Source organism: Ochotona princeps, chromosome 10 (assembly GCF_030435755.1).
Source record: "Ochotona princeps isolate mOchPri1 chromosome 10, mOchPri1.hap1, whole genome shotgun sequence".
Lineage (NCBI taxonomy): Eukaryota > Metazoa > Chordata > Mammalia > Lagomorpha > Ochotonidae > Ochotona > Ochotona princeps.
In genome coordinates, this window is record NC_080841.1 from 73,238,676 (window position 1) to 73,811,281 (window position 572,606).

The 572,606-nt window shown below is 49.3% G+C and overlaps 2 protein-coding genes and 2 non-coding genes across 16 annotated transcripts; all 4 read left to right on the forward strand.

Moving 5' to 3' along the window:
- The first annotated feature begins 9,336 nt into the window (after nt 1-9,336).
- On the forward strand, nt 9,337-485,194 carry PARD3 (par-3 family cell polarity regulator). Of its 13 annotated transcripts, none has more exons than XM_058669628.1 (25): nt 9,338-9,816; nt 82,309-82,410; nt 167,256-167,436; nt 198,972-199,150; nt 213,070-213,201; nt 245,107-245,198; nt 247,227-247,310; nt 257,354-257,479; nt 259,782-260,179; nt 264,252-264,391; nt 267,797-267,925; nt 270,191-270,229; nt 280,889-281,077; nt 282,096-282,266; nt 291,339-291,489; nt 296,228-296,417; nt 301,351-301,502; nt 302,567-302,611; nt 307,793-308,020; nt 320,020-320,251; nt 351,861-351,971; nt 369,605-369,847; nt 474,835-474,955; nt 481,710-481,837; nt 484,709-485,194. In XM_058669628.1, the coding sequence occupies exons 1-25, from the start codon at nt 9,697-9,699 to the stop codon at nt 485,136-485,138; spliced, it is 4,113 nt and encodes a 1,370-aa protein (XP_058525611.1). In that variant the 5' UTR covers nt 9,338-9,696; the 3' UTR covers nt 485,139-485,194. The 13 variants fall into 13 exon arrangements, with proteins under 13 accessions (XP_058525614.1, XP_058525611.1, XP_058525612.1 ...); XM_058669629.1 differs by having other exon boundaries at nt 301,351-301,499; XM_058669632.1 differs by having other exon boundaries at nt 301,351-301,412.
- Nucleotides 57,256-57,392, forward strand: LOC118759179 (small nucleolar RNA SNORA58). Its single transcript, XR_004996024.2, has one exon. It is a non-coding gene; the product is annotated as a small nucleolar RNA SNORA58 (small nucleolar RNA).
- Nucleotides 155,976-157,574, forward strand: LOC101516754 (hyaluronidase-2-like). The gene is given in 1 exon segment (XM_036495311.2): nt 155,976-157,574. A coding segment is annotated over 1 exon segment (1,422 nt). The 5' UTR covers nt 155,976-156,113; the 3' UTR covers nt 157,536-157,574.
- LOC118759188 (U1 spliceosomal RNA) lies at nt 458,226-458,389 on the forward strand. The gene has a single exon (XR_004996033.2). It is a non-coding gene; the product is annotated as a U1 spliceosomal RNA (small nuclear RNA).
- Nucleotides 485,195-572,606: the final 87,412 nt, after the last annotated feature.

Here is a 572,606-nt window from a genome sequence, read left to right on the forward strand (position 1 = left end):
GCTGTTGTTTATAAAGAGGCACTTAAAATTCATTCTGAAAAAAAAAATTCAGTTTTTCCACAATTCTGAACCATAAGCTATATACAATGGCTTGTTAACACTTGTTATCAATCATGAGATCATAGCTGTCTTTATCAAGTACTTTATACATGTCAGGCTCTCTACAGCTTTATTTATTTCACACTTAGATAATAACTGTAGGGAAAAATTATTTTTACAATTTTTTTTCACAGGTGAAGAAGTTGAGAGGCCAATGCTAAGGTATGGCAGGTAGAGCCACCGCCTGCAATGCTGGCATTTCTATCAGTCTAGATTCAAGTCCTGGCTCCTCCACTTCTCAGCCAGCTCCCTGCTGATGTGCCTGGAAAGCAGCTGAAGATAGTTCAAATTCTTGGATCCCTGTCCCCAAGTCAGAGACCTGGAAAAAGTTCCTGGTGTCAGCCTGGCTCTGGTCTGTCCATTGTGGCCATTGAGTCTCCCAGGCATCTCAGACTTGGGTTTGGGGAGCACTGAGAAGACCCCTCTCCTCCCCACCGCCTGCCTTCGTCTATTTGTCAGCCTGTAATACCAGAGCAGGGGCTGGGGATCTGTCCCCCAGCCTGCCTAGAAGTGGCCCAACCTTCTCCCTATCTGTGATGATTCAATTTTTCTCTTGTGGCTATGAAAGTCGCCCCTGCTAAGATATGTGCTGTGTTCACCTGCCTGCCTTTGCTTGCCACACAGGTCCTGTGGGACTGAGTGTGGCCTGTGGGGGCAGGTTCTAACAGGCCGTTGCAGGGTTATTTATACTTTCTCAGGGCTCTTGATTTGGGGCATAAATAACTCTGTGTATGTTTGTATGTGGGTGAGAGAGAGAGAGAGAGAGCGAGAGAGAGATTGTTAGAATGTTGCAGTCTTCTTTGAGGATGCTTTTCTGAGCATTGGTTTTCCTGCACGATCTCTCTCCCTCCAATGAGCTGCAGGCCCCAGGAAAGACCCACCCCAGGTGCACAGTATCTATTTGTTGGAGATCTCAGAGTCTCCCTGAGCTGGCCCCTCCATTAGGTCCTGGGGAGTTCCAAGAGATGAATGAGCACTGGATAGAATAAGCTTTCGTTCCATTTGTGGCATCCACGGGCAAATGATGGATGGCTAAACCCTTAAAAGGCATGCTCTGCTCTTGGCATGCCTGAGACACCCACCTCTCCTGAACATAAAAACCTTCCCTGCTGGAAGCCACTTTACACAGGGAACCAAATTTCTACTAAAAAAGAAAAAAAAAAAGTGTCACTAGAATATGTGAAATAATTGCAAATGTTTTCAACTAGCATGTAAGAAGATTAAGGTTTTATTGCCTTGTAAATATGAACTAAGTCTTGGAGTATGTGAAGCCTACATGCATTTTTTATTGGAGGGGGTGAACTTGTCTCATGCAACTGTATGATGGAGCTTGTAGCTTTTTTTTTTTTTTAAAAGATTTTATTATTATTGGAAAGCCGGATATACACAGAGGAGGAGAGACAGAGAGGAAGATCTTCCATCCGATGTTTCACTCCCCAAGTGAGCCGCAACGGGCCGGTGCGCACCTATCCGATGCCGGGACCTGGAACCTCTTCCAGGTCTCGCACGCGGGTGCAGGGTCCCAAAGCTTTGGGCCGTCCTCAACTGCTTTCCCAGGCCACAAGCAGGGAGCTGGATGGGAAGTGGAGCTGCTGGGACTAGAACCGGCACCCATATGGGATCCCGACGCTTTCAAGGCGAGGACTTTAGCTGCTAGGCCACGCCGCCGGGCCTGAGCTTGTAGCTTTTTATGCTGAATTTTTTAGTCTGATCATAGAAGAATTGTGTTTTTACCAAAATATGCCCTAAGGCTCTCTGTGATCCCACGGTCTCTTCAATCCTCTCCCAAAGCATCCGGCAGACTTTAGCTCCAATGTGACTTCAATTTTTAGGAGATCTATTTATTTGAAAGGCAGAGTTAAAGACAGAGCTTCCATCATCTGTTCACTCCTCAAATGATGTGACAGCTGGAGCTAGGCTGGTCTGAAGCCAGGAACCAGGAGCATCTTCTGGGTCTCCCACTTGGGGGAAGGAGACCAGGCATTTGAGCCATCCTCCACTGTTTACCAAGATCACAATCAAGGAGTTAGATCAAAAGTGGAACAGCTAGGACTCGAACTGCTGCCATAGGCAATCCCCGAATTTATTATTGTTAAAATTTTATTTCTTTCCGTCCTTTCTCTCTCTCTTTCTCTCTCTCTGGAGAGAAAATGCTTATTTAAGGTAAACACACACAAAAATCTCCCACCCATTGATATACTCCCCAGATGCTTGCAATGGCAAAGTCTGTAAAAGCTAAAGTCAGGAGCCAGAAATTCCACCCAGGTCTCTCATGTGGGTGGCAGGGACCCAAGCAGTTGAGCATATCCAGGGTGCGCTTTAGCAGGAAGCTGGGGCCAGAAGTAGAGCTGGATCTGGGAGCCAGGTTCTCTGATGTGGGGACACAGGCATCCAAAGGCCAGTCCCTTGTGAGGCAGCACATTTGTTTAGTGTTGTAGAAGGAGCAGGGATGGGCTGAGTCCACTGGCAGGCAGGAGGCAGGGCTTCCGTGGACACTTATAGACCAACCCAGTTCTGTGTCAGCAATGGATACATTCCTGGGAAAACCCATCTTGTGAGTGGGATTGCAGGCTGCATTGGAGAAGCAGCTGCCCCGAGCACATTCAGGAACTTGCAGTGGCTCGGGGCTTCCTGTAGGCCCTGGATTGTGGACTGGATAAGCACATGTTACATCTTTTTTTTTAAAGGCTGTGTATTCTTTTTTTTTTAAAGATTTATTCATTTTATTACAGCAGGATATACACAGAGGAGGAGAGACAGAGAGAAAGATCTTCCGTCCGATGTTTCACTCCGCAAGTGAGCCGCAACGGGCCGGTACGCGCCGATCCGAAGCCGGGAACCTGGAACCTCTTCCGGGTCTCCCACACGGGTGCAGTGTCCCAATGCATTGGGCCATCCTCAACTGCTTTCCCAGGCCACAAGCAGGGAGCTGGAAGGGAAGTGGAGCTGCCGGGATCAGAACCGGCGCCCATATGGGATCCCGGGGCTTACAAGGCGAGGACTTTAGCCGCTAGGCCACGCCGCCGGGCCCACACATTGTTAGGTCACTGCCAGGGAGTCAGTGAAGGGCATATCCCCAAAGCCTAGTGGAGGGCCCAGTGTGATTTCTCAATGGCTAAACTCCTTGCCTTGCATGCACTGGGTCCCACATGGGCACTAGTTTGTGTCCCAGTGGCCCCACTTCCCATCCAGCTCCCTGTTTATGGCCTGGGAAAGCAGTTGAGGACAGCCCAAAACCTTGGGACCCTGCCACCTGCATGGGAGACCCTGAAGAAGTTTCTGGCTCCTAGATTCAGATCAGCTCCAGCCATGGTGTCCACTTTGGGAATGAACCAGCAGATGGAAGATTTTTCTTTCTGTTTCTCCTTCTCTCTGTAAATCTGGTCTACCATTCCAATACAAATAAATTAGAAAATCTTAAAACAAAACAAAACAAAACAAAAAGCCCAGTGGAGAAGGTGTAGGAACCACTTCCCCCTACCTCCTTGGATATGCAATGGCCCTCCTCGGCACCACAGAGACCTCTCTTGAGAGGAGGTGCTGTTTAAAAATGGATTGATGAATTTATTTGAAAAGCAGGATTATGGAGAAAGTGAGAGACAACTTTCATTTGCTAGTTTCACTCCTCAAATGCCCACAAGGATCAGAACTGAGCCAGGTTGGCGCCTGGAACGCCATCTAAATCTCCCAGGTGGCTGCAGGGACCCAAGCAGTCTACCACTTGCCCAGATGCATTAGCAGGCAACTGGGTCTGAAGTGGAGCCGCCAGGACTCCAACGGGTACATACGGGATGCCGCTGCTGCAGCTGGAGGCTTTGCCTGTATTTGTCCGCTCAGAGAAGGCAGAACAGCCAGCAGGAGTGGGGGTGGGCAGGCGCCCACTCCTTTCCCACCTCCCTTCTCCAGTCCCTTTGACTCTGGCCAGTTAGCAAGTGCAGAAAAAGATCAAAGACATAGGAAAACAGAGCCCTCTACCTCCTGGGAAGGGGAAGCCTTTCTTTGGAACAAAGGCTGAACTGATCTGGAAAATCTTAGGCCTCATTTTTTGGGGACTGGAGCCTAGGGAGCGCTGAGGTCTGGTGGGTTTTCAGTCAGGGGTAGAGGAAAACTTTCCCAAAAAATAAAGCTGGAAGAAGCAGAAGGAAACAAAAATTAACCTGAAGATGCCTCCCCAAGCAGCCTCTGGAAGAGGGCAGGCCAGTGACTGGCCGTGTTCAGAGGAGGCACCAGGGTGTGGCTCTCTCTCTTTTTTCCCTCTTTTTCTCTTATCTGCTTCCATTGTGCCTTTAAAAGACAACTCACTCGATGGGATTAGGGTATGGTTACTGGTGTCATCAGAAAATCCACTCTGATAAAGATCTAAGAAATTAAGGGAAAGAAATCATTGCTTTTAGAGAGAAGTGTTGGGGGCTGGTGTTGTGGCTACAGGGAGGGATCCCATATGGGCATTCTAGTTCGGCTGCTCCATTTTAGATCCAACTCCCTGCTAATGCACCTGGGAAAACAGCAGAGGATGGTCCAAGAGCTTGGGACCCTGCATCCACATGGGAGCTCACTGGCCTACACCCAAGGCACTGCCCCTGGTGCTCTCATGAAGCAGTAGCTAGACGATCTTTCCTTCTCTTTATGTATCTGCCTTTTCAATGAAAACAGATAAAGTTGTTTGGATTCTTAGAGGAAACTCACAGATCCATCCACAATCGGTTTCTACTACCCACTCCCTGGATCCCTCCAGACATAGGATTTCCTAGTGCCTGGAGGTTAGTCGTGCTATTAAAAAAAAAAAGAGAGAGAGATTTATTTATTAGATAGGCAATTGAGAGAGAGCAAGAGGGAGAGAGAGAGAGCGAGAGAGCACTTTTATCCACCGGGTCATTCCTCAAATAGCTTTAATGGCTGGGGCTGGGGCCAAACTAGAGGTGCATGGAACTCCATTCTCATCACCCTTATGAGTGGCAAGGACTCGGGAATGACTCAACCATTACCACGAAGATTGCTTAACACCCTGCCCCGAGGATTGATAAGACCCCACCATTTTAGACTCAACTCTTTTTTTTTGTAAAGATTTATTCATTTTATTACAGCAGGATATACACAGAGGAGGAGAGACAGAGAGGAAGATCTTCCGTCCGATGATTCACTCCGCAAGTGAGCCGCAACGGGCCGGTACGCGCCGATCTGAAGCCGGGAACCTGGAACCTCTTCCGGGTCTCCCACGCGGGTGCAGTGTCCCAATGCATTGGGCCGTCCTCGTCTGCTTTCCCAGGCCACAAGCAGGGAGCTGGATTACAAGTGGAGCTGCTGGGATTAGAACCGGCGCCCATATGGGATCTCGGGGCTTTCAAGGCGAGGACTTCAGCCGCTAGGCGACGTCGCCGGGCCCAACGCCATTTTAAATATCTGCATCTGTTAGGTCTTGGTTTCCTTAAAAGCTCACACTGTTTAGGTTCAAATTTTCTTGGCTGCCAATCTGCTGTAACCTTGCAACCCTGCTCTGCACCAATCCACTATAACCTCACGTCACTTCACCTGACAGTCCTAACCACCAATCCCTTGCGGCCACTCCCCTTGTACCCGCCTAGCGCAATACCCACCAATCCCCTGCAGCCCTGACAATCCTATCCACCAATCCCACATAGCCCTGTGTTCCCAATGCCCTCTCCCTGGTCAAAAAAGAATGCTTCTAGGTATCTGCCCTCCCTGCTGTCTCTTTCTCTTCCCTTGGAGCTCCCTCCTGATGGCTAGAGATCTCTCTCTCTCTGCCTTCTCTCCCTTCCTGCGGTCATCCTCCTCTGCTCTTCTTTTTCTTCTTTCCCTCAGCCGCCTCTGCCACTAGAATAAAGACCTCTTGCGTGACCCGCTGCGTCTGGCATGGATTAATGGTGAAGATTCCTAACACGGACCATCACCTGCTGTAACGACAGGAAGCTAAACAGCAAGTTAGACTCAATCCTAGCATGCAGGTGTCCTAAGAACCCTGCCACAGCAAAATGCCCGTCCACCTTTCCCATTAAAGGTTTGTTTAGTTATTTGAAAGGCAGAAAGAACGAAAGACAGAGATATTTTCCATTTACTAGTTCACTCCCCCAAACGGCCTCAACAGCCTGAGGTGGGGCAGTCCAAACCAGGAGGCAGGAGCTTCATCCAGGTCTCCCACATGGCTGCAGGGGCCCAAGCACTTGAACCAACATCTGCTGCTTTTCCAGGCACATTAGCAGGAACCTGGATTGGAAGTGGAGCAGCTAAGACTGCTTGAATCTTTTCTGCTTTACCTGCTGGACCACAACCCCGGTCCCTCTTCCAAGGTGGCGACGCACTGGGGCTGTTTCCATGTGCATCAGCCGCAGCAGACAAGGATGTGAGAGCTCTGGGAGATCATGCAGGTCTGAGAGCAAGAGGCAGATGTGGAAAGACAGGCCTTGCCTCTGAGACTGGAAGGAAATGCTCTTCACAACCAGTGCTGCCTCCCGCCCTCTAGTCTCAGACGTGACTGTAGCTGGGGCCAGCAAGTGGAAGCTGTGAAAAGCCAGGGTGTGGGTGGTCAGATTGCACTGGCCCCAGCCCACCTGTGCCAACCAAAGATGGACCCCGCATGAGGGCACCAAGGAGCAGCCCATGTCCTCATCAACATGAGATTTTCCATTGCAGGCCACTGAATATCTTTTTCTCATTCAAAACTGCCAAAATCATTCTTGGCTAACGAAGCACATAGGACCAGGTGGTGTGGGGTAGGCGTTTGGCTTCGTTGTGAACATTCTCATGCTTGGGTACAAGGTGCTGGCTCTGGTCCTGACACCAGGCTTCCCTGCTAACGTGTACTCTCCAGGAGGCAGCAGGTGATGCCTGAAGCTTCTGGATCCCCGTCACCCATGTGGGAGACCTGGCTGGAGTTCCATGCTCCTGGTTTGGCCTAGCCCAGCCCCACCTGTTGCTGGCATTTGGGTGGGGGTGGTGATGAACCAATGATCTTTCTCTGTGTCTCTCAGCCTCTGCAACAAATACACACACATGTGAAACCAAAACAGAAGCAGGTGGGGATCTAGATTCGGCCTGTGGGCCAGCGTTCGCTAAGGCCTGCTCGAAGCAGACAGTGCTCCAGAGGCATCGTTGTGTACTCATGGTCCCATGTCTCTCTCAACCATGTGTGAAGGCAGCACCATTGGCCCTCCCTGAACAGGACCAGAGACAGGCTGGGCAGTCACCATGTCAGAGAGTACCAATAATGATGCTAGCACTGGCCTCAGCAGACTACTTTTTGCCAACAGGCCTGCTGGGTAAGACCCCCCTACCTTGCTACCATGTGACAGGTATCCTGTTGGTCATGTGGTGGGACACATATGTACTGAGCACCCATTAGGGACCAAGCACTATAGACATGGGACATCAAAGAGACCAAAGCTGTCACTTCTCTTCTGGGGGAGGCAACAAGAAGGCCATGTTAGATGGGGGTCAGGGTCCCGGGAGAAGGCAGCAGGCAGTGTGGAGCATAGAGAGGCCTGGGTGGTGACCATTACACTGTGCTGGGTGCACAGAAGATGTAAAGGATAAAGTGGATAGGAGTGACAAGCATGTGGCAGGAGGAGGAATGTTCCAGCACAGCACAAGGGAAGCAGATGTTGGGGAGGGGAGGGTGGGTCACTGGTAGGATGCTGCTGTGACCCAAGCCAATATGGAGAGCATGGCAGTGTAGTGGTCCTTCCTACAGCCCAGAAAGTTCTCGCTTTTGTGCATTCCAGATCCAGGCTGGGGGAATCCTTGGCCTCCCGTTGCACCTGTGCCAAGATCCACAGGGAAGCTGCTGCTTTGACTCACTGCGTGGGAGCCAGACCTGGAAAGCTTCTTCCAGGTCTCCCATGTGGGTGCAGGGTCCCAAGGACCTCTAAGACCATAAGCAGATAGCTGGATGGGAAGTGGAGCAGCTGAGACTCGAACCTGTGCCTACATGGGATGCTATGGCACTGGCCCGTGCAAGTCGTATTTCTGAATGTGCAAAAACATTAGTAATAACTCAAGCATGAAAGAGTGAAAGGCAGTGATGTCACTAAAATGGAATATGCCCACTCAGATGTCCCCTCTCTTACTGGTGTTCTGCCCCACTGCACATTATGGCCGGAATCACTTGGCTGGTGCTTACTACATTTTGAATTAAAGTTACTGCGGTAGGGGCCTGTGCAGTGGCATAGTAGGCTTATTATCTGCCTACAGCCCTAGTTTCGCTGGTTCTTGTCCTGGCTGTTCCAAGAGGACAGGTGGGAGCCTGGGAATGAGTGGGAAGCTCCTGGCTTTGGCTGGGCTCAGCTCTGGTTGTTGGGGGTCGGGGGAGGTGGAAGCCTTTGGAGGAGTTAACTTCATCAGCTCAGAGTCACTTTCTGTACCTTTAAAAAAAAGATAAATAAACATTTACAGTGGGCGGGGATGTGGGCTGGCTGGCTGGCTGCTTGCCAGCTTTTCCAGCTCGAAATCCCAGTTCTGCCGCAGCTCTTGAGAGCCTCCCGGCTTACATCAAGGGGAGAAATTTCTGGGAAAAAAGGAAATTTCCTTCAGGGTTGAGGCACACCGGAGTCAACAGGGCAGGATCCACGGCTGACATTTGCCCGCAATCACGGCTCAGAACTCAGGCAGAGAAACAAAACAAAACAAAACAAAACAAACCCATCCCCTTTACTCTCCTGACTTTTCCTTTTGTTGCCAAATCGTGCGCCCAGCCACTGGAGGAATTCATCCCTGCATCCCGCACCCCAACCTGGCGACCGCGGGGCGCCGAAGCCGGCAGCTCTCGGGACCAAAGAGTTTTCAAGAAAGATGAGAGCTAGCCGTTGCTGAGGTGGCGACTTAAGTTGTGTACATCTTGGGGCGAGGATGAGGCTGGCAGATGGTGCCCGGGGTGCGGGAAGAGTGGGGCAAAGCTATAGGGTACACCTAGAGCCCTGGACACAGGTCGGGTTCTTCTTGCAGCCCATCGCATCTTGGAGCTTCTGCTCTGGGCACACAGCAATCCGGCGGTCGTCGCTATCCGCTTTTGCAGCGCCACGGGCCACTGCGAGTCTAGGACGCCCGCACTGCGGTCCCGGTCCCACGAGGGGGAGATGCAAAGCGACAAAGAAAGAAGTGTGGGTGTGGAGGGGCGGCCAGCGGAGGGGCCGGGGTCCGGCTGGGGCCGCCGTGCGCCCCGCCCCGCGCCCGGCGGCCGCGCCCCCCGCTCATGTGCGCCGTGTTGTGCGCCAGGCTGCCCCTCCTCCGGCCCTCCCCTCGCGCCGTCCCCTCCCCGCGGCCCGGGAGCGACCGCGCCACACAGCCCCGGGCCGCCGCTGCCGCCGTCGCCTCCGCGCTCCCAGACGCCGAACAGGTGGCCGGAGGCGGTCGCGGGCAGAGGCCAGGCGAGCGCGGCGGAGGCCGCCGGCTGCGGGAGGCGGCCGAGCGAGCGAGTGAGCGAACGAACGGCCCGGGCTCCCTCCTCCTTCTCCTCCCACCCCGGCGCACACGGCTCCCCCTCGCCCCTGCGCCTCGCCCAGCTCCCCGCCGCCCGGCTCGGGCTGCTCCGGCCGCGCGCCGCCAGGGCCCCGGCCGGGCCGCGGTGGCGGCGGCGGCCCAGGCGGCATGAAAGTGACTGTGTGCTTCGGGCGGACCCGGGTGGTCGTACCGTGCGGGGACGGCCGCATGAAAGTTTTCAACCTCGTGCAGCAAGCGGTGACCCGGTACCGCAAAGCCATCGCCAAGGTGAGGCCGGGGGCGCGGGGCGTGGGGCCTGGAGTAGAGGGCGCCGGTGGAGTCTGGAGGGGACAGGAGCACTGGAAGGAGGAGGAGAAGGAGCAGGAGGAGGAGGAGGAGGGGAAGGCGCCGGGATCAACATGGCGCTTCCTGGAGAGGGAGGAGGGAGGCGGCGGAGGCGGGGAAAGGGACTCGCGGCGGCCCGGCCGGGCCTCGCTGGCGCCCCCGCCCCGGCCTGCGGGCGGCCAGGGGTGTCCGCTCGGGCCTCGGGATGGTCCGGACGAGACCCGAGGGGAGATTGGGCTAGCTGGGGTGGGGCGCGTCTTCGGGCCAGGGCGAGGGCGCGTCCTGCTTCGCGTCTGGGGCTCAGGCAGAAGCAGGCTGGACGCGCCCCCAACCCAGCTGCGGGGCCGTGCAAATCCAGCCCGAGGCCTGGCTGCCGCTCCCAGGCCCCTCGCGCGCCGAGGTGGAGGGGGTGGGAAGTTTTTGATGCCAGAAGAGTTTCACGGCCGCGGCCCCTTCTTGGTTTTCCTGCCCTGGCCTCGGGCGCGGGAAGAGTTGCAGCCTTCAGCCGCCCACTCCTCCTCCTCCTGCTGCTGCTTCTGCCATGGATGGGGCCTTGGGGGGAAGCTACGGTACTGGGGGCTCAGCGTGGCCAGGGGCTGTGAGGACTGAGGCCCGTTTGGGCGGACTCCCTAAGAACTCAAGGCTGGGGAGTCCGCCTCCGGACCCAAAGTTGCCCAGGGAGGACCACGGGAGGGGTGTAGTGGTGGGAAGGGGCATGTGCTGGCTGGCTAGCCCCCTCCTCCTGCTGACTTTACCTCCCGCGCGTGCTCCACACTCCGGGGAGACGCTAGTGCCCTATCCAGGCGATTAAGTCCTCTTCATCCCAGCCATGTCCCGGATGGCCCCACTGGGTTGTGCGCCCTAGGAAGCAAAGAGGAAAAGTTTTTCCTCCCAGCCCTTTGCCTCATTCTTTTGTTTTAGTGTATGTTGGAAAAAAACAGCCTGAGATTGTCTCTGTGTGGGTTCTTGCTGGGGTAGGGCGCTGATGACTTTGCTGAGAAGAGATCCCGTGTGGGCTTGTACTAAAAATCAAATCAAAATCAACGGAGATTGGGATCCCCGTGTTTCTTACAAAGTTGACCAAGAAGAAAAACCTGCGTGTGGGGTCAGTGTTCCCAGATCGGCTGGTACATGAAGGCTTACAACCTACACCTTTCAGAGGAGGTATGGACTGGATCGGTCCACCGATTCAGGAAGGCAACCCCAAGAAGCTGAGAAAGGAGAGCAAAATCGAGTCTGGTGTGCGCCTAGGTTTCTGAGAGGAGTTCCCTGTATCTGCCTAAAAATAGTCCCATCTGTTCTGTTTCCGGGGGATGCGGTTTAACACATGTCCGTCTGCAGAGATGAAATTATCAGGTGGTCTATAGGACATCTGGCAGTGTCCAGGGGACTGGACAGATGTGGAGGGCAGGAAACTGCTGGGCCTCAATGATGGTGGGCAGGTAGAATGAGGGAGGCCTCAGTAAGCGAATTGGATTTTTGTGTGTTTCAGCTGAGGCCTGAAAAGGGAGGTGGGTTTGAGAAGGATGTGATGGGGGAAGGAGGGAAGCAAGAGCACAGGTGACTGGAGGTGTTGGCAGTTTCCTGTAAATGTTGTTTGGGGAGCAAGCTCACAGCTGAGCAGGTGAGCTGTAAGATGCTCCTGGGGTTTTGGGGCCTGGGATCATGAGGTTGGTGACCCTGGAGTGTTGCAAGAGGCCAAGTGAGCACTGGCAGGTTCCCCCATGCCTTTGGCTGTTAACCTTGCCCCAGAAGGGATGACTGGGTGACCAGATGACAAGTGCTGGTCCTGAGTCTTGCACTCCTCCCCCGCTGCTGTTGTTTTCTGATCTGGCCCTTACCCTCTTGGAGGAGGGATTGGTGCTCAGGCGGCTAGGTGACCCTGTGCCACTGTGTCTTCCAGTGCAGTGGGAGGGAAAGTATAGGTAGGCCATATTGGATGGTTTGTAGAAAAAGCAAAGCAAGCTCTAAGAGAAAGATGAGAAGATCCCGACTCGCTGAGGCGTTTGGCAGTGTGGTAGGACCACTGTTTTGGCGTATGAGCTGTGTTTGCTTCAGGGAGAGTGTTTATGTGTTTGTGTGGTGGAGTGCCACGACATCCCATCCCATCCATGACAAGGAAGCTACCAATGAATGACATACAACTTTCCCCCCTCCTCCCGCTGCTGACAGTTTTCATCCATCCTCAACCAAGTGCTATCCTGGGCGTTGGCGCCTGTGTCATGGAGATATTTCTCTGCCACCAATGATCCATGGGGGTACAGCCAGCGCCTGCCAGGGTGGGAGTTGTAGGAGCCATGCTGTGCCCACAACCTGGTACTCAGAGAAGCTGTCTCCATGCTTGGCACTCAGCAGGGCTGCAGGCAGGGTGGGTGGCAGTGATTGGCCTCAGGCCACTGCTGCGGAGTGATAGCTCACGATTTCAGGGGTTGGAGCCAGTGGGTTGTGTGAGTGAAGAGAACAGTGTGTGGGGTGACACTTCCTGTCATCTGCATGTCAGCTTTTGCCATGGCCTTGGTGGGCCTGGAGGTCGGCCTTTACTTGGGGTGGAGAACAGCTCGCTGTTAGTTGGCAGTGGCTTCTGAGATTCTGTAAAGTGGGAGGGAATGGAGGGAAAGTTGTGTGTGGAGGGCTCACACGTTTGCTTGGCCCAGCCTGGCCAGGCCGTGGGTCTGGATGGTAGAACGAGGGCCATAGATGGATGCTGGGGAGGGCTCTGGTCCTGAGACCTTGGTGTGAGATGCTGGAAGGCCAAGGAGTTTGGACAGAGCAACATGTGGACACCTTAGGAAACAGTGGAAGAGGATCCTGCACAGTCCTCCTTGCCCTCCCTTTACATTACAGTCCGTTTCTTCTGGATGTGAGGCAGCTGTGCTCTGGGCTTTGAGACCCTTCTAGGGCCCGGCTGCGTGGCCTAGCGGCTAAAGTCCTCGCCTTGAATGCCCCAGGATCCCATATGGGTGCCGGTTCTAATCCCGGCAGCTCCACTTCCCATCCAGCTCCCTGCTTGTGGCCTGGGAAAGCAGTTGAGGACGGCCCAATGCATTGGGACACTGCACCCGCGTGGGAGACCTGGAAGAGGTTCCAGGTTCCTGGCTTCGGATCGGCGCACATCGGCCCGTTGCGGCTCACTTGGGGAGTGAATCATCGGATGGAAGATCTTCCTCTCTGTCTCTCCTCCTCTCTGTATATCCGGCTTTCCAATAATAATAAATCTTTAAAAAAAAAAAGAGACCCTTCTGTATCTTTGTGTTGCACATGCCTTCGAACTCCCTCCACCCCCAGGTGAGCCTCATTTTACTCTGTAACGCATTGCTTTGTTCACCTGTCAGATGGGTTGCTGGATTACAAGGATCACAGCTTGGGGACCTGCCAGGATGTTGATGTGGATACAAGAGTTAGACACAGGTACAAGCTGCCCATATTGGCTTTATTACAGGTTAGGGATCTGGGCCTCTGGATTTAGGGCCACTGCTCTTGTCCTTTGCATGTGTGTCCCTTGGGGATTCCTCTCCTCCTCCTCCTCCTCCCCCGAAGATTAATTTTTTTTATTGGAACTATAGTTACAGAGAGCGAAGGAGGGCCAGAGACCTTCTGCTTGTTGGTTCACCCCTCAAATGGCTATAATGGCCAGAGCTGGGGCAGTCCTAAGCCAGCAACCAGAAGCATCTTCTGGGTCCAAGTGCATGATGCCAGGGGTCCAAGGACATGAACCATTTGCTGCTGTTTTCCCAGGCCATAAGAAGGGAGCTGGTTCCACATAATACAATGTAATTACTGAAGTTAAATAATAAATAATTAAAAAAAAAAAAAAAACAAAAAAAAAAAAGAAGGGAGCTGGTTCATAAGTGGAGCTGTTGGGACTCAAACTGGTGTCCATATGGGATGCTGGTACTACAGGTATAGGCTTAGCTGGCTATGGCCCCTGGGAATTCTTTAACTGCAATTTGTTACTTTTTTTTTTTTTTTAAGAGAAGGTTCAGTTTGTGGGAAGAAATTTTTGCAAGGGGCTTTCCTTTTTGTATATGTGGGTGGTGGTGGTGTCAACTCCTTCCTGCAGTGTGTGTGTGTGTGTGTGTGTGTGTGTGTATGTTTTCTGGAAAATCTTATACTTAGTGTGGAAGCATGCTGTTACACATTGACAAGCCTGTGGATACTTTCTCTTGGAAAAACAGTTATACTGTTGCAGAGCCTGAGAGGAAAGCAGACAAGCCCAGCTGGAAGCAACTGGAAGGAGATGTTATTGTAACTTTTTCTGTCTTCCTCTTCAGAAGGGACTCAGAGGCTCAATGGGTTTGGAAGGCGGTTGCCTTTCAAGTCAGAACTTGCCTTCTCTTGCCCAAGTGTCCTTGCACACCTCTCCCTGGAGGCCCAGTCCTGCTGCCGCAACGCAGGACCCCACTTGCCTGCTGGCCTCCTTCTGTGTCTCTGCAGGTTGTGCACACCCGTATTTCGCTCCCTTGGACTTGCATGTCCCTGGTTTTGCTGATGCCTGGTTGGCTTGCTGTGTATCTGCACAGCCACATTGGAAGACGGGTTGTGGTGCTCTGCTGTGTGTGTGTGTGTGTATGTGTGTGTATATGTCCTCCCCACCCGCCGGCCCTGCACCCAGTCCATGTCCCCTGGAACCTGGCATTGTGCCAGTGCTGTCAGCTGTCCACAGTCCTCCTCTCTGGAGCATACCTGTGCCGCCTCCTCCTCCCTGCCCCCCTGCCCTGCACCCTGCAGAATATGTGCCCTGCTTGTAAGCAGTTGGCAGCGTACAAGTGGGGGATCAGCACATGGCACGCGCTGTCCCACAGGAAGTGTGTTCCTGTGGAGAAGACTTGATCGGCGCTTGCTGATTTGAAGCACTCAGGTTGGGTGTCGTTTGGCATCCCAGGTTGGTAACGGAAACCGAGATCGAGTAAGATTGGAGTGTCTGGAAGATGTGCTCTCGCGTCCGCTCTCTAGAAGGCTTCAGTGTGGTTTGCAGAAGTAGCATAGCAGGAGCTTGGGACTTGCCTGGGATCAGATTCAAGGCCACTGCTCAGGGCAGTGTGTGCATCTGGTCCCAAAACACCTCTGCTAGGTCTGGAACCTCTCATGTTGCCTGTTGGGATCCCTGAATCCATGCTAAGGAGGATGCTTAAGATGCACGGGGACTGGGGGGAGTGGAACCTGTGGTCTGAATGGGCGCATTCTGGACAGCAGCAAGCACGGATGAGCTGGTTGTGGAGGTAACTGGGCTGCCACACCATGGCTGCAGATTGGACCTCCTGGGTGTGAGTGGTGGTGAGTGGTGGTGAGGGCCGCTGAGCAGCTGACCAGAGCCCTGGGGTGTATCAAGGGAGGAAAGCCAGATGCCGAATTGGGCTGGAAGTGCTGCTTCTGGGGAGGGGGAGGGAAGGAGGGTGTCAGACCCTTTGCACTCCACCACTCTGAGACCTTCCTAGTGGGACCACAGCCATCCATAGAAGAGCAGGAGTCAGATTATCTTGATTTACTGAATGTTGGCTCTTCTTTATTTTATGTTATTTTGGCGGAAAACAGAAAACCAATCAATCCTTTCTGGAAAGAAAGAAATGCAGTTCAGTGATTAGAGAGGTAGCTGCTTTCATCCTTTGGTCATCGTGTCTTGCTGAAAGTATTCTCTGGAAAGATGAGGTAGAAGGGATTGCCACTTATCAGCCTGTGGCTTCCGGGGTCTGGCGTCCAGTGGTGGGAGGGTTTGGCCACTCAGTGTGGCTTTGGCTGTTTCACAGATAGCATTTGAAGGCTGCAGCCCGATGACTCAAAGTGGAGCTGGTGTGTCACAGTGGGTAAAGTGCCACCTGCTTTGCTAGCATCTCTGACGCTGCCAGTTCAAGTCCTGGCTATTCCACTTCCCATCCAGTTCTTTGCTAATGGCCTGGAAAATGGCAGCAGAAGCTGGCTCAAGTGCTTGGGTCCCTGCCACCCCAAAGTCGCTCGGTCCTGTCATCTGGGGAGTAAACCAGCAGATGGAACATACTCCTGTCTTTCTCCCTTTCTCTTAGTAATTCTGCTTTTCTCTATGTGTATATGTTGGGTCTGCTATGGAGGTGTGGGGACGCGTAGTCTGGAGTCATTTTCTGCTGCTTTCCCAGCTGGACTAGAAGTGGATTAGAAAGGCAACACTTGGATTCAAACTGGTGCCCAGACGGGATGCTAACATCACACAGAAGCTTAACTTGCCATGCTGTAGTGTCAACCCCAAGAAAAAAACAGTTCTTAAAATTTTCATCTTAAAGGCAGACTGTAAAAGGTATCAACAAGAGATATTAAAACATATCTGTACAAAACAATAAAAAACTTACATATGAATGTTTACAGCATCATTTTTTAAAAAGATTTATTTATTGGATAGTCAAATACACAAAGAGGAAGAGAGACAGAGAGGAAGATCTTCCATCCGATGATTTATTCCCTAAGTGGCCACAACAGCCGGAGCTGACACGATCTGGAGCCAGGAGCCAGGAGCTTCCTCTGGGTCTCCCGCATGGGTGCAGGGTCCCAAGGTTTTGGGTTACCCTCGACTGTTTTCCAAGGCCACAGGCAGGGAAGTGGAGCTGCTGAGAATAGAACCGGTGCCCATGTAGAATCCTGGCGCATGTCAGGTGAGGACTTGAGTCACTAGGCTACTATGCCTGGACTGTTGTATCAGTTTTTAAAAATAGTATTTATTTGAAAGGTAGAGTGACAGGGTAGAAGGGAGAAAGAACTATTTTTCTTTTTGCAGGCTCACTCTCCAAATGCCTACGACAGATGGGGCCAAGCCAGGCTGAAGCCAGGGAGCTGGAACTCAATCCGGGTCTCGTGTATGGGTGGCAGGGGCCCAGGAACTTGAGGCACCACCTGCTGCGGCTGCAAGGGTGTGTGTGGGAGGAGAACTTGATCGAGGGCCCTCCGATGTGGCATGCACCAAGCTCTCTGGGCCACAACACCTGCCTGATTGACAGATAAACTACATTCTTGGGAATGATCAAAACCACACAGGTGTCAAATCAGGGGACAAACATGGAGACAAAAGCTGGCGTGAGTGCATGCCCAGGGCACTGGTACTACCGTGCACTCTAGTGCTTGTGAACCAGGGAGCCGTCCTGTTGATGGTGCTGGGAGCACACAGGTGTGTGGTGATAGTGGCGTCAGGGTGATTGGGATGACGCTGAGGGGTGTGTGTGTGGGGGGGGGGGGCGCTTCTGTTCACAGCGATGAAACAGTTCTAAATTTAGACAGCGCTGTTAGTTGCCCAACCGTGTGAATCTGCTACAAATCATCGTGAGTTTTACATGAGTGAATTTTACAATCTGTGAATCTGTCTCCGTAAAGGTGTTGAAAAACAGACGACGTAAGTCACGATGAGCACGTCCCCATTTTAGGCATTTTTATAGATCTCAGAGTCTCATAAAATGGCATGTGTTTGAGCGTCAGAGGCTCAGGCGGCCCCTGGTGACAGTGGGGCTCTTGGCGGAGTTCTCCATGACACATCTCACTTTCTGGGACCCGCATGGACTGTGCTGTCACTTCTGGTCAGTCCCTGGCTTGTTGAACCTTCAGCTCCCCTGGCTCTTTCCTTGCTGTGTTCTTATCCACTTGGAAAGGCCTCCTCTTACCCACAGCTCATGTTTCCCCCCAGTTGCCTCTGCTGAATCCCAAGATAGGCATGACTCGGGGTGGTGAGATAGGCATGACTCCACCAGCTGCGGAGCTGCTCTTTGCTGCGAGCTGAGCAGGTGTTGCTATCTTGTTGCCATGCTTGGTTATGGTGGGTCCTCCGAGGTCTTCATTGTCTCAACTACGTGTCTGTTATTGAGATAAATCAGAAGCTGGGAAAATTACTGTGCCTTCTTGTTGTGACTTGCAGCAACCATATGAACATACGACACTGCATGATGGCCCATGACCTGTCTTGAATACGCGCATGTGTATATGACATATTTCAGTTTTCACGGAGTCGCTGTGTTCACGGTGGTGTGACTCTGTAAGTGGTTCTGTAGATCACAAGTCGGTATTCTTTATTTCTTGCTGACTGTTGTAATATTTGTATATGACTTCAAGCTTGGGAACACAGATGTCTTTTTCTAGCATGCGCTTTTTCTGTTTGTTGTGTCCTGCGTATCTTTAGAAAACAAATGTTAAAGGGCTGACTTTTTATAAAAAACCTTTTTTAGGATGACTTGCACAGAAACCCCATGTTTTCTTCTGTAACGCCTGGGAAAACAGCTTGCTGCATGTCTCAAGGCTAAAGCTGTGAACTAATCAAGACATGTTGTAGTAACAGATGAAAAACAGTGATGGGAGTGCTGTTTTTGCATCGGTTGTTGGTCTGAGGCTGGGCTTGTTGGTCTGTTTCTGCCGTGCATGTACTAAACATTGGAGAATCTTTGTTGTGTTTTGATTTTCTTTTGCAAATCCAGTAGTTATTGAGGATCGAAGAAGAAGCTGTGTTCTAGGGCTCACACTTTCTTAACCATGGCATGCACATTGGCTCATTCTAAAGCATTGTGCAGAGTCCTGTACGAGTGGTGCCAGCTTGTTGCCCGTCAGGGTCGCTGGGTCCCTGCAGCTTGGGCAGGCTGGTGGAGGTGGCAGTGCCGGATGTGGGCTCCCGGTGCATTGACACACAGGAGATGATGAATCTCTGAATCCATTAATGGTCAATACAGGATGCCATGCCCTCGCCACGCTGAGTTAGGAGAAAAAAATCCTTTTAGTTGAACCAGGTAAATCTGTAACTGCAAACACCAACAGTTTTAGCTTGGAAGGTGGTGTCATTTGTCCGAAGGCAGAAAGCCCAGAGTCTTTGGAAAGGGGAAAGCAATGTTCACTGGGGATGCTGACCCCTGGGCTTTCTGCATGTGGGGGACACTTTTAAATCTCATCTGTTAGGGCTACTTAACACAAAAAAATGTACAAAATCTCAACTAGGTGAGAGTGAAAAAACTCTTTGGTAAAGAATTATTTGAAAGAGTAGGGGGAGAGAGAGAGAAGAAAGATAGGGCTGGTGTTTTGCTGTGTTAGGAAAAGCCCCGCCAGCTGTGACATGAACATCCTTTATGGACATCGGTTTGTGCTCAGGCAGCTTTACCTCACATCTGGCTCCCTGCTTGTGGCCTGGAAAAAGCTGGCCCAAGTCCCTCCGTTTGAGAGACCCGAAGAAAGCTCTTTGTTTTTTGTGTACACCTGGGGAGTGAACCAGTGTGTCTGTCCCTCTGTCTACATAACTGACTTTCAAATACTTAAGTAAATCTTTTAAAAAGAAATCTTCATCCGCCATGAACACGCCATGATGGCTGGAGCGGGACCGGGAGCCAGGAACTCCATCCGGGTGTCTCATGTGGGAGGCAGGAGCCCATGCCCTGGAGCCCTCACCCGCTGCCTTACGGGCTGTGCCTTAGCCCTCACCCGCTGCCTTACGGGCTGTGCCTTAGCAGAAGGTTGGAGTCAGGAGTCAGATGTTGAACCCAGTTCTCCACCGTGGAATATGGACATCCTGATTTTTTAAAAAAAGATGTATTTGTTTTTATTAGAAAGGCAGATTTACAGAGAGAAGGAGATGCAGAGAAAGAACTTCCATCGTTGGTTTACTGCCCAAGAGGCTGCAGTGGCCAGAGCTGAACTGATCAGGAGCCAGGACTCGTTCCAGGTCTCCTATGTGGGTATAGGGTCCCAAAGCTTTGGGCCATCCTCTGCTAGTTTCCCAGGCCAGAAAACAGGGAGCTGGATGGGAAATGGAGCAGCTGGGACACAAACTGGTGCCGATATGGGATCCCGCTGCATGCAAGGCAAGATTTTAGCTACTGAGCCATCACGCTGATGGCTAACTGATGTTTTAAAAGCTGGGCAAGTACCTGCTTCTCTAAGTTTTATTTTTTTTTTAAGATTAATTTATTTTTATTGCAAAGTGAGATATATATATATATATATATATATTTTTTTTTTTATTTCATTTTATTACAGCCAGATATACACAGAGGAGGAGAGACAGAGAGGAAGATCTTCCATCCGATGATTCACTCCCCAAGTGAGCCGCAACGGGCCGGTACGCGCCGATCCGATGCCGGGAACCTGGAACCTCTTCCGGGTCTCCCACGCGGGTGCAGTGTCCCAATGCATTGGGCCGTCCTCAACTGCTTTCCCAGGCCACAAGCAGGGAGCTGGATGGGAAGTGGAGCTGCCGGGATTAGAACCGGCACCCATATGGGATCCCGGGGCGTTCAAGGCGAGGACTTTAGCCGCTAGGCCATGCCGCCGGGCCCCGAGATATATATATATATATGGAGGAGAAGAGACAGAGAGGAAGATCTTCTGTCTGATGATTCACTCCCCAAGTGAGCACAATGGCCGGTGCTCTACCGATCTGAAGCCAGGATCCAGGAACTTCCTCCAGGTCTCCCACATGGGTGCAGGGTCCCAAGGCTTTGGGCTGTCCTGGACTGATTTCCCAGGCTACAAGCAAGGAGCTGGATGGGAAGTGGAGCTGCCGGCATTAGAATCAGCACCCGTATGGGATCCCGGCGTGTTTGAGGTGAGGGCTTTAGCTGCTAGGCCACGGCGCCTGGCCCTGTTTCTCCAGGGTTTTAAACACACATTAGACACTCTGTTAATAGCCGGTTTACAAAGTCAACTTGATATTCCACTTGGCTTGTATTGAGTTGATTTTCAAGATGTCCTGACACAGGTCAGTGTTTTCTTCTGCAAGGGTGGATGGAACACATTGCAGTGTTAATACTCCCGAGTCTGTTTGGAAAGACACGAGTTGAGATCTCCCTGTGGATCCCTGTGGACCGTAGGAGGAGTGTCTTCTGTCCTCAGGTTCCAGCTGTATGAGGTTTATCAGCCCTTGTTGGTGTTCTGAAGTATCTGCAGCGTTGTGCTGCTGGCGCAGAAGGCATTATGTAAGCTGTGTTTAGTTTATTTGGAATACAAAAGGCAGCGGTTACACCTTTTTCATTTTTTGAACTGTGGACGCTTGGAAGTGTAAAAACATTGTAGGCACGTTGAAGTTGCAGACGTGTTTGAACCTTTAGCACCTCTTATCTAGTCGCTCTTGGCTGGCACAGAGCTCGTCTGACTCATAGAATCAACGGGAAGGACAGCATTTTTGTGTGTGCCCCTCCAGCCCTTTCCTCCGGAGGCCTGTGTCATTCCCCCAGCCCCTCCCCACTCTCACCTGTGTCTGCAGGTGGTGGTTTTGGGGGCAGTCTGGTGAGCAGGAAGGGAGCTCAGGGTGGCTCTTGGAGATGGCTAGTGGATGGATGGCCCTTGGAATGCTTTGGAGTGGCTAAGGGCTCCCCAGGCCAGGTGCCTAAAGGCTTCCCCAGGAGTTGAGCCATTGCTCCCTCTAAGCAGGCAGCAGGACTGTCAGTGCTGAGGTTTTACAAAGCTGTGAGCTCTCTGGCTGCTTGGCGCCTTCTCTGTGCAGCTGGAGCTGAAAGCTGGCCTGCCAGTTAAGATGATCGGGACATGTAGGGAGGTTGCTGATTGTCGTCTCTCTTTTCCCTCCTGCCATTCTGGGGCAGTGTCCTCGCTTTGCTCTGATCTCAGGCCAGCAGGATTGGTTTGCTGAAGTTCACCCATGGGACAGAAAGAAGTAACAGCATTGAGTTTTCTCTTCCGCTCCCAACTTCCTCCTGGCTTTTGATCTTTGCCAACAAAAGTGCTTCAAAGCAAAAAAAAAAAAAAAAAAAAAAAAAGTTTCCAGAATACCCAAACACAGGAGGGAAATCCCAGGATGGGGGAATCTGCTCCTCCCCCCCAACCTTGGCTTCTGCGGTCCCGAGTGCCCTGGATCCAAAGCTCTACCGTGTCCCCAGAGCAGGCAGCTGGAGAAGCAGAACAGCCGGAACTCAGACCAGAACTTGGTATGGGATGCTGGTGGCCCAGGCAGTGGCGGCTTAAGCCACTGCCCCACAGTGCCATTCCTTACATGGACTTACTGAAGACTGCTTATATGCATATGTGTGGATTTCTTTTTCTTTTTTTAATACTAAGACAGACTTACAGTTTTTTTTTTAATTTTAAAAAAATTTATTTTTATTTCAAAGTGAGATATACAGAGAGGAGAGACAAAGAGAAAGATCTTCCGTCCGATGATTCACTCCCCAAGTGAGCTGCAGCGGCCGATCTGAAGCCAGCATCCAGGAACTTCCTCCAGGTCTCCCACATGGGTGCAGGGTCCCTAGGCTTTGTGCCATCCTCAGCTGCTTTCCCAGGCCACAAGCAAGGAGCTGGATGGGAAGTGGAGCTTCCGGGATTAGAACCAACGCCGTATGGGATCCCAGCACGTTGAAGGCAAGGAGTTGAGCCACTAGTCCACGGCGCCGGGCCCAGACTTAGTATCTTTCTGTTTCCACGAGGTTTTGGATCTGTGCTTCTGGAGACAGCTGACTTGGTCCGGAGGCCCCAGGCCACTCTTATTTACGGCTAGCAGTAGCATTGTTGCTGTTTGTAAGCCTGACTCCTTAGCTCCTGTGTATTTGGTTTACATGCTACTGAAAGTAGGGGGGAAAGAAGGGGGAGTGAAGCTGGAATTACCAACAGAAATCGCCAATCGTTATGTGGACAGCGTGCGCTGGCAGCCTACCCTCACCTGCCTGCTGCTGGTGGAGCTGACCTGAGCCCCAGTCCTTGTTGAGGTTCTGTGTGTGACCTGATGGGGAGAGATGACGCAAAGACATACAGTTTTCTCCAGGGTATTTTCAGAGCTGTAGAGTTCAATTCTTTTGTAATAATCTTAAAAATAAAATACTGTCCTTGGGGTTGTGCTGTGGTATGGCAGGTAAAGCTGCTGCCTGTAGTGTTGGTATTGCATACAGGTGCCAGTTCGAGTCCCAGCTGCTCCACTCCCAGTCTAGCTCCCTGCTAATGTGTTTGGCAAGGAAGCAGAGGATGGCTAGGTACTTGGGCCCTGAGTATATGTGGGGTACTTGGAAGAAGCTCCCGACTCCTAGCTTTGAACCGACCCAGATCCAGCCGTTGTGGGCATTTGGGGAGTGAATCAGTAATGGAAGTCCTCTCTGTATCTTTGTAAATCTGCCTTTCAAAAGTATATATGTGTGTATATGTATACGTACATACAAGTATTATGTTTTATAGATGTGCTAGGAATTTTATTTTGAAATATTTATTTGAAAACCAGAATTACAGAGATAGGGAGAGATAGAGATCTTCCATTCACTGGTTCACTCTCACGTGGCCACAGTGGTCAGGGCTGAGCCGAGCCAAAGTCAGGAGCTTCATGTGGTTCTCTGACTAGGTGGCAGGGACCTAAACCCTTGGCCCATCCTGCTTTTCCCAGGCCATTTGTAACGAACTGGGTTGAGAGTGGAGCAGTTAGGTTTTGAACAGGTGGATCTTAATGTGTTGCACCACAATGCTGGTTCCCATAGGAGTTACTTGAAGGCACTATGTAATAGAAAACAATGCCTGTGTAAGAATTTCTTTCCTTTGGCAGCTCCCAATAACATGTATCTGTGAGTTGATGAGTACAGACATTGCTTCAAATTTCAGGTATGTTGAGGTATCACTGTATAATGAAGTGACCAAAACTTGATGGCTTCAACCCACGGGTGAATACGTCAATCTCTTGGTTTTGTGGATTAGGAGTTGGGCAGGGCTCAGTCAGACTGTTCATCTGCTCCTGTAAAGGTGGTCAGCTGGCAATTGAGATCTAGTGTGTGTGTGTGTGTGTGTGTGTGTGTGTGTGTGTGTGTGTGTGTTGGGGGGGTGCGTCCCAAAGGGCTCCGTTCCTGTGTCTGGTGCTTTGTGAGGAGATGGGAGGTTGGGTCTGCTGGGCCTCTGCATGGTGTGTCTCCAGCATGCTTGGGGTGCTTGGGCTTCATGCTAAAGCTTGGAACTGCTGGGGGTAGATTTAAGGGTGAGATAGTGACCTGACAGTGCAGCATACCAATCTGAAGTCTTTTTTTGTATACCGGGTACCATGCTTGGTTCAATTTGTGGGTTGGGGCATGGACTCTGCCCCTCCACTGAAGTGATTTGGGGCATGTGTGGCCGTGTCTGGATGTGTGTGTTGTCTGAGGTGTACAGCATTTTATTTCTCGCACCATGTTTTTGGAGTATCACTCTCTCCTCCTGGCCTATATGTCCGGGGCACTTCCGAGGTCCACAGACTTAAGGGGTAGTTTGTGTTTGTGTTTGGCAAGTCTGGAAAGATCAGACAGCTTTCCCAGGCTCTGGGCCAGAAGGAATGATGTTAATGACACCTTGGGTTTATGGTCTTCTCAGAGGCTCAGGGCTGGTGTGCTATTTGTGACTCTTTTTTGTGAGAGTGCCCTGCAGCAGCCCAGTGTTCCTGCACAGCTGGGCTTGGCGGGGGCATCCCTCATGATGTCAGATCCTGCATGGCTTTCCAGGATGAATGCTGTACATCAGCTGGAAAGTCCACCCTGGAGGTCTGTTCCTCTTGGCCTTTCGCTGTCCCTCTCTGCTTGTCCCCAGGCACTGGCAGCTCCTGCCATGTTCCCCGGGTCCCTTGTTTCTGTCCCTGTAGTCCTCAGCTGGCTGTCCTTGCAGCTGCTGTTAGCAGCGAAGCCACAGCTGTGCTCAGCAGCCAAAGCTCCCTTGCCCGGATTCCCCTTCGCTCACCCAGGGCCATGTGTCCTATTTATGGGCCGTCACTGGGCTGCCCTGGTGTATCATGCCCCACGGTCCCCCTGTGATGAGGAGAGAAAGAACCACCGTCCGCACGTGTCCTTTTGGGTGGGAGGTCACTGTGAGTATCTCCATCCTGGTATGTGTTTTGTTGTGAATGAAGGAAATTTCTTGGGAGAGCCAGCATCTGTGGCATAGGAGGCTAAGCTTCTGTCTGCTGCACAAGCATCCCATATGGGCTCTGGTTTGAGTCCCAGCTACTCTACTTCTCATTCTACTCCCTGCTTATGGCCTGGGAAAGCAGTATAGGATGGCCCACGTCCTTGGGCCCCTGTTCCCACATGGGAGACGTGGGGGAAGCTGGGTCCTGGCTTTTGGAGCTCTGGCTGTTCTGGCCATCTGGGGTCAGTGAACTAGAGGATGAAGGCTTCTGACTTTCTCTCTGATACTAGCTTTCAAGCAAACCAAAAAATGAAAAAAAAAAAAATTTTTAAAGGAGGGTCATGGGCTTGATGGAATCCGTTGATAGTGTTGGGAAGATTTCCTTTCTGTGTCCTCAAACCAGCAGCCTGACATTGTGAAAATGCCAAGGCTGCCCGGCTGCTGGTGGCTGTGGCTTGGTGAGCTGGAATTACCACCCTTGCAGATCACTGAGATGATTACAGGTGGATGTAGCCTGTTCCCTGGCTATGGGGCGATGAGAGGGTGAGGTGCACCCCTGTGAGAAAGCAGGGGCCCTCACAAGCCCAGGACAGCTATGACTCAGGGTGCAGTCAGGCGCCTAAGCGACGGCCCCACCTCTGGCTCTGTGGAATGCTCTGAGGGGCTGCTGAGGTGGGTGCCTTAGTCACCCCTTGCCGTGTGGAAACTGGGGTCCCTGATGGGCTTGAAGCAAAGAACAGGTACTGCCGTGCTCACAAAATGCACCTGTGCCCACCTGGTGACGTAGTGGGTCTTTGGCATGTTGCTGGTTCTTCCTCGTTCTGCACGTGTTGGCAGACGCCAGGGACCTCTTCTGTTCTGTTGTGTGTGGGGCGGTGCAGGGGATCCTCACATGAACACACCCCTCTGCACAGGGGCATCTCTGGGAGAGCGCAAAGGTAGGTGGTGCTGAGACAGGTCCATCCGTCTGAGCCCAGGGCAGGTGGTGAGAGGTGTGGACCTGACTCACAGGACGCCGTGTGGATGCCCTGAGAAGGTGGCGCAGTGGTCGTTGACCCAGGTCTTTCTGTGTCACCCTTGGCCTCAGGCTCCTTGCTGTAATCTCTGCAGAAGACAGGAGCCTAGACAGTGATTGTGTGAGGAAGAGGGCCTGGCCCATTCATGACAAGTGAGGCTGGAGCCGCCAACTTGGGACCCATGTCAGCTGTGTGTGATGGGCAGGTTGCCAGCAGCATAGGGGAGTATCATGAGACAGCTGTGTTGGGGCCATGCTGACCTGCCCTTGGCCCTCAGGGCTGCCTGACTGTGGGTGGCCTGGCTTTGGCTGGTGGCCTCCTGTGTGGCATGGGGGGCGGGCGGGCGGGTGGAGACTGATGCCCACTTCTGAGGCTGTTTTTCCATGTAGCGCGATGATAATGTCTGGTCATATGTGGTATTCATGGACTTGGAAGATAACAAGAGCACTTGGTTGTGACTTTGAGCAGGGCAGGAAGCACTGGGAGTGACAGCTGTGGCTTTTTGTGTTCTGGTGCCAATGGCATTATTTTGTTTTTGTGGTCACCAGTGTGTGTGGTATGTATGTCCGCGTGTGGGGGTAGGGGTGTGGGACTGGGGACAGAAAGGATTCTTTTTTTAGGCGAGAGAGTGAGCGAGGTGTTCTATCTGCAGGTTTATTCCGCAAATGGCAAATGGCAGTAACAGTTAAAACTGAGCCGACCTGAGCCAGGAGCTTCTTCTGGGTCTCCCCTGTGGGTGCAGGGGCCCAAGCCCTGAAGCCATCCTCCACTGCTTTCCCATGGTGCACATCAGGTTGAAGCTGGAAGGGAAGTGGAGCAGCTGGGCTTGGAACCAGCACCACAGGTGCAGGCTTGACCCGCTGTACCACAGTGCCTCCCCCAGAAGGGATTCTTACTGGCAGTGAAAGGGTTGGGGTGCATTTTAGGGGCTAAAGCTGTTTTTTGAAGCCTTTTAGGGAATCTGTGGTTCCTTCTAATCTAACCCTACAGATTAGAGGCATGTGGTCAGGAAACATTTATAGTGGGATACAATTTACTGGAATTTTTTTTTTTTTTTGAAAAAAAAAAAAAAAGACAATGAAACTTTTCATTAACTCAGCTGTGACTTCGGTCTTTCTCGATTCCTTGAAGCGCAGTGTTTTCCTAGGACCCATAGATTCTGGTTGACTTCCAGCCCCCTGCAATGGTGGTGGTGGCAGGGTCTGGCTCTAACAGCAGGGAGTGTGATAAGGGTGGGCTTGTGCAAGGGAGTGAGAGGCTTGCCTGCTCTCCCCGTGTGGGGGAGGACAGGAATTTGCTGTGTCCGTTTCCTGTCACCTGCACTTGAGTTCTCTGCTCGCGCCACTGTCCCCTGGGTTTCTGGGTCAGCCTATTTTTTTTTCCTGTGGGTTACGCCTTGGGAATCTCGCTGATGGGTAAATTAGTGCTAGCAGAGGAAGTAGAAGACACTGCGTGAGCGTGTTTTCTTTAAACAAACACACTCCACAATTTGTTTTATTGGATGTTGTCCCCGGAATGGAAATGCCACGGGTAATTCCAATACAGTTTGCAGGCGGCTTGTGCACACAGCAGATGCTGGACTGCCGAGGGTGAGTGTGTGTGTGTGTGTGTGCGCATGCATGTGTGGCTGGTGCCTTTGAAAGCACAGAAGTCTTGACAAATGAGGCAATTTCCAGAGGCATCAATCATTAACCAGGACGAGGACACGTTTGGTTCCAGCCCAGAGCTGCAGTGGCTCGGGCACTCCTGCCGCCAGCCAGCCAGGGACCTTCCCATGTCTGACTCAGCACCTCCGGGTGCCCAGAATTTTTGGCTGAGGTGAGCACCACTCTACGTACTGTGAAAATGGGGTGTGGTCTTCCCAGTGAGATGAATAGAGACCCTGGGAAGTGAGGATGCTTTTTAAGAGAAGCAGTTACACAGAATGATCTATAATTTCATGGCACTGTTTCTTTTCAGCTGTTTCCGTGCAGACGTAAATACAAATGCTTTTTTTTTCTTTTTAAAGGCTTATGTGTTTATTTTTTGAGAGAGAGCATTGCCATCCTCTGGTTCACTCAAATTCCAGCAGGCAGGCCTGGGCCTCCTGTGTGGGTGATGGTAACCCTTGTATTTGAACCTTCTTCACCTGCAGTCTGCCAGGGTGCACACTAGCAGGAAGCCAGAACCAGGACAAGTGCTGTCTTAACTGCTAGGCCATGTACACCTGCCACAGATGCTTTTCCTTTCTTTCTGTTTTTCTTTTCAGGATTTATTGATTTGAAAGAGTTTGGGGAAAAGACTGAGATCTTCCATCTACTGATTCACTCCCCGAGTGGTTACAACATCCAGGACTGGACCAGGCAGCAGCTTGGGTCACCCATGTGGGAGGCAGGTGCACGAGCGTTTGAGCTAACCTTCGCAGGGTCCCAAGGCTTTGGGCCATCCTTGATTGCTTTCCCAGGCCACAAGCAGGGAGCAGGTGGGAAGCAGACAAGCTGGGACACGAATCGGTGCCAATATGGGAGCCCTGTGCTTGCAAGGCAAGGATTAGTCCATTGAACCATCATGCTGGGGTGCCCCCCTTTTTTCTTTATTAAAGATTAATCTATTAGGTGACCCACCCTTGGTGGCTGTTTCTGGAGTGAGCCAGCAGAAGGAAGATCTATAATTTTTCTGTCTCTCCTTCCATAACTTTACCTTTAAAGTAATAATAATAATTCTAAAAATCTTGATTTTTAATCTGTTATAACAGCAGAGTTTGAGAGGGAGGGAGACACAGAGAGTTCTTCCACCTGCTGCCTTACTCGCTCAGATAGTCATGACACTGGAGGTGATCCCGTCTGAAGCCAGGAGTCAGGAGCGTCATCTGGGTCTCCCTTGTGAGTATAGTTCAAGCACTTGGGTATCCTCTGCTGCTTTCTCAAGCCTTTGAGCAGGGAAGTGGAACAGCCAGGACTTGAATTGGCGTCCGTATGAATGCCAGTGTTGTATGCATTAGCCTTACCTGCTGTGCCGCAACAATGGCCTTGGATCCTGCCACCTATGTGGGAGAACCAGAAGAAGCTCCTGGCTCCTGGCTTCGGATTGGCACAGCTCTGGGCTTGAGACCACTTGGGGAGTGACCCGGTGGATGGAAGATCTCATTCTCTCTCTTCTGTCTAAAAACATGATCTGCTTTTCCAGTGAAAGTAAATCTTTTAAAAAACTGTCACAAATTCAACAGTAGAATGCACACATTTGGGTGGCATTGTGGTGCAGTGGGTTAACTTACTGCTTGGGATATCAGCATCCCATTTTGGAGGGCCTGTTTCAGTCTCAGCTAGTCTGCCTCTGTTCCAGCTGCCTGCTGGTTATGCCTGGGAGGCAGCCGATGATGGTCCCAAGTCTGGCGACTTTGCTCACTGTGTGGGAATCAGGGACGGAGTTCTGGATTCTGGGCTTCCGCCAGGGTGAAGCCCTGTGGTTGCAGATATTTGAGCAGTGAACCATCAAGGGGAAGATCTCTTTGTACCTGTCACTCTGCGTTTCAGTTCTTAAAAAGAAGTAATAGTAAACTGATATAAACTGGTCTCTCCTGATACTCCAAATAATTAAAGGAATGTATTAAACGACTTGGAAACATACTAAAGTAATAATGGTGTTTGCTTCCGCATGATTGGATTGTGACTGGTTTGTTCCTTTTTTCTTTGGTTTTATAATGTGTTTGGTTATGTTTTTCCAAGATGCAGACTGTAGAATCACTTTTATTTTAAATGTTAAAGAATTTATATTCTTAATCCAGATGAATCCGGACGCAGAAGTATTACAAGTAAAAATGAAAACCAAGCGGAAATGTTAAAAAGAAAAATCCAGCATGTGAACTTTTGATAGAATACTTAGAAATCAAAATTTCTCCCTGGGACCTGGCTCAGTTAATGCCTCTCTATGCCAGGATTACTTATTGTCCCCTGAATTGCCCAGGGTTTTTACCCATTGTCCTTGGAATTAGGATTAATTCAGTGTGAGTCAACCAAATCTTGGGTTTGACATCCTGTCTTAAATGTTTTAACACAGGTATGGTTTAAAACCTTTCCTGGTATTGGGTTGCAAATGCCCAGCTGAAATCCTTCTTGGAATGAAGTTGGCACGCAGAGCAGACCTTTGTCGAGTGCTGGGCAAATGTTTAATGCATTGAGGAAATAATTCCTATTTTGCAAGTCTTTTGATCAGCTGGATGTGGGGGCAGTTAGCTGTTAAAATGTTTGCTGTTGTGAAGATGGAAGGAATTTGAAAAGACTAGAGGTGAAGGTTTTCTTCTGGACTCTGGCTGAGGAACCCTTGCCCTCCTCCAGGGCAGGTCTGCACCCCAGTCCCCTGGCGTCTTTCTCAGGTTTCACCCCAGCACCCGTGTAGCAGGTGGGGTCCTCCCGTGCCCTCTTAGACCTGCCCAGATGCAGGTTCCATCACACTGATGGGAGTAGGTGGGTTAGGAGTGGCCTCCCTCATTTCCTGCTGGTTTTGCTTTGGCCACCAGATGAGCAGTTGGGTCTTCCAGGAGCCATTCAGGATGAAATCTATAGGAGGAAAACAGTACTTCGGTCCAGGTGCGTTGCCTCATTTTGCTCTCTTTGTGAGCATCACAGCTTCTCAGGAGGGCCTGGTTTAGGTCCTGCTTTGTGTAACTTGAAGGGAAAATTCCAAGCCACCCCGCAGTTCAGTGTGGCTCAGAGGTTTAGCTGGACTCAGTGCTTGCTGGCTTTGGGGTCCCGGGTGGCACCGTGATGTTCTCACTGCCATTTGTATGGCTTTCCTGTCCTACAAAAGGCCTGGGGTGCAGTTTCCTTTTTTCCACGTGTGTGTGAGAGAGATTTGCGCGATGCCAGGCCCTGTGCTTTTGAACTGGTTATTCTTTCCACTTAAATCCATTCCTTACACCCCTGCTCGCCCTATTTCTTCCTAGATGTCTCACCTGAATTTAAGAATAAATAACTGAAGGTAGCTCTAGGAATAGGTATGGTGAATTTGAGAACCAGCTGACTGTGTTCTGCAATTTTGTCCAAGTCGCCATGGTCAGACTTTTGATTTTTCTAAACTGTCTTCTGTTGCTTTTCAGTCAGCACCGGCCATGAAGACAGTGGAAACCTGGTCGAATTCTGTATTCTGTTGTTTTTCCACATGTGGAAACTACCATGAACCCTTTGGAAAAAAGTGACTGAGAGCAGGCAGGAAATTCCAGCTCCCCGAGAGCCCCGTGGTTCACTCTAGGAACTGTGGGACACGGGTGGAAGGCAACCACATCCTACGCTGCCTCCCCCAGGCTGTGTCTCGGACAGCACCTGCTGCTTGCAGGCTTCTGAGTAGCAGGTGTCCTCCGGATTCCTCCATCCGACGCTGCTGCTGGGCGTCTTCACACTGGCCTACGCTCTGGGTTGGGCGAGGGGTGTGCTAGGTTCCCAGGAACCCAAGCTCCTGTCCCCAGGTGAAGAGAAAGGCACAAAGTTAACACAAATGCATCTCTTGCGTTATTACGTGTGGGATAAATCCTTGCAGTGTAGCTTGGCAGCATGGCACTTTTGCTGGGGTCTGCTGTGTTCACTGTAGGTGTCTTGGGTGACTTGGGCCCACTGGGTAAGGAAAATGACAGGCATTTCCACTTGCTGGGTCTGCGCCCCCTCCATCATCTGAGTGAGCGCGGCTCTTCTGTGAAAGAAATCCGTGGCAGGAGAGAAGCCAGGGTCCCTGGGGACCAAAGGAGTGCTTTTGTGCTTCCCAGTGGTTTTTTTCTTCTTCTATTAATGGGTCCCCAGAGAGGTCTCCCAGCCGAGCAGGATTTCCTGCCATTGTGAATGCCGATGACCCCTCGCAAAATTGCTCCCCGTGCTGGTGCTCAGACGGTGCTTTTCCGATTACAGCCTTGTAATCATGAGCTGTTTATCCCCAGGAACTGGTGCCAACAAAAATGTATTAGTGCTGCAGCGGAAGTGCTCATGCACTTTATTATGTAAATGGTTATTTCAGAGTCCTCAAGTGTTTGGAGAGGGCCGTGGAGAGGGGACCTCACAGATTGGCCCTGCACCATCCCTGCAGGAAAACACTCAGGTCTGGGGGCGCTGGGTAAAATGGAAAACCTGGGAGTGGGCGTTTGGCTCGGGGTGAAGATGCTGTTTGTCTCGTTATCACCAGCACCTGACTCTGGTCCAGCTCCCTGCCCTTGCACACCGTGGGAGGCTGCAAGTGATGGCTCAAGTATTTGGCTCCTTGCCTCCCACGTGGGGCACTTAGATGGAGTTTCTGGCTTCTGCCTTTGATCTGACCCAGCCAAAGAGACAAAGAAAGGGGGAGGGAGAGAGAGAGACCAACCAACCAGAAGGTCAATAAAGTATTGAATAATACTTGCTTTTGAGGTTGGTTTTGTCAAGGGCAAGCATTAGATTTCTCTTGTGTCTTTGTGAATTTTTAAATTCTTAAAAATGCTTATTTATTTGAAAAGCAGAATTAGAGATTGATTTTCCATCCACTGATTCACTCCCCAAGTGGTCATAGTAGCTAGGACTGGGCCAGACTGAAACCAGGGCGCTAGAATTCCATCCTGGTCTCTTGCATGGGTGGCAGGGGCCCAAGCATTTGGGCCAAACTCTGCTGTTTTCCCAGACACAGGAGCAGGGAGCTGGATTGGAGCAGCTGCAAGGTGAACTGGTGTGGGATAGGACACTTCCATCACAGGTGGTGACTTAAGTCTGTGCCGACACTCAGTTGCCAGTCTTACTGTTGAGCACACAGAGGATACAGTGTTACAGTGGTTGAGGGTTAGCAGGTGTTACTAACAGATGCAGGCCTCTGCTGGGGGAAAAGCTGATGGACAGGCGCCGGGGGAGTGATAGGCAGAGTGCCATGTCATGGACGATTTCAGCCACCCTGGCTGAGTTGCTCTTGTCTCTTCACAGTGGACATCGGTGTTCTCAGCCAGGAGGGATCCAGGTGAGCCACTGGGGGTTGCCTGTGTGTGGTGCAGAGTGTGAGCTGAGTTGGGTTTCTCTGTGCAGGAGTCCTGCCTGGGTAGGGTTTGCAGGTTGTAATGTGTGCTGTGTCCCAGCAACCAGTTCCTGCAGGTCTGTCACAGTGCGTCTTCCCTGGAGAATTGCATCTAGGGGTACTTGGTAGGCTCAGGAGCTGGGATGATGGCTCTGTTGCTTTCTTTTCTGTGAGTGGTGGCTGTAGCTTTATATATTTGTTAGAAAGATTGATTTATTGAAAAGGCAGGACTACAGAAAGTGAGAGACCGAGATCTTCCATGTGCAGATTCACTCCCCAGCTGAGACTCCTCACCTGAGTCTCCCAGGTGACTTCAGGGACCCAAGCAGCGTAACCATCACTGTTGTTTTGTCAGCTTTAGGACCTGAATAGGGACTCCAACCCAGCCTTTCTGACACAGGAAGCAGGTGTCCTACAGGGCATCCCCGCCACGGTGCCCAGTGCCTACTCCCAGGTCAGTTTTTGAGCAGAATGCATTTTATTTGCTGCCCTCACCATCGTGGTCCTGCAAAGTGATCGGCCCTGTTTGGCCCCAGGGGCCATGTCAGTATAGACTGATGGTGTGCTATGAGGAGTTTTCTCCATCAGGTACAATTACGGCACTGTGTGCCAGGTACTAGTGTCTGAACTCAAGAGACTTAAAAAAAAAAATCCTTACTTTTTCCATTGGCAAGCTTCCTGTGTCAGGGCTGGTGCCCGTTCTCCAAGCAGTGGTTCCCAACGCTCAGTCCTGAGTGCCAGAGCTTCCTCGTGGCTTCCTCCCCACTGTGCAGCATCCTTTCTGAAAAGGAGAAGTGTAGTAGCAGGAGTGGCTGCACGTGTCTGTGAGTGAATGTCGATGCATGCCTTGTCTTACAGCAGGTTGGAGTTTGTCTTTGAAGTCTACTGGGTGTGCAGGGCTCAGGACAGTGGCATAGGTGGACGTGCTCAGTTCAGGAAAGCCAGAGAACACTTCATCTGGCGCATGACCAGCGTGGTCCTATGTGGTCATGGTGTTTGGTTGCCTCTTTTGTTTTGCTTTTCAATTATAAATGAGTTCTCTTGGCTGCGCGGTGATCAGTTTGCAGTTGCATTGTGTTGTGTGCCTTTATGCTAATTCCACTATAAATATTTGCCTGGAATCAATATTTCTTTTTCAGGCAACATACATTTAAATAATTGCCAGGCTCATTTCTTCTGGTGTTTAGCCAGAGAGGCAGCAATGTTTCCCAACACTGTCATATCAGGTCTCGGGCAAGACGCGCCTGTGGGAGGCGTGTGTGCCTTGTGTGCAGGCTGCTGGGGTGAATATTCAAGGTCCAGTTTGACTTAGCCTGAGCCTGGAGTATGCAAATCGCCTCTTGCAGCAAGGTGACTGCCCGCAGTTAGTGGGAGATTTGGAGTGTTGTGATGCATCTAAGCAGTGTTGGGGGTCACACTTTCACCTTCCTGGAGGTGAGAATTGAAGCCCGGTAGACATTGGCTGTCCACCTAGGAGTCCTCCCTGACCCATGTCTGTTTCGGAAGACAGTGGGTTCAATGAAAAAACCACCTCATCTCTCCAGGAGTGCCCTATGGGAGAGCGGGTAGTTGGGTTCACTGCTGAGCATGTATCCAGATTACAGGAAACCAACCGTGCAAGCTTTGTGCTGAAATTGCTGGGCAGTAGGGCTGATGTTGTGGCGCCACACGTTCAACCGCCACAGTGCATGACACCGGCAATCCCCTGCGGGCACTGGTTTGATCTGGTCTGCTTCACTTCTGATTCAGCTTCCTGCTAACAGGGAAAGATGGCTCAGATGCTTGGGACCCTGCACTCCTGGGAGAGACCCAGCTGGAGTTCCTGGCTCCTGGCTTCAGCCTGACCCAGTTGCCCTAGCCGTTGCTGACGTGTGGGGAGTCCATCAACAGGTGGAAGGTCTTTGTCTTCCTCTCTCTATAATTCTACCAGATGGATGGATGGATGGATGGATACATATGTAATGGGGCACTCTGATTCCATGAAGCTTGCAGGAGACGCCTGAGGGCAGCTACTCAGAACTACCAACTGCGGAGTTTCCAGCAGGGTGTGGAGAGACGTTCAGATACCTAATCACAGGCTCAATACTGAAGATGTCGTATTTTATTCCACTGAATTTGCAAAACCAGACATTATCAGCACGCTGCCCTGCATTGAAGATCTATCAGCCGGCTGCTGTCAGATCTCTTAGGGGAAATGTACACATCTAAGAAGAGAAGCAAGTTGGCCAGATTTGCTAGATCTGTGAAATGTTCGTGTCTCTTTTCTTTTCCTTCCCTTCTTTCCTCTAGGAAGGAAATGGAAACTATAGGTCAGAGGTTTCAGTTCCTGATGACTTCATTTCTGAAAGAGACAGAAGTGTAAAATCTGATAACAAGAGCATTATTATTATTAATTTTTGAAAGATTTATTTTTACTGGAAAGTCAGATATAGAGAGGAAAATCTTCCATCTGCTGGTTCACTCCACAAGTGGTTGCAAAAGCCAGAGCCCATTCGAAGCCAGGAGCCTCCTGGGTCTCCCACGCGGATGCAGGGTCCCAAGACTTTGGGCTGTCCTGGACTGCTTTCCCAGGCCACAAGCAGGGAGCTGGGTGGGAAGCAGGGTTGCCAGAATTAGAACTGGCGCCCATATGTGATCCCGGCAGTTGCAAGGTGGGGACTTTAGCTATTAGGCTACCACACTGGGTCCTTTTATTGTTATTTTAAGATTTATAAATTTATTTGAATCTCAGAGTTATAGAGAAAAATGAAAAAAAAAAAACCCCAAAAAACAAAAACCCAAAGAGAGCTCCTTCATTCTCTGGCTCACTCCTCAAATGGCTGTAATGGCCAAGACCAGGCTAGGCTGGAGCCAGGAGATTTTTTTATTTTTTAATCTAAATAAACTTTTTTTTTTGATTGTTTCGGTTTTTATCTTTTCCAATTAAAACACATTTTCAGGCCTCCAGAGCATGATACTTTCTTCAAAAGTTGTTTGTGTTCTGAAAGACTTTAGTGTAAATATGTATATTCCACGATTATTTATGTTCTTTTCTCTCTCTTTTTTTAATTACATTTGATTTTTTTTTAAAGATTTATTCATTTTATTACAGCCAGATATACACAGAGGAGGAGAGACAGAGAGGAAGATCTTCCGTCCAATGATTCACTCCCCAAGTGAGCCGCAATGGCCTGTGCGCGCCGATCCGAAGCCGGGAACCTGGAACCTCTTCTGGGTCTCCCACGCGGGTGCAGTGTCCCAAGGGTCTCCCACGCGGGTGCAGTGTCCCAATGCATTGGGCCGTCCTCAACTGCTTTCCCAGGCCACAAGCAGGGAGCTGGATGGGAAGCGGAGCTGCCGGGATTAGAACCGGCACCCATATGGGATCCCGGGGCTTTCAAGGCGAGGACTTTAGCCGCTAGGCCACGCCGCCGGGCCCTAATTACATTTGATTTTATAACACAGTTTCATAGGCTCTGGGATTCCCCCAACCACTCCCTGTACCCTCCCCCCATGATATAGTTCTCCACCTAGTTGTAGTATTACAGTTCAAATCCAATCATAATTCTTTCGTTGCAAGTATGTACTTTGCATAGTGTCCAGCATCTTATTGTCCAGATAAATTCAACAGTTTCTTGGGGAGACCATCTCTGCTCTGAAGGCAGAGATGGCAGAATATCAACCTGACCAATTAAAAAGCCACAACATAGCATCAACAGCTGTTTACAACCTTATGGAGTTAAGTGACATGGTGTTGAGTGACCAATATGTTAGAAAATGCAAGTTCTGAACCACATCCTGTGATTACTTCATTGACATTTCAATTTTAGTTTATACACAACTGGCTGCTATACAGCTTAAAATGGCTATAGGGTACTAGTCAGCTGTCTCGTGTCTATTTTCATTTTTTATTTAGTAGTTTATAGTGTTGAAGCATAATTTTTACTGAACTTGGTGGATTTGGGGATAGTCCATGTTGGCTTATAACTCTAACAAGACATATGTCAACAGTGGAGGCACAGAACAGTTTTAGGAGGGGTGTGCAGAGAAATCTTCAATACCTTAATGAGGAGTAACTTACGTTCGTGTCCTGCCTAGTGAGGTATATGTGAGTCCAGGCTAACCGTTTCATGTTTGGTACTAAACTTTCCTTGTTCTCTATCTAATCCAATTTTTTTTGGGGGGGTGCTTTGGAGCGACCCTGATGATCATTGCAAGAGAGGGTGAGAATCCAAAGTTGGAACTGAGTAAGGACCAGAGAAAGCTCCTCTCCCGATTCCCGAAGGAAATGTGCTGTTCTTCTGTTTCTGCAGACAGCTCAGGGCTCCTGGCTGTTGTTCTGATGACCCTGGATCCTGCGGGGTAGGATTTGGGCTTCTTCCATCCAATTGGTAGATCCAAACGGGAGTGGATGACCTCAGAGTTCTTGGCCTCTGAAGGCACTCCAATTCCCTGTGGTCTCCCACACAGGTTCAGGATCTCAAGCACTTGGGCCGTCTTCTACTGGTTTCCCACGCCATAAGCAGGGAGCTGGATGAGAAATGGAGCAGCTGGGACATGAACCAGTGTCTGTGTGGGACGCTGGCACCACGGGCTGATGCTTAATATCCTATGCCACAGTGCCAAGCACTGTGACACTATGTTTTTAGGGCTGGATGTGCACCAGCAGCTGTTGGCTGCAGCCTGGCCTGCCAGCCGTGCGTTTGCTGTGTTGGCAGGCGTGTCTGTCCTGGGAGGTGGTGTGAGAGGCAGGTTTTGTGTGTTGAGCGCTGAGTGTGGCTATGTCTTCCTTCCAGCCTGGCTGGGGCTATAGGGATACAAGCTTCAGTTCCTGGCAGAGAGGTGGTTTGTACTCAGTACTTTAGTGTGAATTGTTTTAGTCACCAAAGGATTCACATCTTTTTTTTTTTTTTTTCTCCAGTAAGAAATTCATTAACACATGAGCTTTTCAGGGTCATAGCAAGTATAGACAATTATTACAACACAGTTCTCATGCTAATGTGATGTTAATGCAAGGAGCAGATCGAGTAGTTCATAGGTACAAGTTCTAAGAATATAATAATACTCTTCATCCTTACTCTGCTTTTCTTAAGATTATTTATTTTTAGTTGGAAGGCATTTGCAGAGAGAGAGGCAGAGAGATCTCCCATCTGCTGGTTTACTCCCCAGAGGGTTGCAACGGCCACAGCTGGGCTGGTCCGAAGCCAGGAGATTCTTTTGGGTCTGCTGTGTGAGTGCAGGTGCCAAGGACTTGGGCCTTCATCTGCTGCTTTCTGAGGCACATGTGCAGGAAGCTGGGTCAGAAGTAGAGCAGCCACGACAGAAGACTGCTCCCTTGTGGGATCTTGGCACTGCAAATGGAGGCCTAGTGTGATATGCCATGGTGCTGGGCCCTATTCTTTCTTTCCTTCTTTCTCTGTATTCTGATGTTCTGGATCATTTACTTCACTTTTTAAGTCTCTGTTCTCCCTTGGTTTGCCCTGATGTACTGAAGAATGGATCAGCACATGACCTGGTGCGGTAGCCTAGTGGCTAAAGTCCTTGCCTTGCATGGGCCGGGATCCCGTATGGGCACCAGTTTGTATCCTGGCTGCTCCACTTCGTATCTGGCTCCCTGCTTGCGGCCTGGGAAAGCAGTTGAGGATGGCCCAAAGCTTTGGGAGCCTCCACCCACGTTGGAGACCCAGAAGAAGCTTCTGGCTTCTGATCAGCTCAGTTCTGGGAGTTGCAAAGCCACTTGGGGAGTGAATCAGTAGATGGAAGATCTTTCTGTCTCTCCTCCTGCTCTCTGTAACTGACTTTCCAACAAAAATAAGCAAATCTTAAAAAAAAAAAAGAATAGATGCACAGTGGACACCTAGATGCTTGCAGAATTGACCTTCTCCCACAGATGCGCAGCCCTCCCTCCATATCCACGAGCACACAGGTTTGGGTGAGTGCTGGGCTCTGCACAGGTGCTTTTCCATGCGTGTGTAGGGACTCCATGCAGCAGGGACTGCCCCCACCCAGTTAGGATTCTTATTTTTACATGGTTTCCATTGTGTTCAAGAAGACACTTCAGATGACCTTCAGCAGGAAAAGTGATTGTAAAAAAAAAATGTTAGTAACTGGCAGTAGGCCTTTTTAAGCAATGTGTGATAAGGTGACAACTGGACTCGGCAGAGTTAGAGAGATGGGGAGGGAGTGAGGGAGGGAGAGAGAGAGGGAGAGAGATCATCCATCCACTGGTTCACTTCCCAAAAGGCCACAATGGTTGGGGTGTGCCGATTTGGAGCCAGGAGCTTCTTCTTGGTCACCCACATTGGAGCAGGGACCCAAGCATTTACATCAGCCTCCAGTGCTTTCCTAGCCATATTAGTGTCTAGGGGGTTGGATGGGAAGCAGAGCACCCAGGACTTAAACCCTGCCCACATAGACGTCAGCACCACAAGCAGAGGCTTAGCCTCTTATGCCATGGTGCCCTTTTTTGGACTTGCATTATAGGAATATTTTATAGAACAGCTTTGCTTTTTCAGTTAAACTTGATGTTTGAGTAGTGATAGTTATTTTTAAGTTTATTTTCTTTTTTAAGGTTTATTTATTTTTATTGGAAAGACAGATTAGATTTTTGCAGGGAGGAGAAACAAATTGTCCATCCGCAGATTCACTCCGCAAACAGCCCCAAGGACTGGAGCTGAGCCAGTCCGAAGCCAGGAGCCAGCAGCTTCTTCTGGGTCTCCCACATGGGTGCAGAGTCCCAAGACTTTGGGCCTTTTCTAGGCAGTAAGCAGGGAGCTGGATGGGAGGTAGAGCAGCTGAAACACAAACCGCCACCCATATGGGATCCTGGTGCATGCAAGGTGAGGATTTAAACACTAGGCTACAGTGCTGGGTCCTGCCTAATGATTTTTAAGATAAATTTTTCCAGCTGTTTTAGAAGGCACTCAAGGGTGAACTTTTTTCTTTTAAAACGTAACTCTTGATTGTGCTTTTTAAGACACATAGCTGTAAACAGACTGATAAAGGGAAATACGGAGCAATGAAATAAAAGCAGACCAGATAAGAGTGCAGTGTATTTGATGGGCAGCATCCATTTCCATCAAGTTGCCTGCTTTTTGTAAAGTCCGCCTCCAATGATTGCTTTCTTGCTAATGTTTCACGCACTTGGCATATGCTTTTGACTGTATTGGTTGTGTGGCTTAGTTACATCAGATGAGCTCTGCTTTTACTGCTAAGGCTTCCTGAGACGTGTGTGGTGTGGAGTTGTGAGGTTCGTTTCTGAATGTTAAATCAGACGTGCGTTGTAGCGCACCCCTGGCCAGCAGGGAATAAAACGCAGACACCGAAGTCCTTCTCTGATCACACTTTATTGGAGCGATGCTGTTGAGGGCAAGATGGTGGTGAAGGGCGCAGGGAGAGCAAAGCGGATGGCTTATATGCAACTCTATGAGAGGCGTGTCTGTGGCTCAGTGACTGGTCGTGATAGGACAGTGAGTGCTTACTTGTCAGATTGGGATAGGTCGCTGCTGTTGCCGGGCAAACTAGGGCAGGAAGCTACGTCAGGGCAGAGTTGTTTACTCTGTGCCTTTCGCCATCTTGTAATGGCGGCTGACTGCGCTCTGCAATTCCCCCTTTTATTTTCTCTATGATACAGCAAAGGTATGGCTCAGTGACTGTGCCTGTCTTAGGTCATCCGACCTCTCGTCAGGTCCTTACCCGTCATGGGAAGCTTAGGCAGATGACAAGGCCTAACTCCTGTCTTAGGTTGGTACCTGACTGGGTCAGAGGTTGCCCGTCTTTGACTACCAGCCCTGGCTACCGCATAGGTGAGAACCAGAATCGAGGGACTTGAGACTACTGATCCCTATCGGGTGCAATGGCTCAAAAGCCTCCGAGTGCAAGGGCATCAGGTAGGGTCTCATCATTCTCCTCTGAGCAAACTGATCCAGACCTGGGGGGAAGCGCCTGCCTCCATAGCTGCCAAGGCTCGAACGATGGCGACCTTGTCCCGCCTGACACTTCGCCGAATCCTACAGACCAAGAACAGAGCCACAGACACGCCTCTCATAGAGTTGCATATAAGCCATCCGCTTTGCTCTCCCTGCGCCCTTCACCACCATCTTGCCCTCAACAGCATCGCTCCAATAAAGTGTGATCAGAGAAGGACTTCAGTGTCTGCGTTTTATTCCCTGCTGGCCAGGGGTGCGCTACAGCGCGTAGCCTTGCTACCATAATCCCTTGGACGGATTTCCATTGGCAGTGTTGATCTAAGCAAGTCTCGGGACAAGACTTTCAAATTTCCTTTGTCTGCAGATCTAGTGGGCTTGCATTGCTGTGAGTGTATGACATGGTGACTTGTTCCAGGAGCTGGTGTTGGGCTCGTGGCTTAATCAAGCCATCACTTGGGATCCCCGCATCCAGCGATGGGAGCAGCTGTTTCAATCCAGGCTCCTCTGCTTCCTGCTTCTGTGCACCCCCCGGGAGGCAGCTGATGGTTCCTCCAGGATTTGATCTACTACCTCTGTGGGGAGAGCCGAGTGGAATTCCTTACCCATGGGCTTTGGGGGTGAGCTCGGTCCCCTAGCTAATGTGGGCATTTTTGGGATTGACCAAGCAAATGGTCAGTCTCTCTCCAGTGTCTGTCTCTCTTTAATGAAATGGAGCATTCTTACATACATGTGTTTTTGCTATTGGAGCTGTGATCTCTCTCCATTGAGCAGCCGACATAAGCCACAGCTGTAGGGCGTGAAACAGTTCTCCTTCCCACCCACCCCCCGATGGCTTCTGTGCCAGGAGCATCCTGGGCACTTGGGGGTGGCAGTGGATCCCTGGAGTTTAGGGGGTATCGGCTGCCTTGAGACTTTTGGGCCTGGAGCCCTGTGAGTTGCCCTGTGCAGGAGCATCCTATACCCATAGTCTGCTGGCCCTCGCTGCCTGTCCGCCTCTGTGGTTGTCACAGAGCCAGGTGTCCCTTTGTTGCCAGGCTGTGTCATCCAGTGTGAGCTGGACTTGGACTTTTTGCGGAAGTGTTGAGGTGTTTCGGAGTCTCCCATGGGAGGGCTGTGTCCTTCCTGTGCTGTTCGGCAGCATTATGCAGGTTGCCCTATGTAAATTGCAGGCTGCACACAAAGGGTCCTGGTGGTCTCCCCTTGCAGAAGGGGTTGATCTGAAGTCTCCTGTGTGATAACACCTTGCAGGGCCGTCCTGGCTTTTTGCTTTGACTCTGTAGGACGTGGTTCTGAGTTTGCTCTGTTGGAAGCATCTTAGTTTCTGCCCAGGACGACTGGGATGCTTGCTTATCTGGTCTGTTCACATACAGCAGCCTGTATGTGTGTCTGTCTTGACTCAGACACCCATGGCTTCCTGTGCTATAGCACACATTGGAGAAGTGGTGAGAACTGTTCCTTAGCGGACTCTGGAGAACAGGCAGGAGGCCACTGTGGGGCTACTGGGGCAGGAGTGACTGTGATCCTGTGTGCTTCCCAACTGTGGGCGGGAAGGCAGTGTGGGCGTGAACGAGCAGTGCTGTCTTACACTCCCTTCTTGATAACGGAGCTGGCAGCATGGCCAGCCCAGATGGTGCCAGGCCCTGTGCCACCCAGGGCACTCCGCTCAGTGATGGCTGTTGTCCATAGGGAGTCAGAGGTATAGACCAGGCATACAGGGAATTGGGTTGTTGGGTGTGAACTCAGTGTTCAAGTGCCTGCTCTTTTTCTTTCTTTTTCCAAGCCTCTGGTGTTATTTGAGAATTTTTGAAACACTGCGACTTTTCTTGCTTTGAAAGAGTTACTTTTGTAAGTCAGAGTTAACAGAGAGATGGGCCATCAGGTGGTTCATTCCTCAGCTGGCTCTGTTTCTGACTCCAGCTTCCTGCTAATGCTCATCCTAGGTCAAGGCAGATGTCCTCAAGTACTTGGGTCCTTGCCACGTCCACAGAGGACAGGGAGGTGGAGGTCTAAGTTCCTGGCTTTTGCCTGGCAAAGCCCTGGTTGTTCAGACCTTTTGGGGGAGTGTACCAGTGACGGGAAAAACTCGTTCTTGCTCACTCTGGCTTTCAAATAAAAAATAAAAACAAAAATCTGAAGAGCAACATTATAACATTAGTTTGTGTCTTGATCTGGTCACTTCACTTCTACAATCTAAAGATAGAACTGAAGTTAGATAACAGTCGCCTTCTAAAGTTTGTTAACTTTACAGAATTTTGCTCAAAAATTGTAGTTTCTGTCTGCTGGCTCCCTTATCTTGAGGGAGTGGTGTCCCTGCTGACCTCAAATCTCTGTGCTTGAGGGTGACAGTGACAAAATGGGGATCTGCTGCACCCCCTCTTCCACTCAGAGCTCCTTGGCTCTTTTCCATGTTGTGCTGGGTTAATAAGACATTGTGTTGGATGCAGCCTGGTAATGGGGTGGAGTGAAAGGCAGGCAGAGTCAGCCAGTCCTCTCCAACTGCACCTCCCCAGGAGCTGCACTGCCAGCAGCTCCCCATTGTACCCTATCCTGCCTACTCTCGCATTATCGCCATCTTGCCCTGCGTTCTGCTGCATGCAGTCTCTGTGGTCATGGCCACTGGGTGTTTCAGGGGTGTGCTGTGTGGTGAGCACTGGGTGTTTCTAGGGTGTGCTGAGTCCCTGTCACAAGAATCCCAGGGGTGTCCCCTGCAAACCATTGCTGCCATTGCTCTCAGTCTGTCTGCATCTTGCCAGCTCTGCAGCATGGCCCAGCCTGTGTTCTGGTGCCTCCTGCCCAGGTTCTTGTGGGACCTCCGTCACACCTGTGCAGATGCCCTCATACTCCGCACCTCCCCAGACCCTCGCTGCTGTTTTCCACCAAGCCTTGCCTGCTTGCCCAGCAGCCTGCCTGATGCTGCTCTTGGCTCTGTGCAAGTGGCCACGTCTGCCTGACTCACCTGCGTGTGTCAGGCGTTTCCGCCACTACTTGATCTTGGTCCTGAAGCTTTTGCACCGTCTTTGTTTCTCATTCTATTTATTATTACTATTTTTTTTAAGATTTCCTGAAGATTTTCTCACTGCCTCTGATTTTACATTAATTCGTTCTGTTGTTGATGATGATTGCTTAACTCACCAGGACTGGTAGGAATCTTGGCCAGTCACGCGTCTCATTAGGACTGGTGGTTTTCCCATTAACGTTTGCCCCAGGAGTCTGGAGCCGGCTGAGGGGCTGGTGGCAGGTGCAGTAATTGCTTCCTGATTAGGCTGCGCTTTGACACTTCCTACTGAAACGTTTCACCGAAGGCGAGAGGGAGCAGATGGCGGCGGCGGCGCAGCATATGTCAGCTCTCGGACCTGGAGGTGTTTGCTTCGGCAGATGCCACACCTCCCACCTGCGCATTGGAGTGAGTTCCCCTTCCCCACACTCCAGGATGGAGAAGTCTGTGATAAAATAGGATGAATAAACATGATTCAGAGCGAAGAAGTTCGTGATAAATTAGAATGGATAAGCATGATTCAGGGTGGGCTGTTGCATGGCACTTGACTCTGAGGCAAGCGCAAGGTCTTGAGGTTGGATACAGAGTTCTCTGTAGAATGATTATCCATGGAGATGTCAGCGGCTTACAGTCTGACCCTTCAGGCTGCAGGTGGCGTGCAGGTTCAGCTCTGCCACTTCAGGCCCCAGTAACCCTTAGGCAAGTGACTTTTCCTTGTAGTGCCTCAGCTTTCTCATCTGCACAATGGGTTGGGTTCACTCATACTTTCAGAGTCGAGTGAGGATGGCTGAGAAGAAATATGTCCCTTGGCTCAGAATCACTGGGGGAAATCTTAACCCCTGTGCTTTCTTTTTAAAAGAAAAAGAGAGAGGAGCGTTAGAGATGGTTCATCTGCTAGTGCACTCCCCAGATGGTTGCAACAGCCAGGCCCAAACTAGGAACCAAGAGCTTCATCCAGGTTTACCACATGGGTGCAGGGCTGTCCTCCACTGCTTCCCCAGGTGCATTAACAGGGGGAGCTGTGTCAGCAACAGAGCAACTGAGACTTGAATTGGTGCCTGTGAAGAATGCTGGCACCAAAGTTGGAGGTTTACCTGTTGCACCATGGTGTCGGCCCCAAGGTTTTTGTTTTCAGTGATGATTTCCAAAGCCTGTTTTCCATCAGAGCAGCTTGCATTCCATGAAGGATGTATCCAGTGATTGTGTGAGGGGCGGTCTTGTGTCAAGCAGATGGCCTTTCTTCACTTAGAGTTTCAGAGGGACCCTAGGCTGCTCTTCTGAAGGTATTCAGGCAGACCCCTGAAGGACTTCATAGTGGGCTTCTTGAGAATTCTCAGCCCATATGGGCTGCCAGCTTCCTGCCAGCTTCCCATTTGCTGTGGGTTGGGCACCAAAATCTGTCTCTTGTTGACAGCCAGGTGACCTGACAGTGACAGTCCTGAGTGTTGGCTCTGTGTGGGTCTTTGTGCATCATTGGCAGTCATTCTGGGGCTTTCCAGAAAGTGGAGCCGCAGAGCGAAGGTGCATACAGGTGTGCTGCCAGATTCTGTCTCTTAGTTCTTGTGCTGAGGGAGCATTCTGTGAGCACAGGATGGTGTTATGCTGATAGACAAGTGTTTCTTACATATGTGTCCCCTGGAGATATACACGGGGTTCATTTCCTAGCTCTGGATTCTTACTCTAACTCCCTGCACAGCTCTGGGAGGCAGCAGGTGATGGCTCAAATCCTTAGGTCCCTGCTGTTCACATGGCAGATGGAGAAGGAATTCCTGGCCTAGCCTGGCAATTTCAGGCATTTGCGGAAAGAAGAAAGGCATGGGAGATCTTTCTGTTTTTCTGCCTTTGAGATAAATAAGACTATACAGAGAAATGACAATTACTCCAGGGCATTGGGGATGAAATTACTCCAGGGCATTGGGGCCTGCACCTGTGATGGGGTGTACTGGGTGACTTTTGGGTTTGCAAAACTGTTGTGGGTTTGCTTTATGGATTTCTTCCTTTTGGACTAACTTGCTTCAACATGAATATATAAAAGTTCTGGGCATAAATTAGGGTGTCAAAGTGAAACTGAGTGCTCTTTGTTGGGTGTGGCCATGTATGTGGTGTGGATTTTTAGTCTGTCCCAGCCCTGACTGTTAGTGAACCTGACAATGGAAGGCCTCTTTCTTAATTCTGACTTTCGAGTAAAAAATTTTTTTAAAGACCCATTTTCTTTTATTGGAAAGTCAGATACACAGAGAGGAGGAGAGACAGAGAAGATGATCTTCCATCTGCTGGTTCACTCCCCCAGTGGCCACAGCGGCTGGAGCTGAGCCAATCCAAAGCCAGGAGCCAGGAGCCAGGAGCTTCTTCTGGGTCGGCCATGTGGGTGCAGGGTCCCAAGGCTTTGGGCCATCCTTGACTGCTTTCCCAGGCTACAAGTAGGCAGCTGGAAGGGAAGCGTACAGCCAGGATTAAAACTGGCACCCATATGGGATCCCAGTGCGTGCAAGGCGAGGATTTTAGCCTCTAGGCTACCATACCTGGCCCTGAAATAAATAAATCCCTTGCGTATGTGTGAATGCCTTTTCCGCTGCCCAGGATGTCTTCTGCTCCAGTCTTACAGGGTTGTTGGAGTGACAATCTCTTGTTCCTTGAAGACTTTTTTCCTTAAGCAGACGGTCTTTTCTTTTCTATAGAGAAGAACAAAGAGGCAGCGTAGAGTACTACAGAGAGATGGGAAGGAGGGAGGAGTCTGCTTAGCATTGATTCCCTAGGGGAAATTCAGTGTCAGGACAGGGAGGTGTTAGCATCCTTTGATGGAAACCTGTGGAAGAGTAAGATGTTATATGTTATGGAAATCTCCTGAGGGTTTTATAGTTTGGCTGTGTTTCTGTGAAATGGTTTGCTGATCATATCTTAGAATTGGAAAAAAAATAAATTTGCTTTAAATTGCTTCAGATACCAGGCTATGAATAGGATTTTTTAAAAAATATTACTTATTTATTTGAAAAAATTACCAAAGAGAAATTTCTCCACTGGTCATTTCCCAAATGAGAATAATTGGGCCAGACTGAGGCCAGGAGCCAGGGGGTTCTGTCTGCCATGTGGGTGGCAGGAGCCTAAGCATTTGGGTCATCTGCTGCTTTTCCTAGACTGTTAGCAGGAAGCTGGATGGGAAGTGGAGCAGCTGGGACTTAAGCCAGCATCTGTATGGGATGCACATCCTTCAGGTACCACAACAACGGCCCCACTGAGGTTGTTTTGATCAAGTGTGTACAATGTTTAAGATGCTGGGACTATCTAGTCCTAGCTAAGATTTCCCCAGTGTGAGTGAAGTCTGTTGCCACGCCTGTCCTGTCTGTGGTGTCACGTGTTTCTTGGATGCCCTTGTTAGAACAGCCAAGTCTTTCATGTGCAGTCTGAGTTGTGTCCCAGTTCTGCGTTGAGTTGGATGTGAAGTTGTTTCAAGCACAACTGTTCTCTTAGTTTCTTCCAGTTCTCATTAGTCTTCCATCACTATGATTCTGTAGCCATGTCTTCTCTTTCTCTTCTGGTGCAAACTGGGATTGTAAAAACCATTCTTCTCTGCCTGCCTGTGCTTGCATAACCCACTGGGTCTGACCGCTCCCTCTCTCAAGCTGTTGCTGGGCACGCCTGCGAGGATTTCCGTGGAGCTGGGTTTCCAGCCTCCTGAGCCTGCCTTGGTATCCACCCCCAGCTTAACCAGGGAGGCACTTCAAGGTGTGCCCGGCTGTTCTTAGGAGTGCCTTTCTCCCCTGGATGAGTAACAGTGTAGTTAATCCAAAGAGAGTGCTTCCAGGATTAAGACCAATTTGCATATTACACCCTCTGCAACTTTGAAGGTGTGTAGTGCCCCAGCCTGATGTGTCTCATCAGCAGGTGCCACTCTGTGGGGTGCCCGCATGTGACCCAGGAAGAGGAAATCAAGCTAAATCAGTGGTTTCCCTGGTCCCAGTTCTCTAGTATCTCACAGTTGCCATTGGGTTGCTGCTGGGAACCTGTGGGAGTTAATGGGTACACTGTGGATTAAGGGAGATTTCTACTTGCTTGGAAAGGATTTGTTGAAGGTTAATAGAACATGCATGATTGGGGTGGGTGCTTGGGATGCGCATAGTTCATATCAGAACGCTAGGGTTTGGCCCACTCCACTTCTTATCCTGTGTCCTATTCGCACACACCCTGGGAGCAGCAGGTGATGGCTCAAGGACGGGGGTCTTTGCCACCCACATGGGAGACCCAGATTAATCTTCCAGCTCTTGAATTTGGCCTGGCTCAGCCATAGCTATTGGAGTCATTTTGAGAGTGAACCAACAGATGAGAGATCTTGTCCTTTGTCTCTTTCATTCAAATAACATAAATACACTTGAAAAAAAAAGAGTAATGAGAGAATAACATACACCAGGGTTTTCAAAAAAGATGGGAAGATTAAAACAAATTAGAAAATTTTCTTTGGCCAGCATGGCAATGTAGTAAGCTAATCCTCTGCCTGTGGCATTGGCATTCCGTATGAACACCAGTTGGTGTCCCAGCTGTTCCAGTTCCCATCCAGCTCCCTGCTTATGACCTGGGAAAGAAACAGGGGTTGGCTCGAGTCCTTGGGATCCTGCACCCATCTGGGAGACCTGGAGGAAGCTCCTGGCTCCTAGCTTCAGATTGGTTCAGTAATTGATACTGTGGCCATTTGGGGAGTGAACCAGTGGATGCAAGATCTTCTCTCTTTCTCTTTCTCCCTCTGTAAATCTGCCTTTTAAATACAAATAATATTTTAAAAATTCTCTAATTCCTTTGTCTAGCTTTTCACATCTCAGTACTCAGTTTTTAATGAAGGGTTTGTGTATTTAAACATTTATGTATTTGAAAGGGAGAGTTAGAGGGAAACAGATATGGGAAGAGAGGGAGGTATCTTCCATGTGCTGGTTCCTTCTCCAACATGGTCACAATAGTTGGGACCGGGCCAGGCCAAAGCCAGGAGACAAGCTGTCCATCCAGGTCTCCCCTGTATTCGGGCCTGTGGACTTAAGCCATCTTCCTCTCTCCAAGTCATTAGCGGGGAGGCCGACTGGAAGCCGAGCAGCTGGAACTTGAACCCGTGCTGATATGGGATGCTGGTGCCACTGCACCACGACTACAGCCCCTGAGTAAGATTTTACAGAGGCTTTTGGGGATAATTCACAGCGTTTTCTGGTTTAGATCAGAGTTGGATAGTGAAATAAGGTGGGATACTTACAAAGGGGTCAGGCAGTACAGACAGGGATTGGAAGCGAAATATGATGCCTCATGGCATCTGAAGCAAAGGGTGGCCACCACCCTAATGCTTTTCCCAGGCAGGTGTGAAGTGAGGCCTCAGCTGCTTTCTTCTAGAAACCAGTCCCTTGCCAGGTGCACCGGGGGCCTTCGTCTTGGACCCGGTCCTCGCTAGCAAAAGTGACATTAACAGTGGTTTTCAGGACCCTTGAATTCTTCAGGATAACTGTGGAGTCTCAATGTGTGCACATAAAAGCAGGTATGAAGGCCAGGTTGTTGTGTCATGTCTCCTGACCTGCTACGACCGTTACTTGTGCTGTGAGAGCAAATGGCAGCCAGTTTTCTTGTTTTTGGTTGCAGCTGCTGATGGAGTCTGGTCCCAGTAGTTGGTCCTGACTGTCATGTGGCTTTGGAGGCCTGTGTACGTTACAAGGGAACACATTCTAAGGAGATGATTGCTCAAAGGAGAGTGTTCCAGATGACATCACAGGATTTGAAAGCCACTTTAAAAAAATATCTCTTGTATTTATTTGAAAGGCAGAGTTGGAGAGATAGAACGATCTTCCATGTACTGGTTCAGACCCTGAGATGACTGCAGTGGCTGGAACTGGGCCAAACCAAAGCCAGGGGCTTCCTCCAGGTCTCCCATGTGGTTGCAAGGGCCCAAACAATTGAGCCATTTTCTGCTACGTTTTCTAGGCTGCTAGCAGGGAGCTGGATTGAGAATAGAACAGTCAGTACTTGAACTGGTATCCACATGGAATGACTGTATTGTGGGCTGGACTTAACCCACTAGGCCACAACGCCAACCCCTGAAACCACTTTGGATCTAACGAAGAAAGCCAGGAGATATTTCCTTCCTCCATTTGTAGGTGGTTCTGTCCTAGTATTGAGGCTCCTGATTCAGGGGACAGCATCAGTGCCTTTCTGACTTTGGACTAAAACTGGACACTCAGATGAGTGCAGAGGGGCAGGTGGCAGAAAGAGATCTGTAACTCTGATTTTGAAATTTTGAGAAGCAAATGAGACAACATAAAAGGAGCAAGTCAGAGTCTGCTCAGGTTGGTGTGACCCGCTGAATGCTTCTCTGGTCTGAGGGGCTGGTCGGTGTTTAATAACCACTTGTTCTTCCATCAGGCCACATGTGCCTGGGATGACTGAGAGAATTCAGAACATGCTGTAAGCGTTGCTGAGCATAGAGAAAGGGAAGATGCTTTGAGCTGTGGGAGACGGAATGATCCCAGGTTGTCCCGAGTCACTCGTCCCAGGAGTTGACAGGAAGGCCGTGTCACCTCCGTGACTCTCCATCAATGACAGTGCACTCACAGATCCTGGGGCTGCTGTGGTTGGTACTGGGGAGCTGTGATCAGTTTCTCCTCGGAGCCACAGTGAGAGGAGGGGAGGATGAGGCTGCCCCCAGAAGAGGGTGACTCGGGTGCAGTTCTGTCCTGGTGAAGAGCGAGTGGCAGTAGAAGAGGGCTAGACTGTGGCTCAGAGCAGAGCTGTGCAGCTTGGCCCACAAGCATAGGGATCCCAACCCTTGAGTAACCAGCCTTCCTGCTTACCACTTACAAATGCTGCAGGCATGGAGGGGTTGTTCAGGTGCTACCCACCCGTCCCTAATGACTGGTCCACTTTGCTTTCATTGTCATTGGTGAGAAAACTGTGCCTCATGGCCACACTCCACTCTGAGGGTTTTGCTTTTCTGGCTGCCCCTGGTGAGGACAGGCAGGTTCAGGGAGCAAGTGTCTGCTGGGAGAAGGGTTGTGTCGGCTGTGGAGCCCTCCTGTAGAAGCTGCTTCAGTCACTCCTGCTCTTTTACTCGCTGTGGCATGAATACTGAAAGGCCTACAGCCACTGATTCAGGGACATTTTGTGAGGGGGATCCAGGGCAAGTGGCAAGTGCCACAGGCCCCTCTCAGAGTAGGAGCTGGAGATAGGAGCTGCCGTTTGTGGTGGAGTTGCATATGAGGTTGCTGTGGAAGTTACTGATGGGGGATTTAACTTTTACATTCATAGCTATGTTCATTTTTAGGTTTCTGTTATTTGTGTTTGAAAGGTGGAGACAGATGAATAGAGGGGTGGGAAAGAGAAAGGGGCAAAGAGGAGGAGCTCTTCCATCTATGACCGCATTCCCAGGTGCCTACAGTGGCCATCTAGGCGTGCAGCTGGGGGTTCTCCCAGGTCTGTCAGTGTGGGTGGTTAGGACCCCACTGCCTGAGCAGTTGCGTACCAGGGTGCATGCCCATGTGCAGCTCAACCAGATGGGGAGCCAAGTCTGGAACGCAGGCCATCCTATGTGTGATGGGCATGCCTTCACCACTAGACCAAGCGTCCACCCTTGGGAATCTGCTCTTCACAAAGAGGAGAAGCTTTGCTTCTCTAAAAAAGAAAAATTGCAATTCTATTTTGGAATAGTCACTTGGTGTGTTAACATCTTAGATATGTTTGAGGGCAGTTCAGTTTTCCCAAAGTTACATGGGTAGATTATCAAGAATATTCCTTCTGACCCAGGGCAGATAATCTTGTTAGAAATTCCGTCATATCTGAGGCTGTTCTTTTTAGTGTTGGCTGTGCTTTTGAGATGTGATGAATGATGAATCCCAAAGGGCAAATGCAGAGAGCTCTCTGCATGGAAAACATGGAGGCTCCGCGACTTTCTTGGAAATGGAGGCAGACGTGTGATGGCAGTAGTAAAACCTTGCCGTGTCGTACATCCCCTGTGACAATGCGTGTTCCTGCAACTTTGTCCAGGGCTGGGAAGGAGAGTGAGGTGTGGCTTCTCGCCTGGGTCTTTGCACTCACAGTGGACCTGGGCCCCAGCATGCGTGTTCATGTCTTGAGTTCACCTCAGTGTTGTTTGTAAAAATGTCAACTGGCTGTGAGCGTGCTGTTCTGGGTGAGGTCCCCTCTGCTTCCTCCTGAAAGTGTGGGCCTGCTTCTGTTTAGGAAGCAGGTGCTTTATTGATTTTGGACTTCAGCATCTGTCTTCTTGTACTCATTCAATATAGAGTTCAGTTCCTTATGTTTTGTACCAGATCCAGCGCCTTCAGTCTCGCCCTCCTGCCCTCCTGCCCTCCTGCCCTCCTGCCCTCCTCCAATCCTCTCCTCCAATCCTCTCCTCCTCCAGCCTAGACCCACTGCTGGCACACTGCCCGGTAAGCACTAACAATTCTTTGTAGTTTGTGCTGAAGCAACAGCCAGGTGATTGGAGGCTTAAAGATTTTTTCAGTGAGGTGCAGGTAAATAATGGCTGGGAACCAGTTGAGAATGAAAACTTTGGGGTGGACATTGGGAACCTCCATTAATGGGCTGCATGGGATGCCTGGGTCCAATAGCTGGCTGAGGTACTGGACTCCAGCTGCCCGATGACATGTGCCCAGGAAGGCAGTAGGTGCTGGCCCAAGTGCTGAGGTCTCTGCCACCTACGCTGGTTTTGTCCTGGCTGGCCATGGCACTTGGGGAGCAAATAAGTGCTTGGAACTTTCGTCGTCACTCACCCTACCTTCTGTGTATCACTCTTCAGTTCAAAAAGGCAAAGAAAAAAAAAAGCACAAAGCAATTAGAAGATAGAATTAAAGGGATAGTTGTATTTTGGTGCCAATAATTTAAAGGAGTGTTGAGATAATGCAGGAAAATGCATATTATGAACAAACCGTGCATGTATTGGAACTTTTATTTTTGCATTACAATCAGTTCATCTGCTTTCCTGTCTGCTGGTTCACTCCTCAAGTGTCTACAACAGGCAGGAGTTGGGAATTCAGTGTGGATCTCCCATGCGCATGGCAGGGACTCAAGTACTTGCGGCATCACTTTATTGCTTCCTGGGGTGATCGTTCACAGGAAGCTGGCCTAGGAAATGGAGTCGGGATGTGTATCTAGGCAACCAGGGTGGGATGGAGGACTCCCAGGTGACTCCAAACCCCACAGCGCCTGTCCTGAACCTTCTGGTGTGCTCTGTTCTAGGCTTTTTAGAGTGGCTGTTGCAGGCCATTTGTGCTGCCACCTGGCTGTGCCCTTCGGTGGGGCAGAGGGGTGAGGGCACACAACATGCTTTCCATATGTAATTTGCAAGCAGATGGTCTGCTGTCATCTGCTGCAGTCACCGGATGTGCAGTGTGACACTTGGCCCCGTGTGACTGTACGAACCCTGTAACCCCCACGTCCCCACCCGCTGACCCCTCTTGCTCTCCAGCCACTGCTTTCAAGTGATACTTGTGTGAGTCTTATTGTACACCTGGGGTTTCCCATGCCCAGTGTTCCAGGTTAGGTGTGCATAATGCAGACCTGCCTTTGGGTGGGTGACGCTGGGAGGTAGGCTGCTATCTGACTGGCTTTTGTTTACCTCTGCAACCCAGTCACTGTGGTCTCTCCTCTTTCGGAAGTTGAGCAGCTGGGACGCGAACTGGCAACATATGGGATACTGGTGCTGCAGCACTGGCCTTGGTTCCTCCTCTTTCTAAGTGACCAAGAAAGAGCTGATACGGTTGTTGGACCAGAGAGTGGTGCTGGAGTGAGGTTCAAGCAAACTCCTTCTGCATCCTTGGCCTTGAGATTAAACACTCTTGACAATAATGGAAGCCATATCTGCACCGAGGGCTCTCCAGGCTTGTCAGTGAGAATCTGTCCAGGCTGATCAGGACGTCCTGTGGTGGAGAGCTCAGACTCCCCGCCTTGGGGCTTCTGTGCTCTGTGTGAATGGACAGGGAGATCCTGGATCTTTCTGTAGAAATTTCAACTGGTTTTGCAAAATGGGTTTAGCCAGGGGCTCCTGTTGGGATGGACTTATGCTGCATTGAGTTGCATTTTCTTTTCTTCTTTTCTAAAGATTTACTTATTGGATCCGATGTGGTGGCCTAGCGGCTAAAATCCTCCCCTGGAATGCACTGGGATCCCATATGGGCACGGGTTCTAATCCAGAAGGGAAGTGGAACAGCCAGGATGCAAACTGGCACCCATCTTGGATCCCAGTGCATGCAAGGCAAGACCTTTACCCATTAGCTACTGTGCTGGGCCCATTCTGCTTGCCTTCCCTTCCCTTTTTTTCCCTTCTCTTCCCTCCCTTCCCCTCTTCCCTTCTTTTCTTCTTTCTTTCTTTCTTCCTTTCTTTCTTTCTTTCTTTCTTTCTTTCTTTCTCTCTTCTCTCTTTTCTCTCTTCTCTCTTCTCTCTTCTCTCTCTCTTCTCTTTTTCGAGATTTATTCAAAAGATACAGTTGCAGAGAGATATCTTCCATTGCTGTTTCACTATTCAAATAGCTACAGTGGTCAGGACTGGGCTGGTCCAAAGCTAGGAGACAGGAGTTTGTTCCAGGTCACCCATGTGGGTGCAGGATCCCAAGCCTTTGGGCCATCCTCTGTTGGTTTCCAGGCCATGAGCAGGGAGCTTGATTTGCAGTGGAGCAGCTGGGATTCGAATCAATGTCCATACGGGATACTGGCACCTTAGAAAGAGAATTAGGCTGTTATGCTACCAGACAAGTTTCTTTGCAAGACAAAAGTGGGAGGAGAGATGGATAGTTACATCCTTTATCTATGGGTTCACTCCCCAGATATCAGCAACAGCTGGGACTGGGCTCCAAGCATGCAGCTCCGTCAAGGTCTCACATGGGTGACTGGATCTCAGGCACTTTCTACTACTTTCCCAGGCATCTCAGCAGGGAGCTGGGTCAGAAGTGGAATAGCCAGGACTCGAACTGCCACATGAGCCTGGCATTCTGGTGTGGCAAGTTATGGCTTTGCTTGCAGCAACATGGTGCTGACTCATGGAAAGTAAACCCCTGTGCTAAGATGGCATAATGCACATTTTTTATTGCTGTTATGACTTTTCATTGAACATGGTTTTTGTAAATTCTCCTTTGCTACAAAAATTGAGATCTTTTTCTAATAAGTTTATTTGTCTGAAAGGCAGAGTTAGGGAGAGATTTTGAGAGAAATAGATTGATATTGATTTTTTGTCTTCTAGCTTATTCCCCCCAAATGACCTCAACAGTCAGATTAGATGAGGCTCAAGCCAGGAGCCTGGAACTCCGTCCAGGTGTCCCAGTGGGTGGCAGGAGTTCAGACACCTGGGCTGTCATCTGCATTTTCATGGGTGCATTAGCAGGGAGCTGGATTGGAAGAGGAGTATCCAGGGCTCCTACTGGCACTCAGATGGAACGTGGTGCTACAACTCTCCGAGGTCCCAGACTGTGGAGCCTTTTAGGTCCCTATGCTTTGAAGATATTAAATTGTTCATGAGTTTGCATAGAGCAAGTTTTGGGGGTTTTGTCTGATGGCTGATGTTGGCTAACGTGTGGTTATACGTGTGTCACATGTGTCGTCGGCCTCTGGGAAACTGGAGTTTCCTGGTAAACTGTGAACCTTGCGACATTCAGGTGTGACCAGGAATGACAGGATCCCACATCTTCTACCCAGGGCAGGGCTCCCCTCATGGTGCTGACAGGGGTGGGGGGAATACGGGGTGGTCTGTGGTTCCTTTGCAAAGGTTTGTCCCCTGAGCGTAGCGTGGTGCAAGGTTTGTCTTATCTGGGGTCTTTCAGAACTGCTAGAATTTTTCAGCGTCCAAAAAAGAAAAAGACAGACCTCTCCAATACCCCTGGGAATGGGGCGTCGCTTTGTGTGCATCGGAGATCGTAATTTTGAAATACAATATTCCCTGTATGGAGGTGTGCCAGTGTGGAATTTTCCACAGCCGTGCCTTTTCTGGGTGTTAACTCTGCTGTGTTTGGAGCATGGAGCACTGAGTTGGCCATGAGCCCCCTGGTGTGGGTCCCTGCCTGTTTGCTCACGTGCAAATATTGTCAATTCCACTAAGCAATGGCGTATGTATGTGTATGTTTAAGATTCATTTACTTTTACTTGAAAGGCAGATTTACAGAAAGAAGGAAAGAGAATCTTTGTATTTTTTACTTTCAAAATGACCACAATAGTCGGAGCTTATACCATCCGAAGCCAGGAGCTAGGAGCTTACTCTGGGTCTCCTGTGCAAATGCAGGGGCTGAAGGATTTGAGCCATCCTCCTCCTCTGCTTTCCCAGGCCAAGAATAAGGAGCTGGATGGGAAGTGGAGTAGCAAGATGCGAATTAGTCTGGCTCCAATACTGCCTGCCCCCACCTCCTTTTTTTTTTTAAAGGGGGGAAAATGTTTTGTGCAAAAAAACCCCAATCCTTTGCATTTATATTTCTACATTTTATAAAGGTTGAACTTCAGAGGCAAATGTTTGGCCTGGTGGTTAAGACATTGCTTTCCCTCTGCCGTGGAATCCCTGGGTTTGATCCTTGGTTCCCCTGACTCCAGCTTCCTTCTGATGCGACTGTGAGAGGCAGCCGTGGTGACTCAGGTGACTCCCAGGGGAGACCTGGATGCAGTTTCCAGTTCCCAGCTTTGGCTCGGCCAGCACCAACTGTTGCTGGCCTTTTGGATGGAATCGGTGGATGGGAGCTCTCTCTGCTGCTCAAATAAAGTACAGAAAGTTGAACTCAAGAGTAAGGAAGTGATCTGACATACCGACACTCTGACATGCCTACTCAGGTGGCTGGAAGCCTCACAAGGAGTGGGTGTGGTGCTTGAGAAACCCCGAACCGATTGGCAGAAACAGGAGGTGTAAAGTGTGCATTTTACCTGGCAGTAGATACAGGTAGGGGAGATTGTCCAGAGCCAGTCCCTTAGGTCAGAAGGTTGGGAACTCTGAGCTGGCTGAGTCACGCAGCAGGCTGAACCATAGGGTTAGTATGTTTATGGGTAGCTCATGACTATCTTGTTTCTAGCCTTTTGTCCTCAGAGCACCTGTGTGCACTTGAGTGGCCCTTGTCTGAGTATCCCGCAGAGCAGGCTGCACCTGCTTCACATTGCAGGCTTTGCTGGTGGCCCCCTGAGCTGGAGGAAGATGGACACTGCCCTTTCCTGCTCTCAGCTAGCCATGTATTCCTCCTCCTCTGGAGGCATAGATTTGGCCAGCTGTTTGTTTTCTTTTTCTCCCTCAGCTGCAGCCAGCTGGCATCTTTCTCCTTCTGAGCTCACTGGGTCACCTGCTGCATCTTGCAGAGGAGCAGATCTCTGTGATGTGTCTGTAACCCCCTGGCTCTTGTTCTGATCTGTTTGTAACTCATTTCCCTGCTTCCTGAATGTAGCTAGAGCATTTCCTGCATCTGGAAGCATCTGGCTTTGGTGCTTGGTTCTTGGCTCCCAGTCCCAGTTTCCTGCTAGTGCAGACCAGCTGTGATGGTTCAAGTACTTGAGTTCCTGCCACCTGCATGGGACAGTCCTGGCTCTCTGAAGTTTGTTGTTTGCCTCTCAACTAAATAAAAACAGCCAGAAGTCTCTTTGTGTGACTCAGTGGGTCTAGTACCAGCTTTCCCAGGCCCATGATGCTTCTATACACTTGAACAGTTAAAAGAATCTCCCTTCACATAGGTACAGGTATCATGTAGGGTAATTAAAATTGCATTTAAGGCATACCAGTAGACCTTGTCTGACTGTGTTCATAGCCAGGCAGGGGGGACAGTGTATGCAAGAGTTAATTTGGAGTTCTTGCCAGCTGTAGCCAGCTGAATCAGTAGCTGGGTAAATTGCTGCACTCCAACATGATCCTCTCGCCATCCTCTGATCTCATGCTTGAGGATGAATGCCATTGAACCTTTCCTGTTTTATTTCCCTTTTCTAGCTGAGAGAGAGAGAGAGAGAGAGAGAGAGAACACGACACTCGAGTTCAGCATGTGTGGGGAGGCCCCCAGCCCTTAGGATCAGGTGCAGGGTCTCGACTTCTGCTCCACATCCTGCCCTGGTGGCTGTGCCTTCACACCGAGCCTGTGCCCTGTGGGTTCCTTGCTCCAGGATGCTGTGTGAACTCCTGCAACCCAGGCCAGGCTTCTGTCCCTGCCTCCTCCTTGCCTGGGCATATTACTGCTATGCCAGCATCTTAGTCCACTTGTGCTGCTTCAAAACCTGGCCAGACCCTGGTGCCCGCTTCTCTCTACCTGTTTTTGAGACTAGAAGTCCCAGTTCTTTGTGCAGATGGAATCTGTGCCTGGTCTCTGCTTCCAAAATGGTAGTGTATGGCTTCGTCTTCGTGTGGTGCAAGGTGGGATGGCATAAGGGCCTTGGAAATGGTCCCTAGATCCCCCGTGTAAAGCCTACTTCTGTCCCAGAGATTGTGTGTGTTTGCCAATTGTGTATGGAAAATGTGGAGGATTGGGTGAGTCCTGCTTGTGGGCTGGGATTTGTCCTGGTCAGTGTCCAGGTGAAAGGTCACTTCCGTGACGTCCCCTGTGCTCTCAGGTGAGTCACCTGTATCCCAGGTGAGACACTGTTGGTCTCAAGTGAGACAGCTGTGCTACCAAAGTACTTGCAGGTGAGCTACCTCTGCTCCTGGGGAGACACCTGTGTTCCCAGGTGAACTGTACTGGTGTTGCCCGCTGCCTCACCAGGAGCTTTCTGCTCTTGGCCGAGTGTGGGGGTAGGAAATCTGTCGGCCTTGGCTGACGTGCAACCACAGGCTAAACTCTGGTTTCTGTTAGAAAGGCAGATTGTCCAGTGGTGGACCTTTGAGCTCTCCAGCCTTTGACTCAGCCACCGAAACAGACCCGCCCTGGGCTGAGTCCTTGGAACCCTGTCACTGCCACGTGGGCTGCTGCTGGGCCTTCCTGTTGACAGATTTTGGTGTTGTCACCCAGGGGCTGTGGTGGTCTGGGTGGTCACAGGATGGGGGTGAGGGGACCAAAAGTGCTGCTAACAACCTGCTTGTGTGTCTCCTGAAAGTTCAATAATAGCTTAAAAAAAAAAAAAAGACATGTATTTGTTTTTATTGGGAAGTCAGGTTGACAGAGAGGAGAGATAAAGATCTTCCATCTCCCGGTTCATTCCCCAAGTGACTGCAGTGGCTGGAGCTGAGCTTGTCTGAAGTCAGCAGGTTCCTCCAGGTCTCCCTTGTGAGTGCAGCGTCAATCCCAAGGCTTTTGGTCATCCTCGACTGCTTTCCCAGGCCACAAACAGGGAGCTGGATGGGAAGTGGAGCAGCTGGGACACAAACTGGCACCCACATGGGCTCCTGGCACAAACAAAGGGAGGATTTAGCCATTGAGCCATTGAGCCATTGCGCTGGGCCCCCCAAAATAGCTTTTTACTGGTTTTTCTTGCAGAAACATCTGTTTATTTCTTTGAAACATAGTGACATAATGACCACATGTCTGTTCCCTTCTTGGAGGGCCAGGATGAGGCCAGGAGCCTTGGATTCCATTTGAGTCTCACACTTGGGTGCAGCGGCCATCCTCTGCTGCTTTCTCAGGGCAGCTGGATGGGAAGTGGAGCAGCTGGATCCGGTCTCGACTAGAGGATCTTGTGAGAGGCCCCTTCCTGGAACTGTGTGGGTCCCTGTGATGGCGGAACGAAGATACTACTGTGGGTTGGGGAATTGTGCTTCTACCATTCGAGACTTCCTGCCCTTCTGCCCTCCCCTCCCTGCAACCCCAACTCTTTCTGGAGGCTAGGAAGGCAGTGTATGATGGTCCAAGTTCTTGGGTCCCCTGCGCACGTGTGGGAGACCCGAATGGATTTTCAAGGCTCCTGCCATAAGCCTGGCCCAGCCCTGGCTGTGTAATCCTTTGGGATATGAACTTGCAGATGGGTTATTTCTTTCTCTACTTTTCTCTGGCATCCCGCCTTTCCAGTACATTAATAATTCTTTAAAAAAAGGAAAGCTTTATCTGTACTTAAAAACACATACATACACCTTTTAATGTCATTCCTAAATAATGCAGGGTATAAACTTCCTTGCACTTGTATTACAGTAGGCGTTACTGTAAGTGAGCTGGAGTTGACTCAGGACACAGGAGTTTGTGAGCAGGCCTTGTGCAAACAGTGCACCCTCTTCCGTTGGGTACCTGGGCAGCCATGGATTTTAGTGTGTGGAGTGCTGCTTTGGGACCAGTCTATGTGGATAACAAAGGACTACTTCCTCTGTCCTTGCCCCACGCATATCCATGCTCACAATTTAATTTAGAAACCAGACACAGCAAGACACGAGCAACACGCACAACGGTGTAGTGCGGTCACAACCACGTGAATGTGTTCTGCTTTTTGGAAAGAGCCCAGGATTAATGCCACAACGGAGCCTGGTGGGTGAAGTACCAACAATCCACATTAAGGTATCTGCATTCAGTACCAGGACTGACTTCAGCTTTCTGCCAATACAGACCCTTGGTAGGCACAGCAGGGGTGGCTCAAGTGGTTGGAGAACTGTAGATTGAATTTCTGGCTCCTGGCTTCAGCTTAATTCACTATCAGCCATTGAGGGCTTTGGGGGGAGTGAAGCCTCGGGCAAGAGAAGCTTGCTTGCTCTCTCCCGGATACATCAAAGTGAGAGTCGCCCTGCAGTTGACTGTGGATCAGTGAGATTGTAAAGAGATGAAGCAGAAATGCATTTCACAGGTGGCAGAGCCTTCAGGGCTGTAGTCATTTCTCTGATGAGCAGCTTAGAACACTCATCAGTTGTGTGAGGGAATGGCAGGTCCCGCTGGAAATGTCAGTGGATTTCTTGTGAGAACCAGGTTAGCTGTTTTGTCTGTTTGAGCATCAGAATGTGGAGCCCTCTCATTTTTACCCAATGTCCCCTCTACCCATTTTCTTTTGGCTTATTTCTGTCATTGTACGTTTCTCATGATGATATTTATCATGGTGACGTATATTTCAAATACACCTCTGCTCTTTGGTTTGGCACTTAGCTTTCCTTGAATGGTATATACCAGCATGTCCAGAAAGGCTGCGTTTCTGAACTGTGCATTGGAGCACTGAACTGCTCGCTGACGCGGACCTGTCTCACTTCTTTTTTTTTTTTTTTTTAAGATTTATTCATTTTTTTTTTATTACAGCCAGATATACACAGAGGAGGAGAGACAGAGAGGAAGATCTTCCGTCCGATGATTCACTCCCCAAGTGAGCCGCAACGGGCCGGTGCGCGCCGATCCGATGCCGGGAACCTGGAACCTCTTCCGGGTCTCCCACGGGGGTTCAGTGTCCCAATGCATTGGGCCGTCCTCGACTGCTTTCCCAGGCCACAAGCAGGGAGCTGGATGGGAAGTGGAGCTGCCAGGATTAGAACCGGTGCCCACATGGGATCCCGAGGCTTTCAAGGCGAGGACTTTAGCCGCTAGGCCACGCCGCCGGGCCCCTGTCTCACTTCTGATGGCCCAAATGCTCAACTACTTAAAGCAGCCACACGACGCCATGAAATCTTGACTGTATGTGGTATGGGGTTCCCTGCAGCCCTCTGGTGCCTCAAGGAGGAAGCCAATTGTAATGCAACAGTTGCAGTTGTTAATTTGTGTCTTGTGTTTCTAAAGTGCCCATAGCTCCTTTCCTAGCTTCACCAGGGGCACCGGAGGGTTTGCTGAGCAGGTGTGTGTTATCCTGGTGCCTTTGCAGATTGCTCAGTTGATACTGTATCATGTTTGTTTTGTGGGTGTTGAATAATACTGTCATTTCAGAAGGTGTTTATTTTTCTGCGTGAGAAATAAGTTGTAACCTTCCGAGTTTTAATTCCCATTTGTTTCTACCGTTGATTCTTCAACGGTATTATTCATTTGAAAGAGAGGGATTCCTCAGTCCATTGTTTCATTCCCCAAATAGTTTCATTCCTGCAATGTCCTGGAGCTCTATCCAGCTCTCCCACATAGGTGGCAGGGGCCCAGGTATTTGGATCATTTCCTGCGGTTTTTCTCAGGTGGATAGGCAGGGAGGTGGATCTGAAGTGGAACAGCTGGGACTTGATCCAGTTTTGACATGGGTTGCTGACGACCTGTGTGGTAGCTTATCCTGCTGTGCCACAATGCTGGCTGTTTTCTCCACAACTTCAGAGACCATGCAGCTTGCCGATAGGCTACACTTTTTTTTTCTCCTTGGAAATGTGATTGTTTCTGGAGCGCATTTTTGTGTAAGAGACAAGAAGAAAGCAGCTTGTTTTTGCCTGTATGGGGGCATGGCTTTCCTTCCTTTCATGGGTGTCCATAGAAGAGGGGTTTATACTGAAGAGTCTAATTACTCCATGTGCCTCATAGAAGCTCTTACGTTCATCACCCTGTGGTTTTTAAAAATGAGTAATTTTTTTTTCTAGTGACAAAAAGGAAGGATGTTTACATTAAAATATCAGCCAACTAGTGGTCAATGAGCATGCTTTTTCCTCTTGAAATTGTGTCTTTGAGAGAATCCCTCATCCCGTGTCTGTGTAAGGGCAGGAAGCGACCTGTGAGTCACACATGCAGGCTTAGGTCATACGCTTGTGCAGGGTGCTGAGCACAGGACAAAGTCTGATTAGTGGAAGGTCCTGTTCCTGGTCACCATCGGAGTTCTGTGCCCTGGCTCCTGCCCTGCAGTGACACCTGATTCCTCTAGAGGGCAGGAGAGAGGGAGAGCTGAAGACTCAAGACCGTGGGGCCAGAACGGGCAGGATGGGTGCCTGGGTCTTGCTGGGGAGCTCTTCCAGTTCTGGGTGCTTCCCTTCGTGTGAGTCCTGCTGCGCAAGAGTGGATTGTTGAGAGAGGTTGTGTCACTTCCCTGGAGGGCTCAGGGGTGACTGATTCAGGCATCTTAAAAATCAATGTGCACAACTGCTGGAGACTACGGAGGTGTTTGGGCTGGAGGGTGGGAAAAGAGGACCTTGTGTGCTCCTGGGGACCCTCCAGTGCCTGCCGGCTTTCTGCCTCTGCCTTGGTTGGAAAGATCAGCCTGTGCTGTGCTGCGGGCTGCTCCGGCTCTGCTCACCGTTTGGGTCTGTTGATCCGGAGCGGAGAGTTTTCTTGGAATCGCATCAGGCGGCCCTGGCATGCACTGCTGTCCTGCAGTAGCCGAGGGGTGGGGCGGGAGAAAGAGATGGATTGTTGTAGGGAGAAAACAAGATTGTTCTAAATTTCCCCCCTCCCCGAAGGAAAGATGAATAGGTGAGAGTTAGGCTTGCAGAGTGCCATGACTTGCCCGTGTGTAGCCTGTTGGTTCTGAGAAGCCGAGAGCGCGAGCCGGGGGAATCATTTCCCGCTACTTGCATCTCCCTGCCTTTAGTAGGCTGATTTCTGTGTAAATATTTGCACATTCATTATGGTATTTGCTTTTCCTCTGGATTGAACTTCGGAAAAATTGGAGATTTTTTGTAAGCCATCTGGACGACATGCTGTAAAAAAAAAAGTATTGGGGCTGGGAGTTGGGAGGTGGAAATTTCTTCGAAGGCTTATTTCTTGGAAATGCGTGGGTATAGACAGTGACTGGTTCCCTCCCCAGATGGCTGTCACAGCCAGCTGTTGGCCAGGTGGAAGCCAGGAGCTCCATCTAAACCTCATGTAGGTGCAGGGGTCCAAACACTGGGGCCACTGTCTGCTGCTTTCCCAGGTGCCTTCACTGGGAGCTGGAGGGGAGGGGAGTAGCTGGGACTCTAGTGTCTCTGTGGTATCAACCCACTGTCACACAGGCCACTGCCCAGAACTGGCCTCTGCATTGCCGCTGACGGCTCAGGCCTGCTCTAAGGAAGCCAGGGAGTCGGGATTTTATAGTTCAGTGACTTTTAAAAAAATAAATCATTTAAAAATTATTTTAAGATTTATTTTTTATTGGAAAGTCAGATTTCCAGAGAGAAGGAGAAACAGAGAGAAAGATCTAGCCATTGATTCACTTCCCAAGTGGCTGCAGTGGCCAGAGCTGAGCTTATCCAAAGCAAGGAGCTTCTTTCAGGTCTCCCACGTGGGTACAGGGTCCCAAGGCTTTGGGCCGTCCTCGACTGCTCTCCTAGGCCACAAGTAGAGAGCTGGATGGGAAGTGGAGCAGCTGGGATAGGAACTGGGATAGCAGCGGATGCACAGCAAGGATTTAGCCACTAGGCTACTGTGCTGGACCCGGTTCAGTGAGATTTTTGGATTAGAAAAACCATGATCCAGCAGACAGAAGATGGCAGCAGGAAGCGACTAAATGGCGCTTACTTTGATGAATCCGCAAAATGCACCCGCGTGGAGTCTCCTGCAGGAACTTGGCAGCTGAGAAATTCTTTTGTTTGGGGACCAGAGCTGTGTGGCTTGCATTGATGAACTACAGTCAGTCCACGGCGGGGCACCTTGAGAAGCAAGCACACATTGTGAGAAATGCGTGGAACCCCTCCGGCCTTGCTGTGTGGCTCTCTGGCTGCATAACCCAGCCTCTGGAGCGCATCAGTCGCCTTTGGTTTTGGTAGGAGTGGGACGTCAGAGGCGGCTGCCTCTGTGTCTGTGTGTGCAGGCTTCCCCTGTTTCAGCTGCATGTGGCTCAGCTTTAGCAAAGCACCAGGAATCACTGGGCAGGGTGCTGGCTGCAGGTTGTTCATCAGAAAACCGAGTTGGTTTGTGGGTTTGTTTTTTTTTTTTAAGATTTATTTTTATTGCAAAGTCAGATATATATATATAGAGACGAGGAGAGACAGATGGGAAGATCTTCTGTCCGATGATTCGCTCCCCATGTGACCACAACGGCCGGTGCAGCGTTGATCCAAAGCCAGGAACCCAGATCCTCTTCAGGTCTCTGACGCGGGTGCAGGGTCTCAAGGCTTTGGGCTGTCTTTGACTGCTTTCCCAGGCCATAAGCAGGGAGCTGGATGGGAAGTGGAGCTGCTGGGACTAGAACTGGTGCCCATATGGGATCTTGATGCGTTCAAGGTGAGGACGTTAGCCACCAGGCCATCGCGTTGGACCTGTGGGTTATTTCTTTCGTGGTGTCTTCTTCGTTGAATGGGAAATTGGAGGAGTCGCTTTCTTGACAAACTGGTTAGCTGTTGTGAGCGAGAGGTCCCTCATTTGGTCAAGTTACACTTGGCGTCCAGAATGTTTCATTCTTACACCATTTTGTTGGTCTTTGTTTTTAAGATTTAATTTATTTTGGGCCCAGCGGCGTGGCCTAGCGGCTAAAGTCCTCGCCTTGAATGCGTCGGGATCCCATGTGGGCGCTGGTTCTAGTCCCGGCAGCTCCGCTTCCCATCCAGCTCCCTGCTTGTTGCCTGGGAAGGCAGTTGAGGACGGCCCAATGCATTGGGACACTGTACCCGCGTGGGAGACCCGGAAGAGGTTCCGGGTTCCCGGCATCGGATCGGCGCAGCATCGGCCCGTTGCGGCTCACTTGGGGATTGAAACATCGGATGGAAGATCTTCCTCTCTGTCTCTCCTCCTCTGTGTATATCTGGCTGTAATAAAATGAATAAATCTTTTAAAAAAAAAGATTTAATTTATTTTTATTGGAAAGTCAGATATACAGAGAGGAGAGACAGAGAGGAAGATCTTCCATCCGCTGGTTCACTTCCCAAATGGCTACAGTGCCTGAATCTGTGCTGATCTGAAGCCACGCGGGTGCAGGGTCCCAAAGCTTTGGGCCGTCCTCAACTGCTTTCCCAGTGCACAAGCAGGGAGCTGGATGGGAAGTGGAGCTGCCGGGATTAGAACCGGTGCCCATATGGGATCCTGGTGTGTGCAGTGCGAGAACTTCAGCTGCTAGGCTACTGTGCCAGGCCCCATTCTGTCTGTTTAAGAGGAGGCCACACTCAGCATCTTCAGTGTGTAGGGTAGTTTGGGATTGTGTGAATGTGTGTGTATTTTAAACTTATTTATATGAAACCCATGTGGTTCATTCCCTCCATTGGGGCTGAGCCAGGTCAAAACCGGCAGTCTGGAACTCTCCAGGTCTTGCACATGGACGGCAGGGACCGAAGCCCTTGGACCAGTTCCTTTGCTTTCCCAGGAAGCTGGATTGGAAGTGGAGCAGCCTCGATTTGGACTAGCACTCATAATAAAGATTGTTGGTGTTGCAGGTGGCAGCTGAACCCACTACGCCGTAATGCTGGACGCTGTCGAGCTGTTGCCCATGAGACTTTTTCCCATTCGTGAGCATGGTTAGAAATGTCAGAAGCCTTCTGATTTTTTTTTTTTTTTTTTTGCTGTTGAATGTGCAGATTTTCTGAGTTCTGTTAATGTGTATCTGAAACACTGGTGCGTATTTGAGAACCCAAATAAAAAAAAAATAAAACAGATGATTCATTTGAATGCCAGACAGACAAAGGACAGAGCGCAAGTACTCGAGTGAGCTCTGCCACACACTGTTTTCTCATGAGTCCCAGCAGGAAGCTGGACGTGAAGTGGAGCAGGTGTCTAGCTGGCCTTCCTGGATGGGTGCCTGTGCTTCTTGCTGCGCCACAACACCTGTTCCCCAAGTGGCGGCTTCAACCTGCACCAGACCTCTGCTATAGCCCAGGCTTAGTTGGACAGTGTCTCCTGATAGCTGCCTTTTCCATGCTGATCCGTTCCTGGTGGAGAGCAAAGGAAAATAACTGAGTGTGTTTTTCTCACGTGCTCAGCTGTCATAGTGCCCCACTGAGACAACGCTGAGTGGACTTGGTCTTGGTGTCTGAGTCCCAGGGGCATCTCGACGGTTCCTGTCGAGTGTCCCTTGTCAGGGGTCGGCGGACTGTGCCCAGGACGCAGTGGTAACTGTGGCTAGAGGGGTGGGATGGAATGTGTGTGTGCATGTGCGTATGTCTGTGGGTATGTGCATGTGTGTGCACATGTGTGGTGGAGGTCAAGTGTTTTTGTTCCAGTCACTGGAAATACAGGGAAGTCTCTTGCGTTCTCGAGCTGAGGAGTGTGAGGAGGGGGCCTGGGTGGGTGTATTTTGTTTCTGTAACAGCTTGCATTGTGGCAACCAGGAGGAGGAAAAAGCCTGTGGCCAAAAGATCTTAGAACGCTTCAAGGTGCCCACAAATCACCGAGCATGTAAACTTGGATGGTTCCTTGATTAAAAACAAATACACACCCCTGCCTCTCACTGCTCAGCTCAGACCTTGTGTTGATCCCGTGTCTTCCCCGTTTCAGGGGTCTGGGCCCTTTTCTGACTTTGGAGTCCTGGCAGGCTTGTCCTACCTGCAGGGATGAGCGTGTCATCGGAGCCCGGAGACAAGGTAGCAGAGACTGCAGCGGACTTCAGAGAGGGAGGGTGTGTGTGTGTGTGTGTTTTGGGGGACCGGTAGGAGGAACCAGCCCACGCTTCTGCAGCCCTCGGCAGCTGTTGCTTAGCAGTAATTTACACTCACCCCTTCCGTCTGCTCCCTATACTCCCATTGGGAAGCTGGGCTCAGGGAAGCTGTCGTGGAGCAGCCCACCGCACTGGCTGGCTGCTGCCTGCTGGCACAACAGAGGCAGGAGCTGGATCCTGGTTTGCAGAAAGCTGTCAGGAGGTGGGGGGTAGGCGAGGAAAGGCGAGGAGGCTGGAGACACCACTGTGGGGTTACTGCAGCATGTTTGCTGTGAGCTCCATGTGAGGTGTGGCTGAGGAAGCTGGGTTTGGCAGAGATGCGTAATATGCTGATCGGTTACCCTTCAAGCTGAAAGAACTTCCCCTAAATCCATTCTGGAAATGGCGGTGCCTGGCCACCTTTGGAAAACCCCCTTTTCTGCAGGGTGTTCTGGCCTGGTTGGCCAATTTGTTACTTCAGCTCCAGGTGCCCTGACCAGCCGGGGTGGAGAGACCTTGGCCACTCCTGTGAGATAGATGGATGCTGGGTGTTCCTGACCCACCCAGAGTGGACTTTACAGTGTGTGTGAGGCCAGGTCCTATAGGAGATGAGAATGGACTTTATTTGTGGCTATTGCGGGAAGACCCTGGGTCATCCAGTAACGACGAGGAATGCTTTCTGAGCAGTGACTCCATGCCATGAGCAGTTGGAATTGCACTCTAGCTCTGGAACACCTCTATCGGTGAGGGATACGTGTTCCACCCACTGCTCAGATGAGGAGACCGAGGCAAGGAGATGCTGAGTCATCATTGTTCTGCAGCATGGCAGGAGCCCAGGGGCTTGGGAAACTGGTTTTCCCAGCCTTGGCCTTTTCTGCTCATCTCTGCTCTTGGAATCATACTGCACCAACCAGGGGATGGACAGGGTTTCTCAGAGTTCTCGTGTGGCCGCTGATGACACATAGGGAGGCCAGCTCACCCCACCACCTAGCCCTTTGCTGCTGGATCCCAGGAGTTGATGACTCAGCATTGCAGTAGAGAGAAAAGCCAAACCACTTCACGTGCAGAGAAAGAGAGGGAGAAAGACAGATCTTGCATCTGTTGTTCCTCCCGTCAAATGACTGTTAACAGCCAGATCTGGGAATCGAGAGCTTCTTTCAGGTGTCTCATGTGGATACAGGGTCCCAAGATTCTGGGCTGTCTTCCACTGGTTTTTCAGGCCATAAGCAGGGAGCTGGGTTGGAAGTGGAGCAGCCAGGACAAGACTGCTCCCATATGGGATGCCGGCATCACAGGTGGAGGATTACCGTGATGTGTCACTGTCCTGGGCCCCAGTGTTTTAGTAGACATAGGATGATTGTGTATGTGTATGGGGGGGTACTTGATTTTCGTATTCCTGGGTGCTTCATGAACTTGGCCAACTTGATGGTACGCACATGTGTGTGCATGTGCGTATACATGTGTGTGTCTTATGGTCATTGGGCTTTTTTTCTTTAGGTTGTGTAGAGGGTTATTAGCAGATCTGAGGATTTCTAGCACATTGGGAGAGTTTAAGCTTGAACAAGTAACAACTGAGAGACTGTAGGCCAAGGACTATTGATCGCGAGGGCGGATGTTCAGCCAAGCTTCTTAGAATGGCCACCGTCAAAATCCATTCCATGCAAGGAGGAACTTGAAGGTCACCTTGTAGTTTCCAACTGCTTTGTACTGATTTTTTTTTTTAAACTATAAAAATAGTGTTGCCTAGAATAGTATTTAAATGGTGAGATTTCCTGTGTGTCTTCTCAGGAGTACTTGAGTTTACTTCACTTTTTTTTTTCCCAAGATTTTTTTTTTTAAAGCAGAAAGACATATACAGAGAGAAGGAGAGACAGAAAGATCTTCCATCTGCTGGTTTACTCCCTATTGTCTGGAGCTGAGCCAACCTGAAGCCAGGGGTTGGGAGTTTCTTCTGTGTCTCTCACATGGGTGCTGGATCCCAAAGCTTTGGGCCATCCTCTGTTGCTTTCCCAGGTCACCAGCAGGGAGCTGGATGGGAAGTTTAGCAATCAGGACATGAACTAGTGCCCCTATGGGATGTTGGCGCTTGTAGGTGGAGAATTAGTCAATAGAGCTATAATGCCGGCTCCTCATTTTTAAAAAAGTCCTTGTTATTTTTATTTGAAAGGTAGAGGAACAGGTAGAAATAGGGAGATGTTTCATTCACTGGTTCATTCCCTGGTTCAAAGGTGTGCGGCAGCCAGCTCTGGACCAGGCTGGAGCCAGGAGCAGGGAACCCCTGTGGACTGCAGGGGTCCACGGACTCAGTGCATCACCTGCTGTGTTGTGGGCAGCTGGATTGGAAGGGGAGATGGGACTTGAACCCAGGTACTGGGATGTGGGATGCTGAGCTACAACACCTGTTAGTCAGCTTCTGATAGAAGTGTTCCTGCACTAAATATTTTTCCCTGGTGTGTGTGATGTTTCATCTTTTTCTACAAAGAGGTGGAGGCTTCTTGTCTGGGGCATGCCCTCTGCTGGCAGCTTCGGTTCTGACCAGCAGTGACAGAAGTAGCCCTGGGATCCACCTTCTACCTGCAGGAAGGAGCCAAGGGCAGGGAATTGGATGGTTTTGGGATTGAGGCCACCTGTGGCACTTGGAGAACATGCTGGAAGTTTCCTGGGGCAGGCAGGCTCCCCTTTCCAGGGATAGGGCAGCTCTGTTCATGTTGAGTCGGTCTCAAGGCCATGTACCAACTTGTAGACATCTGTAGGATGCAGTAGCTCCCTGGCTGCTCCCTGTCACTGTCCTGGGTAGAAGCATCATTGAGGCAGAGACTCCAGCCTTGCTTCTTGGTCAACAGACATTGCAGCAGGGAGGATGGTGGTGGGAGAGTGATGAACCAGGATCTTGTTCTGCTAAAACCTGGTTGACTGCTCGCTCTCATCATGAAGCCCACCCTCTCGCCCACCCTCCCGCCCTGCATCTCCCAAGCGCCAAGTTTTCCCTAGGACCCAGAGCAGTAATGATGCTTGGTGCTCGAGTTGCATCTCCTCCTGCTGCTGTCGGCTGCAGCCCTCACCAGCTGTCCTGGCTGCCTGCTTCCCCAGCTGTGCTCTGGTCAGTGGAAGCGAGGCAGCTGACAGCGGCAGGAGATGCCCGTGGCTGGCATCTGGTGCATCCTGGCGGCCAGGATGCAGCTGCCATGTCTTCTGGACTGCCCGTGGTTGCTAAGCTCATCTGGTAGCTGTGTGGCATTCCTGGAGGACAGTGCTTAGTCCCCCTTTGGACAGCCTGGGCTCCTGTTTCCTGCCTATCCTAATCTGCATTCCTGACACGCTGGCCTCTCTTTCTTCTTTTCTCATGGCATGTTTTGCATCCTGGCTGGCCCACAGTTGTCGGTCTCTTTTCCGAGCCAGGATGGAGGCCTAGGGAAGAAGATGAAAATGACTTGCTTGGAGCCTCAGAATTCTGTGATTGTTGTGATGCAGCCTCGCCTGTGCCATTGAATTTCTTCACATTGTTGCTGTTCCTTCGAGGTGTGGGGAAAAAAGGCAGTTTCTGACCTGGTGATTTTTTTTCCCCCAGAGGTTGGCTTCTTACCAGGGTCACTGAATATTGGGGGTGGATTTAGAATGAACTGGCCGCTGTTGTCTCTTACTATTGCAGTACAAATTTCTTCTTTTTTTAAGCTGTTTTTATATTTATTGAGAGTAGGAAACAGAGATCTTCTGTCTGTTGGTTCATTCCACAGTGGCTGGAGCCGGGCCAGTTGGAAGTCAGGAGCTCCTTCTGGTCGGCTGTGTGGATTCAGAGGCCCAAGCACTTGGGCCATCTTCACTGCTTTCACATTGGCATGAAGCTGGAGTGGAAGTGAATCAGCAAGATTCAAGCTGGCACCCACGAAAATGCCGGCGCGTCAGGTAGAGGCTTAAGTTGGTATGCCACGGCGCTGGCTGGCCCCACTGCAGCCCAGAGTTCTATGAAGGGTCCCTTCTAATTAGCCTGGAAGGTGTTTGTCTTGGTTCCGCGTGGCTTTTCCTTACGTGACAGTGACAGTCATTGAAGGGAATTTGATTTGGAGTGTCTCTCTTGCTGTGGGAGTTTGGAAGAAATCTGGACCTGGTTCCTCACAGCATCATTTCCAGAGCAGGTTGTTTCTGAGTCAGAAAAGTAAGGAGACGAGCGTCCGTCATGCTTACGCCTTTTATTTGCCTGTACAAGGCACTGCTTGCTAGCGTTGGCCAGGACTGAAGTTCCTGTGCCAATCCTGTTCGTGTGTCCAACTTGGTGAAGATAGGTTTTGAACGGAATGCTCGGTGATAGCGGGATAGGGCAGGAAGGGAACCAAACAAGGAGCCTTGGCTAAACTGCAGGCCGGCCCTGGGAGCCAGTGGGGTTCTGTGTTTCTGGATGCCTTGTTTGCTGCTCAGTGCATCATAGTTGCAGTATTCAGTGCTCAGCAGTAATAGCAAAAGCTTGCACATCAGAGCCAACATTGCGGCACCAGCATTCCGTGTGGGCACCGGCTTGAATTCTCACTGCTCCACTTGTAGTCCTGCACCCTGCTAATGTACCTGGGAAGGCAGTGGAGGGTGGCCCAAGTGCTTGGGATCCTGCACCCACATGGAAGACTAGGAAGAAGCTCTGGGCTCTTGGCTTTAGGCTGGCTCACCTCTGGTTGTTGTGGCTATCTGGATAATGAACCAGTGGATGGAAGATTGATTACCCCCCGAGCCATTGTGCCCCACCTCGCCCATGTCTCTCCTCCTCTCTCTGTACCTTTGCCTTTGAAATAAGAAAAGAATGAATAAATCTTAAAAAAATTAAATCATACACATCTTGAACTTAAAGTCTACCTTCATTGTGTAAGTTCAAGTTAGCTGGAAAGGCATTGCAGTGACTGGGGAGGAGGACAGAGGGACCTGGTTGGAGGTTTACAAAGCCGGAGCATCCCTGACCCCCCAGATCCAAAATGCTGACCTGACATCACCAGTGGAGAAGTCCGCATGTGGCCCCAGCCGTGGGTCTCAGGAGAAATGTAGACACACAGAGAATACTGTATAATATGGTCTTGTAGGCAAAACGAACCTTGTGCTGTGACTCCAGGCCTGTCTCTGAGATGGGCCGTGAGGTGCATGCAAATATTCCAGAATAAACAACACTGGAGATCCAGAAGCCTTCAGGTCGGCAGCCCCTGGGGGCCAGGATCCTGTGTGGCATGGCGTCGTTGAGCAGGTTGGACAGGTGGAGCTTGTCCTGTTCCCTCAGGAACACGTGTGTGCATGGCCCCACTCGCTGGGCGAGTTCCCTGTTGGCCTTGTTGGGTCTTGTGGGCTTGCTCTGTGCTTCAGTCCTGGGTAAACAGGAAAGTCTGCAATAGGCAGTGTTGTCAGGAGCTGGTAAACACATGCCAGGGATGAGAGGTTAGCCAGGAAGGGCTAGAGAGAGAGAAGAGAGAAGGAGACGGGGCCGCAGCCCTAAGCTAATCAGATATTTTTAAGAGCATTTATTTATTTGAAACACAGCAGTCTTCCATCTGCTGTTTCGTTCCCCTTGGCTCTGGCCCAGGCCAAAGCCAGGAGCCAAGAACTCCATCCAGGTCTCATGTGGGTGCAGGGGTCCAAGCGTTTGGGCATTCTGCTGCTGTTTTCGCAGGCACATTTTTAACAGCGCACTGAGTTCACAGTGGAGCGTCTGGGTCTCAAACTGGAGTGCATATGGGACGGTGGCATTGCAGGTTGTGGCTTTACATGCTATGCCATGACTCTGGCTCCCTAACAACCCTTTTGAAAAGTGTGGTCTGAGAGGTCGGGGGGGCGGCACTGTGGAGCCAGGCATTCTTCCCTGGCTGCTCCCATGGTGTTTTGTGATGTCCCCATCAGAGATGAAAGGCTCCTGCCTCTTGTGGCCTCACCATGTGGGAGAGAGGGCATGTAGACTCCCTGTGGATGTTCTCCCACCAGTGTGGCTGCTCTGTCTCCCGGAGTGTGGCCTGTGGTGCGGCTCCTGCAGGGAGCTAGGAGACAGCTGAGGTTGTCTGCTGTCTGTGGCGTTCGTGGCTGAGAGCCCTGAGCCACAGAGCGCATGTGCACAGGGCTGGTTTGCTGGTTTTGCTTTCGCAGGAGTGTTCTCAAGGCCAGATGATGTTGCTGTTGCTCGGAGTGGTTCTTGGACTGCCAAAACTGCCTGGAGTGTGTTTGGCTTTGGTGGGTTATAAAGCTTTATCAAAGCCATGTAGGGACCTGGGAGGTCACCTCCTTCCCTCTCCCAAGGCCACCCGTGCCCACAGGGAGGAGGTGGTTACACAGCATCAGAGCCCTTGCTGTGCTGTCATTTATTGCCTGCTCTGTGGCTTGCTCGGCCATTGCAGGACTCACCCATGTCACGTCCTGGTCACCCGGGGCGGGTTCCTGCACTACCTGCCCTGGCTTGCTCGCTTCTCTCTCTCTCTCTCTCTCTCTCTCTCTCTCTCTCTCTCTCTTTCTTTCTCTCTCCCCCCTCACCTCCCAGTCTGGCTCCTTCCTCTTTGGATACATCTGCTGTGACATGTTATCATGTCTGCTGTTTCACACTTTAATTACCAGCTCTGTGGTTCTGTTTTGCCAGCGTTTGCACAGAGCTCTGATTTGCTGCTCTGCTGTGCAGAGATGCAGGATTTTAATCAGAAAGTTTGCTTTCTAAAGCATCCTGGGAAGGTCCGGCCATGCAGATTGCTGGGGTCTTCCTTGTGGACATCACATTGTATTTCACTTCGTGTGGTTTTCTGCTGAGAAATACTGCGAATCAGGCGGAGATGCAGGCGGCCAAGTTTCACATATCCCATAGGGGGTATGTTTATTTCTTTACAGCTTTATTTACTTATTTGAAAAGCAGTTACAGGGCAGGTGGGGTGAATAGACCTTCATCCCCTGGTTCATTCCCCAAATACCTTTGATGCCCTGAGCTCGACTAGTCGGAAGCCAGGAGACCGGAGCTACTTCCAGGTTTCCCATGTGGTTGCAGGAACCCAAGGACTTCCCCAGGCTCTCAGCAGGGAATTGGCTCAGTAGTGGAGTAGTCAGGACTTGAACCAGCCCTCGTGTGGAATGCCTGCACTGAAGGTAGCAGCTTTACCCACTACACCACACCGCTGGCTCCAAGGGGAAATCTTGATAGACATGCATTTGAGGAATAAAGAAACTTCATGAAATGAACATGTAGCAGTTGTTTTTTTTTTTTTAGAAGATTTATTTTATTATTATTTTTCTTTACTGGAAAGTCAGATATACAGAGAGGAGGAGAGACAGAAAGGAAGATCTTCCGTCCGTTGATTTACTCCCCAACTGGTTGCAATGGCCAGAGCTGCATTAATCCGGAGCCAGGAGCCTCCTCTAGGTCTCCCATGTGGGTGCAGGGTCCCAAGGCTTTGGGCATTTGTTGACTGCTTTCCCAGGCCTCAGAGAGCTGGATGGGAAGCGGGGCTGCCGGAATTAGAACTGGCACCCATATGGGATCCTGGAGTGTGCTAGATGAGGACTTTAGCTGCTAGGCTACTGTGCAGGGCCCAGTTACTTCTTGTGTGTTGCATAATGTACCTCAGAGCTGTAACATTCTTGTTTCCTTATTTCAAATGGACACTGTTGACCTTTTAGGAAAATCTAAATGGCTACACAGTTTTTGAAACATATCAGTTAGTACAAGGTTGGGGTAAGTGGAACTCCTGTCTGAGTGTTTAGGGGGTGGAACTGTGCTTGAGGAGAGCCCCTATTTGGTGTTTTTTTTTAAGATTTATTTATTTTTATTGCAAAGTCAGATATACAGAGAGGAGGAGAGACCGAAAGAAATATCTTCTGTCCAATGATTCACTCCCCAAGTGACTGCAACGGCCGGTGCTGCGCCGTTCCAAAGCCACGAGCACAGATCCTCTTGTGGGTCTCCCATACAGGTGCAGAGTTCCAAGGCTTTGGGCTTCATTCCTTCTCCTCCCTTTTTCCTGCTCCTCTCCTCTCCCTCTCTTCCTCACCGCCTCTCTCCTTCCCTTCCTCGACTGCTTTCCTAGGCCACAAGCAGGGAGCTGGATGGGAAGTGGGTCCATCGGGATTAGAACCGGCATCCATATGGGATCCTGGTACATGCAAGGCGAGGACTTTAGCCGCTAGGCCACCATGGCGCCGGGCCCAAGAGAGTCTCTATTATGTTACACTGGAGGTTGTGGCAGGGTAGTGGCCATGCCTGGTCCAATACCAGCTGTGCATATTGGACTAAGGGCACGGAGGTGTATTTCATTCTGGGATTTATGATTTTACCATTGGTCAGCCCTTGCAGAGCAGGCTTCGTGAATGAGGCGGTAGCCAGAGTGTCCTTAGGCAGTGGAGTTCCAGTGCCTCTGACTTCGAGATGTGGCTTTGCAGTCGCTTGACTCGTGCCAGATGTCACTTCTGAGACCTGGCTGCTTGCTCCTTGCCCACAGAGGCAGGCAGGCCTTTGGAAGATACCATCTCCGGTCCCTCCCATGACCGATTCGGGCAGGAGCAGCCAGGGCAGAGATGGCGAGCCCCACCTCCCTGGGGCAGCAGGTCATGACGCCTGCTGCACCTGCTGGGTGGCTGTGGTTGGGCCTTGCTCTGAGTGCCACTCTCTGGAGTCCACGCTGCCCTGAGGATGTGGTGCTGCGGAGCCCTAACCCGCTTGCCGGTGTATGCCACGGCCTGTGCTGGGTGTGAGTGCTGGGGACACAGGGTACAGCTGGACAGCTGTCTGCCCAGGCGTCCCGAGGAGAGATCCCAGGTGGGTGCCAGAGCCCTGCTGCATTCCATGACTCCTCCTTCCCTTCCCGCTTCTCCTTCCTTTTTCCTGCTCCTCTCCTCTCCCTCTCTTCCTCGCCGCCTCTCTCCTTCCCTTCCTTTCTCTTCTTCCCTCCTTTCTCTTCTGTCTCCTCTTTTTTTATTTTAAAGATTTTATTATTATTGGAAAGTCAGATATACAGAGAGGAGGAGAGACAGAGAGGAAGATCTTCCATCCGATGTTTCACTCCCCAAGTGAGCCGCAACGGGCCGGTGCGCGCCGATCCGATGATGCCGGGAACCAGGAACCTCTTCCAGGTCTCCCACGCGGGTGCAGGGTCCCAAAGCTTTGGGCCGTCCTCGACTGCTTTCCCAGGCCACAAGCAGGGAGCTGGATGGGAAGTGGAGCTGCCGGGATTAGAACCGGCGCCCATATGGGATCCCGGGGTGCTTTCAAGGTGAGGACTTTAGCCGCTAAGCCACCGTGCCGGCCCCTCTCTTCTGCCTCCTCACCCTTCTCCTCCTCCCTCCATCATTCCTCCCTTCCCCCTTCCCCTTTCCCTCCCTGCCTTCATCCCTTCATCCCCTTCTCTCCTTCCCTCGCTCCCTTCCTTCCTTTGTTTTCCCCTTCTCTTCTTCCTTCTCCCTCCCTCTCTCCCCTTTCCCTCCTCCCTCCCCTTCCCTCCTCCCTCCCTCCTTCCCCTCCCCTTCCCTCCTCCCTCCTCCCTCCCTCCCCACTTCCCTCCTTCCTGCCCTCCTCCTTGCCCTGCTTCCCTCCCTGACTCCTTTGAGGACAGTGTTTTCTGGTTTGGGATCATTGGTGTTGCCTGGGCTGTGGAATTCATCTTAGTTTTTGGTACTGGCAGAGGGTTGTCTTTAGGAGGTCATGTAAAAAGCACAGATAAACAGAGCTGAGCCAGTCCGAAGCCAGGAGCCCAGAGCTTCTTCCGGGTCTCCCACGTGGGTACAGGGTACCAAGGCTTTGGGCCGTCCTCGACTGTTTTCCCAGGCCACAAGCAGGGAGCTGGATGGGAAGCAGGGCTGCTGGGATTAGAACCGGTGCCAGTATGGGATCCTGGCATGCTCAAAGTGAGACTTGAGCCACTAGGCTACCGCGCAGGGCCCAGGGGATGGGTTTTGACAGAGCAGATGCCAGGAGGGAGCTTGTTTAGGCTTAGGGTGAGCTTCCATTTGTTTACCCCTTAGGATTCAGGGTGTTTTCTGTGAGGGCTGATTCTGGACCAGGGAGGTTTCTTTTGATTTTAGGTAGCAGCTGGGGGCTGGTGCCAGCTACAGCAGGGACCTCTGACCCTGCTGGAAGGTGAGGGGGAGGGGAATCATTGGCTGGTTGATTTCCTCAAGCCTGGAAGTCAAAAACTCTGTCCAGGTCTCCCACTTGGGTGGCGGGGGCCCATCTCTTTGAGCCATCCCCATGCTGCCAGCGAGGGTGCGCATTATCAGGTGGCTGGATGGGAAGTGGCATAGTCGGGACTTGAACTAGGCACTTGAGTATGGATTGTGGGCATATCAGTCGGCATCTTAATGCTCTTTGCTTGCAGCCTTTCCTATTTTATGTTTATGGATTCACACTCCTCCCCTTTCTCTCCCCCAAGCTTTGAGTCCAGGCTGCCTTGGTACATGCCTGGCTTGAGTACTTTTTTTTTTTTTAATAGATACACTGTGGGGGCCCAACGTGATGGTCCAGTGGCTAAATCCTTGCCTGACAAGCACCAGGATCCTATAAACACACTGGTTTCTGTGCTAACTGCTCTGCTTCCCATCCAACTCCCTGCTTGTGGCATGGGAAAGCAGTGAGGACGACCCAAAGCCTTGGGACCCTGAACCCGTGTTGGAGACCTGGAAGAAGCTCCTGGATCCTGGCTTTGGATCGGCATAGCACCAGCTGGACCAAGTGCTTGGGCCCATGCCTCCAGCAGGGGACAGCCAGGAAAAGCTCCTGGCTCTCAGCTTTGGCTCAGCTAGGCTGTGGACATTGCAGCCGTTTGGGGAGAAAACCAGTGGATGAAAGATCTCTTTCTTTCCTTCTGTTTGTAAAGAGATACAGACGGAGAGACAGATCTACCAGCTGCTTGTTCACTCCCTGAGATGACCATCATGGTCAGAGCTGGAGCAGGTTGAGTCCAGGAGCTTCTTCAGGTCTCCCGTGTAAGTGCTAGGTCCTAGGCGCTTGGGCCATCATCTGTTGCTCTTCAGGTGCTTTAGCAGGGAGCTGGATGGGAAGCGGAGCAGCCGGTACATGAATCCAGTATTCATATGGGGAGCTGGCGTTACAGGTGGTGGCTATACCGCAATGTAGTCACCAGGAATGCCTGTTAAGTCGTTCTTCCTTAGGTCTTCTGTTAGGTAACTTGGAGGAAAGTCCCTCTCCTCTACTGAAGCTTGTCAAGTATACTACCTGCTGGGTATCCCTCATTCTAAGCATTCCCCCTCCATATGTTTTTCCCTTGGTTTTTGTTTTAATTCTTCCCTTCCAAATTTTTCCCCTTTGCCCACCTGTTGGCCACCTTCTACCCCCCCCTCCCCCAAAGGAGGCAGGACACAGCATGATTACCAGGTCAGAGCCACAGGTGAGTTCAGCCTCCTTTTACTCTGTGGCCGTCGGTCTTCTCAGCTGTGAAATGGAGATAGCAGGAAGCTTGGGACCATTGTCTTCCTGTGGCTCCAGGGCTGTTACAAAGTGCTCAGTCTTGGATGACTGTATATGAGACTGAGGCACAGAGCAGTCTCTGGGGAGACAGCAAAGTTCGTTAGACTGGGGCAGGGTGTCCTGTGGGTCCGTGGAGTTGTAGGCTCGTGGGTGTGTCCATGTCGTGTGTCTGCCACACCTCTAATCAGTGCATCCGGTTGTGTCCAGGTAGGGTGCTTGCCGCCTCCTCAGGGAGGGTGGCCGGGAGCTTCCCTCTCATCCTTGCTGCCTGTGAGTTGGGGCAGGTTTATCCAGCTGTGAACTCACTTGTGCAGGAGAAGGAACTAATTCGCTCAGCCACCTGCATTCCTTCCTATTGTTGGAAAAGGCACGTCCTACATGCTGCCATGGAGGAGTCTGTGCTGGCACACAGGCTGGGCGTGGAGGGCAAGGTGTGGGGACGGTCCCACAGCATGTCCCTGGCTTTTCCTTGGAGCCAGGGGAGCTGGAACCTGGGTGTGTAGATTGTTCTCTCTGAGGAGCCTTGGGTGAAGTCTTCCCTTGATCCAAAACACAGATACTGTTTTTTCTCCAGTACACACTTAGATGATACACTGTTCTTTGTTCTGAGCTAAAGAAGAACTGAAGCAGGGTACATGCCTTTGGCATCTTCCCTGGGGTAAAACAAACACCACATGCATAGAAAGAGGCCGTTATGGGGCAGGTGCATGGTCTCCATCCATGCATGCCTCGGGGCCTGGGTATGGGGACAGTGGCAGGGACTCTTTGAGTTTTGGGGAGAAGGTGTTGGAGGAGTGTGAATCGGCAACAGAAGATAACAGAACATTGAGAGTTAATTCATGTGAGGGCCTGGTGCGACAGCGCAGTGGTTAAGGTCCTTGCCTTGAACACACCGGTTCACATCCTGGCAGCTCCACTTCCCATCCAGCTGTGAGCCTGGCTGTGTCTTCCTGGCTCTGGCTGCAAATTGTCTTGGCAGTTTTGGTTGGTTGTGATCTCTGGAGAGTAACTCAGGCTGGCTCTGGGTTTCTGAAAGTAGGGGCTCTAGACCACCCACCTAATCCCAGGAATGTGAACAGATTGGCTTTGAGGGCCATAGGACCTCATGATACCGTATGGAAGATGGCCACTGTGGTCTCATTCCTGTATCACGCCAGCCCTGGTGTCTGGGCTGTTCCCGCAGTGGGTGAGGCAGGAGCACCACCCGTGTGGGTGTATTTGGCCTCAGAGGTCATGGAAGAACTAGGTTAACCTCGTGAGTGGCGTGACTTTCTGATGACGGGAAAGCAACATGCCAGGGAGTTGACTTCATCGGACTTGGTTCCCTGTTGCCTCCTGCAACAAGCAAGGCAGTAGGCCTGTGGTTTGGAGAGTCCTGCCTTGAGTGTGATGTGAGGCAACGGGGAGGGGTATTCCCCCTGCTGGTCATGGCTGTTGAGACGTCTGATCACCCCACACCTTCCCTCTTGAGTGACAACACACCCCTAGACTCGTGTCACGTGAGAGATTACCACAGCAAACTTGAATCCTGTGCATCCGTCCGTATTAAAAGGACTGATTGTATCAGCCAAAATAATGGCGCACACATTGCATCTCTCTGGAGATGCCTGCGATTGATTAAAAAGAAAAAAAAAAAAAAAAAAAGAAAACTAACAACTTTTAGAACATGGATTTAAAATGCTTTGATTTTTGGCTTAAATAAATTCCTTACCAAGAGGATTGTAGCTGGCGGATTTTTTCTCATTTCATTTGAGCAGTCACATGTCTGTGAATTTCAGCTTTTTAAGAAAATGCACGTGCAGATATGCTGCACACGTGCGTGCACATGCAGCACCTGCCTGCAGGGGGCGCTGCTTTCTCTGAGATGTACTGGGGGTTGCTGGGGACTGCAGTCATCATCCTCTCCCGCCTCCACCACCCCTCTCCTCTCACTCTTTGTAGCTGCCGTCCCACACCCCTACCCCAGTGAGGCTGCAGTTTCTGGCCCCGTGCCTGAGCAAGAAGACGCGCCACCTGCCTCTTGCTTGCCACCCTGTCCTGCTCTGTGCTGCTCCTAGAGTCAGAATTCCCTTCTGCTTTGATATCTGGAGGCTGTCCTGCTGTTTACAGATACCATTTGCTCAAGGAATCTTCATGGTAGCTTCTGTTGGTGCTGTGTGTGGTTATTCCCAGTCCTTGTTTATTTTTTGGTTTATCTTCAATCATTGGGACTTTGGTTCTGATTTCTGGGGTAGTAAGAATCACTCAGGAACTGCCCTGACTTCAAACTTAACAGGACAGTACAGCAGCTGGGCTTGCTGTCCCCCGCTGTTCACGACTATCCCTCTGCTCAGCCTGGTCCTGTCTCTCTCCTGGGTGTCGTGGGCCCTGCTAGCAGCAAGGTGGGCTTGCAGAGAAACAGATGACTGGCCCAGTCCATATTCCGTGTCTAGACATTCATTTGTTCCCATTTTAAGCCTAGGATTCCCCCCTAGGAGCCCTGGGGTTCCTCTTCTCAGGCCTGCCGCCAGACAAGGTGGCTTCCAGACAAAGTGGCACCGTCTGCCTTCCCCATGTCCCCTTCGTGCTCACGGGTTACGCAGTACAACACCATGAGCGAGAAACACCCTCTGAGATCTAATCAGGTTTCCTGAAAGGGGTGATGGTATGTGCACATAGTCCTCACCCTTCCCTTCTCCGCCAGTCAGTGTGCCTGGTTCTCTGAAAGTGTGTATGTGTTTTGAGTGTGTGTGTGTGTGTGTGTTTGTGAATTGCACGACTGTGCATTGCGCCAATGTGTGCCTGTACTTGAGCAAGCCTGCGAGCCTGTATGTGTACATACTGCTCTGGACGGTTCGTTCCTCCCACAGAAGTCCAGCTGCATGGGGTGCAGGACAGCCCGGGGTTACCTGTAGTGGTGTCTTCACGGCAGCAGGAACTTGAGACTCAAGGCCTGGGCCGTTTGCTGTGCTGTGTTTCCTGTAGGGACCACTTCCTTGCAGCCTTCATGGATGAGCAAGCCGGTGGCAGGTCCAGGTAGAAAGCTGTTACGGAATGTGGCTTCCCCGGGGAGTATCACTGGGGCTGGGTCAGGGCATGGCCGGTGCCCTTGATCACTTGCTGGTCTGCTGCCTCCTGTTTTCCAGCCCTTCCTTCTGGAACGAATTGCACTGGGCCACCACTGTCTGGATTGGCAGCATTGAGTGTTACTGGAATTGAGCTGTTGAAGCCACTCATGACCAGTACACATGCCTTGGTTGGTCCATGGTTGAGGATGACTGTGGACACTTAGTATCAACTGTGTTCCTGCCTGCCCCAAATCGGTTGGAAACACATTGTAGCACATTCACTGTTAAGACTCTTTCTGCAACACTTTCCAGCAGGCCCCACTGTGAATTTTGGTGTGTTTTGAACATTTAAGCCAAAGATGTGATTATTTTAAAGAGAGAATAAGCATGAGAGCATGACCGAGAGCTTCCATCCACATGTTCACTCTCCTCAAATTCCACAACAGCTGGAGCCAGATAAGGCTTCAGTCACAAGCATGGAACTCCATCCAGGCCTCCCATGTAGGTGGCAGGAATCCATGTACTTGGGCCATCATCTTCTCTCTTCCAGCGTGTGCATTAGCAGAAGGCTGGATTGGAAGTGTGTTGGAGCTGAGACTTGAACGCAGGCACTGTGAATCTGGGATGTGGGCATCCCCATGCGGTGGCTTGGCACCTGTTTCTGTTAGGATGCCTGTCACGTCCATCGTTTAGCTTTCTGGGTCTGCATGGCTCTCCTTCATCACTGGTCCTGAAGGTGTGAAGCCTGTTGTGTGCAGGTGAGCACCAATGTGAGTGTTTCTGGATGCATGGTTCCCTCCTTGCTTTTCCGAATGTTTCTGTAGGTTGCGTTGAGGGGATTGGTTTGGGTTTCACCACGTGTGACATGGGAAGAGGGATACACTTCTGAGAAATTAGGGTTGCTGCGTTCTGCAATCTCTGCTGTCATTTCCCATCAGCATCTGGGTGGAAGTAAAGTGCGCTGGGAGACTGTCTGGGAGCTGTCTGGGATTTCGGTCATGTGATACGGTTTTGCTGTATTGGCTGTTTCTGTTCTTTTCTGCAGGATCCAAACTACTGGATACAGGTGCACCGCTTGGAGCATGGAGACGGGGGGATCCTGGACCTGGACGACGTGCTCTGTGATGTCGCGGACGACAAGGACAGGGTGAGTGCTCCTCTCACAGGTTGTTGTGGTTGTCCTCCAGAGCTGCGCAGGGACGGGCTTTGGAATCCTTGGCTCTCTTGTTTTCCAAAGACCTCCCTGCCCAGTAACATATCAGCCAGGGGTACAGATTTTCTGAAACTGCAGCTTTTGCAAATTGTGCACACCCAAGAGGTCTGCCTGTCATGGTCCGTTTGTTGTAGTCGAACAGCTTTCCTGATGCCTGGAAACCCCCCACCCCCACTGTGGTCTCTGTGCTTCCACAGAGGTAGCTGGGGTGAAGGGAATGGGGTGTCCAGGTTCTGATCCCAGTGGCTGCTTGGGCCATGCACTGTGGGGAGCAAGGGGAGCAGGCCACCTGTCACCGAGGAACGTCATGTCCAGGCTGTGATTTTGATGCTGTCTACATGCCTGCTATAACTCCCAGAGCCATTGTATGACCTGCTCTGCGCCAGCCCCACAGGCCCCCACTTCCAGATGGGGAAGGACTACCCACAGTGTTAACAACTTGGGGCAGGATGTTTGCCTGGGCATGAAGAAGTCAGTGATGAGTGTCTCCTACAGGAAGCTGCCTGAATGTCCAGGATTGCTTATACTTGGGAGAGCAACTTTTGGCCATGTGCAGTTAGGTCACCGCACGCTGAGGACCCTGATGGACAGACTGTTGGGCTTGTTGGGTCTCAGGAGGGCTGCCTTGTGAGGCTAGGGGATGGTGAGATGGGTTGCCCTCTCTTCTGCCGTCCCCCCGGAGCCTGGTGAGTGCAGCTGTTAGGGCTTCTCTGCTGCTGGGTTACTCACAAAGTCAGTGCTCCCACCTCAGATCTGGCTAATCTCTGAGTTGGTTCCTTGCAATCTCGAGGGTTGGCAATCCCCAGGTAACCAGATCTGGTGCAGATTCAAGGTTGGGGGTCCCCAGTCCACCCCTAAGCTCCCACATCTGCCCTGGTGGAGCTCACCCGCAGTAGCTGCTGTGGGTCAGACGCTGTGTCGCTGTCCTGCCAGCTAATTTTTTCTTTTCTGGGTGGTGCCATGTCTCCTTTTTGGTCTTTGCTGGGAGCTTGGTGTGGCACTTTCTGCCCTGCACACGAACTGTGCCATAAGTGTGTGATTCGGTTGCAGGTTCCTTTTTGTGCCTGTGTTCTGGGGTCATAGGCCCTAGTGCATCTGCCCGTCCATCCCCATCTGAACCCGTTCTGTTCTGTTCTGCTCTGCTCCTTGGCTTTGCTTCGGCTTTTGCTGGTTGGTATCTTTTCTCTGCTCCAGCCCCTTGTGTGAGCCTGGCACGGCTTGTTAGGATCGGAACAGGCCCCTGTGAACCTGAGGAAGGCGGTTCCCCTGGTCACCCAGAGTTCATTCCTGCTTGAGGGTTTCATCTTTGTGTTTTGTTGGAGCACAACGTGCAGAGCATCGTCCGTGTGGGAGCTGCGTGTGCAGTGCTGCGGGGCTCTGGGGCTTTGGGTAGTCTGGCACACTCTGCTGGGCACCGAGTGCTCACGCTTTTTCACCTGCCGCGAGCGCTTTGTGGAGCTTTACACCTGGGCATTTGTGGCCTTGTGTGTAATGTGGGCAGCCTCCTGTGTAGCTGGGTGCTGTGTGTGTGTGTGTGTGTGTGTGTGTGTGTGGGGTGGCCCCATGTCCAACCCCCGTGCTCCTGCGAGGTGGCCTGCTGCATAGCTGGGCGCTCTGTGTGTGTGTGTGTGTGTGTGTGTGTGTGTGGTGGCCCCGTGCCCAGCCCCCGTGCTCCTGCATGGCTGGGTGCTGTGTGTGTGTGTGTGTGATGGCCCCGTGCCCAGCCCCGGTGCTCCTGCATGGCTGGGTGCTGTGTCCCCGTGCTTCCCCCGAGGAACATGTGCTGCCACTTCCCAGGCTTGTTTCTTCTCACCTGGACCTCTCAGAACTTGCAGGCACAGCTGGTGGAAGAGAGGGGGAGCCCTGCTTTGCAGCCCAGCAGGTGGCCTTTTGGGTGGCTGGCCCTGTGCCCTGCTGCTGTTCTGAAAGTCAGGGAAGGGTGGTGTCTTTGGGTTGCTTGTCGGCACCTGAGGGCGGTGCGTTCTTCTGTGAGCACAGTTTTCTGGGAGGCCACAGGCGGAAGGGAGGGGTCAGTCAAATTGTGTCTGAAGTAGCCCCTATCACAGCTGTAGGATTCCATTTAAATTATCTATTTATTTATTTGAAAGGTAGAGTTAGAGTGAAAGCAACAGAGTTATCTTCCATCTGCTGAATCACTCCCCGAGTGGCCACCACAGCCAGGGCTAGGCCAGATGGAAGCCAGAAGCTTCTGTTGCGTCTCCCATACGGGTGCAGGGGCCCAAACCCTTGGGCCACCTTCTGCTGCTTTCCCAGGCATATTAGCAGGGAGCTGGATAGAAAGTGGAGCATCCAGGGCTTGAATGCTGCATGAGGCTGGTTTATGTGCCACACCACAGCACAGGGCCTACAACTGTAGAATTTTAAATAAACATTTATATGTTATTGTGCAGACTTGGTGACAGCACCACATCATATCAAATGTTTGGTTGTATTTCTTGTACACATTAAGAAAAGAAAAAATCCTGGGAGATGAATTTTAAACCCTGATGAGTGAAATACTGTTGTGTTAGATCAATTCGACACATAGAAAAGCACCGGCATGCTCATGTACTGCAGCCTGCAATGGCTGCTCAGTTAGTGCTGCCTTGTTGGCAAATTAAAAGCATCTATATCATTAACCATTTCCAATGAGCTGCCTAGATCCTTGGCCACATTTTAAGTTGCAGGAAAGGAAGAGAAAAACATGGAATGAGCCAGATTTGGGGCACCTGACCGAGGGGTTGTCAGGTGTGGACTCCTCCTGTGGGATGTGCTCCGTTGTTTGTCTCCTGTGGCTCTGAAATTCAATTCTAATTGCCTTGGAGTGTTTACAGCTTTTTTCTGGCAGCCAGTCCCAGTGAGCGTGTGTCACTTGTTAAAATTGCAGGTTTAAAAGAAAAAAAAAATTCACAGCACTCCTACATAGTCCCAATCACTTTGGGAGTGGAGTCCTCCGTCTACCCTGAATTCACCTGTTCTTGCCCGTTGTCCTGTTGGTGGCCGGAGTACTCTGTCTGGTGCATACCCACCAGATTCGCTGTAGCCATGGGCGAGCCTGGGATGGCATTCCAGGTTCCTGGCTTCAGTCTGTCGGAGCTTGAGCCGTTGTCGTTGCCGGGGGTGGGATGTTGATCTCACCCTCTCTTTGCTTCTCTTCTCTGAATGAACATAAGGGATGCAGACCTTCAATACCTAACACTGTTATTCTCAGGGTGGTGGACACAGGTTTTAGGGCAGCCCCCACAGGGGTGTGGGGGGTCTGATATTCTTGGAAAGGTGGGAGCAGTTTCTGGGAGTCCCTTGCACACGATTGGGTATGGCCTTAGTCCGTCTCAGTATGAGCAGTGCCTGCCGCTGAGGGTACTCCTCACACAGATCCTGGTGTCCTGAGGTCAGGCAGGCTGCTGGGTCGCCGAGGGTGTTGCCTGTTGGCCTGGGTGATGTTTGCTCATGGGACATGGTGGTTCCAGAGGTGGTGCAGTGGACGCAGTCCAAGGGACGCTCCTTAGTGTCTAACACCTGATGCCTGTACCGCATGAAAGACAACTCATTTTGCAGTGTATTTGCCTTTGTTTTAAAGTGCAGCTGTTTGAAAGAGTTGTAATGCACATTGCCCACCTTCATATTTTATTTTTAAATTTTATGTATTTTTATTGGAAAGTCAGATATACAGAGAGGAGGAGAGACAGAAAGATCTTCTGTCCACTGATTCACTCCCCAAGTGGCTGCAATGGCAGGAGCTGAGCCAATCCGAAGCCAGGAGCCAGGAGCTTTCTCCAGGTCCCCCGTGTGTGTGCAGGGTCCCAAGGCTTTGGGCCGTGCTAAGCTGCTTTCCCTGGCCACAAGCAGGGAGCTGGCTGGGAAGTGGAGCTGCCGGGATTAGAACCGGCGCCCATATGGGATCTTGATGCTTTTAAGGTGAGGACTTTGGCTGCCTAGGCTACCATGCCAAGCCCCCACCTTTGTATTCTGTACCTCCTTTTTAGTTTAGGGATTTATTTTGTATATCTTAAAAACACAGAGAGAAAGAGTTAGAATCTTCCATCTGTTGATTCACTCTCCCAATGTCTGAAAGCTCCAGACCGCGGTCAGGCTGAAGACAGGAGCTTCCTCAGGGTCTCCTGTGGAGGTGCCGTGGTCCAAGCACAGGGAAGCCAGAAGGGAGTTAAGAGGGTCAGCCTTCCCGAGGACTGAGTCGTGGCTCGTCTGGGCTCCCTGTGAGCCAGGAGACAGGGGCACCGTTCTTGGCATCACCCTGCATTCACTACTGTGGCTGCACCCTCCTCCATTCCTTGAGCCTGGGCCTGCACATTAACCTTCCTACGGTTGTCCCCTCTGTTAGTGGGGTGGTGGAGCTGGGTGTGTCCAAGCAGCGGGCACTGCAGCCTGGGTGTACTGCTATGTCCAGGGCCCGGGGGAGGGGGCTCTTGTGCATCTGGGAGCCAGGAGGGAGGTGTGGGCTGTTAAGAACCATACTGAGGGGTCTGAGCTGCAATCCTGAATGCAGCAGGAAGCCAGTGAGTTGTCAGAGTGCACAGTGATGCTGTCAGATGGACGCTGTCAGACTATGGCTTTGGGGAGGAATGCCTCAGTGCTGGAGAAAAGAATGAGACGGCTGCCATCTGGAGGCGAGAGGCTGGCACGACAGGGCTGGCTGTGGACACAGACATGGGCGAGAGGCTGGCACAACAGGGCTGGCTGTGGACACAGACATGGGCGAGAGGCTGGCACGACAGGGCTGGCTGCGGACACAGACATGGGCGAGAGGCTGGCATGACGGGGCTGGCTGCGGACACAGACATGGGCGAGAGGCTGGCACAACAGGGCTGGCTGTGGACATAGACATGGTGAAGTGTTCTTTGCAGTTAGGATTTGCTGAGCTTCGGGCTGGGAACGGTGATGGCTGTTGGCATTCCGGGATAGCGTGTTTCGGAAACATGTGGAAGGGATGCAGCGGGCTCGTGTGCTGGGATGCAGACCCCCGGAAGGAGAAGCAGGTGCACGTTGCAAGTCTGGTTAGCAGCTGAGTGTGACAGGCATCCAGGATGGCCCCTACAGATGTCACGGAGGGCATGGGGCAAGGCTGCCCGAACCCCAGGCAGTAAGAGGGTTGGATGGGGGTGTTTGCAGGCTGTAAGAGACGGTGTTCCAACACAGGCGAGGATCAGCCTCTCCAGGTAGCGAGTGCTTGCTTGCAAGTAACACTTGGCGTTCTCATAGCCTTTGATTGCTTCATCTGTCATTTGCTGTTCAAAGCCTTCACCATATCCTGCTCAGGGCAGCTCCTGTTTGCAAGGTCAACTTCCTCCGCTTCTGGCAAGGAATGAGTCGCAGACTTCTTTGAACTGGAGCGTGTACTTGCAGCTGCACTCCCTGTTTTACTGGCCTAGGTCATTCTGATTTCATGTCCCGAGGGACATGTGCTGTCCACAGAGGGTTGCACATTTGGGTGAGTTCTGTCTCCCATTTCCCAAGAGTTTTTTTTTTTTTTTTTAATCTATTTTACTGTATGGTTGTTGACAATCTTGACATAGTTAATTACGGTTAAAGAGCAACAACAAAAAAGGTTCAGGGGGATAGGGAAGTGGGTAATACTATTATGTCCATATTGTTTCCATCATGTATCTTAGGTAAAGGGGGATATTGAAGGAGAAGCTCCACCCATTTTCCCACTCACCTCAAGTCCCAGATGTGGGGCATGCTCTGAGATATTTGCTCAAGTGGTGTTAATAGTTCTCCAGTTATGAATCGCTGCCAGTTTCGCTTGATGAGGTCGTCCACTGATTGATATGGTCCATCATAAAGTCTCCGTTTGCCCAGTATTTCGCTGCCAACATATAGCTGAGATTAATGATTGACCTGTTCTGTCTTCTGTCTTTTCTTGGTTAGAGTTCTGAGTCCAGCAGTTCGATTGGGGAGATCTCCAAAGAAACTTTGAGGTATTCCCAGACTAGTTTCTTGTATGTTCTAGCAAGCACAGGGCCCGGCACAGTCCATCACCCCGATCAGCTGGTGGTTGCAATTGCTGGGTTGGTTCTGTTTTCAGTCCCGAGTTGCACTGGAACCAATGGGTGTTGCAGTCCAGTCTGGTTCGGCCCTTACATCAACCAATGGGAGCCGCAGCCTAGTCGGGGCGACCCACAATAACCCCCACCAGGCCCGCCCCCTACCCTGGTTTGCCAGTATGTGTAGCAGAAGACCAGTCTGTCCCCCATCCCATTTGGCTCTGGTGCTTGTCACTGGGTATTAAAGCTTAGTTCTATCTAACCAACTCAACCATCCAGCCCTCACAGATGTTGTTGAGTGCCTCTCTGTCTCCCAAGAGTTTTTAACATGGCCCTTTCCGGGCAGGGCCTGGGCAGCACAGAAGCTTTTTTGGGGGGGTCTGTGTTCTGGGAACCACTTTATTATGTGGCGCTCAGAATATTTTTTACGGGCGGGGCACAGTGAGGGCCCCGCGGGTCTCCTGGTGACAGGGGATCCAGTGGGAAGGGTGAGCCAGGAGGCTGGCCTGCAGACACTACTTCTACCCTTAGCGTCACTGGAATTGAAAGTAACACTTGTGTTTTTTCAGTAGAAGAGTTTTTCTTCAGTTGGGAGACCCCTGGCGATGAGTGCTCAGGCCCACCGGTCGCCTGCCGGGGATGGTGCATCCAGCATTGATTGACATTAATTGTAGCGCATTACGCACTACGGCTTTGCTGCTAGGATCCGTATCCGCTCTTGTTGATTCTGGCCAGGTTATGCAAGACAGGAGTTTGGGGGAGTGTCTCCATGTCCCCAAGAAGGGGGTTCTTCAAACGTGTCCCCGTTTCTCCACTTTGTGTAATCCTGGTACGTCTGCCAAGTCTGGGGGATTTTAGCTTCCTGTCTTCCCTTGCTTTCCTGACTATCCTGCAGAATGCTGAGCTACTGGAAACACATCGACACTGTCCTCAGCCCAAGTCGCTACTCCAGTTCATGGCGCGAGTGGGGCATTTTCAGGGCTGAGTTGCACCTGTCCCATGGCCAAGTGCCTGGCTTCAAATCCCGACAGCTCTGTTCCCAGGTGCAGGTTCCTGCTAACATGCACTCCCCGTCTTCAGCCTGGCCTGAAGGTCTGGCTGCTGTAGGCTTTGCTGGGATGGTCAGTGGGGAGGAGAATGCTGTCTCTTCTCTCCCTCCCCTCACTCCTCATCTCCCTTTTTCCTTGTCTCTGTGCTTTTCTCCCTCCCTTCTTCCCTCCCTCTCTGCTTTTTAAATAAAAAAAAAAAAAAAAAAAAGATTCTGCAATTCTGTATTGCCTCAATGATGTTTTGTCCAAATCAGTGCAACTTGACAGAGTAGAGATCCGCTTTAAGAAGTGCAGGCTGTGTCTGCAGAAAACCACAGAGGTGATGGAGCTGGATGGCTGATGCCCCTGAGGTGGCATTGTGATTCACTCGCCCACTCCCCTTTGTGGTGCTGCCAGGGCCAGGGGTGCTGCTTGAAGGGGGCGGGTTGGCAGGGGCTGTGACCTGGCCTTGGTGCTTGGGCTCTTCAGCAGGGAATGCTCGTGCTTACTTGTTGACTCCTGAGATGGTGTACCCCGGTTTTTTCTTGGGGGGGGGGGAAATCCAGTTTGTCTAATTGAGCTCTGCTAAACATTTCTGACTTCCTGCCCCAAATGACTCTTAATTGTCGGGAGCTCTGATGGAAGTTAAAATAATGACCGCATTTGCCCTCACCCAGAGGTGGGTTAAGTGGTTCATTCCGGGCTGTCCTGGCACTGTCTTTTCATCTTGAAGGCAAGGTGTGGTTTCTGGAGGGTGGACAGTGCTTGGGGGGAGCTCTTCTGGGGTCATGCTGTCCTGGAAGATAGATACGATTGCTCTCAGAAGTTCTGGTCATGCTGTTCCCAGCAGAACATAGACCCCACTCCGACGGGGGAAGGGCAGTCACAATGGGTTGTGGGTAAATCAGAGGCTACAGTTTGCTCCCTGCAAGAAGTTGTCTGTAAGATACACAGTAGTGGAGAGGTTATGATGCTCATGTGTGGTCCTGCTGTGCTGGGGTTCAGATTTTCAGGCCATGCATCCCCAGTGCAACTTCCAGTCACACACACACGTCCCGGCAGGCAGCAAGCGATGGTTCAAACCCTCATGCTGCAACCTTTGGCCTGGACCTCAGTGGACCTGCGGGGAGTGAAGCCGCCTAGGGGAGCTTGCTCAGTTCTTTGCCTCCCCATTAACAAACCCCAGTGAGTGAGTTGCTTGGTTAGAGCGAATTGGTGCTCAGCTGGTGGCAAATTTGTTGTTTATCTTTTTTGGGTTGTGAATTAACTGCACAGTGATTGATGTTAATTTGTGCTTTAAAAGTCTTCTCTTTTGCACTTGATTATAAGCATGAGTGAGGAAGATGATAAATGCATAAATAATCATGTTAGTGGTAAAAGACAGTTTTTGTTTCTTTTTCCCCACCATTAATTACAGCCAGTATGTAACAGAGAGGGCGAGAGGGGCCCGCATTAGCCAGGCTGGGCCAGTGGCGTAGATCCAATAGATCCAGGTGAACATTTGCAGGGAACTGGATTTGGAAGCTGAAATGCGACGTTCCGCACTTTCCTGGGTGTCTTAACTGCTAGGCTGTTACTCCCCATCGTTATTATTGTTAATGTTTTAGGTTGAACGCTGAGGATGTAGGCTTTTTGCAGTCCTCCTTGAAAGAATGACTTTAGAGGCAACCCTGTATGTTTCCCTCTCAAGATCTGCATTGAAGATCTGTCTCTCCTGCCTGACTGGTTCACTCCCCAAACGTCTGCAGCCTCTGGGCCTGGGCCAGTCTGAAGCCAAGAACCTAAGATTCCATCTGGGACTCCCAGGCACGTGGCTAAATGCAAGGATCTGCCCTTGTGTCCTGCAGCCTTGCCAGGCGTATCAGCAGGAACGTGGGTTGGGATTGGGAGCGTCATTCCCGTGTGGTATGCAGGTGTCGTAAACAGTGACTCGACCCACCGTGTGCCATAGCGTCTAAGACATCTTGACGTGGTTTGAGCCAGGTATGTCCATTCTGACCCCTGGGCCCCATCATTGTCGTTTGCACTGGTTGGAGCTGTGTTGAGTGTTGCCAAGTGTCCGTGTAGTAAGTGAGGAATTTCATAGTGGGGCGTAGCTTGCTTTGTTTCTCATCTACAACCGTCACAGTCTCTTCTCTTCGCTGCGGGACTCGTGGCATTGTTAGGGTAGAGTGCCTAGCTTCCTTAGGATGTGTCGGTTTCAACAGAAACCATCCCAGTGTTCCTGGCCTTCCCTGCCGCTGTCAGCTGCGGTGGCCGAGGCGTCCCTACTGCCTGCAGGGACACACTGAGCTGGGCTTCTGTGATTTGGCTGGCTGTGTGGAGCTTGTTAAACTGGGTCGTACTGGAAGGAGTTGCTGTGCACCACCCACAGGTGTGTACCTGATCGCTTCATCATCTCCTGTATCTCTTCCTTTCTTTCTTAAGGTTAATCATTTTTGAATTGGAAAGGTAGCTTCACAGAGAGGAGGAACACAAAGAGGAAGATCTTTCATCCGCTGGTTCACTCCTCAAATGGCTGTAACTACCGAGCTGAACTGATCCGAAGCCAGGAACCAGGAGCTTTTTCTGGGTCTCCCCTGTGAGTGCAGGGTCCCAAGGCTTTGGGCTGTCCTGCACTGCTTTCCCAGGCCACAGGCAGGGAGCTGGATGGGAAGTGGAGCTGCTGGGACACGAAGTGGTGCTCCTATGGGATGCTGCTGCTTGCAGGGGTGAGATTAGCCAGCCCCATGTGAATGTGCAAAGCCTATTGAACACATGCCTCTCCTGGCTCGTGATAAGTGAGGGACCCTGCAGCTGTCATGCTGCCTGCCGTTGGTGTGGCTATGGTGAAAGTGCCAGGTCTCCCCAGCTCCCTCGAGTTGCTGCAAGTGCTATGAACTGTGTCCCCAGCGGCAGTTTCCATTGTCGCTCAGAGTTGAGAATGGGATTCTTCTTGGACACGCTGTGCCACTTCAACCAAAAACACTGCTTTGCTCAGCCACCTGGAAGCTGGAGCAGAAGTGTCAACCCAGGCCTTGTAACACTGAGGTGTCTGCCCCATGGTGCCATGTATTGTTCTGTTCTCTCGGAACCAGGGTATGTGGCCGAGCGTCCCAGGGTTGCTGTGCATGTGTGGATATTCTTGCTGTGAAAGTTGAGCTCTTGAGCCGACACTGTGGCCCAGTGGTTAAGATACAAGGTAAATTTCTCATGTTTGGAGCTGATGCAATGGCTCAACTGGCTAATACTCCACCTTCAAGTACGGGCACCCTATATGAACACCAGTTCGTGTCCTGGCTGCTGCACTTCTCATCCAGCTCCCTCTCCCTGCTTGTAGCCTGGGAAAATAGTGAAGGATGGCCCCAGGTCTTTGGGCCCCTGCACACACGTGGGAGACTGGGAAGAAGCTCCTGGTTGCTGGCTTGGGATGATCTCAGCTCGGTAGTTGTGTCCATCTGGGGAGTGACCTAGCAGAGAGAAGATCTTTCCCTCTGTCTCTTCTCTCTGTAAGGTCTACCCTTCCAATAAAAATAAAAAGAAAATTGACTATCATGATGGCCGACTCCTCCCTTTGGCCCCATTATTTGCTACTTTTGCAGTGTTGAGGAACCCCTTGCCGCCCCTCTGGAGTGGCCGATGAGCTGCCTCAAGTCGCTCCTACCTGATGCTGACCTTTTTTTGGAAGGGTGGGGTTTTGTGCCGAGCAGTGCTGGGGTCTTCCTCCCATGGCACTCAGTGAGCTGGGCCCATTGTTAGCTGTTCCCAGCCCCCCCATCCTCACCCCGTCGCTGGTCCTTAGAATCTCGCCAGCCCTGCCAAGGTCTGATGAATGTGCTTGCATTGTGGAGTGGAACCATGAGCATCTGTAATTACATCTTGAGTCGCGGTGTTTAAAATGGGCACCGACAGTGGATATATCAGCCGGCCTGTGTAGGAATTGGGGTCAGTGCTTTGGGAACCTAAGGACATTGTTGGAATGAGATGGGCTGTGGAGGGGTTATCTCGGAGGTGAAGAACAAATGCAAACCAAGAGAGGCTCGAGCCACCAGCCACCGTGATTATCTGGCAGTGAGCTGATGAGCATCAGCAGTTAGGGAATTTGTTACAGAGTATTCATTTTTTGTTAGAGTATTCTTTTTTTTACTCCCTTCCTTCCCTGGCCCCCCCCCCCCCCCCATCAGATTTGTGCACTGGAAGAGCCGCTTTCCCCAATATCTGTCTTCGAGCTCACACCGAAGATAGTGAAACAAAGCTTTAGGTTTAGACTTCCTGCTTCCCAAGTCTCTTCGCTGTGTTTATCCCTCCTGCAGGAAACCCCTTAACCTGGGTTTGCTCCCAGCAGCCAGGGTTGCTGTGCCTCTTGTTGTAAGGTGGGCCCGCTTACTCCTCCTAGTGTCCACTTTGCAAATTGCTGGTCCTGCTTGGCCGGGTTCTTTGTTTCCTCGCAGGGCAGGAGGCAATGCTGCCCGTGTGCCCCTGCTTGGACGATTAGAAGAACTGCAGGCCCGGAGCGTTCCCTGTTAGGCATGCACTCAGTGAGCTAGACCTGTGAGAATGCTCTGAGTGCTCAGTGGGCTAGCACTGTGAGAACGCTGCAGGCGGCCCGCAGTCTCATGTGCAATGTTTCCTGCAGCTCTGGCTGCGCCTCTGAGCAGTGCCGTGGGCTGAGTCTCATGCTGCATGTGCCATGGCTGAGGGACTGCAGAGTCGGCAGATTAAGCATGCCCCATCCCTGGGTGCCAGGAGGGGCATGGTCATTCCCCGAACAGTTGTGAACTGCAAATACGGCTGGCCTGCTGTGTCTGTCTGCTGTGTAGAAGACACCTGGCAGACAACATGAACTGGTGTGCATTTCTGTGCCCATCATCACTCCCTGAGCATGACAGTGTAACAGCTGCTGGCACAGCGTCAGGTGCAGTAATGTCGAGCAGGTGGGTGGGATGGCAGTGGCCATGGAGTTTGGGGTATGCTGGAACATCCTCTGTGCATACAGGGGACGACTGTGTTGACTGTGCCAATGACAGTGATTGGTGAAATCCCTTCTACTCCTGCTTCTAGAATAGGAGAGATCTGCTAGGTCACTTTCTTAGTTCGACATACATTTGTGTTTTTTTTTTTAAACAGTATTTTATTTATTTATTCATTTACTTACGGGTAAAAGTTTTATTTTCATTCTATTTTTTTTAAATAATCCTACATAGTTGATTATGGTACAAAAGGTCAAGAGCTACAGGAAAGTGGGTTACACCATTGTTTCCACACTCATATTTTTTCCCCTGTATCTGGGGTCAGGGGAGAAACAAGGGAGAAGCCCCACCCAGCCTCCCACCCATCCCTGGTCCCAGTGCGAGGTGCACTCCGAGGGTCCTGCTCAAGCAGTTTTGATAGTTCAACAGATCTGAATTGCTGCCAATCTCACCGTTTCAATCACGATGAAACCTATTCAGAATCCACTGGCTGACATAGGCTCTTCATGGTTGGGGTTCTGAGATCAGCAGTTCAGTTGGAGGGATCTCCAAAGAAACTTCGTCTGAAGTGATCCCAGACCTGATTCTTATGTGTGCTTGCCAGCACAGGGTCTGGCACAGACCGTCACCCAGTCAGTTTATGTACATGCTGGTCGTTGCAATTGCTGGGTCAGTTCTGTTTCCAGCCCTGTCTTCCACGTGAACCGATGGGTGTTGCAGTCCAGCCCGATCCTACCCACTTCATACTCGGCCCTCACACAAAGCAGTGGGAACTGCAGCCTAGTCGGGGTGACTCCCCATAACCCCCACCAGGCCTGCCCCCTACCCTGGTTCCCATGTATGCCAGTATGTACTGCAGACTTGTTCAGTCTGTCTCATGTGCCATTTAGCTCTCATACATGTCAGTGGGCATTGAAGCCTAGTTCAACCCAACGAACCCTACTATCCAGTCCACACACATACTTGCGGGTGCCTTTCTGTCTAGCCACCCCTGCCCAGTGCTCTCCACTGGGAGTGGTTACCCAAGAGGGAGGTGCCCACTATCTCCCTCCTAGGCCACTCCCATTCCTGGATTATACTCTCCCAGGTAATTCTGGAGTTTAACTTGACAGATTTAGCCCCCAGTGCCAGCCTCTGCCATCTGATGCTGTGGCCAATTCCAACCAACCCTCACCCCTCTTAAGTTTTGCTTGCACCAGTCGGAATAGTCAGCTGAGCCTGGCTTTTCCCTGATCTAGCTCATGTGAGGCCCACAGGTGTTGTAGCCCTGCCTGGTGTGGTCTGCCCCCATCTGAACTCATGTTCTCCAGTGGGAGTGGTTGTCCCGCAGGGGAGCCCACATTCCACGTGCCGGCTTTGCCCTCTCTTTCCCTGGTTCTCATGTGTGCTGTTTGAGCGTTGCGACTACATCTGGTATGGCTCACCAGGTTTGGGGGTAGATTCTGTGGGGGAAGTATGGGCTCAACCCTGTGGCAATATAAGTGCTGCTGGTTAGCTCATGAGCTGGGGTGGTGCTGGGCTGAGCTAGGTGTGACCAGGGGGCCTGCCATCACATACATTTGTTAATTTGAAAGAGTCTGAGACTTCTGTCTGCTGATTCACTCGCACAGGTGGCCACCGTGATGGCCGGGGCTGGGCCTGGCCAGTGCCAGGAACCAGGAGCGTCTTTGTGGCCTACACATGGGGGACAAGGGCTCTTGTGGTTGCTAGTTTGGGTCCCCCTGGCTACTCCATCAGAGTGTCTCATGTAGGTGACAGGGACCCAAGTGCTGAAGCCACCACGTGCAGCCACCCTGGGAGTGGGGTAGCAGGAAGCTGGGAATTGGAAGCAGAGCTGGGATTGGAACCCAGGAACGCTGATGTGGGGTGGTTACATCCCAAGGAGTGACTTCAGCACTGTGGCTGTCCCATACTGTCTGTGGGTACTGTGGCAACACAAGCGACTGGCCCTGCCTGGCCATGTGTCCCTTGCTCGGATGGGGCAGGGGCCTGTGATCTGGCCCATGCATCATTTCTGCAGGTAGGGGGAGGTGGCTTGGGGCTTGGGAACCCAAGGTGTGCACAGTCTTGCATTGGGCAGCGCCCTTTCCCGAGACTGGGGTCACCTCCTGTGTTGTGTGGTTTCCAGCCACTGTGGCGCGGGGCGGCGAGGGCGGACGCCCTCCATTGCTCTGTTTCTTTCCTGCACCTGCAGGCAGCTGGTGCCTCTGCCAGAGCTGTATTTGCCCACGGAGTCCTGGACCCACTGTAGTGTGCTGTGCGTTCCTTGTGTGTAGGGGAAGCGGGCCCTCAAGGGCCTTCCTGGTGTCCTTGAAGACACTGCCGCGGCGCCCTTCATCTCGATCTGTGAGACAGCGTCCAGCCGTGGGGCCTTTGGCCATTTGCCGTGGCAGCCCTGTTTCTGAGATGGTGATGGCTCTCACCATATGAGGTGGTGAAGGTGCTGCCTTCCAAATGTGCGTTACTTCTCGACCGATTGTTCTGTTGTGCCAGGGGCTGGTGGCGGCATGGTGAAGGCTTACAGGACCCAAAGCTCCTCACTGTCTCTCATCACCGAGACACAGGCCAGGGTTGTTGCACATGGGGCCGAGGTGGCTGCTGTGATGCCAGCATCCTAGATTGGAGCCCCTGTTTGTGTCCCAGCTTGCTCCACTTGCCGTGGTGAGGAGCATGGTGATTGGATCAGTCCTTGGCGATCTTGATGCCCACGAGAGAGGCCTGGGTGGAGATCCTGCCTCCCGGCTTCCATCTGGCCGAGACCTGGCTCTTACGGTCTTGTGGGAGTGAACCTGGTACATTGGAGAGCTATCTGTGTCCTGAGGGTATTGATTCAAATGACAGTCATAATATATATGTAGTTTGTTGCTGAGAATTCTTGATATCGCATGCATAGGAATGGCCATCCAAGTAGGCCGAGTTCATCTTCCACAGGCTCCCTGGGGTCCCCGCCCAGGTCTGGTTGGGCCGTACTTGGCCGTGCATGTGGTGTTACGTCGCCTTGTGTTTCTCCGTCCCTAGACTCCTCCCAGCATCCGCAACAGGCGGAGATGAGCAGACTCATTCCAGCAGCTCCTGGCGTGGGTTTTGAGATGAGCTCCACGGATATGAAAGAGACTATAAAACATTCATGACCGTGTTTGGAGTCTCTTTGAAGCTGACTTGACATTGTTGGGTGTATGGCAGTCCCCACGGTTCAGCCTAGCTCCACGCTCCCATCTGCGTCCCGAGATGCTCTGTAGCATTACACAGGTCATGTGGGCGCCACATGGCCACGGGAGCAAGAAGAAAGGCTTTCTATTTATAAACACACAGGCTCCTCTCTCGGCTGTTCTCTCTTGGCTGGGGTGTGCATGTGCTTCTTGCAGTGTCTTTGTGGGACATGGAGGAATCCAGCGGCAGCGAGAGTCCCCCCTGTACCCCACTCTTGCTTGTGAGCAGCATGCTTGGAGCTTTGGGCATGGTAAACTGAGCTTTCGGGCTGTTGCTTTTCCAGCCACGTGAAGCCAGGCTTCCACGTGTGCTTGTGTTTCCTTGGCTGAAAGCCTCAGGACCTGGCTGCAATTGGCCTTGGCGCTATGCAGATCGCTCAGCAGGTGGAAAGCAGGTCGTGTTGTGTGTGTGCCTAGGTTTTAGCTTGAAAGAACAAGGAGACTCCTTGGAGCTGGTGTTGTGGTAAGCCACTGCCTGCAGAGCTGACAACCTATATGGGTACTGGTTCAAGTCCCGGCAGTTCCACTTGCGATCTAGCTCCTTGCTAATGTCCCTGGGAAAGCAGCAGAGGACGGTCCAAGTCCTTGGGCTTCTGTATTCCCATGGGAGACCCCGATGAGACTCCTGGCTCCTGAATTTGGCCTGGGCCAGCCCTGGCTGTTGCAGCCATTTGGGGGAGTAAACCAGTGGATGGAAGGCTGTTCTCTGTCTATAACTCTGCCTTTCAGATAAAGAAAGATAAACCTTAAAAGAAAAAATAAAATAGAAGCTCAGAGAGATTGGTTTGCCATCAGCTGGTCATTCCCCAAGTAGCCACAGCACCTAGGTGGGCCAGGCTAAGTCTAACACTCAGCTGCCTGCCAAGGTGCTCAGGGCGAGAAGCTGGAATCGGGTGCAACCAGGACTGGCGCCCAGCTGTGCCATAGGGGGTGCCCCCAGTTGCGGGTTTGCAGCGCACTGATGCCAGCTCCCGGCTTCTCCATGTTGGGTTTTGATCTGTTCCTGTGGATGAAAGATAGGCAGTTTCTTTGTTGTTGTATATCCCTCTTCCACCTCCAAACCATGCAGCTGTTAGTAGGAAGCCACGTGGAGTGGTGTGCAGAGCCCTGCCTGCACCCACAGACCCTTCCAAGGCAGGCCGTGCGTTGCGTCGGTTTCAGCCCTTGCCTGTTGGATGGGTGCCAGGTGCTAGGTGCCAGCATCTAGTTGAATGGCAGGCTAGGGTCCCTGCCTGTGTCCCTGAGGCTCAGCCTGGAGGTGTGGTCCACTTGGCTGCTAGTAAGAGAGGACCTTCTTGCTCTAATGAGCGCCCCCCTCCCTCCCTCCTTCCCTCCCTCCCTCCTCCCTCCTCCTCCCTCCTTCCCTCCCTCCCTCCTCCCTCCTCCCTCCTCCTCCCTCCACTCCCTCCCTCCCTCTCTCCCTCCACTCCCTCCCTTCTGCTTCCCTCCCTCTTATTCCTCCCTCCTTCCTCTCCCTCTCCTTCTCTTCCTCCCTCCCTCCTTTCTCCCTCTCTCCTTCGCTCCATCCCACCTCCTAATCCCCCTCTTCCTTCTCCCCTCACCTTCTTCTTGTTGAAGGGCCCCCACAGCAGGTACCAGGGAAGATGGATTCATACAACTCTAGGTCAGAAGGACAGCAGATCCTTTCATATGCCCGGGAGAAAGAGCTGGGCGGCATTGTGTGCCTGGGAGGGAGTGTGGGAATGTGGAGGGCAGGGTGTCAGCGCCTAGAGGAGCTTCTGGTCATGGCAGCTCCCATCCGCTCTGCGCCCTGTGCGAGCTCTGCGGAAGATGAGCCCCTCGAGCAGGGTGGCTCTCCCTGCTCCCCGTGGGCTCTGATCTCAGCTCAGCTGGAAGGCTGGTCGCTGTGCAGCTCTCTGAGGAATGTGGAGGGATATTAACGACCCTTTCCAAATGAGCGATAACGCTTTATAGCCATGCTATCATTTTAACATATTAAAAAGACGTCAGCACGCACAAGGACACCCTGGAGGAAAGGGACTTAGGAGTTGAATTTGAAATGCAGCTGAGAAATTATTTGGACGGCAGAGGAAGCTGGAGGGTGAAGTCTCAGTAATAAAATGTGTTATCGGCTGGCCGTTTCACCCGGGAGGAGGCCGGTGTTTGCTGTACCTGGCTTAATTATGGTTCCAAAGTATGCTGAGCTGGCGGCAGCCACTTATCTGTACTAAACTGAAAACACAAAGGAAGGCGTCTTGATGGGTGTTATTTAGGGGCAGGCATATTCATTTTCCTCTCTGACTGTAAGCATATAGATATCATAGCCTCACGCTTGCTGCTTTCATGAAAAGTAGTATTTGGCCATTGTGACAAAGTCACTTTTTTTGGTCCTTTGGGAATATTTACTTATTTGAGACCTACTTGGGGAGTTCTCCTCTGTCCTTGTCCCTTAAGCTGATGGAGGCCCGGATTGGCCTTGAACTTGTGCCCTAAGTGGCTCCACTCACACATGCAAGAGACGTGACTGGGTGGTGGGAGGGGTGGCTGTGATTGATTGATTGGAAAGGCAGAGAAGAAGCGAGAGGGGCATGAGACAGGAGGGCAGTTCCATCTGCTGGTCCACTGCCTGGAGAGCTGTAAGGCTGGGACTGAGCTGGAGGAATCCAGGCGGCAGGAACTCCATTCTGGTCTCCCTTGTGGGTGACAGGAGGCCTAGGACCCGCTGCCTCCCGGGGTGTGCTTGGGTGGGAAGCGTGGTCCAGGAGTGGAGGAGCTGGGTCTTGAACCAGGCACCCTGATAGGACTTGAGGGCATCTCAGGCAGTGGCCTCACAAGCCGCACCAGAGCTCCTCCTCCCCCGGCCCCATTTGCCCCCGAACGGCAGCTGGTGCTCATCTCTGGAGGGATTTCATCCTTGTACTTCTATTTTTTTTTTTTTTTTTTGCGAGAAGTGGAGTTGTGCTTTTCTTGGAGGTTGAAAAGATAGGAAATGTTCGTGCAAGTTGGCCTGGAACAGATTTTGTAGCTAATGTGAGGTTTTGTGAGAGCAGGATGGGGTGGGGAGGCGGAGATGGACAGCAGGGGGACCGACAGGCGCCTCCTCTGTTGCCCAGCTCTCCTCCCTGGGCAGTCAGGGTGTGAGTCTTGGGATGGCCAGCAGAGGGCACTGCTAGCCCGTGGTCCAGAGCCCAGGATGGGCGCCTCCTGGGTCTTGGTGCTTCCCGCTGGGAGACCACTCAGGCTTCATTTCAGAGTGCGCCAGGAGGTTGCCATGGCGTCGTCGTAGAATGTCTCAGAGGACTGCTCTGTGGTCTGCTGGCTGCATGATTGAGCCACTGGGTGAGGCAGGGTGACTCCGTCCCCTAACCCCCCTGTTGTTCCTTGGGTTGAATTTTTCCTTTAAACTTTGGAAATCATACTAGAATTGTTTTTTTTTTTTTTGTTGCTGTTGTTATTTGTTTATTTTGATGGGATCTTAACGGATCACAAGGAAGTCCAGAGCGTTTGTGATGGTGGACTTCACGACTTCTGACTGTGGAGTTTTCTGAGCTTGACAGTCTGTCTTGGCCTGTCCTAAGTGTTGGGATGTGATTGTATTGGGAATGGGGTAGGCATAGGCCCTCTGAGTACAGGCCCTCTGCCCCACGGTGCCCGGCAGCTCCCTGCGGCTCGGACTGATGCTGTGGTGGGGGCGGTAGTAGCCTGGGGGGCTTGCCCTCAGCCTTGCCAGTTAGGTGAAGTGTCCGGTGTGTTTCCTAGCTACACACCTGGGATGCTCACCAAAGTCCACTGAGTATTTATTTGAATGAAATGACAGAAGGAGAGACTGGTGCCCCTCCTTCCCACCCCCGCTCCGCCCCAAAATGCATGCTGATTGTCTTCCCCAAATGCTCACTGTGCAGCTGGGACTGGCCATGCCACACAACCGGGACCCAGGAATTCCATCTGGGACTGCCACACTTGGCCATCACCTGCCGCCTCCCAGGGCAGGAAGCTGCACATTGGAGGTGAGCTGAGACATGAGCGCAGGCCCCCGATGTGGGCCGCAGGCATCTCGCCTGGGAGTGATGTCCCAGCTCAGCTACCGTGGCCTATTCCTGCTCTTGGCCACTTTGGCTCCTTGATTCCCGATCCTTTAGAAGCTCGGTTCCGGCAGCCACCACCAGAGGGCAGCATTTTTGCACTGGGCTCCGCGCGCCTGTACGTCTACAGGGCCAGGTGCAGGGCGCACCTAGAACAAAGCACATGATGGCTGCCCATGGATTCCCCAAGGGAAGGCAGCCTGGTGGACCCAAACTCAGCGTCAGGGGCGTCCTTCGAGCCCTGGGCCTTGGAGGAGGCAAGACTCTGGCATCTCTCAATGTAAAAGTTTCAGACATAGATGAAGTAGGAGAGTCATCCAGGGTCAGGCTTGGGCGCCACTTCCACCTGCTTTCCCAAAAGAATGGGAAATAAGGCATGCAGGAGGCCTTGTTTGTTCTGTAAGGAACTGTGCTGATAGTACGGGTTTCGTGGGCCATTTTCCTGGGCAGGTCCTAGCTCGGGGTGATGACACAGCGAGGGTTCTTTTAGTATCAGTGTGGTAGCTTACGCCCTGGACGATAGATTATGCTGTTAAGTTCCTTTCCCCTTACTCTTAAGATTTTTATTTACTTAATTGCTTAGAGCGAGATCTCCCATGTCCTGGTTCACTCTCCAGATGGCCACGTTAGTCAGTCTGCAGCCAGGGGTCTGGAGCTTCATCTGGGTCTCCTGAATGGCTGCAGGGACCCAAGTGCTCGGGCCATCTGCTGCTGCTTTCCCAAGCGCCTGCTCAGAAAGCTGGTTTGGAAGTGGAGCGGAAGGGATGTGAACCAGCGCTCCTCTGGCATGCTGGGAGCCCAGGCGGCTGCTTTACCTTCTCTGCCACAGTGCCAACCACCGGGTTCCCATCTTGGGGATTTCATGCCTCATCTTCAGCTCTGTGACTGTAGATGTGGGGTTTCCATATGGACCTCCGGGTCCATAATGTCACCTCTTTGCCATTAACAAAGGTTGTTTGGAAAGCCATCTGCCGGTTCACTCTGCAGCTGCCCGCGCTGGCTAGCACTGAGACAGCCCGGAGCCAGGAGCCTGGGCCTCTGCCTTGGTTCCCTCTGTCGGGGTGAGCAGGGACTCAGGTGTTACAGCTGCTGTTGCTGCTTCTTGGGTGTGTTAACCGAAAGCTGGAATTGGAAACAGAACCGGAACTTGAACCAGCCCCTCTGGGGTGCGTGTGGGTATCCTACAAGACCCTTCTTGGGGCAGCTTTCTTTAGGGCACATGCCATCTGGAAAGCAGCCAGTGGAGGGGCTGTGGGTTTTCTCACCCGCTGCGGCCCAGAGCTTTCAGTGCCTTGGGTTTATATCCTGGTTTTATAGAACAAGTTCCACGCGCCCCTTGCCTGCCTGCTCTGTTCATCATTTTTGCTGTTCCTGTAGAGATGGGATTATTTTCTTGCTACATTGTAAAGAGTTCCACAGGCTTCCAAGGGGAAGGTTTGGAAGTCCATAGAGCAGAGAGGGAGAATCTGAGAATTCTCTGGACCCTAAGCCCCCTCTCCCCTGGAGGGAGCCCATGCTGGTCTCTGTTTCTTGCCTCCTCTGTTGTGTCCTTCCAGTGGCTGCCTGCTTTTCCACGAGCATTGCAAAGCCACCCACACAGCAAATGGTTTCCCGGTGCCTGGACTGTTCTGCCAGGAGATCTTGGATAGGCTTTGGCTGCCGCAAGTACAGATTGGCTTCATCTGTTAGCAGCTCCTAGTAATTAGGGGTGTCCTTTCTCACAGCTCTCCTCCACCCTCTCTCTTCACAGCAAGCTGCCTTAGGGGTGTACTCCTCGGGTTGTCCCTGTTCCATGTCCTGTGTGGGGGGCATCTTCCACTACTCCGAGCCTCTTGTCACTGCTCGTTGCCGGAGTGGATTGCCAAGTGCCATTCTCATAAAAAGGGTATAGACTGGGGCCTACATAATAGCTGAGCTGGCTCGTCTTCCACGCTGCAATGCCGGCATCCCATTTGGGTGCTGGTTCGTGTCCCGCTTAACTCCACTTCTCATCCAGTTTCCTGCTCGTCACCTGGGAAAGCAGTGAAGGATGGCCTAAGTGTTTGGGACCCTGCGCCCACATGGGAAACCTGGAAGAAGCTCCTGGCTCTTGGCTTCGGATCAGCTCAGCTCTGGCCATCGTGACCGTCTGGGGAGTGAACCACTGAATGGGAGATCTTTCTCCTTCTCTCTAAAAATCTGTCTTTCTAATAAAAATAAGATTGTGTATTTAAATGCAAAGGGCGTGGGTCAGCAGACCGAGGCGGGTTAGGAGCAAGGCATACGGGAGCCCCCTTTTTGCTCAGAATCTCAGAGCCTGCACCTGTGAGTCAGGGTGGATCATCCCCCCTCCTCTGTGGTGATCCGGTGCCTTCACCAGCCACTGCACAGGAAGTGCAGAGCACTTGGTGAGTCAGGACAAAACGCCCTCGGAGCTCTCATTGATTCCTCGTGTTGGAGGGGGTGTGAGTCCCAGCAATGCTTTTATGAAATTATAGGTTGCTAGTTTACGTTGCCGAGCTGTGTGCTGCCAACAATTTGTATTTATGGGTAATCAGGATAATTAGCTTTTGACGGCATATGATTCTCATTCTCAAAATACCCAGTTTCTAGCCAGCCGATTTCCTCATTTCTCTCCTCAAAGCAGCGTTTCCGAATCGTGTGCAGCCTGGCGTGGCGACATGGGCAGGGTAAATTCTTAGGGACCCTCGTTTCCTTTCCCTTTGAATTTGGGGCGTGTCTTCTGCCAGCTCAGTGCACCTGTTCTGTGCATCCCCACCCCAAGTCTGCAGGGGTCCCTCAATTAGCAGGGGTGGAGCCGGGTTCAGGGAAGGGAGGTCTAGGTAAGGTGTGGCAGGAGGGACCAGGAAATAGAGGAGAGGATGTTTGGAAGGAGCGTGTTGGTAAGGGTTTCCTAGTGCACTAGGTCTGGCGACCTCTCTGATGCTTAATGACACGGGTTGAGGGTCTCAGGTCATGTACCAGTCCTGAGTGTGTGAGTCCAGGGCGGTAGGATATCTGTTCTCTGGGATGTGGATGCGGCAGGCCTTAGCTACCTGGGCGGGGCAGTGTGGGAAAGTGGGGTCAGGTCCTTCCTGGAACCCATGGAAATAAAACAAAGGCCCTGCGAGCTCTGGGGGCCACGGGCCTCCAGGCGGTGCCTGCCCTTGTTATACCCTGTTGCGTGAACTTTCCTAGCCTTCTGACCTCTCTAGGCTGTGGGGATTTTACTTTTGTGCCAAAGTAAGAGGAGAAAGTGTTGGGTTAAAAGGTGAAACACAGAAGGGAAGCCCATTGGGTAATTTTGTGAATTGTGTGGGCATCTTGCCGCCACTTCTGCTCATTCTGATTGCTTGTTGACTTGGGTTGTTGGAAAATAAAACAGTTACAAAAGTCACTGCAGATGTGTTTGCTCCTCTTTTAGGATAAGTGTGGAACAGGTGTGCAGTTCTGCCTGGGGCTTGTGATGGCGGTTGCTCATGGTTAACTGTGATGAACTGTGGTTGCTCATGGCTGGCTGTGATTGGTTCTGGTTGGCTCTGCTTAATTGTGATTGGCTGTGGTTAGCTTGGGTTGGCGGTGATTGGCTGTGATTGGTTCTGGTTGGCTCTGCTTAATTGTGATTGGCTGTGGTTGCTCATGGTTGGCCACAGTCGGCTAGGGTTGATTGTGGTGGGCTGTAGTCAACCAGAGTTGGCTGTGATTGGGTGTGGTTGGCTGTGGTTGGCCACAAGTTGTGGTGGTTGGTCATATTTGGTCATGGTTGACCTTGACTGTTTTGAGGCCAGGAGCCTGCACATGAAGAGGTGCCCATGTTTGCAGGGTCCAAGCTGGGAATTTCAACTGTGATTTATATCTCTGAAGTCAGATAAAGGCCCTGGAATCTGTTTCTCCTATTTGGGTGCTTGGAGAACAAGTGCTTCTGCTGAGAGTGGTCAGAGCCATTGGGAAGGGAGCCCAGTCCACGTGTGCCTTTCCTGTGGCTGCTTCCTGCCACATCAGCCTTGTTAAATGGCCGTGATAAGCAAAGTTTGAGCCCTGCCAAGTCTCGCTGAACGCTGACCCTGACCACAACAGGTGCTCCATGTAACAGGTTGGGTAACTACAGGTTTCCCATTGGACTTCCCTGAGTGGATCAGCAGAACCACTGCTCCCCGGTGCCCAGCTCCTGGATACTGGCCTGCCTCCATAGTGGTTGTTGTCTGGGCTCCATGTCTCCGCAGGAATAAGTAATGTGTGTGGAGATCCCACCTGGTGTTTACGGCAGGGTGGGGGTGGGCTCTGCTCGCTGTGTCGCACTGCCACCACCAGGGCCAGGAGCTTGAGTTTATCCTCCTACCACTCTGTAGGGTGCACACAGGTTCAGGGGCGGGCAGTGTCTTGGGAGGTCTGTCCTGTGTCCCTTCCAGCCTCAGGCTCCTTAGCTGCTCCCTGCCTTTGAGCTGTCAGCCCTCCACCTGCGCAAGATGCTCCCGTGTGTACCTGCCTAATGTGTTCTCTCTCTGCGATGTTCCCATTTGAGACCTTGTCCCTAGAAGGGGCCACATTCTCACAAGGTTGGGGCTGGGGGTCAGCACTGACGAGGCAGCAGCCCTTCTCTTGAGCCTGGACAGGGTCGCACGGTGTTGACGACACAGTCACCTGCTTGTCCTTTCAGATATGGGACTGGAGATGGCAGTGTGGCTTGCTTGGCTACGAAGTAGCTGCTGACACTGGCCAGTCTGGTCCCATTTGTTCCACTTCTGATCCAGTTTCTTGCTAATGTGCCTGGGAGTGCAGTGGAAGGTACCCTAAGCATCCATGTGGGAGACAAAAAATTGAGGCCCTGGCTTTAGTCTGGTTCAGGTCTGGCTGTGGTGGCTGCTTGGGAGCAAACCAGCAGATGGAAAATTCTCTCTCTCTCCCCTCCCTTTCTGTGACTCTGTCTTTTATAAAAAGACTTATTTACTTGTTAGCTAATTTATTTATTTGAAAGGCCTGGTTACCAGAAGAGAATGACAGAAAGAGAGAGGGAGGGAGGAAGAGAGAGAGAGAGAAAGAAAGAGAGAGAGAGAGAGAGAGAGAGAGAGAGAGAGAGATCTTCCATCTGCTGGTTCACTGCCCAGATAGCTGTCAAAGTCAGAACTGAGCCTGTCCAAAACTGGAAGCCAAGAGCTTTATTCTGGTCTCCTATGTGGGTATCAGGCCCAAGGACTTGGCCCATCCTCCTCTGCTTTCCCAGGTCCTAAGTAGGGAGCTGGATTGAAAGTGGAGCACCCGGGACTCAAGCCAGCATTCATGTGGGGTGCTGGTGCCACCATACCAGCATGAGATGTATGTTCTTAGAGGTGGAAAACCACCGTTAAGACCAAGAAGGGATCAACATCCCGGGAAAGAGCTCCCAGACAGCCCTGTCTCCATCGTGCTGCTGACGGGGCATCCGCGCTCTGTACGGCCGATCCCGGGTCAGACGTCGGGCAACTGGCCGCTGCCACTGTAAGTGTTGGTGACGTGGCCTTGGGAAAACATCAGCTTGCACTTCCCACCCCAGGAGCCATGTCTGCTGCCATATGCCTGTTGTGCGTGCTTGTCACTGCTCGCCAACATGGACTTTTGCTGCTTCTTCACTTTGCCAGCTCTGCCTTCAGGACTGTGGCCTGAAACATAATTGGCATTTGCCAGGCATGGCACCCTGTGAGTCCTCAGCAGCTCTCAGCCATGCTGGGAGGCGGAGAAGGTCAATGGATGAGGAGCAAGAAGTGAGTGGTGCATTTGTCAGGGAGTAAAAAAAGCTGCCGGGGCTGCAGTTGTGGTGCAGTGGATTAAACTACTGTTAGTGGCACTGGAATCCTGGACCATGAGGGCACTCAGTCAAGTCCCAGTTGCTCCACTTCTGAGCCTCCTCCCTGCTCGTGCACATTGCAACGCAGTGGAATATTGTCCGAGTACTTGGGGCCCTGCGTCTGTGAGGGCGACCCAGATGAAGCTCCAGGCTTCATCCAGGGCTGCTCTCGAAATGGCTTTTTTTCAGTAGAGTGAGAAAGCTTTCGTGCTTTGTAGAAGGTGCTGGAAACAGCTGGGTGAGGTTCACCCTTGAAGCACACCCCGCCACGATTCTCTGGTGTCTAATTGTGTTGGCTGTCTTGGTTTACTAACAAAGCCCAGTACATCTCTCCCTCCCTCAACTCCTCAAAGAAGAAGTTTCTTTGACTTATCTGCCTGCAGGAAACTGAAGTGAACTGAGTTTTCGGTCAAAAGTTGCGATGTGAAATTGTTTCCAGAAATTTCAAGGAGTGGCGGTTCATTTCCCGTCAGATGCATCTGTTTATTTCAAGTCTCTGTGTTAATTCCTGGTATCTTTGAGGCTTTGGGTTTTAGTTTCAAACCAGTCTCAACCTGCAGATCCAGAATTAGTGTTTACGTAACACTGCTGCTCAGGTCATGCCTGCGAAAGGTGGATCTGTTCAGATAGTGATGCTGTTGGCTTTCTGTTCTTGGGACATCTTCCAAGCAGCTGCGCCCATTCTTTGTGCTGGTAAAGGGTGACTTGTTGCTGTGGTTCTGTGAATTCTCGTTTGTTGTTCCTTAAGGAGTGTGGCCGGAAGTCCTGTCACCTTGCCTGGGCTGTGGTGGAAGTGCTCGGCTGGCAGGTGAAGGTGGCCATGGCCACTTTGCGAAGTTTTTGGCTCTTCTGGTTTGGAGGCCTTGCATGAAGAGCAGCGATGATGGTGCGGACCAAGGATGTGGGTGTGTTAGTGGGCGAGTTTCTGCAACTCAGAAGGACACGTGTGAGCGCCTGGGTGGCCTGGTTTGTGGCTCACATGCACACACACCTTATTATTATTATCATTTGAACATTTATTTATTTACTTGATGGAGACAGAGATCTTGCATCTACTGAGTCATTCCCCGGATGGCTGTTATGGCTTGGCCAGTAGAAACCAGGAGCTTCTTCTGGGTCTCCCATGCAGCTGCAGTATTCCAAGCACTTGGGTCATCTTCTGCTGTTTTCTCAATGCGTTTGCAGGGAGCTAGAAGGGAGGTGGAGCAACCTTCAGATTTGAATCTGTTCTCTTAGGGGCTGCTGGCTTGGCAGATGGCAGCTTTACCCACTGCGCCACAGTGCTGGCCTGGTTCTCATGTGCGTAAGACAATTTGAATATGCAGTCTTGTGCTCTGAGCTAGGATTTGTAAGAGTCAGACACTGCGGCTTGTTGTAGCGGCTGCCGGAGCTGTGCCGGGGCAGTACAGAGTGACTTGTGGGGAATTGTTCCCAGCGGTTCAGAATCTGCGAGGGCTTTTGTCAACCAGGTGCACCTGGCAGATGCGGATGCCTTTCTGCTCCCCAGTTGGCCTCACTCCCCTCCACCCTGTGCCAGGTGGGAGCGTGGCCTGGAGATGGGGGCGAGGCCTGCACTGTGGGCCTGCCGTGTGGCATTTTGGGATCCCACTGAAAATTGGCCATGTGGGGTTCAGCTGTCACAAAGCTGAAAAGATAGTGTGATGTTTTTGAGAGCAGCTGGTCTGTTCCCTGACTTAAACTTGTATTCTGTTTATGGGGGAGGGGAGGAGGGCAGGGTCTCTTTCTAGGGGAATGAGTTTTCTTTGGAAGCGGACTTGCAAGGGTCTGCTGGGGGTGCGCTAGTCACCTTTGGGATAAGTCACTTTCTCGTTCTTAGGAAGTGGCAGCCGATGTCACTGAGATGCGAGAGAAGTTATTTTTCAATGGGGTGAGGCAGGGATGTATTTTAGGGTTGACAGGAGTCACTTTTATTGTTATTATTATTATTATTATTATTTTGGCAGAGAATGTGGGGAGGGCACAGATTTAGGCGTTTGATTTTCCTTGGATTCCCATCCCCCGGGATCAGGAAATGGTGAAGGACTTGCACCTTTCCCCTTTGTGTTTGATAAATTTCACCACTGTGTGGATAAGGCTATGGTTCCTGTGTTTTTGGGTTGAAACCCCATCGTTTGCCCCAGAAATGGAGATACTTCCAGCTCACACGATAAACTAGGTTGCTTTTTTTTTTAAAGATTTTTTTTAAATTGGAAAGTTAGATAATCACAGAGGAGGGGAGAGAGAGGGGAAAATCTTCTGTCCAATGATTCACTCCCCACGTGGCCGCAACAGCCAGAGCTGAGCTGATCCGAAGCCAGGAGCCTGGAGCCTCTTCTGGGTCTCCATGCGGGTGCAGGGTCCCAAGGCTTCGGGCCGTTCTCAGCTGCTTTCCCAGGCCACAAGCAGGGAGCCGGGTGGGAAGTGGGGCTGCCAGGATTAGAACCAGTACGCGTATGGGATCCTGGTGAGAGCAAGGTGAGGACTTCAGCCACTAAGCTGTGGTGGTGGGCCCCAATATGTTGCTGTTTAAAACATTTCCAGCATGCTGACTTTATATATATGATGTATTGTGGAGTGTTTTCACCTGAAGAACTAAGAAATTTAAAAGTTTTTGTGAAAGCGAGAAAACTTGAAACCCACCGTTTGGGTCTCTGCAGTTTCTTGAACCCCCAGCCGGTTGCCATGGTTTCATTTCCCAACCAGTCCTGCGACCACCACCCACCAGATTTTAAAGTCTTGCTTTTTGCCCAGAGTTGGTTATAGACACCACAGCCGGTCAGACATGACCGGGCCGGGAGAGGGAGGCAGTGTGCAGCTGACAAAGTAAGAAATGAGACCCAAGAAGACTAAGGCAGCGGGTGGCCAGAGGCAGGCCGCCTTCTCTGAGGGAGGAGGTCAGCCTAGAAGGCTCCCTGCCTCAACCCTTTATTGAAACGTTTGGGGAGTTATTATGCAGTTGGTGTGGCATGTAGGTTGACAGCTTCGTCCCACGTTGATATTAACCTGCCAACGCTTGATCAGGGAGCAACGGTGTGATGTGACTGACGCACGTCAGCACGTGACAGTCTCAGGGGTATCCTTGAAGCACACAGTCCCGTGGCTTTGGACCCTCGCCCGCAGGCCTTGCCCTCACCTCAGACTTTGGCCCACTCACAGACCACTGATCTCGGCCTCCAGCACCTGTGTAGATTCCAGACACAGTCTGCCCTGCTCGTCTTTATCAAGTCATCCTGTTATTTTTTACAAACTGCCTGCAGCGATGGTCAGTCTAGTTGCAGACACATTGAAACACGTGAAAGCTTTTTAGAACAGAATTATATTAGAATGGCAGAGTCACCGAGGAGAGATGGAGAGACAGCAGTGGGGACATCTGCCGTCTGCTGGTTCAGTCCCCAAGACTGGGCCAGTTTTAAGCTTAGAGCTTGAAATTTCATCTGGCTTCACACATGGGTGGCAGGGCCTTAAGGAGGCAGCTGGATTGGAAGTGGAGCAGCTGGGACCTGATGCTCATGTGGGATGCTGTGTTGCAGGCAGTGGCTTAACCCATTGGGTCACAATACGGGTCCTAATTAAAAAAAAAAAAATGTCTGTTATTTCCAAAGTTAAAAAGGAATATCTGGCTGGGCTGTGGGCATCCCGTGGCTGCGGGCATCCCGTGTCTGGCTTTCCTTGCTGTGCCTCAGATCCTTTCCCTGGAAGACCACTTGATAGTCTCAAGTTTACATTTGCCATAGCTTGGACTCCTGTTGGTCTGTAGAACTGGCTCTCCAATCCTGACTGCAGGTTCCTGTCCTTCCTCCCAAAGAATTTGTCCTCCTCCTGGTGGAGAGAGGGTGTAGTGTGGTGGGGGGAGCAGAGAGACGCAGAGGCCATGGGTTCTCACTGCCTTTCCTCCTTGACCGAATTATTTCCCAGGAAGGAGAAACTCACTCACTCACTGACTCACCCACTCTACCTTCTTGTATGTTTCTATTCTTTTTATCTACCTGTGCACAGGAAAGAGCAATTGATTATGAAAAAAAGGGACTGTCTCCTACTTCTAATGTCTGCAAGAGCTGGGGCTGAGAGCTCAGGCTGATTGCCCCAGAGTGGGGACCCAGCTCCTTGGCTGTCACCTGCTGAGGCTGAGAGCTCAGGCTGAGTGTCCCAGAGCGGGGACCCAGCTCCTAGGCTGTCACCTGCTGGGACTGAGAGCTCAGGCTGGGTGTCCCGGAGCGGGGACCCAGCTCCTAGGCTGTCACCTGCTGAGGCTGAGAGCTCAGGCCGTTACCTGCTGCCTCCTAGGGCGCACATTGACTAGGAAGTGGATCAGAAGCAGAGCCAAAACTCAAGTGTTGGTTTTGGCTACCTGAAGTGTGTGTCTTAGCCACTTCTCCAACACTTATCCTAAGGAACACTTTGTTTTTGTTGTTTTAAAGATTGCCTTTCCCCTCCCTCCCTCCCTCCCTCCCTCCCTCCCTCCCTTCCTTTTCTTTTTCTTTCTTTCTTTCCTAATGCATTAAATTTTTTTTCTTTCAAGATATAGTTCCTAGGCTCAGGAATTTCCCTCCGCCCCCACTGTTTCCCCCATATTATTATAATAGTATAATCCTTGAACAACACAAGTCCATCATTCTGCTATTTAATGTATCCTGACATTGTAGGTAGAAAGATAGAAAGTCCAGCATCCTATTGTCAAGATATATTTTACAGTTTCACCGGGAAGCAAAATCACACTGGTGTTTGGGGGAGATTGCTTGATCTTCCACGTGCTAGTTCACCCCCCCCAAATGGCTGCAGTGGCCGGGGCTCAACCACATTGAAGCCAGGAACTTCCTCTGGTTCCCCCATGTGGGTGCCGGCCATAAGCGCTTGGGCTGTCTTCTCGTTACTTCCTCAGGCTGGCTTGCAGGTGGAGCAATCGAGACTCCAATAGGTGGCTGCATGGGAAGTCTGAACTGCAGGTTGGGGCTGAATCCTTTCTCTGATTGTAGCCACTTGTCTCAAAATGTGAGCAGGTGCAGTCATGGCAAGTGGCATTCTCCCACTGGTCCTGGGAGGGCAACCTGCTGTCCCTCCTTGGTGGTGGCTGCTGTAACAGGAACTTGGATAAAATAGTTCTAAGAAGTATCTGCCAGGGCTGGTGTTATGGCATTCAAGGTACAGCTTTCGCCTGGGCTGTGGCGTCTCTGGGTGCTGATTTGTTTCTATCTCTGATCCAGCTTCTTGCTCATGGCCTGGAAAAAGCAACAGAAGATGGCCAAGTGCCTAGCGCCTGCCACCCTCAGGACGGAGCCAGAGGAAGCTCCTTACGCCTTGGCCGTTGCGGGCCTTTTGGGGAGTGATCCAGCAGATGGGGTATCTCCCATCTTCTCTCCTCTCCTCCCCTCTGCTCGTCTCTCTAACTCTTTCAAATAACAGCCTAAGCTGACCTGCCAAGCCCGGGGTTGTAAGTTCACAGTCTGAGGTACAGTAGAATTTTTAGAAAATACACTTGGGTACAAGTTACTGCAAAATGGTTCTTAAACACAGTAATCGCAGCTGGTTTCTTTCATAACCCCAGACACGCAGCGGCTTTTCTCCAGAGAAAGCCAGACGCTGCCTGTCCTCTGTCACAGGGCCGTGTCATCTGCGTTTTCTCTCTGGTTTGGCAGCAGGATGAAGGGATGGGAAGGCCGCACCTTGGCTAGGGTCCCCTGGCGCAGTGTGGCGTCACTCGAGGTGTGTGGGGGAAGTAATTACAATGACTTGAAAGCTGGACCATGCGTGCCCATCAGAGAGTGGATGGTTATTAAAGAATTCATGATTTCTGCATTGTGCATGGGTGTATGTATGATGCCTCACTCTGCTTGATAATTCTAGAGAGCTCCAGAGCTCGGCTTTTTAAAATTTTTAATTTGATTTTTTGTTTTTGATTTTGTGGTACAACTGTATAGGGTCTGGGATTTCCCCTCCCCTCCCTAAATTCCCTTTCAAGCCGTAAACAGGGAACACTTTCAAATGAAGGTAAGGGTTTGTATGGCTTTGTGTTTTACAGTCTAGACTTGAAAAAGGAGAAGCTGCAAGCTGAGTGGGAGGGTAGGGGAGCAGGTGGGCTGTGGCCTGTGCTTGTTCATGTTGCTTGGGAGTCAGATTGTGTGGTGTTTTGATTTATTGGCACTTTGCTGTGTTTTCATATATTTTTATAAAGGCGTACAGATGCATTTCTGGTAATGCTTTAATGTGAGTTCAGCTGATTGAGCAATTGCACAGTGGTTCTGAGCACACTTTTCAGATCAGGAAAGAGGTTGTTTTCTACCTCGAGCTTGAAGTAGGACTGTTAATATTCGTGCTGCTCGTAGGCGTTGGTTGATTTATGCTCTGCTTTCCTATGTACGTCTAGGTGAATGGAGAGCGGTGGTTGTTCCCACAGTAACTGACTTGGGTGTTGGGCACGGTCTGGCTTCCAGTGTCCCTCAGCAAGTACAAGATCGTGCTGGCCAGCACAGGTCCAAGTGCTCCTTGTGGAAGGCTGTAGTAAGCTTTTGCTGTGTGCAGGACTGAAGCGGTCCATTTGGCCGGCATCAAGAGAATGGACCAATTGCAGCCCTCCCAAAGAGTCCAGGATCTAGAGTACTTACAGCAGCTCAGAGGTGATGGCGTCCACTCTTGCTGGTTTTGTTTTCGTAGTCTTCTAGTTTGTGATTGTCTTCTGCAGGTGTGAAGAGATGCAGTTTTCCAGATTAGGTTAGCCCTCCCTGCTGTCAAGTTCCATCTGCACCCTGAGTGGTTGACTTTGCAGATGAAAAGCAGCCTTATGCAAGACTGCGTTTGCACTTAAAAAAAAAAAAGATTTATTTATTTTTATTGCAAAGTCAGATATACAGAGAGGAGAAGAGACAGAAATATCTTCCATTCGATGATTCACTCCCCAAGTGACCACAGCGGCTGGTGCTGTGCCGACCCAAAGCCAGGGGCCAGGAACTTCTTCCAGGTTTCCCATGTGGGTGCAGGGTCCCAAGGCTTTGGGCCATCCTTTACTGTTTTCCCAGGCCACAAGCAGGCAGCTGGATGGGAAGTGGGGCTGCTAAGATTAGAACTGGTGCCCATATGGAATCCCGCAGCATACAAGGTGAGGACTTGAGCTGCTAGGCCACGCTGTTGGGCCCACTTTTTTTTTTTAAGAAATGGAATTTAAAAGAAGTTTGGTTGGTTGGAAGCAATTATCCATCATTTCTCCATGAAACACATTTTCTCCCTCCCTCCCTCCCTGTCTTGGTTGTTTCTATTTATTTGAAAGACAGAGTAACAAAGACAAAGAGATTTTCCACCTGCTCATTCACTCTCAAAATGGCCAGGCCAGGGCTGGGTCAGGATGAATTTTGGAGCCTGGAACGTTCCATCTGGGTCTCCCCAGCACTCGTGCCGTCATCACCTGCCGTGTTGTGGTCCCTGTTGGCTGCAGGCTGGATTGGCAGCAGGCCAGGGCGTCCTTTGCTACAGGGAGCTCGGGTCACAGGTATCACCACAATGTCAACCTCCTACTCTGGCTGAAGTTTTTGAGTACCTGTCATGTGCGTTGATTGTTAATAACCAATCAGTGCTGTTGGATCTGCAGCGTGGTGCTCATTTCCTGGAAGTCAGTTGGGCACTGTGTTCTCCAGAGCTTGGAATCTTCTAGCCTTCTGTTTGATTTCAGTTCAGTGGGACGAGAAGTTTCAAATAGACTCAGACTCCAAGATACTGCTCATGTGGGATGAAGCAGCAAGGGGATTCCAACAGGGCCCAGCAGAATCTAACTCTGGACACATCTACCTACTCGCTTCCTACTTAAGTTCTGGACTGATCTGTGCCTTTTCCCATGGCAGACACAAGTCCACAGGTGACCCGTCTGCATGTGTTGGGTCATCCTCTGAGGGTCCGGGTCTGTTCATGTGCTTTGAAGGGCATTCTGCATCTGTAGGCATGTGCATTGACATCGTGTTCTGGCCATTGCTTGGAGCTGTGCCCACTTCCCTTGGGAGTGACCATTTACTTTTATATCCTTGGTATTGGGAAGGGGTGGGAATTGGAGGCTGGCTTAACAGCTCACAGCTGGCTCACAGCTCACAGCTCCTCCCTGTGTCTTCAGACACCCAAAGGCACGGAGTTCAGATTTCCTCCTGTTGAAGCCTGAGAATGGTAGGGGCTGGGTGAGATGTTGAGAACTGCGTTATGAACAGGCAGGCCTTCCACACTGGCAGCCTTTGGCATCTGAGTCTGCTCTTTGCACTTGTGACCCATGACTGATTTTGTGGCACAGCGAGAAACTTGCCACCTGTGATGCTGGCATCGCATAGGAGTGCTGGTTTGAGGCCTGGCTACTCCATTTCTGACCCAGCTCTCTGCTCATGCATCTGGGAGAGCAGTCAGAGATGGCTCCCAGCACCCACATGGGAGACCTGGAGGAAGCTCTCCTGGCTCAGGCGCTTCAGCTGTGTGTCCATCTGGGGACTGAGATGGAAGAATCTCTCTGTAATTATGCTTTTTAAATACAGAAATAAATGAATCTTAAGAACAGAAACTTGGCCTGGGGCCCTCCGCATTTACTGAGCTCTGCAGACTTGGGTGTGTGCCCACTGAACACCAATTGCTTTCTTCTTGATAAAGTCAGGTGTTCTACAGGTGATTGTCACATTACTTTGTGTGTTGTCAGTTTCCCACCTTGTGTCCTGCACTTGGACACTTGATCCAGAGAGGGGAGGTGAATGCTCAGGCACTTGATGTCTTCCCATGCTCCTGAGCTCCCGTGTTGCCATGCTTCTTAGCCAGTAACCCTAACCCTTGGCCTTACTGGGTGTGGGAGGGGCCTAAGCACAGATGGTGGTGCTCCTAGGCATGCCTGCCCTTTGTGGTTCTCAGAAGTCCACCCTGCAGACTGCACTGTGTGCTTTGGTGTGGGAGGCGCAGTTTTCTCTGGATGGCGTGGGCTGTGATTTGGGCCTGTGCTTAAGGAGCGGCAGTGTCTTGCTTGCTTGTCGTGTGAGTCTTTGTTAAGGCTGGATGTTCACAAGTCATTGGCCAAAAATAACCACCGAGCTGAAACACGCCCGGGGTTCTGAAGTTTTCACTGGAAGCCCAAGTGCTAGACGTGATTATCGCTTCAGAGAATAGCTGTTGGCTGGTGAGGGACTGAAGTGTGTGCTGTCCCTAGGCAGTGGGACCCTGGGTGTGCCTGCTTTCGGGGATGTCATGTCGGTACAGAGTGGTTCCAGCCCACTTCTATCCCCATAAAAGACCTGTAAGTAGAGTCTTCTATGAACCACGCTGGCGTCGGAGGGCTGAATTATCCAAGGAGAGGAAAGATGATTTGCAGCTCCTTCAGTTCTGTCATCTCTTTGATTATAGAAGTGGTCAGAAACCAGGGCTAGAGAAGGGACCTGCACTCAGGTTAGGCCGCCGTGCCTGTGTGGGAGTGGGTCGGCTTAGGCTCCACCTCCACTTCCCATGCAGCTTCCTGCTCTTGTGCACCTTGGGAGGAAGCAGTGCTGGTTAAAGTGTCTGGGTTTCTGCCACCCACAGGGAGTCTGGGGCCTCTGGCTTTGGCCTTGCCTGGTGTCCAGCTGTCTGAGGGGATGCGAAGGCTCTCCCTCTGTCATTGAATGAAGCTGGGATAGAGTAGTGTTGGCGAGGAGTGCCAGCAGGACCATCCACATAGTTGGAATCCAGGCCACGTCATCTCCCAACGTGATGCTCATTGATGCTATAGAGGTACTTGGAGCCTCCTCTTGGTTGCCTGCCGCAGCAGGTGATGTGTCCCCTCCCTGGGCATCAGTGGGCCTGGAGCTCCACAGCCCATGGAGGCCAACAGGAGGACAACGTCGGCACCTGAAGGAGCACACGAGGTCCTTTGGCCTTTCTTTTTTTGTATTTTAAAGATTTTATTTACAGAGAGAATGAGATACAGAGAGAAAGATCGGTTTATTCCCTAAGCATCTGCAGTGGCCAGAGCTGCACCAATCCGGAGCCAGGAGCCTCTTCCAGGTCTCCCACGCGGGGCAGGGTCCCAAGGCTTTGGGCCATCCTCAACTGCTTTCCCAGGCCACAAGCAAGAGGCTGGATGGGAAGTGGAGCAGCCGGGACATGAACTGGTATCCATATGGGATCCTGGTGTGTGCAAGTTGAGGACTTTAGCCACTAGGCTACCATGCCAGGCCACGTCCTTTGGTCTTGCTACACATTTCTTACATTGTATGTTATACCTGCTGGCTACTTTCACCAGGACATGAACAGAAGACAAAGTGACTTTTCTCCAAGGACGTCTGTCTGGGTTTTGATGCTGGAGTGCACAGGGGCGTGGAGCAGGCTTGACTTGGTGGCTGTCGTCCTGGGTCATTGGGTCTGCTTTTCTTTGCGCGCCAGTCTGTTTTCCTCGGTGGGTTCTGAGCAGTGTATCAAGTGACTTGGGGTTCAGTGTGTCATGGGTGCTGGGTTGTTGGGGGACCTGCCTTTCCTGGCTTTCTCCCATGCATAGATGGAATGAGAAATGGCGTCTGTTGGTTGAACATTGAGTTGCTAGAGTTTGTATGAGGCATAGCCCATCTTGCTGTCCTCCCTCATCGCTTCTTTTCTCAATCAGTCCCTAGCTCCCCTGCACTGTGCTTCCTGTGGGCGCGCCCTGGAGATTCTCATTGTTGACATGGACCCCACCACTGGCGGGGATGCTGCTGTTCTTGTCTCTGCCCTTCTGTGTGGCTGTCGTGTCTCATACATGTGTGTGCCCAGATTTGCCGGCTAGCATGAATCACATATGTCCTCTGGAAAAGGTAGAATGGTTTTTACCATTGAATGATGGGCTTTGTGGGGGGGTGGTCCCCGAAGATTCACACTCAAGCTCAAAGACGTTTCTCAGTGCTGTCTTTCCCTGCTCGAAGAACACAACCTCCTCCAGGTTTGGGGAATGCCTGACATGCCCCCTTGCGTTAGGGCCCTGTGCAGATACTGTTGTCTGTGTAGAAGCCCAGCTTGCTTATGTCCCAGTCTTAGCTGCCTTGAGGGAAACTTTGGGTCAGCTTGCCCTGATGGCTTCTGGTGGCTTCCAGCCGCGACTTGCCCTGCTGGTTGCCACTGTGGGTTACTGTTCTGGAAGTTCAGAGTTGTTCCAACCCCACGCTGTCTCCCCATCCTCTCAGTGTGTGGCCTCACACCCCAGAGTGCACCTGTTGTGCTCAAAACTAGTTTCTCGTTCTTCACACTCTGGGAACGCTAACAAAGAAGGATACCGCATTCGTTGACCTACTGTGGATTGGTCATTTCACTTCTTAGGTGTGTTAGTTAGTAGGGAGCTGGCTCAGAAGGAGAGCAGCTAGGGCTCTCCCTGCTTAGGGTGGCTTCACTTGGTGCACCACAACACCGGCCCCCAGGTAACTGATTTTCAGAGGGAGACTTGATGGTTTTGTTGTTTCTTATCTGTAAGCACAGGGGCTAGGCCAGCCTTGACCGCCGGCCCTACCTATCTGCGGAGTTCGGTTGTCAAGGCCATCTATCTGCAGGGTTCAGTTGTCAAAGCCTTGGCTGTGTGCTGGACAGTTTCCTTTTACTGGGTGCAGGGCAGTGGCCTTCACCCGCCTGTCCCCTGGCCTACCTGCTCCTTGTCCTGACCAGTGGGGAGTGTCCTTCCCCTCTTTCTGCCCACTTGGCCCCTTTGGGTCCGGTTGGATGGGCTGGGCTGGTGGCCTTGCCTCTATCTCGTTATACAAGAAGTTTAAGAAAGTGATTGTGGAAGTCCTTCCCAAGAAGAGCTCATGGATTTGTGCTTTGCTCCCTGACTGACTTGGGGAATCTCCCCAAATGCAGGATGCCACCATACTTGTGCCTGCACCTTTGCCATTCCGCTCCTGGGCCATCTTGGACGGAGCTCAGCAGCAGGGTAGAGGGGTTGTTCTCTGCCAGGGGTTGTTTTTTTACCCTGGGCAAGTTCATGTTGTTGCTGGACAGAGAACATGGACACACACGCACACACCCATCCCCAACTCTGGGCACATGTCAGGGTCTGTGCCAAGGGCAAGATGCCATCGGGACCAGAACGAGCCCTTACGGGCAACAGGCTGCAGTTTTGTTAGTAGTGATGTGGCTGCCAGGCAGGCGGGTGGTCCTTTCCAATTTAGGCTTGCAGTCCCCCAAGGCTCTGTGGCTGCATTCCGGAACATTCTGACAACCTGCCAGCAAAGAGCAATTGCCACAGCTCAGCTTGTATTTCTGCCAGAAGCTCCCTTGGGTGCTCTCTGCTTGCTCTAACTCCAGTCCCGATTGCGCTCGGCTCTTGTGCTAAGCGCTCTCCACCAAACTGTCGCATTCAGGGATTCATTGTATTTGATGGGGCAATGGGGACAGAGACGGAGAAATCCTTCTTTCTTGGGTTCACTCCCCAGATGCCCTCCGCTGCCAGGGGCCTGGCACTCCATCTGGGTTTTTTTTCCTATGGGTAGCGGGGATCTCAGCGCTTAGGCCATCTCCCTCTGCTTCCCCAGGGGACACATGACCCAGGGTCTCAGATCTCGGGGTGTGGTTGTTCCAAGAGGACACCCCCAGACTTCAGTGTCAGGTGTCCACTGCCACTTGATGTGTTTTGGGATGTGAAGACTGCGGTGCTCTTAGCTGGTCAACATGTGGATAACAGATTTCTTAAGGGTTGAGTGTTCCTGGGTCAGTCTACGGTTTAGGAACCTTCATTTTGCTGTGTTCTTTTTGTGTAAGTGGTGGTAACAGAAAAGGTTTCTCGCTGTTCTTCTTTCCATAATCCTTTGTGGGAACCGGCAGGTTAAGGCTTGGAGCCTTCCCGTGCTCGGAGCCCGCCCTGCTGACTCCCCCCGGATGCCGGCACGTGTTGTTCTGCGGCGGGGTTTGCACATGCCTGTCTCAGGCGCGTGGCTCCTTTTGCCTTCTGCTGTATGTTTGGGCTTTACCTGTGTCTTGGGTGCAGTCCCTTTGCACAGTTCTCATGTTTTCCTGCCTGATTTGACAGTTTTCTTTAAATATTTGCTGATTTATTTGAAAGAGTTTGAAGAATAATATGGGAGTGGAGGGAGAACTTCCATCCACTGGTTCACTCCCCCAAGTAGCTGCAGTGACCAAGGCTGAGCTAAGCTCCAACCAGGGGCTTCCTTCGGGTTTCCTGTGTGTGTATCAGGGCACAAGCACTTTGGCCTGTCTCTGCTCATTGCCTGGGATATCAGCATGAATCAGCATCCGTATGGGATGCTAATGTTGCGGATGGTGGCTTAACTCACTGTGCTGCAGTGCCAGATACCACAGTTTCTGTTAGTTTCAGGGCTGGTGAAGAGCAGGAGTTCTGCTTTGGGGCTGCTTGCCATTGGCAGTGTAAGAGATTATTTAGCCTTTGGCTGGATCAGCCTTACTCCTGCATGGTACACAGCAAAGTTGTTTTCATGAAAAATGTACAGGAAACAGCAGTAACCCACTAGGAAAGCAATTCACCAAATATTACTCTTCAGTGAACCAACAGTGTTTTAAAAAAAATATATATATATATTTAATTTGAATTGCAGTTATTACAAAGAGACAGGGACACACACACACACACACACACACACACACACACACACACCTTCCACCTGCTGATTCTTTCCCCAAGTGGCTGCAATGACTGGAGCTGAGCCAGGAAACTGTTCTGTTTCTCCCATGTGGGTGCAGGGTCTCAAGGCTTTGGGCCATCCTCCACTGTTTCCCAGGCCACAAACAGGGAGCTGGATGGGACGTGGAGCAGCCGGGACATGAATGGGTGCCCTACATGGGGTTTAACACTAGCAACAGGAGGCTTAAACCGCTATACCATTGCGCCAGGCTTAAACCGCTATACCATTGCGCTAGTCCTGAATTGATAATATTTAATAATATCCATTCAAGAGTAAAAGAAATATTACAATAGTGACATTACATGGTGAGAAGAAATGAAATTATTAATGCATAAACTGTGTACCTGTGTGTTGGTTTGTAGTAGTAGAGATTTGAGGTTCATTGAGGGCCAGTGCTGGCCGTTAGTCCTGGGCATGCTGGGAGTGGCCAGGTGTTGATTGTAGGATGCTGTGGCAGTGGTTGTCTGGTTTGGAGGCCATTCAGGGCCATCCACTTCCCCTGTGCCCTCAATGGTTCCTGACCAGTGTTGGAGCTTTTCACGGTTCTGGATTGCCTTGGGAGTTCTGACCCAGTTTCCTCCTGGTGTGAGCTGCTCATCAGTGCAAGTTGTGGACAGAGCACCTCATCTGTGCCTATTTCCTCCCCCGCCTCCCATCATCCAGAAAGTGCTCTGAAACGGAAGTTGCATCTGTGCAGTGTCTGTTCTGCCTTGGGAATGCTAAAATGGCCCTTCCTGGCCAGACCATACGTTGGGGTGGAACGGGGGCTGGAGCTCATTCCTGTCTTGTCGTTTTTTCCTGGCCGCTGTAATCAGTTAGTCGCTGCCTCGTGCATACACATACCACTCTCTGCAGTTGTTGGCCAAGGGCTTCAAGGTGTCTATGGGAAGTAGTTGTTAGGTCTGAACTTGCAAGCACACTAGTTGCAGAATTCAGGTGACATCACTGCTTGGGGACCCTGGTGAAGCCAATCTTGCTTGACAGCCTGTGGCAAGAGTGGGACTCACTCCTCACCCCACCCAAATTTAAATCATGGTAAAAGAACAGTCTGTTTTCCTAAACATGGTATTTTTCTTTCTCAAATTTCTTTGGGGGAAGGGGTTAATCATGGTCAGTTAAAAAATAGAATTGTGCTTCAAAAATTTGTGGACTGTGAATTTCAAAAGATCTTGTTTTAGTGCAAAACACAAGATCCGGGCATAAGAGGGGGTCTTCAGTAAGTTGATGGGCGGTGTGCACCTGAAATAAAAAACAGTGTTTGAATTTCAGAACTGTGCCATACCTGCAAAAACCAGGTCTGTTCATTCCATTTATTCACAACATTCCTGACATGCCACTGTGCTAGTATTTCGGAGTGGTATATGATCTGTATTCACATCGTGTTTTATATAAATGCAAAAAATAAAAGCATTGATAGCAGTGGAGGCAGCTCTACCACTTGGGGTGTTGAGAGGAGCAGCTGGGGCCGTGATGACCCCAAGTCCGTCCTGAGCTGCTGGTCTTAGGCCAATCCCATCTTTGAGCTGTTGTCCCGGATTTCTGAGATCCCCAGAAAATCGAGTCTGAAGTCGGTGCTAACTGATAAAGAGTTTATTCAGGTTAACCGAGGTTTCCAGCCACCTCCCAAGCAGGGCTGGGCGGGTGAGGGGCAGATGCAGCCGAGGCTGCAGCAGGAATAGCAGGGCAGAAAAAGAGAAGAGTCGAGGTTGAACAGCACAGGGTTTTTATCCATTTCAGGACAATTCCATGTAATTATACAGTCATGATTGGTCAGTTTAACTGTTAACTTTCAAAAAGAGCGAGTTGGCAGGCATTTATTGGTAGATTTGAAGCAAGCAAGTTTCAAAAGGTACACATTGATGGGCTATAGGGCGGTAAATCTTATTTAACACCAGGGACTTCCTTCCTGAGGTGTGGTCTGCCTACATGACCTGCCAGGTGTCCTGCCGGGTGTCATGTAGACTGTCAGGCCTGGAGTTTACACAGCTCTCAGCCAAGCAATTAAGGCAGAATCACAAAAGCAGAAAACATCTAGGCTCTTCAGTGCTGCTTGCTAATTCCTTGCCCCAACTTAACACAACAGGACCTCTTCCTTGTTGATTCTCCCGGGAAACCAGCGACTTCCGGTGATTCCTGCATGTTTTTTTTTGTTTGAGAAGCCAGAGGCTTCCTTCTGTCGGTTCACTCCTGAATCCCCCACAGAGGCCAGGCCTGAGCTGGGGCAGCAGCCAGGTCATTCAGCGGTAGCAGGGACCTGGGTTGTTTAGGCTATCACCTGCTGTTCCCTTGGGCCCTTACTGCAGGAAGCTGGGGTCAGGAGCTGAAGCCTGGACTTGAACCCTGGGCGCTGGGATGTGTAATGTAGGCTTGTGTACCTTCCTTGTGGTGATGCAGACTCGTGGAGCTGCTGGGGCTCTGAGGGTTACCTTGTCCTCTGGTTAAGCTCTCCAGCTGGGAGCAATTTCCTATTTATGTGCCTAAAGCCAACTCAATCCCCACTCTCCAGAGCAATCTCTCTAGATTTATTTGAGATTTAGATGATACATTAAGAAGCGCTGCACGCGCCCCCACTGCTGTCTGCCATCCCCCAGTGGAGTGACACACGCTAGGGCCTCTGCCCTTATTGTGCCCTCTCCGGCTTTTAGACCTGTGCCACGCACCTGTGTTGGGTGCTGGCCAGGGCAAGGTGGTGTCTACTTTTTTAGTGTGAAATATGAGTGCTGGGTGAAGTTTTTATTCTCCTTTATGTGGTGTTTGAGGCAAGAATGGCAGAGGCGGAAGGCCCCAGGGAAATCAAAGGTGGAAACTGAGTGCGTTTTTGTAACCTCCATAATGAGCTCTTTATATTTGAAATAATGAAGTGAAAAATGAAAGTTTATTTTGCTGTGGTTTCAGTGGAAGACATAATTCTACCAGCAGTACACGTACATTTCATTTCATTCCCTTTCTTCGAAATTGACTTGGTAATGGCACCAAACACCCCCTTCCTAAAATCCTGCAGGTAGAAGTGTAGGGCAGCCACGGAATGCCTTTGGGTGTCTGATTGTACAAGCCCGAACGCACAGTGACGCCAGCGAGCCATGGAACTGCACGGCCACACTCTCTGCTTTTATGGAGTGGGAGTCCTGTGTCAGGAGGATTCTATGGTAGATTCAGATAGTTCTGTTGCAAGCCAGGAAAAAATAAATAAATAAATACCTCATTCTGAGGTTTTCAAAAGATGTTTTGGTTGGAAAATTTGGAACGAACATTCAGAAGCTGTGGAGTATTTTGCAGTCTGAATTTCCATTGTAATACAAAATTGAGTCTTTTCAATTCATTAATCTTTGCCACGCTGTTAGACAGTTTCCTCTTTCCACTGCTCTCTTATGCCACAGGGATGGCTTTTTAAATGCTAACGAGAGAGCCTAGTTTGACAACAACAGTAGAAGAGGGAAGAATTTCACAAACTGAGTGGTTTTTGACCCCCCCCCCCGCCCCAGTATGGTTTTAACATATTTTTATTTCCGAAACAAGGGGATAGAGGCATACACTTAGAGAAATCTCCCATCTGCTGGTTCACTGCTCAGATGACCAACACAGTGGAGGACAACCACAGCCAGAGCCTGGAACTTGGAATTTCATGCAGCCTCACTCTGAGTGGCAGGGACATTATTCCTTGGGCTGCCTCTACTGCCCTATCCCAGAGTGCATTGGTAGGAAGCTGCACTCAGAACCCAGGCCCCACGAGGTGTGATGCTATGCCCAAGCAGCGTCTTACACCTGGGTCCTACACCTGCCCCAACTTCACGATGTTTATTTATGTGTTCAAGAGTTGGAGAGATCCTCCATCTCCTGGTTTGCTCCTCAGATGGCCACACTGGCCGTCTCCCAGGTTTGAAGCAGGGAATCTAGCACTGTTAGGGTCTAGCACTCTAACAGCTTGTCTACTGCTTTTCCCACACTGAGAACTCCATTCCAAGTGCAGCAGCTGGGGTATGAACCAGCGCTCCCTGCTGTGGGCTGGTGGTGCTGCAGGCAGTGACTTGACTAGCTCCAGCACAACACGGGCTCCAAGTTTCTCTAAGGGGAATCTCCCTCTGTGGGGAAGTTGTTCGGTGTGTCCAAGCTGCAGGGTCAGCCAGCCCAGCCTGCCTTGGTTCGTTTTTAGCACACTCCTCGGGGAAGCAAAGAAAAGCAAAGTCCACAGCGGGAGATGCCAAACGGGGCTGGAAGCCCAGATCTGACTTCCTTTCAAACCCATTTGCTCTTCAGGGTGTTCATCTTCTGCCTTCCACAGAACTTCCTGGCCAGGTCCTCCTGTCTTTATAAGGGGTGCGGCGGGAGTGGGAGGGCATTTCTTCTCTGCCTGTCCTGAGCGCATCTGGTTTCTTGCAAAGCCCAGTGAGAGAGCAGCAGAGGGAGTGCTCTGCATGCTGGCTTTGTGGTGTGAGTTTTAGTGTCAGTGGAGAGGGAGTTGAGAAAATCTTGTGGAAGAAGCCCTTTGAATTTATTCTTTTATGACTGTATTCAATTTTTTTCAGGCTTTCGGGTAGTTAGAAAGCTGTAGTTGTGAAGTGTAAATTGGGAGTCATCTCAAACATACTGCCTTTCTGCCTTTGTCTGTTTTACACTACAGGTGCATACTGTCACACATACTCATATACTCACACACACTGTCATACACATGCATGCATACACACGTAAACAGTGTTACATACATACCCACATGCACACGTACGTAGTAACACACACAGGCTCACACACTGTCATAGAGACATGCATATGTACACACAAAAAGTGTCTCACACACATACATACACTGTCATACACATACGTGTACACATACCTACACACAGTGCCACGCACATGCCCACACAGACACATATGTACTCACACTCACACACATGCACACATACAAGTTCACACACCACTAATACGTACACACTGACACTGGTATACCCCCACACACTTGAGGACCTTTGAGTGGTAGGCCTATATAGCCCTGTGCACACAACAGGGCATGTCCTGGTGCTGCCCGCATCCTGCTGCCACCATCAGCCTTTGCTTGGCTGTGTGTGAGCCTCCAGAGGAGTCACTGTCTGGTCTGACGCTTGGAAGAGGCACAAGCTGCAACCGTGGACTGTAATACATGCAAATCCGTGGAAAACGGCCGGCTTTAAATAGCAGAGGAACAGAGGCTGATCGCACCACATGCCAGTGCCCCTCCCGGAGCCCAGATCACAGCGGAATTATCTGTCTTTTGCAGCAACGAGGATTTTAAGCCTTCCCAGAAGTCTGCACTCCCCACTTCCGGCGATAGAACGATGTTGTGACTTAAATGGCAGAATCACCTCTCGTGGTGTGTTCCCCCTTTCCCACTTCGCAGGAGATTCCAGCAGGGTCATGTGGGTCTCCCCTTCTTGGGTGGGTGGGTGGTGGCCCACCACTCTAAATTCCGGGTGGCAGATTCCTGGCATCCCTCAGTTGGACAGTCTCTGGGAGGAGACATTTGTCATCGGAAGGTCCCACTACAGCTCATTGATGAATTTTGCAAAATGTAATTTAGCTTTGCGGAATTGAATTAATGTTTTCTAATAGCCCTGAGATACTCACTCAATGATTTATAGGCCTCAGTGCTGGCAGGTGTGTGTGTGTGTGTGCATGCGCATGTGTGTAGGAACATGCTAGTTAATCTAAATAGCTGGTTAGAAATGATGGACATTCTCTATCATAAAAATGTGTATTAACTATGGTGCATATTAATAAGACTTATTTGTATCTGTCATTACAACTCATTTTACATAGCTAGTACAAAGCAGTACTCATTTTTACGTATCCTGTATTAGCACAGTTATTTCTCAGTGGAAATTTTGGGTGCGTTTCTCTAAAAGCTTCAAATGTTTGTTTGTGTGTATGTTTGGATGAATGGATGGATGTGGACTCCATGTATACATTTAATCCTGATTGTCCTCGAGCAAAATCAGAATTTATTTTGGGGGTGGGGTGCAGGTATTGTGGCAAAGCCATCACTGTGCCACGTGAGCCGCCTGTGTCTGCTATGACAGTGCCCAAGTTCAAGTCCCCGCTCCACCTGCAGTGCAGCTTCCTGCTGTTGTACCCCCGTGGAGATAGCAGCGATAGGTTAAGCACGTGGACCTCTGTCACATATTGTGAGACCTATACCCTGAGTTCTAGGCTCCTGGCTTTAGCATGGTTCCACGCTGCCTGTTGTGGGCGCTTGATGTTTGAACCTGTGGATGGAAATCACTTTTGGACTCCTGGCATCATCGTGAGCCTTAGTTTCCTGTCTGTAATGTGTGCAGCATGGTACCTGCCTGCCTGAGTTGTGTATGTAGCGGACTGCTACACCTATGGCACCCTCCTTGTGGCCTAGGAGTCACTGGGCTGTTGCAATGGATTCTACTCGACTTCATCTCTGTGGCTACCCGCAGAAGTGTGGGTCCATGTAATTGACAAAAAGTGTCCCTGCTCTTGTGTGTTGGTACTTGTTATGTTCACCAAAAGTCTCAATGTTCAGCACAAGCTGGGGTGCGTTCTGCTTTGTGGGAGTGGCTCATGGGTCTCGGGGCTCAGACCAAGCAACTTCTAATGGCTTCTTGGTCAGTGAACACCTCCCAGGTGTGTCCCTGGGTGACGCCATCCTTGGCCCGTTGTGATGCAACATGACTGTGTCATCCTCCTGCTCCTGGCTGTGGCTGTGTATATTGGGCGTCAGTGCCAGACTCTGTCCTGTCCCGAGTATTACTTGAGCATTCTGGAGATGCTAGAGGCAACAGTGGGTTGCAAAGGGGTGTTGGGGAGAGAGGGAGAAGCCAGTTTAGATTCTCATGGGATGCAGTTGCATTGGAACGCTTGTCATCAGCCATTCAGGAAGAAAGACTGAGTGACTGCAGCTTGAGTTGACTTTTCTCAGGTTCGCAGATGTGACAAGTCCGGGATGTTGGCGTTGGTAGGCCCAGGGTTGTGTCCTTGTCGTCATCTCCTCCGTGTGCCTCATGAATTTTCCTTCCGTCCATGTTCAAGTTGAGAATGTCCTTTCTTAGGAGGCCCTTTAGCTTGCTTAGGTCACTTCCTGTCTCTTTGGTGTCCCTGCTTCCTGCTGCAGTCATGTTCTGGGGTAATGAGCTCTAAGGGATGCTAAACTTTATAAGGGGGAAAATGATTGTGGAGCTCTGGAAGGTGAATTCACTGTGTGGAGTGAGCTGAGTCACTGCTGTGCAGACTTCCTTGCTGCTGGACTCAGTGGCTGTCACATTCCACAGCATGTGTCAGAGGTGTTTTATGGCTCGTCCTGTCATCCCAGGCATCCCCGGTAACCTGTGAGCGTGCCCACTCACAGTCCTGTGGATCCTGGGTTTCTGACATGATCTCGTTCTATGCCCAGGCTGGGTTCTCTCATATCACACTTCCTGAAGCTGTCCCTGGGCAGTTTGCAGGTCTAGCGGCAGACTGACTGTGGGGCTGGGGAAGATGTTGAGGGAGTCCTGTGTGCACACCCCTCAGGACTGGGGAAGCAGCATGTGGGGTAGGTGTCACTTGTCCCAGCGGCTTTGGCTGTGCTCATGAGTGCCCTTGGCACCGTGGTGTTCTTGCTGCAGAGTGACTTGTCCTTTGAATCTGCCAAAGGAATCTGAACTGGCACCCAGGAGCTAGCTACTCAGCCCCATGATGACTGTCGTGCTGTGTCCTTGAGATGAAAGTGTGTGTCTGCTTCCTAATGATGATAATTAATGGGGAGACACTTGCTTTCCACTTCTCGGAGGTGAGCAGTCATGAATGTCTGCGTCAATGGATTGTTCTGAAGTGTTCGGCACATGCGTGTGCGCACACACACACACGGGTTTGTCAGTTGATCTGATTTACTGATGTGCAGGGTGACGTCCTCCTCCTCCTCCTCCTGCTCCATTCCCTGTCATTTGACGGGAACTCTGCAGGTGTAACGAGGAACCCCAAAGCTTTTTTAGGAAGGGGAATTAGAAGGTAAGTTGGTGGTTTTGCAAAGACAACTTGGAAACCGTGCATAGTGGTCACAGCTTGCAATTTCTGCTTTTTCAAAACATTCCTTGTGTGTGTTTGCAACCCAGGAAAATGTTTCCTTCAAGATCATTCCAAGGGAACCTTTAGGTTTGAAGAGTTCTGAGGTCCTACTTGAAGCTCCCACGAATCTCTGATGGGAGCTCTTTTGAATTAAATTAGATTTTTACTTTTCTATGACTTATTTACCTTTACTGGAAAATCAGATATACAAAGAGGAGAATCAGAGAGGAAGATGTTCCGTCCACTGATTCACTCCCCAAGTGGCTGCAACAGCTCTTGCTGAGTCGATCTGAACCCAGGAGCCAGGATCCAGGAGCCTCCTCTGGGTCTCACTTCGGACCCGTCCTTGACTGTTTTCCCAGGTCACAGTCAGGGAGCTGGACGGAAAGCGGGGCTGCTGGATAAGAACTGGCACCCATATGGGATCCCAGCATATGCAAGGCGAGGACTCTGTCTACTAGGCTACCTCACCACGCCAAGTGAAAGCTCTTTTAATCAAGTTACTGTTTTGGTGAACACTGTCAGGCTTATCTTTCCTTCCAGGTGTCCTGTGGCTTGCATACTGATGTGCGTTAAGGTCAGAGTGGTCGCAGCAGTAGCCCTGCTAGCGGTAGCAGTGAGAGCAGGAGTAGGGCATGGGGAGCAGTAGTCTGAATAGCCCTGGAGACACCAGCCGCCAACACTGGTTGGGGCTGAGTCCCAGCCTGGCTTCTGTGTCCGCTCCCTGCTAATGCAGGCTCTGTATTAACAAAGGTAATGGCACCAGGAGTTGGCTCCCTCCTGCACATGTGGCGCATTTGGATTGAGTACTCCTGGTGTTAGCTCTGGCCACAACCAATGTAAAAGTCTGTCTTGTAACCCAAATTCCCTAGAATCTGTTTTCTTCTCCTGGGTATTTGCTTATGATGGTATCTGTGAGAGATTCTTTTACTCTCGCAATAAAAGTTTTGTGGAGATTTCTAATTGCCTGTTTCTGGGATACTAACCTGTGTTTTTGGTATGCAAGATGTATGGTTCTGAATTCATCCAGTCAATGTGGATAGACTGTGTGTGTGTGTATCTTTGTCTGTGTCTGCAGTAACTTTGTATTCCTGTGGGGAAGGATAAACACCCTTCCACTCGTTTAAAAATGATTTAAATGAGAGCTTTTGGGGAGTTTAACCAAACACCAGTACCTTTAGGGCTGAAGGCATGAAAGCAGAAGGAGCTGAGTGACGGGAGCAAGAAAAGGCGAATGGACCGAAACGCATGAAACAGTCAAGAATTAGCAGGCATCATCTAGTAGATTCTTTCTAACAAGAAAAATTAGCCTCCAGTTAGCTTAATTCCAGTGCCTAATAGACTAATGAAAAAAACATTAACTAGAATTCGTAAACATCTATAAAATAATGGAAGCAAGACTGAAGACTTTCAAGGCGTAATCATCATACAAAAACCTGATTGCTTTCCTTGATAGCTTTATAGAATTACTTGATTAAAAAAAAGGCTTTAGATGTTAAATATCATGATTTTGGGAAAGCAGTGTTTTTGAAATCTTACCCACCGCATGAACTGAATTGGCTAGAGAAATGCTCAGGGGTGTAATAAGGTGTTCCAGAGGCAGGGATTTTAGAAGACGTATCAAATTGAGCAGAGAACAGCAGTCTGTATATTTTCTTAAGGATCTAGAAGAGTGAGCTGGGCAGTATACTAATGGAATCTATAGATCATGGCATGTTGGGGGCTTCTTGTTTGTCTTAATGAGCGTTGGAAAGAAAGAGGCATGGGCCCAACACACACATTTTATGTAAGAGCAAAAGATGGAAAGTGTAATCTTTATGAAAAGTAGTATTTGGAAAAACTAGTCAAATCCTGAAGTCTAAGGGAGGACAAAAAGCAAATTAGCAGGTGACTTTTTAGGGTAGTGAAATGCTGGTTGATTACCCCATGGGTTGCATAAGAACTTGAAATAGCATTCCCTGCTATTTTTTCAGTCCATAGGTTAGGGGGAAAAAAATTCTGCTCCTTGCTCCACTAGTTTGTATTTTGTGTTTGCAGTTAGACCGAACCTCAGCTGTCCTGAGATGGTATGACAGTTGGGAAGATAAGTACCTCCTCTTAATAATAGAAAATTTCCAAAGTATAAAAACAAAAATGTTCTCGCAGGTGGAGACATGTAAGGGACAGTAAACATGTATTGTTGAAATAGCATGAAGATTACTTGGGTCAGGTGACAACTGACTTTCAAAGGACCGAACACAGTTGTTTGGAGACAAAATGAGGCAGGGCCACGGAGCCAGCATCTGAATGCATGCCCTCCGTTGTGGATGGTGTCCGTGTCACACGGGAGTGCACGCCCAAGCCTTGGTTGCACATATCAGTAGCCATGTGACATTGAAACCCCAAGCTCTTCCCTGCTCCCTCCTACACCAGGGAGACCTTTGTGTCGCATATTCCCTTACAAAGCAAGAAAGCAGATCAGTAGCTGATAGCAGGGGTCCCTTTCAAATCTTGCAAAAGTTAGGCAGGGATTACAGACTCCTGAAAGTAAATACAGAAAGTGGGGAGGGAGGGGGAGAGAGAGAGAGAGAGAGAGAGAGAGAGAGAGAGAGAGAGAGATAGATAGAGATAGATAGAGAGAGATATCTTCCATTCACTAGCTCATTCCCCAAATAGTCCTGTGGGTGGGGCTGAGCCAGTGTAGAAACCAGGCATCAGGAGCTTACTCCAGGTCTCTCACCTGAGTGCCAGAACCCAATCGCTTGGGCCATTCTCTGCTGCTTTCTCAGGCGTGTTAGTAGGAAGTGGGGTCAAAAGTGGAGCAGCTGGGAATTGAACCTGTGCCCATATATGTGGGCTGCTGCCACTGCAGGTAGTGGGTTTACACAGTGTTGGCCTGTGGCTTTAGAAGTCTTACAGTGAATGTGTGTTTAATTTAGACCAGGAGGAGCTAGTAGTTTGAGACATCAGCAGGGGGGCATGCGAGCCTCTTCCTTTGTGTGCTGACAATACTCTTCTGATTTTGTTGCTCGTTGTGTCCGAGAGGCTGATGTCTAGAAGATTTCATATTATCCATGTGAGTGACACAGGTGGAGGTGAAGGAAGCTCAAAGTGGTCTCTCACCTGCTTTTTATTTATTTGTAATAGAGCATTTTGGAGCATTCCAGGGACAGACACATCACAGAACGTGTGTGCTCTGGGTGGGGGAGGTGGTGTGTCTTCCTCTGTTGAGGATTCTGTGCTGATGTCATGTGTGTTGTCTATGAGATGTACAGAGTGGAGTCACAGATGCAGCTAGTGTTTCTTCCGTCCTGTGACCCCTGGGAGATGCGATTTCCTAATTGTGTTTTCCATGTGTGCTTCTTCACTGTGGCTGAAAGCAGGTTGGCGGAGTACCATTTCCTGCACTTAGGACGCCCTGCTGATTTAACTGGTGGCAGAGTGAGAGAAGAGACGGTTGCAGAGAAACTGCCACCTGCCATGATAGTTCTGAGGGACAGCCACCCACTCCCCCTGTGTGGTTTTCCAAAGAGAACAAAACCTGAAGATAGTAGTAACCGTAGGCAGTGTGAGCCTGTGTCTGATCTCAGCTTTCTCAACTCCTTTTTGAGAATAAAACACTTTGATAGATTTTTCTCTGCTTTCTTTCTTAGTGATTTGTTGTTTTGCTGGCATATGCTTAAACCTGATTTAAATTCCATAGCATTGAAATAAACATGTGGCAGTTTCTATCTTGTCAGAATCTCTTTTATTATGTATTAGGGGAATCTTGCGAACCCATGGTGACGAAGGCATAAGCATAGTTGTGTGTAACTCCACGTTCCCCAAGTAATCATGCCTGCAAACTTCAGCATGCTGGGAAGCCTCGCTCATTTTGAACGCATCAGGCGGTCGCCAGTCCAGGGATGGGAAGTACAGTGATTCCATCCACAGGACGAGACACCTGTCACTGTTTGCACATTGCCTCATGTGCATGTGTGCACACGAATGCAGACATGCATGTGCTCTCTCTCTCTCTCTCTCTCTCTCTCTCTCTCTCTCTCTCTCTCACACACACACACACACAAACACACACCCCCCCAATGTTGGACACCGGAGAATGGAGAGAGCATTTGTCCAAGTGATCCCTTACCTCTGAGGTGTTTGGGAGGAATTACATTCAGTAGGATGCTGAGATAATCTTTCTTCGTTGTTTTCCTTTCCTTTTTCCCTCCCAGCCCTGCTTTCTTTTCTTTCTTTCATCTAGAGATGAGAGAGAGAGAGAGAGAGAGAGAGAGATCCTCCATCCACTAGTTTATTCTTCAGATGGTCACAGTGGCTGCAGCTGAGATGGTCTGAAGCCAGGAACTGCTTCTGGGTCTTCCCTGTGAGTTCAAGGCTCCAAGGCCTTGGGCCATCTTCCACTGCTTTTCCTGGCCATAAAGTAGGGAGATGTATTCAAAGTGAAGCAACTGGGAAACAGATCAAAGCCCGTATGGAATTCTAGTGCCCCAAGTGGAGGGTTAGCCAATTATGCTATGGTGCTGGCCCGTAGCTCACCGTTTCTTATTGTGACTTCAATTTGACTTTGGACAATGCGAGAACATTACAGAAGCTCTCGGGGGAAGTTGCAATTTTTTTGAGATGTTGCTCAAAACAGAGGGCAGGGTGTTTTATGGCCCCACTTTGAAGCACCCTGGTTGGCAGTGGATTTCATGTAAAGAAGCTTGTAGCAAGTTCTTAGTTATCTGCTGGGTGTTCCTTAGTTCCTGATGTGAAGACTTGAAGAGCTGATACCAGTGTCCTGCCCTTTATGTCCCACTGGCTGCGGGGTCCTGTGAGCACGTTGACGAGGTCTTCCCCACCAGTCACTCAGCTCCTGCTTGTTGTCTGTGTCAGTTCAGCTGGCTAGAAGGTTCTGGATGCTGTCAGGGAATTCCCAGGACTTCTGTGTTGTGACATTTCACTTCTGTGCCTCACGCACCCCCAGCCAAGTCCCTGCTTCATGCCACGCCTGTCCTGGCTTGCCCTGCTTGACCCATTGCTTGCCCCCATCGCTCTCTGCACACAGAAAGTCCTGCTTTCTCAAAGTTCTTTATCAGAAATCTGCAGTGTGTGAATCTGGTAAATGGGTGTGTCTGGAGGACTTTTTTCTATTCACACCCATTTTTTTAAAAAAAGAGTTACAGAGGGAAAGAGAAACATAAAGATCTTACATCCATTGGTTCACTCTCCGAATGGCCCCAGTGGCGAGGCTGGGCTAGGCCAAAGCTAGGAGCTAAGGAGCTTCATCCGGATCTGCTGTGTGGGTACAGGGCACTTGAACCATCTTCTGTTTATTTCCCAGGCGTATATGCAGGGAGCTGGATTTGGAAGATCAGCAACCAGGAATTGAATCAGCATCTCATGTGTGTGGGATGCCAGCCCTGCAGGGAGAGGTTTAATGTGCTATGCCACAGCGCTTGCCCTGTCCCCACCATGCCTTTAACAGGAGGGTGGAAGTCAGGAGTTTGGTGGGTAGACTCTGGTGTCTGGAACTGACTAGCAAGTCCTGATCACAACTCCCACCTCCTGCTAATGTGTACCCTGGCTCATGTGGCCAGGTTCCTGTCTGCCACATCTGAGAACCCAGATGAGTTCCTGCCTTCTAAACTGTAGATAAGTTACACAGTTTTGTAATTACTAGGTGAAATGGATACTTAAATGAAGTCTTACTTGATAATCAGGTGCTTAAGTTAGCTTTTCGTGTGATGGCTATTTTATGTGGGAAAGAAACAAAATATTGACACCATGGTTTTGTTTTATATTTGGAGTTCTGGTTGTATGTTTTGGTTCAAACTTAGTTTAAAGTAAACATGTTAGATCACTTGTCTCAAATAGGAGGGTTGAAGGACTGAGCATATGTATTAGCACATAAATCTTGTGGTTTCCTGGGTGCTGGGTGCTCATATCTGTCATTCTTTGTTCTTCTGGTCTGAAGCTTCCCTGAGCACGTTGGGCCTGTGATTGCTTCCACTACTGAATTCCTTGTTTGCTGTTCAAATACAATGTCAATCTGATGGGTCCAACTTTGGTTTCAATTTCATTTACCTATTTGCTAAGTTTTTCTGCTAAAGATTGTTCATTTAAAAGGCAGAATGAGAGAGAGAGAGAATGAATGTATGTCTACATCCACTCGTCCACTCCGCAAATAGCTACCATGGCCAGAGATGGGCTTGACTTAAAAGCTAGGAACCTGAAACTATATCTGGGTGTTCCATATGGGTGCAGGGACCTAACCACCTGGGCCATCTTCTGCTGCTTTTTCAAGTACATTCACAGGGAGCTGGATCAGAAATGAAGCACCCAGGACTTGAACTGTGGTCTATAGGGGATGCTGCTTGCAGATGTTGATTCGGTTGCTCAGCAGCCCTGTGTGTGTGCTTGCAACTCCGCGTAGGGTCTCTGTGGTGGCGATGTCTTCTAAATGTTCCTGGGAGAGAGAAATTCCTCAGCAACTGAGTAGACGATTTTTAAGATTTTTTTGTTTTTAGTTTTGATGGTGCTGTTGGTTCTCACGTGATTTCTAGCAAATTTACATACATCCTTGGTTGAACTAGCTATGAGGATGTGGTATGAATTTATGAGCCTTTTTCATGTGCATGGACAATCCCAGGGGTAGGGTTGGGTTGAGTTTGGCCACAGGATATGACCACCACATTGTAATTAGCATTTATTTACAGCTCCAATTGCCCCTGCATTTGTGTTCCTGAGCGGTGAGGATCCGCTCTTCCACTACCACCAGCCAGCCTGCTGTTCTGCTCTTTGCCTCGGTGGCACAGAGAGGCGGTGATGGAGCAAGGTTGCTTAGAAACACGCCGTGGGAATTACTGGACTGCTCACCTGTACAGGCAGAGACAAGATTGAGTTTTGCTGCTGACGATGTTAATTGACGGTGGAGACTGTGTGGCGTAGAGGCCTGGATTTCCTTTCATTTATATGCCTGGTGGCAGAGGAGCTGGTGCTAGGGACACAGTCCATGGCCACCAGAAACGTGAGCATGGACTCTGGCTTCTGCTTAGTGCATGTTAGTATTCAGCCCTTGACACTGGGCAGCCTACTGCTGCATCTTGGGCTTTCCATAGTCATGCATTTGGTTTTCAGTGAATTCACAGAGGGGCTCCTGATTAGCATAGTCTGGGCTGCAGGCTGATTGCCTGCTGGATAGAGAAGCAGAAGGAACACGGCTGCCACCCTCTGATGACCTTGAATTGCGCAGGGTCTGGAGAGGCTTCAGCAATCCTTTGCACTGAAATGCAATGTGATGGAAGTCTTCCTGGAGCTGATCCATTCTCACATGCATGTCTTGTCCGTTGATTCTCATTTTATCTTTTTATGATGGATTTGTTGATTTGAAACAGTGATGAGCACGACCACTGGAGAAGGGCCACACAGAAGCCAGGAGACAAAACTTTCAGCCAGACAAAACTTTCAGCCAGGTCTCCTGCTCGAATGGCAGGAGCTCAGCTGGCTCAGCCCCCACCTGCTCCCCACCCCCCCCGGTGCTTTAGCAGGGATCTGGATTTTATTTGAAATGCTTAGACAGTGAGATATAGACATATCAACTGGAACAGAGAGAAAGCAGTTGCTGGGAACTCCATCTGGGTCACACAGGGGCCCTGCTGCTTCCCAGGCTCATTGGCAGGAAGCTAGGTAGGAAGTGGTGCTGTAGGGCTTTGAGCCAGCACCTGGGTATCCCAGGTTGAGACAGAACCCACTGCATCCTTGACATAATGTGAAGCTGAGAATCTTTAAACTCTGGATTATTTGATGTTCCTGCAATATGTTACATAAGATCGAAAAACATTTAATTGACCCCTTTAGGATATAAAATGAGGCACTACTTCTAAAATTATGCTAGTGAAATTGATTTTATATTCCATCACCTTCTTACCTTAAATAATTTAATTACCATCAACTTCAGAAAAGCTGAATAAGTGAGACTGTCCATTGCTTGATCACCCCTCAAATGGCCGAGATGGCTGGAACTCGGCCAGAACTAAATCAGAGCCTAGAAGTTCATCCGGTCACCCATGTGGGTGGTAGGGCCCCAACCACTTAGGCCATCCTCCACCACTGCTTTCCCAAGCACATGAGCAGGGAGCAGGAGTTGTGGAGTTGTGGCTTGACCTGATGGGCCATAATTCCAACCCTTACTTTTATTTCTAAAACCACAACCATTATTATTATTATCATCATCATTATTATCATTATTTAAGTTTTTTTTTTCTTTTATTGGAAAGGCAGTCTTACAGAGAGAAGGAGAAGCAGAGAGAAAGATCTTCTGGCCACTGATTTACTCCCCAGTGGCTGCAATGGCTGGAGCCGAGCCGATCTGAAGCCAGGAGCCAGGGACTTCTTCTGGGTCTCCTACGTGGGTTGCAGGGTCCCAAGGCCTTGGGCCATGCTTGACTGCTTTCCCAGGCCACAAACAGGGAGCTGGATGGAAAGGTAGGTGGAACAGCCGAGACATAAACTAGCACCCATTTAGATTCTGGTGCTTTCAGGGCAAGGATTTTCACCACTGATCTTGTTGTACCACACCCTAGCATATTTTTGTTATGTAAAAATAATAAAAAGTTCCCTGAGGTCTTGAGAATGACCCAGCAAGTGGAGAGTGACACATAAGGCCACACCGAGAACAAGGTGTGGATTAGAGTAGGGGCAGGCTGACTGGCTTTACTATGTATCCTGGCTCCTCTTTGTTTTTCAAGTCGCGTTCTTATCTGGAAAAATCCGTACGTCAGGTAGTTGTAGCGAAACAGAACCATTTTTTTTTAATCGGAGCAGTCATTTGTGTTTACAAGATAGCAAACATTTTGTGGAAAGCACTTAGTTAATATTAATCACTCTTGGGAGATGGTGTGACTTTTCCTAGAAATGCTGGTCTGGTGAATGGCCCACGGGTGGGCCGCATCTCAGCAAGCAGAGGGTCTCCTTGCTTGTTTGTACTCTCATCTGGAGCTGTGCGTCCCCCCCATTGGACACTTTATTTCTTTCTAAACAAATATTTTTATTTATCTAAATAACCGCAGGAGTGATGTGCATTAAATTGGTACAAATGTACGTTCCTAGTTTTAAACTTTTAAACGAGGGAGCCATTTCACAAGCCAGTGTACTGAAAACTGCAATTGTTGGTTCAATCATGCTGGGGCCATTAGCATCCTTAATTGAATCAATCATTGCTTTCCTCAACAAAAGTTTCTGATCCATCTGTTCCTCTCGTTTATTATTCTTTGGTGTGTCATTTGCTTTATTTTCCCTGTTAAAAGGCTCTTTGCCCATCAGTTAGAATTGGTGCTGGTTTTGCTACTTCATGCTTGGCGAAGAAGTCTAGTGATTATTTTATGGCAGTTGATTGACGGTGCTTCATTCTACCTCAAGGGGTAGGAAAGACCGAATGAATCACAAGTATAAAAAGCTTGGGAGGAGAGGGGGTAAGAGATGTACCACAGGGGGATGAGCCGCCGTGGAGGCTGCCTGGTTCCTCATCTAGCTTCCTGCTGATGCCCCTGGCTGGCAGCAGGTAATGACCAAGTACTTGGGTTCCAAGTGTGCAGGATGCTGGTTGAGTTTCATTTTGGACCTGGCTGTTGTGGATCTTGGCAGAGGGAACCAGCAAATGGCAGAAAATGTTTGTCTCTCCCTGCCTCTGGGTCACTCTGCCCCTCAAATAAATCAATAAATCCTAATAAATTCTTGGCACAGTGCTCAGCCTGTCCTAAGCTCTACCATCATCCTCCTATTAAAATCACCATCCATCTTCATCTGTGATGTTTTTCTCATCACTTGAGGGAATAGAGTATATTTTTCTAAATAGAAAATCTGTATTAATACAGGCTGAAACCAGGAACCCCATGCAATTCCCAGACACTTGGGCCGCCTTCCCCTAGCAGGAAGGAAACTGGATTAGTAACCAAGCAAACGGGGCTGGAGCTGCTATTCCACTCTGGGCTGCGGACATAGCAAGCAGCAGGTCAGCCCACTGAACCCCAGCCCTGACCCTAGTGTTTCAATCTTACTGCAACACGTTTTTTCGTGCTTAGTGTTGCTTGGGGTTGTTGTACTGCCCTCTGCTTTCTCAGGAGAGTTTTTCTTCTGAAGGAGACTATAGCTGTTCCTTAGATTGACAATGATAAATTTAGCCACAAAGTATTTGTGGCTTTGTAAATCTTGTGAAGAGGACCTTTGGAAGAAGTGGTGGGCGTTAAGAATGGTTTACCATTTGGTAAAGAATGGCTTCAGGACACCTTGCTTTCAGATGCCTGTTGTAACATTTTTGTTGGGTGATAGTAATGTAAAATGTAAACCCGATTCCTTCGGTTCCGCGGCAGTATTTCATGTTCAGTCTTTTTAGGGGGATAAGTAGGGAACAGGGTTGGTAGTGGATGTGTGTCTCCTGTTCCTTGAGGGGACCCCACTTCCAGGAGACAAGTGTGCAAAATTCAGGCAGCCAGCCACCTCCGGGCAGGGTCATCCTTGGCCTTTCCCTGCAGGTGCCTCTGTTCTCACACTTGGAAATCATGAACCTAGCAAGTCATTGCACTTGTTGTCCAGCCCTAAGCTGGCTGAGTTTGCATAGATCCACCTTCTTAGAGCTTGGAGTGTTTGTTTTGGATATAAAAATAACCTCTGGAAAAAAAATAACCTCTATTGTTGTTTTTAATCTCCATAATTTTTACTTCTTTATCCCTGCAGAAATCATTTGCAAATGATTTGTGGGTTGGGGTGGTAGTGTTGACAATCTGAGGTCTGAGTTTTCTCCCTTGGTGCCTGCACACTTTGAATAGGAGGAAGGCATTGATAGCACTGTTGTGATTTCAGCTCTCTTAAAGGGTATTCAGTGTGCCATTGATGGATGGAAATAGCATGGCGCTGGCAAGGTGTGACAGTTTGGTGATGTTGATGGGTCGAGTCAGGACCATTTAGGACTAATTTACCTTTACTGAGGGTTTTTTTTTTTTAAATATTTTTATTGCAAAGTCAGATATACAGAGAGGAAGATCTTCTATCTGCTTTATTTACTCCCCAAGTGGCCACAGTGGTCAGAGCTGAACTCGTCTGAAGCCAGGAACTTCTCCAGGTCTCCCACACGGTGCAGAGTCCCGAGGCTTTGGGCCATCCTCGACTGCTTTCCCAGGCCATAAACAGTGGATGAGAAGTGGGGCTGCCAGGATTAGAATTGGCGTCCATATGGGATCCTGGTGCATGTAAGGTGAGGACTTTAGCTGCAAGGCTACTGTACTGGGCCCCTTGGCTGAGTTTCCAAGTAGCTTTCATGGTCAGTGTATTTCCAGTAGGACTGCATGTATGGTGTCTGGATACTGGAGTGTCCCTCAGAAGGGCACCTGGCAGGGAGAAGCCACAAGAGCCACACTGGAAAGCCTGCAGGAACAGGAATGCATGTGGATACAAACTGGGATCCACCTGCTCGTAGCTCCTCATGGGCAGAGTATGGTTGGTTCTAAAACTCTGTGTCATGCGTCATGGTCCCTTGCTCAATCCTACAGCCGGGACACAGGCTTGAAACTATGAATGTCGAGTCTTTTGCACACAGATTCCTGGTGAAGCGGGAGAGAGCTTGGAGTCCAGCTGCGAGTTCCGGTTTCTGGCTTTCCTATTGTTAATCCTACTGTTGCAAGTAAGGATGCTGTTACTACCCAGAAAGCCACTGAGAAATTTTAAATTGGATTAAATTGTCCAAATGGATGGCTGATGCTGCCTCTCTGTGTCCTCATTTGTGAATGGTGTGTGGATGTGTCCAGGGTCGTTGGAATACTGAGGCGATCTTTCAGTTCATGTTAACCCAAAGGAGAGACAACATGTGGTTGAGGAAACTGGTTTGGTTATGGCTTGAAATGATTTCATGAGTAGTGACTGGAATTTTTACAATAAGTGGTAATATGCACTCCAGTGAAAGAAATGTTTCTGTGTATGCATCTGAGGATTGTCAAAAAAGCTTGTGGAAAAACATAAAAACAATTGATGGAAAAGCCGTCATCATTTTTAAAACGTTTTTGGCATTAAGAGAAAATTGCAGTTTCATTTTTAAGCTAATGTGGGGAAGTATCCTCATGTTTACTTAGGATTTTAATTTAAAATGGGCTTGAATCTCTATCATAATTTTTTTTTGCATTGTAAGTTTACTTTTGCTTTAAAATTTGACATTTTAGCATATTTTGCTACCCTATTTCAAATGTAGGTATTATAGACTTACCGGTAGGTGCTGTTTTTCTCTTGGAAACAAGGAGGTTGATATCGCAAAGTGTCGGGTTCCAGCAAAGAATGTGTTGAATTTGTTTTGAATGTTGTGTTGGATAAGCACTTCATTTTCAGGACACGTACTAAATAAGTCCATCACAGAGCAGGAATTTGCTTTAAACCTTGCTATCAACTCTTTGTTGAGTATCTTTTTCTCTATTCCCCATTGATTAGTCGGGAAAGATTGCCTCAACAGGATCTCATTAACCTTGTGTGTGTGTGTGTGTGTGTGTGTGTGTGTGTGTGTGTGTGTGTGTTTTGAGTGGTGCACTCCACTAACAGCTATAAATTGCATTTCCTGTTGTTAGCTTCCTGTGTAGTGATCTTTCCCAACAGTCAATACTGCTCTTGATGTCCAAGTTTTTATAGAGGAAGTGACCATAAATAGATTTTATCTTCGAATACACTTAAAATCCTGGGAGCATCTGCACTATTTTTGAAATATTAAAGTCTTTAAAATAATATTTTCAAAAACAAATTTTAATGATAACATTAAAAATGTGGCAGCAGTCACACCCATGTATTTGCACTGCCTTGTGGTCTTCGTACTGTTATGGGCAAGTGGACTGCAGGCTGTTTCTTCCACCAGTGACAGATCTTATTGGAGTAGGGTCAAGGATTGGGGCTAAGAGGAATATTCAAAAAATGGTGGCACTGGGCACCACCCAGTGCTGTCTCCGTTTTGGAAATAATCAGAATTATCCTGGCATTGAGCGTGTGATGGATGTGGAGGTTGTACTGCAATGACTTCATGATGATCTTGAAGTGGTCATGGGGCCTGTGATCGTATTGGGTTATTCCAGCTGGTGCTGGGTCTTAGTTGAAAGCCATGTGGAACTTGATGGTTTCTACTATGCAGAACGTGTGCTGAGTGAGGTTGGCAGTGCACAGGGAGGGAGTGTGACAGGTGCAGATCCTGCTGTCATGCGGGCTGCTGGCTGGGAGTATCACACAGCACGTTACACCTCTGCACAGCGTGGCTGTGGCTGTCAACCTTCAGCTCCTGCCTCTGGGTCCCGATCCTCCCACATCACCTCCTGCGCCTCTCCTTTGCTTCTTGGTAGGACATCGTGGCTGCTGCATTTCAGCAAGAACCAAGTCATGGCTGTGGATTCTGCTGTGTATGGAACTCGACTCACTTATTTTCATTTTAATGGGAAGATGCACATAGAAGCACAGACAGAGATCTTCCCTGTGGTTTACTCCCCCAAATGCTTCCAACATCCTGGGCTAGGAGTGACATCTGAGTCTCCCCTGTGAATGAGTGCCTGGACCTCTTTAACTGTCTCCTAGGTTGTGTGTCCATGGGCAAGTGAAGAGCCAGGACTGGGGCCAGGTTCTCTCTGGTGTGCTCTGGGGACATCCCAACTGCTGACAGGAGCCGCTACCCACAACTCCCACTTGGATGTTTGCTTGGAAAGCCAGTTGAATCCTAGCATCTTAAGTTTCTTGATTTCTGAGCAGAGGACACAGGAGGCAGATCACTTATCTGTGTGGTTTGAATTGAGGCCACCTCCTACCCAGCCTAAGCCCTGGAGAGGTTGCTGGGATTGCAAATTTCCATGCCGTGTTATGGGAGCCTTTATCTGGGCCCCAACTCCTGGGCACACTGCACTGAAAATTATGTTTACAAACTTGGATCCTAAAGACCTGGACATCATGGATTCAGATGGTAAGTCGCTAAACAGTGCGTGTGCGCGCGCGCGCACACACACACACACACACACACACACCACTGATTGAGTTGGGGAAGTGTCCTTGATTCTTTTCGTATTCTGTCTTTTCTCTGGCCATATGGTCTTCAGGAGTGACCAGATGAAGAACTGTTTTTGGTATAATTAAACTAGTTCTCATAATTGGGTATAATTGGACAATAAATTATATTAGGTTTCTGGCCAGCAATTAATATTGCTAATGGTCGACACTTCTTTTAGTGCTCTTCGTTTTGTAGCTTTGCTTAATGTTGTGAGCCTGGGCTGGAGTGACTGCCTGTCTGAGATTGCTCTGCTCGTTAATAATTTCAAGCACTTGGGCGAGTTACCTGTGTCTTCTGGGCTCAGTGTGCCCATTTCTCATGTGGAAATAAGGGATGTGACTGCGTTTTCATGTTGGAAACATCCTGTGAGTTGGCTGTGAACATTTGAGGATTGCCTCTTTGACTCCTCACATATTTAACATTATCATGGTAACCGCTTACATATAGTGAGTTGAGAAAATTTGCTTGCTTATTCTCACCCTCAGGTGCCCTGTTTGCAAGCAATACAGAGAATGCGTAAGAGGTGCAGGTTACAGAGTCAGTGTTTTGCTTAAACGTGGAGTAGGGTATCATGTAACTTGGCAGTGGTTGGGTTGCCCAGTTCTGCCCACTCTCTGTTATCCTTGTTGCCTTGGAGGGCCTTTGCAGATGCTCATGTGAGCTACTGGGACTCTAGCATGCACACAGCCAAGGAGAGAAAGAACTCCCTAAAAAAAAGTATTGGGGTACTGTTGAGTTGAGGACATGAAGGAAATTGAGTCAATGTTGTCACATCATCTCAATGTTTTAAAAGATTTTATTTTTTTATGGAAAGGCAGATTTATAAAGAGAAAGAGAAAGATTTTTCACCTGCTGGTTCACTCCCCAAATGGCCACAAATGCCAGACTTGAGCCAGTGTGAAGCCAGGGAGCCAGGAGCCTCCTCCAGTTCTCTCACATGTGTGCAGCAATCCCAAGGCTTTCTGCTATCTTCCGCTGCTTTCCCAGGCCACAAGCAGGGAGCTGTATGTGAAGTAGAACAGCTGAGACATGAACCAGCACCCATATGGGATCATGGCACTTGCAAGGGGAGGATTAGCCAATACTCTGGTCCAGCCCCTATTGAACACATGCTTGGAACATTCCAAGGATGACTCCCAAAATTACCGCTTTAAAAAAATGGGAACTCTTATTATTTTTACTTTCTTTTAAATATTTATTTTTTTAATTGGAAAATCAGATTTGCAGAGCAAAGGACAGACAGAAAGGTATGCTGCTTACTGGTTCACTCCTAAAGTGGCTGCAGCAGCCAAAACCGAGTCTCCCACATGGGTGCAGGTCCCATGACTTTGGGCCATTCTTTATTGCTTTCCAGGCTACAAGCAGGAAGCTGGATGGGAAATAGGATAGCTAGGATGGGACATGAACTGGTGCCCGTATGGGATCCCAGCACATGCAAGGTGAGGATTTAGACACTAATCTGTTGTTCCCTGCCTCAGGAGCTGTTTTTTTGTTCATTAGCCATATTTCCCCAATGTGTGAGCCTCTTTGTAACTTTTACAAGTTTTCTATGTAGCAACAGGCATTTATCACAGTGCCGCCTTAGACACTCACATCCCTTTTCTGCCTTTGAGTCCTGGCTCGGCTCCTGTTCCTGCTGATGTATTCTCTCGCACCTACATGGTGGGCCTGGGTAGGGGTTCCTGTCCAACTCCAGCTGTTGCGGGTGCTTGGGCTGGGAGAGATCGCTGCCTCTCTACCTTTCAGTCGACACGTCCAAAACCACCGTTTGTGTTCATCCTGCTGTACAGAGTGAGCAGTTGGTGTTCGGCAACTAGGGCGCCCTTGAACATTCTCCATCATCCTGTTCTTCCTCTTTCTGGTGCTCATGGGGCAACCCCCAAGGTGTGCCTGTTGCTGCTGTGGCTTCTGCCGGTCAAATGCTGCTGCTGTTCTGGGCATTGTCCCTTGCCCCACTCACTGGGTTACCTTCTGTTGGAGCAGAAACTAATTGAGGGATGGTGATTTACATAGGAAACTGAGGCATCAAAGAGAGGTCCTTCCTGGGATACGGCTTGTTGTGACAAGGTGGGGACTAGCTGTCTAGTGTCTGTCTGCCTCTGTCCGTGGTTGTGTCCTGCGTGGAACATGATGTGAAGGCCTCCAGGCTTAGGGTTCAGTATCAGTGTGAGTGTCAACAAACTGAAATAGTTTGGATGGCTTCTGCAGTTTTTGTTTGTGTCTGTAGTTAAGCAGTTCCAGGAACTTGGCAGTGACAGACACAAGGCTAGGACATGACGCTCAAAAGCTGGTTTTTAAAAAACTGTACCAGTTTCAAACCAGTTAACTTAATGCTGGCTTTTTGTCTTGAGTCAATGAAAACTGTCTTGCCAGTGAGATGGTTCCAGTCCATTGGAACTCTGGAAGGACACAGGTGTAGTTAATTAACATGCAGAAAATGGGGAGTGCATGTGCGTTGTTAACTAACACATATAGAACATGGGAGCAAGATGTGCACAGTTAGCTAACACCTGCAGAACATGGTTAACTGACATAAAGCATGAGAAGGACACATACATGGCTAACTATTGTGCAGCATGTAGGAAGGACACACAGTTAACTAACATGTACAGAACATGCGGAGGACATGCACATGGTTATCTAGCATGTACAGAACATGGGTGGGACATGTATGTTGCTGCCTAACATGCCACATGGCTTGGGAAGGAAACGGCATGTGGCGAGGGCATGTGGATGGTTTTCACTTGCAACAGAACATAGGACGGACATGATCACAGCAAAGTAACAGGCAGCAGGCCAGGGGAAGGACTAACAGTTGAAAGTTACAGCAGACATTGTTAGAGCCACTTAGGGTTTGTAGATGGGACAGGGAATTCAGTGTGTTCCTGCACACACTTGTACTGAGGTGCCCTTGCTGTTAGAATCCCAGCAAGGGCGTATTGTACTACATGTGTCAGTGCTGTAGACCCGGGTGGATCTCTCAATATTGTACCATGTGGTTTTGCTGCCACCGCCTACTTTTCTTTCCCTCTCTCCAATTAGACTTCTTGAAAGACTATATTCTCTTTGCATTGGTGAGTAGGTTTTCAAACACAGCACTTGATTGTTGGCCTGTCTTCCCATTCATTTTCTAGATTTTCCTCCGTGTAGGACTGCCTTTTGCCACTTTGCTACTTGTGAAGCCTCAGTGGGATTTTCATAAAAATGTCATTTGCTCCAGTGAATAGTTTTCACTCCATTCTCAAGCTTTGCAAAGTTTCACAAATTGGGTCCCCATAGGCTGAGCTTCTGTTGACCAGTGACAACTTTCACATTGTCCTGGGTCGTTGTTTGGCTTGCTAGGTTTCTTCCTGCTTCACTGGCTTCTTCTGTAACTGTTGGGGTTATTTTCCTTAGTCAGCCGAGTCTTAAAGCTTTGAAAATTTATGTGCTCCCTTTTCAATGACTTAAGAGGAAAGGCTGCTTTTAAGCCACGTGCTAGACACACTAACGATTCTTAGTGTTTTTAAAAGGCAGTCATTAAAAGTGGGTACAAAGAATTCAGACTTCTCCACATCCTTAGTACACTGAAAGCATTTGTCAACACTTCATTACGAATATGGAGTATAAGTTAATGATGCACAAACTCTAAGACCTCTTTGACTCAATTAGAGGACCTATTAGTGTTGAAAGCAGTAAATAATAATTGGCATTTACTGAATGTTAAACAGGATCTGCCTGTGACATTCACGTTTCAGACCACATATGCCATGTGGTGCTGTTCTGTGAAAGCTCGGCATTTTGGTCATGTAGTTACCTTTTAGCACTGAGCCTAAAGTCTCTTCCTGATTTTAATGTGGAATATTTCCTCCCTGTAATTGCTAACATGCTTTTCAAATATTTACACGCCATTTTTAAGGTGCTAATTGGCACTGGAAGAGCTGATGGATGGCACATGGTTGGACTCAGCATTAATGCACGGCACATCCACAGTAGATTTTTGTATCCTGGCCTGGAATTGCTGGCATCTCTGTGTTCAGTGCATCTCCAGCCCAGCAGTTAAATACATAAACACAGCAGGTAGGCAGTCCCCAGGTTTACCATGGTGAAAGACTGGCATGCCAGGCGCCGGGGTATGTGGCAACAGGGTTGGGTGGAGTTTGCATTATGGTGAGTCTCCATGTTCTTGGGAAGGGAAATTCTCTTCTACATGCTCAGCTCATTTGCCTGTTGGGGTCAGCAAATCAGACCTTTGTTTAGGAACATGCTTTCTATTCTTACACTGACCCTGGCCTGTGTGTGTTTCTTGCCTTGTCCGTTGCTGTTCTGGGTATGTCCTGTGAAAACCGTGGGTGACAGAGCAAGCTCCCATCAGACTTGCTCTTCTGTGTGCATACCCTGCCTCTGCAGGGTTTTTCCACTAGAAGTTGTTTTCCATCCACTGTGGCATTGCTACTCTCCGGCTTCCATTGTCTGTGATAGTTCTCTGGCTGTAAGGTTGCCCAGAGGAATATTTTTTTTTGTTTCAGGGTGTTTTGTACCTAGGCTCTGTAGGTTCCTGCACTGAGCTTAGAAGGGACCCCTTCTTCCACTGTTAGATAAACGCAGCACTGTATGGTCACTGCCCACAGCCCCCAAAAGTCACTGCTGCAGTTCTGAAGCTGACTGCTGACTGACACTGGAGATCTTGGAGACATTGTCAGGCCAGTGGCTACTGAGTCTTCTTCCAGGGTACCACACTGGAGGTGTCTGGGTCCACTTTATGAGAAACCCCTTGGCTTAGCTCTGGAGCTGCATTGTTTGGCTTTCTTTGATGGAGTGCAATGGTTGCTTGATTGAACATGGCGAGTCACCTCCCTTTGGAGGTGACATAGAATTGTAGCAAGCCTTTAATGATAGTAATTAGCAACTTTGATAATTTCAGTGGATTTTTGTTTTCAATCCTGGGCATCTGGCCTTTCAAGGTGAAGACCTACATTAGTGTGTCTGTGTTCTCTCTGCCTATGTGGATTCTGGCTCCTGACTCCAGCTACTTGCTAATAGGCATTCCAGCGACGGGCTCATGATTGGGTGGGTGCCTGTCACCCATGTGGGAGACCTCATGTGTGCTTTTCCGGGGAAGAGGACTTGTGTGGATGAGGAATTTTAGTTGGCTACAAAAAAGACGTTGCCGCTGAGGCCACGCCAGTGTGCTTCAGCTGAGAGCACACAGAGTATGTGCAATGTTTTTCGTGAACCTGGACTGCTGTATTATTTTCAAAATACAATTCTTGGTGCTGTTCTTGAGGATATAATTTTAAAAAGAATTATTTCTTCCAAAGATTTAGAGAGAGGCAGAGAGAGAGAAAAAAAAGATAGATGAGATAGGTATCTTCCATCCACTGGTTCACTTCCCAAGTGGCCATAATGGCTGGAGCTGGCCCGGTCTGTAATCAGGAGCCAGGAGTTGCTTCTGTGTCTCCCAAATGGGTGCTGGTACTCAGGCACTTGCGCCATCCTCTGCTGCTTCTCCAGGTGTATTAGCAGGGACCTGGATCACAAGCAGAACAGCTGAGATTCCAGCCAGTTCCCACATGCTTTGGCATCCTGCAGGTGGCAGCTAGCTCTGCTACACTGGAGTGCTGGTTGCCCTGACAGGTTTTGAGCACAGAGCTGTTGTCCTTGTACCACACTGTACTTCCTGGGTGAGCCGGGCTTCAGAGCAAACATGTTATTCCTGGACTCAGCCACCACACTACCTGGGAGAGCTGACCTGCTGGGCTGCGTGTTGTCCCTAGACCCACCATTCTTCCTGGAGAGCAGGCCTGCTGGGCTGCGTGTTGTCCCTGGACCCACCACTCTTCCAGGAGAGCGGGCCTGCTGGGCTGCGTGTTGTCCCTGGACTCACCACTCTTCCAGGAGAGCGGGCCTGCTGGGCTGCGTGTTGTCCCTGGACTCACCACTCTTCCAGGAGAGCGGGCCTGCTGGGCTGTGTGTTGTCCCTGGACTCACCACACTTCCCGGAGAGTGGGCCTGCTGGGTCTATGTGCCCATGAATGTGCTTGTTTCTCTTGTTGGATTTGATGAGAGTTGTATCGTGACTTTGAACTTTTCTCATACCTGGTGTGATGTGTGTTGATTCAAGCTCACTCCTTGCAAGCCCAGCTATAGCATAATTCTGCCACCAGGGCTGATGAGATGAGGGCTCATGAGGGAACCTTTCCTTGGGACTTACAGCACTCACTTGACCGTGGTCGAGTAGGACTGCCCGTGTGCCTGTGTGTAAGATGTGCTTGGGGATCTCTGTCCCCTTGCAGTGCCCTGGAAGGCAGGCTCGTGCTGAGGGATTACAGAGACGTAAAGGGTGCATGTATTATTTGAATAATGAAAACATTCTGTTTCTGAAGTAAAGCCGTTCTGTTTCAGGCTCCCACTGGCATATTTTTAAAATCATCGCTAAAAGAGCATAACAAAGATTTCTTCTTCTTACCCCCTTGTTTTGGAAAAAATAAAATCCCTAATTATGACCAAACATGGAGGGACTGTAAAATATGGAATCCCCGAAGGTGAACATTTGCTTTTCTTAGGCATTTGTGCAGGTGGTTTTCTGGGATATTTGGGGGGTGGGATAGTGGTGGTGGTGGTTGCAAGGATCAGCTCTTTAATATGCTCTGGGTCCTGGGGTACCTGCTGAGAGTGAGCAGGTTAACTGACTGGGGCACAGAGCTGAGCTGGCCTGGACGTGGTGGAGGGACAGAGTTCTCAGCCTGAAGGCAGTGTGATGGCCGTGGCTGGCGTGGTGGTGGTGGATGTGCAGGGCTGCGGAAGATGAGATGTGTGGTGATGTTGAGTCATGGTGGGTTCATGGTCACAGACATCTGAAGTCTGACTCCCTCAGAGAAGACAGTTTGTGTTATTTCCACCACACTTCACTGTCACGTACTGCACATTCAGGGTGTCCAGGCCAGTTCCCCCTTCAGGAGGGAGAGGAGACTGCAAGCATCCTCGTGAGGGCCTGGATGTCTGGTGTCCTGCGATAGCAGTGGACTGGATACGGTGGTGTACCTGCTGGGCTCTCACTTAGCCACTTCTTGTGGTTGGTGTCCCTTGCATACGTGGTCCACTCATTGGGACTGCAGGGTCTAAGAACAAAATGTCTCTTGGTCATTCCTCTTTTTTCCAAGATGAAGGTTGTGGTCAAAGATAGGCTCCTGGAGTGTCATTAGCAGCTGTTCTCGAAGAAAGGCTTTCCGGAAGACAAATGCCATTTTTATTAAAAGTGCTTGTCCCACCGTCGCGGGTCCGAGGTCCCTGCGATCAGTCCCTGTCCGTTGTCTCACTGTCAGAGCACAGTGATGCTGTCCACGTGAAACATGGGAGTGTTGAGGCCGATTGCTCATGGACCTCGGTCATTGTCACCATGCCTAAGGTGAAGCGTTAGCTACTTGGGCAGTGAATTTCATGCCAGTTGGTTGAAAATGCGGAGATATATGTATTTGAAAAGCCAAATGAAGGAGGGAGAGGTGGAAAGATCTTTACTCCCCTGGTTCATTCCCCAAATGGCTTGCATTTGACTTGGGTTGCTATTGGCCAATGCGGGGGGCGGGGTTGGAACTCTCATCCTAGTGGTGCAGGGTCCCAGGGTCCCAGGTGATTGGGCCATCAGCTGTGCCTTCTTGGGTACTTCAGGAAGGAGCTGGATTAGAAGTGGAGCAGCCAGCACAAAGACCGACACTCAGATATGGGATCCTGTTATTGCAAGGGTGGTGAGACAAGTGACCCCGTGCATCTTATAAACGTGGGGCCACGTATGGGAAATGTGATGTTGGAGTGTCACGTAGATCTCGCTGAGTGTTTTGGAAAAGGAAGTGTTACTGCATGTAAGGAAGTAAGTTTTAAGGTACCATCTGATTATGTGCTGGTGTTATTTGTTGATAACTGGTTGGATTTTAGACCCCATGATGGTTATTTATTGGAATGACGTTGTTTTTTTTTTTTTTTTTTAAGATTTTGTTATTATTGGAAAGCCAGATATACAGAGAGGAGGAGAGACAGAGAGGAAGATCTTCCGTCTGATGATTCACTCCCCAAGTGAGCCGCAACGACCAGTGCTGTGCCAATCCGAAGCCGGGAACCTGGAACCTCTTCCAGGTCTCCCACGCGGATGCAGGGTCCCAATGCATTGGGCCATCCTCGACTGCTTTCCCAGGCCACAAGCAGGGAGCTGGATGGGAAGTGGAGCTGCCGGGATTAGAACCGGCGCCCATATGGGATCCCGGGGCTTTCAAGGCGAGGACTTTAGCCGCTAGGCCGCGCTGCCAGGCCCTGGAATGACGTTGTTACAGAGAGAGAATGAGTGAGAAGGAGAAAGAGAGATCTTTGGTCTGCTGGTTCTTCTCAAGTGGCTCCAGGAAACAGGGCTGGACCAGGCCAAAACCAGGGGCCAGGAACTTCTTTCAGTTTTCCTGCCTAAGCTGTTTTCCCAGGTGCATTAGCAGGGAGCTGGATTGAAAGTGAACATCCGGAACTTCAACTGGTGCCGGCCATATGGGAAGCTGGCATTGTAGGAGGTGGCACAATGCACTGTTCCACTGAGCTGGCTCCGGGAGGTATGAGAAGTAATGGTCATTTTCAGCATAGCCACTGCCTGGAATGGGTTCTTCTGGGCTGCACTGTGCACCGCCCCCACTTGAATGACTAGTGGGATGGTGGTAGATGCCAGGCCATGCCTTGGCAGGAAGAGGTCTCCTTCAATCACATTGGAATTTGAGGGCAGCCTCAAGGGCCTTATTATCCCCTCTCCAAACTTTGATGGACATTTTTGTTTTAATATTAACAGCTAACCATGTGATTTCCTGCAGCAGATGCACATCTCAGTGTAATGCTTATCTGGACGATTCCTGGGCTGCCTTGCACATGTTTAATGTGTGCTGCAATCCTTTCCAGTCATAATTATTTAACACCTGCGGCTTATAGAGCATTCATGCTCTGCCCAGAAGGGAAGAACGATGGGCTTCCTTCTGACGGATCCTTGCCGTGTGTGGCTGGCGTTTTAGATGCAGGCTAAGAAATGCCACCTTTCTGACTGTTTCCTGCAGCTCTGGTGTGAAAAGGAACGAGGCAGAGCAGATCATCCTGTCTCAAGCACTAGCCGTCGGAAGTTGCTATTCATTGCTAATGTCCGGCCAATAGGAACGGGCTTGGAGGTCTGTGTCCTCTCTCTCTCTCCCCTAGAGATTTGTCTTAAGTGGGAAGGTAGATTTACAGAACCAAAGAGAAAGATCTTCCATCTGGCTCACTGCCAAAGTGGCCACAACGTCCAGAGCTGAGCTGAACCGAAGGCAGGAGCCAGGAGCTTCTTCCAGGTCTCCCGCATGGTTGCAGGGTCCCAAGGCTTTGGGCCATCCTCTACTGCTTTCCCAGGCCATAAGCAGGGAGCTGGATGAGAACTGGAGCAGCCAGGACTTAAACTGGTATCCATATAGGATCCAGGAACTTGTAGGAGGAAAATTAGCCCATCAAGCTCAGTTTCAGCCACTGTGGCCATTTGGGGAGTGAACCAGTAATTGAAGATCTTTCTTTCTGTCTCACCTTTTCTAAGTAAATCTGATCTGCCTTTCCAATAAAAATAAGTTAGAATCTTAAAAAAAAGTTGGAAGCCTAGAGCTGGAAATCCCTGAACCTGTGGAACTGTATCATAAAATTTAAATAGATAGAAAGATAGAAAGGAAAAAAGGAGGAAAGATAGTTTAAAATAAGGGATAAAAATAGCTTGAAAGATAAAGCTTAACATTGAGAGCATACGTTCCCATACTCATGATTCCTTTTTCAAAATTGTTGCATGTGTCCTGCGATGGCAATAACTATTTTTATCTGGCAATCAAAGGTCCTTCTCGGAGGATCTCAAATTCTGATGTGCTGGTTGTCTGTGATGATCCTGGGGAATCCATGAACTGTCTCTAGTAGTGCGAAAGAACAGAGTCCACCAGGACACTTCTTGCAGAAAGGAAAGCTGTGTGCTGCGTCCCAGGGCATCTGGGAGCTTGCAGTGGAGGCTTAGGTGGGAAATTGTTCCATTTGGCCAAGTGCTTGTTCTCCCCAAAACTGTAGTGTTCCTCTCGAGTACATTCAGGATTTTGCAGTAGTTTCATTGGCATATGCAATTTTTTTTAAAGACTTGTTTATTTCCATTGGAAAGTTAGACCCATAGAGAAAAGGAGAGAAAGACAGATCCTCCATCCGTCAGTTCACTCTCCAAGTGGTCACAACTGCTGGAGCTGATCCGATCTGAAGCCAGGATCCAGGAGCCTCCTGTGGGTTTCTCATGTGGGTGCAGGGTCCCAAAGCTTTGGGTTATCCTCTACTGCTTTCCCAGGCCATAAGCGGGCAGCTGGATGAGAAATGGGGCAGCCAGGATACGAACCAGTGCCCATATGATATCCTAGCGCATGCAAGCTGAGGATTTAACCGCTGAGCCATTGCGCTGGCTCAAGGTTCTGTATTTAGTATTGATTTAAGTTGAATGAAGTTTGTTGCCTTGAATGTGGACAGTCTGCATGTGTTGACTTGGCATTTCTTTTGCAGGATGCTTTGAATGCGTGCAGAATTTTCTCAACTGTTAGATTGGGAACGTTAGCTAACTTCCTGTTTTGTCTTCTGTGCAAGATCTCCTTGTAACAGCTTGATTTTGATCATATGTGTGAGACACCTGGCAGTGCCGGCCCACTGTAATGGGAGATCCAGGGACATGCTGACCGCTGTGTGAATGGAGCCTGGCTCATAGGATTTTCTTGATTTCCTCTGGTGAGGGCAGGGGCTAGGTAGGTGGGGAGCCCGAGTCACTTAACTGAGCACACTTCCCGCCTTTTTGTCTGATACACTTACCTGACACAGTTCAGAATGTGGTGAAAAAGTCGTGATGGAATCCCTACCTTAGGATTTCAGAGCGCATTGTTCTGTGTCTTAGCTGAACAGAGAGGACTGGTGCCCAGTGCTTCAGCCACCTGTAGTTAACACCCTGGCAGTGCCACCTAGGGTAAGCCACGCTCACAAAGAGCACAGTCTGGAACAGGCTACACTTTGGAAAAGACAGAACAGGTGGTGCCCAGGAAATGCCAGGCATGGTGGCCACGCCCACAGAGTGCCAATCACAGTGGCCACACCCACAGAGTGCCAGTCACAGTGGTCACACCCACAGAGTGCCAGTCACAGTCGCCACACACAGAGTGCCAGTCACAGTGGCCACATTCACGGAGTACCAATCACTGTGGCCGTGCCGACAAAGTGCCAGGTCTCGGCGAAGGCAGGAGAGCTTGAAGCAGCAATGTAAAGGAGATTTCTGTCAGGTTCCAGGGTGTGGTCTTCTGCTCACACCCCCTTTCCTCCCTTTGTGTGCCTTCTGGCATCATCTTTCATTCTGGGAGTTTTTAATCCATTCTGACATTATCTATCCCCTTGGCATGTCCAGAGTGAGAATTATCTTACTGCTTCTGTTGTGTGAGAATCGCCATATTTCAGTGTAAGTTCTCAAGGTATATGTCATGGGAATTTGTCCATGCTGCCTTTCCCTGAACTACAGAACAGAAAAATTGCTCTGTTCTCTTAGTGAACATTCTTTTTTTACCTCCTCCCAGGGGATAAGTTTTTCTGTTTTTCTTTCTTTTTAACCTTTCTACTTATTTGAAAGAAAAGTATCTTGTGGTTATTCTCTAGCTGGCTCCAACAGCCCAGACTGCACTGTGCAGTCTGAAACGCCATCCAGGTCTGCTTTGTTAGCAGGGATCCCAAGGACCTGAGCCATCATCTGTTTTCACCTAGGGCTTTTGCCATGAGGAAGATAGGGGTGGCACTGGTATCACGCCTTAATGATATGAGTCTCATGGTTGAGAAATTAAAATTAGTGCCTGTAGTCTTAGCTGTGCCCTGCCGTACAGCTGTCTTTACTCCAGGTAGTGTCTATCTGGATGTGCGTGTTCTTAGGGACTCTGAGGTTACTCTCAGGAGTGACGACCAGGCAGTGTGGAGGATAAGCTGTGTTGCTGGCCTTCCGTCTTGTGATGCCAGCATCCCCTATGGGCGCTGCTTCTTGTCCAAGCTGCTCCGCTTCCCTTTAGCTTGCTGCTCATGCTCCTGGGAGATCAGTGTCAGAATGGCCTTAGTGCTTGGGCGTCTGCACCCCTAGGGACACTTGGAAGAAGCTCCTGGCTTTGGCCTGGCCCAGCCTTGGCCACTATGGCCATCTGGGGAGGCAGCCAGCTGAAACCAAGCTTGCTGCTGCATTCTCAGCTCTGGCAGCAATATCATCTTGGCTTCATTAATTGTTGTGAGGGGCTGTCCTGTGCATTGTAGGATGTTGTGCCATGGCCTGGACCAAGTAGATGTCACTAGCTCATTCGCCTTGCTGTGACAGTAACACCCATAGACATAGGCCGCATACCCTGAACATGGTGGCACCTCACGGAGGGAAAAGAGAAGCAGCTGTGACTTGAACTGGCACCCTTATGGGATGCTAGTGTCGCAGGCAGAAGCTTAGCTTGCTACCAGCCCTAGTGTAGGTGGTTTTAAAAAGATATGTTTATATTTATTGTAAAGGTGGATTTACAGAAGGAAAGGTCTTCCATCTGCTTGTTCAATGCCCAAATGGCCACAGTGGCTGGAGCTGAGCTGATCTGAAACCAGCCAGGAGCTATTCTTCGTCTCCCATGTGGTTTTGGGCTGTTATCTACTGCTTTTCAAGCTGTAAGCAGGGAGCTGGATGGGAAGTGGAGCAGCCAAGATATGAACTGCCAACCATATGGGATCCTGGAGTTTGGAGGTGGAGGATTAGCCAATTGAGCCACCAGGCCAGGTGCTGAGCCCGGCTGTGCCTGGGCGAGCAGCCGGAGCGGGCTAGGCTGGCCAGGCCTGGGATGGCGGTGGCCCTGGCACCTGTCCCTTGGGCACCCTGGCGCGAGTTCCTGAGCTGGTGCCAGGTTGGTGGCACTTCCTGCAGCTCCCAGCATGCAGGTGGGCCCAGGCCCCACCTTCACACTGGCCCTGGTGCTGGCAGTGGCACAGGCCATGGACCTCAAGCCTACAGCACCGCCCATCTTCACGGGCCGACCATTTGTGGTGGCCTGGGACGTGCCCACACAGGACTGTGGTCCCCGGCACAAGGTGCCATTAGACCTGAAGGCCTTCGATGTGCAAGCCTCCCCGAATGAGGGGTTTGTGAACCAGAACATTACCATCTTTTACCATGATCGCCTGGGCCTGTACCCGCGCTTCGACCTGGCTGGCCACTCAGTGCACGGTGGCGTGCCGCAGAATGGCAGCCTCTGGGCGCACCTCAAAATGCTGCAGCAGCGAGTAGAACACTACATCCGTTCCCAGGAGCCTCCTGGCCTGGCCGTCATCGACTGGGAGGACTGGCGGCCCGTGTGGGTGCGCAACTGGCAGGACAAAGACGTGTACCGCCGCTGGTCCCGCCAGCTAGGGGCCAGTCGGCACCCAGATTGGCCAGCCGACCGCATCGTGAAGCAGGCACAGTATGAGTTCGAGTTCGCCGCTCGCTAGTTCATGCTGGAGACGCTACGCTACGTCAAGGCAGTGCGGCCTCGGCACCTCTGGGGCTTCTACCTCTTTCCTGACTGCTACAACCACGATTACGCGCAGAACCGGGAGAGCTATACAGGCCGCTGCCCGGACGTTGAAGTGGCCTGCAACGACCAGCTGGCCTGGCTGTGGGCCGAGAGCACGGCCCTCTATCCCTCTGTCTATCTGGACGAGACCCTGGCCTCCTCTGTCCAAGGCCGCAACTTTGTCAGTTTCCGGGTTCAGGAGGCCCTGAGCGTGGCTCACACCCATCATGCCTCCCATGCACTCCCCGTCTACGTCTTCACGCGCCCCACCTACAGTCGCTGACTCACTGGACTCAGCGAGTTGGACCTCATTTCCACCATTGGCGAGAGCGTGGCCCTGGGCGCAGCCGGGGTCATCCTGTGGGGTGACGCAGGCTACACCACAAGCACGGAGACCTGCCAGTACCTCAAGGATTACCTGACACAACTGTTGGTCCCATATGTGGTCAACGTGTCCTGGGCCACCCAGTATTGCAGCACGGCCCGGTGCCATGACCATGGGCGCTGCTTGCATCGCAACCCCAACGCCAATACCTTCTTGCACCTCAGCACTAGCAGCTTCTGCCTAGTGCCTGGCCATGAACCTGGCGAGCCCCAGCTGAGACCCGAGGGGTAGCTCAGCAGGGCTGACCTTGACCACCTGCAGAAGCACTTTCGCTGTCAGTGCTACTTGGGCTGGGGTGGCGAGCAATGCCAGCAAGACAATAGGCAAGTGGCTGGGGGTGCCGTGGAGGCCTGGGCTGGGTCCTACCTCAGCAGCCTGCTGGCCCTGGCAGTCCTGGTCCTCCCCTGGACCTTGTAGTGTAGGAGTGGCTCTCCCTCCTGGCAGCCAAGTAAGCTGACTTCCACCATAAGGGCTCTCCGGGACCTTGAGGAGCTGTAGGGGTGGACAGATTGGGAGTCTGGCAGGGGCAGAGCCCCAGGGATGCCTACCAGGGCATTCATACCAGCTCTCACCCCCCTGTTCTAAGGGGGAGAGGAAGGCCCCCAGGAAGTCCTTATCCCCCAGCCCCTGGACAGTTTCTTCTTATTATTTTGGGGTCTCTTATAAATTAAAGACAGACAATGGCAAAAAAAAAAAAAAAAAAACTGCAATGGGGTCTTGGCGTCTCCTGGTGCCACCCTCCCTGTCCCCACAGTGGCAGCCCTGCCTCTCTGGGCAGATCCTTGGAGTGCATGCCCAGTTCTTTTTGCTTGGGAGGCAACCAGCCTTTATGCCCTCTTGCATTTGGACATTAGGGATGTCGAGTGGCTCCTGGGACAATCTCAGATTACAGATGAGCAAAATCTACTGTTTGATTCTTCCAGGCAAACATTTATAGAGTTTTATGCCTAAGCACCCAGCTTCCTTTCCTTGCCTTTGCATTTGTGTTTCTTCTTCAAATACCACGTGAAGTATCAATTACTTTCCGGTTATATACCAGGTAAAGGTTTTTCCTTAGGCACCAAAGACATCCTCCATGTGCCTTATTAAATAACATGTTAGGCCTCAGAAAGAGAACTTATTAAATTTTGTATTGCTATTTTTGGTGTATTGTAATAGAAATTCTCAGTGATTCATTCGTTTGAATGGCTTTTTATTTTTGGCATTTTAGATTCTACCTGTGTCTTAGACTGAGGCTGAGAAAGTTGCTATGGTGACTATATGTTTAAGCTAGATGCCTGTAATTTAGTGCAGTGGGTTTGTGTCCGAAAATGTCATCTTTTAGGAGATGTTTATTTTCAGCTACCTGAAAGGCAGAGTAAAATAGGGAGTGAGGTAGGGAGGCAGACAGACAGATCTCCCATTCACTGCTTCGCTGCCCAAGTGCTTGCAACATCCAGGGCTGGGTGTAGGTCTCACAAGGGTCTGGCAGGACTCAAGTACCTGAACCATTCCCTGTTTCTGCCCAGGCTACACATTAGCAGGGAACTGAAATTGGCATTCGATCTTGGACTCTATCTCAGGCTGTCTGATTTAGGAGATGTGTGTTGTAGCCTCTCTGCCCAACCTTGCCTATCACAGCATCTTTGGTGTAGAAACTGGGTACAGTCAAGCTGAGGTCTCCCCCAGTCTCCCTGCTTGGCTTAAAGATGCTTTGTCTGGCTTTGATGACCGAAGCTCAACCTCTTACCGGAATTAACTCATAGAATTGTGAGAGTAGGCCACACAGAGTCCTGAAGTCATTCTTTTCCTTGTAGATATGTCCAGATGCTTAGGAACTCCAGGCCTGAGTTAACATCTGCCCATAGGCTTTCCACCATCAGAATTCCCAAGGAGGGCCCTGAACACAGCCGGGAGCACAGCCAGGGACCTGCACATGAGCTGGATCCTGCCTCTGAATCCAGCTTTAGTGCATCCCTCCAGTGATCTGGGAATTGAGTGACACCTGTCAGGTTGTTTGTTCTGAGCTCTGCAGTAACTTCCTGCTTGTTTCCACCTTTGTGAGGTCGGGACTGGCTTTATGTGCGTTCACTGAGCAGACATAGCTGTTGTGTGTGAGTGTTTTTTCTGGGTACACCCACAGCACCAGCATCCCCTATGGGTGCTAGTTTGTGTCCTGGCTGCCCCACCTCTGATGGAGTTCCCTACTTCTAACCTAGGAAAGCAGTGGAGAATGGTTTAAGTCTTGGGGACCCTGTACCCACGTGAGGAGACTTGGCAGCATTTCCTGGCTCAGCTCTGGCCATTGCAGCTGTCCGGGAAGTGAACTAGCAGATGGAAGACTCATTCATTCTCTATCTCTTTGTAAATTTCTGCCTTCCAAGTGAGCATAAATAAATCTTAAAGTTTTCTTTTCTTTGGTACAGCCAACAAGTAGTTGTAGGTTCAACTTGCTGATAATCTGTATTGATGTGGCTTTTTAAAATAAGAGGTAGGGAATGTTTATCACATGTAAGAGAAAGAATTGTTTTGTAAAGATTTGTTTATTTTTAAGAAAGAGGAGCGAGGGATGGAGGGAAGAAGAGAGAGAGGGAGGGAGAGAGAGAGAGAGAACGATAGACCTTCTGTCTGTCCACTCATTCACTTCTCAACAGGCTGCGTGCTTGGGCTGGGTCAAGAGCTTCGTCTGGTCCTCCCATGTGATTTCAGCGGTCCAGGTGCTTAGATCATTGTCTGGTTTTGCAGGCTCATTAGCTGGGAGCTGGAGAAGGTATGAAACAGCTGCAACACAAAATGGCACCCATATGGGATTCTGGTGTTGTAGGCAGAGGCTTAACTTGCTGCAGCCTTCCTTGAGAAGGGGCTCTGGTGCCTCCTCTGATGGGATTTAAATTCGACTCTCAGGTTTCCCCAAGGTACTGTCCTTCTTGCTGTTTCTACAGATCCATGTTTCTTAGAGTTTTCTTACCTACTTTCATCGGTTCTTTTCAAATCTCTTTGGAAGTGTGGGATTGAAGAAAAGGAAGATGTAGTGCAACTTGGACTCCTACTGGGTCTGGCTTTGGCTCCCACACCTGCCCCAGGTTCACATTGAGGTCCTTGATTGACCCATAGTGGCCCGTTCCTGCTGACACCATCCAATCACATGGCCATGGCCTCAGCCTCGAGCTGACCTCTGGTCTCTGATTGGGGGCCACAAGTGCCCATCATGTGCCCCAGGTATATTGGGACTGTACCAACCTGAGCACCCGAGTATCTGTTCTTTCCCCGTATTGCCACCTACTGCCACCACCACCTATCGGATCTCCACTCTGCATGCTCCTCACTGCCTGTTGTAATGGCCTTTGCATCCTTATCACCTCTCTGTTGGTGGAGGCCCTGGTGATGTCTTCAATACTAGACATGTGAGCTGTGACTGTTCTTTCTGCCAGTCCTGGCCCGCACCCCAGCCTTGGCATTCTCTGCAGGATCCATGCTGGTGAAGCCTGGGTGCACTCTGGTTTTCCATGTAAAGTTGAGAGGAGTTAACTTCTCATTTAGTGCCTTTCAGCCTTCTCTCTTAGTAGCCTGAAACTTTGGCAGGTAACAGAGCTGGGGCGTTTGGGAGGGGCATGCTGCTTGTAGAAGCTATTCAGCATCATTGTCATCGTTATAGTAGAATCACATACGCCACTTTCCTACACAGTTCCAGGCCTGGGAATTTGGGGAAACTGCCCCCAGGGTCCCACAGCACAGGAGATTCCTCTTCCCTCTGCCCAGGGCTGGCAGTTGGCATAGCATGAAGCTGTTACTAGGGTGCCTTTATCTCCCTGGGGTCCCTGAATTTGTTTCTCGGCTCTGTCCGATTCCACCTTTCGGCCTGTGTGTACCGGGAGGCAGCGGGTGAGCAGGAAGCCCTTGTGTCCCTGCCGCCTGTGTGGAGGACATGGACTGAGTCCCTGGCTCCCAGCTGCAGCTTGGTACAGTCTTGGATGTTGGGCATCTGGGGTGTTCAGTCAGGGATGGAGGGACTTTGCTCGCTCTCTCTCTCGCTGTTTCTCTCTGCCTTTCAGATACATGAAAATTGTGAAAGGAAAAGTTCGGTAGCCTTAGAGATCTGTCCAGAGGGGGTTCCCCTCCAAAGCAGGTGTTTCCCTGAGGCCACTTGTGCCTTTGTTTGTCCTCGGGATATATTCTCCCATTTCCAGACTCTGGGTACTTGGCGCTGTGTGTCAGGCGGCAATGGTTTCTACCTTTAAAGGACTTGCATAAAAGTTTCTGTATTAAAATGGTTTGTGAGCTGAGGGGGAAAATGTTTAACTTATAAATAATTCCTTTGCCTGTCAAATATGAGGGAAGAAAGGACTAGCAGACGCAATTAGTATTTATTCTGTGTTCACTTCTTTAAAAAAAAGAAAGCACTGCTAAACAGGTTATCCTAATGAGGAGTTGATAAAAGAGTTTTATTATGTAGTTACTTTTTGAATACACCTGCCAGCTGATTAAAATGAACCTAATTCCATCTGCATTGTATTTCCTGCTGAAGATAATTTAGGCTAATGTCAAGGACACCGTGTTATCTCTCCTTTGTGGAAGATATTGAAATAATGAATATAGCATTTAAAAAAAGTCAGAAAATGTTTGAAGTTTTTCCTCTGTGCCCCTGGGTGGATATTTAAAAATCACATTCTTCCTTTTTGCATGCAAATGAAACCGAGAGTCATTTTGTAATGTAACATTAGACTTCTATTTTACAAAACAAATTTATTGAACTTTGATCTTTTGCTAATATTGGCTCGTGGTTGTCAGAGTGAAAGCCGACTTTCTCATTAGCATTATTATACACCAAACTTTCATTGGGAACTTTCAGAGAGGAGAGAGAGCTGCTACAGTTTTTTTCTTCCCAAGTTACTTTCCTACTGTGACAAGCTGCTTCCTGGAGTCTTTCCGGAACCGGCTGAAATATTTCTGACTTAAAGCAGTAATGACACATCTCTGCTTTTTCTGATTTTTTTTTTTTAAATTCCCCGTGGGAGTCTTGGTGAAGTTAGGATAAGCCGGAGTGTGGGACTCCTGAATGAGCTCTCTGGACTCAGACATTAGCTGAGGCCAGAGCATCCAGAAAGTATCCTGGGTTCATGGTCTCCTTCCCCATTCCCCAGATGAATCTCCAAGGTCAAGTGCATTGGGACACTGCACCATGATTGCGTTAAGTTTCACCTTTAGTCTGTTTGCCGCTCACATGGAGGCATCAGCTTCTTACTTGGGTCTCTGATGTGTTGCATAACTTTGGGAAAGCCAGTTTTTTCTCTCCCGGTTGGATCCGATGCTTGTTCTTTGGGTTGGAAACCTACTTATTATTTTGTCTTTGAATGTCGGAGATGACAACTTGGCTTGCCTCTTTATTTTCAGGTCTGACATTGTATTTAGAAGTTTTCTGTGGCTCTGAAGACATTGCTTAACTACTTCCTGGTTCTGATTGACTGATGGGAGCTGTAGCCAACTTTCCTTTGAAAAAATGACCTATTTTTGTGTGTCTTTAATGTTTAATATTTGCAAAATTTAGAAATAAGGAAGTAATTCTTTGGAACATATTTTAGGATAGAATATTTTCCGCTCCTGATCACCAAAAATAATTTACCATTTTCTTTTTTTTTTCCCTTGTTGAACAATGGGACCTGGAAAGGGTTCGTTAGGGTGGTGTGTGAATTTTGTGCAGTGGTGTGGCTTAGTGAGGACTGGCTCATATAGCCACTGTTCCCAGAGCCTTGACCCAGACTCCTGCCCAGAGCTTGCAGTAGGAGGCACTTGGATCCAGTCGCTGGTATCTTGCCAGTTGCATGGATGAGGCAGGATTTGCCTTATTGGTGGTGGTTTGGTTCTTGGGGGTTTCCTAACCATCAGGTCCCCATGATCACTGAGGGGTTGAGGTGAGCAGTGTTCAGCAGCAAGAACCACAGTCTGATCCACTATGTTTATTGTAAAGCAATCACAAACTTAGACTAAGAAAGGGGAAAGGCAGAAGGGTGTCTTTCAGCAGTCTTCCCACCCATCACAGTAATTGGCTAGAAGGCATGTCTGTCACTCTAGACCCTCCAGTCATGTAGCAGGTCACGTCTAACGCACATGGCTGGCAGGTAAGCTGCAGGTCACGTTCACTATGTGTGTCTGTGGGTCACATAGAACATATAAGTTGGTAGGTAGCAAGGTCCTCAGCTGACTTCTCAGAACTGTCTATCACAGATGTCCCAGCTGGTCCGAGGACAACAAAGAGCCTGAAGTGCAGCCCACCACTCTCGCCTGTGTAGCCATTGATCAGGTCACGTTGAGGTCTTGGTGTGCCAAGACCATTGTCAGGGGCCTCCTCCGGGGTCATGGTGTACCACGTCCTTATGACCTCCCACACAGGCCAAGCAGGCAGAGATCCAAGGGTGATTTCCCACACTGGGGCTATCGAGATGATAGCAGCTCAGTGGAACAGGCTTTGGGGTGCTGAGGAAGTAGAAGAACAAGGGCCCTCCTTGCTCGGGAACACAGCAGAGGGAGGCAGAGCCATGTGCTTGGTGTCCAGGAGGGGACTGTGTGTCTGGACAGCTCAGGGCTGTGACGGCAGCAGCTTGCCTGGCTAAGGGCTGGGCTCAGGGGAGACCCAACAGTGATGACTTAGGCCTGTTGCAGGGAAGGGGCGGTGTCCTGGCAGAGCACAAAGTACTCTAAAATTCAAGTAGCTGTGGGCCCTGGAATCGATTCCATCTTTTGTGTTTAGCTTTAAATTTCATTTTTTGAAAGACAGTATTTCAGAGAGGGAGGAGAGATCTGCTGCTGGTTCACTTCCCAGGTGGCTGCAATGGCCAAGGTGGGGCCAGGCTGAAGCTCCATCCTGAGTCCCCATGTGGGTGGCAGGGCCTCCTCAGTTGCCTGTTCACTGCAGTAACAGGGGCCTGGGTCAGAAGAGGAGCAGCTGGGACTCGTGGAGCAGCTCCCAGATGGGATGCTGGCATCCCAGGCGGAGATTTGATATGCTCTGCCGGCCCCAGTGTCTGTATTATAAAGGCCAGCAGGGACTTTTCAACCAGAGGCCACTGGGTGATCAGATGCTCCATGTTTACCTGTTTACCCTATTGCCATCATAGTGGATATTGTCTCTGGTTCCAGACATGTCGGCATGGATAGCTTAGAGTGTGTGTGTGGGTGTGGGTGGGTGTGGGTGGGTGCATACATCCATGTGTGTGTTACTCTGCCTCTGGGGTTGGTATCTTTCTCCAGATAAAGAAAGCGAGGCTTTGGAGATCTAGGGCAGGGCAGTTGGTTTACCCTGTGTGCCCCACGGCAGTGAGGTCAGAGCAGGACTTCAGCACTGATTTCCTGCTCGCCGCATCCTGCCACTGTGGTTGTCAAATGTTTCCGTGCGGCGTTTGCACAACAGCCTTTCCGTGGGAGCTGAGGTTTCAGGGCATTTGCATGAGCCGTCCTGCATGCGTGGGAGAAACATGTCCTGGTAGGGAGTTTGTTTTGATTCATGTTCTTGTGGGCGCTGTCCACACCGGGCGGTCTTTTTTTGCAGAGACTTGGATGAATGGAATAGAGGAGAGAGCTTGAATCACCATCAAAGTTTTAAAAAAAAAAAAAACAAAAACAACTTTCAATTCTGATCTGCTTCATGGGCAGTGTGGGGATCCCATCTGTTGAAATTCAGATTTGAGTCATGTTTCATGATTAAAAATAAATTTTTTTAAGCTTTTGAAGGGCATGAGAGAGATTTTTAAAATCTGTGATGTTTCTGTGAAAGTACCACTTTCTTTTTCTGTGTTACTCTATGTATTCTGGTAGAGTAGATTTTTCTAAAATTAGACATATCCTTCTCAGTTGAACGCAGAATTACTTGGGGTCTGCACCTGGCACTTTGGTTGAACAGGAAGCGGCAGCATTGTGTGCTGTTGGCAGATCATGACGCCCCAACTGCGATTTAGCACTGAAACTCAAACACATTTGTTCGTGGCACCATCCAGATTTCATAATACTGGTGTTTTGAAAATTACTGGAGCCAAAGACTGCAAGCAGCACTTGTGTGGGTGGGGTTGAAAGATGGGTACTCTGCATTTTGTGTTGCCGTTCCCAGGTTGCCATGGTGGCTGGGAGTTTGCTGGGAGGCTTGCTGCTTGAGAGAAGGCCTCGGTGAATGTCATCTTCCAGAAAACCCCCCAGGACCAGTACTCAGCATCACTTCTCGTGCCTGTACAAAGACCACACCCAGCACCCACCCACCCAAGTGTGGCACTGAGGACCAATCATCTCACCATACAGTGATCTAAGGGGGTCCTTGCCTTTCCCAGATTAAAATTCAAAGTGAAGTGTTACTAGGCAGACCTGTTATTTGGGGTGTAGCGAGCAAAGTGAGGTGCGGGGAACACAGGTTAACTCACCATCTGCCTGCTTGTTGGTGGCTACTGCCTCCTTATTTTTCAACCTTTGTAGTTGAACCTAACAATTGTGTGAGGATGTGCTACCCTTTGGTATTTCAACACCCACATGGAGCATGAGCATCCAGTCGGGGCAGGACTATTTCTTCCTGTCCAGGTCCTGGGACTCCCCACGTCCATCCAGTGGTTTGCGAAGTGCACCGCAACTGCCTCCTGTGCTGCAGGCTAGTACAATGTGCTTTACTGAGATGTATGCTTCTGAGGATGCCATCCTGTGACCACAGCGGGGACCGGGGGTGGGACGGGGCTCAAAGTTCTAGTGGCCTTTAATCTCTGGCTCTTCTTGGTAGTGTTGGCTGATCTCTAATTCTGAGGCATGGCTGTGCTGATAGCTCATGGCCCAGATTTCTTGTGCCTGTATAAGGGCTGCATTTGTGTGACTCTTGCCTGTTATTTGGTATCTGTTAGGGTGGCCGTTCCCGCCTGCGCTGTGCTTTGCAAGGTTGAGCCGTACAACCCTTCATTCGGCTTTTCTTTCTTGTGAACTACTCGCCTTCACTAAGTGTTAATGTGATCAGCTAAGGATGCTTTACACCTCAGCAGAGTTCTGACTTCCTGTTCACCTACATGTCTCCATGACTTTGTCTTGTTTTTTAACTGCTATTTTCACTGATCAGTTGCGGATATTATGGATCAGTCGCTTTTGTTCAAAATGCCGAAATGAGAGTCATCGGCGTTAATACTGCCTGTGTTCATGTGTCAGTCTTGGATGCCATTGAACTGACAGTCCTGTTGGCATTGACCAGAGGCTGGGTTTGAGGCCCAAGCTGTGGTCCACTTTTCCAAGCATAGCTGGATTTGTTGACTTTTGGGGCTTTTTAAAGAATATTTTCATGAGCATTTAAATAACTATATTGATTATAAGAAGCAGCAGAGTGAGGTTTAAGGTTTTTAAAAATCATTGTAATAATGTGTTATAAGATTGAAGGTTTTTAAACTTGAAGTAGTAGTTTTATCATTGAGAAAAGTTGGAAAGTTAGAGCGTTTACCCATGTCCCCATCTGTCCCTTATGTTGACCCCTGATGTTGCTATGGTCCAATCCTCAACAATCATTGGGAACACACAAGAGCCACCTTCAGCTGTCGTCGCTGGCTTCTCCACCTCCCTCTCTGGGGTCATGTGGGTCATGCGCAGCATTGTGAGGATCCTGCAGGTGTCTTCTGGGTTCCTAGGGTGGTCCCCCATTGCTGTGCTGTTGTGGTAGATTTCAGTGGTTCAGTGTCCCTTCCCTCTGTTCCACCCAACTCCTTCGACTCTGAACCCCGCACATGTCAGCTCCCTGGGGAAACCCGTTCATCGCCTGCTGTGTGCCTTCCATACATATGAGCATGGCGCACGCTCATATTCCCTTCTTCCTTTCTGAGCAACAGTTTATTCTCCAAGTGCATGTCTGTGCTCATGTATCAGTTCTCCTTTCTCTTCCCAATGTACCCACTGCCTCAGACGAATGTGTGTGTGTCCCTGTGTTTGCATTCTGTGAGGTCTGACGAATGTCAAAATTGAGCTTCAGGATCCGGGGAAAATGCTGTTTGAACTTTGCATGCCCAAATATAGCAGTCCTCATTGCCTAACTCATGACTTTTATAGGTTGTGAATTTTTTTTTTTTTGCTGAAATAATGTATCATTATTATTATTTAAAGCAGGAGGAGAGACTGAATGTCTTCATCTTTAAACACGAACTTGCTTTTCTTTTCTAGCTGGTGGCAGTGTTTGACGAGCAGGACCCCCACCACGGAGGCGATGGCACCAGTGCCAGCTCCACGGGTACCCAGAGCCCAGAGCTGTTCGGGGGCGAGCTGGGCACCAACAGCGTGTCGGCTTTCCAGCCTTACCAAGCCCCAAGTGAAATTGAGGTCACACCTTCTGTCCTTCGCACGAGTAAGTGGACATTCTTCTTCCTTCGCTGCACGTTCCATCTTCATTTACAGCCACGCCGGCCTGCATTACCCCTCCCTGCCCCTGTGAATGGAATCCATTATCGTTCTGATCAGAAACTGATGAAGTTTAGAACTCTGGGCACGTGTCTCTTGCAAGAGAGGCAGGCAGTGCTTTCGATTCTAACATGTCAGGCTCACTCTACATCAGCAAGCTTGCATTTGCTCCCGACTGCCTAAGTAAGGGTAATCGTTCAAGCTCTCTTACCTGGTTTTCCATTTCCCTGTGTTCTGCCCGCATGCCAGACTGAATAGAAATGATCAGAGGGTCTGGCGCTGTCACCCATTCTCAGAGGGAACCTGGAACCAAGGGAGTGTGTTTGGGACCATAGGATTCGGGCTTTGTCACTTCTGGGACCCTTTGTGATGCTGCAAGGATCACCCAGAACGGGAGGCAGCTTTGCTACAAGTGATCAGGGTTGGTGATGTGAAAATCTCCCAATTTAGTATTGTTAAGATGCGGAAGGCCCTTATCTTCTAGGTTTATCTCTGGGAATTCTCTGGGCTTTGGAGTGAGACGTTGTGCTCATCTGCATCCTCACGTTTACGTGGATAATGACATGATTGATGGAAATATGCTATAGGATAGAGGTTGGTGATAGTTTCAGTGCGTAATTTGTTCTTGCAAAATGCATCTGGGTTCCTGTGCTTGCCAGTGGTGTTTAGCGGCGTGTAGCAATTGGCAATTTGCTTCCAGATGTTGATAAACCACATCTGTTTCCCTGGCCCCTTGAAGGTGTACACGAGGAGGAAACAGAAAGGAATATGAGTTTACCACAGCTAGAGGAAAGAGTGATGGGAGGTGGGCAGGGCTGCTGAGGACGGGGGTGTGAGCCATGGTCTGTGGGGTGGTGGAGTGGCTTAAGAGATGCTGTGGGCTGCAGCTGACTGCTTCCTGAGGTTCCTCCTGATTGTAAGGACCAAAAGCACTGGAACACTTGCTTGTTTGTGCATCTCTCTCAGTGACAATGTCACTTAATACTTGTAAGAATATGCTTTGCTGTTGCAAATCCATCTTTGGATTTAGTTCCGGCATTGCGAGGTGCTGTGGAGGAGGGCAGTTGCACAGGATCTTCTGCCAGGTACCAGTTCCCTGAGTGAATGATTTGATGGCTGGCTATTTGGAAGGAGCCTGTGCCTTCAGAATGAAACCCTCACTCCCTTTTGTTCGCTGAAGAATCTGTGGACACTGAGCAATGTTCCTCAAGTGTAAGTCTTTTCCCCTTTTGGGTATCAGGCGAAGTTTGGATGTGATACACGAAATTCACATCTGGAGGATTTTTTATATTTTATTGGATGTGGCCGTTAATTAGCCCGTGAGCTTTTAAATTTTTATTGTCTTTCAAACATAACATTTGTTTAGTTTTATTGAATTGACAGAGAGGAAGAGATACATAGAGGGGTGATTGTTCATTACTCCAGTTTATTCCTCCAGAATGGCCTTAATGGCTAGAGCTGGGCCAATCCTAAGCCAGGACCCAGGAGCTTCTTTGGGGTTCTCCCGTGTGGGTGTGGGGGCTCAAGGACTTGCCATCCTCTGTTGCCTCCCCAGGGTGCAGAGAGGGCTTAGAGTGGTCACCGCTCAGTGAGAGTCCCCCATGGCCAGGCCAGCTGGCTCCGAGATCCTGGGTTCAACAGTCTTTGAAGTGAATCATGGTCTCATGCTTTCCAACGAGATCCTCAGTAGCACCCTCCCAGGGTGGAGATGCAATTGCCAGCCTGCAGCAAAACTGCCATGGTAGGAAATTAGGGCATGCCACACTAACAGCTACACAAGAGGGAGCCCTGAGGAGCTCCCGGGTAAATGCCATTGTCGACACCAAGTCACAAACTCTCCTAGAGCCAAAAAGCAAATGGGTTGTGGCACACCAGCATCCCACATGGGTGTCAGAATGTTGGTGCCTGGCAGGGCATTGGAGGTTGGCCCCCTGCCACCCACAGACCCAGAGGAGGCTCCTGGCTTCAGCCTGGCCCAGCCCTGGCCACTGGGCAGCAAACCAGAGTATGGACAACCTCTCTCTACTTACTGTACCTTTAAAGAGTGAGTAAAGTATCTTGGTGGTGAGGGGAGCAAGTAAGTAAATAGAATAAGCAGAAGTGAATGCCTTTTAAACAACTTTTCTTATGTTCCAGAAAAGTAGGCTAACCCTAATAATCAGGAAGCCACAGAACAGAATGGAAGAAATGGGGCAGTAGCTATCATTATACAACTTTATACTGGGCAGTTGATGTGGGGCCATACTATGTTAATGATTAATAGCATCCCTAGTAGGAATGCCTCCCATTGGTGATCCCAGCCTGCCAAGAGCACCTGCATTAGTGGAGTATGTTTAAAACGTGGCATTTGCGCCCGGGACAATATCTCAGTTGGCTATTCCTTCCCCTTCAAGCACCATGGTCCTATATGGGTGTCAGTTCATGTCCCAGCTGCTGCTCCACTTCCTGTCCAGCTCCCTACCTGTGGCCTAAGAAAGAAGTGGAGAGTGGCTCATGTGGCAGTGGGCACATGCAGGGGACGGCGAGGAGATGATAGAGCTGCTCGTGTCTTCTTCCCAGGTGTCTCAGGGCACAAAGGCAATGGGACATGTCCCAAAAGGTGCACCGATCTTGAGTCAGAGAAGCCCGCACAAAAGCCTACATTTGGATGGGACATGCAGTCGTGATGTTGTGGCACATTTTGCCAAAGGGATATTTAGGTGGTTCAGAGGGCAGCCACAGGACGTTGCCTCTGAAGGAGACTTTGTGGGCCAGGGGAATTGCCCGGCCCGTGAACAGATTCCATGTTCTTCAAGGGTAGGCTGGAGTCCCCATCAGCACCACCCCAAGTGAGAGGACCCTGGGGCCTCCTGAATTGCTGGAGACACATCTAGATGGGCCCCGTGAGGGCAGCGGTAGGGGTAGGGACTGCAGTCAACTCAGGAGTTCAGGGATTTTGTCCAGGCAGACACGATGACACAACAAAAATCCGAGTGAGTGTTGCAAACAGACTAGGACAGTCACCACCTGCTGCTGCTGTGAAGCAGGAAGCGATTGGCGAGTGACGCGTCCCCAGCATCATGTACTTGTAGATGGAGGGACATGGCACTGCCTAAGAAGTGGTCTCGACGGAAGGCACAGCTGTGAATCTGGTCAGACGTTTCTTGGTCCAGCTGCGAGCATGCAGTTCGTACAAGCATGGCATGCTGAGGAAAGTGTTCATGCCACAGGGATTCAGTCAGCAGGTGCAGACATGGCAAACGGAGAGACACAGGACCCAGAGCCCCCCCGAATCGACCACAGGGCAGAGGGAGCTGGAGAGGTTAATGAAACTTTTAAGGAACCCAACACCCAGTCATAAAGTGTGGATCTTATTTAAATTCTGATACAAACTAAGCTTTCAAAAAGATGACATTTACATGCTCATTGGTGAGGTGGACGCTAATTAGGTGTTTATTAGAAGGAATTGCTATTTCTTCAGATGTGATACGTGTTATGAAATATTTTAAATGGGAACTGTCTTTCATGAATACAGGATTGGTCTGTGTGGACTTGAAATAATGTGTCTGGAATTTTAGTGCCAGCTAATCCAAACTCACGTCTTTGGAAATCATTGGTGAGGATGTTTATCCTAGTGTTCTGTCTGATTGCATGGCTTTAACACCATCCTTAATAAAGGGTAGAAAAAACAACACACAATGCACCTTCTTAATGCTTTGAAAATTAATTTTGGCTTTAGCTATTGCTCTCCCTCCCCATATACCTGGTTCTATGAAGCCCAACATTCACATATTTTTGACTTGGATGTTTTTCTTGGTTATTATTTATACTTCTATGCAAACAGTGTCGTACAATTTTAACTCTTGAGAAATTTATTTTTGTGTGTACTGTGTGATCATTGTAACTATTATAGTGCATAACAGACGCAAGTAGCAAACACGTGAGGCTATAATGCGTTGCCTGCTCCCTTTATCTTAAATGTGGAAGTGACTGGAGCTCATCACAGTTTATTCAGTGCTTGCTGTGAAGCCCGTGCCAGTATCCCCATTAGGAGAGTGAGTGTTCTGATTAAAAGTCCTTGGCTTAGCCCAGCTGTTCAAGGGCAGTTGCTTAGGGTTATGCACTGGGCTGCCTCTGGTACTTCCTAAGTTGGAAGTAGATGGGGTTTTGCAGTGTTGTGTTCAATTCTGACTATTAACAGTGAATATTCATTGTCAATTAAGGATTCTCCATTAGAAGTTACTTCTGTTGGGCAGATTTAGCTTATGAGGTCCTTTCGGTGGCTGGGTGAACTGCAAGCCAGTTGGATGGTCAAGGATCTGTTCCCAAGTCTTTCATATGCTCAGGTTCGAGGGTGTTATGTTCAGAGGATCTTGCTTGTCATCAGCTGGGCAGTGTGGTGATGTGCAATTCAGGAAAGCTGATGACTGCATTAAAATGATTTACTAATTTTTCTTTAAAAGCAGAGAGAGAGAGAGACAGAGAAAAAGCTTCCATCTGCTGCTTCACGCCCCAAATGGCCACAATGGCTGGAGCTGGGCTGATCTAAAGCCAGGAAGGAGCCTGAAGCTTCTTCCCATCTCCCAGGTGGGTACAGGGCCCAAGGGCTTGAGCCATCTTTCCTAGATACCTTATAGGCAGCTGGATCGGCAGTAAATCAGCTGGGACATAAAGTGTGCCCAAATGGGGTGCTGGCACCACAGGTGTAGTCTAAACCTACTATGTCATGATGCAGGCCCCCGCTTCTTCCTCTTCCCCTTCTTCTTCAGTGAACTTAAAAATGTTTTTTTGTAAAGTAGGATGAGAGCCATGCATGGCATCATTATGATTTTGAGGAACTCTATACTCTTGCCTTCATGGCTTCTCCCCTACAGATGTTAATTAAGAAATTATAGAGGGCATGGTGTGATGGCTCAATGGCCAAATCCTTACTTTGCAAGCTTTGGGATCCTATATGGACTCCACTTCTTATCCCAGTTGCCCCACTTCCCATCCAGCTTTCTGTTTGTGGCCTGGGGAAACAGTAGAGGATGGCCCAAAGCCTTGGGACACTGCACCTAAGTGGGAGACTCAGATGAGGCTCCTGGCTCTTGGATTTGAGTTGGCTTGGCTTCTGCCATTGTAGCTAATTGGGGAGTGAACCAGCAGATGGAGTATCTTTTTTTTTTCTCTCTCCTGTCCATAAATCTGATATGCCTTTTGAATAAAATTTGAAAAATCATTTTAAAAATTTAGAGCCATCATTGTGGTGGTGTTGATAAAGCTACCACCTGTAATGCTTGGATCCCATTTGAGCTTAGATTCAGTTTTCCAGTGGCTACATCTCCTTGCTAATGTGCATAGGAAAGCATCAGAATATGTCCCAGATACTCCGGACTCTACCACCCACAGGAGAGATCCAGATGAATGTCAAGGCTCCTGGCTTGGCGTGGTCCAGGTTAGGCCATTGCAACTCTCTGGGGAGTGGACCAGCAGATGAACATCTTGCTCTTTCTCTCCCTGCCTCACCCCCACCCCACCCCTCCAATTACTTTGCTTTCAAATAAATAAATGGTATATGCAATGCAGAATTCAGTAGAGGGGAAGATCTTCCATCCGCTGATTCACTCCCCAAGTGACCGCAATGGCTGGAACTGAGCTGATCTGAAGCCAGGAGCCAGGAACTTCCTCTGGGTCTCCCAAGTGGGTATGGGGTCCCAAAGCCCTGGGCCATCCTGTACTGATTTTCACAGGCAGGAAGCTGGATGGGAAACGGGACTACCGGAATTAGAACTGGTGCCCATGTAGAATCCCAGCGTGTGCAAGGTCAGAACTTCAACTACTAGGCTTCTGTACAGGACCTGGTTTTCTGCATTTTTACAAAAGCTTTTCAGAGATCCTACAGTTATTCTTGTCTTCTGATGTGAGGAAAAAATTTCTTGTTCACTCTGAAAGTTAACTTTTTTCTTTATTTTCATTGGAATGGCAGATTTAGAGAGAAGGAGAGACAGAAAGGTCTTCCATCAACTGATTCGCTCCCCAAATGGCTTCAACAGTTGGAGCTGTGCCGGTTCAAAGTCAGGAGCCTGTAGCTTCTTTCAGGACTCCCACCTGGATGCAGGGTCCCAAGGCCTTGGGCTGTCCTCAGGTGCTTTCGCAGGCCACAAACAGGGAGCTGGATGGGAAGTAGAGCAGCCAGGAATGGCATAAGCTGACACCTGTATGGGATGTCAGTGGTTATACGTGGAGGATTAGCCAGTTGAACAAATGCATCAGCCTATTTCCTTGTGATTTTAAAAGGACTTGAAATGTTGTTGGGAGGCCCTCATGCATGGTGAGTTCTAGGCCTTTGGACAATATTGGCATTGGGTAATTTGTTGGGAGAAATGAACAGGTGGGTGTTGTCCGGTACCTGTTCTCTGTGCTGCTGGTTGGAGGGACCGTTTCAGGAATGAAATCCTTTGGCAGCTCTTCCCTTTGTGTGTTTGCCATGGTGTTGTCTGTGTTGGCAGAATATTCTTGGGGAGTCTGTTCTGGGGTTCCACAGTCCTGGTATGGAGTCCAGTGCCTTTCTCCCATTGTGTGGTTTGCTTTGTTTTGTTATTTTCCCTCCTCGACTTTGTGACAGCCAGAGAGGGTGGGTAGATAGTATGGCTTTGGAAATGGAACTGATTTCCTTGTCAACATAGAATCTCGAGTCTTCAGGGTTCCTGGGCCAGACTGGGGATTGGAGTATGTTCTAGAGAACTGTAAAATGTTAGAGAAATGAAATCTGTGCTTTTTTTACTTAACAATTTCAAGGCTGTGTTAATTTCAGTCTTTTCTCATCTATAACCTGGAAGTTTTTTTGTAGTGTTATACCTAATTGGTCAGGTCGTACTAATGTCCCGATGTTTAGAAATAGTCAGAATACCGGTAATTGTTCGAGGAGGATTTTGTCATGAAGTTGTATCCTCGTTCCCTTTTCATTTCTTTCCTTTTTTTTTTTCTTACCTAAGAATATACAGATCAATTTTGTCTTTTCCGGAAGATCCAAGATCTTTGGTTTAAAATACTATTTTCTGGACCTGATTTAAATATATATTGAAAATAGAAATAATATTCCTATTGTATTTCCTTTTAACTTGTGAAACGGAGCATGGCATACAAATGATATTCTCAGGATTTCAAATAATTACCTTCTTACTGTGCGAGCGCTATTCAGCACATAAAACCCGTCCCGTTTTGTTGTAGAGGCAATCTGATTATTACGTGTTGACAAGGTCATATATCTATTAATTGGATTGGAGATGGGATACAAAATTGCTGTAATTATTGTAATTTTCCAGTTAATTGCAGGGTTGGTGGTGAATATTTTACTTCAGCAAAATGAAAAACAGTATTCCATCAGTGTTGTCTGGGTTCCCAGTTTTGTGGGTTTTTTTTTTTTTTTTGCGTACGGCACTCCTCTGAACGTCACCTTGCTCTTGCTCGTTGGTCAGGCCTGGGATGTTGAGAGCCAAGCAGAACTGGCATCCCCTCCTGGTTGGGCTGTGTCTGCGTCTCTGAAGTTCTCTCCCGTTACACCGAAGTTTGGAAGATCTGTTCCTATTGGAACAGGAGTGCTCAGCTCTCTGAAGTCGCCTCTGCCCCGCTCAGACGGCACTGCGGGTTGTGTGGCTTGTAGAGAAATGGCATTTGAGTGGGCTTACATGTTCTTCAGTGAACAGATGCAGTCACATACACATCCACACCAATCCACACCTGCTGTAGAAGCACATGACATCATCCCATTTCTTCTCTGCCTCTTGGATTCTCCCCCATCCTCCTGTTCAGTGGAGGCGAGTGAACTTCTGATGCTGGAAGCCAGATTGACATTTCAAAAATAATGGTGTGTTCGCAAGGTGAGCGTGCTTGGGAGGGTTGCAGAGAGGGGCGCTGCTGGGCGTGCAGCAAGCTCCTGGTGGAAGACAGGGGAAGGCTGATGTGTGTTCCCTGCTGAACGATAAACTAGAGGCGCAGGTGAAAATTGCCAGGCCTAATGAGCAATTTGGCATACAAGCTTGGTGGTCAGGCGACAGCCCGCATGCGCTGCCCTGCACGCCAGGGTGTTTGTTCCAGAGGACTCTAACATACCATAGATAAGATTTTCTTTTACGTAGAGATTGGGGATGGTATATGAGCAGTACAGCCTTCAGATTTCCAGTTAAATAACCAACCGTCAGCAGATGGTGGTTTGGGTCGGCAAGTTATTCTTATGTGTGGCTTTTTGACAGAATGAACAAGGTGTGGTTTCCCCACGTCAGACTGTGAGGAGGCTCTAAATTATGCAGATGAAAGCAAGGGGTGGGGCCTTGCTTGGGGATTGATGTGTTTTGTCCTTTCCTCACGCCTGGTGCCCTCCAAAGTGACCATATCTGCTACATGTGTGCCATCCTTCCCATGTGCCTGGTTCCTCTCCCCCAAGCACCCTCCCCTCCCTGGAGCACAGGAAGACAGAGGAGTGTGTGTGTCTGCTTCTCCCCATCATAGCCATTGTTTGCCTTGTGTTGGAGAAGGGTCACTGAGCTGAAGTTGTATGGCTCTGATGAACACTCCAGCCAAGGCACCTTCAGGATGCAAACCCGCAACCTCCTTTGCATTAGGGGCAGCCTACACAGCTCAGGTCTTCCTACCAGCTGATGGATGCTTATATTCATCCTCAAACCTCAGGATCTATCGGTGGCGTTTCCAAACCTCTAATTGGTGGCTAGAAGATCAGTCACACTCCTCTCCGACAGTAGTATTAAGTTATCCTGTTTTCAAAAAAGATGTATTTATTTGGAAGGCAGAGAGAGGGGGACCTGGGTGGAAGGACATGAGGGGAAAGAGAGAGTGTGGCTCCCTGCTTGTGGCCTGGGAAAGCAGTCCAATATGGCCCAAGGCCTTGGGACCCTGCACCCACATAGGAGACCCCGAAGAAGCTATTGGCTTGGCTGCAGCCATTGTGGTCACTTGGGGAGAACCAGTGGACAGATCCTTCTGTCCCTCCTTCTCTCTGTAAATCTCTTTCCCGTAAAAAGAAAAATAATAATAATAAACCTTTAACAAAGCACCTCCACACGTATGTAATGAAGCATTTCATGTTCCTGAGTGACGGGCAGTCCACTGATTTCGTGTGGCCTGGTGCAGATGCCTAATCAGCAGGCAGTCGCTGGGCCTCATCCTCAAGGATGCTGCTGTTGGGGGCTCCCCTGCCTTTCCTGGGGACCCCCCATACCTGTGAGTCACAGTCCGAGTCGCACGCTTCCCACGCAGTGTAGAAACACTGCTGCTTATGGACCACGCTGTCTGCATCGCCCAGTGCCCACGTCAACCTCAGGGAGGAGTGCAATAGTGGACGCAGCCCTTGCTTCCCCGAAGGGCTCACCGCTGCCTAGTGGTGCTTCTCCCTGCTCGCTTCCTTTCGTCCTGGCCTGCCGTGTCTTCCTTCACCCCAAGGTGTTACCTTGCATTCTTGACCTTGGCAGTGTCCTAGTCGAAGTTTTCCCAGTTAGGTCATCTACCACGGCAGAGACAGGAGATCCTTGACATTTTATATTGGTGCTGTAGCGGTGACTGTGTTCAGAAAAGTAACTTAAATCAAAGCCAGAAATCTTGTTTTGAAGATGGGAGGGAGGTGTGTGTGTAACTCGGAGCAAATAACTGTGTGAAAATGCTGGTTTCCCTTAGATGAGACGAGTTGGTATTTCTGGTGAATAAACAGGTTCTCCTGTCTTCCTTCTCGCCTCCCATCCTGTCCGGGTGTGCAGGTTTTTTTCCCTTATTAGTACATGTCCCTGAGAGACTCACATTATGGATCATTTTGTCAGCATGAAAGCCTGGCAGAGAACGTCCTTTCTTCTTGCTGCACTTGCTGGAGATCTGGTGTTTACTCCTTGAGAATATGTTTGCTTATTTAGTTGTGTTTTTCTCCCCATAGCTTTTAATGTCAGAAATGGCTGTGTGTTCCTAGTTCTGGGCGGTCCTCTCTGGCTCCTTATCCAGCTGGAGGTGTGCCTGGCATCCCAGGACCACTGAGCCCGTCGCAGATGGTACTGGGCTAAGAGGAGGGTACACAGAACTGATGGGGAACACTCAGTTGACAAGCTGCTACTGGTTTGAGTGCCCTTGACTTTCTGGGAACGGGGCAGCTGGTGGTGTCCATGAGGGCTGCCTCTGAGAGGGGGACACAGCACTTCATATCTGAATTGTTTTCGGGTTTTTTTTTGTTTGTTTTAAGTCGCTTATATTTGTATTGCGTATTTATGGCCATTTACCAGTTTGTACCTGCATCTCAGCAAGTTATTTTTCTTCTTTGTAAAAAATAAAATGTATGTATTTATTTAAATGTGGGAGGGAAGGAGAGAGAGAGAGAGAGAATGAGAGAATGTCATCCGCTGGTTCATTCTCCTAGTGGTTGCAACTGCCAGGCTGAAGCTGGAAGCCAGGAGCTGTATCCGGGTCTTGCATGTCGGTGGCATGGACCCCTAACACTTTGGGCCATCTTGCACTGCCTTTCCTAGGCTATCAGCACAGAGCTGGATTGGAACTGTAATAGACAGGTCACAAACCTATGCTCATATGGGATGCTGGCATTGAAGGCTGAGGCTTTGCCTGCTGTGCTATGCATTGGCTGCATTTTTCTTAATTCAGAACCAAAGAGTTCTAGTCTCCTGCTGTGTGTACCTCAAGTGTGTTTTTATAGTCTATTCATACTGTTTGTGCCTGAAGTAGTGTGTGCCTGCTGTGTTTGTGGCGAGCACAGAACTGCAGATAAGCCCATGTGCTTGGGAATACACTGGAGAAAAAGTTCTACATCTTCGGGCCCAGCGAGGTAGCTTAGCAGCTAAAGCCTCACCTTACACGTGCTGGGGATCCCATATTGTTGCTGGTTCTAGTACCAACGGCCCCGCTTCCCATCCAGCTCCCTGCCTGTGGCCTGTGAAAGCAGCCATGGATGTCCCAAAGTCTTGGGACCCTGCACCCATGTGAGAGACCTGAAAGAAGCTCCTGGCTCCTGGCTTCGGACCGGCTCAGCTCCATCTGTTGCAGCTGCTGGGGAGTGAATCATCTGATGGAAGATCTTCCTTTCTGTCTCTCCTTCTCTCTGTATATCTGACTTTCCAACTGTTTTGTGTGAGCTGTGATTCTCTGCATCCCATGTTCTCCTGTAGCAGGCAGCTGGAACAGTAGCTGGAGTCACTTACAGAACCCTGGGCTCTTCAGTGTGGAGTGTGGGCATCTTGGCCACCCCAGGGCTGCTGTGGCCTCTCGAAGGAATGGGGCACTGTCTGCTTCTGTAGTGTCCTGTGTCCATGGGACTAAGCATCTGTTCTGTGGCACATGTCAGCTGCCACTCAGCAGGATTAAAGGCAAGCCTGGTGAATATAGGAACTTTTTGTCTGAACTGCCTATCACCTAGTCAGTCTTTTCTTGTCTTTATAGACATATTCTGGCACTGATTAAATGTATATACAAGTGCTCTTGAGAAGGTTAGCGGAGAAGGGAAGTTTGTTTTGGCAGAAAACATGTTGATGAGCATGTTAGGTTGAGCCTCTGTCTACTGCATCTGCCATGCTGTGTGGACACCAGTTCACATCCTGGCTGCTTTACTTCTGATCCACCTTCCTGACAGTGCACCTAAGAAAGCCACAGAGATGACTCAAATCCCTGTGGCCTTGTACTCCTTTGGGGACCTGGAAGAAGCTGCAGGCTCCTGGCTTTCAGCCTGGTCCAGTGCCATCCCTTCTAGCCAGTTGGGGAGTGAACCAGTGAATGGAAGATGTTCTCTGTCTCTCTCCCTCGTGCCCTTCCTCCCTCCATTCTTTTCTCTTTTGCTTACTGAGTTTCTCTAACTCTGCCTTTGAACTAAGTAAAAGAAAAAAACTAAAACCCTCTTTTTTTATATCCTTATGTATCAAGGATTTTAAAAAGTTCACACAATCGTGTACTCTGGAAAAATAAACAGATTTCAAAGTGTGGGTGATTTATTTATTTTTGGGTGTGGCGTCATTAACTTATCTCTTAAATCCTTTGGCCCACACATGCAAAATGTCCAATGTGGAACTTGGCCAAAGCAGGAGCCCAAAACTCCAGCTGGCTTCACCCTAGGGGGACTCAAGTACTTCAGCTGCCACCTGATGCCTGCTCATGTTCAGATGAGCAGGAAGCTAATCCAAGCACCTTTTATGGGAGGTGGCCATGCACCTGCTCCTCTAAGACCTGCCTGAAGTGTCCTTGTATATTACCATACCTATGGTGTGTGCATGCAAGTATTTACATGCACACACATGCATGAATGTAGACAACTCACAGCTGACAACTGATATTCAGAGCGGTTTTAGAAGTAGCATAAAACTACTTAAGGGAAAAGAAACTGTTTCTAGAAGGTGATTGCTATGTTTCCGATGGAGGAATGGTCAGTGAGGACAGCCTCTGACCAGTGGTAGTACGGAGAGCAAGGTTAACTAGAGATTGTTTGAGAGTCTTGCTGGGCTGTTCCACCTGTTGTTCCGTTTAATGAAATTGTCAGCATGCATGTGGCTGATCCATTGGTGAATTTACTGAAATCAGCTTGAGGAGTGTTTATTTTAAATGCTAATTTTGTATTCGTGAATTGGAAAGAGTATGCTTGGCAGAGGTGGTGTCAAGTGTTAACGATTGCTGGTTTAGAGTGTGGATACTCTGCTGGTGGTTGGTCTGTGCAGGCAGCGCAGGGCATGTGCCCAGATAACCAGAGTGAGGGTGTTGAAGTGAGTTCACTGCTGGTTCCTGATAGCCAGTACCTACTACCCAGAATGCAGGAGTTGGCAGTGGGAGGCAGAATTGAGGTCACTGGCAAGTGAAAGATCATGGGAGAAAATTGCCTTCAGTTCTGGATCTAAGTCTGTGACCCTCAATGTGGCCTGGACAGCATCTTGGGTCTCTTAGATGGAGGTACGAGTGATGGCCATCTTTTCAGATGACCCTGAGCATCCATCCGAAAGCCAGCTGCTTCTGCCTGCCTTTTTCTCCTCCTTGTTGGAAAATTCTGTTCTCCTGTTTCATGTCCATTTAGTGTTAGCCACACACGTCTACTCATGGAGTGGCTGGCACAGCACAAGCTTGATAGCTTACACATCAGGTCCTGAATGTACCTCTCTGAGCTGCAGCCCAGGTACAGCGCAGGGCTGTGATCCGCTGTGGGGTATCCAGGGAGGACTGGGGGAAGGTCTGCGTGTTTACCTGATCCAGATCTGGCAACCTTCTGGGGGTCCTTCCTGCCTTTGTGTCCACTGCCAACCTTGGTCTCACCAGTTCTCCTGTGACTGCCTCCCAGGCACCTGGTAGCTTCAGGGTGTGGTGAGAGTGGCTCCATCTCTGAGATTCCTCCGCCCTGGCGGCAGGGGGAAATGGAGAGCCTTCCCCAGAGGACCTGCCCAACCCTGCACCCTGGGGTTAGGACTTAGGCGGGAGCCATCACCTCCTGTCTCCTTGTTTGTGCCTTCAAAGGGTGTTTGGCCAGATAAAATCACATGGCCGGTTGGTAGGATTGGGATGTGGATGTCTTTGTCTACCCCAATATCCAGTAGACCCTGTATCTGTGGGAAGAGGAGGTATTCATTCCTGGACCCTATGTAGACTGAACTTTACCGTTATTGGAGATAACGATTCCTTTATGAATAAGGCAGAGTAAGAGTCACAGCAGTGATAGAATGAAAGCACAATAGTGATATATAATACTAGCATTTATGTGAATGTGACTCTCTCTGTGTCTGATTGCATTGTCTGCCCCTTGCTCTGCTGACAGTGCCAGATACCCGACGGAGGCAGCTTGCATCTTAACTGTGGTGTATCTGAGTGGCAGCGTTGCCAGTCCCATGGCTTTCAGCCGTGAGGCCTGACATAGGGTTTTGTGAGCTCAGGCAGTGTGATTCCTCCAGCAGTAGGTCTGATAATTGGAGACATTCTTGAAGCAGGGAAAATTAGGGCTCACACATTTCAATCTTGTAAGGTCGTATGTCATAGCCAGATCAGTCGGTTCAGCACTGGAGGTAGTTTTCCTTCGTGAACCTGTGTGTCTGTCCCCATTCTTGAGCCATTTCAGATGATTTCTAGATCATTCTGTGTAGGACAGAGTATTGTACATCCATTCTCAAGGCTCTTTATGAGCGGGTCATCCCAAAGCCTGTTGCCATGTTGTACCTGTTGGCTTTTTTTTTTTTTTTAAGTTTGTCTTGAAGTACATTTTGGCTTATTTACTGATTTGTTTTTAACACAATTAAAAATTCTCTTAAGCATTTTAGCATTTTCTGGTTCTGCTTGTAGTCCATTTTCTGCTTTATGCAGCAGCCACCCTGTCCCTGTGTTGCCATGCACATTTATTTCCATTATGTATTTGAAAGGCACTTGGGGGAGGGGCTAGAGGGATGGAGGGATGGAGAGAGAGAGGGAGGGAGAGAGAAGTCTTCCATCTGCCGTGTCACTGCTCACGTAGCCACAGTAGTCCAGGGGTGAGCAGCTCCTGGCCTCATTTGTTGTGGCTCAGCCATGGCAGTCACAGGCAGGATTTGACATTCAGTACATCCAGAGCAGCCCGGTTTTGAGACCTGCAGATGATGTCATCAGTGTGTGGTAGACCGTGTATCCCGGTCAGTTCAGGTTCTGGACAGTGCCAGGTGACTGAAGAGTGTGCATCCCCATGTAGTGTATTTCAGATGAGAGTTCAGACATGTAACTGACCTTTTCATGCCACTTTCCCAATTCCAAAAAACTGTTTCTACAATATTTTGCACAGAATGAAATCTTTTCCATCTCTAATGCATTCCTCTGTGGTATTGAAAACCTCAGAAATAATACTTGACCTGCACATCGTCATTTGGACGTGTCTGACTAGTGCTGAGTGTAATAATGTATTAGCACAATCCATTGAAACCTTCCATCAGAAAGTGCACGTGCTGAGATCTGGCTGGCAGCAACGGCTCTCCACCCCGGGGCAGCTCATCCACCCTCTTTTCTGTTACTGCGGGATGGTGAAGGCAGGGCTGGATCCATGTCTGGATCCCAGCGTGGGCCTCGTAGGCTCAGAGGAGATGGTGGGTTGAGGTTAGGTTTACGGTTGGTTGTTTTCATGCTCCACTTTTCAAGGAGGAATCTAGAGAGAAAAATCGAGCTAAGTATCTCTGAGGTGAATGTATGGGGAAGCACCGCAGGCAGAATGTTAAACTCAGGAATGTGGTTGTTGTAAATCTGGGTTTTTCTGTAGTTGTTTGTGCTTGAGGGGCAGGGAGCCTTGGGCTGTCCTTGGTAATGGACATGGTAGCTGTGTGATCTGGCAGTTCAGAGGCGGTCGGAAAGTGGGATGAGGGCCCATGTTGTGTTTCTTGCATCTCCTTTGTCCATTGGCATCTACACATAATGTTATAGTTGTATATAGAATGAAAATTTAGTATTGATCCAAGTTTTTTTTTTTTAATATTCATTCTTATTGGAAATTCAGATTTACAGAGAAGGAGATAAAGATCTTCCGTCTGCTACTTCACTCCCCAAGTGGCTGCAATGGCTGGTGCTGAGCCCATCTGAAGCCGGGAGCCAGGAGCTTCTCCCGGGTCTCCCATGTGGGTGCAGGGTTCCAAGGCTTTGTGCTTTCCTTGACTGCTTTCACTTGGGAGCTGGATGAGAAGTGAAGCAGTCGGGATATGAACCGGCACCTGTATGGGATCCTGGCTTGTGCAAGGCAAGGATTTTGCCAAAAGGCTATCACATTGGGCCTGATCTAAGGTTATTTTTTAACTCAAATTAGGCATAGAAAGAATAAAGAATGCTGTATGTGTAAAAATCATGTTATAAAATTCATGGAGTAATTCTTTAGCAAAAATGCATAATTAATAGGTCTCTAAATAATTTTTCCCCATCACTGACTTTCTTAAACTCTGTGCTTGAGAAAAATATTTACTGCGGGGCATGAGTTTTTCCCCAGAGGCGTACCAGTAAGTTGTATGTCCGAGTAAATTATGAACACCGAGATGTCTCTATCAGCACTTGGCTGCTTTTTATAGTTGATTGTTTTCTGGGATGTGAGCTGCCGGTTATTGTGCTGCTCACGTGTGAAGACTTTGGTTCTCAATACCCACATCTCTTTTTTATCTCTTTGGGAAGTACTGTTTGAAATATCTTGACGTACATCAGGACGATGTAACTTTCTCCAGTATTTTGTTGTTGCTGTTGTGTGGTCTTCCTTGCCCGAGAGATCTGCTTGCTGTGTCTAACTGGCTGCTGCTTTCTCTGAGTTGGAGAGAATGGGACTAGCGGTTCCTTCGTTCGTTTTCAAGGTGAAAGTGTATCCACATCTGGATCCAGTAGTCCTGCTGTTCCCTGCGGCAGCTTGAGCCATCCACCTGCTGAGGATGGTGTCAGAGGAAGCTGAGCCCTGCAGTTCTGTGTAGTTCAACCCCATCCTCTCCAGGCTGACATTGTGGCTTTCCAGGTTCAGCTGCTACCTGCAGCACTGGTATTCCCTGTGGGTGCTGGTTTGAGTCCTAGCTGCCCCGCTTCAATCCAGCTCCCTGCCAATGCCCTGGGAAAAATCACAAGTGCTTGGGCTCCTGCAAATGTGTGGGGACTCAGAGGAAGCTGTGGCCACTGGGGACTGAACCACAGATGAAAGATCCACACTCACCCTCCTCCTCCCGTAACTCCAACTGTCAAATAAACAAGTATGTAAACAACAAAGCAAAAACAAAAGCCTTAACTCCTCCGTGTGGGTGTGGTGTCCCATCAGCATGTACTTTTACATAGCTGGTGCCTCAATTATGACTTTATGATTTTGGGCATTTTTCTTTTCTTTACATTTTTTCCCGTAGTTGGGGACTTAGTGTTAATTATCTTTACACTGCATACCTTTCACTTGTCTTTATAATTTTTCTGTTGCTGGAGTAGCTGGGACTGGGTCAGGCTGAGGCTGTGAGTCTCCCACATGGGTGACAGGGCCCCAAGGACTTGGGCCAGCATCAGCTCCTTCTCTAGTACATTAGCAGGAAGCTGGATCAGAAATGGAGCAGCTGGGACTTGAACCAGCACCTAGAATGGTCTGTAGTGTTGCAGGTGCAGGCTTCAGCATGATGCCTGCCTCTGTGTTCCTCAAAGTGATGTATTTATTTATTTGAAAAGGAGAGGGAGAGTTGCTTTCTTTCTTGCTGATTCACTTTCTAATTTCCTGTGACAGTTGGGGCTTGGCCAGGCCAAAGTCCAGGAGTCAGGAGCTCCATCCAGATGTGGCAAGGACCCAAGTACTTGGACCCTCACCTGCTGGCTCCTAGGTGCATTAGTAGGGAGCTGGATTTTAGGTGGTGGAGCCAGGATATGATCTGAGTTCTGGGATGCTGGCATTCCAAGCAGTGGTTTAACCCACTGCTGTGCAATACCCACTTCCATAAACATTGTGTTGGATTTGCACATGTTATGTCTATTCTATTCTATTCTATTCTATTCTATTCTATTCTATTCTATTCTATTCTATTCTATTCTATTCTATTCTATTCTATTCTATTCTATTCTATTCTATTCTATTCTAATTACTCCTTCTCCACCCTTGTATGTATGGGCAGGTGTGAGTGAGGCTACATGTTTGTGTATCCGAATGCAGGTCGTTGTGTGCCTGCCCATGTTGGGATTTGACTGAGCCTGTCCCTCTGGTGTCTGCCCTGTTAGTGTCCCCTTTCTGTGTTGCATGCATGGATCTGGCCGTGTGGTTCTGCAGCATGTGACTGTGACTTGACTGTCAGCGCAGGCATCTGCAGGTGCTGCTGCTGTGCTGGGTTCGACATTGTCCATCGCTTTGGGAGCACCCTTTGCTCATGACTACCTGGATCCATCGTTCTGTTAGACTATGCAACAAAGAGGGGCTAAATGTGTGTTTTGATTGCTTTCTAAGTTTTTAGAACAGTGGCTTTGTTTCCCATGCCTCTGTCTTACTGGTTTATTTGTTAGTATCATTAAGGACTCCATCATGTGCCGGCCGTTTCTGTTGATGGTGCCCTTTCACCCAGAGCCTTTGGCAGTGGGGGCCTCTGCCAGTCACTCTCTTGGGACACTCAGTCATAGCTCAGCTGAGTCTGCAGCAGTTGATGGATAATTGACTCCTCTCCTACCGCCAGGCTTAAAAACCTTCTTCAACCTCTTCTTTCTAAACTATTGAGAGAGAGAGAGAGAGATTTTTGCATGTGCTGATTCTCACAACAGCTTGGTCTGAATCAGGCTGAAATCAGGTGTATGGAACTCAACCGCAGTGTCCCAACATGGATGACTGGGACATCTGCGTCATTGCCTGGAGCCTCCCAGGATCTGCACTAGCAGCAAGTGGAGCCGGGACTCGAACTTAGGCATTCTGATAGGGTTTTGCAAGTGACTTAACCACTAGGGTGAATGCTTGCCCTGTTGTTGTTGTTCAGTGCGGTTGAGGCGAGTATGTTCTATTAAGGTTTGCAAAAGTTACCTTGCCTCCACTCCCTGTCCCTGGCACCATGGACATTTGGGTTTCCTAGCCCTGAGCTGTCAGTCTCCCCTCTGGACTCTGTCCAGATCACTTTTTCTCTCTAGGTCTGTCCCAGTGCTGTTGACCTGACTACCCGAGCTCACTATGCCCTGTATCCATGGTGACTCCATACCTGGCCATTTCAACTTTCACCATCCTGGTGTGCAGGTGGATGTTCAGAAAGGGGCTGTTTGTCCACCCATATTTTGCTAGTTTGCAGCTTTTGCCCCAGGGAGAAAATGGGACAGATTGTGTAAATACGATTACCACAGCTCCCCTGCTGAAATCAAAACTGTATGCAGAGGTGGCCAGGAACGTGCTGTGTGCTTTCTGTCCCTACAGGTGCAGAGCTGGCATCAGAAGCTCTGATGAAAATAAAAAGGCAGCAAAATAATCAGGAGCTGAGGTGTTCTGAGCATCTACTGTCTGTCTGTTTCAGATAATGTGTCTAGTTAAAACTCTGTATGATTTGTTTTGATAACAAGAAATGGAGTTTCATAATCAACCCTCAATGCTGGCTGCAGATGTAATAAGCTTGCTCTCCAGTAGTGGTGTGGGCCAGCCCCAGAGATCCCTGGGTTTGGTTCGAATGGCCGCAGTTTCTGAATTGATTGAAGGCGCTTGTCGGAGGTGGGGTTGGTGGCACTTGCTGTTGAGTTCCTGTTATGATAGTCAGAATGGGCTGGGTAAGGGGGACAGGGAGAGGAGATGTGAGGGTGGCCCAGACGCAGCTGTCCTTGAGCACATTTTAGACCCCGGGTAGACCGGGTAGCAGGAACAAAAAACAGGTTTTGACTGTGTTGGGGTTCCATGGCATTCTGTTCCTCTTCCCCCACCCCTATGGCTTCTGTCTCAACTGGTCTTTCCTGACACTTGATATAGCTGTCATGTGCAAATATGGCTGTAATTGTCAGACCTGGATCGATCCAAACCCGAGCAATTCTTCTGGATCTCCCATGTGCATGGCAGGGGCCCCAAGCACTTGGATCATCCTCCACTGCTTTTTCCGGCACATTTGTAGGGTGCTGGTTCAAAAGTAGGGCAGCTGGTACTCCACGTGGTGCCCATATGGGATGTCAGTGCCTTACCTGCTCTGCCACAGTGCAGGCCCCATGACATTTTTGCTGTTTTTTAATTCAGTAGAGACCTCTTGACAAGGGGCCAGTCCTCTGACAGCCAGTAGGTTCCTCAGGCCTTGTGTCAGGGGCCCTCCCCACCAGTGTTGCTGTAAAGCCCAGGCATTGTAATAGCCTGTGGCAGGGGCCCTTCCATATTTTCTTTTCTAAAGGTTAACTGTCTGAGTGTAGATCCTGTAGAGAAAAATTGTAAAAATGGCTCACAGCGCAACGTTTTGCGAGCAGTATTTCTAGACCAAGAGCCATTCTAAACCTTCTAAAGGCTGTGAAGGCAGAGAGAGGTTTGTGGGGTTTTTTTTTTTTTGTTGTTGTTGTTGTTGTTTTGTTTTTTTCCAGGTGTACTCCAAGCCCTCCCTGTTGTAAATGAGGAGGCTGTTGCCAAGCCAAAACTGGGGACAGCCCAGTTGTGTGGTAGTGTCTGCTTTGTAGTGTGCATTGAATATTCAGATGAAGACCCGAGCTTGCACTGGCTTGTCTCATTTCGCATGACTCAGGAGCGCCCACGCTCGTCCCGTCTCGTCCCGTTCTCCTGGAGGAGTTGTGTTCTTTTTGGAGCTGAACCATTAGTGTGGCCAGATTTGCAGAGACCACTCAGGGAGCCCATTAGAAATCCACACTAATGCAGATGAATTCTGTAGAATTGGATATGATAGATGACCATCCCGACTTCATTCGGGCTAGAGGAAGGGGGATCTAATTTTTCTCTCTTTTCCACACCTCGTTGGTGCTAATGGAAACGGCACTCTGCTTTGTATCATTTTCCAAGGAAATGATTTTCAATATTGTTGTCCCTGTAACGCTGCTGACAATTAAAATGCGTCTCTCAAACCCACTGGAAAAGCAACGGTGGAGTTTCTTCTTTTCTGCACTAGCCCTAACCGTGCTGGTTGCCTAGGAAACCGCCCTTGGATAGAATTTTGTTTGCCTGGTTGTCAGGCTGATGGAGGTATGGGTAAAGTTCTTGGCTGTTGCGTTGTAAAAAGTGCTACTGGACTATTAGAAATGCTTTATCAGTATTAAAGTGTTTCATCTCCTCAATTAATAAGCAGCCAAGCATGCGTTTGGGCTCCTCAAAATACTTAGCAGAGAATTAATATGTTTCTCCTTGATTATTGGAATTTCCCATTTTATAGACAAATTGACAATAGAATTTGAGCTGTCACGCTGGGTTAGTTCCAAATATAGCACATTAATAAAAAAAAGCTTATGTAAATGTTTGTTTACTTCCCTGGGGAGTTGTGAATGTGTGTTATGATTCCCAAGCCACAGAAATATAAGCATAAAAATATCTCATAAAAAATTCAATGAGATGTTAGGAAATGTAGGCTGTTTTGCCCTGTGTTTGATCGTCACAGCGGTCTTCCCTGCTGAAGACTTTGTCGAATTAAAGTTGGAAATGCCACAGATCTTTCCATTGGAGACTGCTGAGCAGTTGATACAGTGGGAAGTTTACACACTCCGATAATTTAATTTTATTGCTAAGTTCTATAACACCTCCCCCTCCCAATTATTTATGGTTAAACATTTGGGGAGGGATTTTTTTTTTTAATTTACACAATATGATTGCTTCTAACCTGACAGCTGTTGAGTAGTTGATTTGAGGCAAGGGTGATTGTAGGAACAGCTCGGGTGGGAGTCGCCTGTGGATGGGGCTTGGCTACCCCAACCCCTGCGGGTTGGAGTGTGCTTTTAGCAGGGTTCCCGCGAGTGATGTACACGCTCTCTAGCCTGCATTGTGGCCTGCCACGTCAGGAATGCCCGACCTGAGCTGCATCCTAGTCCATGTTTTCTGTGTTTCTGAGTGGCGGTTGCTGGAGCAAGCATTTGATGCGACATTCCCGAGATCGCATTCACGATTCATGTATAATGACACCAGGGCAGTCACCAAGAGGTGCAGTCCCCTGCTGACCTGACTTCCCACCAGCAATGGTCCCATGTGAAAGGGCTGTCGGTGACAGTCCTTCCTGCACGCCCACAGCCTGGCGCGCAGGGGTCCCTTCTCTGCACTCAGGTCACTCAGGCGTGAGGAGTGCTGACTGAAGCCTTGGTGTGTGCTCCTGCCAGCAGGGTGCTGCTACCCTGAGCATGCTGCTTTTGAGAAGACCAGCATGTTTCACAGGCCAGTAGGAGTAACGTAGTACGGGAAGGGCATTCCACACGTTTCTGTTGACCTGGAATAGCATTTCCCTGCATAGAGATGATGGGCGTGAAGAAGTTAGCGTTTAACTTAACATACACACACGGTGAGGTCTTCTGCCGACTCCCCCCATGTGTATGCCGCTGTCCACTCCTACCCACAGATGCCCATATTTGAAAATACATCAGAAAGGGGTTGGTGCCACAGTGTCATAGGCTAAGCTTTTGTATATCTGTTTCTCCTTTTTCTTCACCAGAACGCAGCATCCCCCGAGTGACTCACTGCTCTGTGGGGTACGTGGTAGGTACTCAGTGGGTGTCCGTCTTTCTAACTGTGCCTTTCCTACTGAGAGGATTGATTTGTGTTCAGGAAGAATAGTAGTATACTCCCAGTTCCCACGAGCATCTCAGCTGTTCACTGTATTATATGGACCAGGAAAAAAAAATCTCTGTATCCGGCCAAGGCAACCACATGCAGGCTTCAGAATTTCATTAAACCTGTAGCAGGCTCACTTGCAAGTTGATACTTTGTGTGGCCCTGAGGTGATGTCACAGTTGTGTCCCCTTAATGTCACAGAGTGTGTAGTGGGAGAAGATCAACACCAAGGTGAGACCGGGTGTCTGGCAGCCTGGTGGAGACATCACTTGGGAAGCCTGGATCTCATCTTGATGTGCCTGGGTTTGAGAGTCGCCTCCCCTCCCAGGAGGTCCCCTGCCACCATGTGGGAGACGTGTGGTAAGGCTTTGTGCAGCCCAACTCCAGCTGTTGGTGGACACTGCAGGAGTGAACCAGCAGATGGAAGATCTCTCTGCCTTTGACATAAAAAATAAAGGAAAAAACCTAAACAAAGACACATGACAATGAAATAATTTGCAACTCCCCGAAATAGCAGAAAATTTGTTGACAACGGGAGTGTGCTAAGGGGAAGTATTACACTTCTGTGCAGTATGATGGTGTAAAGGTTGCAATAAGAAAATAAAGGAAAAGTGATGCTTGTCAGAAGTTAAGTTGACAGTTACCGAGGTACTTGAATCCTTAATGAAATCATAGAAGACAAATGTTAAAGGAGAGGGCACTGGGCACTTAGAGAATTCTTCAATGCAATCAGGAGTCAGCATCAATTTTTGAAAGACAGATGACTCGTCAGATGAAATGGATAATTTCAAAATCTAATTACCTGATTGTTGAGCCCCCTTGGTAGAGTGGAAATGATAGGGGGCGATTCCATCCCGATCCCCATGTGAACTGATACCACGAGGCATTTGTTGAGCTGGGTCGTGGCTGCCACATTTCCGTCAGGAAGTCAGTGGTGCGAGAAGGACAATAGGTACAGAGTTAATAGTTTCATAATCAACCAGCCCGACGTGGTTGGGATTTGGGGCCTGCGAATTCTTTGCCAGGTGATGTTTGTAATTCTGTCCAGCCAGAACAGTCTGTGTCCGTGTCTCTGTGCCTGCTACAGTGCTGTTTGTGCTGGGGACAGCCCTGCTCGTTGGGGCCCATTTCCTCCCACCTGGCCTGTGTTTTGGTCAGCTGGTTGGCGCTGGGGTTAGAATGAAGTGCGGGAGATTGGGCAGCAGGAAAAGGTGTTCTGCTCAGCGGGGACGGGCACAGGGGCCTTGGGGCAGCTGTCTTCATTGCCATGCTCGCAGGTGTTCAAGTTGACGGACGTGACGTTCATCACCCAGAGGGTCTGTGCTCAGGGCTGGTGGTGACCGAGGCAGGACTCCGTCGTAGTGGCCTCTGATGGGGGGTTCCAAAGCTGTGCTTTCCTGGGGGCCACACAGGGCAGAATACAGAGAGCCCTCACTGACCTGCACCTGAGCCTTCGAGAATGCAGTCTGGATCTTTACCATCGCCAAAGTCATTTTTATGCATAGGTTGCCCTCTTGGTGGTGGTTATCGTGGGAGTGCTCAGTCAATGGCCACGGAAAGGCAACATTTCAGACCTGCCCACCCACACCCACTGAGTCACTGGAGTGACATTGCTGGGTGCCTGTGGACACATCTGGCCTCCCTGGGCCTCGGGGGCCTGCTCCAGGTGGACTCCCAGGCTTCTCACCTTCTGCTCCTGCCTTCTAGATGCTCGCAGCAGCCACACAGGGTTTCTTCTCGGTGCTTCTCAGATCCTGGCTCTGCTCTGCTTGCATATTTTCTTCCCTCCTCCCTTTCCACCTGTTCAGCACTCTTGGACAGAACCCAAGACAGAGCAACCTTAGGGCACTGTTTGCTGCTCCCTCGTTCTGCTTCCCACCGGGTGAGAGCCTTGCTCTGGTGGATGACCTGGAAGCTGGGTGCTGCCAGCGAAGTGGGCTCAGACCTCAGCATGATACCCAGCAGGTGCCTGGGAAATGAGCCTTCCTGGAGGAGGTGTGAGGGGAATGTGGGGCAGGTGGGTGACAGGACAACCATGGCTGTGGCTCCTCTGTCAGTCTCTGCTCCTGCCAGTCAGCACAAGCCCGTCTGTACCTTCCCACAGAATGATAATGTCAGAAACTCACTGGGTGGGGGTTTAGCCCAGGGGTTAAGTTGCTCAAATCCTATAACAGAGTGCCTGGCTAGGATTCTTGGCGCTGGCCACCTCGCCCTGGATTTCTGCTCAAGTGTACCCCGGGAAGCTGCAGGTAGTTGGGTCCCTGCCACCTAGGCAGAAGATCTGGGTGGAATTTTTGGCTCCTGGGACCCAGAGGGTTCCCAAGGCTGTTGTAAGCGGTTGGATGCTTGCTCTCTGTCAGTTGGAATGCAAAGATCACTTCAAATACATCTTCAAATTCCACTCTGTGAGTGTTCTGGAGTCCTTCTGAAGCCCACATTGGTGCTGCCAAAGGCTGACACCTGCCAGGGCGTGGGGACCAGGGAGGACTGCGTGCTGTGAGATACTTGGGGACACAGCCTCAGGAAGTGTGATTGGTGCTGGCTGGGGACCTGTGGTGACGGTGGTGGACAGCCATGGGGTCATGCAGAGGGAGACACCCGTTCCTTCCCCTGAGGCTGCCTGTGGAGCAGGGCATAAAGGTGTAGGGTCTGGCTCAGTTGGAGCCCCGATGCGTCTTCCTTGCCTCAGCAGACATTTCTGAGACCGGTACAGTCACGGCCATCGTTTGGGACAGCCCTGAGGACACTCGCATCCCGTATCCTAGTGCCTGGGTTTAAATCTGACTCTGTGTGTCTTGCTGCCAACGCTCATTGGTAGTTCACAGCAGGTGATGGCTCAAGTCACCTTCATGGGAGGCCACAGTGGAGTTCTTGGCTGCCCTTTCCAGCATCCAAACAAGGGGGTAAAGTTTGCCACTGGATGCCTGTGTCTTGTACACACCTGCGTTGCTGTTTGTCCTCTCCGAATTGCATCTTTTGTCTGCAGGACTTGCTGTTTCATGCTCGACTTGATGCATGTGGGGACTACATGTGGGGAAGAGTCGTTGGAAGCTGATTTTGGAGGAAGTGCCGGGTCGGGTTTGCACCTTGTGCAGGACCTGGGAGTGTTCTAGGTGCACCTTGCAGCAGTTTGACCTTTGACCCAACCCTTCCACCATTTTTCTGGGCTCAGTGCCCTCATCTCTACAGCGTAAGGGTTCAGTTTATCTCTAAGGCACCTGGTAAATGGTATTGCCTATTTACTGTTTGCACACAAAAACATAGTTAATATCATGGTGGCAAACAACTTAGTGTTAGATCCCTTACTCAACATCACGCTCCTCTTTTTCCCCCCCCCAAGCCCATTTCTTGCCCTGCCTTTTCGCATGTTACTTCTCAGAATCTTAACTCAGTCATTGAGATACTGACTAAGCGCCTTCACAGAAAAAGGGGCAAGATCTGAGAGTTCTTCAGAAAGTTCATGGAAAAATAGAATTAAAAGAAGAAGTAAATTGTTTTGTGTGAAGACTCTGTTGTCATGAAAAATAAGGGGAATCTTGGAAAAAAAAAATTTGTGACGGGGTTAGAGCCACAGCATAATGGGCTGTGCTGCTGCCTGGGATCCTGGCAGTCCATGTGGGTGGCAGCTGTTTTTCCAACCCAGCTCCCTGCTGATAGACCTGGGAAAGCAGTGGAGCTGGCTCAAGTGCCTGTGCCCCTGCACCCACGTGAAAGAACCACAGGAAGAGCTTGGCTCCCCATTAGAGCAGCTGCAGGCATGGAGGCAGTTTGGGGAAGGAACCGGCAGATGGAACACCTCTCTGTTTCTCTCTTTCTCTGTAATTAATTTTCCACTAAATCAGTTTCTTAAAGGTGCATGGTAAAAACGACTTCGTGTAAAAAGCATGCAAGATGGATTTGAAGAACTTTTTGCTGTGAAACCCGCTTAGGGGTTATTTTTCCCTTGCACACATTTTTGACAAGTGCCGTGAGCATCTCGCGGTCCTGAATGCTGTGTTCCCGTGGCCTGTGTGGTCAGCCTGGCCAGGGTGAGGAGCCGTGAAAGAAATGGATGGTGGCACCAAAGATGTGGTTAGCAGTTTTCCTCTTCCATGGACAAAGGGTATGCACACCCTAGGTTCTGATAGAAAGTGTATAGCTGAATATTTTTATTTATTTTAACTTTCAGAGGCAGAGAAATATAAATAGAGCACTCCTGTCTATACGCCGCTGCTGGGACAAAGCCAGTGCTGAGTGAAGGTGGGGAGTTAGAAACCTGGAGCCCGGAACTCTAGCCAGGTCTCCCATGGGGTGGCTGGAATCCAGTCCCTTGAACCACGTCTGTCTATTCCACTGGTCTGTGTGACCAGGAACTGGATCGGGAGCTGGAGCTGAAGCTGGTTGTGTGATGTGGACTGGCTAGCCACTGAGTTAAATACCTTTGTCTTGTGTGATTATCTGAAGCAAGCATAGAGGCGAGTGAATGAGAAGCCTTGCCTTCTTGTTAGCTTCCCTCTAATTCATGATTCTATCAACCGTTACTTCTGCTTGTTTAAAAAAAAAAAAGTACCGTATCTGCAGAGACAAATCAATATTTACAGGGCGCTAGTGCTGCGGAGCGTTTCAGATCCGGAGATGTGGGGTTGTGCCTGTTTTATCCACGCTTCAAAGCCGGCTCGCACATCAAACGCTCCTCACCGTCCCAGCTCAGCGACATGGCTCCAGTCCCTTGGTGCTGCCTCCAGCTGCTTAATTATTGAAGAGCCCCCGTCTTTGAATTTTCTTTTTAATATTTTAGATGATGTACTTTGAACATCTCTATATTAAATAAATCAGATGATTACAGGGTTAGGAAGTTCTGCCATCTCATTTTTAAATGCATCCGTTTTCCTAAAATTAGGGCTGAGCACTGCAGTAATAATGACCATGATGTCTTCCACCTGAAGCTCCCATTATTTCTAATTACTGTAGGAGGACCGATTGCATCAGGTCATCTGTGAACCTCAGTAGGCCCCAGGAACAGGAAGCAGATCCCAGGTGAGAAGCCTTGGGTTTCCCGGAGGCCATGACAAGACTGCATTTTCTGTTTTTTGCCTTTCTGGAATTCAGAGTCTCCCACGTGGGTGGCAGGGAGCTGACCACTTTAACCACCCTCACTGCCATCTTAGCAGAGTCAAAAGCTGAGGACAGACTCACCAGCGCCCCGCAATGGTCGGGTGCGGTGGCCCACCATCTTTTTGAACCTTTTGAGTGATCCATGAAGCAGGCATGACACGCTTAACTGTGTAGAATGCCACCCAGTGGTGTCTGTGAGGTCCATGTTTGGAGTGGTCTGAGCAGCATGCCCAGGAAACATTTTCTCATGGTTTTTCTTTGGAAGGCTCCAAAAGACTAGCGTATTTGGATGTGGGTCACTTATTTTCTGGAGAGATGTGTTTGTCTATAACAAGACAAACCATTGGTTGTGCTTGTCACTGATGATAAAACTCAAATTTCCTAGTGAAACTTGGGGTTTGGAAGTTTCTACTCAGTTGTGGCAATGGGACCCTCGTGGTACACCATGACATTTTTGGTTGTAATCAATAGATTAAAATGTGATTTTTCTTTAAAAAAAAAAAAAAGGATTCATTTGAGAATTACTGAAAGGGAGAGACAGATCATGTATCTGCTGGTTCACTCCCTCAGTGGCCACCATGGTTGGGATTGGGCTGAGCCGAAAACAGAAACTTACTCCAGGTCTCCTGTCTGGGTGCAGGGACCCAGACACTTGAGTCCTCCTGTGCTGTTTTTGCAGGTGTGTTAGCAGGGAGCTGGATGGGAGTGGAGCATCCCGGACTTGAACCCGTAGCTACGTGGAGTGTTAGCATTGCAGGTGATGTTATTACCCTAGCACTGGACCTGTGTATCAGTTTTAGCAAGAAGAAAGAGGAACTGGAGGAAGGCTACATAATGGAAACTTCCTTGGGTGTGTCCTTTATGTTGTCATTAAAAAAAAAAATGTTTGAAAGAGACACACAGAGTAAGAGAGACTCACACAGAGAGATCTCCCCATTTGCTAGTTTATTTCCCAAAGCCTCCAAAGGCCGGGGCTAGGTCAGGTAAATGCCTGAGTGCAGCCATCAATCCAAGTCTCCCGGGGGCATCAAAGGCCATTACTGCTGCCTCTCAGATTGCGCATCACATCAGCTGGTTTGGAGACGGTGGCACTGACCCAGCCCTCCCCGGCAGGTGGGGTTCCCACGTGTTGGCGTCTGGGCTCAGCCACATGCCTGCCCCGGTATTGCCCTTTGATGTAAATGCCTGCCTCCCCCACATGCAAGCTGCAGATCCATCAAGGCAAATACTCATTATTTTCATCTGTTTCCGACTAACAGATGAACACAGTGTGCTTGTCAGAAGATGATGGTCCTAATTATTTATCTCATCGAAACTGTGTGTGTGTGTTTGTCATGTTTTCCCCTGGGGACATTTCAGACTCAAGGAGAGCAAGCTGTTTGCTAGTGGCAAGCAAACCTGGGCTGGGGGGCAGAAGCAGAGGGTGGTGGTGGGGATCCCATGAGACCTGAGTTTCTTTGCGGTTTGGAGTGTACTTGCACATGCTTGGTGAAAGATTAGGTCCTTTGTGTGCATCAGTACACCAGTCTTCTCCTGTGTGCTGGTAGTGTTGCTTCGCCTCGGCTCCCTGCAAGCAGGCGCGCAAACACACACACACACACACACACACACACACACACACGGTGAGGTGCTTCAGAGTTGTCTAACAACTGAACAGTTAACGACCTTTTTAACAGTATTGTAATTGTCTGTAATTATCCGGTGTAATTGAGCTCTCTCTCTGTCCCTCCCCCCCCCCCAAGTTGTTACCTTTGTGATTATATTTTTCATTTAATGACTCTGGGAATTACTTTTCCCCCCTCTTGGTGGAGAACTTTCCTTGTAGGAAGAGTATTGTGATCTTAACACAGATTTATTTACTTATTTGGAGGGGAACGTGACAGAAGAAAAGATCATCTGTCCATCGATTCACTCCCCAAATGACTGCAACCACAAGTCATCAGGAGGCCCCAGCCAGGAGTCTGGTATGCCATCCAAGGCTCCCACGTGGGGAGAAGCAGGTGGCAGGGGCCCAAGCACTGGGGCCATCTGCTGCCGCTTTTCCCAAGCCCATTAGCAAGGAACTGGTTCGGAAGTGAAACAGTTGAGACTCAACTAGGTGCTCCTGTATGGCATGGTTGTATCACAGGTAGCAACTGACCAGGCTGCTGCCACTGTACAGGGAGAAGGAGATACAGAGAAAAAAGATCTTCCCTTCACTGATTCACTGTCCAAGTGGCCGCAATGGTCAGAGCTACACTGATCTGGAGCCAAGATCCAGGAGCTTCGTCCTGGTCTCCCACGTGGGTGCAGGCTCCCAAGAATTTGGACCATTGTCTGCTGATTTCCCAGGCCACAAGGAGGGAGCTGGTTGGGTAGTGGAGCAGCTGAGACATGACCTGGTGTTCATATGGGATCCTGATGCGTGCAAGGTGATGATTTTAGCTACTGAGCCATCACACCAAGCCCACTACACAGATTTTTTTTTTTAAATAAAGATTTACTCTGTTCATTTGAAAGGCAGTTACATATGTCGGAAGTTTTTCACCCACTGGGACAGTTCAGATGCCTCTGAAGGCCAGGCCAGATGCAGGAGCCAGGACCTTCATCCAGGTTTCCCATGTGGGTGCCAGGAACGCAAGCACTTGAGCCATCTTCAGGCTGTGAGCAAGCGGCCTGATGGCACATGGAGCTGCTAGAACGTGAAGCCGTGCCTGCATGGGCTGCTGGGGTCACCAGGCACAGCTGTATCTGCCATGTGGAGATTGCATGTAAGGTTTCTGCTAGCTCGTAGTACTGCCATCAGTACTAATGCCACACAGTCAGTGTAGGCTCCACTTTTTCACTGACACTGCTGTTGAGGCAGGTTTGCTGTTGTGAATGTATTTCTTTGTATCCTACCTTCAGACAACATGACTCAGCATTTCATTTCTTTTACCTTTTGTGTCATCCGAGTCTTTGAGTGTTTTCTGTTAGTTACCAATAAAGGGAATGTACCTTCAGAGATGTTGCAAACTTGTGTCTGAGTTTGGTATTTCTGTCTCTTTCCTGTTTGCTCCTCTCTGCCCAGATGTTCTTGGTGCTGCCAATACAAATGCTTGCCTGAGCTTGTTACTGATTTTATCAGAGTGTGTACATGCAGACTCTGGTTTGTGAGTGGAGTGGCTCAAATACTGTCTTTCATCTAACTTGATTACATGACAGAAAAATCTGTACTTTTACTATATTTGAGATTTTCTTCATCATAAGGTGAATAGATGGTGCTTTTGCTTCATGCTTTTCTAATAATATCTTATTGAAAAATTACTGAGTAACACATTTTCAGGTTCTTTTTTTTTGTTTGCTTGAAAGACAAGTTCAGGAGTAGGAAAGAGATCTTGCATTGGTAGGCTCACTCCCCAAATGGCTACATTGGTTGCAGCTGGACCAGGCCACAGCCACGATGGAAGAGCCAGGAGCTTCTTCCAAGTCTCGTACACGGAATGCAAGATCCAAGCATTGGACCGTTCTCTGCTGTTTCTCAGCCCAGTAGCAGGGAGCTGGACGGATGGGCAGCAACTGGAACTCACATGCAATGCTGGCACTGCAGGTGGCAGCTTGGCCTCAGTGCCACAGCACCGCATAGTAAGAGACTCGTTCAAGTTCCTGGGACGTGGAATTAAAATAAATTTCTTGTGGTGCCCCAAATTTGCAAATCTGTGCATATGAGGTGTTGAGGGAGGTGTTCTTCAAACGTTCCATAGAACATGTATGTCAAGAGGAAGCCAGGTGCAGATTGTAGCCTTGTTTGGAACAGAACTAAACTTACCCTCCAACTCTGTTGTCCAGTAGTTTTGCGATACACTGTTGTAGTTTTGTTGGTTGGCATCTGTGTTAAGTCTCTCTACAGTGCTGGGGAGACAGTGGTCTGTCCATGGGATCCCTTCTGTGGCCGAGGTCTGTCTGTGGGATCCCCACTGTTGCCATGGTCTGTCCATGATCCCTGCTGATGCCCTGGTCTGTGTGTGGGATTCCTACCATGGCCCTGGTCTGTCCGGGGATCCCTGTCGTGGCCGTTCGTCCGTCCGTTCGTCCGTCCGTCCGTGAGATCCCCACTGTGACTGTGGTCTGTTCACGGAATGTCTGCTGTGGCTGTGGTCATCCAAGGAACGTGTGCAGTGCATATTCCCAGTGAAGGCCCATTGACCCTCGGAGGAGAGCTTTCAGGTTTCTGGGACCCAGCTTCACTGATCCTGCCTTCAGTTTTGCGATTCCTTCCTTGTGTGCTAAACCATGTGCTTTCCTACTTCCAGATATGCCTCTCCACGTACGCCGGAGCAGTGACCCCGCCCTTGTGGGCCTTTCCACCTCGTTCAGCGACAACCACTTCTCCTCTGAGGAACCCTCCAGGAAAAATCCCACCCGCTGGTCCACCACAGCTGGCTTCCTCAAGCAGAGCCCATCCAGTGGCCCCAACACCTGCGACAGGAAGGTGAGCCCCCCACTCTCCTTTGCTGTATCAGGGGCGTGACTCCACACCTGCCAGCTCTACCCCTCTGCCCTTCTGTCCTGTATCAGGGATGTGAGCTCCCACACCTGCTTGTTCTATCTACCTCACTCCCTCCTGGGTTTTGGAGATGATAATGGTCTTAACGCTGGGGCAGGCCATGGGCCCCCATGGCTTCCTGTCTAGGGGCCACTTGTATAGCCAGGTTCAGGTCCCTGCTGTTTAGGATTGCACTTTCATTTGCTGTGCTCTGCCTGTGCTCCAGCCTTCTGAGCGTCACCATGAAGGTGTGTGTGCTGTGAAACCTCTCTCCTGCCATGTCTCCCAGGCACCCATCTGATTGTTGCTTGTATGTCCCTGCAGGGGCGAGTAGGTGTTCCTGCTCACTTGCTGGGGACCTGAAGGCATTATCGATGGTTCAGGCGTCCTGGTCCTTGATCCTAGCTTCCCGTTAGATAACTTCATCTCTGAGTCTCCTGATGAAATGTAAATGTACTTGTCTGGGTTTAATGCCATTTTTCTTCCTTGACCTAATGTGGTCCATCTGCCTAACTTTAGCTCGGGTTGTCTTTGTAGAAATGGGTGCTAATACTTTCTGATGCCTGTTGTTCCTGGAACCCTTGTCACCCGCTTCAGCCCCTTTCCCAATGATTTCCATGTGGTGTTGGCTCTTGGCTGAATTCGTGGTGCAGAGGCTTAATCTGTGGCATGAAATTAATAAACATTGTTCTGTGTACAAGGAGTATCATGAAGTATTGGGAGACCCATGTGTGTTACCATCAGCTTGGGTATATCTTGATATTTGTCTGACTTATTGTTTACGTCTAAATCGAGCCTTGTTCTACATTGGAAGAAACTCTCCCTTGTATCATTCAAGCAGACAGACGTACTTGAGATCTGTCAAGTTAAGCAGAAGAGAATCTGGAAAGAAGTGGAGGACATTTTAAGGTGTCCCTTCTGGGGCTAGGGATTTAATGTCACATCCACTGCCCTAAGTGTTCTGTTATGAGGGAGTCCACAAAGACCCTGGAGGGCACCTCAAGTTGGATTAGCTCGGAACTTCAGAGGACTTTGTTATGCAGTAGACAGATGCAGGGAAGGTCTGGTGACATTCACTGTAATGGACCATGTGGGTGTAGATGTTCATAAAGGTTGGCTCTTGAGGCAGATTCATCTCAGCAAGCTTGTCCACTGCACCAGAGTCCTCAGGGGATTGCTTTTCTTTTTGCACATCCAGTGTCTCAGGTGTGTGAGTCAGGCAGGTTCATTGCCAACAGCCAGATCCTGATTCTAACGTAAAGGAGAAAACAGACATTAACTGTCCCCACCATGCAATCCCTAAAATTGACTTCTCTGCCTCTTCCTGCCAGCTATCGCAGCCCAGGAAAAGGGCCTGTGTCTCACTCCCCAGGCAGCTGGAAAGGGTGGAATGCAACAGAGAGGTGGTCGGACATCCAGGAAGCGAAGCCGGGGACTCTAGCCCTGAGAGCAGCAGAGGACAGAGGGCTCCAGGAGAGATGTAGTGACCACTGCCCGCTGGTAGAATAGGTCCACATGAAGCCATCAACTCTCCATCCCTGCAACCAAGAGCCAGCAATAATGTGTGCTAGCTCTCTGATTTGCTCGCTCTCTCTCTCTCACACACACACACGGAATTGGAGTCCTGCTGTGTCTTCAGGTTTATATGGTGGTTGTTTGCACATCTTTCCCGTATCACAAGGGATATTCACCCTGCTGTGAATCATGTTAAGACAGTGTTTTGCAGGAATGCAGAAATACTCTGTTGTTGTATCTCCTAGAATTTAGCATTCTGCCACTAGTAGACCGCTGTACAAGGGCTGGAAAATGTTGTTGCTTGTTAAGTTCAGGGGTTTGCTTCCTGTGACACCAACATCCCACAGGCGCACCAATGTATGTCTGTCTGCTCCACTTGTTTTTTTATTTTTAAGATTTATTTATTTTTATTGGAAAGACAGATGTACAGAGAGGAGGAGAGATGGAGAGGAAGATCTTCTGTCTGATGGTTCCCTCCCCAAGCGGCCACAACGGCTGGAGCTGAGCCAATCTGAAGCCAGGAGCCAAGAGCCCTTCCGGGTCTCCCACGCGGGTGCAGGGTCCCAAGGCTTTGGGCCTTCCTTGACTGCTTTCCCAGGCCACAGGCAGGGAGCTGGATGGGAAGCAGGGCTGCTGGGATTAGAACTGGTGCCCATATGGGATCCCGGCGCATGCAAGATGAGGACTTTAGCCTCTATGCTATCGTGCCGGGCTCAGTCTGCTCCACTTCTAATCCAATTCCCTGCAAGAGGCCTGAGACAAGGGTTTGGGCCCTGCCACTCCTGGAGGAGACCTGCCACCCCTGTGGGAGACCTGAATGCTGTTGTGGCTTTGGCCTGACCCATTCTTGTGTATGGCTATCATCTGAAGAGTGAGCCTGCAGACGGAAAAAAAAAATCTTTGTTTCTCCCTCCTCTCTTTTTGTAAATCTTTCAGGTTAAAAAACATTAACATTAAGCTTATTTTGCTTTGAAAAATGTTTGAAATCTATACAGAATTTTTTTCATAGTGCACATTTTTCTCTCAACTTCTTGAAGTACTTTAATGTTTTCATGGTTTTCATTTTCTGAATGTTGTAAGACATCCTTAAATATAATATTGTTTTCGAAAACTGTTGCATATTCAGTAAGCTTCTTTCCTGTGCAGTATAGTGTTACAGGTAGCTGACTGCCTGTATGTTACTACACGGAGGCATTGAACTCCATGCTCAGCCATGTCTAGATGAAATTAAGCACATTTACAACATGCAGCTTAATGTGTAACGAATTGGTCCTACACATTTTCTGTGGCTTTTCAAGTATCTTACTTGGATGTTTTCCTGAAGCGCGTGCTGTTTGCATTAGCCTCAGAGCTTTTTATATGTTTGTGGCTGATTAAATATGACCTTATTTCCAGTTACCACCAGGCTTCTAGTGTTCCCTGTGTGCAGTGGCGCAGCGCACAGTAAGCGGACCTGCTGATGAGGCACAAGGCATGAAGTTTACTTTTCCACTTGGTGCACCAGAGCACACCTATGCTGGGTCATTTTAAGATGGTACTGTCAGGTGGCTGAGGTTTTCTGTGTAAAGTCTTGGGAAGAAGTGAATTCAGTGTCTGTGTTCTTCTGACCCAGTGATCTCTGGGTTGCTGTGAAGGCTCATGGCACAGCACAGTGCTTCGTGGCTTTCCAGCCTGTGGTGGGATAATGCTAACTCTGTCACTGCCAGCAGGCATGTTGCATTCTGATACACTTCACTCCTGGGCTGGGGATCCTCCTCATCTCCGCCTCCACCCCCTGCTTTGAAAACTGTCAGCAAGAGCTGGGGTCTTCCCTGGCTGGAATCCCAACCACCCTTCCCTAGCTGATGGGGTGTTAGGGCCGTGTAGGTGGATAGCTGGTAGTGAGGCCATGCTGGCCAGGGGTCTGTGGGCTTCTTAGTTTTCTTTGTTTGTCATTGGAGAAGTGGTGATGGCTAGGGCAGTCTCGGCTTTGCTGGGTGTTCTCTGTGGTTGCTTTTCATGTTTCTGTTGTTCACATCCTGACAAGGGTAAGCTGGCTGGCTGGTTGGCTGGCTGGCTTGCTTCCTTCCTTTAAAAAAAATTTTTTTTTTCATTAAAAAGGCAGATACACAGAGAGAAGACATAAAGATCTTTTGTCCATTGGTTCATTCTTCAAGTGGTTGCAACAGCTAGAGCTGGGCTGATAAGGAGCCAGGGTCTCAGAGCTTTTTCCCAGTCTCCCACGTGGGTGCAGGGTCCCGAGGCTTTGGACCATTCTTTACTACTTTCCCAGACCAGTAGTAAAGGGAGCTGGATGGGAACTGGAGCAACCAGGACATGAACTTGTACTTATATGGTAGCGTGGCACATGCAAGGCGAGGATTTAGCCACTGGGCTATCATCCCAGGCCCAAGCATAGGCTTCCTGTACACAGGTCATCCAGCAGCACCCTCCTCAACCAACATTGCCATGAACAGCTGGTTGGGCACTCCCAGTGTAAAAACCAGGAACCCCTCTTTCTAGATTGCCTTCCTCCGCCTGTCTCCCTCTCCTCAGCCCGCACAGGTGGATGCATGCTGATCCTGCCGAGGGAACAGGAAGAAGGCGATCACGGGAAACAGTGTTGGCATCCTTAGCCTTTCTTATTTTTAAATTTGTATTGGTAAAGGGGACCTTGGACTCCCTGCTTACCCCCTGGGCTTGTTGTTGCTGGTTTGATTTCTCAGCTTGGGTTTGGTATCTTTCCAGTACCCAGGGCTCTTGTATCTTTCTGGGAGAGATGGGGTCTCCGTTGTCTCATTTAGCTTTCTCTTGGCAATGAGAGATCTTCCAAATTTAGAAAATTGTTGTTACAAACGTCTCTTAGGGTATGTCTGAAGGATCTTGAAACACTGTCTGTCTCCTGGTAATTTCAGTGCTTGCTGTTTGCATCAGTGGCGGTGGGAAAACTCCAAAGCAGGAGCCAGATCCTGCGGGAATGGAACGGCGAGTAGGTTTGAGGTTGTGGCACTTTAGCCTCAGGACATCTGCTCAGCTCCACTGTCCTTGGTACTGATGCTGGTTCTGTTTCATCAGATGGTTTTTCTGGATTCCTGTTTAGCACTCCACCCCATCCTCCCACTCGGTATTGCATTTGTGTGCTCATTTTCTTGGAGCTGGCATTGGCTAACTGTGTGGGATGATTTCTCTGTCGTTTGACATTTGTATCTTTGCCCGTTTTGTTTGCTCTTAAATGTAACCTTTGGATGTGGCCTTCAGAGATTGTGCTTAATATATCCATTAATGTTGATGTCTCTGAGTCTTAGAGACAAGATACCCGAAGTGGGATTACTTCAGTGGGAAGGTGGGATGTTGCTGAAAAGTGGTGGTGATTGCTTTGCATAAGCTCTAGAGGAGGAAAAGATGTAGAAAGCCCTGAGCAGATGTGAGGAGGATGCGGAAACCATCAGGTGGTTGGTTCTGGGCCTGAGTTAGGCCATTTCTGCGATGCCAGTGACATACACAGCTCAGGACACACCTGGCCTGCACCACAGTCACCTCTGTACTTGCTGTCATCTTCACATCGGTTTCTGTCATGGATTTGTCACCATCTCTCAGTGGCAAAGGTCAGCACAGTCCCTCAGGCTCTGGGAAGGGTTAGAGGGCTCCTTGGCAATGGGGCACCCGGCGTCTGGCCTTGCCTGTCCATGGGGCACCTGGCGTCTGACCTTGCCTGTCTATGGGGCACCCAGCATCTGGCCTTGCCTGTCCATGGGGTACCCAGCATCTGGCCTTGCCTGTCCATGGGGCACCCGGCGTCTGGCCTTGCCTGTCCATGGTTTTACTGTGGATTCTTCCTCTTGCCTACCATTCTGACTATCTTGGGAAGAATGCGGCCCAGTCAGGATTTGCATATGCTGGGATTGAATTGATTTCTGTCTGTGTATTGTGGCTTTGCATTAAATGTGTTCTGAGTTTTCAATATTTCTGTGTCATCAGACCCAAACTGTCTTAGTGGGCACTGTGTGTTTTTAGCTGTGATATATGTCACCTCATCTAACCATCCTCTCGGGGCTGGCATTGCTACCACCTGCAGTGTCATCGTCCACGTGCTTACCAATCCAGGCCTGGCAGTTCCACTTCTGACCAAGCTGCCTGCACCTGGGCAAACAGTGGAGGATGTTCCAAGTATGTGGGTCTCTGCTTTAGTGGGAGGCCCCGATGAAGATACTGGCACCTGCCTGCCCCAGCTCCAGCTGTTGCAGCCATTTGGATGTGGAAGTATTAAAGGGCCTATCTGTCTGTCTTTCTAATTCTGTCTTTCAAATTAATAGATGTCATTACCTTCTCAGGTTTAGGTCTGTGTAATACCATACCATGTGCCTTTGCCTGTGGAGCCTGGAAGTTTCAGTAACTTACCTCGCTGTTCATTGAGTTAGCGTATAAATCCCAGAGTTGTAGCATGAGCATAACTGCCCATCTCCAAAGTCTGTACCTTTTTTTTTTCTAATGTAAGGATTTATTTTGTGTGCCTGAAAGGCAGGGAGAGAGAGAGAGGGAGAAAGAGAAAGACAGAGGGAGAGAGAGGGAGAAAGAGGAAGACAGAGGGAGAGAGCGAGATGGCTTCAATCTTCTGGTTCACTCCTTATATGGGCACAGTGATCAGGACTGAGCTAGGCTGAAGCCACAAGCCAGGAATTTCTCGGTCTTGCCACGTGGGTGCAGGGGCCCAAGCACTAGGGCCATCTTCCCCTGGCTCCCCCAGGCCATTTGCAGGGATCTGATATGGAATAGCTAGAACACAAACTGGTTAAATCTATAGTGGAGCAACCAGGGTACAAACTAGCTCCCATATGGAATGTGCTTTAGGCTTGCTATACCACTGTGCTGGCCCCAGATTCTGTGTTCTTAACAAATATTCCACATCCCAGAGTGCACGGATGCTTTTACTCCATAGATGCTACTCAAAAGGTTCCCCCAGTGTCTCTTTCTGCAATATTCCAGTGTTCTGTCAGAGTTTGTGGAGCAAGACTAGTTTCCTTGAGTGTTAATATTCTCATCAGAGGCCCTGCTTTTCTACCGTTAATGAGCCTGGCTGGGAGAGACTCTGATTGGTTCGTTAGAGCGTGTGTCACCAGTTTCCTCATGGCAAATGCTTCCCGTTCAGTTGTCGTTTAGAGACGTGACTGTCACACAGGATTCATGGTAGGAGAGTGTAGAGTAAGACCAGAGTTGGTGGAAACAAAGTTTGCTGTTTGTCTGACACTGCCTCTGTATGGTGGTTTGCTGTTTGAGGAGATTTCATAGTTAATGGGGAATGTCAAGGTGAAAGGGAAATCTGAGTTGGACAGTGATTTTTTTTTCTCCCAGAAATTATTCAGTTGTTCTGTTAATCCATCTGGTCAGTTGATGCTTGCATCGAAGGATGGAAAATGTGACAAGGATGGATTCATCTTTTACAATAGCAAACGAGTATTGAATGATGCCAGTGTGGTGGTGTGTTTTTTTTAAAAGATTTATTTATTTTTATTTCTAATGAAGATTTACAGAGTGAAGGAGAGACAGAGAGAACGATCATTTGTGTGCTGGTTCACTCCCCAAGTGGCTGCTAATGGCCAGGAGCCAGGAGCTTCTTCCTAATCTCCCATCGTAGGTACAGTGTCCCAAGGACTTGGGCCATCCACTTCCAGTCCAGCTCCCTCTAATGTACCTGGGAAAGTGGCAGCGGATGGCCCAAGTGCTTGAGTCCCTGCACCCATCTGGGAGACCTGGAGGAGCCTTGTGGCTTCAGATCAGCACAACCCTGGCCATTGCTTCCATTCGGAGAATGAACTAGCACATAGATCTCTCTGTTGTCTTCTGTCTCTATAACTCTAACTTGTAAAAAAATAAATAAAAGTTTCTTTTTGTTAAAGATATGTTCCAAAATAAGAAGTTTTCTGAGGCCCCACAGGTGTCGTGAGTGGACGCTTCCAGTCTGAAATGCTAGCAAGTACTATGACCCTCATTGGACCGTTGCAGTGATTTATTTTGTTCACACCCTGCGAGTGATGACATCCCCTATGGGTGCCAATCCATGACCTGGGTGTGCCCCGCTTCTTGTCCGGCTCCCTGCCTGTGGCCTGGGAAAGCAGTGGAGGACGGCCCAAAGGCTTGGACCCTGCGCCTGTGTGCGAGACCCAGAAGTATGTAGTTGCTGGCTCCAGGTTTGGATCAGCTCAGCTCTGACCAATATGGCCACTTGGTGAGTGAACCAGTGGATGGAAGAGCTTTCTCTGTGTCTCTCCTTCTTTCCTCCTCTCTGTAGATTTGCTTTTCCACAGATTTGCTGTTCCACAGATTTGTTGGTTAAGCAAGCTGCATGTGTTTGTTCTTGTGTGTGTCCCCATTTCTATAGCTGTGGTGACTCTCTGGTTAGATACTCTGAAAATACTTCAATGAAGCAGGTATTGAATATGTTTTTTAACCCCATTTGCAGGGATGAAATGAATTACTGTGAATTAAAAATGTTAGCATCTCCCAGGCGGATATGGCGTGAGATGCGTGGAAGGTGCAGAAGTGAAATTAATTGGAGTGTTTTGTGTTTGAGGACATTGTTTCCGTTTTCTTCTTTAGCTAAGAGATTTGATTACTGCTGGAGTCTGGTCTAAACAAAATCGGGTTTTCGATGCTGACCCCAAAAGGCTCGTCACTCCTGTTACTGTCCTTTCAGTAGCTCTGCTGCCTGTGACATGTGGGTTTGAGCTCCCACAAGCTCCGACACCCATTGGAGACCTGCTTCCTGGAGATGGTGCCTTCAGCTGCCACTTCGGTGGGTGTCAGCAGCAACCTCGTGTCTCATGCTGGGCCTCGTCACCTTTGATTAGATTGTACCTGGCTTAGGAATGTTTATGGCAGACAGTTTGCTTCCCTTACCCTGGAAGAGATTTTCATTCTTTGCCAGGAACCTGTAGGTGAAAATGCACAGCCTGACCCCAGCTGGAACTTCAACATCTGATGGTGGGGAGGCCCTTCAGAGAAGAAGTAAAGCTGGACTGTGGCAGGTGCCTCTGCTTTGGGTGGGAGACAGAGTATCCCGTGCAACAGTATGGATCAGAGCCATTTTGGGGGTGGTGTGTGTGTGTGTGTCTGTGTGTACTCACACACGTGTGCACATGTGTATCATCAGCAGAGAGATAACCAGGTGATGTTATGGCATAGCTAGTAAAGCCACCTCCTGTACTACTAGCATCCCATATATGGATACTCATTTATGTCCTGGATGTGCTGCTTACGATCCAGCTCCTGCTGATACCCCTGTGAAAGCACTAGAAGATGGCCCAAGTATTAGGGCTCCTGGCTTCAGCCTGGTGGTTGACGCCATTTAGGGAGTGAAGCACTGCATGAAAGATGTCTCTCTCTCTTTCTTTCTCTGTTTCTCTCTCTCCCTCTCTCTCTCTTTTTCTTATTCCTCTGCTTTTGAGATATACTAAAAAATATATAATAATAAGATAAAAAGAAGGGAATAGCTGTTCTTAATGGCATTTTTTTTTTTTACATAAAATTCTGATATCAGAAATGCTTTCCCTTCCTTCTCAAGTGCAGTGGTCATTATGGTCTTTGCATCTTCGTACCACTGGCAGTGTGTAAGTCTGGAGCGAGATTTCTCTGACTTTGGCATGTGGCAGTGTGAAGACTGGAGGCATCAGCTGATATGAACGATGCAGATGGGCGGTTGGGTTCTTCAAAGCTGCTCCCACTTGTTGCAAGTGTAGGTAGACGTGGGGATAAAACTTGACAAAGGGGCTTCTCTTCAGTCATCAAATGGAGGTTTTGAAAAATAAATCTTAACAGTGTTGACTGTTTTTCTAGTAGTGTTTTCCCTCGTAAACGGGTGTAGATTTTTCCCAGAGACAGAGAAGAACATTGCATTGAGATCATTTGTACCCAGAGGCATGTTTGAGCCCACAGTGCAGTGTGGTAGATGTGTGTCAGAGGGAGGCCATGTCCAGGGGAGGTGTGTCATGTGCCTTCACCCAAGACATGCTGCTTTGTCTGTGTGCAACCTGATCCCAGCTCCAGGCCAAGGGGGAATGTGGAGGAGATGGCGTGTTACTGCCAGCCATGTGACGTGTCTGTGAGTTGGCATGAACAGATCCCTGAAGGTCTCAAACCTGAGTCTGGATTTGGCACAGAGTCACAGTGTGTTTTAGGCCAAGTGCCAGAGGGCTGGGCTTTTGGTCATGTCCTATTAGTTGTGGTGTGATTGTCCCATGATGCCCTGTCTGTGAGGGGCATGTCAGGGTTGACTTACCTGGAGGTTATACACCATGTCTGACATGCACATGGAGGAAACTCAGCAGCCACCGCCCTGGCCTGGTGCAGGGTGTGGGTGTGGCACTCAGTGTAGTGGGCACACGATCTCAGTACACACGTTCATCAGAAACTGCAAGATGCAGCTGTTACTTTTCAGAGAAAATATGTTTTTGATGTATATGCATGGTTTTGCTTTTATCCGGAAGGAAGACAGAGATATTTCATCTGCTGATTCATTTCTTAAATGCCTACAATAGCCAGAGCTGGGCCAGGCAAAGGAACTTAATCCAGAGGTGTCACTTGAGTGATGGGAACAGCCCCAGCACCTCAGCCATCACCTGCTGCTTCTCAGGCTGCACATTCATCAGCAGCTGGAGCCAGGGCTTGAACCCAGGTGTTTTGACATCTGATGCAAGAGTGGCAACTACAGCTGTGTACTGAACACCCTCCCCCCAAAATAAAGCACATTGAAGAAACACACAGTAGAAATAACCTAGCAATGGGTTTGTTTGGAAACTTCAGGGTTCTGATGACATGCCAGATAGCAGACAAAAAGGAAGAAAACAAATACACAGTAATTAAGGTGAAGCCAGGCCATCAGTATGGCCACCTTGCTGAGTTTGGGCTTGAAGCTGAGTGGTGACTTTCTGCCCTGGTGCTTGCCTGTGATCATGGAAACCACAATTTCAAAAGTTAACTGAATTACAAGTTAGAGGCACCACCAAAGGGAAATTTGAGCCCACCCATTGCAAACTCAGGAGAGGAGTTCTGGCAGCAGGGATGTTGCCAGGGGTGAGTGACATCTTATCTGGGTGTGGAAGATGGCTGGGTTTCTCTGCAGGAGTCGCAGGTTTGGAAGGGCTCCAGGTGGGTGAGTGAGTGTTGTGGGGGTGGGGGGGCTACACATGCTCTGTGTTTGTATGATGATTGTGCTGGATCAACACCTTGTGGGGACGACATGGAAGGGGAGGATGAGGCCAGCCAGGGGTCCACAGCCAAGGACCACAGAGCCAGCTCTGGATGGGAGATGACGCGGCCTCAATTGGGAATGGTGTTTTTTCCTTCTGCAAGCGACCAGTTCCCCGTGGACTTTTCCCACAATGTGATCTTCGCCTTCTGCAAGTGATGTCAGGAGGAGTGCTTAACACTGATGTTAAAACCAAGCGGTCAGGCCTGCCCTCCCCAGCTGGCACAGCAGGGAAAATTTTCAGGGTGCTGTGTGAAATGACCATTGCTCAGTGCGGAGTTGGTACCTTTGTCTTGCCTGTGGCACTGAGGGTCACATACAGGCCTTCATTGCACTGGGCTTTGCCAAGGCCTCCAGGCTGAGCATCACACTGCTTGCTCAGTGACCTCTCGAGGCTCTCCATAGCGCGCTGTCTGCGTATCTACAAAGGGGTGTCTCCCTTGGTCGCAGGTGCAGGTTTTCAGGTGAGGTGTCCCCCCGTGAGAACTGACATCTTCATTTCCTGCCCACTTGCCCTGCTCTTCCCTCCCCTCCATCCCTCCTCCTCCCTCCTTCCCCTTATCTCCTCTCCCCCGTCTCCGCCTTCTCTCTCGCTCCCCTCTTTTCCTTCCCTGCCCTTCCTAGTTCACTTTAGCAGGCCAGCCCCTCGTCCTGTTACTAGACAGTTGTGACACTTGGCTGTGACCCATTTGTGTTCTGTTGGAGTTGGTAATTCCCTGCACTCCAGCCACTCGAGCTGCAGAGACCAGAAATGGATCAAGTTTTTCTGGTAGGAAGGTTTGTTTTTGCTGTTTTCAGAGATGATTTTATTTTGTTCCGGTGAGTGCTTTATGTAAAAGCATACAAAAGACCATGGTTGCGTGTGTATTTGTAAGTGGCTCAGAGCGTGTGTGTGGGGTGTGTGTGCTGCCTTTGGTATCCTCGAGCCTCTTGATAGAGATCCAGGAGTGTCACTTCTTTTTCAGTGTTATTGTTATGAAGGAAGACAGGGCTGCACCAGGCAAAGTGACTGAACTGCACATTTTTTGTTTCTGTGTTTGAATGGATTGTGCATCCTTAACCTGATTATCTGAAACCTGAAATAAAAAACAAAATTAAAAAAAGCTTTTGTTCGTGCATGCGAATTTGGATACAATAAATGGAAAAATTCCCCATAGTCCCTCCTGTGTCAGATTGTAGTCAGAATGGAAGTGCCCTGAAAATAGCAGAAGGAGCTGCCTTCTGAGGGCTGGCCTACTGCAGCTAGTTAAGCCACTGTGTATGTCCCTGAAGGGCACTGGTTCAATTCTCACCTGCTCTACTTCCTACCTGGTTCCTTTCTGTTGTTCCTGGGAAAGCAGTGGAAGATGGTTCAAGCGCCCGGGGCCTGTACTCAACGTGGGAGATCCTGAGGGAGCTTCTGGGTCCTGCTTTGGCCTGGCCCAGACGACTGTTATCAGTTAGCAAGTCAACGATAGAAACACTCTCATGTTCTCTTGCATGCTGGCTCTCTTGCTCACTCCCCAGCACCTCCCAACCTTTCCCTCGCTGTCTCACCTTCAGGCTCTGTGTATGTTGTGAACATGGTACTTTCAAAATTTTTATTAAAATGAGGCTTAAAGATAAGCTTATTTGGGACAAAATAATTTTTAAAAGAATTTGATAATGCACATTTCTGAATTTATTAAAGACCCTTTGTGGATGAAATAGAAATGATTTGATATTTAAATTAGCATCCCATTCCTAATACACTTCATTCTCTGCGTGTACATATTCTAAAATTTCCTAAGTCGGAAATTTAAGCTACATCTGTTCTCAAGCATTTCGGAAGAAGGGATATTCAGCCTATATTTAGTGCCCATGTAGTTAGGGTGTAATGCATACGTCTGCCATGCATCTAATATTTATAATCGTGCTGCGCATAGAAGATGACAGTTTGGGTATTGACCATGGTAACTGATGTCATTGGGTTGAATGGATAGTAAGGATTTTTTTCTTAAGATTTATTTCTTTGAGAGATTCCAGAGCGAGGGGTTAAGAACACCAAGAGAGTAGGCTTTCTTCTGCTGTTTTGCTCCACAGTTGGCCACAAAGACCAGGAACTTCTTCCAGGTCTCCCACATGAGGGCAGGGACCCAAGCACCTGGGCCATCCTCCACTGCTTTCCCTGGCCATTAGCAAGAGCTGGGTTGGAGCAGCTGAGACTTGAACTGGAGCCCATAGGAGATGCCTGCCCTGCAGGCAGTGCCGTAACTTGCTATACCATAGCACTGGCTCTGAGGAGATGATTTTTGCTTGATCTTGTGTGGGAGACTTTAGTGTCTGAAGACTGCCTTCCTCTCCTGCTCGTGACTTTCACATTTTATTCTTAGCCTGACAGCTCAAAAGCCAGAGAAAGTTGTTATAATTTAGTCATTAATTTAAAAATTTTAAATTATTGGTTTGAAAGGCAGAGAGAATAAAATAGAAAAAAAAAAAAGAATTCTGCCATGTGCTGATTAACTGCTGAATACCTATGATGGTCAGACGTGGGTTGGATTGAAGCCAGGAACCTGGAGCTCCATCAGACTCTCCCATGTGAGTGGCAGGGACTGGGGCCTGTGCACCTGAGCCATCAACTGGCTGCTGAGGTGTGCATTAGCAGGAAGCTGGATGGGGTGTGGAGCCAGAACATGAGCTCAGATATTCTGCTGTGGGATGTGGGTGTGCCTTGTGATGTCTTCGTTGCTATTACCAGTTGTTATTCTTGTGAAAGAAGCATCCGGTAGGCCTTGATCATTGTGTATTTTCAGCATTTTTGGTGAATTATAGGTGGTATCTCACAGTGTGATTATGGCAATGAAAAGAAGTAAAAATCCTGTTTAGAAATATGTCTTGCTTTTACGGTGCGTGTGCAACCTCTACTCCATCATGGGTGCAGCGTTCAGCCTCGTGGTGGGTGTGCATGCACAGCCCACCCCACCTGCCACAGGCAGTAGACTTACACCTGGTTGCATTTCTGAGTCTTGCGGTGGATGGAGTGTCCCCAGTCAACTGACTTTGTGCATTTGCAACAATATCTTCAATACCAATACCGCTGCCTTTGAAAACCAAAGCTGATTTGCAAGATTCCTTTTTATGAGCCATCTCTTCTTTGTTTCTTCTTGAATAGAAAGATGAAAACTATAGAAGCCTGCCCAGGGACACCAGTAGCTGGTCTCACCAGTTCCAGAGGGACAACGCACGGTCATCCTTGAGCGCCAGCCACCCCATGGTGGATAAGTGGTTGGAGAAGCAGGAGCAGGTAAGCTGATGAAGCCGTCCACCTGGGCTTCACCCCCACAGGGATTGCTCCCGTGATGAAGAGGGCCGCACACCTGCCAGGCTCCACCTCAGCGTTCATCTGGTAGATGTGAAAGGATGCATTTGCTCTGGACATCTGATGTGTGTGACATCAAGTTAGGGATGGTGTTGCTGAGGCCTGTGGTGGGCCATGAGTGAGGCCTGGGGGACTGCCAGAGTGCCTCTGTTCTTCCAGACACAGTAGCTGAAAGGGTCTGAGGTTGCAGAACCTGTGCCCATATGGGATGCTCATGTTGTTGGAGGTGGCATAATGCGCTGTGCCACAACACTGGTCAGGATAGGATAGGTGCCACCTGACCTGGACATATGAACAGTCCTAGATTTTTCTGTACCTGCAGTGGGTTTGTTTTTGTCATGGCATCTCCTGGTGTGCTTGTCTCTCGGCAGCTCTCACTGGCGGGCGGGGGGAGGGGAGCAGCAGGAGGAGTGGGATGGGGGTGTGTCCTGGCAAGGGGCAGGGGCCTGTCGGTTGGAGCAGTCGTGTGCTTTGCCTTTGCCACCAGAAGCTAGGTGATAAATCTCGTAGGCATCTGAACCAGAACCACATGAGGTCATGGGGTGATTCCAGAAAGAATCGTCTTTTCAGAAGTTTGTCTACTCAGTCATTTCATGGGGTAGAGGGTAGGACATGTGTGTGTGTGTGGTGGGGAGCGGTGGGTTAGTTCTCAAGTCCATTTTGTCTTGGGATGTCTAAGAAGTAGACAGGTGGGCTTAAAACCCAGAACCTGTTGGTGTCATGTTGCAGTGAGAAGGTTTCTGATGACTTATCTGAGACCCAAGAACCCCAAATAGCCCTAAGTTCCACCACAAGGATATTTGACTGTGTTTTCTGAGGTCGGAATTCCTTTGCACCCAGACTCGTTTCCTTTCAGCCTCTCCGCAGACTGTCATTTAATACTGGCAGATACGAGATTGTAAGGTGGCTTTGTTCTTACGTCCCCGCACTTGACTGCAGCTAATAAAGTGCGCAGAAAGAGGAGGCAGGGACTTGACTGCGGTGAGTAGAGGGACCGAAAGGGAGAGAGAAGCTAATTGGGAACCTACCACTTTTTCTTTGCCATTTCCTGGTGAGCAGACCTCTACCCAATTAGCGGAAGTGGCAGTGAGGTGCCGGAACACTCCGACTGCCGCCTGAGCTCTGTGCTGCAGAGCGGGAGCCTGACCTTTAAGAGACAAACCTGTGTTTTTAGGGTTCTTCCCGTTTCAATAAGGTCCCCTAATTGGCAGAGAATGCCAAAGGAATTGCAGATGGGATGGGCCCTTAAAGAACATGCTGGAAGGAATTCTCCCTCCAGGGCTGGCCTTGGCGTTTCAGAGCCTGGAGTTCCAGAGTCTGACAGTGCCCTCTCTCCATCCATCCCTCCACCCATCCCTCCACCCATCCCTCCACCCATCCCTCCACCCATCCCTCCACCTATCCCTCCACCCATCCCTCCACCCATCCCTCCACCCATCCCTCCACCCATCCCTCAACCCATCCCTCCACCCATCCCTCCACCCATCCCTCCACCCATCCCTCCACCCATCCCTCCATTCCTCCCTCTATCCCTCCACCCATCCATTCAGTTTACTGGGAGACTCAGCTCGAACGAGAGAAGCAGAAACCCACATTTTCTGCTTGATGTTTCTCTTGCTAAAGGTCTGTGTGTGGCAGGAGCTGGTGACTCCATCATGGTCTCTCATGTGAGGCCTAGGGACTTAGAAGCTCTGATATGCAGAAGTTTGGGGTGGGACTGGAGCCTCTGAGCTGCAGGGACACGCACCTGCTGCTCCTCCTGTGTGCCTGCTCTAGCCCACTGTTAGGATCTGTATTGTCTTATGCTGAGTGTTGCATTTCTGACCTCTGAAAATTTCTGCTTGCTACCTCCAGATGCTAACATGTTGCCTTTTTTCTTGTTGAAAGGGAACTTATAATGTTCCTTTCCAATTGTTGCCCTTTTGAAAATTCATGTGGAAGTAAACAGAATTGTGTTCATTCTTTGCAGCCCTGAATGCAGACGCTAAATAAATGGAGATTTCTTTCAAAATTAAATTTAGGCTTTCTCAATGCCAGATACTGTCTCATATCAGGAGTTTTTGAAATTCATTGAGAGCACCAAAAATGACATCAGAATCCTCCGTTGCAGAGTTTTCTTGCACCATGGCTCCACAGGCTAATCCTCTGCCTTTTAGTGGCAGCATCAGATGGGCACTGGTTCGTGTCCTGGCTGCTCCATTGTGATGCAGCTCAGGAATGTTTTCCCCATCTGCACCTGTCGGTGACAGAAATTGCGTTGGGGAGATGCAGTGTTCTGAGCTGTGTTGCCTTTGGAGGGGTGCATGGCCATTTTTGTTTCATCCGTTCTCCCTTGGGCCCTCAGTGTGGGAAGTTTCTGGGAGATGGGAGGAAGGGAAAAATTGGTAGTGGTTTGTGGATTAACCTGCGCTGGGAACCCGTGCGTAGCCAATGGTTTTCCCTCCCATGAACTGCTAGGAGTTGCTGTTGAAAAGCTGTACCATGGCTGAAGGAGCGCATTGTTATGCTTAGCTCTGCCCTTTGGCTGCCTCTTCATGTCCTCACTGTGGACCGTCCTGACCCCTCTGCTTGCCATTTTGCTCTCTGGTCTTCTCCTGGAGAAAGAGTTCCTGCCTACAGCACCTTGTTTTCTCTACCTGTTTCCTGCAGACTTCTGGTGGAAATTGGATCTCTCCTAAGCCATTTTATGACTAGATGGATACACACTTTAAGCAGTTCTGTTCTGGGTGCTCCATGTGTCATGCAATGATGGTGGGTTACAAAAAAAAGGGGAAGAGAAGAGCAGTATTGGGTTGGAGGAGAGGGAGAGAGATCCAGCTCTCATCTGCCAGTTCACTCCCTAGTCAGCTACAACAGCCAGGACCGGGTCGGTCTGAAGCCAGGAGCCTGAAACTCTGTTGGGAGCACTGCACGAGTGCCCTGCCCTAAAATAATGACTGGTTCAAGGCCAGAAGGCAGCAGGAAGACAGAAGGTCACAGGTGAGGCGGATCTGCCTCCTTTCCAGGGCCTGGCCAGTCAGGTAGCACCCAGTGGACCCACGGGAATGCAAGTGATGGGAGTGAGAGCTGAAATTGCTATGGCAATAAGTATAGTTATTGTTATTTTATAGGCTAGCCTGTTTTTGCAATTTTTTGGAGCATAGAAAATGTAGCTGTTTTAGCTGCTTTTATAATTTTTAGCTAGAGGAATTAAGGATGCTTTTATTAAAGAAAAACGTTTTTGATTATTGTTTTATTTATGGGGTTGCAAGGTCTATAGTTGTAGAGGGATTTAATATTTGTAATTTTTGTTTTTAGAATTATATTTTTTCCCTTGTAAACTATTTTCCCATCGAATAATGGGCAAGTTGTAGAAATAGAAATGTGGTAGGAATGTACTACTGATTAGCAGGTAATCGCATGTGCCTTGGCCTTGGAGTCCTGGCTGCCGCTCCATGGCTACTGTTGAAGAATGAATAATGGCTTGCTTTGAAGAATATGAATACAGTGTTTTAAAGAATTATCTCTGGGGACACCTGCTTAGCCCTGAAGTGCAGACGGAATGACCGAATGTCTGTACATGCCCCCTTAGTCTTGAAGTAAAAAAATAGAACAATTAGTTGCTTGTGCAGAAGCTTGTGAGGTTTTGAGTAAATAAAAAGGACAGCTTTTTCTTGGGCTGTGGTGAGAACACATCAAGTGTCAGTGTCTGTGTCTTTCTTTATCGCCGACTCCACGCACCCTTCCCGAGCTCCGAACTCTCGGCTGGAGCTGGACTCCGGCAAAACTCCATCCAGGACACTCGCTCCTATGTATGTGGGAGGATCTTGAAGGCCATATTTTGCTGCTTTCCCAAGCATGTTAGCTGGGAGCTGGATTGAAAGCAGAGTAACACGGGAACTGGTGTGGTGGTGCTGTAAGCTAAGCCTCTGCCTTGTGTCGCCAGTATCGCTTACTGGCTTTGCTTAGTCCTGAGTGCTCCACATCCAACCCAGGTCCCTGCCGTGGACCCAGAAAGCAGAATGGACGAAGACCCTGAGTCCCTGCACCTGTGTGGGCGACCTGGAAGACGCTTCTCACTCCCAGCTTTGCATTGGCTTAGGTACGGCCATTGGGTCCATTTGGGGAGCAAACCAGAGAATGGAACACCTTTCTCTCTGTGTCTCTCCTTCTCTTTTTGTAAAATTTGCTTTTCAAATAAAAATAAATGAATGCTTTAAAAAAAAAAAAAAGAGCAATATGGGCTAGAACCAGCACCTCATGTAGGATGCCAGCATTGCATCTGGCAGCTTGCCCTGCAAAGTGCCAGCTTTTGAGTGGATTGTTGTAGGGTGTTAGTAGGAGTCTTCCTTTATACTGGGCCATGACACTTGCTGCTTTGGAAATGATGCTTAGCACCTAACTTCCCAGCGGTAGAAGATTGTACATGACTTTCTGTGTTTCTTCCTCAGCTTTGCAAATGCTGAGATGGGAATGCAGTATCGGTGGGGACAAAGTCCAGTTAGAGTCTCTGGGAAACCCAGGGCCTTTCCTTCCCTTCAGCAACCGCTTGAATCCTCTGATATAAGCCATCAGCTGGTGCTCTGCGACAGCTTGGGGAATGGGTTTGTGGCTTTTAGGCAGCATGACTGCCGTATCTCTTTCTTAGGAGCCAGCTCCTGACCTACCGTGCCATCATGCCCATTTCTGCTCTTCTTTCTGTCCCCCTCCATTGGATCAAGAACACTGTTCTTATGTAAATGCAACAAAACCAGAAAAGCCCTTGGTGGGTGTAGGACTGGCTTGACTGTAGCATCTGACAGTAAGAATAAGAATGGGCATACACTGGTTGGAAAAGGCCACTGTTCAAGCCAGGACAGGAGGTCGACTAAGTCAGTTTGAATCAAGGACCCATTAGTGTGTGCGAGATCTGCCACTGAGAAGAGACCTGATAGAAGAGCTTGGGGAGCTCCTTTGTCAGGATGCAGTCCCTGTAGGTGAGAACAAGAACCAAGGCATGGAGCAGCCCAGATCATGCCAGGTTATGGTACCTGCCGGCATATGTGTGGGTCAGGTTTAGGGGTGGACCAGGCTGGAGCAGTCCATAGCTCCCGCTGGCAGACCTGAGAACCAAGATGGGGTGCAGGACAGGCTAGGTTGGGCCACAGTACCAGCCAGTTCTCATTAGGGCTGAGATTGGGGGCTAGCTGGACTGGACTAACCTGCAGCACCCATCAGCATGAGCTGGAACTGAGGGTAGACCAGGCTGGGCCAGGCCATAGCACTTGCTGGAAAATGCCAAGGTAAGGTGGGCCATGCCAGACTGGACTGCAGCTCCCACCAGCACATGTAAGACCTGGGTGGGGGAAGGGGTATAAGCCTTGTGGGAGGCTGCAGGGAACTCCCCTGCTGGGCCACTGCTCCCACTGGTGAGTGAGAGCTGAGATTAGGAGCAGACCATGCCTGGCAGGAATGCCTGTTGGCCTGCATGTGAGCTGGGTTAATGGGAGAGCCAGGCTGGGCTGACTGACTGTACCCACTGGTGCATGTATAGGTTAGAGTGAGTCTGGGCTGACTGTTTCTGTAGCACTAGCTGGCAAATCCTAGGACAGGGGGCAAATCCTGCCAAGCTAGATTGCCAGAACCACCTGGAGAGTACAAGATGTGGGAGTAAGAGTGGGCCCTTTAGGGAAACTCTGGGCACCTCTCTCTGATGGGTTGTGTCTCCCACTGGTGAGCATGAGAACCAGGGATGGGCCTGTCTAGAGAGGTGGTGGCACCTGCCTGCACAAGTGTGGGTTGGATAGTGGGATTGGTTGTGTCAACCTACGCTTCAACGCCCGTTGATGTGTACGAGAACTGAATGGGATGTGGGACAGACTAGACCAGTCTGCTGCACACACTGGCAAGCACAGGAACCAGGGCTGGAGCAAACCTGGTGAGGGTTATTTGGGGGTCACTCTGACTAGGCTGCAGCTCCTGCTGGTGTACATGAGGGCTGAATGTGTGGTGGACAGGATTGGGCTTGGCTGTGGCATCCTTTGCTTTATGTAGGAGACAGGGCTGGAAACAGAACTAATCCAGCAATTGCCACTACCAGTGTGTGTGTAGGTTGATGTGGGTGACATACAGAGCCAAATCCTGTATTGGCAAGCGCACAGGAGAGTCAGGTCTGGGATTACTTCAGATGAGATTTCTTCGGGGATTCTCCCAACGGAACTGCTGGACTGAGAATTCCAACCATGAAGAGAGTTGCAGGATCTGTAGTCTGACTGTGGAGTGCGTGTGTCAGAGCTGGTCCTCCTCAGTGGCTTAGACGGAGCAGTGGATGGCATGCCCATATGCACATGGAGGATATAGCAGTCCATTGGAGCCTGCAGAGGACATCTGGTACCATAACAGAGGACGGAGGGCAGAACAAATTGATCAACTACCTCAAGCAAGTGTTGGCAACAAATATCTGAGCGAATGGAGACTCTAAGGTGAACTATGTCAGCCAATGAATGTTGGAAGGATTTACTAATCCTTGGAGTGGTGAGACCAATAGCATTTCAGAACTATTGAAACCAGATAAACAGAACCGTTGGAGCATAGTCCAGATCGGGGACCCTGGGATGACATTGGGTGACCGTTCCCCATCCCTGGGTACTGAGGTGGTTGGGAAGTTGCATTTCCCTTCTCCCCTTATGTCTACCTTTCCCCTAGACATAGGAAGAAGAAAAGAGAAAATCTGAAAACAATGGTCTCACCCACCCTTCCCATCCTAATCAACTATGTAAATATCATCAAAAATAAAATTAATAAATTCTTTAAAAATTCCTTGTTGTTACCCCATCCATGCCAAGGAGCGAGTGGCTTGACACCTGATGAATTTATTGCTGGTTAAAACGAGGGGGAGGGCCCGGCGGCGGTGGCCTAGCGGCTAAAGTCCTCGCCTTGAGAGCCCCAGGATCCCATATGGGTGCTGGTTCTAATCCCTGCAGTTCCACTTCCCATCCAGCTCCCTGCTTGTGGCCTGGGAAGGGCAGTCAAGGACGGCCCAAGGCATTGGGACCCTGCACCCGTGTGGGAGACCTGGAAGAGGTTCCTGGTTCCCGGCATCGGATCGGCGCGCACCGGCCGTTGCGGCTCACTTGGGGAGTGAATCATCGGACGGAAGATCTTCCTCTCTGTCTCTCTTCCTCTCTGTATATCTGACTGTAATAAAATAAATAAATCTTTAAAAAAGAAAAACGAGGGGGAAAGATTGAACCAGGTTCACAGTGGTATCCCAGCTTCATTCTGGGTATACTTGGGCAGCTTATACCAACCACGCTGAGCCTGGTGCTGGCATCTGTGCTGGCCCTGGCTTCAGGGCAGGTGGGAGTGAGAGCTGCGGTGAGCACCTTGGACAGGGCCTTCTGGGCCCCTGGGGGAAACAGAATCAAATGATATCAATTCTGTGAGCACTGAAAATATCTTATTACTTGAATAATTTCATTGTCAGGAAAGCCTAGATTGTCATTGATAATTAAACTGATCAGAGTTTTATGTTTGGGGGAGGGGAACCAACATATATTGGAGCAAACCAATTTTAATGCATGAAATAACTTGCTGAACATAATGCAATTAATGTTCTGTCGTGAAAATATGATGTATTTTATTTGCTGGGCACTGGGTTTTGCTGTTATTTCAGGTTTTTTTTTCCCCCACGAAGAGCTTCGGGGTTTTTCATTTTTATTAAATGAAAACATTTTACATATGTTAGTGTTCCCAAGTGGCCAACTGTCTTTCAGAGATGATTTTTTTTCTTATTCTAGGAAAAATGGATTTCTGTTTTTCACATGTTCAAATATAAAATATGAATATCATAAATTCTGGTGTACTATTAATATCCTTCACAGACCTTTCTGGGACCATTTTTCTCTGAAATTATTGAATTGTTGTGTGTTGTGTTTTGATTTTTAGAGAGGTTCTCTGTTTGGAATGAATATCTGGGGGGCTCCTTTGTGGCGGGAGAGGCCCAAGCATCTGGGCCACCCTCTGCTGCTTTTCTCAGACCATTCTCAGGGAATTGGATGGGAAGTTAGGAGCTGTTTTGCTTCAGTTGGTGCCCATAAGGGAGGCAGGCATGTTAACCTGCTGTGCTACAATGCCAGCCCCTATTTTCACCTTTGATATAACTTGTAATATTCTTTAATTTTCAGATATTTGATCAGTGCTTTTCTGTATTTCCATTAGAATTCAGTTCCTCATGATCTTCCCCTCCAATTCTCATATGTTATTAGAAACAATTGTAAGATAGACGTTCTATTCGACATCATTGTTGGGAATGAAAATGCAGACCGTGCTGGGGTGAGGAAGGGGGCTGCACGCGTCCTTCCCGTGTTTGTTTGAAACAGGAAAGGTTGGTGTCCCACTCTGTAGGAACACGAGCATCCATGTCCTCTGTTTGCACGTGCGTGTGTGTCTTGCATGTGGATTTTCCAGTCATGCCTTAGATGTCCTGTTCTCCAACACCTGGTCTTGTTTTCTTAGAAAACCTTTTCCTTTCTGAACTGTAGAAGCAGAGCCTAAGGAGGTGGCAGCACACAGACATATCCACGCACACAGTAAATACTGTATTCAACACAATCACTCCAGGTGCAGCTTTGAGATTGCATTGTGGGGTCTAGTCTGGTGGAATCTCCAGGAGGTATTTTCATAGTGCTCGTTTTGCCAGTGCTGCTGTGTTCTTCCAAACCTGTGCTCAAACTAGTTTATCTCCCTGCCTCTCCCGCCTCCCCCCCCCCATTTTTCCCCAAACCGTTTTTCTAAGATTCCTTCAATACATAGTAAACTCTGCTCTCTCTGCCAGCTAGGTATGGGACATGCAGAAGTGAGTTGAATTCTCCTTCCCCTTTATTGTACTGGAAAACTGCAGGAAATTTGACTTGAAGGAAAAGAAGAAAGGCCAGCGGGTTTACAGTCCATTGAGCAGTTGCTCCTGGACCCAAGGCCGCATCACATGCAGAGGCCTGGGTCTGATGGTGAGACTGGGCTCCGTCATGCTGCGGCCTCATCCTTTCCCTCCACTCCCAGGTTTCTTACAGAATTCTTTTTTTTTTTTTTTTTTAAGATTTATTTATTTTTATTACAAAGTCAGATATACAGAGAGGAGGAGAGACAGAGAGGAAGATCTTCCATCTGATGGTTCACTCCCCAAGTGGCCGCAATGGCCGGTGCTGCACTGATCCAAAATCCAGGAGCCAGGAACTTCTTCCGGGTCTCCCACGCGGGTGCAGGGTCCCAAGGCTTTGGGCAGTCCTCGACTGCTTTCCCAGCCCACAAGCAGGGAGCTGGATGGGAAGTGGAGCTGCCGGGATTAGAACCGGCACCCATATGGGATCCCGGTGCGTTCATGGTGAGGACTTTAGCCACTAGGCCACTGTGGCGGGCCCTTCTTATAGAATTCTATCTGTTCACAAATGATATTCTGTAACTGCAGTGAAGCAGCCAGTTGAAGGTGTAGAGATTCATGATGCCTTGTGGACCTAGCAGTCATGTGGTCTGTGGTCCCCACATACAGGGCGTATGAGCTGTGCCTAGCAAGCCTGTCGCTATGGCCAGTGGTGCCTTCAGGATGGTCAGCCCTCAGCGTCTCCTGTGCCTTCCTGTAGGGATTCACACTGTGAACCCGCTGCTCCCCCGTTTCCCACACTCACCTTGCCACCTGCTGTCTTGGGTGAGGGGCCTCCTTTATATCCCCTCAGAGCAGTGCTGAATAGGTTAATGTCACCCTTGCCTGGGGGTCTCAGCCTGGGGGCTGGCTTCTGAGCTGTCTCTGTTGAGGCGTTGCAGAGGATGGTGAGGGCCTGGTGGGGTCGCTGCTGCGAAGCTGTCCAGGTGGCACCTCATGCTTGTGCTGCTGGTCGGCTTTCCTGATGTCTGCTGCGCACACCTGCTGCTTCCAGGGAGCACGCCCTGGGTCTGCCAAACTCCGCTCCTTGTCCAGGCTTCCCTGGTGTCCTTGGGAGTCTGCTGGGGGAGCTGGAGGAGCTGGAGGGCATTCTCACTGTCAACTGCTCGTTTCCCATCCCCCTTTCCGAAGCACATTCCCACCCTCCGTCCCTGGCTGCCCAGGGTGAGCGGAGGTGCACGCTGTCTCATTTTACTGGCCTGTTCCTTGCCACCTTGCCTTCTAATGATCTGTCTTTCTCTGTAATGAGGACAGGTCCTGTTTGCAAAACCCAGGCTTTTCTCTGGCAGTGTTCACCCACAGGCAGACTCTGGGCCGCTGTGGGCCGCATGGGCCCTTTGGGAACAGCTCTTAAATTGTTTACATCAAAAATGTCCTTAAAACAATTTTCTGGCAAGCTTTTTGATTAAAAAATATCTTCTCCCCTAGCTTGTGTATGTTTGCTTACATGAATTCTTCCAAAGAGTTCTTCCTAGATTAAATTGGAGAAAGTCGGAGGGGAGGGCAAGAAATGTTAGTTTGATTATTATCAGCAGGAATTTTGAACTCGCTCATATTTTAAGTCCCTGGAGGGACTAATTTTCCTGAGAACTTTGTATTTTAATCACAAACAGACCCAATTCGGTAATACTTTCATAACTTTTGGCTGCAACTTTGGTATTAATGTCCTGAACTCTTAGAAAGAAAAACATATTTTTGTGGGTTGGCCAAGAGAAATAGGTCCCAAATTCAAATAAAAATAATGCATGTGTTATTTTAAAGAGATTTTTTTTCCATCGAGCCGTGTGTCAAACTTGTTGCTAATTTGGTTGTCTCATATTGGACATGACTTGGTTTCTTGATATATTTTCTGGGGCCCAATAAAACAGCTATGTAGTTTTTAAAGGTTTTGCTTTGACTTGGGTGGAAGGTTTGATAGATTATACATTATTCAGTTTAACTGTTAGCTGATTCGTTGTGCGTGCGTGCGTGTGTGCGTGCGTTTGTGCGTGTGTGTGCATGTGTGCGTGTGTGTGTGCGTGTGTGCGTGTGTGTGCGTGTGTGTGTTTTAAAGCAGTATGTCACTTGTCAGCTGCGATTGAAAAAAGAATGCTTTGCTTTATTTTCCTTTTATTTGACAGGCAGAGAGGTTAGAGTTTTGTCTGGTAACAGCTGGTAATGGGCCAGGCTGATGCCAGGAATCAGGAGCTTAATTCAGATCTCTCCGATAGATATCAAGGACCAGGTACTTGAGCTATTGCTGTTGCCTCCCGGGGTGCACATTAGCAGGAAGCTGCATCCAAAGTAGAACTGGGATATGACCCGAAGTACCTTGGGCTGCAGGTGTCCCAGGTGCCCAAGGCCCACCTCTGCTGTAGAACTTTTTTTTTATTTTGAAGATTTATTTTATTTTTATTGGAAAGTCAGATATGCAGAGAGGAGGAGAGACAGAAAGGAAGATCTTTCTTCCAATGATTCACTCCCCAAGTGGCTGCAGCGGCTAGAACTGAGCCAATCTGAAGCCAGGAGCTTGGAGCCTCCTCCAGGTCTCCCACATGGGTGCAGGGTCCCAAGGCTTTGGGGCGTCCTCGACTGCTTTCCCAGGCCACAAGCAGGGAGCTGGATGGGAAGCAAGGCCGCCAGGATTAGAACTGGTGCCCACATGAAATCCTGGCGCATGCAAACTGAGCACTTTAGCTGCTAGGCTACCACACTGGGCCCTGCTGTGGATTTTACACTTGATCTTAGCCAAAAGGCCGAGAAGCAATGGATTTTAATCAAACGATGAGTTGAGTATCTTTTCTCAGGTGTGTTCATGTTGTTAAAATATGCATTTCTGTTTTGGAGGTGTGGCTTCTGTTCTGTAAGACTTGTGAGTACGCTTTCTTACGTGTAGCTGGGCAGTTTTCCCTGACTGTTCGTCATTCCTGCTGTGCCCGCACTGGGAGGCCATGGCCAACCTTGCTGCTCTGAGGTTCTTGGCTCTCCAGCGCTGCACTCAGCTATACAAGTGCAGCCGTTTCCCCAGAGGGCACGGATGGGCTTCTCCTGGCCCAGCTTGCGTTTCACTTCAGTGCTCCTCCCCTGGCTGCAACCTGGGCTTGCTCCAAGCACTGGATGGTTCACCGAGGGGAAGTGCCCTCAGTCCGGGGTTACCTTATCTCTGTTGTGGGTCTGTTGCTCCGTGAGGCTGGGGTAAGGCACAGGCCTGCGGGGGCCTGTGCAGTCTCTTAAGTGGCAATTGCTATATCTGGAAAGTTCTAGGTTGCTGGTCTCTGGGTTTTTGTTGGTTTGGTCCCCCTCCCCCTTAATGTTGCTTTATGACTTCCAGGTTTTCTTTCATTTTTTTAAAAGAGATTTAAAATTTATTTGAAAGGCAGTGTTCAGGGGGCCATGGGAAGATAGATTCAGAGAGGGTTTTCTCTGTTCCCTCCCAGATGGCCGCGGAAGTCAGGACTTGGCGAGGAACTTCGTCTGGGTCTCCTGTGAGGGTGCAGGGGCCCGTGGATTGGAGCCATTCTCTACTGCTTTCTAGTAACTTCCAGCAGGTAGCTGGATCAGGAGTGGAGCAGCTAGGATTCAAACTTGTTCCCAAATGGGATGCTGGTGCGGTAGGCGTTGGCTTACCCTCTGTGTCACACAGCGGGCACCCCACATCCACCTCAGCCACTGCACAGGACCCATGTCCTATTGGTCTGTCCCTGCCGTCTGATGCCGTTCTTCCACATCTTCATTTGGATTGCCTCCCTCCAGAGTCAGGAGCGGGAGGAGAGTCCCTGTTGTGCCGTGATGGAGAGCTCGGTGTCCATGCTCTCTGCAGCTCACTCTGCATCCTGATTGCCCCAGAAGCGGCCACTTCCTGCCCTGGTCTCGTGTTCGCAGCACTGCACTGCACAGCTCTGCCTCCTGTTAAAGCCAGTCCTGTTCCTTCCCCCTGCCCCCCGCTTTACTCTGCAAACAGCGGCAGGGCCAGGGCTTGTGAGTTTTTATTATTATTACTATTTGAATAGCAGATTTATAGAGAGATGGAAATCAGAGATGGAGATCTTCCATCTGCTGGTTCACACCTCCATGTGGCTCCCATCGGAAGCCAGGAACCTGGAGCTTCCTTTAGGCTCCCATTTGAGTGCAGGAGCCTAAGGACTTGTCCCCTGCTGCTTTCCCATACCAGAAGTATGATGCTGGATAGGAAGTGGAGCAGCAGGGACACAAACTGACATCGATAGAGGATGTCACTGCACACAGAGGATTGGGGTGTTGCATCACCACACCAATCCCTGGTAAGTGGGTATGAAGCCAGGCTTCATGAGGGGAATCCATATGGCAGTACCGGTGGATATCTCCAAACAGGACTGAAAACTGGTCTGCATGTAGACTGGAGGTTTTGTGAGGAAAAGTATGGGCCCTCTGTTTCTGCTGCCTCATCCCTGTGTGGGATGTCCCAGATTTCTGTCATGCATGGGATTCCCTTCAGCTGCCCCCAGGGAGAGGGCTGGGACCAATCTGAGCAGGTTATTGAGCATTAATCAGACTTGGGGTGGGTAGATGCTGGTCGGGTCTCCAGGCTGGCTTTTCTAGGTTTCTATTTGCCATCTGTGCACCAATTCTCCTTTTCTTTGGCCCTTCTGACACACACAGGGCACCATCTTGAGCCTCCACCTGCCATGGCACCCTGGGGGCACAGGGCCCCAGAAGGTGCCCTGGGAGGATTCCTCTTGGGTGCCCTCTCCAGGAGGTCCTTCGCTCAGCCTCGCACCTTTCTGGAAGAAGTTAGGAGCTTTGGCTCCCTTAGTGGGGCGACCTTGACTGTGGTTGTCCCTCTGGCTTGCCTCTGCTTCCTTGTGTGTCAGGTGAGCAGGTGGTGGAACTTTATCAGGAAGGTGCCGCTAAGGTGTTACTGCATGTGCCCTAAGCCTGAGTGCCTGTTGAAATCCCGGCTGACACTCTCAGCTCTCTGCTTTCTGCGTCGTGCGTAGGATGACCGCACAGCCTTGGCAGGCAGGCCTATTCTTTCACCTGGCCCTCCGTTTGCTGCTGTGGCTGCATAAGTGGAAGGCTGGGATGGAGAGAGGAAGCAAGCCAGGGAGAGTCTGTTCTCATTACCAGCAGTTCTGTGCTGTGAGCTTGTATTCAGACATCATGCACAATCGTTGCTGCTTCGTGCTGCCCACAGCTTCGGTGACTGATTTTCATGTAATTACACATGTGGCTACAGTCCTTTGACAAATACAGTACATAGGCCTCGCATGGCAGTGAGCACACACTGATTGTCCTAGGATCAGAAATGCTTCATCTATCTCTCTTTGTTATGAAAGATTTAATTATTTAAGAGACAGAGAAAGAGATCTTCCACCTGCTGGATTACTCCCCAGATGACTGTAGTTAGTCCAAAGGCAGGAGTCAGGACCTTCATCGTGCTCTCCCACGTGGATGCAGGAGCCCAAACACTTGGCCAGTCCTCCACAGCCTTCCCAGGTGCATTAGCAGGGAGCTGGATTGCAGCTGGAACAGCCAGGATTTAAACCTGCATCCTGATGGTATGCTGGCTTCACCGGTGATGGCTTAACCTTCTGTGCCACACTGCCGGTTCCAAGACGTGACGTCTTTGTGGTACGGCTAGGTTTCTTATCTGTAACAGGATTGTTCTTATTGTGACTGTAACCCTCTCATCCTGGATGACCTTTTATGTGACTCAAAGGGGTGAGCTGGTAAGTAGGACTTCAGTTCGTAACTTTGGTCTTCTCAGCAGGAGTGTCTGAGCCAGTGCACAGGCGAGTTTGATCTGTTTCTTGCCGAGATGTGACTGCTTCTCTTTTTTCTCGTCTCAACCCGATGATGTTTTTCAAGTTCTGCACTGTCACTCCCTATGGCTCTAAATAGAAAAGGGATTTTTAAAAAATCATATTTTCTGTTTCAAACTCCTTTAGAATCTCTACAAATTAAGTCCATAAGCACGTCAGTCTGGCTGTAAAAACCCAGACTCTTCTTTCTAAAATAGATCCCCCACCTTCGTCCTTTGGTTTCCAAAACGCATCGTTGCTTTGAACGCGCTCATTGCTACACATCAGTAACGTTTCCAGCTCTAAAATTGGCATAGGGATTAAAAATAAAAATCCATGGCACTATTTAGTAAAGCATTTGTAGTGACTTTCATGACAAACATAGCAACTTTGTGAAAACTGTAATGAAGGGCTTGGGTGCGGATATTTATGGTGGATTGTGTGTATGTATAACTGCACGCCGGCTGATGCGATGGATGTGGCTCGAGGCAGTGCTGCAGCTGAGGATTCTTCGCTGTGGCAGGGCCTGGAAAATGGATTGGAGAAGCAAAGGGCCGAAGGGGGAGAATCCAGTGAGGACAGTGAGTGAGGACGTCCTGACCCCAGGATGTGGCACTGGAGACCGAGAGGGTGATGTAGGAAGAGATCAAAAGGCAGAAATGGTGGATGTGTGAATTTCCGTGAATGAGATGTCAGAATTGGCTCCTGACAGCTGGACTGTGGGCGAGGGGAGGGGACGGCCGATGCTTGGTCCCTGCCACCCACCTGGAGGACTAGGACAGCGCTTCTCCTCCTGCCTGGCCCAGCCTTTGCCATTGCAGTCATTTGCGTGCAGATGGGCAGTCTCTCCATCCACTTCCACCCCAATAAAAATAAGACTTGGGATGCCATAAAACACATAGGAAGGGTGTTTTACTTTTTTGTTTTAAGTGATGGGGAGAGGGTTGTTACATTGCTTGCTGATGGAAAGATTTTCTGCCCGTCTGATGAGTTTGTTGCCTTGAAATTCGGAGTTCAAGGGAACCTTGATCACTTGCATTAATAAGCCAAATCTCATCACACCTCCTATTTGATGAATTCCTTCCATGGAAGGAAACTGTTCTGTTACTGGAATGCATCTCGCTGTTCATTTCCCCCATGGGTCCCGGTGCTTGTCCTGAGGGATTTTTGATATTAGTGTCTCCGCTTAGGCTAAGCAGCCTTTTATGTGTGTGGGTTAGAAAAGAACATGGCTAGAGATTTCCTGATCCTGCTGGATTCTACATGGTGAAATGATGGAGCTGGCAGCCGTTCGTTTTCAGCTCCTGTGACATCTTTATTTCTGCTCTTTCAGTAAGATGTTAACGGCGTGCATCATTGTACTTTATGGTGGATAACGCTTGCAAATGTGGAACTGTTTCTGACCATCCAATTAAATGGGAAATGAGGGGTTAAGCTCCAGAGTCTGGTGAGCTGCTTGTGGCTGGGGTAATATTGCTTAGGGACTTCCTATGAGTAAGAAGATAAAAATTGGGCCAACATTTCGCGGTTTCTTTTTAATTCCCCTTGCGACCATAAATTTGCCAGGTTGTTAATATTTGAACTTTAATAATGGCTGTCTGAGCTGGAAAACACCACTGTGATTTTTAAGCTGCTCTGGAAAATCTAGGTAATTGTTAGAGAATGTAACGAAACTTCTTGTAACTACAGTTCTCATAAAAGCAATTTTGAACATGGTGAAAAATGTACCTGTGTTTTTTTCCAAATGCTCCCAGATTCAATTTGTGTAGAGAGCTGCATCTAGGTGCCATAGTGTTTTGGTCAGTGATACTTACAAGAACTATACATTTCTTTTAAAATGCTTGACAGGTTTTTTTTTTGTTTTTTTTTTTTTTTTTTTTTAATTTTAGTTGGCCACATTTGTTGGGTATTTATGCTGCCTGATGACTGGACTGAGTGGTTGCCATATGCACTGCTTTACATGCTTGCCATTTTTGTGGGATGAGAACACATGCAATCTGCTCTCTTGACGGTTTTTATTAATAGCGTCCCACAGTTGGGGACTCAGATCATCACACTGCACCACAGATCTCTCCAGCTTATGAAATGTCCTGTGTTTTACGCACAACGCCCTCCCACTGCCCCACCCCCTAATTCTGCTCTGCTCAATTCTGCTGCCTTAGCAATATCTGTCTTTTTCCCTGGCTGGATACTCAGTTCCTTCTCTGTCTCTTTAATCCAGTATTTACTTGCTTGAGAGAGGGAGAGAGATCTTCTGTCTGTTGGTTCAGTCCTCAAACGCTCATGGCCAAGGCTGTGTCTTCCTAGGCACATTAACAGGAAGCTGAATCAGAAGCGCAGTGGAACAGGGGCTTGAACCAGGCACCCCATTATGGGCTGAGAGTGCCCCAGGTGGTGGGGTCACTTGCTGCACCCCAACACCTCATCTCAACCTTCAGGGTGATGCCCCGAAGTGAATATGGAAGTGACAGCAGCTTTTTTTTTTTAAAGATTTATTCAGTTTATTACAGCCAGATATACACAGAGGAGGAGAGACAGAGAGGAAGATCTTCCGTCCTTCCGTCCGATGTTTCACTCCCCAAGTGAGCCGCAACGGGCCGGTGCACGCCGATCCGAAGCCGGGAACCTGGAACCTCTTCCAGGTCTCCCACACGGGTGCAGTGTCCCAATGCATTGGGCCGTCCTCGACTGCTTTCCCAGGCCACAAGCAGGGAGCTGGATGGGAAGTGGAGCTGCGGGATCAGAACCGGCGCCCATGTGGGATCCTGGGGCTCTCAAGGCGAGGACTTTAGCCGCTAGGCCACGCCGCCGGGCCTGACAGCAGCTTTTTGACCAGATCATGTCCCTGTAGTGGCATTACTGGAGCATTGGAAGTTTTTTTTTTTTTTTTTTTAAAGGAAACTCCGCTGTTTACCACAATGGCTGTGCTCATTTGCATTCCCAGCCGAAATCATTCTCTTCAGTGCTCTTATTTCATCTGTTTTGTAGTGATCTTTTTTAGTGCTGATTTTATCTGTATTTGAAAGTGAGAAAGCAAGAGAGCAAGTACTCTTTTGCTGGTTCACTCCCCAGACACGTGCAGTGTACAGAGTTGGGCCAACTGTCAAGCGTTGGGGAGGGAGCACTTGCTGTCCCCCTGCTGCCTCCCCGGGTGCACAGTGAAAGGGAGTTGGATGCTGTGACACGTGACAGGGAAGTGCGGAACAGCGACTTTCCCATTGTACTGAACAGCTGCCTGTTGGTAAAAGGAGTTCTGATAATCCTAGGGTGAAGCGTCCTGGTTTTAATTTGCAATTGTCTGATAATGAGGGATGTTGAGAAGTGGGCCTTTGGCCTGTTGTCTATTTGTTGGGCCTCTTTTGAGAACACATCTGTTCAGATCCTTTGTGCTTTTTGGTTGGTGTTCCCACTCTCATTTGTTGTTGGAGTTCCTTAAATATTTTAGTATTAACCCTTTATCAAATGTGAGTTTTGCTCATTTTTTGTCGTCTGTGGGTTTTTCTCTGCTGAGTCATTGTTTTCCCCTGTGGCTGAGGTTTTTAATTTGTGGTAATCCTGTCTGTGGTTGCCGGTAGTTTTTGGTGTGTACCACTAGAGCTAACACTTTTTGGCTTTTACACTGCTGAGATGCCTGGGCTTACCCTTGCAAGGATCTGTGGAGTAAATTTTCTGATGGTGACACCCATTGGCCCCATGAGAGACTTGGAGGCAGGTGGTTCGCCTAAGGGCTCCCAATTAGCTCCCCTGGGCCTCAAATGTGGTCTCCCTGATTCACAAAAGCCACACCTTCATGTTCTGTGCAGTGGTGGTGTGAGCAAAGGTGAATTCTTCCCAAATGCCGGTTGTCAGGGGTGGGGTTGGCGTCCCCCAATGTGTTCTATGTGTTCACACACTTCCCAGAGCACGACCCTGACACCCCGTTAGGGTTGTGGCTGTGCATCTCCCTTAAACCCGGGTGACCTCTGAAAGCTCCACCTTGAGTCCCTGCCTTCCACAGGCATGAATGACTGCAACTTTGCTCATTTTGTGTTTCTTTGGTCCCCACGCACCTGGCACAGTGTGTGGTGCTTCCTTTTGAATAGATGAGTGGATCGAAGGGCAAGAGCTCCTTGTTTGCTCCAGTAGGATTTACTGCCTTCTGGGCTCCTTCCAGGCAAAGGGCTCATGCTTGTGACCAGGTTTTTCACTTTGTTAGATGACCCAAGAGGCCACACCCTGGGGTGATGACCATGCGCCTTCCAGGTGATTCCACAGAGACTGCTGTTACCAAATTGGTACTGACTGGTTGAGTTCAGACTTGTCTTGTGGCTTCCTTTGGAAAGATCAACTAGTTTTTTGTTGTTGTTTTTGCATTTTAGAATTGTAGACAGAAGATACTCAAGATTCATGCTGTGTGTGTTAATATTGTATCATTTATGAATGTCACTCTCTGAGCTAGCAGGTTAAACCTATGGGACTGCATGCTACATTACATGTGATCAACACACGTTTAAATTCACCACTGTGGTTGATGCCTTCTTAGGCCAGGATGGCAAGCCTCTCTGTTTATGTCTGCAGAAACTATTGCTCATGTCTGGTATGGGACACACTGGGCTGTGCAGTGACCAGCTAGGCACACAGATAGTTAATAATTGTCTGCATTGCAAAGGGAAATAAAGTAAAAGGCACAAAGGGGGCTTATGTGAGGAAGCAGCTATACAGGCTGCTGTGGCCTGTCCAGGTCCAACTGGTGATCTCCTAGTCATTTGGCCATCTGCTTTGACTCTCACAGCTCACTCCTGTTTTGCCCAGCGACTTCCACAGGAGCCTCCAAGTAGGAGTCATTTAATAATGCAAATTTGGGTATTGGTGTCCATTCAATATGTGGGACTGGTGAAATCCTGCTTGATAAAAATCCCTCTGAACACCGGTTTGTTTGTTTTTTTAAGGATTCCAGAGAGAGAGAGAGAGAGAGAGAGAGAGAGAGAGACACCTTCCATCTGCTGGTTCACTTCCAAAATGGCCGCAGCAGCCAGAGCTATGCCGGTCTGAATCCAGGAGGATGGCGCTTCCTTTAGGGTCTCCCACATGGATGCAGGAACTCAAGCATTTGGCTCATCCTCTGCTGCTTCCCCTGGCCGCTAGCAGGGAGCTGAATGGGAAGTAGAGCGTGCAGGACATGAACTAGCACCCATATGGGATACCTGTATCACAGGCAGTGTGGCTTGCTGTGCCACAGTGCTGGCCTTGCACTGTGTGGTTATGAAGTTAAATGTGAGAAATAGAATAACTGTTGCATATTAAACCATTCCAGTTGATCAAGTATGTTATAAACAAGTAAAAGTAGGATGTTAGGAGAAGAAAGGGAAGAAATCTTTACAAAGAGACATTATTTAAGGCTTGCAATTTGGGAGTGTGACTTTGTGTTTTTCGGGAATACTTCTAATGCTACAGAGAAGGTTCCCCACACTGTTAAGCCATTTCACAAAAGAGTGTGGTGTTTCAAGCCACATGGGATACAACACTCAGCCCCGCCCTCCCACCCCACAGCATCATGGGATACAACACTCAGCCCCGCCCCCCCACCCCACAGCATCATGGGATATAACACTCAGCCCCGCCCTCCTCCCCCACAGCAACATGGGATACAACACTCAGCCCCTCCCTCCCACCCCACAGCAACATGAGATGACACATCAGCCACACTCTTCCACTCTTCCACAGAACCAGGCCTGGTTACCCCCAGAAAAACACTGCTCCAGTTCATTTCCTTTGGTTTTACCTGTAGGACACACTGACTTGTTAAGGTCAACATTTTAGGGGAATGAATACATAACAGTCATGTAGAACTCGTTCACTTCATAGTGTGTTCATTACCTGTGATATATTGTCACCTTATGTGTTGCAATGGCCACAGAATATTCTGCAGTTAACAGACATCTTGCTTCTGAAGCCATGGATGTACGTGCCTCCATGCACACCTGTCTGTGGGTGGGTGTTCTGCATTGTAGGATTTTGACCTCACAGATATGCCAAATCCATTTGCAGGAAAGATCAGTTCTATGCTAGCCCCTGGGATGAGGATGTCTGTTGGACAACATTTATGCAGGCAGCTGATCTGACAAGGAGTTTTATCCTTTGCTAAGCTGACAAGACCCTAGAGTTCCATGTCCATTCCCATGGGCCCTCATTGGGGTGAACAGCTACCGAAAAGCCATTCTTTTTGCACTGTCTTTGAAAGTGGTCAGGCACCAAGGACCATGGTATATCAGGTTAAGCATCCATCTGAGGGGAGAAATTGACAGGATAGAGTTGGGTATATAATGCATGGAGAAAATACAGTCAAAGGAGAAGTTTGTTTTTGGCACCAGAACATGAAATCTGGCCATAATTTTTTTCATCGTAACATTTATAGTGAAGCTGTTGACGACCCTCCTCACAGCCACTGATGCATTCATGAGGGCTTTTCCCGTCATTTCCTCCTTACCACCCCAATAAATGTTTCTTTTTTTCCATGGAGATAATTGCTGTGTATAATGTTTTCCTATGGAACTGAAATATTTATAAAGTAAGATCGAACACTTTCCCAGACAAACGTGCTTAGCAGGTGCAGTTTATTAAATGCTGACAGGGTTCTCTGTGCCCAGGCTGCCTGCTTGCTAGTGGAGCGCCCTTACCCTGCACTCCCAGCTGGGGTTGCCTCCTGAGATATCATGTGGAGAATGAAGGCACTGCCAGGTTGCATCCCTTCCTAGCCAATCTTTTAGGAGAGTCAAGATGGGCACTTCCCTTTGCTGTTTGTAGGCATTGTTGGTGTTCTGTACATCTATTGGTTGATGTCTGTCACCTGTTAGTTCACACGACCTCGCAGCAGGTGACAGTCATATGGCCTTTTAGGACATAAAATGGGGGGATAGTGAGTTAAGCTGCTGCCCCAACATCCCATAGAATTCCCGTCCATCTCTCTGATGGTGCACCTGGGAAAGCAGCAGCAGAAGGTCCAAGTGTGTGAGCCCCTGTACCCACGTGGGAGACCTGGATGAAAAGCTTGACTTTATCCTGGTCCAGAACAGGCCTTTGCATTTGGGGAGTAAAACAGTAGATGGAAGATATTCTCTCTAGCTCGCTCACTCTCTCAACTCTTTCAAGTAATTTCTAAAGAAATGAGCAAAATGGAGCAGTTATTTGAGTGCCTGTGAGCAAGCATCGGAAAGAGTGTTGACCCTCTGAATTGTTGGTTTTGTGTAACCCTTGGTTTTCCAAGCACTTTTGCCTTTTTTCCCAGTGTTCCTATAGGTGGCTTTTCCTTCTCCTTCGGGTGGTGCAGGTTGTGGTAGTGTGAGTGCTGGCATCACCTGTATTGACAAATGCAGCTACCAGGGCATTTCCTTGACTGGGCGCTGTTCAGCAGGCCTGTTACAGACACAGCTGGCTATCCCTTCCTGCAAGCCATGGGTCAGCCATAGGTACAAGGAGTATGTCAGCTTTTCTCTTCAACCTGTGTGGTCTGAGTTCTGCTTAATGCTGTGAGCACCTCTGGCTGCGTGGGTCTGCCCATCTTGCTGGCTGCCCATCTCCTTGCTTGTGCAGCTGCCCAGGCAAGGGTGGCCAGATTGAGACTTCTCCATGAACATTTTCCCAAGTCCCTCTTCTTCCTGCAGCTGCTCTCTTGAAACTCGTGGAGTTTTGAGGGAGTTATGTGAGCCAAAGTGCCCCTTCCAGCAGCCAGTCTTGTGGTACAGTGGGTTAAAACGATGCCTGCATCCCATGTGGGCACTGCTTCAGGTCTTAATTGCTCCTCTTTTGATCCAGCTCCCTGCATTAGTCGGGAGTGGTTAGGCTACTGCCACCCAAGAAGGAGGCTTGGATGCAATTCCAGACCCCAGGCGTCAACCTATCGCGGCCCTGGTCATTGTGGTCATCTGGGTGGTGGACCAGCAGATGGTGGATACAGTGTACACCAGAGCCTCCAAATTCTGCTTTTCAAATAAATCATCTTTGGAGCGGACCTGTAAAGGTCTTTTGACCTGTCCTAGGGCAGGGCAGGCTCATTGTTCTGTGTGTATTTTTGGGCTGGGGTCCTCAAGGGCTCTACCCTGTCCTGTGTAGGCTCAGGCTCTTTGCTTCTTCCTCCCACAAAGATTCATTCATTCATTCATTCATTCATTGATGTGAAAGGCTGAGTTACAGTGCAAGCTTGTTCTTCATCTGCTGGACTCATTCCCGGAGTAGCCATACCATGGCCAGGGTTGGGTCTGACTGAAGCCGGGCACTTTTTTTTTTTTTTTTTTGATTTATTTTATTTTTATTACAAAGTCAGATATACTAAGAGGAGGAGAGACAGAGAGGAAATGGAGCTGCCGGGACTAGAACCAGCGGCCATATGGGATCAAGGCGAGGACCTTAGCCACTAGGCCACGCTGCCAAGCCCGAAGCCGGGCACTTTTATCAGGTCTCCCACTTGGGCCGTCTTCTAATTTTCCACTTGTGTTGGTAGGGAGTGGGATTCAAACTGGAGCAGCTCAGACTCAAACTGATTGCCACATGGGATGACTTAATCCTCTGTGCCACAATGTCCAGCCCTTGATTTGCATCTCTGGCCAAGGACACATCAGAGACTGAGGTGTCCACATCAGGGACCCATGCTGCCTGGTCCCCTGCACAAAGCTGGTCTATGGGAAGGACAGGCTGCAGAGGGTGGCCACAGCCGGTAACATGCACTTTCACATGATTGCTATGAAAATTTCTTGAATCGGTGAATTAGATTAAGTCCTGGGAAATCGTTATGTTAGACTTAATAACCACATCATTTGCTTTTGATTACACCATTCGTTCTTTTGGTTTCCTCGGGTTTGTCCCTAGGGATACAATTAAATCGAGAATTTGTAATTTTGAAACAGACTACAAAAATTTGAACTTATTTCATAAGAAAGGCTCATCAATGTTTACGAGAAGGCTGTGCTTCAGAGGAGACCGGCAACAACCCTGAGTCAGAAGAGTAAATCAGTAATATGTAGGGCGAGTGGGAGAAACCACAGCAGCTGTTCCTCTCATTCACAAAAGCGAAATGGTTTGAAATATTTATTTAGGTCATACTCACACATCAGAACAGTTACCCTCTTGAAATATTTACTCTTCAGACGCTCAGATAGAATGGAACAAAGTCGATTGCTTGTTTACTCTACAAATAACAGACCAGGGCGAACTTGGAAGGTAGGAACAGTTTTCTCTTTTAGAAAAGAGAGTATTAGCTAGTTTTTTTTTTTTTTTTAATGATTTTGTAGCAGAGAGCAAACTGCAATGCAATAAAAAATATTAGGTACTAAAAGTATTTTTTTAAGAGACAGGAAAATCTTCGTTCAATGATTCACTCTCCAAATGGCCACAACAGCTGGTGCTGCGCCAATCCAAAGCCAAGATCCAGGAACCTCCTCCAGGTCTCCCACGTGGGTGCAGGGTCCCAAGGCTTTGGGCCGTCCTTGACTACTTTTCCAGGCCACTGGATGGGAAGTGGAGCTGCCGGGATCAGAACAGGTGCCCATATGAGATCCTGGTGCGTTCAAGGCGAGGACTTTAGCCGCTAGGCTATGGTGCCAGGCCCTAAACATATTTTTTAAGATTTATTTGTTTATTAAAGGGAGAAGGAGAGACAGATCTTCATCCACTGGTTTACATCCCAAGTGGCTGCAATGGCCAGAGCTGAGCTGAAGTCAGGAGCTTACCCTGAATTTCCTATGTGGGTGCTGGGTCCTGTGGGCTTGATCCATCCTTCCACTGCTTTCGCAGGCCACAAGCAGGGAGCTGGATTGGAAGTGGAGCAGCTGCAATCCAAACTGGCCTCCGCGGTATTTAGCAAGATTCTGGCGCTGTGCCACAGGGCCATCCTGTCCAATCCAAAGCAGGTTTTTGTTCTGGGATTTCCCTACTTTCTCCCCAAAGTCCCTTCCCCAGCTGATTTCCCCCATATTATTGCATATTATCCAATTCTAGAGAGTGATAAAAACATAGCAAGGAGTATGTTCTCTGGGCAGTGCTGACATGCTGGCCTGGGTTCACTCCCATTGACTGTCACTGGGGATCCCACGTGGGCATGGAGCTCTTAGCATCTCTCATGTTGTCCTAGACAACAAATTTGGTGTCTAGCTCTGTTTATGTCAGCAGCAACTGAATTGTATCTAAAGGTGAAAGTACTGGTTTGTTTTTGGATAGATGTGTTGGTTTTTTTGAAAGGTAAGAAGTGGGAGTAGAGAGCCACAATTCCTGGACTCAGGTCATCCACATGGGTGGTAGGAACCCAGTCCTTTGCACCGTCTTCAGTGCCTTCTCAGGTGCTTTAGCAGGAAGCTGGATCTGAAGTCGGGACTTCTGTTAACTTTATGGTAAGGAATGCCAGTGTCGGCCACTAAAACCACCACGAGAACACACATTTCAAACAGCTTACTCTAGCTGCTGTTGTCTGTTCTTCCAAGTTTTTGAAGGAGGGTTGTATTTTCACTCTGGGCCTGATACAGGGGTCCCAAGATGAAACTGTGTTGCACTTTTCCTTACATCGCGTGTTTGGCAGATTGATGTAAATAATTCATTTTCAACTGCGAAGACACCTCCCTCTCCACCCAATGTTTTCAGTTGTGTTCCATGTATGGTAGGAAATTACTTCTCCCTGGTGATTTGGAAAATTAATCAGGTAGTTACAACGGTAACACAAAAGCCTTCTGGAATGTTATTCCTGATGCTAATGGGATTCAGGGACATGCTCCCTCTGGAATTGGTTAACACCAAAAGTTAGGCAACAAAAAAGTGGCTCAATTTATTTTGTTGACTGCCAAGTAAATATGCTACAGAGGACACTGTAACGGAGAGGCAGCATGTCTTTTAATTAGGCTAGGGAAGTGTACTCCTGCCCTCTAAAGTGTGAGAAGTCCTTTCCTTCAGCATGAGGAGTTTTTGGTTGGTTGGTTGGTTTGTTTTTGGTTTGTTTTGTATCAATGGAAGTTGAACTGATGATAATATTTACTGTGAAGGGTAATAATTAATCGATGATGATATTGTAAACCTTCTTGTCTTTTTTTGTTTTGTTTTGTTTTGGAGACTTAACTCATTTTTATCTGAAAAGCTAATTTATGGGGCTCCCCCCCCCCCCCGCGGTGGCCTAGTGGCTAAAGTCTTCACCTTGAAGGCGCCAGGATCCCATATGGGTGCTGGTTCTAATCCTGGTGACCCTGCTTCCCATCCAGCTCCCTGCTTGTGGCCTGGGAAAGCAGTCGAGGATGACCCAAAGCCTTGGGATCCTGCACCTACATGGGAGACCTGGAAGAGCTCCTGGCTTCTGGCTTTGGATCAGTGCAGTACCAGCCGTTGTGCTCACTTGGGGAGTGAATCATTGGATGGAAGATCTTCCTCTCTGTCTCTCGTTCTCTCTGTATATCTGACTTTACAATAAAAATAAAATAAATCTTAAAAAAAAAAAGAAAAGCGAATTTACGGGGAGAAGGGGAGACTCGGAGAAAAAGATCCACTGGTTCCCTAAATGGGTGCAACAGCCAGAGCCAAGCCGATGTAAAGCAAGGAGCCAGGAGCTGCTTCCAAGTCTCCCACACAGGCACAGGGTCCCAAGGTTTTGAGTCGTTCTCTGCTGACTTCCCAGGCCATAAGCAGGGAGCTGGGTTGGAAGAGAAGCAGCCAGGATAGGAGCCAGTTCCCATATGGTATGCTGGTGCTTGAAGGTGAGGGTTTATCCTGTTGAGCCATAGCTCCAGTCCCACCTTCAGAGTCAAAGTCATGAAAAAAATTGGAGTAATCTGATTTTAGTTTATGTAAGACTGGTAAAATCCTACATTATGTCTTAATATCATAGTGTTTTCACTCTAGTGATATTTAAACTGGTCTGTTCCTTAGAAATCAGAGCTTCACTGTAGCCCAGTGTGTTACTGCTCCCTCTGTGCCATGGAGACAGCGTGGTCTTCATTTTCCTTGTCTTGCTAACATTTCTGTTCTTGTCTTATATGATGAGTGACAGAGACGGTAGTTCCCGTATCTGTGCTGATTACAAATTCTGTACCTCTTTGCATTGAAATCCACTCAAGTTTTTGGATATGTGTGTGAGAGAGATTTCAGATTTCAAATACAATAAGAGCTAGTTGACTTTTAATATGAAAATAATCGTCAGGAGCTGAGGCTGACCCTGTGGTGATTTTGAAGTCGGTTGGATCTGTTCATTCTTGCCCTCCCCTCAGGTGTTAGCAGGAAGCTGGAAACAGGAGCTGCCCACCCCCCTCTCTCTCTGTCTCTCTCAGTGGCTTCTGATTGCTCAGTTGAAAACCTCTGTATTATCTGACAAATACTATTCTTGGTGGTGTTCCAAAAATTACAGATTTCTGGGGTAAGGAGGCGTTTGGGAGGGGTTGGCAGTGGTTCTTACCACCTCCTCTCCTATTCCTGAGCTATCACTTGAGGGAGCAGACATCACATGCCTCCCATGGACATCATTGTCATGCTTTCTGGCCCTCCAGTCGGGTCTGCCGCCTTCCCTGCGGAGTCCTCGGGGTTTACAGGTTTTAAAGGCTGGCTTCACAGTGTTGTGGCTAAAGTTGTCCTGTGGATGCCTGTTCAAGTCCATGGCTACTGCTACTCCCACCCAGCTCCCTGCTGATGGGCCCGGGAAAAGCAGTGGCAGATGACCTAAGTAGCTGGCCTGTTGCACCCGTGTCGGAGACACAGATGAATCTTCTGGCTTTGGCTAGGCTCAGTCCTGGCTGTTGCAGTTAGCTGGGGAGTGAACCAGGGCCTGGAAGTGCACGCTCGCTTGTCCTCTCTCTCCCTTGCTTTCTGTATATAATCCTGACTTTCAAATAAATTGCTAAAAAAAAAAAAAGCATGCATCTAGAATTTTTTAAATGCACTAAAATGTTTATTTATTATTTACTTTTTTTATTTGAAAGCAGAACTTGAGGGACCTTCTCAATGTGTGCAGAAGCCAGGGCTGGGCCAGCCTGAATCCTGCAGCTCACAATTCACCATGATTCTCCCCTGTGAGTGCACTCATGGGTTGAGTCAGTGGGGCAAGGGTTCTTAAATTACAGAGAATACGGCTTTCTTTGTGGACAGTACTCTGGACTGCTTGTCCTGTGGGAGCCATGGAGTGGGGGTGGGCAGGCAGGCGTGAGGTTTCAGCAAATGTTCTCCCTCTCCATTCCTTCCCCCTCATCCTCCCCACTCCGCTGCTATCTTCATGGTGTCTTGGGGGAACTGTAGCTCAAAGAAGCACCATGTGGGTGAACAGGCAAATGTGAGTGTTGCCAGTGGTGCTAAACCTTCGTTTGCTCTGGCTCAGAATTGTCTCATGCCTGCTTCAGCTCCCCTGCAGCTAAGGCAGGCTCATTTGTGATCTCTTCTGGAGGGAGCAGATTAGAGAATGTTTAAGTTGGAGGGGAGAGGGAGAGAGAGATAAGGAGCTCTTCCATGCACTGCAGCATCGCCCAAATGTCTGCATCCACAGCTCTGGCTCCCAACCCAGAAGCCATTCACGTATGTCTCATGTGAGTGACAGGGGTCCGAGTCACCTGCTTCCTCCCAGAGCATCCAGAATCTCAAGTCAGGAGCTCCAGCCAGGATTCGAACCCAGGCCCTCTGCAGTGGGACGCAGGTCTCCTAGGCAGCTTCTCAGTCACTGCCCCGACACCCTCCCCAGCGCACACTTGTTCTGATGATTTCCTCAAACAGAAATCTGTGCCGATGGCTTCCCTCTCGCCTCCTGACTGTGCCACTGGGTTGTTTATCTTGTTCTGCAGTTACTTGCTCATTCCAGAGACATTGCGCGATGTAAATGCTTTTCAGACAGCGGAGCACAATAAATATCAGGTGTTCGGCAAGGGTTCCTAAATTACAGAAAATATGCTTTTTATTTAGTTGAGTAGGTAATGTGTTTTGTGTTGAATTGTTTTGAAAGTCACAAAGCATGAACGGATGAATACATCCCCTTAAACTGTCCTGTATTTGTTTCTGATTGCCCTAAAGTGTTTATCCACGCGTGGTTGATGGGCCGTGTTTCTGTTGATTTATTGCTGTTTCTAATTACGTTTCTCTGTCCCCATTTCTGTTATACATCAATTGCAGGTCCTGCTCCTGGCTAGGTCGTCACTTACATCCCTAGCAGGAATGAGGTTGGGCCTCTTTCTCTGTTCCAGTATGAGTGAGTGAGTCAGAGAGGAAGACAGAGAGAGAGATCTGCTTGCTGTCCATTGGTCGTGGTACACGCTAGAAGCCCAGAGCACCTTCTTGGTCTCCTTGTGTGAGTGGTAGGGCCCCTAAACACATGCACTGTCACCTCTGCCTCCCTGGCTACTTGAGCAGTGAGCTGAATTAGACATGGGGTAAGTATGACTTGAACCCTGGGCCCTCCGGTGTGCGAAGTGACAGCTTCATTTGCCATGTTACAACATGCTTCCCGTCCTTGGCTCCCAGGAATGGCTCCTGTTCTACAGAAGATGTGAGCGGAAGCCAGAGTGTGTGTGTGTCTCCCCTGGGGTTGGTTTGCACGTGCTGTGTTCCAGTGCTATCTTCTGTCAGTTGGAGTGGTGGGAAAGAAGAAGTGCACTGTGTTGAGTCATCTGCACATTCTCTTAAGTGTGTCTGATTTAAATCCGTGCCGTAGCCTGTAAATATTGAATGGATGTGCACACACGCACTAACGACTTCTGTCTGTGGTTAAATGGAAAATGAAATGTAGCATACAATCTTTGCTGAATGTGCCTATTTTCAGTCACAACTTCAGCAAAGGACCGGCGCCCTAAATAAAACTATACAGAAGGTGGTGTGGTGGAGAGACAGCCTAATCCTCCAGCTGCCAGTGCTGGCATCCCCTATGGGCACCGCCTCAAGTCCTGGCTGTTGTACTTCTTGATCCAGCTCTCTACTTATGGCCTGGAAAGGCAGTAAAGGGTAGTCCAAAGTCTTGGGCCTCTTCCCCCTTATGGGCCAGCTTCTAACTTTTAAAAGGTGTTACGTGGGGCCCGGCGCGTAGTGGTTAAGGTCCTCACCTTCAATGCGTCAGGATCCCATATGGGTGCTGGTTTTAATCCCGGCAGCTCCACTTCCCATCCAGCTCCCTGCTTGTGGTCTGGGAAAGCAGTCGAGGACAGCCCAGAGCATTGGGACCCTGCACCCGTGTGGGAGACCTGGAAGAAGTTCCTGGCTCCTGGCTTTGGATCGGCGCAGCATGGGCCGTTGCAGCCACTTGTGGAGTGAATCATCGGACGGAAGATCTTCCTCTCTGTCTCTCCTCTTCCTCTCTGTATATCTGCCTTTCCAATAAAAATAAATAAATCTTTAAAAAAAAAAAAAAGGTGTGTGGTGCAGCTCCCGAGAGATGTGACTGAGACATGCGCAGGGGCGCCTCTGTGGCAATCTTCCGAGGACCCGGCTCCTCCCGGACGCATGCACAGGCTCATCCATGTACCTGGGAAAGCTCGGTTCTCTTGGTAAATTCTTTGGGAGGAAACTACCGGGTGCTGTTTGTGGCTGCTCTGCCTTGGCAAAACCCCCTGCTGTAATTTAACATCTTGTTTGACGATCTGTCTTGAAGTGAGACTCTTGCCTATCATTTTGTTGATCGATGTTTCTGTGTATGCCACATCAGTTTCTGCTGAGTCCCACAAAAACATGATTAGAGATATACACGTTGTCTCCAGTCTCGGACTCTCCTTGCCGTTGGTGGGTGGCTTAATGAGTTCATAGTAGCATCACTTGTCAAATTTATGTGGGAGGAAAGAGAAACAGACCATGTTACATGTAGGGGTTTTGAAAAGCTCATGAGAGAAATGGAAGTAGTCAGTGAAGTTTTCCAAGGACTTTTTGAAGCCCTCAGGGGATGCCTGCATACATGATGCAGAGACACATGCAAGGGATGAATTCATCCTCTTTCACCCAGTGGCCTTTGGGAACCTGCTGCCCAGGAGATTCCTGGGGATGCTGCTTTTGCTTTAATGAGCAGAAACTTTACATATTTTTATCTTTACCCAAGTGCTGTTGAAAGATCAACTTTGCTTTTAGTGGGGGTTTTTTTTGTAAATTTTATTTTTCATGATACAGTTCCATAGGCTCAAGGATTTCCCCTTCCACTCCATGTGTCCCCCACCCCCAACTATTTTCCGCAATAGTATCACAATCCTTGAGTCCTTTAGCAAGGGAGGCTATCGCACCCGGAAGGGAAGATATGTTGAGGGATGCCTCCAGCTGAACAAAGATGGACTCCCAATGAAACTGTTAAATATGCCTTGATGATAGAATGCTCGACTTTCTACCATTGTTTATACCCACATGTCATGATCTATTCAAATAGAATAATGAACTTGTGAGTGTTGTTAGTGATTTCTTTAATGAAAAGCCCGTGTCCTTCATGTTCAATAAAGACAGGTGCTTGGGTGGCATCTTACTTAGTCCTCTGAACCCATCCATGTTGATTCATCTTGTCTCTTTGAAAGTTCCCTCTACCCACTCCCAGTGTCTGTATCACCTAGGGGCCAGGGGGTGGGAGAATGGACAGGATGGGGGCCACTGTCTTTACAACACTGTACCTTTAATTATCAAAGGAAGAGTACAAGGGTGTGAGTGATGATGCTATTGATTGCCTTTTATTGTCTCTTCGTGCTTGGAGCATAGGAGTCAACAGAAGGTCCCACTGTGAGTAAGGCCTGAAGGCCTAGAGGGAGCACTGCAGGCAGGCTGGCAGATGGTTTGGGGAATGTGGTGAGAAATGTCACAGATGAAGACTTTGAGTCTAGGGTCAGACCCACTACATGCTCCTGGGGATACGCCAGGTTGGCAGGGACTGGAAGGGGTCTGACAGTTGCAAGGTTCTGGTGGTAGTGTTGGTTTGCAACAGTCTCAGCTGTCTGGTTCAGCAAATACTTTGAAACATGCATGTGTTGATCATGCCACTGTTGTAAATAGAAGCTTAGGTGAAGAAGTGCGGGCCAGTGAATTGCCCTCAGTGGAGGTTTTGTGGAAGTGTCTTAGTCTTCGTGCTAAGAGTCTCTGCTGCACACGACCACATCCTCCTCATGCATGGCCATTCTCCCGCAGGGAGAGGTTCAGACCCCGTAGAGTGGGCGCTGGTTGTCCCTGGCTTCATGTCCCACTGCCGAAGCACCTGTGAGCCTAACACGGAGCCCACTGCCCTTTGTGTCGTTCTGCCCGCAGGAGGAGGACGGGACGGAAGAGGACAGCAGCCGAGTTGAGCCCCTGGGACATGCAGACACGGGTTCGGAGAACGTTCCCAGCTTTTCCCTGGAGTGAGTTGTTGCTGGTTTCCCCCCCACTGTGTGGTATACATGTAACATCGCTAATTGCTGCGAGTTTCCCTAAGACATATGGCATGTGGAATGTTTATGTGCTGAGTCACAGACACGCCTGGCTGTGAGTTGCTTTCCCGAAGAGCATCTTCTTGTTGATTGAGTGAGTCCTGCAGCGCAAGCAGCAGAGCATGCGTGTTCGCGTGTCCCCTCCTGGAGTTTCGTGCCCTAACAAATACTATTGAATTACAGACATCAAATAGTATTTGGATGAAAATGTGTGCCATGTTAACTGCACCGTCAATGCTGTAGCTGTTCAGATTGCTTTGTCTGTTAGTATCTTGGTCATTTGTTTGTTTTTTCCACTGTGCTAAATTGAAAAACATTGGGAATGACCGTTACATGAAACATTAATTGGTTCTGTGCAAGCAAGCAGTATTGTAGCACATACTTGCAAGACACTGAATCTCAGACTATTTAATCAATGAGCAAAGACTATGAGTTAGGGACCTGGACCATTATTTTAAATATGAAAAAAAAATTTTTTCAGTTGCCTTGATATTGGCCTGTGTAAGTGGATGGCTTTCTCGGAACGTTTTCCCATGACAGTGTAGAGTAGGGCAACAACCAACTTGCTTGTTTTTTGTTTTTTTGGGGGGTTTTTTGTTTTTGTTTTTGTTTTGTCTTTGCATCAAAGTGCATACTTGCTCAGTGAGTTCTGCTGTCTTTGAATCTTCCAGGGCAGGGCATGAGAATGTATCTGTGTTCTGGGACCAAATATGCAGATACAGAATACCCCGCTCTCGGAGCTTTGAGAATATAGAAATATTTGTCATGACCTAGATCTTTGGGAGAAATCACATGAAATAAGGTATCCTTATTAGCATTCTGATTAATACATCAGTGATTAAGTAGTTGCTTAAATGAGAGTAACAGTACCTGCGAGAGGATTTTCTGAGAGTCTGTGAATCATGAAAAAGCCATGAGTTAATACAATACAAAGATATTCCTTCTAGTGAAAGTACTGAGTAAATATTTTAGCATGGCAAAGTGTCTTTCGTTTTTGTTAGTGTATGTGCACATATTTTAAATTTTGTTTTCATTTGTTTGATATCCTTCATTTTATATTTAGCCTTTGTATTATATAAGCCAGGCACTCATAGAGTAATTTCAGATTTTAATGTAAGAAATACAGCTGAAAAATGGGCCTTTTCCATGATATAAGTCTGTATTGTGATGTTTGCCCAGACTGCCCATAATCATAATATCACTTTTCATGTTGCTTACCTTAATTATTTACATGACGTACTGTTTTCAAATCCTTGATCCTTAAATACTTCTTAGAATGGTGATGTATCTCTACGGGTAAAAACCTGGGAAGGAGGCAGAGTCTCATTCAGAAAACTTAGAAATATTACAGGCTCTGAGTTAGGTTAACTTCCACCAATTCAAGCTCTTAAATAGTAAATGCTCTTGCAAAGAGCCTGGCGAATGTGTGCAATGTCTTGTCCCTCTAATAAGTGGTGGACTTCCATAACTCAAATACAGTCCTGTTGCTTCATGTGATACGCATGGTGGTTCCCTTTGGAATATCAATTTCAAACACTATCGGGAAAATTATTTTGCATTCTCCGGGCTGCCTCCCAGCTCTGGCCAAAGCATAGTGTAACCTGCACCTGTTGGACTCCTGGCTTTGTTCATCGTAATGATAGTCGGCAGAGTCTCTGAGTTGAGCCAGAGGTGAGCAAGGTTACCCAGCACAGTCACCCGAGCACAGCTTTGTTCTGTGTCCTTGTAACATCATTATTCCCATTGCTCACTGCTCCCCATGCCCTCTGCAGTGCTGGATGCTGTAGCATCTCCTTGCCTGTGTGTGTGTGCCTGGGCGCCCATTGTGCAGCTTTGTGTGTTGTCTTTCCTAGGAGTGTGTGTGTGTGTGTGTGTGTGTGTGTGTGTGTCTGCGTGCTGGTGGTTTTCTGTTTGTTGACAGTACATGTTCATGTTCCCTCATTCATCGTTGTCTCACAGTGACGTGGTAAAGCTGGTACAAGTCTCCAACGACGGAGGGCCCCTGGGGATCCATGTAGTGCCTTTCAGTGCTCGAGGCGGCAGGTAATGTATCCTGGAGGGTTTTCACTGAATTGCATTACGCAGTGCTGTATCTTCCTTTGTGCATATGGGTACAAGGGCTCGTGGTCTTGCTCAGGGAAGTGCAGTGTCCAGTCGTTGTCCATCCGTCCATGTCCTCGTTACAGAACATACCTCTCCCGGTGGAGAGAGGTCCGGCAGAAATCTTGCATCTCCACAATCCTTGTGAGGTCATCATTGCTGGAATCTAAGCCAACTTTGCACCTTGCCAGGAAGTCAGATGTCCAGTTGGCTTGGCCCAGCTGGAACTTGATGGAATCTCTGGTGGAGTCAGGATGGGAATGAAATTGATGAAAAACTCTGGATGGCTTAAATGATGTTTCTTTTACAATGTATAATCGCACTTGAGAATTGAAATCTTTGAAAATTATGCTAGCTGTAGATTTTCTTCCTCCTATGGCCCCTTCTGGGCCCTCACAAGGTCTGACCTTTATCCTATTTATTGATCATGACCTCATCACTTAGTATTACAATCATCTTGATGAATGTTGGTCATGAGATGAGCCTACTCCGTTCTGCTTCTGTTTCTCTGGGTGAGAACAACTATGTGTTGTTGGAATATGTTCAGTTAGATTGGCATCATAACTGATGCTGCTGGGTACCTGTTGGGCTTGTTCTGTTTTTTCCCGGGTGCCAGAACCCATGCTCACTCAGCAATCCCTGGGAAAACAAGGTTAGGAAGATTGCTTCTTGTTTTGGTCTTTAATCTAAAATCTTTTGTTCGAGGAAAGGAATGGGAGACGCCGGAAAGTAGCTTTAAAAGTTGGCAAGAAACACAACACCACAGCATGTGTGTACTCAGATGGCCATCTGTGCTCAAACCCCGAGGACTCACAACATAGATGTAATCAGATCACCAACGTTAACAACATAGGTGTATCCATACCATGAGGATGTGCACATAGGTGTACTCAGAACATGCAGACATGCAGCACAGGTGTGTGCACAGGTACACTCAGGACGTGCAGGCAAGCGTGCATGCAGGCATGCAGCGCAGGTGTGCGTACCGGCTGTCCAGAGCTCCCTGCAGCTCCGTGGTGCTGCTGTTCCATTGCAGATGTTGGGGATGACAGAGAGTGTGTGCTGCCTGCCGTTAGGTCTGAAACTGTGGCAGGGGTGTTCTCACCTGCATGAGAGAATGTGGGTGTAGGGATTTCCCCAGGAGCTCTGCTTCAGGCCAGTGCATGGCAGCCAGGGGTCTTTACCACAAGCTGCATTGTAGTTGCTCTTTTTTTCTCCTCCCATATTTTTTCCAACTGTGTCTCATTTATTTTCATTTAAATACACTTTTATTACATTTCATTCTTGAATTTTTGTTTTTAAATTTTTTTTTTCATTTTGTCTTTGAAAAACAGACAAATGAGACAGATCATCCACACACTCTCCAGTTCCCAAAAAACAGGGCTGGTTTGGGTCAAAACCATCCACACCTCCCGGATAGATGGGAGAGACTCGTGTACTTGAACTAATACCTGCTGACTCCCAGGGTGTGCTTGAAGAAGAAACTTGGTCAGAAAATGGATCTGAGACTTGAATCAGGTTCTCTGATACAGGATGTGAGTGTCCCAGTTGGTGATCTAACTGCTGGGCCAAATACCCACCCTTTTAAAAACTTGCTGGAGAATTTTCACAATTTTCTTAAAAACAAAAGAAAACATTTCATTAAGGGCCCAGCACAGTAGCCCAGTGGCTAAAAAGTTCTCACCTTGTATGCACTGGGATCCCATATAGGCATCGGTTCTGATCCCAGAGGCCCCACTTCCCATCCAGTTTCCTTTTTGTGGCCTGGGAAGGCAGTTGTTGATGGCCTTGGGAGCCTGCACCTGCGTGGGAGACGCAGAAGAGGCTCCTGGCTTCAGATCGGCTCAGCTCTAGCCATTGTGGCCACTTGGGGAGTGAATCAATGGAAAGAAGATCTTCCTTTCCGTCTCTCCTCCTCTCTGTATATTTGACTTTCCAATTAAAACAAACAAACAAAAACCCTCATTTAAACAGATTCGATTGTTTTCAAAGTGGCTTTTGCTTTCACTTATTTCATCAATTGAAAATTATTTGAAGAGGTTTTTTTTTTTAAGATTTTTTAATGTTTATTGCAAAGGCAGATCTGCGTCTGGTGATGCACTTCCCAAGTGGCCGCAGCAGCTGGAGCTGAGCTGATCTGAAGCCACGAGCCCCTTCCAGATCTCCTACATGGGTAGAGTCCCAAGGTTTTGGGCCATCCCCCACTGCCCTCCCAAGCCACAGGCAGGGAGCTGGAGGGAAAGTGGAGCAGCTGGGACACGAACCAGCACTAGTATGGCATCCCTGCATGTGCAAGGCAAGGACTTTTTCCATTAGGCTACTGTGTCAGGCCTGAGTTTCACTTTTATGTGTAGGAAACAAAATTAAGTAGGTAAGATGTACAGAGGTATAGATGATATTTTCTCATTATTACACATTAAAACTGCCTATAAAACAACTCACAACAAATTGTGACATATTCATGTGTGTGTTGGCTTTAGAACCAGTATGCCAGTTACAACCCTAGTGGGTTTTATTTTTGTCATTGATTGCAGATGTTCTGCCCTTGTGCCAAAGGAACTGGGCAAAGAAAACAAATACAAATAAGATGAGAAAATAAACCTACTGGATAGGTTAATGCAAAGAAGACACTCCCCAATATTTGCCTTTGTAGCTGAATTATCTGCATTTAGTTTTGATTTAGTTTTAATGCAATAGATATGTCCTCAGGGACAAAGGTCTCTAGGTGAATCTGGAAGTTGTTGTATAGCTGAGTCGTGCTTTTAATAAAACATACATAAATTAGAACATCCATCTGCTACTTTAGTTCCCAAATACCAATAATGGCCAGGGCTGGCCCAGGCCACCTCTAGGAGCCAGGAACTCCACCCAGGCTCCAGGTGTGCGGCGCCAGAATAATATTTGATCCATCATCATCCATTGCCTCTTGGGCTCATCAGCAGGAATCTTAGAAGTAGAGTCGCCAGGGTTCAAGCCAGGAGCTCCCATGTGTGATGCAGATATCGTCCTCCATGATGACTTCACCAGCCGCATCACAGTGTCTGCCGCTCTCTGGGTCCATTTTCATTGCCATGCGTTTGAGAGTTAATGAGAAAGATCTTGTACATTCCTCTTTAAGGGATAGATTTTTGAGAAAAATGCTTTTTAAGATACATTAAATCCATGGTGTATGTATCCCCAGCTTCTGTATGGAGGCATCACCGTGTGTGTTTTCGTACTGTACTTGCGTAGCAGGCTTAGCCTTCTGGAGCACTCAGTGGGGATGGGGTGGGCTCAGGCTCATAGGTCCCCATCTCCTTGTCCCCAGAAGCTTGTGGGTGGCATTCCCCCAGGTTCGATGCTCAGTGGACCGAAAGGACAATGGCCAGCCAGTGATCCTGCGGGGACTTGCTGTTGGGATTGACAGGTGGGACTTGAAGCATTGTGTAGGGAGTGTAGAGAATGGGCCCTGGAGGCAGCTGCCCGCATGAGGCAGTGCCTGAATTTGCCTTGTGGCTGGAGGTAACTTCAGATGAGATGACGACTTATAAGGGGAACTGCATGAACCCCAGGAGAGTGGGAAGGGTGATGGAGAGAACTCCAGTTAGCCGAGAGGAGGAAATTAAGCACAGCTCAGGAAGAAATTGCTCACATGTCTGGTGGGAATACAGGAGTCCTGTTCTTGGTGGGTAGATTGAAATTTGCCAGAACGACCTCCCCAGTACAAAATTCCAATCATCCTTGGGCCATCTTCATTTGGAAGAAACAACTAATTGAGTAGCCTTCGCTGAATACTTACTTTTATAAATGTTGCCAGTACATGTCAGGTTCACATTCTCATGTTCAAAGTCGAGTCGAATGGGAGGTGTGTGTTGTAACCAGAAGCTGTGTGCTCCACACCATAGCCTCTGTTGAGGGTTATAAAGGGAAGTACAAATTGGATCTTGGGAGGTCAATGTTAGGCGCATGTTTTAAAGCCGCCTTGGAATTGCTGTGATCTGCACACTCATGCAGGTGTTGTTGGGTGGGAAGTGATTTAGAAGCTATTGGATTCGCAGCATATTGGAAGATAGCACCACAGAGATTTTCAGAAATCACTTGATGAGATGCTTTTAAGTCCCTGGCATGGACTTTGGACTAAATCAGCAAGCAGTGGAATTGATGAAGGTTTTTTTTAAGCAAGCTAATCCTGTTGTTTTCAAAATTACTCTTTTTTTTTGTGCCTGAATGCCATGATCTAATTAAGTCTGTTTTCCAGTGTGGAAGCAAGTATCAATACAAGGTGTTTATTTTATTTGAGAAGCAGAGAGATGGGGGGCGGGGGCGGGGGAGAGAGCGCTTCCTTCTGCTGCTTGCTTCCTTATGTGCTTGTTATGGCTGGGGCTGTCCAGGCCTAAGCCAGATCGCAGGAAACTAGTTAGGAACCCAGGAGCTCACATGATTGGCAGGGTCCCGTTACGGCACATTCCCTATTGCCTCTCCTGGTCTGCAATGGCAGGAAGTTGGGTCCAGGAGGCAGATCCTAGACTCACCTAGAATGTGACTTAACATCAAGGCTAAGCCCCTGGTTGCTAACAAGTTGTTCTCTTGATAAAGTGTGCTGGCAGCTTTTCTCGATGTCTCATTTGGTACACCCGTCCCAGTTACATTTGCACACAGGTGGGATAAAGCTCCCCTCTACTGTGTGCATAAACAACTGTGTAAAATAAGTCTGCAGGGGTCTGCATGTGTGTTGAGTTTTCTATTACTGCCTTGTGTCCACAAGTGCCCTACTAATTACTTCTCAATGTGTTTTTTGCAAATATACCACTGTTTGATTTGTCTGGCTGATTTTGGTTTTTGTTCCCAAAGGGACTTTCTCAACCATTGTATTCATTGTGGTGTTGAGAACATCAAGCGAGAAACATCACTATGGTGTAGAAAAGATCTTGAGTTTCAATCCATGACTTTTCCCTTATAGCCTTTATTCCTGCCATTGTTTTCTATCATCTAAGATCAGAGCATGCTCAGGAGGTTTTGCTGTTGATGTAAGAGTGACCCTGACGAAGCTGTGTATTCCACTTGTATTGTTTAGTTGTGTTCTGCCTGCATCTTGGCGTTGTGAATGTGGGGACTCTGCATATGGCCACTGTATTGGTGTGGAGCAGCTGGATGCCTGCCCGAACACTGGCTAGTTTCCCCTGTGGTCAGTGCATGTTTTTCTGTCTGCAGTCAGGGCATCTCCATGAGCAGAAGCTGGGCAGAATGCTTGATCACCCTTCGAGTTCCATAGTGGCAGCCCTTAGCCCCGCTGACTATATCCCAGGTCTCCTGGCTGGACATAGGGCATCGCCTCCCTGCCAGCCAGTGACTGCCTGGAGCATGTGTTAGGCCAAAGTCCACACCTGGCAGGGTACTTGTCCAGCACTGTCCATCTGCTTGGGATTGAACCTAACTTCTGTACTTTTTTTTAAATTTTTTTTACTGAGTATGGTCCTAGGCATGTTAACATCGCTTAACCTCATGCTCTCAAGCTGAGAATAGGAGCCCAGTGACTTGTATGTGGTTTAAACAGTCATTTCTTTAGTGTCGTTTGTCCACCCTAGAGTAGCTGGTGAGTCCTCTTTACATGAGAGGAAAGTCTTGTGTTTCTCTGACCTTGCGAGTTGTACTTTGAGAATCTCAGTGCACACGTGTTGAGGCCTTTGGTCCACATGTTCGTGAAGAACTAGCGCCAGTTTGAAGGTCATCGTGGAATTATTTTAGGAAAACTGGTTAACGGTATTCTCTGGGTCCATAGTCTTTTGTCTAGGAGTATTCAGTCATGTGTCCTCGGGCATATCTTGGTTTTTGTTGCTAGTGGCCCATCGTCAGTGCATTTGTGTTAGACAAGCTGAGATTTTTACATTGAGATAAATTGTGTTTCTTTACATATAGGAACCTAGCATGTGGCATTTTTGCCTGATTCTGAAGGAGTTCTCCATTTAGCTTTTTGGGTCTGTTTCACTGTGTGCATTAAGGAGTAAGTTGGAGTTCCCTGTGCCCAGTGTCCCACTGGCCGCCTGCAGTGAGGAGCTGGCTTCCTGCTGCACCAGTCTCCATCAGGGTGCATTGCGATCATTTCCATACTGCTGGGCGGCAGGACGCAGAGCTCACGTATCAAAGGACGACTCAGACTTCCTCAGCCAATTTAGATGTCAATAAAACATTTGTTCCTTACTTTCAGTGGTATCATTGGTTTGTAATTTATCCTTGGAATTGAAAATGTTAACATGTGTGACTGAGTTTGTTTTAATTAAGTGTATAATTAGGCTAATGAACCTTGTAAAAATGTAGTGGTGCAATCCTTAATATAATCTACGGAGTTACACTTCTAATTATGCATCCAAAATCATGTACAGAGGGGCAGCATTTCAATGACTTTGTGGCGATGTGTGTTTCTTTACTGCCCCCCCCCCCATTTGTTTTAAACAAAAGAAACATTGATCATGAACTATGAAGAAGGGCTCCAAAGTCTTACCTGGTCATTGCTGTTTGGGGGAGAGGCTATTCTTGCAGGCTTACTCAGAAGTGACATGTGCAGGCATGGACAGTATGTTTTTTTTAACTCCCCTCATTCCCGATTTCAAAACAGGTGTGTCACACATAGGGAGACGTTTGGGGATACGTTTCCATACGAAGCAGGCAAAACTCCTTTGCTAGAAAAGTGGGTGAGCTGAGTCAGGTTTATGTTAGCTGGCATGATGGATATAGGCGGGCCTTCCACTTCATTTTTCCCCAGACCCTGCCGTCACTGACTCCATCTGCCCCACCTGTTCACAAAAGCAAAGTCTTTACTGCCGTCCCAGGTCTGTGGACGTACCTTTGCGCTGTGTTTGGTTCCTGGAACGTTTTCCCCAGCCCAGCTCACCTCCTGCCCTGTCCCCTTCCTCTTCCTTTTTGTTTTGCCTGTTTGTTTAATTTTGGAGTGTATGTTTTTTCTGCTGATGGGGTATGGCTGCCCCGACACAGGACACCCGAGCTCACCGACATGATACATGTCTGTCCTCTGCCTCTGCACGTGTGGTGCCACCATAACCCCCAGACCCAGAGACAGTGTCACTGGGGCCACTTGGCAGTCGCAACCCTCCTTTTGTTACCCTAGAATAAATCCTAGTTGCTGGTCCAGCCTGGGAGATTTCCCCAACATTGCTTTTAATTATGCTGCAGGAGAAGGCCTTGCCTCAGGAGGCAGAAGCGTCTGCCATTCCCACTTGCCCACCATCTCCCTCGTGAGGCACTTTTCCTTGCAGCCTGGCTGTTATCAACTACATTTTCCAGGGAATTTTTTTTTTTTTTTTTTTGATAGCTCATTCCCATTCCTTTTGTAATCATTTTCACCTAGTGGTGCAAATGAGATAATTTTGCAGATTGTGCCACTTTGCTTTTAAATGAATCCATTCTTTTTAAAGAGAATGATTTCTAATAGGGTAGTCAAGTACTTAGAAATCAGCAGGCTACTAACTTCACCTTAATTCAGCCTGTTCTGTTGATTTCCCTGATCACTCCTTGTATCCGTCAAGGTGACGCCCCCCCTTCCCACCCCCTCCGATCACCTCATGTCTGACCCAGAGAGGAGGGAATATGATTTTTTGGTGGCACTTTGAGCAGCATTGGGTATGTGTAGCTTGGTTGGTAGGTTCCTTTTGTTCCCTGGAAGTGAGACAGTGTGTTTAGGCAGTAGGATTTTTTACTCTGATTCCATTTGTTCGCAAAGGAGGACTGAGGCCGAAACTGAGTCATTTGATCAATGAGACCAGCATACTGTTTTGCTTTGGGTGATTATTCTAAAATGTTTACCAGGATTTTAAAAAATAAATAGGTTTAATGAAGAAAAGAGATTATCTGGATGAATATCAATCCATTGACCCCGTCATCTGATAAAAGCATGGATGTCATTTATGGAAGGGAAGTATGGATTTCTAAATTACAGTGCTTTAAACTGTAATAAATAATGCAAGGATCTATTGGACACGTTTATAAAGTTAAACCAATTAGTAGTGCTAGTTAGCTGCTAAGTCAGGCCCATTAAATATGCTACATCATTAAGTTCAGATCATTCTCTGTGTTAATGTAGCTGCAGTATGTGAATGTAAGTAATCAAAAATTATCTAAATAAGGTTTTTGCCAGTCTCTAGTATCCTTACACTCTTAGAGTGATAGGTGCTAAATGTCTAACTGATAAAATATTGATGGGTAATGTAAAGACGTGTGTCCTATTTTTGTTCTGCTATGCTGGAAGGCTGACATCGTATCTGCTTATTGTATTTTGTGATGTGCTAGGATGAAGTTAGTGACTTTATAAATATTCAGCAAGGAAGCAGGTTGTTGCTGTCTGGGATTTCAGTTCAGTAGGGTCAGTGATACCTTCCTGGAGAAGATGGCTCCGAATCTCCATTCTGTTTTGCAAAAGACTGTTTGCCTCAGCTAAACTCCATCACCCATAAATTCAGTTGTCATTTATCAAAACCTCACTCCCGTCTAAGTGCTTGAGCACGAGTTGCTGAATCCCGCGTTCTCCATCTGCTTACAGTGCGGTAGCGGAGATAAGGAGTGGATATAGCCGCAGAGTGAGATAAATGGCTGGCAGTAGACACACCAATTCCTATAAAACTTTAAAGGAGGAGGCTACTCGAGTGGGTCTATTTTTACTCGCAAGCACATGCACAATCCTGCAAGTTATGAATCTGCTGGACAGCATACATGGGTGACTGGATATGTCATTTTAGCTTTTGCAGGTTTCTGAATTCCAGGATCTGGACTGTCGTGTTTTTTTGTTTGTTTGTTTTAAATGCTTTGGGATGGGAAGGGTTTGTTTTAGGATTAAAAAGAAAATTCAGACTTGGGGTGTATCAAAAATAACTTCACACAAAGGTTGTCATGATCATGATATAAAATATATGACACTAGGAAAAGTAGGCAGGATTCCTTTTGCTTACCCTGTGATCCCAAAAACTACTGGTCCCCCTTCCCCCAGGATATACAGAATGTTTTATTAGGGGGTGGAAGGGTTCCTAAGAGTTCAGTCCAACTCTCCTGCCAAGCTGAGCTTTGGCTACTGTTGGAGAAGTGGATGATGACCAGGACTCTGCCTTCATCACTTGCATTCTTCCAATGCTCATTCAAATGTCAATTCTGACACCTCCCTAACTTTCCCTTGGAGAACGTCCCACCTTTTAAGAAATTCTGAGTTTTGGGCACTGTTGAATTTAGAAGCTAAGGCCGAGCAAACCTTTGTGCAATGAGATTAGCTTTCTGGTTACTTGAGCACAAAGACAAGTTACTGAAGACAGGGCCTGTCAGAGTCTTCACAGGCGCGTATGCTCCCCATGGAGACACCTCAGCCATTTCCGGACGCTGCAGCATAATTTTTTTTTTTAAGATTTATTTTATTTTTGTCACAAAGTCAGATACACAGGGAAGAGGAGAGACAGAGAGGAAGATCTTCTGTCCATTGATTCAGTTCAGTCTCCAAGGGCCACAACAGCCAGAACTGAACTGATCCGAAGCCAGGAGACTCTTTCGGGTCTCCCATGCAGGTACAGGCTCCTGAGGCTTTGGGCCATCCTCGACTTTTTTCCAGGCCACAAACAGGGAGCTGGATGGGAAGCAGGGCAGCTGGGATTAGAACCGGCACCCATATGGGTTCCCGGTGCATGCAAGATGAGGACTTTAGCTGTTAGGCTACCTTGCTGGGCCCAGGACTCTGCAGCGTTTTTAAGTGTCAAGGTTGCTTCCTGGAGCTAGTACTGATAATGCAGCGAATGTTTTCCCGTACTTACCCAAAGGCTCCGTGACTGCGTCATGGTCTTTCAGGTCGTTGTGTTTTGTGACTTGCTGTTAGGGTGACATCTGGGAGTAGTCATGTTCCCCATGCCTTTGGATAAGGAGCTTTTTTGTAAGTGGGATACTAGCGTTCAGGCCCTCAAGAGGACGTCTGTGTGGCTGGGGCACTTCCTGTGTAATCGCTTGCATTCTTCATGTTCCAGAACGCTGGGCCTCCTGGTAAAGCGGCTGGAGAAAGGAGGGAAGGCTGAGCACGAAGGCCTCTTCCAGGAGAACGACTGCATTGTCAGGATCAACGACGGGGACCTTCGCAACAGAAGATTTGAGCAGTGAGTGTGGGCATGTGGCGTGCCCTGGCAGATGTGCCTATGGCCTCCGTCGGGTACGGGACAGGAACGCTTTTGGCCATGAGCTGGCCTTCGATAATTGAAGCAGACGTAGGGTGCTTGCTACCATAGTTGCCAAACTACCCTTAAACCTGCGTCTGCTTTCCTGACTCGTAGGAACCCAGTCACTGACACCCATATCCCCAGCCCGCGGGGGTGGTGGGAAGAAGCACATGTTCATTGCAAAGTGCACAACAAATCTAGACATTCGCTTAAACAACCTCTCTGGACAGAGTTGGCCATCAAGGTTCTGACCTGTTGGAAAAATGAGTTTTTTAAGAGTTATTTATTTTCTTTGCGAAGTTAGATCCACAGTGAGAACGAGAGACAGAAAGATCCTCCTAATGCCAGTTCACTCCCTAAATGGCCGCAATGGCCAGAACTGAGTCAGTCCAGAGCCAGGACCCAGGAGCTTCTTCCGAGTTCCCCACGTGAGTGCAGGGTTCCAAAGCTTTGGACTGTTCTCTACTGCTTTCCCAGGCCACAAGCAGGGAGCTGGATGGGTAACTGAGCAGCCAGGACATGAACTGGTACCAATATGGGATCCCAGTGCATGGAATTAACCACTAGGCTCTTGTGCTGGGCCTATTTATATTTATATATATATAAATTCATTTATTTATCTATTTATTTATTTATTTAAAGTGTAGGTGACAAAATTCCATTCACTGACTCATCCCAGATGGCCACAATAGCCAGGCAGAAGCGCTTCAGTTGCCAGGAACTTTATCTGGGTCTTCCATGTGGCCAGTAGGAACCCAAGCACTTGGACCAGTTCTGCTCTCCAGGTGTGTTGGCAAGAAGCTAGATTTGCAGTCAAGCACATGGCATTGTAATTGGTGCCCATATGAGATACTGGCATTGCAAATGGTGGCTGTATCTGATAAACCCATATCACCTGCTCCTCCCACAAATGATATCTTGAGTTTGGTGATTGGCAAGGACCTTGCAGAACCAGCATTCCCACCCTCTCAATTTAGTGAATTCCTTTTGTAATGGACAGGGCAGGACATGTTGTGCTAAGGGAGACGGGAGGCTGGGTCATACCTTTCTATCACAGAGGTTTGGTCTCGGCACTGTGGTTTATTTCGGAATGCCAGGTCATTTATCAAATGCTTTTTAGAATAATAACACTCTAATTCCAACTTTGAATTTTGCAGGGAAAAGTCCTTTGGACCAGTTTTGTGTCATGGTCACGTTGACTTTATTCTGATTCAAGTCATTCCGTCAATGAGCTAGCAGGTGGTGTATGGAGCAAGGCAGGAATGAGCTGGGTGGACGGTGCCGGCATTGGGAAGTAGCACTAGCCTCACTGCCATTAACATTTCCATTAGCAGGTTCTCCCTCCAACTTGCCACAATGTTGGCACAAGGCTGGTCCGAATCCAGAAGTGTCATTTAGGTCGTTCATGTGGGTGCAGGGGTCCGCCAACTTAGACCATCTTCTGCTGCTTTCCCAGAAACAGTAGTAGGGAGGAGGATCTGAGGTGGAGTAGCCCAGAGGTGAACAGGTTTTTGTATGGAATGCTGGCATCCCAGTCAGTGGCTTAACATGCTGTACCCCAATGCCGGCCCACACACAATTCCATTATGAGGAAGTGTCTTGTAACTTCTCCAAGCTGTATTGGCTGATGTGACAGAGTGAAAGCTGCCTTTATGAGTGTGGGTTTATAATACTTCTGTTTACTTAAAGTTTTAGCTTCATGAATTTCCTTTGAAGGCACCGCACTTCATCTGTGGTGCTCACTCGTTTTTCTATTGTTGTTTTAGAGGAAGAGAAATTTGCGAAGGGGCTGGCATTGTTGGATATCAGGTCAAGAAGCTGTCTGTGGTGTGGGTGTTCATGCGGACATGGGTTCAAATCTCACCTGCTCCATTTCCCCTCCATCTCCCTGCTAATGCACCTGCAAAAGCAACAGAAGATGTTGCAAATGCTTGGGCCACTGCACCTAGGTGGGATAAATCTGACTTGGGCCTGGTCTAGCCCTGGATCGTGAGGCCATTTTGGGGAATGAACAAGCAGATAGAAGACCTCTCTGCAATTCTTTCAATACAATCTTTAGAAAAAAAAATAGTTTCTTGTGTGTGGAGGATCAACCCTGTTCCTTCTGTTGAGAGCTCCCAGACATGGCTGGTACATGGGTTTTCCCTCTCAGGATTCAGTTGTCAGCCGTTGCTTTCTTAATGGCTTGCATGTGAGCTGAAACTTCTGTGCCTTCACGTGGGCCTGTCCGTTCTTTCCACAGAGCGCAGCACGTGTTCCGCCAAGCCATGCGCACGCCCCTCATCTGGTTCCACGTGGTGCCCGCCGCCATGAAGGAGCAGTATGAGCTGCTCTCACAGAACGAGAGTCGCCAGGCCTGCCCCAGCCGCTTTAGCCCAGACAGCCCCCCATGTGGGGACAGCAGGGTTGCAGGGGGCATGGGGCTCCCTGGCCCTCCCCGGGCCCCTAGAATTCCCCAAGCACAGGATCACCCGGATGCTCACACGCGACTACCTCACATGGCGCCACAGCAGCCTACAGCCCGGCCACCCAGCGCCCCTACACCAGTCCTGCATGGAGTTGGCACCTTCAGCTCCACCTTGGGCAGCACCTACAGCACCAAGAAGATAGGCAAGAGGCTCAACATCCAGCTCAAGAAAGGTGTGGCCATCTTGTCCCCTGCCAACTTCCTTCCTGGGACTTGTCCAGTTCTACTTGCTGTTTGGGAATGAGAATGTGGGCAGTGAATCTTACTGATCGGTATTAATTTCAGGTAGTGGTGAATGGGCCACTGGGTTGTCCTGTGTGCCAGAGAAATGAGGACAGAGCCTCCAGGCAGGACTAGGGCCTCAGGGCCAAGTGTGTGCCACAAGTGGTTCTGTCTTGTTTTATAAGCAACAGGGGTGGGTATGAGCAGCTGCCAGTGGTCCCAGTGCGACCAGAGCATTGTCACATCCGCCTTTCAAGAGAGAGCTTGCTCTTGAGGCTCCAACCCAAACCTCCTTCCAACCTTCCTTCCCTCTTTTCCCTCCACTGCCAGGGAACATTCTGGGAGGAATCTCACCGCAAGTGGACTGTAGTTCACCTGACTGTCACGAGGAGACGGTTTCTCATTCCCTCTTGAGGCTGGGGCAGGAAGCTTCCCTTCAGTATAAATTTTCACTATGATTATTGTATTGAATAAAAAATGGGAACTTCAGTGATCCATTTTTGGCTACCATTCAAAATCACATCTCTTACCATTTATAGGAGATGTGATTGCCTTTATTCAAAGTCATTTCAGATGTTGTGCTGAATCGATATAAAAAAATAAAAATGCTAGTTTCCCCAAATATTGTCCTTACCTGGCGGATTTAAATGATACCAAGCCCCATGATTGTTTGGGATTTGAATTTTGAATTTGCTAGCTCTGAGAAGATGTGGCCAACTCGTGTAAAGATATTTATGTAAAAGCAAATCATTAGTTGTAAATAAAGGTGAAGAGGAATTACTCTTACGCTCCAAAAAAAGAAGGCTTGCTTTTATTTTCAACCAGAGTCAAAGCTACATCCTCCAGTCCTCCATCCACCTCTTCATTCCTCTAAATGCCCATGACTGCTGCCATCTGGGACAGGCCAGCACCGGGAGCCCAGTGCCCAATGTCCCTCAGGGAGCCACCACCACCCTGCATAGGGTGCACCTCTGCAGGAAGTCGCTTTCAGAAGTGGACCTGGGGTTTCTGTGTCGTGGCTCTACCGGCTAATCTTCCACCAGCAAGTGCTGGCATGATATACAGGCACTAGTTTGTGTCCTGGCTGCAATGGCCTAGGAAGGCAGTGGAGGATGGCTTCAAATCCTTGCGACCTTGTATCCATGTGGGAGATCTGGAGTAGGCTCCTGGCTTTAGATCATCTCAGCTCCTGCCTGTGTGGCCATGGGAGGAGTGAACCAGCAGAGGGAAGATCCTTCTTCCTGTCTCGCCTGCTCTCTGCTAATCTGTCTTAGCAATAAAAATAAATAAAAATTTTAAAAAAAACGTGGGCTCAGACTCAAACCCAGTCCTGTGATGCAGAAAGAGGGTGTCCCCAAGTGGAGTCTTAGCCGCTGCGGTCAGTCCCTACCCCTGCCTATTGTGACTAGCACTGAATACAGATATTTCACAATAACTGCGTGGCAGTTGAATGGATACACATGATTTTTCAGCTTTATTGAAAATCAGTAATTTCAACTGCAGGGTGGTAAGTATTACACTTTAAATTTAGTTCAGAGTGAACTAATGTTCTTTGATAGCGTTTCTTCCAAAACTGAGGCCAACTGTCACTGTAGGGAAGAGGAGCCTGCTGGAAGCGGTTCTTTGGCACAGAGTGAGAGCTGTGTTGCAGGACGTGCGGGACAGACCACTGGGGTGTGCTTGCTTCCATAATGATGATTTCTTAATATTTATTGCCGTTCTCAAATACCCTGCTCTTTTGTAGAAATTAGCTTTTTAATAAAGCTGAAGGAGAAGGTCAGTAATCTGTTTCAGTCAGGGCAAAATGTTTTGTTGGCTTTGCTAAATGAAAATTGATATCTATTTATCTTTCTTTTAAAGGTCGTTGGCTGAACTTTTAGCTTACAGATTTAGGGGTTATTGCTAATATTTTAATAGTATTGTGAGGTTCACCTCACAGTCAGTCTTTGTAGTTCAGATTATGATTGCCAAAGGAGGATCATTTAGAATTCTTCCTTCATAAATGTTATTGCAAGTCACCCGAGTTCCATGAAAGCACAGAGACACATGGGAAGGTCCCGGTGGGATAATTAGGAAAATTTCATATGGACAGGACGCCATTCAAGCCTGCCACACGGAAGCCTTCAGAAATTACCAGTCCGGGTACATGACCGTGACTGCAGCCTGAAGGAAAATGAGTATTTTGTTGAAACAGGAGAATAATTTACGGCAGAGCTGCTACAGGTGCAGTGGTTGTGGATTTTGTTTTCCCCAATGCTTCCTCTTGAAGCTTCATTTTCCTGAGTCCTGTGTGTGGACTCCCTTCTCTTTATGCTGTATCCCTGCACCCCGAGTGCTGTGTTAAAGAGCCTGCAGTTTCTGCTCTTGTCCAGATCTCTCTATTCTTCTCATAATAAGCTCGTATTTGGTCTATTATTTAGCTGAAATGGAACCTAGTATCTTAGGAAGGAAAGCCTTTTTTTTTTTTTAAGCCTGAGTAGAAGATTACTATTCATTACCAGGAGTGCTAGAATAATTCTGTGATTCATTAGAAATTTGTCATTATCGTCTCATTTTTTCCCTCGGTGCATCTTGGCTCCTGGCGTGTCGGTGCTGGTGACATTTAACCCCCTTTGCCTGCCCTGTATTGAGCTTGCAAGATTGCTTATCACAAGGAAGCTCCCACAAAGAACTGAAAACTTAAATTATACAAATCAGTGGAGTCGTTGGGAAGGGCCTCATTAATTTTAGTACCTTGAAATACAATACCATGATTCTCCGATGAGGTGGGTGCAGTTGGAGAATGAGCGGCCCCCCTTTTTTTTTCCATTTTAGAGAGATGTGTGGATGGATCCAGGTTAATTAGACGGGCCCAGAGCCAAGAGTGTGTGGGTTTCAAGTTAGTGAGGTAGAGTGCAGGAGGTTCTGTTGCCTGTGCGTGTAAGTTCCTTTCTTACCACACCTTTTCTGTCTCCATGCACATGCTTCACCTTCCCTGATCTGTCCCCATCATTCTCAGTTCAGGCTTAAGAAAAGGTTTATTTTGGGCCCGGCGTGATAGCATAGTGGTTAAGGTCTTCACCTTGCACTCCCAAGTTCCCATATGGGTGCCGGTTCTATCCTGGCAGCCCCGCTTCCCATCCAGCTCCCTGCTTGTGGCCTGGGAAAGCAGTCAAGTATGGCCCAAAGCCTTGGGACGCTGAACCCGTGTGGGAAACCCGGAAAAGCTCCTGTCTGCTGGCTTCGGATTGGCTCAGCTCCAGCCATTGCGGCCGCTTGGGGAATGAATCATCTGGTGGAAGATCTTCCTCTCTGTCTCTCCTCCTCTCTGTATATCTGACTTTCCAATAAAAATAAATCTTTAAAAAAAAAAAAAGCTTTGTTTTTCTCAGGTAGAGAGGAAATTTAATTTTCTTATATTCTTTTAAGTGTGTGTGTGTGTACAGGGGCAATGGAGGTCTTCCATTTGCTGATTCATTCCTAAATGTTCAGAACAGCTAGGACTGGGCCAGGTCAAAGCCAAATGCTTCTTTCCGGTCTCCCTCCTGAGTGGCAGGGGCCTAAACATTTGGGCGTTCTTTGTCCACTCTTCCAGGTGCATCAGAGGGCCTCTGGATCGGAAATGGTACAGCCAAGACACGAACCAGTGCACCTGTGTGGCGTTGGTCCGGCAGGTGGTGCCATCTAGTCCCCTTCCTGCAGGTTTTAGCAGAGTTTATTTTTCTCCACGTAGAGAGGTGACGTTCATTTTGTGCTTCCAAAGTCAGATCAACTGGCAACGCATTTCCCAGGCATTTCTGCATTCCGCGTCGCAGTCTTTGAGGAGGATGTCATTCCTTCTTGGGTTAATGACTTCTGATGGCTGCAGCTGCCTGCGGCCTCTGTGATTGAGCTTGTTTCAGAGACTGCTGGCTCTTGAAGCAACGGATGCAGTGATGGCTGTTGGGAAGGTTCCACCGAGTCCTCGGCAGAGGGCAGTGATGGATGCTCCGTGTGGCGCCTGTGGTCAGCTCATCTCCTTCTCTTTTCTCTTCCCTGCTCTAGGTTCCGAGGGCCTGGGGTTCAGCATCACTTCCCGTGACGTGACCATAGGCGGCTCTGCTCCCATCTACGTAAAGAATATCCTCCCCAGGGGCGCGGCCATCCAGGATGGCCGGCTTAAGGCCGGAGACCGGCTGATAGAGGTGAGCAGTCCTTCGCCTGCCTCCCCCTTGCTGTTTTTATTAAATGAGGTGTTTATATACCTGCAGGGCAGAGTTTGCAGGATGCAAAGATGCATACAGAGAGAGGAAGAGAGAGAGAGGTTAATCTTCCAGCTGCTTGGTTCATTTCTCAAATGATGGGGCTGGGCCAGGTTGAAGCCAGGAGGCTGGGCTTTATCTGTGTCTCCCACAGGAGTGTCGGGGCTCAAGCACTTGGGCCAACCGTGTTACTTTCCCAGAAACATTGACAAGGACCTGGGTTGTGAAGGGAGCAAGCAGGACTCCAACCAATGCCTGAATGGGATGCCCGTATTGCAGGTGTGGGTTTTACGCACCTGTCCACTTCCTTGCTCTCCATGAGTTGCATTGTCAAGTCCATCCCGGGAGCTTCTTCATAAACTAGGACGTTCCGTTGTACTTCTCAGCAGAAGCATGCATCCCAAAACAACGTGTGTTTGTTTTACGTTCTGTTTTTTGCCTGTTGAGTTTACGTCTGAGGTTCCCCAGCCTCAGCCATGAGGTTATGAGTTCAGGTTGCATGTGTGCTTGCATGCCAGTGCTGTGGCTGCATAGTTATCTTTCTGCACATTGTGCGATCACGTCCGGCAATAACAAGACGCCACCTCCTATGTAATCGGAGCGGACACCAGCAAGCATTGCTTCTCCAGGAGAGGAAAAGGGGAATTTTTAAATGGCAGCATGGAATGAATCGAGATACACAAGTGTGGTGTCAGAAGGAACAGAAAAGGAATCATTTCTGGAAATTTCCTTTCTTCACCTCAAGCATTTTGGTTCCTTGCTGTTGCAGCCTGTCTCCAAGTATAAACATGATTTTGGAAATACAATTTGTTTTCATGTGGAGATTTGTTCACATGAGAGAAGTAGAAGAAAGAGGAAATGCATAGTTTATTAGCCATCCATAGTCTGCCATCCTATTAGCAAGTGCTGTGTTCCCTAGCCATTAAACAGCATTCAGTTGCCAGTGGCGAAGTGTACCTATCTTTCTACCTTATTAGTGCTTTTTTCTTATACCTTAAAATTAAATTATTTGTGTGTAGACACATTCACACACACGTATAATTTGGAAGATAGAGACAGAGTTAGAGAGAGATCTTCCAACTGGTTCACTCCTTAGATGCCCAGCACAGCTGGGGCAGGGTTAGGCTGAGCCAGTAGCCTGGATCTCAGTTCAGGTTTCTCCCTGTGGGTGATGGGGACCCAAGTGCTTGAACTGTCACCTGCTGCCTCCCAAGGTACACATTATCACGAAGCTGGGTTTAGGGAGCCACCAGGACTCCTTCAAAGGGCTTGGATCCCCACTTATGCCTTCCTCTCTGCAGCCAAATGCCTACCCCTTGGGATGTGGGATGTGGGGTGTGGCACTCCAGTGTAGTAGTCCTCTGTGCTGCCCAGCTCTGTGTGTGTTTAACATTTCCAGTGAATTGGGCCTGATGCAGGAGCGTAGTGGCTAATGTCCTCACCTTGCACACACCAGGATTCCATATGGGCGCTGGGTCTAATCCCGGCAGCTCCACTTCCCATCCAGCTCGCTGCTTGTGGCCTGGGAAAGCAGTCGAGGACGGCCCAAAGCCTTGGGACTCTACACCCACGTGGGAGACCCGGAAGTAAGTAGGGAAGTCAGTAGTTCCTGGCTCCTGGCTTTGGATCGGCGCAGCTCTAACTGTTGTGGTCATTTGGGGAGTGAATCAACAGAAGGAATAACTTCCTTTCTGTCTATGACTTTCTGATGGAAAAAAAAAAATCTTTAACAACAACAACAAAAAAAGATTTTCAGTGAATCACACTCCCTGTGTCTGCAGGCACAGGGTAAGTGACACAACAGCCCTGAGTGCACAAGTCCTCTTCCCTGTGGGTCGTGGATGGAGCCATCTCAGTTTGCACTCTGGAATCCCTGTGCACATGCAGCCCCCACAGCCCAGCGTATCACACCCCTCTTCCCATGTTGGAGTCTTCTGTTCTCCCTCATCACATAAGTAACTACCTCAAGCCAACCCTCTGCTAACTGCCTGCTAATGGAGCTTCGGGAATGGCCTGCACACCTGTGTCCTCTCGGAGCTGTCAGATCTGCCCTAAGCCTGAGACTTTGTTTCTGTTCTTTGAACCCTGTCTTCCTGGATCTGTACTCCATCAGCCGCTCTGGGGGTCTGGGCTGTGGAAGGGGACAAAGGTGAACGGATCCACAGACTCACTGGAGTGTCATTTTTCATCTGTGTAGGATTTTTTTTCCCCATCTTTGAACCCACCATCCTGTCAAAATAAAATGCCGGGTTCCATAGGATTGTTTTGCAAGAAAGTGCTATTTTTAATTTTGAATAAATGGGAAATTTTGATGTTATTTTTTGAAGAGATTGAGTTATTTAGAGAAAGCGAGAGAGATCTTGGCATCTGCTGTTTCACTCCTCCACTTGTTGCCCTAGCTGGAGCTGTTGCAGGCCTGACTGGGGCCTGAATACTGGCCTCATCTCTGCTGCTTTTCCCCATGCATTAGCAGAGAGAGAGCCAGACTAGAGGCAGGCAGCCGGGACTGAGACCCGGTCGGCACTCCATAGTGCCACGTGCATGCTGCAAGTGCTGACTTAACCCACTCTTACAACACCCTCCCCCTTGCTCATGTGATTTAAAAGTCATAAAAGGTAAGTATGCTTTCATTTCTGGTCAGTGTATCATGTTTTGAAGTTCTCCTTCTGAAGAAATCATGAAAGTCCTGAGGTTCCCTAGGTTTCTGCTGGGCAAGTTCCTGTCTCTTGTTGCAATTCCTTTATGGCATTGATTTTTTAAAAAATAGGTGAAATACTTCTGTTTTAGTGTTTACCTGTTAGGGGAAAAAGTGTCTTCTTCACCATGTTCGGCAGGTTTTCTGGAATGTTGAAACATTTCTACCCAAATATTTCTGGTGCCTTTTGGCAACACTAAGTATTTCCACGTCAGACAACAGGGGATACACAAAGGGCGCTGGAATGTCTCAGTCTGAAGTCGGTGAAGTTTCGTGTTAACTTGACGTCTCGGGAAAGTCGGCCTGTTCTTTCTTACTCCTCAAGGGTTGTGGGCTTTTGGCAGATGGATAAACAGTGAAAGACGGAAGCGTCTCATCTGCTTCTCCCCGCCCCCCCCCCCCCCCCCCCGCTCCATCTCTCCCTGTCTCTCTCCTCTCTCCTCTCTCTCCTCTCTCCTTTCTCTTCTCTCTGCTGGATACCCAGTCCCAGTTGCTTTGCCAGCCGTGCAGACTTAGCCGTGAGCAACAGGGTCTGGCAGAGTTAAGCGGAAACTGCGGCCCGTTCCTATAGTTCAGGGACCTGTCTCTCCCACACAGGTGTGCCTTCTCTGCCCACAACAGCCACTGCTGAGCTCTCACGGTCTCTGTTTCAGGTGAATGGAGTGGACATAGCCGGCAAGTCCCAGGAAGAGGTGGTGTCCCTGCTGAGAAGCACCAAGATGGAAGGCACTGTGAGCCTGCTGGTCTTCCGCCAGGAGGACGCCTTCCACCCGAGGGAGCTGGTGTGTACACCTGGGGCAGGCGAATGCTTTCTGATGCGCTGGGCTCGCACCTCCCCTCCCCCGCCCGGTCCACATTCTTTTCCCCATGGCCAGATACCTGGGGGGCTGGTAGGATCCCTTTTCTAAGGAGGCCTTCACAAGAGCAATCTCCTTCCTGGGTTGAAGAGGGGTATCCTCTGTCACGAGAGTCAGGTGTTTAGACGTCAGACTGGAGGGGCGTCTTGTAGGACATCAGATGTTTATTGCCGCACACTCAGATGGACTGGTTGACGACGGAGATGTCAGTTATCTCAGAGCTGTCACTCCGAAGGCTGCCGTTGGAAGCGTGCCACCTTCTGCCTGCATATGACACATTCTGTTTGCAGGCATTGCAGAGTCCCTGTAGCTGAGCCAAATAAAGAGGCCCACTGGCTCTTGTTGAAGGAAAAGGATCCTTGCTGAAATGACTGTAGTGGCATGGAAAAAGTGTCCCCTTCCCGTGCCCTAGCTATAGAGAGGACCCTGCTTGGGCTGAAATGAACAAGGCATTGTTTGCAACCTGTCTGCTTCTTTGACTACATATACACGATTGTTCTAGCTGTCAGACCTTTGAATGGTGTTGGCATGAATGTCTGTGTCTGTGAAGTTTATCCAATTTAGAATCTTTCCTCTAGAAAACTACTAGGTTTCATTTTAGGGAAAATGATTAATTAGATGACTCTGCTTGGCCTGGGGATGTGGTGAAGAAATGGTTTTATTTTAAGTGTAAGTGGTAATGCCAAATATTTATGGACAAATTCTAGTTGAATCACTTTGGGAATATTGGCTTGTCTCAGCTGCCTTTTGGTTTGCTCTGAATGATAATTAGTCCAGATCAAACAAGAGTGGCAAGGTTTTGAGGGGTATGGTTCTCATTCTCTTAGGTCATAACTTGGATGTGTCACTGTTGATAAGGTTTTTCCCTTTCCTGTAAATAAAAACTGCTTTTCTTCTCTCTATGATTATAACTATTTATAGAAGCATTGCTCATAAGGATGGGAAATTTGGGCCATAGGTGTCCCGTGCCTTGGTCACAGGAAGATGAAAAAGTCAGTGCGATTTTGTAGAAATTTCAGAGTGGGATCCAACTGAAAAGCAAAGGCCTTGTTCTGCGTCAATTTTGCATAAATCATGACAACTCCTTTATGTTTAAGGAAATGTTTAATGCATTATTTCTCCATTTAAACTGGGTTTTCCATCTTTTTCCCCCCACTGTTAATCCAATTTGTGCTTGAAATGCCACCTGATCCTAAATCTGGAGATGTCTCCATTAAATTGTAAATGAGCCTGATAGAGAAAGGCAGGGAGTTTCCAGCCAGTTTGGGGCAGCTTTCCTTCCTCCTTCCCATTAGTCCCTTGCCAAGGCCTGCACATTGCTCCCTCTCTGAGCAGCCGCCGGCAGCGTCCCTGCCAACATCGTCACTTCAGGTTTGTCAGGGTCCCTTGTCCAATTTTGATCTTCCACGCTTCTGTCTCTCCCTTCTGCTGCCTCCTCTCTTTGGTTATTTAATTTATTACTTGTAAGCTTTTCATTAAGGACCGAGCCAGTAGCCCGTCAGTCAGTCTCCTATGCAAGTTGCAATCACTTTTCAACATGTCAGAGAATCAGGACCCCAGAATTAAGGATGCGCGCTCCACAATGCCCGCTGACTCCAATCAGTGAAGCTCTCTGCCTCTGCCCGGGGTGCCTGGTCTGAAATTCTATGTCCCCATCTCTACGACTTCATCACAGTGTGTCCTTTTTTATACATCTGTCTTATAAATGGCCTGTGTCATTAAGGCAAGTCTACCTTGCCGTGTTGCAGTTTCGAGTGGCAGGCTTGCAGGTTCGTTCTGATTGTCCTTGTCTATTTTGCTACCTGTGCACCTGTTGAGACCTTGTGTTGTACCTTAGGTTCGGATGTTTCCATTTGAAAAGAAACAAATAATTAGAGGTAGCGCCATGAGCAGAGAAGGGGAAACAGTTTGAAATTTGCTTTGCTTGAGATAAGAAATTCGTGATTCATGAGGGGAGGCAAGCCAGAGCAGGTGTATGTCTGGCTTCAGTAATTCTGAGGACATACACAGGAGCTTCCACCCCTGGGGAAGAGCCAGCCATGTGTGAGTTCAAGTGCGCTCACCTGTTACGGGATTTGTGGTAGGTAGGGAGCTGCAGTATACCCTTCAGTCTATCGCTTTGTGCCCCTGTGTGTCGAAGGTGGCTTCCGGCCATACGTATGTATTCACGTTTTTCTTTGATTCTTCTAGAATGCAGAGCCAAGCCAAACGCAGATTCCCAAAGAAACGGTAAGAGCTTTGTCTCCTGTGGCAGGCTGCAAAAGTGTGAGAAGGATCAGTGGAACTAACTACTTACTAATTCCATAGGAAGTTCCCTATCTTTTCCTGGCACCATAATGGCTAACACACAGGTTTGCTGAGACCCGAAGTGGTCTTATATCCCGCTGACTCACGGTCACTGCCTGCAGAGGGTGTTGCTCTTTGTGATTCTCATGTCCAGACAGGCACAGGAAAGGCAGACACGTTCAAGTGATTTCCTGAGTGGGCACAGTGTTCCAGGCGCCGAGAGATGCCACAGAAAGCACAGCTCCACGTGGCCCAGACAGAAAAGAAACACCACAGATCTGGCACAGACAGAGGCAGAGCTAAGAACACATCATAAAGACAGGTTTCCTTAACAGGAAAGTGAGAGCAACCTGTCAGTCCCAGGGTTTCAGTCTGACAGCTGTCGTCATCTTGGTAGCCATGGCGGCTTATCCCTCTTCACTGAAGGCAGGTGCTCCACTCAGGCAGTTTAACGGACACCCTCGTGGTGAGTGCAGTGGAGATGGGGTCACCTCATGACTGTGCTTGTAAGGCCATGCTTTTTTTTTTTTTTTTTTTCAGATTGAGTTATTTTTATTGGAAAAGCAAATTTACAGAGAGAGGTGTTCCATCCACTGACTGGTTCATTCCCCAAATGGTCAGAAAAGCCAGACCTGAGCCAGTCTGAAGTTATTAACCAGGAACTTCTGAGTTTCCCACACAGGTGCAGGTTCCCAAGGTTTTGGGCCATCTTCCACCTCTTCCATGGCCATTAGCTGGGAGCTGGATGGGAAGTGGAACAGCTGGAACATGAACCAGCATGCACATGGAATGCTGGTGCTAGCAGGTGGAATATCTGTGTTTGAGTCAGGACTTAGAACAATTGGCCATGTAAAAAGTTAGATTACCTTCTCTCACTATCCAGCAAAATAAATACCAGGTTTTGAATTTAAATCTTAATAATTGAGAACATTAAAAAAAAAAAAAAACTTTTATCTACTGGGTCCTTCCCCAGAAGGTCTTAAGAACTGGAGCTGAGCCAGGATGAAGCCAGGAGCCCAGAGCTCCCTGAGTCTCCTACTTAGGTGGTGTCAGGGGCAAAAGCTCCTGGAACATCTTCCACTTCCTTTACTGCAGGCCATTAGTAGGGAGCTGGATTCAAAGTGGAACAACCAGGGTATGAACTGGTACCTGTGAGGGATGCAGCATTGAATGAAAATTCTTAAAAGATCTGAATGTTTCTCAGTTGAAAATTTGGGGTAACGAGTGCATGTCGAGCATGGCCAAAGAAAATCGATTCGGCACCTGTGTAAACAAAGATGCACACAAAATCTCCAGCCAACATTTGAGCAGTTAGCATTTTCTGATGAAGTTGTGGAGATGTACAAATAGGCTGATGTTTTTCCATTTTTAGTAGACAGTGCACTGAATTACAGGAGATGCTTAGCGCTTTTCAGTAGAATTTCTGTAGGATGATTTTGTCCGATGGTCAGCTCATGTTAGTGTTCTGAGCATGGCCTGGGCTCGGCTTTCATGTTTGATACCTTAGGTGTATTAAGTGGATTTTCAGCATATGTTGTTTTCAACCTAGTATGGATTTGTAAGTGTAGACCCATCCATCCATTGTAAGTCAGGGACCGTAACAGTAATGATACCATACAATCATTGCCATAGATATTAAAGAGTTCAGAAGTTCTTTGCAGTGTCATCTTTGATGGATTGGAATCTTCAAACTGGGGACCCTTCTGGTGACTGAGAGACTCCACAGTGAACCCCATATGTGAGAGTCTGAGCATATGGGGCTCCTCTTAGCTGGGGTGGGGATCGTCCACACTGGGGGCCGCACAAGGACCCTGATGTCATGCAGTCTGTTCCTGCCAAGACAGCTGTGACAGGAATCAAGATTCAGCAAACAGTTTAGAAGTTGATCATTTTGTTGGACCCACAGTGGCTGCTATAAACATCCAACTGGCCCTTGGTGAAAGTGTTTTCTGGCCCTGCCTTACAGCACACAGTCATTTACACACTCGCATGGTTTTCTTCTTACAGCGTTGCTTCAGAGAGTTTTCCAAAGTAGGTCAAAGCATGGTTTGATTTAAAATGGTTTGGCTGTTTATTTCACGAGGCATTTTTTTTTTTCCGTGTCATCTCTCAGCTGTGGCTGTCTTTGTGCCTTGGCTAGCTGTGCCATACAACCTGGGGTTGTTAGAGGCTTACTGTTGCATAGTATTTGGAAACAGTGATAGAGATGGAACCTGTGCCACTCTGGGCTCTGAGATGACCATGGTCTGTTTCAGCACACACACAGCCTTTTTTTTTTTTTAATTAAGTCTTTGAAAAAAAATTTAAAAAAAATTAAGTCTTTGGTGCTTACCAGAGCTCAAGGGAAAACCATACACAGGCCTTCACTGTTTTTCTTTATATGTTATTTTTGTGGGGTGGGGTGGGGGGAGTTTTTTACTCTTAAATCTTGGAGTGTCAGTCAGCTTTTTGCTTCTTGATCAGAAACGTGGCCAGAGTAGGAAGGATGGCGGGGGGGAGTTGCATCAGTGACGCATGTAGGTTGCAAGCTTTGTGCGGTAATGCTGTGAGCCCGCTACACTGGCTGTTGGTGAACTCTGCTCACTCAGGGATGAGCCCTGTGCTCAGGTGGCCTCTTGAGTGGCCAGGACATGAGAAGCATCCTCCTGATGTCCCGTGGCTTGTAGGCCTGTGTGTGCTATCCTAGAAGGCAGGCAGGCTGGCGTTGCTTTCTGCTTTGCCATGCTTTCCCAGCCTGCTGAGTTGAGTGGCAGGTACTTGGTTGTGTAGGGGCTGTTCCCACCTGCTTTGCAGGTCCAGGTGGCCACCAGGCCCTTCCCTGGGTCTGCCTGCTCCCTGAGGCTTTGTCTGAGTGGAAGTAGCACTGTCTGCCTTCTGAGGCTTGCAAGATTCACTGGTTGTGTTTGCAGTGGTAGCTTGTTTTGCCCTGGTCCTTCCAGCCTTCTGCTGCTTGGCTGCTTGGTGGAGAGGATTCCGTTCACCCTGGATTTCACTGACCTCAATGCTTGTCGCATGTACAAAGACACCCTCCACATTGATGCATTCAGATAACCTTGCCCACAGCTACTGGCCATGAACCTTTCTCTTTCCAAAATACCCATCACTTCCTGTGAACTTGCTGACAGATTCAACCAAAAATATTCATGATGTGCTTAGAAACCCAGGGCTGGTGTGTCCCTGGAAAACTTTGAGATCATATTGTTCATAGATGATAATTGACTATTTAGAGAGCTCTTCTCTGCCCCCTGAGCTCCAGAAATTCTTTGTGTTCTGCAAAGAGTTGGCTCTCGCATCCCAAAGCACTGGAAAATGGTGGGAACTGTAGAGACAGTTCCTATATTGATAGCTCCTGAGAGGGCAGGGAATGCCTGATCATGGTGAACCTCCAAAAGTTTACAGCCTCAAGTTGGAAACTGCGTGAGCCACACCACAAGCATAGTCACCGACAGATTCCCGGCACGCAGGGCCGTCGTCCACCCATCACAGGCTGCGTGTGGTCCCTGCAAGAGGGGAAAGCAGTCATGTCAGACAAAGCAAATGGGAGCCCTACCTAGAGTTGTTTCTGCTTCATTCTGAATTGTAACAGTTCCATCCTCTAACCTGTATCTGGGCCTGCTGTGCTCGCTAACCTTACCAGCCGAAGAGCGTGCACAGATGTCTGTGAAACCCTATACACTGAGTGTTTGGCAAAGACTGATGCTAACGTAGACTGCTCATATGTGGATAGCTATGGTTTTGGTTTGGAGCATCAGATAGTGCCATTGTCACAAATGGTTTTTAGAGCATGAGGGCTTTAAAAGTTGGTTTCAACTTGTTCCAAAGTGGGATAGAGAACTACCTTTCATGCCCTCAAAGAAGTAGTAATGATTGTGTCTTGTGAATTTTGGACCATTTTTTTTTTAAGGAATCTACCTAAAGTTGTTTCCTGTGTTATAGAAGGCAGAGGATTTCTTCATGTGTGGTATGTCCCCAGAGAGGTAGACCTTGGTTACTATTTATTGCCTTTTGCACCATGGAGCATCTTCATGCTTCATTTTTCTGTCTTATCATTGAGCTCTTACAGTGTGTAGGTTAACAAAACTCATCTGGGTAAGGTCCTCCATGTAATTTTTTTTTTTTTAAACTGAGATTGTTTCTCGAATTGTTAATATTTTATGACATTTGAGATGTCATTTTCTGCTCTGTACCCATTCCCATTTCTTCTCCCTTCTGGAAATTTTTCCCTCTAAACTGAGACTAGGTACCAGAAATAACTCCCCTCCAAGATGCATCAGGGTATTTGTTCTGAGAATCAGTGCGTTTCTTAGGCACCTGCCCGCGGGGACTAAGATTGATCGAGTCACACTGAGCCAACAGCAGTGTCTTACCAGTGGTCCCCATTTGCACAAATGGCCTCCATGGCACCAAGGAACAACAAAATAGGTGGGAGCCTGGCCCGGTCTCCAGGTGAGGATTGTGCGTGGCTTTAAGTACCGGCTGCTGCCATGCTCCTCTGATGGGGACGTGGTTTCAATCTCTCTGCACTTCCCATTTCTGAGAAGAGAATGTCTCCCAGTCCGGGTTTCTCTCGTGTTTCTTTGATTGGAGGACTACGTCTCTGGGTCCACTTCAGAGATTAGTAACTGTATCAAACATATTTTCTTGGCATTTTTACTATCAAGGAAAAATTTTACAAGTCTTTTACATTCATGTGTTTGGCATTCGCCGTCTGAATTAGAAAAGAGTCCCCCAAAAGCAGATGTGACATTTAAACTTTGCTAATAAGAATAATCTACCATAAAGTTTTTAGCATAAATAACATCCATAAATGTTCACCTCACATATGGGATACATTAAATATAGGATTTAACTTTTTAGAGTGTGATTGGGGGTTCATTCCGTTAGGCAGGAAAACAAACCAAAGCGGTTCTGTGTTTTAAAGGTTTTTCCTGTTAATTGAAAACATAAATGGTGCTCCCTGATTGTCCGCCGTACCTGCGTCTCATCCCTGAGTGTCCGCGAGGCCTCTGGGTCCTCTCCCTCCTTGGCTTCTGGTGATGTCTGCTTAGAATGAGATCACCCAGGGCTGCAGCCAGGGCCCCATTCATTCTGCTGAGGCAGAGGCAGACAGCCCCCTCAGGCCCGTAGGCCACCTCCTTTTCAGCATCATCTGAGTCCAATCCACTGAACTCCAACACTTCTCCTGTGCCACCCATGTTTCTGTGTTACAGATTGATTTACTTGAAAGGCAGAATTTTTTTTTTTTTAAGATCCCATACGGGATCCCGGTGCATATGGGGTCCCGGTGGAGGAAAGACGAGGACTTTAACCACTATGCTATCACGCCAGGTCTGAAAGGCAGAATTTAAGCAAGTGGGAGCAAGGGGAGGGAAGGCTGTAGGCGAGGGAAGTGGGAGGAGACAAGCACGGGAGCCACTGGTTGACTCCCCAGGTGCCAGAGCCGTGCCAGACTGAAGCCAGAACCCACAAACTCCGGTACCTGAATCATCATCTGCTACCTCCCCAAGGTGTGTATTAGCAGGAAGCTGGAACAGGAGAGGAGTAACACCTGCTCCTATATGGGATGCTGGCATTACACGTGCTGGCTGAACGCATTGTACCAGTGGCACCTGCTACCCCCAGCGTTTTTGAGGAAGGACATCTGAAAGAGGTGTGGATGGATTTTCATGTCACACACATTGTCTGTAGAAAGAAGGCTTCATTCTGGATGGAACAGATTGGAAACCACCTGCCACACAGTTCTATGATGTCACGAATTTTGCTTTCTTGTAGATTTGTCACGGTTTTCTTTTTCACTGTCTCCCTAATGTATTTTATGCCCTGGGCGCACCTTGGAAGGCACTTGTGCCCTCCATGCCCAAGTAGAGCCTGCAGTAATTTCCTCCAGAAAGGTGGTTGCTGATGCAGGAAGAGGGACTGTAAAACAGCTCGTGAAAATAGGGCATTAGCGTACCTAATGGGTGACATTGCAGGGAGAAACACAGTGTTGCTCATGAATGTTGATCTGTGTCACTAAGGATTTTCCTAACAGTCTTCAGTAGCTGAGCGGTTTTCTGATGTCTAAACTTGCACAAATTTACAATGAAAAAGAATTAGTTCATTTGAGTGTAAAACATTTTTGGAAATGTGTGCATCGGGCCTTTTTTAAAAAAATTTAATTTGTATTTTTCACATAGTAAGGGGGGGGAAATGGAGCCAGGATGAACTCATTATTTTTTACTTCATGTATTTGGAAGGGAGAAAGATTTCCCTTCTATTGATTCTCTCCTCAAGCATTCTACGCCAGGCTGAAGCCAGAAGCCAGGAACTCCATGCAGGTGTCTTAGGTGCGTGTCAGGGTCCTAGGAATCTGGGTCATTTTTTCTTAAAAGATTTATTTATTTTTATTACAAAGTCAGATATACAGAGAGGAGGAGAGAGAGAGAGAGAGGAAGATCTGTCCACTGATTTCACTCCCCAAGTGACCGCAATGGCCGGTGCTGTGCCGATCTGAAGCCAGGAACCGGGAACCTCTTCCGGGTCTCCCACACGGGTACAGGGTCCCAAGGCTTTGGGCTGTCTTCGACTGCTTTCCCAGGCTACAAGCATAGTGCTGGATGGGAAGTGGAGCTGCTGGGATTAGAACCAGTGCCCATATGGGATGCTGGGGCGTTCAAGGTGAGGACTTTAGCCGCTAGGTCACTCCGCTGGGCCCGTCTGGGTCATTTTTGACCACCTTCCCAGGTGTGTTAGTAAGAAGATGGTTTAGAAGCAGAGCACCCGGGACTCACACCACACTCCAAGAGTGGGATGCTGCCTTTGGCAGTAGTAACTCAACTTGCTGCTTAGCTACACCTGCTCTCAAATCCTTCTTTTCACAGCGTCTTCTGCAAGCTTTCTGAAAACTGCATGTCTGCTTGGTGTTGTACGGTCTGATCCAAACGTGCTCTCTCTTGCATGGAGTGTTGATTTTCTGCCGCCATACACCTCAGCTCTCATTCCTGTGCGGCTTGTGAACTGCAGACACACAGCGGCCTGTGGGATGGCGGCTCCTTCCCAGCTGTGTGGGGCTAGTGTGTGACACAGAAGGAAAACTGGGCCAGTGTGGCGGCCACGGTGATTTTTCTGTGTCACCGTGGATAAATGTGCAGTTTTTTCTTCAGAGCACAGTGAGGGGGAAGTAAACAGCTTCTCTAATTCCCTGGCAGTGGGTTCCCCATTACTGAAATGCTTAGCAAAAAATGCTTTTTTCTTTCTGGACATCAAAGACAAGCTGGGAGGTGGAGGCAGCACTGGTGAAGGATAGCCCCCAGGTGGGTGGAGGGGCTAGGCGCAGGGACATATGCGTCCCAATGCTTGTAGCCCCAACTGACCCACTCTCCCCGACAGAGTGTCCTGAGCAATGTGGCAAAGACTGGAGCAGCCAGCAAGTTAGACACCCATTGATTCCCCTTTTGAGTTCAGAACTTGGCATAAGGACGAGTTTTGAGGGTCAGAATGGACTTAACAAGGGATGGTAAATCAGCCTCTGTTGTCTGTCTTGTGGAGTCCTCATAATGGCAGGAGGATTTTGGAGAAGCCAACTTGACCCACTTGGCTGCGCGGCACAGATTCCAGTTTGGTGTCAAGAGCCCGGCGCGTTGGCATGATGAAGTGAGGCCAAGGAGATGACAGTCCCCGACCTGCGCTTCCCAGCATCAGTGCACCTGTTGTGTGCACAGTCTATTTCCTGCCAGACAGGTTGGGAGCAGCCGGTTGGGAAATGTCTCCACCTTGATTACAACTCTTCTTCCTATATTCAGACAGCTCCTTGTCTTGATTTTTCAAGTAGGCCAAGAAAAAAAAAGAGCTTGAAAGCCTTTGTGAAACATTATGGAAATGTCAAAATCAGTATACATTAACAAGCCAGACTGAAGATTGGAATCAGGGAGTTTCAATTAGGAACCGTCTCAGGTTTGAGGTGCATACATATACGTTCTGGGAGATAGCCCTGGCGCATAGCCATCCAGGCACTGGGTACGGTTCTACTTCCAACTGCAGTTTTATAAACACTGATAAGGGAAATGTTACCCTTCCATTGTTTCATATTTTTTTAAGGTGATATTTATTGTACGTGACATGTAGACTAACCAGAGAGGAGAGGGAGGGTCAGGGAGGGAGGCATTTTCCATCTTCTGGTTCACTTCCCCAGTGGCCTCAGCAGCCAGGGCTGGGTCAGGGTAGAGCCAGGAGTCTGGAACTCCATCCTGGTGCTGCTTGGGTGCAAACACTTGGGCCGTCTTCCACTGCTTTCCTGGTGGCCTTTTCACAGGAAACCTGATTGAAAGGGGATCAGCTGGGACTTGAGCCCATGGTGCCCATATGGAATTAACCCACTATGGCCCCAGTTACCTCTGAGTTTCATGTAGAAGCACACTTTAGTGTGTTGATGGTATTCTGTATTTGAAATAGCATGATTTGTGCATTTTGTTTTTACATCCGCTTTTATACTGAACAGTGCCATATCCATGTTTAGCAGTCTTTGTTTCAAACTAGGTGAGAGGCAATACAGAACAAGATGTTCCTGTTTGCAGGGCAGAACATGTATGTGAGGGTACTTTAGTATAGCACGTGTGTTTGTTGCTTTGTGTCCTACCACACAACAGTTTTGAGTTGTAATGTTTGGGGCATCTTTTTTAGTAAAACGGAAAGCCTGTTTGCTTCACTTGGCCTCCGTGCCCTGGATGGACTGGGTCTGTGTGATAGACCCAGCCACTGCCCTGCCTCTTCCCACCTGGTTCTGATTTTGCATTATTTCCTGTGTACTCTCCGTATTTTTTTAAACGCATTTGTGCTTTTGTTTTGTGAAAATTAACTGTTGTCCATCGTCCTTAGGAAGAATGCCAGCCTGTAAATTGCTAACATTGGACATCTGTAGATGAGAGACCTTACCTTGCAAATCATGTTAGTATGGATTCAAAGGTTTAAAAACAGTATCCCTGGGATGCTTATGATAATCCAGGAGAAATTCACTTACAGATACATGATGTGCTTCTCCTGATTGTTTTAAGGAAGATTTATTAAAGAAGCAGAAAGAGGAAAGAAAGGGAGAAGAACATAGACAAATCTGTTGTCTGGTCAGCTCTGTCAGTGCCTACAGCAGTGAGGGGTGGAGCAGCCTGGAAGCAGGAACCTGTTGCTTGAGTTTTGTGTCCCTTGTGGGTGCCAGGGAAACAAGTGTGTGCTGTCACCTGCTGCCTCAGTGCACAAAAGTAGGAAATTGGAGGAGAGACTTGAAACCAAACGTTTTGATATGGTGCAGGCATCCCATTTGGGGTCATAACCTTTAGACAAATATCACATGCCAACCCTCAAATTACTTGGTGTAACATCTGACATTGCGCTTTACATCCCCAAAGTCTTTTTACCATGTGTTTTTAACCACTACTACTCCTGTTGACTTTGATTTTTGTTCGATTTCATTGATTGATTGAAAAGAGTTCTAGAGAGGTCTTCCATTCCCTAGTTCACTCCCCTGGTGACTACAACAGCTGTTGTTGGGCCAGGCTGAATCCAGGAACCAGGACCTTAATTCTGGGTTCCCATGTGTACATGGCAGAAGACATCCTCCCCTACCTTACCAAGCATATTAGCAGGGAGCTGGATTGGAACTGGAGCGTTCTGGCCTTGAACTGGCGCTCATATGAGAGTCTGGTGTCAGCAATGGCTAGCCCATTGCACCAAGACTTAAGTCCCCTATGCTGACGTTGTATCAGGATCTGTCATTGAGTATGAGTGAGAAAGATGTAGCATTTGTGAATGACCTATATGTGCAGTGCAGGGTCATGTGGATGATGTTACTTGTTTTTCTCCCATAACCTAGGACACATAAGAAATGTTCCTGCAGGCATGATTGTCTGTTCTTCCTCTGGGCTTTCCCCTGTGTTTCCCCTCACAATGTGTAGGTGTCCCAGCATCAGGACATATAAGCAGCTGTTCCCAGGGGCATTCGTGCGAACCTGGACATGCTGCCATGATTCCCTCGGAGGGAGCTTGCGGGAAATATTTTACTATGGTTTGAGAATTGTTCATTGGCAGGGTAGACTAAGTACCTTAGTTGCATGTGGGATGTTGCCGTAGAACCCTGAAACCAGATGCGCTAGCCTGAAGTGCAGAAAGACAAATACACGGAGCAAGGAGCCGGACAGCTGTGGCTTCATTCCCCTGGCTGTCTGAGGAGTCAGGGTGAAGGCTCTTGCAGATTCAAATTGAGGCTGACGGGTGTGTGATCAGCTAGTTGTTCAAGTTTCTGGGTTGTTGTCAACCTTCCCTTGGTTGGTGATGCCAAGTTCTGCCAGTGGGCCTCAGGTGGTCTGGGGGTTACACAAAGGTAGCCGTTAACATTCTGCATGGAGTTCTCCCAGCCCAGATAGGTGCTCCCAGCAATGGTGGCCATCCTGGTTCTTGTCAACTACAGAAGCAAATGACTCCTTGATTCCTGTCATTAGAACCTGGGTAAATCAGACATGTCTTCCTTTCCGGGGGCTAAAGGAGACAAACTCCTACTTGGGTTGTGACCTGCCCATCACAGCAGGTGGTGTTCAGCCAGAGCATTAAGCACCCTACTCTCTTGTTCTCTGCCAGAAAGCTGAAGATGAAGATGTTGTGCTCACCCCTGATGGCACCAGGGAATTCCTGACCTTCGAGGTCCCACTCAATGATTCAGGGTCAGCGGGCCTGGGTGTCAGCGTCAAGGGGAACCGCTCCAAGGAGAACCACGCGGATTTGGGCATCTTCGTCAAATCCATCATCAACGGAGGGGCGGCCTCAAAAGTAAGTACACGTGCAGCCACTTCAGGGGTCGTGGCATGACTCCCGCCAACCGTCCCCCATGCTGGGAGCTGGTATTCAGTCAACTGCTTTTCCTGCTTCCTTCACTCCACCCTGGGATCGATCGATCCGTCGATCTATCAATTAGAATGACAGTGTTGCACGCACACACACAGGTCTTCCATCTGTTGGTGCACTCCACAAATGGTCACAACAGTTGGAGCAGGGGCAAACCAAAACCAAGAGCCAGCAGCTCCATCCAGGTTTCCCTCGTGGCTTCAGGAGCCTGGGCACCACGCTGGATCAGAAGTGAAGCAATGGGGGCTTGCCATGGCCCCTGTATGGGATGCTGGTGCTGCAGGCTTTACCTGCTAACACCTCGGAGCCAACTGCCACTGCAGGTTCAGATCAGGAGACAAGTAGTCTGTTGCAGTGGACGTAGTTGTATCTTTCAGATACCCTGAGTGAGGTCCTTATCTTTGACTCTCCTGCTTACTATTGACGTCACAACTGCATTGTCAGCTCCTCTCTTACCCGTGTTGATCCCTGGGGCTGGACTGCTGGTCAGAGGCCCCCAGCCCCACTCTTCATTCCTCCTCTCCCAGAGCCTGAGAGCCCCTGTGACATTAGGGAGGGGGGGAAGGCCTTCAATACAGAGACCCGGCCTGGGTCCTTTGGGACAGCTGGCCTCCAGGGAGAGCTTGCCTCCCAGTCCCTGGCTTGTGAGCGTGTGTGTTTGTGTCTCCCTGGTGTTTCTGTGCTGCAGCTGTGGGCTTGCCCTGTCAGGGGCTGTGAATATCCTCATGTGAGTCTCTGGAAGCAAGGGAGCCCTGTGTGCACTCTGCACTGGGATGCCCTTTTGAGCCATAGATGATGACAGTGACTTGATTTGACAGCATGAATATGATTCAAGCAGGCCCCTGGCCACTGCGGCTTTGGAGACCTTCTTGTGTTCCCACCACAGGGATCTGAGCCACACCCTGTCCCCCCATTCCCCGACTTCACCGTGTTCTCCTCCCAGGACGGGCGGCTCCGGGTGAATGACCAGCTGATCGCCGTGAACGGGGAGTCCCTGTTGGGCAGGACAAACCAGGATGCCATGGATGCACTCAGGAGGTCCATGTCCACCGAGGGCAACAAGCGAGGCATGATCCAGCTCATCGTGGCCAGACGTGTCAGCAAGTGTGGCGAGGTGAGTGCTGCATCCTCTAGGGAGGACCTCTGATTCCCTGCCATGGGGTGTCCACTTCCAGGAGAGGGAGTAAGGAGGGAGCTGGAAGCACCATGCATTTGCTCTGTTTGTACAAATGAGTACTTTAAAAAAAAAATACTTGAAAGCTTGAGTAGTGGAGGGAGGGAGAGATCTTCATCCATTGCTCACTCCCCAAGTGGTGGCAATGGCCAGAGCTGTGTCCTTCTGAAACCAGGGGCTTCTTACCACTCTCCCATGTGGATGGAGGAGCCCAAGGCCTTGGGCCATCTCCCGCTGCTTTCCCTGGCACATAAACAGGGAGCTGGATTGAAAGGGGAGTCATGAGAACTGGGGCCCTTATGACCCTGAGGTTTGTACTTTGAAAGAAACAGACACACATATATACATAGAGAGGAGGAGAAGGATCTTCTGTTCTTCTGCTCACCTCCCAAAGGACTTGTGCAGATAAGCCTGGACCAAGTTGAAGTTAGGAGCCTAGAACTCGATCCAGGTGTACTAACGTGGGTGGCAGACTCAACCACAGGCTACCACCTGCTGACTCCTAGTGTCACAACAGTGGAAAGCTGGATCAGAAGTGCAGCTGGGACTGGATCCCAGGCTCCATGATGGACGATGTGGGCATCCCAAGCAGTGCTACATAGTGTCTGCCCCCCAGTCTCCGTTCCCAGCCACCCTGCCCCACCCTGCAGTCCTTTCCTAGCGGAATATTTCCAAATTAAAATAGAGTAGGCATTGATTTTGTGACTACTGTTAGAATCTGGGAAAGGTCACATCAATCTGTGGTGAGCCATGTTCCACGGATGGACCAAGGAACAGTCAGAAGTGACCTCATCAACATACGAAAGTCTAGCTTTGTCTTTAGCGTGTACAGCAGTCAAGTTGCCAGAAAGTTGTTGTGATTGAATGTTGTATGTAGAGTTGTTTTACTCGCTCTAAAACCTGTTTAATAAAAATGTAAACCAAGCTTTTCAGGTATGACTTACCTGTAAAACAATCTCTCTTCTGTCTCACACTCTCACACACACACTTTTGATTGCAGCCTGTTAACAGGATAGAGTTAGCCAGTCTGAAAAGATACTACCCATTGATTTTAGTGTTGCTTTTTTTGCCAGAGGTAGAAGGACCTCATTGTACGGAACTAATCAATTTCCATAGCAACCGGAGAACAAGTAACCTGCAACAAGAGTATCGTAATGGGAAAGGAAGTGTGAGAGAACATTCCTTTCTAGGAATTAATATAAATAAGGTAGCTATAATCCTTCAGAGTGACTTTATAGAGCGCGATTTTCCCTCACTGTGGGCTGCCTGAATCATCTCACAGCTTCCGTGGCGGTCTTCCTTTGACAGTGGTGTGTGGTGCATCTACTGTGTATCCGGTGATGGCGTCAGCCACTGGCTGCGTGGCTGGGGCGCTGCCACGTGGCAATGTGTCCTCTTCTGAGGTTCTTCTCCAGACCACAAGCAGGCAACTGGATGGGAAGCAGGCCACTGGGATTAGAACCGGCGCCCATATGGGACCCAGTGTGTGCAAGGCAAGGACGTTAGCCACTAGGCTGCTGCACCAAGCCCTAATTTTGATTGTTTCTTTTTTTTTTTTTTTTACAAAAGATTTATGTTTTGGAAGGAGAGAGTGAGAGAGAAGTTTCTAGCTCCTGCTTTGCTCCCCAAATGGCAATAATAACAGATTGGGCCAGACTGAAGACAAGAGACCAGAACTGCCTTGGGGGCTCTGACGTGGATGGCAGGAACCCTAGCCCTAGGACCAGCTTCTGACACTGCCCAAAATGAACTGGGGAATCAGCATTCAGCTTCCATCTTCTCATCGTTCCCTGCTGGCCCCTAAACAGTAAGCAAGCAAAAACAGTGCTGGCCTTACAATATTTTGCCCAAAGGTCTGATGTTACTCCTCTTTGCCCAGTAACACACTAGCAGTTGGGGCCCCTAGAACAACTCGGGTCAGCTCTGCCCATGAGCTCACACGAGTGGAAATGGCTTTGGTGCGGGAATAGCTGCCGTCGACAGCAGTAGCCTTTAATATTCTGTATTCCTCCTGGTGTCGTTTGCATACGGTGCTGCTTATTGCGATTTCTCAGGACAGAGTGAGCTGATTGTGCAAGTGTATCCAGAGCCTTCAGCGTGAATGCCATACCTTCCCTGTGCCGCAGTGAGAAACTGCTTGCCCTGACAGGATTGAACCCAACAATCTTGTGAAGACAGACGAGCTCATTTCAGGTTCCCGCAAGGCGTGGGACGTGTTTCTGCTGCCGTTGTTCTTACTGTTTATATTGCTTTTGGAAAAGGCTCCTTCTGGGACTTGAGGAGAGTGGGTGTAAATTGCGTTACAGCGGATGTTGCTATCAACACGGGGCGTCCTGCTGCATGAGGGGGACCTTGGGCCACAGTCACGCACTGTTCTCTGCACCCTCTTGGGCATTGGTTGACCATGTGATTCTGTTTGCCAATACCAAAGCCCCGTTCTGCAGATTCTTCACTTTATTTAAAATTTTTCCTCGTTTCTATTTTCTGTGAAAGGCAGATGATGCACTGAGAGGCAGCATGAGAGAGAAAGATGTGTTTTTTATCACACTTTCTAATATTGATGGCTGGCCTAGGGTGAAACAAGGAACTGAAAATCGCCATCTCGGTCTTCCCTGCAAGTGCAAGGGGCCCATGGCTGTCCTCTGTTGCCTCCGTATGTGTGTGCCTTAGCAGGGTGCTGGATCAGAAGCAGAGTAGGTGTCCTGGGTGATGGTTTAACCACGGTACCTGTGCTATGTGCTCTCATTTTGATCAAGGGCTTGGCAGACTTAGGAAGCTGTGAGTTGACAAAGATCTTTTGTGTTCCACCACTGATTTCCTTCCCCTCCTGTTTCCTTTCGCATTAGTGGCCAGTTCTTCTCTCCTGTCTGCAAGACCCATGCTGTGCTCATTTTCCCCCTACTGCATCCTGGATGCTCCTGGAAGCTGGTTCTCGCCCAGTTGCCTTTCCACCCAGGTGCCATGAGCCGCTCACAATTCTTCCCTTTTCAGGGCATCTCAAGGCTCTCCTGGGATGTGGCTTTCTCCACTGCACCTGTTCCCCGGGCCGAGTTCAATCCCTAGCCATCGATTGACCCTGGTTGCAGGAGTCTTCACAAATTTCCTGGGGGGAGTACCTATTAGGAAAAAAAGTATGTGTGGATTTCAGTGTGTTGTGTTGCAGCAAAAGTAAAATGATTCTTACTCCGCTTGCCACCCAGTTTGTGAACGCCTGCCCCTAGGGGCTCTATGCCTCCCTCATCTGCAATATCGCCCAAACCCAGCGGGAGATAGCAACCAGCCCATGCACCTGTCCTGTAACATGTGCATGCCTAATTCCGTGAGCAGTTGTGTGCATCAACTGGTGACGTTGCGTTTACACAGAGTGGATGTGAGAAAGGGGCAGAGCATGGGCATGCTGCATGGCAAGCCCTGTCCCTTTCCATCCCCAGCCGCCTGCAGTATAGACGAGGTAGAGCACAGTCTTACATCCTGCTCAGAGCAAAGCAAGGGCTCCAGGTCCCTGCAGGCCTGTAGCCCAGATACCACTTGCAGAAGCCCACCATTCACTCCCTTGGCTATGGGCAGCAGTACTCCTGGCTCAGTCTTCACCTGTCCTTCAGTCACTTCCGTGGGACAGTCCTCTCTATGCCACGCAACCCCTCTCCCTCCTCACACCCCCGTTGGTTCCCTCCCCCAGCAGCTTAGCAGGGCCTGGCTGCTGGTCCCTGAGGCTTCTCTTCATCGCTTTGTCTGCACAACAAGTTGGTTGTGGTGAAGTAGGGAAAGTGAGATCTGATTTTTATTGCAGGTCCATGCCTTCTTTATAGAAAAACATGTTTTGTTTCAAGATTTATTTTTTTGTAAGGCAGTTAGAGAGAGGAGAGAATCTATTCCATGCTCGGATCCACTCCCCAGATGGCCACAGTGGTAGCGGCTGTACTAAGCTGAAACTAGGAGCTTTGTTCATGTCTCCTACATAGGTACAAGTTCCCAAACACTTGGTCCATTCTCTGCTGCTTTCCTAGGTGCATTAGCAGAGAGCTGGGTCAGAAGTGGAGCATTTAGGACTTGAATCAGAACCGTTATTAGAGAAGTGTTCTAAGTACATCTGTGCATGTGGCGCATAAGTGATGCCATTTATTTAAAAGATGAGCAAGTGAACACAAGCCTAAATGGAAAAAGGAGTGGGTGAGTATTAGTAGAGCACGTCCCACACCCCAGGTCCTCGACGGAGGAGATAGATCCAGGAAAGGGTGCCTTGATGGACAAGTGGATAGAATGACGCAGGCTGGGGGGCTCCGTGTCCCTAAGCAAGCTTCCTGTTTTATCCCCCTGGTGAAGTACTAGCAGGCCCTCTCTCTGTGCCCTTGGCCATGAGGCCAGCCTGGCATGGCATCTGTGCCCCCTTACTCTCCCAGTGCCTCTGTGTGTGAGGAGCCTTTCCGCTTCATTCCCCTGTCAGGTGTGTCACTGATGCTCTTTGGATCAGATGTTCTGAGACTGCCATGTTCTTGTCTGTCCTCAGGATCTAGAATCCATGTGCCCTGAGAGGTGAGGGCAGCAGCCCTTCAGGACCTGGTCAATTAAGAAACAGAGTGTTAGTGCTCCTGTTTGAATGGAAAGCCCTTAGATATGGGGACAGCTGGGCAGAGTTTCCAGATTTTTCTGGCCTGCCATCTTGCATAGAGCTGGTGCTGTGCTTCACTGTATTTAAAAACAATTCACAGCAGGTTGTTCCCTGGACCCCTTGAAAGAAACTTCCATTTTCTGGTTCACTTGCTCCATGCCCACAACAGCCAGGGCTAGGCCAGACCCCAGTCAGGAGCTGGGATTGCCTCAGTCTCCCCCATGGGTGGCAGCGACACAAATACCTGAGCCTTCACCTGCTGTGCCTCCCTGGATGTCTGTCAGTAGGAAGGGGGATCAGAAAGCGCGTAGGAAGATGCGAACTTTTGAACTGGCATCTTAACTGCTTGGCCAAACTCCATCCCTGCTTTATTTGTCTACCAAGAAGGCTTCCTCTTGTTCACTGAAGATTGTCTCAGCATCCACCGTGGCCTTTGCTGGAGATGGTGTTAAGCCTTTGGGGGGAATTAATGGGATGGCTTAGATGTAACACAGCTCCTCCTTCCTTTGAAGCTGGTTTCAACACCGCAGGAGAGCATTCTCAGGTGAGCTTTTGTCTCAGACCTCCTGTGGAGGGATTGAGTCCCCTGGGACTGCCTGAAAGTGAATGCTTTCTCTGGCTTAATCCTCTTAAAGTTAGAAAGCTGCCTTAGAATAGGCCAGGGGCCTCAGGTAGCTTTCAGGGCACTCATTCAGTGCATTAAGCAACAAAAGCACACTGGTCAAATCATTTGCTTAATGGGTGAAAGATGGGGCGTCCTAGCCCTGTGGATCTGCTGGGGTGGGAAGGCTTTTTTTTCTCTTGAGCCCAGAGTTCTGAGGGCTGAACACACAGGTCTTGGAACTCCTTGAATGTGTGTGTGTGTGCATGTGTGTGTGTGTGTGTGTGTGTGTGTGTGAGACAGTGACTCAGGGAGTGAGTCCTGAAGTGATACAGAACTGAATGTGAGCCCTAAAGACCTTTCATGTCCAATAACCTGCACACCTGTGCACCATGTGCCCCTGACCCCTCAGTCATCCTCGTGTCTTAGCAGTGAGCTGGGCCATGGCTTTGTTCAGCCTTGTCTGCCCTGTGCCTGGTGTTGGGGATGGGACAGACATGCTGTGAAGGTAGGATGTCAGATAGGATGCAGGCGGTTGCTGGCCCCAGCTGCTCCTGAGTATCTAGATGGAGGTACTTGGGGGACATTCCTGATGGAACACACCGTGCCACTCCTGGTACACTCAGTGACATTGGGAGGCGGGAAGCTTTTCCTTCCCCAAAAAAGCCATAAGGAGGGAGGAAAAGACCAAGAAAGAACCTTCCACCTGCTGGCATACTCTCCAAATGGCCTTACAGGCTGATTAGGCCAGGTCAAAGCTCTGAGATATGAGCTTTTTCTAGGTCTCCCACCTGATTGCAGGGGCTTGCTGTACTTGGAGCATCTTCTGCTACTTTCCTAGGCCGTTATCAGGGCACTGGAGCAGCAGTGATTCGAACCAGAGCCCATACTGGATGCCTGTGTCACAGGCCACCTAACCTATTAAGCCACCTTCCTGGCCCCAGGATAAGCTTAAAGAAAAAGAAAAGTCAATATTTTAACTTTCCCTAAGATTCCTTCAAATTTGTAATTTTAGCCTGCTCATTGGATGATATCAAATTTGTTATTAAAATTTTTGGTTATTTTTTTACTCTAGATGCATGACAGGATCACTTAAATGTCCTCTGTAAAGGAATTCTGTAGTTTCACACTCTTCAGGTACTGAGATTGTTTGCATTTTGTATGCCATTGTAAATAAGGAGATACTAATTCATGAGCATCTTTGTTTCTCCCTTTGCTTATATTATTTTCTGGGAAAAAATGACCTAAGAGTAAAGTAAATGCTTGAATAAAGAGTCAAATTGGGAGACCTCCTTTTGTCCAGTGATAGACTTTTGTCAGTAGCTTGGGCCAAAGTCTGCACTACCTGCGTTAATACTGGGGTAACTAGGGGCGGTCTTTTCCAGCTAATTGATGTTTTGGTAATTTGAAGGACCCTGCAGTCACTGCCTCTAGAATCAAGTGAGGCCTGCAGAAAGCTCTAGTGACACACACATCAGGCTGACAGCAAGAAGAAAATTGCCTTTGTGATCCTTGGGTTCTTTCATGGATGCTGAGTTATGTTCTGATTTTCTTGTAAGGAGCCTGCCAGTAGGAGCCCTGGCTCTGCTGCCTCTGTCTGTCTGGGACACTGTCTTACTTTCTCTCTCTCTCTCTCTCTCTCTCTCTCTCTCACCCACTGATTCTTTTTTTTCCCCCTCAAAAGGTAAATGGTAAAAAACCATCAGAAGATATAAAACAAAACCTTTAAAAAAAAAAGAAATTAAAGGGCATTGTATCTTCTATTAAATATTTATGTCTTTGACTATTAATGTCTTCATTTTAAGTCTGCCTTTTCAGATGCAAATGCACTGTGGTTCTGGACTTGGGAGTGGGGAAAGACAAAAGCAGTTCCCAGGATCACTTTGGCACCCCGGGATTTTTCTGAGGAGGACTCATTGTCTCTGCAGAGAGCTCTGTTAGCACTGTGTTCTAAAGAGGATTTTTATTTTAACATGGTAAAAAAATTTTTAGAATGGTCTGTTGGTATGTCGAGACTTTTCTCATGAAGGAAATTTATTCATTGGAAAATGGCAGAATTGCATAAGTCAATGAATTATATTTTAAAGTAATCTTGGTATTAGATGGCCTTCAGATAAAATGAATTATTATGTCACCAACAGGAATTGCTTGTAAACAGTTCTCTACCAAGAATGTGTTCCTTCATTTAACAAATGAAAGTCTTCCCTATGCGTTAGGTACTTATTCTCAGTATTTTTGAACTTTGGTTTGGCCCTGCTGGGGCATCCTAAAAGTTAGGTACCCAGTTCTTTAAAAGAACAACAGAAGTATCCTTTTCTGTTTTATGTCAGAGACCCTGAATATTTAATTTCCTTTTCAGTAAAGCTGTCAGTTGTAGATTGCAATTAAAAAAAAATAGCCAATCCGATAAATCCTCATTTCGCAGAGTAAACCTTATTGAGCCTCATTCACAGGCGCTGGAGTTTATCGCCCTCCCGCAGTGCCACGCGCCTCCAGTTGTAATTGTGTTGACCCTCTGTGCCTCGCGGCTCCCAGTGCTTATCAAACTGGGAGCCATAAGTCTGCCTGCAGAACTTCATTAACTCGCTCATTTGTATGATTGCTCCGAACAGAAATAACCATTTCTTCAGGCTTCACCTCGCGCCCTGCCGTGCTCTGTGCCCTGCCAGCTCCTGCCCTCCCAGGGCCCTGTCTGCCACCAGGGCATCTCTGAGCAGGTCAAAGCCATGTGGTACCCCGTGGAGCCCTTGCAGTGAGGGCGGTGGCTTCCCTGAAGTGGACTGTTCTCAGGGCCATCCCAGCATGTATTTTATACTCCATGGACAGGATGGCTTGTAAGACACAGCTGTGGTTAGCAGGTGCAGCATGGTTTCCAGTCACAGAAAGACCCCTGTGCCCTGTGTGCTGTTTGAGGACTTGGGGCCCCTGCTTCTGTGTTGCCATGTGCATTGCTAATGGACATGGTTGGTTACACACTGTCTTGGACAGTGACAAGGCATCACGCTTCTCCTTGGTGTCTCGCAGAAGAAATTGGGATAGGGTGTGTTGACAGCACCTCGCTGAGCAGGGAGGTCTACAGTCTGTAGACCTCATGTATAAGGGTTTGTGAATTCTCTTCATGTCTCTAAGCAGACTGCCGAGCTGCACTTCTGCTGCTGTCCCAGTGGAGTGAGCCTCTTACTAGACTGCATCCATTGTGGCTCTCTGGAGAGAACCTTGAGCTCCCATTGGCTGCTGCAGATCTAGTGGTCACAAGGACAGAAGAGCAACAAGAAAAGATTCCTTTATATGAAAATGAGAGTTACCAAGAGAGAAGGAGAAACACAATGAGAGATCTTTCATCTGCTGGTTTGCTCCCCATAGAGCTGCAATAACCAGAGCTGGACTGGACTGAAGCTAGGAGACCAGAGCTTCTTACAAATCTCCCACATGGGGGCAGGGCCTAAGTACTTGGGCCATCTTTGGCTGCTTTTGCAGGCTCTTAGCAGGGAGCAGGTCAGAAACAAAGCAGCCCATAAGGAATGTCAGCACCACAAGCGGATGCTTAGCTTGCTACATCCCAGTGCCTTCCCTGGATTTTTGGTTAGAAAGCCTTTAAGATGCATTTTTTTCGGAGAGGGCTCTGTTGGAGGCTGCTGTGTGGAGTATACAGAGCCATTGCAGGTTATCTTGGTGTGGGATGAAACTCCTAGTTTGTTTGGTTGCCAGTTGGGCACAGATTTCCAGCTGGTTGTTTCTGTTACCCCTTGATACCAGCAGTCTGCCAGCCCTGATTTTCTCTCGCCTTCCCCCTTCTATGTAGCTCAAGTCACCCGGGAGCCCTGCTGGACCAGAGTTGCCCATCGAAACGGCGCTAGATGACAGTGAACGACGAATTTCCCACTCACTGTACAGTGGCATTGAGGACCTGGACGAATCGCCCACGAGGAACCCGGGTCTTGCTCGGATCGTGGGTGAGTCAGCCCCGCTACCTCACCTTCTCTGAGCCTTGCGAAGAGGTTATTCACATGAAACAAACACAGAGGGGAGTGCCTTTTCCAAAGGAACATGAACAGAGTGTTCTATCTCAATCAGGCGTGTGTGGGGAGAGCCCCTCCATCCATTGATGGGTTAAGTGCATGCAGGCTTTGGGAGCTTTGTGACTGGTTAGGCTCACAGGTACAGCTGTGTTTCTGGTGGTTTAATGACAAGAAGGGATTGGGAGTTACCTGTTGGAATCATTCATCTGGTGCTTGGTGGAGCAGAACACGCATGTTCATGAATGTGTCACACTCATTTGCTTTGTGCCTGTTAGGCTGCTGCTTTCCTTTCATCTTTGTTTTCCTGTCCCAAGGCCTTCATGTGAAGGCCTCAAGACTTCCAGGCCCTGGATCGGACTCTACTGGCCCCTGTGATCCCTACCAGCCCCTCCGAATGGTCCCCGGTGTGTCTCCTGGTGGAGGCAGGGAACTGTGTACCTCAGCTCTGCTCCCACTTTCCAGGCTGGTTAATGAAGACCTGCTTTGGCGCCAGAGTGGTAGGGTTTACCATGTTGCTCGACTCGGGGTTAGCTTGAGAGTTTCCGTGCTGAAGATCAGAGAAGCTGTTCTGATGAGAATAGCACTGATGTTTTTAGGCGTGGATTTTCCAAGGCTCCAGTCTGAAGTGAACCCCCAAGCTGCACCTCTCCGTGAGTCCAGACTTCAGCATGGAGCGTCATGGGAGCAAGACAGTGTCTCCTTCTGAGGGGATCTGGAAATCCTGTTGTGGGCAAGATGCGTATCTTCCTGTCTAGTGGATCCAAGAATGACTTAAAAAAAAAAATACAAGCCCAAGTCTTCCTGTCAGGAACTTTCTAGTTGGGAACAAGACAGGTTTCCCTGTTTGTCTCCTGATCCTCTCGGTGTTGGTGACACTAGCTGATGTTGAAAGTTGGACATCTTTTGTAGATGATGCTCGCTTGCAAGGGAGCATCCAATGTTAGTACAGTGTTGAGTTTCTGGTCATCTGAGCCGGTAGCGGCAATGGGTCATTTTTTTTTTTCTGGGCAGGTGCCTAGGTTCGTGGTTGTCTCTGTAGGGGCAGATTCCCTCTGGGTGGTGGTAATCCCTTCCTGATCTGCTGTGACACCCTAGAACCTCTGGTTGAAATCTCAGCTGGCTCTCTGGCAAGATACAAAGAGAATTTTCGCATAGTGTTCCCTCTGCCTAGGACTCTGGGCCTGAGGAGGTGTCGAGGCCTCATGAGCCGTTTCTGTGGGAACGCATCCCAGGAGAGAGCATTCAGGAAAAAGTCGCCCCAGAGGGAGCTAGCTCTGCAGTGGGAAGCATATCAGCTGTTATCACGACACTATCTTGCTTACTCCATAGAGAGCATGGTACTGTTGGCCAAGAACAGAGTTTGGCTTCTTGTTTTTGCCGTTTGTAGTTTCTGAAAGCAGCCATCTCTGGGGGATGCTGAGTTGCCACGGTGACAGTTCCTGACCCTTCATCCTTGCGGATTAGCAGCAGTGCGTGTGTTTCTATGTGTTAAAAGACGTCAGTCTCCTCCAGGACTCATGGCTGCTGTGATGTAAAGTCAGAGGGCTCAGCCTTTGCAAGCAGCCTTAGCCATCTGCTACTCCAGCCCAGAAAAGTAGGGCCCTGAAGGTAGATGTACGGCACCTGAGCTCCTGAATCCATAATGGACATGGCCTTTCTCTGTTCTGAGTTCGACATTACTCAGACCTGATCCATCCCCATGGCTTTTAGTTGGGGTGTCAGCTGCAATCATGACCCATAGCCAGAGTTCACCCAGTGTCATCCATTTAGACTGAATTTTGTCCTTTGGGCCTTGTTGGCCACCCATCAGAAAGAGTGTGATGGGGGACATTACCTTGGCCGCCTCCCTTGTATTTTCTGGTCGCCATGCTATCTTAATTGCAACAAGAGCTATTATAAATGAAGAAAATTCCTCACCAACAGGCTGCCTTTGTAAAGCATCTAAGAAGCTTCCTGGTTTTCCCAGACTTTCTTTCTGTAGAATGAAAGCCACACTGGGATCCATGGTAGTCATCCGGAATTGATCTCAGTAGGTCATGTATCCGTGCATGTGTGGCAAGGGACTTGTTGTAGAGAAATGCAGTGTTGCCTTATGTGTTAGGCTGAGTCACGTGGGTGGTCCAGCTGGTCTCAATTCCTTTGGTTGCTGGTGTCAAGCCTGGGGTTGATTCTGTGTCAATTCCCCAGTGAAAACATATTCAAGAGGCAATCCTTGTATCTCCCGGCTTCATTCCCCCACACCTGGGAGAATGTTTTCTGTAGACAAAGACACCCTGAAGCCTGCTCGTCACTGTTAGAGACTTTGAATTTATGCTGTGCTCAGTGTCACAGGCACTTTAAAGATACTGCACATGTGTGGGGCTCAGTTAGAATACATAGGCAAGCCATGTAGTCATTCCTTACTTAGGTATGTTTCCTGGAACCAGATCACAACACCAGTTTCTTGGCAAGTATGCCACAAATACAGCTCATGCATAACAGGCATCTTCCTAAAGTTAGAGGAAAATCTGTATTATGCAGAAAGTTATATGGGAATTTTATATGTTTATTTTGGGCAGCAGTAAACTTCTCTCAGTTCTGTTGTCCAGAAACATGAGGCAGTAGTCTGAAATGTCAGGGGCATCTGTAGAGCTGACTGGGTTGGTGGGTGTGGAAGTTGGGCTTGAGTTTTGTGCATTCTCCATCAGGTGCACAGGGAAGGAGTGGGCACTGTCGGACTTGGGGGGAGCCAGGCCAGCAGGCCCTTCTTTCCCTGGCTGCATGTGTGCTCTGAGCCTAGACTCTTCCCAGCAACCTTGAGGACTAAAGCTCTGTTGGTGCTTCCTTGCTGAGGGGAAGGCTGGTGCAGGATATGGGAAGGGAGGGAGCAGAACTGTATTTGACCTTCGGGGAAGAGATGACAATAGTTGGACCCTCGAAGGAGTCAGGCCTGCAAACGTGACTGAAATGTAAAGGCATCCTATTGCTAATCTGGGAACCTGAACAGATATTTTTTACCAGGACACTTACTGATGCAGACATTTGTAACTCGTCTCTCCTTGTCAAGACAGTGGGGTCCTACCTTGAAGAGTCAGAAGCTATAGGCTCCCAGGCCATGGCCTGAGAACTCGGAGCTGTCACGGTTCTGCCCAGACCTTGACTCTTGGCGGATTCCTGTCTCAATGCTGTGGACTCTCGTGTCTGTCATGCAGTTAGTGCAGGATTGTCATGGGAAGTCAGCTTGTGTCCCTTCATCACATTGGTTACTGAGCCCCACTCTGATGTTCACATTTGTGAAGGTTCTAGCTGCTCCTGCTCCCAGGCAATGACGAGCACCAGGGAGAGAGCCAGGTCGCCACACCCTGTCTTACCTGTTTGTTGCCTTCCTGGCAGGCAGAGGTTATAACTCCTGCACCTGGTTGCCTGGTGAACGTGTGGATGAAGGGCTTTCAGACGCACCCCTCCCTTGCAGTCGCTGGTGAGGCTTTCCAAAGCGCTGACACAACTTGCGATCTCTGGCATTATCTCGCATGAGCAGCTGGGGTGCAGATGTGCCTCTCGGATATGTAAAACCAGGGAAGGTGCTCCATGGACTGTCCTGGCCTGTGTAACCGGCATCGCAGGTAGTGAGAGACTCATGACTGTGGAGGAATCGCTCTTGCAGAATAAAGCTACCAAGTATGGTGGCCGAGACAGCACTCAGGAGAACCATCTGAATGTCCCAGACGTCCAGCTCCTGCCTAGCTCCTGACTGTGGCTTCCCACTAACATGTGCCTGGGAAGCAGAGGTGATGGCTTGAGGACATCAATCGCTGCCACCGGTTCTAGACTCATGGCTTTAGTGCAGCCCAGGCAGTCTGGTGGGCACATGGTGACAGCTGAACAAAGAAAGGAAACTCTGCCATTTAAATATAGAACCAATCAATTAAAAGAGCTTTTTATTTATTTATTTTATTATTATTGTTTTTAATGCTGTTCATTTGAGGGCAGCACAGTAGCCTAGTGGCTAAAGTCCTCACCTAGCATGTCCTGGGATCCCATACTTGTGCCGGTTTGTGTCCCAGCAGCCCCACTTCCCATCCAGTTCCCTGCTTGTGGCCTGGGAAAGTAGTTGAGAATGGCCCAAAGCTTGGGACCCTGTACCCGCGTGGGAGACCCAGAAGAGGCTCTGGGCTCCTGGCTTCAGATCGGCTCAGCTCTGGCCACTGTGGCCACTTGGGGAGTGAATCAGCAGATGGAAGATCCTCTCTGTCTCTCTTCCTCTGTATATCTGCCTTTGGAAAAAAATAAATTCAAAAAAAATTTTTAATGCTGTTCACTTGAAAGGCAGAGATAGAGAGAGAGAATCTTCCAATCACTAGTTTGCTGTCCAGATTAACACAACAGTCTGAGCTGGGCTGGTTTAATGCCAGGAGCCCAAGCATTTGGGCCATTCTCCATTGCTTTTCCAGGTGCGTTAGCAGGGAGCAGGATTGGAAGCGGAATAACCCAGACTTGAACTGGTATGCTTATGGGAAGTCAGTGCCACAAGCAGAAGTTTACTGTGCTATGCTCCCTTGGTGGTCCCCAAAATAATTATATTTTGTGGTTTCAATTCTGATGCGTTGTGCCAGGTGGTCCAGGTATGTGAAGGTTCAGGTTGTTGGTAAAGTAGCCAACATCTGGATCCTCTGTGTGTTCTTCCCCTGGGCAGGTAAATACCAGCTCTCCCCCACCGTGAACATGCCCCACGATGACAGCGTACTCATTGAAGATGACAGGCTCCCCGTGCTCCCACCACACCTCTCCGACCAGTCCTCGTCCAGCTCCCATGACGATGTGGGCTTCGCCACTACAGAAGTGGCCCCATGGGCCCAAGCCAACATCAGCGATTCGGCCGACTGGTGAGCCGTGCGTCCTGGGTTGTGATACTTTGGTGCAGCGTGAGTGGTGCTGACCTAGCCAATGTTGATTATGGACCCAGCCATGCTCCTGTGTACCCCTTGCTTGTCATGCTATCCTCAAGATTGAACCCCAACCCTGTACCCTGCTCAGGTTCTCTCATCTTTTCCCGTGTCCTATTTGGGAATTTTGCCAAAACATCAACACAGATCTTTCACTGCCCAAATACTGTATTCATTTGCTCGATTTACTGTGAATTAGTGAGAATGAAAAAAAAAATGTCCCTAGTTCAAATAGACACACTCATCAGGTTAGTAACAGTTCAGTGGCCTCAGGCAGAACTCAGAGCTGCTTGTTTATGACCATGGGAGTGGACACTTTCATGTACTCTCTTGGCATGCATGCTCTTACCATGGCGATGAAAATGTTTTGTGCTAAACAGGAAGAATAGAAAGGAAGATTGGAAGCAGGTGTCTCATCCACTTTCCCCTATTCCTTGACCTTTCCTATTCTAATTGGTGATTTACATAGGCGTGCATCCTTCTCAGCTATGTAAACATCATCAAAAATTCAATCTATTATTAGAAAAAAAAGGAAAACAAAATGTTCTATGTGGGTCTGGCACAGTGGCCTAGTGAATAAAGTCCTCGCTTTGAATGCCGTGGGATCCCATATGGGCGCTGGTTCTAATCCTGGCGGCTCCATTTCCCATCCAGCTCCCTGCTTGTGGCCTGGGAAAGCAGTCGAGGATGGCCCAAAGCTTTGGGACCCTGCACACACATGGGAGACCTGGAGGGAGTTCCTGGCTCCTGGCTTCGGATTGGAGCAGCACCGGTCATTGCGGTCACTTGGGGAGTGAATCAATGGACAGAAGATCTCCTCTCTTTCTTCCTCTCTGTATATCTGACTTTGTAATAAAAATAAATAAATCTTTAAAAAAAATGTTCTATGCTTGCTCCTGACATGGCAGTGTGGGATGCTGGCTTTATTTATTTGAAAGGCAAAGTTAGAGAAAGAGAGAGAGAAAGAGAAAGTGAAAGAGAGAGCTTCCCACCACTGGTCCAGGCTGTACCAGGCTGAAGCTCGGAGCCAGAATCTTCTGCCAGGTGTTCCATGTGAGTTCAGGAGCCTGGGTACTTGGTCCCTCTTCTGCTCTTTCCCATACACACTAGAAGGGAGCTGGATCAGAAGTGGAACATCCAGGATTTGAACCAGTGTCCACATGGGATGCCAGCGTTGCAGATGCAGCTAAACTGGCTGCACCACAATGTTTGTCCCTTGCCTTCTGTGTCCGTCAACGTAGAAGACGCATTGGATCTCCTTGAGCCAGTGTGTGTCTGATGAACGTGCTTCATCATTTTACACATTAGTTCAACTAGTGGGGGGTGGTGACCCTCTATTGATGCACTGTGCGTGGGGTTTCGCTAGGATTCCTTGCTGCCCTTCCGCTGTTTTCTTTTGTGCCTTCTCTGGCAGGTGTATGTATTATTTCATCACTACTACTCCTTTCTGCTTCTGGCTCTTCTAGTGACCTCACTTAACATTCCTTAGCATTCCTTATGAGGGAGCAGATGTCTGTTATTGGGGAGGGTGGGGCACGGCAGCATTTATTTTGTGTTTGTAACGTAGTGACAGTCTTAAGCAAGTGAGCCCCTAATCCACTCCTCTGAACACAGAGTTGGCCAGGTTTAGTCTACACTGGCTATTCTCAGTGAGCTCACCAGATGGTCAGGCCCTTGGAAAGTTCACCTCTGGGTTTTTGATTCTCTCTCGCTCTCTCTTTTTGTTGCAAACACTGAGTCAAGAGCTGCGACCCTTGTGCCCAGGAGATAGGAAGCTGTTATGCAGCAAGCTGCTTGGCTACGCATCTAGGGGGTGCTATCAAGTGTATGCAGGATAAATCTTAAATTTACAGATGTTGTGGCTGCTCTCTGTGTGCTAGGGCCACAGCCACTGGCAAAATGGGGACTTATGGTTAAGAGCCTTAGAGCCTTCCAGGGTGAGGGAAGTGGCTGGAAGTAGCCATGGTGGCAGCTCTGATTGGCACCTCGTAAAAACTGCATTGGTAAAAATGCAGAATCTAGTGGTGTGTCTGGGTGGCTCATGTCTCTGAAGGAGCCTGCCAGAATGGAGGGGACCCCTGTGATGTCACTGTGGGACAAGCTGACAAGTGGAGGGTTATGCAGACAGGGAACGGCAGCTGTTCCAAGTCATAGCCTGGTGTGGACGCCATGCGCTTGGATGGGATCTCCCTAATCCGCCATGAAAATGTTATGGAAACAAAAGAGCAATAAGGCAGGATTAATAACTGGAATGTTAATAACACTGGGGGTTGGGCAGGATGTGGTTACATTCTTTAAAGTGTGGCTCTTGACCCCACAGTCTAACTTGTTAAATATCCTTGTGTGCCATGTGCTGTTTATTGTGTCTGAAGCTAGTTTAATGGGTTTATTGGTAGAGAAGAATCAATTATGTCATGATTTAGGAATATTTTCTTATTTTAAGACTTAGCTAATTCATAAGCTCATTTGACATCTTCAGTGGTGTATAATTCCAGTTCCCTGAGCAGTGGTAGGAGGGTAAGTGTGTCAGATGGCTAAACTTATCTTCCGTTAGCTAATAGAATAGCTTTTCTCGACCCTCTAATAGACATAGAAAGCCTTAATAGTTCTACTTAGGATGAGGGAATCTGTACCAGCAAGTTCCAACCTTAGAGGTAGCATAATCTCAGATGCCACAAAATTAATTGTGAAAAATATGCCAAATATAGATTTTTAGGTCACATTCATTGCACCAACTTTTAGGATTTATTTATTACTTTTTATTAGAAAGTCAGATATACAGAGAGGAAGCGAGACAGAGAGGAAGATCTGGTTTACTCCCCAAGTGGCCTCAAAGGCCGGAGCTGAGCCGATCCAAAGCCAGGAGCCAGGAGCTTCTTCCTGATCTCCCATGAGGGTACAGGGTTCCAAGACTTTGGGCCATCCCCCACTGCTTTCCCAGGCCACAAGCAGGGAGCTAGATAGGAAGTGGGGCAGTCGGGATTAGAACCAGCTCTCGTATGGGATCCCAGCGGATGTAAGACGAGGACTTTAGCTTCTAGGCTGCTGTGCCAGGCCTTGCACCGACTTTCTTTCTCTTCCTTTTTTAAAAGTCTTGACCATGAGCAAGAGGGAACTTCGTCCATTGGCCACGGGAGCTTAAGTCGCCATGGTGTTGTCACCCCATCAAATGTCACTACTCTTAGTCACACAGAGAGCAAACTGAAGGTTTATTAAGATGCATCATTGTATTGGATGTAAATAGGAAGCACAGATCCCTTTGCTCTGGGCAGCTCTCGCATCTTTGTTGTATACCTCAGCCAGGTCTGAGAGGAGGCAAGCATGATGCTCAGGGGCTAGAAATTAAGGAAGGAAGCACTGTGACATGTTGACCCTGCATGTACATAACCTTGAAACACAATTTTGCGGGAAGAGCCAAGGCCTCTCCTCCCTCACTACTCTGTCCTCCAGTGGAGGGGAGGATAGGCTTCTCCAGGAGTTTTTAAGGGGCTGTGGGTTTTCATCTTTGCAATTGGTATTGCAGTGATCATTGGAGCTGCTCTCCAGAGTGGTGATTCACTGTACTCCATGGTCTAGGGTTTTCAGGGTCTTCCACAATATGTCAATGTCTTGTCCCGTTAGCCTGGGGTGATGGGTGAGGCATTTGTCCTCTTTTCTTTGGGCTGTTAAGACACCCTGTGCTGACAACAGTTCGGACTCTTGCCTTAGAACCCTCCTTTTCATTACTCCTGGCTTTACAGCCTGGAACCAGCCACCATCCATGTTGATGGCTGTGGCATTTTGGGGATGCGTATCTGAGCTCAGGCTCTGTCCTCTCGCCCATGTGCACGGTGAGTTTTCTGCTGGCCACGGCCAATCACCACGGGCTGCGGTATGGTCCAAGGAGACTTCCTGCCTATCAGGTGGGTAAGGCTGATACGGTTCAGCACCTGCCAACCAGGGCTGCTCTGTGCATCCACATTATGTGCCCAATATGGAGGAAGCCATCATCACAGTGTGCACAGTGCCCTGCTTGGCACAGCTCTCACAGATTTCTACAGCCAGGAGTGATTGTGTGCTGCCGTCTCCCGCCACTTGCCTGGAGAGCTATGCAGAACAGACCCTGTCATAAGCCAGCGTCCATATGCTTCTTGTCGCCCGAGCTTAAGTCACCATGGTGTTGTCACCCCATCAAATGTTGCCTCACTTAGTCACACTCCCCCTGGCTCCTTCTTATCTTGCATCCCAAGCTTCTGTCTCTTCTTCTGCTCTCTTGTTTTCTGAGTCAGGGGAGTTAGGGAGTGGTTTGGGGGGCATTGCTTGGCCTTGGATTCCCAGGTCAAAACCAGCAGCTGCATCATGAGAGTGAGCTTTGGTAAAATGATTTCTTCCTGAAGTAGACAGACATTGTAGAGAAACTTCAGCCTTATGCTGTTTTTGTGTGTGATTTTTTTTTTTTATTTCCTTTTTCGGAAACCTGAGATAATGGAATTACAAAAGGCTTAGAACACCTCCCTTTTCAAACTTGCATTTGGTTTTTTTTGGTAACTTGTTTGTCCCTCATACATGTACCTAATGTGTCAAGCCTATCACATTTTACCTAGTATTTTTCTACATCTGCTGTTGATCCAATGTCTAGAAAAATGTCAGGCTCCTTTCTTATTAGTCATGTAGAATTGAGGATGTCTTGTGAAATATACTCAAGAATTCAAGAGAGGGGAGTGGAGGAGAGAAACGTGACATGGGGAGCCACTGTTGGTGATGTGGCCTTCAGGAGCACGTGTGAGCCCACACGCTCGCGTGTGCACAGGACAAAGGTGTGAGTGGGCACTGTCGATGGCCATGTTCCGTTCTCAGTTAATGTTGTTGTGTTTCTCTTTGTCTTTTGCACCAGCTCTCTGAGTCCAGATGTTGATCCAGTGCTGGCTTTTCAACGAGAAGGATTTGGACGTCAGAGTATGTCTGAAAAACGCACAAAGCAATTTTCAGATGCCAGTCAATTGGATTTCGTTAAAACACGAAAATCAAAAAGCATGGATTTAGGTAGTGAGTACAATCTCCATGCATCTTTATCTAAATTAGGTTTAGATGTTTTCAAGGATAAAATTGCGGTTCCCAACACATGTCTGTTTACTCTGAGCAACAGAGAAAATAAATGTGAAATATGGCAATTTGGCGAAAATTAGTTTTCCTCTGAGTTTAAGATAACCATACTACTCCTAAGTGGCGTGTTTACATATGCAGTATGTTAACACGCAATATGTTAATATATATGTTTTCTTGTGAGAAATGAAACAAACACATGTGTATATTATGCTGTGTTCACGTATTTCTAGTTTAAAAACATGTTTTTAACACTTCAACTGAAAAAATCAATTTTGTAGAAATTGTATGTGGTTGGTTGCGGGATATTTTGAAAAAAAAAGTATTGGAGAGAAACCATTATCTCAATCCATGTCTGGAATTTGGTTACCATATGATACTCTTCCTTTCATTGCTATTCTTTAAGATTTACTTGATAGTAAAAACGAAAAAAAAAATCCCTATTGCTTTGATAATTATGCACTCAATCACAGTAATAATTGGACAGAATATTTTCTGTCAAAAGTATTTGGCGGAAGACAAGCAGCAAAGGCCCATGGGTGTTCAGTCGCCCATCAGGTGGCCTATCATTATATCTGAATCCACTGAACATTCCAAAGAAACTAAAATGATTCTATCTGTAAATCGCTAATTTTCAAGAGCCCTTGTTGATCAACTGTGCCTTATGCCTCTCTCTGGTGGCTGTTCATATTTCAAGACTAAAAAGCATTAATTAATTTACCATATGCATAAAGAAAAAAATCAGGCAATGCCTTGCCTTGGCTAATTCCAACATGCTAACCTGGAAATAACACACGTGTCTGGGAGGAAATGACTGCCTATGCATGGAGACACTGCTTTTCCTGCCCCCTGATGTTGATGAGGAATGTTGGCTTGACGTTTTGTCATTATCTGCATGAAATGTTACCTGAGAGTTGTCACGTGACTGACCCAATCTGGGAATGGTTGCAGCATGCTGGACGCCGGGGACTAACCGGGCTAACCATTCTACATTTACCTTTTAACAGTAGCTGACGAGACTAAACTCAATACAGTGGATGACCAGCCATCAGGTAAGAACGGACAGTTAGGCTGTTGCCATAGAAACCGTGGCCCAAGGAGCTTATCACAGTCACAGGGCTGCCAATCATAGTGTATGTAAGCATAAATACTTCAGTCCCAGTCCTGCCAGGATGTTTTCTAGAAGGGGGTGGGGGTGGGGATGAATCTCCCAGGAGGAGTACTGTATCTGTGCTGTATATAGCTATGTGTGGAAGTGGGATTCGGTGGTTTTCAGAACACTGACAGCAGCCTAGGTTTCCTTCATTGTATTTGTGTAGGAATGTTTCATGACAGTTACACCAAGAATTGAAACCCTGGAAGCGTGATCTCTTAAGTCATCTAGATAGCATCTGGGTTGAACTCCACAGTATGATGCTCTGAGTGGTGATTTTGACCTGAGCAGCAACAGTGGGCTAGAGGCATTCGTCCATCGCATCCCTCACAGTACCCTAGTGCCACCATTAGTCCCAGATACAGGAATGGAGGGTCATTAACTGGACACAGGAACAGACTGCAGAATGCCCGTGACTCCATGTCCACCCTCTGTCCCTAAGCTGTTTCTACTCTTATCCATGTGGAATCAGGTTTTCTGTGGCGGTATTCTCTGCATGTTGTTGTCCAAACCTCATCCTTGGAAAGTCTTTCACCATAGGAAAGCGCGGCTGTATGCCGTTGAGCCTTTATGATTTATGGTTGTCTTTTGGGGTAGTGTTTTAATTATGCTCGGTCCCAGCAAAGGCCCTCACGCTGCTTGCTCCTAATGAGCTTGCAGTCACCTTTTAAACCTGCGGTCGTAATCAGGTTTAGCCTGCGTGAAAAATGAGCATCACGCGGCCAGAAGTGGTGATTATCGTGGACTTGGTTGGAGGGATCATCTTCTGCAGAGTCCAAGATAGATGATCAGACTAACGGGCGGTGAATCGTAAGATTAACTGTGTTGTAACACAATTAACTGTGGCCTCAGCTTTTACCATGTTGTTATTTTTCTTATCAAATCTAAAATTCATTGAATTTCTAACGAAGGACTGAAGAGCAACATTGTTTGGTAGTTCCGATGTATAAAGTACTAATTTCTGGTGGCGTTATTGGCACTCCTTACCCAAGTTAGTATTTACACAAACCAAGTTGTTTGGGTTAACGTGCATAACTTTGTGTATGAGGCCATGTAGGTAAAAAAGAAGAAGATACTTGATTTAGCCCAACTCATATCTGCTTTCAGATCTGAAAAGAATGAGTTCTTGTGATTCTTGTGAAATGAACAGTGGTACCTGGATTGTAATACTAAAAGTATTCTGTAACTGTTATCACAAAGATCTAATCAAATTGTCCCCTTGGTTTTTCTTCTTGAAAATGTTGAAGAGTCTTTTATTTGTGTACCGTGAGTCATCGTTTCTCCCAAATTAAATTGGAACCAAAAAATAGAGAGCATAGACACTAACATGCTTTGGGTCCTGCTGCGTTGAAATGGATGTGAGGTGAATATCTAAATTGATCCCTCCCCATTCCATATGAAACACTGAATAGGTTTCTATATGTTTTCATTTCTTCATTCCATTTTCAGAATCGCTGTGACTTTGTAGTTCAGGGTTCCGGGGCGTGTAACATGCATTTTAGCCCAGATCATCTCTATGGCTATGAGCACTTCTCAGTACAGTGGAGTCCCCAGTTAAAAAACATCCTCAGTTCTCTTGGCCCACTATCCTGCCCTGCTCCCTGCCTGCCTGCCTTTGCAGCTTCCCTCCCATCTGCCAAGAGGGATGGTTTGTGGTAGAAGCAAAAAACCAAATCCAAAGAAAATAGTGGGATTATGATTTCACCTTTTATTCCAGCTTCCGAGATCTTGTATTGTGAGGTTTTTGGGGGGAGGGTGGACATTTGCTTTCCTCTGAGAGCAGCCATATGAAAGAACTGGTTTTTCTAATGGCTTAATCCATGGGATAGAAACAGATACAAACATCAAAATGTCCTGCAGGATTTGCATGAAGTACATGATTGGAAATCGCATGTGCAAACTGAAGAACTACAGTGATTTATTTTTTGTATGACTAAATTCTGTAATCTTTGCTCCTAGTTTATAGAGATAATTTTTAAATTTTCATTGCAAGAAAAAACTGGATTTATTGCATTAGGCATTGGTAGCCTTACATGGAAACTCTCACCCGTCAGTCAAGGCTTTGCTGGTGCTTGCCATTTGGGAAACACCCACATTCAGTTTTATAGAGCCTAGTATCCTGTTCTCTGACTCTGCTTCAGATTCCAGCCTCCTGCTAAAGTACCCTGGGGTGGGGGGCAGCAGGTGATGGCTAACATACATGGGCTCCTGCCCCTCCGCCCATGGCAAACCTGAATTAAATTTCTAGTTCTTGGTTTTTGTCTGACCCAGCCCTAGCTTTAGGAGGTGTTCAGGGAATGAACCATCAGATGGAGGTGTCTCCTTCTCTCTCTCTCTGCCTTTGTTCATGTTTCTCTGGCAGATAACATCACTTCTTTGTGTGATACCTGTGTTGTTGATCAGGCAGCTACAGGCTATGGGGTCTCTGTTGCGGCCCCCTGCATGGAAATATGGGAATGAAGGAATGTGGCTGTACATGCTTTCAGACCTCGCCCAAGTCCTGATCCTTGTTGTAGCTCCACAGCGGACAGATGCCCACGTTTTGTGCAACTTGTTGTGAAGACGGTAACACATGGAGGGTGGCTGATGAACTTCTGGTAAAGCCCAGTACCCACCACCATTGCCTATTGGCCTGATGTCATGGATCCAGAGCAAAGCCTAGAGAGCTCAACGCTGTGTTTCATGTCGTTGTTCTTGCCTTGTTGATTACACTTTTATTGTTGCTTTGCTTCTCAGATTTGCCTCTGTCTGTGCTGAGGAGCGTCCAGTTTTAATGAACACTCACAGCATTTCTGAAATTAACCATTGAAGTGTTCATAAACCTCAGATGACTTTGCAAAGAACAGCCTAAAAATTGACCTTTGTGATCCTATTCAGTGGGACTGGGAAATCTTTGTGAGAGATAAGGGGTGTGTGTGTGTGTGTGTGTGTGTACACATGCACTCCAGTTCACGTGTCCTTTATGGACCCAGGAAAGCACCAGTTATTTGCCTCATGCCTGATTAGGCAAACAAAATACATCTGGTAAACTTTAAAAATCCGTAGCATCGTTTGTCTGGGATCTGTTCTTAGTGCTAACTCTAGAAGGTATAAGGTGAAAATCACTGCCTATAGATGATCTTTTTGTAGTTCGTTTGATTTCTTATTTTTTTATTTACTGCTTTAGAACAAATTCCCTTTTCCTGAGTTTTATGAAGCACTTGAAAAGTGAGCTTATCAAGTGTCATAGTGCTATGAAAAGGAAAAATAATTTGATTTATTTCCTTGAAAGTAATATTTCATGTGTACTTTCCTATCTGTAAAATGAAATCTACACAAATGCTTACGGAGACAACTAGCTGTATCGTCTTTGTCTTCCCAGTGCAAATCATTCATAAAATATTATTTCTTTAGTAGATTCGTAGATCTGCCCTTCTTTCTAATAAAATTTTAACATATTCATTTTAGAGGGATGTTGGGTGGAGATTTCCCTCTGATGGTTCATTCTGCAAATAACTCCAACCAAGTGACTGTAGGAGTGGCAAGGACCCAGCTGATTGAGCCACCACTGCCTACCTCCTACTGTCTGCATTGGCAGCAAGCTGAAGTCAGGAGGGTCCTGAGACTTGAACCCAAGCACTCTAGCTGGGGCACCGAGCCAAGACTGGTTGAGCACCCTGTTAGGCTACGGTTTTATCTTACCTGCTCTTATTAAAACTGCTGCCCCATCTTGAAAATTACATGCAAGTTGTAATGTCAGTGAATGCTAAGATCAGTCTTGTTTTGACTCTTCATGATTTAATTTAATTTTTTTAATTTAATAATACTCTGAGCTACAGAAAACTCATGTCACACCTATTTGTCTTCCAACTAATAACATGACAAGGCGACTCCTTAATTATTGATCAACATATGGGCTGATGACCCCATGTTGAGATAAACTCTTTAGTCGCCCCCACTGTTCAGCGTTTTCATCTGTCTTTTCTAATGTGTCAGGGAAGACCCCGTGTCAGTATCCGGGTTGCCCAGGTGGTGGTGCCGGGCTGGTGATCGCGTCCTGGGGAGGCCGCATTAGCCTCCCTGAGTACCTGCTTGGGCTCTGAGGGATGAGGATGCCATATCGGGTTATAGCAGTCAGCTCTGATCGCCTTCAAAGTTTGCTTCTGTTGCTGTTACTATCCCAGGCTTCTCTTAGCTTCTCCAGTGTTCTGGATCTGCACTTCGATCTCTGCGCTATCACCATGCCTTCTTCCTTCTGTCTCCCTCCTGTCCTACACAAAGGCTTTCTTTCCAGGCCTGCAGCTGTGAGAACATAGATCTGATCTGGTTTCTCTTCTTGGTGTGGGATAGTTGAGAATGAAGCCTGGGGTCTGGGGGCCCCCTCCTTGTCTTGGTGACATAGCCCCTGGCGCTCCCTCACCTTGGTGAGGGCTGGGGGACAGCAGTGCCCTGAGAGAGGAGGGGCTTGTGGTGCTGCTGGTGCAGGTCGTTTTCAGTTGCCTCAGAATGATTTTGTCTGGGTGTCTGAGCTGCCTCATCGTTCCCCCTTTGTAGATGTGCTTTGGACCCTTTTAGGTTATTCATGTGACATGGAGCAAAAAAAGCTTGATGGAAATTGCCTCTTAAGACAGACATGAGTAACTCATGAAGACAGCGCTCCCTGATGTTGGAATTAGACAAAAGGATAAAACGTCTGGGAGAAGTTAGAGTGTTGTCACTTCAGGTTGAGGCACTGTCTTCTGAGTGCTGGGCGTTCCTGAAATCTGAAGCTTTTTGAGTGCTTGCATGCACAGAAGTTCCCTGTGTTTTTTGAAGCCTGGAGGATTTTAGAGTCTTGCATTATGGGTGTTCAGCCCTTGGAGTCTAACATGGTTTTAGCAAACTTGGAAAAATACCTCTGAGTTTGATACTCCTCTGGACGCTGGGGTGCTCAGCCTCTTAGATGACTTGATGTATGCATTAGCTTCTAGAGTTAATAACTGAGCGAATCGAGTTGGTCCCTGAAGTTCTCCCTATACATAGACGCTGGGGTGTGTGGATCTCACGGCTGTTGCCCACTGACTGACGTTCTGTCCCTGTCCCTCCTTTCCCGCCCTTCCAGGTTCCCCCAGTCGAGATGTGGGACCCTCACTGGGCCTGAAGAAGTCCAGCTCCCTGGAGAGCCTGCAGACGGCCGTGGCCGAGGTCACCCTTAACGGAGACATCCCTTTCCACCGCCCCCGGCCCCGCATCATCCGAGGGAGGGGCTGCAACGAGAGCTTCCGTGCAGCCATCGACAAGTCCTATGACAAACCCTCGGTGGATGACGATGATGAAGGCATGGAGACCTGTAAGTGTGGTAGGGCTGGACAAAAGAATGGTGACCACAGCCGCTGGACTGTAGCCACTCTAAAAGCATGCTCCACGGAACCCCTACTCCCAGCAGGATCACTGATGTAGGGAAAGGAAGATACTGTGTCGTCTTGTTCTCTCTCAATTAGGAAGTGTGCTTGTCTGGGGCCATGTGTCCTGTGATATGCCTTGGGCTGTTTGCGCATCTGTGTTTGCTGCCAGCCTTCAAGTTTGGGAAACTCCTTAATCGTTTTCAGTAAATCTGGTTATTTTTAGTATGATTTTTCTTTCCTTGAAATTAGTTTTTTTGTAAAGTAGTTGCTTTTTTTTTTTTTTTTTTAATATTTTCAGCTTTAATTCAGTGTATATTGGTAGATTTGATCTGTGTTCAGAGTAAATACTTGGGGAGTCTTTATCCACGTGAAGGAGGTATAAAATTGTCCTGAGACCAAAGTGTTTGCACATGGATGTTGTAGAGATGTCTCCAGGAGTGTGTATAATGATCTGTAGAGGTGAGTTGGGCTATCACTTGGGGGGCCCGTGTCCATTCTGAGAGCTTTGCCTCTGCTTCTGAGCCTGCTTCCTGCTGGGGCACAATTTGGGAGGCAGCAGGTGATGGCTGAAGTAGCTGGGTCCATGGCACCGGCTTGGGAACACACAGATGGGGTTCCTGGCTTTGGCCTGGCCCAGCCCTTCGTTGCTGGCATTCAGGGAGTGAACCAATAGGTTAAAAAAAAAAAAACTCTCTGTCTTTCACTCTCCTTTTGAGTAAATAATAATAAATAAATGAGCTTTAAAAAAAAGCAGTGATCTTAAAAAATACATTCTCCTTCTATGCTTAGGATTTAGTATTGCTTTCCTTGAATGGAAGTAGCAATATATATTTCCGTTTGCGTTTCTGTGTTTCCAAGTAGCCAAGTATTTTAAGCCAAGATTATTGCAAGTCAGAGGTTAATAGGGATGAGCGGTATGTTTCTCATGGTATGTTGAGGAGGGAAAAGCAATATTTATAAATGTGCACTTCAGAAAGTTATCTTTTATATCCAACATTTGTGGTAACAAAAATAACCATTCTATTTAAAAATTATGGGAAAGCTCTGCTGATGTGATTCCATAGATGAGAAAGGACTTAGAAATCCCAGGAGTCCCCGTACCGCTTGCTGATCGCTCGATGCTTACAACTGGTAACTGAGGCTGTTGCTTTCTAACCATACATTTAACTGCAGATTGGAGGTACTGTATCCCAAAGGAAAAGCCAGGAGCAAAAGTAATATTCTTTAAAAGCAAAAACAAAAGTCTATTGTTTCATTGCATTTGAAAGCGAGTCAGAGAACACAGTCGGTGATCTCCCATCTGTTGTCCAGTCCCCTAATGTCTGCCGCAGCCGGGGTTGGCTCAGGATGAAGCCAACAGCCCCGGATTCCACCCAGGTCCTCCAGGTCCTTGAATCAGCATCCCTGAGTTGTGCCTGAACGGGAATCTAAAATCAGAAATGGAGCCAGGAGCCGAATGGCGTCTTCCCAATAGGGCAGGCAGGTGTCGCATATGGCCTCAGAGACCAGAGATAATTCACATGGATTAGAAACGTAAGGGAGACCTGGAGACAATGCAAAATGATAGGGTTTTTGCCTGCATGCCTGGGGTCGGAGGATCGGATGTTGCCCTGGTGGGTGACATAGCATGTGGAGCAGAACTCGGGGAGAAAATGACTGTCTTTCCTCCGCCTCTGCTCTTCGTTTTCTGCCTGAACCCAGGGCTCTCGGACACGTGCAGCCAGTTCTTACTGGTCACGTTATCTGCCTGTACTACCCAGGCTGGGCTCCATGAGCCTGCATCCTGTGAGCAATCCCACCATGCCCATCTCTTCTTGCTTTCCCCATCATCATTGTTTGACTCTTACAAATGCCCAATGTCTGTCCTAGATGCGTCTTTCATGAAAATACACTGCCTTGGCCCCTTGATACATGTGTGGGTATGTGTATGTTTTTAAGCATCTGCAATGTATGATCTTCACAAACCGCTTTCTTGCTCTGGCTAAGCCAGTATCCACAGTCCCTTACCGCTCAGCGGTTCCTCATGGCTTAGATTTCTCATGTAATGAACACCCAGCTGACCCAGCCTTTTCCTAATCCTTAAAGGAACTGGGTTGTGGGATCCTTCCACTCATGTCAGAGACCCATTTTGAGGCTCTTGTTTCTGCTTGCCCAGCTCTGGCTATTGCAGCCATTTGTAGATTGAACAAGCAGATGGAAGGTAGCTTTCTGTTTCTCTCTCCTTACCAAAACAGTAAGAAAGTATGAAGATTGAAAATGAATTCTGAAAACTGGCATCCTATATGCAAATAAGCCACTTCATGATTTGGGTCACATCACTTCAACTCCAGTAGCAAATAGACAGTGTATCTCAGGTGACTGTAGGCTCCTGTGAGGTTTTGGGGAGGGTGGGACCGCCAACTTCACCCCTCACCGTCTTTTCATGACTCTTCTGCCTAAGCAGATATTTTCTGAGTCATTTTGTGCTTTTGGTCTTTTAGGGTAGTTGGTGGGGTGTGCCCCTCGCCTGAGGTGTTTACAATGCTTGTTGTCCTGTGTTGGAGTGCCTGGTTGGATTCCAGGCTCTGTGTTCTGGCTCCTGCCCTCTGCCAGTGCACACCTGGGAGATGACAGGTAATGGCTCCGAGTCCTTGAGTCCCTGGCGCTCAGAATTTTGTTCTAGCACAGCGCTGGCCATTTTGGGAATTTGGGGAAGAAGCTCTGATGGAGAAAAATTTCTTTCCTTTGTTGGCTTGTCAAAAATACGTAGGTAAGTAGGTAGATAAAGGAGAAGTCGTTTGCACAAGGAAGAAAAAGGGTTGGAAGTTCTGACCTTTTTAGAAGTTTCTCAGGCCCCATCTGGAGTTAGAAACCTGTGATTTTTGTCCCATTCTCAGTTCTGAGGCTGTTTTGTCCTGCAAGGCTTGATTAAGGCCCGGCTGCGTGCGCTCTAGAGTGAGGAGCCCAGCGTGGCATGACGCACACAGTCATTGAATGTGCCAACCTTTGGCTCCTCCTGCTGTGCTATCCGGCTCGTTTTGCAAACTGTGGACCTCCCTGCCTCTGCAAACGTGTTTTCCTTCTAAAGACAAAACTGTCTGACAAGGGCAGGGCACGGTTGATGGCCATTAAGCTCTGGCCGTTCCATGTGACCAGCTACAGGAACCTTTTTCCACCTCTGCTGGTGAGGATGGGGTGATAACTAGGCTTGCCTGCTCCTGTGTGCCCAGCTGTGCCCAGCTGTACCCTTGTTGTCTTTCAGTGATTCAGGACTTGACTGTTCAGGTCCTTCATGGTACCCCATTTGTGCAGTCTCAGCCTCTGGTGGACACTCAGATGCTGTGTCCCAAGTGGAAACAGCTCTGTAGAATGGGCTGTTGTTTGAGCCACCTGTCTTTGTGACACAGGACATCTATGAGGCTGCGATGTGCCCTTTTAGTGTTGAGAAACATAGGGGCCATTGTTGGCAAACACCAGTAGGGTACGTGGTGGCTTCCTGAGGCACTCCAGCTCTTGTCCACTGCGCTCAGCACACAGTTTCCCATTTGTGGATGGGGCACCTGGACGCAGGTCTGTGTGACTGGGCTTACCAGCGGGTGCAGCCGTTCCCAAGTGATTCTGTTTCCTGGCTCTGAACAGATTGGTCTCCCCTCTGCTGTGGTGACTTCCTGGCACGGGCACAAGACAGGGGCCTGACGGCTTGGGCGGGTGCCACGTGGGATCTGCTATCTGTCATCTTCCATGGATGCGGGCTCTTCCTGTGGGGCTGACAGGGGCCTGCATTTTTGTCTTTCCTTTCATCCATCTGGCACTCCGTGTGGCGCGAGAGTGTCTGGATCAGGATAGAGCTTTGTTTGCTGGGACCCATTATCTCCAAGGCCCTACCTGCGTTTGACAGGTCAGGGCATCTGCAATCTGCTCCCTCTGCCGTGCAAATTACGCACCCAGCCTGGCGCACAGCGAGCGGCCCCTGCATCCCGGCAACCGGCCCGCGTCTGCTTGGCACCAGGGCTGCGTGTGCCACGATGGTGCTTTGTTCAACTTGTAGCCAACATGCGGTCCCATTTTCTGTCCTCGGAAGTTACCACTGAGCATGAGCCCTGTGATCGAGTCAGTGGAGGCTTTGTAGGGAGGTTAGGGAAATGAGACGCTGCTTTGCTGAATTCCTCTTCTTGATCTAAGGATTTATCAAGTAAGGAGTCTTAGATGTGAGAAGCTTGATGCTGGCAGACGGGCGGACACTGCCTGTGAGTAACTTGTCTGTTCTCCTAGAGCGTTCTTGTTATCTGCGATCCGTTATTGACATTCCTGTGAGTGATTTAGGTTTCTGGTGGGAGATTTGAAGAAAGTCAATTTGTGTGATTCGACAAACCACTCTGTTTCCAGTGAGTTTTGCTTTTGGGCTTCTTAGTATCTTTTCAGCATTCCTTTCTCCTTGTCTTCCATTTGTGCAAAATGTTATGCAAAGCATAACATTTTTACCATGACCCAGTCCTGTTAAAACACAGTAAGCCTGCTCTAAAGGAATCTGGATGTAGGTGTGGAAGTCTAAGCCCTTGGCAATTACAATCAATCCAGTTTGACTAATCCATTGCAGTGGAGAGTTGGAAGTTCATCTATGAAGTCTTGTTCAACCAGGCTGGGAAAAGAACACATTATCATGTCTTTTTATGCCAGCTGTATACATTGATATCCCACTGTGGTTGATTTTCAGGGAGTTCTTGATTGCAGAGAGGGTGTGTGTGTGTGTGTGTGTGTGTGTGTGTGTGTGTTGAGGAGTGATTTTAGCCAGTAGTGCCTGCCCTCATTCACCACTGTGGTTCCAGTGCTACTGCACCAGAAGTGGTTGATGAGAGCTTCCTTAAGGTCAGAGTGGTCAACAGTGTGTGTGTGTGGTTCACTGCCAGTCGACTTGTTAGGCCTGATGTGCCTCACATCTATCTGGGCCACCATAAATTTTCTAGCCAAAGGAGGTGGTTCGCGGTGGCTGCGTACCACTTGGGTGTGCCAACAGCCATGGTGAAGGCAGGGCAAGTCGTCTCAGGGCCTGGTGACACAGCGTCTTGGTCCACTCATCATCTCACCTGGAAAGATGTATGATGGATGTTGATGTGCTTTTTCTCAGTTTGTGCTGCTGGGCACTTAAAAACGTAGGGTCATCTCTCACTGTGTCACTGCTCTGCTGCCAGGCTTTCTTCATTTTCCCTCTGGAAATATTCATTGTACCACATCTTTCCAAGCTAGTGCAGGCCCTCATTGTTTAATATCCGAAGTTACTATGAGGTCTCCTGAGTGCTTTGCTTGCTTCAGCCTGGCTCAGTAAACTGTGAAATCTCTGCTCACAGTCCTCTCAAGCCCCTCCCGCTCTTCTTCTGCCTCCCCTCCTTCCTATTCTATCAGTTTGATTATTTGAAAGGCAGAAAGTAACAGCAAGGGAGAGGCAGAGAGACATTCAGGTCTTCCAGCCTGCTTGTTCTCTTCTGAAATGCCCACATCCTCCAGGACCAGGTGAAGCCAAGAGCCCAGAGCTCCATCCGGGTCTCCCATACTACAGTCCTCGTTTGTGCATCACGCTTGCCCATAGGGTGCACATTTTATAAGTCAGTTTCTTGTGTTCTTCTGTGAATACACCTGAGGCCATGTCTTCCTTGTTCAAGCAACTTTTTCTGAACAATCTAGTTTCCCTTGACTCTCTAACCACTCCCCACTCCCTCACTGTCACGCAATTGTAGAGGAAGCTTCTGGGACAGTGTAGAAAGTATTTTTTTCCCCCAAAGTTCATGGGTTGCTCGTAGTTCCCCTCAAGATGGGTTACAGTTCATGGTTGTTGAGGGCACTGGCTTTGGAGGTACAGTCACTGCAGCTTCTTAAAGAGAACAAAAGAGGGTAGCCAGCGAGAGCGTCGCGTGCCATGGATGCTCCTATCTGCATGTTCTTAGGCTGCTTTGCTTTCTTCTGGGCAGTGGACTCCTGCTGTGATGAAGGGAATACTCCTTTGTGTGTTGCTGAGACATGGAGCTGACAGGAAACCCCACTGGTGCTTTCAGATAGATGTTCTGGTGGCAGGTTCAGCCTGGGAGTTGTCAGCCTGGCCATTGGGTTCCACGTGGTCAGCTGTGAGGAAGGGAGCAGCGTGCCCTCCTGCTGGGCATTGTCCTGTGGACGGGAAGCAGCCTGTGTGTGGACCTTCCTGGGGTGCTAGGGCAGTAAAATCTGCTGAACACTGCAGTATTGTCTCAGGCACGGGTGGCAGGGACAGCTATGTGGGAGTCCTGCCTGCTCCCCAGGGAGAAGCTTAGCACATAGCAGGCTGGAAGAAGGGCACTTTGTGATGTATCCCTACTCTGTGCAGTGGTGACGTACCGCTTTCTTCTCATCCTCACACACTGAGGTTTCCCAAAATGACACCTGTTTCTAGGGTACAGTGTCTTTGGGGTCATGTGTGTTAGGGGCTGGGGTCATCTCTTTGACATCCACCAGTTGTATGATCACTGGGTGGACTCCCACAGACCTCCCTCGCCCTGGCCTACCAGCCTGACCTTCGTGGTTCTTCTTCCAGCACTTCCAAGACCCCGCGCCTATTCTAAAGGCTTCACGCTTCACACCAGCTTTGTGAGGGTGTGAAGAGGAGTTATCTTTGTGCTGTTCAGAGAAGACTGTTTTTTCCATTGCTGAGAACTCAATGTTATAAGTCAGAGTCCAGGACAGCAGATCCTGCTGTCGGCCTCCATCTGGATCGCTAGCTGTTCATTTCCTACATCTTTCTTTCTTTTCCAGAGAAACAAAAATAATATCTATGTCCCCAGCATGTTCAGTTTCTGCCTAGGACCTGGCAGTGCCTAGGAGTCCAGTTCTCATGAATTTTTATTGAATTGTTTTTAACTTAACACTGCTTAGTAGAGAATGGTACTGGTCCATGGATGTGCTAAATCTAGGGAAATTCTTTATTATTATTAATGTCTCATTTTAACTGAATTGTTACATTCAGGCCTTTGTTTACCAGAGTACACTGTTCCTGTTTGTAGGTGATTTTTTTTTTCCCGAGCAGGGAGGAGCCACAGACTCCTTGTCCACCTAGCCCTACATTCATTCACTCAGCAAATAGTTAACATTGTTTCTTTAGGCCTTGCCCTCAGGAGAGTACTTGTTGACTGATCAATAAGAAGTGGCTTTATGTTATTGTTTTGGTTTTGTATTTCCCTGTATTTCATGATGAATCACATCTTAGATATGCCATAACTGGTTTGCGGCATGATTTGTACAATGTGCCTGTTAGGATGCTTTCAGTGGCACTTAATAAAAATCCGACTTAAACCAACTCACACCCTGAGGAAATACAACCTCTTTCATCTTTTTAAAAGATTTATTTACTTTTACTTGACTGGGAGATTTTCAGAAAGTGAAGGAGAGATAAAGAATGTCTTTTATCCACTGATTCACTCCTCAAGTGGCTGCAGTGGCCAGAGCTGAGCCGATCCGAAACCAGGAGCCAGGAGACTTTTTCTTCGTCTTCCACATGTGTACAGGTTCCCTAGGACTTAGGCCAACCTCCGCTCTTTTCCCAGGCCAAAAGCAGAGAGTTAGATGGGAAGTGAGAAAGCTGGGATGTGAACCAGTGCCCATATGGGATGCCAGTGTCACAGGGGATTAGCGTGCTGAGCCATTGTGCCAGCCCCAGTACATCATCTTTCATCATTGAGTGCTGACTGGAATTGGACATCATTGAGGTTTATTATTCCGTAGTGTAGTGGTCTCGCTAGGGACCCAACATCTCCTGGTTCCTCCTCTCCGTGACGGTGCTCACCCACAGGGCATTTGGGAAGTTTAGAGACTTTCTGCTTTCCTTCTCATGTCTGACAGCCTGGGATGAGCCTGGGACGTGTCCATTCAATGTGACTGCTGTGGATCAACATGTCACCTGCGTGTGGCACTCAGCGGCCGGTATGATTTTACATAGCATCCTCCCTCCCACCCCCAGCCTTGGAGCTGGGTTGCGTTCATGAGCAGGTATAGGATCTGTCTAGGAGGAAATGAGTTAGAAATGCACTGGACGAGTGGCCAGCATCAACCACCAGCAATGAAGACCGTGGTGAGCCTGGAGCACACAGTCCCGTCTGGGCAGGGGACAGCTTGTGTTGGCTGAGATGGACAATACTAAAGGCACAGGTGCGGGACCTTCTGCCTCTGGTCCCCAGTGACCAGTCTTTGGTAAACCTCGTGGTGCCCCATTCTCTCCACAGGATGGTTCCTTTAAGAATTGAGCAGCTTGATTCATCATGTGGACTAGAATTTTAACTGAGCTGCTTCGATTGGCATCTGCTGAAAACACGGTAATTAGAGATGCCTTAATTGCAGCAGGCCCGTGCTGCCTTAAGGAGAAGCAGGCAGCTTCATGCCACATCTTCTTTAAAAGAAGAAAATTTGCAAGTACTGTCCTTCTATCCAGTCACATGGGAAGGGAACTGATAGTTCAGCGCCGAGCAAGTTAAAACAGGCAGACACATTGTCAGAAATAGAAATCATAGAAATCTGTGTGTGGAAGGAGTTGCTTTCATTGTGCAGGCTGTTGGCGAAAGGAGAGACAATAATCTGTAACTAGGAGAAGAATTAAAGAGAACAGAGCAGCACGATGTATGCGGCATTTAAAATAGCGAGTTATCGGCGTGTGGTTTATGAGCAGTGCTTACTAGTTTGTTCCGTGAACACAGTTGATTGGGTCGTTGACTGCTCAGATTCGTCGGTGTTCTTTTTACATGAGCATTATTCGTATGAATATTTTGTTGCAGTTTTTATGATTGCGTGTAGGAATGTTTAGTGTTTCCTTAGTTGGTGATATTTCACTTATTTAAAAAGTTAAGATTAGTGTTAAATGTAGAGAGTTTAATTTAAAAACTTAAAATCTGACTTGTGTGTTGGAGATGTTGAATATTATATGTTTTCGAAAGTTCAGCAAGTGCATACTCACTTATTGAGCTTTAACAAAACCATTGTCTTCACACAGGAAGGATACAGAAAGAGATTCTTTCTTTCTCTACTAAATGCTTTCAGGGTTTAAAGCATATATAACATGAAACTAAAAGAACATCTTCTGTTTGTACATGTGAAGCTACATATTGCTAAATATTTTTAATTAGCTGGCATCCGAAGGGATTGGTTAAGTCAGTACACCCCCAGCAGTTTCTGGGTAATGCGCGATCTATATTGGGATGTTTAGAACAAGCATAAACAATCCTCATATGTATCATTGTCAACAGTCTCTAGTTTTAGGGCCAGAAGCTATAAGGTAGGATCTCTGAGTTCATACAAACCAATGTTAATAGGTAATTTAGTGCTTCAAATTACTTAGCTTAGGAAATAGGTTGCCTTACATACACCAAGCAATTACTGCTACTATGAAAAAAAGTTGGCACTGAGTGTGCCATCAGCATATAGTGATCTGTGAAGGCACTGCCTTGGTGCTGCCGCCGAGCCAAGAGCAGAGCAGACATATGCCCCTTGAACTGCTGCCAACACTGCTAGGCAGAGAAGGAACAGAACCACTCCTGATTCTTCCATTCATGATTTATGATAATGGTCGCCACGGAAGACTGAGTCATTTACATTTATTGAGCTCGTTGTTTTGTTTATAGTTTCAGATGTTGTAGAGGGTTGTAAAATCCATTAGATGACACGTGCAGAGCTGATCATCTGAGCATAGCAGTAGACCAGGCCCCAATTAGAGTGAAACCAGGGGCGTTGGGCATTCCTGGTGCTGCTGAGGCTGGGTTGTGATCAGGCTGGTTTCACTGGCTCTGACGGCTGGGAGGCATTTTTCTGAAGCTGGAGGACTGGGGATACCCAGGGAGGAGTTAGATGTCGTTAGGGTTGGGAGGAAGCCATCAGTCAGATTTCACCAGTGGTCCATTGATGAGCGGTGTATCTTCCCAGCAATCCTTCATATAGGAGCTCTGAGGGTGAAATGTGCTTGAGATGTGCCACAGCGAAAGGTTGCGTGGAAAGCAATGGGCCGCAGGGTCCAAGTGCTAGTTACCTCAGATTCCCAGGAAATCACCAGCAGCCATGAATATCATCCTCGTATTGCAGCAGACCTGGGTTTGTACCTGCCAAGAAGTTTTGAGAATTGTTTAGTAATGATTTGGTCCATGGTCTAGAATTTTGAGGCCCCACCCTCCCCCCTTCTCAGTGGGTTGAAGGCGTGCTTTGTGGGCACAGGGGGTATGCCATGTTCAGGGTGGTGGGCTAGACACTGCCACCCTGCATGAGCTCCCATCTGAACAGACCCCCTGTGATCAGCAAAGCCCTTAGCAGGTCAGTTAGTTGGCCAAGACATTCTTTGCCTGCTGTGTGTCCTGCAGAAGTTACATCCTCAGGATGGAGGGTTTCACATGATCCCAGCATGCCATACTGCAGTACCTGGGTTCATGTCCTGCCTCTGTCCAATCACAGCTTAAGGCAGCAGGTGATGGCTTGGGTATCTGCCACTTGTGTGGGAGACTGGACCAAGTTCTTGGTTTGGCAGGTGTTTACTCTCAATCTCTCTCTCTGCCTCTGAAATAAACAAAAGCAACCAATGATTGTAAGACTAAGGATTTTTAGGGCCCCATTCATGAGAATTTGTAACTTGCTTCCTCTGAGTTGCTGAAGTTCACTGTGCAAGGACACTAGAGCAAAGAGAAGGACTCCTTTTCTTGCTGGAAAAGTTAGTCTCATTGACTTCCAAATCAGTTTCAGATTCAGGCCTGGGGCTGTTTTTAGTCTTTGTACCTAGGGTGAGAGCTGCTGAAGTGGGAAATGGGTTCCCTTTTTAACCAAATGTGTCAAAAATTCTGCACCCCTGTCCTTTTTGTAGTGCTAAATAGCTGACATTTAAAAATAAAGCTATAGCACTGGGGCCTGACCTCATGGGTCATTGCTTGTCTCTGATTTGCAGGAATTGAATACCGGAAACAAAGCTATGAGGACAAATTGGCTGCTCTGTTGGTAGGTGTCTTGCTAAAAAAGAGATCAGACCCAAATTCTCTTGGAGGTGCAGTAGCCTGTTTGGGAGATTGGCACCTTGCAGCCTACCTGTCCTGAGTTAGAGGAAGCATACTTTAAATCCCTGTCATTCAAGTGCAAAATGATTGTGTTATTCCTTGCTCTTGGACCCTCCTCTTGGTGCAGGTTCTAGGATGATTACAGCATTATGCAGTTTTTATCTGTGACATGCAGGGGAGTGAGATCATTGGCTGGGTCATGGTCACATTCCTTCCTCAGTCCAGCTGCAGTTCTGTACAGCTGGGCATGTACAGTGAGTCAAAACGTACACAGCATTTATGTCTGGTATTGTCTTCATGCAGACGGTCACAGATGATGTGATCATCCACTGTGGAGGCAGACAAACACACCCATTCTTGTGTGCTTGCTCGTCCTAGGTGGACACATTCGGAAGCCTGAGGATAGAGGTCCTTGTGCCAACCCCCATGTACCTGCTGGTGTGTGGTGCAGCCCAACTACTCTAACTACATTTTAACGAGTCTTACGTGTATTTTCCTTGTCCAAGGCAATAAAGATAAGCTCCTTTTTCTCCCCCGCCTTCTTAGCATCCTATTAAAATGATGCACAGGACCGTCTGGGGTCTGTGTTGCAGGAGAGGTGATGGGGCCCTGAGCAGTCACATGGGGCAGCGATGGACTGACCAGGAGTGGAGGAGGGGCCCTTCTCTTGGGAATCTGTGCTGTCTTCTCCACTCATGCCAGCCACATCTGCTCAGAACTTAGCACTGATGTCTTATTTGAAAGGAAGAGTTAACAGAGAGACAGAGAGACCCCACACGTGTCCCAGCTGTTCCACATCCCATCCTGCGTTAGTTGTGGCGTCAGCACTGATCCCACTGCGGTAGTAGGGTTTTTTCCACACCTGTGTTTTTTGCCTCCCCATGTTCTCCACTGTGTTTTACCATCCTTTTTTTTCCCTCCCTTCCAAGTGGAAGAAGACACAGAAGAAAGCTCTCGGTCAGGGAGAGAGTCCGTGTCTACTGCCAGCGACCAGCCCTCCCACTCCCTGGAGAGACAGACCAATGGCAACCAGGAGCGGGGTGACAAAGGTGAAAGGAAGAGAGATAAAACTGGCAAAGAGAAGAAGAAAGACAGAGACAAGGAGAAGGACAAAATGAAAGCCAAGAAGGGCATGCTGAAGGGCCTGGGAGATATGTTCAGGTAAGTCTCCAGCAACCACCACCCCACGTGTGTAATCCCTGACATGTGTCAAGGCGTGGTGTGCTGAGAGACACAGCATACAGGGGAGGGGAGGGTGTGCCTTCCCATCAGTCACAGATGCACATACGCCGCTCCGGGTCCCCAAGCTATGGGCCATACCCCCATACGTGGTTCGATGGTGTATGACTGCCCACGACTGTGGGAGTGAGAAGAAGTACTAATGGCACAAGGTTTTTCAAGGCCAGCCATGGTCCCTGTGCAGTGTCCAGTCGTAGTTAGCGCAGTTTTCCCTTGAAGTGTCACACTTGAGTCTCTCAGGACCCTGTTGGTACCTCGCACTCTGACCAGCCTTCTGAGCCACTGTTAGCAGGGGCTCTCGCTTAGAGCCCCAGTGAGACAAAGGGCTGTTAAAGCAGTGTTGGTTCTTTTCTGTGTGGGAACAATGGTTCATTATTTAAATGCAACACAGAGCTCAAGTTAGTGGTAGCATTTAAAGGTTCATTAATAACGAGTGTAATAAAAGAAAAAAAGAATGTTACAAATAGAGCTTCAATTAAGCTGTGTTGATTAATTTAAAACTTATTGCTTCGGCCTGTGACGATTTCATTAAACGTAGTCTGTGGCTGTTTCTTGACAGTTGTTTTTGTGTCCTTAAATTATACTTGAGGGTTACTTAGCATATCCTCTTTTTTAAAAAAGATTGTGCCGTACAATTAAAGTGACAAACTGTTGAGAAGTTTCCCTGAAAGTCAGCCTGGAATGTGCATCGGATTGGTTTATGACACCCAGGCACGTGTTGATGCCAAATACAAAGACGGCTTGGTTGTTGCATAAATTAGAGCCCCACGCGTGTTTGAACAGCGAGTGTGGCTCCGTCTTTGCCTTTTTCACAAAGTAGCTGTCTGCATCACGTTCCCCCACCCGTAGCTTGTTCTCAACTGCAAAACGTGAGCCAGGGTTTTCGTTTTCATAGAATTCCTTCATTTACGATGCCGAGGTTGATCTTCACAAACTCAGGGACCTACAGGTAAGTCAGGCCTGGGGATGTGGGAATTGCGACTCCGGATGAAGGCTGCACAGCACAGCAGGGGTGCCCTGTGGAAGCCCAGGTTCCAACAACAACAGCATGGAACACGGAAACTCACTATAGACTTCCATGAGGTCAGGGCCTGGCCTATTAGCAGTATTATGCTTAATTTAAATAGCACTGGATTGCTGTCACCCAGTGCTTCAGAATGCAAGGTTTTCATCCTGTCGATTTTGCTCTTCTGAATGCTATTTCGGTCAAGTCATCCTTCTTCATTGTATTCCACATCTGAGCAGCCTCACTGGATGAAACTGCTCAAACTGCCACGTTCTGATAGTTTCTGTGGTAGCCAGGAGGCCCTTCATCCCAACTGTGCCGAGGGACAGTCCTACAGAAGGCACACCAGGGGAGTTGGGACCACTGGCTTGTGGGTTTTCATGCCTTAGCTGGCAGTCCTCTGATACATACAGCATCCTCTTCTTGCCATGCAGCAAAAGATACCCTTCTAGTCATTCAGGAGTTACTAATTTTGGTCTGCAACCTGCAAGTGCAGAGGAGAGGCCTGTGTTGGAACTTTGTGTTTGGGGCCAGAAAAATAGTAAGAGTGGGGACATGTTTGTTGTTGGAGAATCCCTGAAGAGATGCGCAGCGTGGGCCTCTTTCTGCTCGGACTCCGGGGCATGCCCCACATGCTCTGTAGTTCTACACCTGTGAGCTCTGCCGCTGTGGCCCATCCTAGATAGCCAGCATCGGGATAAAGAGCCATGCGTTTGGAAACCTCACAGGCCTGCTTATCCTAGAGAACTGAGTTCTGAATTCAGGTGCAGTGGCCTGACATTTTTCTAAAAGTTAGGAAGTGGCTTCCCCCAGCAAGGGTCATTTTCCAGTTACTTTGTTGTGCTTTGCTGGGGCCTCTGGTTTTGAGATGGTTTCCCCTGATTGTTTGAGCTAGCTGCTGATGCCACGAGGCAAGTTCCAAAGTTAACTCCCTGGAAAATGAAATGAAAAGACAGGTGTCTTGTGACAGGTCACATGCTGCAGTGCCTGGGTGAGTCCTGGCTTTGCCTCTGACCCAGGTTTCTGGGAAGCAGCAGGTGAGGGTTCAAGTGCTTTGTCCCCTGCCATCTGCATGGCAGACCTGGATTCAGTTTTTGTGGCCTGGCTCAGCCCTGCTGTTGTGTGTATTTGGGCAAGAGAACAGGTAGATAGAAGATCTCTCTCTCTCTCTTTCTCCGCACACCCCACCCCCCCGCTTTCCAAATAAGTTTTTGTTCAAGGAATATTTGAAATCCACACATACTTTTTTCATAGTATACACTTCCCATGACCTTTCGGAAGACCCTTATATGCTTGGATTTTTAATTTTTTTGCTTCAAATACACGTATTTTTTTAGTTCATTTTGCATTGACTTTGTTTGCCCTCTGAGTGCTGCAGAGCTTTTCCTAGCCCCAGGCTCAGTGGTGTCTGTTCTAGCCGATGCCCTGCTGTGGTGGGAGTGTATATGCCATGGAGCCCTTTTTCCAGCAGCTCCACGCAGCCCACAGGACATGCATGTGCAGCCCTGTCTGCAGAGCCCTGTGACTTGTGTGATGACACTGTCTTCTGTTTGTGGCTTCAGCTGTGGTTTAAAGTTTTCCAAACACCGTCTGTGTTAGTGACTCCTTCCTTCACAGCAATATCATATGGCATATCATTAACATATGGCATTAGTATTTGATAGCACCAATGTTTTAAACTACATTCCATCCCTACTCAGTTGAATGGCCTGGGACCAGTCACCTCCCTCAATTTGGGTGTCTTACTAATTATTTTTTTAAGATTTTTTCTTTTTTAGATGTATTTATTTTTATTGCAAAATCAGATATATAGAGAGAGGAGGAGAGACAGAGGGGAAGATCTCCCGTCCATTGATTCACTCCCAAAGTGACCACAATGGCCAGAACTGTGCCAATCCGAAGCCAGAGGCCAGGAGCTCTTCTGGGTCTCCCATGCAGGTGCAGGGTCCCAAGGCTTTGGGTCGTCCTCAACTGCTTTCCCAGGCCACAAGCAAGGAGCTGGATGGGAAGCGAGGGTTGCTGGGATTAGAACTGGTTCCCATAGGGGATCGTGGCGTGTTCAAGTTGAGGACTTTAGCCACTAGGCCACAGCGCCGAGCCCATTATTAATTATTTTTTGAAGTTCATTTACAGTAACCAAGAGAAAGAAGGGGTCGAGAGATCTTCCAACCATTGATTTACTCCCTAAATGCCTACAGCAGGCGGGACTGGACCAGGCCGGAAACAGATACCTGAAACTCTCCCTCCAGGTCTTCTATTTGGGTGGACCCAGCATGGGCCATCATCTGCTGCCTCCTGCATTCATCAGCAGGAAGCTGGTTTGGAAGACGAGTAGCTAAGATCAGAACTGATAACATTGCTTGGAATATGAGCATCCAAGTGCAACCTTAACCTACTGTACCCTAACATGTACCTCCTCCGCTCATTTGCAATGTAGGGAAGTATGGTAAGATTTTCAAGTCAGTTTCTTTCCTTATAAATAGTTATTTATTTGAAAGTCAGAGATAGAGGGAGAGAGAGAGAGAGAGAGAGAGAAAGAGAGGTGTCAATCTTCCAATCTTCCATTAACTCCCCAAATAGCTGCCATGGCTACAATAACTGACTGGGCCAGGCCAGAGCCAGGAGCCTGGAACTTCCCATGAGTCTCCCATGTGCGTGGTGGGTGTCCATGTACTTAAACCAGATTCCATTGCTTTCCAAAGTGTGTTAGCAAGGAGATAGATCAGAAGCAGAGCAGCTGGAACTGGAACTGGTACTCACATGGGATGCTGGCATTGCAGAGAGTGGCCCAGCCCACTAGACCACAACACTATCCCCAGCCTCTGTCTGTTATTTTTCTCTGAAAAATATTCTATTTCTTTTACATAGCTTTTTTATATCTCATCTCTGCGTGGACACATCTCAGCATGATTTGTGTGGGGGGTCTACATGTTGGTAGTGGTATTGCCCGCCTCTGGTTTGGGCAAGAGGGGTGGGTTCTTAGATTGGTTTTGTTTCTGTTTGTGGTTCAGGTACCAAGAGGAAGGGGTGAAGTAGGTTAGAAACAGTACCATAGCCAGGGTACAGTGCAGTGCAGACCTGGTTAATTGAAGCATGTCCTCTCCTAGGTTAAATATGAGGAGAAACAGGTCACTGAGCCATGTGTTAAGAGCTCAGCAGAGGAGACTTGATGGCTCATTGCTGGGGCAGTTGGCTATCACTGATGTCCCTAGACACGTGGGTTTCTATTTCACACATTGAATGGGAGGCACAGAAATGGAGTCATCGACATGAAGCTCCAAGAAGGAGTGTTGTGCGTCATGCAGACTGCCTCTCTAAATGAACACAATCGTGGTCTTGATGCACGTTTCAAATCACATATGTAAATCTATAAGACATGAAGTAACAGACGTCTGGTGTTCTGTGTCCTCCACGTTAAATTCCCCTTGCACGTAGGAGCCCCTAGAGCCTTAAATAAGATATCTGTTGTCTTAGAAACCCAAGTGTGCTTGCAGCACGCATCAGTGCAGCCCGTTCCCATGTCAGGTGCAACCCGAGCCCTGGCATGCTGCATCTCTGTATGCCTTTGAGTCTCAGGTCCTTGTCTCTGTGATGTTAAAGCCCGTAAGATATATTTGAGAACTCTGCATTTATGTGAAGTTGTCGCTAACAAGGGGACTGAGCCTGACTTCAGAAGGAGAGAGGTCTGTTGCTTAGTGTTTACATGTGTTTGTTTGTTTCTTTTTTTTTTTTTTAAAGATTTTTATTGTTATTGGAAAGCCGGATATACAGAGAGGAGGAGAGACAGAGAGCAAGATCTTTCATCCGATGTTTCACTCCCCAAGTGAGCCGCAATGGGCCGGTACGCGCCCATCCGATGCCGGGAACCTGGAACCTCTTCTGGGTCTCCCACGCGGGTGCAGGGTCCCAAAGCTTTGGGCCGTCCTCAACTGCTTTCCCAGGCCACAAGCAGGGAGCTGGATGGGAAGTGGAGCTGCCGGGACCAGAACCGGCGCCCATATGGGATCCCGGGGCTCCCAAGGCGAGGACCCCAGCCGCTAGGCCACGCCGCCGGGCCCCATGTCCCCATGTGTTTGTTTCTTAAAGCAAAGCGACAGCGTTCCTAAGCAGTATGTTTCCAGGCCTTATTGACGTAAGCAGCAATATATCAAAATCCTGTACTCTCAGTTATGAAGAATTTTAAATCGTGTGTTCCTTTTTTTTTCCTCCCTTCCTCCTTGGCTAGCTTGGAGTAAGTAGAATTTGATGTTACTTTGCTGGGGAACTGGAACTGCTGTCATTTCCATGACACAGAATTGTGTGGACTCCAGCTGACGAACGAGACGTGCCCTTGCTGGGCCTGCCTCCAATTTACCTTGCATTGCCATCTTTTCGTGGTGGCTGAGCGTGCATGGCAGCTGGGCAGAGTGAGAATGAAAATCCTGTTGTGATGATACCACTAAAACAGATCCTCCACTTAAGTGTCCCGTGGTTTTCTGAGGATCCCTGCTCCCCAATTCCATCGCAGTATTGTTTCTGATTCGGTTCTGTCACAGGAGACCATCTCTTAGTTTGAAGTCTTGCTGAGTTGGAAACCAGACCCACTCTCGTGTCTTCCATGTCTAGAGTGTTGGTGTGTTTCAGCACAGCATATGCAAGGTTGAGTGTTGAGTGTGTCGTGTGGGTGGCATGCCTCGGGTTTCGGAGACAGCAGCAGGCATGCCTTCATGTCACTGTCCTGTGTGTGTCTACTAACCCTGTGTCTGTGCGTGTTTCTCATTTAGCCTGACCAAACCGAAGCCCCAGAAGAGGTGACCAGCAAGCCAGACTCAGTGGTGTCTTGAGCAGCGCGTATTGCACAATTACTGTTGTTCTTTAAAAAAAAAAAAAAAATACAAAAAACAATAAATTTACTTTGAACAAATTTTCAGTGGCTGTTGATGGATTTTTGTCGTCGACATCAGTGAGTTTGATGGTCTTGCTTCTATACCCTGGTCATTCTGGAACATTCTGAGTTCAAGCGTGGGGGCGGGGGTGGTTCACATTATTGTCCCCTGATGGGAATGGAAAGCCATGCTGCTTGCTCACTGCTGGCATGTTTGGAGACTGTAGGCACAAGCCCAGTGGGTGGATGTTGGAGTCCATTCAGGTTGCTAGCTGCAGTCACCAGCAGTGTTGTAGCACTGTGTGGTGTGGTAGGGTTGAACTTGGGCCACAGATGAGTTTGCAGGGCAAAGGCCGTGAGGTGGGCTGGGCTGGTCCAGTGGTCCCTGTCCTCCATGAGATGCGAGACAGTGATAACAAAATAGGCCAGTTTGTGAGGGTGTTCTTGGCAAGGGTTGGTTCCTATAATGATTAGCATTTAAACAAGAAATGGGATGTGAGGGAAACCAATATCTGTTCAGGGGATGGCTGCTGAACCAGCTCTCCCAACACCCAGAAGTAAAGCTGCTCCAGTGAATGGTGATGCTAAGATCTGCCGAGAGCAAGAGAGGCAGAAAGCTCGCTCTTTGTGACAGTGTCCGAGACAAGTGTGCCTGGCCTTGGTCAAGTCCCGCAATCCAGGGCTGGGGCAGGTGCGGAGCTCATCTTGTTGTTTTAAAGGAAGCATCTGCCTTGCCTGAAACCTAATTCACGAGCTCATTGTTACCCATGGAACCCCCAGGATTTCAGCAGAAGACTAGTTAGGCTCTGTCTAGTGCAACTGTTGGAAAGACAAGGTGAAGCAGGGAGTGGTGACGCTGGCCCGTGGCCCTGTGAGGAGGATCTCACTGTTCCCAGGCTGAAGCAGTTAGCATTGCCAGTCCCCCCCTCACTGCATGCAGCCTGGCCACACACAGTCCCACCCATGTCGAGCCAGGAGGGAACAGCGTGTGAGGTCAGGGCTCCAAGTCCTTTATGCCTCTGGAGTCGGCGTGGTGTGGAATCAGTGTGACCAGTTTCACCTGGGTGACAGTGGTGACCTGGAGGACAAGGTTACAGTATGCACGCCCAACCCTGCCCCTCTCCACGTGCGGCTCAGGAGCAGTGTTTTGTAAGGGAGAGAAAGAACTCCATGAGCCAAAGACCCGGCATCCGTTTCTTTGTCCTCTTGCTCGTCTCCAGGACAGAGGACAGCTCCGCTGTGTCGTCACACATCCATGCATAAATTCCCAACATGTGAATCTCACGGACTTCACGTACGGTGCTGTTCATTAATAGAGAAGCGATGCCTCCCGCTTTTTTAACACTGGGAAATAAGTGCCAGACGGACCTATTTGCAGCAGAGACAGGTTCTGGGGGAGCTGATCCCTTCCTCTTGAAGCACTCTCTCCCTCTCTTGTTAGCGCCTTTTACAGAGAGAACCTCTGACATGTGCAGGCGGGGGGAGGCGGGAGACCCGGTGGGAAGCTCTCCGGGCCCTTCCCCCAACCGGCCTGCTCACCATTTCTTTCCCACAGACCCAGGGCACGGATGTCAGAGATGACACCTGCTTCGTCCTGTCTGTGAGTGAAGCAGACCTTTTCCTAAAAGAGAATTTTTTTTTTGACAGTTCTGAGCCGCTAAGTCAATTTCACTTCCAGACCAAGTAGAAAATGGCATTTTTTTTTCCCTCTTTTTCTGCTCCTGATGTGAAAATTGAAGACTAGTGACTATTCACTTTCTAATAATATAGGGTAAATAAACACTGTTGCCCTGCTGGAAGATGTCCCTGCAAGATGCATCGGTTAACAGCATCTTGCATGTGGTGCACCGGGAGTAGTCTGTCTGAGGTTTTTATCTGGAAGAGAATGGGTCAAGTCCTTGCAGTTCTGAGATCTACTTTATCCAGCCACACGTTATTAGGTAAAAAATTCAATTGTTGCATCTTCTCAAACCAGTGGGGATGATAAGGGAGTGTCCAATTGGTTTCTTCCGGCCTGGATTTAATCATAGCCGATCGAGACACTAAAGATGAAGTTTTGTATCATTGTGAAATAGCCTTGGCTCTCTTAAGAACAATGCTTGCTGTTGCATTATAGCGCTAATGCTTCTCACCCAGGTTAAGCCGCATGGACTTCTCTTCCTACTCCAGGCATTGCTCTCCCACGTGCTTAAGCTGGTCCTTCCCTTTCCGGTTCCTGTGTCATTCTCCCTTCTTCTCTCCAACTCTCCCCAGGGATCCCACTCTGTCGGGGGCTTAGGCCGAGGTGTTCTGCAGGCCTGCTCCTCTGTCATTCATATCTGCCCGTGACACTGTATGTTGTCTCTGTTTGCTCTGCAGACCACCTTTGCCTGCCCTGTCCTCCCTGCTGGCACCTGCTCTCTGCTCTGCTCAGTAAATGCTGTTCTGCCTGGTCCTGCAGGTGCTGGAGTCAGGGGTCTCCCAGGGGTCCTGCTGGTCTCTGCTCTCTGCTCTGCTCAGTAAATGCTGTTCTGCCTGGTCCTGCAGGTGCTGGAGTCAGGGGTCTCCCAAGGGCCCTGTTGTCTTCTGTTTCTTCAGTAGCACAGGGCTGATAACTTCCAACTACCTTTCTCTTGCCTGGGCATCTTTCAGCTGCAGTGGCAGCTGTCTTCCTAATATGTCCCCTGTCCTCTCTCCCTCTCTCCTTTCTCAGACAATGGCAGCCACCCTTCAGGTAGGTGCGGTCCAAACCTGAGGTCACCCGTGACCCTGCTTTTTTCTTTCCCTCCACACATATGTTCATTTTTTGGAGATACAGGAGCCCATTTGGTGTGTATTCCATACCCAGCACTGTGTTCCTTTGGGACCAACAACCCACTTAGACCTCAACAATATCGACCATGCGGGTCAAGCTTACATCATGGGGCCTTTCTAAGTGAACACAGAGGAACCAAATACAGCAGGCAGGGCTTTTGCAGTTGGAGCCACAGCTCCTCTCCTGCACTGCAAGTGTCAGAGTCATGCCCTGTTCCCAGTGGTCTCTTCTTACCACTGTAGCCAGAAGGTGCTGTACTGTGCTCTTCAGTTGAACCCCAATGTGGCCAAAAAGCACCACACACTGTCCCTGTCTTCAACCCCTCTGTAGCTCTCACTGAAAGTCAAATCCTTGGGGCCCCTGCTGGGCCCCACAGGACACAGACTCAACTGCCCCCTTCCATTCACAATCCCCACTGCTGACACTGGCCTGCCTTGTTTCAGTCTTCCCTGACTGCTTAGTACCTTGGTACTTGCACGTCCTACATCTGGAGTATCCCTGTCTTGAGATGCCCATGGACTCCCTCTCATTGCTTTGCCCTCCTGGCCCTCTGTTCCACAGTCACATGGTGCGTGGGCACCCCGGGAGTGTCCACGAGCTGGGCCTCGAAGCAGTGTTGTCTCCCATCTGGCTCTGTCAGGAAGAACACCCACTTCTGGCAGCCCCACAAGTGGCTCTGAAACCCAGGTCTAGCTCTCCCATCCCTTGTTCCTCTGAGCCATCCCAAGGAGGAAACGTGCCCTCTAGCCCCTTAGCCATGAACCCTGCTGCTGGGAGCGAGAATGCGGGTTGTAAGATCCTCCCGGCCTGTCACCCTTGGGATCTGCTCAGGGCGCTGTGGTGAGTGAGGCCCTGCCCTTCCAGGTCCTCCCAGGGTCAGGCCTACACCTGAGTTCCCCTTGCCTGTGGAGTGACAGCTGGCAAGAACCCCCTCTTCTAGCGCCTCACACCCTCCTGGGGATGTCTTTTGCGGGTCTGCCACCTAGACCTGCATGCTCAGAGAATGCCTGATAACCGGTGAAGGGTGCCTATGGACAGCATCTGTCTGGAACCACTTCTGGTGCTGGCAGGTGATCCTGTCACCAAACCCTAGCTTTAGAAAGTGTTGCCTTGACCTCAGCCTCATCTGTGTCCCTGCTGTGAGGGAGCAGACGGCCCCTCACTGTGCCCCTAGAGCCCCACAGTAGCTTTTGCTGTTGCAGTCACCGCTTCGTTTCTCAGCCTCTGGCTGCCTTGGCCAGTACCTCAGCATTGCTTTCCTTGTTACTCTTGGTGACTGGGCCACCTGAGCACATCTGGTTAGCCCAGCCTCAGTTCTCTGCCTCTGGTGGCCATGTGAGTGCTTCCCGTTTTCTCGGTGTTACTTTTTCGGCTGCTGGTGGCCACAGGCCGTGAGTGTTTCCTATTTCTTCAGCCTCACTTTCATGGACACTGGCAACCTTGAGCGACTGAGTGCTCCTTGTGACCTCAGCATTGCTTTCTCATCCTCTGGAGGCTTCGGGCCACATGCGTGTCCCCTAGTCTCCTCAGTTCCACTTCTTTGATGCTGGCTTCCACTAGCCCTGTGTTTCCCTTCAGGTCAGCCCTGTTCTCTCTACTACTGATGGCCGCCAGGGATGTGTATGTTCCCACGGGTGAGCACCACTTCTATGATGCCGGTGGCCATATTAGCATTCCCCTCCAGCTCAGCTAGCTTCTATGATGTGAGCGGCCATGTTAGCATTCCCCACCAGCTCAGCTAGCTTCTATGATGCCGGTGGCCATGTTAGCATTCCCCACCAGCTCAGCTAGCTTCCATGATGCGAGCGGCCACGTTAGCGCCATGTTAGCATCCCCCTCAAGGTCAGCTAGCTTCTGTGATACAAGCGGCCACGTTAGCGCCATGTTAGCATCCTCCTCAAGGTCAGCTAGCTTCTCTCTGACACTGGCGGCCGTGTGAGTGCTCCCCTTCATGGCCGTGAGTGCTCCCCTCCCCTCTGACGCCTGTGGATGCCAGCCATGTGTTCCCCTGATACCTCAACCTCAGTTTCTGTGACGCAGGCAGCCACATTAGTGTTCCCTATTAGGTCAGCTCTGCTTTCTTTGCCACTTAGCAGCCATGAGTGATGTGAGCATTGCCGTGATGTCAGTTGCCCCAAACTCTTTAGACCTCTGCCCCTTCACAGCGGGCAGTTGCCAGCTTGCATCAGACCCTCAAAGAGGCTGAGATCATCTTAGCGCACCTGAGGGGGTAGGAGGATGACCCAAAGTCCCGTCCTTCTGTAGACACCCCCCTCTTGGCAAGGATAGGTGACCCCTGGCACCTCCATGACTCAGAAGGGGCACTCAGGGATCTGGGCTCACCTGAGCCACCCAGACCCCAGCTATGCCCTTGAGCGCCCTCAGCCTTGGGAGTAGGGATGGCTCGATGGTGTGAGGGTCCCTGTGTTCAGAGCATATTCATATGTTTGTATCACAGCTGTCTAACAAAACAATAGCTTGGGTTATGCAAGGGCTTCAGGCATAGACAGAGGAGATGGCTTACCTCTGGGTGGAGAGAGGCTGAGGTGAGCCGAACTCGGTGGCCACACGCAGTTGTAGTTTCCTCATTTTCTGTCGCCGGGTGACTTGGAGGTCCAGGGTTGAGGTTCAGGTAGTGTGGGAAAGGTGGTGGCCCCGAGACGTTGGCCCAGGACAGAGCATCCCCCATTGTGTGGTGTCCTGTATGCGTGGCGGCTGCCGGCAGTCTGCTCTGTGCATGTCCGTGCAGGTGCATGATTTGCTGAGCACGCCGTTTGTAACCACCCTGGGTGTTTAATCCTCACAGGAACCCATGACTTGCTGTTCTTGGCCCTGACTTGTCGGCTAGGAGCCTGGCACCAGGGTGGGAGTGGAGCTGGCTCACCCAGGTCGTCGTGTAGTCCAGCAGTGGGTGGAGACTCCTTGGGTGGAATTGTGAGTCCACTGCTCCTGAGGGTGCCATCCCCCACCCCTCCTGGGATGAAGGGAGGTTGCCATAGTGCATACCACAATGAGGTTGTGTTACTGTTGTGTACACTGTGAAAGTAAGATGCCCATTGCGAGAGCTTGGCAGTGTGGATAGTAGTAGTGTTGAACTGAACTTTACGGTGCTGTTCCTCTGTGATGGGTGGAGCCTTTTCTGTCTGTGGTCTTTGTGTCACCAAAGTGGGGCTGCATTGCTCATTTGAAAGTGGCCACTGGTGATGTCCCTCACACCCTGCCTGTGCCTCCACTGACCACCATAGGGAGGGGTCTCTTCTCCCCAGCGCCTGTGAGTCTCGGGTGGCCCTGACACCCCTGTATTTAGACCCTGATGACATGCACCCTGCTCACTCTTCTGTCTGGCTGTTCCATGGGTGACTTCTCTATTTTCTGCTCTTAGTCCTCCAAAATGTCTGTCATCTTCCCTTCATTTGCCAGTCCCACTGCTGTTTCCTCTGGTCCTTGGCTCTCTGCCTGCCAGCCCACGGTTTGGCACCACACACTGAAGTGTGGAACATGCCCCTCCGCCCCCCTGGGATGCCCACTGCTGAGCTCAAGACTGCCCCTTGCACACATGCTGGTGCCTCCCTGCCAACCTTCATTGATTTCCACCAACTGCCATGCATATATGTGTGGAGGGCGGGGAGATTGTGTTGTTATCTGGTTCTGCTCTGGACTTAACTTTGGGCATTAGAAAAGCACCCCAAATTTTACTTCTAAATGCATTCTGGGAATTCCAAATTTCTTTTCCTTCCTTCATAAAATTCTGTCTCATTTTCAGGCATGGTCACGTCTTACTAGCCACGAGCAGCAGGTGGTTGTGGAATGTGTACGATGTTGTTAGCGATTGAGTCCCCACCATTTCTTTTCTACCTTCAGGAAATGTTCAGGGCAGAGCCTCCTGTGTCCCAGGAGCCACCGTGGGTGCCCAGGACTCCCTAGTGGCTGTTGACTGAGAGATGAGAGGCGTAGGTTCTGTTGAAAGGGGGATGTGGGATGGTCGAGGGTGCTGGCGGCAAGGAGGCCCACCCAGCGGTGGAGTCAGTTGGCTTCCCTCCGGGATGCAGCGTCTCGGGTTCCCCACCTGCAGAGGCAGGGTGCTGCGTACTCCTGGGGCTTAGGCTTTTCAGATATCCATGCCAGGGATGCATCTGACCTTGCCACCTGCGTCTCTTAAGTGACTACAACCAGCATTTCGCGAAGCAACACCTGCCACGCTGACTTAGTTCCCATCTTTGCTCGTGTTTGCAAAACGAAGAAAGTCCTTAGGGCAGAGAAATCGTCCATGCCTTCCAAGTGCCAGCTGTGAGGTGACCTTTGTGGAAAGCCTTTAAAGAAAGCATTGTGATATTTGCCCATTATTACGCAGGATAAAGAGACTTCCCTCTGCCCAAGACTGTTACCCACATGATTCCCAAGGGCTTCTGCCCTTGTGGCTTCACAAACCCTGTGATGCAGTCCAGAGTTGTGACACAGTGGGCTAAAGAACTGCCTGCAGCATCGTCATTCCCTATTACAGTCCAAGTCCCAGTTTCTGTGCTTGCAATCCAGTTCCTCCTAATGTGGCTGAGAAAGCAGTGGGAGAGGGCCCAAGTGCCTAGACCCCACTACCCACGTGGGAGGCCACAGCCAAGTTGTTTCTGGCTTCCACCTACCCCAAGCCTTTGGGGGAGTGAACCAGCAATGAGAGACCTCTAGCTCTCCATCAGTTGCCTCGCAAATGGAAGAAATCTTTTTTAAAAACAGTATTAAAAACCACTTTGCAAAAACCATGTCTCTTTTGGGCGGTGATGTTCCCTGCTTCTGACCTGTCCAAGGGGAGGGGAGGTTTTGGTGGACTCAGTCCCCCAGTGCTGTAGGCACAGTCTTGAAGTTGCCAACTGGGGATTTTTGCTGTGGGTTCCCTGGCTATGCTCTGCCTGCAAGCATCTTTTCAAAGCCTCTTTTTGTATCCTTTTGTGTGCATTCCTATTTTCACAAAGCATCTAGTTTATTCACTATAAGGGCTTTGCATTAACAAACCAAAAAAAAAAAATTATGAGTTCTGGAAATGTTTTCCCCAAGAAAGTATAGAATTGTGTGTTTCCTCCTGTGACCCAGTTTCAATTTCTTTTATATTTTGTAATAAAATATCATGGACTATTTTTAGAAAGGTATAATGTAGCCAGTTGTCTATTGTTTGATAATGATTATATGCCATTATAATCTTTCAATCTGTTAACTGGTAAGATTTTAGATTTGCCTTCGCAATTTTAGTGAAAAAATAGAAAAAAAAAAACAATCATATGACATTTTCTCTATGAATTTCTTTTCTGGAAAGGTTTCACATTTTGATACATACAGTTTTGTCCATACGGGTCTTTTGCTTTTGGCGGCATCCTATAATTTATGCTCTGAGTAGCCCCATCTGTTTAGTCTGGCAAATTCCTTTGAGCATTACTTCTCCCACGAGATGGATGGACATTCCGGGCATCCATAAAACAAGGTTTCCCTCTGTTTCGCATTAGCCTGTGTGCTCAGCAGTGAGATGGGGCTGTGTCTCCCAGACACATGTCAGGTATGTGGCCGGTGCCCGCGTCAGAGGGAAGGGACTTACGTGAGTGAAACATGTGGCACTGTCTCCACTTACCCAAGGGAGAGTCTTGAATGACATCTGACTCATGCCTGTGGCTTTCCCTCCTGAATGTGTGGCAATGGTGTGGCCTCCTGCTCTGGGTCCGTGGTCTGGTCTTTGGTGGCAGTGTCCTTGACCTTGGTCAGGGCTGCCCCTGCAGTTGACCCTGGAGCGTTCACATCTTGGGAGAACCAGCACTGGTAACGAAAGGAGGAAACTAGAGACGTGTTAATCTGCAGGTGGGACGGTGCACAGAGGGCTGCTGGGAGTATTCCTCACTGGCAGGACACAGCTGGTTCCTGTTTGCTTCGGCCCCCAGTGCGAAGTCACTGACTCAGAGACCCAAGTCTGTGGAAGTGGAATGGAAAGAAACATTTACGCTGGTGCAGAAAGAATCAAATTCAGATGCATGGGCTCTTTCGAAAATTCTTCAGAGAGGCCTTGTATGAGAAAGGTGTGGGTAGATGTCAAAATTTGGATCTCCAGTGTTATTAGACCTTTTAGTCTCAGTGTGCACACAGCTTTTTTCAAGTTCCCTTGTGTTTACTTTTGCCTCATAGAAAAGATGTCTGGAGACCGCCTGTGCAGGGCTCCTAGGGTGGCCACAGAGTTCCCACTGGAGACCGCCTGTGCAGGGCTCCTAGGGTGGCCACAGAGTCCCAGTGTCACTGCTTCCTTTGTGTCTCACCGTTCTTGAGCCATCTCTTGTTCGTTGTGGCAGAGTGTGGTCCATGTCACGTCTCCCTGACAGAACCATGGGCAAGAGCCACGTGTTTTTTTTTTTTTTTCCTGAAAATTATTTTTATTGCAATATTGCGAAGTCAGATATACAGAGAGGAGGAGAGACAGAAAGATATTCCATCTACTGATTCACTCCCCAAATGGCCACAATGGCCAGAACTGAGCGATCCAAAGCCAGGAGCCCAGAGACTCTTCCAGGCCTCCTATGTGGGTGCAGGGTCCCAAGACTTTGGGCCGTCCTTAATTGCTTTCCCTGGCCACAGCAGGGAACTGGATGGGAAGCAGGATTGGTGGGGTTAGAACCGGCACACATATGGGATCACAGTGCATGCAAAGTGAGGACTTTAGCCACTAGGCTACAGCACTGGGGCCAGGAAACACGGTTTTGAGCATGGTTGCATGGCTGTGCTCCCATCTCCTGTCTGTCTGTAGGATCCCTGGCGAATGGCATCCTGGACTCCCTCTGACACCTGCTGTTTCATCTCTCAGATCGCAAGCAAGAAGATCCACAGGATCAGCCTCTTTGTGGCGGCTTGCCTTCCCTGGTGGTGTGTCCATGCGGCTCATCCCCCCGTTGGGTACAGTGGAACCTCCCTGCCCCTGAACACTGACTGCTCTATGAGAATGGGCCTGCTTTGTGCATCTGTGTGGGGCACCATCATGAACTAAGCTGCTCATTTCTTCTCCCAGCTCACAGCTTTGGCTTGTGCTGTCCGCTCAGCATTCTGAGAGGAAGGGTAAACAAGTCAACTAGCCTCATTTCTGGGGCTTCTTTCCCTGCAATCTCGCTTGTCAATTCTCATGAAATGGAAGCTAAGATGCAAGGAGGGATATAAACCAGCTCATATGTACAAACTTCTTACTCTGCATGGCGACACTGGGTGTTCAGTTGATTCAGTTTTTCCAATAAGCCTGAGAGGCTGATTTACTTACAAGGCAATCGAGGTTGGATGAGCTGCACCGTATGGGGTGGTAGGCATGTGGTTTTGTGTCAGAGTCAGCGAGAGGTGCCTCTGCGCACAGCCCGGCATCCTGGCTGTGAGATGGTGTGTGTTCCCAAGTGTCATCTCCTGCACCTGCGTTCTGGAGAGGCTGGAAATGAAGTTTCAGCTCAGCTCAGCAGACTTCCTCACCTGACCAAGCTGAGGAAAAGCAGGAGTATGGAAGGAGTGGGGGTCCCTAGGCAGCACCTGCTATAGCCCTGGCTCCTCCCACCCTGCTGTAGCTGAGGCCTCTGCAGTGGCAGCTGCTTCCTAAACTGGGAAAGCCATCACTCTCTCTCTGTCAGCCAAAATCAGCCTCCACTGGTCACTTTGGTTTAAGCAGAAAGACGGGGAGGACTATAGTGATAGACAGCATTGCACCTGCCCCTTGCGGCCCAGGGATTGCTGTGTGCAGAGGGTCCTGGGAAGGCACCTGGGAGCGAGCAAGTGAAGGAGGCTGTGTGGAAAGACTTCTGTTGGAAAATAGTCTCCATTGTTCTGGAGTGATGGCTTCTGGTCACGTGCGCTGCCCATTTAGAAACGTTGACTGCTTTAATTTTTGCTGCTGCTCTTTTGCCCAGCTAATGGCCTGCACTGCAGATGGTCAGTTAAGACCTACTGAGCTTGCTGTGTCTTGCTGGTTTGGTGATGCCCAAGCCTTTGATTCCAGCATTCTACTGTTGGCCACATGGATTCCGATGCCTTTTAACCTCTTGGTTTTGGTGGAGACAGCTGTACGCGTCTTCTTTGTCCGTGCGGGGCTAAGCTGGGTTGCAAGGTTTGGCATTGCTTGTGGTGTCAGGTCACTCACCACCATGCGCTTGCGTTCCTGCTTTGTGTTTGTGATCACCAGTGGGGCCACCCAGCCTCTGCCTCCGCTCGGCAGGCAGTGCGGCCGTGGCTGGAGGTGAGCTGGGAGGGCAGGAGTTCCAGGCTGGTGAGCAGATCTGCGACTTCTGTCCTCACTGGTGTTGCACTGTGAAGACACCCAGGGAGCATGCCAGGGTTCATGTTGCTGCTCACAAAGGATGAGACCAGGAAGTACATCTTGCTCTGACTCCACCCCAGGAATTCGGTTCCTCGGTGCCAGCTGAGTCATCATCAGGGGTGTCAGCACTGAGTGGATCAGTGGCACACAGCCGGGACAGCCTTTATACAGAGATGTTGCTGTCACCTGTGGGATGGGCCTCAGACCTGGGACCCTGGCTTGCAGCATGACCGCAGGTGTGACCTCAAGTCCTCTGTGGGAGTGCTGTGACTGGTGGGCAGTGAGTTTGCCCTTCCCAGCTGGGAACCTGCTGCCCGGGCAGGTTCCTGCTTGTGTCTTCCGTTCTGAGAGGCAGGTGTGGCTGCCAATTGTTCAGCTGTTGCTTGGAGAGCTGTCTGTTTGGGCTTTGCAAGCAGGGGCGGGGAGCGTCTGGGTCATGGGTGCTGCCAGTGAAATCATCTGGTTGGCCCAGACAAGGGAACTGCGTGTAGGACTCCAAAGTCAGAAAATTTCATCAGGTTGGTAATTTTTAGGCTGCTAATTTTGTGTGATCTGCAAATGATATTCTAAATATCCCAGTGGCCCTTGTCAGGAAAAAGTCCTCCATCTCTGCTTGCTAGCGTGTTGGACCAGTGTTAGGGCATACTGTGTTAAGCTGTGGTTTAAGATGCCACCGTCCCATTTCAGAGTACCGGTTTGAGTCCTGGCTACTCTGTTTCTGATCCAGCTCCCTGTTGATGCACCTGGGGAAGGCAATGGAAGTTGGCCCAGGTGCCCCGAACCCTGCCATCCACATGGGAGACACACAGATAGAGTTCCAGCTTTGTGGCTTCAAAGCTTGGCTCAACCCTTACTGACTGTTGCAGCTACTTGGGGAGTAACCAAGGTCTGGAAGGTCATTCTGCCTTTTGTATAAACAAACAAATCTTTCTTTGGAAAAGGCATGTCAGCTTCTGAAAGTAAGCTCTGAATATGCAAATCGACTTAAAAATAACACACCAAAGTCTCCACCTTTTAATTTAGTCTGTGGAGAGCACTCTGCAAGAAAAGTGAACAACAAAGTGTTTCCTGTAATCAACAGAAAAAAAGCGCTGACTGACATCTCCGCTTGACAGATAACGAAGCCATTGGGGGAAATGCATGTCCCAGAGTTTTCAGAAATCCTTATCTATCTCCCACCCACCAGCCTGCACCTTTTCTGCACCCTTGAAACCTCAACAACCAAGTCCTCTCGGTGGTTTTCATCTGCTCAGTAAACGTTGAAGGGTGAAAGAACACACAGGGGTGTCAGGTGTGGGTCTGTTGTAGTTAGGTGATGATTTAAGGGCATATGTCAACTGCAGATGAATATTGCAAACTCCGTGGGATCTCTTTGTGCCGTAACAGTACCTCCCAGTTAACCTGCAGGAGTTCGCAGGCAGGATCGCAGATTCAGTATCAGACACAGCAAAGGCCAAGGAATGACTTAGGACTGTTATTAAATACTCCCGTTCCTCTCCTCCCGGTGGAGAGAGGTGTGTGGCAAAACACATGCCTGCCTTTCCCTTTTCCATCTTTGAAGTGCTTTTTTAGGTGGATGTGTTTTCCTGACTTGGGGACTCATTAGTGTTTCTTCCTGAGACTGCCTTGGGGACAGCACTACTTACTGGATTGTTCTGATGCTTTTGGGGACGGGGAAAACCATGGCAACGGGATGAAGGGTGTGATTATTCGCCTCTGACCCGACAGAGTGTGGGGCTGAACAAAAGAAGCTTAATAGAAATGTTCAAATTGACCCTTCTTGCCACTTGGACCGCTCAGAGCTCAATCAGTCTCTCATTATTATCGGAGTGATTTGAGCAAAGGCGGCGGAACGAGTATTTTTCATAATCACTCCTTGAGCCAAACGTAATTTGCAATTTGCCGTATTGTATCACGAAACAATCGTGCATTAAAAATGAGCACGCCGAGAACTGGGGAGCGCGGCCACAAAGAAAGGAGGCAGAGAAGTCGCCGTTCACAGGCTAGGCTGCCCTGAGCGTTGCCGAGTGGAAGCGGCCAATTTCCATGCCACATGGAGCATTCAGGGAAATCAGAATGGGGTGTGTGTGTGTGTGTGTGTGTGTGCACACGCACACGCCTTTATGAGGGGTTGGCGTCTGGGAGTGTCTCAGGACGAAGTCAGTGCAGTTGGAGGTGGGGAGCAGAAAATGTAATTTGCATATCCTGTGCACTGCGGTTGCTGGGTCAGTGTGGCTTGGTAGCCTTTGTGGTGGTGGCTAGCCCACAGGAGCAGCTCCGTCTGCTGGCTCCTTTCACCACGCATGGGCTCCTTTGCTGCAGACCCTGGGTGCTGCCTAGCAGAAAACTAGGGACACCCCTGAGCTCCTTTGCTCGAGGAGGGTGTCCCCGCCCCAACCCAGGGCCTAGACTTAGATGCATCTCCGCTGTGGCTGTGCTTGTCCTGCGTTATCCGTATCCCTCTACACCCCATTCCTTGCCCCCGCTCTCCAAATATTTCCAGTTTGGGGTTTATTTGGTTGCTGGATTTTCCTCTTCACAGTGAGTGTAGTAGAGTCCGACCGACTGCTTCTGGCCCGGACCGCCTTTCCCCCACCTGCATTTGCAGTTCGTTGCCTTCTCTTCCTAGGAACTGCTGAGGTGTCAGCTTGCCTCATCCCCCTCCCCCTGCCTCCCAATGTGAGGTTCATTCGGGGTCAGGAGCACCCTCACAGGCCCCAACTCATGGGTGTCTTGGAATAGCTGCCTTTTCCACGAAGTTTTCCTTGGCACGCCCAGTGGCTGCTGCAGGTTGCTGAAGTAGATGCTGTTTTTTAATTTTTTTTCTCTTGGAAGGAGATGCAAGTCACTTCTTTTTCTAAGGATGCCGAGCAGCACAAATTTAGTTTATCAAATCTAATCAGACCAGCACTGATGAAAACCGCACACAATCAGATAATGAGGCTGACGCTTGTGGATGGCAGGAGGATACCGCCGGCCTCACACTGCACATCTCGTCTCCCAGAGGTGCTCTTGGCCTGGTGCGTGCACTTGGCGAATTCACCCTCGTCTTTGGCCTTGATTGCCATGATGGTTTTTTTTTTCTTCCTTGCCTAAATGGGAGCTTTTTGCTTTTCCTAGTCAGCCTTGCCCCATTCCTCCAATGTTGCTGCTGTGTACTGCTGAGCAAAACACATTCCTCGTGCCAGTCTCTTATGATGTCACTCAAATATGTGAGATTCTGTACAGAAGGGACATAGGATATAGGAGGCGAAAGGTGTTGTGTTTTTGTTTTGTGGGCTCCTCACTTGTGCAATGGACTTGTAGGCACAAAAGTGCATGAAGCAGCCAGCGCAGGTACATCTGACAGTAAATAAACACGAGCAGTGCCTTGTCTTTTATGCTCAGCAGAGGCCTGGGCAGTTGGGCGGGATGACATTTGCCTGTTTTATTGCAGGTGGTTTTGATTTTGGGGAAGACATTGCATATAGGCATGCAGTTAGTACCCTTTGCCTGGGGCCAAGTTTTTACTTTAAGATTTTACTTATTTGAAAGTTACAGGGATAGTCAAAGTGACATGTTCCATCTGCTTGGCTACTTTCCAAATGGCCGTCGTATGTGGAGCACTGGACCAGGCACAAGGCAGGAGTCAGGAACTCCATCCACGTCTCCCAAGCACTGGGGCCACCCTCTGCTGCTTTCCCAGGGAGCTGGATCAGAAGTGCAGCTTCAGGAACTCGAACCAGCATCCAGGTGGGATGATGCTGTCACAGGAGGTCTGTTTACTTGCTGTGCCGTTAACAGTGGCCCCATCTGGGCTCCTGTTTTAGCGATCCTTCCCAATGTTTTGGAGTCTTGGAGTCTTCCTTGACCCTGCCTTCACATTTGCGGCATCCACAGAGGCATCCTCTTCAGAAACAAAGTCCCCTAGATGTGGCCCACAGAGCCAGGGTGAGACGACTCTGTTTTTCTCTGGACACAGCTTTCCTAAGCTGCTGTCCTCCATGTGAAGGCTGGTGAGGCCTGTCTGGCTGTCAGGCCACTGCAGTTCTGGGTGTGGCGCGGAGGGTCTCCTGTCTGCATGCTGGTTTTGCCATTTCCTGACCCTCCATGAGCTCCCCCTTCATGGCTGTGGGAGTTCATTCTGTCCTTGTGACTAGAGCAGGGGCTCAACTGTGTGTCTCCCTTGGCAGTCACCCCAAGGGATCTTCTTAGGTGAAGAAACCATTTCCAGTTAGGGCGGTTGAAGATATTTTAGGCAGTAGATCTGGCAATGGTGCAGACACCCACATCCCATCTGGGAGGTGTTTGAGTTCTTCTGGCTCCATTTCTGATCCAGGTTCCTGCTAATGCACATCCTGGCGGTGGGCCCTGCCACTCAGGTGGCAGGTGCTGATTGGGTCCTCGGCTCCTGGCGCGTCCCAGAGCTGGCTATGGTGGGCTTTTGGGGGAGTGAGCTAATGGCTGGGAAGTTCCTCTGAATGTCTCTGTTTTCTTGCCTCACACTTGTAAAATAGAAGCCCATATTTGCATATAAAGTAACTCCCAGGTGATCTGAGCTTTGGCCTGGGAGACTTTTTGGTTTTTGGGAACACGTTCAGTTGCATACCAGCAAGCATCCAGGAGAAATGAGCTACAGAGACATACACCAGATGTTTTCTTTCTGGATACAATCTAGGACTGTTTGCTCCCTTTTAGAGCTGTCCGTGAGAAAGAACTTGGCAGTCGCACATAAGACAAGAACGCTGGGTTGAGGCGGGGGTCGTTGACACAGCAGGAATGTGGGCAAAGGCAGTACCAGAAGTGACGGGAAAAGCTGCTCCAAGAAACATAGTTCAGGGGCCGTTGAGAAGCAGTGTGAGGCAAAGGCCTGCCGAGGAGCTGTCACTAACTCATCCTTTAGCTTGGGTGTGTGTGGCCCTGGTGTCCCCCAGAACTGAGCCCTGAATTGGGACAGTGGTGGGGCGGGACGGCGGCGGTGGAGGGCACCATCCAGGCTGCTTGAAGTTCTTTGGGCTCCATCCTGGGGCAGCAGGCATCTCATGGCACTGCTGGTACTGCCAGCGGTGGGCAGGGACAGGGTTTTCCAGGTCTGTGTGAACACACATGTTATCACCCACAGTTGGCAGAGTCCAGAAAAACAACATGGATTCCTGCAAAAAGGAAGGGATGAGGTGAAGTGTGGATAGTGCAGACACAGGGCAAAGCACTAGGCCCCTGGTGCCTCCCCACCCTGGGCAGGAGCCAGCGCTGGGCAGCAGCAGCTTCTGTTTGCTGACCCCGACTTCCTGTCTGGTCCTGTATGCCTTCTCCTCCCAGCGAAGCTCGCAGCCCTTAATGGAACAGATGAATGTTCCATCGAAGGGCCCTTTCTGCAGATAGACAAAGACCATGATGATCTGTGGTGACAAATGCCAGATTTCCAGAGGGCTTTCTGATGATAGTGTTATTTTAAGGACATCATTTCTCCAGCCTACAGGATAATTGGCCCCGGACACTCGGTTCTCAAGAGTGGCAGAGGGATTTTGAAGCCTGCCTTCTTCTCCCTGTCTCATACTTGTTGTTCAGTCTAGTCTTCAGAAGAGTCAGCTCGTGACAAACCCAGTGATGGTTTTTGTTTGTTTATGGTGGGATGCTGTGTGTTGCAATCCAGTATCATTTTCTTTTTTCTAAAGAGCCCTCTGCGTTTAGTAGCAGGAGAAATACTGCGATTGAAATGGTTTCCAGCAGGATTTACACTGTAGAGAATTGCACTCCCTCACTAAAACTCCAAATGACGGTTGGGTAATCTCGAAGTTCTTCGGGGTAGTTCATTGTCACGGTGGTTCTTTCTGGAAGGATCAGCAGCACATGTTTAAAATTTATTTTTATTGGAAAGGCAGATGTACAGAGAGGAGGAGAGACAGAGAAGAAGATCTTCCATCTATTGATGCACTGTCCAAGTGACTGCAATGGTTGGGGCTGAGCAATCCAAAGGAGCCGAGAGCTTCTTTTGGGTCTCCCATGTGGGTACAGGGTCCCAAGAGTTTGGGTTGTTTTCCACAGCTTTCCCAGGCCACAAGCAGGGAGCTGGATGGGAAGCAGGGCCTCTGGGACATGAACGGGTGCCCATATGGGATCCCGGCACATGCAAGATGAGGACTTTGGCCGCTGGGCTGCCATGCCAGGCCCTGCACTGTTGCTGTTGTGTCTCCCATTGCTCGCCGGGAGCTTGGCCAGCTCATTGGTCTTTACCGTGGTGGTGACTTCAACCAGAAGGGGCTTAGCCGAGAACAGTCATTGGCCACAAGACTTGTACAGCAGGTTGCCCTGAGGGTACCTGAACCGGAGCGAGCACCTCTGTGTTTTCTTGGAAGAAAGTCCTGTGTTGAAGGACCATGACAGCTCTGAGCCAGGGCTCGGCTGCCAGGGCTCTGTTCTGCCAGCACTCCTTAGTGGTAGTTCCCCCACTCCTCTTTCTGCTTTGCCTTCCTCTCCTTTGTCATTCTCTCCAAGGTCTGTGCGGAGGTGGCCACCTTTGCTGGGGTGGAGTGTTCTCTTTGAGCCTCTGCCTGACTCAGCTGGGAACAGAAGGGGTCCTGTTCCTGCTGGTGTGTTCTGGCTTGGCAGATGCCCCACCTCATCCAGGTAGCTAGGTAGACCTTAGCTATGTGTGTATGAGGGGCTGCAGAAAGTGGGATTTTTTTTTTTTTTTTTTTTTTTTTAAGGAAAAATGGATGGGTGGGAAGGGCAGGCATGCGGAAGCAAGCCTTGGAAGCTGACCAGCATTTGCATATCTGAAGTCTTACCTTGGTTCCATATGGCTCCAGGCCCTGCCCTCTGGGTGCAGGTGAAGGGGAATCCTTCCAGATCTGAGAGGAATTTTAGGAATTCTGTGACCAGGTAGCCCTTCACCCTTGCTTATCCCAAAAGGGGAAGGAGGAGGAGACATAGTAGGCCCATACCCACACCCATAAGAACTCCAGTCTGAATATAGACAAGGAGTTCAGTTCTCTCTTCAGACACCTGCCTAGCCTGGCAGGTGCATCTGGCTCCCTGGTTTTCCACGACGCTGCTTCACATCTGAATTCTTTCTTGCACCTAGAGGAAAGCCTCTGAGCAGCCATCTCAGAAGCAGTGTGATGTTTTACATAGAATATTTATAAAATAATAGCTATCAGACTCAGCACAATGACTCCCCCTTCAAGTGCCAGGATCCCATATGGGCAGGAGTTCATGTCCTGGCTTCTCCAATTAGAATCCAACTCCATGCCTGTGGCCTGAGAAAGCAGCAGAGGATGGCCTGAAGCCTTGGAACCCTGCACCCATGTGGGAGACCCGGAAGAGGCTCCTGGTTTCAGATTAGTTTCATCTGTTAGCAGCCACTTGGGGAGTGAACCAGCGAATGGAAAATCTTTCTCCCTGTCTTTCCTCCTCTCTGTAAATCTGCCTTTCCAATAAAAATATATGACTATTTAAAAGCAAAACACACGCAACAGTTTTCTAACACATTCATGAGCTTCCTGCTAGTAAGCAGTTGTCTCGGTAAGCTAATTACAGTCACACTCGGACTGCCAGCACATCTAGAGGCCACATGCTTAGGGGCCCTCTTCCACCTGCACAGGAAGATTCCAGCTATTCTAAATTCAGATGCATGTGAAACACAGGGCAGTGATGCCATGGGCTATGCCAGTTCCGATCCTGACTGCTCTACCTCTTGTCTAACTTCCTACTGATGCGCCTGGGAAAACAGCAGAAGGTGCTTGGGCCCCCACCACCCATGTTGAGGAACTGGGTGTTACTCTAGGCTTTTGGCTTCAGCCTGACCCAACCATTGCAGCCATGTTGGGAGTGAAGCAACAGATGGAAAAATCTCTTTCCTTCTCTGTGATTTGAATAAAGAAGTCAGTGTGTCTAAAAAAGAGAGACAGAACCAATGTTGTAGTTTACCAGGTTAAGCGTCTGCCTATCAACCAGCATTCCATGTGGGCTCCGTGTTGAGTCCCAGCTGCTCTACTTTCCATCCAGCTCGCTGTTAGTGCTTGCGCACCCACGTTGGGGACCCAGAAGGATCTCTGAGCTCCCACCTTTGTCCTGACTCATGCTGAGCTGTTGTGGTCATTTGTGGGAGTGAACTAGCAGATAGATCTCTCTGTCTCTCATCCTCTCTGTAACTCTGCCTTTCAAATAAATTTAAAAAAAATTTTTTTGGGAAAAGAGAACACACACTACAGTATATTGACATAGTAAACATGCATGTACATGCTTTACTTTTTGTTTGACTTTTTTGTTGTTGTTGTTAACTTTGCTTCATTTGAAAGGCAGAGTGATTGGGGTAGGGAAAGTGGAAGAGGAGAGGTGGAGAAGCTAAATTTTGCGTCTGCTGGTTCATTCCCTGAAGTCCTGAAACAGCGCTAAGCTGGGTGAGTCTGAAACTGGGAGCCCAGGATTCCATGCCACTGTGTCCTGTTGGTGGCAGGGACCCTGCTTCCCAGGATGTGCATTTTGTAGCAGCATACTGGGAAATGTGGAATAACTGGAATCAGGCACTCCATAGGATGTGGGCATTAATAGTAGTGGTTTGGTTAGCTACACCACCATGTCTGCCCCCTGCTTGCTTTTTTACACTGTAGAATGGCTGGCATTTTTTATTTCACTTGCAGTTTTTATTTTGTTCTGTCAAACAAACTATAGCAAAGGGATCCATTTTTGTTCCAATTATAAAATAATATGCTGTGATTTTATAGTATGTCTTAAAGAAATCACATCATTTATTAACTAAATCAAGTGTCAAGGGAATGTCTAAGTTCTAACTTATAAACATTTTATCTATGATTTCCTTTGCTTATTCACACATTAATCTTGAATCTGTACATCATATAAAGAAGAAAGTGCACTACCACAGATGAACAGTAATTTGTCAACCAATGTTGTTGGGACAGTTGAGGAAATAGTATTTTTTTTTTAAAGATTTATTTTATTTTTATTACAAAGATATACTGAGCGGAGGAGAGACAGAGAGGAAGTGGAGCTGCCAGGATTAGAACCAGTGGCCATATGGGATCAAGGCGAGGACCTTAGCCACTAGGCCACACTGCCAAGCCCGAGGAAATAGTATTTTGACACCAACTACAATGAGGCAAAAAGGCAGTTCTTATTTAACAATCAGAATCTTTCATTTTTCTTCTTAGTGTTTATTTATGTGCAAGGTACAGTTTCAGAGAGAGCCAGGGTGAGAGAGGTGGAGGACCGCAGTAACCTGGGCTGGGCCAGACGATAGCCAGGTCCTGGAATCTGTCTGTGTCTCCTTGTGTGAATAGCAAAGACCCCCAGTATGAGAGTTATTGCTTGCTGCTTCCCAGGATCAAGCTGAAGGCTTGAGAAGTGGGGGTAGGACCCAGTGCCAAGCACCCAACATTGGACATGGGTATCTTCGGTAAAGACAACCCACTTCATCTGTCTGTTCGTTCTTTGTTTCTTCTTCTTCTTCTTCTTCTTCTCTCTCTCTCTATTATTTAAGATTCATTTGTTTTATTTGAAAGACTAATAGAGAGAAAGTGGATGAGAGAGATCTTCCATCCTCTAGTTTACTCCAAAGACAATAGCCAGAACTGGATTGACCAACCTGGGAGTTAGGAGCTTCCCCTGGGTCTCCCAGATAGGTTTAGGGGACTAAGGTCTTAGGCCACCATCCTCTACTGCTTTCCTAGGTTAAAAACGGAACTGGCTCAGAAATGGAGCGGCTGGGATTTGAACCAGCATTCATATGGATGCCGGCGCTATAGGTGGACAATTAGCTTGCAGTTACACCACACCTGTGGGTTTGAGGTTAAAAGCTGAATGAAGATGGACTTGGTTCTCATATACACTTGGTGAACTAGCTGAAACTTTCTTGGTAACAGAGGATCATGTCCTTTTTTGTTTTTTAACTTGGAGTATTTTGTATTTTTAATAGCTTTATAGTAGCTGCTTATCTGTAATGTGTAGTACAGCTTTTCAGTGCTGTGTGTAACAACCATATGAGGGGGATGGCATATCCGTGAGCTGAGAGACGCTTACCGTTTCATTGTTTTGAGAACATTCAGGTCCTGTTTATCAGCCTTTTTAAAAATTGTTGATTCATTATCAGCCACAGTCATCCCTCCCACCCTCATGCACCCCTAGACACAGTAATGGTCCCCCCTCAGTCCTGCCCAAGAGCATGTTTTGCAAAGAATTTAACCAAGCTTATTAAAACATAGCCAGATTTCGATTTGGGCAGAAAGTATCTAAGCTGATTTAAAGCACGCACGGATCAGTTAATCTCCCTGTTTTTTTCCTGGTCTTCCTGACTCACAATGCAGATCCGAGCAGTCTGTTGTAAGCCAATACCAAGCCTTTTGGTGCAGGAAGATAACATATCGTTATCAGTGTTGCTGCCTGGTGTTTCTCAGATCCCATACAAGGCCAGGATCTAGGTCACGGATTCCTTACAAAACAGCAGCCACAGTCAGTATGGCCACCCTTGTACTGGTGGAAAAGCACAAACTGAGAAGTTGAGTGGTGAAAATATCTTAACTTTTCAGGCATAGACTGCTCTGGAAGTGAGAACTTAGTGCCGTGGAGTGTTCAGGTTAGAGCTGACTCACCCTGCGGTTTCTTTGCCATCTCATAACTGGTCGATCACCCCCAGCCTTGAGCTGTCCCTGACCCTAATCCTGCCCCTGGTCGTGGGGACCTCACTCCCATCTCACATGAAATGAACACTTTCCTGTGATCAGTGCAGTGAACAAAGCGAGACTCCTGAAGCCAGGAGGTTCTTGCAGCAGCAGTCAGGAGGGGGGCTGCAGGAGAGAAGACCTGAGTGCTGTCTTTTAAGCAGAAGGACCGCCGTCAGTCAATGAGAGGGTTGGTCAGAGCCCATCAGCAGGCCTGAATTGTAATCCTGTCTGGTTTACTCATGATAAAACAACAAGCCATCAGAAGGGTGTGATGGGTAACTTCATTCTAAAAATTCGGAATGCTGGGAAGGCACTTGGCTATGTCTTCTGGGCAGAAGCAAGCATCGCGTACACTCTTACAAACACCCGCTTTCTCCTTCCGGCGGGGAGGTGGCCCTGACTTCTTGTTAGCCCACCTGACTGCTATAACTCCTCCTTCTCAGTTTAGATTTGTTTGTTTGTTTTAAAGATTTATGTATTTATTTTTGGAAAAGAAAAAAAAAAGAGGAAAAGAGACAAAGATCTTCCATCCACTGGTTCATTCCCCAGGTGATTTCAGTGGCTAGAGCTGAGCCGATCTGAAGCCAGGAGCCAGCAACTTCTTCTGGGTCTCCCACTTGGATGCAGGGTCCCAAGGCTTTGAGCCATTCTCTGCTGCTTTCCCAGGTCACAGGCAGGGAGCTGAATGGGAAGTGGTGCAGCCAGGACATGAACTGCTGCCTATATGGGATCCTGGTGCATGCAAGGCAAGGACTGGAGCCACTAGACTACTGTGCTGGGCCCTCCCCCTGCAGCCACTCGTGCCCTCTCTGTACTTTCCATTGTGGCCTCCCTATAGCTGGCCTCGTGGGTTCTCTTGTCTATACGCACCCCGAAGCGTGTCGCTGCTCAGGCTCCTCGCTGTCCCACTGCTTTGTCCCTGTCCCTGTCACTCCCCCATCCCTCACGGCAACACCTCACCCGGGCACCCTTCCTCTGCGTGCTGTGTCGACAGCATTTCACATGATTCCCGTCAGTCCCAGCTCCAGCATGCACGCCTAGCCCTCTGCGACCTGGCCACCACAGCCTCTGGGCTCGATGTGCTCCCATCTCTGCAGTTTCAGCCTGACTGTGCCCTGCCGCAGGTGCCTTCGGCCTCTCTGTGCCCAGGACCCTTGCCTGCATCTTCTCTGCCCTGCTGAGCCCGCCCCTCGCTTCACTCAGCTGTCACGTCAGCAGCATAGTGAGCCCAGAGAGCCTTCTCCCATGTGGCAGTCTCCTTGCTCTGTTTCCCGTTCCCATGTCACGGGGTACACTGCCGATCGGTTTGCCAAGTGCGAGGTGAAACCAAACATAGTCTCTGTGAAGGGTGGATCTGTCTTGTTCACAGCTGATAGCCATAGTGCCTTAATTAGGTAAGTCCAAGTTGTGGATTCGATGATGCTCAGTTTTCACCAAATGTATGGATATGGCATTTTAGATGCTGTTGTCTACTGGGATGCAATAAATTTTTTTTTTATTATTATTATTTTCTAAAAAGACGTATCTTAGGGAATGGTATGTGGTGTAGCTGGTATAGTCACCTCCTTGTGGCATCAGCATGGCATGTGGGTACCAGTTTGAATTCCAGCTGCTCTACTTCCAGTCCAGCTCCCTGCTAATGCACCTGGGACAGCAGGAGTAGATAGCCTAGTGCTAGGGCCCCTTGTACCACTGTGGGAGACCCATAAGAAGCTTCTGGCTTCTGATCAGCCCAGCTCTAGCCTTTGTAACCATTTAGGGACTGAACCAGCAGATGGAAGATCTTTGTCACCCTGGCTTTCAAATAAGTAAAATTTTGAAAGAAAGAATTCTCTTCCTGTTTGTTTATATAGTGACTGAGGGAGAGAGAGAGAGAGTGGCTTTCCTCCATCCACTGGTTCACTTCTCAAAGGCCTGAAGTGCTTGCACAGGGCCAGACTGAGGTCTGGAGACAGGAACTCCGTCCGGCTCTCCCAGGTGGGTGGCAGGGCTGCAAGCATTTGGCCGCCATCTGCTGCTGCTGTGCCAGCTTTGCAAGGGTTGGCTTGGCTGCACAACACTGACCCCTGTTCAGGGTGTGTGTGTGTGCGCTTTCATGCACTGATTCATTCACTCCTTCTACAGAGCCCACCATTCTGCTAAACAAAGTGGAGGACATTATTGGTATATTGACAACGTAGGTCTGCTTTTCAGTGCTTTGCGCTGATTTATTTTGAAAGCATCAACACATTTTAGCCTTTGTGAGTAGTCAGCCTCTGGGTTTAAGTTCTTGGGGATTTTTTTTTCCTTTTTCGTTATTGCAATAATCTTCCAATTTCCAAAAGTTATTAAATTTTAAGCCTATGCATGTTTTTGTAGATTTAGTTTATTGCCAGTTTTGATTGTTCACTAATAGCATGCATAATTTTTGAAGGAACTGTGGTGATGGAATTTAAACTTTTTTCAGTTTTAACATTCTAATGATGTGTCTCCTTCCTTATTTGTGACTTCTTTGCAAATATTGTGTTAGTATAATTAACATGTTAAGTAGTTTCTGAATTTCATAATGGAGATGAGTATTTGAAATCAGGTTTGTGTTAATAAAAAATGACCTATACTACCAACCAAGACATTGCTTGAATTAATATGGTTTTTTTCTCTCTTTCTATCAACTTTGGGCTCAATTCTTTTCTTTTTTCTCTCTGTCTCTCCTAACTATTTGTTTATTTGAAAGTCAGAATTACCCAGAGATGGCCTGGGAGAGATTAGGAAGGGGCAGAGGGAAGGGGAGAGAGAGAGATCGCAGGAGGTAACTTTCGTCCTCTGATTCATTCCCAGATGGTTGCAGTGGCTGGGACTGGGCCAGGCTAAAGCCCAGAACTTCTTCTGGGTCTCCTACATAGGTGCAGGAGCCCAAGGTGCATTAGCTGTGAGCTGCGTCCAAACTGTAACTATCTGATCTCCTGAGGGTTGCTGTGGTTGAGGGCAGAGGTCTAACCCATTACACCACAATGCCAAGCCCCAGCCCAGCCCTCTTCTGTGTCTCATTTTTGGAGAAGACATTGTCATGGGCAGCCAGGTCTGTTTGTTCCTCCTCAGAAAGCCACATGCAGTCCCTGTCTGTGTTAGTGAGTGCTTAGCAATGTCCGTGTCAGAGATGCCTGATGACTAGATCACTATGGACAGGCCATGTGGGGCATGCATTCCCAGCTACATGGGCTTCCGCATAGAGAACAGAGAGAGCAGGACAAGGACCTCAGAGCCGAGCTTGGAGTTCTGAGGTCGTTGGATGCCAGAAGAGAACGCTGTTGGGGTTTTCCTTCTGAGCCCACGGGTCACTCCTATGGGTGTTTCATGTCCTGTGTTTGGGTCAGATACGTGCACTGTGTAACAGCTGTCCCCTCTTCAGGTTTTGGGGGCATGTTTGGTGAAAATGCCTGAGAACTTTCCAACTCCCTAAGTTCAGAATGGTCCAGCAGCTTCCCTGACCCTTGTACTAACAGCCCTGTTTGTCAACTGTGATGCAGGGAAGATGGTTAATTAGCCCAGCGCTGGTTAGCATTCTTTAGCCCTAAGACAGATCCATGGCTCTGCTGGTCTCTCTTCCTTCAAGAGCGGATTTATTATCTGCTTAATAAAGATAAAGAGCAAGTCTTATTGTTCCTTGTTTTTATCATTGTTTTGCCACAATAAAAATGAAACTGAGGCTTGTTTCCAAAAAGGTTCCCTGTGGACAGTTCTAATCAGAAACACATCAATTGATCTGATGGAAAATATGAGTACCGACCCCCAAGCCCCTGACGGTGGGAGACATCTGGCCCCTCTTCTTTGTCTCACTGAGTGTGCACGTGGTTATCACAGACGAAAGAAAGGAAACTCATTTTGTATCCATTGATAAGCTAGACTTTTTTGTTATCAACAGGTTTGGCAAACATCGAAAAGATGACAAGATTGAGAAAACGGGTAGAGTAAAAATGCAGGACTCGTTTACGTCAGAAGAGGAGAGGACACGCATGAAGCAGGAACGGGAGAGGTAGACTTCCGGTCATTTCATTCCTCCTCGCTTGAGAGGCTCTTTGTTTTATTTTATTAATATAAAGAATTGGCGCTCAATGGCTTTTCATATTTTTTCTGTCAATCCAAATACTGAGGCTTGTGGTATGAACATGATGTTAAGCAAGATTAAAAAAAAACACTCTTATCTTTATTTGAGCATCAAAGTGAATTTTATTGGTTAGTTAAGACCTCGGAGATGTCAGATGACTGGGTGAACAGTAATTCAGAATTTATGATTCCTTTCCAAGTCGCAGAAATATTTAAACTCCTGTCTCGTTCGTCTGTAAGCGAGTTGGTGTCATTTTTTTTTTTTTAAGAAGGCTCATCTGGAAATCCGACTCTTCTGAACTTTCACATCTCATTTAGAACGAATCTGTTTACAGCCAAAGCTCAGAAGACTGCTGGCCCCCACTGGGCTGTGCCCTGCTCACACACGACGCCTGTTTGCCCATCCACCCAAGGCCCCCATTCCACTGCCTGTGCTGGCTCGGGGGGTCTTTACTGCTTGCTTTTCTTCTGTGTCTTCCAGGAAGATTGTGGTCTCTTGTTGACTCATTCTGAGTACTTTGGAAAACCACTGAAAAACTAGTTCTGTTTATTTGAAATGGGCAGAGTAATAGAAAAAGAGACAACAGAGAGAGATCTTCCATCCTTTGTTTCACTCCAAAGGACTTGACCAGACTTGGTACCCAAATCTCAATCTGTGTCTTTGACATGGGTGTCAAGGAACGTGCACCCAAGCCATCCCTGCCGCCTGTCCAGATGGCTGTGAGCAGGAAGCTGGATCCGAGGTGGTGGAGCCAGGGCTCAGTCCTGGGCACTCTTATCTGGGATCCAGGTATCCTGGTCAGTGGCTTGACGTGCTGTGCCACAGTGGCTGCCCTGAGCACCATTCTTGAATGTATGTCCTTGACGTTCCCAGGGTGAGAAAGAGTCTCTGAGTGTTCACACAATGTAGCTAGAGGCTCTGTGAGGTCCTAGTCAGTTCTCAGCGGCCTCCTCAGGAGCCCAGCTCTGTCTTTCTGGGATATACATGAATTAATTTCTGGTGTTGCGTTCAGGGTTATAAAGCTAAACATATTCCATAGCTGAGGTAGTATCCCAGTGTTTTTGACCCCCGCCCCATTGCCCTTTGGGTAGCCTGAGAGGTAGGATGCTGTTTGTCTTAACAGTGAATGAAAAAACTAAAATTAGGATCCCATAATTGATTTGTGAAAAGAGAAGCATATGTGAATATTTTTGCATTCATCTGAGGTCTGGGCAAGGTCTCCCCCTTGGGTAGGAGGGGCCCAAGCACTTGGGCCTTCATCTGCAGTCTTGTCAGGCATGTTAATAGGGAGCTGAATGAAAAGTGGAGCAGCTGGGTCTTGAACTTGCACCAGACGGGATGTCGGCATCAAAGGTGGCAGATTAACCCCAGGCGCCTCAACGCCAGCCCTTCCCATTCATCTTTCTAATCCTTCTGAGATATTTTGAGTAAAATGGTTCACTTTGATTCTTTTGGGATAAGAACTATAGAGGTGAGGACAGTGTGGAGCTGTAGTTTACCATACAAGTCTGGCTTGGGATGGTCTTCTGGTCCTCCCACGGTCTCTGGTAAAAGTGAGAATTCCTAGGAACTGGTGTGGGTGGAGCTCTCTCTGATCCTCCCCAGTACTGGGTTCCCCAGCTCAGTAATTCGCTGCCCGCATTTAGGTCAGGCTGTGCTGTCTTCCTTGGCGTGGACAGCATTGCATTTAATTGCTCAGAAGTTTTAACTTCCTACTTGAAGAGTTTCCTCTTCCTGCAAGAAGAGAGTGTACCTGGTGAATATGCAAACATGGATTCGTCTGCAGGCACATGATGAGATTGTGGTGCCACCCTCAGTGGGAGAAAAAGGAAGTGGTTTTTTTTTTCTGAACATACTTTTTGAATGTTGAGAATGTATGTATTTGGGATCAGCTGTTGTGGCACAGAGCATTAAACCACTTCCTGCGATATCAGAATCACAGGGTGAGCGCCAGTTCCAGTCCTGCTGTTCTGATCTGGCTTTGTACTAGCACATCTGGGAAAGCAACCGCCTATGTCCTGAGTGTTGGGTGTCTGCCACCCACATGGGAGGCCCTGATGCAGTTCTAGGCTCCTGGCTTTGGCCTGGCCTAGGTCTTGATGCCATTTGGAGAGTGAACCAGCAAAGGGAGGATTCCTCTGTGTGTGTGTGTGTGTGTGTGTGTGTGTGTGTGTGTGTGTGTGTGTTGCTCTCTCTTTTAAGTTGTGCTTGAAGTAAATGAATACATCTTAACAAAGAAGAATTTTATTTGGGAAACAAAAAGAGTTCCCATTCTTTGGTTCACTCACCAAATGACAGCCTTGGTTGGCGGACACTCCCTCAAGTTTCTCAGGAACGTTTCAGAGACGCGTGACCTCCCAGCATGTGTGTTAGGAGGAAGGTGGCAGCAAGAGCCAGTTCCTGGAGAGCCCAGGCACTCAAATAATGGATGCAGACTGTTCCCTGTGGCCCCTGATGCCTGCCCTGGTTCTCATGTTCGCGCCTCAGGATGGCAGCAGTAATCTCACACCCTTGCCCTCCTTCCGCATATTCCTACTTTGCACCTGCAGGCAAGTGGTGTGATCCTGGGCGCACTTCTGCCAGTGTTCTCTCAAGCATTTCTCTGATGCACAGTGAGATAGCCCCAGCTTAGGGATGATGTTTCACGTAATGAGTCCGTGTATATCTTTCATTTTCCCAAGGCACAGTTTGCATCTCAGTTCTGGTGCCTGTCACGGTGCCACATCTCTGGGGACCAGGCTGGCTCTGGGAGACTGGTGACAAACAGCAGCCCAAGGAGAGTAGTCTTGGAAGGTCAAGGACCTAATAGCTGCTTCATTTGCAGAAAAATGAGTTAGGCCCATTATTTCAGAAAATTATTAGACTTCCTGTTTTTGTCACAGCTTTTACAAGTGTGTTGCATTTAAACGCATGGATTTGGCAATGAGCAAAGGAGTACAGGAGGTGCTTGGAGCTGCCAAAGGTGAGCTGTTGGGTGCACATTCTTCCTGTAGGGTTCACTTACTCTGCTGTGTCCAGTCTGTCACCGTAGACAGCTCCTTCTGAGAAACAAAAAGTGAAGCTTCCTTAGGAAAACCTGCCTCTGCTTCGAGTCTCGTCGTGTCCGTCCGTTTCCTATCTGCAGGCTGGGAAGGCTGTCTGCTGTAACTTCATTGACCACCATTGCCATTTGAGTTCCAGAAATTATTTTGGCTGATTCCATATGAAAATAGAAAGCCTGACATTCCATGGTCATGAGTTATGGCATGTCCCAAACCCCAAATATTTCTCTGCCTATCCACGTCTGTGGAGCCTGAACGTTACTCATGATATAAATGTTGAAAGAACCATGAGTATAATTTGAAATGTTTTTCCTGCCATGTCAAGATTTATTTTGTCGGTGAAAGTAAACTGGATCTGTCTGAGATTAAATTGGGCTTCGTTTTTGGCCAACTCCTCTGCTTGTGTCCCACCCACTGCCCAGACTGGGAGACAAGACCAGGTTGGGGGAATCATAATTGTGTGAATCTGTGCTGGAAACACTGGGGCTGCCCCCTGCACCTCGAGTTGGTCCGGTGTTGGGCTGCTCATGGCAGGGGGTGGGGACTGAGTGTGGGAGGGTCCCTGCGTGAAGGGGACAGGTCCTGACATGCCTCGTTGTCACTGCATTTGTGGACCTCACACTGGGCCCTTCAGAGGCAGGGTGGGGACAGCCTGGGGACTCAGCAGAGGTGTGCCTTCCTGCTTTTGGTGCTTGTCATCTCTGACACACTTGCCTTTCCCTGTGCTCCGGGACACACCTGCCCAAACAGCGTGCGAGCAGTGAAATGAGCTTGGCAGCTCCTTCTGTCAGCTTTAATTTTAGAAAAGGAAAGGAAGGAAGGAAGGAAAGAAGAAAGATTTATATACTTGAATTGCAGAGTTAGACAGTGATGAAGAGATCTTCCATTCCCCAGATTGCTGGCTTACGCCAGGATGAAGCCAGGAGCCATCAGCTCCAGGCAGGCCTCCTACTGGGGTGCAGGGGTGCAAGTATTTAATCAGTTTTGTGGCGTTAGCAGGGAGCTGGGTCAGAAGCAGAGCAGCTGGAGTTCCAATCCATGATCTATGGGATCTCGTGTCATAGGAGGCAGCTTAACCTCATGAGCCCGAAGCACGCCTTTGAATTCTATTGTGAAGAAGGTGGGGGAGCTTTTTGTTGACAGAACATCATTTTTTTTGTTGTTATTTTTTAGGGTGATAGATTTTTATTATTATTATTATTATTATTATTATTATTAATCACATTACATTATGTGACACAGTTTTATAGGTACTGGAATTGCCCCCACCCCTCCCCTAACCCTCCCCCCATGGTGGATTCCTCCACCTTGTTGCATCATCAGAACATCATTTTTTAAACAAGCAACATTTTAGCTTATGCCCCAATGCTTCTTTCTTTTTTTTTTTTTTTAAGATTTTTAAAAATTTGAATGACCAATTTACAGAGAGAAAAGGACAGAGAAGATCTTCATTTCCCAAATGGCTGCAATGCCAGAGTTGAACTGATCTGAAGTTGGGAACCAGGAGCTTCTTCTGGGTCTCTCATGTGGGTACAGGGTCCCAAAAACTTGAGCCATCTTCCATTCATTTTTTAGGCTGTAAGCAGGGAGCTGGATCAGAAATGGAGTAGCCAGGACACAAAACAATGCCCATGTGGAATGCTGGATTAGCCTGTTGAGCCACCGATCCACTCCCAGGCCAATGTTTAACTGATGGTAGGCAGTGTGGTGCACACTTTCCCAAGCAGTGTTCCACAGCAGAACAAGGGTCCCAGTACAACAGGAGGTCCAACCCATTCCTGCGTCTTTATGATGTGGGAGTGGAGAGTCCCATGAGATTCTGACTTGTTAACAGGGCACCCTCTGTGTGCACTCCTCACATCCCTCAGGATTCGGTTATTGCAGAAATCCTGATGCAAGGCAAGCCCTTGTATAGCTGGCTGGAGACACAGGTCTGGGGTAGCTTTAAAGCGGGGGCTGTGCCCTGCCTCTGCTGTGGGGCTTCCGTTTGGAATCCTGGGAGTTCTACCCCCACTCCATCTCTGTTTTTCCATTTCCCTTCTCCACGTTTTGCACTTGCATGAAGAAAGATTAAAAAAAAAAAGATTTATTTATTTGTATTGGAAGGGCAGATATGGAAAGAAGAAAGATCTTGTGTCTGCTACTCTCCAAGCAGCCACAAGGGTGGGAACTGAGCCAATCTAAAGGCAGGAGCCAGGTGCTTCTTCTGAGTTTCCCATGCGGGTGCAGGGTCCCAAGCCCAGGCCACAAGCAGGGAGCTGGACAGGAAGTGGAGCAGCCAGGACACAACCCAGTGCCCACATGGGATCCTGGTATGTGTAGGGCAAGGCAAGGATTTAGTCACTAGGCTATCATGCTGGGTCCCCAAGATGCAAACTTTTTAAAGCTCTCGGACATTTTTGGTAATTATAGAGCTACGGATGATTTAATGAGAAACACATGATGCAAAAACAGGAAAAGGTAAACTCTTCTGTAGTTTTATTAATACCATGGTGAACACACTGGTCGATGCTGTTCTAATGTTTTTCTTTACATATTTATGTCCACATGCATTTAAAAATGTTGACATCCATTTACATTTTGATTTATGTTGTATTTCTGTGCATGCTTATAGACTCAAGTTGGGGTGAGCATTTGATGTTGTAGTTAGTGGAATTAACATGCCACATCTCATAGTGGAATGTGTGGTTTTGAGGCCCAGCACGAGTTCCAGCTCCAAGTTCTAGCTTTCTTCTGATATGTGTCCTGGGAGGCAGCAATGATGGCTCAAGTGCTTGGGTCCTTGCCACCCACATGGGAGATCTGGATGGAGTTCCTGGATCCCAGCGTTCTTCAAGTCCCGGCTCTTCTGAACATTTGGAAAGTGAACCAGTACCTGGATAACAACTCTTTCTGCCTCTTAAAAGTGGTGGTTGTTGCTGTTTTAATTACAAAGAAATGCCTATTAGATGCCTTCCAAAACAACATTGGTCTGCATGCATGGATAGATGAACCAGAAGGAGGGCAGGAAGCCGGAAAGAGTCTGAAAGATACATTTGTTAAAAGATTTATCTATTTTTATTGGAAAGGCAGATATACAGAGAGGAGAGACAGAGAGGAAGATGCTCTGTCCATTGATTCGCTCCCCAAGGGGCCGCAATGGCCGGAGCTGAGCCAATCCAAAGCCAGGAGCCAGGAGCTTCACCTGGGTCTTCCACATGGGTGCTGGGTCCCAAGACTTTGGGCCATCCTCGACTGCTTTCCCAGGCCACAAGCAGCGAGCTGGATGGGAAGCAGGGTTGCCGAGATTAGAACCTCCATCCATATGGGATCCTGGGATACTCAAAGCGTGGACGTCAACCCTAAGCTGCCATGCTAAGCCCTGAAAGACACATTTAAAAATAGTTTATTATCTTTTTAATATTGCTTACATAGTTGCATGCATGCCCGTGGGGGCCTCGGATTAGGGTAGGGAGAGGAAGGTGGGAGGAACATGTTTCAGTTTTGTTTCTTTCCTTCTGTGTCCACAGGGGAGGAGGAATTACCAGCTGTGATACCTGGCCTCATTTCCCAGCTCCCAAATAACCTTGGCCTTATGTGTAAATCATTCTGGTAAATGAGACTTGCCGTGTAAGCTGGCCTGTAACTGGAGAGCTGTTACTTTGTTTGTGTCTACACCCGCACAGTGCACCGTGCATGGGCAAATGTCTTCTGGGAAGTGAGTCCTAGGAAAGGAGTCTGTGCAGACCTCTGAATTTCGAAGCAAGCCTTCCCAGGATATGTGGGGCTTCCATAGATCAGCTGAGGGCGTTGGTGGCCTGGAGCTCTCCAGCTGTCAGTGCTAGACGCCCTCTTTCAGGACCCTACTGCCGCTGGACCACATGAGCGCCAGGGCATTCCAGTGGCACTTTGCCATCGGTGTGCTCATGGTGCAGACCTGTGGTCCCTATTGTTCTCATTATGTGCCTTTGAAGAAAAGACTTGAATTTTTTCGATGACCTTTTCTGTGGTCTCTGTTGCTAAGATCCATTCGGCAGGTGACAGGCAAGCTACATATTTTTTCTGTCAGTAGCATTTCTCTGACCTCTCGAATCCTTCAGAAGAATCAGCTCCAATCAGTGGCATTCATTCCATCAATTCAAAAAAACTCCCCAGATACAGGAAGGAAAAAAAAAAAAAAGAATGTGGAAATGGTGATCTTACCCACCTTCCTATAAGCCTTGACCCTTAGTACCCTAATCACCTATGTAAAAATCATCAAAAATAAAAACAATTAATTAATTAAAAATAATAATGTTTTAAAATCTAGGTCACGTCTCAACATTTAAAAAAATGCTTTTGTGTTCAGGGTGGCATGGGATCTTTAAGAATTCTCTTAACTTTTCTTCATGGAAACTTACTATTTTGTGGCATCCTAAGGGGAAAGCCTAGAGCAGAGGAAACATTTGGGATTGCTTTTGTGGACAGCGATGCCCACTGATGTAGGATAAAGCAGTTTGGTTTCTAACATGAACTGTCCTGGGTGTCTTGTGCTTTGCCGCAGATCTTTGAGTTAGACAGAATTATCTGTGCTTTGAGGCCTGTGCCACCTTGAACACTGTGGGTTGAGTGTGTGTGTGACTGAGATCATTGGTAAAGATTTATTTATTGATTTGGGAGGCAGAGTTACACAGAGAGAGGAAGAGACAGACATTCCAGCTGCTGGTTCTCTTCCCCACATGGCCACACCAGCCAAGATTGAGCCAAATTAGCCGGGAGGAGCCAGGAACCTAGAGTCTGCAACTCTGATTCTCCCATGTAGATGGCAGAGCCCCAAGTTCTTGGCTCATCTTCACTGCCTTCTCAGGTGCATTAGGGAGCTGGATCACTCGTAGCTCAGCAGAACGTGAACCAGTACTCATCAGAGGTGGTGGCTTAGCAGGCTGTGCCACAATGCACCTCCCCTTTTTTTATTTAAAAGAGAAATTTGATTAGTTCCCCATCGTCAAGTGTGGTGTGACAGGACAGTAGAAATCACCTGGATTTTTTTTTTATTAAATACTTATTAATTTTGTTGGAAAGGCAGATTTACAGAGAGGAGGAGAGACGAAAGATCTTCCTGCGCTGGTTCACTCCCCAAATAACCCATAATGGCCAGAGCTGAGCCCATTCAAAGCCAGGAGTCAGGAGCTTCTTCCAGGTCTCCCATGCATTTGCAGGGTCCCTAGGATTTGGGCCGTCCTCAACTGCCTTCCCAGGCCTCAAGCAGGGAGCTGGATGGGAAGTGGGGCCACTGGGCCCCATGTTCCTTTTCTGTGGGTTTCTTGAATTACCCTTGTATGTTATTGGGTGGTGGTAGGTAAATTGACCTGCAGCAGGAGGGTTAGCTAAAGAGTTGATGTGCTGAGCCTCTGATATTTTGACATCTGCTATTTACTGATGTGCTTTTTACATGCTATTGAGTTATTTGAGAGACAGAGTGAGCTCCCCTCTTTCGGTTCATGTTCCATGTACCCTCAGCAGCAGGGACCTGGCCAGGGGTTGCAGCAAGGAATTCCTTCTGTGTCTCCTACATAGGTGGCAGGGTCCTTAGCTTGAGCCACTGCTATTCATGAGCAGGAAGCTGGACAGGAGAGTGGTGCTCCAACTTGAACTTAAGGTGGGAATTGGGTATGTGTTAACCACCATGCCAGATGCCCATCACTGCCCAGGTGTTTTGTGGGGCAAATAAAGCAGTCAGTAGATAAAAAGCAAAGCAAAACAAAACAAAAAACCCTATTAAAATAAAAAGCACTGGGCCCTGCACAGTAGCCCAATGGCTAATGTCCTCACCTTGCACATGTCACAATCCCATATGGGTGCCAGTTCATGTTGTGGCAGCTCCGCTTCCCATCCAGCTCCCTGCTTGTGACCTGGGAAAGCAGTCAGGGACCACCCAAAGCCTTGGGGCCCTGCACCCACGTGGGAGACCCTGAAGAGGCTCAGGGCTACTGGCTTCAGATCAGGTCAGCTCTAACTGTTGCAGCTGCTTGGGGAGTGAGCCACTGGATGAAAGATCTTTGTCTCTGCTTCTCTCTGTATATCTGCCTTTCCAATTAAAATCAATACATTACAAAAATGAAAAATTAAATAAAAGCAAAAACTGCTTACCAGTTGTAGATTAAATTTTATTCTGTCATGAATCTGTTGTATGAATTCCTGTAACCAATCTTTTTTGTTTTTTGCCAGAGAGGAAATATTACTGGGAAGAGATTCAAAAATTGTTTTGTTGCAGAATGAGGCTTTGAGGGTGGCCAGACAATTTTGGGTGGACATGTTTCCCAAAAGGGTTTGATTGCAAAATCTTGAATGCTATTTTGAAGATAGCTAGCAGCTGTATCTGTAGATAGCCATCTAAGCTTACTGCAGGATGCTTTCTTTTATGCCAAACAGTTGTTCATTTGTTTCACCTTCTATAGATGAGTTCAGCATTCCTTATGAAAAATCAGTTGCTCTTCCTTGTAGTCTAAAAATAATGCCCCCGCCCCAGGTTGGGTTCTGTGCTTGGATGCTCCACAGGCATTGGGATGTAGCTGAGTGGGACACGGTGCCCGTCCCAGATAGGTAAAGAATATGCTTCTTGCTATAAACAAATTCCTTCCTCCTGCTCTACTGCAATTAGTTCTTTTTTTTTTTTTGATTTATGTATTTTTATTACAAAGTCAGATATACAGAAAGGAGGATGGATAGAGAGGAGGATCTTCTGTCCGATGATTCACTCCCCAAGTGAGCACAACGGCCAGTACTGTGCCGACCTGGAGCCAGAAGCCAGGAACTTCCTCCAGGTCTCCCACGTGGGTGCAGGGTCCCAAGGGTTTGGGCCGTCCTCGGCTGCTTTCCCAGGCCACAAACAGGGAGCTGGATGGGAAGTGGAGCCGCCAGGATTAGAACCAGCACCCATATGGGATCCTGGCGCATTCTAGGCGAGGACTTAAGCCGCTAGGCCACGCTGCCTTGCCCTGCAATTAGTTCTTAAAAGCCATTTATTGTAAAAGCAAAAATACTAATAAGTAGAAATGTTGGGAGAATAGAAGCCGTGTGTGTGTGTGTGTGTTGTGTGTGTGTGAGTGTGTGAGATCTGCACCACACGTCATCCATTTTAATTAGCGGACGGAGCCATGAACGCTGGGACAAGTCTCTGGAATTAAGATCATTAATTGATGTCAAGCTGAAGACAGGCTGTTAGCGTGAATTTAGTGACAGCAGGGAAGAAATTAACCTTATTACTTTATTTAGTATATTACATTATTTTGTGTATTATTTTCTATGCAGGTGGAAGGCAAATTCATTATCATAATAGAAAAGTCTTTTTCAGTCAGAAAGAAGGGTGTGAATATTTACATTTGAACATAATAAATGATAGATTCTTTTTTAAGTCTTTTTTAAAAAAGATTTTATTTATTTTATTGGAAAGTCAAATATACAGAGAAGAGGAGATATGGAGAGGAAGATCTTCCATCCACTGATTCATTCCCCGAGCAGTCACAAAGGCTGGAGCTGAGCCGATCCAAAACCAGGAGCCCTGAGCTTTTTCCGGGTCTCCCACATGGGAGCAGGGTCCCAGGGCTTTGGGCCATCCTCGATGGGAAGCATGGCTTCCGGGGCTAGAACTGGTGGCCATAATGGGATCGTGGAATGTGCAAGGCTTTAGTCTCTAGATTACTACACTGGGCCCTTCTTTAAAGTCTTGAGAAAAAGTTTTTGATTGTTGAATTGTAGGTTTTCTGCACATCACAAGTACAAGAAAATTGACATCAGTAAATCACAGGTACCTGTGCTAATTTCAATTTCGAGATTGTGGGTTTTTTTGGGGGGGTCGTCGCCAATTAGGGTGATCTCAATGAAATACAGAAAGCTGTAGACATTTAGTCATTTATTTCTTCCGCCAAGTCTTGGACTAATCAGTGACTTTTGTCACTGTTCAGGGTTGGCCTGAGTTAAATGGGATGATAGGACCAGACAACAGCCTGGCTGTTCTGGAAAAAAAGAAAAAATGAATGAGTCTGACATCTTAGCAGTAGTTTGTGACCTCAGGGTCACAGTAAAAGAATAGGGGATGTGCTTTTATTGCTGTGGCCATCTGGATCCAACAGGCTGTCTCTCAAGAGAGGCCCCATCTTTTGAAAAAGTTCGCTTTAAGAAACCACAGTATTTTTATTATGATACCAAACGTGTTCTCTCCCTTGAGCCAAATATTTCATTGCCTGAAGTCAGTTTCCCAGGATGAATGAAAAAAGAAAAAAACAGTTTGCAGAAATGTGAAGATCACCTTTTGTTTCTGTCCCAAAGCCCCTCTCCTCCCTTGGTAATGAGCTGGAAGCGCCCAGCAGAGGTGAATCTGACGAAGAGCGCTGTTGGTGTCTTTTGTTAATTTTGCTCGTGAATTGTCGCTCCAGTTCAGGAACCCACAGCAGCGTGCTCCTCGCTTTGAGACTCCTGCTTGCCGGGCCGTGTGTGCAGCACGCCTCTGTCGCACCAGTTCCTGGAATGAGCTTCACGGTGCTCCAACTTGTGCCTGGTTTCACCTCTCCAGCTGGCCTGTGGTGGGGACCGCAGATGCACTGTGGTTTTCTTCTAAGAGTCGAAGCCGGAAAAGCTTACGTTGTCAGCGCTTAGAGAAAAGAGGCATTCGGTGTTTTCGGCAGGTGCTGTTTCTTGCATTCCGTATGTGTCTTTGTGCACACATTTGTGTCAAAAGCAGCAGTCAGGCAGGCCTTTGTGGGTGGCCCCTGCCACTGCCGCGGGCTTCTTCTGAGACGTGGACATCCGGGGAACATGGTTTTCTGTATCCTTTGATCCAAGAGACACTGACAGCCCAGTCCCATGTCAGTGGCACCCATGTGCAGAGCCTGGGAGAGCCCGACGCTCCCGCTGCCCCTAGAGCAATCTTTTCCCAGTCACTTTGTTCAGCAGCTGTGCTTTCCATCCGAACAGACTTGACCTTCTCCACTCTGAATGAGTTGAAATCCTGTCCCATAGGGCTGAGTCATGTGTGAATGTGTTCCAAGGCTCCCAGATTGTCAACCCGGCAGCTCTCTGCTTATATGATTGCATGCGTGAATTCCCTCCACATTTCTTAACAAACTTCAAAACTCAACAGCAATCCCCTGTCACCCTGTGAGACGTGATTGGGTGATGGCAACCCACTGTAGTGGCCAAGAAGGCTTCCAGAAGTCATCATTGAGCGCCCAATTGTGACTTTACGCAGTTACTGCAGGGCAAGTATCAGCCTTCAGGTAGCAGCTCTCCGCCGAGTCAAATAATATTCCATGTATTCAGGTCTGTCTTCTTCTGTCCTTTGGAAGAGACCTGTATGTCATGTCTTCATATGAATGTAAGACTGACATGTCCCTCACTGGACTTAGTTCTTTGTGTTTGAAAACTTCTGTGAATGTTCCCAAACTCTGGTACATTTGAGTTGTGTTATTTTCCTGTATTAGGAAAGTCTTCTGTCTTGTTTACTACAAATTTTATCAAGATTCGAGGCTCTTTTTTAATTGCCATGTTTCCTGCTTTTAAAGTTTGTTTGTGTAGTGACTTGCATTGGTAGAAATTATTTAAGGCTTGACAGTTACATTTCTATGACTAAACCATTCAGTAGGGATTTATATTTTCTTATTAAACCTTATTATACTTATCCACTAATATTTTAGGCAGGCTTTTGCATGATTTTATTATAAAATTTGTACATACTTCTTTCAAAAAAAGTATCTTATTGTCTTGAAGCGCTGTTTTCTTTCTTTCTGCTGCTGCTGCTGCCTTTTTTTTTTCCTCCTGACTGAATCCAGAATCAAAAAGTCTGTATGGCACAGCGAATAAAATTGCTTCTCCGTCTGTCAACTTCCCATCATACATATCCAGTATTCAGTGGTAATCAGCTTTTACAGTAATGTCCTTGACTGTCACAATTGCTTTACCTGGACAGAATGCAGTTTAAAAAAAGTAGTGTAATTTAACTGGATTTGACATTAGACTTTTTTCTTTTTCTTTTTTTTTTTAAAAGCGAGAGGCAGGGAAAGAGCGCGTGATTCTCTCTGCCAGTTTATTCTTCTGATGCCCACAGCAGCAGCCAGGGCTGGGCCATGCCAACCAGCCAGGACCCAGGAATTCCTTCCAGGTCTGCTGCATGGGTGCCAGGGCTCCCAAGCACATGGGCCAACGCCTGCTGCCTCTCAGGGTGCGCATTAGCAGGAAGCTGGATTCAGGAGCCAGAGCCAGCTGTCAATCCAGACCCTGTGCTGTGGGACCTGGGCGTTGGAATCTTCCTTGCTAGGTCATACTCCCAGTCTGACCCTAGAATGTAGGTGCCATTCTTTTGAGTGTTGTGTCTGTGGCATTTCAAATGATCAGAACCTGGGGCTCCCCAAATTAAAAAAAAATGTCTCCATCTTCTAGTTTGCTCTTGCTAGTGAAGAAAGGAGTTGGTTTTCCGCTCAAGGAAACATGCCCGCTTCTAGGACCCTTCTGCTTGCCTCACCCTCTTGCTTACTGGTGGTGGGACCCCTGATGCTGAGTGATTGCACAACCACATGTCACCCCTTCTTAAATGTCACAAGCTCTGCTGAGAGATGCTTTCCTAGGGAACTTAAACTATTTCCATTTCACAGCCAGGAAATAAGAAAAAAAAAAGGTAGAGTAATTTGATCTTGTAGGTTCAAGACTTAGGAAACAAGGCTGGAGTGATGATGATAAAGTAGATAAAAAAGAATCCCAAATGTCGTCTGTTACACAGTGTGACAATTTCTGTTTTAGCTTTTTGTTTTGAATACTTTCAGATCCTAGGAAGTTGCAAAGGTCTGGTGAGCAGGGGTAAGATGTCAGGACACTGGCATCCCATGTTGGAGCGCCATTTCCAGTCGTGGCCACCCGTTTCTGACTCACCCGACATGCAGTTGGTGAGGGCTCAGATACAAGAGTCCGTGCCACCCGTGAAGGAGACCTGGGTTTAGTTTTTGGATTCCTGTCTCTTTCTGGCTGAGCCCCTGCCACTGTGGGCATTTGGGGAGTGAAACATCAAATGGAAAAGCCCTGTGTGTCTGTCTGTATCTTTCTCTGTGTCTCCACCTCTCAAATAAGTATAGGGGAAAAAATTCTCTTAACGATCTCCATTTTTGCCACTTGGGGCAAGTCTCATCAACCAACTTCCACAGCGTGCTTATATGACGTGGGTGTTTTTCACACTGATAAATGAGTTTGTCAGGTTAAAACCGAGAGTCAGGAACTCTCCCAGGCTTCCCAGAAGGGTGACAGGGGCCCAAATATTTTGACCAGCTGCAGTTGCTCTCTGAGGTTTTAGCAGGGAGCTGGATTAGAAGCAGGTCTTTAAATCAGTGTTCCCATGTGGGATGCTGGTATTGCAAGGGGTGCCTTAACTGCTGGGACCATTTCTTAGAATAACCTTTCTATTCTGTTGGCATGTATTTGCAAATTGGAAGAAGTTGATGGGCTCTCCTCGTTGTCTGTCTGGGTTTTTTGTTCATGCTCACTGACAGGTGTACCTGACCTGCCCTTCCCAGGGCAGCAATCTTACAGTCCCTGTGTGTGAGTGCAACCCCATTCTGTTAAGCACGCGTGGTTCTTTTCTGACAACCCTTCAGCTATTCAAGCTTTTGCCTTTCCGTGTAAGTGTTAAAGTCCTCTTGTCCATATCAATAAAAAAATTTTGATGGCCTTTATGGAAATCACAGGAAACTTATACATCAGTTGGGTGAGAATTGTTTTGGTGATATACTGTGTTGAATCATTGTGTTCACAGCCTCTATGTGCCTCACTCTTCTTTTTGGGGTGGGGCTGGGTTAGACTTACGAAATCATTTTATCTCCCTGTGTTAGGTAGTTACAGCTGGGAGTTAATATTCAGTAAATCTATATAGCAGGTTGCTTTTTTAAAGATTTATTTGTTTTCATTGGAAAGACAGGTTTACAGAGAAAAGGAGAGACAGAGAGAAAGATCTTCTATCTGCTGTTTCATTTCTCAAATAGCTACAGCAACCAGGACTGAGCCAACCTGAAGCCAGAAGCCAGGAGTTTCTTCCATGTCTACCATGCATTTGCAGGTTCCCAAGCCATCCTCCATTGCTTTCCCAGGACACAAACTACTGCCTTTATAGGTTGCCTGCACTTGGAGGTGGCTAAGCCAACACACTACCCAGCAGGCTGATTTTTTAAGTTGGTAATTTTGTCTGGCCCACGAATAATGCTATTAATATCCAAATGACCCTTAGCAAAGAAAAGGTTCCCCAATTTCTTTAGATTATTTTTTTGCAAGATTTATTGTTTTCATTGGAAAGGCAGACTTACAGGGAGAACATTTTCATCCACTGCTACACTCACTAACTGGCCACCATGACCGGAGCTGATTTAATTGAGGCCAGGAACCAGGAGCTTTCCCACCACGGTGCAGAATCCCAAAGACCAGGGATGTCTTCCACTGTCCATGAGCAGAGAGCTGGACCACAAGTGGAGCAGCTGGGACAAGAACCAGTACACGTGTGGGATGCTGGCACTTGTAGGAGAGGATTAGTCTATTGAGCCACTGTGCTAGCCCCATATCTTTATTTTTTTAGATTTCCTTTTTTTTAAAATGTCTATTCATTGAAGTAAAAGCTCTTCTGTTCACTAGTTTATTCCCCAAATGCAACAGCTAAAGGTGAGCCATGGTGGTGACAGGGACCCAAGCACTGGAGCTATACCTGCTTGCTCCAGGTGTGTGCAGTAGCAGGAAACTGGATTGGAAGTGGGACTGCAGCTGAACCCAGGCTTTCTGATACGGTGACATGGCATACTCACAGTGCCATGTCCAAGCTCTGAGCTCTCTCAGCACCATTACCCAGGGTTCGTATTTTGTTAGATTTGCAGCTGTGTGTTTTTGTAAGTATGTATGAGCCATTTCCACATATCTGTATTCCGTGGTTCATGATCCTAATGACATTGTGTGTGGAAGCTGAGTGTCCTTGTGTTCACTTCCAGCAGATAGACCGCATGAGAGCTGTTTGCCCATTGATCTGGCATCCTGTAGGCTTCCTGAATTTCATTTCTTATTCTTACATTTCATCACTTTTCTTGGGATTTTTTGCTGCAGAACATACGTAAGAGTTTTACTTCTTTCTCCCGACCCTGCACGTGGTTTGTCTCCTTCCCCATGCTCCTGGCATTGTCTGGAAGTCCCCGTCCCTGGACATACGGTGGTGGAGCACAGCTCTTCGTCCCCTCTGCGCACTCTCTTGATCCTCTCTTCGTCTCTGAGTTGTGGTGGAAGCTGTGGCTTTTCCATAGTTGCTCTTAGCGGACCCTGAGCAGCTCCACTCCGTTCCTAGTTTTCTGAGAGGTTTAGTCACAATGGATGTTGAACTGTCAGATGCTTTTTCTGCCTCAGTTGTTAAAATTGTGTGACCTGTCTTATTTGACCTGTAATAGGGTAGATATAGTGATCAATTTCTGCATTTTGAGCATGACTCAAATGCACTCATTTGGACACAATGTGAAATTCCTCGTATATGTGACTACATTCTGTTCTCTGCATGGTTAGTTCAGGAGCTTGGCCTCCATATTTATGAGGAATAGTGGCCCACAGTCCTCTTCTCTTTCTTCTGTTCAGTGTTTGTCTGATTTGGGTGTTGTTTCTGGATTCTCCTGCATATACATTAATATGCCAAATTTGCTAGCAGAAGTTGACTTCAAATATTTTTAAAAAAAATGTTTGCAATGAGGAACTGGACTCAGCAGCCTAACACTACTTTACATAAACAACTGAATTGCATGTCAGCAAATATTCAGGAGAGTATATCATGGAACTCTTGTCCTCAAAACCCATCAGAGTCATCTGTGGGATTATTTTTGATAACTAAGATTGGCTTGAGGCATAAAGTTATCAATATATTACGAGTTGAAAATGATTTTTGTCCCAGATAGTTTTGTAAAATCCCCAGTGAAAGCGGTCAGTTATGGTCTGTTCCTTGATTTCAATGCCAACTGATCTTGTTTCAGAATCTGACCAGGTGCAGGCCTTCCTATCCCAAATCTCAGGGATTCCTAGCTTTGAATGTGTCACATAAAGTTAACATCACTGTCCCCAAAGCGAGATCTGTCATTTAGGAGTTGTGTGGATTCGTATGGAGCCTGTATGGGGTGGAGAATGCTTATGAATACTTAACACGAGCGAGTGAGATGCCTTCTGCCTGCGTATACACACCTACAGAAAATAGCATGTGTCTGGGTAACTTTAAAACTTCCTGGCTCATCCCCAAGTGAATGGTAGAAGCTGTCTCTCCCGGTGAAGGTGGGGGACTGACACTGAACCCCCCCGTGTAAGTGCTGACTGTGTCCTATGGACGTGGGTGCATGCGTCAGAAGTGGTTTCTGTGCGTGCTGCTTGTGACGCGATAGTCGTGAAGGCCTTGCCACGTCCGCTTTGGCGCTGATCCTCTGGGGGCCCCTCCGCGTCATAATGTCCGTGACCGTTTCTAGATGTGGTTCTCCGAGAAGGAGGAGCTCCGCTTGTTTCAGCTCTGTTCTAACTTTACAGGATCCAAGCCAAAACCCGAGAATTTAGGGAGCGCCAGGCTCGGGAGCGCGACTATGCTGAGATCCAAGACTTGCACCGGACGTTTGGCTGTGGTGACGAGGCGATGTACGGGGGACTTTGTCCCTACGAGGGCTCCCTGGCCCTCACCGCCAGGCCCCAGAGCCCGAGAGAAGCACACCTCATGGACGCTCTGTATGCCCAAGTGAAGAAGCCGCGGAACCCCAAGCCTTCACCTGTGGACAGGTAGGCTCCAGGGCGCCAGTCCCGGCACTATGCCCGGGTCCACTCGGTAGAGGGTTTGACAAGGGAGTGGATTGTGCATCTGCTCAGCGCTCTGAACAGCCTTTTGTGAAGTCCGTTGCTTCTAAACGTCTCAAGTTTCCACCAGTCAGCACTTGTTGGGAGGAGTGACAGTTCCCATCGCCTTTCTGGAGTTCCCTGCCCTTAAGTGGCTGTAGGGCTGAGAAGCCCTTGTAACTCACAGCTCAGGTACAATGCAAACTTGAAAAGATGGCCCTTCCTGCATGAGCGAAGCTGCCTTTCACAGCCAGGAGAAGGGTCTAGGCGTGTAAGTAGGCCAAGGGATGGCATGAGTTAGAATTGGGAAGGGCCAGTGGCATATTCATGGCAATGTGTGAGTGAGGCATATGGAATTTCCTTTCTTCCACAGAGCGCAGGTCTGAGTTGTGGATTTTGGTGAAAAATCATACAGAAGCGCTCTGCTGGCTGCATTTTAACGACTGTGTATTTGCTTGGAATTTTAACCAATCTGTGGCTGTATGCTCATTAGCGACTATGCATTGCTGTTATGTGCTTATATCAAATGGCCATCTATGTTTTTCCCACGCTAACTGCTGCACTTGCAGACAAATCTTTATAGCTACAGTTTATGAGGAAAGATCGTTCTCATTCGCTGTTATGTCCAACGTGTGCCTTGTGGTGCTGGTGGTGATCCAAATGTTCATCCTGTCGCATACCTTCACATTCTCCGGTAACTGTCCTCTCCCCTTGAGATGGGCTTTGAATGTTAGAAGCGACAGGTTTCCTGAACATCCAAGCTTGTCAGGCTTCATAAAGCATGGAGAGGCCGGCCCTCTCCCAGCATGTTGATGTCTGGGTGGGGGATGAGGGCTGGGGGGAGTAGCACTCTCATGCCTTCCATATTCCCAGAGCTAATGGCTGGTCCTGGAACTGCACAGGAAAAAGCTGCGCTATCCCGGAGCCGTGCATGCCGACTCTTGGGGCTGCACTGGGCCGGAGACGTGCGTGCCGATACCCGGGGCTGTGCTGGGCCAGAGCCGTGCGTGCCGACACCCGGGGCTGTGCTATCCCGGAGCTGTGCGTGCCGACACTCGGGGCTGTGCCAGGCTGGAGCCATGCATACCAACACTCGAGGCTGCAGTTCCTCCTCTCAGGCTCCTTTAGAATGGAGCCTTACCCATGTAGCACGGAGCCCTCAGCCAGCCAAGGAGTGCGTGGAGTGTGAGCTGCCAGGGCAAAGCTCCAGTCGAGTGACTGTTGTATGGTTTCCCCACTCCAGTTGAGTGACTGTTGTGTGGTTTCCCCATTGCTTGTGTTGTTGGCTTGGCTGTAGTGACAGAGCAACATGGGTTAGCACAGGAGGATTGTGGCTGAGGTAAACCCGTTTGGTACGATTGCCTGGAAGGTTCCCATGCGAAGTAGTCTGCAGCTGTGTCAGGGTTCAGGGGATGAGGTTGTTATCCATGGCCGAGACATTTCCTTTAAAGACTGCCCTTGGCGTTTGCTGTGCTGCGAGAGCTGCATGCTGGTGGTCTTGTGGTTCACATGCAGCTCCAGGAGAGGGATACCAGAAATTTAAGCGGTATCAGTCAGTGTCTTCTGGAAGAACTGAAAAATAAATCCGATATATTACTGATCATTCATTAAAGCACTCATTCTCACCTTCAGCACCGTCCGTATCTAATGCAGGAATCCAGAAATGAGGACTGGCATGGCATAGCTGACAGAGCACCACATGTGGCACTGGCATCCCGTATGGTTTGATTTCTGGTCGCTCCATTTCTGATCCAGCTCCTTGCTAATGCACCCAGGAAAGCAGCAGCAGATGGGCCAAGTGCTTGAGCACCTGCACCCACACAGGAGATCGGAGTGGATTCCAGGATCCTTTGCAGCCATTTGGGGAATGAACCAGTGACAGGAACATCTCCCTCTCTTTCTGCCTCTCTCCCTCTATATCTAACCTTTTGTTTCAACAAAAAAAAGTCGGTGGGGGTGGGCAGCACAGTAGCCTAGTGGCTAAAGCCTTTGCCTTGCACACGTCAGGATCTCATATGGGCATCAGTTCGTGTGTCGGTTGCCCTGCTTCCCCTCCAGCTCCCTGCTTGTGGCCTGGGAAAGCAGTTGAGGACGGCCCAAAGCCTTGGGACCCTGCAAATGGAAGGGAGACCAGGAAGAAGCTCCAGGCTCCTGGCTTTGTATCGGCTCAGCTCTGGCCATTGAGGCCTCTTGGGGAGTGAATCAATGGACGGAAGATCTTTCTTTCTCCTTTTCTCTGTAAGTCTGAGTCTCCAATAAAAATAAATAGATCTTTAAAAAAAAATGAAGAAGAAGAAATAGTGCTATTCCTGTTGCAGTCATTCACAACACTCAGAAGTCCCACCAGATGAGAGAAGGGACTGTGCTAGCTCCTGACATCCTGAAATGACTAGTTTAAATCCTAGAACCTTAAACCTGTGGAAATCTCACTGGCACATTTCGCCAGGTGCCCCAAGGACTGACCTGCTTGGGAAACCTCTACTGTGGACTTTGAGATCCCTGCCTGCATCCGCTCTCTGCCCCACGCTAACCCCAGACCAGCAGTTCCCTAACCATGTTCCCCAAATCACCTGCTCAGCAGACCCCTCCAAGGAAACTTCAATCCCAGGACTAGCCACAATGAGCAGTAAATAACTCAGAATCTTGTCCCCAGAGTCCAGATACAGCACAGCTTTGGGCATTTCTCCCAGAAAGGTTCGTTGCAATGTAAGGTGTCTAAGATAATTTCAACTCAAGCTAGACAGTTGATTACTATTTGAGGGAAAAAGGCACAGGAATTTCTGTTTCTTGTAAAGGTTAGCTTCTGCAGGCACGCAGTTCTCCACGAAGGCCATGTTTGATGACTGAGCAGTCGTTGATCATGATACCTGTAGGAGATTCTACACCTGCTGGTACCTTGGTCTAGCAATAAAGACATCACCATCTTGGTCTTTTCTTTTGGGGAAGCCGTAGCGAAGCGAGGAGTAGGCTTTCATGGTGTAGAGAGTGCTCTGTGGAGGAGAGACAGTCTCTTGAAATGGCGATATTGAATTAAATTGTTTTGATTATAATGTTACTTAAGTATGTATAAAAATGAAATAGAACCAAGCTCCTTCTGCTTGGAACCATTATACCACCATAAAAACCAAACATCTTCACAAATTAAATGCAAACAGAATGGCAAGACCATTACATCCCAATGAGCAGAGTTAATTTAATGTGGCCAGTGAGGGTTTTTTTTTTTTTTTCCCTCACTCTGAATGCTTGCACAAATCATGACTGTCTTGTGTTTGGGCGCCTGCCCTGCAGATCCTAGCTGACTCGGTGACACATGCACAGTCCCTGTGCTCTTCCCTGTCCAGCAAGCTGTGGCCTGTGTGTCACAGAGACTCCCAGTTTTCTACCTGCTGTCCAGCATGCTTCTCTGAGAGGGCTTCCAGAGCTTTCTTGGACAATGGAGTTGGAAGACGAGCTTTGGTGCAGGAGAGAGGGGCCTTTCCAGAAGCTTACGGAAAAACGGTTTATAAAACTTACCTTTTAAAGGAAGTTTGCTTACTGGCTGAAGGGACAGAAGCAGGCCTTGACTGAGATCTCCTGTTCTCTGGTTGACCACAAGGCCCTGGGCGACACGCCGGGAGCCAGGAACTCCATCACTCTCCCACGTGGGTGACGGTGGGTGCATAAGCATGCCTGCATTTGTGGAGATGTACCTGTGGACTCTGTGGGTAGTGCTTTGTCTCTTCAGTTGTTCCTCGCTTCCCCATCCCCACACATCCCAGGATAGATTCCGTGCAAATTAGGACTCGCTGAATTCAGCTTGAGGGCTCCCATGTCACTTCCACATGCAGACACCAAGCTTGAAAATGATGCTGGCTGCAGCCCCTCGCTGTTTGAGAGCAAGGGCCAATGTTCTAAGAATGGGCTCACTCCGCCTGTGTCGTCTGTTCCTGGACATCCTGTTGTCAGCTCGTGGACCTCCCTGAAACACTCCTGTTCTTTTTGGAGAGTGTTCTCTCACCAGTGCTAAGCTGCCAGTGTACCATGAGATGGGGAAACTTGAACTTCTCAAAACTTCGTCTAAATCGTCGACATTCTGTTTGTGTCAAGTAAACTGCTGGTGAGGCAGGCCAGCAGGAGTCCTGATGATAATAGCCATCACCAGCTTGGTTCCAGAACAGCAGGACATCATGAGTGAGTGTCTGCTTAAACAGGATGCCAGCGTCGCAGGAGGGGGCCCTACCTGCTCGCACCATGACCCCACCACGGGAAGTTTCTTTCCACACGAGTTACATGGTGCAACTCAGAAAGCTTTTTGCTTTCTCACACGGGATTGATAAAATCCTGGTCAATAACGCCTTTTATCGACTGGAGGAACACCATGCAATTTGTGTTTCTGTTTCCAACCGTCAGAATCTGCAGTTAGAAACCTCCAGAGAAAGCCAGCTCTGGTGGACATTGGCTGACTGTCACCATGCAGTCATTTGCCACCGTGAGTGCATTGTCCTCAAATATAATTGAAATAAAATAGGAACTGTGCTGCCATAAATCTAAATAGCAAGAAAATAGCAGGCTAGCCTCCCCCAGCTTGCTGAGGACACCTTAATGGGATCATAAATACCATAATCATACGCTTTTTGCATGCATTTTACCACTAAAGAGAAAATGCCAGTTTTAAAAGAAAAGACCTTTGTGAACTATTTTCCCCCTCCCGCTATTCCAACTGGAAACCAGTGGCATGGAAAGTCGGTCTCATTCATGCAGAACAATAGGAATTTTCTTGCACCCAGGCCATGGTGACCTTTAGAAACACCGGCTCAGGTGACAAAGCTATGTTTGCCATTCCAGAAATCAAGCCCCAGCTTCCTTCCGTTTTACTCGCAGCTCTCTGGTGAGTAACTCTGGGTCATGACTAGGCAGCCTCGCAGCCTGGGAGCACGTGCCCTGGCTGGGTAAAGAGCCGTGTCCGGCTACCATCCTTCACTGCCCTTCTGCCTGGCACCTCTTTGTCTGCCATCCTTGGTGAGAGGACCACAGGCCGTGGCCCCTGCCAACCTGTCTGCTGGCTCCAAAACAGCAACACCATCACCTGTGCCCACACATACCTGTAATTCACCTTGACTATAACTGCCCACGCCTATAACTGACCCTCACCTGTGACCCACTCCTGTGCCCACCCACCCCTGTTCCTAGCTGCCTCCCTCTCCTCCTTTCCGCTGGCCAGGCCACCCCCAGGTCCTGACCCCTCCCTGCAAGGAGCCGGCTCCTTCAGCTTTCCTTCCCCACTATTGCTGTCTTGTTCTGTCCACTGAGCGTTCACAGGGGTGAGACTTGCCTGCACTGTGTGAAAACGTGCTTCCCTGTTAACCAGATCCCCACATTCCACCCTACCTTTCCTTCTTACTGCCAATGCATGCTTCTTAAAAGAAGCTTCCAGAGCCCAGCGTAGTAGCCTAGTGGCTAAAGTCCTCGCCTTGAGCACACCGGGATCCCATATAGGCACTAGTTCATGTTCTGGCGGCCCTGCTTCCCATCCAGCTCCCTGCTTCCCATCCAGCTCCCTGCTTGTGGCCTGGGAAAAGTGGAGGAGGGCCCAAAGCCTTGGGGACCTGTGCTCACATGGGAGACCCTGAAGAAGCTCTTGGCTTCAGATTGGCTCAGTTTGGGGAGTGCATCAGTGGATGGAAGGTCTTCCTCTCTGGCTTTCCTCCTCTCTGTGTATCTGAGTTTCCAATAAAAATAAATCTTCAACAAAATAAAAAGAAAGAAGCTTCTAGATCATTGCTGGACAACTGCATCTCCTTTGCCCCATGTGACCAGCCGAGCAGTGCTTCCGAAGAAAAGGCCTTGCCGTCCTCCCTGGCACCTGTGACCGCATGCATGGTCTCTTAGGGCAAGGGGGACAGTGGCAAACACATCCTGGCAAAGGATGTTGCTGGTGCTCGTTGAAGCTGGGCAGTCGCAAAGGTCTGTACCGGGGCAGTGAGTGCCCAAGTAGGTGTTGCAAGACAGGATGGGCCCACTGCCGTGGGATAGGTGGAAGGCAGGAAAGCAGAGCTTCCCTCAGCTAGCACTGCCCATGTTGAGGCCAGTGTTCCCTGTGTCCCCCCAATTCCCACCCTTGTGATCCTGCCATCCCTTCCCTGGGGGGAGACACCTGCACCCTGCTTGGCTGTGCCACATGCCTCCTAAACCAGCTTCTGGTGCTTACCTCAGTGACTGCTGCCCCCGCTGCACACCCTGGAGCTGGGGACGTCACTTCCGCAGCCCCCTCCAGGCAGGTGCCAGCTGGTGATACAGTCCCACCGCCTGCCCGCTCAGTTACCCTGTCATTCTCCTCTCTCCCACATGACTATATGAAGCTGGCCCAGTCTGCAGCCCAGCCTTCACCCCTGTACCCAAGAACTCCTTCAGGGCCTCTTGTCCTGTCTGTCAGAGCCTTGGCTGTGACGGTCAGGGGTTTCTCAGGCCTCATGTCCAGCCCAACTCCCACTAAGTGAGCTTGCCGTCACATGTCAGTTCACATCACACCTTCCTAACAGAGGTCCACTCTGCGAGCATGCGTCTACTTCCATCTACTGCATTGGTGAATTCAGGGACTTGCTGGAGCCTAGTGGAGGCAGGGATGCGGGGAGGCAGTTGTCTGCAGGAGTGAAGTTTTGGTGCATGGAAATAAGCCATTGCCATTCATTAGCTCTTCCAAGACAGTTAGAGATGCAGCGATTGAATTAAAAGCTGAGGTGACATAAACAACCCGGCAAATGAAATCTCGTAAGTAATGAAGCCATCAATAAGGTCACGGCTAATTTTAATGACTTCTTGTTTAATTCTTTTTCTTGATTAACATTGCCTGAAACCACAATTTGCTTGTGGAAGCTGTGTGGAATGGGGGATGGGGCGGTATGTGTGTGTGAAGATTGTTTATTTTTGTATTTATCTCAGCCTTGGGGAAATATGGGGGTAAGTGAAAACACATTCAGACTTGGGAGGTCATCAGGCTGGTGGTCGCGTGGCCACGTGGGCTCGTAGCATTTTCAGTGTCTGCTCCCCCCACCGCCCCGTGGGGCACTGAACATTTAGGTTTGTGCTGCTGAGCCAGCCAGCCCCGAGGCCAGTGTCTCCTGCAGCTCCGTGTGATCTTTTGGCTCCTGCTTTAACTGAAGTGTGGCACATGGTCGCTCCTCCTGTCAGCAGGCCTTCCCTGGGGCTTCCAGTACCTGTTTTTGCCATGCGGTGACCCTAGCTTGGTGTGGATTCCTTGCGTGCGCCTGCATTGGCTGTTAATACAAATTCACGAGGGTTTGTGTAGAGCCTATCGTGTAATGCATTTTCAGCTTGCTGGGAGATTTCCTGCAGCTCTGACTGTGCAATCCATCTTTAAATTGACTTCCCAGATGTTCAGCTGGGCAGTTAACGTCTTCAGGGTGGAAAAATATTTGATTATTCTCTTTTTTTTCCTTCCTTCTTGCCCATCCCCCATTAGTTAATTTTAGGTAATGACAAGAGATGTGATAGTGGATTTAAAAATATTTGTTTTTCAATTGGGACATCTTCAGCAGCTTCCACTAAAATGGGAGGTGCATTTCGTCTCATGAAGATTGTGAACTTTCTGCATTGTTCCAGAGCAGAAAGCAGTGGACAGTTGGTGAGTTCTACAGATACTCTGTGATGATTTCCGTGCGCATTTCCGGTTGGCATAAGAGGAGAGGTTCTAAATGTATCTGCACGTTCTGTACAACTCAGGAATGTTTCTGAGCTGCATTTCCTATGTCAGCTTGTGCCTTTCATTATGAGTTCCGCCCCATAGACTTCAACTGGAAAATATTCCTAAAATGCCATACTTTGGTACCAAACTACTGACTTCGAGGCCATTTTATATGGGATTCCAGCACTACAGGCAGTGGCTTAAACACCCAGCTCCAGCCTCCTAAAATGTCACTTAAACTTTACATCTGTAGGAGAAAAATACTGTGGGGGAGGAGGGTAGAGAGAGAGGAGAGAGCAGAGCGCACAAATAGACAGCCATCTCCTAGTTCACTACCCAGACGTCCCTAGCAGCTGCCATGTTACTAGAGACATCACGGCTTACTCCCAGGGTGTGCATTAACAGGAACTAGAGTGTGGAGCAGAATGGGTGCAGTGTGACACAGGGCATGAGCATTTACCTGGCATACCAGATGCCTGCCCCGAGAGAGAGAATTTAGACAACACTGACAGCGTGCTGAGACAGGGTGGGAAATTGGAACTGTCAATTGCACACATTCCGAAGCCCGTCTGAGGTGCCGTGATGACTTTGCCCACTAACCTGCACCTCCCTTCTGTGTTGGGTCTGAAATGCGGATCCTGACAGAACGTGGCTCATCGGGCTTTTGTGAGCATTTAGTCAGTGAGTAGGTAAGGTGCCATGAGTCCTGCCTGGCCCTCAGAAAGCATCTGCCGAGTATCAGTGGCTGTGGCTACAATGACGTCACTGCTGTCGGTGTCCCCTGTGTTGCTGAGGTCTGAAGGCATCTGGAAGCTGAAGCTGCCGTGTCTTTGCAGGAGCATCTGCTAATGATAAGTCTCACCTTACGCCTCTTTCGTGCTTCAAGAACCTTATTTCAGGTTATTTAACTGTTTTGACACCGCTGTTGAGCTGGCTTGAGTCCCGGCTGCTTCGTTTCCCGTCCAGCTCCCTGCTGATGCACCTGGAAAAGCAGCAGAGGCTGGCCCACATGCTTGGGCTTCAGAACAGCCCAGCTCCAACAGCTTTTTATGTTGCTGTTACAAGGTGCTTTGTTCTGGACCTCTGGGCAATTTCTGTGATGCAGTCTTGTGTCCTAAGGGTCGTATTTCAGCTGAGTAGTCAGAGATGAATTTAGAAAGCAGCACATCTGACCTGGGTGACATGGGGCTGTGATGTGTAAAGTCCTGGAAACCCAGCAGGACTCTCCCTGATGTGCCTCCTCTGTTCCGATATTGGGGCACTGCCCCCCCTCCTGGAGATGCCAGGCACAGCATTGCACCATTTAAGATAGCACTGAGATGTACTTAAAGTAAGAAAAAAAAAATCCAGAATATATTTGCATAATATTGGTGCTGTAAATGCCTTGTGTTTATTATATGATAATGAAAATGAAGTGAATGCTAATATATAGCACACTATTAGTAACGCTTTCTTTCTGGTAAACAGGAAATAATCCTCAATGATTTGGAAAAAAAATCATATGCCAGCTAACACATGGTAAACGCAATACAGAAGAGGGCTAGGCGTTTCGCTGTTATAAGCGTGTCTTTGCCGTATGCGTTGTCCAATTCCCCAAGCTCATCTACAGGCACAGCTCTTAAAATGAAGTCTACCTTTCACTCAGGGGACAAATGCATGCACAAGAGCTGTTTTCTTCATTAGCTAGGTGGGATTTAATGGTTGACGAAACAGAAGGGCTTTTTCACTGTCATCAGCAGTCACCCACCTGAGCATTTCATCAGAACCTGCTTATTGTCAGAGCTCCTTCTGGGCTTGGGTTCATCCTACCAGCAGACAGCATTTCACTTCCCTCCTTCCCCCCATTCCACGGTGGGCCCCTTCATCCCTGTGAAGCACCAAAGGGTTTGCACTATTCCCGCAGCTAATACCTGGGCAGCTTCTCTCGTGTGAGCCATGCTTGAGTCTCAGGCGTCTGGTGTCCCCATAACCCTCACCTCTCTTTCACCTCCCTGTCTCACTTAGTTTCCAGCCGTGTCACATGTGTGATATGAGCAACTGGTCCTGGCCTATCTCCTGCGTCATGGATTCTAAGGGTGCAGATTTCGTCTCTGGCAGGTGCAAGTCAGGCAGGGACTGGTCCAGCCACATTCTTAGCTGGTGCCCTGAGCATTTGGAAAAGCGCAGGGCAGCTGCTTGTACATGATCAGCAGATGAGTTCACGAGTACCATGTTCTCACAATATTCCTCTAGTTGTTTTAGATGCAGAGGGGCCCTTGGCTGGGTGAGGGTGGTGGAGACACCATCTAGAAGCACCTAGCTGTGTGTGTGTTGGGTTCTTGGGTGCTGAGTAGCCTCAACTTTGCACTCGCCCTCAGTACTTGTGCTTCTCACAGTCTGTTACTCAGCAGCAGATGCTGGCATGGAGAATAGAGAAGTAGGTGCAGCTAGCAGCATTTTTATTTCTTCCAGATTGTCTGAGGGGCTGCAGGCCTGCCTTCGGTAGCCATGCTGTATACAAAGTGCCCACAACGCACTTCCCCTAACTGCGCTGGTTTTGATTGCTTGGTGTTTAAAAAATATACACTCAACACCTGGGAAAACGTGTCTGAAAACGTTTTTTTTTTTTTTTTTTTTGCTAACTTTCTAATATTTCCCAGAAAACTAGCCTCCCTTCTGTCTCAGATTTCGGTTCCAGAAACATGTCTGAAACAAAATAAGGAGGGGCAGGAATTTGGCACCGTGGTTAGGATGCTACTTGGGTCGTCTGTGTGCCGTGTTGAAGAGCCTGGGTTCGAGTCCCAGCGTGACTTCCAGTATGCCTGGAAGACAGCAGGTGGAGAGTGTTTGGAGACCTCCTGGATTGGGTTCCATGCTTCAGCGAGCGTTAGCTGTCAATAGGGACTGGAGAATGAACCAGCAGAGGCAAGATCTCATCTCTCTGTCTCTCATAATACATTTCTGAGATTTTCTAAGGAAATAAGGACCACCACTATTTAGGAAGAATGTGTGCAGATGATCACGGCTGCCTCACAGCAGTCATTTGGTTTCTTTTTTACCCAGAGCTACAGTGTGCATTTTGCTTATTTCTGGGCTATTTACTGATTTTGTTTTCTGTAAAATAAAGACTTCTTGGGAGTTGGGAGTGGAGAAGAACGTGAGTTGCTTTCTGGGAATTGTTGTGTCTGAATAATCTCTCCTATGGACGATTCAGGGTTTGAAGGAAGTCCTCAGACAGAATCACCTGTTCCTTTGTTGGACTTGCCCTTGCATATGGTGGTCTTCTTGGCCCGGCTCCAGTGCTCCCAAACCCTCACTCCCCTCTCATGTGCACTGGCCAGAGTCGGGGCCTTGGCCACTTGCCGTAGACCCTGTGGGCTTCAGATCCAGGTCCTGACTGTGCCACTTACTCAGCTATTCAGCAACTCATTTGACCCCTGAGAGCCTCCTCTCTCCCTCGTATCTTCACATTTGCTGTCCCATTGTTACGCCATATGTCAGCTGTGTCCCAATTCTTGTGTTTAGAAAGAATGTTCTTCATACGCGTGCGCCACAATCTGCCCTACCCACTGTTGGAACTGAGAGTCGGAGCTACAGGCTCCACCCTAAATGCTCTTCCACTCTTGTGGGAGAACGACAGACGGACTTAAATAACACAACCAGTTTTATTGACCATGCTGCTTGTTTTAATAGCCAGAGCCAGAATGGTTTGATTGACTTTTAAAAAATCTGGCGTGTTTTTCACCATATGGACAAGGCCATATCTCGAGTGCCAAGCTAATCAGCCTTCTTTTTCTGCCAGTGAACCATGAAAGTTGTTAGCAAAATGTTTTATCTCGGATGGATCCATTTTCCAAAGCTCTGCATCCCGTAAGCACCCATCGACGGTGGCCGAGTGCGGATTACTGCTCATCAGCTGTGGCCGATTTCTTGCTTCAGAGAACTGTAAGGCAACCCGTGTGTGAAATGACCTGGAAAGGAAGGCTACCATGCAGTCGGGGAGACTGGAGGGCCTCGCAGCCATCTCGGGCCATTAACTGTGGGAACACTGGGCATATCCGCTTCTCTGATGTGGCCTTACTTTAAAAATGGCAGCTCAGCATTTCTAAGCAGTGTCAGTGCTTTGGACATGCTTAAGGCTGCAAACCCAAAAGGTGCCCAGCAGCTCCATTGTTCCTGCTGACTGAGCCCTAACCCCCAGAATATTGAAGCAGTCTAATATTTTACAGTGTTAGTTGTCTTCTGAAAGGATTGATTCTTTTTTTTTTTTTTTTTTTTTTGGTTGACTGTGATAATTAGGCTTGTTGATGCAATGTACTCGGTGCTTGGTAAGTGCATGTGACACGTGGCAAGTGGAGTCAGTATCTCACCTATGGCTTTGTTACCTTGTGGTGGTTATGAACATTCAGGCTGCTCTGTCCCAGCTCCTTCAGTTCCTGGCCATCTCTGTCCCAAGCCGCCTTGACACTGTTGGAATATTTGGATCTCATTTCAAATCTCCTCTGCCCTTTACATTCTTAACATGTACAGGGTATCCAAAGATTGTAAAAGTTTATGTTTATTGTAATTTGAAAGGTAGAGCAGTAGAGAGAGAGTGAACATGCAACAGATCATCCATGTACCTCCATGCAGCATGTACATCCAAGAGTACCCCTAAAAATCCCACTAGAGCCCGAGCTGGGTCAGGCAGAAGCCAAGAGCCTGCAACTCCACGCAGGTCTCCAGGCAGGTAGCAGGAATCCAAGTCTTTGAACCGTCACCTGCTACCTATCAGGGTGTGTGTTAGCAAGAGCTGGAGTACAAATGGAGCCAGAACTCACACTCCAGGCACTGCCATATCAAATGTGAGCATCCCATCCTGCGTGGTGCTTTGGTCCTGAGCCAAACATCTTCCCTTGGAGACCTGTTTTGGGGGAACCCCCCACCCCGCAGCTGTGAAGCACTCTGCCCTTCCGAGCCCTGTCAGCCCTCTGTAGGAAGCGGAGCTCTCCTCTGAGGGGGCAGGGACATCAAACCAAGAGACATGCCTCCACTTGCCCCCATAGCCTCAAATGCCTTGTGCAGTTACAGAAAAGTTTAAAAGCAGGAGTGTAAGATGAATAGATGGAAAAGAAAATTACTGTGAGTAATTCAATGACTTGCTTTTTTAAAAAATTCAAGATGATTTCTTTTATATAGGAATGGTTCAGTGATTTAAATTAGTTATGTGTAACTTACCAGTAAAATATGAATGAGGTAGAACAGAATCTATCACTTTACAAATCCTTTGTTACACTGGAGTTTTTTTGCTACCCTTCTCTTTTACCCTTGTATAACAGTCACAGTTTAGAGTGGTGGAGTTGTATGTGTATCATTTTTAATTTTGGTGGATTTCTTCCATCCGTGGTCCAGGTGTGTTGAGTCCTGCAAGGGGGATTATAAGGGCTTGGTTGGGGGACCTGCAGGGTCTCCACTCTTGTGGATTTCCCCTTCCTGTGTGTTTGTGCAGGTGCTGCTGCTGGGTACTCTAACTAGACACAGCGTTGTGCCGATTTCCCCATTCTCCCTTAATCAGCTTCTTTTTGAGATATCTGTTTATACTAAACAAAGTCCTATCCCAATTAGTTTCAAATTCTGCACAGAAGCGCCCCGGTAATTAGACATTGTCTGAGGGAGCAGCCTGCTACCTTCCTGCAATATTCCACTTGAAACGCAGGGGAAACAAACCTGAAGCTTATTAGCGTGGCGATCAACTTACCGGTGCTCATGGATCAGCCACATGCCAGGCCCCATGAGCTGGCACAGGGTTTTGTGCGTGGCCTCTCGTACGTAGGCACGATGTGGACTTGACTTGGGAAGTCCCTTCCCTCCTTTGTCTGCCTAGAAATAAATCATTGTCATCGGGGTAGGCTCCAGGTGCCATGGTGAAGGCCACATTGGCACTCTTCCGTCCCATCTCGGAGCCTGGGATCCAGTCTCAGCTCTACTCCTGTTCCCAAGTTCCTGCTATTGCTCACCCTGGGAGAGGCAGTAGGTGATGGCTCCAGTATTTGGTCTCTGCCAGCCACCTGGGAGAGACCTAAATGGAGTTCCTGTCTCCTGCCTTCAGCCTGGCTCAAACTAGGCTGCGACAGGCATTCAGAGGAGTGAGCCAGAGGATGAAAGTCTCTCTCTCTGTTCCTATTTCAGATGAATAAGAATAAGCTTAGAAAAATTCTTCAGTGAGTAGATCTTCCAAATTCAGTGGCTAGCACAGTTGCTTAAAGAACTGTTGAACTGTAACATATCTTAAGAATTTGGGACAAGCTCTTGGAGTTCATTTAAATGGAATTTAATCTGTTTCTGAATTGCTCCTGGCCCAAGTACAAAGTCAAAATAAGATAACCCTTGAATGGTATGTGCTGGACAGTGTGCTTTAGCTATATATTGCGTTTGTATAAGAAGGATTTATAGTGACCTGGACTTTCCCTGGCATTGTGTTGGTGGTGTGGCAGCCACTGAGATGAGAGCGTTTCTGATGGAATCCGCAGCAGATGAACCATCGTTGGATTAGTGGGTGACAGAATTTGCTTCATAATGTGTGTAATCTATCGCAGTGGTAAAATGGATTATTTTTAGATTCCCAATATAAAATTATTTTCTCACTAGGTAATGATAATTGGCTGTGTGTAACACACATTTTAAATATTTTATGTTATTAGTAACAACAGCCTAACACCGGAATTAACAAGATAGAAATGCAAATGAATTTGCCTCCATCTTAAACTGTGGCTGTAAGCAGAGAATTGGTTCTGTATATTCTTTTTAATGTGCATATTCTTAACAAGGTCCTTAAAGTGGTAGCCATTCCTCAGTGCTCGCCCTCCAGGGATGTAGGATGGCTTGACAGGTGCATGTTGAGAAAATACTGCCTTTCAATAAATTTTATGCCATTGAAAACTTAGAACCATTGCCTTCTATGATTTCCACTCATTGTAAAAAATGCATGCGGGAAACGGAGTGCAGGTGCAGCTGTCTCTGCTGGTCCTTAAGACCATCGTGTCTGACTCCACAAGGTCCTGGGAAAAGTGGAGTTGGAGTCTTGAAAACTAGCGGCTTGACTAGCTTATCTGGGTGTCGGTCACTTTTTAAAAATTTGTAAACAAGGGTGGGACTGGCCCTTAGCACAGTAGTGAAGACATCGCTTAGGATTCCTGGTTCATAGCCTGAATCGCTTCTCATCCAGCTCCCTGCTAATACATTCCCCAGGAAGTTACAATTGACTGCTCAAATGGTAGGGTTCCTACAACCACATTGTAGAGCCAGATGGAGATCCCAACTTGGGCTCTGCCCAGACCTGGTATGTTAAGAAGTGAACTCTCTCTGTTTATTTCCCTGGTTCTCTGCCTTACAAATGAAACAGAAATCAGTAAGTACAAACTTACAAAAGTAGGTAGGGATAATTATATTTGGTTTTCCAGTCACAATAGGAGGACAGAGTGAGGCCTATGTGTGAAAGGCTTTTGTAGTGACCCCTTAGGGTGTTCTAGGCCTCTTCCTCCTAAAGTCCTTATCCTCCTTGTTATTTTCAGTGGCCCAGGTAGCTGTGGTCCCTGGGTTGTGCCTGGCCATTTGGGAGTTGTTACCACAAGCTCCTTAGGATGAGCCTTGGTGTCCCTGTCTGTAAGTCACATGTCCACTCTGTTTCCCAGCCCTGCTTCTCCATCGTCCACTCCTCTTCTTTATTCTTTTCTTTCACTGCTCGCTTATCTTTCTCTGCTCACTGAACGCCTGTGTCCCATCTCTGCCAGCAGGCTGTACTGGCCCTCATCTCTGGTGGCCTCACTTTGCCGTTGTCCTTAGGGCTCACTGTGGCCAGCTGTATTCAGCTGTCTCCCAGCTCCAGGCCTCTCAGAGCGTCTCTTCCCTTTGCTGCTTGCATGGCCCCAGAGCTTGGGCAGAGCCATGTTCTTCTGTGTGTGGTCTCTATTATGTGCCTCTCTCCTGGCACCCTCTGCTAGCTCTGCCTTGTATGCAGAGACCCCCGAAGCTGCATCGGCTCACTGATTCTGGTGAGTTTTTACGTTTTTGGGTTGTTTATTTTGCCTTTAAATGTAAGTAGGAGGGGCAGGCCTTTGGGACAGTGGTTAAATTGCCAAGCTTGTGACACCCACATTACCGATCAGAGTGGCTGATCCTAGCTTCTGCTCCCAGCTTCCTGCTGATGTGTACTCTGGGAGTACTAGAGTCCCTGTCGCCCCCGGGGTGACCTGCAACAGAATTTCTGGCTTGTGACTTCAGTCTGATCTGGCTTGTGCATCTGCAGAGTGAACTGGTGGCTAGCAGAGCTCTTCAAATGCAAACTGGTACAAAGCCAAAATAGACAACTCTGCAAGAGTGGAAAGAGTCCCCATCAGTCTTGTACACTTGTGTGTGAATTCCTGCCAGTAATTGGCCCCGAAGCAGGTGTGTCCTGCACACCTGTGTGTGTGTGTTGGAGGGTGGCAAGCTCAGAGGTTGCCTGTTGGAGCAGAACTGTTCTGGGAGTTATCACAAACTTAACACCTATTGATAGTGTAATTTACTGTGACCAAACTTGAAATTGATCTCAATGAATATGCAAGTAAGACTTACATATAAAACTTAGAATATATGGAAAGGAAGAGCTGAGCCGCCTCACGAACTAATGGTTGGTGTTTTATCTCGAGTTTGTTTTCAGATATCCCAGTAATGGGCATTTGTGTGTCTTCACATCACTCTCCCACCACCTGCCCTTTGCCCACACCCAGTGCCAAGGCATTCACTGTTCTCTAACAACAGGTTTTTGAAAATGGTTCCATCATTCACTTCCTGAGCCTCAATTTCCCAGCCTGCTGGGAAGTCATGAGAAGACCCCTGGCCAGGCAGCCTAAAGGACCCCAACGAGGTCATAATGCAATGCCCATCATGGAGGTCGCATTCCGTGGGCGCTTGCTGCCCTTATAGGTACCCAGTTCTCCATTGCTTTTTTGAAAATGTAAGAACATTTTGTTTTTATTAGTTTGAAAGGCAGAGAATAGGAGATCTTCTGTTCTACTGGTTCACTCCAGTAGGCAGGGCTGGGCCAGACCAAAGAGCAGGTGCCTGGAATTCCATCTGGGTCTCTCACATTGGCAGGTCTTCAGGGACTTGAGCTATCACCCTTGGCTTCCCAGGATGTGCCTTAGAAGGAATGAGAAGAAGCAGCAGGAATCAGACCAGCCCCTCCCATGGAGGTGGATGTCTGGACCGGTGGCTTAGCTTGCTGGGCCGCTGTGTCTACCCCTGCATCTGTCCTTACCTGTGGTTGTACAATGCAGTTATGAAAAGCTGCAAATGAAGAGCTGTTTAGGCCCGCTGAGGTTGACACGGTGCCTAGTTTATTCATCTCCCATTTTGCAAGCTGCTCGAATCGTCCTTCCAAGAGGTGGGCTGGCTGCCCTCAATGGCTCTTCCCTGATCTGGAATATTCTTAACTGCTCAGCTTTGTATAGTTTTTTTCCTTTAAGACAAGCATTTTCTATAACTATGAGAATGTTTTCTTGATGAGCCTGTATCAGTTTTTTTTTTCCTTTCCATTGAACACTTGTTTCTTTGTCTCAAGCAATTGTTGGCTCCCAGCTTTTTTGTCCCATTTGTGTGTGGGAGATGTTTGGGGGTGGGGGAGATTTGAAGTGGAGCTGGACTATGAAGAATGCTAACACGAAGCCCAGACCACTCCCTTTATTAGGGTAGTAAAGACCTGGCTACATTAAAACACAGGACACCCCTCAGTGGGCCAGGCTATGAAATGCACCCTGGGTTTTGCAAAAGAAGTGAACACATTGATAGCTTTAATTACTCATTTGGGAGACTGGGGTCTGGTGCCAAAGCTGGTTATCTCCAGCTTTGATTAGAAATCAGGGAAGACAGCTGCTGAAATGCAGCGTGAAAAGAATTGTATTGGATTAGAGAGGCGTCCTTTTGAATCTGAAAGAGACGGAAAGCATCCTTGGGAAACATGTAAATATGCATCTATTTGAATAATTCAGCTGGCTGGAGGTACAGGGCGGTTGCCTTGTAAATTGGAGTGGCTTTCATTATTAAATTAAGTGCCTTTGTTCACTTCATTGAGACTTTCCTATTGGCTGCTGCTCTCTCTCTTTTTCCTCTTTTAGCCCTGTTTTGGTGCAGTGTTTCTTGAAATGTGTCAGTGTTCATAAACTGAATTCATCAACAGGCTTTCCTAGCGTTTGGGTGACTGAGGTGCGGGCAGCCTGGGTGAGGCCAGGCCAGGTCTGCCCTTCCAGTCACACACTGGCCAGCTGCATTGGAAAGGAGGGCCTGGGCAGGTGGAGGACTGCCTTGAGCCTGGTTGTACTAGCAGTGGAGTTGCAGAGGTCCTCATCCAAATTAGCACCATGTCATACCTAGAATCTTGGAGCTGAATGCACACGTGCACATGTGTGTGCGTGTGTGTGTGCGCGCGCATCATTTGCACACTGCGAGGATGTGTTCAGGAAGATTTTTTTTCCATCCTGCCTTCTGAAAGCTGCTCAGACATTGCATAGACACGCCCTTGGGGCTCCTTCACCTGGTCTTCAGTTTGAACTCTCCTGGTGGGACCCAGCGCGAATATATACGTATAAACCATTATTCAGTGGTCTGCCTCGCCTTGACATATCCACATAAATAACTAAGAAATCATTGCCTGTAGCTTCATATTTGCAGCAGAGTAAACAATTAAGCAAACACATGAAGAAAAATGATCCAACGCTTGGTCTCCATGGGTTCAGGCTTTAAAATTAAAGCTGGGAATTCCCTCCCAATTACTTAACTCTCAACAGGGCAGTGCTTAAATAAAACAAAGATAACATTCTCTCCTTATACCACAGTTCAACCCCCGCTTTCTTCATCTTCACGTTGGACCATCTGTTAGAAAGAAACTAAAACCCCTCAGGAAACCTGCCTCTAATCTATAGCTGGGAGCTTACAGACACCAAGCGAGTTCTCACCGCCTCGCCGAGGGCACCCAACACCAGCAGGCTCTCACTGCCCTGCTGTAGGCACACCAGGAGAGATTGTGTTTGAGCTGGAGGAGGCTGGAAGGTTTGACCTCAGCAGCTGCTGGGCACAACAGCTTCTCTGTTCTTAAGAGGAATTTAGAAACTTTTTAATATAGGCGCTTTCGCTATGCTATGGTAATGTCAGCTTCAATGATAAATATTGGGAGTGAGGTTTTTCCCAGCATGATGCGGTAGCTAAATGACTATTAGCTTCCCGGTACTTTGGAGATCCCTAATTCTCATCCCACACACCCACCCTGGATTTCCAGTGACAGGTATACAACAGAAGCTGTGCAGAATAGCTTCAGGGAAGGCTGAGGCCGTTGTAAAGGATTCTTCTCCACATTATTCCAGGCTCACTTCCATGAACTTTGGCTATTTATGGCATCTGTGTATCTTGTGGTGTGGGGCCAGGTCCATTCAGACAGGTTTTGGAAACACCAGACAGCCTGCAGTGGCAAAAAGCCTTGGGCTTGACTCATGGGGAGTGTCTTTGTTATAATTAAAACTTCTTTATGTATCGTAGACTCATTAAAGGAAAATACTTCTGTATTTCTTTTTTATCATGAAAGGATGTTATATTTTATTAAGTGCCTTCTTTGCATCTATTGAGATATTTAGATGGCTTTTATTCTTCAGTTTGTTATGGGTCACACTTATTGATTTAGTGGAATTCTCTCCTCCCACTTTTTTTCTTTTAATTGGAAAGGCAGATGTATAGAGAGGAGGAGAGACAGAGAGGAATATCTTCTGTCTGATGATTCACTCCCCAAGTGACAGCAATGGCCAGAGATGTGCCAATCTGAAGCCAGGAGCCAGGAACTCTTCTGGGTCTGCCACGCTGGTGCAGGTCCCAAGGCTTTGGGCCGTCCTCGACTGCTTTCCCAGGTCACAAACAGGGAGCTGGATGGGAAGTGGAGCTGCCAGGATTAGAACCAGTATTCATATGGGATTCTGGCGTGTTCAAGGCGAGGACTTTAGCCGCTAGGCCACCATGTCAGGCCCGAAAACACTTCTATCTTTAGTCCCAACATCTTAGGTCCTGTCAGGATCGGGGAACCTGGAACTCACCTGAGTCTCCTCCATGAGTGCAGGGACCCATGCCCTTGGACCGTCTTCCCCTGCTTTCCCAGGCACATTAGCAAGGAATTGGATCCAAAGTGGAACAGATGGCATTTGCACAGGTGTTCCTGTGGGCTGCTGGTATTACAGCTATGGCATAACTCACATCACCCTGCCAGACCCTTCAGGTCATCTTTGACACGCTTAAATCAGTTATATGCTATTTACTGTAAATGGGCGGGGAGGGGGGAATATTTATTAAAAAGTTTACTAAGATATTGCTGATACAGGCATCTCTGGGGCGCTGACATGGAGTAGAAGTGTAGAATCAAAGATTCAACAGTGAGCTCAGGTGAGTCGAGTGTCTGTTAGCAAAGACATCTGATAGTTGACACTGATTGATGTGTGTCACCACCCAGTAGGCTGTGTGGAGTGTGGAATTTAGAAAGATCGGGAGCTCTGGATTACCGCTCTTTACGGCCGTCACAGACTTCCAGTCAGCCCTTATGTTTCAGTGAAAAATTAGGTCCCACAAGATCTCCCAGGTCTTTCGGCTTTGGCCAAGTGCAGAAGAGATGGCCTTGTCTTGGGGACAACCTTGACCTTGAGGTCTCCTCCTAGGGCTGCGTCTCCTTTAGAGTAAAGATGTTCAAAGCTTGAATACATTTGTGGGGAAATACTCTGGTGTCAGTTCAGATGGAAAATGCACCAAAGTGGATGTTACTGAAATCGTCTCGGTGGAATCGAGCTTGTTTAATGCCACGTGAAGTAGGAAAGGCATGCAGGAGTGAGAAGAACAGACGCTGCTCCTTCTTCCCGGATGGAGTCCGTACGCAGCTCCCACCAGCTAGTTGAAGTTTCATACCAGTCACGTCCACACACACCCACTTGTTTGTTTATGACAGTCATTAGAACTCAATAACAAAATAGAGTCACAGTGTGGGAGAAGAGCAAGCATTCTGCAAATAGTGACCCCCTTGTAAATCAGGCCATGCTTGCAGCGGCATGGGCAAGGGAGGTTTTTCATGCAGGGAGCAGGGCAGGCTCAGGACAAGCGGGGTGCCCTGTAGCCCCCGCTGGCCCTGTGTGTGTCACGGTCACAGTGGGCATGGGGCTCTTATCTGCTTTTTCCCTTCACCAAAGAGCAGCTTTTAGAGCCTCAGGAAAATGTGTGGTGGAGTTGTTCTGGTTCTGTACCCTCACGGTCTTAGCTTGTGGAAAAGCGTGAATGGAGAAGATGGTGTAACTTAATAGTTAAACTCATAGGAGAAAGATACGAGGATTTAGTGATCTGAAATTTGGAACCTTCTCAAAAATTGCAAGTGGTTTAATTCATTGCACATTCATGGAGTTCCTTGGATAGATTACTTTGGTAACTATATAAGAAAAATGTACACAAAGTTGCAAAACATAATACTTCTCAAGAATTCCTTAGGTGCTAATAGTTTTAAGTAGCTCTCTCCCTAAAGTGTATGCATGTTATGGATCTGTCTTGCAGAATCTTTCTTTTAAAGATAGAAAGCTGAAAGCTACTTCTGGCTTTTCAAATCAGTTTTGCTGTTCATTTATTGATTTGTTTTTTAAAAGATTTACTTAATTGTACTTGAAAGTTGGATTTACACAAAGAGAGGGACAGATCTTCCATCCACTGTTTCACATCCCATATGGCCACAGTGGCCAGAGCTGAGCTGATCTAAAGCTGAAATCCAGGAGTTTCAAAATTTTAGATCTTCCACGTGGATGTAGGGGCCCAGAGTCTTGGTTCATCCTCCACTGCTTTCCCAGACCATTAGTAGGGAACTGGATTGTAAGTGGGCAAGTGAAGACTTGAATCAGCACCTGTATGGGATGCCAGCACACTGCAGGCAGAAGCTTAGCAGGCTGTGCCATGATGCCAGCCCCTGATATTTTTATTTATTTAAAAGAGACAGAGATCTTCTATGTACTGATTCACTCCTACATGCCTGTGACAACTGGGGCAGAGACATGCTGAAGACCTGGAACTCAATCCAAGCCTCGCTCCTGTGTAGCAGGGACTCAACTACTGGAGCCATCACCTGCTACCTCTCAGGATGCACGTTAGCAAGAGGTTGCCATGGGAAACAGAGCTGAAACTCAGACCTAGGCTCTCCCAAATGAGACGTATGTGTGCTGAGCAGTGTGTTGACCAGTGTGTCCAACAGCTGTCCGTTTGTGGTGCTCATCACCAGTTCACTTACAACGACACTGTAGGAGCACTGTCACTTGCCAACCTGTTGGTCGAATGCATGTCTACTGGGATCATTGTGGTAGGTAGCTGGTGGTGTGTCTGTCTGCCATGGTATGGGGTGTGGGTATTAAATAACAATGGAGTGAATGAATGTTCTGTTGCAGATGTGGTTGGCGGAGACATCATTTTAGAAGAAAGGCCAATAGTCCTAGGGCTGAGAAGAAGGTAGAGAGTGCCTGAGCTGGAGGAGAAACAGGGAAGAGAGTAACAGGGTCCCGGGACTGAGGGCCATGTGCCTGCAGTGGGAACAAGTCAGAGAGCCTGTGGGAATTGGACCTGGCCCAGGCCAAGGCTACAGGAGGATACTCAGTCTCTGGACAGTAGAGCACAGGTCACTCATGACTACAGAACTCTCCTGGGCTGCTGCAGACCATTGTTCACAGGGTATCCCCGCAGCTGGGAAACAGAACCATACTTGGCACTGCAGATGGCTGTACGGATGGCTACGGAGCACTTAGGAGAAGGGAAGGTGACAACGAAAGTAACTGGAATATATAGTAAGGAACATGGCTCCTGGAGAGTAGAACCGAGAACTGGATGGCTTGGGAGCTTATGCGTGGTAAATTGAGGCGCTGGGCCGGCCTGGGGAAGGAGTTGCTACAGTCCTTCCTGGGGTGGGAGACAGGCAGCTGCCTGAGGTGACGGGGTGGGTTGAGCTCTGGGCTTGCTGAGCAGGAAATGGGGACTAACTCCAAGCTTCATGGCTGACTGGGCTGGCGGAAACTAGAAGCAGGTGTGCAGGGAAGTGAGACTACAACACATGCGGGCAGATGCACAAGCCAGCGAGTGGGCTGGGGCTAGCAATGTGCAAACCACCAGCATTTAGGTTGATGTGGACGGTGTGATGGTGTGAAGAAAATGTGTGGTTCTGAGACCTGTGAGCTCCTGTCTGGCAGGATGGGAGAGAGTGAAGGTGCCCGGTAGAGGGCAGGAAGCAGTGCCCGGGAGTGAGGCTGAGACAAGGCATGGACGGAAACCCATTTGGTGCTTGAGCTACAAGGAGGTGTTTGGATCCACACCTGGTGCAGTAGAAGGCTTGAGAGCATCCTGGAGGCAGAGTAACTGCATTCTCACGCTGAGAGTCCTACACAGGTACCCAGGCCCAGGTGTTGGCTCTGCCCAGGGCCCTCCTGTGCCCAGCACATGGGCACTGAAATTGACACTCCTGTCCCTGGGTTGCAAACATGTCCCTGACACTACCCTGTCTTCCTGTCCACATTGTCTTCTCACTCTGGATGGCCCTCTGACTGCACAGTGTCCATCACTAAGAGAACTCTACGTCCGCTGTCTGGGAAAGCTGTGGTCATATGTCTCAGTCACGTGGCCGTGCACTCTCTCAGAAGAGACATTGCTGTGGATTTTATTTCTTTGAAGGGCTGATTTGAGGTCGTTCTCAGGTGCTTGAGTGTATTTCCTAACCCTGATCTGTCTCCAGCTGTGGTCGGCCACCACTGTGCCACAGGCTGTCAGTTATCGGGACCAGAGACCTGTTTGCCTGAATGCCCGAAGTTGCCAAGTACAACGCTGAGGGATCTCCTTTGGCAGGGGGCTTCCTGCTGTGTCCTGACAGATGTGGCAGGGGTCACCACAATGTGGATGAGGTCACTCTGATGTGGCATAGTGTGTCCCACAGCCATAGCCCTTTGGATAAGCATGGGAACAAGAGATCCTTTGTAACAAAGGTGCTGCCACAATAGGCAACCCATTCCTGCAGTGGCATTGAGGGTCTCATTCCCACCAAGTGGTCACAGTTCCCAAGACCCAGTCACCTTGCAAAGGTGCCACCTCCTGAGATGATCACCGTGACAGTTACATTTGAACATGAGTTATGGAACGGATGTTCCATTTGTGGCACTAACAGATAAGGCCAGAGATGAGAAAGTGTTGCTGTAGTCTTGTCGGGCTTTGTCATATCCGGGTCATGGCATCTTTACCGAACTGATGTGATGATAAAATGAGATTAAAAAATGATTTAGAAGCCAACTTGTGTTTGCTTTATCGGCCTCCAAATCTTGTGTGTGCTGTAAAGACGAAATTCTGATCTTGCCGGTGTGCACCCATGATACTATCTTTCTCTACCGATTCTGCAGCAGTCCCGGGATCTGTTGTCATTCCACGATTTGGCAAAGGGCCTGTTGGCTAAGGGGTCAGTTGAGATCTGGGCCCTTCTCAGGGCTCTGGGAAATGCCTCTCAAGGCGCCCAGGGTCTCAGACTGCTGTGGCGTGGTGTGCATGTTGACTTCCAGCTGGCTGCACCGCCATCAGTGGAGAGAGAAAGGCTGGAGGTCTGTGTCCTGGGCAAAGTGCTAATTTTACAGCGAGGACAAAAGGTGCATTGTCTCTGCGCCGTCCTCCACAGACCAGGCTGCCCTTCCCTGGAAGTGTGTATTGTAAGGATGTGCTCCCAGGCCGAGATGTCAGAAACACCCCTCCTGTGGCCTGGTGACATCACTCAGTGTGTGAGGCTCCAGGCCAGCAGTCCACGTTGTTGGGGTGGATCACAGATGCGAAGGTCAGGGCAGTAGCAAGCAAGAGGGCTTCTTGAGGAAAAAAAAAAAATAGAAACAGTGAGGAAGATATAGAGCAGATCAGCTCATGCCAGAGAACAATGAGCTGCTGTCCGGGAGAATGTCGGAGGTCCCTGTGAGGAGGCCAGCACCCCGGTTTTTTGCCTTTCTGCCCTGTGAACATGGCAAGTGTCAGTTGTGGCCTTGGAGGATGACCATTGGTTTCTGTTTCTTGAATTTCTGCTTTCCTTGGAAGTTGGAGAGATAGAGACACAAGACAGAGCAATCTCCCACCTGCTGGCTCACTTCCCCAATGCTCACAATAGTCAGGGTGGAATCCGGGTTACACCAGAAGCCAGGAACCCTGCTTGAGTCTCCCACAAGGAGACACAGGTAACAGGGACACAGCTATTTGATTCATCTTCGCTGGCTCCCAGGGCTGGGCATTCACAGGGAGATGGAAATAGGAGGAGAGGTGGAACTTGAACCTCTGCCGTGTGGAGTGGGAGCTTCCTAAGTGGAGTCTCACCTGCTGTGATGCCAAGCAGCTGCCCCAACAGGACCATCCTTAAGTCATAACTGCCACTCTGAACTCAGGAGTTTTAGAAAATGTCTCAGACGGCCCTGACATTTCTAAAATTGATTGAAATTTTATGACCTTCAGCGATACTAATACATTGCCAGCTAGAGTGACTCCTGAAAATAATATAGTTCAGGAGCTTAAAAGTTGATTCTATACAGCATAGAATTTGTGAAACAGCTTTTTTCCACCTTTGTCTTATAAGATTGTAATGTTAAAGCTTATGTCAGATGAAAGGAGAACTATTTCATGTCATGTCATTTTTTTTTTTCCTGTACAGGTAAAGTTTAGAAATTTAGTTCTTTTCTTTTAATTACTTTATTTCTTTGAAAGGGGAGAGAGGGAGAGCCAGAGGCAGATCTTCTGTCTGCTGGCTTACTCAACAGATGACCACAATGACCAGGGCTTGGCTGGGTTGGAGCCGGGAGCTGCTTCTAGGTCTCCCACGTGGGTGGTAGGAGCCCAAGCACTTGGACATTCTGTTGATTTCCCAAGAGCATTTCCTAAGAGCTGGATTGGAAGTGGAGCAGCCAGGACTCAAACCAGGGCCCATATAGTTTGCTCAGCCTCATAGATGGCCACTTAACCTTCTGTAGCACAATACCAGCTCCACAATGCAAGAAACGGTATGCATGTATGTGCATGTCTATATGTATGTGTGTACTGGCTGTATGGATGTGTATGCACATATATGTATGTATCATGTGTGTATGTATTGATGTCAGAGTTGACAAATTGGGGCAGAATTTTTGTGGCTTAGAGCAGGCTTCCCTGTAAGATGCAGTTGTGGTAACTGCAGAATGAGAAACAAACTTAGAAGACACTGGTTTGTGTTTGTCCCCACGTTACAGCTTGTAAACTTGCCCCTTTAGAAAGGAAAGGATGAGGGACTCTTGACTTCCAGATGGCTGGCTGGCTATGAGCGTGAAAAGGCAAGCATCCCTGGAGTCCAGGTCCACGTGCTGTGGGCAGAGGGTGTGTCTGGGCGTGGGAACCTTCCAGGTTGCTTCTTCTGTAAGCAAGCCCTCTAAGCCACTGGCTCTCTCAGGGAACGTTTAGGAAGAGCTCTGCCTGCGCAGTGGGCTGGGGTGGAGATAGTGGGGGTAGCCAGGGTCGGGCATGCAGCATCCCGGGAGCCGCCGGCGCCCTGGTGGGACTGTACCACGTCGCATCCCTCTTAGCACACAGGCTCTCCTGGCTTCTGTGGTTAGGCTGACCTGATGGTCTTTCATGAGCCCCTTCTTTGATTTGTGGTTGCTGTGCTGTAGTAAATAAAATTGAAAGCCTTACTGTGGCCCACTTGGACCTGGACAATGACAGGCTGTTGGCATCCGATGCTAACGTGTTTCGGGGTTTTGGTCTTACCTTGTGGCTGACCCCAGAATAAACACGAACTGCATGCAGCCGCACCTGGCCATGGATAGATGTCCCATGTGACACAGCAGGGCTAGTGGATGAGCGGTTCCTACTGACAGATTTAGGGAAGCAGCAGAGGTATGAAAACTGGTAGATCAGATAAAGAAAATGAGATCAATGTAACTAACATGTCTCAGTCGATCATCACTGTAATTATTCTTTCCTTTGGTCATTTGTTCATCATGGTCCAGCAACGGAAATGACAGCAAACCTTTGAGGTGTGTTGACGACATGAGAAATATGGCAGAGACGATGGAATATAGTATGTGACCTCGAGTTTTGAGTTTCTGGGAGTACCTTCATGTGCTCCACGAACTCCAGCCAGATCCATGGTGGTGAAGTGGATGCCAGGAAATAAAGATCATCCATCCACTGGTTCATTCCCAGTTGGCGCACTGGCTAGAACTAGGCTAGTCTGAAGCCAGGAGCTTCTTCCAGGTTTCCATGTGAGTGCAGGGGCTAAATAACTCGGGCCATCCTCTGCTGCTCTCCTAGACTATAGGCAGAGAGCTGGATCAGAACTGGCGTGGCTGGGACTCAAACCAGCAGCCATATGGAATGCCGATGCTGCAGACACCATGGCTCTGGTCTCCTGTTGTTTTACCTAAGAATTCTTTGCTTAGCCTGCGACCAGGGAGATTTTTTTCTCTTCAGTTGTATAGTATAAGCTGATAGAAGGCTTGTCGGCCATGCCAGATCACATTTGCTCGTGGCATGAGGTCAGGAACTAATGTTGCCTCCTTTGTCCTTGGATGTCCTGACCAACAGTCCAGCTGAACAAGAGTCCACCACAGGCCTTGCCCCGCCTGAGTCTACAGCACCCCCAGTGGATACCCCTGTCCCCTCCTAGGACAACTGCTTGCTCTGCTCTATTGAGATCCTCAATGTCAGGGACGTAGGAGGGCTCACACTGTTTCTGATCCAGTGTCCACAACCTCAGTCAGCCTTGGCATGTCCAGCGTGTCTCCATTCTTGCTGTGTCCTGTTTACCTTCACCACATGAAGCTAACTAGAGACAGCAGTGGCCACGAAACACAGTCCCAGGCATCGCTGGCTTGCTCAGGCCTGGCATTCAGTCCTGCGGGGGGTGACATCGCCCACATTCTGCAGAGCTGCTTCTGAGCTTCCTGCAATGGACAGGTGTGGAAAGAGGATCAGGGGGTTGATGGGGCCGGGACATGGAGATGGCTAACCTCCACCGGCCGGCATTAGTGGAATAGCAGAGCTAAGAAACCCACCCTGCCACAGGCAGCTCATCATCCTTTTCTGCCTTCTTTGCTGCTCCCAGAGTAGGGGACCTGGTGAGGACTCTGTACTTCCTGTTTGTACCTCTTGAGATTTTTTTTTTCTCCTCTGCTGATGGGACAGTAGCAATGCCTGGGGGTACAGGGGTATTATTTGAATTTCCTGCAGTGGATTTGTTTACCTCAATCCCTGTTCCGGGGAGAGAGTCTCTCCTCAGCTTTCCCCGGGGATGTTTCTGGAGGATTTAGTTTGTGTAAATCCCGCTGCTCAGTGCCCTGTGGAAGACAAAACCAATGCTCCAACCACACCTGGCCCGTCTCCCCCGGGAGGTTTCCATACGTTTACCGCATTGATGAAAGCAGGAGAAACATTGCCCCCCAGCCCTGCCCCCACTCCCCAGTGTGCCCATTCTCAGTCTCCAGAGATTTTCCCGAATCGCCTTCCTTCGAGTCACTCAGAATTCAGTGTGCCAGTGGCGCATCTGCCTGCTAATGTTCGTAATGCAGTCTTAGGAAAAGCCTTTAAGTCAATGTCTTCAGGTGTGTGATTTCCAGGCAGGAAGAGAAGGGCAGCGATGATTATAGGATTTGATTTGCGAACTCTGAGAATAAGATTTCTGTCCTCCGCTTCAACCTGCTGGGCTGGGAGCCCACCTGCTCCAGAGTTTGTCCAGTGACACTACAGGGTCAAGTCTGTTCTCGTGTTGGAGGGAGCTTGCCAACCTCCTCCTTTCCTTCCTCGATGTTCATATGGTTTGCAGAGCACCATGTATAAAGAGTGGCAGGCCTGGGCTGGAGTTCTGGGCCAGGTGCTTCCTGGTAATGTGTCTAGAGGTTATCACCTGCTCTCTCTGAACCCCAGTTCTGAGCCATGTACAGGAGAAGTGGGGTCTGTATCTGTCCTGTGTGTGGCAGTGAGACTTTGAGCTGTGTCACAGCGGGGTGCAGTGACCTGGGGAGTGCAGCAGAGGTGGGTGTCCTGTGTGTGACAGTGAGACCCTCAGCTATGTCATAGAGAGGTGCAGTGACCTGGGGCGTGTGCAGCAGAAGTTAGGGGTGACTGTTGTCTGGGCTGATGTAAACTTGATTGTGGTGAGCCCGTGGCTCCCTGCTCATCATACAAGGCCCTTCCCTTGATTTTCCTCATCCTCTAGGGTTCTTATTTAGGAAAACAGATAGACAGAGGCCAAGTTCAGTTTCCATTTTATCACCTCCCCACAAAAGATGATCGTTTTCCTGTAGTTGATCCTTGTCTCCATCCCTCTTGTAGATGCTTTTCCACTGCTACATGCTGCTTTGAAAATGAAGTCTGAAGCTCCCACCTGTGAGAGATAGCTGGGCCTACACCCACCCAGTGCTGTCTCTATGGAGTCTGGGCCGCTTGTATTCCCAGACATCCCATAGTCCAGGTCTGCCTGGGTGATATTCCCCGGAACTGGGCAGCGGGCACTGTGAGGTGACAGGTCATAGTGGCTCCCTGTGCTGCCTTGTTGTCAGCCCTCTGGCGTGTACCACATGCTCTCTCAAAACCCGCTGCTTCCCCGGGGCAGTGTGGGCCCTGTGCAGGTCAGTGCCTTCCCAGTGAGGTGGTGTCCCTGGAGGAGGCCCCCACAGGTTCACATGCAGGCAGACCCTCAGCAGGACTGGCAGCTGAGTGTTGGTCAGAGAGGTGAACGGAGAGCTAGGCGGGCATGGGGAGGGAGGAGGAACATGCATCTGGCCTGGTCAAGGCCTTGGGCAGCAGGTGCTTGGAGCTGCTTGGCTTTGCTTTCCCCCTTGGGTCTCTCATGCTGGGAGCTGGGACGCAGAGGAAGCATGGCAGTCTGAGATCGGAGGTGGCAGTTAAGACAGCCACTCTGCCCCAGAGCTCCACTAAGGGTATACACTGGCTCCAGTGTGGCCCAAGGCCTTGGCAGGTGCTGGCAGCCTTAGGCAGCCAGCAGGGAGCCAAGAGCCTCCCCTCCCTTCACCACCACCAGAACTCTTCCTCTGCATGTGTGTATCCTTAAATTCATCACAAGAGCAGGGTGGCTCATGTGTCCAGGGCTCGCAAGGCTGGGACGTGTCTTCATCTGAGGCTTGAAACTGTCTGTCCCTCAAGGGAGGGCTGCGTTCTGCAGGGAAAGGGGCCTATTCTGCCTAACCACTCCTGGGTTAACCTCAGTTTCCCTGAGGTCAGAGGCAGCCTCCACTGGAGGAACTGGCAAGGGGTCAGTGCTCACATGAGGGGTAAAATGTCAAGCCTCTGCTCAGAGTGCAGGAAACACCATGGAAGGTACAAAGCCGGCTGCCGCCTCCGGGTCTCTATTCCCCTCTAGCACAGGCTTTTCACCTGCCATGGAATCCTGTTCTAAGAAACAGAAAGTGAAGGGATTTTGCCGTTCAGCCCCGGGCCGAGGTGTTTGAATCACTGCTCCGGCCGCTCACCCTCCATCTAAGCTGCCCCACTTTTAAGGGCACTGTTGCGTAATGTTAAGTGTAGGCATGTTGTTGTGATCGGTGCCAACTTTACAAGGAAACGGAGGAGCAGTTACTTCCATAGGTGGAATTACTAGAACTACATGATGCATATTCATGGCCTGTGCACACGTCTGTGCTGCCTGCTTTTTGCATTCAAAGCGAGTTCTAAAGGCAGTGTTGTTCTAAGAAATCCTAATGACCCAGGTGCCCTGTCGCACCTTCATCCGTCTGGATCCAGGGGCCCCCTGAAGCTGGAGGTGATGTCATAGAACTGAAGAGAAGGACAGCCTGACCCAGCCACCAGGTGCCACTCCTCTCTGTGCTCCTCCTCACCTGCCCTGCCTTCAGAGTGACATCTCATTGCTAAGAGGATAGATGTTAAGGGCTATTGAGCAGTGCGTTTTAGCCATCCCACTCTATGTCGAAACACCGTGCTACACACCATCAATGCACCGTTTAGACTTGGGCATCGAAGAGTGGGGAGAATGGCTCCTTGGAGCTGTGGGCACCTGCCTGGGACCCAAGAACACCACGCTTGCAGAGTGTTGAGGACGGCAGATACATTTGGGGTAATGGGGATGGGCAGAGGAAATGTCCAGGCTCCTTGGACTCCTCTGCTTCCCCTCCACAGCTACAAGCACAGCCTAGACCTCCAAGACAAAAAGCAGAGATCTTGTGCCTGTGGGGTGGTACAGCCATGGTGCTGGTTGCTCCACATGGCACACGTAGCAACAGGGAGGTGGGAACGCTGGGGCTGGCTTTGCTCACACCCACCCACCACCCCACACTTTTCCTCCCTTTTAACTCTGCCTTATTAGAATATATGTAACTAATGGAGAACATGTTGTGAAGGTTAGCATCATACTCATTTTTTAAAATAAAAATATTTATTTGTATTGGATTTTACAGAGAGAAGGAGAGACAGAGATCTTCTGCCCACTATTCACTTCCCAAATGGCTGCAGTAGTCGGAGCTGAGCTGATCTGAAGTGGGGAGTGAGGAGCTTCTTCCAGGTCCAACACACAGGTGTGGGGTCCCAAGGCTTTAGGCCATCCTCTACTGCTTTCACAGGCTACAAGGAGGGAGCTGAATGGAATGTAGACACAAACCGGCAACAATGTGGGATTCCAGCTTTCACAGGCAGAGGATTAGTGAGTTGAGCCATCGTGCCAGGCCCAGCATTTTACTCTTGTAAGGTGTGCCAAGCAGTTGTCACCCAGCGGAATTGTTCCTGTGAGCATCTGTGAGCTAGAAAGCGCAATCCGAGTCGTAAGCAGCCACAGAGCCCGAGTCTGCTGCCCATCACGCAGCTTGGGACACCAACCTCCTCAACCAACTCCCCTGACCTCACAGCTCCCCCATTCTGGTTCCAGAGCTCTGTCAGTCACCCCCCAATCAAGAAGCACTTTCCTGAGCTCTGCTGAGAGCTCCCAACCCCCTTTGAAGCAGTTCCTGCCTGCGTCAAACCCCGCAGGTGACAAGCACGCCTGTGTGAGGCCCCAGGTGCCGTCCGAGTGGGGAAAGCGCTCATTATTTTGAAGGTTGCAAATGGATTTCTAAAGTGGGACTGGCTGTTCCTTTCTGGCAACTTTCCGAGATGAAAGTGCCCAATTTTCACAACACAGCTTTTTCAAAAGCTCTCAGAAGCTTCCTTTTTTTTTTTCTTGAATTAAAAAAAGGGAAATGTAGAGTGTCCCATCTTGTCTCTCTGTAGCTCTGCAGTAGTGGAACATTTTAATCAGCATTTTTGCCCCTTAAAAGATTTTGCATTTGTGGGAGGCATGGGTGTTCTGGTGCCTAATCAGAAGCCATGTTGGTTTTCAAAAGAGGACGAAGGGACTGTAAGGCGCGGGTTAATAGCTCACCCTCAGCCCCCTTTGAAGGTCACCTGCTCACTCTAACCTTGTGTCCCCAAAAGCCAGTGACTGCCGTGGATCATAAAAATGCTGCTTTCAATTTGCGAGTCATTTCTCTATGCGCATGCACAGGGAATCCCGTTCTTGGAACTGCAGCCCCAGCCATTTAAGGTCACGTTGGCAATGACTGGAAAGGTTTTAGGGCCTCCTCTTCAGGGAGCTGTTCGTTGTGATTCATCATGGAGCCTGGTGGTTGATTTAATCACAATCTATGCCGGACAAAATCAAAAGGAAACTCATGCTGGTATGGTGGTGCGAGGAAACAGTGGGTGCTTTATTTATTTATTTTGGCTGGGACAAATTGGCTTTCAGAGATTTACAGGTGAAAGTTAGACTCCAATGTCAAAACTAGGGGGCAGGCTGGGGTCATGCCTGGCGAGGAACTTCTTCAACACCTGCAAACCGAAATTTTCTCGTCTCAGGAGGCCTGCGAAATTAACAGAGAGAGTTTTCACCCAGATCTCATTACCAGGCCTATTAAAACAGTCCCCGTTGAGCAAGAGACTGTGCCGCTGCTGCATAGAAAATCACCAGGTGCACGAAGGTACACTTTGTTCCGTAATTAGGGGACTGCGAACCCCGGTGAAAGTGGGAGAGCTAATAGTGTATTTCTTCAGGGTTCCTCCTCGGCTGTAATTAAGAATGCATGCCGTCATAAATGGAACCTTCTCTCTGTCTCTCTCTGTCTCTCTCTCTCTCTCTCTCACTCTCGCTCTCTCTCTCCCGCAGTTCTTATTTTCTTTCTGCAGAGTGTTTTGTTTCCTGGGAAGTCTTGTGCTGTGTTTCCTCCCCCTGCGATGGAGTTGGCAGCACCCCCGCTCACCCTGGGTGATTAACCTGGGAGGGTGGGGATGCTGTGATTGTGGAAGAACCCCAAGGGAAGAAATGCAGAGCTTCCTGCATCCTCTCATTCTTACTGCAGTGTTTTCAGCAGGCATACATACCTGGCACAGGGAACTCAACATCTCCTCAACCTTCATGGACTTGACTGTTTAAAATTGTAAGATAGCCAAAGAAATCTCATGCCCACTGGGTTCCTTCTCAAGTGTTCATCAGAGGCAGAACCTGGGAGCCAGGACCCCATCCTGCTTTCCCACATCCTGGGTGGCAGGGGCCAAACAGTCTGACCATCACCTGCTGGCTTGCAGGTGTTGGTACTCCAGTCTGGATACAGGATCCCAGGCAGCTGAACCAAACGCTTACTGTTCACCCAGCCTCTGAGACTCTGTGTATCATCTCGTGTTCCCTGTGAGAGTCGATGCCCACCTGCTGTGCAGGAGGCCTTCCTGCATGTCCTTAGCTTCTGATCTTTTGGTTGTGAGGTTCCCATCTTTTGCAGAAGATCCCCAGCGACCCGACTTCTCTGTCTCATACTAATGTGTTCTGGATGGATATGGGGTTTTCGGGATGGGGCAGAAGTGCTGGGCTCCGTGGGGCATGGCCAGTGCCCTTTCTGTTTCCTTGCCTCCCGTCTCTCCCGTGTGTGCCTGTGGGCGTCATCCTATGATGGTCTCAGCCAGCGCCCCCCTTCCGCTGGTGGGATGAGGAAAAGTGAGGCCAAACATGAAATGTGGGGCAAAAGTCATCCAAAGAGCAGCGAAATCTGGTTTCTGCCAACTCATCAAAAAAACTCTCTGTGCGCAATGCGCAAGAATGATTCCATCATCCCTGTGGCCAGTCAGCTCCCGGCGTGCAGACTGCGAGTGTAGACAGGTGGATCTAACCCCACCCTCTGTCCCCTCTGGGTCCCCCAATTCTCCCTGGCCTCTCAACGCCTCTCCTTGTCTCACACCTGCTGAGGCTGTACTTGGACACTGCCCGTGTGTCTTCCAGCGGGCACTCAGGTCCGCTGGGCTGTGCCCTCTCTGTGAGCTATCCATTCAGATCCACAGAGCTCTGTACGCCCACGCATGCCATCCCTGCTCTCACTGCCCAGTCTTCCTCCTCCTCTTCTTTCTCCAGCATGTTCATTGCCATCATCCTCTTTTAAGTCTGATTACCTTCCAAGCCTGATTTCTTCCTCCTTCCAGGAGCTGAGCCCTCCCAGACTCACTCCCAGTCCTGCAGCCCCCAACCCATCTTTCCTAGAACCCAGCCTCCTCCTTCGGATCAGGAATGGTCTGAGCTGAGGCTCTCTCCTGCCAGGCCATCTCAGGACTGTCTGGGCACATTTTGGTGGGCTGCCTTTTGGAGTGGTGACACTTTAGGATGTCTCTTAGCTGCCACTGCCACGTGATGCTTGTAGCCCCAGGCTGCTCTGTCCGGGCTGCTCAGTGCATATTAGTCTCTTGTTCTCTAATGAATCCAGGCCACACACAGTGACGGAGCACTTGCGGGCTGTACCGTGTGCAGCTGCATGAGCGGCTTCCATAAGCTATACGGGGACAGATTCTAATGCACATGGTGCCATCATCAAATTTAGAGCGTTGGTTGCAAGCTGCAGGCAGGTGGAAGGTCAGGTTCCTGTGTTGGCAGAGCCCCTTCTACTCTAAGCCTGCCCAGTAAGTGGGATTGCAAGGGCAGCTCCATGGGCATGGCGTGGAGCTGTAGCCCTGAGACCAGCTGTCCCCTTTTCACCCGTGGCCCACGCCTCCTAGTGTAGCCACACCCCACCCTATCCCACACTCTTCAGTATGGGGTGGACTTAGGTTTGTAAAAGTTGTTCTCCATTGCTAGAGTGGTGTCGTTTATGTATCTGTTGGCTCTCTACCTGCCCCCTGTCCAGGGATCAGCCTTAGAAGGTGGGACCCTGCCTGCTTTGTCCATCACTGCCTTCCCAGGTGCCAGAACAGAGCCTGAGCTGAACCCAGAATCCAATACATACAGGTTGAAGGAACATCGTTGACGACACAGGCACAGAGCTCATCTTCCCTGCATCTTGGGGCGTCCTCCTCACCAAGCATTTCCTGTGTACCCTAGAGTCTGAGTGCACAATCACAGAACCGTCAGACTCCTGAGTGAGTGTACCTGCCACCATGTGTGTGCGTGAGAGAGAGAAAGAAGGTGCACTTGTGGCCCAGGGGCAGCCCCAAGAGTTTGCCACCCCAGCTTCTCCACCCATCTCCTCCCACCTCTTGAAGGTCATCATAAAGACGAGCGTGATCATGAATGTTTGCTGAGGCTTGATGAGACGTTGGAGACTTGAAGGTTGTGTTCTTTGGGAGGGTGGGGTTGGTACACACCTCTCCTTTCCCTGTAGCTGAGGAGGCAGAAAGACTCTTCCCTGCCTTGTGGCATGAGGGCACCTTGGGGGCATCGGGGACGGGGTAGGGTGGAGGAGGAAGGCACAGCTCTTGGGGCTGCCATCTGGGGCCAGGCAGGTTAGCCCTAGCCCCAGATGGCAGTGTCAGGCAGGCAGCACTAATAGATTGCAGATGACCGTTGCTCACCGCCCACGCCATTCCAAGGAGGAGCAATGAAGCTTTGATGGGCAGTGGTTTGAGGTCTCAGGACCACAGCAGTCATCTGTCCAGTCTGTCGTGAGCAAAGATGCAGATAGTTTTTTCGAACAAAGAGTTTTCTTTTTCTCAGAAGAACGCCAGGGGAATGGGGAACTGGGAGGGGGGTCTCCTTGCAAGATGACCCAGAGCTCTGAATATGTGAACTGGAGCCGTATGCTCTCACACATCGCCTGCCCGGCATTCATTTCCATGCCCATCGTCAAGGAAGTCCCCATTATAGCTCTCACGTGGGAGGGAAGTCAGACTGTCTTGTTGACATCACTGCCATTTATAAAACACTGAACACCAGCCATTCTGCTGAGTAAACACTCAGGACCTCGAAGGACACAGATGTCGCTGAAACTTTTCAAGACCAAACTTCCCAAACTATTTCCGTCCCCCAGGGGCCCCAAAGGCAAAATGACAAGCCCCATATCCCCCCGTATCACCCCAAGATGAGATAGGCTGAATTAGATTAAGCGGCTTACTGTTGACACATGTATTGATCTGGACTCCCTGCAGCTTCCTGTGTGCCCCTGCAGCCGGCTGGCCGTAGACAGTCATGCAGTGGCCTGGTGTATATGAGAGTCTGGGGACTCCAAACATCCATTACCCCGGAAGGCAGTGACTCCGGGAGATAAGGTTAAGCCATGTGCAGCAGTGCTGAGCAGTGCTGAAATCCAGGCGCCACGTTTGCTGTCTAAAGCGTGTCATTTTGTGAAGTTTCCACAGAGTTCATCCCCTGTTCATTTCTGCAAATGTGATTGTGAATGCTTGCTCTGGCAGTAGGCCGTCCCACTGTCCCACTTGCTCCATTTCATGCCTGTTTCCTAAGTATTTGCATGCGAGTATGGAGCTGGCTGGCAGGACGGCAGCTGTCAGGAACATGGTTGCAGCGGCCAGCTCAGGCAGGAGTGCAGCTGATGGGAGAAGCGTGTCAGCCATGTGACTGTTCTAAGACCGATCAAGTCAGTGCAGTCAACCGCCCCGGCTTTGTAGAAACCCCTGTTCCTTTGCTTTCTTAACACAGTTTTCTAAATATTTGCTACTGCAGCTTGGATGCACAGAGTGGAGGATGTGGGGAAAGCAAATGAAAAACATGAAATATCTCTCCCCAGTGATAATTATTTTGAGTTTTGTTTGTAAACGTTGCAGATTGTGTTGTAAAATACTGCTGTACCAGCCTCCCAACACACACACACACACACACACACACACACACACACTTTTTCTTTTTACTGAGCATTCATTTAATTGTAAGTATAGTTTTCCTTTTTTTAAAGATTTTTTTTTTAATTGGGAAGTCAGATTTACGGAGAGAAGGAGAGACAGAAAGATCTTCTACCCACTGGTTCACTCCCCAAGTGGCTACAAAGGCTAGAACTGAGCCAATCCAAAGCAAGGAGCCAGGAGCTTTTTCGGGTCTCCCACGCGGTGCAGGGTTCCAAGGCTTTGGGCTGTCCTTGACTGCTTTCCCAGGCCACAAGCAAGGATCTGGATTTGAATTTTAGCAGCTGGAGTATGAACCAGCACCCATATGGAATTCTGACTCATGCAAGGCAAGGGCTTCAGCCACTAAACTATGTGCCAGGCCCTGGTTTTCTTGATATTAATTTTTGAGGACACGTGGCTTTCCTGAGACGAGTCTTATCTCTTGCCTCAAATATTAGAGAAAGAATACCTGTGGAGACTTTAGAAAGGGTACCCAGAAGGCACTTGAATATCAAGTTGAGTTGAGCCACCTTAAAACTCTTGGGGAAATCAGCTCTTCAGGGCCACCAATCATTCTGAAAGCCTTGTATTCAGAGCTCAACCCCACACAATTCCACCAAAAGACATTCGCAGAGAGCACCGTGCTCTCTGGTGAGCCCAGTGTGGTATGCTTTGGATATCAGAAGGGGTTTCTGGGCATGATATCTCTACCAACCTATCTTGATCCTGGGAGTGTTTTGCCCTACATGTTTATCTCAGCAGAAACGGCTCCCTCCCTTCATTCCAAGTATCAACAGAGTGTCACACACATCTTGGGACACATGTGAAATGCAGTGCCGGCTGCCAGCCCTGAACCTCTGACAAACCTGGGCCCATTTCCCTGCTTTGATTGCATTTCCCAGGTAGACCCCCTGAGCCCGGTAGGTCCTATCTGCGGTAAGGCCTTGCCACCCTCTCTCTTTCTCTCTCTCTCTTTTTTTTTTTGTTTAAACTTTGCTTTTCCATTTTCTACCTTTCTAAAATGAAGTGAAATGGATGTACTTAAAGTGTATTTAGCATTTATTGGCACAGTTTTTAGGTTTTATCTTTTAATGAGATTTTAATTGGTTTTATTGCGGGATTTCTACAAGGTGCCTAGAATGTCAATGAGCAGGGGAGAGGGAATGGAAAACTGGGCTGCTGCCACCAGGCTCCTGTGATGTCCCTCGCGGAGCAAGGGCTTTCAGGTCCCGCCTGGGCTGACCCTCAGCCAAGGAGCCCCGGCTGACCCCTGCTGGGCGTGCCAGGGGCCAGCCCCTTTTCATGGAGGGTGAGGCTCTTAATTATGCTCCGAATGTCACCTTCTCATGTTACATGTCCTTGGTGAAAGCTTTTAAATGCCTCCTTCTTAGATTTCCAGGCATTATATGAGGGCACTTAAAAAAGTGCTTAGGAAAAAAAAAAAATTGTAAGGAAATGACCAGTGTTTTTTGGCTGTACAGCTTTTTTAAAAAAATCCATACGTGTAGGAGGTCTTCGTTGGTGGAAAAATGTTACACCAGAGAACCAACAGTACATAGCTTTGGAGTGTTTTGGTTTTGTATTAGATGGAACTTGTCTTTTCATTCCACGGGCTCTTTGACACCCCTGCATATGATGAGGAACTTGCTGCGAATGGGACCGTTTGGTGGGGTGGAAGGATGGGCCAAGGGTCCTCAGCTGCGTCCGCCTCTCACGTGTTCACAGGCAAGTGCCACCCCCCACCACCACCCATCAAAGACTCAGGAGTATGACTGGGTCTGGTGTAGCACGCCACCCGTGCTAAAAGAAGGGGGAGTGAGTGTGTGTCCTTCTGTAGAAATTGTTTGGTAGCCAGATGGGCTGCGGCAGTGGCCTCCTCGCTGTGGCTCAGAGAGAAATGCCTGCCCACCTCCGATTCGTGCCCCTCTTAAGAGCTGAAAATGCAGTAGTCCGCTGAGTCAGGAGTCCATGCCCACAAATAATGCAAAAAGTCGTCCAGCCAGCGCTTTTTGTTGCTGTTTTCAGTCTCAGCCATTCCACTTCTGAGCCAGCTCCCTCACAGCATACCCGGGAAAGCAGTGGAAGATGGCCCTGGTGCTTGTGGGAGACCCAGAGGAAGTTCCAGGCTCGTGGCTTTGGCCTGACCTGGTCCCTGCAGGTGGCGGGAGGGGAGCAGATAGCAGGGGCATTTCAGGAGTGAGAGCAGATAGCAGAGCGCTCTCTCTCTCTCTCTCTCTACCTTTCAGGTAACTAAGATCTATCAGTTTCTGAGCACTTACAAGAACAGCAGCATTGACCAGAAACTCGAGAAACGGGCATGGGGGCAAGGAAAGGAGATCCTGGGTCAGCCATCTTTCTCAAGGTGCCCTGGAAGTGGCCCTCTCTGTGGATGGAATGAAGGGGGAGAGCAGGAGTTCTGGGGAGCAGGGTGAGAGTGGGGGCCTCCCCCTGAAGCCTTCCCACCAGGCCTGGGTCCTGGATTTCTCACCTCCCCGCTCTGTGGTTTTCTGACCCTCTTCTTCCTCCTCCCCAGCCCCAGCTGTTTCTCAGTGTGAGGTGGTTTCCAGTATCAGGACTGGATCTTAAGGGAGGAAATGCAGGGTTTGAAGGTGGTGGAGAGGAAGGGCCTGCCTAGGCTGTGGGCTCCGATAAGCCGGGTCTGGGCCCGGGGCCTTATCCAGCCACTTCCTGTGTATGACCCTGGACTCTGCCAGCGTGCAGTGTTGCTTGGGCTGTGATAGCAGTGAACTCACAGAGACTTAAGAATCAGGGCTCAGTAGGGAGCAACTCAGCCACCGGCTGGAATCCTCGGTCCTTGTGCTGGCCAGGGTGGCAGGTGTAGCTGGGGGTGACGGAGGGGGCCACTGTGGTGCAATGCCCTGCTTATACTCAGCCATGCACTGTGAGAACAGTGGAAGGCAGGCGTCATAGCTGCTGATACTGGGGAACCTGAGCGTGCTGTAGCTCACCAACAAGAAATGGTCCCTGTTCCCCAGTGGCCACTGTTCTGTCGTCTCAGACATCCAGTGGTCAAAATCCTGAGAAACGGGCCAGGCGCAGAGGCCAGCACACCTCTGTTCTACAGCCAGGTGCCCAGAATGTATGGCACCCCTCAGAAGAGCACAGGGAAGTGACACCATGGCTTGCTGCCATGCGAGATGCAATTGGTCCCTAGTACTCCTGGAGCCCCCACACCCCACCTATTGGGCCCCCTGCAGCCTGAGGGTCCAGTCATCCCCAGAGGAGGGGTCCTGGCTCAAAGCTTACTGACCCAGATAGCACCTCAAGTTCTCCTGTTTCCTAATCTCAACATACCTGCATATATACAGATCCTGACTTTACATGCAGAGCACTCAACAAGGGCGGCAAGCGGAAGTCTGGTGTGTCACCACCTAAGAAACCTCATCCTGGCCCACCATTGCACAGTCACCCATCAGTTAGTCATTACTGCCTCAAAACAATGGATGCCTGCTGACTTTATGAAGGGAAGAGGTTACTTGTGGCTCATGGGGGCTGAAGATCCATGCCTTGTCCCTGAATTCAGGCAGGTCCCTGGTCAAGAATGGCTTCCTGTTGGCCAAGTCCCAAGCACTACGTGGCCAGAGACAGGGAGTGTACATGCGTGTCTGTGTCCTTGCAAGGCACCAGAACTTGATGGTGGGGCCACCCTGCCTCCTGCCCCAACACAGTCGCCAGTCACCTCCCCAAAGGCTGCACTATACTTGGATTAAGCTCTCACATCTTGGTGCTGTTAGTATAAGGTCTTGGGAGAGAGCTGAACTGCTAGGCTTTGGGGGCCACATGACATCCAAACCGTGGCTACCCAGTGACTCTGTTCTCTAGTAGGTAAACAAGGACGAAGTTGAGTGACGACTAATATTGAATCAGAATATCTATTTTGGATTTCCACCCATAAATATGTTCAATCTGATATGGTTTTGTCATAAACGCAACTTTGTGATAAAAATAATAGCATGAGTGATTGCTCAGTATAGCTGATGTCTATAAAGTACTTTTCTCTTGCCAGGACTTGCATGTATGTTCTTACTTGATTTTCACAGTATCTCTACCAAGTAGGCACTTTAAAAAGAAAAGCTCACATAGCAGAATACAGAATATACAGAGTGGAAGATAAGAAGTGTGACCTAGCCTGGACTCTGAGGCTGGGCAGTGCTAGACCCAGGGCCTGAATGTGTGTCTCTCTGGTCCTAGCTGCTTTGCTCTAGGTTGAGAAATGCAAATTAAGGGACACTTCCTTCCTAATCAAGTGTTATTTCCCCTCCACCCTCTCCTAGCACATTTGCATTTATCTGTTTCTTGTTGCTCAGATAAATTCTGTGGCTCCACCCCGACACTGGCACCACCGAGGTCTCTGTGTCTCAAGAAGGAACTTAATAACACGACGGTCAAAGAAGTTAAGGAAAGCATGCTTTAGGCCTCTGATCACTCAGTCATCCTCTGACAGACAAGATTAAAAATGTTCTGGTCAGAATGTCATAGGTGAAAATTTAGTTTGCATTAAAGGGCCTTCCTCATATTACTTTCTCTATTAGCCATATCATGTGTGTATCATGTGTCAAGTGGATTTCCGAAAGCTTAAAACAATCTGCAGTACTGAAATTCTTAAGGAAGCTCTGGAAGTGTTTTAGTTATGTAAGAAGGGGAGAGAGGTCTTCCATCCTGTGGTTCACTCCTTAAAATGCCATAACACTTGAGGCTGAGCCAGACTGAAGCCAGGCACCTGGAACTCCGTCTGGTTCTCCCACGTGGCTGGCAGGGGCACAAGCACTGAGCCATCCTTGCTGCCTCTGCATATGGACGTTCACAGGAGGCTGACTGAAAGGCAGAGCTGGTATGGATGCCCGGGATTCGTGACGAGGGACTCAGGCATCTTAACTGCTGTCTTCCTAAGTCTGTTTCGTGTGTTGATTCCACACAGCCAGCATCCATAGATGAGTGGTGGACCTGATGGGTAGATGGATGGATTGCCAGCACCCATGCCTGCAAGAATCTGGTGGAACCTCAGGGGCTGTCCCAAGCCCTGCAGGCACAGAGCTGCCCAAGTTTCTGTTGGGTCCCTGAGGTCTGTGTTGTGAGGCTACTGTCCAGATGTCCTGGTGTCATCTGATGACCACGAGCCAGGCCTTCACCCAAGCAGAGGAGCACTGGGCACAGCTTGCCTCCTAGGAACCCGTTCCCTATGTCACCTTGCCCACCTCCACCTTGGCTTGCACCGTGTCCTTCACCTTGGGGCACAACGAGCCTAACAGGCCAGTGGCTGCAGGTATGTCTTTGCTGAAAGGTGCAGTGTGTTCACCAGCAGACCCGGTGTAGGCATGTTTGAGGCGTGGCATTGCCAGGTGGTGCCCTGAGGATGGGAGGTGAGGAGATACAGAGGGATCGTGAGTGTTCCAGAGAGACTCACAGGTACGGGGTCCCAGCAGTGGACGCCCAGGTTAGCCCTCACGTAGATCCTTGTCACTTGTTCCCTACATCAGCTCGTGTGCATCTTCTGGCTCACTGTCAATTGCTTTTCTTTGCTACACTTTAGAGAATGGCCCATTATTCTTGATGTGACTCATATCCATGGCAGACACTGATTTGTGTGTGTGTGTGAGAGAGAGAGAGAAATGACACATTGAAATGATACATAAGGCAGCATCAAGTGGTAGATACAGGGAAGCATTTTAAATAACTGTCTGTTGCTCCATCTCACCCTCCTGCAACAGTGTGGCTGCCACGGCTCCCTGCCTCACCATCAGTCCTCAGTCATGAGCTGCTGGCATTGGGCTGCTGGTAGCCATCCTCAGAGGTCTGGCGCCAACGGAGAGGGATTCTGTGCAGGGCACACACCCTCCAAGGTGCACTGCCCACTGCCCCAGTCAGGGAGTCATGGCAGAGAGAAGCCTGAGAGTGCTGCTTCTAGACCTATGTGAGGTTAGCAAGTGGGGGTCGCAACAGCATCCCCCAGCTTTCTGCCTTGTCCCTTGTGCCATGGGGTCCCTCCAGCTGGCCAGGCACTGGCAGCCCTTACCCTTGGTCTCCTGACCTCACTGCATTTTGCAAGAGCCCTTGCCAGCCTGGTATCTCACTACAGCCCAACAGGATGATGCCCACATGCACCTGGCCTATCCAGTGGACCCAGAACTTCTTAAAGATGTGTATTTTGCAAGCACTATGAAGGCACCTGAGACTACAATGATGCATCTATAATTCAGTAAAACATTTTTCCTGCAACTTCCTAAGTTATGCCATAACAGGATAAGCTGCCAGCATCTCATACACAACATTGGTCCAGTCCTGCCACCCCGCTTCTGCTCCAACTGCTTCCTATTGCATCTGCACAGCATGAGGGGGTGGCCCAGTCATGTGGACCCTTGCCACCCACAAGGGAGAGCTGGAGTTCCTGGATCCTGTCTTCAGCCTGGCCAGGACCCACTCTAGCTTCCCTTTGTATATGTGCTGCCGAAGCGAGCACTCTAGCTGCCATTTGAAAAGTTGAACCAAAGCATGAGAGAACTCTCCCTTTCTCCTTTCTCGGTGGCTCCATCTTTCAAATCAATCAGTGCTTTTTTTTTTTTCTTAAGATGTCCTCGGTACAGGTGGCCTGCATAGCTCTTTAGCTCAAACGAGATCAGTGTACAAACATGTTTTTGATTGGACCAGGCAGATATCAGTGTCCTAGACTAAATATGGCCAGATCGGGCAAATTCCGCAGGACTGTGAATGATGTCGCTGCTGCTGCTGCTTACCTGGAAGTGCCAGTGAAGTCGCAGGCCTTCATTGAGAAATGCAGAATCGAAGGTTGTCGAGGATGCAACACGGCAGACTGACATCATTGTGGTCCAGAATGGTGCGCCCGGAAAGCCGGAATTCTCCGCACGTTTTCCTGGAGTGGCCTGTCCCCAGACTCCCGTTCCACCTCACACTTGCCGTAACAATGCACGTACAATCATTCCGCTTCATTACGGCTGCACGTCCAAAACTGGCGCTCCCTGGAGCCAGTGCAAGTTTTATTGGAGTTCGTTAATACGGTTATAAAAATGAATGGCTTTCTAATCAGCTGTAAGAGAGGCACATCCATGGAGCCCAACAAGCAGACAGTTGTATTGCTCAGAAACTTGTGCTGCCTGTGTGCGGAGGGAGCCCTTGTATGCCTGGCACATGCTTAGAGATGCTCGCACTGGCTGATGTCCCCACTAAGAAGGATCCTTTGAACATGCACTCAGATGCTCTCGTCATAGTCGTTGGAAGGGTGATGTGTGAGCTAACCCTCTGTGGAGTCAGCACTGAAATCCGGTTCTCACTCAGTGCTCATCTTCCCCTTTTCTCAGTGGGATCCAGGCTCAGTCAACGTAGTTAACAATTCAGAAGTATCTAGAATTCTAGCTTTAGAATATTCTTTTTTAAAAGGCAGAGTTACAGAGAGAGAGAGTGAGTGTCCATCTGCTGATTCCCTCCCTAATTTAGGCTACAACAGCCAGGGTTTGTGCTAGGCTGTAGACAGGAGCCTCAACTTTACTCACATCTCCTATGTAGGTGTCAGGGGCCCAAGCACCCAGGCCATCTTGAGGTGCCCCCCAAGGCCGCTAGCAGAAGGCTGCATTGGAAGTGGAGTAGCCTGGGTTCAAACTGGTGCTCCTATGGGATGATGGTGTCACAGGCAGTAGCCTAGTAACTTGCTGTGTCACAGCACCAGGTCTGGTTTTGCAATATTCTTTTTTTTTTAATTTTTGTAAAGATTTATTCATTTCTATCACAAAGTCAGATATACAGAGAGGAGGAGAGACAGAGAGGAAGATCTTCGTCTGATGATTCACTCCCCAAGTGACCGCAACGGCCGGTGCTGCGCTGATCTAAAGCCAGGAGCCAGGAACATCCTCCAGGTCTCCCACATGGGTGCAGGGCCCCAAAACCTTGGGCCATCTTCGACTGCTTTCCCTGGCCACAAGCAGGGAGCTGGATGGGAAGTGGAGCTCCCGGGACAGAACCGGCGCCCATATGGGATCCCGGGGTGTTCAAGGCAAGGACCTTAGCTGCTAGGCCACGCCACCGGGCCCTGGTTTTGGAATATTCTGACTGCCATTCTGCAGCCATTGCTCAAGTGTTGTAATGTGAGTGGCATCTCAGAAGCATCTAGAACAGGATGGACGAAGTGCAGCCTGTGGACAGTGTAAAGCCTGCGAAATCAGTGGGTCTGGCCCTGCCAAGGCAATTGCAAGTAGAACTGTAAATTCAGTAAATCAATAGAAGGCTACTTCTTAAGTTGATAGTTTTTTGTATGGCCTGTGAATGATGTTATACATATCCAAATGGCCCTTGACAAAAAAAAAAAAAAGAAGATTCCCCATGCATGGTCTGGAACCTTCTTCAGAAGAGGTCCAGTGGTTTTCTGACTCATCTTGCACACAAACCAAACCTGTGTGTATTCCCAGCCCTGCCTGTTCACACCCAGGCACTTCACAGCGTTTATGAAGAATCAGGAATAAAGGATCCCTGTGTCTTGGCTCAAAAAATGTGTTGAAATGCACTGGCTGTTTTCATTAGTTTGTTTTTATCATCTGCATTCCCCGCATACTGAAGTTGTTGGGGGAGGGGGCTGGGAGCTGGCGAGAGCCTCCTGGGACTCGTGGTAGAGTGAAATCTTTCACTTCAAAAACCCCTCACAGCAAACAAACAATCATACAAACTAAAAAAAACCTAAAATAAATAGACAAACAACAGAAAGTAGAGCTTGAAATCTGACAGGAAAGAGCTGGCGTGGATTGGCTCATGCCTCACTGGGTGGGACACAAAGATTAGTTACTCCTCACCATGGTGCTGAGGATTTTCCTGCACACCCCCCACCCCAAAAAAATGTTCTGCACCTTAATTGTCGACAAATATCTTGTTAGAGTTACAAGCCAGTCTAGATTATCCTAAAATCTGCCAAGATCAGCAAAATTATACTTCAACACAACAAATGGCTAAATACTAAAATGAAATAGACACGAGACAGCTGAATGGTACCTTAGAGCCATTTTAAGGTATATAGCAGGCGGTCCTGTATATAAACTAAAATTGAAATGTCAATGAGCTAATCATAGGTTGTGGTTAGGACTTGCTTTTTTTTTTTTTGACATACTGGTTGCTCAAAACCATGTCAATTCCATAATGTTGCAAATTGCTGTTGAAGTTATATTGGGACTCTTAATTGACTGGGATGATATTCTACCAGTTCTAACTTCGGACCAGAAATGGTCTCCCCAAGAAACTGTTCAACCCATCTGGACAATAAGTAGCTGGACTCTATGCTTAATATATGTTTGCAAAGAAAGAATCTTGATTGAATTTGAACCGTAATACTACATCAAGGTGGAGGAATCCACCAGGGGGGAGGGGAGGGGGAGGTGTGGGGGGATTCCCAGAGCCTATGAAACTGTCACATAATGCAAAATAATTAATAAAAATATATATATATATATAAAAAGTGAAATCTTTTCTGCCTGTGCCACTGGAGGTTTGACGGCACTGCCTTTCCTTCCACGTCACGTGGGATGGAGGTGGCAGCTGGCACAGGCTGGGGAACACTGCCTGTGAAGCCCCCACATTGTCATGGACAGAGAGAGGCACGCTCAGGCTGTGGCTGGCAGAGGAGCCTATGTGGAGGCGAAAGCCTGGTTAGCCAAGACCCTGTGTCCCCTTATACTCAAGTGCAGACCTCTGGGGCTGCGAGCCCTGCTCCCTCAGTGCAGGTGTGCTGTCTGCTGTTGGGTTGTGTTTCGGAGTCTGAGCCTCAGGTCCTTGTGTGTCTTACCATAAGGGATATGGATTTGGGTTCTGTGCCTTCAAAAATGCCAGACCGAGGTGGGGACACAAAGTAAACATCTGTGAGCACTCTCGCGTTTGCGCTTTCTCTCTCTCTCTCTTTCTCTCTCTCTCACACACACACACACACACACACACACACACACGTACGTCTCCTTTTTTTATGAGGTGGTAGGGCAGTACACATTGAGAGTACACTGTGCCTTGTTAGCCTGAAGTCCCTGTGGGGATCGGGGGGCCATGTGCAAAATGTCTCTGGCATAGAGAGGAAGCTGGTGCTTGCCCTTCTGGGTCCTCAGACGTGCTGGGCAGTAGCTGGTCTTGTTCACCTGCTTCTGGATTCCCTGTGACTCTGGTCATTGTTCCCTGGTCATTGTTTGGGCTGGACATCAATGCCCTGGACTCTTGACAACTTGTGAGTGTTGCCTTGTGGATGCTGGAGGCCCAGAACCTGCACATGCTTGGGAAGCTCTGGGGAGGAGCAGTGCTTGGCTCTCAGATCTGGAGGGCGCCCTCAGGCAGTATCCCCGGCCCACTGCCACACCCCTCCCCGTTGGCTCTGGTGGGCAGTGGGAACCCTGGATCTTGATGCAGTGCCGATTGCCTGGCCTCTTCCATATGTTAACATTTCATTTATTTATTGATTGGTTGATCGACTGATTGATTGAACTTCAGATTAGAGCTGGCTTTTGCATGTACTGCTCTGTGAATTTCAACATGGTTTGATACAACAAGTCAATTTCATTGTATGTTAATTAAAAAACAAGAAGAAGCTCCCAGTCAGCCCTCCAGAAGGATGGGATGGCATCACAGGCTGCCTGGTACGGGCTGCTTTCTAGTTTCTGTTTCTGTTCCTCTTTGGCTTTTCCAAGGAGTTATTGAAATAGACTTCGATGTGTGCTAAAGTAAGAATCTGCCTTGGTAATAAAGTGTTGTTTGTGCACCGTGAGAGAAAGCCTGTTTCCCTGAGAGAAGGGTTACAATGGAACAATGGTGCCTTACCAGCAAGTTCTGAGAAACACCTGCTGCTACTGTGATCAGTGCACAGTGCTCACTGCACACAGCCTGCCCGGGCTGGGGTGTCCTGCACTTTCCTCACCTCCCCACACGTCCTTCCCGCCAACAAAAGGGGCTCAGAGTGGCCACCCAGCAACACACGATGAAGGCATAGGATTGGAACCCACTTCCTGCTCTATAAGTCCCATGCCCTCCCCGCTCCTGGGTGCACCTAGCAAGGGTAGCCAGCAGGGGCATGTCCACAGCATGTACAGATAGCTGAGGGAGACATGGTGGGAACACAAGAGCTGTCCAGGAGCTGCCCCTGTTTCTGGAACAGCAGAGGCCAGCCTGCTGCTCTCTGGCCCTGACATCTGTGTGAGAGCTTTTGCTCCCTAGGCAGCTGTGGTCCTAGCGTGCAGTCAGCCATCTGTGACCTTGTTCTCTGCCTCCATCACAGCACATTTTGCTTGACATATAGGCTGGTGATGGGACACCAGTGAGGACCTGCTAGAGAACCCCGGGTTCTTCATGAGAAATGAGGCAGGCAGACCCTCCCATTTACTCCCCCCAGTGCAGGTCCCCGTGTGTTTGCCTCAGCTGAGGTCTGTGTGTGACATAGTAGTGAGAAGAGTTCCGTGTGGCGGTGGTCGGACATCGCCCATGCTTCAGTAAGGAACTGCCGGTAAGAGAGCTGAGATGACCTTTCCCCATGACTTCCTGAGATGTGCCGGGAACTGTCACTCACAGCGCCTGCCTCGGCCCACCCCCAGTGGGACCTGTCCGTTTCCCACACAAGCTGTGTTCTTTCCTGGAAGAAGGACCGGTCCCAGTGCTTACGCTATGGTGCGTAGGCTTGTCTTCAAGATTGACGGAGCTGGAGAATGGCATCCTGGCCTCCGCCTTCTCTGTGACCATCAGTTGTGACCAAGATCCAGGCAGGCGCTTGGTGCAGAAGTCAGGTTGCCCCTTGGGATGCCCATATCCCATATTGGGATGCCCTGTTGGCATCCTAGCTCTGCTCCCAGTTCCAGTTCCTTCCTGGTGTGCCCCGTAGGAGGCAGCAGGGGATGGCTCAGGGCCTTGGGGGTCCCTTTCCTTAGGGAAGACCCAGAGTTCCCAGCTCCTGACTTCAGCCTGGCCAGTGTAATCATTTAAGCAGATCTTGATAACTTTGTGTCTCTGTCTCTCTCTCTGACTGGTTCTCCTACATGGATTCAGGGGCCCAAGGACTCGAGCTACCCTGCATGGGCTTCCCAGGCCATTAACAGGAAACTGGATTGTTAGTGGACATTCAGGACCAGTGCCCATATGGGATGCCAGCACTACAGTAGGAGGCTTAACTTGTTAATGCCGTGTTGCCAACCCCAAAATAAATAGTTTTTAAAAACTAGTTATATGCTAAGATGCAAGAGGCATTTAAAGCCATCATGGGAAGTTTGCATTACTATTTGAATGATTTTTCCTGGAGCTTTTAGGAGTCCCATCCTTGGGCTCTGAGTTTGCTGCTTTGCTTAGTGTGTATGAGAGAGACAGACAGCAGTTTCTGGTTCTTGGAGCAAGCCCATGTCCTGCAGGTGCTCATGCTGCTGAAGGCTAGAGGAAGAGGCTGGAGAAGTGGACAGGTTCTGAACAACTCTTTGGCTGCAGTGGTCAGGTTCCTCTGTAATTTTTTTTTTTTTTTTGAGATGTCCTCGGAGTTCAGCCTGAGCTGAGCCAAGGGCACAGGAAAGCAGGAAGTACAGGGATGGATCCCAGCTCCGGTCAGATCAGAACCTCAGACCAAGGAGTGAAACTTTAAGGGCAGCTGGGGTGTGTCTGAAGCCATCGAGTGTTGCCAGGTGGGCAAGTGCTTTTCCTCTGAATGGGTGACGTGTGGTGCCCCGTGAGCGGTAGAGGTTGTGAGCTGTGCTGAGATACATGATCTGATTCTGTACCCTTCGGATCATTGTAACCTGGTGCTGCTACATTGTGCGCTGGTTGCTGCCTGCAGGCGGGGCAGAAGAGGGCAGAACACAGAGCTGACCTGCTGTGCAATCACCTGCCCAAGACACACACAGCTGACAGGCATAGTAGCATCAGCCACACAAGGATAATCTGAGGAAGGCCATTGTTGGAAGTCCGCAGACCTCAGTGCTGGGTGCGTCATGTGATATCAGATGGACGCGAGGTGGGGGCATCCTTGTGTTGTACCAGAAATTATCATCAGTGCCCCAAGAACGGTGGGTGCACAGGAGGGGATGCGAGTTACTAAGGAAAGATTGAGAACCAAGCTCTTCTTGCTCTGACACTGGGTTGGTGCATTGTGCCCAGTTAACGCCTTCTACATGCAGGGCTTATGTCACAAAGCACAGATGAACTCATTGCATCGTGTGTGTGTGTGACCCAAGCACGGAAACCCTGAGCTCAGCTTGGGTCACTTACTTCTCGCAAGCTGCCGACCTGGGGCCTCGTGGGCTGGCGGCAGGATTGATTAAGGGGACAGGAAGAGTCGATAGGCGAGCCAGAGAAATGACATCAGCATGAGTAATCGGGCTGCAAGCTGGTGAGGTCAGCTGCACACATATGCCAATGTTTCCTGGACGCGAGTTCTGTGCACCAGCCCCGTGCGTGGTTCCATCTTTCCGTCCAAGCAGCTCACATCACCCACACTGCCGGAGGTGTCCGCACCAGGCAGCAAGGTTCAAGGCCAGCGAGGGGTGCGTTTCTCTGGTTTTGGTTTTTCCCAGGGAGTGCTCACCCACAGAACCGGTTCTGTTCTGTTGGCAACCCTCCTGAAGCTTAGTGTGGGTGTCTGCCCATCGACATGCACCGATCGACTTTTCAGTGTTGCCCTCTGGTCACATCTGTTACAGGACTTGCAGTGCCATATGTACCTGGTATTTGGGACACACCTTGTGTCCCCTGATCTGGGACTGTCTCCCCCAGTTGGTATGTGTGTCTCCTGTCAGTTGCAGACAGTATTGCCAACGGTGTTTTTCTGTCTGTCCTAGTTGTGGTACCTGCCTCTGTGTGTGCATGTGTGTGTGCGTGTGTGCACTTGGCTTTTTTTTTCCTCGCAAATTCCTTTTCTCAGTGGAAGGCATGGCAAAGAGAAAAGCAGATGCCTCACTCTGGATACTGAAGAAAAGCCGCTGTGGGTCCTGGGAGGGGCAGGAGCACAGTCCCCTCGCTCTGAAAACAGACAATCTAGTTGTATTTAAGATTAGGACTGGAAGATATGGGGCATTCTAGGAAGAAAATACATGAGCATTAGATTTCATGAGTCCAGGTGGTTGGCAGCTTAACTCTGCTTGATCAGCTGCTAACTGTACCTTTTCTTTAGGGACATGATTCGGCATATTCATGAAATAACACAACTTGGATTTTTCTCTTCTCACTGCAAAGCTAACATGGCTGTGTGTTGAGATAGCTAAAGACACCTTCAGAAGCTTACAGGCAAGATTGGGGTGTTATTCAGCCAGACCAAATGCAGCAATCTGCTTTCTCAATAAATAAGCTCATCAGATTTTAACATTCTCTAACATATGTGCTTGCACTTACCAAAAAGGGGCAGACATTGTGGCGCCGAAAGTTAACTCCCACTACTTCAGACACCTGCAACCCTGTATTGAAGTGCGTAGTTTGAGTCCTGGTTCCTCCTCTTCCAATCCAGTTCCCTGCCCATGCACCTGGGAAAGCAGCAGAGGACAGCCTAAGTACCTGGGTCCTTGTCACCCCTTTGGGAGACCTGGATGGAATTCCTGGCGTCTGGCTTCAGCATGGCTCAGCCCTGGCTGGTGAGGGCATTTGAGGGGAATGAACGAGTAAATGAAACCTCTCTCTCTCTCAATCTGTCTCATTCTGCATTTCAAATAAGTAGACAAATAAGCATTTAAAAATGTAAAGTTTACTGTTAGAAACTTCCTCTAAACGCAGGTATCCACCCAGCAATTGGTGCCTATCTCGGGGATACTGGGCTGCTTTCTCATTTCAGCAGCGGCCCCTGTAGGGATCACCAGTCACACCCTCCCCACCTAACTCAGCCCTCCCCCCCCCCCCCAGTGTGCCCTTAGAGTGGAAGGAAGCAAACAGAATCCTGGTGTGCACCTGCATAGGCACACTGCTGTCTTCTGACTTCTTTCCAGACCCTTGGTTCTGTTTTTGAGGCTGCAAGCCGAGGGACGAGGTCTCGGTTGCTTATGTTCCAAGGATTATCCCAGTGTAGTGTCTACTAGTGTACTTTTCTCTGATCTCCGAGTTTCCCGTTGGAAGGAACAAGGTTCAGGTCACATGGGCCAGGCTGGACCACACAGGGAGCCTGGGACGTGCAGTGTCCCATGTTTTTCAGGGAGAAACTCCATCTGCCTAGGGACATCACATTACAAAGAGAAGAAGGTCAGGACTTCGAGCTGAGCCTGCTTCATTTTGGAGTCACAGTTCTATTCTGTGCAGCCATGAGTAGAAAACTGAAATAGCTCTGTGGGTGTGCGAGGGGACTGCACTTCCTTTCTAGGGGTGAAGGACCCAGGCTGTGGCTCCAGTTCCTCAACACATCCCAGCAAAATCAGGGGGAGTGAATGTTAGCACTGCAGGAAGGCACTTAGAGTCCAAGTATGTTCCCCCATTTTGCTCCCTCTGCACTTCTCTGCAGAATTGTTGCTGCTTGTGGTCTCAGGTCAGAACCCACAATGGGGGCTATGGGCCCCAGACCCCTGGGAAGCACACAGGGTGCCAAAACCCCCACCAGGTGTCTGCAATGTAGCCTGCCCCCCGGGGATTCATAGCACCACTCCTCCCAGCTATCCTCAGCAGTCTAGGAGGATGGAAATGACTGTGAACGTGAATTCCCACTTGGAAAGAGGAGAGGCATGAGGAGGGAATCCAATTAGGCTATATAAGAGTTGCACGGCGTCAGCTGTCCGTCTCCGAAAGAAAGAGGTTCCTGGCCAGCTGACTTGTGCACAAAGATGTGCTTGCCATGCAGTGTTCTCCAGCGGGCATCCTCGGCCGGCAGACGCCGTCCTTCTGCTTTGGAAAAGCACCCTTAGAACTCAGGAGTCCTTTTCATCATGGCTGCCTACCTGGCAGGGCTGTCCTGTCTCCTGCAGCCCTGCTCAGTGGCTCTCTCTGAGCATACCCAGTAAAACTTGCCTTGAAGAAAAAAAAAGTTGCCTTGAAAGCAACAATGGTAGAAAGAAACTGGGGTGGGGGCGTGCTAGTGGGAGAGGCACTGTTTGTTTCCTTGTAGAATTGACATTTTTATTTCAAGAGGGGGAAGAAGCAAAATCCATGAATTTACCATCTCTCCCTTTCTAGGTTTTTCAACATTTCTTGCAAATTGTATGTAAATGAATGCAAATAAGCCATCCTCACTAGCAAGCTGCTTTGGAAGTGTAAAATGCATAAAATTAAGATGCTGGGAGAAACATGCATCTAATTAAGGTCGCATGTAAAGAAATGTTTAGATTCAAATTAGATCTTTCGGTGGAAAGAATGACTTGTTTAATTCAGAAGGTGTCTCGGATAACTCAGGGAAGACGTGTCATCAGCCGTGTTTCCATTTCCTTCCAAAAGCATTTTAGGGGCTCATAGTGGCTCAGTTCATCCTAAAAATTGGCTTTCAATGAGTAGCAGTTAGAATGCCGTAACAGCGCATCCTAGTTGAGGTGGTATTCCTGGTGAAGCACGCTGGAGGAACAGGCATGGGGATTTCAGAAAGAGGGTGGGTTGTGTGGATTTCAGCCCCCCCCCCGAAAGCCTGGGGATGCACATTCCACAGCCAGCTGTGCCCTGTGCCCCCACAGGTCTGAGTGGCACTGTCTTTTGCTGTCAGGAGCGCTAGCTCCTTGTCCAGCTGGCCCTGGGCAGAAGGGGGAAGGATTCAGGTCTTTAGTTAGAGGCTTTCAGTTGGCCAGCTGCTGAAAGAATGCAGTCTGGGTGGGAAAGGACCTGCCTCGGTCGCTTGCTGTTGGGTCTGTCCCACGCACAGCCTCAAGGGCAGGACACTGGTTCCCGGTGCTTTGCAGAGCAGGGATTCCGGAGTGTTCCGGCGAGCTCCAGGCTACCTGCCGAAACTCTGGTTCTAACAGGTGTACCGTGTCTGACTTCAGCTGGACGTGTGTAGTCCAGTGTGTGTGTGTATGTGTTTGTGTATATAAAGAGTTTATGTAAAGATGTATTTATTTGAAAGAATGACACAGAGAGACAGAGATCCTCTGTCTATTGGTTCACACCCCAAATGTCCATAATAACGAACTGAGCCAGGGCCAAAGCCAGAACTAACAGCTCTATCCTGGTCTCCTACGTGGGTGGCAGCAGCTCAGGCACTTGGGCTACCTTCTGCTGCTTTCCCAGAGTGTGTGAACAGGGAGCTGGGTTGCAAGCAGAGCAGCCAGGTTTCAAACCAAGGGTCTGATACGGGAAGTAGCTTAGTGCACTGCCCCACCACGCTGGCCCCTGGTTCAGGGTGTCTGTCTGCCGTCTTCACAGGGCTGGGTGAGGAGACGGTGTTGCTTCATTGATGCCCTCCTGCACCCATGGGTCCTTGATATTCTAGACAGTCCCTGACTGAGTAACAACAGTTCACAGCTCACCACCAACGTCACTGTGGTCCATGCACCCTGTGTTCAGCTCAGGAACTCTCCTCCCAACTGGCTTCTCCGCATTCCAGGTCAGTCTGTGGGAACGGCCCAGCCATCACCAGGTTCCTTCCCCGTCTGGTTCGCCAGCACCCATGCTCCCTGCCTTGCCACAATGCCTTCATTCCCGCACAGGACATACATGTGTGCTTCATGCCTGGGCTTCCCACCTCCACCCCGTCACCAATCAGATTTCTCCTCTCCTCCCGCATGCTGCCCTGGCGCAGTTGAACCGAGGGCCAGCAGGGAGCCAGGCCTGTCTGTTTTTTTGTTTGTTTGTTTGTTTGTTTTGCTGCCCAAATGCTCCTTTTCTAGTGGCCATCCTGCCCCTACCCTCTGGGAGAGCCTGCACCTTCCAATCCTGGCAGGACCCACCCAGGCTTGGAGAGCAGCTGTTGCCTCCTGGAGTGCCCCCTGAGACCTTGCATTTCTGGTGGTGGGGGTTGGTTTTGGAGGTGCCCAGTTTTCTCAGAGTGTAGCCTTAGGACCCCCTTTGCACCAAGGACCTCCGAGAGCTTTCTGCTTATTGCTTGGGTAAAATATCTATGGCGCCTTGCCATATCCGCAATTGCATCCGGAGCATTGACAAATAGCTTATCCCTTCAAAGTCAACAATAATAAACTCATTGAATGATACATTTTTATATAAACAACTGTCTTTCAGAATAAAAAAATAAGGGGTGGGCATTTGGCCCAGTGGGTAAGATGCCACTTGGGGACTCTCAGAATTGCCTGGCTATGAGTCCCGGCTCTGCTGCTTCTGATGCGCATTCCTGTAGGAGGAGCGACAGTGACCCAGAAAAACAGTGAAAATTGAGGCAGATAACTTCCGGGCTGCGTGTTGGGCGTAATGGTCAAAGTGCTGCCGGAGATGCCTGCGTCTCCTGTCGGAGTGCCCGAATTCCTGCTAAATGTGCACCCTGGGAAAGAGCAGGTGATGACAACCCAAGTGGTAGGCCCAGATAGAGCTGCTGGCTCCCTCCCAACTCAGACCTGTCCCTGGCTGTTACAGGCATTTAGGGAGTAAACCAGTGGGTAGGAACGAAATCTCTGTCCTTCTCTGCTCCGTCCAGGGCATGCCTGAGTGAAACTACCTCTTGTTTTCCTTCAGGCACACAGACCCTAAGGACCCCTCCAAGTCCGTGGACTGTGGTTTCAGTGTCATGGGATGACCAAAGGGGTTAGGAAGAGGCCACTCGACCCAGCCTGCAGATTCTGTACCAGGACAGGACTGGTGTGAGGAGAGGAGCGTTAGCTCAGACGTGAGCTGCAGAATGATCACATGACAAGAGAGTGCAATGATTTCTGGGGAGGTAGGAGGTGGATGTCGCTTCCAGAAAAATAAGCCTATGGAGACGCCAGGTGGATGCGTACAACGGAGGGGGTCCCTGACTTTTCTGCACCATTGGATTAGGGGACCAGGTGTCTTACTCAGTCACATGTAGTGGTCTGAATCCTGCAGTGGCTGACTCTCTGTGCCGCGATGAGCCTGGGGCATGGATGCCCCTGTTGCTGTGTGTTTCCAGTTGGCACATAATGGGGCACTGTTGGCTTTCCCTGACCCTGCACGTGAATACCCCCACTCCTGTGTATGTTCAGTTGGCACAGTGGGGGTGGGGGCGCCATCAGCTTCTCCCTGCCCTTGCACGTGGATGCCCCTGCTCCTGTGTGTGTCCAGTTGGCACGTTTGGGGTGGAGGGACCATCGGCTGTCCCCGCCCTGCCTCCTGGGACCCTCCTTCCTGGCCTGGTTGATATCTGTGTTATGCGAGCCTTTCTGCAAGTCACACGTGATCTGCTTCATGCATGGAAAGCGCTTGTTTGTTGGACAGGTCTCCCGCCCAGGGAGAAAGCATGGGAGCCTCAGGACGTCCCATTCAGTGACAGCTTGTCCAAGTCGCTGCCCATCACCATAGCTAGGGCGTGGTCCCCCTGCCTTTCAGGAACCTGCCTCCTTGTTGATCTCTCTCTCTCTAAAAGACACCAAGCGGAAAGACCGTCTCCCCACCCCGCCGACCCCATTGTGATCGATCTGAGCCAATCTTTGAGGTAATTGATGACATTGCCTTGCTTGAGTCTGTTAGTGCAAATAATTATTAATCAATATGCTCTCAGCTCTTACTTCAGAAGATAATTCCAGCCAGTGATTTATTCCCAGCGTTTCAATGGGACTCCCTTTTACAAGAGGAAAATCAATCGACGAGTGGTCTAGAGCACTTTAATTATCTGCAGCTCCGCCTGTGCCCCTCCAGTCTGTCTGCTTGGCCAGGCAACAGGCCGTCCTGCCCTGGCAGAGGCAACGGGGGATGCCTCCAGGCTGTGACAGACACAACACGCTGGACACTTTTGATGGACCCTATTGTTTCAAGTGGATCTCGTGAGATGCCTCTCCATTGGAGAGCGTGACCGACCCTCCCTTGTTGGTGATGTAGTCATCTCCATCCTGTTGCAAAGCACACGAACACCCTGGAAACACAGGGAGTCCAGGGTCATGGGTGAGAGGTGGGGAGCGTCATAGAGGCTGCCCTGCTATGATGCCCCAACTGTTGCCTTTCTGTGACCCCGTGTGTGACCACTTTCCAGAGGGATTGGCGATTTCGCCATTTCCACCAGTGTCTTAGTGAATTTTTTTCCTTGTCCTCTCTCTTCCCTTTGAGAATAGATGCAGGGGGAAGAACACCTCCTCTAGGAGTGGGGCTGCTCCGCTGCAAAGCAGAGCATCCGGGTATCTGTCTTGATTCTGCTTTGCAAAAGGTACAGTGATGTGTGGGCCATGCGTGGGCTTGGCCATGTGTGGCTGGAGCAGATGTGGGATTTTGAGGTGCTGGCTTAATTGTTGTACGGAGAGGCCTTCCAAGCCCATTCGGACTTGCTGCAACCTCATGTCACACTGATGAGTGAGGACAGATGAACAGTGCAAGTGCCGGAGATGGTTCCAGGACTTGGGGTCTGTTCTTATGCAACCTCCTGGCTATCTTCTCAGAACCCAAGTGAAAAGAGCCAAGGTGAAGGGTAGAGACACTGGGTCAATGTGGTACATCAGTGACTTATCCGATCTCTGTGGCAGAGCGAGCCACATGACCTCCATGTGACCTTTGGTGTAGGGTACCTGGAACTGGGGTTGTGACAGGTGCGATGTGGTCACTATTGAAGCTCAAGAGAGTAAGCCACTGCTGCCACTCCTGGCAGGCACCCAGGAGCAGGTAGCAGCCATACATCCCACACAGCCTGGAGCTGCAGGGTGACCCAGAAGTGAGCGGAATCTAGAATTTGGCCGGGACTTTGCAGTGCACACAGGAACCTTTTGAGAGCCAAGGTCTACGTCTCCTGTGGTGAACAGAGGAAGTGCGCCATGGGGGTGGGGTTCGCTTCCAGTGGCAGGTTCTGATCTCTTCTGCAGACCTTCGGCACGCCACGCAGGGCAGCACAGTGGCTCCTCAAGGGGGAAGCAAAGTCCAGAGGCCTGGGACGTGGGCTGACGCCCTGGGTTGTGAATCAGCAGTGGGAGGAGTGGGGCACAGCTTGTGAAGCTGTGGTTTTCTCATAAGGCAGGAAGCAGCGCTCCAGGCAGGCGGCTGTGCTGGAGAACAGAAAGATGCTGGCAACTTGCACGTGCACAGCACCCCTTGGCTGTGGGTCTACAAGCACTCTGCAAACATGAAGTAATTCCCTAAACTCCCCGTGAGCCAGAGGTACCGTCCCTCAGTAACTAATCATCACTGAGGGCCAGCCGTCGCTGCCAGCGCAGGCGTGTGAGCTGGAGGACGCTGCAGCCAAGGTGGTGGGTGAGGTAGGAAGCCACCAGGCTGTGTGGGAAGTGGACCTGGACACCGGGGGTTTGGACAGAGGCCCATCAGCTGGCCTGTTGGCTTCCCCCCCCCCATGGCAGTGGCCATAGTGCCTACTGTTTGGATCGCCCAGTCTCTGCTCACTCTTGATCTGTAGCACCCTGGAGAGCTGGCTCCGTCTACTGTCCCCGGCCCCAGGATCCGAGGACAGCAGCACCAAGCTGTGCTAGAATCAGTAGTTCTGCCTCTGTTCAATTTCATTCATTCATTCATTCATTCATTCATTCATTCATTCACCAGCTGACCCGCTCCTGCACTTGACACACAGGAATTTGAGTTCTTGCTCCCCGTTAGACACTGAATGAGGTCACCCCTAGAGGCCCCAAGATAGGAGTGGTCATTCTCACTGTGTGTTGTGGTGGCCCAGGACTGGTTGCATCATTTCTCCAGGCTGTCAGCATTTATTTTTCCTGGCAGGTTCTGATCTTGTCTGACATTATAGAATTACTGTGTTGCTTTTGAAACGCCAGAGTCTTTTGCTAATAAGCATTATATATTTGAATTTCTCATAAGAAAAACACACTATGCGCAGAGGGCAGCAATGACCGGGTCTTAACAAAGCGATTGACCTGTACTGTCTAACAGATTCTGGTCTGATAGGTAAGAGGCCCATGGGAAAACAGGAAGGGTTCAGATTTCAACATTTTTTTTTTTTTAAAGATTTATTCATTTTATTACAGCTAGAGGAGAGACAGAGAGGAAGATCTTCCGTCCGATGATTCACTCCCAAGTGAGCCGCAACGGGCCGGTGCGCGCCGATCCGAAGCCGGGAACCTGGAACCTCTTCCGGGTCTCCCACGTGGGTGCAGTGTCCCAATGCATTGGGCCGTCCTCAACTGCTTTCCCAGGCCACAAGCAGGGAGCTGGATGGGAAGTAGAGCTGCCGGGATTAGAACCGACGCCCATATGGGATCCCGGGGCTTTCAAGGCGAGGACTTTAGCCGCTAGGCCACGCCGCCGGGCCCAAGATTTCAACATTTTTAAAGAGATGTGCTCCGAGGGTGCTGATTATGGGGCAGGAAGTTAAGGTGCTGCATGGAATGCCGGTATCCCACATCACAGCACTGCTTTGAGTCCTGGCTGCTCCAGTTCTACTCTAACTTCCTCCCAATGACCCTGGGAGGCAAGAGATAACAGCCCATGTGGTTGAGTTTGTACCAGCCACAGGAGAGACCCAGATGGAGTTTCTTTCTTTTTATTTTATTTTATTATTATTTTAATTATTTTTATTTTTTTATTCTTTCTTTTTTACTTTTATTGGAAAGGCAGATTTTACAGACTAAAGGAGAGCTAGAAAGATCTACTGTTCATTGGTTCACTCCTCAAGTGGCCAGCTGGAGCTGAGCCAAACCAAAGCCAGGAGCTTCCTGTATGGATTCAGGGTCCCAAGGCTTTGGGCCATCCTCTACTGCTTTCCAGGCCACAGACAGGGAGCTGGATGGGAAGTGGAACAGCTGGGACACGAACTGGTGCCCACATGGGATCCCAGTGCATACAAGGTGAGGACTTTAATCACTCAGCTATCGCGCCAGGCCCCTGGATGGAGTTTCTGACTCCTGACTTATGCCCAACTGTGCCAGCTGTTGAGTCATTTGGGTAGTAAACCAGCGGATGTCTTTCTTCCTTTCAGGTGAATCAGTCAATCACTCAGTTTTCTTAACAATTTTGAAGGCAGCCCAACAAAGTTCAGCATCTAGGCGGTGTTGGAGGAGGTATTATTGCCGAGCGGAGATCATCTGTCCCTGACCATGTGGTCAGGCTCACCCGGAGGGGTCAAGTCCCTCTTGAGCCCCAAGGTGGTGGCTCCAAGCAGTTACCTTCTTAAAAGACTTTTTTTTTTTGAGAGAGAGAGATTTTCTCTAACATTTCAAGTACTTTCCCACCACCCTCTGTTAGAACAAAAGGCAACCTCAGTGTAGCTCTTTCCAAAGCCCAAGAATTCACCATATGTGAGTTCTTAAAATGGTTTTGACATCTCCCCACACGAAGATTTCGTCTGTGAGTCGGGTGAAATGGCTGAGTTGTTATTCTGGTTGGAATCATTTGTATATGATTTTCAATCAGCAGGTACCAAGCAAGAGGTCAAGATCTACTTAGAAGCTGCAGAGCATAAACTTCTGGTGTTTCTGGTCCGTAGAGAGATGCATTCAATCCTTCTGTTGCTTCCAGAGGCTTGGCTGAGCAGCTGCAAGGACAACAGCACGGGGCGGGCCTGAGAGTGGAGGGCTCAGGTGCCTGGGCCTGGTGGAGGTGCTGGGACGCCTCCCTCTGCTCCCCACCTCCCCCGCGAGACTCAGGCTACAATTCTGCCTAGGCCAGCCCACTGCAGTCGAATTTGCAGATTGAGAATGGCTGGCTTCTCACCAGCCTCATGCACTTGAGAGGGAAGTGACCCACCAAACTCCTCTCAGTTGGCTCCCTTGTGATCAGCTGGGGCAGGCTGTGTGTCCAGCTCTATAACTTTCCCTTCAACGCTTGCCCTGGAAGAACGATCCTGCAGTCCAGAGCTGCCTGGCCCGGGGTTCTCTGGCTACTCTGAGCATGCTGGGTCGTTTGCCCAGAGGTCAGACTCAATGTTTCCCATCGGGAAATCCTGAACTAGGAGTTTCCGAGTCATCCCACGGACCAGATGACAGCAGGCTCCAAAAAAGACAAATGCTTCCCCATTGGTGTGACGAGAAGCTGCCTTCCAGGGTTAACTGATTTCAGCGGAAGGAAAGGAAATGAACAGTAGGCGGGAAAATGCATACCTATGTCCCAAACACATGCCGTGAAACTCTTCTATCTTCTGGATATATTTGCCCTTCAGACCTCGTTTTTTTAAAAAAAAATCTCTTTGGAGGCCGAACCTCAGAATGACGGAGACAAGAGGAAGAGAGATCTTAGATCTTTCTCTGGTTCACTCCCCAGATGGCTGTGCCAGCCAGGGCTGAGCCAGGGGAGCCTAGGACTCCATCCTGGCCTTCCATGTGGGTGGCAGGGGTCCAAGGGATGGGACCATCACCTGCTTCTTTCCCAGGTGCATTAACAGGGAACTGGATGGAAAGCATAGCAGGCAGGACATGAACTGATGCTCTCATGTTGGATACTGGCATTACGAGCAGTTGCTTAACCTGCATGCTTACAACACCAGCCTCCATTTTTTTTTTTTTAGTGTTTTCTAGCACTCTCTACAGCATCTATGTGTGTCTTGGTGGGGGGGTCTTGAGACTCAAGCTGAACTATCTTAGTGCAAGAGTGCTTTTCAGCTTGCAAGATGGGGATTCTCATATATTTCTTTGAAGGCAGTGGATAGACCAAAGCTTTGTCTTTGGGGCAGACTGTGGTTTCTGCCCAAGTCTTCAGAGCTGACTCCCAGGATCAACAAGGCATGATCTTGACATTTCAGCTGGGAGTTAAAGACCCCCAGAAGCGCCATCCACTGGGAAAGAGTTCTGCTTGAAAAGGTGCTGGGCCGAGCCAGCGGCAGGTGTTCCGGTCAGCAGCAGTGTGACAGCACAAGGTGTGTGGGCAGAGTTGAGCTGTCAGTGATGTGGCTTGGGGGTTAGGCCGTTTCTTTGGTGGCTGAGGACCCCACTCTCTTTCACTTCTGAGAGCGTAGGACCACTCCCTCAACAGGATCTCACCTGCTCCATCCCCGCCCCAAGGCAAGCCAAGCCGGCCCACTTCACCCTTGCTGTGTCTGAGTTCTCCCAGCCCAGGCTGGGCCTTCTCCATCTCCCTGAAGGAAGAATTGGAGATGCAGGCTGTGTCAGAGTGCAAGTGTCTGTTTTGATGTGCATGGTGGTGGTTCTCACGGTTTCTACCTCGCGCCCGCCTTGTGCCTCCCAAGCCTGATGCTGTGTGGGACAGGGTCACTCCTCTTCAGCTGGCACTGCCAGGCACGGACTTTGACCTGCTTGTTGTGCAGAAAAGTAGAGTCAAGCTGTGAACCCATGAGTTTCCCCTCATCTTGGCAGGGAAGGACGTTTATTTGGGATTTTTGCGGAGATTCTTCTGCACTAATTTTCTGTAATTGCCTCGATTCATCCTCAAGTAGTCTGTTTATGTTTTGAGTGGATTTGCAGGGAGCTAGCTTGTCCTCCACTGAAATGCACACCCCCCTGGGGGGGGGGGGGAGGAAATCAGGCGTCTTGTGTTACTATGGTAACAAGGATCACCCTACCTACATCCCAGGCCATGCACACAAGGAGCAACAGCCATACATTGGCATGCAGGCAGCACGGTACAGGCAGCACGGTACAGGCAGAGGTGACCCCCGGCAAGGGGCCCTGGGTGCTGCGGAGAACACCTCCTTGTAGGCTCTCTCTCCTAAAAGAATCAGGAGATACCTTTGTATCTTGCCGATGTGGCCTTGCCCTGCCTCTGCCCCTTACCTGCTTGGCGGATGAGGCCATGCCAGTGCTCACCCCTGTACTCGTGTCCCACCCATACTCCCCCCTCGTCTGGGAGTGGTGGCCGCGCCAGACTGGGAAATCTCACCAGTCTCTTTCCTTGCAGAAGACATTCATTGTCATCCTCATGGGATGGGTCTCTGGCCCAGGGGTCAAGTCATTTGGACCACCTGCCTCGCTTAAGGGGTGCCAGCATCATGCCCCACCTCTGCCTCCCCTTCAGCTTGCTGGCGTTGCACACCCTGAGAGGCAGTGGCAACTGTGCGTGCGCCTGATTGCCATGGGATCCCCGAGCAGTGATCCTGGCTCCTGGGTTCAGCCTGGTACAACTCTCATTGTTTGTAAGGCGTTGATGGAGTGAACTAGCAGGTGGGAGAACTGTTGTTTTCTCTCTCCCTTCTTTCTGATCAGTCACTCTGCCTTTCAAGAAGATGAAAGTAAATGAAAGTTGTTGTATTTTTTTTAATTGTCTTGGCCTGTCCTGATGCAGAGTAAGCCACAGGCTGAGGCTAAGCTGGAACTTGGGGAATTGAGACTCTGCCCAATAAACGTGGGTTTCTAAATGAGAGCAGCCAGCATGTCCCCAGGGAGATTTGCCAGTTTCCTCGCTTAGCTTGTTGGCAAGGCATCTTTTACCCCACCATCAGTATCCAGGCACCATATCCCGAGGTCGGCAGGCATCAGTGTGTTGCTGGTCTCTGTCCATATACAACATCCACGCATGTGCGGTTGTCTCCTTTGTAGCCATAGTCAGGAGGAAAAAAAAAATCCTCCCGCCTCCTACAGACATTGATAAGTGTGGCTGCACCCTCAGTTGTGTTTTATTGTAATAGTTTGTCTCAGGACTGGGGACGGTAATTTGTGTAAATGACTTTATAAGGTCACAGGCACTTGAAGAAATTGGAACGGCTTAGAGCGGCAGGCCCCAGCGGGGGGACAGACAGGCAGCGTGTGGCAGATTAAGTGGAGGGGCCTAGGCGAGCGAGGGCTCCCATCCTCTGTGTCGCTCGGGTAACTGGGGCCACGACATGCCTGTGATGGCCCAGGACCGGCGGGGGCTCCAGCTCTTTGCAGACAGCGCCTTGATGACACATGCTGCCCAAGCGAGAGGCACGAAGGCGGAGCTCTCCTCCTAATTGCCCGGCGGGTGGAGGTGTGCAGACAAAGCCTGCCTGGAAGGGGAAGTTCAGGCTTCAAAGCCGGCAGCATGTTGAGCAGCCCCAGTCCCTGGGAATGAGGGATGACGTTTAGCAGACGGCATGGGCCATGCCGAGGTTTCCCTGGCAAAAGTGTGACAGCTGGTGGATGAGTGCTGTCATTGAATTGGGGTCGGGGTGTAGGGGGCTGCCTCTCTTTTATCCTGTTCTTCAGATCATAAGTGAAAATCACAGCTCTGAAAGAGGCTTCCAACTCGAAGTTTCCCAGGAAAAGGCATGGCTGGAGCTGAGACAGAGACAGAGTGCCATGGAGGAGGCTTGAGGCCTGGCTGGTCTTGTCACCTGTGCTATAAACAGACCTAGTGTGTGCAGTGTGTGCCACCTGTGCTGTGAGTACACTCAGTGTGTGCAGTTTGAGTCCCTTGTTCGGTGGGCAGGCCTGGGATCTGAGAGTTCACATCACCCGCGCTATTTCCAGATATGGCCTCAACGTTGCCAGGCCATAATACAACTTGCAGTATTTGAGATAATTCTTATTCTTCAATGAAAAAAAAATCTGACATCCCCATGCTACGATCTTATAATCCAGGTTTTTACAGGTAAAGCAAAATTGAGGTCAAAGTAACCAACTCCACACAGATATCATTTGTGTTCTGGAAAGGCTTGGAAGACAGAAACCACCTGGGCGGGACCATCCCATCCCGTGATGGTCTTGGGAAACCAACGCTGCGTTATTGAGGGTTCATGATGGGCAGGCTGTGATCCCTGTAGGAAGACTTGCTCCTTTGCAAGCTGTTGTTTGCTTTTTGTTTGTTTGTTTTGTTTTTTTTAAGCAATGGGAGTCCTCTTGTAAGATTGTACCTGTCTTTGTAGCTTCAAAATCCCCTTATGCCAGGACGTGGGCCCCTTGTGAAGTGTCTCAGCGACTGTGGAGAGAGTTGAGTGCCTGGGTGGAAGATATCTCTGAAAGGTACAGGTGGCAGGTGCTGTCCCCAGAGACAGTGCCGACCCCACTGGGGCCATTATTTTGGTTGTAAATGCGTAAGAAAACCTTCCCTCAAAGTGGAAACAATAAACAAATTATCCACTTCCCCCTTCCACTAATTGAGGCCAGCTCCCCACCAAGTGGCTTCGCTGCTAATGAGCCCTGGTGCGGATTCTGTCTCCTGTGCTCCCAGGCTGCACCGCACCCTGTTTCTTTAGCGCTCTTCTCCCACCCCGTTTCTTCTGGTGACATCCCAGAACCGATGTCTGCTGCACGACTACCACTTCTCTGATCGCAGGACAGTCGCTATGAAATTGCAAAACACCGCAAGTGGCGTCAACTCCGTTGTTTTGACTGCAGGAACAGAGAGGGATGTGACTGTCGTGGTATCTCACAGGCTCTGTTCTTTTTTTTTTGTGGCACAGTAATCTCCTTTCTCATAATGCCTCTTTATCCTTTTTACTTTTTAAATGAGATTTATTTATTTTTATTTGAAAGGCAGAATTACTGAGTGAGAAGGAGAGACAGAGATCTTCCAGCTGCTGGTTCACTTCCCAAGTGACTGCAAGGTTCAGGGCTGTGCCAGGCTGATGCTGAGAGCTTTTTCCAGATCTACATGGCTGCAGGGGCCCAAGCAGTTGGACCATTCTCCATTGTGTGCCCAGGTGTGTGACCAGGAAGCTGGTTTAAAAGTGGAGCGGCAGGGTTTTGAACCAGTGTCCATATGGGATGCTGGCGCAGCTGGCAGAGGCTTTAGTGTGCTGCGCCACGGCATTGCCCCTACTCTTTTATATATATATATATATATATTTATTTACTTAATAGGCAGAATGACTAGAGAATAAAAGAGTAGCAGACACAGTGAGTGCTTCCATTTGCTGGTTTATCCCAACATGGCTACAAAAGCCAGATGTGAGTCGGGCTGAAGCCAGGCTCCAGGAATTCCATCCTAGTCTCCCACACGGTTCATAGGAGCCCAGGCGCTGTCATCTCAGCATTGGGAGAGAGCTGGGTTGGAAATGGAGCAGCTGGGACCTGGCCTCACAAGTGGCAGCTTAGTCCACTGCACCGCGGCACCAACCTCCCTGCAACACCATCTTGTGAAGTCAGGTGGTCACAGTGGTCGCTGTTGTTCATTGACCTGCTGGCGTGTGGGTTCCTGGACTGTTCCCACCCAGGGCCAGAAGCCGCTTTTGGCAGCATCTAGTCAAGTAGTGCAGGAAGGGCCCTGACAAAGCAGTGTGGGCACCGAACCATCTGCCCGGGCAGCTCTGAAAGGGACCCACCTGTCGATACACGGCGTCTGTATTGTTGGAGTTTTAATTAGCTCACAATTTGGGCAGTCATGAGCTCACCTTCCCGCACCTCCCATGCTGTCCACTCCCTGTGTCGGCCACTCTCTTATTGTCCCTCCAATACAAGGGGAAAGGCAAAACTGACGGCTCACCAGAGTCCAGAATGCTCATTTCTTACACATGGTCTCACTTTTAATTGCCTAAACCTAACATGTCACCACGGGCCCCCAGGAACATTTTTCCCGAGGTGAAAAGATCTTTGTTTTTCACTCGCAAGCATGATGATGAAAGCTGCTTAGAACACTTGCAGAATCAGAAATCCGTGTCGACAATTTCAACGTGCAAGCAGGCGAAGCGGTCTCCAGGGCTGCCGCGTGGGCATATGGAAGCATATTTACGTTGTTGTTAATTTCCTTTATGGCTGGCAAGGTTTCTCTGGGTTCAGGCTTGTGCGCACGCGCGCACACACGCACACGCTGACACACACGGCAGCAGGGGCTTTCCCCAGATACGCAGGCAGTTTTCTGAATGAGGTATAAAACTGAAATTAATATCTTGCTGTAGAGTCATCAAGGGCGAGCATATCATCTGTGCGGAGCTCTCTGCCAGGCTAACGCAGCTTTGTGTGTGTGTGTGTTTAAGGACTTGTGACTGAGGTGCGGGTGGGGGAAGGGTGGGCCTGGCAGTCAGGCCCCGTAATGGCCCGTGCTCCGATATAATTAGGTCTCATCATACAAGGAGACGCAGCCAGATTGATGTAATTAATATCCGTGGCTCTGCTGATGACGTCTCCAGGGTGGATACACGGGGACTGCAAGTGTCTCACGAAGCCTCAGAAACACAAGGAGTCCTATGTGCATGGTGAAGTGCATTCTTCGTACTCGGAGGACTTGAACAAATGCTCTTCTCCCCCGTGGTGCTTGTAAAGGCAGCTTCCCCATTGTCAGTCACCCTGTGTCCCCCTCTGCCCGGCGTGAGACACATCCACCTTCAGGTGTGTGCAGCGCATCGTGGCAGTTTCATTCTAGCCCGTGCGAGTGAGCATTGTGTTCGTTTGCTCATCACCTGGGTCCTGGCTGTATGGAGGCACTCCTGAGATGTCCTGGGATCCTGAGGGAACAGTGTCTGGTGGAGACACAGCATTTCCCATGTCTGACTATGTGACCAGCTCAGTGGTCCCGTACCCTCAGTTACAGCTTGGATAAGGGTTTCCTGGCTCCACCTCCCCTCCCTCATCCTGCATTACTGCCCTTCTTTTACGATCTTATTTTTTAATTGTTTTGAAAGGCAGCATTACAGAGATCTTCTATCTGCTGTTTCAGTCCTCCAATGACCTTCATGGCTGGAGCCTGTGCCAGGCTGATACCAGCACCTGGGGGCTGCAGCTAGGTCTCCCACCTGAGTGCAGGAGCCGTCTTTCTCTGTTGCCTTCCCCGGTGCCTTGGCGGGGAGCTAGCTCAGAAGCGGAGCAGCCAGGACTTCCCCCAGGGCTCACGGGCAGCGCTGGCGCCGACTCCATTCTTAGTTAACATGTGTTGTCTGACCTTTCACATACAACTCGAAGCTTTCTTGCCTGTACATTCTTAGCATTTCCTCACAACTCTTGTGTTAACATTCTTGGCTCTTGAACTGCCGTTCTTATAAGTTCATGTTGTCTTCGCATTTCAGACTGCTGAGTTCTTTGGTGAAAAGCCATTTAAACACAGCCCCCCACACAGCGCCTGTGCAAACCAGAGATCTTGAGAAAGTTCAGTGAAAAAAGAGTATTTTGGAAAAATAAGAAAAACCCTATGTGTGAATTACAGGGTTTTCATTTTACTTCAAGTTTTGGTTCTGTTTTTCTTGATCTTCCTGGAGCCCTCGCCTGTAGTTGTAAATGCTTAGAAGATAAACTGAGTGTTTTGATCATTTCTTCTTCAGTAGGTAGCACTTAACTCTGCTTGTGAATGGAGAGACGTAAGCTGGGGTACATCTTCCTAAGAAAGCGTGGTGGTGCCTGGGGACACAGCTGGCAGACACCTGATGGCCAGCCTACCGACCCAGCAAATATGCACTTGGGACGTGACTTCTCATTAGCATGCAGTGACTTGGTTAAGAGCCTAGGACTTGGTCTCAGGCAGAGAGCTGCCCTCCACGTGACTGGGAGCTTGGGGGGTTTGTCTAGCCACTGCCGTGTGTGTGAATGGGCTGTGTGAGTGTAGATTGTGTCTATGGTTTCCCAGGAGGAAAAGCGGAATGGAAAAGCACTTTTCCTCAGTGCAGATTGCAGCATAGTTTCAAATCGAAAGCCCAGCCCTGTGCATCCCAGGGAGAGGAGGCAGATTCAGTGGTGAGGACTGGACACCCACTTCTGGCGTCCATCCCCTGCCTGAGCCCCCGGCACCCAATTGGCAAATAGGACTGTGTGCTGTGCACACTGAGCTGCACCCAGAGGTGTCTCTGCCTGCCGTTAGGCCTTGGAAAGTGAGCAGAATCCTGCCCACCCTGCGTGCGGTTCCACATATGTGCACTTGACGTCACAGTCGCGTGCGATGGCTTGTGGACGGGCATGGGGTCCACACCCAGTTGTGACAAGCAGGCATCCACATGTGGGGAGAGGAGTGCGTGCAGTCTGCCCAGAGGAGGCCCAGCTAATTAGTCATGTGGTAAACAGGAGGGCCTGCATTCAGCTCAGGCAGTGATCTCTGCGCAGAGCAGGTAGCAGCACAGTGAAGCCATGAATTTTCCTGCTTCCTGTTTGTTTTCCCCTCATTCACCTGCCATAACGAATGCGTCACTCATTGCTTATAATCAGTGGATATTGTGATGTAAATGAGCAATTATCATACCTTTTGAGCGAGACATGTTAATTCCTATGTATGTAATTTTGCTTTCAGCGTTTTTTTCTTTCCTGATCACTAAACAAATTCAGATCTCAGGAAGCTGCAAGACTGGTGGCACGCAGTAAAGCCGTGTGTGTGTGCCGTGGGCTATGACGTGTGGCTTGCGTGGTGCAGGGCCTTGCTGCTCCCATTGTGGCCCGATCTGGGCCCTCTGGGCGTCACCTGAGGACTTGTGACAACAGAGCATCTGGCCCCACCCTGGATCAGCACAGTTGGAACCCTGGTCCTGCTGAGAAGATCCCAGTAGACACACATGTGTTCATCCTGGGACTCTGCATTCTGGTGTGTGTGCTGAGAAACTGGTTCTGTGGAGCTCATCACGCTGTGTGTTCTCTGAGCCTGACAACATTGTTCAATCCAGTGAAGTTGTATCATCTTGGGTGGGGCCCTGGGGGGCAGTGAAGAGTTAAATGAATACCGAAAGTGTTTTCCCAGCTCTTAGAGTTTTCCAGCGCTGGGAGCATGTTTTGGAAAACGTTGTTCCTCCTATCCTCCCCCCCCCCTTCATATCTAAGCCCATGTGAATTCAATTTGGTGGGAAATTTAAGCCACATGTTTCTGATTCATTTGCACTTAACCCTTGAGAAAGCTGTGTTGCAACAGCAATTGCCTGTCCAAAACATTGCACCATTCACTAAGTCCTTCAGGAGGGCAGAGAGGGGCGGAAAAGAGATGTGGGAGAAGGCACTAGCTTGCATTCAGAGGGCCGTGTGTGCAAGTTCCCACACGCCTGGATGGGGCAGGGTAACTGCCGGAAAGACATGGGAGAATCACGGCAAATTGCAAAAAATCTGTATCCTCACTGGACATGCATAGCATATTCTCAGTTCCCTGGGATGGTTTGGGGTTTGTCTCTGCTTAGCACCAGCCACCCTCCTGGCAGTATGGGCCAAGGGCAAAGGGATAGCCAGCCTCCCAGGAGGAGGAGCCTCCTCTGAGGAGCCAAGCACAGGAACCCTAGCTGTCTGTCCGGCTCATGTTTTCCTGGCTCCTGGCTGAGGCAGGAGGCAAGCTCCTTGGCAAACTCCTCACTTGTGAACTCATTCAGTGTGACAACTTTTTTTGATGGCTGGATTGGTACCCGTGAACATGTGTGTGTCGTGGATCAAGGGGGATTGTGTGTGGTGGAAGCCAACCATGACAAAATGAGTCGTGTCCTCCATTTAGACATCTCTCTCCCTATTCAGGGAACTTGTTGAGACATGCTGGTGAGAGTCCATGGCTGTTTTGAGTAGCCAGCGGTGAGTTAATGAAAGGGTGTTGGCATTCCGTACCAAAAACCCTTTAGTGTTAGCTCAGGGCCCTGACAGTGCAACGGTTGCAGTGCTCGGTGCTGGACTCTTACTTAATAGCTAGAAGCAACTTTGTGGCTAGAAGGCAGGTGGAAGTCCACCCGTTATGCCTCTAGCAGTACATGGGTTGTCCACAGTCGCCCCTGGCAGTTCACACCATGGCCTTCATGGAGCTGGCCTCTGGCTGTGCAGGATCCACAGTGGTCTGTGTGGGAGCCTCACTGTGCCCTGCTGTCCAGGGTCATGTCCACCATCTGTGCTGCCCACATGTTCCAGGCTTACCTTTGACCCAACATGTGTCACTCTGGCATATCATTAACTGCTTACATGCCAGAGCCTGCCTGGGTCCTTGGCTTGTTTGCACAGCTCCAATCAATGAACTCCAGGTAGATGCTCATTAATGTTGTGGGTTGAATGAGCCCATTTCTTTGAAAGTATGAAGGATCCTCTAAGAAGTCTGGGAAAAAAATAGAGTGAAAAAGGTAATTTTGGTGCAAAAAAGTTTTTTTCAGAACCATGCATTTTTTTTTTCCAGAGCACATATTCATCAGCAGCTTTCTAACAAATTATTGTTATTATTTTCATGATCTTTATGTAGTTGATTAAGGCACAAAGGGTCAAGGGCTACAGGAAAAGTGGGTAAGACCGTTATTTCCACATTTTCTTTTTCCTTCCTGGATCTGGGAGAAGGAGGGAGATAAAGGGAGTAGCCCCACCCAGCCTCCCACCCATCCCAGGTCCACGATGTGGGACGTGCTCCCAGGGTACTGTTCAAGGGGTTTTGATAGTTCAATAGTTCTGAATTACTGCCAATCTCGCCAATCCGAGAATCTCTCCAGAATCCACTGGCTGACATAGTCCACCTTAGAGTCTCTGTTTGCCCAGATTTTCACTGCCAACATGTGGCTGGGGTAGTTGATAGATTTATTCCTTCCTCCGTCCTCTGTTATGGTACCAGGTGTCTGACAAACTCTTATGTGCATGGAGTTCAACTTTTTTTTTTTTTTTGCACAAAATTAACTCACTTTTTATCTCATTTTTTTTCCCATGAGCTGTTTGAAAGAACTTCGTATCCTGAACCAGCTCTGAAAGTCAAGCATCAGGGAGCTGTGGCACAGCAGTTTAAGACATCACCTGGGAAACCTGCATCTTTACAAAGTGTTTGAATTCCTGCCACCCACAAAGGAGCCCCCAATGGCTCCTGGCTTTGGCCTGCTCAGACCCAGGCATTTGGGGAGTAAACTAGCAAATGGGAGATCTCTCTCTCTCTCTCTCTCTCTCTCTCTCTCTCTGTGTGTGTTTGTCACTTTACCTTTCAAGTAATACATAAATAATGCAAAACTTGAACTTGGAACTTGAGTCTGTTGAGGCTTCTGCAGGTGAACCTTGCTTCTGTCGATACAGTCAGGGCTTCTCAGCTCTGACAGCCGCACAGACATGCATGCCAGCACGTGGGTGGAGGAGGAGTTGGGCCAGAGCACAGGGATGGACCACCTGAGGCACGCATCAGCAGAGTCCAAGGAGCAGCTGTGCACCTGCTGTGGCTTTCCTGTGCTGCTGTGCAGCAGCCCTCACTTCACACTATAGGTGCTGTCTTTTTTCAAAAACAGATTTATTATTTATTTGAGACTTACAGAGAAAAAGAGAGAAAGAGATCTTTCACCCACTGGTTCACTCCCCAAATGGCCACAGTGGCCAGAGCTGGGCCTATCTGAAGCCGGACTTGAGGAGCTGTTCCTCTAGCTCTCCTGCACATGGGTATAGGGCCCCAAGCACTTGGGCCACCCTGCTTTGCTTTCCCAGGTGTGTTAGCAGGGAACTGGATTGGAAATGAAGCAGTTGATGTTAGAACCGGTGCCCATGTAGGATACTGGTAGTGCAGGTGGCAGCTTTCAGCACCGGCCCCTATTTTGCACAAAGGGTATTTCCTCCTTCCACTCTGTGACCTGTTGTGTTGTCTATGGAGAGGTTCTCTCCTTCCCTCTTTACCCCTGTGTGGTCCCCGACCGAGAGGGAAGAGCTGAATTCTGGGTTTTCCTCTCATCTCCGGGTTTTTTGGGGAGTTTCTTGTCAGTGAAAGGTGTCTTCAAAGACTGGTTCTGTGGGCTTTATGAAGACAGTGTATGGATTCTAAGATACTTCTTGTACTGAAATTAGCTTACTTTTTAGTTCTATTTCACCATAAAGTTTTTTTAAAAAGATATATTTCTTTGCAAGTATTGCAGAGTGTGGAGAGAGATTGAGAGAGAGATTGGCCTTCTGTCAGCTGGATCACTCCCCAGATGACCCCAGCAGCCATAGCTAGGCAGGTCGAATCCCAGAGCACCATCCAGGACTCCCATGTGGGTGGACTCTCCTCCATTGCTTTGCCCAGGCCATTAGCAGGGAGCTGACACAGAAGTACAGTGGCCAGGAGGTGAAGCAGTGACCATAGTGAATGCCAGCATCATAGATGGTAGCTTTGCCTGCTGTCCGTGAACTCTTTGATGAGCGCCCTGGTAATGATGCATGAAACTGTGCCTCGTGCTTTCAATCCCAACCTTAACACTAGAACACTCAGCATGCTTTCCCACATCTCATCTGACTTCCTTTATGTTTCATTTGTTGCTGTCGTCGGAGACTGAGCTGGTTCCCATCTCACAGCCCAGGCCAGATCTTACAGCACACCTGGAGTATTGGACGCAGTGCCCAGCACCCAGAACTTGAACTTCTGTAACTCTTTCTCTTGTGCATGTCCTTAGCCTGCGTTCATTTGTAACTGATCAGGAATGGAGCTGATCACCTCAGGTCCTGTTCCCCCCACCCCTCTCTCTGTGTGTCTAAGAGCTTTGTAAGGAGAGTCAACTCTGGCTCCATGATTCAGCATGGAGCAGAGGGCTTTGCATTCACATTCCTTACTTGTCAACAGCAGCGGGCATTTCTAGGTAGAGCCCCAGTGTCTTGCATTAAGTGCGTTTCCAACATGGCATGTGGATTTGTTGGTGTTGCACCAGATTAGGATAGCGGTTACTTCCGTAACGACTGTGAAAGGACTTCGTGTGGCATAACAAATGCCCCCGAAACTATTTTAGAAATTCTTGGATGACAGGAAAATGCAGAAGTGGGGATCTGGGTGTTGAAAAGACTAAAGAAAACTGTGTTTTAAATATGTTACAAAACATCAGGCTTTCTGAGCACCGATTGGCATCGCATCAGGACACAGCTGTGTCCTAGAGACGCTCTGTGCAGTAATGGCCTCAGAGCCAGTGAGCCCTGTGCTGTGGTGGAGGCCACCAGGGCCAATTGGACTGGAGCGTGGTGACACTCCCAGTCACACACCTGTCCTGGGACATTCTCCCTGTGTCCTAGAAAGCGCTTGGCTTAAACAAAACCACACGGCTAATGTGTAGGCTCCGAGATTTAACATCAAAACCGAGCTTTGGCAAGATGTGTTGGCATCCCACATAAACAGGCTGTCAATTCTCTGGACGAAAGAGAAAAACATTTAAAACACCAGAAAAGTCATTTTTTAAATGTAGTTATTGACTACAACATATTGAATCGGGAGGATCACTTTGCAGAAGACGCACTCTGAAAGCAGGCGGCGAGGACTGACCCAGCCAGGTTCCACACCAGATACGAGAACGTCGCAAAATAGCTACTTCCAAAACTTAGCATCTAGGTTATCATAGACTAAGTTGTTAACATTTCTGTCCAAACGGGCAATTCTCATGAAATATTTAAGCTGCACATCTCAGAGCTCTGTTTGGGCAGCAGACACAGAAGCTCTGATCGTGTTACTACACTGCCAGACCCGCAGTCTATCCTTAAGGAGGAAGAGGAGAAGAAGCACTCCCCCTCATCGAGCTGTGACTGTCGGCGTGACCTCTGCCCCAAACAAGCCATGTCCCCACACCGCACCTGCGAGCCCTGGGAGCGTGGGGTCAAAGGGCAGCCCTGACCATCGATGTGGCGCATGCTCTGGTGTCATAGGGTCAGCGGGTGTCTCCGTTAGCATTGAGTCGATCATTCCGCCAAGTGACACCAGTAAGTCTCTGGGCACATGATTGCACGCAAGAACAAGTGAGAGATGAAGACGTTTTGTGGACTGCCTTCTATGACTGCAGGGCAGACAGGTTCAAGCAGAAAGCAGAGTGAAAAACAGTGTCCGTGACCTTCACCATGGACATTTTGCCGTTTTGTTCAGTCCTGCGTTCTGGACACGTTCTGGTTTTTTGTTGTGTCAAGAGAGCCACCCTGTTGACGGTGACACTGAGGTGTGCGGTACACCCTGACATCATTACCATCAGACTTGTTGCAAAGAACCTCTAACAAGCAGCAGGTAGCTGGGCACTGTAGAGAAGGGACAAATCCCTTGACGGCTGATATTTCCTGACTGACACAGGCAGCAGATGCCCACCTGTGTCACTACACTGGGTCTGCATCCTTTCTGCCCAAACGCTTCTTTTGTGAACTTCCACAGGATCCTCTGCCGAACCAGCATGCCCACGCCATCTTGTAGCTACCAGTGGGTTCTCATGGCGTGTGTGGTATTGGGCGGTGGTGCTAGGTTACCCTGACACACTTGCTCAGCCTCCAAGAGGTGTGAATAAAGCTTCACTTTCAGTCTGTGTGCTCGCCAAGGCAGCATCCCAAGATAATTCTGAGCTGGGGTGAGGCATGCTGTGTAGGTGCTGTGGGTGAACCTTCTTGCTAGAGGAGGGAGGAGGTCCAGGCTGTTCCCAAAAACACAGAGTACTTCATGGTTTCTGGACCCTTCTAAATGCCAGTGAGATTTCTGGTGTTCCCGTCAGATGGGATCAAGTGGAGTTTTATCTGGAAACCTAGGGAAAGATCTAATGCCGAAGGAAGAACGTAGCCCTCGCTTTGTTACACACCCGGCTAGCCGATGGCTAGATTGAGTTTTTTTTTTTTTAATTTATTTTTACTACAAAGTCAGATATACAGAGAGGAGGAGAGACAGAGGGGAAGATCTTCCATCCGATGATTCACTCCCCAGGTGAGCCGCAACAGGCCGGTGCTGTGCTGATCCGAAGCCGGGAACCTGGAACCTCTTCCGGGTCTCCCTCGCGGGTGCAGGGTCCCAAAGCTTTGGGCCGTCCTCGACTGCTTTCCCAGGCCACAAGCAGGGAGCTGGATGGGAAGTGGAGCTGCCAGGATTAGAACCGGCGTGCATATGGGATCCCGGGGCTTTCAAGGCGAGGACTTTAGCCGCTAGGCCAGACCGCCGGGCCCGTAGATTGAGTTTTGTTTTCTAATTAAATCTCCAACAGAGCAACTTTTTCAAGGCTTTAGCATTTCATTGACAATAAAAGTAAAATCCCTTCTTCCTACCTGGTGCCTTCGAGTCCAGCACTTGGAATTTGCGGGAGGAATTAGAGAAATGAGAAAGTGGTTGATTTTAGAGGATGTACAGTAATAGCACTGACAGTGAAAAATAGAGGAAGATTTGAAAGACATGGTGTATGTGTCTGAACTTCATGGAAAATGAAACTAAGCGATAAGTGTCTTTGGAGGCAAAAATGATTTGAAATCCGTAATTATTTTTTTCTTTTTTACTATGTTTTTTTATTAATTATTTTGCATTATGTGACAGTTTCATAGGCTCTGGGAATCCCCCCACACCTCCCCCTCCCCTCCCCCCTGGTGGATTCCTCCACCTTGGTGCAGCATTACAGTTCAAATTCAATCAAGATTCTTTCCTTGCAAACGTATACCAAGCATAGAGTCCAGCTACTTATTGTCCAGATGGGTTGAACAGTTTCTTGGGGAGACCATTTCTGGTCCGAAGTTAGAGCTGGTAGAATATCATCCCAGTCAATTAAGAGTCCCAATATAACATCAACAGCAATTTGCAACATTATGGAATTGACATGGTTTTGAGTAACCAGTATGTTAAAAAAAAAAAAAAAATCAAGTCCTAACCACAACCTATGATTAGCTCATTGACATTTCAATTTTAGCTTATATACAGGACCGCCTGCTATATACCTTAAAATGGCTCTAAGGTACCATTCAGCTGTCTCGTGTCTATTTCATTTTAGTATTTAGCCATTTGTTGTGTTGAAGTATAATTTTGCTGATCTTGGCAGATTTTAGGATAATCTAGACTGGCTTGTAACTCTAACAAGATATTTGTCGACAATTAAGGTGCAGAACATTTTTTTGGGGGGGTGTGCAGGAAAATCCTCAACACCATGGTGAGGAGTGACTAGAAATCCGTAATTATTGAAGAAGACATGGGTAGAACAGGGAGAGAAGGAAAGATGAGACAGCCCTCTCAGCAGACAGAGCAACGAGTCTTTTAGTCCAGGAAAGAGAGCTGGCAGGGTCAGTGTCACCAGGAGACCAGGACAAGGGCGGTCTTCCGATCACTGTTAGACAGTCACTGTGGCTATACACAGCGTGTCCATGAATCACCATGCAGGGGACTGACAGGGCCGTGCACACGGAGGGGTGACTGAGGAAGAGCCCAACAGAGATGAATACGCAGGGAATTCTGGGTTGTAAGTGATTCTGCAGGGTTGGACATAGGTGAGGAAGGGTGGGACTCTGGGGTGTAGCTTCCTACTAATGCACCTGGGAAAGCAGTGGGTGATGGGACAATTACCTGGACTCCCGTTACTCATGTTGGAGACCAGACTGGAGTTTCTTGTCTCCTGGGTCCAGCTGGACCCACGTCTGGCTGTTAAACCCATTGGGTGTTGAACCAGTAGATGGAAGGCCTTTCTGTCTCTCTCTCTGGCTCTGACTTTCATAAAAGAATCTGCAGTGGCATAGTGAGTGTAGCAGCCACCTGTTGTTGGTTCAGACATCTCGAATAAGTGCTTGTTTGAGTCCCCACTACTCCTCTTCCAATCCAGCTCCCTGCTAATGCAGGTAAGGCAGCAGAAGATGGAACAAATGCTAGGACCCCCAGTGCCAGGGTGGGAGACCAGGGTAGAGTTGGAGGCTCCTTGTTTGGACCTGGCCAACTGGGGAGTGAACCAGCGGAGGGAAGATCTCTTTCTCCCTCTCTCCTTCCCCATTGCCTTATCTCTCCCTGCAAATCACAAATAGATTAGTCTTTTTTTTTAAAGGCTGAATGGAAGCTGCTTTTATAGCCTCAGAAACATGAAAGATTATAGGATCACAAGTCTAGTAATTTTTCTACTGTTTCTTTAGATGCCCACCTAAGGAGAAACGAGTTAAATTGAAGGAGTTTGTGGGGAGGGGACAGGGAATATCTAGTTTTGAAGAATCTGATGAGCTTTGAGAGTGGTTTCTTACAGGAGCCTAGAGATTGTAAGAAAAGCAGTCTGCTTTCCGTTCTAACTCTCTTACACTGAGTTTGCTGCAGTCAGGGAATGAGGGGAAGGACATGAGATTCCTCAACCTTGGCAGGCTTGGTCCCCTCTGTGAGTGAGGTCAGGCAGTAACTTCAGAGGTGGCACTTGCTATTCCAAATACTGTGGAGATGAAGAATTCTAGAGTGTGTGTCTGACAATGAGGGAAGCTCTGAGTCCTGTTTTTTGTGGTTGTTTTATTTTGTTTGTTTGTTTGTTTTTTAAATTCCTGAGCCAGGAGCAGCTTTACATACACAGGGTTAGGTTGCCTGTTCCCACCATGGCTAACCATGAAACACGTCCACTGGATTGGCACCAGCATAGGCGAGAAATTCCTGGTTTGTTCCAGCTCCTGCTTGGGACCTTGCCTCTGTCATCTTGCAGCGTCTTTCTCTGGTGAGGAAAATCGAATGAGTTGCTGTTGCTCCTTATTGAGCACTTTAGAATATTCCTTTCTGAAACACAAAGGAGTTTCTAGAAGTTGTTGAGTAAAGCGTAGCATGGAAAAACTATGCCATGATTGCAACATTTTTTGTTCCAAAATGATTATGTTTTAATGCCATTGTGCCACAGTGAAGTTCCTTTGTATTTGAGATGTAATGGAGTATATTTGGTTTTAATGTATTCTTTTCATTTGTTGGCTGATTTAACTTTTTTTTGACTTATTTATTTTTATTTGAAAGCACAGTTAGAGGAAGGGAGGGAGGGAGAGAGAAGCATTTTCTGTTAGGTCATTTCCCAAATGGCCTCAATGGCTAATACTGTGCCAAGCTAAAGCCAGGAGACAAACTATAAGAAGGTCCCCCAATATTTGTGGCTTTTCCAGACACATTAGCTATAAACTGAATTGGAAGTAGGGCAGCCGGGACTTGAACTGGCGTTCAAATGGAATGGCTGTGTTGCACGGTGTAGCTTACCACTATGCTGCAGTGCTGGCCCTTACAACTGTATTGTTACAGCATTGCAGTTGCCCATTTGGGGTTAACTCCTAGAGGTTACCAGAACTGTTGTGGCAGTTGCATTGGGAAGTTAGACCCAGCTAGCGCTCCATAGCAGAGGTGAATGGTGACATTGGTCCTATGAATCTAATACACTAGCAGCTCAAGGGATAAAATCCAAATTTGAGATAAACAGAAACCCTCCCACTAGTCTCTTTGGAAGTCCTGGAAAATTAAAGGAACACATTTGTGACCTCCCGTTCCTCTTCCTCATTCCACAGCAGCTCATTGTTTTGAATTCCTGGCCCTCCCTGTCTCTGCTTTAAGCCCTAGCTCTCGTCCTGATTTGCTACTCGCTGTCTTCTCCAAGTCAACCTCCTACGCATGGGGCGTTTTGCTAATCCAGCAATGTCAGCATGTGCTCCTGAAGTGTTGAGCACACTTTGAAGGAACATGTGTGGCATTCACATGGTCTCCTCAGTGCCTCTTGGAGCTGTCTGCTGTGCACCTGGTGTGGTTCACGGAGCCGACTTCCCACGTGCTGGCCCTCAGCACTGTACACACGGGGCTGTGGCTCTTGTGCTGTTGCTCCCAGGTCTCCTCCCAGCATAGCTATGTCACCAGAGCATGTGACCAGCCCAGCACCCAGGAGCTCATTCCTGCGGCCTGTGGTCCTCCCTGGATCTCAGCAGTTCTTGTCCGGTCTTCGCTCTGGATGTTCCTTGCCAAGTTTTTTGAATGTTTAAACTCATAAAGTGTGGACTTTAGATTCCCAGGTGGTTGCTGTGTCTGTCTGGGAAGCCACATGTCAGGACCAGGCTGGGTTCTTCAAAATGCCCATGGTGGGAGACACTTTCTGTGCTTAGGGGCACTCCTGGCACATCACAGCAGCCTTCAGCGATCTTCCTTGCTGTCACATCTACGTGTTCATCTCTTGTGGGCAGAATTCCGGCACACGCTGCCAGCTTAACTCGATGCGTTCACACCCCCTTCTCCCCATCCCTGGCACATAGCATGTTTCTGTTCATCTATTGTGGGTACAGTTGCTCCTTTGGGATGGGAAACAGACCCACCACAGGCAGCACTGTGTGCCCAGCGCACGGCACTGTGGGCACTGCCAGAGTATGTGTGATGACGGTGTGTCTCGTGTCTTTCCTCTACCAGTGGTTGCTTCTCATGCAGCTTTTTGATTCCTGAGAAATCGGATAACACAGGGCGTAAAACAGGACCCCTCACTCAACGGTCCCCTGTGGACAGGCCTCTGTGAACCCACTCATTACTCTGTTGGCACTGGGTTTCAGTTGGGCACTGCCTTCTCCCTCGCCTCCCGGTACATGTCGGCTCAGTCTTTTCTGACACTGGTGCCCAGTGGTCCCCTTCTGTGGCCACTGGGGCTTCCTCCCACTCCCCTGCCAGGTGCCAGACAGTTAGTTCCCCGGAGCCCTCCGCTGTTCTGCAGTGGCACGATGAGTTAATGGCCATGCTGTCCTTTAATCTGCCAATCAATAACTGTAGCACTGTGAGCAGTCAGGGTTTCTGTGTTGGCAGGAGGCCAGGGCTGTACCCCATTGTCCTCCTGCTTGCTTTCTCCATTGGAAAGCAATCACTTTGAACACCAAAAAGAAAAAAAAGAAATGATTATGGGAGATTACACATTCCCAAGGCCACGCCTGCCTCTCGTGCCGTGCGAGGGCACGGATGGAGTGTGACTCGCTTAGCAGTCCCTTGCCTTGTTAGATCTCACTTCCGAATACTTCCGTGGCCTGTGATCTTAGCACGCTCTCCATAATGTGCCCCACAGTGATGTGGGTACTGCGGTGCCCAGCACGGCTCTTGTGCCAGGGCCTACTGCTCGTGCCCTGCTGCGTGCCTTTTCTGACGTTAAGCCACAGGTTACCGAGGCCAGCCTGCTCCTGTGGGGCTTGATGATGCCCTTGAGGTGGCCAGACTTCCCAGTGATCAGAGCTTACTCCTTCCAGGAACCGAAGTCTTCCTCTGTCTTATCTTTGATACTGAAGGGTCCCCTGCTCCCCTCATCAGGGTCTTGAGGTGACAGTTGAGCTTTGCTGTGTGTTTCCAGGCTGTTCGCACTGGGTTAGGAAGGCAAGAACTGGTTGTGAAAACACACCCGTCTGTTTTTATGGGACTCTGTCTCTATTGCTGTGATTTTCACTTCCGGCACTGCACCCTGGCCACTGTTTCATATGGTCCTAAATGCAGGTTCCTGAGAGAAAAAGGTTAAGCTAACCCCACATGGAACCCACCTCTCATCTAAAGATGTGTATTCTGTCTTAATCCAACCCTGCTTCCCACCTGGGCAAGTTGCTTAATATTTCCACTTCTCTCTTTACCTTGTCTATAGAGCGGCCATAACCGTGGAGTACGTTGAGAGGAACAGGTGCACAGAACAGAGCCCAGGATGCAAACAGGCCAGGACAGCCGTGCATACACACCTCAGGGACACGTTCCTGTTACACGTGCCTGCCTAGTAGTTCAGACACCTTCTGGTTCTTCCCAGCCATCTCCTAGGTGTGAGGGTTCACTGAGTGCCTAGGTTTGTCACGTGGAGGGATTTACTCCTCTGATTATCATGGCCCTTACAAGTTTTTGGTGGTCACGTCCTTTTCTAAGAGTTACACAGACACAAAATGAGCACCGCCAGCCTTCTTTACACCCTGTGATTTACTCCATCCTCATGCTAAGCTCCGGTGGAAGAGTGATTTGTCCATCTGCCTTTGTGCACACAGCATGAAGGGTTATGAACCTCCACCTTGTGCACCTGCTGTGAACCACAGCACCGAGCATGTCCGTCACTCACACCAACTCATTCGTCACCCAGGTTAGCTGTCAGCTGCAGTGAAACAGAACAGTTTTAACTGGCTCCAGGTCTTACAGCCAGTAAATGACAGAGCAGAATCCAAACTTGGGTCTTTCCCAGACCTCGCAGTGAAATGGATTCTGGCGTCTTCTACCTCCTCATCGTGAACACAGCGCGTGCACACACACACACACACACCCCTCCACCCACCTTAGCCACAGGGTTGGTGGAAGGGGGTGCTCATTACTCATGAAAAAAAGTTTTACACTTGGAACTCAGCAGTGGCTGACTCCAGTGATTTCACAGCGTGCCAAGTGCTGCAGCTCCACCCTCCTTCTTGGAACTGCCTGGTGGAAAGTTCTGGCCCCGGATCAGCCTCTACAGAGTCTCACCTATTTCCAAAGCCTCTGACCTCACCCCACTCACCTGTGTGTGCTGGATTGCAGGGTAGACGGTTCAAGGTCAGACCTGGGTAGGGCTAGCTTCCCGGTTCTGGGCTCCACCCTCCTTACTTGACTTAAGACCCCTGTGTTAGCCTCACAGTGTGAAGTGTGCAGTGTGAAATGGAATGGAGAGGACACTCAAATACATGGTGACTCTCCAGAAACATGGAAGAGGAGCTGCCCAGGAGAGGAGGACCCTTGGAGAGACAGCTCCAGAATATGCAAGGCCCATTAGCTTCCTTCTTAAAGGGCCATTCTTGGATCTGGATGGCTCTGGAAAAGAAGGTGCGTGGGTTCGGGTCCCACTTTGCTCCTGATTTTAGCCTCCTGCTAGTGCACACCCTGGGGGGCAGCAGGTGATGGCTCAAGTACTTGGGTTCCTGCCACCCACGTGGGAGAGCTGGATGGCTCCAACCAGGCCCAGCCACAGCTGTTGGGGAGCTTTAGGGAGTGGACCAGCAAATAGGAGGGCTCTGCGTGTCTGACTGTCTGCCTCTCTTTCTCTCTGCCTTTCAAATGAATTAGTTAATGAAAAGTTAGAAAAAAGACAACTATTTCTAAACCATGGGTCACCCTCTGTTTGGCAGGTTAGAAGAATGTCCTGCTGGGCGTGCTTTTCAGAGAATGAAATAGAACTGAGAGAATCCCTTAGAGTGCATTGGAAATAGAAATTATTTGATGATCTCTGTGTTTGAGATGATGCTTGTCGGTACAGCTTCCTACACGAAACATTCTTTTTGTTGTGGAGTTGTGGGTAGAGTTTGGAGGAGATTGAGAGAAGCACCATGAATAGGACTCCTGTCTACTTCTCTGATGTCTGTTCCCATGGTACCATTATGCTCACTCTGTCATTCATTTCACGTCCTCTTTTCATGGACAGGCTTTAGAACCACACATATAGCCCCCCAAAATTGTTTGATTTGGGTGTGTGTGGTTGGGATGAGGAGCCCTCTATAGGGAGAGCAGAGGATGGTCTCAGATCTCTGATGGGTCCCCAGCTTGGTAGAAGAATCCCCGGTTTCACTGTGAGATCTTCACATGTGGGCGTATTACCAAGGGGAAAAGGCTGTACCTGTCCTTAGTAAGGTCTCTGTTAGGAGGTGCAACCATGGGATGCAGTTTCCTTTTCTTATTTAATGAGGTCTTTATGTATGGATTTATTTGCAAGGCAGAGTGACAGAGGGAAAGAGAGAAATCATCCCTCTGTTGGTTCAATTCCCCAAATGGCCGTAAGAGCCACAGCTGACCCGGGCTGAAGCCAGGAGCCAAAAGCTTCATCGGGGGCGGCTGCTCAGGCGTTTGCACCATGATCTGCCGCTTTCCCACGTGTATTAACAGAGCTAGACAGGAAGCCACACAGCCAGGATTTGAATTGGTGCTACCCTATGAGCTGCTGATGCTGTAAATGGTGGCTTAATGTGCTGTGCCACAATGGCAGGGCAGCCTAGATTAGAGGCTCCTGGGGCACCTCCTCCGGCCCTGCATCCTGGGCATGACAGCCCCTGCCCACCCAGCTTCTTATCCCAGAGGGAGACTTGCTGTGAGCACCATGCAGCACGGGGGTCCAGGAGCCAGCTCTGAGCTGCTGCTGGCGCTGGTAGAATCGTCTACCCCATGGCTGCAACTCTGCCCTTGGGAGACAGCTCCGGTGTGTCCACCATGCCTGTCCAGGACCCCCTGGACTCCCTCGTGCTCCAGGACAGGTTCCTCACGTTGTAGAACTGCTGTTCTCCAGGATTGCCATCTTCCTTTCTCTGCTTCTCCAAGGAAGGAACGCCAACAGAATGCAGTGAGTGGGGCACGCCTCCACTGGCTTTTTCTTTTTCTTCGCAGAGATATTTTTAGTAAGATTAAATATGCAGGAGGTGGCAGTGAGCAAAGGTACGAGGTACGTGGGTGGTGGCTTGGGACAGCAAGGAGAGGAAGGTGGCAGCAGGTACCTGGCATAGCTGGGCCACCGTGGCTCTTCCTGAATAAAGTAGAATCACCTGGGCTGGCAGGTGCCACTCTTGATGGGGACTGGAGTCGGGGTGGGTTCTACATGGGAACCTCCTACTCTCTCACGTACAGCCTCAGTGTGTGCAGCAAAACCCTTCCCTGTGAGCACCTTACTCCATTGTGGGCAGTTTTGCTGCAATTCTCAGCTGATTCCTAGGATCTGACTGCCAGCACAGGATACTTTGAAGCCTGGGAGGGCCAGCAAAATGCAAGACATGTGACTGCCATATAAACACAGGAAACAGAATCACCCAGCTTCAGACTTTTCCTGTGCCTCATGCAGCCTGAAGTCCTTCGGCCCCAAGTCCTGTCATGAGGTTTTCAGAATGGGACAGGTTGGGGAACTTCATGGCCCTCAGACGGTGTACCACAGCTGTTTCAACGAATCAACAGAGGCCTCGGTGATGCCTGTGGAGGGTGCCCTGTGGAGGGCACGTGATGCATCTGCCTGCCTTTGTGAGCAGGCTGTCCACAGTGCCACCTGGAGCCCATCAGTGGCCGCAGCATCCCCACTGAGCACCTGCTGCTGTCAGACTGCGGAGATGATTAACAGCACACACCGGGGCTCGGAAAAGTTCATGACTGGGGCCGGCCTTGTGGCACAGCAAGTGGAGCTGCTACCTGAAATGCTCACATGCCATGTGGGGGCTGGTTTGAGTCCTGACTGCTCCACTTATGATCCAGCTCCCTGCTAATGCACCTGGGAAAGCGTCACCAGACAGCTGCAAGGGCTTAGGCCCCTGCCAACCTCCTCAGAGACCCAGATAGAGACTGTGGCTCCTGGCCTCAGCCTGGCCCCAGCCCTGGCCGTTACAGCCATCTGGGGAATGAATCAGTAAATGGGAGATTTTCTCTCTATAATTCTGCCTTCCAAATAAATAAAAAAAAAACATTTCATGAAAAAGTTTAGAGATACATGAAGGTTAACAAAATGTGAGAATTTTAATACAAAACACTTAGGAAATCGACCCTTAGTTTTCCATAACACGCTCTTCCTCTGATGTTTTGAAGACCCATGGAATTCAAATCATCCATGGAGAATAAACAGCTTCCAATACCATGTTCCCATGAACCTTCCAAAAGGGCCCCATCTGTCCATTCACATGTATGCACCGTATTTCTTTAAGATGGTTTATAGTTTGTGGAGATGATAAATAGTGGAGACTATGACAAGGAAATAAAAAAAAAAACAAAAACCCAGCCCCAAGGCCTATCCTCTGCCTAGACCCCTCCCCATGGCGGAATGCCCAGCGGGGTTGTCAGAGCCATCATCCTGCCCCCATGTTCCCACACATCCTGGTGCAGACTGTCCCATCCTCAGTCTCACCCTGCGTTTGTGACAGATGACCCTATCTTTCATTACGCTGCCCAGCTCTGTGGTTTCCAGGCTTCCATTCTTGTGCTGTCATGTGCATGTGCCGTACCTGCCAGGTGCAGCTGGCATCTCTCTGGCCTCTCTGGGGATGATCAGCACCCAGGCCGACAGCCCCGGAGTCACCTACTGTTGCTACTGCTGCTGGTTCACTTCCTGAGCACCTGTTTATAGGCGAGCCTTGGCTTAGGTGAAAGCTGGGAGCTAGGGACTTCATACAGTCTCCCGTTGGGGTGGCAGAGGCAACCCAGCCCTTGAACAAGGCATCACTGCTGCCTCTGTGGGTGTACAGCTTCCTATGGGGCGTGGAGTACAGGAGTCCAGTGCGTGTCTTCACTGCTGCCCCAGGGCAGCCTTTCCCTCATTGGGGGTTTGGAAGTACAAGGAGAAGGTGGGCTTCAGCCCCCTGCAAGGCAGTGTGACCCTGGCCTTGAGTCGATCAACTGGAATTGAGTTGATCCGAAGGCAGGAGCCAAGAGCTTTCTCCGGGTCCCCCAAGCGTGTGCAGGGTTCCAAGGCTTTGGGCCATCCATAACTGCTTTCCCAGACCACAAGCAGGGAGCTGGATGGGAAGTGGTGCAGCTGGGATACGAACCAGCACCCATATGGGATCCCAGTGCTTGCAAGGCAAGGACTTTAGCCACTAGGCTAGCACACAGGGCCCCCATGGTTTGCATTTGACTGAGCAATGCTTGTCAAACCTTGGCTCACACTCAGTGTGTCCCATACTCCTGCCACCATCCACACCTTGTAATTTGAGCGGCAGGTTTATCTGTCAGAAAACTCCACTCACTTTGTCCGCGAGAACTTGAGACCGCAGTGAGTTTATGTTCACAGCCACTCCATTCCTGGGGAACAACTTTTATCTCCTAGGAGGTTGATATTTCCTTTCTGTGTCAGTGAAAACCAGAACTTGCCCCCCAAGTAAGTGAGCCTTAATATGAGTCAATTGCTTCCCTTGACACCAGTGCCCAGGGATGGGCATTTGCTGCACAGGCCTTACACGGAAGTGGTTGGATAATTGTTTCTGAACAACATGCTCGCACTGCGACTTTAGTTGAAGTAGGGGCAGGGACTGTGTGCCATGGCAGCCGATGCCATCTGTCTGTTCGTGGGGCGAGTGACACCAAGACTGAAGACCCTGTTTGTGTAGCCGAGGAGAGAAGGACAAGAGCTTCCTGGGCGATTTCTCTGGCGCTTACAACCAACACAGTGGAGTGCATGCTGACAGGCCTCTGGCCTTTGATGAATACTTAATTTGTTTCTGTCTACAAGACTTTGAACTAAACAGACTTGGTGCACGCAAGGCTCAGACGAGGGAATGCCGTAAGTCTAACTGGTAGGGGAGCTGAATTTAAAATGGCCAAAGGCTGGTGGTCTGCTGGTATGCTTTCTATGTTTCTTGTTCCTCAATATCTCAGCTTTGGGACACTTTTCTAAGACTTCATTTGGCTGATGCTGTGTAACACGGATCAGTTTGAAATTCATAGTATGAAATGAAAGTTTGTGTTTGTAACTAGAGTGGAGGAGGTGATCCCTAACGAGATGAGAACATCTCCCTGAGTTCTGTGCATCTGGAAATTTAACCATAAAGTGCTACAAGATGACCCAGGCCGGTGAGGGGTTGGGGGTATCAGGCTGGAGGCTCCTGGGCAGGCACCTGCAAGTTCATTTTGCATCAAGTTTGTAGTCACCTCTCCCTCTACTTCTACCCAAGGTTCCTCAGTATAAGGGTAGGGGCTGATGCTGAACTCAGGTCTAGAATGTTCCATGGCTTGAAAGCAGGAACCTCACACCCTGTGGATGGAGCCTGGAGCCATCTGCCTGCCCCATACCTGGAATCAGCATGGATGTGAGAATCTGACTTCTTCCCACCCCTGTTCACAGCCTGCTAACAAATGCACTGGGAGACAGAGCAGCCAATGGAGTGAGTACAGATTGGGTGCCGTTCTGTGCCAGTTATATCAATTATGTGAGAAATGTCTGATATTCTTTTCTTTTTTTAAAGCCAGGTTTTTAAATGGCATGTGAATAAAACGTGAAATGCCACAATAGAGCCCAGCAGACACCCGAACACTTAATTGAACAATCTGGATCCCCTGGCTCCTGGTTTTTTGGAATGGTTGTGTGGTTGATGGAATGGTGGAACTCAAAAGAAAATGTTCACTTCAAGAAAGACTTGGGTCTGGGTTGTCAGCAAAGCCGTTTTAGGATTTTTTTTTTTTTTTTTTGAAAAGCAAAAGTAGAATGTTAGTTATTAGCAGCTTATTTCAGGCCATTTTTTAAAAAGATTTTATTTATTTGAGAGGCAGAGTTGCAGAAAGAAACAGAGATCTTCCATCCACTGGCTTACTTCCCAGATGGCCGAAATGGCCAGAACTGGGCCAGTCTGAAGCCAGGAGTCAGGAGCTTCTTCCAGGTCTTCCACGTGGATGCAGGGGCCCAAGCACTTGGGCCATCCTCCAACGCTTTCCCAGGCACATTAGCAGGGAACTGGTTGGGAAGTGGAGCAGCTAGGATTCGAACCCGTATGGGATGCCAGCATTTACAGATGTTAGCTTTGCCTGCTGTGCCCTGGCACTGGCCCTTAAGGTCAAATCAATAAAATTTCCCAGAGCTACATAATTTTTTTTTTCTATAGAATCTTGGGTTCTCATGTAAGTAGCACACAGGATATATTTAAGCGCATGTGTAATGTTTGCAGCCTCCTTTTTCTAGCATCGCTACTGTGAAGATCTGGAGTTGTAGCATCTTCGCTTTGCGATGGCTTGTTGCTGAACCCTAGCTCTCACTCCTTGGGCAGACACCTACCCCGGAAGTCACAACATTGCTCCTACGGGAAGGTCTGATGCCTGCTTTATGATGTGGCTTCCAGGATTGCATTGTGGTGAGACACAGAGAATGTTTGGGTTTTTGTGTTTTTTTTTTTTTTTTATAAATGGAAGTTTTTTCATGCTTTCTGACATCAGTTATGAGCTGGCAGGCTGTGAACAGTGTGTCTGAAGTTGAAGGTCGTTTACGGACTGAATGTGAGTGTGGTCTCACAGCCCTCCTCCCAAAGGCATAAAAACATGTGCACGGTCAGCTGGAGCTTTACCTGGGAAATTTGGAGTAGCATGGACGCGTGTGCATGCACACACAGACACTCCTGCTTTTGAAAGAAGTTTATAAACAGTGTCACAAAGTAAAAGATGCAAAAGTCATTGTCTCCCAAAGCACGGCCATTCCTAATGAATTTTAAAATTCAAAAGCTTGCTGTGTCTTTTGTCTGTCTTCTTTGTCATCAGTCAGGCGTACTTGCCTTGTTAGAAATCTGCAGTATCTCTTTTACAGTCGTAGTCACCAGTTCTTAGAAAGGATTTGAACTAATGCTTATCTGGTGGGGAAGATACTGTGATCACGCAGGTGATCTTTCCAGGGCAAAGTTCATCCACTGCACTTGGGCTATACTGACCCATGCGATTTCCCTGAATGTGGGAAGCTCGACTGCATACTTGGTGGTAGTGGGGGACTGTGTTCGCACTCTCCCCTATTAAAAAAAAAAAGCTAGAAAAAAAAATTAAAAAAAATCACTTGAACTGAAAACTCAGCAGCATAGCAGCAAAGAGGCCCAGAGCAAGTTAAGTGACCTCCCTTAAGAGAGGGATCCCAGAGCCAGGGCCGTGGCATAGCATGCTAAGCCTCTAGCTGCAAATTCAAGTCCCGGCAGCTGCACTTCTGATCCAGTTCCCTGCTAATTACCTGAGGAGGCAGTGGAGAATGGCTTAAGTGCCTGGGCCCACGCCCACATGGGAGACTCAGAAGAAGCTCCTGGCTCCTGGTTTTGGACCAGCTCAGCTCTGGCCATTGCTGATATTTGGGAAGTGAACCAGAAGATGAAAGACTCTCTCTTCCTCTCTCTCTGTAACTTTGTTTTTCAAATAAAAGTAAATTAATATGGGGGGGGGGGAAGGAGAAAGAAAGAAAGAGAGAGAGAGAGAGGTATCCAGCCTGAACTCTTTTTGTCATTCATCAAAAGAGTTAGCCAAGCTGTTGGAGACAGGAAGAACATGTTGCCAACAGGTATGTGCTCAAGAAATCAGAAGATTCATCTTAGCAGCGTGACTTAGTAGTCTGCAGCGGTTCTCTTTAGTCTAAGTACATTATTTGATGGAATTTGAGGTTTCTTTTTTTAGTACTGGAGGGGAGGTCCCCGGTGCCTGTGAAGGGAAATGGCTGGGGAGTTCCCATGGAGCCTCTGTTCAGACCAGCAGCAGGTGCCAACAGCAGCAGGTGCCACACGATAGGACCCAGCCCAGCAAGGGCCAGGAGCACTGTGTCATGAGCTCCTCACTGTTCCTAGCACATCTTTTAAAAAAAAAAAAGCCATTCAACAAAGCTTAAAAGGCCACCAAATGTCAGATTGAGCATCTCAGACCCACCCATGGTGATGCAAAAGTGTCATTTTGGGTGCCAATGTGTTTTTCAGGTGTTTGGATTAGAGATGTTTTCCTTCCTGATAAACTCTACCAAGATACTGATAAAATTAAAAAGAGAAAAAAAAACACCTCCCAAATAGGAAATAATTCTGATTCCAAGCATTTCTGGTAAAGGTTATTCAACTGATGTTATGAGTATGTGGTTATAATTGTGTAGTACATTTATGTCAGAGTTTCCTGATAGCCAAAGCAAAAAGGACACGATGAACTTGGTCTGTGATAAAAGGAAGTGTGTGGGCTCTGGAGAATGCTTTTTACCTCAGTGGAGTGTTTTGTATATATAAACTTTCAAGAGGAAAGTATAACAAAATGATATCAAGTATATCAAAATGATATGCTTGATATCAAAATGATATCAAAATGTTATCAAATATAACAAAATGATAGTTTTCTAAAGGGGGATTATTGAAGGTACATGGATTTTTTTTTCCCCCCTAGTGATCTATTCTTTGGGTAATAAGTAGAAATACGAGCTCATTGGTAGAAAGGTTACCTGTGGCTTCAAGGTTTAGGAATAATGGTTCACCTATAGACTTTGTTTTGGAAGAAGAATTGCATAACAAATCAAGTAACGTTTTGGATACAAGATTGCAAAAAAACTCAGAAGTTTTGGCTGTTTGATCTTTGTCAGAATGACTCGTGGCCAGTGAAAGATAGCCAATGGCCTTGCAAGCATAATTTCCTGGAAGTGTAACTCATAATCTAGAGCATGCTACTTCAAGGTCAGTATGCTTCGTATTATGAACCATGAAACATGTGCAGGGAATTGTGTCAACAATGAGCAAAAGGAATGCGTGCCACGCGCGTTTCTAATCCCTTGTAAGAGTCACTCCCTTTTCACAATGTAAAAACCCCAGCTGAAGATGCTTTGTTGAGCTGCTGCTGGTTTCATGGGCAACAGTGTTCTTCCTTCCCAGAGAAACATACAGTGTATCCCAAGCAATGATTTCTTAAATTTATCAAGTATAAAAGCTACAGTTGTTCACTTCCTATGTACTATTTTTCCACACCAAGAAGCAGGTCTTACTAGTTTTTAAAACTTGATTTTTACAACAGAGGATAGAGGACAAAGCCTGTGAAACTTTTTTTTTAATTATTAAAAAAGATGTATTTATTTATTTGAAAGGTAGACGGACATAGAAGGGAAGGCAGAGGCGTAGAGAGAGGAGAGAGGTAGAGAGAGGAGAGAGGTAGAGAGAGGAGAGAGGTAGAGAGAGGAGAGAGGTAGAGAGAGTTTCTGTCCTCCAGTTTGCTTCCCCAATGGCTGCAACAGCCAGTCTGGCCCCTGTGGAAGAGCCATGAGCTCCATCCTGATCTCCTCTATGGATGCCAGGGACCCACATACTGGATACTGTTGTGTTCCCAGGTGCATCGACAGAGGGAGCTGGGTTGGAAGTAGAGTGGCCAGGACTCAAACTGACACTCTGCCATGGCATGCCAGTGTCACCAACAGCGGCTGCACTCGCTGCCCTTCTCTGAAGCACATGGCGTGGGAAGGGACAACAGTGTCTCTTCCTGAAAAGATGCACTATGAACACTGAAGCAGAATCCTGTCACGTTACACCCGAGGACCCTCTGAGGAAAGCCGTCTCACAAACCTCTTGTGACCCATCACACATGTTCATGTTTTGCCAAAGCAAAACACATCCTCAGGGTTTTGAAGTGTTCTGCCCGGGAGTTTCTCCATCTGTTCCATGAACCCCGTGTCACTCCTCAACCCTCCAATCTGTGATGTGCCCAGCCCACAGACATGGCACTTTCATGTTAAAGCGAAGTAATTGGGCTGAGACCCCAGAGGAACAGCATCGCAGTGACACAGTGAGACAGACATCAGTGGAGAGGTCTGTCATGAGGCGCTTAGACTCCGCAGAGACACCCTTAGGATGTCTAAACAAAGCAGCATCAGCGCCCAGTAGCAGAGACATCACAAACCCTGGGCAAGACACAACAACCCGTGACTCAGGAGCCCTCAGCACTGCTCGGGGTCTGCTGGTTGGCAGGTGACATACGTGGGTTGGGTTTCAGTGGGATTATTCTCCATCTTTTCTTTCACAACCCAAGAAGTCCCCAAGGCAAGTAATGGCGTGTAGATACCTAGTTTGGAGAACAGGCAGGTGCTGGGATTGGAATCTCCTATCTGTGCCCATGTGTTGATGTCTGTGTCTTTGTTGATATCTCCCCATGCGTGTTTTGGCTTTGAGTGCTCTTGGTGTGACTCTGCATGCTGGGTTCTTGCACATGGCCTGCAAGGATGCAATATGGGAGAGGCAGTACGTGGAAGGGAACCGCTGAGTTAGAATAGATGCTAAACACAGATCTTAACCCTTCTCTCCTCAGCTGTGGGGTGATCCTGCCCCTGCTTTCCTGAGCCTTCGGACACAAAAGGCCAGGGCTGCACCTGCACCCACACCCTGGGACCCTTGATCAACTCACACTCACTTACCTGTACGTCCCCAGCCCCTTTCGTGGTAATCAAACGATCAATAATTGTATGTGTAAGCTGGAAAAGAAATCATGGTTTGTATCTGTAATCCCATTAAATGGGAGATTTTTCTTAAAATCAGTAAAGTGTCAGCTGAAAGGCTTTTAACAACATTTTAAACATGGAGAAGTGAAAAGTTCATTGCATAAATCAACTTAGAAAGGTCAAAAGGTTTTTTTTTTTAATCCACGCGTTCCACAGTTTGTCACCCAAATTGTTTCAGTGTTTTTTTTTTTTGACAAATTTAAAAATCCCTCAAGATAAGAGGAAGAATTCTTCCGCAAACCCTGTGCCTGAACGCGAAGTAAAGGTTTGGTTTGTTCTGAGTTTAATCAGCTGTCATGTAACATGTTAAGATCACATGGTCAACACCCACATAATTCAGTCTCTTAACCAGAAACCAAGCAAACACACAAGCAGCCAATATATTTCCAAACTACTTTTAGAGCAAAGAGAAGCGGATGCCCATAAAAATGCTGCCTTTGCGAGTTTTGTCAGGAAAGAAAAAAAAGACGTGAGAAAGCAAAGGCGCTTCCGGCGGTTAGCAGTGTGCCTCGTTTAGGTTCCTCCTCCCTCTGTGAGTTAACACACGGGAAGGCCTTGGTGTGGCCCCTAGGTGCTGCCCGCGGTCAGCTCACTCTTCGCAGGCTCTCTTGCCAGGCCCACTTTGCTTCAGACGAACTCCCCCATGTCACCTGTGTGTTCTTGGGATGCGTCGGAGCCAGGCTGCAGTCTCAGAGGGGGCTGCTGCTGCGGGGAGGCAGGTTGGCGGGACATCCGGGACACCCCGTGGGAACACCAGGGCAGAGCACGCACCAAAGGCCCCGCTGGGTGAATTTTTAAGAGCCAGGAAGGAGGAGCAGCCTCCTCTTTGGCCTCCAGCGATTGTTGAGAGAGAAGATTACAAATCGTAGGTCTGCGGCGGCATCCCTCTGACCACTGCGAATTAACGTGTTTAACACACATGGAAAGCTAAACTGCATTTCATCACATGTCAAGGAAAGTAAAACTATTCTGAGGGTAGTGCTGGAGTATGTCCTTGGAAAACAGTTTCTGGAAGACTTTGCTAAATCTTAAAAATAGTGGTTATATTTGGAGTTCTGTAGAAGACAAATCCAATGCTTTTAAAACTTGTTCCCCAAGTTAACTCTATGCATTCATTAGCGTAATAGAGAATTCCTTATAAGTTTGTTTTGGTGCAAAAAAAAGTCTTGAAATACATGCTTTTTTTTTTCATAATGTGCATTCTTTAACTTTTTGAAGACCCCTGTGTGTGGCTAAATACCAGAGTTTGTTTTTTGTTTGTTTGTCTTTGATGTGGATCATTGTGAAATTCCTAGCTTTTGTTTTGTTGGGGGGAATTCTTGTTGATAGTTTACGCTTAATAATACTGAACACAGTGTTTAAAAGTCAGTGGCTAAGTGAAAAGAAAGTTTCCGCAAGGAATCACCATTGAGAACGGATTACAGGCAGGAATTGGGATCCTTGCTGGGCATCCCACGCTGAGTTATGAAGGAATTCTAGAGGATTGAAGGCCTCTTGTGGGGTTGGTTATCCAAGGATGATGAAGCTAGGGACTTCTGGATTTTACACCTGGACAACACAAGCGTTTGATACAGCAGTTGAGATGCCTGGATTCCATAGTGGAGTGCCTGAGTTCGAGTCCTGGTTCCACTCCAGATTCTCTGAAGGCCTAGGTCCCTGGTCCCTGCCACCTGCATGGGGTGTGGGCGTCAGATGTTGGCCTAGGTCCCTGGTCCCTGCCACCTGCATGGGGTGTGGGCGTCAGATGTTGGCCTAGGTCCCTGGTCCCTGCCACCTGCATGGGGTGTGGGCGTCAGATGTTGGCCTAGGTCCCTGGTCCCTGCCACTTGTGTGGGGGGGGGGCATCAGATGATGGCCTAGGTCCCTGGTCCCTGACACATAGGTGGGGCGGGGGCATCAGTCGTTAGCTTAGGTCCCTGGTCCCTGCCACCTGAGTAGGGCGGGGGCATCAGATGATGGCCTAGGTCCCTGGTCCCTGACACATAGGTGGGGCGTGGGCGTCAGACGTTAGCTTAGGTCCCCGGTCCCTGCCACCTGAGTGGGGCGTGGGTGTCAGAAGATGGCCTAGGTCCCCAGTCCCTGACACCTGCATGGGGTGTGGACGGCAGATGATGGCCTAGGTCTCTGGTCCCTGCCACTTGCGTGGGGCGGGGGCATCAGACGATGGCCTAGGTCCCTGGTCCCTGCCACCTGCATGTAGCATGGATGGCAGATGATGGCCTAGGTCCCTGGTCCCTGCCACCTGCATGTAGTGTGGACGTCAGACGATGGCCTAGGTCCCTGGTCCCTGCCACCTGCATGTAGTGTGGGAGGTGTGGGATGAGTGCTGAGATTGCAGCTTTGGCCCTTCCAAGCCCTGGCTGTTTTAGGGCATTCAGGGAGTGAACCGACAGATGGAAAATCTCTCTTCTTCTCTACCTTTTGTATAAATACTTGTTTTTTGAGTGAAATACATTGTAAGCATGTAAATATGACTTTGAAAAAAAAACTACAACTTAGGAAAGAGGGATGAAAGCCATATAGTTTCAGAATCTTTCAACAATTTGAACCAATATGGCCACACTGTATTTTCTTCATATAATTAAATCACACATGAAAGAAGTGAGATTTCCATCTTTACTTACTCCCTTTCTCCAGATAGGTCGTGTGTATGGTAGGGCATGGCCAATTTTTTGTTGTTGTTAAAATTTATTTATTTTTCCTGAAAGACAGATCAGATTTACAGAGAAAAGGAGAGACAAAGATCTTCCATCCACAGTTCACTCAGCTAGCAGCTGCAACAGCTGGAACTGAGCCGACCCAAAACCAGGAGTCAGGAGCTTCCTTCAGGTCTCCCACGTGGATGCAGGGTCCCAAGGCTTTGGGCATCTTCTGTTGCTTTCCCAGGCCACAAGCAGGAAACTGGATGGGAAGTGGAGCAGCTAAAACATGAACTGGTGCCCATATGGGATCCCAGTGCTTGCAAGCCGAGGATTGAGCCATTGCACTGGACCCATAACCAAGTTAATAGATTAAAATCCAAATTAGTATTAGCTAATACTGACGGTAATTGAGATCATAAAATAGGTAGAGATCAAATTTTCCAGACAAATACTCTTCTGGCTTAAAGATGTTTGAAAGCCAGCAATACAAACGAAACCGTTCCTTTGGGTGTATTTTTTTAAGGAAACTAGTTAGTGTGTTTCATTGCTTTGATTTTAGTTCTCGCCTGAAGGCATTTCAGGGTTAGCTTCTTCTGTAACTTACAGCACAGTATCTCCTGCTACCATTATTTTCCATTTTGATACATTGTAGGAGAACCATGTAGAGTTACAACATCACTTAGAATTGAACATTGCATTGCATTAGAATTTAATCTTAAAAAGAACCATAGCTTAGATCCACACAGCATTCTGCAATTATACTGTCATTAAAGACAGAGTGAGCAGCAGAATGTTAGTCCTGAATGGTATGTGCTCATTTCATGATTAAAGAATTAAAATAATGGTTCTATAATTAGTTTCCATGCTTATATGATAATATGAAAAAGAACATGTTAATCATTCTATTTTGTCATCAGAGCCCACGAGATCCTCTAGTTTCCTTGACTTGTTCATTTCAGGTTTTTTTGTCACGTGTTTCTTGATTTCCACTCTCCTCTTAGTGCATCAGCATTGACCTGCCCTGGCTGAATCCTGTCTGTCCTTCCTGCAGCCTCTGGGTGTATTTCCATGTGAGGCACATGTAGGGGCTCACCTGCCAGTCCCAGTAGTTAGTTCCCTGGAATGGGCAGTAGGATTTGTTCGCTCCCTTGACTCTCTGATGTCCGAGACCACCTCCCATGTCCCCGCCACCCATGAGATCCCATGAGTGTGAACGCTCTGTGCGTTATCCCACACCTTGCGTTTGTGCAAAAACAAAGCAACTCTTTCTAGACAACTGTCGCTTACAAGTATTTCCAGAACACTTTTAACTCCAGCAGGTTGGTTTGTCTGGGAAACATTTCCTGCCTCGTTATCCCCTGGCTTACCATGCTTCAGGGCTGTCTGCTAAGGGGCCGGGAAAAGACTGGTGCTGCCCTGAGCTCAGCTTCTGCCAGGCCCCTCACAACCCCCCCTCTGCTCCCCACAGATCCAGGGGGCGCATCTCTCCAGCCTTTGCCACCATCTTTGGGCTCAAGCCCCTCAACACCTGAAAGCCGCTGGCATGAAACGTTTCATTCACCTCGCCCCTCTGGAGCAAAAACTCCGTTGTTGCTTTTTTCTGCTGGTAACTTTTTAGCCCTCGGGCTGGGACAGTGGCAGCAATGCTTCTGGGTGGGAGCCGGCTGGGATGGAACACACTCTCCGCTGAGCCCCGCAGTGGCGCCCATGGGTGCGTGTGGATGCACACTGCAGGCAGGGAAAGCCCCTCAGAGGTTACTCTCACCCTCCACCCGTGCCTGGTGTGTGACAGGCTAATAAGGAAGAAAGATGACAGTCATAAAATGGGGTGAGGGGGCTCGTGGCCCATATGGGCAGCTGATGAAATGCTCAGCCTGTTTGCTGACGACCACCGAGGGGCCCAGCCTGGGGGGCAGTCCCCAGGCGCCAGTTATAACCCTGACCTCCCTGTCTAGGCAGGAGGACTTGGCAGAACGTAGTCCCGGGATGGACGGTACGAAGGCTGGAATTAACGGCCGTGGTGCCCACCTTTTTAACCCAGAGAACGTATGCTGTGTGTTTTTAATTTGCTATGATTTATGCCAATGGAATTGGTGTGAAATGGACGACAAATCACGGGTGTCGGGATCTGGAAATGAATTTGATCAGGCGAGCGGCGTGAGTGCCTTAGGGATTTGCATAAGTTTCTCATAACTCTCTTCATATTACCAATGATGAGGACAACTGTGAAAATAAACTAGAAGTGACTCGGTATTTCCTCTACAGCTAATTCCACGTGCACAGGCAGGCACTCACAAACCATGGCTTCAGCCGGTCCCTCTCTCAGCTTGGGTGATTCAGACCCGCCCAGAGGGGTGTCACTGTAAAAACTCTGACAGGTGTGCTGACGGAATAGGCTGCGGCCGTTTCCCCCCAAAACGCAGACAGGACAACAGGATCCTGACCAATGGTAACTGCTTCCCTTCCGCGCTCAAACTGGGAATAGGGCATTTCGACTGATATCTATCCAGAAAGCTACTAAGATGAAAGAGAGAGGGAGCCCAAGTTTTCAGATGCTATAAATGCACCCTCCCTCAGCATCACAGGAAAAGCTGCCCTTGTTGGCAGCTAACTCTGCATGCATAATTAATGAGAGTGCCACATTCCCACTTCACAACCAGAAGAGAAATTGAATTCAGGTGTTTGGTGAACATATGGGGGCGGAGGGGTGTTTGTTGTGAATTTATGACCTGAGGTTTGAGTGTAAAACCCCAAGATGCTTGCTGATAAAACTTAATGAAGCTTGTGCAGTGGAGCTATTTTTATGTGCACTTGGGTAATTGATAGGTTTCTTGGTTTTAACCCTCCTGGTCTCTCCCCAGTTCCTTGTAAATCTTCCTGCCTGAGAGGCAGGGCCAGAGCGCAAGGGCTCTGAGGTCCTGCCCATGGCAGCAGCACCCTGGCTCCTCCCCTCTCTCCTCTTTCTGCTGCTTCTCCTGCGCAGACAGCCATCAGCAGCATGGGCCGCTCTGTTTCAAGAGCTCTGGCACGGGGCGACCCCACCACAGCCCTTCCTAGGAGAGGGGCAATGCAGACACCACAGCAGGAACACTCAGGTTACATGTTCATCTCCCTCCAAAGCTTTTCTCCCCTTGCAGGAAAGCTTGCTTGAAGGACGAGCACCTGCCAGGCACACCCTCATTCCCTCGCTTGATCTTGTCGGCTTCTCTGTGTCCTGCCTGGGGATTCAGCCCCATGTGCCAGGATTAGGAAGGCACGTTGACAAGTGTTCCACTTTTGCATCCGGGGAGTGATGGGTTTAATGAGAAGCCTGCGTGCATGTGCTCATTTGCAGCAATTAAGAACTCAGCTCTGACATCTGTAGATGAGACCTATCTCTGCGGCGATTACAAGATCAGGAATTCTTTATGAAGATTCCAATCAGCACAGAAGAAAACAACTTTGGTAGCAGAGGCTGTTCACCTGGCCACACCAAGCCGAGTCGGTTCCTACGCGCCCGCTCCGTGTCCTTGCTTGCGCGCCACATCCTGCCCCGGTGCGTCAGGCAGACCCTCTTGGAGGCTATGTTTGCTTCTACTTTATCATGCTAACAATCTGTCTGCTTTCAAATGATTGCTGCTCTGCACATCTGGGCATGGCATCACAGTGAGACATTGCTTAACGATCTGCGACCCCACTCCCTGCCTGGTACCCTGGTATCATTCTTGGAAGGGGTGTGTGTGTGTGTGTGTGTGTGTGTGTGTGTGTCGGTAAGTGGACTGACTCTACAGTCTCCATTTGTGTAGCTGTAAAGGAAGTCAGCTGGAAGGCCTGCTTCCTGTGATAAATGCACAAGTCTTGCAGGGCCTCCCAGAGAAGAGGAAGTTGTTGTTAGAAGACATAGTCAGAGCATGGGGAAGGAAGATAACAGCCCTGAGTGTGAATCGATCCAAATCTGGAACCGTCTGCACCTCCTGCCCCACCTCTGCTCTGTCCTGGAGCGCCGAGGGCCTGGGGTTCCAGATGCAGGAGCTGCTTGTGCAGAGGGGCTGGCAGGGAGCAGCCCTCCCTCTACACCCACACAGCTCTTCCTCTGGGGGTATCTGGGATCCCTGCTGGAGCCAGAGAAACAGACCAACAGGGAGTATGAGGTTACATGATCTCCAAGCTCTCAGGAACACTCTAGAAGCTGACTTTTTGTGTCTGCTTAATTGGGAAAAGAATGATGTCCCTTTTGCAAGCTCCAGTAATTGCATGCCAGGCGCAGGTATGAAATTCACTCGCATTTAGAGTAGGATTTTATACTTAAGGCCAAAGGTAAATTGCTAGGGCTGAGAAGCTTCCAGCAGAAATGGGGGAGGGAGGGACGGAATGCGTGAGGATGGAGCTGACAAGGGATAATGGGCCATCCGACTGTGGACCTGTTCTTTGTGTAAATTGGGGATTTGAAGCCTGAACCCATAGCAGTCTGAATCAGATGACTTCTAACCAGGACAGTGTCCCTGTAGGCTGAGAGAGTTCAAGCCAGATCCTGTTAGGTCATCAGTCTATGACAGCCAGAGGAAAGAGCTACGAGCCCTTCAATTCGGGTCTGCACAGTACCTGGTCAGCAGACACATTCAGACCTCACAGAGCACAGTGAGGCCGAGGGGTAGGTGACCCGAGGAACCAACCTAGCCGGTAGGGCTCTGGCCACTGTGCATTCTATGCAGTCCTTCAAGAGCAGGCTGCCGGGGGCTGGTCAGAGGAGTGGGGAGAAGCTCATTTGTACACTGTGGCCCCTGGCTTTTGCTTAACTCTTCTGAGCTACTTGCGATGGGTGCAGGTGGTGTTGATGAGATTCCCGTTGTGGGGCAGGGCCGCTGTTTCAGCGAGTGGAATAGGTGCCTTCAAGCTCTTCCTGCGGCTTCCTGGGTGTGCTGGTGGTTCTGGCGGCCATGTGCACAGACCCAATGGAGTTGATCTGCTGCTGTGATGTCGTCAGTGCGTGGGAAGAGGCTTGGAAGACTGGTGGCATCTAGGAGCGAGCAGGTATCTTACACTGCTGTATCTGGAGTTGGTCAGGTGGATTGGCTGCAAGGCCAGCCACGTGTCCCTGATTTTTACACCCTGGGTCTGCTCCTGTCATGTGTGACTTGGTGAGACAGCTCACCAGCCACACAGTCAGGCTCCAAACCCTTCTCTGCATTGCTGTCTGACATACATGTTGGCCAAACAAGTCACGCAACCAAGGCCACTGTCGGAGGAATGTTCCTTTTCTTCCAATACACTGCAAAGCTACACAAGCACCACAGCTCCAAGCCACACATGTTTCCCCAACCATAGTTCCTGGCAGGCCTGGGGTCCAAATGTGGCCAGGCTGAGGCCTCTCTGAGCTGCCAATCAAGGCCAGGTCAGCTTCCAGATGCTGTCACTAACTGTGCCCTGCTCCTTGCCACTGTGGGACTCACACTGGCTTCTTGAAGCCAGCCACAGCGGAGAGAGAGTCCGAGTAGGAAGGACATGGCATCCTGTGGCATCACACAGGTGCCCCGGGAGACATCCTGCTTTTTGTACCAACATCCACATCTTTCAATTTGACTTTAAAGTGCCCTCATTGGCAGACACATATATGTAAAGTAGTTGTCACAAAGGCACAAGCTTAAGAAAGAAAATCACTTGGTGTTTGCTGCTTCTGGCAAGCGCTGCATTAGAGGACAATTTCAGCAAAGCAGGAAATGGAAAATGAGCGTGGGAGAGGGTTGGGAGAGCTGCAAGAAGGTGGAACCTGAGGTCTGGTGCTCCTTGGAAGGATGTGGGAGAAAGTTCCAGACAGGTCAGAAAGAAAGGAGGATTTAGAGGCCAAGGCAAAATGAACAGTGCCCAGTTGAAGTTTATTTTGAAATTAGTTTGAAAGAGTTACAGAGAAAAGGAGAAACAGAGATCTTCTGCTATTTCACTTCCCAAATTACCACATCATCCAGGGCTGGAGCAAGCCCAAGCCAGGATCCAGGAACTCCATTCACTTGTCCCCATGTGGGTAGCAGGGACCCCAGACTTGGGCCACCTTCTACTGCCTTTCCAGGAGCATTAGCAGGAAGCTGGATTGGAAGTTGAGCAGCTGTGCCTCGAACTGGTATCCATGTGGGATGTTGGCATCACAGCGACTTTAACCCTAGTGTCCATGCTTCCAGGAGCCCTTATACCTCTGTAAGATGGCACAGTGTTACCCCTCATGGCTAGATGGACCCAACATGCTGTGTGTGTGCTTGTCATGCTGCTTTGCTTAGGGGATTGTAACAAGAGAAACCATCTGGGCATGCTTCATGTGGGTGGCTGACTGCAGGAGTGTAGAGCCTGGAGGGCGATTGTGTTACTCCTTGGCACTCTGCTGCCCTTAGTATGACCTTGTCCCAGCACAGTGACCGAGACTGGGTGCTAAGACAGCCCGTGCCCAGGGAGCACCGAGGGGAGCCTGTTGTGCGGTGTTTTGCAGGAGTGGAGAGAGCAAAAGCAGACTGCTAAACATGGGTGCAAACAGGCCCATGGCAGTGTGCAGCCTGAAGGCTCTGCACCTCTGACCACTGTTCGGTCTTCCCGTGGCTCTGAGTTCCCTGTTCCTTGGGGTCACACTGTGCTCACTGGGTTGGGAGTCCACTAGGACTAAGCCAACATTCGCTTTCTTAGTCCTGTCGCAAATCAGCCAAGTCAGATGGACTAAAGGTAGTCCTCTGCATTAGGTACCCTCCCACACACAGGTACACTCACATGTAGCACATGTACACGGGGGCTGCCATGCACACACACATGCATGCCCAAGGGCTCTTTAGAATATACATGGAAAGGTAAGTTTATTTTGCTAAAAAAACATTTTGTAAATCCAGGCATGGCTTTTGCATAGTTCTCCTGTGTGTGTGTGTGTGTGTGTGTGTGTGTGTGTGTGTGTGTGTGTGTGTGTGTGTTTGAATGTTTGGAAGATGTGTGTGTATATGTGTATGTAGAAGGCGGCTCCAGGTGCTGGAGATGGATGTGGCTGCTAAGTTCCCTCTTGGGGGCCTGGTGCCCACACTGGAGTACCTGGGATCAGTGCCAGCTCCACTCCTCATTCCAGCTTCCTGTGAACGCATGCCCTAATGGCAGCAGGTGCTTGGTCTGAGTGCCTGGGTCCCTGCCACCCACACGGTGACCCAGATGGAACCTCTGTATCCTGGCTTCAGCCTGGCCCAGCCCTGGCTTAGGGAGTCAACTAGCTTCCTGTCATTGTCTGTGGATCTCTCTGCCTGTCAAATAAATTCAAATAAATTTACAGTTTATTTTTTTAAAGGACAACTCCAGTTGGCTTACAGGAAGTGTTAGTATTGAATTGAAGCTGCCCTGTGTCGTAGCTCTTAGATACCCTTCCATATGTCGCTCATCTTCCCATGTGGGCCCCTTCACTCCGTGGCTCACGCCTTGCTGTTTCATGGTCTCCCTCTCCCATCTCCTTGGCTCAGGTGTTGGGTTACATTCCTCACACACACAAAGAAACCATGGGCAGCTTTCAGCTGGCTGGCACTGCCCCTGTATCCGAGCTGATAGGGAGCTGGAGGGATTAGTCACTGTTGCTGATGAATATTTAAAACTTCCTTTAGCTTTCCTGGCAGAAGCACTTGCATAGGACATTAACCATCCAAATCTGAATTGCTTGCCCATGGCAGGCCAGCCTGGGCAGCAGAACCGGGCGGTGGCGACGGCTACATCTCCGGAAGCCAGGATTCCGTCTTGCGCTGCCAACCGCTGTTCCCCGAGGTGCTGGACGCCCTTCCATCCTCCGTCAGCTGTCATCCATCATGTAGCCCCACAGCCCATGCCAGAGGCTCCAGGCACTCCCTGTGGCTGGGCTTGGCTGACCCTAGGCCATCACTAGCCAGGGGAGAGGACAGGGAGCCCAGTGCAACCCTGATCCCCCAGCCCTTAATTCTGAAAACAAAATTGTGGAGGTCATCAGGCAGCAGAAGATGCAGCAACTTTTGTTGGGACTTGGCATTCGGCACGAGCAGTCATTGAGGTTCGAACTCGGGCACGTCTGTCTTACAGAGGGGTGTTAAAGGTGTCTGTGTGGTGTGCTTTGTGGGTGGAGCCTCCCCTGACTGCTGGGTTCAGGGCAGGGTTGGGGCTGCTGCTCTAGGGGCCTGTCCCTGTGTACCACTGCTGACGTGGCTCACCCTCAGCAAGATGGTGTTGTACCAGTGAGATGCTGCTGGCATTTTCCTTGTTTTCCCCTAAAGGTTTATTTATTTGAAAGGCAGATTTCAGAAAAGAGAGAGAGGGAGAGGCCACTCCAGTGAGAACTGCACTTGGGCCATCTCTACTGCTTTCCCAGACGCATTAGCAGGGAGCTGAATCAGAAGTGGAATAGTTAGATTCATAGCAACACCCAGATGGGATGCCCCTGTTGCAGGTGGCAGGGGAGCCTAGTGGGCAGCACCACAGTACCAGGCCCATTGCGGGGCATTTCTGAAAGCCGGTGGCGGTCAGAGCCTGTGGCCACAGACGTGCGTGTCTTCAACGGGGCTGGGAGGTTTGAAGCTGCACCCAGGGTGGACAGGGTCGCAGGTTGTAAAGCACCACCTCTCACACCCGGAGGGACTGGCTACCTCACCTTCTTAGCTGTGTTTCTGTGTGAGAATTTCTGGCTGTTGGAATGCTTCAGGATACACACAGTGATGTGTGCACACAGACGTGTCTGCCAGAGGATTGTATTTCTCCTGGGCTAGCCATTCTCTTCCCAGGCTGCCTCTCGCATGTGACATTAGCCTTGACGGGCGTGTGGGGATGCACAGAAGGCAAAACTGGGTGTGCTGTGGGTCTCTGGGGTCACACTCAGGGCCTGTGGGATCATGTGTTGGCTCCTTTTTGGAGTCTGGCTGTTCCTCCTCTACACAGCATGGAGAAGGCATGACACAAACTGGCGTTGTGATACAGTGGGTTAAGCTTCTGCCTTGCATTGCCGTATGTCAAAGTGTCGGTTCATGTCCTGGCCACTCGATATCTAGCTACCTGCTAATGTGGCTGGAAAAATCAATAGAGAATGAGCCAAATTTTGGGGTCCCTACCACTCACATGGGAAACGCGGATGAAGCTCCTGGCTTGGGCCTGGCCAGCCTCGGCCTTTGCAGTCATTTGGGGAGTGACAGCAGAAACAAGATCCTTCTCTCTGTGTGTGTCTTTCTCTCTCTCACTGTCACTCCGCTTTTTCAAATTAAAAGTAAATGCTCCAAATCTTTAAAACAAAATAAGATTTTATTCTTACCCTGAGAAACAGAAAACACTGACATTTAAGATGATTTGCTCTTGCTTCTTGAACTCTGTTATTGCAGCGGAAAATGGGATTTTTACCAAGGAGGGTTGCTGCTGTGGGGTCCGCGTTCCACTAAGCATGCTTCAGAGTGGGATGAGGGGCTCTCAGAACCCAAGAGCCTGCATCCCACTGGCCAGCGGGGTGGGCAGGACACACAGTCTCTCTGAGTGCCACTGTGTGCCTTTGTAATCACCGGTGCATGTCCCCCCAAACTCTGCCAGGAGAAGACCAACTCCGGGGTAGCACTAGAAGGGGCCCCATTGTTATTAACTGGGTATCTGGAGTGGCTGCCTGAACTTGCTTGAAGATCCTTTCCGTCATAGACCTTGTGGCTCAATTAGCAGGACGTTCAGATAACGAACGGCATTGGGAAGATAATCCTGCGCGTGGGTGCGGCCAGATTGTGTGATGCCGTCCCAGGGGATCATCACAACAGTGCCGTTTGGAGCAAAACTGTCAGCTGAGGAACTGCAGGAGTGGGCACTGAGCCTGGTCCACACGCTAGGAACCCATACTCCAGGACTGAGTGCCTGGGCTTGTCGCCCTGACTGGAGCATCCTGCTCATGTAGATCCTGGAAGACAGTGACGATGGCTCAGACACTTGAATCCCTGTCACCTGACCTGGTGTCTAACCTCAGCGCAGCCCAGCCACTGTGGGCATCTGGAGTGGCAAGCTTTCTTTGTGTCTGCCTGCCTCCTCACATACATAAAGGAAAAGTTTGTGAGAGGAGGAAAGAACCTACTGTGGCTCCCAGTGCCAAGCGCCTGGGTGTAGGAGGGCTGGGGAGCTCAGATGGGCTCTTTGTCTGCCTTCAGGCACACCTGTCGGCCTTTTCTGGACCCCCATCAGGTGGCAGAAAGGAGGTGTGGCTCTTCTAGGTTCCCATGGCAAAGCTGCATCTGGAAGGTGCCCAGGTCTCAGGCCCTCAACCAAGGTGCCCTGTTGGTGCCCAAGTAGCATTCTGACACCATGCCCCAGCAGAGGGCATTTGCAGAAGGTGGTGCTCACGGGGCCCTGTGCTCTTTTTCAGCAACCGATCCACCCCCAGCAACCACGACCGGATACAGCGGCTGCGGCAGGAGTTCCAGCAGGCGAAGCAGGAGGGTGACGTGGAAGACCGACGGCGCACCTACAGCTTCGAGCAGCCCTGGGTGAGAGCCTCACCCCTCCCTGCAGGGGAGACCCTCCCCCTGCAGCCCCCAGCCTGAGCTATGACCTCAGCCCCTTCTGCGGAGGAAATGAGACACAGTGGAGCCCGCGTGCCCCCGACCTTTCACATGGTGACCTTCCCCCTCATTTCCATCCGGGTGTCCTCACCGCTAATTTCATTTTGTTCCACCATCTGTGCGTGGCGTAATAGATCTAATCAGCCTTATGACAGGACACAGCGACAGTGTTCTTGCTCTCAAAAAAAAAAAGTTGTTCCTTTCTTGCAATTTGGTAAATATTTTCTACAGATTCATCTTTCTCAAAATGAGGGGCAGAGCAGATGAGCTCAACATATGTCCCCCAGCGTCTGCTGTGCTGTGGGCTTCACTGCCCAGCATCCCCTGGGGCATGTGTCTGGACCCTCGCTTATGACGGTCCAGCTCACACACAGCTACCCGGTTGATCTTTCTCAAACAAAGCTTTGAGTGGCACTGCTCAGTGCCCGACCCGTGCTTTGAGCCCATGATCTGCCCAAGAGATGTTAGCCCACTCGGGAGTTGGGGATCAGGGGAGCGACATAGTAAGGAACCTGGGCGGTAGGGAGAATGTTTGGGTGGACACGTGGCAACTCAAGGTCAGGAGGACTGACTGTGGCTGGTCATGGGACAAGTGAGGCTCAGGACACAAGAAGAGACAATGCAGGTGTCTGGCGTGTGTGTTTTAAAGATTTGTTTGGCTTTTATTTGAAAGGCAGAGTTATAGAGAAAGGAGAGAGATCTTCATGCACTGGCTTACTCCGCAAGCAAGCTCAACAGCTGAAGCTAGTCCAGGCCAAAGCCAGCAGCCTCTTCCTGGGTCTCCCACATGGGTGCAGACGCCTACCCACTTAGACCATCCTTCACTGCCTTCCCAGGTTCAGTAATAGAGAACTGGACCCTAAGTGGAACAACTGAGACATGGACCAGTGCCCCTGTGGGATCCTGGCATTGCAGCTGGCAGCTTTACCTGCTGTACCACAGTGCCAACCATGCAATCCTGCCAAGGCCAGGCCTTACCCACCCTGGTAGGCTGTAGGTGAAACACCCTGGCATTTGGACTGCAGGGTCTCAGAGGGACGCAGCTCTGGATGAGGGAATGAGCGATGAGGGGCCAAGGGTGCTGTCAGCTTGCGCCCTCAGAAAGAAGAGGTGGGAACTGCGTAGTGATGCCCCAGCTCACAGAGGGCTGGGAATACAGTGATGCTCGATATCCAGAAGATCAGGAGCAGAAGGAAGATGATGTCAGAAAAATCACCGTGACACTGACAGGCATCACGCCACCTGTCAGGATCAGCATCAGAAGGAAGCTGGGAGCAGGAGTGGAGTCCAGGGATCAAATCCAGGGACGGTCACATGGGACTGGAGCAGCCTGACTGCCTGGCCAGGCGCCTGCCCCCGGTGTTCGGTTTTGCTTTGTTTTCTTTGTAAGGCAGAGAGAGGGACAGGCAGCCAGAGATGGTGTCTGAACCTGTGTAAGCCCCGACGTATTTTCTCTGGGGAGATTAATGTTGTGCCAGAAAAAAAGTGGCAGGAACCATATGCATTTGAAAGGCTGCCCCTAGGTCTGCTCCTTGGGTGAAATGGGGTCTTGGAACTGGTGACTGGCAGCGTAGACCAAGGAGTGATATGCTTCATGCATCAACCCTTGAGGAGGTTGTAATGCAAGTTGAGTAGACCCTCTGATGGATTTGGCTTGGTCCAGCTCTGATCATTGCCTATGTTTGGGAAGTGAACCAGAATATGAGAAATCAGTCTCTCTCTCTCTCTCTCTCTCTCTCTCTCTCTCTCTCTCTCTCTCTCTCTCTGCCTCTTAAACAAAAGATTAAAGTTCAAGGGCAGGCCTTTGCCACAATGGTTAAAATACCACTTGGAATGGCCTTGGCTCATACCCTGGTACCTGGATTCAAGCGCGATCTCTACTTCTGACGTCACCTTCCTTCGATATGTACCCTGGGTGGCAATAGTGATGGCTCAAGCACCTGCCACCCACATGGGAGACCCTGTAAGAGTTCTAGCCCCCAACTTTGGCCTTGCCCAGGTCCACTGTTAACAGGCATTTAGGGGAATGAGTCCCCAGATGGAACATCAATCTTTCCCTCTCCCCCTCCCTCTGTCTGTCTGTCTCTATACCTCTCAAATAAAATCAATAAGAACTAAAGTAAAGAAGCAAGAAAATCGGAGGGAAAAAAATCTCTGTTTTCCGCAGTAGTATTGCTGTTGATGATGTTCTCTCCCAAGATATTTAACTTGCCCTTCTAGGTGATCAGGTGACTCGGGGCCTTCCCATGCAGCGACAGCACAGAATTCTGTTAGCTTCCCAGGCATCACTTGGCATTGCCAACTCCATCTCACCCTGCTGGATTTCGGAAAGCAGGACTTCATCACGATCCATGGCAGAGATGCCATGACCTCAGCGTTTGCACAAGGCACTGAGAAGAGCAGAGACCCCAGCGTCCGTTAGAAGAGAGAGTGGGAGAGAGAGATTGATTTATTCTTTCATCCCCTCTCTCCTGCGACTGCCCGCAACAGCCAAAGCCAGGAGCCCAGAATTCCACTAGTCTTCCATGGACTGAGCCCTTCCCCGCTGCCTCCCAGGCTGGGCACATCAGCAGGGAGTTTCATTGGAAGCAGGAGAGCTGGGAGTCAACCTAGGCACCCCAGAGTGCAATGTGGATGTCCCCAGCGACATCCCCAGACTCCCAGTTTATTGAGTCCAAACTTCTTTTATAAACCCGTAGTGTTGGGAAGCCGGGCCTTGTATTTGGCAGCTAAGAACGAGGACTTGCTACTGTGTGGTGACAGAGTCCACCTGCTAGACCTCAAGTCCGGTCTGAATGAGCCAGGAGTTCCTCTTAAGAGAACGGCTAATGATGTGGGCTCTGTTGCATCTTAGGCTTTTCTTTTTTTCTGGCGTAGGGATGTGAATGTTTCTGTGTTATCCACTTAACTTGGACAGTCCCATTAGAGAGGACTCTTGAAATCCCAGCTCCAAAGGATGCTGGCCAGTTTCCACCTGCGGAAACCAAGCCAGAACAACCTCAGATGACAGCCTGGTGGGGCGATGGGGCTTCCTGTAGTGACCAAGAGTGGCTGCAGATTGTTTCCTGTAGCCAAAGGGTGGCAGATGATGTAGCGGCAGATGACTGCTACCTTGGTCATGGAGCCACTTCCTAACACATGGGTCAGAGGCTGACCTTTTTCACATCATTTCTCTTTGGTGTTTTCAAAACAAGCTGGGCCTTTCTCTGTTGTGTGCTCCAGCGGGCTGTAACATGCTCCCGTTCTCATCGAGTCTTGTGGTGGCCAGAGCTGCAGCTGATGAGTGGCTGCCTTGGTCCACCTTGGCTTTGTGCATCTGCCTGGCAAAGGGAGCCTGGAGGATCTGGAAATCGCTTTCCGCTTTCCCCGAATGCATCTTGAACTTGAGAGGTTACTGTGCTGGAGCGGAGGCAAGCATGATGTCACTCACTAGAAGGACCCTCCCCCGCCCCGCATTGAAGGGGCCACTGCTCGCCTTCGAGCCCTGCGCCCGGCCCACACACGAATGCCAACCAGTGTGTGCCGCAGACAAACACCAATCTGATGACTGCAGACCCGGTGGTCACCACAGAAAGTTCACCATGGAACCTTTCCAGTGCCTCGGTTTTGAAAAATAATCCTGTCCACTCCAGGGGTAGGAAACACACCTGCTCTGGGGCCTTCTGTTCCCAGAAATAGCTATGGCTCCAAGGGTCTTTAGAAGGGCAGGGCGCCGGAAAATTTGCTTAGCTCTCACCCCAAGCTGAGGAAGAAAAGAGAGGGGAAAAAACGTGACTTCCGCCTGCTGTGCCAGGTGCAGTATAAATGAAGTGGCAAGTTGCTTTAAATCTTTCTCCAGAGGATGGGATGATGGCTGAGCTCACATGAGGACAGGGCATCATCGTGTGTCTCTTTCAAAGACTGAAATCGCAGGCTGTCACACCGAGTACTGATTGCTGTGAGATGTGAGCAGTGCCCAGAAGGAGCATCGCCGGCTGCGATGCCTGCCGGGTGGGGTAATGGGGACATGAAAAGCTGTCTTGCTAAGTCCTTCCCATCCCTGGTCGGTAGTGAGTGAAAGGAGCCCAATCCTCCCAGCTAAAAAGATGGACAGTGTGCTCTGTGGGATCCTGTGTCTGCCCCGGCCCTGCTGGCCTCCTTGGCTAGGCATCTGCACAGATCTGTCTCGGGCCTGTGAAAGCACCTCTTGCCCATTAGGGTTCCACTTGCCTGCTTCATGGCGTAGGGCCACTTTGTGCCACCCACTTCGGGGGACTGGGGGGGATGAGGCTATGACCCACAGTGACCCTCCCCATCTCCGACTGCTGACCCGTCCTGTGTGGGACCTCTGACTCGTTCCACCTGTGAGGGCAGCCTAGGGAGAGCTATGAACTTGCACAGTGTCCCCCGGTGCCAGCAGCACCTGGCACTGGGCCTGGCCTGTTGGCCTGTGGTGCCGATGAGAGGGCTGCATGGTGGGAAGGATGAGAGGAAGGCAGGCACTGTGATAGGACCCCAAGCTGCCCAGGGCAGAGATGGGAGGGCTCTTCAGCCACCAGTCACGCTCGGGTCACCAGGCAGCTCGCAGCCCTGCAAGGGACCAGGAGGGCAGCAGGGCCCCAGGGAATTTCTGTCCGCGAGTCAGCTACAGAAAGTACTCAGCCCCAATGTGAACAAGTTCGGTTGCCACCCTCCTGCCAGGTCTGTGGTGGCTGTTTTTATCAGCCTGTGGGGGGCCGTACAGGCAGGAGTGTCAGGGCACCGGTGATGCCAACTGAAGGCTGTGTGGTCTCCCAGTGGTACAGTGACCTCTCTGGAGTCCTGGTCAGCCTGGCCCTCAATGCCCATCTCCGTGCAAAGCACCTGACCCAATGTGTCGTCATTCTGGCTGTAGACATTGGTGTAGATTTGAAGATTCTCAGTATTTATAATTCAAGTAGAAAGCCCGCCCAAAATGATCAACTATACTAATATCACATGTATAAATTTCTCAAATACACATGTGTGCTTGAGAAAACTATTTTTCTTATCAATATTAAGACAACTGGTAGAACATTTTAAATTATTGAATGCTTTATGTAAATGTTAACACATTTATGATTTTGTTGCAGCTTTTTTTACTTATTTGAAAGGTAGAATCACAGAGGTAAAGAGAAAGAAAATATGCACTTCTCAGTAAGATGACAAAGCCCCATGTCATCATTTTTGTGATTCTTTGCATGGGCAAGTGACTCTGTTCGTGCCATGGGATTGGGACCATGGAGTGTAGATGCAGAACTTCCCCGGGTGGCCCTGTCCCCGCAGTGTGTCCGGCAGCTGTACGGTGCAAGGTGGCTTTTACCAGGCCCAGTTTCAGCTCCGTTGCAGTCTTGGGCCAACCGGGATTCATGGGCTCTAACAAGACGCTTGATGTGTTGGTATCCATGTAACGTGGCCCTGTGACAGATACCCCTCTGTGTGCTGTGAAGAGAAATGCAGAGGTACACACAGCTCAAGTCCCTGTGAGACCTGACCTCCTTCGCATAGCTGTGCAGCCCTGGGTGCTGGTGTCTGGGGTCGGCCGGATGGGATGGGAAGGGAACCAAGGCTCTTCTCAGGGCCCTCCTCCTGCACTGTTCTCCCTCTGTCCCAGGCTGTTCTGGGGCCACTCACACTCAGCCTCCACCCTCCCCCACTCCTATGTGCTGGAAGGAACATTTTGTCTGATCCCCTTGCCTGCCTGGAATGATATGAATGGTGGTGCCATAGAGCATGTGTTTGGGCATACATGCGTCCCAGCAAGTCTGGCCATGCAGATCAGGGCATCCTAAGCCCTCCTCTGCTGCTTTGCTTAGATGCTACTATTTCAGGCACTGAAATGTGGTTGGCTCCCAATGAATGAGAATGTGCTGACCCTGCAGAACAGAGCAGTGGGTGCGGGGCCTTCCCTGATGTTGCCAAGCTGCATGTCACCGACCCTCTCCATGTGCTGTGACACTCTGTCTGAGCACCCTCTTGGGTGCTGGGCTTTCCTCTGCCCAGAGGCCACTTGTTCATTTTCCATAGGCCGGTTCCAATCAAGACAGGTCTGTGTGCCATGCCAGGTGACATACGGGCACCAGGAGTCATAAGAGCCACAGCCCTGCTTGGCACTGCAGCTCCGAGTCTGTGACAGCAGCTGGGACTCAAATCGGTTCTCTTATGGGAGTGCCAGCGCCTTGAGCAGCAACTTAATTGGTGGCCCCACAAAAATTTACTCTTTGGATAAACGTTCCTGCTATCTGCCTGGTGGTGGTCGTGCCAGGGTCTGTGGTGGCAAGCTGAGCCTGTCTTAGCTCCTAATTCTCATCCGGTCACTAAAGGGGACCCAGCTCTCTGCTGTTGTATCCTATTGTGGGTTATACTGTGGAACCACCAGAATGTCCCGCGTGTACCTGCCGTTACTGTGAGGGGCTGCTTCTCTGTGCTTGGAGGATCCTCACTCCTCATCTTCAGCCACATACTCACCGTGTGTCTGAGAGATACCATACACCAGCGCTCAATGTCAAAGGCAACCACACCTCGTGAAGCAGACCAGAGACCCTGGCCTCAAGTCTGAACCACAGGCCAACGTCAGGCCCAGCGAGGCTGGGTCCCCGCACACCTCACCTCCCCAGCTGGCTGCCCACCATGCCTCTCGCTCTTCTTGCTTGAGCTCACATCAACCCCTTGTCTCCTGCAGCCTAGCTCCCGGCCAGCGGCGCAGAGCGGCAGGCACTCGGTGTCGGTGGAGGTGCAGGTGCAGCGGCAGCGGCAGGAGGAGCGTGACAGCTTCCAGCAGGCCCAGCGCCAGTACAGCTCGCTGCCACGGTGAGTGAGCGGGCGGGCCAGGGTGGGAAGGAGGGCTGACCACCCAGCGGTGATCAGATCGGGTGGAGAAGGCTGATGGGGAGAGGGCACCCCGATGCTTCTAGCATGACTGTGAGCGTGGGGGCTGGGCTCCTGCATCTTCCTATCTCGCTGTGGATGAATTACCGTGCCTCTCCACCATGTCTCCTCGTCCCCGCTGCTGCTTGGGGTTTAGTTCTGGGATCTCAGTATCCAGGAATGACTTGAGTAAAGCAGAAGGCTGGGGCTTGGGTTGGAGGTGGGGTGGGAGAGACCAAAGAGTAGGAGAGCAAACTGGAGGGCCTGGGAGGAGGACGAGAGCAGGGAATGAGATGGGGAGAAGGGTAGTGTAAGGCCCACATCATTTATTACATGAGCACGCGCACACACAGGAGAGGACTAAAGTCTAGGGGAAAATGAAAGGAAAAGTTGTTTATTGTGGTGCACCAAGTTTGAAATCTATGCAGAGTTTTGTTATGATGTACCTCCTCCATGAACATGGATTTCAGTTTTCTTATACCCAAAAAAACCTACCATTTAGTTCTACATTTAATGAACCTATTGGAGAATTTTATGTACTTTTCATTAAATTTGTAAGGAAGAATAGACAGATCTTCCATGTGCTGGTTTACCCCTCAGTTGACCATGGTTAACCAGACTGAAGCCAGGATCTCCAACCCGAGTCTGCTCCCAGGGCGTACAGCAAGGGAACTGGCGCAGAATTGGAGCCAGGACAAACAGGGGTGCCAAGCTCAGCTTCAGGCACTGGCCTGTACGTGTGTGCGTGTTCCCTGCTCATCACGTGGCTGACCTCAGGGAAGCCCTGTTCCTTCTCTTTACACTGATGAACACAAGGACGAAGGTTTTAGCTACAGGAAACGTGTGCTCTCGTGTCTTCACAGCCTCTATCTGTAGCAAACCTTCAGTGAATTCTCAGTGTGTTTGAACACAGAAGGAATGAATGGGGTGATGCAGAACCCAGTGTCCAGTGTGACTGTCCCCTGTGGAGGCAGGGGTGGGGCTGGGGAGGAAGGGGTGGAGGGTGGGGAGTTGATGGATCCCAGGACTCCCGGAAAGAAGGGTGGAGGGCTGCAGCTTTTTCCCATCTTCTTGGAGTTGATCAAGACCCTATAAAGGAAGTGTGCCTTTGTCACCCTGGTCTCAGTACCAAGTACGCTGTGTTTTTTTTTTGGGGGGGGGTGTTTGTTTTTGTTTTTTAAGATTTATTTATTTTTATTGGAAAGGCAGATATATATAATGAGGAGGAGAGACAGAGAGGAAGATCTTCCGTCTGATGGTTCACTCCCCAAGTGAGCACAATGGCTGGAGCTGAGCCAATCCAAAGCCAGAAGCCAGGAGCTCTTCTGGGTTTCCCACACGGGCTTTGGGCCGTCCTCAGCTGCTTTCCCAGGCCACAAACAGGGAGCTGGATGGGAAGCAGGGCCACCAGGATTAGAACCGGCACCCATATGGGATCCTAGCGCATGCAAGGCGAGGATTTAATCACTACGCAATCGGGGGGGCCCAAGTGCACTGTTTTGATCCAAGTCTCCTGATTGACGTCGATTCCTGGGCTCTGCACCCCTGCTTCCCATCACTCCGTGCCCTGGGCAGATCCACTGATGACCTCTCAGAAGTGAGAATCAGCTGGGCTCGAGGCACCTCTGAGGCTTCTTGCCTGGTCTGACTTATCTGGGGAGCCTCACGAATGCAGCGTGGGCAGCCATGGTCATTGTCATGGCCACATCTGGAGGAGATGCAAGGTGGGAAACCTGCTGTCTTGGCCCAGCATTTCCAGGGTTGGGGAACAAATAGGCCTGTCTGCAGGCCGAACCATGACCTTGGCACGGTGGGACTGAGCATTCAGGCTCGCTTTTGAAGTTGATGATTTTGATTGGTGAGGACGTGATGCTGTCAACACCTAAACAGTCCATGGCAGGAAAAAAAGTTTCCCATCACTGCACGTGGAACGTGGGGAGATTCCATCGTCCCGAACGGCATCACGGGTCCTTCCAGCCCTGTCTCATTGCTATGGGAGACCCGTAGCCTCCAGAGCTCCTCACGTCTTCTGGGGCCCTGCGGAGCCTGCAGGCCTACCATGCAGTGGATGGGGCAGGCCGGCACTGTGGACAATTTCCCTGTTGATAAATGGAGCAATCTGTTTCTGCTTTATGACTCAGTTGTCTCTCCTTCATTTCCGTTTTCAAGGCACAAAAAAATATAAAATAAGGGCGTGTGATTGTTTTACTGTGTCATGCCCATTCTTACTGCGGATGCATCAACACGTTCACAGGCCCCTTAGTAAATCTGAGACGTCTTCACCAAGGAAACACCACATTCCCCTGCGTTGCAGAAGTGGGAAGAAGCAGACATCCTGGTGGGGTGCTGATGTGTCTCCCCTCCTGGGGAGAGGGGGACGGCTCCTGGGGGCTGGGTGAGAACAGGGAGGGGGCAGAAGCAGGGGGCTATCGTGGCCCAGAGCCATGGCTTTTCCCGCGTGGTCCTGTTGCATCTTTGGACTGAAATCTCTCATAACCGCGCTCACAGTGCAGTCCGCAACGTGTCCCTGCCGCGGCAGGTGTCAGGGTGGCGCTTGGCTGTGTGAGAGAGGTGTTTGTGTTGCTTGGGTAGGTCTGAACTGTAGCTCCTCAGGGAAGGGAACCTCTTTCCAATCTGTCTGTCTCTCCCTCAGCTCGGCACCAAGGAAGCCTTCAGCCGCCGCCGCGGTGGTCAGACCCATGACTCCAGCCGGAGGCACCAGAGAAGCCTGTCCCATTGTCCCCTTCCTTCCCTCCCGCAACCCACCCACCCAGGCCTCGCCCACTCACCTCTCTGCTTTCCCTTCCCCTGTAGGCAGAGCAGGAAAAACGCAAGCTGCGTCTCGCAGGACACGTGGGAGCAGAGCTGCCCGCCGGGTGACGGCTTCCAGCACGCCAAGGACAGCCCGCGCTACTCCAGCTACCAGGGCTCCCGCAACGGCTACCTGGGCGGCCACGGCTTCAACGCCAGGGTCATGCTGGAGACGCAGGAGCTGCTGCGGCAGGAGCAGAGGCGGAAGGAGCAGCAAATGAAGAAGCCACCCGCCCCCGAGGGCCCTGGTGGTGGTGGTGGTGGTGGTGGCGGCGGCGGCAGCAGTGGCTACGAAGCCTACAAGAAGGGCCAGGACGCCACCTACGGCCCCGCCAAGGGGCCCTTCCGACAGGACGTGCCACCATCCCCATCCCAAGTGGCCCGGCTAAGCAGACTGCAGACGCCAGAGAAAGGGAGGCCCTTCTACTCCTGAGCGGGGCCGGGAGGCATGCTCGCCTTCTGTCCTTTCACCCAGGACACATTCTTGGGGGAGGGGACGACGGAGTCTGGGGCCACTGTCAGTGCCTTAACGTCCTCGCCGCTGAGGTCAGTCGTCGCAGGTGTGTCTCGCACCCCCACCGCTCTGGTCCCACCAGAGCACCTGGAACTGCGGCCTCCTCACCTGTCTGCCCACAGGGCATCATGGCCGCACGACTTGAGCTGAAGTTCAACGGGACCCCAAGGGCCAGTTGTCCCTCCCTGGGGGATCTGAACTGCAAGGTGACATCCCGGTCACTGGTGGGGAAGGAGAGAGACGGGGAGACCGGGGCTGTGTGTGGGGATGCCCTTAGCCCTGGCTCTGCCGTTTGTGGTCCTCGGGCCTCCGTGTGTGTCGGGGTGGGGATCCCTTGCCTCTGGGGTCTGGGGACTCCTTGTTACAGGACAGCCTCTGCCCTGAGAAGCTAAGCCATATCCCACACTGTTGGTCACCCCCGGGTCTTTTTTTAACTGCCTGTAACCCTATGTACCAATAAAATGATCATTCTAGTCTGTGTTTATAAACATGCTTCCTGTCCTGATGGCCGTGGGCCAGCGTGGGGGCACCACGTGTCCACCTCCCTGAACGTGTGAGTGGCCCGAGCCCCCAGGCTCTGTCCTCACACCCACATGCATCTGCCTGGCTGTGCTGACTCAAGTACCTGCAGACCTGCCAAGCCCAGCGCAGCATGGATAGACCCAAAAGACCAGCCTGGAAATGCCCATCGCTTCTCTTGCCCTGCCACCCCAACCTTTCCCAGCAGGTACATCTCTCTGTTTCTAAAAACATATCTGCCAGCCTTGTACAGTTCTGTGGATCTGAAGGTGGCCCAGTCACTGACCTAGGGGCCAGCACTCCCTCCTCAGGACTACCCCACAAAGCTCTGCCTGCACACTTGAGACTTATACTGGAAGGCGTGTTTCTGCCTGCTTCTCCTTCTCCTGTCTTGTGGCTTGGTTGAGTTGTGTTTAAGTGAATGGACAAGCTAGTGACGTGGTCCACTCCTCTTGAAGCCAGGATAGGGCCAGGCTGGACAGTGGCTTCCTATAAAGGCCCAGGGCACAGCCTGGGGTTCTAGGTGGGAACATAATGGTTAATTTCCTAGGTTCTTGTCTCTTTAAAAATAAAAAAGCATTTTAAGTAGAGGCGCCCATACAACTTAGGAAGTGGTAAGGCTTACTGAGGTAAAGATCGCAGCCAACACAGGCCATGTTTGGGGATGGAGAAGGGCCAGGAAAGCAAAGGTAAGGGAAAGGGAGCTATCTGTCCACGCCACCCACAGAGGGGAAGAGAGTGCTTCTGGGGAAAGGGGAATGGTCATGTGATGAGACCCCCAGGTCACACGCGAGAGGAGCTACTTCCTGGGGAAGGGGTCCTCTGATGCACAGGTGGGCAGCTCAGGTTACCTGCTCTGTCCCCCAGCACTCACCTGGCTCTTGCTGCGCATGCTCTGTCACCCTCCTCCCTGTGCCCCTCCACCCTCCATCCCAGCAAGGTGTGTCTAGTGCAGTGGCACACACAAGTGGTGAGATTCCTGCCAGGGACCCACCCAGAAAGCACTCGCTTGCCCAGTCCTTGGCATTCACTGGCTGCGCAACTCTGCATCCTCTCACCTACTCCTCTTTCATCACGTCAGGAAGAGCAGCCACAGGTGAGACCAGGAGGTAGCAGGTGAGGGAGGCCCTAGGTTCTAGATGCTTCCCCAGGCCAGCCCTGGTCACAGGTGCCCTGGCCCTCCCCAGCTCTTCCCCAAGGGACACCCTGAGGCCTCACTCAGAGCTGGCTGGGCATGAAGCAGCCCAGCTGCCCCTCAGACAGGGATGCCATGATGGGATGGCCACCTGTCTGCCAAGGCCATGCTTATTTATGTAACGTATGTCTGCATTACCTTTACAAGTCCAGTGCCCTCCCGGCTCTGCCCACATGGTCAGTGTGGACCACAGGCAAGCATCCCAGGGAAGGGTTAGGGGTCATTCACAGTGCTGTCCTGGTTTCTGCCTGGGATGCCAAACACCCAGTCAGAATGAGCAAGTGAAAACAGGTGCATAGGGTGTGCATCCTGTCCAGCCCCCTGACCGCTCACCATGATGGGCCTGGGAAGGGCAAGGAGGGTGCCAATGGCTTCTCCAGGCTACACCGGTCAGAGAGGATGGTTGTACTAAGACACATCCCCTCTCCCTGCTCCTGCGTTTCCATCGAAGATAACTCAGGTTTGCCCAAGCACATAGCAGCTGCATGCAGCGGCATTTGTGTGTGTGGGGAGGAGATGGGTGTCGCTGTGTGTTCTGTGGTTGGTTCCTGAAGGCACCTTAAAGGTAGAGGTGGATCCACCCCACGTGTGGCTGGTGGTGGAGGAGCAACGGGACCTTGCACCTGCTGCAGTGCGATAGCCACCTCCTGGTGTCCCCTCACGGCCCCTGTCCTCTGTGTCACGTACTCATGTCCCTGTAGTCAGCTCCTTTCATTTCATTTCTTCTTTTCCTTTGGAATAAAGACAGGTGTAGTTACGCCCCTATCATAAGGGCAGGTGAGCCTCCCATCTTAGTTCTGGGTCCCAGGTTCCCGAATATCGGTGTCTTTTAGACAAGAAGCTAATGCTTGGCTTGGAAGTCTGTTGCCATGGCAACCTCCAAAAGGACCCTGAGGTGGATTTCCCCTGCCACTCACCCACCCCTTCTCCTTGCCTCGGCTTTCTCCTCTCAGTATAGTACAAATCTTTGGGTCCTCCGTCTCCCTGCAGTCAGGGAATTGGGCCTCTAATCCACTCTGTCCTGGATCCTCCTCTGTAGGTATCTTTTATTGTTGGGTGAAGTGGGGGGTTAGGGTTTCCTCATCGATTTGGTTTTCCCTTTTTAAACTTTAAATGATCAGTGCTTATTTCCCAATCTCTGTTTTTTTTTTCCTTAAACTTTTATTTTCGTTTCATTTGAACAGTGGAGGGAGTGTGCGCTCTATATCCTCTGGTTCACTCCACAACCACCCATGATGAACAAGGTTGAGTCAGGTCGAAGCCAGGAACCCAGAACCCAGTCCAGGTCTCCCACATAGGTGGCAAGGAGTCCTGCTGCCTCCCAGTGTGCATTAGCAGGAAGCTGGGATTGGGAGCAGAGCCCTGGGCACCACCAAGCAGTGACTCCTTTGCTGTACCCAGCACCTGCCCCGATGTCTGTGTCTCCCAGAACCAGTGGTATTTGCATCAACCATCCACATGGCAGCTGGGTTTGTTTCCTGGGTATAGGCATTTAGGGCCAGGTGTGGGAGACCGGCCGCTCCCACAGTGAGCTGCAGGTCACCCTCTTCCCTTGCTCAGCACCTGTGTGCTCACAAGGTCCTCCAAACGCGTAGAAACATCCCCTCCCCATGGTTGGTCTCGAGGAGTCACATACATTTTCTTTCCAGAGACCACGGATGCCCACTGTGATCCGAGTCCTCTAGGGCACCCTCCAGCCTCTGCCATCCCTGGCCGCTTGTTGCAGGCTCCTCGTGCAACTGAAGTTAACCTTCCATGAGGCAGTTGACAGTGCCAATATTTTTTTTAATTTATTTTCTTTTTTTTTATTAATTATTTTGCATTATGTGACAGTTTCATAGCCTCTGGGAATCCCCTCACCCCTCCCCATGCCCTTCCCCCATGGTGGATTCCTCCACCTTGTTGCAGTATTATAGTTCAAATTTAATCAAGATTCTTTCTTTGCAAACATATACCAAGCATAGAGTCCAGCAACTTATTGTCTAGGTGAATTGAACAGTTTCTTGGGGAGACCATTTCTGGTCTGAAGGTAGAGCTGGCAGAATATCATCCCAATCAATTAAGAGCCCCAACATAACATCAACAACAATTTACAACATTATGGAACTGACATGGTTTTGAGTAACCAGTATGTTAAAAAAAAATGCAAGTTGACAGTGCCAATATTTCAAATATGACTTTGAAAGTTTTACCATGACAATCGGCTTGCCTGGCTCGGGCCAAGCCCATTGCAGAGGACAAAGATGAAGGGAGGAAGGGGAAGAGCCGTGTCTTGCTGGAGAGTGAGTGACAGAGAGCTGCTACGCTCATCTAACATGCTTTGAGCTGGCGGACATACGCTTATTGATGCTGGAAACATCAAGACAGGAAAATGGTGAGCCCACGCCCCAGAGGTGATTGGGTGGGGAGCTTGCTGGCAGGGTGACCCTCTGAACATGTCTGCGACACTTCAGAGAGCTGTAACACCCCCAAACTCCCCTGCACTTGCCAGCTTGGCCTGACCTCCCCTAAGTCCAGGGACCACGGCACCATAGAACCAGTGGAATGTAACCCATAATTGCAGACCACAGCCCCCACCGGCTTCCAGCATCTTGGGGTGGGTTGAGCCATGTCGCACAGAACAATTTGCAGAATGCTCTCTCTATTTCTCTCTTTTTTCTTCTACATCCCCAAATTCCACAAGGCAGGTTAAAAGGGATGATCAGGGTTCACACACAGCACAAATCCCACGATCTCTGTTGTATATAACAGGTACCAATACAGATATATGTAGTTTATATATCATAATACATAAGCTATATATGACAGGTATAATTGGGCAAATGTATAATTCATATATACAATATGTGTATTTCATATAACAGGTATCAGCATAATTCATATGCTAAATATATGTATATTATATATAATAGGTCTAATTACATGTGCATGTATAATTCATTTATCACATGAAAGCAAGCATATTTATATATGCATGTATAATATATAATATTGTGCTATATATAAAACGCATAAGTAGGTGTATGTATAATTCAAGTGCCATAGAGAATACTTAATGGAACAGGTGTAATTATGCATGTATGTGTAATTCACATATCCTCTGTGTGCTGTAACAGGTATAATTCTGGATGCATGTATAGTCCAGACACTGTTTAGTATCTGTGTGATTCTGCATCTGTAGAAGGGACACTGGGTCACAATGCACCTCTCTTCTCTGTGGGCCACTCTTGGAGCAGAGATGAGCTAGGTGTTTGGCTTTGGTTTTGGTTTTTGAAAAGCATATCATCAGAGAAAGAGAAGCCAAGAGGCAGAAGTATCTCTGTCCCATCTACTCAGGAGCCCGGGACTCAATCTGGGTCTCCCCTGTAGGTGGCAGAGACTCAGGCACATGAACCCTTGCCTGCTACGACATTAACAGGAAACTGGACTCAAAGAAGGCATGCCAGCCTGGAATACACAGATGTCCCAAGTCAGGGCTGTCTTACTCATCTGTTTAAGAGGCAGTGAGAGAGAGAGCTTTCATCTGCTGATTCACTCCACAAATGTTCCTGCCTAAGCCAGAGCCCAGAACACCTCCCAGGTCTCCCACAGGAGTGCCAAGGAACCCAAGGACCTGTGCCACCCCCTGCTGCCCCACCCCCCCAAGGCTCACATTAGCAGGGAGGCAGGATTGGTAACTGAGTAGCCAGGACTTGAACCAGGCACTCAGATAACCATCTTGTGTTGAGAAAAGGAAGGGGTCTGTTGACGATAGTGAGGTCGAGGAGCAGTGGAACCCAGAGCACCACCAGCCAGGGCCGTCCCAGCAGCAGAACTATTGAAGCAGGTGCAGAGGGCACCCTGAATGAGAACCCAAACAGCAAACATGACAGGTTGTGAAACACTCGCCGTTTGCATTCAATCGTCTGCCGCCTTCCACGCAGATGGGAAAAGCCTGTTACCAAAAATGCTGGGGAGACGTTTGCAAGCTGGACGCGCTTTAAACGCATTCTTGCGCTCTGTATGTTGGGAAGAAAAATGTAAATCCTTTCCAGCCGGGGCTTTTCCTGGGTTTGTCTTTTCTTTGTAGTTTGTTTCCTTTTTTTGATAAGGAGCCGACGTGGTCCAAGCCACGGGGAAAAGAGCCAGTTGCAGAGCCAGAGAAAATGTATCTTCAAAGAGGGAGAATATTAATTATGCATCGAGAAAAACTTTTAGCTCAGGGTCGGTTCCTGTGAGACGAGTGGCTCGCCTCACTCAGCATCCTAATCCAACGATTTGGCCAGACAGACAGAGGGAGGCGCCGTTAGGTGTGGGAGGGTCTGCACTGTGGGGCCATTCTAGAACCTGGGCAAGGCCAGGTGGTCCTGGGGACAGGGCCTTCTCTCCTGGGAGATGCTGGGTGGACTGCTGCTTCCGTCCCCAACAAAGGCTCCCAAACATTCCAGCGAGAGCTGGCAGCTGACTCCACAGCCTCTCTGCTGGAGTCCCAGGTCTCTGGAGAAGGCCTGAGGCAACCACAGACCCTGAGCTCAGCCTGGGAGATGCATTTCCCGTAACTGACCCAACAGCACGAGGCACTTCCCGTAAAGCAAGGAAATGCACTCCCGTCCATTAGGGCATGGCTCCTCAGGGACATCCAAGCCTCCCTGTGGTCGTTCTGTGCACGGGGCTGGGGTCTGCCATGTGTGGGGACCGTGGCTTTGGCCAGTGTTTTGTAGGGCCAAGAAGGGATAACCTGTTGCTTTGAAATTTGCAATGTGGAACTGGGGGAGTCAGCGTAGGAGGGATTACCTCACAGTTACTCAGCCCCCTGTGTGGGTCTGGTGTGGGGGTGTGCGGCTGAGTAACACAGTCCTGTGGTAGCAGGCAGGAGTGGAGGCTACACGCGAGTTCTGAAGCATGAGACTAGCAGACAGCTGGAAGAGAGGTGAGGCCACCCCCTGGGAGCTCTGACACGGCCACCAGAGACTGTGACTGCCAGCATCAGGGCAGACAGCTGTGCACAGGCCGATGACATGGGGCTCAGGGATGAAGGGCTTTGACCAGGAAAGAAAGGTCTACCCTAAGCCCGGTCCCCCCTAAGCCCCTGGGGGTGGGAGGAAGGGGGAGACCCAGAGGGCAGGGTCCTTCCAACAGGGCGCTGGGACTCCCTAATCCCCACCCTCACTCCCAGGACTCAATTGAGGTTGTCTGGGAAGCTGCCTTGGGAACAAGCAATGGAGAAGGACCACTTGTAGGGATTGTCAGCTGCATGCCAGTGCCTATGGGCCTCAAAGAATTAATGGAAAAGGGAATGAAAAGGTTTATTTGGTGTTGGGGGTTGGATTTGGACCTGGCCAGGGTCTTCTGACCTACCTGCCCCGCAGCAGCAGTGGGCAGCCCCGGCTGGGGCTGGACCTGGCTGGGGTTCTCTGACCCATCCACCCAGCGGTGTACTCTGGGGATTTGGGGATGTGCCCTTACAGGGGGTCTGGGCAATAGCACAGGTGAGGGCAAGTGGGGACATGAGGGTACATGCAGAGGTGAGGAATGACTTCTGAGGGACTCCCATAGACAAGGCTACTGTACTTGGCAGGTAAGCAAGGGGGCTGAGACCAAGCCGTCTGCAGGGGGCAACAGGAAGACCTTTAAGGGTCAGACTGAAGCACCAGCACACATGGGAGAACTGAGCTGGGGTAGTTAGCATCAACCATCACTAAATACCACTTGTTGGCACACACTAAAGCTAGGGCTGGGACCCTATGTGGCAGGGATAGATCCCAGTATCTGCTACTGAGACTCAGAACAGGGGATGGGTAACGTTAGGCTGGGCCATAACACTAACCAGCACACAAGAGAATCAGGTCTGGGGGCAGAATCTGTCAGGGGTTTTGTGGACTCATCGCTGTGGAATTGCAATCTCCGCTGGCACCTGCAAGATCTGTGACTGGGAATAGGCCTGGTTGGGGAGCAAAGGGGATGCTTTAGTGGGTTGTGGTTCCCACTGGTGAGCACAAGAGCTAGAATGGCAGCAGTGGGCTGGGCTGAACATGGCTGCAATCTCCCTCTGCGTGGATGTGGACTGGGCCTGGGGAGCACCAGACTGGGATAGACTGTAGCGCCCACTGGTACATGTGAGAGGGAGGGTGTAGAGCAGGCTGGGTTAGGTCTCGGCTCCCACTGAACCACGTGAGAGCTGTGTCTGGGCACAGACCTGGTTTGCTGGACTGCAACCAGAGTAAGAGCTGGAAAGGGTGTGTTCTGGTTGAGCAAGGCCACTGTTCCTGCCAGGACAAGAGGTGGACAAAGTCAACCTGGGCCAAGGACCCATTTGTGTGTATGAGACCTGCCACTGGGAGGAGACCTGAGGAGCTTGGGGATGTCCTTTGTCAGGATGCAGTCCCTGCAGGTGAGCGCAAGAACTAAGGCAAGGAACAGCCCAAACCAGGCCAGGTTACATTACCTGCCAGCATACATGTGGGTCAGGTCTGCGAACAGGCCAAGCTAGGCTAGCTTATAATATCCACTGGCAGATCTGAGAACCAGGATGGGGCAGGTCAAGCTACAACACCAGCCAGTTCACATTAGGGCCTGGACTGGGGGCTGGCCTGACTGGGCTAGGCTGCAGTACCCACCAGCAGGAACTGAAACTGGGGGCAGGCTGGACAGAAGCAGGATGCAGCACCCACTAATGGATGCCAAGGTGATGTAAGTCATGCTTGTCTGGGCACGGTGGGTGCTGGGTCCGTGATTCCTGGGGGTTGAGGGTCAGGTGGGTCCTTGGTCAGGTGGCCCAGGGTGGCAATGGCATCGGGGGAAGCTCACTGGTTGCCCAGTGCCATACTTGTGGAGATCTGGTGTGTAGGGTTGCAGTGGGTCTGGGGCATGGTTCAGGTGGGGTCATACAGGGATTTGGGGTCTCACATCCAGGATGGTGGTCTGAACATGGAGTGTGAGTGTAAGAACTGAGCCTCTTCACTGGAAAAGACAGAACAGTGGATGGCAGGCCCTGCTACACAACAGAGGACATGGAAGTCCATTGGAGTCTGCAGAGGACATCTGGTACCATAGCAGAAGAAGGAGGATAGAACAAATTGGACAATTACCTCAGCCATACGATGACAACAAATATCTGGGCAAACAGAGACTCTAATGTCAACTATGTCAGCCAGTGGACATTGGAAGGATTTCCTTACACTTGGATCGGTGAGATTGACAGCATTTCAGAACTGTGGAGAGCACTTGGGCAGAACCCTTGGAACATGCACACGTTGGGACTTTGGGTTGATATTGGGTGACCGTTCCCCATCCCTGGGTACTGGGGCATTTGGGAAGCTGAGTATGGTTTCTCCCCTCATCAACCCCTTTCCCCCAGATACAGGAAGAAGAAGTAGAGAATTTGGAAACAGCTATTGCATTCACTTTATCCTAACTCTCAATCCTTCCCACCCTGCTCAACTATGTAAACATCATTAAAAATCAAAATAAATTTATATATATATATATATATATAGATAGATAGATAGATAGATAGATTATTTGGGTCCAAAAAAACCCTTTGAAATCACACTTACAAAAAACAATGCTCATTTTCCATGTTCTTTTATTTTTAATGAATAATTATTTATTTAATTTAATTCCAGGCTCAGTGATTAAGAGAGGGAGAATGGTCCTTCCCCCAATGCCCACAACAGCTGAGCTGGGCCAGGCTGAAGCCAAGAGCCAGGAAGACAATCCAGGCTTCCTACAGGGATGGCAAGGACTTGGGCTGCCTCCCAGGAGCATCCGTGGGAGGCTGGATGAGAAGCATGGAGTAGCTGGGATTCAATCCAGGCACCCCACTATTGCAGCGTGAGCATCACATTTGTGTACCAGCCAAGAACTTGCCTTGGTGAGTTTAATGGAGACCTCCTCCCTTAACCAGCAGAATGGACCAAAGATAAGCTGCAAGGTGAGAGGCAATGGTGATGTCAGAGACCCCAGAACCCCACGGGAAGGCAATGGAATTCCTTGGAGGGATCCTTGGCTTATCATGGAAGAATAACTTCTGCAAGATACCCAGAGGGTGTGATGGCTGCATCCACTGTGTCTAGGATTCTCCGTTTGTGTCCACCTGGCTCTACTAGGAGGCAGGCATGGAGCCGAGATAGGCTGTGCCCAGGGATTGCCCAAGGGCTGCTAGTGGGGATTGGGGGTTCTGAGAAGGCTCAAGGCCAGCGGGGAGTCCTCCAGTCTGGAGCATCTGCTCTAAGGAGCCCTAGAAGCAGCTGGCGTGAGGATTCTTGCTGTTGCTGCATCTGCTGTGGGAAGGACCCCTGGAGAATGTGGTTGCCTAGGAGAGAGGCTGGACCCCTCAGCCAGCTGCACTCCCTCTGCTGGAGAGGACTTGGAGACTGGCTTTGTGGTCAGGTCAGCGTGGGGGTGATTTCCCAGCCTTCATGACACTCTCTCCAGAATTCCCCACAGCCTACCCATCACCCAGCAGACCTCAGGCTGCCCTGGTCCCCTCCCCTCAGCTGGGATACCTCCCCATCTGGCGCACGTGTCTCAGAGCAGATGGTGGGTCATCCAGCTGTCAGACCATGTGACCTCAGCCTTCCTTGGACCCAACACAGCTGCCCTTGCTGTCCCCTGCTCCAGGCTTTGCCCACTCTGAATCCTTGCTATCAAGGCTGACTCCATCCTGGGACCGTTTTTCTCTCCTGCTAGCTAGTGAGTACTCCAATTGATGGAAACTCCAGTAACGTCTACCCAAATCCACTTGCTCAGTGTGAATTTGTGTTGTCCAGGGACCGGTGTATTTATCTTGAGTCGATATCCACATTCCTGTTGATCCATGGCGTATCCGTCAGCACCAGGCTAAACCCTGTGGTCAACATATCCCAGCGCTCCTACCAGCAACTGGCAACCACCATGGAGCCCTCAGTTGCTATGAGTACAATTGTGTTAGATTTGAGACACGAGTAAGAATCTACAGCATTTGTCATTCTGTCTGGCTTCTGGAACGTTGCATTCATGTTGTTGACAAGGGCAGGATTTTGCTGTTTTGAATTGCTGTGTGCATTTCCTGTACCCGTTGCTGTCAGCAGTCACTAGGGATGGTTTTCACATCTTGATTGCTGGGAATGAGGCTGCTGTGAACATGGGAGGCAGGCATCTCTCGGATGCTCTGCTTTCCCTTGATGGATCCCCAGATGTGGGAATTCTGGGCAGCTGTGGCAATTCTATGCTTATTTCCTTCTGACTTAAGTGTACCATTCTACAAACACTCTATGAGGGGCCCTTTTCTCCACCTTTTCTTTTTATTTGTAATAATCACTGTAGCAGGTGTGGCCTGAAATCTCATTGTGGCTTTCGTTTGTACTTCTCTCATTATTGGCTATCTGCAATCACTTTGGCTCCTCCTGAGAAATGTCTGGTCAGAGCTTCAACATAATTTTTTGGTAGAATTTGTTTATTTGTATTGTAAAGACAGATTTACAAACAGAAAGAGAGACAGAGAGGGAAAGACCTTCCATCTGCTGGTTCACACTCTAAATGGCTACAATGGGTAGAGGCTGAGCTGATCTGAAGCCAGAAGCAAGAACTGCTTCCGGGTCTCCCTGTAGGTGCAGGATCCCAAGGCTTTGGGCCTTTCCCTGCTGCTTTCCCAGGCCACAAGCAGGGAGCTAAATTGGAAGTGGAGCAGCCAGGACATGAACTTGCATGTATATAGAATGCTGGTGCTTGAAGGCAAAGGATTAGCTTGCTTAGCCTCAGTGCTGGCCCAACTCGGCCTAATTTTTAATCAGGTTGTGTTCTTGTTACTGAGCTGAGTATCTTATGTAATGTGGATAACGACCCCTTTGCACATGTATGATTCACAAATACATTCTCTGAATTTCCATATCGTCTTTTCACTCTGTTCACTGCTCTCTGTTCTGCAGAGGCTTTTCATTCTAGCTAGACCCATTTGTCCATTGTTGGGGTTTGTTGCCTAACACTTAGGGGGTGCAAGTCCAGAAAAGCATTGCCCTAATGCTAGGTATTTCCCCCCATACATTTTCCTCTCATAGTTTCACAGGTTCAGGTGTTAACGTTTAAGCTTCTTTGAGCTACATTTTGTATCTGCTGTTAAGATAAGACTCCGGTTTTCAACATTTTGGTGTGGCTCTCCAGATACAGCATTTGTTGGAGACTTTCATTTCTCCATCTTATCCTCTGGATGCCCTTGCTAAAGATTAAATGACTTGGGGGCCTGGCAAGGTGGCCTGCGGCTTAAGTCCTCGCTTTGAATGCACTGGGGTCCCATATGGGCGCCCGTTCTAATCCCGGCAGCTCCTTTTCCCATCCAGCTCCCTGCTTGTGGCCTGGGAAAGCAGTTGAGGACGGCCCAAAGCCTTGGGACCCTGCACCCGCGTGGGAGACCTAGAGGAAGTTCCTGGCTCCTGGTTTCGGATTGGCCATTGTGGTCACTTGGGGAGTGAATCATTGGACGGAAGATTTTCCTCTTTGTATATCTGCCTTGCCAATAAAAAATAAATTAATCTTTAAAAACATGTATTTTAAAAAAAAAATGAAATGGTTTGAATATACTCCTGGGTTCCTATTCTGGACCCTTGGGCTGTGTGTCCATTTGTATGCCAGGATGGTACTGTTTGGATGACCACACATCTGTAACATAGTTGGAAATCAGTGAGTGTATCTTTGGTTGTCTTGCTCAAAATCGTTTGGAGTCTTGTGTGGTTTTATATGACTTTTATGATTTCGTTTTTCTGTGTCTATGAAAATGTTCATTGGAATTTGATAGGGATTGCCTTCCATTGTGGATTGTTTTGGGAAATACAGTCTTTTTTTTAAAGATTTATTAATTTTTACTACAAAGTCAGATATACAGAGAGGAGGAGAGACAGAGAGGAAGATCCTCCGTCTGATGATTCACTCCCCAAGTGAGCGCAATGGCTGGTGCTGTGGCGATCCGAAGCCGCGAACCTGGAACCTCCTCCGGGTCTCCCACGTGGGTGCAGGGTCCCAAAGCATTGGGCCGTCCTCGACTGCTTTCCTAGGCCACGAGCAGGGAGCTGGATGGGAAGTGGAGCTGCTGGGATTAGAACCGGCGCCCATATGGGATCCGGCGCATTCAAGGCAAGGATTTTTGCCGCTAGGCCACGCCGCCGGGCCCATGGTCCTTTTGATAATAATTCTGACACTCCATACGCATGGGATGGTGCTGTGGCATTTACCTGTGTCTTCTTCAGGTTCTTTCATTTAGTTTTTAGTTCACAGACCTTCTGTCTTCTTGATTAAATTTACCCCCTGAGCACTTGATTATTTTGGATGTGGTTGTAAATAGCATCATTTCCTTAATTTCTTTTCAGGGTCGTTTGCTGTTGTTAGCAAGCGGAAATGCACCCGGTTTTTGTAGGTTGGTTTTATATGCTAGTTTTCCTGAGTTTGTTCATTACCGCTTTCAGTTTTTTTGTTGTGTTTGTTGTTTTGTCGTGGAGTTTTATGGTCCTGTATGCACGTTTAGGCTCATGGCCCTGCATATGCAGACTGCTTCACTTTTTCCTTTTGTGTCTGGATGCCTATTATTTCTATTCTTTGTGATGGCTCTGGTGAGGACCACATTGAACAGACCTTGTGAGGGTAGGCTCCCGGCCCTTGTTCTTGGGCTGAGCATCTTTACTAGTAAGACTGATGTCAGATGTAGGCTTGAACTACTTGGTTCTAATTATATTGAGCTACCTTCCATCTATACCCAATTGGCTGGGGGTCTTTCATCATGAAAGAGTGTTGAGTTTGTCAACTGCTTTTCCTGAATCTATGAAGATGGTCCCATGAGCTGCGCTTTCAGTATGTTGGCATGGTGTCTTGCATGTCATGGTTTGTGCGGGTCGTAGCAGCCTTACACCCTGGGATAAATCCTACACCATCATGGGAGATGGTGCTTTGAATGTGCTCTTGGATTTAGTTTGCTATCATTTATTTGGTTTTTTTTTTAATGTTGATATCCAGCAGGGTTGTTGGCCTGTGATTTTGCTTTCTCATAGCTTTCTTCCCTGGCTGTGGCGTGAGGGTAAGGCTGGCCTCATCATGTGAGTTTGCATGTAGTTCCTTCCTCTTCTGTTTATTTGGAAGAGTCTGAGAGGGCTTGGCGTGGACTCCTCTCTAAATTCCTGGTAAACTTCACGACCCATGCTTTGCTTAGTTGGGGGATTTGGGGATTACTGCTCTCAGTCTCCTTCCAGATTAGTGATCAGCTCAGATAATCTGTCTCTTCATAGAATTCAGTTGGGGAAGCTGTGTGTTTCTAGAAACGCAGCCACTTCTACTAGGTTTATGATAAATTACATTGGCATCTAATGCACAGAAGTCTGTTACCACCCTTTCTGCTTCTGTGCCATCTTTTGTAATGTCTCCTTCTTTATTTAGAATCCTATTAATTTACATTTTTTTTTCTTGACTTGTGTATCTTAAGATCTGTCAACCTTATCTTCGGGAAACCAGCCCCAGGTTTGCTGATCTCTGTTGGTCTGAATTTCATCTGGTTTTGTTCCAATATTTTGTCTTGTTCCTTCTGATGTCCTTCATGTGTCCTTTTTTTTTTAAGTTTCTTGAGATGTGTATTGTTCATTTAAAAGATTTTCTTTTACCCTTAATGTTTGTTTTGCCCTTAATTTGTTCCTAAAATGTTCTCAGGACTTTTTTGTTCCATCCTGCATGTTTGGGTAAATGGTATTTTCATTTTTGTTTGTTTCAAGATGATTTTCTGATTTCCATTTTGCTTTTTTCCTTGACCCATTGGTTGTTCAGGGGCATGTTATTGAATTTCTATGGGTTTGTGCATTTTCTCTTTTTCTTTCATTGTATTGTTTTACCCTTATGGTCAGAAAGAAATTCTTGATGTGATTTCAGTCTTTTAAAACTTTGGACAGTTTATCTTTGGAGCCTTCCTGTGCTCTGACCCAGAGAGTGTCCCAGGTAGCCTGAGAAGAGTGTGTTTATAGGTGGCGGTGGATAGAAGGTGTTGCACAAGCCGTCAGGTGTGTGTCTAAGGCTGTCAACTGCCTACATGAATGCATTATCCGTCATTGAATGTGGGATACAACAGCCCCCTTAGTTGTTTTTTTTTTTTTTGTGCAGAAAGTAACTTTTAATGTATGCCCAGGACTCCTAAACATAGTTATTTGTTTGTAAATCAATATATTGTTGTTTGCTTTTAGTTAAAATCTGTTAAATTTCTTTTTTTTAAACATATATTTTTATTGCATTTCCTTTTTTTAAAACTAATTACATTGCATTATGTGATACATTTTTTTATGCACTGGGATTCCCCCCGCCCCTCCTAAAACCCTCCCCCCACAGTGGATTGCTCCACCTCGTTGCATTTCCATAGTTCAAATTCATTTGACATTCTTTCATTGGAGGTATTTACCAAGCATAAAGTCCAGCATCTTATTGTCCTGGTAAGTTCAATGGTTTCTTGGTGAGACCATCTCTGGTCTGAAGGTAGAGCCGGCAGAGTATCATTCCAATCAATTAAAAGTCCCAACATAATATTTCCAACCATTTACAACATTATGGCATTAATTGACATGGTATTGATTAACCAATATGTTAATAGGAAAATGCAGGTTCTCAACCACAACCTGTGACTTCTTCATAGACATTTCAATTTTGGTTTACATTCAGCCGTATTCTATACACCTTAAAATGGCTTAGATTGCTATTCAGCTGTCTCATGCCTATTTTAATTTTAGTCTTTAGCAGTTTATAGCATTGAAGCATGATTTCGCTGAACCTGGCTGTTTTTCGGGTGGTCTAACTCTATAATTCTAACAGGATATATGTCAGCTGTTTAGGTGAGCATGTTTAGGAGGGGTGTGCAGAGAAATCTTCCATACCCCAGTGAGGAGTAACTAATCTTTGTGTCCCACCCAGTGAGTTATAAGTGCATCCCCGCTGACCGTTTCCTGTCTGGTTCTAAGCTTTCCTTGTTGTTCTCTGTCTATCTATTCTAGTTTTGTTTGTTTGTTTTGAGGGGTTTCTGGAGCGCTCCTGATGGTTATTACGAGAGGGGGGTGGGGACCCAAAGTTGGAAGCAGGCAAGGACCAGAGAAAGCTCCTCTCCCTAGTCCCGAAGGAAGTTTACTGTTCTTCTGTTTCTGAGGACCGCTCAGGGATCCTGGTTGTTGTTCCGATGACCTTGGAACCTGCTAGGCAGGATTTGGGCTTCTTCCATCCCATGTGGTAGATCCAGATGGGGGTGGGTGACCTCAGAGTTCTTGGTCTCCGAAGGCACTCCATTTCCCCATGGTCTCCTTGGCAGTAGGGATGTAGTCCTCGGTGCTCCTTGGTGAGGATCCGGGAGTCTTCAGGATTGGGATAAAAGCCTCCTCCTGTCCACCTGCTCCACTCTGGGGTTCCCCCCTGCTCTATGCGTATGACCTCCTGTTAAGAGGTTGTTAGGATTACTCCTGATTCCCCATATGCCTTTGTAGTTTTGCTATTGTCTAATGCTAATTCGAGTCTGTTGTCTATGAGTTACCAGTTATGATCCTGATAGGTTATATTTCTCATCTTCCTCACACCTTCTGGGGTGATGTAAGATTTCTCTGCTCTCCCTCCCCATTTCCAAGTATCATGAGTCCCCTTAGTTTTACACTTCTGTTGTCTGTTTCTCTCTTCAGTTTTTTTTTTAAGATTTATTTATTTTCATTGGACAGACAGATCAGACTTATGGAGAGGAGAGACAGAAAGATCTTGCATCCATTAGTTTACTCCCCAAATGCCACAATGGTGGGGCCTGAGCTAATCCGAAGCCAGGAGCCAGGAGCTTCTTCTGGGTCTCCCATACTGGTGCAGGGTTCCAAGGACTTGGGTCATTCTCTGCCTCTTTCCCAGGGCATTAGCAGGCAGCTGGATGAGAAGTAGAGCAGTCGAGACATGAACCTGAACCCATATGGGATCCTGGCACTTTGCAAGGTGAGGATGTAGCCATTGCGCTGGGCCCAACTTCCTTCAGTTTTGTTGACATCAGCTTTAGCATTCAGTGTATGCATGTAATAGCTACAGTCTGTTACGATCTCATCCCTTTGTCACCACACAGCAACCTTTCTTTCCTCCAATGACAGGTGTGCTCTGAGCCTGCTCTTGTCTGATGTGCGCACAGCCTATGTCTTCTCTCTTGGCAGTCACCTGCAGAGAGTATGTCTCCATCTCTTACTTTCAGCTGATGCGCCCCCCCAAGGCTGAAGTGTGTTGCTTGTTTGGGAACATATTGTAGAATCTTTGTCTGAAATTATCCATAGTTATTCCATGCTTTTTGATAGGGAAATTTAATCCATTTACACATAATTGTTGAAAGATAGAGACTTGTTCTTTTGCTGATTGCTGTTTTTAGTTCATTTCAGTCTGTGATTTGGTCAGTTTTTGCAGTTGGGGGAGCAGATTTGAATTCTTTCTCATTTGTGTGTCTGCTAGAAGTTTATTCTTTATAGTCTTCATGGAGCTCACATTAACATGTTAGAGTTTAGTATTCTAGTGTTCTGGTTTAAGTTGATAGCAGTCCAACGTTAATCACCTATAATCCCCTATAAACACTCCAAATTTATACATACTCATTTTATATTCTTAATATGACACTTCACTTGTTTTTATATTGTATATCTGCTAACACATTATTATGGCTTTAGTAATTTTTAATACATTTGCCTCTCTTTTGTTACAGATTTATTTATTTAAAGACAGAGTTACAGAGGAAGGGAGAGAGAGAGAACTTCTTTTGATTCACGCCCCAAATGGCACTAGGGCTTGAGCCAGTCTGAAGCCAGCAGCCGGGAGCTCCGTCCAGGTCTCCCATGTGGGTGCAGGGTCCGAGCACTTGGACCGTCTTCCATTGCTTCCCAGGGGTGTTAGCAGGGAAGTTGTTTGGGAAGTTCAGCATCAGGGACTTGAAGTGACGTTCACAAGGGACGCTAACATTGCAGAAAGTGCTGCGCCACAGCGCTGATTCCATCTTTTAACTTTCATGCTAGAGTTACAAGTGGTTTACCTAACATTATTACACAATCAGAGCGTTCTGACTTGGGCAATGTTTATACTTTCACGGATTTGTCATGCTGTCACTCCCTGTCTTTTGATTCAACCTGATGAACTCCCTCTGGTATTTCTTGAGTGGCTGGTCTCATACCAATGAACTCCCTCAGCTGTTGCTCGTCGGGGGATGTTTGTCTCGCACACCTGGGGGACACTTGGGCTGGATGCAGTATTCATGTGGGTTTTTTTTTTTTCTTGCTATACTTGGGATCTATCATCCCAGGCCTTCCAGCTTGCCGGGCTTCTGTTCAGAAGCTCACTAAGAGACTCATGGCAATTCCCTTCCCTCCGGTTACCTCCGAGTTTCTCTGTCTTTGGTTTTGGACCTTTAGGCCTGTTGCACCCCGTGGCATCCTTCTTCTTTGGGTGAATCTTGTTTGGGTGCCTGTGAGCTTCATGAATTTCAACAGCCATGTCCCTCCCAAGATTTGGAATGCTTGCAGGCAAGTCTTGACTTAACTCAATCTTCTTGCCTTCTCTCTCTCTCTCTCTTCTGCTTCTTAAATTCTCAAAAGCCAAACATTCATGAGCTTGAAGGCATCGTCTAGGTTCTTGGTATTTTCTTTTTGCTTTTCTGTCTCTTCAAAAAGGTTGTTCCTCTAGTTGACAAATCTCAAATGACCTGACTTTGAGTTGAGTTCTTCTCTGGGTGATGGAGTCTGGTGTGCTGGATCTGTCACGCGTTTCCTCTCATTACCCCGAGCTTCTCTAAGATGATTGCTTGAAGCTCTTTTCGGGCAGTTTGCATCTGTTTGTTTCCTATGGGTCGATTGCTGGAGCTCTCGACATGTACTCCTGTGCCTGGCATGAGGGCCTGTGCCTCTCAAGAGACCAGCCTCACTTGCTGCTTTCACAGAGGCTGCAGTGTTCTGCTGTTGTTTCGTGAGGGTTGGCCTGCAGGGCTGCAGGGTGCGGGGGAAGCTGGAGCCTGGTCATGTGACACAGTGGGGTCTGTGTGTGTCCCGCAAGTATGGATGGTGTGTCCAGCAAGCAAGGGTCCTGTCTGGTTCCTAGGTGGATAGGATGGCCTTCATGTCCTTGGCCAGTAGGCATGGCCATGCTCCAGGCGCTGCTGACAGTAGGTATACCCACGAGCATTGCTTTCTTGGTGTCCCTGGAAAGGTTCTGCAAGAGTGCAGGCTGCATTGCCCCTGGACCACACTGCTGGGGGTGGATGCTGAAACGAAGCTGTGGAAATGCCCAGACAAAGAGACAAAGCTGTGCAGGCCTGCCTCCATGGTCATACACACGTGGCCCTGCCATCAGGCCCTCTGTGTGCAGGAGCAGTGATGGACAGAGCTCTTACCAGGCTGCTGAGTGAGGGCACCGCTCTCGCAAATCCCAGCTGGCAGGGGTAGGGCCAGTCAGGCTCTGCTGGCGAGTGAGGTTGGTGCAGATGTGGGCAGTGAAAGTGAGGGAGGTGTCATCAGCTGTTGAGCGAGACAGATTTTCGACAGTTGTTTCTCTCCCATCCCCTTTAAAAAAAAAATTAGATGCAATAAAGAAGAGATGAGACAGTTTTCTAAATCACAGGTTCGCCCAGGAACAAAAGCTTACCTTTACTATGTCATCAATGGCTTCCTTGTGATAGTAAGTTCCTGCTTTAGTCTTTTTCTGACTGGCCTTTACTGAAAGATTTCAACTTCTCATCAGAGAAAGAATGGCTTAGAGGCCAGTGTTACAGTACAGTGGGTTAAGCCACTGTGTGCAGTGCCAGCGTCCCATGTGGGCACTGATTCAAGCCCTGACTGCTCTGCTTCCCATCAAGCTCCCTGCAGATACATCCGGGAAAGCAGCAGAAGGTGTCCTAAGCTCCTGAGCCCATCAATCCACATGGGATACCTAGATGGAGTTCTAAGCCCTTCGCTTCAGCTTGGCCCAGCCCTGGCTGTTGTGGCTGTTTGGGGGAGTGAACCAGTGGATGAAAGATCTCTTGTCTCTCCCTCCATCTGTAAGTCTGCCTTTCCAATAAATTAAAGAAATCTTAGAGGGGGAAAAAGAAAATTGCTTAAAATTCTAGTTGTTTAAAAGCCTCCATAAGTTCCAGGACTGAGAGTTCTTGCAGAGACCTGCTGCCCAGCCTTGGGGAGGAGGCCAGAGTCATGACATAGGTGCTGATGTGACCCAAGCCCCCACGGCTCCTGCCTGGGACCCTGCCACAGGCATTCTCAAGGTGACCGTTTGAGTGGCTGTGAAGTCCCAGGTGAGCCCAGGCACCCAGAAAATGTGTAGAAGATACTTGGTTTCAGGAGATGTGCTTGCCAGCTCACACACAAGGGGGTAAGGTTGACAGCGCCAGCCCCAGGAGCCTGGGCTGAGGACCATGCTGTGGGCTGTGAGGTCATTGGGGTGGGCAGCTGGTGGGAGTCCCATGAGGATGACTGAGCAGTGCTGGCCCCTGGAGTGGCATCCTGTATGCCCACGGTGCTTGTTGGCTGCCTGGCCTGGGCGTCACTGGCAGACTGGCAGAGATGCTGGTTTTGCCAGTTGAGTACTGATCCCTACCACGAGGGGTGTGGAAGATGCTACTCCCTGCCTGATTAAAAGTTTCTGTCAAAGGAGAACAAAGGCCTGGGCGAGCGGTGTGGTTAATAGTCTGCATTAAAGATAGCAGCGGCTGGAGCAGCCTTGGTGAGATGCTAATAGATCCTTCACTGCTCTGTCCTCAGACACCAGCTGCTGGGCTCACGCCACTCCTTCGTGCCCGTCTTCTCTGGGGGCTTTGAAAGCAAGTACATTTAGTTATTTACCGTCATCCACTTGAAAGGCAGAGTGACACACAGAGATCTTCCACTTGCTTGATTCACTCCACAAGCTGCACCATAGCCAGCACCGCCAAGGCGAGGAGCTTGTAACTGCATCCACATGGCTCCTGTGTGTGAGTGTGCGTGAGTGTGTGTGAGTGTGTGGAGGGGGGCAGGGGCCCAGGCCATCGCATCTGCTGCCTCCCAGAGAGCATCAGCAGGAAGCTGGATGGGAAAAAAGAGGAGCCAGGTCTCCAGTGGGACATGGGTGCTCCAGCAGCGGCTTTCCTAGCCTCTGCACCACAGCGCTTGTCCCTTTGTAAGTTTTTCTTGACCGTGAAAACAACATGCAGAACTGCCACCCCCCGATACACCCAATCCAGGAATCAATGACGTATGGGGCTACACCCCATTGTGGTGAGTCTGAATTTGAGACTAGAAGGGCTACTTCAGCATCTCACCAGATAGCTCTCGGTTACCTGGAGAGGCAGGTAGGGGTTGGAAGCATCTGCACAGATGGGGATGGGAGTGTCTCTCTGGAATACGTTCAGTTCATTGATTGGATGTGGGTGGAAAGCAATGTTCTGGCACAGTGGGTCAAGCTTCCTGCCACACCGGCAGTCCACACTGGAGCTCCAGTTCGAGTCCCAGCTGCTCTACTTCCCATCTGACTCTGCTGATGCAGCTGGGAAAGCAGCAGGTGATGGGTTAAATGCTTGGGTTCACACCACCCACGAAAGACCCACATGAAGCTCGTGGCTTGTGGCTGCAGCCTGGCCCAGCTCTGGCTCTTTCAAGCATTTGGGAGTGAACCAGTGGCTGGATCCCATTTCAGAACACCTGAGTTTGTGTCCCAGCTCTGCTTTTGATCCAACTTGCTGCCAGTTTACCTCATGGGAGAGCAGTAGATGATGATGGCTCAGGCATTGGGTCCTAGTCACCCATGTGGGAGACCCAGATGGAGTTACAGACTCCTGGCTTCTGCCTGGATCAGCCCCAGCTGTTGGGGGGACGTTTGGGGAGCAAATCAGCAGGAAACTCTTGCTCCATCTGCCTCTCCTTCAAATAATAAAAAAAGAAGCATTTTCAGAACATACACAGGTATTTTTGGACTTGAGTGATGGCAGGTGACAGAGGTTCAGTAGGGGACGCTGTGGGCAGGACTCTTTTGTGCTTTTCCTGGGGAGCTGTCACTAAAAGGTTTCCTTATAGAGTGTGACCCGCTGGGGTAGCGGCACGGCATTGGAGAGCCGGCTGTCTGAGTGACATGGTGGCAAAGGTGGAACCGAGCATGCCTGGGGCTTACCTTACTACCACACTGCTCTTAGTGCTTCATGCACACTAGCAGGAATAGCTGTGTCATGGTGCCCATTCTACAGATGGGAAAATGGAGTGAGGAGAAGATCACCAGTATTCCCACCTCCTGGAGCTGGGCACTCTGTTCCCCAAGCTGCCCTGGTCCTGGCATGTCATGGACATCCAGTCCCTGGTGCAGCAGCATTGGCAGGTGGAATGGCCAAGGGACTCCTGCCTCAGGAGGGTGACTGTCACCATGGGAGGGGGGCTGACAGGTGCATGCGCTGGAGTGAAGAGACAGGGAGCCCAGGTGCCACCCTTCCCAGGAGCCCTGTATTGAGATTCCTCAGAAGCAGCCAGCCACCCCAGGACAGCTCAGCTCCCAACTTGCGTGCCCTCCCCGGGGAGTGGAGTGGAGGAAGGCACTTGCTCTTGCATTGTCATTACCTAGAGCATCCCTTGCGGTGAGACCCAAGGGTCCAAAGAAAATCACTTCTTTTTCTGCCATGGGCTTCAGCCCAGAAGAAGAAAAACCATTCATAGATTTGAGCCAATGTTCCCTCTTGATACAAAAGTCTCTCTTTTTTGCTTGAATAATTTTCTAATCTTTATGCAGAAATTCTCCTCCATTTTTGTTGACTAAAATATTACTAATCTAATTTCCTATTAAAAAACTCATTTCCAGCATGGCAGAGCTGAAAGGTGCTACCAACCATTTAGTCTTCAATTTACGTACAGCAAAATCCTGTAATCTGATGGGGACTTTTACGCAAGGGTGACTGCAAGCAATTCCACGGGTAGAGAAACGCTGCCGTCCAGAGCTCTGTGCTGTGTTAATTTCATCTGTTGAACTCCCATTGAGAGTTCTCCTATTGTTAAATTGCCTATTGATGTGGATTTAGAGAGGAAAAGTCCACCAAATACAGCAATCCGACTTTGTAAGGCTGTTTGTGAGCTAATATTTTCCTTTTAATTATGTTTTGGGAAATTGGGGTTTATTAGAGAGAGGAGAAGGTGTCAGACTGGAATAATTTATTTCATCCTGTTCCCTTTGCGTTACTACACCAGCACTGTGACAAAGGAGAACAGGTGAAGTATTGATATGGGGAGGCCTGGAAAGTGTCCTGTTGTTCCCAGCAGGCTGAGCCGGGGCTCTGGGCTAGGCTTGACCTGGGCATGGGTGGTAGGGAACAGTGGGGTGTCTGGGCTGCTGGCCTGGGGACATTATGGCTGCTGGGAAGGGCTAAGCCTAGGTCATAGGGTAATGTAATGTCAAAAATTCCAGGCTCAGAGATGGACAGGCCAGGAGAACTCCATCCATCCATCCATCCATCCATCCATCCATCCATCCATCCACTTAAACAACTGCTGTCGACAGGGCTCTGCTTTGGCACCTGACACCACATCTTGCTGGGTGTGTGCAGTGTTCTGGAAGCTTCCACCTCTCCCTTTCATCCTGTGAGTCCAGGAAGATGACCCTGCTTCCCCAGAGTCCATCTGTGAGGTCAGTTCCAGGTCCCAAGTTCTCAGCATCCCTGGCACCATATGTGGGGACCTGAGTGGCCGTGTGTTCCCTGCAGGGCAGGTGGAGGTGTGCAGCTGCATGGCATGGACTCTTAGCTCCAGGTCGCAGAAGCATGGTTGGCATAGCTACCCCAAACACATCACACAGTGCTCTGCGGTTTCCCAGATAGAACTATGCAGGGGATCTCACAGAGCCCTCAAGGGATAGAGGGACACAGGGTGGGACACGGCGGCCACCCTGCTACTCCCAGTCCTGTCCCAGGTAGTCAGTCCCTGGGGTGAAAGGGGCTGCTGAGTTACAACGGAGGGGTTGATGCCCAGATCTGAAGGTCACCTGCTCCCCACACCGAGCTGGGGTCAGGGAGCCCGGGAGGGAGGAAGAGCAGGCAGGAAATTGGGTGGGGACAATCAGGACTGCAGATAGGGCCTCCTTCGCCCCCACCTGCTCTGGCATGGTGGGACCTGAGTGCTTTTATTGCCCCTGCCTGGGGGCTGGTACCTGACCAGGCACCTACCCATTGTTGGGCAGGAAGCTCCAAGCAGGCCATCCACAGCACAGGAAACATCTTCCAGACGCGGCCACAGCCTGTGTTTGGCTGGAAGCCCTGAGTCAGAGCTTTCTGGACTCCGCATTTCTGCTCATCTGGCACTTTCCCTCGGGCTGCACAATAATATTGTCTTGGTTGCTAAGGAACTTCTCAGTCTGGCCTTGGGTCCGGTGGCTGTGGTCCGATCACACGGCACATGGCTGATTCTCACACACTGGCCTTGGCAAGTGGGCGCCCAGGCCAGGTATGGTCCCTGCAGGGTCCCCCTTGTGCCCGTCACTGTAAGGCTGCTGTCTGCCCTGATTAGGCGTCTGTCCTGAGGGCCCACTCATTGCCATGGGCACAGTTATCATTCCATTGAACACTCTGCCCTTCCATCCCAGCGGGACAGTGGTCTCCTCGACTTCTCTGGTGGTCAATAGTAATCACCTGATGGGAGATCTCATTGGAGATAGGGTCTAACACCACTTACAAAGCTGGGCCTAGGGCTGGCACTGTGTCATAGCAAGTAAAGCTGCTGCCTGCAATGCCAGCATCCCATACAGGCACCGGTTGGAGTCTCTGCTTCCTCACTTCTGATCCAGCTTCCTGCTAATGTGCCTAAGAAAGCAGTAGAGGACGGCCCGAGGCCTTGGGTCCCTGCACCCATGTGGAAGACCTGGGAGAAGCTCCAGGCTCCTGGCTTGGCATATTGACTAAAGGAATGAAACTGGCAGGTGGAAAATCCTTCTCTCTCTCTCTCTCTGCCTCTTTCTCTGTTGGGCTGTGGAGACGAGGCTGCGGCGGGAGACTGACAGTCCATCCCACGTGGCAGTTGCACGCCGTCCACGACGGATTGGCTGACATGTCTGAGGCCCTGCTGCTAAATGGAATAAAGAATGCCCTCCCGTTGAAGCCATCCGTCTTCATCTCCTCTCAGTCTTGGCTATTAATCCCCCAACCCCTCGGCCTGGTGCTTAGGGAGCAAACAGACATTTACTTCTCAGGTTCCAGAAGGCCAGGAGGGTGAGGATGGCAGAGCGACAGGGGCCGTGGGTGCTGCTTGGCCACAGATGTGGGGGGCTCCTTGATTCCCTTCACAGAGGTTGTGTCTTAGCACCCCTTGCCTTTCTGTTGGGCTCACTTATCTTTTCATTTAATTTCCACCCCCCCTAGACAGAGCAAAAGACAGACTGAGGTCTCTCTCCTGTTGATTGTCTCTGCAAATGCCCATAACAGTCGCTGTGACCTCCCTGTGCCCACTGCTGGCTGCGAGCATGGTGGACAGGTGTGTGTTTTCCCCATGCAGTCAAGGTATGCAGTCAAGACTCAGGGCCGGTGCCAGGGGAGCCCCCAGCTTCTGCCCAGTTCCCCTGTCGGCAGAGAGGAGGATGGCTGCCTGGCAGGCACCTCTGCCTCCTTCCCATGCCCTCCCGGGACCAGGAAGCCTGCTTCCCGCCATCTCCCCCTCACGGGTAGTCAGCTGCTCCTGGAGCTGGTCCTGCTGTGCAGAGAGACCTGGCACCAGGGCCCACCTCTCTGTCGCCAGTTGGGCTGCATGGCTGAGACAGAGCTCGCACCCCTCCACCTGTAGAAGCACCTGCGGTAGCAGAGACAGAGTGAAGAAGGTCCTTCAGGGCGTGCTCGTGAACTTGGGACCTCAGTGGAAGGAGCAGAGGGTACACCCCCTGCTTAGCCTGTGGAGAGGGCGGTGTGAGAAGGAGCAGCCTCCCGTGGGAAGCAAAGTGGAAAGCAACAGGTGACTTTGCAGCCACAGCTTCCTGTAGTCACTGACACCTTGTACATGTGGCCACAAACTCAAGGCTGGCACGGGCCACACAGCTGCACAGAGCCAGCGTTCCCTCTGGAGTGGTGGCGTAAGCTGCTCTCCGGGACAGCTGGGACTGTGGGCCTGGGCTTTGCCCGTCATTGCCCTGGGACAGGTGCAGCTGCCTGAACGGGGGACAAGGTGACTTTCCTCCCCCCCTCCAGACTCTCACCCGAACACCTCATCTCAGCCTGGAGAGTCAGGGGCCACTTCCTGCCTTCTAGGAACTCCACAAGGAGGGAGCAAATGGAAACCGAGGGAGGGTTAGAGAGTGTCGCCTGCCGTGGGAGCCCGATTCCTCCCTATCTTGGTTGCCAGCACCGGTGCCAGGCAGGTGTTGGTGGCATAGACAGCATAGCCCCTGCCCAGATGGCTCGGGGGTGCTCCGGCCAGCACTGGCCCTCTGGCTAGACCCTGGGCTCCAGTCTTTATCACAAATGCTATGAGCAAGCTTCCTGACTGCCTCATATGCAGACTCCTCACATCGTGGTTTATTTTAATTAAGGGACGTGTGTCTCTACAGTGACTTACATGATGATTTAAATGTCCGATACTTGTGAATATATAGTAAAATTTATTATATGCCAAATCTGGAATATCGAAAATAATGTCATTATCTTAACATCTGTTTTTATTTTTTCCAATTTTTAAAATTCAATTTTTTAATTTTGTCATGCAATTCCATAGGCAGCTTTTAAAAAAAGATTTATTTATCTTTATTGGAAAGGTAGATATACAGAGGAAAGGAGAGACAGAGAAAAAGATCTTGTATCCGGGGTCCAGCGTGGTAGCCTAGCAGCTAAAGTCCTCGCCTTGCAACTGCTGGGATCTCATATGGGTGCCGGTTCTAATCCCAGCAGCCCTGCTTCCCATCCAGCTCCCTGCTTGTGGCCTGGGAAAGCATTTGAGGACAGCCCAAAGCCTTGGGACCCAGCACCTGTATGGGAAACCTGGAAGAGGCTCCTGGCTCCTGGCTTCGGATTGGCTCAGCTCCAGCTGTTGCAGCTGCTGTGGGAGTGAATCAGCAGATGGAAGATCTTCCTCTGTCTCTCCTCTTCTCTGTATATCTGACTCTTCAATAAAAATAAATGTAAAAAAAAATTGTATTTGCTGGTTGACTCCCTAAATGGCTGTGATGGCCAGAGCTGAGCCGATCTGAAGCTGGGAGCCAGAAGCTTTTTCTTCTGGGTCTCCCACACGGGTGCAGGGTCCCAAGGCTTTGAGCCATCCTCTCCTGCTTTCCCAGGCCACAGGCAGGGAGCTTTAATGGAAGTGGAGGAGCTGCAACACAAGCCGGCACCCATATGGGATCCCAGCTGATGCAAGGCTATCATGTCTTGGCTCCCTAATATTTTAATATCCCTAATATTCACTCCAGTCTGGCTCTTGTTGCTTCTGTCTTCACAGCAACTGTGGTCCCAGGCTGGCCTCCATGGAGTCTCTCCTTCTGGACCCAGGATAGAAATGGTACCCAATGTGGGCAGAGGCGGTCACACTCAAGGTGGCGGGGGTTTCAGCTGTTAAGGGACCAAGTGGAGAGCCAAGCAGCCAGGGTGAAGGCAACAGAACTTAAAGGACTCCGTCCTCACAGATTGGCCCAGGGAACCAGGTGGGTGTCTGAACCCTGGTGAGACTGCAGTGGGGACGGGGGAGATGCCATCAGGATAATGACCCAAGGGGCCACCGTGTGTGTGTAAGTCTGTTCTCAGGCCATGAGAATGCTTGTGTGCAAGGTCACAGCTTGTGTGCTGCGGGACCACGTCCATAGGATGCGTTGTGAGGGCATCGGGAGCTGGGGGTGCCTTGTGGTGGTGAGAGGGCTGAGATGTAGACCTGGAAATATGGCTCAGAGCGTCCAGGCATGTGCTGTGTCCGTGGGATCTGCTCTTGAGCAGGCAGCCACGGAGAATCTCACTCTTGAGCTCTCGTTACTTTGACGGTGGCGAAGTCGGGGTTGTGGCTTTCTCCGATCTGTCCTGTGACACTGTGCCTTAGCAAGGCTGTCAGCGTGCGAATCAAGCCCCTGCTCCTCCTGAGCCTGCAGCAGCTTCGGCATTCACGCCCTGTGGCCAGGTTTGCTGGCTAGCTCTCCATGATCCTGCTGGAGACAAGAGGCAGCTGATTCTTACCTGTGCCTTAGTCAGCTTTTCCAAGGCAATTTTCACAAGTGGTTTCCCATAATTACAGATAATCCCCAAAAGATGGTGCATGGCTTACATACTGGATTTTTAAAAAAATCTATACAAGTCAGAGAAACAGAAAGAGGCAGAGATCCTCTATCCACTGGTCAACTCTCCAAGCAGCCACACCATCAGGGGGCTGATCTGGGCTGAAGCCAGGGGCCAGGAGCTCCTTCTGGCTCTCGCGTGTGTGTTTAAGGGGAAGAAGCACTTGGGCTGTTTTCTGCTACTTTTCTCAGGCCATCAACAGGGAGATGGATTGGAAGTGGAACAGCCTGGACACAGACTTATGCCCATATGGGATGCCAAGTATCTCATCGTCCCTTTGATTTTTTGAAGAGGGTTTCTCTCTCTCTCTCTGTCTCTCTTTCTCTCTCAGTAGAATGTAGGAAGACCAGGGTTAAAAAAATATTTTATTTAGCCACATCAACTACCTCAACATCACATTGTTTTCAGCTTCATTGTTACTTTTGAGAAGTCGGCTGTCAATCTGCCTGAGCCCTGACCTTTTCTTGGTGTGTGATTTTCACGTTGCATTTGTCAATTTGCAATTTCTTCCTTTTTTATATCTTTTAATTTAATTTTTTTTTACCGAGATGAGGGGATTGCAGACTCATGTAGTCTCTGGGTGGGGTAGGGAGGGATTTGGGGGCAGGTGAGTATTACAAGACTCTGCCCTCCCTCTTGTGACCATGGGGGCTAGAGGGAAAAACACTGTGCCGCTCCTTGCTGCCAGATCACATCAGTGCCAGGGAACAAAGATAGTTCTCCGCCTTCATTCCAGGGACCCTGATGGGGGAAAGAATGTCCTGCGAGTGTTGTTTGAGTAGTCTTGATGGTTCTGACATGCTGTTGGCTTCCTTGCACCAGGCATGCGATACCACTTGCCATACTTGCAAGTTGTCTACATTTCAGTATGTGCATAGCCTTGGGTGCTTGGTGGAAAATTTCACCCATACTGCTGTTTCACTTGCTCTTCTTTGCATCTGGTGATGAGACACTCACAGTTCTCCATTGAATCAGAGGGCCTGCTGTCCTGTCTGTCTTGTGCCTTCCAGTATGTTATCTCTCCTTACATGGAGTCAGCAACAGAGGCAACCCGGTCTCACAACACGTGCTCCGAGGCCAGAGCAGACACTCATGTGGCATTCCCTGAGATGGGACAAGGGCTAAGTGGACACATCTGGCTGACTCCTACAAATCCCTGTTAAGTGATCCCCACACTGTGTCCCCAGGTAGGCCTTTTTCTTCTCTTGGCTCTTGCTTTTGGAGTCTTGCTCCTGTCCACTTAGTTATCTTTGGATTGGTTCAGCTCTAGCACAAATAAGCCATCTCCCACAGAGGGGTTTTAAGTTTGCTTCTACCAATCGCTTGGGAGACACTATCAGCCTCAGAACCTTAAATCTAGTGTGAGACTTGAGGCAAAATGCTCATGGAGGCAGATCTTTAGAGGACTCAATTATCCCTAGAGTCTACCTCTTCCAGATACCTGTCCATCCCCTGCCCATTGAAAAACCCTTTTGAAGTTTTAATAAGAACTAGAAAATCAGAGCCAGCAGTGTGTTGTGAGAAGGCAAACCAACCACCTGACCGGCATCCCATATGAGAGTGCTGGGTTGGATTCCAGTTGATTCACTTCTGATCCAGCTCCTTGTTGATATGCCTGGGAAAGCAGGAGAGGATGGCTTGAGTGCTTGGGTCTCTGCTATCTGTTGGGGAGATGAGGAAAGAGTCCTGGCTCCTGGCTTCGGTCTGGCCCAGACAGCTCTTGCTGTTACGGGCATTTGGGGAGTGAAGCACTGGGTGAAAGACTCTCTCTCTCTCTCTCTCTCTCTGTTGTGCTGCCTTTCCAATCATTGAATCTCAGAGGAAAGAACAAGGAGGCATACCCATTGTGTGGCTGCATAGGAAGGCTAACCCTTGCCACTGGAAGCACCTCTTTGGGGCTCAGCCTAGGGGGTGAAGCAGAGACCTCATGGTCTCATCGAGCGGCAGAAGCCCAAGCTGCACACGGGTGTCATTTCACTCCTTCTCCAGACGCAGCATGGGGGATTGTACAATTTCCTTCTTCTTGCTTTTCTCTCCAACTTAATAGTTTTATTTTTCTGTTATGCAGTCCTTCTTTTCCCCACCTTAGTCCTTGTTCTGACAAGCCTCACGATCTAGTTTTGTGCACGCACATGGATGGTCGGGGAGGAGTGTGGAGGATTCCATTCCTGTGTGAAGTCAGTCCTAGGGGGACAGGGAACACCCCACTCCAGAATTCTCCTCAGAACCCCTCGGCCCAGCACTCCCATCTGAGGGGGCTGTTTTCCCAGTAGGTCCTGCAACTGGGATAGGATCATGCACTTTATGTCCTTGGCAGTTAACTGGGCAGGAGATGCCGTCAACCCAGCCTCTGACCATGACTGTGGCCCTGGTGCCTCCAAGTGCACGTGAAGTTGCCATGATCTGAGTAACCCCAGGTGGGCCAAAGGGCTCTGCTGGGAGCTGGATGGCCGCCGCTGGAACTCATCTCTCAGGTGTGATCTGGCTGAGTCATCCAGCTCCTGTGTCCTCTTGTCCTCCCAACCTCTGCTGCTGGGGAAGTCACCTCTGGACCCATCTCCCACTCCGGTCACTCAACGTGTGGTCCCCAGAGCAGCAGCAGGAACCTGGGGTCTTAGCAAGAATGTTGCTTCTCAGGCCCCATCCCAAGACACAGAATCCCAGTTGGAATGTTCACAAGTTGCCTGAGGGGTCCTAGTGTCCATGGATGCTTCAGGGGCATCGACCTGAGAAAGCAGAGATGCCAGTTCTGATGGACACTGCCTCTCCACCCTGGAATGAGCTCGGCTGGGGAAGCCACTCTCACTCTCCCCAGGAAAACACAGGCTCTGGGGGCCCCTGGTGCTTGGAGGGATTCATTCTTCCACCGTGGTTGCCTGTATCTGCTGTAGGGAGACAACCTGGTGAGTTTGTCCTGTCTTCCTTGGAATGTTTCAGAAAGAGCACCCCCCATAAATCTTAAGTGAGGACAAGAAGAAAACTTCTTGGAGTACAAGTTTCTGGTCCCCGTGGGATGCTTGCTGCTGTTTCCAATTCGGTCTTGTCCTAGCCTGGCCAGTTGGCAGGCAGCAGGGGGGCAGCCACATGTGGTGGCCTTCACAAATAGACAGGCTTTACTTGCCCGTGGCCACAAGGGCTTGAGAGGAACTTGTTGTTGCTACTGAGATCTTAGAGTTGACATTGTGCACAAGCAGAACACTGCCGGCTGGCCAATTGGGCCACCAGTCTAGCTCTGCCTGGTGACCAGGTCTGCCCAAATTATAGAACTTATCCCTGGACCCTGGACTCTGAAAATGCTGTCTCTTACCTGTAGCTTGCTGGGAGATTGTGCAGTGAATGAAGGCACCAGGGAAGCAAGTGGGTGGGCCTGTCTCGGGGTGGGCAAGTTTTAGCAATGCTAACACGTGTCCCTCTGAGCCTTAGGTACCAGGGCCTTCCCCACTCAGGTAACTGTCACTCAGGTGGGTGGGCCTTCACCACTCAGGCTCCTGGCTTTGGTCTGGCACAGCTCTGGTCCTTGCGGCCATCTGGGGAATGAATCAGTAGAGGAAAGATCTCTCGCTCTCTCTCTCGCTTTGTCTCTCTTTCTGTGTAACTCTGCCTTTCAAATAAATTTTTTAAAAAGCCTTTCCTTTTTTTTTAAAATGATGTATTTCCGTCTTTTTGTCTGCCAACCTCAAACCACTGTTCCAGTTTGGGTCCCCAGAAGCATGTGTGATTGGCTCTCATGTCCTGTCTGTCTCCACATGGAGGACACGCTCACCCTTACCTACCTCCCAGGCCTGACGCACGTTTGAAGATCACAGGACGTGAAATGAAAGCTGTCTTTCCGCCAGGTGTGTCTGATGCCTTTGGATGTGTGTTCCTGGTAAGGCGATTCCAGAGGTGGTACTGTGTTCTCGGCACGTCCTGGAGCAGGTGCACAACTTCTGTCTGTGCTGTGTGATAAGGTTGACTTGGGGATCCGATGGTGGCTTCTGCCAGCCCTCGCTGCACTAAATCCAATTTTTTTCAACTTCAGTAATTGATGGGCTCTTTAGGCAGCACAACTGGACACTGTATGAGGATCCTGTTACTCTAAAAGTGTCTCACCTATCCCAATTTATCTCAACTTGGACGATTGTTTCTCTGTGTTGGTTTCTGTGCACCCCAAGTCATTCCTGGAACACTTCCTTCTCCTCCAAGTTACATAGATGTCCCTGATACATGGGGACTTCTCCTTTCTGTGACCAAGGTTCTGCCTGTTCCTGCCCAGAGCCCCGACTCCTCCCTGCAGAGGGAGGAATGAGGGGTACACCTGTGCTAAGCAGGCTCTTTGTTGTTGGTTTGTGGTGTTCTCGGAGGACAGGGCAGGGGACGTCTGTCTGTGCTCACGTGGCCAACCTTCTGTGGACAGATTCAGTGACCACTTGGAAATCCCTCATCCCACCCAGGCTCCAACATCCTGTGTGGGCTGGACCCTGGTGCTGCCCATCCCTCTGTGGTCCCCTTGCAAGAGACTCCCATCTTGGTCACCCCGCTCACCTTCCTCACCCTGCTTTCCAGGGCCACTTTCAGAAGTCTGTGATTCGCCTCTTCTTGATTGGAAAGCTTGCCCCTTGAGTTTGGAGGTATGAATGAGAAGGACACACCCAGTGATTCTCCGGGGTCCCCCCACTGTGTGTCTGGGAAGCACCCAACATCCATGTCTGCGTCTCCCAGAGTGAGCTCCTGTGGCAGTCTCCCCCATCCAGTGCCATGCTATTTGCGTCTCCTGCTTTCGGCACCTGTACTTCTGCTGCTCTTGGCAAGCCCACAAACAGCCACCTGAGCAGATCTGCCCACCTCTGAGGCTGCTGCAGTGGCAGGGGGGCAGTGCTGGAGACCCCGCGAGGAGACCTGCCCAGTGTGCCTCACGCCTCTGGGTCAGTCTACGTGTTGGGAGCACACCTTTCCTTCTGCTTCCTCCTCCTCCTGCCTGGCTGTTTCTTAGATCTTACCACAGCCATCCCAGTGCAGAGGGACCTCCTTGACCATTACTGGTGTAGAAAGTCATGCCCCTTTTGAAGGGCTTCCAGGCTGCAGCCCCTACGCCTCACTCTTCTTTGGGAAGCAAGAGCACGGTTCAGGGTGCTTTAAAAAGCTCATGGAAAATGAGGTTGGCAGGTGAGTTTCAGAGCAAGCATATGGCTTAGCAGTTGAGATGCCCACGTCTCATGTTGGAGTCCTCTGAGTGTAGCCCTTGCTCTGGCTTCTGATCCCAACTTCCTGTTTATGCACACACTGGGGAATCAGTGAAGGACGGCCCAAGTCCATCAGAGTAGGAGACCTGGAAGAAGCTCCTGGCCTCAGACCAGTGCAAGTTTATGGATCAGGAGCTGGATTGGAAGTAGAGCAGCTGGGACAAGAACTGGCACCCATATAGGATGTTGGTGTTAGCAGGCAGAGGATTAGCCAGTTGAACCATCAGTCCCCATGATGCACATTTTCCATGAGCTTATGGAGGATCTCTTTTATGCATGAATTTAAAAAAATTATTGGACAGACAGATCAGATTTATAGAGAGAAGGAGGAAGAGAAGGATCTTTCATCCATGGATTCACTCCCCAAATGGCCGCAATGGCTAGAGCTAAGCTGATTTGGAGCCATGAGCTGTTTTTGGTCTCCCACATCGGTGCAGGGTCCTAAGGCTTTGGGCCGTCCTCGACTGCTTTCCCAGGCCACAAGCAGGGAGCTGGATAGGAAGTGGAGCTGCCAGGATTAGAACCAGTGCTCCTATGGGTTCCTGGTGCTTTGCAAGGTGAGGATTTAGCCACTGAGCCATTGTGCCAGTCTCATACACACGAATTTCAATAACATTTTGCACCAATATAAACTTCTGTCTGAATCCACTGTGGCATATACCTCTGGAAGCTCCATGGTGTGCCTGGAGTATGAGGGTGGTCTGACAGTCACTGTCTCAGGTCCCCTCAATGCTCACACACAAGCCAGCTCCATGTTCAGAACAAGCATCACACCTGGGCTGACTGGGACGGCTGCCAGTACGCAGAGGCGGAGACTCTGAGGGGAGCAGGGAGAATTGCAGATGATATCCTGTGTGATCCTGCCCCATACTGCAGTGTGCAGGTGGTGTGGGTGCCGGCCACTCCCCTCACATGGGAGGACTTGGTAGCTGACGTCAGCATCCTGGATTTGGTTTGAGTCTGAATGGAATTTAATGGAACACACGTCATGATGAGATGCTCTGTATGTATATCTGCAACACAGGATCCACCTGTGCATGCTTCTGGGGGCATCTGTGTGTGACAGGTGCCCCAGGCATCAGGGACAGGCTGAGGCCATTCTTACAGCATCTGCTGCCAAGCCCTGGACCGTACCTCAGCTGAACCTGGCTCCTGCATACTACCCCAAATCAAGGGATTCACTGGGGCAAGGAGCTGCATTCCACAACTGCATGGAAAGCGTTGGGTGCATAGAGGGTGTGGTTTTCACTGTTGCAGTCAGAATCTGGCACAGGTGGTGCCAGAGAAGGAGCCATTCAGAAAGGATACACCCACTGGGGCCACGTGGGACCTTCGGGCCTCAATGCCATCATCATCTGAAGGCTGAGTTGATAGGGTCTGCAGGGTTCAAGTACTCCAATAGCAGTCAGCTCGGGGGCCGTGGGAGCCCTGGGGTGAATGACCAGTGGGGGCAGAGTCCAAGACAGCTATGCCCAAGAGCTGCTGTGATATTGGGATTGAACAGTGATGGGACCATCCTTGGTGTGTGGACAGCTCCCTCAGGGTGATAGGGACTGAGGACCAGGCTGCTGCCAGACAACATGTCCCGCAGGGAGGACTTGGCCTCAGCTATGGGGTCCAGAGACCTAAGGCCACCTTCTTGTCCCTGCTGACAATTCCCAGATGAGGAAGTACATGCTCCGTAGTTGAGAATCAGTGGGCAACTGGCTGGGTTCCAGAGAGAGAAAGGTCTTCTATCTGTCAGTTCACTCCCCAAATGGCTGCGACGGCCAGGGCTGAAGCCAGGAGCCTGGAGCTCCTTCCAGGTTTCTCACATGCGTGCAGAGGCCCAAGCACTCGAACCATCTTTTGCTGTTTTCCCAGGCTGTAGGCAGGGAGTTAGATCAGAAGTAGCAACAGCCAAGACTCAAACCGGTTGTGCCACAGCGTCAGCTCCTTGCAAAGAATTTCATAGATTTGACTCCTGTGAGATCAGGGAAGCAAGGCTGGTGGGAGGCGGGAAAGCTAACACAGTGGCACTTTGAGGCTGCAAGAACAGTTATTGACTTTTGTCTCTGGGACACTTGCAATGGGCCAATATTTCGGATCTGAAGGGGAATCTTATTGAGAGGATAACTTTGGATGAGAGAGAGAGAGAGAAAGAGAAAGAGAGCGAGAGAGAAACTGGAAACTGGTGGTGGCAGGGGTGGGTACATTGCCATTTTCTGCCTCATTTAGAAGCACAGAACCACAGAAAAGTTTTAATTTGCCTTGCATCTGCTGCGGACTGTGTAGGGGCACCTCACGGGCCGCTAAGCCCCAGCCCTGGGGTCCAGCCACCCAGTTCCGGCCCCATCTTGCCTGCAGTGTTGGCTCTAGCATCAACACCCCTGCATTTATGGCCAGACTGCTGTTGAGGCCCAGGGGCATGCGTGGGCATTCATTCACAGCACACCCACTCTAGTGTTGCCTGCCCCCCTGTTAAAGCTGCTGACTTGGTTACAGTTGCTCTAGCTGTTGTCACTGCTCTCTCCACGCAGCCTTCTGGGCTTGCCCATCCAGGGGAGAAGGACCCCAGGGCTTGACTCCCTTCCTGCCTCTCCAAAGGGATGGGAGCCACACTTTGCTTTGGTCATGCTGCGCTGTATGGTGAGAACAGCTGGAAGATGTGAACTCAGTCAGTGGCCTCAGGGGATGTGAGACTCCACGGAGGGTGGTCATGGACTCCCCGACCAAGGCCAGCTGCACCCTTACCCTCCGACCACCTCCAACACCACTGTTGTCTGATGTTAACTGATCTGGTTAAAAAAATGAACTGACGAGAAGGTGTGGAGGGATGGGATCTTTATCCAGGACTACCTGTGACTGAGACAAACCAGCAAGACTGTTAGCAATTCAGATGTCATCCGCCAAGATCTCGTCACATGAGGATATTTTTTAAAGGTGTTGAACAGTGTTTGTTCATCAAGGGCTTCCTTGAAAATCATTCTAGAGCCTGTGGGTCAGTCAGCTCCTTGTTCACAGGCTGGAGTCCCTGCTAGGAGGGGGCCATATAGGCGCCATGGGGATCAAGTGGCGTGCACAGGAGGGTGTGCCTAGGTGGTGTCCAACGTCTCCACAGAAGCGGTAAGCACTGTGGCAATGCTTGGGCCTGTGGGATAAGGCATTGTTTGCTTCTCCAACTATATGCATGACCTCTTCCAGGTTTATTTGGTCTTCCCCACCCCCTTGGCCCTAATATGCACTCCCACGAGGCTCAGCAGCTGCGATTCCAAAGGTTCTGTCAGTTATGAGGGGTCACCTTTGCTTGCCAGCAGCAGGCAGGGCAAGAAGAGCAGTGACTGGCTGCTGGCCTGGTGCACCTGCTCCTCTGTGCTGAGTGAGGTCATTGCCACCTGGATGACTGGACACAGCCTGCACCTTTGATTGGCATTTTTAGAGTCCTCTCCCTCTGGTCCTGTGCCATACTGGTCTGTTGGGGCTATGGAGCCATTAGGTCCTGCTCGGCTGAGCCTCAGGGCCTTAGCACAGTCCCTCCTCCACCTTGGAAGCTTCCTGCTGTGCCCTTGGCGTCTTTCCAACAGCAGACCATGGTCAGGGTTCTCTGGCTTGTGGCGGCTGGTGTCTGCAATTAAGGTGCACCTAAATTGCACAGATGCCCAAAGTAAGCAACGCTGCATTGCTGGGGATTGCTGGATTGACCCCATATTGGAGTGATCCTGATCATTTTTGTCCCTGTCATCCTGCAGAGCACAAACTGAACCTTCCAGTACTTTCTGAGGAAAGGACCTGCCTGTCATTGTCACATTCTATCAGCAAGGAAACGGCTTCTTTGCTAATTACTACTCACAAGCAGGCAGGTGGGAGAAATGGATTCCGAGTCTAAGTTGGCAGGTAAAGAGAGAGAACGCTGTGCCAGGCTGGCATTTGGGGGGCTCTGCGTCTGAGGGATGCCTTGCTTCTGAGAGTGTCTGAGGTGCCATTGCCAACTTCTTCCCTCTGGGTGGAGGGTGGGGGAAGGCAGTGCCCAAAGCAGGCTCCTTCTGCGCATGCCCAGCATGTCCTTAAACCCAAGGGGGTGGTGGAGGAATCTGACCTCTGTGGCCAATGTCACACGTTGACTTCCAATAGGAATGCTTCACAACCTTGGGGCTGTGTCTGTCTGCTGTCAGCTTTCCACCACCAGAATTATGCCCACTAAGAGGTTTGCTTCCAGACACTCTGGAGGCTGCATTTCCTAAGAAGATGGCACTTCTGTGTTTGCATGTGGCTGGAGAATAAGCTCATGGAGAATGTTCCAGAAGGGCTCCTGTCAGGGGTCAGGGGTGGGAGAGGGATGTCCATTCCTGCTCAGAAGTGCATCCTGTGTCAGTGTGCTAAGTGCCCTGGTGACCGTACCGTGTGGGCACTAGACGGTGGCCTTGTGGCCCTGCCCTTGTCTCAATTGTGCCTAAATAAGGCTAGGTGGTGGCTAGAATGTAGAAGGAACTGTCCCTCTTTTGCCACTCGCATCTGGTACAAGGTGAGAGGTGGTTTGGGAAGCTCTCCAGGGAAAGGGAAGGGACCCATGGTGCAGAAATCTGTGACTGCTGGCACAGCAGCACCCCGAGCCAGCTAGAGCCTCTGTGCTATCCGAGAGGAAGGTCGTGGGAGAGTGTGGAAGAGGGGAGGAGTGTTTGGTGTGGGCAGCGGAGGTGAGGACCCAGTGTCTGCATTCCCCCATGCTTGGCCTGCAGCCTCCAGGAGTGACAGACGTTTCCGGGCTGTGCTTGAGACCCGATTGAGTCATAGTTGGCCAGCAAGAAGCTCTGCAGCAGGGAAGATGCTGGCAACTTCTACGCTCCTCTGCCATGGGTGGGAGTCACATTGCTGGAGCTGGAGGACACATAGGGTGATGGACTGGATGCCAAGCCCGTGAGCCCACCTTCATGCCCTCCACATCCTGCTCCATACCTTGACACCCTGGGTAGTGCCACGAGGGAACTTTCTGCAGTTCCTCTCCTTAAAGAGTCCATGCCACTGAAGTAACAGTAATTAATCAATGGTGACAGTGGGTAAGCACCAAGTGCCAGCATGACTGCCGTCCCATCCCACTCTGCTGCCTGCTTGGCTGGTGGACTAGCCTGAGATGCAGGCCTGGACCCAAGCCTCGCTGAACCTGAGGGAGAGTCCAATTCTTTAGCCACACTTATCTTTTTTCTGCCTGGCTGCCCAGTCAGGTCAGATCCTGGTCAGGGCTGTCTTCTTCCCAGCATGGTCCTTCAAGAACATCCCTGTGCCAGGGACAAGACCCAAGGGACAGTGGCCATGTGAGAGGGGACAGAAGCATGGACCCACGGACTGTGTGAGAGGGGACAGAAGAAGGGTGTCCTCTGGGAGCACCTTTGGCCTGCATGTCTGGGTCTTCCAGTGGACACCACTGTGGCTTGCAGGTGCAGGTGTAGTGGGAAGCTCCATGGGAGCAGATGCTGTGACCGATCTTGGTAATGTTTCTGATGCTGCCATGATGATCTCAGACCCCAACTGTAATTATTCAACATGCGTGTTCCTGCCCAGGGCAGGTGGAGAGGTGGGTAAGTTCCTGCACCTGCAACCCCCCACAGGAGGCATGTGCATGCGTGGTGATGCAAAACTCACAGAGCTCTCCCTAGCCTGCATCTGAGGCTAGGGCAGGTTTTTCCTGCCCTCCCTAAAGATTTTTCATTCCCTCTCCTATCTAAAACAACAAGGAAAACAGAGAACAACAAAGAGGAAAGAGATTTCTTTTCTTTCTATTCTATGGCTCCCCAGGGCAAGGTTGAACTGATGGTTAAAACACAGACCTTGGAGAACCTGTTCTTGGTTGTAAGCTCCAGGGCAATGCTGGCAGTAGGAGAGGCTTTGAGGGGACCCGGAGAGGACCTGTCCTAGTCCAGGAAGCAGGTGCCGTGTGTATGTGGGGCTAAGAGACAGGTATGTTTCCCCTTTATGTGATTTTTCCCCCAATTTTATCTGTTCTCAGAAACCAACGATAGATCTCTGGTCCCCAGGATAGAAGCAGCTGCTGCTGAGCTGTGTGCTAGGCCCTGGGAAGTCCTCTTTGGCAGGAGACAAATCAAGACCCCAATCAGGTCCTCCCACATCTCTTCCTGTCCTGCTGACAGGCCCTCTGCCAGGCAGGCCTCCACAGATTGCCTCCGCTGACTCATGGTGCCCACAGAGCCCACCAGGTGTGAGGGGCTGGCTTAACCCCAGGGCCTGGGAAACACAGATGTCCTTCTCTGGGGATGAGTTCTGGATGTCATCAGGACCACCAGGGATGGCAAGCCCCTTCTGGCAAGTCGACACCATGTCTCCCTACAGTAGGCGGGTTGAGCTTGTGCTTGGAGGAGAAGCCAGTGTGGATGCACAAACCATAGCCGCCCGAGCCGGCCTTCATCAAGACACTCAGTGCTGATTGAGTCAACTTGGATACAACCAAATCCAGGCACTTCGCTTGGGACAGCATGCTCTGGCAGGTAGAACAGGATGGGAGCCAGCAGCAGATGGGTGCAGGAGGATGTCAGCTGTGGAGGCTGACCACTGGGAGGTGGCTTGGGGACTGGCAAGTGACAGCCAGGTGGAGGGGGCCTAGCTGAATGGCACGGCTCAGCTGGTATTTCCTGGACACTTTGCAGAGTCTCAAAGCAGTTCTGCATGGTAAACACCGTTCTCTGGGTTTTGAAGGTGAAGCTATGGGCACTTGGCCCCAGGTGCACCCACTGCTATAAACGATGGCTTTAGGAAGCAGAGGTGAACATGTCACATCTACCATGTGCCCTGCAACTGGACTTGGTCACAGGGACACTTCTCACAGCAAGGGTCCTGAGAATATACTTGTCCTTCATCCTGGTACCCAGCAAGAAACTGGGCACTCTGCTAAGAAGAGAAAGGAATATTGAGGGCCATGATGGTCTCATTAGAGCACCTGAGACCAGCCCTCAGACCACCTTCATTTTTCCTTCCTTGTGGACCCTGTGCTCCACCCATCCCCACCCCCCACCGAAGGAGCACCTTCATAGAGCCACTGAGTCCTGGTTCCAGGTGTGAGATCTCTCCCTGGCTGAGACAGTCATCATGTCTGCCACACCTAGATGAGAGCCCCTGTGCACCTGTCTCCTCTTTCCTGCGAGCCTGCGGTGGAAGTGCATGGCCCATGTTACTGAGTGGAAACTCCCCTCCACATAGTGGAGGAGTGGGAAGCAAGGAGGGCAGGGGAAGTGGGGGATTGCATCAGATCCCCACCGGGCTCCACAGCACCCCTGAACACCCCCGAGACAGAGCCTGGCCTTTGAGAAATCTCTGGGGTGAGAGGACAAAGCAGATGTCTTAGGTCTGTTTCCTATAACACAATACCTGGGATTGCATGCATCATAGTTATGCTCCTGGTTTTGTAGATCAGGATTTCAAAGCTGGAGTGAGCACACTGAATGAAGACCTTCTTGGGCTGCCTAAGAGCATGAAGACTGATGAGTGGGGTGCAGCGGTTAAGACGCCCATATCCACATCGTAGTGGCAGGGCTCCATTCCCTGATCCAACTCCTGATTCAATCCCCTGCTAATGCGGACCCTGGGAGGCCACAGTGATGGCCCCAGTGACTGGGTGTCTGCTACCCACCTGGGAGACCTGGTTGGTGTTCCTGGGTGCTGACTACTGTGCACAGTTTGGAGTGAATGAGTAGGTGGGAGCGTGCACTCTCTTCCTCTTAAATTAAAAATGGGGTGGGAGAGAGAGAAGTGAATGAATGCAGAGGAGAAGGGTCCACACACACAGTGGCCTCACTTTGCAGCAATGACATCTGCAGTAGCAAACCCAGTCCTCCTTGGCCTAGCTCATTGCCCTGGCACAGGCATTAATTCTCTCTGAGGGTGATACCCTTTGCCATTACCCACAAGACCTCAGCTTTTAAAGGACCCACACCTATCAGTCCCATCACACTGGGGTCATTTGTATAGTATGTGGAATGTGAGGGCAACCTGTGCCCAAGGCCACAGCCTCCACTTTGAAATTTTAGCTGACAGCAAGGTCCTGTGGTGACACATGACACGATGCTTGCAAATATCTATTTCAAAGAGATAGAGAGATGAACTCATGGCATTTTCCTCCATTCAGACCCCAGGTCTCTGCCCATCCCTGCAGGCCAGTATCCTGGTCTCAGCTTACCAGCTGCCCTATTGGCTTCCACACTCCATTACACTGCATGGTTGTTCATCATCAGAAATTCTCAGGGCAGAGGTCTGATTGGCTGCCTGAGTAATGGGCAGGGAGGTGTGCTGCCAGAAAAGTCAGGGGAGGATGAAGGCCACAGGAAGTGGGTTTCTGTCAAGGATCTGGCCACTGAGGACCCAGTTTAAGCTGGTTACTTCCTGATCTGATACGCTTCCCATGATCCATTCTTTCCTCTGTTGTTTGGCTTGGTTGATTTGTTTCTTTTGTGTGTGTGTGTATGTGTCTCAAATTGTGATATCTCATTTGGTTAATTGTGGCTGGGGTTGAGCTGCCACTTGTCAAGTTAAATGATGATGTGCAAGAGTACAGTGACAATCTTTCTTGGTGTTGTGAGCCAGTTACCACACTAATGAGACAATTACCACACTGACCATTGCCAGACCACATGGTCTCGCCTATGACATCACTCTATCCTTGGGGATTTTAATAAAAGCAAAAACATGGGGCCAGCATGATGGCTCAATGACTAATCCTTCACCTGCAAACATCAAAAATTCCATATGGGCACCAGTTCGTGTCTCAGATGTTCCACTTCCCATCCAGCTCCCTATTTATGGCCTGGGAAAGCAGTAGATTTTGACCCAAAGCCTTGGGACCTTGTACACATGTGGAAGACTCAGAGGAAGCTTCTGGCTCCTGTCTTTGGATCGACTCAGCTCTGACCTTTGTGGTCATTAGAGGAGTGAGTCAGCAGATGGAGGGTCTCTCTCTCTCTCTCCCTCTCTTTCTCTCTCTCTGCTCTTTGTAAACTTGCCTTTCCAATAAAAAGAAATAAATCTTAAAATAAAAAAAAAAACAGGGTCCACATTTGCTACAGGGACTTCCCTGAGTTCACAGCAATGCCCTGTTGCTCAGCCATCTCACTGGGTTGCGCTGACCTGCCCACCTTCCCTATATGAGCCCGTGGAAGTGCAGCCCACAGCCATAGGACCGTAGGGAAGATGCCGTAAGGAGGTGATTCAGGCCTCCAGGAGGCTAGCAAGGGGAGCAGGTCAAGAAAGCCCAGAGTGAGAAAAGGAAGCTGGTGAGCCATGGGGAGTGGCAGGATGTTCCCAGCCCAGCTGAAACCCATCAGAATGCAGAGGGGCATGTCCCAGGGTTTTTTCAGGTGTTGTGTTCAGCCCACCACTGGGAGCCAGGGCAGGGCAGTGGGCTGCGATGAACTTCTTTTAGATACAGCAGAGCCCTGGGAGCCTCTTGGATGAGCCTGCCTGGAGCGAGCAGTCAACTTCCGTGGGACAACCCCTCACTCCTAATGTGTGCGCTCATAGACTTCTCCTAAGCCACTCTTCCAGCCACGGAGAGCGTTCAAAATTAGACCCAGAGCTTTGAGATGAGTTAACGCACTGCGATCTTTCACACAGACCTCTTGCTTTTTTCACCATTGATGGGTTTAGAGTACTAAGTAGTCTACACTTTAGTTAATGGTACAGGGAAAGGGTCTTTTAAAATGTTCCCTTGCACAGAAGCAACACACTTCAGCCCACTCTGCCCACAGTCCTGGCATAGAATCAGGGGATTCCACATGGTAGCTGGGACTTTTTTTGTTTTTCTGGGAATGTCACCCAACTCCCTTAGCTAGTAAAGGACTCAGCCAGAGTCATTAAGAATATTAGATCAGCATTACAGTTTGGTACAAGAGATTGTATGCCAGGTCTTTGGAAAGTTCCAAATAACGGACTTCTATAACTCAAATGGAAAAAAGTTCACTTCTGGGAAATGATCATAAAGCAGGCTGCTCTGAAGACGGGTGTGAGAAAAGTGCTTTATTTGCCTCTAAAAAGGAACAGACATGAAGGTGTTTCAAAAAGTCTATGGAAAAATGGAGTTGGAAGAAAAGCTTCTTGGTATGCAAAAAAATGTGCATAAGTGTACAGGCTTTTGATGATATGTAATTTCTATAAACCTTAATATTTTTTCTTTCGCTATTATTTTGGATGTAGTGAGAGAGAGCGAGAGAGAGCGAGAGAGAGATGGAGAGAGCTTTTATCTATAATGTACTGATTCACTCCCCGAATGCCCACAATGGCTGGGACTGGGTTAGATTGTTTCAGAGACCACAAACCGGAAATTCCATCCAGGTCTCTTGCATGGGTGGCATGAACCCAATTACTTATTCTATTACCTGCTTCCTCCCAATGTCCACATTCGTGGGAACTTGGAATTGGGAGCTGCAGTTTGGTCTCAGAACCAAAGGGCTCCAGGATGGATTGTAGGCATCCTAACTTCTAGGCCAAATGGATCATGTGCTGTGAACTCTCTGCAAGCCTCTTGTGCACTATGGACCTCGAGGAGTTCCTATTCAGCAAGCTGGCATTATTACTGCCGTGACGGTGACCATGAGTCAGAGTCACATCTGGATCCAGGATCTGCTACCTTCGGGGAGCTGCCGCAGACAGACCTGCGTGGGCCTGTGGCTGGGAAGGCTTGCCTCTCTGCACTCAGCTCCAGGGCCACAGCCACTTTCCCACTGCCTGTAGAGAACATGGAGAGATGGCATGGAGTTGGTTTTTCATTTGTGCAGTTTCAACCCAACGCTGTTGGATTGGGAACAGCTTCTCCTCTTGCCATCTGTCAGGCGAAGGCCATTGCCAGGGAAGATGGTATGCTCCCAGCTCCCCTCCTGTGCACTGGCCCATCAGCTATTCCCCATTTGCCTCACCTGCAGGGCTTCAGGCCAGACTCTCCGAGCACTGGCACGACCAAGGTGAGGAGAGAACAGAAGCATCTGGTCTTGGGGAAGTCCGTTGCCCCAGCACCAGATGACATCACTGCCTTGTGCTGCCTGCCTGTTTTCCAGCTGGCTCTGTCCTTGTCTGCCTCCCAGAGCTGAAGGCCGTGGATGCTGGGTCTGAGTCCCCGTGGCCCGACTTGCTCTGCTGCTGCAAGCACTAACAACCGTTGTCTGAACTGAGAGTGTCTTGCTTTGACTTGAGTTTTGTAACTGCCAAAATTAATGCTGCTTGCTGGCTTGGTCACTGAACCCATTGCTGCTTGGCTCTCCTTCTGCCATGTCTTTTTTTTCCAGCCCTTTTCCTCAGCAACTGGCAGCAAAGCAGTTGAAATGCAGCTGTGAGAATTGTATGGGAAGAGCCTCAGTCTTTGTACTCGTGTGGACTTGATTTTGAATCCTCACATGACACTTAGGCATGCTGGGATATTAGACACTGCATGTCTCCGCCCCAAGCCCTCATTTACAAAGAAAGCCACAAAATTCTATCACAGGTACTCCATGCTTGTGGTGAGTAAGGCGACCTGAGCAACCAGCAACCATGGGTGACCATCAGGGGTGTGTGAGAGTTCTGCTGAGAAACAGACTGATGGGATATAGACAGATAGATTATAGATAGATGGATGACAGACATACAGGCAGAAGGTAGCTAGAAAAGCAATATTAGCAGGTCAATGGATAGATGTCAGAAATAAAGATGGATGGATACGTAGTTAGAGGATAGGTAGACAGATACGATATGTAAATCATAGGCAGATGGGGCCCGGCGGCGTGGCCTAGCGGCTAAAGTCCTTGCCTTGAACGCCCCAGGATCCCATATGGGCGCCGGTTCTAGTCCTGGCAGCTCTACTTCCCATCCAGCTCTCTGCTTGTGGCCTGGGAAAGCAGTGGAGGACGGCCCAATGCATTGGGACCCTGCACCCGCGTGGGAGACCCGGAAAGAGGTTCCTGGTTCCCGGCTTCGGATCGGCGCGCACCGGCCCGTTGCGGCTCACTTGGGGAGTGAAGCATTGGATGGAGGATCTTCCTCTCTGTCTCTCCTCCTCTCTGTATATCTGGCTTTCCAATAATAATAATAATAAAATCTTTAAAAAAAATCATAGGCAGATGGTAGATAACAATAGATGGGTGGTAGATAGGTGGATAGATTGATAGATTTTTTTAGAAGAAATTTACTCATGCAACCTGGAGACCAAGAAACCCTAAGACCAGTAAAAGGAAGACCTGAGAGTCAGGAGAGACAATGATGTAGTTCCTCATGACTCAGCCAAACTAACACATGGTTAGTGCTCAAAAGAAAATCAGACCAACAATGAATACAAACACATAAGGGGCCTGAACCTTATGCAAAGATTACTGAGAAATCGGACAAATAGAATTGAGATTTATTTGGTACCTGTTAGTTGCTTGGGTGGAAAACACTGCCACTTTCTTACTGTCTTACGGAAAGTATCTGATTCATTTCCCACAAAACCAGGATGGACAGATGGAGAGTTAGATAAGTTGATGATTAGATGATTGAATGGATTAGATGGGTTAATAGTTAGATGGTTGGATGGATAGGTAGATGGTTAGATGGTTAGATGAATAGGTGAATGGAGAGATGGATAGATGGATAGGTAAATGAATAGAGATTGGCTAGGTGGGTGGATAGAGGGTTAGATGGATGAATGAATTGCTGAATGAAGGGATAGATAGATTGATGGGAAGATGAATAGATGGGGAGAGGCTGGGTAGATGGATAAACAAGTAAATGGATGTTTGGATGGATGGAGAGATGGATAGATGGGCAGGTGGATAGATGGGCAGATGGTTTGATGAGCAGCTGGATGGATGGAGAGATGGATGGATGAGCAAATGGATGGATGGATGGATGGGCAGGTGGGTGGACAGATGAATAGATGAATGGACGATTATAACCCAAGGACTTGGATGGAGCTGTGAACATGGTGATGGATATGGTAAGTGTGGTTAGGGTGCAAGGAACCAGTTTTCAAGGTCCGTGAGTTCGATCATCGGGCCACAGAACAAAGTGGAAGCTCCAATGCTGAAGCCAACAGCTAGGAAGGAATCAATCACCCTTCGTTTTTTTTCAGTTCTTTCTTTAGAATTGTGTCTTGTTTGCTGCAACTGGCCAATTAGTCTCAAAAGAATGTTTTACTTAATACAATTACTTGTATATGAAAAATTGAATTGTGGTTTACCAAAATTTTCAGTTAAAAAGACACTTGGAAGAAAGTCAAGATTTCCAGCTTCCACCCTTGAGAGTCCTGCTGCCATGTGACTAGTCCCCTGACCTTGCAGTGACCAGGTTCTGGGATCACCCATGCAGAGCTATTCCAGCTCTAGTTATCCCCAACTCATGTTGTGCCCCTTCCTCACACAGAGCATCATTATAGGGGACCCCGTTTACACTCTTTCTGCATCCCTAGAAATGGAACTTAGATAGGATCCCTCTACTGATTGGAAAGAACCCCATTCAGTCAAGCATTTAATATTGAGTTATTACCCGAGCCTGACTCTCAGAAATAGCCATCGATCCCACCCCTGAGCGCGGCACTTGGAAGAAGCAATGGTTTTTTTCAGAGGGGAGCAGGCTATGTTCTCCAGTCCTGTGTGCCTCGATGGCACAGGGAGCAGTCCCCATGAGAGTTAAGCTTCTGGCTGCACTGCTGGGGAGTCCAGCCCTAAGCAATGAAAGCCAATATCTTGAAACCCTCTTCTCGTGATAATCTCTTTCCAAATTAACACTGATAAAGGTCTCCAAAAGCTATCAAGGCAACTTTATGACAGAGATGGATGTGCACAATACCCCATTAAGTATATCCATTAATCACGACTTTTAGAATTTTTTTTTGCAAGCAATATTTTTCCCTTTATTTTTCAGTTATAGGTTGCTTTTGAACAGTGTGCCTTGGTTAACTGTTTATGTGAATGCTCGCTCTCCTCGACTGAGCTCCGGAAAGCTAAAAGAAACAAGCTCAGCCTGTCTCAGAACACAGGCGGGGAAGCCATTGACTCACTCTTGGACTGCTCCAGGGTAATTAAGGGGCATGTGGTAGGCAGCCCCTTGCACATAGGGCTTTGCACATTATGGCCACCTGGGAAGCAAAGGGCTTTCCGGTGGGGGCTGGACACCCTGTTTGACCTTATTGGACAAGTAGCAGAAGCAGAGGGTTTCCTCTCCAGCGGGGAGGAGTGGAGACTGAGGAGCATTCCCAGGCAGGGTCAGGTGTGGGACTCTGTGCCTGCAGTCCTCTTGGTGCCCCTGGCAAGCTGTTCACTTGAGTCAGGCATTGGCTTAAAAGTCCAGTGAGTCAGAGTGTGTGAAAGTCAGCACGGGGGTGAGGATGCAGTGCGTGTATGACTGAATGTGTGTGTATGAGTGGGCGAAGGCGAGGATGAGAGTGTGAGCATGCATGCGTGTGTATGTGTATATGTGTATAAATGAGTGCGTGTGTGCATTGTGAGCATGTGTGGCATGTCTGCATGTATGTATACATGACAAGGTACATGTAGGTGTGTTTTATGAGTGTGTGAGTGTGTGTTTGAATGTGTTTATGCAGAAACGAGTGTAAGCCAGTACGAATGTGTGCATATATGCCTGTACGTGTATGTTTCAGTGTGTATGTGTAGGGGTGTGTGTATGTGCGTTTGTGCATATGTATGCCTGAATGTGACTGTGTGCACATGGATGGGGAATGTGTGCATGGCATTATCACCATCTGTGAGATGATGACTTCTCAACTCTGGGAGACACCAAGCAGTCTTGCTCCCTTCTCCCAGTGTCTGGAGATCTTAGACAACACAGCGTGGGACTGGGAATGTGCAGAGAAGTCTCTGGAGTCTGAGGTGGTTTCCATGGCAACATCACACTTGTCTTTGAGAGGTCTCATCCTTAGTACTCGACAGGATCTCTCACTGCCCCCTCCACACACAGGGCCATGATTGCCAGGGCTGAGCTGGGGAGAAGTATTGCTTCCTGGCCCATCGGAATGATGGTAGGGGTTCCCATGGGACCCAGCATGAGACCTCACTCGCCACTAAGCACGGCCCAGGTGGCGCCCGGGGTGATGGTCAGGTGCACCCGCTGCCCAAACTCAATACTCTGTACTTTCGTGGGCGCTGTTGGCCTCTGGCTCTTTGCTTGTGTTCTGGTCCCTGGCTCTCAGACTCAGGAGAGCTGTGCTGAGGGAGTCAGCCCTGGACCTGCCTCATCACTGTCTGTTCCCTGATTCTCACCACTCCTGCTCTTCTTGTCCTGTTTCTGGTCCTAACCCAAACCTCAGGCTCCACGAGGCTCATGCATCTCCTGGGGCTCGGTCATTTGCTATTAGGAAGCTCAGCACGCATCTCCATGTGGCACAGGTGGCGGTGCATGCTGACTTCTGGTCAGAGATTGAGCCTAATTCTTGGTGGTATCTGACTTGGGTGTAGCTGACAGGTGGGTGAGGTGGGAGATGCTGGGAGGCAGGATGTGACCACAGCATCATGGACAGGATAAGCCTAACCACATTCCACATACTGTCTGTGAATGCCTGGTTGTACCTTGTGAAAGGGTGCATCATGTGGGGCATGCTGGTAAGTGTGTAGGGTCAGACAGCAGTGGACTCGGCTCCAGCCCTGTCTAACTGACCTTTCTGGGAAACAAGGCCTGGTCGACGCTTTCAGACTTCTGGGTCTGGGCAACAACGGGTAAGGTGAGGCATTCCATCCTTATCTGCCTTTTGGGATTTCTTTTTGGTGGAATCCCAGCTTCCTCTTTCCCCATGGAGACATCCACAGTGGTGCCTGCCGTTTGCTCCTCACCCATCTGCACACAGAAGCACACCCATGGTGCTTTCATTCTTAGTTAAAACCAGCAGGTGCAGCCGTGGCTCTTCCTAGGGAGCTGTTCTTTAAGTCCCTTCCTTGTCCTCCTGGAGAGAAACAGGCTTAGATTTTAAATTCATCTCAATGCTTCCATCTTCAGAGATGCTGGGCAAGTGCCAGATGGCTCAGAGTCCTCTCTCCCGAATGATAATGACCGTAGCTTCTGCCTACCGCCCACGCCTGCTGCTGAACGCACAGGTGACACATGCTGGGAGGGGTGCAGGTGTCTGCCGGAGAGCCAGTCCCACACCTGAGGCTCTGCACCAATTCCCTCTCTGAGGCTGTGTCTGCACTGTCCCAGAAGGGGAAGTATGATGGACTTGTGACACCTGCCGTGGTATGTGACTGTCACCACAGCATGCCTGGTACAGCGTGGTCATGCTTCTCCAGCTCCCACCAAGAAATAGCATCAGTATTGGTTCTTTGCTTTGCAATACGTTTTCACCATGCCAAGTTGCCTGAGAGAGGGTACCCTGGGATGGAAGATGAGGACTTGGGTTTCCAGGCACAGTCTCAAGGCTGTGATGCTGGGAGGAGAGAAGGGTGGACAGCTATTATCTAGTTCAGGAACCACTCACACTTGACTTCAGTAGCAGTTCTAGGCTAGAAACACAGTCAGTGCTAAGACAAGCCCTTCCCTGCAAAGACTGAGACCAAGGGCTTGGAGACCCTGAAGCACCCAGGGACCCGTGGATGCCATCACTGATGTAGACTAGTGCTACGGGCCATATGGGGACTTTGCCGTAGGCTGACTGGAGGTGGGAGTTGCCTCAGAGGTGGGGTGGACAGGCCTGTCCCAGTCATTTTCTGCCCAAAGTGAGTATGCTCTGTGTTGTCATAACATATTCCTTTTATAGAGAAGCTGAAAATCTGGCATTTGGTATGAAAAAAAAAATTCCATTGAAAAAATGTTGACTCAATTAAAAAAATAGCTGTGGATTCAACAAAACACATCTGCGGGCCAGATTCAGCCTCCAGCTGCCAATTTAGGACTTCTGTTCTAGATGTCACTTAAAAAAAAAAAAACAAGTAAGGAAAAATTAACTGTCAGTAACAAAGACTTGCATGTGTGCGAGGAGTCTCTCGTTCATTCAGGCCAGGAGACCATTGCTGCTCAGCCACAGCCCAGGGGAGTGGACAGGGACATGGGAGGTGGCAGTGAGCGTTCCAAGACAAGAGTGTCACTGTGCGTAAGCAGTGGTGGCAGCCACAGCGGAGGGCTGGTAGTTGGCGACCAGGAGGGGAGAGTGCTAGAGGCGGGCGCTGGGGATCAGAAAGAGAGGAGACACAGTGGGTAGAAGCCAGCTGGGGAACGTGGCTGTAGCGTGTTAATGCCCTATCATGCTAGTAGTCTGGTCCGTTTGGAATGTAGTGGGCACAGAGAGGGAACAGAAAAGGTGGGATGGGAGGGGCTTCTGATGGGGAGTTGTGGGTGGTGGTGGTGGGGGGAGGTGCTGATCTTGCCACACAGGAGGGATATCTTCATGGGTGGACGTAAAAGGACCACTACAGGGCAGAAGGGCAGGAGGAATGGGGGCAGGGGTGGCGGTTTGCAGAAAGGAGGGAGGGAGGATGGAAGAGTGGAGAACAGGGGAGGGGTGTTCCATCTGCTGGTTCGTTCCCCAAAAACCCACTTTGAGGGGTACAGTTGGAAGCAGGAGCCAGGAACTCCCTCCTTCCACCTCATTGCTTCCTTTTTCTTCTTCCTTCTCCCTTTTCTCGTTCTGTTTCTCCTCCTCCTCCTCTCTCCCTGCCGCCCCCCCTCAGCCCTGATCTCCCCCGCTCTTTTCCCTGACACCATGCCTCTGGGCTCTGTCTGGACCAGATGAGACTAACCATTTCTCTAACCACGCACTTCTCTCATCTCCCTTCTGTTTTACATCCCGTTCCTGCAACCTCGAGAGAGCCCTGGACAGAGCCCCTGCTTTTCCCTGCGGTTTCCCTTCGTTTGGGTTTCAGATGGGACAGCTTTTCTCCTGGGATGCTTGCCAGAGTCCGGCACAGACTCTGTTTTTTCCTACCCTGTGGCCTTCAAGCCACAGTGGCTTATATCATTCTGCCTGCGTCTCCTGGAGCTGTGATCTGGTTTGCAATTTTTAAATCTGCCTGGAACACGAGAAGCTCTTGGTAAATAGTGATGGAATTGACTGAGTGAGACAGACGTGGCTAAAATAGGTAGATGGTGATTTGAACAGCCAATACGGTAGAACTGATTGGGCATTTTGCACCTCAAAAGACTCGTGTGTGTGTGTTTTAATTGCTTATTTGAAAGGCAGAACATCATAGATAGAGGAAGAGACAGAAAGAAAAGGATACACACACACACACACACACACACACACACTAACACACACACACCCCACTTCCTCTGGTTCATTCTCCAGATGGCCACAGAGCTAAGGCTGAAGCCAGGGGCCCAGCACTTCTCCCTGGTCTCCTATGGGGATGGCAGGGGCTCAGGTACTTCTGGTGCATTAGAATTGAGCTTTATAGGAAGTAGAGTAGCTGGGACTGGAAGTGGCACTCCAATGTGGGATGCTGGAGCTGCAAACAGTGGCCTGACACCCTGGGCCATGAAGCTGGCTGCTTGGAAGGGTTTTTTTTTTTTTTTTTTGAAAGGCTGTGGATGCTGCAGAAATCACTGAACGAATGAAACCTCACTGCCACCAATTGATTGTTCAGCAAATCAAGACAGACTCACAGGTAAACTGCAAAAGACAGAGTTCTGCCCTGGCGCAGCATCCAAAGCCCAGCATTATCAAAATGTATAAGTAGTAATGATTTCTAACGAATTTATCAATTTCAATTAAATCCATGTGAGCTGAAATGCAGAAGTATACAAACCAGGAGTCTCCACTCAAGCTTTTCCTGGGAATTTGTTTGCCTGGCTCTGCTTGTCAGCAAACACGTTTTCTTTTCTTACAGATTGTGCGAACACAAATGTTAATGTAACATTTAATTGCAAATCAATAACTCAGGATAATGGACCAGGAAGGCTCAGATGGAATTGAAAGACCATCTAGTCTGAATCTCTCACTCCGTAGTTGAATGGTGAAGTTTAGCCTACTTAGCAAAATGCCCTAAAAACGTGCACGTGTTTCATCAACAAATATTCCTAGGTGTCATTAAAGGTTTTGTTCTAAGTGTGGGAGAGGTGTTAGTAGAAATCTATGGTGCCTGTCACAAATGCGCTTTTTGTGACTGCTGTGTCCATCACGTCAGATCCACCCTGCAAACCTGAACCATTAGGAGAGACACACGGATGAGACCGGACCAGCAAGGGCGAGAAACAAGTGAAACTCTGAAGGTAAGAACTGGTGGGAGGCAGGCAGAGAGCCACGGCTTGGGCTGACAGTAAGGAAACAGGACTGGGGAATTAGCTCAAGACTCCACTGAGGAGGGGTTCAGGCTGCCATCAGCCATCTCTCGTGGTTGCTGTTCTCCCTGAACATCCTTCCGGTGACTGCAGGAGAGGACATGGCATTCGGATTGGATCCTCACATAGGGCGATGGACTTAATGGACAGGTGGCTGGGATGTGCCCCTAGAAGATCCCTGGGGCAGAGTTCTGGGTGCCCACTCCCAGCATTCTTGCAAGGTGTACCCAGCAGGTGGTCATTAAGAGGCCAGAAGAGGAAGCCCTTCTGTTTGTGACTGCATGACAGGCTCCATACCTTTCTCATTTACTGTGTTAACCGGGTCTCTGTTGTGGCTGTTGCTGTTGAGTTTTTGAACCTGCTGGCACATCCGACTCTCTCTCGTCTCATGAAGTTCTCCTTTTTCGTGCTCTCCTCACCAGCCAGAGCTGGGGATGGCTTCTCAGGAGCAAGGATCTTGCAGGCTCTGCAGTCTGCCACAAGCTGCAGCTTACAGGGCCAGGAGCACACCTTGTACCACCCTACAGCACCACGTCCTGTGGGTCTGAATGACTTGGGAACTGGGTCCCTTGCCCTGCAGCTGGAATGCTGTGAAATGTCCCAGGACTGAGTGAGGCAGCTGTGTGTTTCCTTAGGTCACCCACATGGGTGGCACCAGCTCTGAAAAGCATCAGCATGTTTAATCACAGGTCTGAACATCAGGTGATCCCTAGGGGAAGTGCAGGTTTTAACGACTGTCTTCCTCACAGGCCTGGTTAATGGATTTCTGAGGCTTAGCTAGGAAAGCCCCAACACCTGCTGGCCTCCTTGCCAGTGACTTCCATGCATGGCGGGGATGCCTTTTGGTGGTGATGTTGGCTTCTAGGAATGCTAGTGACAGCCCACATCCAATGTTAGTCTAACCAATGATTGGCCATCGGTCTTTGGCTGGCCGGTGTGCCCCTCTGTCTCTTGTCATTTTTAAGTGGAAGTGAGGGTCAAGGAGTGCAGGATCAGCCCTGTTCATGGAAAAGGGTTCATGTCCCATGGCTCAGTGACTCTTATCTATCAGCTCCTTGAAGCTGCTGCCCTGAAATGCTTTGTGTACCAGGTGCCGGATTCACCCAGCTCCTGCTGAGAAGTGGTGATTCGGTTTTAATTAGTGATGATCAAAATGCAAAATGAGGAGGACTTGGTAACCGAGCTTCTTTGAAAGCTGGGGCTGACTTGTGGACATCTGCTTGTGTATGTTGAACGAGAGACTCATGGCTGGCAAAGCTGTTTCTGTCGCCAAGAGGCAGCATGGTTGGGAGTGCAGTGGGGAGACTGAGAGAAGGTTCTGACGCTGGCAGGAGGCTCCTTAGGGCTTGAGTGAGTGCTGGGAGCAGCCTCTTAGCCTCTGTGGCCTCTCCTGTCTGTGGACGCCTTGGATTCACATTGGCCCTTGCTAGATCATTCTCTGTGTGCTTCCTGTGGGTGGGGTCATGATTGGTTGGGTTGTCAGTTTATTGACTGATTAGAAAGATACAAGAAGAGGCATTGAGATCCTCCATCAGCTGCTTCACTCCCCAGATACCCTCAACAGCCAGGGCTGAGCGGGTCGAGGCTGGGACTCAGTCCAGGTCTCCCACAAGTGTGCATGGTGTGCTTGAATTATCACCGCTGCGTCACAGGACGTGCATCTGGAGCGGAACTGAGACTGCAACCCAGGCGCTCCCACATGGGATGTGGGTGTCCCAAGGACTGCAAACACCTGCTGCCTAGGGTTGTGTGGGTCCCATTTAACCCACTACTTTCTTTGGCAACATAAGGTGAAAACCAGCACGTGTACTAGTCCCTTTTCACCCTGGGCTTATGGGAGTTTTTCCATGAGCCAGTGTCTTCCCTGGTAGACAGCCTTGGAACAGTGTCTCCAGAAAGGCTGACGGGCTCTGGGAATATCTTGCCTCTGGGTGTCCCTTTGATGGGAGTTTCGCCATGGCAGCCACTTGGCTTGTGCAATGCCTTTTCCTCCCTCTCTCGGGACAAGGGGCCTGCACACTTGACCCCTTGTGACCCTAACACTATTAGCATTGTTGGCAGAGCCACAGGCCAGCCCTGTCACCATGCTGACCACTCTGCCTATGTCCCAGGGAGGAAATTAATTCCACTCAGTTGTTCCCAAGGGTAGTTCCTCTGTGCAGAGAACAGAACTGTGGAGTCTGTTAGGGTCGCTGACCCACCTGCAGGTCACTCGCAGTGTCCAGTCTTTGGGGCTGGCCTGGCAGCTGGCTGACCACATCAGGGAGCGTTCTGGACAGTATCACTTCAGCCGCTTCTTCCTGGCAGCTTAGGGGCTCATTATCTTTCTGTCATTTTCTGTGGGTGGGCTGTGCCTTCCATCTTAACAGTTAGAGAAGACTTTTGGAATCTGAGCTTAGAAATGAGAGTGTGAGTGTGTCTTGTTGTATGTGGTGGAATTTAATTCTTCCATGGAGCATTCTTTCTTAATCAGATTGTTCAAGTAATTTTCATTTGCATTTATATGGCATCATTGTACAGCAGTGGGATGTGGCAATGCTTATGTGAGGCAAGGCCGCATTTAAATTCTTGACCCATGGAGGGCTTTCCACACCAAGATACCTGAACAAGTTCCTGGAAGGCATAGGGCATTAAGCTGCTGCTTGCAATGCCTGCCAAGGAAGTTGTGCTTCCCATTCAGCTCTGTTTCTGACTTCAACCTGGGCCCACTCTGGCTGTTTTGGGCATTTGAGGTGTGAACCAGTAGGTGGAAGGTTTCTGTCTCAGTCTCTCCTAATTCTTCTCTATAACTGTAGCTTCTAAACAAATAGATCAACTTTTAAAAACATGGATAGAAGATGGAATTAAATCGTTATATTTGTTTTAGTGCAAAATTTTTTTTGAAATTAATTCAGACTCCCGGAAGTTTGTAAAATGATTTCATGAGAAACAGACAAACAAACCACAAGGCCTTTGTTTAAAATTTGTTTCAAACTAAACGGGTCTCTCAATTCTAGCGTTTCCTACCAGAGGCTTGTGGGAGACACAAAGCTCTGTATGGGAACCACAGACAGAGGGGCAGGAAGGGGGAAGGGAGGAGGCTGAGAGGAAGTGGGAGAGGTCTCAGCCTCCAGGGGTCTCCAAGGGTGACAGCAAAGAGCCCTCCCACTATTCTGAGATTCAGCACGTGTCACATGCGGCGTTAGAGACCCAGGCCCACCTGCCTTTCAAAGGTGAGGGACAGAGGTGCACTTTCTGGTGACCTGGACAGGGCCACCTGGTCTAGGAAGTCCCTGTACCTGGGGGATCAGTCATTCTCTGCCACAGCATGGGTGACCTTGACACATTCCCACCCCTTCAGCTGGCTGTTTTTTCCAACTGCCCTGGGGATCAGAGCGGATGTCCGTAATTAAAAATGTGCACTTGCTAGGCTAGCACATGTACATGTGCTACCATGGGATCCAGACAGGTGGCACCAAGGGGGACACAGGAGTCAAAGTCAGAGATGGGGGTGTGGAGAAAGTGATGGTCTGGGCCATGCCCTGTGTGGGGGGTGTGGGGGTCAGGGCAGGTGTCTGCAGGCACTTGGGACCCTCTCATTTGTGTTTATTTGAAGGTCGTGTTTAAGCTGAAACCCGTATTCATTATCTGTCTCCCCATGTTATCTCTAATACAATTGCATAGTGGACCTGGAAGCCAGCCTCTCCCCAAGGTAGTGTGTTTCTTTTTCTTAATTCCACAGGTTGATCCTGCCCTCCGGTGTCCTATTTGCCCAGGCAGGTTTACATCTGCTGGGACTGATAAGGCAGAAACTGTACCTGACTCACATGATTATCCCTCCTGAATTCACCATCCCCTGGCTGGCTTGCAAGGATTGCGCCTTTGCATTCTGTCAGTTGCCAGACAGCAGAGCTGGCAGAGGTCTGCACCTCCTTCCAAAGGCAGCATCCATACCTCACCAACAAACCAGCAACGGGGCCGGTCGGCAGAGGGGATGGGGCTCCTGGCTTCCAACTGGACCAGCTTCGGTTATTAAGGTCACTGGAGAGTGAACAAGCGGACAGAAGATCTCTATCTCTTTCTCCCCCCAATACTGCCTTTCAAGTAAATAAACAACTATTTAAAGCAATACGTAGATTCCAGGATTATTGATTGTTGGTCATTAGTAGAGATTGTTATTGAGAATAACCTGTGCACCTGCCATCTTACTTAGCTGCATGCCTGTTTTGTAGAGAGGCAATCAGGGTCCCTGGAAAGGACTGTGCCCAACTCTGAAATCTAACAGCACTGCCCCGCTGGGTTTGGCCGGGCGACATGGGGACGTACAGTGAGTATGCAGGTGCAGCAGCGTACCGTGGCTGCCCTGAGGTACGGTGTTCCACCCTCTGCCAGGTCCATCTTGCCCTATGAAGATGTGCACATCCAGAGAAACAAAGGCATTATAATCTTATAATTACAAACTGAGACACTACAAAAAATAATCCGTAGCTTCCTATTTCCTTCAAGAAAGCTGGAATTAAGCCTAAAGAATTCCTAGTTTGTAGGGGAAAAAATGCAGCCATCAGGGTACATTTTGCCTATGCGTTGAAACCTTCATGGGTGTGGCAGTTTCTAGTGTTGGTATCTGTCTGCACTCAGAGGAGCTTGGTGGGGGCTTGTCCTGGGAAATTTCTTCCCAAACTCTCTGCTGGAGTCTAGGGAGTTTCATTCTTACCTTACCATTCTACCTTTAACTGCACTCAGAAACACCAGGGCAGCAGGAAAATGTCTTGGAGCGGGAAAGGGGGTGACTCCTCCCCAAAACACATACAAACACACATATGCGTTGGGGGGCCCACACTGTACTCTTCTTCCCCAAAATCCCAGCTAGCAGAGGAAATGCATCGAGTGGGATAGGATCTTGAAAGAAAGCCCTTGTTTTCTGTGCAGTGAATTAAAGAGTAAGAGGGAGGCGGAAGCCTGGTTCTTGAAGCTTTATTTTCTTATCCCTGTACTCAGGGCTGCAGGGGTGGGTGGGGGTGCTCATCACCGTTCTGCCATGTGGAATAATTATTCATGTGTTTGCCTTTGATCCTCAGGGGTTTGGGATGTATGGTGCTTTGGAGAATGCACAGTGTGTGTTACCAGCGTTCACCGTCACACACTTGTTTTGTTGATTTTTCAAAGCATCCACAGCCGTCTTGTTGACCTGTTGTCTTCCATTAGCTCATTTCTGCCTCCGTGGCAATTTGGTTTCACAATTTTCATTTTCTCTGATCTTTACCACTGAATGAGTTGCTTTAATGAAAAATGGAAATAATTACTACTTCAACTCAAGAAATTGTCTATTTCGCTCAGAGCTGTCACTTTTGCTTGTAAGATGAGATTATTTTTAATGGGATGGAATTCTGTAAAGCTGGCTGCACTAAGAAATAGGACTAGCACTGGTGAGAGGTGCCTTCCATTCCCCAATGTTTCCAAAACACTCAGCATCTGTTCTTACCAGCTGTGAAAGTCATTTTAAGGGGCTGGTCTCGTGGCACAGCATGTTAAGCCACTGCCTGAGACACTGGCATCCCATGTGAGCATCAGTTCAAGTCTGACTGCTCCACTTCTGATCCAGATCCCTACAAATGTTCCCGGGGAGGCAGCAGAGGATAGCCCAAGTGCCTGGGCCGCTCCATCCCTGCGGGAGCCCTGGATGGAGTTCCTGGCTCTTGGCTTCAGACTGGTCTAGCCAGGCTGTTGTGAGAATTTGTGAACAATTTCTCAATCTCAGCACACCAGGGGTGTCCAGGGTTGTCACACGTTTTCACAGGGCACAGGAAGTTAATAGGGCGGTCATTGTGATCCCGCAGCAGGACCAGGTGCAGCTCAGCCAACATTGGGTTTGGACGTTGAGGATAATGACTACACACACACACACACACACGCACACACACACACACACTCTCTCTCACGCAGGAAAGGTGTTCTCTCACCTAATCAAGGTTTCTGGTAGAACAGGGAACTTCTAGCAAAGTAGGGAAGTGCCTGAGAACAGGTGCAGAACACAGTTGGGAGTGTCTGTGAAGGCCGTGGAGTGAGCAGGAGAAAGGGTTCAATGTATGGAGTGAAGAATATCCAAGCGGGACCAAAGGGAAACCTGGGCCTTTCTATCTGCTGATGTAACAGATGGAAAGATAGATGATACAGGAAGATAGGTAATAGAAACACAGAGACAACAGTCAGATAGGTAATACATATAAATGGCAGAACACAGAGCAGAGATGATAGATTACAGACATGTCGCTAGGCGAGAGATAGAAACACCGGTAGGTGATAGACAAGTGGATAGAATGACAGGACAGAGATGGATAGAGAAGCACACATGATACACATAGATGGTGTTAGAGACAACAAACACAGATGATAGGTGGGTGGGTAGGTAGACATAGAGATAGATGCTATTATGATAGGTAGACAAATGATAGATAATAAATAGATAATTATATGTTGTGATAGCTATAGAGATGATAAGCTTTGCATGAGCAAATCTACCTCATATGCTGGGCATAAATAGGCACTAGAATACCCGCCTGAATATGCCCTGTGGTTAAAAGCGTAAGTTTGGAGCTTCCAGAAAGAAAACGATGACTGAAGTTTCACTGCCTTCTTTAGGATTGAGGCTGCCACACTGCAGGTTAAGCTGTTGCCTATAATATTGGCATCCTATATAGGAGTGCTGGTTTGAGTGCCAGCTGGTCCACTTCTAATCCAGCTCCAAGCAAACAACATGGGGGAGTATTAGGGGATCCTCCAAGTGTTTGCACATCTGCCACCAAAGCATTCCTGGATGGAATCTGGTGCTCCTGGTAATAGCCGTTTGGGGAGTGAATCAGTAGATAACAGATCCCTCTTTTTGTCACTCTATCAAATAAACACATCTCTTTAAAAGAATGTCATGTTTATAAAAAGAAGGAACGAAAAAGATGGAGAGTGACAGGCAGCTGTAGAGGAAGTGGGTGAGGTCAGAGGAGGGGACAGTGGCCTGAGCTCAGCTCTCCTGGGCTCTGGGAGCTGTGTTGGATGCTCTGCAGCATCCTCTGTGATATGGGTTTAGTCTTCCTTAGCTAAAGAGATGCCAGTGAAAGTTTTGGAGGCAGGTACATTCCTCTCTGGTCTTCCTGTCAACCAGGGCTGGTCCAGAGGAAGCTTGTTCCTGGGCTTCAGAAGGGAAGGATGACCAGACAGGATAGAGAGATGGAGTGGGCAGAGATCAGAGAGGTCATGGCTGTTTCTCCCTGTCCCGCCAATGAGTCGCACTTTAGGCTGTCATCTTCCAAGTGTCAGTGGTATAGCCAGGCCAAACTGGCTGGGAGAGGAGTACGTGCACTTAGCTGGCACCAAAGGTGAGCATGGGAGAGGCAGACATCTTGGTTTGGATGACCAAATTGTAGATGCTGGAAGCTAAAGTGTTGTGTGTGGAGACGGGCCATAGCAGGCGACAGCAGGGCTGGCCAGGGCGTGGCAGGCATCTGAAAGCATTTTCAGTGATCACTCCATTGACACTTACTGAATGAATACTTAAAAGATATGACCAAGATGACAAGTTCAATACTACTTCTGGTAACAGGACCGCTGCTCTCCCTAAGCCAGGCACCATGCCTTGCGTCCCCTTATCTAAACTTCCTTGCACTCTTAGGAGGAAGAACCACTATTGGCCCATCTTACTGGAAAATAGGAGAAGAGCCATATAAAAAAAGCCTCTTTCTCAGGGCCACACAACTGGGAAGAAGCCAGCTCTCACACAGCCAGAAGACAACAATGAAGCGGCAATTTCTCTTTCACAGAGAGCCACATTCAGTGATGGAGGTTGGCTCTCTTTACATGAACCATGGAATTCAGGATATTTAGGAATACTTTGAGCAATATTTGCCTTGATACAATTAGCCCTTTTTAATCTCATCCCTTAACTGATGATGTTCTACAATCTCCTTTTGTCTCTGCCATTGGAAAATCCAATTCACTCTACAGACGGACTCCCAACGCAAATGAGAGCATTGATTTCCTCATCACCTCCAGAGAACAATTCGCAGAGCACGGAAGTCCTAACCAGTCAATCAATAGGCAGTACTTAACTCAGAGACGCCGGGAGTGGTCTATTATCACCCAGCGTTCGCCTGCTGATGATGTCGAACGAACACGAAGAACCTGATGCAGCCCCCACCCCCTCTTCGGCATCCGGAAATGGGCTGCAGGAAGCAGTCCCGTTAACCATATTTAGAGCTTTTCCTGTTTTTTGTTTCCTGCCTGAGGAGAAGTGGGGAAAATCCAATTTCTCCAAATCCACTTAACTGTTATTAAGCAATTTCTGGAGACAGGACTGATCCATGCACTGATGGGGGCTTCCCCCAGCTGAGTGTGCACACCAGAGCTGTCTGTCTCACGTGGGCCTGTGTCAGGCCACAGAACCAACCCAGAGCTGCACACTGACCAGACCCGTTAATTATGGGAAATGCGATTATCTTACCCAGCCTGTAATCCTGTTTCAGGAGGTGGTTACGTAATTTCAGCCAACCCAGAAGAGGCACCTTTGACCCCCGAATGACATTAAACATTGGGCCTCTCACTGAATCAGGAAGAAATACTTTTCCTTCTTAATGAATCATAATTGGAGGGCGGTTGTAATAGGGCGAGGGTGATGTGGCTGTGGAAGAGGAAATAGGAACCCCATTCCTTACTACGAGTGATTCAGATCCAGCTCTATTCCTATAAGTTGGGGTTTCTGTTGCACTCGGCAAGATGGTGTTATAGGTACCGGCTGGGAACTTGTGCTATTCAGATAGTAAAGTGAGTGATTTTTCTCAAAGCCTCACCTTCACAACTCTTTGCCTTAAAACTTGAAGGCCTTGGATGAATGTGAGTCCAAAATGCCTCTCCTTCTGCCTTCCTCTTTCTCAGGGACTGGCTCTGCAGATGGATAAGTAGCCGGCAAAGGGTCTCTGGAAATTCTCTAGTTCTGATTCCTGCAAAGACATGCGTGTTGATGCAGTAGACGGGGTCGTGGGGGGGATAGCAGTGAGTCAGCCTGGAGTCTACATGGTTTCCTGACTGTCTCAGTCCATGGAAACCCCTGGAAGACTTAAAGACAAGATGGGGAACAGGAACTGGGTGCTCAGGGTCACACTCAAAGCTCTGATTTTTTTTTGTGTTTTTTTCATCTTGAATTGCAATTCTTAGTGTAATCTCTATTTAGAGCTAATGGTTACATTCACATTGGAAGTCTAGTGCTTGGTTGTTTTCATGAGCTGACAAAGCAGGTGCATACTCACTCAGTAGATGATGCTGGCTGCCACACAGAATAGCTTCAGACCAAATCTCACTTTTGGTGGCTGAGACCACCTGGAATCTGAGAATAAAGGAATTGCTTCCCTGCTCCCCTACCCCAACCCCCGCCAAATGCAAACTCCCCTTAATAAGGTACGGATATTCCTGGAAGGGGTAACACGGGATATTTCACCGTATTTTCTGTGTACACCTGAGTAAGTATAGGCCTAAGCTTTCCCCAGCAGGGAAAATCCCTACTGGAGGGCCAAGTCGCCACAGATAAGTTTTGCCTATTTAACATTTTTGCCCGCAGCTGAACCTGAGTATGACTATGAATAATAAGTGAAAATCACTTAAATTCCATTAGTAACGTGATCCCAGCCAGAGGGTTCCAGGCCAGGAGGGGAAGCTATTATAAATCATTATTTCATGTTCAGAAAATGAATACGCGATGTTTACGGCAAGGGGGACATGCAAGCCGGCATTTTCACTTCCTCCTAAGGAGAGGGACTTCAGCAAGCCCACCCCTCCGAAAACGCCCATATGTGAATTAGGTACTCTGCAGATTTCCTTTAAATCAGCACTTCCTGATCTTAACGAGGATTGCTGGTATAAAAATATACCTTACCTTTGAGAGAAACCTGTTCCCAGCAAAGGTGTGACCAAAATGCGTTATGTCTGCCAACATGTTGGAAGCTGTTTCTTTATTCTGCTTTTATTTATTTATTTTAAGGCTTAGGTGCAATACAATTAAATGGGTAGGTGGACAATGAACCCAAATACATTTTGGGTACAAGGATTTTCTTTTCTTTCTTTCTTCTTAAATCCTAGTAGAAAGATTCTGTGGGCGGTTTCGAAGACATTTTTAGCAAAGGCATGAAGGGATGCATTGGCTGAGTGCAGCAACAATGAGAAGACACAGCCTTAACGGTATGTCACTTACGGTGAAGTCGGGATGCTAGCAGGTGGACAGTCGTGCTGGGGATGTGTCCAGGGCCACAGTCAGACAACCAGGCTGGGGAAGGTTGGCCACTGAGAGAGTTGTTGCTGTGACATCAAACTAGGAGAGGTCCTCCACAAGTTCATGGGGGGATTGAGAACAAGCGAGGCACTGATTTCAGAATCCTTTTGCAGTGCAGATGGTCACATCTTTTTACTGTGTTTTCCATCTTTATTTGTAGTCTCCCTGTAGCTGGAAAAGTCCTTGAATTTCATACCTGCTGCCTGCAGCTGTGCCAGAGTCTGAGTTTTGTTATCCCTGTCTACCACCATGATTATACTTCGGATATGAGAATGTTTTATTCTCTGGAGGTTCAGGAACGGAGGTGAGGGACAGATGAAGTGTGCCTATCCTGGCAGGGAGCAGGGGGTAGGGACCCCACATTCCTGGAAGTGATGAGACCATGTTCTCAAGTGCACAGCCCATGTGCTTATCAGAGAAGCCCCCATTCTAGATACTGGTTAAAAGGCTGATCATCCATCTTTTCAGCCAACATACAAACTTTATGGTCCCAGAGCCCATCGGAGGGAAGCTTTGCCAACAAGACCCCAATTCTGGAAATTGGCAGCTTCTTTGCTCCCTGGGGAGCCTCCTCTCTGTCACACACCAGGTACCATGACTTTTCTTTCCTCTGTGTGCTCGTCCAGTGCCAGCTTGGCAGTGTGGAGCTGTGGCATCTGGGCCAGGTGATCTGTCATTGTCCAGGACAACTGTATTTCAGAGAGATTGTCCAGGGGCCAGGAAGACAGCTGGGCCTCCTGAGGAGGCCCCTGGGAGCCCAGCCTGCCTAGACCTCTGCCCCTGGCCAGCCACCGCTTTCAGCCTTCCAACACAGCTGGTGTGATGCACAGCTTCTTCTCTCTGTTTCACATTGCCTCGTGCTCTGCTCAGTCTGAAGAATGAGGTGGCTTGGGTACCGAGTGCAGGGAGGGGTTCTCTGTAGGAAGTCAAAGGCCAGACCTGCAGTGTGTGTCTGTGTGTGTGTGCATGCCTCTGACCCATCATCTTCACATCCCTGCAGTCCTCAGCTTCCCGATGCGCTCCAGGCTCTTCTCGCAGGTGCTTTGGGGACCTGTGATTTGTATTCCCTGAGGGACAAAGTGTTTGCCTTTAGCTCCCATCCTCTCAAGAAGCTTCTGGGCTGCTGTGCTGTCGTTTGACCATAGAGTCAGCGTCTGAACAGGAGGAGGAAGTCCTCCTCCCTCCGAGGGGTGTCTCTGCCAAACCCACCCGGCCAGGTTCTCTTGTGCTTGCAATACTGGCATTCTTTGGAGAGTGACATTTCAGTCTGGGAGGTCTTCCTGGCATCCAGGAATTTTGCTGACTGCGGGCCTTTGGAAAGTAGCTGGTGAAGGGTTGGATGGGATGGTGGCTGGGGGGAAAGGAGAGCGGTGGCTACAGAACCGGGGACGTATTTCATGAGGACCGGGGGCTGCATCAGCTTTGAAATAAAAGCCCCGTCTTCGGGGGAGTGAGGATGCAGGTTGATCTTTCAGGATCAGATCAAATATAGTGAGTTTTGGCAGCAAAACCTTATTGTCATCATTTAGAGCTGCTGCAGTCCCTTCAAGGCTCTGCCTCCTCCTGGCCCACAGGAGGAGCCACCTCAGGGTGGCTCTCACCTACTTCCGACTGCCTCGACTGCCTCGTGTGCTGTAGCTGCCTGGGGAGATGGGGCTAAGCTAGCTCATGGATGTCCACATCTCCCTGTGGCCTCTGCATTCTCAGATCCAGGCTCTGAAAACTGCTACCCTTTGTGATCCATATGGTGCTGTCCCATCTGTTCTCACCCACAGCCCTTGTATTTCCACTAAGAAGTCTTTGCCGCACATCTCCCTCCTACCACAGATGGTACAGGACCCCCAGTTTCACGGTGCACCCCTCTACCGCCAGGGAAGGAGCAGGTGCAATGGGAGGGAGAAGAATCATTGGCATCAGTGCCAGTGCAGAGAGAGGAAGGGGTCATTCCGGAGGTGAGTCACATAGCCCAAAGCCCGTGTAAGTAGATTTTGATGTTTAGGCAGCAAGCACTTTGGGGTAGTTACTGGTTGGCATTGACGCCATGGGCATGGGATTCGTCACAATCTGATTCCTGCTTCATCTCTTCTAGGAACTCACTTTCTCTGTCCTGAGGTGACCCCTCGCCTTGCTCCATTCCACTGTCAATGCCAACCAACCAATCTCTGCATGCCCAGGCCAAATCCCAGCTTTGCGGGGGTACTGCTTACCACTGACCCTGTTGTCCAGGACTGTTTGTGATGGGAAGCCTGGCCCTGTGTGGACCCTCCGAGGGTCCTTCCCTATAGGTGCTGTCACTAGCTATCCACAGACAAAGGACAGCAAGAGGGCTATGCTGTGGATCAGAAGAGGAGGGCCGGGGGGCGGCAGGGAAGGGGCAGACTGTGATAGGCCTGCTCATTGTTCCTTCCCACGTGGACATGCAGTGGAGACCCCAAGAAGGAAGTGCCCAGAGAGCATGGCCCAGTGGGGCCTCTGGAAGGAAGCGAAGAGTCTGTTGAGATGCAAAGGTAGTTGGGTGGAGTGGTTGGATTCCACCGCAGTTAGCAAACGGGAGGTATGTTTTAGAGGTGTAGCAAGGAGAGCAGGCGACGGGCCAGGAGTCCGTCAGTTTCAGAGGCACACGGAAGACTTGGAGTCTGGAAATCCTCCATAGGAACAAAGGTGCTTCTTCTGTCTCCCCTGCAAGTATCAGAGGACATGTTCCCCACTCAAGAGCCTCTGAACCCAGGGCTTCATTCCACCTGGGAGAAACAGAGATTTTGGGGGCGGGCCCTTCTTGCTAGTCCTCACCTGCCAGGCTTTCTCCAGGCTGGCGCTGTGCCGCACGCTGGCCTCCCTGACTGGCTGCCTACCAGGAGCGAGGAGCGCTCTTTTGTAATGAAGAAACAGTAGAGCTTTCTTTCCCATTGTGGGTAACCGGAGGCATTCCTGCAGACGCAGTCATTTTATTAATAGAAAACCCAACGAGTGCAACTTGAACTGAGGAAAATGGATTCGAGTCTGAAGATTCTATGCCCTTTTTTTTTTTTGTCTCTGAAGAATATTCTGGAAGTGATATTTTAGTGGAGAAAAAGTATTTCATAAAAGATTTATTCTGCACATGAAAGCTAAATTCCACGTGAATCAAACACGGTCTTTACAGCCCATTATCTGTGGGAGCTGGCGTTTCTGACTCGGCAGAAGTGAGTGAGCCCCGTTTTGTCCCTAGTGTGGTGTGTTTGCTACTTGTGTGACTTCGTGGATTAGACTTTTCTCTAAGATGCAGCCGTCATGTGGGCCATTGTTACTTCCTGCAAAGCAGGTAGTCACATGAGGAACAGTTTTCTGGGCATCTAAGAATGACAGGTGTGCCACCTGGGCTCCCATCACTGAGGTGGCAATGTGGCGTGGGTTGGGCACCCTCAGGACACTCACTTTTCCAATTTTTTTTGTTTTGAAAGTTAAGGACCACTGTCATGAAACTGATTTTTGCCTTATAGGAAGCCAATGAAGTTGTAAGCAGGCCAATTTATTGACTGGACTTGTGGAGAACTTGGTAATGAATCAGCAGAGAAAAAGAGAAGTGAAATGGGTATTCAGTCCAAAGGTTCACACCCTTTCTCCCTGCTCTGCTGAGGCGGTGCTGTGGGGTGGGCTGTTCCTGGGCTCGTTGCTGCCAGGACAGCTGTGGCCCCATGCGGGCGTGGAGACAGCGGGGCATGGAAAGGGAGGTCTCACTGCAGGCTACGACTCTATGGACGTGGCCCAGGGCTGGTGTCAGTGAGTGCTTGCTCATGTTCTTGCTGGTTTGCTCACAGCCCCTGCGGAGGTGCCTCCCCATCCTGTGTTGGCTGGATGGCGTCTTCCTCATTAGCCAGAATCTTCCATCTCAGCTGAGAATGCCAGGACAATGCCTGATTGAGTCCCTTTGGTCTTGCTTTGGGACTCTGCCTTGGGATTCAGTTGACTGGTTGACCCTCATTCTAATTAAAACCCAACTTGATTGACTCCATTTCTCTGTAGGAAACACAGCACCGCTTTCGGATGCCCATCATGTCATGTCTGCTGACTGCCTCCCAAAGCCCATGTGCTCTGACTCTCACGGCTCGGCCAGGGACCTCCTCCGTGGAGGAGATGGGCGGGTGGTACTGGCGCATCTTCCTGCCTTGCCTTTTGTCAGTCCTCTGCTGTTGGATTTACTCGAATATGTTGACAAAATGTCGAGATCATTTTTGTGTTTTCACAGACAGAAAGAGCCTGCCTTTGCTTCTTCCCTTCTCCTCCTTTTCTCTGAAGGCTTGGGAAGTCCCATGCTCAAAGTGAGACTGGCTGGTCTGGCGCCTTCAGGCGGCAATGCCTCACGCAGGATTGCAGTGTCCCCGTCATTCTCAATGGAAAGGGAGGAGAGCAGTAGTCCACCTGCAACACATCACCCGGACACGTGAGTGGCGAGTGTAGCACGCAGCCAAGAGTCACACAGTGTGTGATCATATCTGTGAAAAATAAGATGTCTTCTTCTTCTCCTGTTTTCAATATAATTTGTGCCTTGGGCTGTTCCAATCGTGCTTTCACCTTTAGGAAGGAAAGCATTTATGCTGGGCTGCTGGAGTCTCCCTCATCCAATGTTCTTGTGTGTGTGTGTGACAGAGAGAGAGACAGAGAGAAAGAGAGAGCGCGAGTGAGCAGGCAGGGGCTGCTGGTGGAGTTGTGGATTCCCTTCACAGCCCATCTGCTGACACTGAGCCTCTGACTTCAGATGGAATGAGATCTCCTTCAGGAGCTTCTCATCACCCTTCTAGAACATCCAGAGTCCTCATCCGGCCTCACTGTGCTTGTTTCATGCTCATGGACCATGGCTTTGAGTGATCATAACAGATACAACATGACCGCAGCACCTTCAGATCATATACCCATTCCACTGTTTCACTCACACCCTCTTCATGTGCATAACCAAGCCTGGCCTTGTGTGTTAGCCTGACCGTGGTTAGCTCAGGTGTCCAGAGGCTCCCCCAGGTTGGTGTGGGCCTCACTGGATGATGCCCGTGGGGTGAGCTGGGAGGAGGGTTCACACCTCTGCTACTCACTTAGCGAGGCCCGCCCTGGCACTGTTGATCTCTGGCAGAATGTGTGCCACACTGTGCGTGCATGCATGTGTGCGTGGACCTACTGTGCTGTGTCGTGGGGAAGGCAACGAAGCACGTTTGCCAGAAATCTTCAGGGGGGCTGTCACTGACATCATGGAGGAGGATGTTCCATGTGGGCACCCTGTGGGTCCCCACTGGCTTTTTCTCAAGCCTGCATCTGTCCTTGGGTCTTTACTGGAAACCGAATCTGTTACTGCTCGCTACAATTTGAAGGGAAGTTAAAACTGACCTCCAGTAATCTGACTGACAACCTAAAGACTGACTTCTCAAGATTTTGGGAACTTGATTTGGCACAAACATTATCTGCTGATCTCAATGGAAAGTTGTTTTGATTTTCTTTCTTTGCTCCAGAAATACACAGCCCTGTGCAAGAACTATGCTGCAGAAATGCCGGCGTAGATGGTTTGTTTTGTCACTGGAATCCTGGTTTTGAGCACATGCGAAATGCTCCTGGGTAAGGGCTCAGTCCGTCTGTGGAATGGCACACTCCATCCAGTACGATCTTGTATTTCCACGTCGCAGCTACAGCTGAAAGTGACATGCTCCCGCCCTTGGAGATAAATAACTGTTTGTCACAGCCGCAGGATGAGGTAACTTCAGGAAATGAATGGCCGTACTGGCCTTGGATAGACTGGGTAGGACAACCTGCCAAAGGGGAGCTGGCCAATTCTTGGCTTGGTGGTGTAATTTAGGCTCCACCTGAGTCTCCTGATTAATGATCAGTCTGCTCCTGGGGACCACATTGCTAGGGTTCTGTTGGAGTGTCTGTTTCTTCCACTTCTTACAGTATGGGAGACTTCAGAAACCCCAGAATTTGCTGAAGGGTAGAGGGTGAGCTTGAACCCTGCCCCCCAGGGATGGCATGCCAGGCAGCAAAGAGTCCATGGAAAATGCACTTTGTGAAGAAACTATGCACCCATTTCTGGAATTTTTTGCACTAAATTAATTTATCTTTTACTTTCATTGTCTGCAGACAGAAGGACACACAGATAGAGAATCTTCTGTCTTCAGGCTGACTCCCCGTATGGCTGCAAGGACCGGGGCTGGGCCAGTCTGAAGTCGGGAGCCTGGAACTCCACCTGGGTCTCTGATGTGGGTGGCAGGATCCCAAGTACTGGACTGTCACTTGTGGCCTCCCGGGGTGTGCAAGAGTGGAAAGTTGAACTTGGGAGCTGGACTGGGTTCTCCGACCATGAGGCCCATGCTGGTTACTGAAGTGGGAAGTGGAAGTAGGTGGTTCTGATTCCCTTCCAGGCCTGTGGGTCTTGCCCCACATTTTCAGTGTAAATGGAAAACTCCTCCATCCCAGTCTCACCAGGCTCACTTGCAGAAGCCCAGCATTCACTGCAGCTTTAAGCGCAGCTTCAGCGACAGCAGGTGGTGGTGGTGGAGGGAGGGTTTACTGATGCCCATGTGGGAAAGCTGTTGCTGTCCATGCTGCCAGTCTGAACAGTGTGAGCAGGAGCTTCTTGAAGGTACTGCCTGATGCCCATAGCAAAATTCCCATAGCCATCACTGGATACAGCCCTGTGTGTGGGTCTTTCTGCCTAGCTTCTCAGAGCTGTGCCTCTTGGGACCCTCTAGACCCAGGACCATGCTGCATCTAGACTGGGGCTCAGTCCCCACCCAACAGATGGCCACTCACCTATGTTTTTGTTACTTTCTGTTCATCTCAAGTAAATTGTTCTCCAGGACCAACATTCTGGTGTAGGGGGTTAAGCCACTGGTCAGGCCGCCATCAGCTCCTATCAAAGGGCTGGCTCTCAGCTTCCAGACCAGCTCTCTACTTATAAAAGACAGACACTAGCAAATGTTGGTGAGCACGTGGGTGTGGGGGTTCAGAATGCACAGTGGGGCAACCGCTTTAGTCGCAGTTTGCCTATTCTCTGGAAGGCTTATTGTGAAGTCACCACGTGACCTGTCAACTCCACTAACCCGCGGGATGAAAATAACATGCGTGTCTACAAACAGATTTCATGGCAGCCTTCTGCATAGCTGCCAAGAAGTAAGAGGACGCCCAGCCTCCAACTGACAGATGAGTGGATGGATAGAAGAGGGTACTTGCTTGCAAAAGAGTGTTAACTGGGCATGGAAATGAATGACATGCTTGTGCACAGCCCAGCATGGATGGTCTTGGCAAACACTGTGAAACGTGGAAGCAGACCCTCAGAGAAACACACTAGGTTTATTTCTTTTTTAAAGATTTATTTACTTTTATTGGAAATGCAGTTTTATAGACAGAAGGAGAGACAGAAAGAAAGATCTTCTGTCCACTGAATCACTCCCCAAATGATTGCAACGTAGGAGCTGAGCTGATGCGAAGCCAGGAGCCAGGAGTTTCTTCTGGGTCTCCCTTATGGGTGAGAGGAATGATTAGCCAATTGAGCTATCACACCAGGCTCACAAAGAAGCTTCACTGATCACTTCTTTCTTGTGGAATGTCCAGAAAAAGCAAATCTACAGGGAGAGAAAGCAGATTGGCCACCTAGGACTTGTGGGGAGTGGGGTGAGGAGGAGGCAGGAGTTGAGGGTGTCTATTAGAAGGCAGGGTTTTCCCTAAGGCAGTGAAATACTCTGTGTTTGACTGTCAGTTTGGTTACACTACTCTGAGTGTAATTGAAAAACTCAAGTTGAGTATTCTAAAGGGTGAAATGAGTGATGTGTGAATTATAGCTCAAAAATGAAGACCGTACCCAAACAAAAAAGTGTTACTGTGTGTGGAATAGTTGGCCAACCAGGGATTGGTTTTCAGTCGAGCAGCTGGTCAGCTGGGAGGGAGCACTTATTGCAGGTGCTGGTTCTTCCTGTTAGCTTGATTCTGGGAAGAACTGTCAGAGAGGGCAGATAGAAGGTAGATGCATCCATTTAGGGGTTAGAGTGATTAGTGATTAGGTTCTGATGCTGACCCATAGGCTGATAACTCAGGGGCCAGTGGTAGCTGACAGGGCTGCATTTCAAGGACTGGGAGAAGCCTGTGTGCCAGGGAGATCTCAGCAGGTGCACGGCAGCCCCAGGAAGACTTAGGAGATGCAGGTAAGGAAAACTGGCTTTCTCAAGCATGACACTTCACAGGATGGGGAAAGGAGAGTGAAGAAAGCAGGGATCCCCTCAGAGGAGACTGAGGACGGAGAGGAACTGGGGTGGAGGTGACTTACAGGCCAGCGGGGGAAGCAAGTTTCGAGAGCAGGTGCATGGAGAGCAAGAATTGTGGTGATAAGAGATGGTGGGATCCTGGATTTAAAGATGCAGAAGACAGAGCAATTTTGATGCAAGGACCTCTCAGAGGAATGAAGGCTCATGGGCTTCCAGAATTTATCAGCTCACAGACCAGGCTGTGTGTCATATAGGACAATCCTAATGTCCAGGAACATTGAACAGAATGAAGATGAAGACATTGGTGATTACAGTGCTCAAACGCTCAAGGAGAGACTGGGAACAACTGCAAAGCCAGCAGAAAGTGGATAAGCAAGGGGTTGTGTTGCTTATGGCATTGGCACACTTATTTTTTTACCTTATTATTGTAAACCTCTTTCTTCATTATTGATTATTATAAATATGTTTAAACAGGTGATTAAGTCTACATTCATAACTTAGGCTTCTTCCGCTGTGTTGAAACTCTCTCTAATGCTCATTATTCAATACAATGTAGTCCCTTTCCTCCTTGCATACACATTTCAACATAATATGAAGGTACTTCTTCAGCTTAAGCAGTTGCTTCACTTTCTGTTTAATGATGGTCAAGTGGGCTCTGATCATTTTGCAGCTGGCTCAGTGAACTGAATGCCAGCCAGCCAGGAACAAGGCTGGGCCCTGGGCATAATTCCAGATCCCTGGCCCAAGCAGTGAATGTGGTACTTGGATGGGCAAGCCGATGTGTCCCTAGCACTTTGGAGCATTTTTTTCCTGTTTTCCAAGTTGAGAAGAAAATTTTCTGACTGCAGGCCAGGAATCTGCCAGAGCTGGTACTGAGCAAGTGCAAACTGTAAATCAGAACCCCAGGCACAAACACTGAGTGCTTGAGCGCTATTGGGAGTGATGTGTGACGAATGGGTACATCTTGGTGATAAATATTGTGAGTACATTTCTGAGTTAATTATTGTAGAGATTAGAATTGGCACTGGTGTCCCTGAGAGAGGCCCTGAGCATGAAATTCCCGGAAAATCAGCCGAAGTCCTGGGTTCCAGGAGACAAGAAGTGGGGAGAAAAGGAGAAATTTATATCAGGAAATATACTGTTAAGAGATTACCTGGAGGAGATCCATACCTGAGGCCAGAAGAGGGGATCCTGCATGGCAGAGCAGGAGTGAGAATGAGAGAGAGAGAGAAAGAAGAAGAGAGAGGAGAGAGAGAGAGAGAGATTATAGACAGTCCCCCTAGGAGAGAAACTGGGATGCCAGCATTTCAAAGCATCTACACTTCCTGCTCAATGGCAGGCATTTGGATAAATCACTCCAGCTTCACAGCGACTGCACACAATTGGCAGGCTTGTTAGCTAGGACTTTTAGCTGTTGCAACAGTGTAGGCTTACCACATAGGTTTGCTCATTCAGTGTGGACGAGTTGGTCCAGGGCAGTTGTGACAGCTCAAGCTCCTGGATGACGACCTGGACGCCAGCATTCACAGACTTCAGGATGAAGAGAATGCACGAAACTTTTTTTTTTACTGTCTTGGTTTCGGCAAGTCTCTCCAGACATTCCATAACAATCTTCCTCTATTTCTTCTGGCTAAATTGCCACACATAAAGCTACACACAGACTGGCAGGAAAAACTGACTTTGTCATACATGTATCAGGCACAGTGCTTCTTTAATGAAATATGGTTCTGAGGCTAAGAAAGAAGAAGTACATTTTGAAAAGTCAGCTCCTGATGTTGTATTGAGACACAAATCTCATGGAGTGTGTTGGCTTCACAGAGGGCAGGGCTTGGTGTGTTAGCTAAGGGAAGAAGGGCTCCCTTCATGACAGACAGAACATGGTCTTTTCTTGGACTGGGGGCCAGCAGGGGCTGGAAGGACACAGCCAAGCTCAGGAGTTTGTGTCCTGGGGTGAGTGTTGGGTCTACTGCATGAAGACACCTGTTAGAATTCCACATGGCTGGGACTGAGGCCTTCCTTAACCGCTGTTTCCAGCTTCCTGTTGAGGCACATGTTTGGAGGTAACAGGTGACAGCAGTTGGATCCCTGCTGTCTGAGACCCGGATGGAGAGTCAGGCCTTCCCCTTTAGCCTGGCCTAGTCATGGTATTGCTGGCATTTGGGGAGTGACTCTGCAGATAGCAAACCTCTGTCTCTCTTTGCGTCTCTCTTCTACTCAAATAGAAATAAATACAGTTTAAAGAAATTAAAAGAGACTGTTTTTAATTGTGAGATAGTTGCCTGTGTTTTTTTTTTTTTTTCTCTCTTCAGACAGCTAAAGTTAGATGCCGGCCAGTATATCATTTTTCATTTTCAAGACATTTTTGCTTTTTTAGTCTTTGAGCAATTCTGCTTCTAGAAATTTCATGTATGGAAATCATTAAAACGGGTGCAAAGATTTATGTTCTGGGATGTTCAGTGAAGCTCTCTTTACAATTGTAGAAATTTGAAAATAACCAAAATACCCAACAAAGGAAATTGGCTAAATTACAGATTATGGGACACCCATATGGTAGAACACATTGCAGCCATTAGAAATTGTGTTTGTCAAGAACAGTTAAGGACATGCATGGCAGAGCTAATACGTTATGCTCAGGAGATTAAAAATAGCAATCGGTCTGAGGCGGGTCCTGCAACGTACATGTGCAGGGGTGTTCTGTATAGAGGTGCCTGGGAGACTTCAGTGTCAAAACATTAACGATGACTCTTTTTTTTTCCAGGTGATGGACTAATTAGTGATTGTACTCTTTATTTATACTTTTCAGAGTTTCCCAAATTTCTGTGATTAACATGTGTTCCTTTTGTAATCAGGAAGAAAGCTCATGTGAGCCATCTGATAATACACTTTCTCCTTGGGAAACAGCTTCTGTGGTCCTACCTTGACTGATGGGGAGGTTTAGTGCTCTCCAGGCACCAACGTGAAGAAGGTTGCAGCAGATTGGCTCTCATAAATATTTATGGAGTGCTGGCTGGGCCCTGTCTCAGTCACTGCTCTGGGAACTGGGAGGTAGTGGGGAGTGGCCCAGCCTGGGGCAGAATGTAAGCTGCAAAGACAGAGCAACCATGATCCTGGCCTTGGATGAGAGCTTTTCTCAGGATGTAAGAGATGCAGACAAGGGCTCAAGCCCATGATGAGGCAGTGATAGCCCAGGTGGGATGGCCATGCTCTGAGCCTCAAGGTACACCTCACTTACCTGCCTGGTTAACAGCAGGTGCAGGGCCTGCAGACCGGCCGCCTGGAGCTTTTAGCCAACACAACTCCTGCCCCTGTCCCCCCGTCGCCCCCGATCTCGGAGATATAGATCCCTGACTGTGAGTATGCCCCCCTACAAATGGGACAGCCATCTTTGTGTAAGAGTGACTGACTGACTGATTTGAAAGACATTGTAATGCAGGGAGAGACAGATCTTCCAACCTGTCTCAAAAGGCTGCAATAATCAGGTCTGGACCAGACTGACACCAGGACCCCGGAATTCCATCAGGGTCTCCTACATGAGGTGGCAGGGCTCTAAGAACTTGAACTGTCACCTGCTGCCTTTCATGGTATGCATTGGTGGAATGCTAGAGTGAGGAGTGAAGCCGAGACTTGAACTAATGAACCCCAAAACTGGATGCAAACAGTAACAATGAGGCTCCTAACTGGGGATATTTAAACAAAAGGTACATTTTATTTATTTCAAAGGCAGATTATGTATGTATGTATGTATGTATGTATCTATCTATCTATCTATCTATCTATCATCTCCCATCCACTGGTTCATTCCACAAATGGCTGCAATTGTCAGGGCTGGGCCAGAGAGAAGCCAGGAGCTTCTGCCAGGTCTCTCCTGTGGCTACAGGGGCCCAGGCACTTGGGCCATCCTCTATGTTTTTCCCAGGTGTATAGCAGGAAGCTGGACTGGAGATGGTAAAGCTGGGCCTCAAACCGTGCCTGTATGGGATACCTGCATTATGGGTGGCAGGTTTACCCAGTATGCTTCAGCTTTAGCCCCCTAACTGTGCCTTAACCCCTAATCTGAATGCCGTATGTTCATCTTGCACTATAGGGAAGCCTTGGTGCAAGCTGTCTGTCTGATGCCCAATGCCAGGCAGGGCAGCTTGGTTTGTTGTCTGTTCCACCTCATCCTTCTCATTCCCTCCACCTCTCAGAAGCTGTGGGATCCTGGACCAGCCCAGCCAAGTTCTTGGCCCCATTTTAAAAAGTGTAAAATGTGCTCTCATCTTTCTGTTTTCCTCTCTAGGAGCCAGGGCTGGGTTCCACCTAACCACTTCTCAGGTGCACCGAGCCCCTGGGCTACAGCTTCGTACTAGCTATCGACTTGTGGTGGGACAATCGTAACAGGACCATGCCCAGGGTTCCAGCCAATCGTGAAGGTGGGCAAACAATGAGCTGGATACCAGCGATGGCTGGTATTTATGTGAATAAGTAAGAGGCATGCGTGACAGCCTGGGGATTTAAGAGACATAGAGTAAAGCTTGAATTATCACCCTTTTCTATGGGTGAGGGAGAGCAAGCATTTAGGGCTTTGTACCATGTTCTGAATCAGAGCTGGGGAGGCAGTGGGCAGGGCCAACAGGATGAGCCACTCATGGCATCCTGCACCACGTGGCTGCAGTGAGAACCAGTGGTGGCGGCTGTCAATGTCGTGTTTTTAATGTGACTTGCCTTTGTGATTGTGTTGCTGTGGTTGGCACGGCACTGTTCCAAAGCATTTATTTGAGACATTTCAAACACAGCAATTTAGTGAGTGGAAATAAAAATATCTTTTTTTAAGCAGTGCCTTCCATTACTGGTGAAGCGCATGCACGTGTGTGTGTGTGTGTGTGTGTGTGTGTAGATGATTTGTGGCTCCTTCAATGGAAGACGGTTTGAGCTCTGGGTGTCATTGTGATAATACACACCACAGGAATGTCACTAGAGTCAAAGGGCAGGGGCTGCTGTTGGGACATTGGCAGTGGCCCTACAGGTACCTGCTTTTGTTGTCAAGGGCTCATTTCTGAGGCTCCATGGTCACAGGCCAGGCAACTGCCCAGGGGCTCACTTCACTGCCCTTGTTGAGGTGTCTTTCTCCTAAGACATCCATTTGCCTTGTGTTTCATTTTGTACTGTAAATGGACTGCTTTGGTCTGAAGGTTAAAAACTGTGTATTAGGGAAAGTCTGTCGTGTGCTTGTATTTCATTGTCAAGGAGCAGGTGCAATTTCAGACAAGTTGTCGTAGGTGGCCTTCACAGGGAATTATACCATCACTGCAGACTTCACTCAGTCCCTGTGGATAGACGATGCTGGAGGCATAGGCCGTAGGGTGGGATGGAGGGTAGTTGACTCAGGGCCGAATTTTGAAGTGAATCTAATTGCTGGAGTTTCCCAAGTACATGTCATCCTCTTATTGGCTTTCATTGGTGCTTGAGGGAGATCAGACAAGGTTTTCCTAGAACGTGGGGGAAATTAAGTGCAGACCCACCCTAGGGGCTGTCCTCTTAGGGGGTGTGAGTCTATGCATTCTTCAGTCCTAGACATGGAGTACAGGCTATAACTGGAGCAGAGGGCTCTTTCCAGAAATCTGGCGTTGATTCTGAGAGAACCACCTAGGATACAACCAAGAGAAAACCAACATGCAGTAGCTTGGTAGCATTCCCATCTGCGTGTCCCAGTGTCCCATAAAGAGGCGGAGGGGACTGAAGAGGAGAGGCAAGAAATGGGAGTGAATGCATTCAGAGCGACTTGGGCAATGAGCCGTGGGACATTCAAGAACAACAAAAAATGCAGTCAAAACATCTGGTCACTTGAGTGTGTCCCAAATGTACTTGATTGTGTAGTCCTTTCCTGCAAAGCCCTCTGTGAGAGTGCTACAGAACCTTCTTTGGCAAGTGCTGGGCGCTGGTGCTCCTCTTAAAAACCAGAAGTGAGGCAAGAGAGTTCGCTGGCACCTCTACAACCTGCTGCCAGCACTGTTAAATGGGAGAATATTGATGGAGGGAGGTGCCGCCATGGAAAATAAGTTAAGTGATTGGGATTTGCAGAAAACCCAATGAACCAACTGGCAAAAATTGTGGAAAATTGTGGGGAAGAAGTGTGGAAATGAATCTTGCTACCATGGTGAGTCACAGTGTACTTACCAAAGCCACAGCTTTCCTGCACATCGTAATCCCTTTGTGTTTATGAGGGCACCTGACCCATGGGATACTGGGAATCCTGGGTGGTCTTGAGCTGAATACGGGCTCACGTGGCTGGGCAACAGAGGAAATGCACTCTGAAGCAACCTCATGTCGGTATAAGCACTGCAGGTGCACAGGGTACTATGTGCTTGATGCCTGGGCCAACCAGCACAGGCCATCACTCCGTGGATACCCACACGAGCAGCACATTCCTAGAGGGTACCCAGCAGGCTGCTGTCACACCATGGTTTGAGTGTGTGCGTGTGTGTGTGTGTGAGTGCACATGTGTGTGTCTCCACTTGGAAAAGGCATAGCCAACAATTTCTGAGACCATTATACAGTGGTCCTTGTGACAGGACACAGGCCAGGAGTCATGCCTGCAGGACTGAAAGTAGCTCTGGGTGTGGGTGTGTGCATCAGTGGGTGGCCCTGGGGTCGTCCTGTGACCTCAAGCAGACATAGACAACACCGACTTTATGAACCCTTCCATTTCTTTAGTTAACCTTAACTTATTGTAGTTTTCCTACTTGGTAGACTTTATTGTTTTTCAGTTTTGTCTCCTTGATAGTAACATTCACTTAAACCATAAACACATCACACAGTGGTACAGAAGTATTTCCTTTCCTTATAAGCTGATTCTGTTAAATTGTTCTGTATTGTTAAATGCACTTGTTTATGTTGGCTTCGCAAATTTTGCCGTTGAAATGAAGACACAGCCTGAGTCTACACGGTGTCAGGGTCACCAGCACCACTGTCTTCTGCTCCTCATCTGTCCCACCGGGAGGTCCTAAGGCCAGCGGCCCACGTGGAGCTGTCACCTGCTGTGACAGCAATGCCTTCTGCAAGCTCTCCTGAGGCCCCACCAGAGGATGGGCCAATTCAGAAACCAGCCTTGATACCTTCTTTTTAAAAAAGATCTGTGTAAGGCCTGGCGTGGTAGTCTAGTGGCTAAAGTCCTCACCTTGCACATGCTGAGATCCCATATGGATGCCGCTTCTAACACTGGCAGCCCCGTTTCCCATCCAGATCTCTGCTTGTGACCTGGGAAATCAGTCATGGATGGCCCAAAGCCCTGAGACCCTGCACCCATGTGGGAGATCCAGAAGAGGCTCTGGGCTCCTGGCTTTGGATCGGCTCAGCTTCGGTTGTTGCGACCATTTGGGGAGTGAATCATCAGATGGAAAATCTTCCTCTGTCTCTCCTCCTCTCTGCATATCTGACTTTCCAATAAAAAATAAAACTAAAAAAATTTTTTAAAAAAGATTTGTATATTGGAGAGTCAGTGTTGCAGAAAGAGTGATATCCACCTTCCATTGGCCGGTTCACTTTCCAAATGGCCTTCGTGGCAAGGGCTGGGTCAGGTTAAAACCAGGAGCCAGGAGCTCTGTCCAGGTCTTCCATGTGGGTGCAGGGGCCCAAGCACTTGAGTCATCTTCTGCTGCTTTTGTAGTCCATTAAAATGGAGCGGGGTCACAGCTGGAGTGGCCAGGACTTGAACTGGTACACAGAGGGGATGCCGATATCATATGCTGTGAGTTAAGCACCGTGCCACCATGCTGCCCCCTGTATCATTTCTGACAGAGCTGCCAAGGTGTTTGTGGTCTGTGGTCGACACATTGCTGCCAGCACATACCTGAGATGAATGCCTTTTCCACCGTGACTAAGCACGTGCGATGCATTTGGCCATGACTCTTGCAGTTTGAGTTGCAACCGCCAAACCAGCCTGACTTGACTTTGTTTTACAGAGGTTGTCTGCTCTCTGAAGATCTTGGCAACTTCAGGTTACAATTTCTCCTTTTGTGCTAACAAAGACTATGCTCACAGTTTTACAGAAGCCTTGGCACACCTGAGCTGCCCATGCCACCGCCCTGTGAGGCTCCTCTTCAGCAAACGAGGGTCATTTAAACACGCTGCAGGACTGTGACAGCCACTGCTGCGCACGACTGCCACTCAGTGCCTGATGCGTGGGCAGTGTCCTCCGCGTGGACAGAGGGATGAGTCACGTCCCAGTGGGCCAGCAAAGGAAGTCGTGAAACTTCATTGCACTCCTTAGTAGGGTGCGCAATTTAAATCTAATAAAACGTTTGTTTCTGGAATTTTCCATTTGCTATTTTTGGACTGCCATTGACTATGAATGACCCGGAAATGGATGATGGGGTTGAGATGGGGTTGGCACTGTACAAGATGAAGAAGCAGTCGTGTAAAAAAAGAAAAAAAACATGGGAGAAAATAAGTTCAAAAAATTTCAGCAACCAGAAAACATAGCTCCCAGAAGTTAGCACCGAAGAGAGAACTTAAGCCTGGAATATCAGGTGGCTCTGGTGCGTAAGGATGTGGGAACAAAGTCAAAGAAGACCGAGCTCTTGGCTGGAGTTGTGGCAGGAAAGATCAGCTGTCCGCTGAGCCGAGTGTGGGGGAGCTGCATCCCAGTGCTGACCACATTAAGCCTTCTTGTACCCAGAAGTCGCCCCTCACCCAACACGCAGCTTCCATGACTCCTGATGAATTTGCGACTCTGAACCTACCTGGGACGCCCCGAAAGTCATGCAGGCCAGCTGTTTTTCCCATCTTAAGTATTTCCCATCCTCCCTCTTCCTCCTGGGGAACTTTTCACAGCTAGCACGTCCCCCTAGCTGGCTTCCATCTTCAACGCTTGCCCACTGTGGCCTCTGTGACTTCATCTGTCCAGAAGTGGTAGTAAGACAGGGTCCGTCTGATCTTGGAACTCCCCTGCTTGAAATCTCTTCCTGCTGAGAGGGGCAACTGCTGTGTGCCACTGCCTGCCGGGGCTGCATGCCTCACCAGAGCTTCAGCTTGAGTCTTGGCCGTTTCACCTCGCATCCAGCTCCCTGCTGAAGTGCCTGGGAGGCAGCAGGTGATGGCTTGCTGGCTCCGTGCCACCCACATGGGAGACCCGATGGAGCTGCTGGCCCATCCTTGACTGATGTCAGCATTTGGGGAGTGAACCAGTGGATAGAAGATCTCTGTCTCTCCCTGTCAAACAAACAAGCCTTTATTCTGTATGTGTATATAGGAGAGCTGACTCCTCCATGGTGTCTGAAGCGTACAGTGCCCTGGCTTCCCTGCCCTTACAGCCACACCTTGTCTTCTTCTCCCAGCCCAAGGCACCGCAGTCCACTGTCCTGCCTGGACTTCAGTTTTTGCTTTCTTTTCCCTGTTACTTCTTCCTTCTCCTTTAGTAACCCATTCAACATCACGTCTTTCTTTGTCAGTCTTTCCCTCTCATCCACTGCCATGTCCTGATTCTTCTTTGTGGAATGGAGAAACATCCCAATTAATTATGCAGTTAGTTGTTTAATAGCTATAAATTCTGCTAGAATGGAAGCCACCTGTACAGAGACGCGCATCAGACCTCCTCTTTCCCCCCACAGCGTGCCTGTTAAGTGATCCTCAAACTTCAGTCCCTGGCCTTTGAGCAGCTGTTCGGGTTGGTGGGAGATATTGGGTGGAGATAAGGAATAGCAGAAGACATCCGATGACGGGCAGACAGACCTTGACACAACTGGAGCCACAGAAACAAGGACACAGTTGGAACAACTGCCCCAGGGGAGCGCTTGTGCCTGAACTGACAGACCAGGTGAGCAGAACACAGTGTCAGAAAAGGTCTCTAGGACGCACAAAGTGTGGCATCTGAGTAAGGTGATGTAAAACAGCTAGGTAAAGCAAGGTCTATTCTATATCTGGTACCACACAGCTGGCTAAAATATTAGATTAAAAACAGAACTCTACCTCCTGGGAAATAAAATAAATTCCAATTAAGAGAAAATATCTTTTTCTAAATGGGTTGAAAGAATCACTAATTAGTCTAACTCTTATTAGGATTAACAGGAAAAAAACCAGATTTATAGATAACTAGACCGATTTTTTAAACTCTAAAATTGTAAAAAATGATATACGTTTGTATTGTGAATTCATTGGGTACATTTTAATGTAGCATTTTATTAAGTGTAACTTCTGTTTTCGAAGCAAAACAACAATTTGGAGAAATCTAGGTTAAAAACCAAACAAGCTACAGGACAATTTCAAGTGTTTATTATCTTGACGTGAGAAACATAAAGGCCAAACTCAAAAAGCAAAACTATGACACCACGGTTCCTGTGATCCACACGAGTGAGTAATGTCTCTGATTGGCTGAGTGTAGGAGACTGTATTTGCTGTCTGATTGGCTGACGGTAAGAGATTCTATTTGCTGTCTGATTGGCTGAGAGTGTTGGACTCTGCTGTCTGATTGAGAGAAGTGGACTTAAATTGCTCTCTATTGGCTGAGTGCAGTGAACTCTGCAGGCTAATTGGCTGAGGGTAGCAGACTCTGTGTGCTCTCTGATTGTCTGTAATGGACTCCATTTCCTGCCTCTCCTTCCCCTCGGGCCACACTGCCTGTGCCGTGTCCATGGGACTCACCTTGATGTGTGAAAAGCAAGCACGTGCTGTCTCTGAGACTCAAGCTACCCTGTGCCCTGCCCTTGTAGTCAAGGTAGCAGGTTCTGCTAGTGTTGCCTGTGGCTGTGGGGAGCAAATCCTTCCTGCAGTGGGGGCCTGGAGGCAGAGGGGACCTCACTGGGCACTGGCTTGGACTTCTGTGTCTTGGGCCAGTGGTGCTGGTTCCCACAGATCCGTCTGGAGCTCACAGAGCGGTGGGGAGGCTTGGGAATGGGCAGACTCGAGGGGGGTGGCAGCATGTGGCTTTAGAGATTCCATCAACAGCAGAATGGAGGCCTTCATAGCAGCTCAGGTCTCAGCTGACCACCACTGAACTCCAGATCCCCTGGTTTGTCTCTTCTTCAGCTAGGAAGTGCTGAATTTTGATCACACAGTCATGTGTGGTGGAGTTGGTAAGGGAAGGCTGCACTCAACTAAACATATCCAAATGGGAGTGGAGAAAGGAGATGCGGGTTGGAGTGGGCAGGGGAGGTGCTCCTAGCAGAGGAAATGATGGGTGGGCTCTTCAATGCTGACATCTCACATTAAACATTAAACACTCCCCTTTCCATTTTCCTGCTGATGGGCACCCTGGGAACAAAGACGGCTCACATACCTGGGTCCCTGCCACTCTTGTGGGAAATCCAGATGGAATTCCCGTTTTTTTGACTTTGACCTGTCCCAGTTTCAACCGTTAGGGACCTTGAGTGTGAACCAGTGGATGGGCAGTCTCTGTCTTTCAGTAAGATAAATAAAATCACATTTTGAAAAGAAGCAGTGGATGCCAGGAAGCCAAAAATATAAATATTTACTACTTAGAAGCCAGCACACACTTGATCATGTAAAACTTCAATAGACCAGGGGACCTGTTGTGGTATAGCAGGGAAAGCTGTTGCCTGCAACACTGGTGTCCCATATAAGGACCAGTTCCAGTCCCAGCTGCTCTATTTTCTAATCCATCTTCTTGCTAACTGCCTGGGAAAGGCAGCAGCAGATGGCCCAAGGGTGTGGGCCCTTACACGCTTGTGGAAGACCTGGTAGAAGTGCCTGTCTTCAGCTTGACCCATCACTGACTGTTGGAGCCTTCTGGGAGTGAAGTAGCAGATGGAAGATCTCTCACTTTGTTGCTCCTTCTCTGCAACTCTTTCGAATATATTTTTTAAATTAAGTAGATCCAAACGTCATTTAGTGCAATTTAACAGAAAACAAAAAGATTTGACCCGAGAGCAAAAGACCAATATTTTTGATATACAGATACATGAATAAAAAGTAAAGACACATACGTGCATGTAGACAGGACTATAACCAAGTGAAAGATTTAAATCAGAGGTTCATCCAATAGAAAGCAATACGCACCAGAAAACAAGAAAATTCAATTTTCCAGCAAAGAGACACAAATTAAAAAAGAAAAAAAGCTTTTTATCTGGCACAGTTTTCAAAACTAACACTACAGTCTTTTTAAGGAGAAGGGAACTTCCTACACTCTTACCAGATCACAGGTGCAACGGTATACTGCTGTTATAGTCTGGGATGAAAACGAGCCACTCACGTTTGGCTGGGTACTTGTATATTCAAAGTTACAGTCATTCTTGAGCTCTGGCTAAATCCATTTTGGCTCATTGAGCCTGACAAAATAACCTTAGACTTCCGGGAATCAATTTGTAGGAATGTTGATTTCAGCATCATTTACAACAGTGACAAACTGGGCAGAATACCAGGGACCAGCAGTGGGGCGTTTGGGCCCTGTGTTGTGGTGTCTGCGGCCTGACCTCACTGCGAGAAATGTACAAGGGGAATAACGAGGAGACCTTCCCTACCAGACTATTCCCTGAGTGACAGAACAGGGACTGCGGAATGCCAGCGGCATGGAGCACACAGGCTTGTGGGGATGCCAGTCAATTCTTGGGTGAGAGGGGTCCAGGTTGCACACATCTGCCATTTCTGCTCTCTTGTGTTTCTTAAGAATTCCCTATAATGATCTCAATTTACCAACAGAGAAAAAGCTTAATAAATCTAATAAGAGGGATTCCTTCTAGTACGTTTTAAGAAGGTATTGATTAACACAGTAATTAACACTTTCTAATGTATGCCTACAAATAGCATTTGCCCCAGTTTTGTTTTAACATGTAAAATTATAGTAATTAAAAACTGCAATCCTCCAAAATATTAGCTACCATTGGAAGATTCCTACAAGTAAATTCCACATGCATTCGTGTCACTGAAAGCATGTTACAAGGGTCTGACTGCGATGCCGGTATCCCCCATGAATGTCAGCTCCTGTCCCAGAGGCTCTGCTTGCTGTTCAGTTTCTGCAAATGGATCTGGGAAAGCAACAGAAGACTGCCGAAGCGCCTGGGCCCCTGCCAAATGTAAGGCAGACCTGGATGGAATTCCAGGGTTCTGGTGTCAACCTGTTTCGGCTCCCACCATTGTAGCCATTTGAGGAGTGAACCAGTAGATGGAAGATAGTTCTCTCCTTTCCCTTGCAAATAAATAATAAATGTTTAAAAATTTAGGACTTGTTCCTCAAAAACTGAGGGTGGGAAGACGGATCCCCATGGCAATCAGTTTTCACTCAACAAGGGGTGCAAAAGGCAGCATTGTCCTGCGTGAGGGAGGCAGAGATGGCACGGTCCTTGCCCACGTCATGCGTGGGACCATGAGGAAGGCTGAGGCAGCTGATTTCTGCAGGAGAAGGTGCAGACAGCACGAGGGAGGCTGAGGTGGCACGGTCCTGCATGACCTAGGAGGAGAAACGCCAAGTTGCCACGTGATGTAGGTCACCGTGTAGTCTAGGTGAGCAGCACAGGTAGGACACAGCTTTAACCTTCCACCGTCTGCATGCCGGGCCACCGATTTCTCCGGCTGAGGTTTATGGGGCGATCTATCGTTTTTGAGTATTCACCTCCAGCAAGGTTTTATGTCTCCCTTTTAAACTGACCTGCTGCTCTTAGGCTTGGGAGGAGGCCATTGTTTGAAGAACACCCAGGGGCTTGGCTATTTGTCACTGCAGGGGTCTAGCAAGTTCACTTTTCTTAGGGTTCTCTGGCTTGCTTTCTGTCTCTGTTTTTTTTTTTTTTTATTTTGAAAAAGCCACAGTGGGTGAAATTTCCTGGTTTTTCCTTGGGTATTTAGGTCATTGTTTCAGCCAGAAATGTGGACCATAATTTCTGGTTTGTGAATAGTGTGTTCATGGCACTGGTGCACACATACATGTGACCTAAACAGACAAGAGACTGCATGCAGGGTTCCCATTGATAAAATGTGGAGCGAAGGCACAAAATTAGGCTGATGCTGTGAAACAGAGAGTTAAACCAGCGCCTACAACTCTGGCATCCTGTGTGGACACCAATAGCAGTCCACTTGCTTCACTTCCATTCTAGTTCCTTGCTAATGCAACAGGGGAAGCAATAGAAGATGGACTCAGGGCCAGGCGTGGTAGCCTAGTGGCTAAAGTCCTCACCTTGAACATGCTGGGATCCCATTTGGGCACCGGTTCTAATCCCAGCGACCCCGCTTGCCATCCAGCTCCCTGCCTGTGGCCTGGGAAAGCAGTCGAGGACTGCCCAAAGCCTTGGGACCGTGCACCTGTGTGGGAGACCTGGAAGAGGCTCTGGACTCCCAGCTTAAGATCAACGCAGCTCCAGCCATTGCAGCTGATTGGGGAGTGAATCAATGGATGGAAGATCTTCCTCTCTGTCTTTCTTCCTCTCTGTATATCTGACTTTCCAATGAAAATAAATAAATCTTTAAAAAAAGAAGATGGGGTCAGTGATTGAGCCCCTGCTACCTACATGGGAGTCTTGGATGCAATTCCAGGTTCCTGGATTTGCTCTAGCCCAACCAGATGTGACCAGCAGAAGGAAGCTTTCCCTGTCACTTACTCTGCCTTTCAAATAAATACATCCTTTTTTTTTAAATTAAAAAGGACACAGAAATCCTGGAGATGTTAGGTGTTCTGTGAGAATGGAACTTTAAGCGTGCTTGCCACTAGATGCAGAGATATGGAATGCCACGAGAGGCTTTACCATAAACAGAATAGTCACATGGCAAATCTCTATTTCCAGGTCTGTTCCTCCAAGCTGGTGCTGCACAGTTGGATCCAGAGCAAAGTCCACGACTGCAGTTTCCCTCAGGCAGCGTAGACACAGTCTGGGAAACCAGGGGGAAGTGGTGTTTGCTGAATTAACATGATCTCCCAAACATCTGTGTGCTGGAATAACTCCAGGATGGTTGATGCAGTCCTGTGGCTTTAAGAAAGAGAAGTATACTTGACTCATGGGAAAAGCATTAAAGTTGGGAGCCACCTCCTGAAACCTGGTTACTTCTTGGCCTCCCCTGGTCTGGCGTGGAAGCACTGCCCACTTGTCTGCCAAGCGTATACCAGCCCAGGAGTTGTTTTGGCAGCCAATATCCTGTCCCACCTGCGTGGTTATCTTCCCTCTCCAGTGGGTCCCTCCTGCCAGTATACAAACATGGGGTTACTTCTCTCTCTTTTCCCCTAGATCCCTCTTTTCTTGATGAATACAGGAATTTTGCCAATGTCCTGCCCCCACTCTATGCTGTGGCCACTCAAGCACAGCTTCCAGTGTCCAGTCCCCAATGCTGATGGTTGATTCTCTCTCTCACTTTACCTCCAAGCTAAGTGTGACTCAGTTGTCCTCCTGCACCTCCTGACGGTACTTTGCGATTTCCATGCACTGCACTTCCCTGGCTTTTCTCCCTCTTTATTCGTCAATGCTGGTTGGCTTGCCTCTAGGTTCCCTCTTCTAGGGAATCCTCACTGCTGGCCATGGACTGTTTCCTTTGCTGTCTACATGGCTCTTGCAAACACATTCAGTTTCAAGGCTGAAATATCACTGAAGACCCCCTTCCTTACGCATCTGTATGCTCACCATGCCCTCTAATCTGAATCACCACATCCCCAAGTTCCTAATGTTTGCCTTCAAACTTGTTTTTCCCACAGTCCTCCTGTCTCCACCAGTGGACATGGCCCACTGCATTCCTGTTGCTCATCTCTGACTCCTCTGCTTCCCTCTTATCCTGCAAACTAGTCTGGTGGCTGCATCCTCCTGGTTGATCCTGGCTGTGACTGGTTGGCACAGATTGTACTGGGATGGGCCAAGTCACCATTAGTTCTGGTCCTCTCTAAGCTTATGCCCTTCAGCCTGCCCCATCTTCCCTGCTCATCTCAGTGCAGCCGCTAGTGTCATCCTGTGTGACTGCAGACTCCAGGATCTGTTCATATTACAAGGTCCTAGTGGGCTGCTGTTGTGCTAAGGCTGCCAGCTGTGATGCCAGCATGCCACCTGAGTGCCACCTGTTGCAGCTGCTCCCCTTCTGATCTGGCTCCCTGCTGACGCATCTGGGAAGACAACAGAAGATGGCCCCCGTTCCAGGTGCCTAGCTTGGGTAGTGAACCAGTGGACGGAAGGTCGCCTCTCTCCTTCTCTGTTCCTCCCGCTGTCAGTAACTGCCTTACAACTAAACAGAAACACACAGGCACACTTTGACCTTTCCTTGCCTTTCTTCTGTGACTGCATCTCCTGACCTGCTGCCCTGGTCTTGCTCTATCTGGGCCGCACCGGTTTTTCTCTCTGCCTTTTAGTACGTGTGTTAGGCTTCCAGGTAGAGCTTCTGCTCCCCTGCCCTCTGATACCGAAGCAACTCCCTCTGTCACTGTGTCCATACAGTGTCACATACAGAGTCTCCTGCGGTGGTTCCAACAGGCAGAAACTACAGCTCTAGGTTTTTCACCTTCTCTTCAAGGTGTCTACCACCTGACTACAGGCGAACTTTAATAAGTCTGTGGAAAATGGAATTAGAAAATGAATGTGTTTTGCTGCCAAGGGTTCTGAAGTTTCTGAATGTGTTTTCATAAAACATACTCTTCGCCTATGTTGTGAAGCTGCTGTGTA

Excerpts from the sequence above, each read along its gene's own strand:
- PARD3 (XM_058669628.1), top strand. The coding sequence starts at position 9,697 with ATGAAAGTGACTGTGTGCTTCGGGCGGACCCGGGTGGTCGTACCGTGC. Across the intron at positions 82,411-167,255 it reads TCGCGGACGACAAGGACAGG|CTGGTGGCAGTGTTTGACGA; the intron begins GTGAGTGCTCCT and ends TTTCTTTTCTAG. Across the intron at positions 282,267-291,338 it reads GTGTCAGCAAGTGTGGCGAG|CTCAAGTCACCCGGGAGCCC; the intron begins GTGAGTGCTGCA and ends CCTTCTATGTAG.